The 576,716-nt window shown below is 46.4% G+C and overlaps 2 protein-coding genes across 13 annotated transcripts in view; both read left to right on the top strand.

Annotated features, from left to right (window-relative positions):
• The window catches only part of LOC147117609 (lysophosphatidylcholine acyltransferase 1-like), a 309,307-nt gene extending 79,853 nt beyond the window's left edge, over positions 1-229,454 (top strand). For 2 of the 12 annotated variants that reach the window (XM_085988725.1, XM_085988726.1), the window contains 13 exons: positions 42,303-42,445; positions 60,167-60,381; positions 81,677-81,789; positions 96,959-97,019; positions 129,090-129,148; positions 151,193-151,227; positions 159,047-159,101; positions 164,638-164,720; positions 166,105-166,230; positions 182,751-182,904; positions 202,937-203,035; positions 210,882-211,020; positions 224,888-229,454. In XM_085988725.1, coding sequence (XP_085844851.1) covers positions 42,303-42,445; positions 60,167-60,381; positions 81,677-81,789; positions 96,959-97,019; positions 129,090-129,148; positions 151,193-151,227; positions 159,047-159,101; positions 164,638-164,720; positions 166,105-166,230; positions 182,751-182,904; positions 202,937-203,035; positions 210,882-211,020; positions 224,888-225,081 — 1,476 coding nt within the window. In that variant the 3' untranslated portion in view covers positions 225,082-229,454. Of the gene's footprint in view, positions 1-42,302; positions 42,446-44,941; positions 45,284-48,320; positions 48,521-50,227; positions 57,619-58,955; positions 59,152-59,332; positions 59,379-60,166; positions 60,382-81,676; positions 81,790-96,958; positions 97,020-129,089; positions 129,149-151,192; positions 151,228-159,046; positions 159,102-164,637; positions 164,721-166,104; positions 166,231-182,750; positions 182,905-202,936; positions 203,036-210,881; positions 211,021-224,887 lie in introns of those variants that run through there. The other 10 variants (XM_085988732.1, XM_085988728.1, XM_085988729.1 and 7 more) reach the window with 10 other exon arrangements.
• An 82,242-nt stretch (positions 229,455-311,696) lies between these two features.
• On the top strand, positions 311,697-549,334 carry LOC147117608 (sodium-dependent dopamine transporter-like). Its single transcript, XM_085989385.1, has 16 exons — positions 311,697-311,783; positions 312,286-312,689; positions 313,352-313,483; positions 318,505-318,736; positions 343,663-343,801; positions 348,149-348,283; positions 354,512-354,615; positions 362,465-362,589; positions 369,697-369,809; positions 375,730-375,858; positions 381,271-381,370; positions 383,343-383,443; positions 417,822-417,989; positions 420,707-420,778; positions 424,863-424,955; positions 549,158-549,334. The coding sequence occupies exons 2-16, from the start codon at positions 312,395-312,397 to the stop codon at positions 549,332-549,334; spliced, it is 2,115 nt and encodes a 704-aa protein (XP_085845511.1). The 5' UTR covers positions 311,697-311,783; positions 312,286-312,394.
• Positions 549,335-576,716: the final 27,382 nt, after the last annotated feature.

The following is a 576,716-nucleotide window of genomic DNA, read 5'->3' as shown; positions in this document are numbered from 1 at the left end:
TGAAATTAAGTACTTGTGTGCTTTAATTCATGGAACAGAATTAACCCGTGTGCATGACTTAGTATTATAATACTTTATCAAAGTTGTATTACGAAGTTACCATTTTAGACATCACAATGATGTAAGCATACTTTCTGTTTTTCTGTTGCAATTAAAATGTTCAGAAAGATAATTTAAGCACTGCTGAGCTCATCAGAAGAACTGGCTTTGTCAAATGGATGCTAGATGAACTCTGAATACTGACCTCTAGTTTATCACTATATAAATAACCTAAGGCAACTAATTTTGACCAACGCTGATGTAAGTTAGTCACAGTTCCGGGTTAGGCCCTGCTTTGAGGGAGTTCACTTTTTTCCAGTATGAAGTGGCAGCTCTCCTAAAATCACCACACTGCTGTTTTCTGGGTTCCTACTTCTCTTTCTCCCCCCCCGCCCACCCACTCCCAGTGCCCCTACTGATCATTAGCGGAGATGCAATGACTCAGTCCTAAAGTATGCAAATATATCTGCACATGTTTTTTCCTTCCATCGTCTTATTCCAGTTAAGCATAAGATACTGCCTTGATTTTATCATTGAAGAAAATGCTGTGTGCATATAACAGAAATGAAAAGATAGATGGCAGAATATTTGCAGATATACCTTTTATTTTAGGATCATGGGTCATGAATATGGATGTTGAGTCTATATCATGCCATCAGGTCTCAGTATGAAATTGCTATGATCGTGTGGGAGAAGTAAATTAGTTGAAATAAGGTTGAGGAAGCTCCCGGGGTTACTAATATCAACTGTGTTACACTTGTCTGAAGTAGTTCCTCAATGTTCGTAGTTTAAACAATTGTTGAAAAATAGACTACAAAATCAAAAGAATAAAGGTATCACAGAAATCACAGAAACCCCACAGTGCAGATAGAGGCCATTTCGGCCGATCGAGCCTGCACCGACACACATCCCACCCGATCCCCGTAACCCCTTGGTGTAGGTGTACATTTTTTTGCTGCTCAGAGGACTGCTGACTGAGACTCGATCTAGGACCAAAAGTAACCTTACATGCACTTGCTGTTTAGTTAGCTTAACATGCAACAAGAAATAAACAACTCAGAACCAACATCCATGGCTCTTGTGTAACTGTAATGAAGTGACACATTCCTCTCCATTTTTGTTTTGTTTATATTCTACCATTATCAAATTTAATTTTGTCTGCCTGTAGTTGCCTGGCTTATTCTCTTATTAAACTCTTTGTGTATGTGTGCAACATGCATTTGTGCTCTGTCCAGTATTTTAATTTTCACCCCCACTATCTGTCAAAATACCTTGTTTAGTTTTTTTTTCATTTCAAGCCATCTTCAAGTTTTTTTTTGCTTGTGGTTTTAACTTGTCAAATAGATTGCATTTCTCTCCTATTAGAAGGATTTTTTCTCATCGTAATACTTCTGCTTTAGTCACAGTACCTTTAGAAATGAACAAGTGTAGCTGCATGGGTAAGTTGGATGAAGAATGCAAATGTTTCTCGGCTCCTTGATTGGCACAATGTAGCCCATTCCTTAAGCAATGAACTGGTTCTTCAAAATGGAACAATTTGCCTTTTTGGTAAATTACATTTTTGTCAATCTCCTTTTATGACACAATTTATGAGCATGCTTTGAGGATGGGAGAGGAAGAGTGATACTAGAGTTAAATTTGGTAATCTAAAAGCTGGGTTCTGACTTTCTCGTCTGATTACTACTTGGTTTGTTTAAAAGGACTTCATTTTTTTTTACTTGCTGCTTGATTTCCATTGTGGATTAGCTGGAACTTCCTCCAGCTAAACATTGGCAAGCTGAAACCATCTGTTTGCTTCTTGCAACATACTCCACACTTTATTCTGGATTCCATCCGATCTGGCTGCTCAGTCACTGTGCCTTCCTCAACTCTGAACTAAGCTTCACACTGCGGATCCAGATTTCCACCTCTGCAATGTTGCCTGCCTCCGCTCCTACTGCCACACTGATGCTGAAACCCACATTATGCCAGTCACATCCAGGCCTGACCTCTGCAGTGCTGTCTTCTCACTGGCCACCCTGGGCTTCATGCTACAGTAACTAACTGCAATTCATCCAGAACTTCGCTGTGAATCCTGCCCTGCACCTACAACCTCTCAAGTGCCATGCTTGCTAATCCCCATTAGCTCCCTGTCCTGCAGTGTGTTGATTTCAAAATCCTTGTTTTCATTTACATATCCTTCCAAAGCCCTACTCTACCACATTCTGCAATTTCATACAGCCCTACCCTCTAGTCTGCACTTTATGTTCTGCTGTCTGGTCTACTGTTAGTTCTCTCTCCACCTCCCACTGCTACCATATGTGTTAGAGCCTACAGCTATCGTGGCTCTGTACTCTGGACATCTCTCCCTAAACTGTAGTGTGTGTGCCTTTAAGTCAGAACTACTTTTTACAGCTCCTGTATACTGTAGTACCGGCAGTGACCACACCGGTATATAAGCTGTGTGCATGCCTCTGTACCCCAGTCTAGAGATTACCCTCCTCCAGTAAAGACCTGTTATTTGTTAATGTACAGCATCCGTGTGATTATTTATCCACTGAACCACGGATCTAACATAAACCCCCTCACTTTTCTATATCTTTCTTCATCAAAATCCCCCCTCAACCTATTTTGAGCCTGTCTATAGCCTGCTTTTTGTGTTCAGCATGTGTGTGGCACTATGTAGGAGCTTCATTAGGTTGATATCTCATTCTGAGGTATGCCTGATGCTGCTTCTGATGTGTCCTTCCATATTCTGCATTGAACCAGGGTTGGTCTTGTTGCTTGGTAGTGCTGGAAGAATGAGGGATGCACTGGACAATAAGGTTATAGTTGTGGTATGCAGTTCTGCTGCTGTTGGCCTACAGCATCTCCTGGATCCCCAGTTTTAGGCTGCTGTATCTGTCTTTGTCTGTCCCACTTTGCACGGTCGTTGAGCCACACTACAACAACAGCTTGTATTTATATAGCGTCCTTAACTTAGTAAAACGTCCCAAGGCGCTATATAAAACAAAATTTGACAACGAGCCACATAAGGAGAAATTAGGGCAGATGACCAAAAGCTTAGTCAGAGGTAGGTTTTAAGGAACATTTTAAAGGAGGAGAGGTGGAGAAGTTTAGGGAGGGAATTCCAGAGCTTAGGGCCTAGGCAGCTGAAGGCACGGCCACCAATGGTTGAGCGATTAAAATCGGGGATACTGGAGGCCAAAATTAGAGCAGTGCAGATATCTTTGAGGTTGGTGAGGGGGGGCAGTTGTGGGGCTGGAGGAGATTGAGGTGGGTGGGGGGGGGGGGAAGGGATGAGGTCATGGAGCGATTTGAAAACAAGGATGAGAATTTTAAAATCGAGATGTTGCTCAACTGGGAGCCAATAGAAGTCAGCGAGCACAGGGCTGATGGATGAATGGGACATGGCTGCCCGTGTCCTAACGTGCACTAAGTTTTGGATAAACTCACGTTTGCGTAGGGTAGAACTTTGGAGGATAGCCAGGAGTGCGTTGGAATAGTCAAGTCTAGTGGTAACAAAGGCATGGATGAGGGCTTCAGCAGCAGAAGAATTGAGGCAGGGATGGAGATGGGCGATGGTACGAAGGTGGAAATAGGCGTTCTTAGTTATGGCGCGGATATGTGGTCAGAAGCTGATTTCAGGTCAAATAGGACACCAAGGTTTCAAACAGTCTGGTACAGCCTCAGTCAGATGCTAGAGAGAGGGATGGAGTCGGTGGCTGGGGAACAGAGTTTATGGCAGGGTCCAAAAACCGTGGGCCATATTTTCCAATCTGAGGCGTCCCGCGTGCATATAGTTCCGATGCTGGGCCTCTCGAACTCCAAGTGTGCAGGGCCTACGTATCCCAGGGGCGCATGTGGTTCACAAGTGTCCCTGGGATCACGTGGTCCATGGGGAGCCAATCAAAGAAGGGAATCTCCCTTCATACACTTGACAGATAGACATGTCAAATATATGAATGGAGATCACCCCAAAAACACTTCAAAACAGTAAATAGTTTTTTTTAATCACATTTTTAAAATTAGTTGAAATTACAATAAATTAAATATTTTAAACTGACAATTTAAAAAAAAAAAAAAAAAAAAACTTTTTTTCTACTCTTATTCTGGTAAAAGCAGGCGTAAGAATTCTGAAGATTTTCTGCGGGTGGAGGGGCTCCAGAAAGCGGGACTATCCGCCCGCAGAGGCCCTTTAGGGCAAGCGCCCGATCTGTTAAGAGCATTCTTGACAGATCGGAAATGCCGGTTTTAAGCGCATGTACTGTGCATGCCTGAAACCGGCATTTCCAATGTCCCTAAGGGTGGGTACACAGTGCGTACCCACCCGTAGGGATCGGAATATCCGGGCCAAAGGCTTTGGCCTTCCTAATATTTAGTTGGAGGAAATTTCTGCTCATCCAGAACTGGATGTTGGACAAGCAGTCTTGACAATTTAGAGACAGTGGAGGGGTCAAGAGAGGTGATGGTGAGATAGAGCTGGGTGTTGTCAGCATACATGTGGAAACTGACTGTTTTCAGATGATGTCGCCGAGAGGCAGCATGTAGATGAGAAATAGGAGGGGGCCAAGGATAGATCCTTGGGGGACACCAGAGGTAACGATGCGGCAGTGGGAGGAGAAGCCATTGCAGATGATTCTCTACACGATGGAGGATTTCCTCACAGTGGAGACGAAACCTTGTCTTCCCAAGACACTGCAGTGGTCACTTTTGCCAATGCTACAGTGGAGTGACCTGTTTGTGACAAGTAAGTTGATGAGGACGAGGTCAAATAGGTTACTTACTCATGTTGGTTTCCTCACTACCGAACCCAGGTAAAGTCTGGCAGCTCTGTGCTCTAGGACTTTGCCAACTCGGTGGTATTACTGAGCCACCCTTGGTGGACGTTGAAGCCCTCCACCAGAGTACATTCATGCTTCCCTGAAAGCTTCCTCCAAGTGATGTTCAACTACATAGAGGAGTACCTTTTTTGTCAGTTATGGATTCGGGGGGTGGGGGGTGCTGTAGATGGTGATCAGCAGGAGATTTCCTTGACCTTGTCTAATTTGAAACCATGAAACTTCATGGGGTCTGTAGTCACTGTTGATAACTCGCTGGGCCACTCCTTCCCTTTCCCCACCCCACCCCATCCCCACCCTTTGACTGCATGCCATTGTACATCCACTTGCCGGTAGGACAGGACATACCCAGAAAGAGAGTTGTTTCATTTTATATAATGCCTTTCATGACCTTGATTGATCCAAAGCACTTTACAACAAATTAAGTACTTTTGAAGTGTAGTCACTATTGTGATGTAGGTAACGCAGCAGCCAATTTGCACACTTCAATGTCCCAGAAGTGGCAATGCGATAATGACCAGATCATCTGTTTTTAGTGATGTTTGATGTTGGCCACGACACAGCAGCTCCCCTGCTCATCCACCTGAGAGGGCAGATGTGGTCTTGGTTTAATGTCTCATCCAAAAGACGGCACCTGAGTGCAGAACTCCCTCAGTACTACACTGGAGTGTCAGCCTGGATTAAGTGCTCAAGTCTCTGGATTGGGGCGCGCGTGCTCCTACCACTGGGGCGCGCGTGCTCCTACCTGAGGGCTAGTGATTGAGGACTCTGGGATGTTTGCTGATTATTGCTTAACTAGTCTGTGGGACAACTCTCCCAACATGGGAACTAGCTACTGGATGTTAATGAAAAGGACTTCGCAGGGTTGACTGGGCTGAGATTACCTTAGCCTTGCCTAATAGGATGCCTGAATCGTTGTCGATAGCTCTGATTTTTTTTCTTAATCGCTTTTTCCTTTGCAGGTGTTACTTCTGTTTGAAATATTGTTTCAGATTTTGTACAGTGCCAGTATTTTAGAACATAAATCTTGTCCTTTTGACTGTCCCCAGTGGATTTTTAAATAGTTTATTGCAGCAAAAGAAAATTGCTAATGGCTTCAGTACTAACTTGGGAGTCAGCTGTTTTTCAGCAGCATCTGCATTGTCAGTGCTGTTCGTGTTATCACTGCCTGTATGTAATAACAAGCCTTTCTGTTTTCATTTACTAATATATTTTTAATTTGAGGAGTTTGAAGCTTACCTGCAACTAACTTGTTTGTGTGTATGTGTCTGTCTATCTATATTGCTGTTTGCATTTTACATTCTGTACAAGTAATTGGCTATGGCACTTTAATGAAATTCTTTAGACTTTAGAGCTTGCCATGGGCCCAGAAATTCGGGTCTCCACGGGTGAGTACGCACGGGGTATTGCCCGTAAGCACAATGGAAGTGCCGGTTTCCTGCATGCACTGCGCATGCGCGGGAAACCGGCACTTCCGTTCCCCTGAAAGAAGGGGTTCAGAGTTTGAACGCGTGCGCAGGAGAGGCTGCGCGTGCGCATCGAACTTGCGTTTTTTTTTACATGTTTTCCCGGGAGGGTAAGGCCTGCTTTTTACAAGGTAAGTGGTGAATTAATTAAAATTAAAACATTTTTTCCACAGGTTTATTATTTTTATATACTTTAAAGAAAGGTAAGTTTATTTTTAGCCCCGTTAGAAAATAAAATTAATTTTTTCAAAAATTTAAATTTTGTTATTTCATGTAATTTATAGTTTATTTAAAAAATGTGATTTAAAAAAATAAAAAAAAAAATTATTTGAAGATTTAGTGATGTTTTGGGGCCCGTAGTGTTTCTAAGTTTTGACAGCTCTTCCTGTCAAATTTATGAATGGGCATTTCCCTGCTCAGATTGGCTCCCCATGGCCCACGTAATCCCAAGGGACGCATCGAACTAACTGCGCCCCTGGGATACACAAACACTGCGCGCCGGCAGTTGGAGCAGGCCCAGGATCGGAATTCCACGGGGGCCCACAGCTCAACGGCCGGCACGCTAGGTAAGTGCAGGTCGGGGGTTACACCCGCAGGAAGCCCCCGACCCGAATTTCTGGGCCAATAATTATAACACTACACTGTTTCTGTTTTTCACCTAAATCAACAAGTAACATCCTTATAGTAGATGGGGCAAGATTTATCTTGATCAGCTGCTGTCACTTGTTTTGTAAAACTAACTTAAGTACTTGAGATATATTATAATAAGAATTGTAACAATAAACTACATTCACCGCTCCATTCCCACTTGGACCTCACCGTCCTCGGCCTCTTGCATTGTTCCATGGAAGCTCAACGTAAACTCGAGGAACAGCACCTCATCTTCCGATTAGGCACTTTACAGCCTTCCGGACTCAATATCGAGTTCAACAATTTCAGAACATAACCTCGGCCCCTATTACATTTTTACTAATATTTTTTATCCACACCTTTGTTTTGGTTTACCCCTTCCCCCCCCCCCCCCCTTTTTTTCCCCCTGTCCCACATGGCAGCTGTCTCCCATTCTGCCAGTGCATTTTACACCTAATCTAGAGCTGTCTTTTGTCTCCTAGCCCTATCACCATCTCATATTTTGAATACCTCTTGATGTCTCTTTTTTGTTCTCTCCCAGCCCGGCCTCTTAATCTATTTCATTCCCTGTGCCTCTTTAGTCTTGACAAAGGGTTTTGACCCGAAACGTTGACTCTAATTTCTCTCCACGGATGTTGCCTGGCCTGCTGAGTTTTTCCTGCATTTTTTGTTATTTTGGATTTCCAGCATCTGCAGTATTTTGCTTTCCAGCATCTGCAGTATTTTGCTATCGTACATAATTGTTCTTTGGTGCATTGGCAGTAAATGTAGCTTTAAAATAACAACAGAAAATGCTGGAAATACTCAGCAGGCCAGACAGCATCTGTGGAGAGAGAAACAGAGTTAATGTTTCAGGTCTGGGAATGTAGCTTTATAATGTTTACAATTCCACCCCATTCTGCAAGCTAAATTTGTTGACCAATTTTTGGGAAAAGTTTTAAAATTGGTGTTCACGTGCAAATCTAGTTCTGTGCATAATACATCTACAGCAAGCTTACAACTTATTTTGCTGTCACAGATCTTATCAGAAACTAGCATTTTCACTGGCTGTGGAACTTTGTAGTCACATTCACATACGTGCACAAGTTTGCACTCACATTTACACAGATGTATTCACACTCGCACATGCAATAATTCTTATGCGTGCGTTTACTGTGCGTGGGTTCACACTCCATATAAGGAAAGTGAGATAAGATTAAGAGTAAACATTGACACAGATTTGATGGACTGTGCTGTAATCTATGATTCTATATACACACATGCTTCCGCATTTAATTTGTGCACAGAGTTATGGGCAAACGTGTATGTATCCGTGCACACGTTCACACTCTAAACATAAAGGATACAAATGTGAATGCAACATACATCTCAAAATTAATGCAATAAAAGATTTGAAAGCAACAGTACAAGGAGAACAATATGTAAGGGGCTTCTCCACCCACTAAATAGTGACAAGTGCACCTTTTGCTGTGTGATACTTTTGCATCCATATCCTACAATGATCTCTCGCTTACTCTGATCTCTTCTGCACATAGTCCCCTTGAATTCCATCTCTGGAGTAAAAGATTTAAGAAGCAGCTGAATGTATAGAAGAGGCTCTTCCACATCCCCTATGTAGTGGATCAGTGTGTGCAAGGAACCTCAATTTATCAGTCAGTTTCTATTATCTTTTGGGGGAAGCCCTATCATGGCAGATAATCAAAATTCTGTTGTATTTGATTTTAAATTGCAATGGCAGTTACAGGATGCTGCTCTTTTTTTTCTTTCGCTCTCCTCCACTAACAATATGTGCAATATATTCCCATCAAAACCAGGTAATGGAATGTTGACTGAGCTCCTTCAAAAACAGATACTGATGAGTAGCTGGGATTGATAGATACAAGAATAAATATAGACAGAATTAATTAGATCCTCTGTGTAATTACACCCATAGGAATGTCAGATGTGGAATGCAATGGTTCATAGGTAAATAATGTAGTTTATTGTATCTGATTAAAAGGGGATGGTTTGTTCCTTCGTTTACCTTAAGAGTCATGGTATAAGGTGAGCAGCTTCAGTTAAAGAGAAAGTACATTTTTATTTTGTGATGGATTGGCATCCTTTCTGTCGACAGTAATTAATCTCTGAGGTGTTCTGTGAGGTTGAGGTCATAACTCTGGTCCACTCCAATGATTCTGCAGAAGGATCATATTTTCACTTGTTATAACCCTGTTATACACCACCATAAAGCATCAGTCGATCAAGGAAAAGAATACGTTACTAGGCAACAGTTGCTGTCTATATCTGTTGGTGTGAATTTTAGTATTACTGTATTTCAAAATTTTAGTACACTATATATTTTATATAGACTGACAAATTTTAAGCAGAGCTGTCCAGATTAAGAAATATGAACCACAAAAATTATATGATCAATATTTGGGACAGATCAAAAACCCATTTGAACATAGAATCATAAAATGATACAGCACAGAAGGAGGCCATTTGGCCCATTGTGCCTGTCCTTGCTCTTTGAAAAGAGCTGTCCAATTAGTTCCACTCCCCTACTCTTTCCCCATAGCACTGCAAAATTTTTATTTTTCAAGTATTTATTGAATTCCCTTTTAAAAGTTATTATTGAATCTGCTTCCACCATCCTTTCAGGCAGTGCATTCCAAATCACAACAATTCACTGTGTTTAGAAAAAGAAATTCCTATGTCGCTTCTGGTTCTTTTGCCAATCACCTTAAATCTGTGTCCTCTGGTTACCGACCCTTCTGCCCCTGGAAACAGTTTATCCTTATTTACTCTATCAAAACCCTTCACGATGACGGCCTTCTCGCAGCCCACCCTGTTACGGGATCTTAGATCACAACTAATGTCATCTCAAAGGACACCGAACTTGTCGTGAAATCGACAGTAGCAAACCAAGCCAATCAAATGGTCCTCTCCAGGACAAAAAAAAACTACATGTAGGCCCAGCCATCCGAATATGCCAACTTAACATCGAAGGCACATCTCGTTCAAAATGCGAATATCTCAAGGTTACTCAAGAAACACAGCATCGATGTCCTGGTTCTTGAAGAAACAGACATCGAACATATCCACCAGTTCGACGCAAGAGGACATAGCACAGGTTTTGACCTAATCGCTTTCAATAACCATCCCAAACATGGCCTGGTGTGCTATGTCAAACAAGGCCATCGAAGGCTGCACTGAACTCGAGCATACCAGTACTGCTGGAGTTTTCACTACAGCAATACGCGTAGGAGAGCTAACGATCTCCAATGTCTACAATCCACCACTCGTACAGTGACCTGACCCCCCGCTCCCTCCAAGTCAACATCCATCCATTCATCTGGGAGACTTTAATAGCCACCACACAATGTGGTGCTATGCAGATGTCAACTATAATAGAGAAGCAATTGTACAGTGAGCTTCACTAGAGAATAAATTCCTCCTTTTTGACACCAAAGATCGAGGTGCATTTCATTCATCAAGGTGGCAGAGAGAATATAACCCAGACCTATGTTTCCTCTCTAAAGACAGCAAAGGAAACCCAATCATCCCCTCCAGAACCGTTCTTGACGACTTCCCCAAAAGTCAACACAGGCCCTCAATCAGCAACGTTGGCATTGAAATTCCTGTCATTACATCGACACCAGAACCACGATGGAAGTTCAAAAAAGCAGACCGGGAAACTTTACAAAGGTCAGTTGACACCAACATTAGATGGATTCCACAAACCACCAATGCTTTCAACAGATTTATAGGAATTATTAAAGCTGCCGCAAAACACAGTATACCTCAGGGGTTTAGAAAGACATGTTTTCTTCTATCCAACAAGGAATATGAGACTCTCTACCAGGGGTATTCGCTGAACAAGAACCCAGCCACCGCAATGCTGGAGTCCTTGAACTCGGCAAGACATGAAAGGTGGTGGAACTTTGTGGAGAAGACTAACTTCACTCACTCCAGCAGGAAAGCATGAGCCCTGCTCCGTCAACTTGGCGGGGCAAACCCTGCCTATAAACACAGGACGACCATCAGAGCGGACGCCATTGCATCCCACTTGATACAAACATCAAAGGCTCCGGTGGACAAAAAATTTTGATGCCAGGTGAAGCGGCAGCTTTCGACAAACTTGATGGCCGCACCAAGATCGTCAACTATGTCTGATCTATTCAACTTGGACGAGCTAAACGCAGCCCCGTCGACAACCATATATGGAAAAGTTGCTGGTCCAGATGTTATTTACCGAGAATTTTTAAAAGCACTGGGACCCAAAGCGAAGAGATGGTTGACCACCTCCTTCTGAGGTATTGGCAACTGGTAAAATTCCGCATATTTGGAGGGAGACTAAAATAATTGCCCTCTTGAAGCAGGGGGAGAATGCTTATGAAGCCTGCAGCTTACCGCCCAATCTCCATAACAAGTGCAAAGTAAGAAGTGCTGGAGAGGATACTACTCCACAGACTAGCCCCCCTCATCGAGCCAACCGTTCCTAGGGAGCAAGCGGGCTTCCGAAGCCACCGTAACTGCTGCGACCAAGTGGTAGCTTTAACAACGCACATCGAAGTGGGTTTCCAGCGCCAGCTCAAGACCGCCGTAGCACTCGTGGACCTGTCAGCAGCGTATGACACAGTATGGAAGCGTGGACTACTTTTCAAGCTTGCCACCATTTTACCCTGCAGAACAACGATCCATCTTAACTCCATGCTTAGCAACCGACGCTTCCGTGTGTACTCTGGCACCCAGAAGAGCAGATATAGGACATTGAACAGCAGACTCCCACAGGGTTCTGTCCTGGCACCCTTATTGTTCAATGTTTGCATCAGTGACCTGCCCGAAACAGAGTCCTACAAGTTCATATGCGCTGATGACATTGCCTTGGCCACACAAAACATGAATCTGTCCATCACCGAGGAGACCCTGACCAGTGATTTACAGAGGATGGAGGCCTACTTCCGCCGATGGTGAATTTGGCCAAACCTGTAAAAGACCATCACCTCGACATTCCACCTCAACACCCATCAAGCAAACCAAGCTTTGAAAGTCTCCTTTTGCGGCGCAAAGGTAAGCCATGCCAAAAAAACCTCCTATTTTGTAGTCATGCTTGATCGCACCCAGTCATATAGACAGCATCTCCAGAACCTTGGGGAAAAACTAAAGAGTAGAGTCAACTTGATCCAAAAACTCGCCAGATCCACATGGGGAGCAGATGCTCAAACCCTCCGTACGGCAGCACGCACCCTGGTGTACTCTACAGTGGAGTACTGCTCTCTGGCGTGGCTATCGAGTCCGTTGATGTCCAGCTGAATTCTACTATGAGAACTATCGACACCAACCCCTTGGCTGTCCGTGCTTGCAAATATCACACCACCACACCTATGCCGCAAATATGTAGGGCTGGATTTTACCTTTCGATGTGGCTTGGGAGTGGGACAGTTGCCTTCTGGGTTCCGATCCCGCCCCCAATGACATCTGACGCACAGACGCTATTTTGTGTCAATTGGCCTTAAGCTCACACTGCGGGCTTGCCGGCCAATTAAGAGCAAGCCGGTGTCAGATGACATCAGTTGATGACGCGTCATCTGCCGGTTTTCTTAAAGGGGCCACGCACAATTTTTTTCCGACAGGTGATTTTTCAGTGTTTGACAGCATTGAGGTGCTGCAAATACTGACAATCACTGTACAAAGGTGAGCCTTTGCACCCAGGCTCTCCAGTGACTCCCTCCTTAGGCTAGAACAGATGGCAGCTGCAGGTGAGGTTACAGAAGCGATCTGTCACTGGTGAGAAAGGTAATTCGAATGAGGTGGGACTACACCAACACTTCAAAGCTTGTTACCTACAGAAAAATCTAAATACATTAAAAATGATTTCCCCAACATTTTCTTACCTCCTGAAACTCACCAGTGTACCACTGGATCCTTCACACCATTTCTGCAGCTGTCATCAATGAAGAAACATTACAGTAGACCCACAGCACGCCACACTTACCCTGGTGTGGTGTCCGGATGTCGGGAAGCCCGCAGTAGACCCGTCAAAATTGGAAAAAGCCTCTTAACTACCTGTTAACAAGCAGCTAAGTGCCTATAATCCTCTTCCCGCCGCGAGGTGTCAGGTCCATGCGCAAATCGAGGACCCGACACCTGGGATGATTGTTTGGAGGCAGCTTGACAGCGGGGTCGGGACCTGCTGTCAATCTTTGCAGTTTTGCCACCGGTGCCACCTCCAAACCTGCCCCCTGAGCACCAGCAAAATTCCCCCCTGTAGTCTCCAGAGAATACAACCGCTACACCAGCAAAGACATGCCGATCAGTCGAACAACCTACCACCAACCCGTCTCGTCTAGAAGGCCATTTTGGACCGTTGCCGAAGCCCTTCAGTGATCTCTGTTCAGCCTTGATGACTAATGGCGAAATGCTTGGAAGAACTATGACATACGGAATGGTTCCTTTTATAGAGGACCCCACAGGACAACTTGAAGGATCAAACCTTCCTCCCAGACAGCGGACAACCATCAACTGCCTCAGAACCAGTCATGGTAGATGCTGCCACCTTCTCCATAGATGGAAGATTAAAGCATCCCCCATCATGTGACTGTGGAGCACATCATTGAGCACTGCCCTCAGGAAATTTGCAGGCAGCCTACAAGATATCCACGCTGTTACACCGGAGGCTTTGGCCTGGATATCTGATTTGGATATTGACATTTGATTTGCTTTGCTACTACAGGAAACTTTGGTTTATCCGGAGGTTGTATGTCCGGAATACTCGATCTAATGGCAAAAATCAGGAGCCGTTTTCTATAAGTTTTTTAGTTCTTGTTTTTTTTTCCCCATTCAGGCACTGCAAGGTCTGTAGCTATAGCAACAGCTTCAGCTAGAGACGCTTGCAGCTGCAGCCGACTCTTTAGAAGCTGTTGCTAAGCAACAGTGTTTGTTGTCCGATACGGAGATGAAAACCTCCGTATGCTTCAACATTAACTTTGTATGTCCGGCAGTTTTGATAGATCGGCAACATGCCGGTGCGGGATATCACAAAGTTCCCTGTACCATACGAAAGAAGAAATGATTTTGAACACCCCCATCAAATCTCCCCTCCACTTTTTCTGCTCTAAGGAGAACAATCCCAATTTCTTTAGTTTCTTGACATAACTGAAGTCTTTCATCCCTGGTACCATTCTCGTAAATCTCCTCTGCACCCTCTCTAAGGCCTTGACATCTTTTCTAAAGTGTGGTCCCCAGAATTGGCCACAATACTCCAGCTGAGGCCAAACCTGTGTTTTATAAGGGTTTAGCATAACTTCTTTGCTTTTGTACTCTCTGCCTCTGTTTATATAGCCAAGAAGCCCATATGCCTTTTTAACAGCCTTCTCAACTTGTCCTGCCATCTTCAAAGAATCATATAAATTTACGGCACAGAAGGAGGTAATTTGGCCCATCATGTCTGTGCCGGCTGAAAAAGAACTATCCAGCCAAATCCCACTTTTCAGCTATTGGTCCATGGCTTTGCAGGTTACAGCACTTCAAGTGCATATCCCAGTACTTTTTAAATGCGATGAGGGTTTCTGCCTCTACCACCCTTCCAGGCAATGCGTTCCAGATCCCCACTACCCTCTGGGTGATAAAAGGAAGGATGTTCTTGCCATGGAAGGAGTTCAGCGAAGATTCACCAGGCTGATACCTGGAATGATGTATGAGGAGAGATCGGGTCGATTGGGCTTATACTCGCTGGAGTTTAGAAGAATGAGAGGGGATCTCATTGAAACTTATAAAATTCTGACAGGACTGGACAGACTAGATGCAGGAAGGATGTTTCTGATGGTCGGGGAGTCCAGAACCAGGGGTCACAGTCTAAGGATAAGGGGTAAGCCATTTAGGACAGAAATGAGGAGGAATTTCTTCACCGAGTGGTGAACCTGTAGAATTCTCTACCACAGAAGGCAGTAGAGGCCAATTCATTAAATATATTCAAGAAGGAGTTGTATATATTTCTTAAGGCTAAAGGGATCAAGGGGTATGGGGAGAAAGCAGGGACAGGGTACTGAATTTGGATGATCAGCCATGATCGCATTGAATGGCGGAGCAGGCTCGAGGGGCCGAATGGCCTACTCCTGCTCCTACCTTCTATGTTTCTCAACTCCCCTCTAATCCTTCCACTAATTACTTGAATTCTATGTCCGCTGATTATTGACCTCTCTGCTAAGGGCAATAGGCCCTTACTGTCTAGACCCGTCATAATTTAATACACCTCAATTCAGTCTCCACTCAGCCTCCTCTGTTCCAAGGAAAACAACCCCAGCCTATCCAATCTTTCCTCGTAGTTAAAATTCTCCAGTCCTGGCAACATCCTCGTAAATCGCTGCTGTACCTCTCTTGTGCAGTCACATCTTTCCAGAAATGAAACCAGAACTGTACGCAGTACTCTAGCTGTGGCCTAACTAATGTTTTATACAGTTCAAGCATAACCTCCCTGCGCTTCTATGCCTCGGCTAATGCCTTCTTAACCACCTTATCTACCTGTCCTGCTACCTTCAAGGATCTGTGGGCATGCACTCCAAGGTCCTTCTGTTCATCTACACTTCTCCATATCCTACCATAAATTGTGTATTCAATTCAATTCAATTCAATTATATTCCCTTGCCTTGTTAGCCCTCCTCAAATGCATTACCGCACACTTCTCCAAATTGAATTCCATTTCCCACTTTTCTGCCCACCTAACCAGTCCATTGATATCTTCGTACAGTCTACAGCTTTCTTCCTCACTATCAACCACATGGCCAATTTTTATATCATCATATAAATTTACAGCACAGAAGGAGGCCATTTGGCCCATCTTGTCATCTGCAAACTTCTTAATCATGCCCCCTACATTGAAGTCTAAATAATTGATATATACCACAAAAAGCAAGGGACCTAGTACTAGGCATATGGAGCTGTACTTTTTAAGAGTAGTGTACCTCCAAAGTAGATTACTTTTTCAACCAAAATGACTGATCCACTCCTGATTGAATTTTGACTTGTCTGGTTTTCTAGAGTTTTAATTAACTCATCCTTTGGAATTGTCTCAATTGCATATATAATGCTGAACTTTTTGAGCCAGAATGCATTGCTTTGAGAAGCTTGAGGCACAGGTTGAGTTTGCATTTTATTTCCTCTTGGTAACTTCCAGTTACAGTATTTAGTATTGTTTGAAACTTTTCGTATCATATTACTGGATGTGCCTTGTTGCTTTTGTAAACCAGCTGGCATTTTGTTCTGACTTTGTTTAGTAGCACAATTTTTTTTTTTTAATAGAATTTGCCCAACAATTTTGCAGTTTGTTTTCAACATTATACAAAGTTACTACTTTAAACTAAATTTATCATTTTATTTTCAAAGAGCACTTTTGTCAGGGGACTGGGTGGCACAATTGTAACCTTATTCTTTTTCACCATTGCTACCTAATTTTTAATCCAGCTCAGACTGATGAGATGAAAGTCTTACCATTTGCTATGAAAGGTTGTAATTGAAATGAATTTGTGCAGTTCATAGCATGAAACTTAATAATCGTTCAACAGGAACTGACAATCTCACAAGATCATTATACTCTTTTTAAGCCTGCATTCATAGAAGAAAATGAAAGTCTTGCATTTCTATAAGCGCCTTTCATGACCTCGGAACATCCTAAAGTACTTTAACAGCCAATGAAATACTTTTGAAGTGTAGTCACTTGTGATGTAGAAATGCGGCAGCCAATTTGTGCACAGCATGGTCCCACAAACAGCAATGAAATAAATGACCACAGAGAAACTGTTTTAGTAATGTTGGTTAAGGGATAAATGTTAGCCAGGACACCAGGGAGAACTCCCCTGTTCCTCTTCGAATCCGTGGGATCTTTTACGCCACCTGAGAATGCAGATGGAGCCTTGGTTTAATGTCTCATCTGAAAGATAGCATCTCCAACAATGCAGTGCATCCTAAGTCCCAGCCTAGATTGTGTGTTCAAGTCTTGGGAGTGGGACTTGAACCCATGACCTAACTCGGAGGAGAGAATGCTACCATTGAACTACAGTAGTTATGAGAAGATTAAAAAAAAATCAGTAACTCAACCCAGTGACCTGTGGTGAATTTGTATTATCTGTCCTGACTGAAGCTAACAAAATGTTTTAGGAACTGTTGGTCGTGACACTTATTAATGTCGCAGTTAATGTATCTGTGGTGTGGATCGTGACCTAGATACGGCAGAGTAGAGGGTCCCGACCCAGGCTGCGTGTGACAGGTAGTACAAAATTAGAAAATATTCTACAAAATGTTCACCTTCACCATTTAAAAAAAAAAAAAAAAAAAACTTATTTGATATACCTATCCCTCCCCACTCCCAAAAAGTTTACTGTTGCTTTTAAACTTGAATGTGAAAATTAACTTCATGGAGCCGCACCCTTCTAATTGAGGAAATACCCCAAGTACTAGGCTGGCAAATCAGGAAGCCCCTGAGTTTGGTAACTGGTCTTGAGTGAGTTAACTGATCTCAACCACGGCAGCTGTGGGGTCAGGGAGAGGGGAAGAAATGGGAGGTAAGTTTGACTTCAGTTTGTGTGCTAGGGAGCAGGTAAAATAGGACAGAGTTCCCAAGATTTACTGCTTTCCAGCAAATAGTGCTGCATGTGCACATGTTGATTCTGGACAAGGAAATTTAAACAACCCAGTAGCTCAGGAGCCAATAATCATTGTTCCACCTCACACTTGAAGGCTATCCACTTGGCTGTATACTAGAGAGTGATTACTCATAGAACTTAATGTTTTGGTTAAAGTTGCTTCCTCCTGAGTAGAAATTTTTGAGATATTCAGAATTGATATTTGTTCTTTGTCTGTTGAATAATCAGTTAACTATTTAATACTGAAGTGAATGCTTCTAACAGTATTTAGAAATTACTTCAAACCAGAGTTGGTAGTTAAGAAAACTCATAATTAGCCTTGTTCTGCATAGGAGAGATCTGGGTGAGGTCATCACTCACATCTTAATTTTAGATAGAATTAAGAGTGATGGAATCACATGAACAGCTACTGAAATGTCCTGAAGTAATTTGCAGAAAATTCATCCAGCCAAGAACAAGGGATGACTTGGTCTTCCAAAATGTATTCTCTTCAAGGACAGTGCTAGCTGAGTAGACTATCCCGATCCTCAATCTGTTTAGGGTTTCAGATTCACAAGTAAATAAAGCTCACCTGAATGTTGATCATATTTTTTTACTCATCAGGATTTTTTCGGCTCGCTGCATAATAGAATGGGGAGGGGCAGAAGCAGCAAGAAAGGAAAGAAAGACTTTCATTTATATAGCGCCTTTCATGACCTCAGGAGATCCCAAAGCTTTTCACAGCTAATGAAGAAAAATTCTTCACCAATTTCTGGCAGTTCATCACTGAACCTTGTTGTCTCTACTCTCTCTTGCTCCATCCCACTCACTGTCACTTGTACCATACACCAAAGAGAAAACCGTGTAACTGCAGTGCAACTAGTGAAACAAAATCAACTTGGAAATCTAGAAACCGAATAAACCAGCAGGAAAACGTAGAAAAATGTTCTTGCCTTGTTGATTTTGTTCATCGTTTAGTGCCACTCCTACTTATAGTATGTAAATTGTGTAACACAACAAGCATATTCAACTTATTCTCATAGGGTAGAGGTTTTTATTTTTAACAATACCTTGCTTTTATATAGCACCTTTTTAACATGGGAAGTTGACCCAAGGTGCTTCATAAGAGATACAAGGGAAAATAGTGAATGCTGAGCCAAAAAATGAAATTATAACAGGTGACCAAAACCTTGGTCAAAGAGGTTTTAAGGAGGTTCTTGGAGGAAGAGAAGGAGGTTGAGGGAAGTAATTCCAGAATGTGGTGCTTGGGTTATTGATGGCATAGCTGCTGGTGTTTGGGGGTGAGGTGGTGGGGGAATGCACGAGGTGGTGGGGGAATGCACAAGGTGCTGGAGTTAGAAAAATAAGCCATTTGCAGGAGGGTGCAGCACTGTAGATCAAAAGGAGGTGTGGGGCCATGGAGCGATTTAAATGCAAGGGTGCGAATTTTATATTTAAAGATTTGGGGAACTGGGAGCCAGTGTAGGTCATTGAGAACAGGGGTGATGAGTGAGCAGGACTTGGTGCAGGGATAGGGTGCATGCATCAGAGTTTTTGATGTGTTTAAGTTTACAAATGTAGAAGATGAGAGGATGGCCTGGAGAGTCATGGAACAGTTCAGCCTTGGAGATGAAAAAGGCATGGATGAAGGTTTCAGCAGCAGTATTGGCTGAGATGGGCGATGTTATAGATGTGGAAGTAGATGGAGAAGATGGAAACTCTGCTCAAAGTTATCTTGTAAAGAAGCCTCTTGTGTGGTAACTTATCACAAGCTTTTTGGAGATCTAAGTAAACAAGGTCTACTGGGCTTCCCTCATCCACCATCTTTGCAACTTCTTCAAAAAGTACAATTCGATTTGTAAGACATGACCTTTTTATGAAGCCATAATTGGTGACTGGTAAAGGCCTTGTTTGCAAGTAAACATGCATTCTAGAGGGAAATGTGGAGAGGGGCACTGATTGTTGATCTACTGCCAGAGTCCATGGGACAGTGATGGGTGGGTGAGCCATAAAGAAAGGAGCTCGCTGACAGCCCCAAGTGGGAAGGTCATCCAGCAAGGAGGAAACATAGAAACATAGAAGATAGGAGCAGGAGTAGGCCATTCGGCCCCTTGAGCCTGCTCCGCCATTTAATGAGATCATGGCTGATCATCCAAATTTAGTACCCTGTCTCTGCTTTCTCCCCATATCCCTTGATCCCTTTAGCCTTAAGAAATATATCTAACTCCTTCTTGAATATATTTAATGAATTGGTCTCGACTGCCTTTTGTGGTAGAGAATTCCACAGGTTCACCACTCTCTGGGTGAAGAAATTCCTCCTCATCTCAGTCCTAAATGGCTTACCCCTTACCCTTAGACTGTGACCCCTGGTTCTGGACTCCCCCGCCATCAGGAACATCCTTCCTGCATCTAGTCTGCCTAGTCCTGTTAGAATTTTATAAGTTCATTCTTCAAAACTCCAGCGAATATAAGCCCAATCTTTCCTCATACATCATTCCTGCCATCCCAGGTATCAGTCTGGTGAATCTTCGCTGCACTCCCTCCATGGCAAGAACATTCTTCCTCAGATAAGGTGACCAAGAGTGCGCACAATATTCAAGGTGTGGTCTCACCAAGGCCCTGTACAACTGGAGCAAGACATCCTTGCTTCTGTACTCGAATCCTCTCACTATGAAGGCCAACATACCATTTGCCGCCTTAACCGCCTGCTCCACCTGCATGCTTACCTTCAGCAACTGGTGCACAAGGACACCCAGGTCTCGTTGCGGGAACCATTCTCCTACATTAATTTGTCTGAGGTGCAGTGTTTGCTCAGGCTGCGCTTCAGCTAGGAGGTGGTCACTGAGCTCTGCCACCTGCTGCAACCAGATCTGCAGCCTCTACTGAGGACCAGGACGTCTCTGTTGGTGGCTGCAAAGGTCACAGTGGCTCTGAACTTTTATACCACTGGCTCCTTTCAAGCAGCTACTGGGGACATCGCCAATATCTCCCAGTTCGCGGTCCATTGCTGTATCCGTCAGGTCACAAATGCCCTCTATAAAAGGAGACGCCAGTACATCTCTTTCCCGATGACCCGGGCCAAACAGCATGAACGCGTATTGGACTTTGCGAGGATAGCGGGCTTCCACCTGGTGCAGGGCGCCATTGACTGCACGCATGTGGCATTGCGGGCACCACATGAGAATGCAGAGGTTTTCCGAAACCACAAGGGGTTCCACTCCTTAAACGTCCAGTTGGTCTGTGACCACAGACAGCTGATACTCGCTGTCAATGCCCGCTATCCTGGCAGCAGCCACGATGCTTTCATACTGTGCCAGAACTTTTCCAGGCACCGCATCAGCCAAGTGGTTGGCTCCTCGGGGACAAGGGTTATCCACTGTGCACCTGGCTGATAACACCACTGTGTAACCCCAACACCCCTGCTGAGTTGCGGTACAATGAGAGCCATCTTGTCACCAGGAACATCGTTGAGCAGACGATCGGTGTGCTCAAGCAACGGCTCCGCTGTCTGGACCACTCAGGAAGAGCCCTGCAGTACTCGCATGAGCGAGTCTCCCTCTTCATAGTTATGTGCTGCATGCTGCATAACCTGGCAATCCTCAGGACCTAGCCAATGCCACTAGGCCTTGGAGCATCACCGGAGGAACAGGAGGAGGAGGATGATCAGCAGCAGCACCAAGGTGGGAGGGAGGCCCACAATGTTGAAACTGCAAGGGCCGTCTGTCAACGGCTGATAAGCCGCTTCTAGGCCCCTACTGAGGAAATGGCTTCTGGCATGGAGAACAACACGAATGAAAGCAACCCACAACCCCTAAGCCGGCCAAGGCAGCAATGATTCCAAAGGCCAAACCTGTACATTTTGAATGCAAAAACTTGTAAACTGTCATTTCTTCATGACAAACTAATAGAAATAAACACAAAAAATCATTCATTATCTCCAGGTTGTGAGAACCAGTAATGTTAATGTCCAAAACAAAAGTTTGAACACGAACCTCGGCCTTTAATAAAAAAATTTAACAACGTTTCGTCACACCTCCTACTTTTTGCCCTTCGAGGGTGATCTCCTTCCCATGCGCACTTCCCCCTTCCCACCCTACTGCTCCTCCGTAATGGGGCCCCGTTGGCTGCAGCAAGGCTGGTGGACGGCTGCTGATTTGTCAGAACCTGAGACTACAGATGCCCTTGAAGGACGGCCTCGACCAGTTCTGGGCCTGGCAGGCTCGGCTGCAGACTGCACCAACTCTGCATGGGCGGCAACAGTCTGGGCTACAGGCAGTGGCAAGTGCAATGGGGAGGTGACAGTGGTGGTAGCAGGAATGCTGTCATCTTGAGAGATGACAGCAACTCCCTGCTCGACCGACACACTGGCACTCCCGCAGGGCAGCACCTCCGCATCCGGAGCAACCTGCTGGAGCACAGATTGCTGGCCTGCTGCGGCACGGTGAGAGCCCCGGGGAAATGTGTCCCAACCAGCTACAATGGCAGCAGTCAGTGCTTGTGTGACCTCAATCTGAGTCTGCATGAGACCAGTCTGAGATTGGATCACGGCAGCCAGTGACTGAATTGCAGCACTAAGCATTAGCGTGCCATCCACCTGTGCTACAGCAAAGTGCTCCACACTCCTTGCCAGTCCCATCAATGCAATCCGGCACCCTTCCCACTGCATCCATGGGCTGAGTGTGCATGTCCACTGCCTGGGTGTTCATTTCAGCAATGAGCTGCTCCTCCTCTGCGTCCAGTGCAGCAGGACTCGCTGGCCTACTCTCCCTCCAGGAAGAAGGCCCCCGAGCTTCCCTAGCCACATTGCGTTGCTGCAGCCCGCTGGGTCCCAGAGCTTCACCCTCATCAGACCCTCCCCACCCCCCCCGCTCCCCTCCAGGAAAGATGTGGTCCCAGTGTGGGCATGGGCACCCTCGGGAGAGGGTGACGCTGATGCTCCGGCTTCCTCTTCCTCCTCGCCTGTGACTTTGCTCCCACTGGCAGCTTCAGGGCCCGTCTCCTCAGCTGGTGAATCACCATCTGAAAGCAGGGAGGTGCAAGAGTGGCTTTACCGTGAGGAAGGAGTGGAGCGATTTTAGTAAGTTGGATTGAAAGTGTCAAAAGCAGGTGTTGAGGGGCAAGTGGAATGAGAGAGGACAAAAAGGTGATGACCTTACCATTGCTGTCCCAAACGGGGTCGGCCTCTCCAAGGGCGACGGGACCGATCACCTGGCTTGCCACAATCCTGTGGACGCTGCTGTCCCCCATTATGAGATGGCTAGGCCTGCAAGAAAAAGGATGGTGTCTGAGTAAATATACAGCCATGGTCTTGCCTGATGTGCCTCCCATAACTAAATAGCCCTTAATATATGCAGCCATGGTCTTGGCTGATGTGCCTCCCATAGTTGAATAGCACTTACTGTATGCAAGGTGTGGGATGTGCGTGTCTGTTTCATGAGGGCCATAGGTGTTGGAGGAGTGTTGGACATTGGGGTTTTAAGACCCGCTGGCCATAGTGAGGTTGAGATGGAGGGATGGAGAGGTATTGGGGGGAAAAAAAGCCACTCGCCCTGACGACCCGAGTGAGGTTGTTTAACTTTTTGCGACATTGAGTATAGGTCCTGGGTACCATGCTCCTGGAGGAGACGTGCCACCTCCCTCACACTCTTCTGTAGTCGCGCGGCAAAGGCCTTCTGCCACTCTCAGGGAAGAGTATAGATCTTCTGCGCTCCACCGTGCCAACCAGAGCCTCCAAGGCTCGCTCGCTGAAGCGCTGAGCTCGTTCTCTCGCCCTCTCCATAGTCCTTGGCTGGAAAATGTAATCACCGGTCTCTCCAGGTCGAGGTTCAAGGCTCCAATGAGGAGGGTGTGTCTGGAGAGCAAGATCGACCCTCCCCTTTAAGAACTGGCTGGCGCCAGTGTGTCTGTGTTCCATTGCTAACTGACAGCGCCCGCGCTCTGAGTTAGCGCCTCGCTCCTCGGCCTTTGCGCCTTAAGACAGGTGTGCAGCGCCTGATTCAGCGCTCCAATAACCTCCAGGGGCGATAGAAGCCAAGTTTGCAGTCAGAGGCGATAATTAGCACCAGGCGCTAAACTTTGCGCACGGCCGATAATTGCGCCCCAAACGGAATGATACCGAATTTCTCCCCCCTAGTCTCAGAAACTGGGCAACTGTCTGATTTGTGCTTATATATTTTTGCTGGCGTGCTCAGTTTTGAATTTTGTTCATGAAGATTTGGATAAGACTCGTTTTAGCACTGTTGACTCAACGATGGGTAAATGCTCAATCAAAACAGCTAGATTTGTTAATATCGGCAATTGAGATACAGGTAGACTATCCTTTATCCGAAAACCTCGGGACCAGCCGTGTTTCGGTTTTAGGAAAATTTCGGAAGGTGCGCGAAAACACTTCGGTTTTCAGAGGTAATTCGGTTTTCGGGAGTGCGGATAAAGGATACACTATCCCTTATCCGAAAATAACGACTATAAATACTGTAGTTACAGGGATAAATACTGTAGTACAGTTTATTTGTAAGGAAAACATTCAGTAAAACTTCAAACATGTACAGGTACAAACTAAGCTAAATACCTGTACATAAACATGCAATAAAGGTACATTACATCTGGCTTGAGGATCTTGGAGAAGATGGTACATCAGTGTTGTCATCATTGTCATCAGGTTGGAGTTGGACATCTGAAGATGGGCCAGGAACAGGATTCTCAAGTGATGAAGCATGACTACGACAGACGGCCTTTTTAAAGACTTCTTCCAGTGTCATCTGTCTCATTAACATTGGTTTCTGTCTAAGCAGTCTCTCTTTAATTGAGTAAACTTGCATAATCTCTTGCTCACTGATAAATGCACGTTTTTCAAGGTCAGCAATTAACTGATCACACATTGTCACCATATCGTCTATGGGGATTTTTTCACCTGTGTTCACAATGTCATCATCATCATCACTACTGTCCTCATGCTTGTCTTTATTTAACACCATTTCAGCAATTTCCCCATCACTCAATGAATTCACAACAGGTGCATCATTGTCAATGTTCAGCACTTCTTCGATGTCAGCTTCCTCTAACGTATTTACACTTTCGGATGATAAACCTTTGGCGTAAGTGAGGAGGTTTGATATCATCATCTTCTCCTGACTGACAGGAAATCCTTCAAACTCGTCATCTGCAGGTCCATCTTCATGAAACATCGTTGAAGGCCAAAGTCTGTGCCAAGCATTTGTTAATGTTGGTTTGTCAACCTCGTTCCAAGCATTAGCAACTGCATAAATGGCATCCTTAACATTGAATTCTTTCAGGAAGCTTTGGATTCCTTCGCCTCTGTTGATTGCATCAAGCATAGAGTTCAAAAAAACGTCTTTATACTTGCTCTTCATGGAGCGTAAAATTCCTTGGTCACAAGGCTGTATTAAAGATGTCACATTAGGGGGAAAGTTAATGCCGAAAACATAACTTTTCACAAGAAGTTCAGGAGGGGGATGTGCGGAGCAGTTGTCCAGGAACAATAAAATTTTGCAGTTTTCTTCCAGTCCAACTTGCCTGCAATGAGCTCGTGTCGCTGGTACAAAGTGGTTATTGAACCAGTGAGAAAATATTCCTCTGGTTACCCATGCTTTCCTGCTCGCATAATAATGCACAGGTAAATTGCATACACCTTTCAAACATCTCGGATGTTGGCTTTTTCCAATCACTACCAACTTTAACTTGTGTGTGCCTGCAGCATTGGCACACCCAAGAACAGTCAACCTGTCCTTAGCATCCTTAAAACCTGCTGGTGCACTCTCATCAGCCGTTGCTAATGTTTTTCTAGGAACGTAGCGCCAGAACAGAGCTGTTTCATCAGCATTGTAAATTTGTTCAGGACCGAGGTTTTCATCCGATATTTTTGCAAACTCATCTATGTAATTTTCAGTTGCTTCATGATCAGCAGAAGCTTTTTCACCACAGATTTTCAGATATCTTATACCATGACGCTTCTTAAAGTTATGCAGCCAACCTTCTGAATATTCACACTCAACTTCAATGTTCAGTTCTTCATGGTATATTCTAGCTTGCTTCATGACCATCAAACCAGTCAGTGGCACATGTTCACCTCTGCGTTGCCGAATCCACTCAATCAGCACACGGTCAAGATCTTCATTTTTTGCCCTATGCAATGTTTTCCTAATTTTCATTAGTTTATGGTCATCACTGTCAGTGTAAAATTTCAACAACTTGTCTTTCTGTTTCTTTAAGTCATATACGGTGGTACTTCCCACACCATATTCTTCAGTAAGATGTCGCACAGACACACCACGATCAAGCTTCTGCAATAACTCCACTTTCTGCGATATCGATAATGAGCGATGCTTCCTTCTCTGCTTCTCACTGTTACCCATTGGGGTATCTGCAGCTCTTTTTAGCATTTTCACAAATTGTTAAAAGCCAGCAAATATCTAAGAGAGCTGCAAATATCTAAGAGAGCTGCAAATAGCACCAAATATCTAAGAGAGCAGCAAATATCACACAGAGCAGCATAACACCTGCGTGGGTCAAGCATCGGCAGCGTCGGGTCATGCTTTGCGCCACTTTCGGCTTTCAGAGGTTTTCTGGTTTCGGATGTGCGGATAAAGGATGGTACACTATCTCTTATCCGAAATTGGGTGGGGTTCGGCGGGGGTGGGGTACGGCGGGGGGGGGTCGGTGGGGGTCGGGTTCGGCCGGGGGGGTGGGGGTCGGCGGGGGTCGTGGTCGTGCGCATTTCGGTTTTCAGAAGTCATGCTTTGCTCCACTTTCGGCTTTCAGAGGTTTTCTGGTTTCAGATGTGCGGATAAAGGCTGGTACACTTACGCTGAGCGATTTCGGTTTTCAGAAGTGCGGAAAAATGCTACACTATCCCTTATCCGGCTAGGCCTGTAAGTCATGCGCCACTCTGGTCATGTCGTGCGCACGACTTGTGCTGACCGAAAAAACCTTCGGTTTTTAGAGGGTTTCGGTTTTCGGAAGTCCGGATAAAGGGTAGTCTACCTGTATATGCAAATTAGTAGAAAATTGAATTAAAACTTTATGTGGCTCCTCATGGTATACACCTATAATGTCCACTAAACCAATAGCTTAAAAATCATTGCAGTAAGCAACAGGTTGTCAAAATTCAGTGGCAGATTTATATGCAAAGGTCAGAGATTCAAACTGACTTTGTTTTTGTAGTAAAGTTACTTTTCTTTGGGTTACATAAGGCGTTCCATAGGTGATTATCCCATTGGGCCGAATATTCCGATCCCTACGGGTGAGTACGCGCTGTGTACTCACCCGTAGGGACATCGGAGATGCCGGTTTCAGGCATGCACAGCGCATACGCTGAAAACCGGCATTGCCGATCTGTCAAGAAAGCTCTTGGCAGATCCTCCGGCTGCCCTGGAGAAGGGCCTCTGCGGGCGGATAGTTCCACTTTTTGGAGACCCTCCGCCTGCAGAAAACCCTTACAATTCTTACGCCTGGTAAAAGCAGGTGTAAGGCCTGCCTTTACCAGGATAAGAGTTGAAAAATGTAAAAAAAAAATCACTGATTTATCATTTTAAAATACTTTTTTTTTTAAAAGTAAGTTTATTTTTAGCCCTATAAAAAAAAACTTCAAAAATTTAAATTTTTGTTTAAAAGTTAATTTATTGTAATTTCAAGTCATTTAAAAAATGTGATGGTTTTTAAAAAATTTATTTCAAGTTTTACTATGTTTTGGGGGTGATCTCCATTCATATATTTGACAGGTCTGTCAAGTGTATGAAGGGAGATTCCCTTGGGTGATTGGCTCCCCGTGGCCCACGTGATCCCAGGGACTCTGCAAACTACCTGCGCCTCTGGGATACGTGGGCCCTGCGCACTTGCAGTTTGGAGAGGCCCAGCACCGGAATTGTGCGCGTCCCGGGAGCCCACGAGTAAGGGCGCAGATTTTATCAAATCGCAGTCCTCCGCCCGCAGGAGGCCTGCGATCAGAATATCTGGGCCATTGTGATCTGTGCCCACTGCCTCTTATGAATCTCAAATAATAAAGGCATCTGAAGACTAGACTATCCTGTCCAGAGGATTGAAAGTGGCTTAAACCTGCCTCATTTAAGTGGTTTGTAAGAGCAGTAGAAAAGAGAATTTGTTTATATGCATATACTGTTTTGATAGATTCACCTTTTTCATTCACTTAAAGTATCACGGTTGTATAATCTTCCCACACTATTAACTCCGAAGGAATAATTTCTACTTTGTCACATAAAAGTGGTTCGTGTTAGCTCTATGTTACAACTGCATTCTTGTACATCCTTCCAGTATAATATGAGGTCCATTGTCCCCGGGAGCATTTAATTTTTTTTTTATGTTCACTTTACCGAATACGTTACTCCTAATGCTATAGCGCAAAGTAAAAATTTGCATTTATTTAGTGCCTTTCATGTCCTCCGGACGTCCCAAGTGCTTCACAGCTACCGAATTACTCTTTGAAAGGCAGTCACTATTGTTGCGTAAACAAATGGGGTACGGTAGCATAGTGGTTATTGTGGTGTATGTGCCTTTAAGCGCCCCAGGTGTGCGTAATGCCGGTAATCGCCACTTGGGCTATATAAGCCTGTGTATATCCTTTAGAAACCCCCCCCCCCCAGACTTGCTTAGTAAATACCTATGAACCAAATCCTGTCTTCAGTGTCTTTATCTACACACGGACACGACAGTGGCGACGAAGTGGAAACAGACTTGCCTGCAATTCGGCGGCACCTCAAGTACATCGATTCCTCCAGCGTCCAGAAGACTCAAGGAAGTAAGAGAAACTGTGGTTTCACCAGCTGGCCAAGCTGGTGACAGGTACTGCGCTAATCCTTCCTGGGCGTCAGGCTGGAGCTCCAGCGGCGGGCTCTACAGCTGAGACAGGCAGCGAAATCGGAGGCAAGCAATAACGGACTGGGAGGGTGCACTCGAGAGACGGCCGGCGCGGCAAGCAGGTCAGCGTTTAGACCTCTGTCGGGAACGAGTCTCCAACAGTGAATAAACGGAAACCACAGTAAAACAGCGTTGTTATCGGTAACAGCGGCGGGAAAGCGCGGGAAGCGCCATATCGTTGCTACAGAGAGGGAAAAAAAAAGCGCGGGAAGCGCCATATCTTTTCTGAAATGCCTAAATCTGGTAATATTGAGGCTTTTGATGGCGAAATAGAAGATTGGACCACATACGTGGAAAGAGTAGAGGTTTATTGCACTGCAAATGGAATAACAGATGAAAAAAAAGCTTCAGTACTTCTGAACTTAATGGGCGCGAAGACATACGGGCTGTTACGAAATTTAATCACTCCAGCCAAACCAAAGGACAAGACTTTTAAAGAAATTGGTGATACCCTGCAGGAGCATTTAAACCCAACACCGCTGCTGATAGCGGAACGATTCAAGTTCTTCAAGAGAAATCAACACAAGAATGAAAGTAACGCTGATTACCTAACCGAATTAAGAAAGCTATCAAAGTACTGCCAATTCGGAGCAGGACTATCGGATTATCTTCGAGACAAATTTGTCTGCGGTCTCTTAAGTGAAGGAACACAAAAAAGACTGCTTTCTGAAAAAGATTTAACATTGGGCAAAGCTTTCAGTATGGCTGTATCATACGAAGCAGCAGCAAAAGGAGCTGCAGAGATACAACAAAAGATACAGGACTTCGGCACCCATAAAATGACACAGGAGTTCGGAAGATGTTATCGCTGCGGCAGATCCACCCATAACCAGAGGGACTGCTGGTTCAAGGGCAAAGCATGCAGGCAATGTGGTAAGATTGGACACATTGCACGGGTATGCCAATCTGGACAAAATAAATCCACTGACAGAAAACAAAAAAATCAATAAAGAAAAGTACAGGAAGGTACAAATGATGACGGACAATAGCTCCAAAGATCAGAATAGCGATAGCGACTCCGGAAACAAGAGACTAAGCTGTCTCAAATTACATAATGTACTTGCCAAAGAGGATTACCAAACCATTTGGGTTACCCTCACAATAGCAGGGTCCCCAGTTAAAATGGAGCTAGATACAGGATCAGCTCTAACCATAATAAATCGACGAGATTACGAGAGGCTATTTTCGCATATACCTCTAAAAGACACATCCATTATCTTAAAAACATATACGGGGCAGAAAGTCTACCCCAAAGGAAAAATAAGGGTGCCTGTGGTATACAACGGCAAAGAAATACAAAAGTTGTATTTATACATTCTACAAGATGGTGGTCCACCGTTGTTGGGACGTGAATGGATAAGGAAGATACGTTTAGACTGGCACTCCATTCAGGCACTGACGGTGACCAGTAAGGAAAAAAACAATGATGACATCATACCTGAACGATTAAAAGACATCTTGGCCAACGCCAAAGAAGTGTTTCAAGAGAAACTAGGAACCTTGACAGGCATCACCGCCTCAATAAAAGTGGAAGATACAGCAATTCCAAAAAATTTTAAGGCAAGACCGGTGCCATACGCAATACGTCCGGCAGTCGAGGCAGAGCTGGAGAATTTGGAAAAGGCAGGCTTATTATCCAAAATAGATTGGAGCGAATGGGCAACACCCATCGTTCCAGTCATGAAAAAAACATTGATAAATAACTGAGGAACAGAAAAAAATTCGCATCTGTGGGGACTTTAAGGTGACTGTAAACCCGGTCCTTCACACAGTACAGTATCCTCTTCCGAGGATAGAAGATATTTTCGCCTCACTATCCGGAGGGAAACGTTTCACCAAAATTGACTTGGCACAGGCATATCTACAGATGGAGGTTGAAGAGGCCTCTAAAAAGTATCTCACGATAAACACACACAAAGGCCTGTACCAGTACAATCGACTGGTTTTTGGAATAGCATCAGCTCCAGCTATCTGGCAAAGAGCTATGGAGCAAGTCCTGCAAGGGATTCCGGGGACTCAATGCTACCTAGACGACATCCTTATAACAGGAGAAAATGACAACGAGCACCTTGCCAATTTGGAGCAGGTGCTCACTAGGCTGAAAGAACGGGGCCTACGAGCAAATTGCCCCAAGTGCGAATTTTTCCAAAATCAGATATCATATTGTGGCCACATAATTAATAAGGAAGGGTTGCATAAGTCACCTGAAAAAATTGAAGCAGTTATAAAAGCCCCAGCACCTGAAAATGTTTCACAATTAAGGTCATTCCTGGGATTAATAAATTACTATCATAAATTTTTACCGAACTTATCAACTATTCTACACCCTCTTAATGATCTTCTACAGACAGGAGTGATTTGGAAATTGAACGAAGACTGTAAACGTGCCTTCCATAAATGTAAAGACTTAATCACATCCGAGAAAATTTTGGCTCATTACAACCCATCACTACCAATCAGACTGGCGTGTGATGCATCCCCTTACGGCATAGGAGCGGTATTGTCCCATAGATTCCCTGATGGCTCGGAACGGCCGATAGCTTTTGCGTCACGCTCATTGAACTCAGCTGAGCGTAACTATGCCCAGATAGACAGGGAAGCACTCAGCCTGGTATGGGGAGTGAAGAAATTCAACCATTACCTACACGGACAAAAATTTACCTTGCTGACTGACCATCAACCCCTCATCTCCATATTCAACCCTAAAAAAAGGTGTCCCCATTATGATGGCACAAAGACTACAGAGGTGGTCCCTTTTTCTAGGGGCACACCAATACAACATTGAATACAAAGGGTCAAAACAGCATGGGAATGCTGACGGTTTATCACGCCTACCGTTGCCAACGGTAGAAGAAGAGGCACCTACAGTAGACCCAGTAGAGATATTCCACTTTACCATAGTGGAATATCTACCGGTGACAAATTCTGCCATTGAAAGGGAGACAAGAAATGACCCTACTCTCTCACGGGTCTACGATTTAACAGTGAAGGGATGGCCAGCACATGGCGAACCACTGTTGTCAGCATTCTCGCAAAGAAGAGAACAGCTGTCAGTGTGCCGAGGAACCTTGATGTGTGGATCCAGAGTGGTGATTCCACCCAAACTCCAGGATAAAGTGCTAAAGGAGCTTCACGAGGGGCATCTGGGTGGAGTGAAAATGAAGAACCTAGCTAGGGCGTTTGTATGGTGGCCAGGTATCGATGGAGACATCGAAGACATGACCAAGAGCTGCCTAGGATGCCAGAAGGTCCAAAATGCTCCGCCACAGGCCCCTCTACATCCATGGGAGTGGCCCTCATCTCCCTGGCAAAGGGTGCACATCGACTTTGCTGGTCCATTTATGGACTCAATGTTCTTAATCGCAGTTGATGCACACTCCAAGTGGCCGGAGGTAATAAAGATGTCCTCCACCACCATGGAAAAAACCATCACAGTATTAAGGACCATATTTGCCAGGAATGGGCTGCCGGAGCAGATATGTTCTGATAATGGACCGCAATTTGTGTCCGAAGAATTCAGGAAGTTCTTAAAGAACAATGGGGTAAAGCACTACACGTCCGCCCCATACCATCCCGCCACCAATGGATTGGCTGAAAGGTTTGTCCAGACCTTCAAGAAGGCCATAAAGGCCATGGGTAATGAAGACATAAAACTTCAGCACAAGGTGGATAACTTCTTATTTGCATATAGGAATGCAACGCATATGGTTACTAACCAAACTTCCGCCATGATGTTCTACAATAGAAACCTAAGATGCCGGCTGGATTTGGTCAAGCCCAACATCCGAAGGGACGTGGAGAACCGGCAGTTTCAGGGCATGAATGAAAGGCCAACTAGGGCCTTCCAGATAGGCCAACCGGTTTTGGCCCGGGACTACCGTACCGAGAAATGGCAGCCTGGAACTATCTGCACACGATTAGGACCACTGATGTATACCGTGGACATCGGAGACAGCATAATAAGGCGTCATGCTGACCAAATCATCAAGTCATCCGAAAAGGGACAACCTACACCACCACTCTATACATCTAACGATGAAGTAGAGATACCCATATCTACCTCCGATCCGGTGATACTGGAGCCCGATGAACCCGACACTGGCCTTCAAGCCGAATCAGCCTTGCCAGAAGAACCTACTACACCACCAGAAACTACTACACCCCCGAGGCGTTATCCGGACCGAGTCAGGAAGCCTCCTGAGAGACTAACTTATAATTAATTAATACAGCAATGTATATTATTTTGCATATAACATGTAATTAATAATTACTTAAAATATGATGTACTAGTTAGCTAGAAGGGGAGGAATTGTGGTGTATGTGCCTTTAAGAGCCCCAGGTGTGCGTAATGCCGGTAATTGCCACTTGGGCTATATAAGCCTGTGTATTGTGTATATCCTTTAGAACCCCCCCCAGACTTGCTTAGTAAATACCTATGAACCAACTCCTGTCTTCAGTGTCTTTATCTACACACGGACACTACAGTTATATTACTAGACTAGTAATCCAGAGGCCTGGACCAATGATCAGGAGACGTGAGTTTAAATCCCACCACAGCAGCTGGGGAATTTAAATTGAGTTAATTTTTTTTTTAAAAAGCTGGAATAAAACGCTAGTGTCAGTAACGGTGTGACCATGAAACTTCTGGATTGTCATAAAAACCCATCTGGTTCACCAATGTCATTTAGGGAAGGAAACCTTCTGTCCTTACCTGGTCTAGCCTACATGTGACTCCAGACCTACAGCAATATGGTTGACTCTTAACTGCCCTCTGAAATTGCCTAGCAACCACTCAGTCGTACTAAACTGCTGCAAAGAAGTATACTAAGAATAAAACTGGACAGACCACCTGGCCAGTCTGCCCTCACTAACATCTGGGGACTTGTGCCAAAATTGAGAGCTGTCCCACAGACCCGTCTTACTCACAGAATCATACCTTTCAGCCAGTGTCACAGACTGTCCCTGTCCCACCGGCAGGACAGACCTACCAGAGGTGGTGGCACAGTGGTATACAATCAGGAAGGAGTGGCCCTGAGATTCCTCAAAATTGACTCCGGACCCCATGAAGCCTCATGGCATGAGGTCCAACATGGGAAAGGAAACCTGCTGATTACCACCTACCGCCTGCCCTCCCTCAGCTGTTGAATCCATGCTCCGCCATGTTGAACACCACTTGGAAGGAGCACGAAGAGTAGCAAGGACACAGAACGTACTCTGGGTGGGGGACTTCAATGACCATCACCAAGAATGACTCGGTAGCACCACCACTGATGATGCTGGGCGAGTCCTGAAGGACATAGCTGCCAGATTGGGCCTGCAGCAGGTAGTGAGAGAAGCAACACCAGGGAGAAACCTATTTCACCTCATTCTCACCAATCTACCTGTTGTAGATGCATCTGTGCATGAAAGTATTGGTAGTAGTGACCACCACGTTGTCGTGGAGACGAAGTCACGTCTTCACACTGAGGACACTCGCCATTTTGTTGTGTGGCACTACCACCATGCTAAATGGGATAGATTCAGAACAGATCTAGCAGCTGAAAACTGGGCATCCATGAGGCGCTGTGGGTCATCAGCAGCAGAACTGTATTCCACCACAATCTGTAACCTCATGGCCCAGCATATCCCTCGTTCATTACCATCAAACAAGGGGACCAACCCTGGTTCAACGAGGAGTGTAGAAGAGCATGCCAGGAACAGCTCCATGTGTACCTAAAAATGAGGTGCCAACCTGGTAAAGCTACAACACCGGATTATATCCATGCTAAACAGCGAAAGCAGCATGCTATAGACAGAGCTAAGCGAACCCACAACCAACGGATCAGACCAAAACTCCGCAGTCTTGACAAAGGGTTTCGACCTGAAACGTTGACTCTATTTCTCTCTCCACGAATGTTGCCTGGCCTGCTGAGTTTTTCCAGCATTTTCTGTTATTTCGGATTTCCAGCATCTGCAGTATTTTGCTAACCTACTCGCCGATGCTCAGTTTGGGTTCTGCCAGAACCACTCTGCTCCAGACCTCATTACAGCCTTGGTCCAAACATGGACAAAATAGCTGAATTCCAGAGGTAAGGTGAGAGTGACTGCCCTTGACATCAAGGCAGCATCTGACCAAGTGTGGAATTAAGGAGGCCTAGTAAAATTGAAGTCCGAGGGAATCACCGGGAAAACTCTTCACTGGCTTGGAGCCATACTTAGCACAAAGGAAGATGGTTGTGGTTGTTGGAGGCCAATCATCTCCGCTCCAGGACATTGCTACATGCACGAGTTCCTCAGGGCAGTGTCCTAGGTCCAACCATCTTCAGCTGCTTCATCAATGACCTTCCCTCCATCATATGGTCAGAAGTGGGATGTTCACGGATGATTACACTGAGCTCAGTTCCATTCACAACTCCTCCGATAATGAAGCAGTCCGTGCCCGCATGCAGCAAGACCTGGATGACATTCAGGCTTAGGCCGATAAGTGGCAATTAACATTCGCGCCACACAAGTGCCAGGCAATGACCATCTCCAACACGAGAGTCCAACCAGCACCCCTTGACATTCAATGACATTACCATCACCGAATCCCCCACCATCAATATCCTTGGGTCGGGGGGATGGTCACCATCAATCAGAAACTTAACTGGACCACCCACATAAATACTGTGGCCACACGAGCAGGTCAGAGGCTGGGTATTCTACAGCGAGTGACTCACCTGACTCCCCAAAGCCTTTCTGCCATCTACAAGGCACAAGTCATATTAATGATCTGGACGAGGGAACTAGATGTAATATCTCCAAGTTTGCAGACGACACAAAGCTGGGTGGGCGTGTGTGCTGTGAGGAGGATGCCGAGAAACTCCAGTATGATTTGGACAGGTTGGGTGATTGGGCAGATGCAATATAATGTGGATAAATGCGAGGTTATCCCTGTTTTTGACACCAAAGTGAAGGCAGATTATTACCTGAATGGCAATAGATTGGGAGAAAGGGAAGTGCAATGAGACCTGGGCGTCCTTGTGCACCAGTCGCTGAAGGTAAACATGCAGGTGCAGCAGGCGGTTAAGAAGGCAAATGGTATGTCGGTCTTCATAGCGAGAGGGTTTGAGTACAGGAACAAGGATGTCTTGCTGCAGTTGTACAGGGCCTTGGTGAAACCACACCTTGAGTATTGTGTGCAGTTTTGGTCGCTTTATTTGAGGAAGGATGTTCTTGCCATGGAAGGAGTGCAGTGAAGATTCACCAGGCTGATACCTGGGATGGCAGGAATGACGTATGAGGAGAAATTGGGTCGATTGGGCTTGTACTCGCTGGAGTTTAGAAGAATGAGAGGGGATCTCATTGAAACTTATAAAATTCTAACAGGACTAGACAGACTAGATGCAGGAAGGATGTTCCCGATGGTCGGGGAGTCCAGAACCAGGGGTCACAGTCTAAGGATAAGGGGTAAACCATTTAGGACAGAGATGAGGAGGAATTTCTTCACCCAGAGAGTGGTGAACCTGTGGAATTCTCTACCAAAGAAGGCAGTAGAGGTCAATTCATTAAATATATTCAAGAAGGAGTTAGATATATTTCTTAAGGCTAAAGGGATCAAGGGATATGGAGAGAAGGCAGGAACATGGTATTGAATTTGGATGATCAGCCATGATCTCATTGAATGGCGGAGCAGGCTCGAGGGGCCGAATGGCCTACTCTGCTCCTATCTTCTATGTTGCCTGCATAAATGGAGCTCCAAGGAAGCTCGACACCATTCGGGACAAGCAGCCCGCTTGATTGGCACCCAATCCACCACCTTAAACATTCACTCACTCCCACCACCAGCGCACCATAGCTGCAGTGTGTACCATCTACAAGATGCACTGCAGCAACTCACCAGATCATCTTCGACAGCACCTCCCAAACCCACAACCTCTACCACCTGGAAGGACAAGGGCAGCAGGTGCATGGGAACACCACTGCCTCCAATTTCCCCTCCAAGTCACAAACCCATCCTGACTTGAAAATATGTCACCATTCCTTCATAGTCACTGGGTCAAAATCCTGAAACTCCCTCCCTAACAGCACCTAACAGAAGGGAGTACCTTCACCACATGGACTGCAGCGGTTCAAGAAGGCGGCTCACTACCACCTTGGGCAATTAGGGATGGGCAATAAATGCTGGCCTTGCCAGCGATACCCACATCCCGTGAATGAATAATAAAAAATAACTTGCATATAGCAAATCCCAAGAAACTGCTAATAAGCTGTAACAACTGTGGTGCTTGAGGAACAAATGTTAGCCAGGATGAAGAAGAGACCCCCCCCCCTTCCCATAATCTCCATAGTGTTGTGGGATCTTTTATGTCCACCTGAACCAACAGATGAGGCCTTGTTTTAACACCTATCCGAAAGACAGCGCCTCCTCAATACTGCACCGTGTGCCGGTATAAGGTTTGAATCTGCACTACCAACTGAGACAAACTGTGGATTCCTTTCTCCTATGTGGCTCTCTTTCAAGAGGAGAAGGTATTGCCAAGCACCTTTATCTTCACTTACCTCCATTGCAATGTTACCAGCAAGGTACTAGAACAGCTGATCTGTCTTAAAGGGTTCTTGCGCAGCTGGCAGTGACTCCAGCCGCAAGGCCCACCACAGACCCAAGGTAGTAGGTGCCCTTCCCTCTGACAACAATTGTAAGGAGCTCATGGACTCTAAGATTGAGACCATCCATTCAGCTGCCTCTGCCACTTCCCTTCCTTCCCCTAGCCCACCGGGCCAAACTTCCTCTAAGGTGCCCCCCGCCCTAGCTCTAAACTCGCCAATTTCTCTCCAATCTCCCCTCATGACCTCTGTGCTCATCTTGTCCATGAGACCCACTTCCTGCTCCCTCGACCCTATTCCCACCAAACTGCTGACCACCCAACGTCCTTTTCTGGCTCCCATGTTAGCTGACATTGTAAATGGATCTCTCTCGGGTACTGTTCCCCTCTCCCTCAAATCTGCCCGTCATCTCCCCTCTCAAAAAACCAACCCTTGACCCCTCCGCCCTTGCAAACCACTGCCCCATCTCCAACCTCCCTTTCCTCTCAAGTCCTTAAATGTGTTGTCGCCTCCCAAATCCGTGCCTATCTTTCCCGAGATTCCATGTCTGAATCCCTCCAATCAGGTTTCCGCCCTTGCCACAGTACCGAAACGGCGCTCAAAGTCACAAATGACATCCTTTGTGACTGACAAAGGTAAATTATCCCTCCTCATTCTTCTTGACTTATCTGCAGCCTTTGACACGGTTGACCACTTCACCCTTCTCCAATGCCTTTCCACCGTCATCCAGCTGGGTGGGACTGCACTCGCCTGGTTCCATTCTTAGCTATCTAATTGTAGCCAGAGAATCACCTGCAACGGCTTCTCTTCCCGCTTCCGCATCGTTACGTCTGGTGTCCCCCAAGGATCTATCCTTGGCCCCTTCCTACTTCTCATCTCCATGCTGCCCCTTGGTGACATGATCCGAAAGCACAGCATCAGTTTCCACATGTATGCTGACGGCACCCAGCTCTACCTCACTACCACTTCTCTCAACCTCTCCACGGACTCTAAATTGTCAGACTGTTTGTCCGACATCCAGTTTTGGATGAGCAGAAATTTTTTCCAATTAAATATTGGGAAGACTGAAGCCATTGTTTTCGGTCCCCACCACAAACTCCATTCCCTAGCCACTGACTCCATCCCTCTCCTTAACATCTGTCTGAGGCCGAACCACACTGTTCGCAACCTTGGTGTCATATTTGACCCTGAAATAAACTTCCGACCACATATCCGCAGCATAACTAAGAACGCCTATTTCCACCTCTAGCATTGCCCGTCTCTGCCCTTGCCTCAGCTCATCCACTGCTGAAACCCTCATTCATGCCTTTGTTACCTCTAGACTTGACTATTCCAGCGCACTCCTGGCTGGTCTCCCACATTCTACCCTATGTAAACTTCAGGTCATCCAAAACTCGGCTGCCGTGTCCTAACTCGCACCAAGTCCCATTCACCCATCACCCCTCTGCTCGCTGACCTACATTGGCTCCCGGTTAAGCAACACCATGATTTCAAAATTCTCATCCTTGTTTTCAAATCCCTCCATGGCCTCGCCTCTCCCTATCTGTGTAATCTCCTCCAGCCCCACAACCCCCCCCCCCCTCTAATTCTGCCCTCTTGTACATGCCTGATTATAATTGCTCAACCATTGGGGGCCGTGCCTTCTGTTGCCTAGGCCCTAAGCACTGGAATTCCCGGCCTAAACCTCTCTGCCTCACTACCTCTCTTTGCTCCTTTAAGGCGCTCCTTAAAACCTACCTCTTTGACCAAGCTTTTGGTCACCTGCCCTAATTTCTCCTTATGTGGCTCAGTGTCAAGTTTTTTGTCTTTTAATACACCTATGAAGCACCTTGGGACGTTTTACTACGTTAAAGATGCTATATAAATACTTGTTGTTGTCATCCAAAAATGCTCACCAAGGCTAACTGTGGTTCTCTGGCTGTAGAAGTGAATGCCAAAAGCAGTTTTCGCTTGTCTCCAGTGATCCTATTGGCAGCTCCACTGCATTGCTCTCGGAGGCTGCCGGTGGAGTTTCTGGAGGTAAGTATATATTTTAGCATTCACCTTTAGCTTTGGGTATGTGGTTGAAATCGGGGATATCTTTGGTTAGCTATTTTAGATCCATTGGCTGAAACCATGATCGGGTATGTGCAAAAAGAAGACTGAAGCACGTTCAAAATTCAGAGCAACATTCAGGATTGTAATTTGGGGACTCTTGATTATGCTTTGGGGAGGAGGGCGGGGGGTAGGCAGTTGGTAACGGTGGTATTATGCACTTTGGTGTATTGGCATTCTTCTTGGGGCTATATCAGTCAAAGCTTGTCACTTGTGTGTTCCACATTCTTTAATCTGAATATTGTGCAGTGTCTTTCCTTCTCCATTGTTGTTCCTGGGAGTGGAGGGGTGACGACTGTAGTCACTTCTGGCAGTATTGAAATCAGCCAAGACACTTAACCGAAGGTTAACTGAGCCATGTCAGTTCAACTTTTTTTTTTACAGAGCACATTGAACATTTTAATCCTACCTGTCTGATGAGCAATAATTTGGCTTGTTAATAGTTGAGCTCAGAAATCACTTTTGCCCCTTTTTTGCTTGTAATGTTCACACTTGTGCAAAGGATGAAAGATGGATGTAAATGAGACTCAGACTCCCAGTTAACTAAAATGCTGTGAGGTATGGGGACCGACCCTCAGTTCCACCAAACTCAGCAAACCAACTCGGGGGCCTTGTATCATGTATACAGTGATGGGCAGTAAAATTTATTACCCAATTTGAAGGGCAGATTTCTCTCGTTGACCTGGTCAACATTCTTCCTTCAACCAATCCCACCAAAAAGTCTGGAAATGCTGGAAAGAATCGGCAACTTAGTCAGCATCTGTGGAGAGAACCGACAAGTTAACATTTCAAGTGTAACCTTTCATCAGAACTGGTAAAATTAAAGAACAGCATTTAGAAACAAATAGGCCAAAGGGAAGGTGAAGTAGAATAATCTGTAAAGTGTTTGAAAGAAAAACAGTCAATGGTTAAATGGCTGAAGTGAAATTAACATAAGATAATAGGAAGAATCCTAATAAAACAAATTAAAGACATGGACCTGGAGTTTGCAGTCGGTGGCGTACCTATGGAGTACGCCACCGGCATCCGAACAGAATGCTCACTTACCTGATGAGGACTCCTTCGCGAACTTGCTAGCAGACGCTGTGTACTAGAGGGCAGTGAAATAGCCCATGGATCCCAGGGGCGCTCCGTGTGCGGAAGCGTACCTGAAATTACGTGGGCCATTGCTCCAATCAGGAAACAGAGGCAGCATGCATTTGGAGAGTTGATCTTTGAAGCTTTATATTTGGAGAATTGGTCTTTGAAGCTTTCTCAGAGAAAGAATGCAAGGAAATAAAAACAGGAAAGGAATAAATAATTCCAAGGAAAAGAGGAGGAAGATTCCAGTAGTTTAATGGCACTCGGGAGAATTAGGGTGACATTCAGTTAAATTAACATCTTCTACATTCCCATTTCTTTTAAAGAAACACAAATTTAACAACATCCACTAAGTTATTAGATGATTCTGTGTGTATGCCTGTCAATTTTTTCAATATTCCACATTTTCTCCGGGTGCCGTCTCAAATGAGACACTCGGATTCTACAAATTTATACGTTCCTGGATGTCATCTAATTGGGAAATAAAGCATTTTTTTTAAATTCCAGTATATAGTGATAAAGCATCAGATGAAGATTTTTTATTGATGGGTATCCCCTTACACTGTGCAAACAGGCCCTGTTCTTGTTTGCATCAGCCATAAAATTTTCAGGCGTAATTGCTGGGCAGTTGGTGGGCAACTAGCCCAACTCTGTGCCAGCAATTAGGATTTCCCCGTCGGTGCGGATCATCTGTCAAGTCGGAACTTGACAGATCACAAGTTCGGTATTTAGCACATGAACTTGTGGTCTATTTCAAAGGCGGTATGACAGCATGCCCACTTTAAGAGACATGACGTGTAAAAGCTGTGTTCTGAAATGGGAACAAGAAAAACTGGCAAAATGGAACAAAATCTAGCATCCTAAGAACAAAGCAGTCTGACACTAACTGTGCAAACTGTCCTGCCAGCATGTTGTTCTGTTGGAGTCCCAAGCACCAACCCGAAGGGTTACATCAGAAACATTAACTTGTCTGTTCTCCCCACAGAAGCTAACTGACCTGCTGAGTGTTTCCCTTGCTTACTATTTATTTGATTCTTAACATTTGTAGTTTATTGCTTTTACCACCCAAAAGAAGCTAAGTGGACCGTCATAATATTTGTGCATTTGCTGTAAGCAAAATAATATTTGCTTGCATATTAGCATGCTTCAAAGGAATTCATTGTACATGAAGTACTTTGAACTATTTCTGAGACACGAGGTACTATGTAAATGCATGTCTTTCTGTGCATTATTGTAGAATTAAACAATTTTTGTTGAACTGCTGAGAGTGACCCCAGTGGCAAGACTTTATACTCAGTTGCGTGATTAGCAACTTCTGTGCTTTCTTTGTATTAGTATTGCAGTAGCTGCTTTGTGCTTTTACAGCATTGATTTTTCTTTTCTGCTCTTGTTTGGGTGTCCTGCATTAAACATGATCCTCCATTGTGTTGCGCTTGCATGCAATGATCCTATAATTGCAAAATCTACATTATGATCATTCTCAGGGCATTTGCATTAAGAGAATGATCAATCAGACTTTGTGTAATGGTCAATGTGAAAAACTACCCTTCTTTCCATAGCGGTTTGAAATTTTGCAAATTGGAGATGCTGTGTTTGCATTGCTGTAATACCACCTGCGAGTGCCTTCAAGCCAAGAGACCACCGGCTAAAATTGTGTAAATCATAGCAATTTACGGCACAGAAGGAGGCAATTCGTCCCATTCCGTCTGTCAGCTGAAAGAGCTATCCAGCCTAATCCCACTTTCCAGCTCTTGGTCTGTAGCCTTGCAGATTACGGCTCTTCAGGTGCCTATCCAAGTACTTTTTAAATGTAATGAGGGTTTCTGCCTCTACCACCCTTTCAGGCAGTGCATTCCAGACCCGCACTGCCCTCCGGGTGAAAAATTTCTCCTCTACTCCCCTCTAATCCTTCTATCAATTACTTTTAAATCTATGGATGTGCTTTCAGATGACTGCATACCTCAAAAACATGTGAGATTAACAAAATCTTGGAACTTTTAAACTTAAAGATTTAATTATATTAAATTGAAAATACTAGTGAAAGTACTCTGATGTGATTGTCTTGTATCACATAATTGCTCTATCTCGCATTCCAACATTCTGTATTTTTAATTCTGCAGATAGCCATCATGACTGTGACTCTATTCCCGATTCGTCTCCTGCTGGCTGCTTTCATGATGCTACTGGCTTGGCCAATTGCATTCCTTGCTGCGTGGGGGCGTATTGAAAAAGAACCCGAAAAACCAATGAATTTGTGGAGAAAGTGAGTAAATAGAATTTATTTTCCTAGTGTAAGACTAATTGGTGGGGCCTTGTGATCAATACAGTACCTGTAAATACCATCTAAGTTAATTACATGGACCACACCATTCAAATAAGGAATCAAACAAAATTCTAATGTCAGTATAGTAAAGTAATTATTTCTGGAAAGATGGATAAGAGGAAGGTGCTTGTGTTTTGTTGCAACTTTTGTATTTGTTTGCATTTCTGCTATATTTACCTTGTCATCATTTCATATTTTCAATATCTAATTTATAAAATTCAAGGTTTTCTGTTTTTTGACATTTGTTTACTGTTGTCACAAGAGATCTACTCATTTATTTAAAGATCCATGATTTTCAACAGTATTGTGTGATTTTTGGGGTATGTTATACATGTTATACATATACTCTGGTATTTTTTTTCTATCCTTTGTAGGTCCTTCCTACGTCATCCAAAGGACAGGTTGGGCATAGTAACAGCTTACGTGGGAGGCATAGGAACAGCTTACTTGGGGCCATCTTTTGCAATTTTCTATCCTTGGCTCATTACACAGCACAACTGAAATTAAGAACTTTGCAATGTGGCTGCTTGAACCTGCATGCCTCCTGTGTGATTAACACCCAACTCATTTAATTTGTATCCCCATAGCTGTGCCAAACATTAAAATTTGCCTTTGGTCTTATTCATTTGGGGATTTACAAAATGAAAAAATGTATTTAGAAAATGGTATGAACGATGGTACTCGGATAAAGTTAAGAATTTCTTTCTCATAATTTCAACATCAAGACTTGGCAATCTTTTCCAACCTCTTGCAGCCTTTTACCAATTCATCCTGACTGTTCTATTCAATTACAGAGCAAATAAATTCCCAAACAACTCGATGGCAACCTGTCTAATCTTTTTGCGTTGTCCACATTTTGAAAATAGGTTTTTCAGTGAAAGGGATTCTTATTGATATCAGTTTCTGTTGGCATTTACTTTTTCTCTCCAATTTGAATAAGACTCCGATACGAACATATGAACATACGAAATTGACGGGCAGGAAAAGGCCAGTTGGTTCATCAGGCCTGCCCCACACCATGATGGCCGGAGCATCATGACCAATGTTCCCTATTTTGTTTTCGTGTGCAGTCCCTTTAACTGGCTGCGCGGCCCATTCAAATTTTCGCGCATGCATGCTTTCTTTCATGTAAAAGCCGGTGAGCGGCCCGCGCGGAGCCTCCAGACCACGCAGCTTAGTGGGAACGTTGATCATGACTAATCACTTCTTCCCTCCTCGCCACCCCATCCCCCCATCTCTTGCAGATGACATGGTTTATTTACAAAAGCAAAACAATACTTAAAGTTTAAATTGAGTATTGGGGGATAATTTGTGGAGATACAAGAGACAATTTTAGTTTACACAATAGTGGGATCTTGCTCCTTTTTAAGCAGTTTAATCAACCATTTTTGCTTTCCAGTTCTACACTTGTCTCGAATTTACAGTTATTTTAAATCGGAGTGTACAGCTAAGTACCTCTACGCATATACCAATATTCAAATTAATGTATGGCAATTGTTAAGAGTTTCCTATTTTGCAATATGCTTTTTTTACTAGAATTCATACATTTTTGTTGTGATACAACCTGTGTCAAAATGCAAAATTCAGGGCTATGAAGGAAATATTATAAAAGCTGGCTCACTAGCTGATCTTGTATTTGTTGCCAATAACTTTCATACAGAAAAATATTGAAGATTGGCACAAATACAGACTTGGGAGGAGGAATACTGTGAAGTTTGGAAATCAATACTCATCCCACACTTTTTTCTAAGCTGTGCAATATCTCTTCAATCTGAAATGCTTTGTTCTTGAGCTTTGCTTTTGTTCTTTATTTATGATCTACAAAGCATTATCTGTCAAAATTTTCCTTAGTTATACTTTCTTCATTAGATAAGTTCCAAAAATGGCATGTTGCTAGGGAATTGTTGATGGTCCCAGGCTAGAGGGAAACCTACTTAAATGAGATAATTTCATAACAGTATGGACTCATTAAGCACAGTACACGGAGAACATTATAGTAAAATTAGCATTTTTTAAAGTTTAGTATGTTAAATAACAGACATCTAGAGGTGAATTAAAGGCTGTAATTAATTTACAGTATTCAGAAAATATTTCCAAACTGAATGTTTTGTTTACATTACTTATGACCGCTTAACCCCGATTGAATTTTAGCTTTATAACTTGTTCATTGTATGATGTATATTTCCTGTAATATACTGGAAATGATTCCTTGATTAAACTGCAATGTCAAAGAGCTTCAGTGCCATTCTGTAATCATCCTTTTGCACAGCACCAAAATATTAGAATTACTTATAGACATCTGTTGCTTTCAGCAGAGGTGAAAGATGAGAAATACAGCATATTGAGCTTACCCAGAAATAGCCTGGCAAAAGCTTGTCCTCACAGCTTTGTTTTAAAACTTGATTGCCTGTATCTCTCTGTTTTATTATCCCCCAGTGTTCACAACCTGAGGGGAGGGCTATACGAGACATGCCCTGCCGAGTACCTGGGACAAGGGACCTCCTAACACAATGGATGGGAGATGTTTATCGATTACCAAGATACGTTAACTAATTGCTTATTGTTTAGAGACTTTGGGGGGAATTAGCATCTAGCCACCTTAAGTCTCGGTGCTTTTTGTTTGAATATACTTTGCTTTAAATGCAATCCTTAAATTTTAACTTTCCTTTTTTTTTTAACCGAAATCTTTTCCGTGCAAATATGGTCGAACAAAAATCCCTAAAGTGACTAAGGGTTAGCATCCAACCTTCTACTGGATATTAATCCTAGTGCTAAAATGTAAGTGCATCCTTGGTACCAATTGAAATTTCAAAGAAAGCCATTGTGCATTAATGTTCTCCTCTCTTCCCGACCCTCCTATTGAGATACAAATTTGTGTTCTGAATTTACGCGAGATGAGATAAAGTTTAGCTATATTGATCAACTTATGTTCGTGTTTCTCAACTCAAAATCATATATCCACTAATATAACATTGCATGGAAGAGACTTTCAACTTTCTTTTCAGTGCTATTTTATTTTTAATTGTAAACATACAAGTATTAAATATAACCTATACCCTAGCAAACAGTCCTATGGTTTTCTCTAATGGTGAAGCTCATGAAAGTCCCTTTACAACGTCATCACTTCTGAACTAGCTGGTCAATATCGCTTGTGGAGCTGTTTACAGCATACAGCACTTTGACCCTGCTGCCAATGCAAGTATCTTCTGAAACAAATACATCTCTGGTTGTAATGAAGAAGGAAATAATGATGGGGAGTACAGCAGCTGTTACAGTGATAGACCTCTGAACACTTACCTTCTAGAAATGAAGTAGTGTGGGGGAGATGGGACCTGTACAGACCGGATGGGTTGCACCTCAACAGAGCTGGGACCAATATCTTCATGGGGGGGATTTGCTAGTGGTGTTGGGGAGGGTTTAAACTAATTTGGCAGGGGGATGGGCACCAGGATGTACCATTAGAAGGGAGAAACAATGTGCACAAAGTATTGGGAGAGACAGATAGCACTAGAGTAAGAAATAGTAAGGTATTAGGTGAGGTCAGACTAAGAGAGAATACAAAAAGGTCCGAGAGGTTTACAGTGCATGTGTGTAAATGCACGAAGCCTGGTAAATAAGGTTGGTGAGCTGCAGGCGCAGATAGCCACATGGGAATATGATGATGTGGCGATAACTGAGACCTGGCTCAAAAAAGGGCAGGATTGGGTATTAAATATTCCTGGATATAAGGTGTTCAGAAAAGATAGGGAAGGAAAGAAAGGAGGTGGGGTGGCAGTATTGTTTAAGGAGAATGTTAGTGCTGGAGAGAGTAGATGCCCTGGAGGGGTCAAGGATAGATTCTATTTGGTTAGAGTTGAGAAATAAGAGGTACCATTACACTACTAGGTGTATTCTATAGGCCGCCAGCTAGTGGAATGGAAATTACAAAGAGGTGCAAGAACTATAGAGGGGACTTCAACTATCCTAATATAGACTGGGAGAGTGTAAAGGACAGAGAGGGGGAAGAAATTGTCAAGTGTGTTCAGGAGAACTTTCTTGATCAGTGTGGCCTGTATTTTCCAACCCCCACGGATGTGTACGAGGTGTGTACCCACCCGTAAGGCCTCGCAAGTGCCGGATTCATGCATGCTTTGAAAACCGGCACTTTTGATCTGTCAAGAATTCTCTTGACAGATCATCCGCCTGCCCGGGAGAAGGGCCTCCATGGACAGAGAGTTCCGCTTTCTGCAGAACCTCTGCCCGCTGAAAACCTTTAAAAAATCTTATGCCTGGTAAAAACAGGCGTAAGGCCTACTTTTACCAGCATAGCCCTGTTTTTTAAAAAAAAAACTTTATTTTTTTCAAAAAATTAAATTTTTGTTTACAATATTTAATTTAATGTAATTTTAACAAATTTTAAATACGTGATTTAAAAAAAAAAATATTTTAATGTTTGTGTGTTTTTTGAGTGATCCCCATTCATACTTTTGACAAGTCTAAATGGAGAGACCTGTCAAAAGTGTGAAGGGGGATTCACTTCTTTGGTTCCCCATGACCCACTTGATCCCAGGGACGCTTGCGAACTACCTGCGCCCCTGGGATACCTGGGCCTCTGCGCACCAGGAGAGGCCCAGGATCGGAATTGTCGGGACCTATGGAGCCAACAGGTAAGTTCGTAGATTTTTCCAGATCGGAGGCATCCACACGCAGGAAGCCTCCGATCATAAAATCCGGCCTTATGTTTCCGGCCCAACGAGGAAGGAGGCATTGCTGGATCTGGTTCTGGGGAATGAGGTGGGGCAAGTGTCAGTAGGGAACAGTGATCATAGTATCATAAGGTTTAGATTAGCTATGGAAAAGGACAGGGAGCAATCTAGAATAAAAATACTTAATTGGAGGAAGGCCAATTTCAGTGGGTTGAGAACGGACCTGGCCCGGGCAAATTGGAATCAAAGATTGGCAGGCAAAACTGTAATCGAACTGCTTTTAAAGAGATGGTTCAGTTGAGGTACCTTCCCACGAGGGGGAAAGGTAGGGCAACCAAAGTCAGAGCTCCCTGGATGATGAAGGAGATAGAACGTAAGATGAAGCAGAAAAAGAGCACATATGACAGATGTCAGGTAGAGAATACAAGTGAGAATCGGGCTGAATATAGAAAGTTCAGAGGGAATGTGGAAAAATAAATAAATAAATAAGAGGGGCAAACAGAGAGTATGAGAATAGAATGGCAGCTAACATAAAAGGGAATTCAAAAGTCTTCTATAGGCACATCTATCTATATATATAAAAGGATACATCTGTCTGTCTGTCATTCCGTCTGTCTGTCTGTATTGAATTAACTCTCAAGTTAGAGCGTACCTACACGTGCGTTATGTCGAAAGAAAGCTGACGATTCCAGAACCGTCCTAAGCGTATTTACGTTTCGGCCGGACAAAAATTGCGCCCGCGGTATCCAAAAAACGTTCAACATTCCGCTCATTATCCGCTCATTAGCATCGAGTGACGTCGAGGTCGACCAATCGTACGGCGGGTTCCTGGCGCGTGCGGCCGGGCCCTCGTACGGTCGAGTGACGGGACGATTGACCAATCCTACGCTTCGGTGACCTGACGGTCTACCAATCGGTGCGTGTGTGGGCGGGCCTTATCGTTCTGAACCGAGGTGAGTCGCCGCCATCTTGATTCCAAACTTTTCCTTTCTTTTTCCCGCTTTCTGCGTGTTTCTTTTCAAATCTACATTTCCAGCAAAAGAAAAGTTGCTTTTAAAAGACAAATTGTTTTTTAATTCGTAAATCTTTTGTCTAACCTCTAATTATCCTACCTTTCACCATTTTTCCAGGCCTCAAAGCCTGGGCGTCTGTTGACCAGCCACGCCCGAGCTAAGCGCCTCCCGTCGCGATCTTTGTGAAGGCTGGAGGGGGCGGGCCTGAGCCGAGCGTCGCCGCCGCCGCCATCTTAGTAAAGGCGGGCGGGGCGGGAGTCAGCGTCCGCGTCATCTTCTGCCCGGAGCGCGACTTGAGTCCGGCCGGGCCTCACGCGGTAGGTTGCGCGGCGGCGTCTCTCTGGTCTTGAAGCCGGCTCGGGCGGGGACATCGGGAGATCGCGGGGGCGGGAGATCGCGGGGGCGGGACATCGGGAGATCGCGGGGGCGGGACATCGCGGGGGCGGGACATCGGGAGATCGCGGGGCGGGAGATTGGGGGATCGCGGGGCGGCACATCGGGAGATCGCGGGGCGAGAGATCTGGGGTGCGGAGATCGGGGGGCGGGGCTCGGGGACTCCCCTCCTCCTTCCCCCTCCCTCCCCCTTCCCCCTCCCCTCCCCCCCTCCCTCCCCCCAGTCGCTGTCTCTCTTTTCCACCCCCCCGCCCCACAGTCGCGCGCTCTCTTTTCCCCCCCCCCCCCCCCCCCCCCAGTCGCGCGCTCGCTCTCTCTTCAAACAACAACATGCCCTCGAAAAAGCCTCGGCACCGCCGGGCACTCCAGCTAGTAAATAATAAACGAGTAGTAAGAGGAGGGATGGGGCCAATTAGGAGACCTACGCATGGAGGCAGAGGGCATGGCTGAGGTATTAAATGAGTACTTTGCATCTGTTGTCACCAAGGAAATCGATGATGCCAAAGTCATAGTGAAAGAGAAGGTAGTGGAGATACTGGAATGGATAAAAATTGATAGAGTAGGTACTAGAAAGGCTGTCTGTACTTAAAGTTGATAAGTCACCAGGACCGGATGGGATGCATCCTAGAATGCTGAGGGAAGTTAAGGTGAAAATCGCAGAAATACTGGCCATAATCTTCCAATCCTCCTTGGATACAGGAGTGGTGCCAGAGGACTGGAGAATTGCAAATGTTACACCATTGTTCAAAAAAGGGTGCAAGGATAAACCCAGCAACTACAGGCCAGTCGGTTTAACCTCTGTAGTTGGGGAAGCTTTCAGAAACAATAATCAGGGACAAAATTAACAATCACTTGGACAAGTGTGGATTAATTAAGAAAAGCCAGCATGAATTTGTTAAAGGCAAATCGTGTTTAACTAACTTGATCGAGTTTTTTGATGAGGTATTAGAGAGGGTTGATGAGGGCAATGTGGTTGACATGGTATACATGGACTTCCAAAAGGCGTTTGATAATGTGCCACATAATAGGCTTGCCAGCAAAGTTGAAGCCCATGGAATAACTGGGACAGTGGCAAGATACGAAATTGGATAAGTGACAGGAAACAGAGTAGTGGTGAATGGTTGTTTTTCGGATTGGGGGAAGGTATACAGTGGTGGTCTCCAGGGGTGGGTACTAGGACCACTGCTTTTCTTGATATATATTAATTACTTGGACTTGGGTGTACAGGGCACAATTTCAAAATTTGCAGATGACACAAAACTTGAAAGTATAGTGAACAGTGAGGAGGATAGTGATAGACTTCAAGAAGACATAGATGCATTTCCTCCTAAAATGCGAAAAATTCAACACATCAAGAAACATATTATTCAACAAGCTAAGCCAAACAACCCCAGATTTCAAGGAATTGGATGACCTGTCAAAATTGAGATTAGTCCTAGGAGAAGGAGACAGACCATACCTTGGGGCCAAATATGTAACAACATGTCACAACCTGAGGACTGTTTAAAATTAAGACTGTTTAAAATTAATATTGAACGTACCAAATGAAGTACAAAGACTGTTTAAAATTAATATTGTTTAAAAGTAATATTGTATGTACCCAACAAATGTCAAATCGATTGACACCTACAGAATGTTGGAAAACTGTACCTTTTTGCTATGTAAGCTTTGGCAATATGGTTCTCTGTAAACTTTCATGCCAATAAAGCATTTGAATTGGAATTGGAATTGGAATTGGATAGGCTGGTGAAATGAGCGGACACATGGCAGATGAAATTTAAGGCGCAAAAGTGCAAATTGATACATTTTGGTAGGAAGAATGAGGAGAGGCAATATAAACTAAAGGGTACAATCCTAAAGGGAGTGCATGAACAGAGAGATCTAGGGGTGTATTTGCACAAATCATTGAAGGTGGCAGAGCAGGTTGGAAAAAGTGGTTTAAAAAAAATATGGGATCCTGGGCTTTATAAATGGAGGCATAGACTACAAAAGCAAGGAAGTTATGATGAACCTTTATAAAACACTGGTTCGGCCTCAACTGGAGTATTGTGTCCAATTCTGGGCACCGCACTTTAGGAAGGATGTGAGGGTCTTAGAAAGGGTGCAGAAAAGATTTACCAGAAGGGTTCCAGGGATGAGGGACTTCAGTTACGTGAATAGACTGGAGAAGCCAGGTTTGTTCTCCTTGGAGCAGAGAAGGTTGAGTGGAGATTTGATAGAGATGTTCAAAATCATGAGGGGTCTAGACAGAGTAGATAGAGAGAAACTGTTCTTGTTGGTGGAAGGTCAAGAACCAGAGGACACAAATATAAGGTGATTGGCAAAAGAACCAAATGAGACATGAGGAAAAGCTTTTTTACGTAGCGAGTGGTTAGGATCTGGAATGCACTGCCTGAAAGGGTGGTGGAGGCTTTCAAAAGGGAATTGGATAAGTACCTGAAGGAAAAAAAAATTGCAGGGCTACGGGGAAAGGACAGGGGAGTGTGACTAGCTGAAGTGCTCTTGCAGAGAGCCGGCACAGGCTCAACGGGCCGAACGGCCTCTTTCTGTGCTGTAACCATTCTAAGAGTGCAGTACAGGAAACTCTTTGATATCCAGCACCGATGGGACCGGGATGGTGCCGGTTGATTAAAAATTCCAGATGACGGAGAGGGTTATCTACCGAGGTTATTTTTAACAAACAAAAAATAAAAAATGAAGAAATGTGCAGTATACAGTAATTGGGTACTCACCCACAGAATGTTGTGTTAAATGGATGGTGGAAGATGCTTGATTAAGTACAGTAATGCCAGTTGAGGGTAATCCATAACTCTTTAATTACTTAACAGTAAAATAAAACATACAGTAAACGACTGTATACAGCGCGGGAGAGTCAGACTCCTGTTGTTGAGGTGTTCGGACTTCCGACAGCGCCAAGAAGCCGAGTCGTGGCAGTTTGGAGAACTACCCCCACTGACTAACTCGGCCACCGCAGGAGACTCGGACTCAGCAACATTTCCAGTTATTGAGTTGTTTTCGGAGTATAAAGTTTGCCGGTTAATAGAGAATTTCGGCTATTTAGGTGCTGTTTAAATGAGAGTTTCCTGTACTGTATTGTACAATTTGAGTAGTTATGATTTCTTCCTCTAGCTTGTGAAAGTACCTAATTTTCTGGAGTAGAGGGGTGGGGCTGAAAATACATACATTTTGTGTACTGGTGCTGGTATAGTTTTAGTAAAAGTTTTAGTCTGTTTGACCACATCACAGACAAACTTGATCCTATCCTTGTCGAAAGTCTGCACACGCAATTTTAAATGGTTTACTGCACAAGAATCAGGAGCAAGAACTCTGGCTGAATTTTTCCCCCAATCTTCAAACCCAGACTTACTGCAGCCAATTGTAGCACCCCTATAGTTGCTCTGGCTGAGAACCATTAATTCAATTCAGTACAGTGCAAGGACGAATTGGAAGACCTTCCTGATCTGTGTGCCATAGTTCCATAATAGATAAGATGCAGGGCTATGGGGAGTGAGCAAGGCAGTAGGATTAGTTTCAAATTGTTGTAGCAAAAGAGCCAGCACGGCATTTCTTCTGTACTGTTAATGTCAATAGTTCTAATCCTCAATTCCCATTTTAGGTTTGTTATTGAATTGTGTGAAGCTCCTGCTGATAAAATAGGTTTCAGCTCTACATTTGCTAAACATGACTAGTGATGGTGCTCATTATTAAATACAACAACCTTGCTATAACAGTATCAAATATGAGGCAAATATTTATTTAATAATTGTTAGAGCAACACTACAATAATAGCTGTAGGAGGCACTACAATATAGTATTACTTGAGCTTTGTTTTGTTTCTGACTTCACCATAATTTGTAGTGGTGGGAAAACAACGTGCCATCAGGCACTGACTTTTCAAAACTCAAAATTTACAGAACAAAAATAAATTTAAATGTTAAACAGGAACAAAATCATACAAGTCCCCACTCTGGTTCACTACTGTAAATAAGGCATTAGAGAACTAACTACAAAACAGATCAATGTGTGCAAAATGCATTTCTGCATAAATCCTTATATGGACATGTTTAACCATACAATTTCTTGTTTTGCTTTTCCACAGTAACCACTACTTTGACTTAGGACTTTGATTCTTCCCTACAGAAACTGATAATTGCTGTAAATATTTGATGTGCTTAATCAGCATTGCAGTCTGCATCTGTGGAAGAGTTCCATAGGTGATGACTTTTGCCAGATGTTTGGGGAGCAGCACAGATGCAGGACTGAGTTTTGATGCTGATTCTTGACTATGGAGGAGTAAACAGCTGGTGCTAGTCAACATGTGCTCTGTCAATTAGCACTCTGAATATATTTCTATTTAAAATTACAGTTCTATGTGCTTAAAGTGTAAGTGAGCAGAGTGAGTTTTGACATGTAATTGTACCAATTTGTAATTTTCTCCATGGACTCAGGCCAGCTGGGGAACAGAGATTAGTAAATCAATGATAATATAGAAGTTCATGAGCCCTCCTCTTGCAGCTCCATCCCTGTTTCTTTTTATGCTGTTGGCTGGGTTTAGCTGCTTCAATTTGATGAGACTGTGGTTTTTAAATTTCAGTTAATAATGCCACTCCCTCTTTAGTGGATAAATCTTAAATCCACCAACGAGGGCTGAAACACTGAGAGCAGATGTTTCCAAACCCAGTCCTGGAAGCTTAAAGCAAGTAAACACAGATCGAGTCATAAGATAAAGCTGCAGTGGAAATGGACTGTCCCATCAATAATGCTATTCTTCGAGAGAGAGAGAGAGAGAGAGAGAGTCCTATGAGCTACGTAGGGCAAGCTGAAGGAAGCCGTCAGCTTGTGGGTGTCATACCTCTAATAACTGAAGGAAGAGCTCTGCTGGTCCCTCCTATGAGAGGAATCAGCTTTGTATTTAAAAAAAAAACAAAAAAACATATTGACTGGAATTGCAAAGCAATAATACAGCAATGTAATTGTGAAGTAATTTAGTTAATGAACGGTTTCGTCATTTTAATTATAACTAGTGTTTCAAACAGTTTGGAAGGCTATACGACAGCCTTAACACCTAACTTTATACTCCTTTGGATTATGCCCAAAATATCTCTTGATTACATATTTACTTCAAGGTAGAAGTGTGTAATTGCTTATTTATTCAATATATTTCAAAATTCATCAAAAATAAAATTTACACTTTAAAATATGTATGCAGTGAAGATTAAATGTCTTACAAGTAAAAGCTGTAACACTGCCTATAAAATATTTATTGATATTTGATATTGCTGTAGTAAAGTTGTTGTAAGCAGCCTTTTTAGTAATGAGCACCATCTCTAACTACTCTTTACATAAAGACATTTCTTTTAGTCTTTTTCCTTACTCATTTAGTGACAATTTTGAATTGGACCCTTCATCAATGAGTCCCCAAACAGAAAGTAGTTTTTCTGTATTCACCCTATGGAAAACCCTTCATAAAACCTCTATTAAAACTTCTAACCTTCTCTGCTTTAGAGGAAAGTCCCAATATCTCGAGCCTCTCCTTAGTCATAACTATAGTTTCCTGTCCGTGATATGACGTCGTGTCAAAAACTGCACAGTATTCTAACTGTGATCTACCTAATGCCTGTACAAATTTATCATTTCTTCTTTGCTCTAGCACTTAGTCCTTATTTCTAACACCCAAAAAGCTATTGACATTTTTTATGACTTTATCACTGCACACTTACACTTTTGATTTGTACCCTTTGCCAAGGGTCTTTGTTCCTCCACAGCCCTCAGTATTTTTCTATTGAGTTTATACTCCCTGTGGCTTCAGATGTGGTGCCCTTGTTTAAAAAGGGAGAAAAGGATAGACCGAGTAATTACAGGCCAGTCAGCCTAACCTCGGTGGTGGGAAAATTATTGGAAAGAATTCTGAAGGACAGGATAAATCTTCATTTAGAAAGACACGGATAAATCAAGGATAGTCAGCATGGATTTGTTAAGGGAAGGTCGTGTCTGACCAACTTGATTGAATTTTTTGAGGAGGTAACAAGGAGGGTAGTGCGTTTGATGTAGTGTATATGGACTTTAGCAAGGTTTTTGATAAGGTGCCACATGGCAGACTGGTCACTAAGTTAAAAGCCCATGGAATCCAGGGCAAAGTATCGAGTTGGATTCAAAACCGGCTCCGAGACGGGAAGCAGAGGGTAATGGTTGATGGGTTTTTTTGTGACTAGAGGGCTGTTTCCAGTGGGGTTCCGCAGGGCTCAGGACCAGGTCCCTTGCTTTTTGTGGTATATATCAATGATCTAGACTTGAATATAGGGGGTATGAGTAAGAAGTTTGCAGATGATACTAAAATCAGCTGTGTGGTTGATACTGAAGAAGGAAGCTGTAGACTGCAGGAAGATATCAATAAATTGGTCAAGTGGGCAGAACAGTGGCAAATGAAATTCAATCCGGAGAAGTGTGAGGTAATGAATTTGGGGAGGGCTAACAAGGAAAGGGAATACACATTAAATGGTAGGACACTGAGTAGTGTAGAGGAACAAAGGGACCTTGGAGTGCATGTCCACAGATCCCTGAAGGTAGCAGGCCAGGTAGATAAGATGGTTAAGGCAGCATACGGAATGCTTGCCTTTATTAGCCATGGCATAGAATACAAGAGCAGGGGGGTTATGCTTGACACTAGCTAGGCCTCAGCTAGAGTACTGCATGCAGTTCTGGTCACCACATTACAGGAAAGATGTGATTGCACTAGAGAGGGTACAGAGGAGATTTACAAGGATGTTGCCGGGCGTAGAGAATCTTAGCTATGAGGAAAGACTGGATAGGCTGGGTCTGTTTTCCTTGGAACAGAGGAGGCTGAGGGGAGACCTTATTGAGGTGAATAAAATTATGAGGGGCATAGATAAAGTGGATAGAAAGGACCTATTGGCAGGGGTCAAAAACCAGGGGGCACAGATTTAAAGTAATTGGTGGAAGGTTTCGAGGGGATTTGAGGGGAAATTTCTTCACCCAGAGGGTTGTGGGGGTCTGAAACTCACTGCCTGAGAGGGTGGTAGAGGCAGGAACCCTAAACACATTTAAAAAGTACAGTACTTGGATGTGCACTTGGGATGCTCTAACCAGCAGGGCTAAGGACCTAGAGCTGGGATGTGGGATTTGGCTGGATAGCTCTTTTGGCCGGCGTGGACACGATGGGCCAAAATGGCCTCCGTCCGTGCTGTAACTTTCTATGATTCTATGACTCATACAAAGTGATTTCCCTTTGTTTTAGTCTTGTAGCTGTCCCTTTAAATCAGGTGCAGTATATAAGTTTGCAAAGACTACAGCCTCAGCCTATATTGTTGCATATCTTGTAAAGTTTGATGCCTCCCTAGTCAAGGCTTAATGGAGAAAGATACACAAATTCAAGCTGACAACCACCCTTGAACTCGAGTTAAGTCAAGCAAATTGAATACTTCACAGAGGCAGGTAGATTCATCAAGCTCACTTTCCTGTCCAAAATCCTTGAATGTGTTGTCGCCTTCCAAATCCATGCCATCTTTCCTGCAGCTCTCTGTTTTAATCTCTCCAATCAGGTTTCTGCCTCTGCCACAGGACTGAAACCGCCCGAATCAAAGTCACAAATGACATCTTCTCTTACTGTGGTGCATTTCCCTACCTCTTCGACTTCACCATAGCCTTTAGCACGGTCAACTACACCATCCTTCACCAACGCTTCTCTGTTATCCAGCTCCATGGCACTGCTTTTAGTTGGTTTTGCTTATACCTATGTAGTTGTAGCCAGAGAATTTCCAGCAATGGCTTCTCTTTCCACTCCTGCACTTTTACCTCTGGCGTTCCAACAAAGACCTAACCATGGCCCCCTCCCTTTGACATCTACATGCCTTTGGCAACATCATCTAAAGATGTGAGATCAGCTTCCAGATGTACGTTGATGACACCCAGCTATACCTTTCCACCACCACCTCTCAATTTCTCCACTGTGTTGTCACACTCCAGACTTGAGTATTGCAGTGCTCTCTTGTACGGCCTCGCAATCTGTAGACCTCAGTTCACCCAAAACTCTGCTGCCCATGTCCAATCGCACACCAAGTATCGCTCACCCATCACTGCTGTCCTTGCTGACCTACATTAGCTGCCAGTCCCCCAGTGCCTCCAATTTGAAATTCTCATCCTCGTGTATAAATCCCTTCAAGGCCTTCACCTCTCCCTATCTTTAACCTCCTCCAGCCCTGTAGCCACCCCGGAACTCTGTCCTCTGACACTGGCCTCTTGTAGAACACCCCACCCCCTCTTCGCCATTGGCAGCCATGCCTTCAGCCATCTAGCCCCAACTTCCCTAAAAAATCTGCACACTGCCACCTTCCTCTCTTGCAATAAGAATCTCCTTAAAACCTACCTCTTTGATCTAGCTTTTGGTCATCCCTCCTATTATCTCATTTGTTGATTCGACGTCCATTTTTGATCCTTGTGAATTGCCTTGGGATGCTTTTCTATGTTAAAGGTGCTATATAAATACAAGTTCTTGTTGTTACATCCAAATCAAAATCATCTATGTCGAAAACCGAAGTGGACTGAGCTCTCATTCCTCAGGTACACAATTTCCAACCCTTCTCCAATCTGAGCAGCACCCATTAACATTAACTCTTATGTTATCTGTTCATAAACCAACTTTCTATCCAAGCAGCTACACTTCCTCTTGGATCAGGAATCTGAATTTTAGTAACCAGCTTCCAGTGAGATGCCTTAACAAACACATTTAGAAAATGTAATGCATTCCCTTTATTGGTACAACAATCGATTAGGCAAATTTCTCAAAAACAACTTGCCTATAACAACTCTTTGCTCATGCAAAAACTTTTGATTATAAATGTTTATACACTAATTTGATTATTGTGTGTAATATGCCTCTCTGTCCCTTTTTAATTTTACTTTACAACTCCCATGTTTGAATCTCTCCAATCAGGTTTCTGCTCCTGCCGCAATACTGAAACGGTCTCATCAAAGCCATAAATTACATCCTATGTGATTGACCGTGGTAAGCTACCCCTCATCATCCTTCTCGACCTGCCTGCAGCCTTCGACACTGTTGACCACACCATCCTCTTCCACACCTCTCCTCTGTCGTCCAGTTGGGTTGGACTGCCCTCGCCTGGTTCCATTCTTACCTATCTAATCGTAGCCAGAGAATCACCTGCAATGGCTTTTCTTCCCTCTCCTACACTGTTACCTCTGGAGTACTGCAAGGATCTATCCTTGGCCCCCTCCTATTTTCATCTACGTGCTCCCCCTTGGTGACATCATCCAAAAACACCATGTCAGGTTCTACATGTATGATGACAACACCCAGCTCTACCTCGCCACTACCTCTATTTGTCACACTGCTTGTCTGACATTCAGTCCCTGCCACCAACTTCATTTCCTAGCCACCAACTCCATCACTCTCCCTGGCCACTGCATCACTCCATCACTCTCCCTGGCTGAACCAGACTGCCTGCAACCTTGGTGTCATATTTGACCCCAAGATGAGCTTCCGACCATATATCCACTTCATCACCAAGACCGCCTACTTCCACCTCCGTAGCATCGTCCGACTCCGTCCCTGCCTCAGTTCATCTGCTGCTGAAACCCTCACCCATGCCTTTGGTACCTCTAGACTATTCCATTGCTCTCCTGGCCAGCCTCCCATATTCCACCCTACATAAATTGAGCTCATCCAAAACTCTGCTGTCTGTATCATAACTTGCACCAAGTCCGGTTCACCCATCATCCCTGTACTCTGTCTGGCAACCCCTCAATTTTAAAATTCTCATCCTTATTTTCAAATCCTTCCATGGCTTCACCCCTCCCTATCTCTCTAACCTCCTCCAGCCCTGCAAGCCTTAGAAATCTCTGAACTCCTCCAATTCTGGCCTCTTGCGCATCACTGATTTTAATCGCTCCACCATTGGTGACGTGCTTTCAGCTGCCTAGGCCCTAAGTTTTGGAATTCGCTCCCTAAATCTCTCCACCTCTCTACACCCTTCTCCTCCTTAAAAACGTGCCTTAAAACCTACCCCTTTGACCAAGCTTTTGTTCATCTGTCCTAATATCTCCTTACGTGGCTCGGTGTCAAATTCTGTTTGATAGCGCTCCTGTGAAGTGCCTTGGGATGTTTTACTACATTAAAGGCGCTATATAAATGCAAGTTGTTGGTGTTCTAGTTTTCATAGTTCAGACATGGAACTGGGGCTAACCTCCTCACTTAGTTCCCTGAACTGCCTTGGTCAATCCTCTGAAACATTACTTTGATCCTTAGGGTTAATATAAATGCAAGTCTTTCTTTTTAATAGAAATATTTATTCATCCATCGACAACCCCTTGCTGTTTTGACAGGTAAAGTTGCATCCAGTTCAGAAGAAACCATTTCACTCATCACTGTCCTGGCATTTGGCTCCAAAACCCAGCTTTTATTTAATTAAAAATTCCATTTTCCAACCTTGTTTCCACCTCGAGCCCAGCAGAGAATTAAAGAAGGGGAATACAGTGATTGAACATTCTTGTGAGCTTATTTCCATAAAGATAGATTTAGGTAGGAAAAAGTTTTTTTTTAAGTCAGGGAGAACAAAAGGGGACATTAGGCAAGCAGAATGTATGAGTTTATATGAAAGTAAAATTGTGCACATGCTGTTTCATACTTTGGGATTAATATTACAGTAATAAAGCTACTCCTGATATTTGAACAGCTTTGACTGTAATTGTGTTCGTTTCAGCATTATAATGCATGAGCTGAAAATTCATACAATCATCTAGTCTAAGGTAATATGTTTATCATTGTAAATTTCTATCATTCTTGCTTGTTGGCCCAATATTAACATTAATGGTGTGTGTGTGTGTGTGTAAGCAGTGTTCTGGACTGCGCAACTAGTTAATTTTTTTCCTTCTGCTTTTGGCAGTAGTTTTGATTGTTTATGCATACAAGAAAAAGCTATTTGATATGCTTTTGGAGTTTCTGCACTTAACAACAGTGCATTCTGCACCTTCAGTTCTCTTGGAAGTTCTATACTGTTTAGTAGTTTCACTTAGTTTTATCTAAAATTTTGTTTTTTTATAAGTCAAATTCCATTCTTTTTGTCCCGTACATAATTTTTCCACAATAATGGTTCCAAAATCCCCATTATGTGGGCCAGTTGGTTGTCCAATAAAAAGAAAAATATATGGTACTGGACTGGCAACCACAACAAAACAAAACATTAAGAATTTCCTACCTATCACTTGCGGGAGGATTGAAGCAGTTCAAGGAGCAGGCCTAACACTACCGTCGCCCATTCTGGCAAGTTGAATAACTAGTTGAACAACTCCCACCATTTAATTAGAATATGGAGCTATAAACTATACAGTTTCTTCTGTTGATTTATGGAGTGAATCCCAGCTAAAGGAGCAAGCTAGTAGCCATGATTTTTTTTAAAAAGGAATGGAAAGTGGGAGAACAACTGAAGTTGATGGAAAATTGTACAACTTCTGTGGTTTCTCAACTGTTGAATTCTAAGTATATCGTTCATTTGAAAATTGTAGTCTTTGATGCATTTATATTTTGTGTTTTGTAGGACATTGGATTTTTTGCTGAAAGTGATAATGAGAGCTATGTGGTTTGCGGGTGGCTTTCATTGGATGAGTGTAAAGGGACGCCGTGCTTTGCCGACAGAAGCACCTATAATGACATTAGCACCACATTCTTCATATTTTGATGCTATTCCAGTTACCATGACCATGGCTTCCATTGTAATGAAGGCAGAAAGCAAAGACATTCCTATATGGGGAAGTAAGTAATTCTTTACTGAACTTGATATAGTAGATGAAAATTTGCAGGAGTTGGTCAGCGTGCTTATTAGTGCAACACAAACTACAGTACTGTACCCGCACCCACTCGACATTTATTGTCATGCATGATGACGTATAATGTGTTGATCTGTTTCATATTCATTGCTCACAGATCTTGCAATGTAAATGTTAAGTAGAATTGGAAAACCAGAGGTTATTTCTGAAGTGCTGCTGCTAAATTTATGCAACTATTGCCATGTAGTGATTCACAAAAAAGCCACCTAATTTAGTTCTTCCATCAGTCACTATTAGCAATAGTATAACATTTCTGTACCATTCTATTATGAGGCTTTGGGGATAGATAAATCCAGCCCCCAAGCATTGCAGTTTAACTTTAACAGCCTTTCTAGATAGTGTACTGACCTTTTTAATAAACACCACTAATACAACCATTTAGTCAGAAATCTTCAAATATATGAATTATTGCAAACTGAGATTTTATGGGCAGAATTCCTGAATGACTGCTTTAACTTTATAAAGCACCTATATAAAACACTGGTTCGGCCTCAACTGGAGTATTCTGTCCAATTCTGGACACAGCACTTTAGGAAGGATGTGAAGGCCTTAGAGCGGGTGCAGCAAAGATTTACAAGAATGGTTCCAACGATGAGGGACTTCAGTTTTGTGGATAGACTGGAGAAATTCTCCTTAGAGCAGAGAAGGTCAAGAGGAGATTTGATAGAGGTGTTCAAAATCATGAGTGGGTCTGGACAGAGTAGATGGAGAGAAATTGTTCCCATTGGTGGAAGGGTCAAGAACCAGAGGGCACAGATGATTTGACAGAAGAACCAAAGGCGACATGAGGAAAAACTTTTTTACGCAGCGAGTGGTTAGGATCTGGAATGCACTGCCTGAAAGGATGGTGGAGGCAGATTCAATCATGGCTTGCAAAAGGGAATTGGATAAGTACCAGGAGGAAAAAAATGTGCATGGCTTCAGGGAAAGGGCAGGGGAGTTGGACTAGCTGAAGTGCTCTTGCAGAGAGCCAGCATGGGCTCGACGGGCCGAATGGCCTCCTTCTGTGCTGTAATGATTCTGTGATTCTAACACTGGAGTTTTTACAGCCATCCATGTGCGTGTACTGTGTTTTGCTTTAGTAAAATTATTTTGGCATGAAAACTATTGAAATCAACAGATAAATATTTGCTTAGTGTTGCTAATATCCGATTTGTGTTGCTGAATAAACTGCTGTGGCACTACTAATCAATGCTCTTCTCTGCACTGGTGCGTAGTGTGGGCATATGGCAATGCTTATTTATTATTCAGCTCTTGGGAATTGAAAACAATTTAAATCTATTTTCCAGGATACTTAAGCAGTATACTTATCCTGAGGTTCAGATAGTGATGTAAACTGGTTTGAGTGTTATGGTCATGGCTTATGATGCATCTAAGCTGCTTAATAAGGTTACTACTTTAATCGTTCACCGATATCCACTCTGACTTTTGTTATTCAACTGCCTTATTTGCATAATGTGAAGACTGTAACTAATATCCTATTGCATTCAGTTCTGAGAGCTAACCATTAATTCTCCAAAAATATAAAACAGTAAGTGAGTCACAGAATTGCATGCAGTATGTTTTATGCCTGTAGGTGGTGTGGAAATTGGGTCAATTCAGGGTGAAATTGTCACAGGAGTACAAGCTTTCAAAATGTCCATAATAGCATAATGGCTTATCGAGTCTCCAGTGGCTTCCATGCTCTACCACTGAGGCTCATTTACATAGAGACAAACAGCTCCAAAAGGCTCAGTAATGGAGTGAGTATCTTTGGATTATGAACTGTTAATTCAAATTACATTTTTTACGACTGGAGATGTCTCTATATCTCACCCGATTTTCTTCCAAGCTTCTCTAAACTATTCAGGCCCTGATGCTAAGATGCATAACTTGCTGCCCCCTCACCTCTACCTCTTTCCCTCTCAATCCTCACCCCATGTCTTCCTTTGTCCTCGTCTCCCTTCCTCCACTCCATCTTCTCTCCTCCCTTCCTCCTTGCCCCTTCTTCCCATTGTTCTCTCCAGACACGCACATTTTGACAGTGCACTTGTACTACAACTTGTATATTAATGCAAGGTGGATTTGAGTCATCAACAGCAGCAACTTGTATTTATGTAAGGCATCTTTAGCATACAAAAGCATCCCAAGATGCTTTGCAGAGGCATAATGAAAGCAATTGAATGCCAAGGAAAGAAGTCTGGCTCTCCCATTACAGGAAACTTTGTGCTATCCGGCACTGACGGGACCGAGCTGTTGCTGTTCCCTCAAAACTGCCGGACACACCAGCGTTAATGTTGAAGCATACGGAGCTTTTCATCTCCGTATCTGACAACAAACACTGTTGCTTAGCAACAGCTTCTAAACAGTCGGCCCGTACCTTGGAAGCGTCTCTGTAGCTTAGCAACAGCTTCAGAGAGACTTTCCAGAGCCTGACTGTTGGAAAAAAAAGCCACGAGAGGGAAAAAAAAGCCACGAGAAGGAAAAAAAACCTAACAAAACGGCTCCTGATTTTTGCCGGTGGCTCGAGCTTGCCGGACACTTAGCCTCCGGATAACACACAGTTTCCTGTACTCCCAAAGCCCCTCATTTAAAATTCTCATCCTTATGTTTAAATCTCTTAATGGACCTGTCCCTCACTATTTCTGAAGCCTCTTCTAGCTCTACAACTCTCCCAAATTCTCCTCTTCTGTCTTTAGCCTCTTTTCCATCTTCCCCCCCCCCCCCCCTTCCTTCACCCTATTGTCGGTAGACGTGCCTTCAGCCACCAAGGCCTCGTACTCTAGAATTCCCTATGCTTTTCACCATGTATATTAATGACTTGGATGAAGGAATACAGACTTGCTTATCGAAGTTTGCAGATGGCACTGAGTTAGGAGACGCAGTAAGTTGTGTTGTTGGAAGTCGTAAGTTGCAAAAGGTCATTTGCCACGGAGTCACAGATAGAAGTTCTTGGATGGGTTATTGAAGTGCATATTTTGGATCTGTATGGGTCTTTAATTTGTAACTTTGAATTCCCACTAAAGGGGACTTTTCATGTAGTGAACAGACTCCTTTGAACAGAAATAATAAACTACCTTTTGGGCACTTTAAGATGTTCTTTTCATTTAGAGTCCTACAATTTTAAAATAACATTTATCTTTTTAATGCAAGTATAACACGTGTTCTAAGCAGAATACATAATGAGAAATTGAATGTAGAAGTTGTTCCTCACAGGTGGGGAGAATTCAGAAATCGCTTTACCTGCTGTGCAGCAGTACCCTGTCACGCTCACTTTTGAAATACAGTGGAACTTGAATTGCTTGCCGTAATGGAGGGGACCCACTAACCTTGTTGGCGGTTTGAGAATCCTCAAATTACATTGCTGATTGATTGTTGCTCTGATCTTTGAATGCTTTGCATTTACCCACCCATCCTCTCAAGCAGGACTCATTTTTATTGGAAATAACAACAGAAAATGCTGGAAAAACTCAGCAGGCCAGGCAACATCCGTGGCGAGAAAATATAGAGTCAACGTTTCGGGTGAAAACCCTTTGTCAAGACTAAAGAAGCACAGGAAATGAAATAGATTAAGAGGCCAGGCTGGGAGGGAACAAAAGAGAGGAAGAGACATTAAGAGGTATTCAAAACAAGACGAGATGGTGATAGGACTAGTGGAGACAAAAGACGGCTCTAGATTAGGTGCGAAATGCGCTGGCAGAATGGGAGACAGCTGCCATGTGGGAGAGGAAAAAGAAAGGTGGGGGCGGGGAAGGCCAAAACAAAGGTGTGGATAAAAAATATAAGTAAAAATGTAATAGGGGCCGAGGTTATGATCTGAAATTGTTGAACTCGATATTGAGTCCGGAAGGCTATAAAGTGCCTAATCGGAAGATGAGGTGCTGTTCCTCGAGTTTACGGTGAGCTTCCGTGGAACAATGCAAGAGGCCGAGGGCGGTGAGGTCCGAATGGGAATGGGGCGGTGAATTAAAATGACAGGCGACCGAAAGCTTGGCGTCGCCCTAATGGACTGAACGGAGGTGTTCCGCAAAGCGGTCACCCAATCTGCTTTTGGTCTCCCCAATGTAGAGGAGACCACATCGTGAGCAGCAAATACAGTATACTAGATTGCAAGAAGCACAAGTAAATCGCTGTTTCACCTGGAAGGGGTGTTTGGGGCCCTGGACAGTGGGAAGGGGGGAGGTATAAGGGCAGGTGTTACATCTCCTGCGCTTGCACGGGAAGGTGCCAGGCGAAGGGGAAGGGGTGCTGGGGGTGATAGAGGAGTGGACTAGGGTGTCTCGGAGGGAGCGGTCCCTATGGAATGCTGAAAGGGGAGGGGAGGGGAGGGGAAGATGCGTTTGGTGGTGGGATCACTTTGGAGGTGGCGGAAATGGCGGAGAATGATCCGTTGAATGTGGAGGCTGGTGGGGTGAAAGGTGAGGACAAGGGGAACCCTATCGTGGTTCCGGGAGGGCGGGGCAGGGGTGAGGGCAGAAGTGCGGGAGATAGAACGGACACGGTCGAGGGCCGTGTCAACCACGGTAGAGGGTAATCCTCGGTTGAGGAAAAAGGAAGACATGTCGGAAGCACTGGTGTGGAAGGTGGCATCGTCTGAGCAGATGCGGCGGAGACGGAGAAACTGGGAGAATGGAATAGTCCTTACAGGAGGCAGTGTGGGAGGAAGTGTAGTCCAGGTAGCTGTGGGAGTCAGTGGGCTTGTAGTGAATGTTGGTCAATAACCTATCCCCAGAGATGGAGACGGAGAAGTCGAGGAAGGGAAGGGAAGAGTCAGAGATGGACCATGTGAAGGTGAGGGAAGGGTGGAAAATGGAGGCAAAGTGAATGAAATTGTCTCGTTCAGGGCGAGAGCAGGAAACGGCACCGATAGTCATCAATGTATCGGAAAAAGAGGTGAGGGAGGGGACCCGAGTAGGACTGGAACAAAGAGTGTTCCACATATCCCATGAAAAGACAGGCATAGCTAGGACCCATGCGGGTACCCATAGCAACACCTTTGATTTGGAGGAAATGAGTGGAGTCAAAGAAGAAGTTGTTCAACGTGAGAACAAGTTCAGCCAGGTGGAGGAGGGTAGTGGTGGATGGGGACTGGTCGGGCCTTTGTTCAAGGAAGAAGCGGAGAGCCCTCAGGCCATCCTGGTGGGGGATGGAGGTGTAGAGGGATTGTACGTCCATGGTGAAAAGGAAGCGGTTGGGGGCCGGGAAACTGGAAACTGTTAAAATGGCGGAGGGTGTCCGAAGAGTCGCGGATGTAGGTGGGAAGAGACTGGACAAGGGGAGAAAAGATAGTCGAGATAGGAAGAGATAAGTTCCGTGGGGCAAGAACAGGCTGAAACGATGGGTCTACCAAGGCCGTCCTGTTTGTGGATATTTATGCTAATATATATGTACAAATGTATGTTGAAATGTTTAAGTGTCCTAATCCAAGTTGTACACTCGGGAGCCGCAAGCCTACATTTCGTTGTACTGCACTTGTGCACTAACAATGACAATAAAAGTTGATTTGATTTGATTTGAGAAGTGGGCTGTGCGGGTTTGGGGAACTATGAGGTTGGTGGCAGCAGGGGGAAGATCTCCAGAGGAGATGAGGTCAGTGACAGTCTTGGAAACGGTGGTTTGATGTTCGGTAGTGGGGTCATGGTCCAGGTGGAGGTAGGAGGAGGTGTCGGAGAGTTGGCGTTCAGCTTCCGCCATGTAGAAGTCAGTTCGCCAAACAACAACAGCACCACCCTTGTCAGCAGGTTTAATAACGATGTCAGGGTTGGATCTAAGAGAATGGAGTGCTGCAAGTTCAGAGGGAGGTAGGTTGGAGTGAGTGAGGGGAGCAGAGAAATGGAGACTGCCGATGTCATGGCGGCAGTTAGCGATGAAAAGATCTAGAGAGGGTAAGAGGCCAGGGGGAGGGGTCCAGGTAGAACAGGAATTCTGAAAGCTCTTCGCCTTCCCGTGCAAGCGCAAGAGATGTATCACCTGCCCTTATACTTCCCACTGTCCAGGGCCCCAAACACCCCTTCCAGGTGAAACAGCGATTTACTTGTACTTCTTGCAATCTAGTATACTGTATTTGCTGCTCACAGTGTGGTCTCCTCTACATTGGGGAGACCAAATGCAGATTGGGTGACCACTTTGCGGAACACCTCCGTTCAGTCCATAAGGGTGACCCTGAGCTTCCGGTCGCCTGTCATTTTAATTCACCGCCCCATTCCCACTCTGACCTCACCGTCCTCGGCCTCTTGCATTGTTCCACGGAAGCTCACCGCAAACTCGAGGAACAGCACCTCATCTTCCGATTAGGCACTTTACAGCCTTCCGGACTCAATATCAAGTTCAACAATTTCAGATCATAACCTCGGCCCCTATTCCATTTTTACTTATTTTTATCCACACCTTTGTTTTGGACACTCCCACCCCCCCCCCCCCCCTTTTTTTTTCTCTCTCCCACATGGCAGCTGTCTCCCATTCTGCCAGTGCATTTCACACCTAATCTACAGCCGTCTTTTGTCTCCACTAGTCCTATCACCATCTCGTCTCGTTTTGAATACCTCTTAATGTCTCTTTTTTGTTCTCTCCCAGCCTGGCCTCTTAATCCATTTCATTTCCTGTGCTTCTTTAGTCTTGACAAAGGGGTTTTCACCCGAAACGTTGACTCTTTTCTCTCCACGGATGTTGCCTGGCCTGCTGAGTTTTTCCAGCATTTTCTGTTATTTCGAATTTCCAGCATCAAATCAAATCAAATCAAATCAACTTTATTGTCATTGTTAGTGCACAAGTGCAGTACAACGAAATGTAGGCTTGTGGCTCCCGAGAGTGTACATTTAGATTAAGACGTTTAAACATTCAACATACATTTGGCTTGTAATACATTAACATAAACATAACCATAATAAAGTGCATTGGCAGATGTGCAGGCTTTAGAGTTTATTTGTGGAGTTCAGTAGGATGACAGCCCTGGGCAAGAAGCTGTTCCTAAATCTGGTCGTACGGGTGCGAATGCATCTGTAGCGTCTCCCAGATGGCAGGAGGGCGAACAGACTGTGGCTGGGGTGGGTAGGGTCTTTGATGATGGACCGTGACCTCCGTAAACAGCGTTTCTGGTATATGTGCTCTATGGTCGGTAGCTGGGTGCTGGTAATGCGTTGGGCAGTTTTGACTACCCGCTGCAGGGCTTTCCGGTCATAGTAGCTACAGCTGCCATACTATACTGTGATACAGTTCGTCAGGATGCTCTCTATTGTGCAGCGGTAAAAGTTAGAGAGGATCAGGGGTGACAGGTCACATCCCTTCAGCCTCCTTAGGAAATATAGGCATCTGCAGTATTTTGCTATCGTACTCCTTTTTTATTGGTCCTGCTAGCCAGATGAGCTACCATTGGAATAGTTCATATTTGAGCTGAGCTACCAGCTCATAGCTGCGCCCATACATCCATGTGATTTCACCCACTGGACTTGCCGTAAATCCAAGCGAACTGGCTGAAAATTCTCCCCAGTACCAACCATAGACTCACTGTTACAGAGATTTGTCTTGAGGGCATTATATGTTTATCTTCAATGCATTGGAAGGCTCCACACTGTTGATCTTAGCAAGCTACCGAATTTAAAAATATAAACTGCAAGTACAACACTTATAACAGAATACATAATGATAAATGTGCTCCTTACTGAGTCCAGATTTTAAAAAATTAATTATTCCCATGTGGGCGTTGTTGGTGAGGCTGGAATTTATACAGCGACAATGCAGGACATGTCCAAGTCAGGATAGGTGGTGCTCCTGTGCACCTGCTGCCCTTGTCCTTCTGGTTGGTCTGTGGATAGTACACACTGTAGCCATAGTACACCAGTGGTGGAGGGGCGAATGTTTAAGTTAGTCGATGGAGTGCTGAGCAAGTGAATTGCTTTATCCTGGATGGTGTCAAGCTCCTTGTGTTGTTGCAGCTGTACATATCCAGGCAAGTGGAGAGTATTACATCAGACTCCTGATTTGTCCCTTGTAGGTGGTGTGAAGGCTTTGCAGAGTCAGGAGGTGAACCACTAACCGTAGAATACCTAGCCTCTGACCTGCTCTAGTAGCCATGGCATTTATGTGGCTACTCCAGTTGAGTTAATGGTGACCCCCAGGATGGTAATGGTCGTGTCATTGAATGTCATGGGGAGATGGTTAGGTTCTCTCTTGTTGCCTGGCACTTGTGTGGCGCAAATATTGCTTGCCACTTATCAGCCCAAACCTGGATGTTATCCAGGCCTTGCTGCATGTGGGCACGCACAGCTTCATTATCTGAGGAATTTCAAATCATCAGCGAACAGCCCAATTTCTGATCTTGTAATGGAGGGACGGTCATTGATGAAGCAGCTGAAGATACTAGGATGCTGCCCGGAGGAACTCCTGCAGCAATGTCCTGGGGCTGAGATGATTAGCCTCCAACAACTACAACCATCTTTCTTCATGCCAGATATGACTCTAGCCAATGGAGAGTTCCCCCTGACCCCATTGACTTCAGTTTTACTAGGGATTTATGGTTCCATATTTGGTCGAATACTGTTTTTTATGTCGAAGGCAATCACTCTTGCCTCCCTTCACCTTTGAATCCATGTCTTGTATCCATGTTTGGGCCAAGGCTACAATGAGATTGGAGCCAAGTGATCCTGGTGGAACCCCAACTGAGCATCGATGGGCAGGTTATTGAAGAGTGAGTGCCACTTGATAATACTGTTGACAACTCCTTCCATCGCTTTGATGTTTGGGGAATTGGTTGGGTTGTATTTGTCCTGCTTTTTGTGGACAGGATATACCTGGGCAATTTTCCACATTGTCAGGTAGGTGCCAGCATTGTAGTTGTAGTGGAACTGTTTAGCTCGGGTTGTGACTAGTTCTGGAGCACAGTCTTAAGCACTGCAGCCAGGATGTTGTAGGTGCCCGTAACCATTGCTGTTTCTTGATGTTACGTGGAGTGAATCAAATTGACTGAAGGCTGGCATCTGTGATGGTGGGGACTGCAGGAAGAGGCCACAAGTTGTTGTCTTGAGCTCTGTTCATCTAGATAAGGAACATCAGCGCTTCTGGCACCCAGTCTTTATAAAAAAAAAAAAAAAAAAACCTCAAAACATTAAGCTCCTTTTCACTTTTTAAGCTTGAAAGCTCATCCGTTGCAGATTTTAATTGCTATCTGGAAAACTAGTAAATATACATAAATTCCACATGCGCAAGGATTTGCATTGACCAGTGCTATAAGTCAACAAATCACATGAAATAATTTCCATACTAGCACCTTTTTTAGTAGGTTATCATCTTTGTAGTTGACTCATTGATTAGATGTTAGTGAAACTGTGTAAGCGAGGAAAATCTGGATGGTAAAACAGAACTAAAGACTCGGGTGTTAATCCCAGATCAATAGTTTATTACGAGTGCACACGGGAGAACCACCTCAGCCACCCCAGCTGGAGGCGCCGTTCTCTGAGGGAAAAGTAACAATACAGCTTAGTTTATACAGTTTATTAGACAACACCCACTTCTTACTAATGGGGTGTATACATGGGAATATTGATACTTCATTGGTTTACATGGTTAATCAATCAACTACTAGGCCTGTCCTTCCAGCTCGAGTACCTCCCTGAATACCTCAGTGACAAGCTTATGGGCTGCAAAAGCATCACTCTAACTTCGCATTCATGAGCTTATCTCTTATTCTTGCTATCAAAATAGGGAGGCAGGCATTCCCAGCACGACATGGTCTTGCTGAACAAAGCCCTAGTCAAAAAGGGCCAGCTGACTATTCTCTTAAGACCTGTCTGCTAGCATCTCATCAATGTGCCTTTGTGTCTTATCTCTTTCAAGAGGCCTCCTCCAAACCTGTACTCGAAGTAATTTACGAGCGGAGCTTGGCATGTCCTTGGTCATCTACTTGTTACAGGAAACTTTGGTTTATCCGGAGGTTATATGTTTGGAATACTCGATCTAACGGCAAAAATCAGGAGCTGTTTTCTATAAGTTTTTTTAGTTCTCGTTGCTTTTTTTCCCCAGTCAGGCACTGCAAGGTCTGTAGCTATAGCAACAGCTTCAGCTAGAGACGCTTGCAGCTGCAGCCGACTGTTTAGAAGCTGTTGCTAAGCAGCAGTGTTTGTTGTCAGATACGGAGATGAAAACCTCCGTATGCTTCAAGATTAACTTTGTATGTCCGGCAGTTTTGATAGATTGGCAACAGCTCGGTCCTGTTGGTGCCGGATATCACAAAGTTTCCTGTAGTTTAAAAGAGTTAATATAGCCAAGTATCCCATGGTGCTTTGCGTTTAGTCTTCCAGCTAACAAGACTAAATGGTACCTTTCAAATTTTATACCGGTCGAATATTGAGGACCCCTTTATATTCCTTAAACCAAATTTTATCCTAACAGTTATCATCTTTGTAGTTGACTCATTGATTAGATGTTAGTGAAACTGTCCCAGATTGCCGCATCTGCAGTAAATGTCTCTGGCTTGAGCTGGAGTGCGCGTTCGAGACACTCCGACACATAAGTGAGAGGAAGGAATTTTTGGATAGTTTCCTCCAGAATGCAGTCATACCTCCGAAGAAAGTGTAAGTGCAGGAAAGGGAGAGTGTAACTTAGCCAGCAGGAGATGGAGAAGGAGGGTCCCACAGACACTAGTCCTGCCCAACAGGTGCAATATACTTGCTACCGATGAAGATGTAGGCTGCGAGGTGAACAGCCAGAATGTTAACCATGGAACAGGAGGCAGTCCAAGGGGAGGAAGAGTGGAATAGAAAGGTAGTAGTCATGGGATATTCGATAATTAGAGGGATAGATGGCATCTTCTGCAGTCGCGACCGAGAATCTGGAAGTGTGTGTTGCCTACCTGGTGCAAAGGTAAAGGATATCTCTGAGCAACTGGAGAGGAACTTGGAAATGGAGGGGGAAGATCCAGTTGTTGTGGTCCATGTTGGGACCAATGACCTAGGAAAGAAAAGGGAGGTGGTCCTGCTAAGGGACTATCAGAAGTTAGGAACCAAATTAAAAAACAGGACCTCACAGGTGGTACACTCGATTACTACCCGAGCCGCGTGCTAATTAACACAGGGATAGGCTGAAAGATTGGTGTGGGAAGGAGGGGTTCCATTTCATGGGACACTGGCACCAGTACTGGGGCAAGAAGTATCTACCACTGGGATGGGCTCCCCACCTGAATCGGTGTGGGACCAGTGTCCTAGCGAGAAGGATAAATAGGACTGTCAATAGGAGTTTAAACTAGTAAGACGGGGGGAGGGATCTGGTGAAAATAACAAATCTGAAGATAAAAGAAATAGGAGATGAGAGTAAAGGTCCATTATGTTCCAGAGGTCCACTATTCTTTTGGGAAGTGAACCACCTCCTGACATCTGACCTAATTCTGGCCTTGTACAACTTAAATTTCCGCCACCTCCAAAGTGATCCCACCACCAAACACATCTTCCCCTCACCTCCCCTTTCAGCATTCCAAAGAGAGTGCTCCCTCCGTGACAACCTAGTCCACTCCTCTATCAACCCCAACACCCTTTCCCCTTTGCCCGGCACCTTCCCATGCAAGTGCAGGAGATGCAACACCTGCCATTTTTCCTCTGTCAAGGGCCCCAAACACTCCTTCCAGGTGAAACAGTGATTTACTTGTACTTCTTGCAATTTAGTATACTGTATTCGCTGCTCACGATGCGGTCTCCGCTACATTGGGGAGAACAAACGCAGATTGGGTGACCACTTTGCAGAACACCTCCGTTCAGTCCGTAAGGGTGACCCCGAGCTTCTGGCCGCCTGTCACTTTAATTCTCTGCTCCACTCCCACTCCGACGTCACCGTCCTCGGCCTCTTGCACTGTTCCAATGAAGCTCAACGTAAGCTCGAGGAACAGCACCTCATCTTTTGATTAGGCACCTTGCAGCCTTCTGGACTCAAAATAGAGTTCAACAATTTCAGACCATAACCTCTGCCCCTATCTTTTTTCCATTTATTAAAAATTTTTTTCTCTATCCCACATGACAGCTGTCTTTCATTCTGCCAATGCCATTTACACTTGATCTAGAGCCATCTTTTGTTTCTTAACTTGTCCCATTACCATCTCCTTTTGCCTTGCACCATCTCTTAATGTCTCTTAATCACTCCTGCCTTCCATCCTGTCACAGACCTTCCCTTTTGTTCTTTCCTCCCCTTCCCCCTTTCCCTGCACTTGCTTAAAAACCTGTTCCATCTCCAGCTTTTTCCAGTTCTGACGAAGGGTCATCGACCTGATACGTTGACTCGGTTTCTCTCTCCACAGGTGCTACCTGACCACCTGAGTATTTCCAGCATTTTCTGTTGTTTTAAATTTGTGACCCTTGGTTCCAATGAATTGGAACAAACTGTCAAGTGGAACACAATCTATTCCCTTCATTATCTTAAACTTCAATCAGATCACCTCCAAGTCTGCGCTTCTCAAGTGTCGAGTCCCAACTGTTTTAGCCTATCTTGATAACTAAGATGCTTTAAACTGGGAATTAGTCTAGTGTCCCTCCTCGGCACCCTTTCCAAGGCCTCAATATCACCCACCATGTGAGGAGACCAAAACTGGGCACAGTATTCCAAGTGAGGCCTGACCAAGGTCTTGTACAAGGACAAAATGGCTTGCCTCATCTTGTACTCAATTGTCCTATGGCTACACACCAACACCCTATTTGCTCTAGCTATTGCTTCACGGCATTGCTTAAGTACCTTTAGAGATGTATGAACTAGAATGCCCAAATCTCTCTATCTCCACCTTTATTGCTTTTCCCTGAAGGGTGTGTGAATGTTGAGCATTTGCCCTGCCCACATGCAGAACACTGCACTTATCCAAGTTATACATTATTTGCCAGTCATGAGCCCAATTCCCCAACACATTAACATCCACCTGAAGCAGAAGAGCTTATCTACAGTCATAGAATAATAGAAATTTACGGCACAGAAGGAAGCCATTCGGCCCATGGTCGCGCCGGCCTAAAAAGAGCCATCCAGCCTAATCCCACTCTGCTTTTGATCCATAGCCCTGTAGGTTACGGTTCTTCACGTACTCGCCAAGTACTTTTTAAATGTGATGAGGGTTTCTGCCTCTACCACCATTTCAGGCAGCGAGTTCCAGACTCCCACCACCCTTTGGGTGGAAAAGAATTCTCCTCAATTCCTCTCTAATCCTTCTACCAATTACTTTAAATCTATGTGCCCTGGTTATTGACCCCTCTGCTAAGGGAAATAGGTCCTTCCTGTCCACTCTATCTAGGCCCCTCATAATTTTATACACTTCAATTAAGTCTCCCCTCAGCCTCCTGTGTTCCAAAAAAAACAACCCCAGCCTATCCAATCTTTCCTCATAGCAAATATTCTCCAGTACTGGCAACATCCACGTAAATCTCTGTACCCTCTCTAGTACAGTCACATCTTTCCTGTAATGTGGTGACCAGAACTATACGCAGTACTCTATCTGTGGCCTAACTCGTGTTTTATACTCCCTGCTCTTATATTCTATGCCTTGGCTAATAAAGAAAAGTATCCTGTATGCCTTCGTAACCACCTTATCTACCTGCCCTGCTACCTTCAGGGATCGGTGGACACTCACTCCAAGGTCCCTCTGTTCGTCTACACTTCAGTGTCCTACCATTTATTATGTATTCCCTTGCCTTGTTAGCCCTCCCCAAATGCATTAACTCACTTCTCCAGATTGAATTCCACTTGCCAGTTTTCTACCCACCTGACCAGTCCATTGATATGTTCCTGCAGTCTACGGTTTTCTTCCTCACTATCAACCATACGACCAATTTTTGTATCATCTGCAAACTTCTTAATCATGCCCCCTACATTGAAGTCTAAATGATTGATATATACCACAAAAAACAATAGACCTAGTAGTAAGCCCTGCTGAACCCCACTGTAAAAAGCCTTCCAGTCACACAAACATCCATTGACCATTACCCTTTGCTCCTGCCACTGAGTCAATTTTGGATCCAACTTGCCACTTTCACTTGGATCCCATGGGCTTTTACTTTTCTGACCAGTCTGCTATATGGAACCTTGTCAAAAGCCTTGCTAAAATCCATGTAGACTACATCAAATGTGCTACCCTCATCGACCCTCCTTGTTACTTCTTCCAAAAATTCTATCAAGTTAGTAAGACATGAAATAACCACAGAAAATGCTGGAAAAATTCAGCAGGCCAGGCAACATCCGTGGAGAAAGAGTCAACATTTCAGGTTGAAACCCTTCGTCAGGACTGAAAAAGCACAGGGAATGAAACAGATTAAAAGGCCAATTTGGGGGCTGGGAAATGGCGATGAAAGAACAAAAGAGAAGTGAAGAGACATTAAGAGGTATTCAAAATGAGACGAGATGGTGATAGGACTAGTAAAGAGACAAAAGACGGCTCTAGATTAGGTGTGAAATGCGCTGGCAGAATGAGAGACAGCTGCCATGTGGGAGAGAAAAAAAGGGGGGAGGTCACAAAACAAAGGTGTGGATAAAAAAAATATATAAAAATGTAATAGGGGCCGAGGTTATGATCTGAAATTATTGAACTCGATATAGAGTCCGGAAGGCTGTACCTCTTAATGTCTCTTCACTTCTCTCTTGTTCTTTCATTGCCATTTCCCAGCCCCCAACCTGGCCTGTTAATCTGTTTCATTTCCTGTGTTTTTTCAGTCCTGACGAAGGGTTTCGACCTGAAACGTTGACTCTATTTCTCTCCACGGATGTTGCCTGGCCTGCTGAGTTTTTCCAGCATTTTCTGTTATTTCAGATTTCCAGCATCCGCAGTATTTTGCTATCGTACTAGTAAGACACGACCTTCCCTTAACAAATCCATGCTGACTGTCCTTGATTAATCTGTGCCTTTCTAAATGATGATTAATACTGTCCCTCAGAATTTTTTCCAATAATTTGCCCAATACCGAGGTTCGGCTGACTGGCCAGTAATTACTTGGTCTATCCCTTTCTCCCTTTTTAAACAACAGTATAACATTAGCAGTCCTCCGGCACCACACCTGTAGCCAGAGAGGATTGGAAAATGATGGTCAGAGCCTCTGCTATTTCCTCCCTTGCTTCTCTCAACAGCCTGGGATACATTTCATCCGGGCCTGCTGATTTATCTACTTTCAAAGATGCTAAACTCCTTAATACTTCCTCTCTCACTATGTTTATCTAATCTAATATTTCACACTCCTCCTTAACTACAATGTCTGCATCATCCCTCACTTTTGTGAAGACAGACACAAAGTATTCATTAAGAACATTTGGGAGATTTGGGAGTCCCACCCTTTTTCTTTGTGATTCCTAACACTCACACAGATCTTAGTATCAGCTGCAAATTTGCAGATCGTGCCCCTAAAACCTACATCCAGATCATTAATACCAGTAGTAAAGAGTAGTTACTCAGATTGGCAAATGGTGGGAAGTGGTGTTCCACAAGGATCAGTGCTGAGACCACTGTTGTTCACTATATTTACGTAAATGATTTGGACTCTGGAATCGGAAGTACAATTTCAAAATTTGAGGATGACTATGATAAAATACAGGAAGAAATTAATAAACTTGCAGAATGGGCATTGTTAGAATAAAATTTTGCTGGACAAGATTTTGCTGGAAAAGACACAAACAACAAATTTGCTGACTGGGACTAATTGAATCACTGCACAGTGAGACATGCCACGCTTACACATGGCTGGAACAAAGTTCGTCTCGTGTCCTGACTGGGACTAATTGGATCACTGAGGACTAACCAGGTTCACTGGTATCCTATCATCGAACTAATCACTTGTATCCTATTCTCGAACTAATCACATTCCGCCGGGGAACAAGACGGAACGAAGACCTGAAGAGGCAGAATTGGCAACACAAGTGTGTAAACTCCTGACTGGAGGAAAATAACGATATGCGCTAATAAACGAATTGATTGGATGAATGTAAATGATCTAAAACCAACTTCTTGGAATTGTATATAAGCTCGGCACGTACTACAATCGGGGAGAAGGTGCTCTCGCAGACCGCGTGGTTGCAGACTCTTCTCCCAGAGCTCTGTCATTTAATAAAGTTGTCTCTCTTACTCAAAGTCTAGTTTCCGAGGAATCATTTTTCCTACAACAGCATGCAGTTGGCAAATGAACGCCAATATAGATAAATGTGAGGTAGTACATTTTGGTAGGAAGAATAAGAAGGCCACATACTCCTTGGAAAGTAAGTGTCTAAATGGAGTAGAGGAACAGAGATCTGGGGATACAGATACTGTACACAAATCACTAAAAGTAGCGATGCAGGTTAGTAAAGCCATTTTCAAAAAAGCAAACAAAGCACTGGGATTCATTTCTAGAGGGATAAAATTGAAAAGCAGAGAAGTTAAACGTGTATATAACCTTGGTTAGACCACACTTGAGTACTGTGCGCCTATCCTGCCAATTCATTGGCAGGATAGGTGCACTAGCGTCAGTGTTCTCGCTCAGGCCAACATCCCCAGCATCGAAGCTTTGACGACGCTCGATCAGCTCCGATGGACGGGTCACATCGTCCGCATGCCCGATACGAGACTCCCAAAACGAGCGCTCTACTCGGAGCTCCGGCACGGCGAGAACCCCAGGAGGGCAGAGGAAACGCTTCAAGGACACCCTCAAAGCCTCCTTGGAAAAAGTGCAATATCTCCACTGACACCTGGGAATCCCTGGCCCAAGACCGCACAAAGTGGAGAAGAAGCATCCGAGAAGGCGCCGAACACCTCGAGTCTCTTCGCCGGGAGCAAGCGGAAGCCAAGCGCAAGGAGCGCACGTTAACCCACCCACCCGCCCCTTCAACCACCATCTGCCCCACCTGTGAACGAGACTGTAGGTCCCGCATTGGACTCATCAGTCACCTGAGAACTCATTTTTAATGTGGAAGCAAGTCATCCTCGGTTCTGAGGGACTGCCTAAGAAGAAGAAGGAAGACTGAACAGTTCTGGCCTCCATATTATAACAAGGATATAGAAGCACTAGCGAAGGTGTAAAAAGATTTACTGGAATTATATCAGGAAAGATTGAACAGGCTGGGCTCTTTTCTCTAGAAAAGAGAAGACTGAGGGGTGACCTCATGAAGAGATATAAGATTATGGAAGGGTTTGATAGGGTAAACGCAGAGAAGATGTTTCCACTTGCAGGCGAGACCAGAACTAGGGCCCATAAATATAAGAGTCACTAATTAATCCATTAGGGAATTCAGGAGACACTTCTTTACCCAGAGAGTGGTTAGAATGTGGAACTCGCTACCACAAGGAGTGGTGGCGGTGAATAGCATAGATGCATTTATGGGGAAGCTAGATAAACTTAGGGCGAAAGGAATAGAAGGATATGTTGATGGAGTTAGATGAAGGGTGGGAGGAGGTCGTATGTAACATATAAACACCAGCTTGGGCCAAATGACCTGTTTCTGTGCTGTAAATACTTTGTAATATTACATTGACTGATTAGCCTGGTAGATTAAGGCTGTCAGTTTGAGTATTGCACTTTTCTGTATGCATATTTGATGTAATCATTCAGATCTAGTTTTACAGAAGACTGCTGATATTGCAGTAGCATTGTAGTTTTATCATTCATTTATTAGCTGGAACATCAGAACTGAATTGAACTGGAGCTGGTTCAATCTGACAACAGATTATTGTGAAATATGCTGAATGCCTATTTAATTGGGATGATTATTTTGGCCAAATTAAAGATCAATTGAAATAAAAAAACATTGCTGGAAATAGACAATGGACTAATTAACATCTGAAAGAGGTTAACATTTCAAGTCAGACCCTCCCATTATTTTCTGTTTATTTTTGGATTTGCAGGTCTGGTCATTATTTGTTCTGATTATTACAATGCTTTGAAAGTGTCCTTTTTCTAAATAATTTTTGGTTCTGTTTGTATAATAAAGTTACGAATATCCATAACGGCCTGGATTTTGAGGCGAGTAGTGACGGCGAAATGTCAGTTTACTGTAACTTCAGAATTTAGCGCATGCGCATCTAAATGCAGAAATCCTGAAGTTGCAGTCAGTCATTCACTGCTCCAACACAGGCTGCGCTGTGGACAACGCCCCCCCCCCGCCCCCCAATAGCCGGCAATCCGAAAATCAGTGACGAAAACTTGAGCTTTTCCGTGCTAATATCACCATTAAATGTTAAGCCTTGTTGGAATGGGTATAACTGATGTTTTAACAGGGTATTGACAGCTGAACAACCGTTTTGGCACTGAAAATAATTTTTATATGTGTGGAATGTCAAATTTCTCCATTATGATAACATTTACTAGATTTAAAAAAAAATTACTTTTTAAAGTTTGTTCATTGATTTCAACTTCTTCCTTAACCCCATGTTTGTGTCCCAATCTTTATTTTGCTCTCTAACATTTTTAAAAAGTGAAGATAATCATTGCATTTCATTTCCTGGTTTGCTGTCTGAGAATTCTTCAATGTGATTGGCTGCTTAGACAGTTTGGTGATGTCACGACTGCATCGCATTAGGAATCCCCTATTGAAAGCTCTACAATCAATTACACGTCGAGAAACTTAAAGTTTTTGCGAAATCTGTGGTCAGCTTTCTTAGAGGTCTGCGGCGTGTGCCTTCGCTTCGTCACTGACTGCAAATTAGGGACAACAATTGCTATACCAAAGTATAATTTATAATAAGGTAACAGTATGCCATCTTCACTATCCAACTTGCAGCACTATCTAAATGAGAAACATAGAAACATAGAAGATAGGAGCAGGAGTAGGCCATTCGGCCCTTCGAGCCTGCTCCGCCATTCAATGAGATCATGGCTGATCATCCAAATTCAGTACCCTGTCCCTGCCTTCTCCCCATATCCCTTGATCCCTTTAGCCTTAAGAAATATATCCAACTCTTTCTTGAATATATTTAATGAACTGGCCTCCACCGCCCTCTGTGGCAGAGAATTCCACAGGTTCACCACTCTCTGGGTGAAGAAATTCCTCCTCATTTCAGTCCTAAATGGCTTACCCCTTATCCTTAGACTATGACCCCTGGTTCTGGACTCCCCGGCCATCATAAACATCCTTCCTGCATCTAGTCTGTCCAGGCCTGACAGAATTTTATAGGTTTCGATGAGATCCCCTCTCAACCTTCTAAACTCCAGTGAGTATAAGCCCAATCGACACACAATTTCTCCTCATACGTCATTCCTGCCATCCCAGGTATCAGCCTGGTGAATCTTCGCTGCATTCCTTCCATGGCAAGAACGTCCTTCCTCAGGTAAGGCGACCAAAACTGCACACAATAGTCAAGGTGCGGTCTCACCAAGGCCCTGTACAACTGTAGCAAGACATCCTTGTTCCAGTACTCGAACTCTCTTGCTACGAAGGCCAACATACCATTTGCCTTCTTAACCGCCTGCTGCACCTGCATGCTTACCTTTAGCGACTGGTGCACAAGAACACCCAGGTCTCTTTGCACTTCCCCTTCTCCCAATCTATTGCCATTCAAATAATAATCTGCCTTCCTGTTTTTGCCACCAAAGTGGATAACCTCACATTTATCCACATTATAGTGCATTTGCCATGTTTCTGCCCAATCACCCAACCTGTCCAAATCGTACTGGTGTTTCACGACATCCTCCTCACAGCTTACCCTCCCACCCAGCTTTGTGTCGTCTGCAAATTTGGAGATATTACATCCAATTCCCTCGTCCAGATCATTAATATATATTGTGAACAGCTGGTGTCCTAGGACCGATCCTTGCGGTACCCCACTAGTCACTGCCTGCCAGTCGGAAAACGACCCGTTCATTCTAACTCTTTGCTTTCTGTCCGCCAACCAGTTCTCTATCCAAGTCAATACCTTGCCCCCAATCCCATGTGCCTTGCATTTATGTTCAACCTTTCAGCATAGCAAAATATCCTAAAGCACTTTACAAAAAACATAATTCTCTCTAACCAAACTATTGTCCAGAGCATTAAGATGCAAATGGATCACAGAATTTGTAATGGATTGACATTTTGTAAATAAAATGAGGTCAACGGCCCGCACCAGAATCCAGAGGAATTTCCAGTGGGAGCCCTAAAGCACAGTGAAGAATATTGGATTTCCCATGTTGCATTTAACTTGCACTAAAATAATAGGCCAACGTGGTTGGACTTACAAATCACTATCTCTCCTACAAGATCACCAACACCCAAGATTTCAATGATGGTTTACTAGGTATGGTGGGTGGGATATTTGCCCTACATAAATAGTTACCAGTGAAGATCTCTTGTGCTAAAACTGTTACTGTCTCACACATCAGAAATTTGAGTAATATCCAAAGCCTTCTGAGGTGGGTAGGGTTCACTGTTTCCATGAAAGACGAAGTACAGAATATTAAAGAACAAGTAACTTTCTGAATGAAAGAAAACCAAGGTCTTCTGCCTATTGGCTCATTGAAGGGCATTGGATGGTAGCTAGAAAGTGTCGGACCTTAAATAATGGTTAAAAAAAAAAATCACTAGTTTTCAGGGGAACAGTAGAATCATTCTTAAGCAATTGAGAGAGACATTACTAGTCTTATGCCAAGTATTAACTTCCCTTTCTTCACTCTCCCCTCATGAAACTGGGAAGATATAAATTGTGGCCTAATAATGTAGATAGCCCAATAAAATACGAAAATGCAACGATCCTACCATGCACGAGTGTCCCCATTAGTAGATGTGACCATGTCATTGGCTAATGATAGAGCACTGGGGTCACTGGAGTAAGAGTAGGAGTAGAGTAACAACACTGCTGTTTCATTCTAAACTGTGACTGCATGGATGCAATCTAACATCAAGCAAATTCTATTTGATTATATTTTTTAAAAGACAGGTAGTTTATAGTATATACGAATATTGTGAAAAAAGTGCCTCCCACAAATGAATCCTATTTGCTGTGCTGTAAACTTCTATGGATCTGGTGCTCTAACTGCCCCGTCACAGAAAGATGTCTGCTGCAAGCACATACAGAACCAGGAAACAACATCAGTAGCTTCCAATTGTTGCTTTTCAGTAACGATAGATTTATGACTGCATGATATGGGCAAAACAGGTTATTGTAATAAGGAATATATCCTTGTCAAGTGTAATATTGTGATATCCCTGGTTATAATTAGCTCAAGAATATACTATTAAAATCTTGAAATCATACAAGGTGCCTATTTTCAATTATTCTACAGTGGATAGCACTGTGAACCACACAGGTTTCTCAAGCTTTTGTTTAATTTAACTGAGTCTTGTGACATTTCTTTCACCAGCTTTGATCAAGTACATTCAGCCAGTCTTAGTGTCTCGTTCAGACCAGCATTCCCGCCGGAAAACAGTTGAAGAAATAAAGCAAAGAGCTCTGTCTAATACCAGATGGCCACAGGTGAATTTTTATTTTGTCTACGTTTATTACAACTCTGTCGAAGTTTACACACATATTGCTGTGTGCGCATATGTGATGTAAATAAATATATATATTATATGAAACAAAGTGGAAATGCACAACAGGTTAGTCAATACCTGAAAAAAAAGCTGGTATAATGTTGGGAGTGAGGTACCAAGATTCACTTCTGACTTCTAGCAATCAGTTTTTCTTTTTAATCTCTCATATTAGAAGCTTGATATTTACTCTCAACATCATGAGAGCTGGGCAGTTCTGAGACGTGGATCAACTTGGGGTGCATTTACTGCAACTTTTGAGTTGCTGGAAAGCGGTTTAATCTATCTATATATATATATATATATATATATATATATATATATAATATATATAAGTTGCTGGAAAGCGGTTATATATATATATATAGGATCTGTCTGTCTAATCTGTCTGTCAGTCTGTCCTCCGGTGTGCGTCTGTCCGGCTATGCGCTCGAAAGTTATAGAGCGTACCTACGCGTGCGTTACGTCAAAAGAAAGCTTACCGTTCCAAAACGGTCGTAAGCTTATTTACGTTTCGGCCGGACAAAAATTGCGCCCGCGGTATCCAGAAAACGTTCAAAATTCCGCTCATTAGCATCTCATTATCCGCTCATTAGCGATAGTGACCTCGAAGTCAACCAATCGTACGCCGGGTTCCTGGCGCATGCAGGCGGGCCCTCCTACAGTCAAGTGACGGGACGATTGACCAACCCTACGCTTTGGTGACCTGACTGTGTGGGCGGGCCATATCGTTCTGAACCGAGGTGAGTCGCCGCCATCTTGATTCCAAACTTTTCATTTCTTTTTCCCGCTTTCTGCGTGTTTCTTTTCAAATCTACATTTCCAGCAAAAAAAAAGTTGCTTTTAAAAGACAAATTGTTTTTTAAAAAAGTTAATTAATTTGTAAATCTTCTGTCTAACCTCTATAATTTTCCTACCTTTCACCGTTTTCCAGGCCTCAAAGCCTGGGCGTCTGTTGACCAGCCACGCCCAAGCTAGGCGCCTCCCGTCGCGATCGACAAAAGCCCAGCGATCGCCGCCATCTTTGTGAAGGCTGGAGGGGGCGGGCCTGAGCCGAGCGTCGCCACCGCCGCCATCTTAGTAAAGGCGGGCGGGGCGGCAGTCAGCGTCCGCGTCATCTTCTGCCCGGAGCGCAACTTGAGTCAGGCCGGGCCTCACGCGGTAGGTTGCGCGGTGGCGTCTCGCTGGTCTTGAAGCCGGCGGGGCTCGGGAGAGCGGGTGGGCGGGGCTCCAGAGAGCGGGAGGGTGGGGGGCGGGCTCGGGACATCGGGGGGCGAGGCTCGCGACATCGGGAGATAGGGGGGCGGGACATTGGGACACCGGGGAGCGGGACATCGGGGATTGGGGGACGGGACGACGGAGATCGGGGGGCGGGGCTCGGGGACTCCCCTTCCCCCTTCTCCCCCCCCCCTCCCCCTGGTCGCACGCGCCCTCCCCCCCCCCCCCCCCCCCCCCCCCCCCGGTCGCGCGTGCTCTTCCCCCCCCCCCCCCGTCGCGCGCGCTCTTCCCCCCCCCCCTCCAGTCGCGCGCGCTCTTCCCCCCCCCCCTCCAGTCGCGCGCGCTCTTCCCCCCCCTCCAGTCGCGCGCGCTCTTCCCCCCCCCCCTCCAGTCGCGCGCGCTCTTCCCCCCCCTCCAGTCGCGCGCGCTCTTCCCCCCCCTCCAGTCGCGCGCGCTCTTCCCCCCCCCTCAAGACGCGCGCGCTCTTCCCCCCCCCCTCCAGTCGCGCGCGCTCTTCCCCCCCCCCCCTCCAGTCGCGCGTGCTCTTTTCCCCCCCCCCCCCTCCGGTCGCGCGCGCTCTTCCCCCCCCCCCCCCCTCCGGTCGCGTGCGCTCTTCCCCCCCCCCTCCGGTCGCGCGCGCTCTTCCCCCCCCCCCCCCCTCCGGTCGCGCGCGCTCTTCCCCCCCCTCCGGTCGCGCGCGCTCTTCCCCCCCCCCCCCCCCCTGGTCGCGCGCGCTCTTCCCCCCCCCCCCCCCCCCTCCGGCCGCGCGCGCTCTTCCCCCCCCCCCCCCCCTCCGGTCGCGCGCGCTCTTCCCCACCCCCCTCCAGCCGCGCGCGCTCTTTTTCCCCCCCCCCCCCCCCCCCCCGGCCCCCCAGCCGCGCGCGCTCGCTCTCCCTCTTCCAACAACAAGATGCCCTCGAAAAAGCCTCGGCACCGCCGGGCACTCCAGCTAGTTGACAATAAAGCTGCAGTGTAAATCCAGAGTTGGAAACTAACCTGACCTCCCGAGAGGAGGTTGTCTCACTGCTTTGGTTTAACATTGCATGGAAAGTAACTCCAGTGCAGTTTAACTGTTAAAAGTGCTCTTCAACACTTTTTTCAACCTACCTACAGTTGATTTTAAATGTGTTCCATTTTTTCAGAACATTTAAATTTTAACTCCCATGGGGAGAGCAGCATTACACATGTAATTCTGATGAAGGGTAAACGCCCAAACTTGTCATTTCTCTTTACAGATGTTGCCTGGTCTGTTGTGTTTTTCCATCATTTGCTGTTTTTAGTTCAGATTTTCTCTCTAATGTGGTACTATCTGGCTGAAAGCCACACTGCAACTACAGGTCTCAGACTGCACCATAAATGCACCCCTCAAGGCCACAATATTAAGTTCTGGACCGTGTGACTTTTAAATTCCAAGTTGTTAAAGTTTTTGTTTTTAAATATTTGGACACCTAAGTTATTCCGACTTTGAATCTTAATGTTTGAATTTCACCATTTCAAATCCCTGATATCTTGGGTCACAGAATACTGTATATTGACCTTTCAGTGCTGTGAGGAGAGTGATGCTAGTTTGATAGACTCATCAGAAAGTTTTTGAACACCATCTTACTTTAGCAGTAGATATTTGTAAACTATTGAGGGTGTTAGATTTTTGGGTATTCACTGTAGAGAATTTTTCTTGAGTGTAACATCTCTGACTTCTTGCAAAGGTAAGCCCCGAGTCCCCTAGGCAAATCCTTACTCCAGTTGAGCTAGAATGTGTCTTTGCCTGCCCAACAGCTAGGTCATAGAGTCATAACGGCATAGAAGGAAGCCATTCAGCCCATTGAGTCCTTGCCGGCTCTCTGCAGAGCAATTGAGTCAGTCCCATTCCCCTGCTCTATCTCCATAGCCGTGCAAGTTTATTTCCCTCAAATGCCTATCCAGTCTCCCCTTGAAAAGATTGAGTGTCTCCACTTCCACCACTTCCGTCGGCAGCGAGTTCCAGGTCCTCACCACTCTCTGCGTAAAAAAGTTTTTCCTCACATCCCCCCCGTATCTCCTGCCAAAAATATTAAATCTGTGTCCCCTAGTCCTTGTACCATCAACTAGTGGGAACAACCTTTCCCCGTCTAGCCTATCCAAACCCGTCATAATCTTGTACACCTCTATCAAATCACCCCTCAACCTCCTTTGCTCTAATGAAAACAAATCCAGCTTCTCCAACCTGTCCTTGTAGCTAAGATCCTCCATCCCTGGAACCATTCTGATAAATCTCCTCTGCACCCTCTCAAGGGCCTTCACATCCTTCCTAAAGTGTGGTGACCAGAACTGGACGCAATACTCCAGTTGTGGCCTAACCAGCGCTTTATAAAGATTCAGCATAACTTCTCTACTTTTGTACTCAATACCTCTATTTATGAAGCCCAAGATCGCAGATGCTTTGCTAGCCACTCTCTCAATATGTCCCGCCACCTTCAGGGACCAATGCACATTAACTCCCAGGTCCCTCTGTCCCTGCACACACTTTAAAACTGTGCCATTAAGTGTATATTGCCTCTCCCTGTTCCTTCTGCCAAAATGCATCACCTTACACTTCTCTCTCAAATTCTATCTGCCATTTGTTTGTCAATTCTGCTAGCCTTTCTATGTCCTGTTGCAGTCGATTGATATCATCCTCACTGTTGGACACCAAATTGAGGGTGTGGCAATCGACAAATTTAGAAATTCTACTCTGTATTACAATATCCATGTCATTAAAAAAGCAGTGGCCCCAGCACTGACCCTTGGGGAACACCACTGTCTACCATCCTCCAGTCTGAAAAACAGCCATTTACCACAACTCGCTGCTTTCTGTCCTTAAGCCAATTCGTTATCCAAGCTGCCACTGACCCACCTGTTCCATGAGCCTCAATTTTGTTAACCAGCCTTCTATGTGGTACTTTGTCAAACGCCTTCCTAAAATCCATGTAGACAACATCTATTGCATTCCCTTCATCGATCCTCCCTGTTCATCAAAAAATTCAATTAGATTAGCCTTTTATAAATCTGTGTTGGCTCTCCTTAATTAGCTTAAACCTCTCCAAGTGCCCATTAATTTTTTCCTTGATTATTGTTTGTAAAACTTTACCCACCACTGATATTAAACTGACTGGCCTGTAGTTACTAGGATTGTCCTTGCACCCTTTCTTGAACAATGGTGTCACATTTGCCACTTTCCAATCCTTAGGCACCTCCCCCACATCTAGGGAAGATTGGAAAATTATGGCAAGCGCTTCCGCTATCTCCTCCCCAATTCCCTTAGCAACTTGGGATGCAAGCCATCTGGACCAGGCAACTTATTAAGCATACCCAGCCTTTCTAGTACATCCTGTCTATCAATTTTCATCCCTTCCATTGCTTCTACCTTTTCCACTGCTACTGATATTTTGCCAGCATCCACCTCCTTAGTAAACACCGATACAAAGTACTCATTGAGTAATAATAATAATAATCAACTTTATTGTCATTGTTAGTGCACAAGTGCAGTACAACGAAATGTAGGCTTGCGGCTCCCGAGAGTGTACATTTAGATTAAGACATTTAAACATTCAACAGTCATTTGTCTTGTAATACATTAACATAAACATAACCATAATAAAGTGCATTGGCAGATGTGCAGGCTTTAGAGTTTATTTGTGGAGTTCAGTAGGATGACAGCCCTGGGAAAGAAGCTGTTCCTAAATCTGGTCGTTCGGGTGCGAATGCATCTGTAGCGTCTCCCAGATGGCAGGAGGGCGAACAGACTGTGGCTGGGGTGGGTAGGGTCTTTGATGATGGACCGTGACCTCCGTAAACAGCGTTTCTGGTATATTTGCTCTATGGTCGGTAGCCGGGTGCCGGTAATGTGTTGGGCAGTTTTGACTACCCGCTGCAGGGCTTTCCGGTCATAGTAGCTACAGCTGCCATACCATACTGTGATACAGTTTGTCAGGATGCTCTCTATTGTGCAGCGGTAAAAGTTAGAGAGGATCAGGGGTGACAGGTTACATCCCTTCAGCTTCCTTAGGAAATATAGGCGCTGCTGGGCCTTCTTCACCAGAGAGGAGGTATTGAGGGACCAGGAGAGGTCTTCTGTGATGTGGACTCCGAGGAACTTAAAGCTGTCCACCCTTTCCACCACAGCCCCATGGATGTGGATGGGGGTGTGACTTCCGCCTTTAGACTTCCTGAAGTCCACAATGATTTCTTTGGTTTTCTTGATGTTAAGGGCCAGGTTGGTATCGGCGCACCACTTCACGAGATGCTGGACCTCCTCCCTGTAGGCTGACTCATCGTTGTTGGCGATCTGGCCTACTACCGTGGTATCATCCGCAAACTTGATGGTGTTGGAACCATGAACAGCCACACAGTCGTGGGTGAAGAGGGAGTAGAGGAGGGGGCTCAGCACACATCCTTGTGGAGCCCCTGTGTTCAGGGTCGGGGGGGGGGGGAGGTGTGGTTACCTAATTTGACAGACTGGGGTCTGTTTGTTAGGAAGTCCAGGGTCCAGTTGCAGAGGGAAGTGTTCAGGCCAAGAGTGTGGAGTTTGGTGGCCAGCTTGTTGGGGACGATAGTGTTGAATGCTGAGCTGTAGTCTATGAACAGCATTCTGATGTAGGTCTCTTTACCATCTAAGTGATTTAGTGTAGAGCAGTTGTGATTGCATCCTCCGTTGATCTGTTTGCACGATAGGCAAACTGGTGTTGGTCAAGAGAGGCGGGAACACTGGCTTTGATGTGAGCCAGGACCAGTCTCTCTCAACACTTCATTATGATGGGTGTGACTGCGACAGGTCGATAGTCGTTCAGGCACGTCACAGCCGTTTGCTTTGGCACAGGAATAATGGTAGCGGTCTTGAAGCATGTAGGGACTACTGCCTGAGCCTTGCCCTGCACCTCTAAGCATATAACACCTTCTTTGTCTCTAATAGGCCCCACCCTGCCTCTTACTACCCGCTTACTGTTCACATGCCGGTAGAAGATTTTTGGGTTCCCTTTTATGTTGACTGCCATTCTACTCTCATATTCTCTCTGTCAATCTTATTTTCATCTTCACGTCCCCTCTCAACTTACTGTATTTGGTCTGATTCTCTCTTGAAGAATTCACCTGACTTGCATCATACACCCTCTTTTTTGTTTCATCGTCTTCTCTCTCTCTCATCATCATCCAAGGAGCCCTTGCTTTGGTTCCCTTACCCTTCCCTCTTGTTGGAATGTACCTAGCCTGTACTTGGAACATCTCCTCCTTAAAGATCACCCATTGTTCCGTTACAGTTTTTCCTGTCAGTCTTTGGTTCCATTTTACCCTAGCTAGATCCTTTCACATCCCATTGAAGTTGGCCCTATTCCAGTTTAGAAGTTCCACTCTAGATTGTTCCTTGCTCCTCTCCATTGCTAATCTAAATCTTATGATACGATGATCACTCGTACCCAAGTGTTCTCCCACAGACACTTGGTCGACCTGGCCCACCTCATTCCCCAGAACCAGATCCAGCAATGCCTCCTTCCTAGTTGGGCCAAGAACATACTGGTCAAGGAAATTCTCCTGAACACATTTCAGATATTCCTCCCCCTCCTTTCCCTTTACCCCAACATTATCCCAATCGATATTTGGATAATTAAAGTCCCCCAATATCCCCACTCTATAGCTCTTGCATATCTCTGCGATTTCCCTGCAGATTTGCTCCTCTACATCCCTCTCACTATTTAGAGGCCTATACCCTTTTTGCTCCTCAACTCTAACCAAATGGATTCTGTCCTTGTCCCCCTCAAGAACCTCCTCCCCTTCCAACACTACAATGTCTTCCTTAATCAGCACTTCCACCCCACCGCCTTTTTTTCCTTCCCTATCTTTTCTGAACACCTTGTACCTTTGAATATTAAGTGCCCAGTCCTCACCGTTTTTAAGCCACATTTCCGTTATTGCCACATCATATTGGCACATGGCTAATTGTGCTTGTAGCTCACCAACCTTATTCACCACACTTTGTGCGTTTACGTACATGCATTCTAAACCCATTTTTGAATTTTTCGTAGTCTTAGTCTGCTCCTATTTAATATGGTACTGCTTCTGTCTCTAGTACTACTTTCTTCTCTAGTACTATGCAACACACTCACTCTTTCATGCACCTTATTCCTCTTTTCTACTCCTATATGCTGGTGCCAATCCCCCTGCCAAGCTAGTTTCTTAGGCAGCCCCTCGGAACCGAGGATGACTTACTTCCACATTAAAAATGAGTTCGCAGGTGACTGATTAGTCCAATGTGGGACCTACAGTCTCTCTCACAGGTGGGGCAGACGGTGGTTGAAGGGGCGGGTGGGTGGGGTGCTTGGGTTGACGTGCGCTGCCTGCGCTTGGCTTCCGCTTGCTCCCGGTGAAGATACTCGGTGTTCGGTGCCTTCCCGGATGCTTCTCCTCCACTTTGTGCTGTCTTGGGCCAGGGATTCCCAGGTGTCGGTGGGGATGTTACACTTTTTCAAGGAGGCTTTGAGAGTGTCCTTGAAGCGTTTCCTCTGCCCTCCTGGGGCTCTCTTGCTGTGTCGGAGCTCCGAGTAGAGCGCTTGTTTTGGGAGTCTCGTATCTGGCATGCGGACAATGTGACCCGTCCATCGGAGCTGATTGAGCGTGGTCAAAGCTTCGATGCTGGGGATGTTGGCCTGAGCAAGAACACTGACGTTGGTGCGCCTATCCTGCCAATGGATTTGCAGGATCTTGCGGAGGCAGTGTTGGTGATACCTCTCCAGTGCTTTGAGGTGCCTGCTGTGCGTGGTCCATGTCTGAGGCATACAGCAGGGCGGATATCACTGCTGCTCTGTAGACCATGAGCTTAGTGCCGGGTTTGAGGTCCTGGTCATCAAACCCTATCTTCCTCAGGCGACCGAAGGCTGCACTGGCACACTGAAGGCAGTGTTAGTGTTCTATCGTACTAGTGTTGGACTTCGTCGTTGACGTCTGCCCTTGTTGACAGTAGGCACCCGGGGTATGGAAAGTGGTCCACGTTGTCCAAGGCCTTGTCGTGGATTTTGATAATCGGGTGGCAGTACTGTGTGTTGGATGCAGGTTGGTAGAGGACCTTTGTCTTACGGATGTTTAGTGTAAGGCACATGCTCTCGTACGCTTCAGTGATCTCCCAAATGCCTTCGACACTGTCAACCGTGAGGGATTATGGAATGCCCTCAAATTCGGCTGCTTTCAATGTTTGTCACCATCCTCCGCCTGCTTCACGATGACATGCAAGCCGTCATCCTGACCAACGGTTCCACCACAGACCCAATTCGCGTATAAACCGGTGTCAAGCAAGGCTGTGTCATCGCACCAACGCTCTTCTCGATCTTCCTTGCTGCAATGCTCCATCTCGCCCTCAGTAAGCTCCCCACTGGAGTGGAGCTAATTTACAGAACAAGCGGGAAACTGTTCAACCTCTGTCACCTCAAGTCCAGATCCAAGGTCGTCCCATCCTCTGTCGTCTAATTACAGTATGCAGATGACGCTTGCATCTGCGCTCACTCGGAGGTCGAACTCCAAACCATTGTCAACGCCTTCACTGAAGCAAGCTAGTTTAAACGCTCCCCAACAGCACTAGCAAACCTCCCTGTGAGAATATTGGTCCCGGCTCTGTTGAGGTGTAACCCGTAGAGCTTGTACAGGTCCCACCTTCCCCAGAAACTGTCCCAATGCCCCAGGAATCTAAAGCCCTCCCTCCTGCACCATCTCTCCAGCCACAGATTCATCTGTTCAATCCTCCTATTCCTGTACTCACTAGCACATGGCACCGGGAGTAATCCGGAGATGACTACCTTTGAGGTCCTGCTTTTTAATCTCTCCTAGCTCCCTAAACTCTGCCTGCAGGACCTCATCCCTCTTTCTGCCTATGTCGTTGGTACTGATATGGACAATGTCCTCTGGCTGGTCACCCTTCCCCCTCAGTGTCCTGCAGCCGCTCAGATGACATCCTTGACCCTGGCACCAGGGAGGCAACATACCATCCTGGAGTCGCGGCTGCAGAAACGCCTGTCTGCTCCCCTATCTAATCCCCTACCACTATTGCTCTTCCACTCTTTCCTCCCACCGCGCGCCGCCCCCCCCCCCCCCCCCCCCCCCCCCCCCCCCCCCAAGTGCAGCTGAGCCACCAGTGGTGCCTTGGACATGTCTCTGGCTGCACTCCCCAGCAGACCCATCACCCCCACCAGTACTCTGAACAGAATACTGGTTGGAGAACAAGATGCACTCTGGGGACTCCTGCACTACCTGCCTGGTGGTCCTCTTCTGTCTGGCGGTCACCCATTCCCCCTCTGCCTGCATACTCTTAAGCTGCGGGGTGACCACCTCCAGAAATGTGCTATCCACGGTACTCTCATCCTTGCGGATGCACCGCAGTGACTCCAGCTGCCGCTCAAGCTCTGAATCACGGATCTCGAGCTGCCGTAGCTGGTGACACTTCCTGCACATGTGGTCGTCCAGGCTATGCGATGCGTCCAGGACATCCCACATGGCATTGGATGTTCACTCCACGGGACTGAGCTGCCTTGCTATGCCTCTATTTAATAGACTAAGAACTAACTAAGCAGAAATAAACTTAAAATTAAAAAAAAACTCACCAGATACTCACCAATCCGCTCCTTCCCTTGTGCCGACGTCACTTTTTCTACTCTGACGTCACTCTTTTGGATTCTGCCTCTGTTGAGCCGCTGTCTCTTTCGCTCTGGTCTCGCCTAGATCCACTGCTTCCACTTCCTCTCGCGCTCTTTATAGTGCCGCTGATCCCGCTCCACTGGCGCTCTTTTTAGAGCCGCTGATCCTGCTCCTCTCGCCGCTCCACTCGCGCTCTTTACAGTGCCGCTGATTCCGCTCCACTTGCGCTCTTTATAGTGCCGCTGATCCTGCTCCACTCGCGCTCTTTATAGTGCCGCTGATCCCGCTCCACTCGCGCTCTTTATAACGCCGCTACTCTCGCGCTCTTTATAGAGCCTCTGATGCCGCTCCGCTCGCGCTCTTTATGGCGTCGCTGATGCCGCTCCGCTCGCGCTCTCTGCGGCGCCACTGATGCCGCTCCGCTCACGCTCTTTGCGGCGCCGCTGATGCCGCTCCGCTCGCGCTTTTTGCGGCGCCGTTGATGCCGCTCCGCTCGCGCTCTTTGCCGCGCCGCTCGCGCTCTTTGCCGCGCCACTGATGCCGCGCCTCTCGCGCTCTTTGCCATGCCGCGCCGCTCTTTGCCGCGCCGCTCGCGCTCGCTCTTTGCCACGCCGCTGATGCCGTGCCGCTCGAGCTTTGCCGTGCCGCTGATGCCTCGCCGCGCCGCTCGCGCTCTTTGCCGCTCGCACACTTTGCCACGCCGCTCGCGCACTTTGCCGCGCCGCTCGCGCACTTTGCCGCGCCGCGCTCGCTCTTTGCCGCGCCGCGCTCGCTCTTTGCCGCGCCGCGCGCGCTCTTTGCCGCGCCGCTGATGCCGCTCGCGCTCTTTGCCGCGCCGCTGATGCTGCGCCGCTCGCGCTCTTTGCCGCGCCGCTTGCGCTCTTTGCCGCGCTCTTCGGTGCCGCTGATGCCGCGCCGCTCGCGCTCTTCGCCGCGCCGCTCGCGCTCTTTGCCGCGCCGCTTATGCCGCGCTGCTTGCGCTCTGCCATGCCGCGCTGCATGCGCTCTGCCGCGCCACTTGCGCTCTTTACAGCGCTGCTGATCCCGCTCCTCTAGCTGCTCCTCTCGTGCTCTTTATAGCGCCGCTGATCACATTCCTCTCGTGCTCTTTTTTTTATAGCGCCGCTGATCCCACTCCTCTCGCGCTCTTTTTAGTGCCGCTCCTCTCGCTGCTGATGAGCCATGGGATCAGACAGAGACCCCTCTTTACAAAAGCAAACTACTGTGAATGCTGGAAATCTGAAACAAAAACAGAAAATCCTGGAGATACTTAGCGGGTCAGGCAGGTGGAGAGAGAAACATAGTTAACGTTTCAGGTCGCTGACCTTCCATCAGAACTGGAAAAGGTTAGAGATATAACAGGTTTTAAGCAAGTGCCAACCCATCTTTTGTTTCTTTACTTGTCCCATTACCGTCTCCTTTTGCCTTGTACAATCATACCTTTTGCCATTTCATCTCTCCTGCCTTTCACCCTATCACAGACCATACCTGTTCTTTCCTGCCCCACTTTCCCTGCCTCTGCACTTACTTAAAATCTGTTACATCTCTAACTTTTTCCAGTTCTGATGAAAGGTCATCGACCTGAAACTTTAACTCTGTTTCTCTCTCCACAGATGATGCCTGACCTGCTGAGTATTTCCAGCATTTTCTGTTTTTATTTCAGAGAACCCTCTTATATTTTGGCTCTCTGGATATATCGCATGCCCTCATTTGATCTTCCTTGACTTCAAAAGGTGATAGATACTTTGCTAGACTGTGACTTAGGTTAAAGTTTGCCAAAAAGATTTATTAGACTGTAAATGGACAAGTGGACAGAAGCAATGGCACACTAAATTTGCCACAGTACCAAAACGGCTCTTATCAAAGTCACAAATAACATCCTATGTGACTGTGACAAAGGCGAACTATCCCTCCTCGTCCTTCTCGACTTGTCTGCAGCCTTTGACACAGTTGACCACTCCATCCTCTCCACCGTCATTCAGCTGGGTGGGACTGCACTCGCCTGGTTCCATTCTTATCTATCTAATCTTAGCTAGAGAATCACCTGCAGTGGCTTCTCTTCCTGCTCCCGCATCGTTACCTCTGGTGTCCCCCATGGCTCTGTCATTGGCCCCCTCCTATTACTGCCCCTCATCTGAAAACACAGCGTCAGTTTCCACATATATGCTAATGACACCCAGCTCTACCTCATCACCACTTCTCTCAACCCCTCCACTGTCTCTAAATTGTCAGACTGCTTGTCCGACGTCCAGTACTGCATGAGTAGAAATTTCCTTCCATCTAAATATTGGGAAGACCGAAGCTATTGTCTTCGGATCCCGCCACAAACTCCATTCCCTAGCCACCGACTCCATCCTTCTCCCTAGCATCTCTCTGAGGCTGAACCACATTGTTCGCAATCTTGGTGTCATATTTGACCCTGAAATGAGCTTCCAACCACATAACCGCGCCATAACCAAGACTGTCTATTTCCACCTATGTACCATCACCCGCCTCCGCCTCGCTTCAGATCATCTGTTGCTGAAAGCCTCATCCATGCCTTTGTTACCTCTAGACTTGACTATTCCATCGCACACCTGGCTGGCCTCCCACCTTCTACCCTCCGTAAACTTGAGGTCATCCAGAACTCGCGCCAAGTCCAGTTCACCCACCACCCCTGTGCTTGCTGACCTACATTGGCTCCCAGTTAAGCAATCCGTCCCCTCTCTAATCTCCTCCAGCCCCACAACCCCCCGAGATATCTGTGTTCCTCTAATTCTGCCCTCTTGAGCATCCCTGATTTGAATCGCTCAACCATTGGTGGCATTGCCTTCAGCTGCCTCGGCCCTAAGCTCTGGAATTCCCTCCCTAAACATCTCCGCCCCTCTTCCTCTCTTTCCTCCTTTAAGACGCTCCTTAAAACCTACCTCTTTGGACAAGCTTTTGGTCATCTGCCCTAATTTCTCCTTATGTGGCTCGGTGTCAAATTTTGTTTTATGACACTCCTGTGAAGCGTCTTGAGACGTTTCTGCCCTCTTGATCCCTGATTATTATCGCTCAACTTTTGGTGGCCGCGCCCTCTGTGTTGCCTAGGCCCTAAGCTCTGGAATTCCCTGCCTAAACCTGTCTGCCTTGCTACCTCTCTTTCCTCCTTTAAGACGCTCCTTAAAACCTACCTCTTTGACCAAGCTTTTGGTCACCTGCCCTAATTTATTCTTATGTGGGTTGGTGTTAAATTTTTTGTCTTAAAATACTCCTGTGCAGCACTTTGGGACGTTTTACTGCGTTAAAGGTGCTATATAAATACAAGTTGTTGTTTTACTACGTTAAAGACACTATATAATTGCAGGTTGTTGTAGATACAAGCTTAACATTTCTGCCTTGGAGTATGTAAAATAACAATCATAGTGACTGCACTGAACTGCAATGTAAAATGGGCCTGTCATAAGGTCCTTGAATATTAATCTTTACATAGAGGTTTATTTCTGACTGTCTAGAGTCTTTCCGGCCAATCTATCTCTCTGATGGCTTCAGACATGTTGAGAAATATTTTTTTTCCCCAAAAAATGAAAGAAACAAAGGAAATTTAAATATGTACCTCAAACTCTAAATACAAATAAAACCTGCAAGGTGCTTGTATTTGAATTGAATGTCTTTGCCTCCTCCCTTTGACATCTGGCCAGACACTATCTATATTCTGGATCTATTATATTAAAACAAGTTGTACCATTTTTGGTGAGTGAATCTGGTTTTTAAACCCCATGGGCTAGAAATTCAGTAGGCTTTGCGCCCAGTTTTCGCCCAAAGAGGGCTTTTGCGCCACTTGCTGAGCTTTTGCCGATATTCAGCGCTGCGGTAATGGCGGCGTTAGCCAGTAGCGCTGCGCCGCCACCGATGACGTCATCGGTGTGTGCAGTGCCCCGCTACCGGCCCGACCGCCATATTGAGTTGCGGCCGCCTCTTCCGCAGCGGCCGCAAACAGCGATCAGAAAACGGGGCCGTACTGTAGCGTTAGTGGGGCGAGTTAAAGTGGATATGCGGCCGGCCGCTTTTTCGGCGGCCGCCTGCCCGCACTCCTCCTCCCCCCCCCCCCCCCCCCCCCCCCCCCCCCGCAGCATTGCCGGCTGTTTTCCGGGAGCCCGACACTTCTCCGTGGTGCCGGGCTCATTTGCCGGCACTAGCGAGCGGCGATCTCGCTGTTGCAGGCACTTCCCCCTTAAAAGAGGGAGGAAGGCCTGCAGTACCGCAGCCTGCCGCTCCGCAGTGGGTGACGCTGCGGCACCTAGCGTGCCGATATTCAGTCTCAGTGCCCCAAGCGGGGGCGCCGAAACCCTTGAATAGCGGCCGGCTTCGACGTGGGGCGCTGAAACTGAATTTCCGGCGGGCGCAAGTGGCTCCACGCGCAGTGGTAACCTCTGGGCGCAAGCGAGCTGGCGGGCCCAAACTGAATTTCTAGGCCCATATGTATTGTGACAAAGAAAAATGATATATTATAGATAAAAATGCTTCATTTTTTTCACCATTGGGCTGTAAATTGTAGAGGTTTATAACTCCGTGAAAATATTCCTTAGTACTTATGAGCAACATAGTAGTAGTGCACTTTTGTGCTCTGTTGGTGTTAAGAAATGGGACATTCTCCCTAGTTGGACTGTTGCTGTGAGCACCGAGCACTCCTAGTTTGGCATGTTTAAATGCAGTATATAGCATGGTTAAATGTAGAGTAAGGCTCCTTCTGCTTTGCCCCCCCCCCCCATTGCTTACTCTCAGATACCGCTTGATTCACCAGTGTGTGTCGTCCTTCTTCCCATACCAAACAAGTTCTGTCTTCTTTGAGATGAGCATATCTGAGTTGTGAGCTTATGCCTACAAGGAACTGTTGGCTCTGAGGTTCCTGCGTGAAATGAATTTGAGCAATAACAACCCAAACAAAAGAGGTTGTCATCCCATCTGTCTTAGCTAGATTCAAATCCATGTCCCAGAGGCAATTATGCTAATTCACTGGATCACCCTTTCCCCAAAATGTTTCTATTTGTTGAAGTGTGCTTCAGTTTCATTGTGAATTATCCTGCAAGTGAAGTTTGCAGTTTTTAAATTTTTTTATATGGGTATATTTTGAAAATGTTATCAACTTGCCACATGCTTAACTTGTTTAAGTCACCATTTCCATAAAAGTCAGTGTATGCACTTACAAAAATAAATGTTTGTAGTGATTGCATTTAAAAATGGTTGTTAAAGTAATAAGTGCTGCTGCATATATTCAGTTGAACATTTCATGATCTTAACTCTAGGTAATGATATTTCCAGAGGGCACATGTACTAACAGATCCTGTCTGATCACCTTCAAACCTGGTAAGACTATAATTTTATTGTCACCACAAGAGTTTTAATGAAGCATAATGGACAAATAAAATGTGACCACTTGAACTGTGAATCACTCAGCAGTACAATTTTGTTTGGGTAGTGTCTGGAGAGAATATTTCAAGTTGTGTAACACTGGAATGAAGCATTAGCGTTTACAGTTCTGTCACTATTGATGGAAAGAATTTGAGATGAAGAATTAAGAGTACCATATTGGCATAACATTAATACATAGTAGTTTGAAAAGGTTTTCATATACGGTATTTGGCATATTAGTACAATACTGAACTTACAAATTCTAAATCAGAAGATTGTTTTTAAAGTTGTGTTTATTGAGGCCCACAGTTTATTTATATTTGGTGATGCTCTTGGCTTAAAGCAGTTTTCTGTAGTTGCATCTAAATACTACAGTTTACATCACTGTGAATATATTAAAATATTGTTTCCTGTGTAGGAACGGTAGTTCCTATCTGAATAATTGCAGTTCGACTCAGTAAATCAAAACAACAAAGTTTAATAACGAAGTTAACTAGTAAACTACAGGAGAAGATGTATACAGGTCTGTTCAGGCTGCGAGGCACTCGAAGACTGCTGGAAGGTTCTGGAAACCGACGTCATCGCGTTCTTCGCGCCACTGGCGGTCACGTGATCGGCGTCATGACGTCATCACGCAGGGTATAGGAAGGTACATACAGTATAGTTAACAAACAGTTTAAAGGTGCAGTACGTGGCTGCACTACAATGCAGTTAAAGAGATTATTCTCAAATGTTCTGAGTCTCTTCGTGGCTCCGCCACAGGCGCCCCCCTAGAATGCTCTTTAACAGACAGTGTCAAACGAACAGGAGGCTTGATAAGCCTGGTCGAGCGACGGCAAAACTCAGGCAGCGGGAATGGAGCGTTGAAGGACGAGTCAGTTCTTGGCTGCGTCTGGAGCGGCACGACAGGCGTGGAGGAAACAAGAGGTGCTAGTGTAGGCGACGTGGAAACCGATGCAGGCGGTTCACTGGCGGGCTGGTGCCGAGCTGGTCCGGCGGTCAACGGAGGTCGACCACGGCGAGGCGGTTGAGCAGCAAAGACTGGTTCACTCCGATCGTGATGGGCCGGTTTAAGTCGGTCGATAGAGATGGTATCTAGTTTGCCACCGACGTCCACTGTGAAAAATTTTTCACCCGATGAGGTGACACGAAACGGTCCAGCATAAGGTGGTTTTAACAGGCCTCTGAGCGTCCTGCCGAATAAAAACATACTCCGAGCTCATTAGCTCTGCCGGGACGTGAGGCCTCTGTAGGTTGTGATTCGAGGTTGGAATAGGCAGGAAATTCTTGGCCACCTCCTGATGCTGGAGGAGCTGCTGAGCCGCAGACCACGATTCCGTGTGTGAAGGGATAAAGTCACCTGGTACCCGAAGCGGCTGGCCATAGACTAACTCGGCCGCTGAAGACTGGAGATCATCCTTGGGGGCTGTTCGAAGGCCTAGTAACACCCAGGGGAGTCTGTCCTTTCCAGTTGGAACCACGCAAGCTGGCCCGGAGTGACGCCTTGAGCGACCGATGGAACCGCTCGCACAGGCCATTCGCTTGCGGATGGTATGCGGTGGTGCGGTGCAGCTTGGCACCCAAACCTTGTGCAACTGCTGTCCACAACTCTGACGTAAATTGTGGGCCTCTGTCCGAGGAGATGTCGGATGGTACCCCGAAACGAGCTACCCATGATGAAACGAACGCCCTGGAGACGTCTGATGCAGCAGTAGCACTCAATGGGATCGCCTCTGGCCACCTGGTGGTACGGTCCACTACCGTCAGGAGATGTGTGAAACCTTGCGAAACGGGAAGAGGACCCACTAAGTCCACGTGTACGTGGTCGAAACGGCGTTCTGGCACCGGAAATTCGGCCAGTGGAGCTTTGACATGGCGATTAACTTTTGCTTTTTGACAATCCACGCAATGGTTTGTCCAGTCCCGGACGTCCAAATGCATTCCTTTCCAGACAAATTTACGGGACATTAGCCATTGTGAAGCACGCATCCCTGGGTGCGATAACCCATGTATGGCCTGGAAAATTTTCTTACGCCATTCCGACGGCACGATGGGCCTGGGCACTCCCATGGATGTGTCTCACAAAAGCGTGGTTCCCGCCGCCTGGAACTTCACATCGGCCACCTGCCAACTGGAAGGCATGGTCCGGTATGCCTGTACTTCAGGATCTGCCAGTTGTTCGTCTGCCAACCCAACGAAATCGATACCCAGGTGGACTGCTTGGACTGGAGAACGGGAGAGACAATCGGCCACGAGATTATCTTTGCCGGACACGTGCCTTAGATCCGTCGTAAATTCGGATATAAAGATGAGGTGGCGCTGCTGGCGGGCTGACCAAGGCTCTGTCATTTTTGCCATTGCGAACGTAAGTGGCTTGTGGTCCACGAATGCAGTAAACGGATGTCCTTCTAGGAGAAAACGGAAGTGTCGGACGGCTAAAAACAGGGCCAACAACTCCCTGTCGAAAGTGCTATATTTTTGCTCGTTCTTGCGAAGCTGGCGGCTGAAGAATGCTAACGGCTGCCACGCACCATCGACCCATTGCTCTTGAACCGCCCCGATAGCATAATCAGAGGCATCTGTAGTGAGGGCGATGGTCGCGCCTGGTAACGGGTGAGCAAGCATGGTTGCGTCTGCCAACGCCGCCTTGGTGTTAAGGAACGCCTGGTCCATCGGCGTCGTCCAAGTGATAGCGTCCTTTCCCGACTTCCCTTTCAGCGCTTCGTACAGCGGCTGCATCAACTGGGCTGCTTTGGGGACGAACCGGTGATAGAAGTTCACCATCCCCAGAAACTCCTGCAGGGCTTTGACTGTGTGAGGCCGTGGGAATGCTGTAACTGCTTCTACCTTGGTAGCTAGTGGGACGGCACCATCCGAAGTGATTGTGTCCCAGGAAATCGATGCTGGATAATCCAAACTGGCATTTGGCGGGGTTGATGAGGCCGTGCTGGCTGAGACGGGCAAAAGTGTGCGCAAATGCTGTAGGTGTTCCTGCAAATCTCTACTGGCGATGAGAATGTCATCCAAGTAAACAAAAAGAAAGGGCAAATCTCGTAACAGAGTCCATGAGCCGTTGGAAGGCCTGCGCTGCGTTTTTCAACCCGAAAGGCATTTGGAGGAATTCGAAAAGTCCGAGCGGTGTGATGACCGCCGTTTTGGGGACATCTTGCGGGTGTACCGGGACTTGGTGGTAACCGCGGACGAGATCCACCTTGGAGAAAACGGAGTTGCCAGCCAGATGGGCCGAAAAGTCCTGGATATGAGGTATTGGATACCTGTCCGGTGTAGTGGCTTCATTTAGACATCGGTAATCCCCGCAAGGTCGCCAGCCACCGCCTGGTTTGGGGACGATATGCAGTGGGGAGGACCAAGGGCTATTGGAGCGTTGGACGATCCCAAGGCATTCCATGGTGCGAAACTCTGCTTTTGCCGCTGCAAGCTTGCCTGGTTCCAACCGACGTGCCCGGGCATAAACCGGCGGTCCCTTCGTCGTGATGTGATGCACCACTCCGTGCCTCGTGACTGCTGCCGAAAAAGTAGGCCTGGTGAGCTCTGGAAACTCCCCGAGCAGGCGTGTAAACCCGTCCTGTGCTGCAAGCGTACAGGCAATCGACCAGGACATGGTGGTGCTGCGATGGCACGGCAGTGCGTGGAACGTGGACGCATTTATGGGTCGGCAGTGTTGGACGTCGACCAGAAAGCCGTTGGAGCAGAAAAAATCGGCCCCCAGGATAGCCTGCGCAACTTTAGCCACAAAGTCCCAAACAAATCTCTGACTGCTGAAGGTTAAATTGACTGTCCGTTTTCAGAACGTGCGGATATCCGCGCCATTAGCTGCCTCGAGGGGTGGACCGCGCTCGCCGGATTGCAGATTGAGCCTTGAAGCTGGCAGAATACTGCACTGGGATCCAGTGTCGCACAAAAATCGTCGCCCTGTCATGGAATCCGTGATGTACAGCAGCTTTCCCGCCGAACCAACCGCCATGGTGAAGTGGACGTTTTTTTTAGACCCAGTCAGTTTTGCCGAAGGGGGGTTTTTTGAGTTTTTTTTTTGGCGAAAAACTGCAGGGCGGGCAGCAGCATCGAGCTTTGGCACCAAAACGGGCGTGGTATGCACACCAGCCTGCGGGAGGAGGGCTGGGCTGCGCCCACGAGGGGGAAGGGCACCTCGTGGCTGCACAATACTGCTGCGCAACAGTAAAAAACTTGTCTGCCTCAGCCGCAAGTTCTACACAGTCCGTAATCGGAGAATTGGCCAGGGCCGTCTGAACCGGTTCTGGTAGCTGGTTAAGGAAAAGTTCGTGGAACAAAAAACATTGGGGCTCCGAACCCAAAAGTGTGAGCATCTGGCTCATCAGTTCAGAAGGTTTTGAGTCCCCGAGGCCGGGCATAGCAATAAGCCTGCGTGTGTGCTCCGACTTATTGAGACCAAACACCTGTAGCAAATGAGTTTTAAGAGCCTCATACTTGCCCTCTTCTGGTGGATTGCCCAGGAGGCTGACTACCCGCGAGGCCGTGGTGCTGTCGAGAGCGGAGACCACGTAAAAATAACGGGTCGAATCCGCTGTAATCTCTCGGAGTGAGAACTGGGCTTCTGCCTGGAAGAACCATGCTGATGGCTGTTGTTCCCAGAACTGTGGAAGTTTGAGGGCGACGGCGTTCGTGTTCATTCTTGAATCTCAACGAAAGTTGTTCGACGAGATCGGGGTCACCAGTGTAGGAACGGTAGTTCCTATCTGAATAATTGCAGTTCGACTCAGTAAATCAAAACAACAAAGTTTAATAACAACGAAGTTAACTAGTAAACTACAGGAGAAGATGTATACAGGTCTGTTCAGGCTGCGAGGCACTCGAAGACTGCTGGAAGGTTCTGGAAACCGACGTCATGACGTTATCATGTTCTTCGCGCCACTGGCGGTCACGTGATCGGCGTCGTGACGTCATCACGCAGGGTATAGGAAGGCACATACAGTGTCTAGTTAACAAACAGTTTAAAGGTGCAGTACGTGGCTGCACTACAATGCAGTTAAAGAGATTATTCTCAAATGTTCTGAGTCTTAGTGGCTCCACCACACCTGGCCTGTTTATTTTGTGGAACTACTTCAAGAAGCAGTAGTGTCTTAGGAACCCAAAAGCTGTGAAAACCATCCCCTTTACATTTCAGGACAGTTTTACAGCAACTGGAACAAAAAGGCTATATGCATGAATTTGTGCAGTTTTATAAAAAAAATTAAAATTCCTCTGTTTCTAGCCACTGTACTTTCCCAATGGCACATAGGAACAGGCACAAGCAATTCAGTCCCTCAAGGCCATTCAGTCCCTCGAGCCTATTCCACCATTGAGTTAGCTCATGGCTGTTCTGTATCTTAACTCCATTTACCCACCTTCGTTCATATTCTTTAATACCCATGCTGAACAAAAAATCTATCAATCTCCGTTTTGAAATTATCAATTGACTTAGCCGCAGTGGGTTTTTGGGTAAGAGGTTCCAGATTTCCACTACCCTTTGCATGAAGGAATGCTTCCCGACATCACCCCTGAACAGCCTAGCTCTAATTTTAAAGTTATGCCCCCTTGTTCTGGACTTTCCCACTAGAGGAACTAGTTTCTCTCTATCTACCTTATCAAATCCTTTAATCATTTTAAACACCTCAATTAGATCACCCCTTAATCTTCTATACTCAGGAATACAAGCCTAGTCTATGCAACCTATCCTCATAATTTAGCCCTTTTGGGTATCATTCTGGTGAATCTGTGCTGCACCCCCTCGGAGGCCAGTATATCCTTCCTGAGGTGTGATGCCCAAAACTAAACGCAGTACTCCAATATGTTCTAACCAGAGCTTTATACAACTATAGCATAACTTTCCACCCCTTTTTGTATTCCAGCCCCCTTGAGTTGAAGCCTAACATTCTATTAGCCGTTTTAATTCCTTTTTGTACCTGTCCATGGACCCCTAAATCTCTCTTCCTCCACATTTCCTAGCTTCTCAACATTTAGAAAATACTCTATTAGATTCAAAGTGGATGACCTCGCACTGCCCCATGTTGAGCTCCATCTGCCACAGTTTTGTCCACTCACTTAATCTATCGATGTCCCTTTGCAAATTTCTGCTCCCATCTACACTACTTACTATGCCACCTGACTTGGTGCTGTCAGCAAGCCTCGATATACGGCTTTCTATTCCTTCACCTGAGTTATTTATAAATATGCTGAAAAACTATGGAAGGACTTACAGGCCATCAATTGCAAAACAATTTTGTTTGCCTGGCTTAGCCACTTAACTTGCCTATGCACAGAAAACATGGCTGCCTCCAATTGCCATGTGTTTGTTGCTTTTAGATGCAGTACTACATACAAAGGTGCTGCAGAAGCCACCATGTCTTTCTGTGGTTGTCATATCCTCCAGCAACAGTAAATTATTTTACTGTGCTGCTGCTGTAGTTGGGGCTGTTGTCAGCAATAGCACACTAACGTAAACACACTGGGGCTATTTTCCCCGCTGTAGTGCCAGTAATTTAGGCGAAGAGCCTTTAGAGCAAGACACCATCTTGGTACAGGAGTTTAAGAACGGCTGCCCTGAGGGTGATTAAACCTCTGGCAATTAAATTGGCTCCTAACACTCATTAAAGAGGCTGCGTGACATTTTGCTTGCTAGCACTGCAATTAATTACCTCTCCTAACAGCGACCAGCCGAACAGAAGCAAACAAGTCGTTGGTGAGGATTGTGAGCACTACTTAAAGCCATGTTCAGCTTTTACTGTTCACTTGCTGACTGAGATTGACTGATTACACTGCATTTGAAGAGGACTTTTGATATACATCAGGAGACTTTCTGGGACACTTGTCAAGACTTCAACAACACACTCAACATTTCTGAGGACTTCACCTAAAAAGAGTGAGTGCTGTGCTACTATATCTTATTGGAGACCTTATGGGAGTCACCAGTGGATAGGGAGTGGTTGGTCATGTGGATCTTGCTAGGGTCCTCGTTGGTTATGGAGGAGGAGATGAAGCCAGGCAGAGCAGTACCAGCTACTGGAGGAAAGGAGGGCTCTCAACAGGAAGCCCTATTTACCCTGGGTCTTCAGAGCACTACTCCTACATTCATATGACCCAAGACCAGTCGATGAGGAGGCTGCGCTTTATCAAGGAGGTCATCTCAAAGATCTGTGGCCTTGTGGAAGGAAGACTCTGACCTCGCAGCACAGCCAGGACTGCATTGTCTGTGGCAGTCAAGGTCACAGTAGCACTTAATTTTTATGCTACTGGAACCTTCCAGGCTGCCACAGGTGATATCAGTCACATATCACAATCCTCTGTGCCCTTCAGCATAAGGGAAGCCGCTAAGGATCTATATGCTCTGAGGAATGACTATATATCATTCCGTATTGCCAGAGAAGACCAGAGGCAGAGCACTGTAGGATTTGACAGGATTGAGAGATTCCCCATGGTCCCGGAACCATTGCCTGCACACATGTGGCCCTGCGAGCCCCTCATTTAAACTCGGGTGTTTAGGAACAGGAAGGGATTCCATTCCCTCAACGTGCAGCTCGTGCAACCAGTGGCAGTGCATCATGCAGGGAGCTGCCACAATGCTTTTATAATGTGACAGCCATCCATCCCACAGATCTTTAAGCCCCAATGCACTGTGTATGGCTGGCTACTAGGTGACCAGGGATACCTTCTGATGCCATGGCTCATGACTCCTGAGAGCCCCAGACACGAGCTGAACACTCATACAATGAGAGCCACTCTGCCACCAGGAATATAATTGAACAGACCATTGTGGTCCTCAAGCAGAGGCTTAGATACCTTGACTGGTCCAGGAGGTGCCCTGCAGCACTCTGCCGAGAAGGTCTCCAGATTCGTGGTGACTTGCTGCATGTTCCACAATTTGGCGAGCATGAGAGTCCAGCCACTGCCACCAGCAATTTTGCCAGAGGGTCAAGCTTAGGTGCCACATGAGGTTGAGGATGAGGGGGACCAGGGGAGCACCAGAGGTTTCCAGGTAGTCAGCCCCCACCTGGGAGGGATGCTTGCTGAAGACCTCTTTTGAGAGATGTCCTCCACCATCAGACTTCGGAGCACTGTTTCCACAAGCCTTACCTTCCAGGACTGGGGATCCATCAAGAAGCCCACTATCTGCACTCAATCCTTTGAACCCTTTCCTCATGAAGAACACAATTAAGATGACCACTGATTCCACCATTACCCAATTACCATAATCACTCTTTATATCAAGAAAAATTACAACAACCAACAGCACTTACAAATATTACACTATTCACCCTGGTGCTTACCAATGTTCCCTCTAATTTTTTGGGGGCTGCGCGGCCCATTCAAAATTCCGTGCATACGCGATTTATTTTCCCTTTAAAAGCCAGTGAGCCAGCTGCGCGGGAGTTCCAGAGCATTTCACGGCCACACAGCTTAAAGGGAACATTGGTGCTTAGCCTTTGTGCTATTCTATAAGTGCTCTTGTGTACTCTGGTGCTTCTATGAAGTGCATCCCAAATGGCAGCAGCACACGAGGTGGATGGCTACTGAGAATCTGAAGTGGGCAGTTCAGATGTCCTCCTGCAACTGGCCCCACCTCCAGCTGCACCATCTCAGCATGGCTTGAGCAGTCTGAACCACGTGGCTGACAGGCAACTGCAAGGGCAATGGTGGAGTGGTGGGGGAGGGAGCATGAATGTAGGCATCGGAGAGAGGCCAGTAGGTTTCTGCTCTATTATTCCCACGCCACTACCTCCAGGCGTCTGTTCAGTGATCTACAGGAGGACCGATCTCTGGACAGCTGAAATACTCTGCAAGCCCCTTTCAACCAAGGAGCCCAGAGCCACCACGGCAGCTGCCTGAACTTCCATTGCAGCACTTTGCCATTCCATGGAAGCTGCCATGACTGCAGTGGAAGCTGCGACCTGAGTCATCAAACGTTACATGATGTTGGGTTCCAGAGGTCGCTGGATGGAATTGGCCAACCTCTCCACGCTGGAGAAGATGGGTTCCAGGCTTTGCATCAAGCCACAGGCCAAGATGGAGGCAAATTCCTCCATCCCCCTAACCACGATCTTTCAGGCAGACTGTCCATTGCACCAAGCATTTGGTTTGCATGGTCCTCGTCAGACTCCTCTGTGGCAGAACTAGTATACGACCCATTTTTTCTAGTCCTACTCTGGTCCCCTCCCTCTTTTTCTGGTACAGTGATGACTATCGGTGCCGCTTCCCTTTCTACCCTAACCTCTAAGTTACACAGGGTGCCGGTCTCAGAACTGGTGCCTGCGACAGTGGTAGTGATTGACACAGTGCCTTCTTCCTTGCTCCTCCTCCTCCTCTTCTGGGGGGGGTGTGGGGGGTTGAGGTGGCTCTTCCAGTTCCTCCAGAGAATAAGGTGATCTTGCTCCTGGGAGCCTGCAATGATCAAGCTAGAAGGTCCGGAGTCAATGTTGAGGACTCCCAGGGCCACTCCTTCCCGACTGTATACCACTGCCACCACCCCTGGTGGGTCTGTCTTGCCAGTGGGATAGGACATACCATGGGATGGTGATGGAGAAGTTAGGGTACAGTGCGTGAGGCTAGCATAGTAATAATGTCACTGGGCGAGTAACCCAGAGGCCTGGCCTAATGTTCCAGAGACGCGAGTTCAAATCCCACCACGGCAGCTGGGGAATTTCAATTCAGTTAATTAAAAACCTAGAATAAAAAGCTAGTATCAGTAATGGTAACCATGAAACTATCGGGTTGTCGTAAAAACCCATCAGGTTCACTAATGTCCTTTAGGGAAGGAAATCTGCTGTCCTTACCTGGTTTGGCCTATATGTGACTCCAGACCCACAGCAATGTGGTTGACTCTTTAAGCCCTCTGAAATGGCCTAGCAAGTCACTCAGTTGTAACTAACCGCTACAAAACATAAGAATGAAACCGGACGGACAACCCGGCTACGGACAGGGCAACGGCACACCCAGCACAGTCGACCTTGCAAAGTCCTTCTTACCAACATCTGGGGACTTGTGCCAAAATTGGGAGAACTGTCCCACAGACTAGTCAAGCAACAGCCTGACATAGTCATACTTACAGAATCATACCTTTCAGCCAATGTCCCAAACTTCTCCATCACCATCCCTGGGTATGTCCTGTCCCACCGGCAGGACAGACCCACCAGGGTTGGTGGCACAGTGGTATACAGTCGGGAAGGAGTGGCCCTGGGAGTCCTCAACATTGACTCTGGACCCCATGAAGTCTCATGGCTTCAGGTCAAGCATGGGCAAGGAAACCTCCTGCTGATTACCACCTACTGCCCTCCCTCAGCTGATGAATCAGTACTCCTCCATGTTGAACACCACTTGGAAGAAGTACTGAGAGTAACAAGGGCACAGAATGTACTCTGGGTGGGAGACTTCAATGTCCATCACCAAGAGTGGCTCAGTAGCACCACTACTGACCGAGCTGACAGAGTCCTGAAGGACATAACTGCCAGTATGGGCCTGCGACAGGTGGTGAGAGAACCAACACGAGGGGGCAAACCTACTTGACCTCGTCATGGCCAATCTACCTGTCGCAGATGCAGCTGTCCATGACAGTATTGGTAGCAGTGACCACCGCACAGTCATTGTGGAGATGAAGTCCCGTCTTCACACTGAGGATATCCTCCATTGTGTTGTGTGGCACTACCACCGTGCTAAATGGGATAGATTCAGAACCGATCTAGCAGTTCAAAACTGGGCATCCATGAGGCGCTGTGGGCCATCAGCAGCAGCAGAATTGTATTCCACCACAATCTGTAACCTCATGGCCTAGCATATCCCTCACTCTACCCATTACCATCAAGCCAGGGGACCAACCCTGGTTCAATGAGGAGTGTAGAAGAGCATGCCAGGAGCAGCACCAGGCTTACCTAAAAATGATATGCCAACCTGGGGAAGCTGCAGCACAGGACTACATGCATGCTATAGACATGACTAAGCGATCCCCAATCAACGGATCAGATCAAAACTCTGCAGTCCTGCCACATCCAGCCGTGAATGGTAGTGGACCATTAAACAACTAACTGGAGGAGGAGGCTCCATGAATATCCCCATCCTCCGTGATGGTGGAGCCCAGCACGTGAGTGCAAAGGACAAGGCTGATCGTTTGCAACCATCTTCAGCCAGAAGTGCCGAATGGATGATCCCTATCGACCTACTCCTGAGGTCCCCACCATCGCAGAAGCCAGTTTTCAGCTAGTTCGATTCACTCCACGTGATATCCAGAAACAGCTGAGTGCACTGGATACAGCAAAGGCTATGGGCCCCGACAACATCCCTGCTATCGTGCCGAAGACTTGTACTCCAGAACTAGCCACACCTCTAGCCAAGCTGTTCCAGTACAGCTACAACACTGGCATCTATCCGACAATGTGGAAAACTGCCCAGGTATGCCCTGTCTACAAAAAGCAGGACAAATCTAACCCGGCCATTACTGCCCCAACAGTCTACTCTCAATCATCAGCAAAGTGATGGAAGGTGTCATCGACAGTGCTATCAAGCGGCACTTACTCACCAAAAACCTGCTCACTGATGCCCAGTTTGGGTTCCGCCAAGACCACTCGGCTCCCGACCTCATTACAGCCTTGGTCCAAACATGGACAAAGGAGCTGAATTCCAGAGGTGAGGTGAGAGTGACTACCCTTGACATCAAAGCAGCACTTGACCGAGTCTAGCATCAAGGAGCCCTAGTAAAACTGAAGTCAATGGGAATCGTGGGGGAAAACTCTCCACTGGCTGGAGTCATACCTAGCACAAAGGAAGATGATTATGGTGGTTGAAGGTCAATCATCACAGCTCCAGAACATCGCCGCAGGAGTTACTCAGGACAATGTCCTAGGCCCAACCATCTTCAGCTGCTTCATCAATGACCTTCCCTCCAACATAAGGTCAGAAATGGGGATGTTCGCTGATGACTGCAGTGTTCAGAGTCATTCACAACTCCTCAGACAATGAAGCAGTCTATGCCCGCATGCAACAAGACCTGCACGATGCTCAGGCTTGGGCTGATAAGTGGCAGGTAACATTTGCGCCACAGAAGTGCCAGGCAATGACCATCTCCAACAAGCGAGAGTCTAACCACCTCCCCTTGACATTCAACAGCATTATCATCGCCGAATCCCCCACCATCAACATCCTGGGGGGTCACCATTGACCAGAAACTTAACTAGAGCAGCCACATAAATACTGTGGCAACAAGAGCAGGTCAGAGGTTAAGTATTCTACGTCGAGTGTCTCACCTCCTGACACACCCCCCCCCCCCCCCCCCCCCCCCCAAAGCCTTTCCACCATCTACAAGGCACAAGTAAGGAGTGTGATGGAATACTCTCCACTTGCCTGGATGAGTGCAGCTCCAACAACACTCAAAGCTCGACACCATCCAGGATAAAGCAGCCCGCTTGATTGGCACCCCATCCACCACCTTAAATATTCACTCCCTCCACCACCGGCGTACCGTGGCTGCAGTGTGTACCATCTACAAGATGCACTGCAGCAACTCGCCAAGGCTTCTTTGACAGCACCTCCCAAACCCGCGATCCACCTGGAAGGACAAGGGCAGCAGGCGCATGGGAACAGCACCAACTCCAAGTTCCCCTCCAAGTCACACACCATCCTGACTTAGAAGTATATTGCCGATCCTTCGTCGCTGGGTCAAAATCCTGGAAAACTCTATCTAACAGCACTCTGGGTATACCTTCACCACACAGACTGCAGCGGTTCAAGAAGGTGGCTCACTACCACCACCTCGAGGGCAACTAGGAATGGACAATAAATACTGGCCTTGCCAGTGACGCCCACATTGCATAAACAATTTTTTTTTTTAAAGGCCACTATAGGAGGAAGTGTGTGATGAGACCATATGGAGCTTGTTAGTGAGGGTAGGCTTGGGGGATTAGGGATCAAGAATAGTTGTGCATATGTAAAGAAGCTGGAGTGGCCACATACCTCTAGGCGATATGTCCCCTGCTCTGCTTGTGGCTGATATACTTATCAATTCATCCAATGAAAAGCCACGAGTTAAGATAGTAACTATAGGTTTTTATTGGCTAAATAACAGAGCCCACCCTCGTGGGCGATCGGGTCCAACAAGGAGGAATACCAGCCAGTCGACCACCTTTATACCTGGGCAAGCAGGCGGAGCCATGGGCGGAGTCAGCTGTGGTCAGCCCAGGTATAACAGCGTGACAAGAGGTGACCTTGTGTAGTGACACAACAGTGTAAACAGTGATAACCATAGTGTAACGATAGTGAACGATAAAAGAGGTTTACCACATTCACCCCTTGTTTAGATTTGAGTCCGGCGGGGTGAAGTGTACTACCAGTTCGGGTATGTCAGTCTGTCCGGAGGCCTCGTAAGTCTTTCTGATCGGCGCGGCGGCGGTGATGCAGTATCCGATGTTAATGCTGGTGTCTGCGTGGTCGGCGAAGGCTCGTGGGGTTCCGGCATGCCGTCTACCTGGGCTGGATTTGGGGGGGTGGGGGGTAACAGTGGTGTCTCGGGTGCCCGAGGGTGCAAGGTCTCGTAAGGAGACTGTGTCCTCCCGCCCGTCTGGGTATGCCACATAGGCGTACTGGGGGTTGGCGTGCAGGAGGTCCACCCTCTCGACCAGGGGGTCCGTTTTATGGGCCCTCACGTGCTTTCGCAGCAAGACGGGCCCCGGAGAAGTCAGCCATGTTGGTAGCGAGGTTCCCGTAGTCGACTTCCTGGAGAAAACAAACATTCGTTCATGGGGGGTGGCATTAATGGCCGTGCAAAGCAGTGACCGGATGGAATGCAGCGCTGCCGGGAGGACTTCCTGCCTGCGAGAGGTTGGCAGGCCCTTAGACTTTAAGGCTAAGAGAACGGCCTTCCAGACAGTCACGTTCTCTCTTTCCACCTGGCCGTTCCCTCGGGGGTTGTAGCTGGTGGTCCTGCTTGCAGCAATGCCTCTCGCTAGTAGGAACTGGCGAAGTTCCTCGCTCATGAAGGATGAGCCCCGGTCGCTATGTATATAGTTCGGGAACCCGAACAAGGCGAAGAGGTCGTTCAGGCATTTGATGACCGTGGTACTGGTCATGTCTGGGCAGGGGAAGGCAAAGGGGAAACGGGAGTACTCATCAATGATGTTGAGGAAGTACACATTACGGTCATAGGACGGGAGGGGCCCCTTAAAATCGATGCTCAAGCGCTCGAAGGGGCGGGTGGCCTTGATCAGGCTTGCTCTGTCCGGCCTAAAGAAATGCGGTTTGCATTCGGCACAGGTTTGGCAGTTCCTGGTCATGGTCCTGACCTCCTCGATGGAGTAGGGCAGGTTGCGGGCCTTAATGAAGTGGTAAAGTCTGGTGACCCCGGGGTGGCAGAGGTCGTTGTGGAGGGTCTGCAGTCTATCAATTTGCGCGTTGGCGCATGTACTTCGTGATAGAGCATCTGGGGGTTCGTTCAGTTTACCCGGCCAGTACAAGATATCATAATCATAGGTGGAGAGCTCGATTCTCCACCTCAAGATCTTGTTGTTCTTGATTTTGCCCCTCAGCTTGTTATTAAACATAAAAGCGACCGAACGCTGGTCGGTGAGGAGGGTAAATCGTTTGCCTGCCAGGTAATGCCTCCAGCGTCTTACTGCCTCCACGATCGCCTGGGCCTCCTTCTCGACCGAAGAGTGTCGGATCTCAGGGCCCTGGAGGGTCCTTGAGAAGAAGGCCACAGGTCTCCCCGCCTGGTTAAGGGTTGCTGCTAGGGCGAAGTCGGATGCATCGCTCTCCACTTGGAAAGGGATGGACTCATCCACCGCGTGCAGTGTGGCCTTAGCAATGTCTCCCTTTATGAGGGAGAAGGCTGCGCACGCTTCTGCCGTCAGGGGGAAGGAGGTTGACTTCATGAGGGGTCTGGCTTTGTCCGCATAATTCGGCACCCATTGGGCATAGTAGGCGAAGAGCCCCAGGGTTCTCTTCAGCGCCTTTGGACAGTGGGGGAGGGGAAGCTCCATGAGGGGGCGCATTCTTTCAGGGTCGGGGCCGATGACTCCGTTCTCTACTACGCAGCCGAGGATGGCGAGACGCGAGGTGTTAAACATGCATTTCTCCTTATTGTAAGTGAGGTTCAGCCGTTCGGCCGTACGGAGGAATTTCTCCAGATTAACATCGTGGTCCTGCCGGTCGCGGCCGCAGATGGTGACGTTATCTAGGTAAGGGAACGTGGCCTGCAGCCCGTTCTGGTCAACCATCCGGTCCATCTCCCTTTGGAAGACCGAAACCTCGTTGGTGACGCCGAAGGGAACCCTAAGGAAGTGGTAGAGGCGGCCATTCGCCTCAAAGGCGGTATACTGGCGGTCCTCTGGGCGGATAGGGAGTTGGTGATAGGCCGACTTAAGGTCGATGGTGGAGAATACCCGGTACTGTGCAATCTGATTGACCATATCAGATATGCGGGGAAGGGGGTATGCGTCCAGCTGGGTGTACCGGTTTATGGTTTGGCTGTAGTCGATGACCAGGCGATTTTTATTGCCAGTCTTAACGACTACGACCTGGGCACGCCAGGGGCTGTTGCTCCTCTCGATGATGCCCTCCTTCAGGAGACGCTGCACCTCAGAGCTAATAAAAGCTCTGTCCCCGGCGCTGTACCGCCTGCTCTTGGTGGCGACGGGTTTACAGTCGCGGGTGAGGTTAGCGAACAGGGAGGGGGGCGGGACCTTTAGGGTGGATAGGCCGCAGGTGGTACGCGGTGGGCGGTTTAAAGGCTGCTGGTTGTCGACTGTGAGTGGAGGGAGGGGTCCACCGTATGCCAAAGTGACACTTTGAAGGTGGGATTGGAAGTCCAGCCCTAGTAGGACGGCAGCGCAGAGCTGGGGCAGGACGAGGAGTTTAAAATTTTTATACTCCGTGCCCCTAACCGACAGGGTCACAGCACAGTAGCCGCTGATGTCTGTAGAATGGGACCTCGACGGCATCGAGATCCGGTTGCGCGTTGGCTGGACAGTGAGGGAGTAGTGGCTCACCGTGTCTGGATGGATGAAACTCTCCGTGCTTCCGCTGTCGAACAGGCAGGTCGTGGCGTGGCCGTTTACTTTGATGTCCATCATGGACTTGGACAGGTGATGCGGGCGAGCTTGGTCCAGTGTGACGGAGGCTAGTGTATGGCTGAGCGAGCTGCTGTAGTCTGCGGGTGAGGCGGTGGTCGGGTCTGGAGACAAGGTGGCGGTCGAGTGTGGTGGGCAAAATGGCGGCGCCCACGATGTTGAATAAAATGGCGGAGAAGATGGCCGCCCCCACAATTCACATGAGGCATTGCTGGCGTCGGTGGCCTTGATCAAAGATGGCCGCCCCCACGACTCTCACGAGGGGATACTGGCATCTGTGGCCTTGATGAAAGATGGCCGCCCCCACAACTCGCATGAGGCACTGCTGGCGTCTGTGGCTCTCCCCCTGCAGGCCTTCGCGAAGTGGCCTTTCTTGTGGCAATCGGAGCAAGTCGCGTTTCTTGCAGGGCAGCGCGTCCTCGGGTGTTTCGCCTGGCCACAGAAGAAGCAGCCGGCGGCCCGATCGCGGGGCTCCGATGTCGCAGCCGGTACCGGGGGTGGCGGTCCCGATCGGTTCTGGGACGCCGACGCTGAGGTCGGTCCCAGAGGCGGCGGTGCGAGGGGTATTGCGGCCGGGGTCGGGCCGGAGTCCCAGGGTCGCGCAGCACAGTACCTGGAGTACACCTCGAGGTCCCGATGGGCCACTTCCAGAGAGCAAGCGAGGGCTGCAGTTGTATTCAGGTCGAGGTCCTTTGATTCGAGCAGTCTTTGCCGTGAGTAGTCAGACCGAAGGCCTTTCACGAAGGCATCGCGGATATTCCCTTCAGTATTTTCTGCAGCCGTTACAGCTTTAAAGTCACAGTCCCTGCCGAGTGTTTGTAGCGCCCGTAAAAATTCATCTACAGACTCTCCTGGCTGTTGCGAGCGGGATCTTAGGAGATGTCTGGCATACATAGAGTTTACCGGGCTCCGGTACTGCTCTTTCAGCAGGTTGAGGGCGGCCTCGTATGTAGTAAGGTCCTGGATGAATGCAAATACTTTAGGGCTCACTTGGACGGTCCGAACTCTTAGTTTGGATCCCGGAGGCACGCCGGATTCTCCCAGGTAGGATTCGAAACAGCTCAGCCAGTGTTTGAAGTCGAGGGCTGAGTTCGCTGCCTGTGGGTTTAGATCCAGGTACGGCGGTCGGAGGGCTCGCAGCCAGGCCGGCTGCTGTGGCTGTTGTAGCTGGCCGTTTGGCTGGTCGTTTTGCTGCTCCGATCCACTCATTTCAAAATTTAGCCAATAAAATTGATATACCTATCAATTCATCCAATGAAACGCCACGAGTTAAGATAGTAACTATAGGTTTTTATTGGCTAAATAACAGAGCCCACCCTCGTGGGCGATCGGGTCCAACAAGGAGGAATACCAGCCAGTCGACCACCTTTATACCTGGGCAAGCAGGCGGAGCCATGGGCGGAGTCAGCTGTGGTCAGCCCAGGTATAACAGCGTGACAAGAGGTGACCTTGTGTAGTGACACAACAGTGTAAACAGTGATAACCATAGTGTAACGATAGTGAACGATAAGAGGTTTACCACAGTGGCCACGGCATCTGCCGCTCCCCTTCCGATCACCGCTAGCACTGCCTCCTCAACGGGAGTGATATCAAGTCCTACTGGCGCCGGTTATGTGCTATCTTGTCCTGGAAGAGAGAGAGTGGTGATTGTGAATGAGTTTATTGGCATGTGTGTTTGTTTGTGTGTGTGTGTGTGATATGACTCACATGGTTGAAGAGCTGTGAGATGTGTCTGAGGTGTGAGTAGTGCCTGTGAAGGATGCAGTAGTGTAGGGTGTTTGAATGTCAGTGTATAGTTAGATGGTGGATGAAGTATGTTAAGGTTGTGATGCTGGTGGTAGTGCAGTTATTGAGAAGTGTGTTTGTGAGATGGGATCTTGCCTTGACCACTCGTGTTAAATCATTAATTTCTTGTGGCACTGGAGCACTACTCTGGGGGCAGTGCTCCTGGCTGTGGCCTCCTCGGCGATCTCCCACATTTGCCGCATTAGTTGCTTCTGTGGCCTCCTTCCTCACGCTCCCCCCCCCCCCCAACCACCACTACACACATGCAATTCTAGTATTGCAGGATCAGGTCTTTATTGAAACCTCATACTATCCACGACCTGTATGAATGCACAAAACTTTTCATACTACACAAAACCAGTATGAGAGCTCAGATCTTTTCATACTACACCATTCCAGTGTGAGCGAGCTACTGTTGAGACACCACACTATCTGTCCAGTGTGAGCTGCTAAACAGTGTTCCCTTATATTTCTTATACTAAGTTTTACCTTTGATCACTACATTCCATGCATACTATCAATAAATCATGGTACCTCAAAGATACATACAAATGCCAACAGACTAACAGCATAAAGTAAACAACCAGGCACTCAACTCTTCTAATTGTTGTATTGCTGCAATAAAACTTTTCCTATCCATTTTATTACTACAAACAGTGACCAAGTTGACACATTCAGATATGGGTGAATGACGCTTACACACTATACGATTTTCTTTCCTGTGAAGATATCCTTTGCTTTGGAACCCTCTTACCCAGTTTACAACCCATGCTCAGCAGAAAGCTGTTTTAACTTTTAACTTATCTTGTGCTAGTCTCACAGACTGCGCAGAAAGAATAGCGAGGTATCCAAGTGGTGTGAACTCTGTTCCCACATTGGACAGTTCTCCTCGGTTGTATCACCTCCAATGCCGCCTTTAAGCACCTGTGAGCCCTCTTCCCTTGGCCCCTGAGCCATCCTGAGAAATGCTGTTGTCCTGCACCTTCAATTTCTCTGTGCGTGCGTGGAGGCTAAACCTACTGGTCTCCGTTTTAGCACCTCCAGACACCTTTCAATCATGGTAATCAGCAATTGGCCCCAAGCTTGCAGGCTAAATCCAGATTTAAACAGGCTCGTTTTGTTAGTACACCACCGACTTACCGCCTGTTTTCACCCTTTACCCGAAATAACCCCCACTAACTTTACAAGGGTAGTAGGTTTGAAATGAAGTGACATATAATGGTTATATGCATAGTTTTCTGTATTGTGCTTGGGAAATTGGAGTTGGTGCTATACCTATACGTATGAAATGTTGATTGAATTAATTTGTAATGTGAGTGAATAGGTCACATCAAGTGAATATGTCATGCAGGTCTTGTGCAAGTGGGATTAGACTGATTTGTTTCTGGGCAAAATTTCATTTTACATAGAAATGTTTTCCATTAATGTGAATTGGTAGAGTTTGCTAGATGTATTCTTGTGCAGGAAAGTGGACTTGTGGCAGTTTTATCTATAATATTTACTTTGAGATAACCTGTACATTGATAAGGGCTTTATTGTTGACTCTAGTTACTTCAGCTGCACAGGAAGCTGTACTTCAGTAGCTATTCATGGACTATTGACTTAATTCTTCGATTAAATATGGATTAAGAATATGTGGATTTTCTTTTTCAAATGAGCTACTGTGCATTGGTCTGTGTTGGCATTTCACAATGTTTTCAGTAAGTCCCAGATTACTACTAATGAGGCTGTGTCAAAATGTCCAGTTTAAATTTTTAAAAATCCCATTCTTGACTTGTATGTTCAGTTGATAAATATAAGACTGCATTCCCCAATATTTTTATTAGGTGAGATTCAAACTTTGGTCAATTATCACATAAATACAAATCTTTGGGAATCAAATGCTCTTCAACCTTAATGCTATCTATGTTTGTTATATTTGTCATAGTTATTGGGCCGGATATTCCGGTCCCTACGGGTGTGTACTCACCCGTAGGGACATCGGAAATGCCGGTTTCAGGCATGCACTGCGCATGTGCTGGAAACTAGCATTTCCGATCTGTCAAGAAAGCTCTTGACAGATCCTCCGGCTGCGCTGGAGCAGGGCCTCTGCGGGTGGAGAGTTCCGTTTTATTGGAGACCCTCTGCCCGCAGAAAACACTTGCACCGGAATTGTAAGGCCTGCTTTTACCAGGATAAGAGTTGGGGGAAAAAGAATTTCCACTGACTTATCATTTAGAAATATTTTAAAGAAAGGTAAGTTTATTTTTAGCCCTGTTTAAAAACTTCAATTATTTTTTTCAAAATTAAATTTTTGTTTAAAATAGTTAACTTATGTAATTTTTAGTCATTTTAAAAATGTGATTTTTTTAAAAATTTATTTAAAGTTTTACTATGTTTTGGGGGCAATCTCTATTCATATATTTGACAGGTCTTCCTGTCAAATCTATGAATGGAGATTCCCTTCTCTGATTGGCTCCCCATGGCCCACGTGATCCCAGGGACACTGCGAACTACCTGCGTCTCTGGGATACGTGTGCCCTGCGCACCAGCAGTTTGGAGAGGCCCAGCAAGGGAACTCTGCGCCTCCCGGGAGCCCTCCGGTCCAAGCGCAGATTTTTCCAGATCGCAGCCCTTCGCCCACGGCAGGCCTGCGAACGGAATTTCTGGGCCATCATTTTGCTAAATTGCTATCTCAGCAGTGAATTCCCTAACACTCATTTGTATATAAGCGGCAATATTAAACCAGATTAAACCATCATTTATCATTATTATGTAAGAACTGGCTTTAACGGCAAATCGTGTTTGACTAAATTGATTTGAGTTCTTTGATGAAATAACGGAGAGGGTTGATGAGGGTAATGCAGTTGATGTTGTGTATGTGCATCTTCAAAAGGCATTTGATAAAAGTACCACATATTAAACTTGTTAGCAGAATTGAAGCCCTTGGGATTAAAGGGGCAGTGGCTGCATGGATACAAAATTGGCTAAAGGACAGAAAGCAGAGGACAGCAGTGAGTGGTTGTTTTTCCAGACTAGTAGTGTTAAACATAGAAGATAGGAGCAGGAGTAGGCGATTCGGCCCCTCGAGCCTGCTCCGCCATTCAATGCGATCATGGCTGATCATCCAAATTCAGTACCCTGTCCCTGCTTTCTCCCCATATCCCTTGATCCCAGTTGTAGTGTATGTGCCTTTAAGAGCCCCCTGTGTACTGTAATGCCGGTAATGGCCACTTGGGCTATATAAGCCTGTATATTGTGTTGTATCAGTTAGTTCCCCTCCAGACTTTGTTCAGTAAACACCTGTGAAACCAACTCCTGTCTTCAGTGTCTCTATTAACACACGGATACAACAGTGGCGACGAATTGGAAACGGACTTACCTGCAATTCGGCAGCACCTCAAGGACATCGATTCCTCTGGCGTCCAAAGTCGAAGAACAGCAAGAAAAAGAAAAGGCTGTGGTTTCACCAGCTAGCTGAGCTGGTGGCAGGTACTGCAATAATCCTTCCTGGGCGTCGGGCTGGGGCTCCAGCGGCTGGCTCTGCAGCTAGGCCGGGCAGCGAAGGCGGAGGCAAGCAGTAACAGACGGGGAGGGAGCACTCGGGAGACGGCCGGCGCTGCAAGCAGGTCGGCGTTCGGACCTAGCAGAGAGAGTCCGGCGGGAACGAGTCTCCACCTGTAAATAAATAAATAAAAAGAAGGGAAACCCGCGGAAAACAGCGTTGTCATCGGCAGCAGCGGCGGGGAAGCGTCATATCTTTTCTGCAGAAAAGAAAGAAAAGCGCGGGAAGCAGGATGCCTAAGTCTGGCAATATTGATGCTTTTGATAACGATATAGAGGATTGGACCACATGTGGAAAGAGTGGAGGTATATTGCACCGCAAATGGAATAGAAAATGAAAAAAAAGTGTCAGTACTTCTAAATCTAATGGGCGCAAAGACATACGGACTGTTACGAAACTTAATCACTCCAGCCAAACCAAAGGACAAGAATTTTAAAGAAATTGTTGATACCCTACAGGAGCACTTAAACCCAACACCGCTGCTGATAGCGGAACGATTCAAATTCTTCAAGAGGAATCAACACAAGAATGAAAGTAACGCTGATTACCTCACCGAATTAAGAAAGCTATCAAAGCACTGCCAATTCGGGGCAGGACTAGCAGATTATCTTCGAGACAAATTCATCTGTGGTCTCCTAAGTGAAGGAACACAGGAAAGGCTGCTTTCTGAGAAAGATTTAACACTGGACAAGGCTTTCAGTATGGCTGTATCATACGAAGCAGCCGCAAGAGGAGCTGCAGAGATACAACAAAAGACACAGGACTTCGGCACCCATGAAATGACACAGGGTTTCGAGAGATGTTATCGCTGCGGCAGATCCACCCATGACCAGAGAGACTGCTGGTTCAAGGACAAAGCATGCAGGCAATGCGGAAAGATTGGACACATCGCACAGGTATGCCGATCTGGACAAAAAAAATCCACGGATAGGAAGAAAAAAAATCAATAAAGAGAAGTACAGAAAGGTACAAATGATGACGGACAGTAGCTCCAAAGACCAGAAGAGCGATAGCGACTCCGAAAACAAGAGACTAAGCTGTCTCAAATTACATAATGTAATTGCCAAAGAAGATTACCAGACCATTTGGGTTACCCTCACGATAGCAGGGTCCCCAGTTAAAATGGAGCTAGATACAGGATCAGCTCTGACCGTCATAAATCAACGGGATTACGAGCGGCTATTTCCGCATATACCTTTAAAAGACACATCCATTATCTTGAAAACATATACTGGGCAGAAAGTATACCCCAAAGGAAAAATAAGGGTGCCTGTTGTATACAACGGCAAGAAAATACAGAAGTTGTATTTATACGTTCTACAAGATGGTGGTCCACCGCTGTTTGGACGTGAATGGATCAGGAAAATACGTTTAGACTGGCACTCCATTCAGGCACTGACGGTGACCAGTAAGGAAAAAAACGATGATGACGTCATACCTGAACGATTAAAAGACATCTTGGCCAACGCCAAAGAAGTGTTTCAAGAGAAACTAGGAACCTTGAAAGGCATCACCGCCTCAATAAAAGTGGAAGATGCGGCAATTCCCAAGTTTTTTAAGGCAAGACCGGTGCCATACGCAATTCGTCCAGCAGTCGAGGCAGAGCTGGAGAATTTGGAAAAGGCAGGCGTATTATCCAAAATAGATTGGAGCGAGTGGGCAACACCCATCGTCCCAGTGATGAAGAAAACGTTGAATAATGATAAATCTGAAGAACAGAGAAAAATTCGCATCTGTGGGGACTTCAAGGTGACTGTAAACCCGGTCCTTCACACGGTACAGTATCCTCTTCCGAGGATAGAAGATATTTTCGCCTCACTATCCGGAGGGAAACGTTTCACCAAAATTGACTTGGCACAGGCATACCTACAGATGGAGGTTGAAGAGGCCTCTTAAAAAGTATCTCACGATAAATACACACACAGGCCTGTACCAGTACAATCGACTGGTTTTCGGAGTAGCATCAGCTCCAGCTATCTGGCAAAGAGCTATGGAGCAAGTCCTCCAAGGGATTCCGGGGACTCAATGCTACCTAGACGACATCCTTGTAACAGCAGAAAACGACAACGAGCACCTTGCCAATTTGGAGCAGGTGCTCACTAGGCTGAGAGAACAGGGCCTACGAGCAAATCGCCCCAAGTGCAAATTTTTCCAGAATCAAATATCATATTGTGGCCACATAATTAATAAGGAAAGGGTTGCATAAGTCACCTGAAAAAATTGAAGCGGCCATAAAAGCCCCAGCACCTGAAAATGTTTCACAATTAAGGTCGTTCCTGGGATTAATAAATTACTATCATAAATTTTTACCGAACTTATAACTCTTCTGCACCCTCTTAATGAACTGCTACAAACAGGAGTAATTTGGAAATGGAGCGAAGACTGTAAACGTGCCTTCCATAAATGCAAAGACTTACTCACGTCCAAAGAAGTTTTGGCTCATTACAACCCATCACTGCCAATCAGACTGGCGTGCGATGCATCCCCTTACGGCATAGGAGCAGTATTATCGCATAAATTCCCTGATGGCTCGGAACGGCCGATAGCTTTTGCGTCACGCTCATTGAACTCAGCTGAGAGTAACTATGCCCAAATCGACAGGGAAGCACTCAGCCTGGTATGGGGAGTGAAGAAATTCAACCATTACCTACATGGACAAAAATTTACCTTGTTGACTGACCATCAACCCCTCATCTCCATATTCAACCCTAAAAAGGGTGTTCCCATTATGACAGTGCAAAGGCTACAGAGGTGGTCCCTTTTTCTAGGGGCACACCAATATAACATAGAATACAAAGGATCAAAATAGCATGGGAATGCTGACGGTTTATCGCGCCTACCGTTGCCAACGGTAGAAGAAGCACCTACCGTAGACCCAGTGGAGATTTTCCACTCTACCATAGTCGAATGTCTACCAGTAACAAATTCTGCCATTGAAAGGGAAACTAGAAATGACCCGACTCTCTCATGAGTCTACGATTTAACAGTGAAGGGATGGCCAGCACATGGCGAACCACTGTTGCCAGCATTCTCGCAAAGAGGAGAACAGCTGTCAGTGTGCCGAGGAACCTTGATGTGTGGATCCAGAATGGTGATTCCACCCAAACTCCAGGATAAAGTTCTAAAGGAGCTTCACGAGGGGCATCTGGGTGGAGTGAAAATGAAGAACCTAGCCAGGGCGTTTGTATGGTGGCCAGGTATCGATGGAGACATCGAAGAAATGACCAAGAGCTGCCTAGGATGCCAGAAGGTCCAAAACGCTGCTCCACAAGCCCCTCTACATCCATGGGAGTGGCCCTCATCTCCATGGCAAAGGGTACATTTCGACTTTGCTGGTCCATTTATGGACTCAATGTTCTTAATCGCGGTTGATGCACACTCCAAGTGGCCGGAGGTAATAAAGATGTCCTCCACCACCACGGAAAAAACCATCACAGTATTAAGGACCATATTTGCCAGGAATGGGCTGCCTGAACAGATCTGTTCTGATAATGGACCGCAATTTGTGTCCGAAGAATTCAGGAAGTTCTTAAAAAACAATGGGGTTAAGCACTACACGTCCGCCCCATACCATCCCGCCACCAATGGATTGGCTGAAAGGTTTGTCCAGACCTTCAAGAAGGCCATAAAGGCCATGGGTAATGAAGACATAAAACTTCAGCATAAGGTGGATAACTTCTTGTTTGCATACAGGAATGCAACACATATGGTTACAAACCAAACTCCCGCCATGATGTTCTTCAATAGAAGCCTAAGATGCCGGCTGGATTTGATCAAGCCAAACATCAGAAGGGACGTGGAGAACCGGCAATTTCAAGGCATGAATGAAAGGCCAACTAGAACCTTCCAGATAGGTTAACAAGTTTTGGCGCGGGACTACCGTACCGAGAAATGGCAGCCTGGAACTATCTGCACACGACTAGGACCGCTGATGTATACCGTGGACATCGGAGAAAGCATAATAAGGCACCATGCTGACCAAATCAGAGTCATCCGAAAAGGGACAACCTACACCACAACTCTATACACCTAATGATGGAAGTAGAGATACCCATAGTATCTACCTCTGATCCGGTGATACTGGAACCCGATGAACCCGACACTGGCATTCAAGCCGAATCGACCTTGCCAAAAGAACCTACTACACCACCGAAAACCACTACACCACCGAGGCGTTATCCGGACCGAGTCAGAAAGCCTCCAGAGAGACTGACTTATAATTGATTAACTGCAGCAATGTGTAGATTATTTTTCTTGTAACATGTAATTAATGATTACTTAAAATATTATGTACTGGTTGGCTAAAAGGGGAGGAATTGTCGTGTATGTGCCTTTAAGAGCCCCCTGTGTACTGTAATGCCGGTAATGGCCACTCGGGCTATATAAGCCTGTATATTGTGTTGTATCAGTTAGTTCCCCTCCAGACTTTGTTCAGTAAACACCTGTGAAACCAACTCCTGTCTTCAGTGTCTCTATTAACACACGGATACAACACCCTTAGCCTTAAGAAATATCTCTAACCCTTTGAATATATTTAATGAATTTGCCTCAACTGTCTTCTGTGGTAGAGAATTCCACAGGTTCACCACTCTCTAGGTGAAGAAATTCCACCTCATCTCAGTCCTAAATGGCTTACCCCGTATCCTTAGATTGTGATCCCTGGTTCTGGACTCCCCCGCCATCAGGAACAGCCTTCCTGCATCTAATCTGTCTAGTCCTGTTAGAATTTTATAAGTTTCAATGAGATCCCCTCTCATTCTTCTAAACTCTAGCGAATATAAGCCTAATCGACCCAATCTCTTCATACGTCATTCCTGCCATCCCAGGTATCAGTCTGGTGAATCTTCGCTGCACTCCCTCCATGGCAAGAACATCCTTCCTCAGATAAGGCGACCAAAACTGCACACAATACTCAAGGTGTGGTCTCACCAAGGCCCTGTACAACTGCAACAAGACATCCTTGCTCCTGTACTCTAATCCTCTCACTATGAAGGCCAGCATACCATTTGCCTTCTTAACCGCCTGCTGCACCTGCATGCTTACCTTCAGCGACTGGTGCACAAGGACACCCAGGTCTCGTTGCACTTCCCCTTTTCCCAATCTATTGCCGTTCAGATAATCTGCCTTCCTGTTTTTGCCACCAAAGTGGATAACCTCGCATTTATCCACATTATACTGCATCTGCCATGCATCTGCCCAATCGCCCAACTTGTCCAAATCATACTAGAGTTTCTCTGCATCCGCCTCACAGCACACACGCCCACCCAGCATTGTGCCATCTGCAAACTTGGATATTACATCTAGTTCCCTCGTCTAGATCATTAATATATATTGTGAATAGCTGGGGTCCTAGCACCGATCCCTGCGATACCCCACTAGTCACTGCCTTCCACTCGGAAAAAGACCCATTTATTCCAACTCTTTGCTTCCTGTCTGCCAACCAGTTTTCTATCCAAGTCAGCACCTACCCCCAATCCCATGTGCTTTAACTTTGCACGCTAGTCTCTTATGTGGGACCTTATAGAAAGCCTTCTGAAAGTCCAAATACACCACATCCACTGGTTCTCCCTTATCTATTCTACCAGTTACATACTCAAAAAATTCCAGTAGATTAGTCAAGCATGATTTACCTTTTGTAAATCCATGTTGACTTTGTTCAATCCTGTTACTGCTCTGCTATTCCATCCTTTATAATGGACTCTAGCATTTTCCCCACTACCGATGTCAGGCTTACCGGTCTATAATTCCCTGTTTTTTCTCTACCACCTTTTTTAAGTAGTGGGGTTACATTAGCTACCCTCCAATCCATGGGAACTGTTCCAGAGTCTATAGAATTTTGGAAGATGACCAGCAATTAATCTACTATTTCTAAGGCCACGACCTTAAGTACCCTAGGATGTAGATTATCAGGCCCTGGGGATTTATCGGCCTTCAATCCCATCAATTTCCCTAACACCATTTCCCTACAAATACTGATTTCATTCAATTCCTCCTTCTCATTAGACCCTATGTTCCCCGACATCTCTGGGAGGTTATTTGTGTCCTCCTTTGTGAAGACAGAACCAAAGTATGTATTTAATTGGTCTGCCATGTCTTTGTTCCCCATTATAAATTCCCCTGATTCTGACTGCAAGGGACCTACGCTTGACTTTACCAATCTTTTTCTCTTCACATATCTATAGAAGCTTTTTACAGTCGGTTTTTATGTTGCCTGCAAGCTTACTCTCATACTCTATTTTCCCCCTTTTAATTAATCCCTTTGTCCTCCTTTGCTGAATCCTGAACTGCTCCCAATCCTCAAGTTTGCTGCTTTTTCTGGCCCATTTATATGACCTCTCCTTGGATCTTATGCTATCTCTAATTTCCCTTGTTAGCCAATGTTGAGTCCCCTTTTTTGTTTTATTTTTATGCCAAACAGGGATGAACAAATTCTGTAGTTCATCCATACGATCTTTAAATGTTTGCCATTGCCTATTCACCGTCAACCCTTTAAGTAACATTCCCCAATCCATCCTAGCCAACTCGCGCCTCATACCATCGTAGTTTCCTTTATTTAAATTCAGGACCCTAGTCTCTGAGTCAACTACTTCACTCTCCATTTTAATGAAGAATCCTATCATATTATGATCGCTCCTCCCCAAGGGGCCTCGCACAACAAGATTGCTAATTAATCCTTTCTCAGTACATAATACCCAGTCTACGATGGCCTGATCTCCAGTTGGTTCCTCAACATATTGGTCCAGGAAACCATCCCGTATACACTCTAGGAATTCCTCTTCCACAGTATTGTTACTAATTTGGTTAGACCAATCTATATGTAGATTAAAGTCACCCATGATAACTGCTGTGCCCTGATTGCACGCATCTCTAATTTCCCATTTAATGCCATCCCCAACCTCCGCATTACTGTTTGGGCGTCTGTATACAACTCCCACTAATGTTTTCTGACCCTTGGTATTTCTCAGCTCTACCCATACAGATTCCACATCATCGGAGCTAATATCCTTCCTTACTATTGTGTTAATCTCTTTAACCAGCAATGCTACCCCACCGCCTTTTCCTTTTTGCCTGTCCTTCCTGAATATTGAATATCCATGGATGTTGAATTCCCAGCCTTGGTCACCCTGGAGCCATGTCTTCATAATCCCAATTATATCATAAACGTTTACATCTATTTGCGCAGCTAATTCATCCACCTTATTACAAATGCTCCTCGCATTAAGACACAAAGCCTTCAGGCTTTTTTTTAACACTCTTAGACCTTTTACAATTATTGCTTACTGCAGCCAAGTTTTATTTACACCCTTGATTTCTCTGACTTCCACTTTTGCTTTTTTCCTTCCTGTCTTTTGCTTCTATCCTTGCTTCCCTTTCCTCTGTCTCCCTGCACAGGTTCCCAACCCCCTTCCATTTTAGTTTAAACCCTCCCCAACAGCACTAGCAAACACTCCCCCCTAGGACATCGGTCCCGGTCCTGCCCAGGTGCAAACCGTCCAGTTTGTACTGGTCTCACCTCCCCCCCCAGAACCGGTTCCAATGTCACAGGAATTTGAATCCCTCCCCCTTGCACCATTCTTCTAGCCACGTATTCATCTGAAATATCCTTCTATTTCTACTCTGACTAGCATGTGGCACTGGTAGCAATCCTGAGATTACTACCTTTTGAGGTCCTGTTTTTTAATTTATCTCCTAACTCCCTATATTCCGCTTTTAGGACCTCATCCTGTTTTTTACCTATGTCGTTGGTACCTATATGCACCACGACCACTGGCTGTTCACCCTCGCCCTCCAGAATGCCCTGCAGCCGCTCCGAGACATCCTTGACCCTTGCACCGGGGAGGCAACATACCATCCTGGAGTCTCGTTTGCGGCCGCAGAAACGCCTATCTATTCCCCTTACAATAGAATCCCCTATCACTATAGCTCTCCCGCTCTTTTTCCTCCCATCCCGTGCAGCAGAACCACCCATGGTGCCAGGAGGGGCCCCCTGCACTACCTGCCTGCGCCTACTGCTCTGCATGGCAGTCACCCATTCCCTTCCTGCCTGTGCAGCCTTTACCTGCGGTGTGACCAACTGATTAAACGTGATATCCATGACGTCCTCAGCATCGCGAATGCTCCAGTATGTATCCATTTGCACCTCCAGCGCCGCAATGCGGTCTGCCAGTAGCTGCAGTTGGATACACTTCCCGCACACATGGTCGTCAGGGACACAGGAAGTGTCCCTGATTTCCCACATAGTGTAGAAGGAGCATGCCACGGGGCCGAGCTTTGCTGCCATGACTTACCCTTTAATTAATTTAAATTAAATCAATACCACCAATTATACTACAATTAAATGATATACTCAAGGGCGCTTGTTTCCTAGCACTCCCCGCTGCACAACAGAGACCTTAGAAACTATAACCACAAAATTAAGACCTTCTAAACTTTATAAACTATGAACCTTAACAGTCAAATTATAGAGTCGTATAAGTATCACCCACCCAATCAGCTGCTTCCTCCTGCCCGCGTGACGTTTTGAATCGTGACGTGGCTCTGGAACGCCGCCACTGGTCTGCAAGATTGGTAAGCCTCTGTTTATAAAAAAAAAAAAAAAAAAAGCCCGCGAAAGTGAGTTTAAATACTCACTGAACCTCCGCTCTCACCGCTCCTGACAATGGCCGGTGGGAAAAAAAAAAGTGTTGGTGTTGGGACCGCGGCTCTTTTTGATGCATATTAATGACCTGGACAGGGCATAATTTAAAAGTTTGCAGATGATCCGAAACTTGAAAATGTAGTAACCAGTGAGGAGGAGAGTAACAGACTTCAGGAAGACATAGACAGACTGGTGAAATGGGAAGACACAAGGCAGATGAAATTTAACGCAGAGAAGTGCGAAGTGATTCATTTTGGTAGGAAGAAATGAGGAGAGGCAATATAAACTAAATGGTACAATTTTAAAGGGGTGCAGCAACACAGAAACTTGCGGGTATACATGCGCAAGTCTTTGAAGGTGGCAGGACAAGTTGAGAAGGCTGTTAAAAAGGCATACAGAATCCTTGGCTTTATAAACAAAGGCATAGAGTACAAAAACCAGGAAGTTATCCTAAACCTTTATAAATCACTGTTTAGGCCTCAGCTGGATTATTGTGGCCAATTCTGGGCACCACACTTTAGGAAGGTTGTCAAGGCATTAGAGAGGGTGCAGAGGAGATTTATTAGAATGGTACCAGGGATGTGGACTTCAGTTATGTCGAGAGACTTGGAGCAGAGAATATTAAGGGGAGATTTGATAGATGTTCAAAATCATGAACGGTTTTAATAGAATAAATGAGGGGAAACTGTTTCCGTGGCAGAAGGATCGGTAACCAGAGGACACAGATTTAAGGTAGGACAGTCCCCAGATGAGGTACTGTGTCCTCGGGCAAACAATGTCCCCGGTTCAGAAAACTCGTCCAGGTTCAAATTAAGAGCCACATGACCCCGAGTGGGCGGGGCTGTGCAGCAGGATGGGTTCCAATTGGTGGGAAAGATGTCAGTCTCCTGTTTTCAACCAGTAGAAGGGGTGGACTCACTGAGGGACTTTAATTTATGCAGTGATCACGCTCTGTGGCTGCAAGATGCATGCTCTCCTCAGCCCCCCAACCCCCACGAATCCCTGGATAGTCCTGTGAAATTCAGTTGAGAAATCGGCCCCGGAGCCAAACGAATAACGGGAGCTGCTAGGAGCTGGACTAATGAGCGGCGGCTGCAGCCGGGCCGGGAGCCTCGGATAGTGTGGGTGGGTGTTGGGCTGTGAGGAGAGGGAGGAGCCGGTGATTGCGGCAGGCAGATGATGTGAATAGCGGCTGCATTATTCAGGCAGAAAGTTCTGGCGTTGCTGTTTGCAGATTCAGTTTGCATCAAAATAATGCAAATTTTTGCCTCGCTACGCTGCGCAGCCTACATTTTCCGTCCTGCTCTCTTTGCTGTGCTCCCACCATGTGTGTCCCTGGATTCGGTTTAGAAAATATGGTCACCCTACTTTTAAGGTAATTGCCAAAAGAGCCAAAGACGTCATAAGGAAAACATTTTTTACACAGCAAGTTGTTATGGTCTGGAATGCACTGCCTGAAAGGGTGGTGGAAGCAGATTCAATAATAATTTTCAAAAGGGAATTGGATAAATAATTGAAGTGCGGAAGTTTGCAGGGCTATTGGGAAAGAGCAGGGGAGTGGGACTAATTGGATAGCACTTTTAAAGAGCTGGCACAGGCACAATGGACAAATGATCTCCTGTGCTCTATCATTCTATGATTTTAACTAAGTTTTTTTCTTTCTTGAAACTGCAGTTTCTGTGTAAACTCATGTAGATCAAGGAGTGTTATTCAAGCTTCGTTTTGAAGAGTTTAGAAGCAGAAACTGCATTGCTAGCCATAGTCAAAAAATCTGCTCTCACTCAGTGTCTTGACTCACACTTGAATAATGATCAATTGAGTGAGGTACTGGAAGGTAATTGCTCCCTTGATAATTCCCCCAGCAAGGAGTGAGTATCTTCAGGAAAGGTGGGAGAAAAGAAAATTGATAAAAGAACAGAGGGGGGGGGGGATGAAGACTGTAAAATAGTTATTTTTCCACGTTATTTTCTCTTCAGGTGCATTTATTCCTGGAGTTCCTGTGCAACCTGTAGTCTTGCGTTATCCCAACAAAATGGTGAGTGTGATTTTTCAAAATCAGTGAAAATCTGAAATTTTAATCCACATTGCATCCATTATGATTGCATTTTTATTAATTGTCTAGTTAAATTGTTTATAACAAACCATTTTACAATAGTATTTGCTTTAAATAAGGTTTTAATAATTGAAAACTGGTCTGTCCTAGTACTTTTCAGATTCCCAGAAAAAATTCATTCTTGATTCTAAAACCTCTATGGACTGTAGGAGTATAGCCTAGCTTCATAGTCTTCGAGAAACCAGGTGTGTGCAGCACATAAAAATGTTGTCGTAACATTGCAAAATAGATAGTACCAAACATGTTTTCTTCCTTCTGTGTCCTATAATGCCCCAGAAACTGCGCCATTTTGTTTTCCCTCAGCTATGGGTTCTTCGCTAATTGTATTAGTCCCCTGATTCCCAAAAGTTTGGGACAGTCTGCAGCCTTTCTACAGAGGCAGGATAGAATAGACAGAAGGTGAAACATTAACTAACTAACTAATTCCGTCTGCCTGGGTTTTTATGTTTTCTTTTTCACATTTCTGAGGAGCTCAAGATGTCGGCAATGGGCAAAACCTCCAGAAAATATACTACACATTCCTTTACAAAACAAGCATACAAAAGGAAGAAAAGTTAGGTTCTGTGGTAACACCAACAGCCAATAGTCCCTAGATGGCCAAATAGTAAATAAATCAGCCAAAAACAAAGTATCAGCATACAAGGGGAAAGGCACAAATTGAAATTTTACATTGGCTGTGGTCATGCAGTAGACCCTTCAACACTGACCCATGCATCGCCTGCATCAAAACAAACTATCTGTCTTCGTAGATGGGTAAGCAACATCTGCCAAAGCTTTAAATACTGTGCGAAATACAATCCGCTCAGTCACAGTTTTTACATAAGATGCTTGTTGCCTAAACAAGAAACACAACTTACCAAACTTTCCTCGGGTCCATGACTCAAACCTGTAAGGAACAGCTGCACCCTGTTCCCTGCAATATTCAGAACAAGATTGATAAGCCTAATTAATCCAGCCTAGCATTGTCAGCCAAAATAGGAAAATATCAGGGAAATAGTAAGAGTTCCATCACAATCAAGAGAGAAGTGATTTCTACTCTAGTTATTTGGTGGTTCACACCAAGATGGTTTTTGATTGTTTAATTACTTAAAACAGGAGAAGTTTAAGACAGTTATACTACCACAGATCATCCCTGTAGTATGCCTAGACGACTGGGTTATCTGCCTTAGACCTAAAAGTTGCATGTTTCCATGTCGCCATACAAGAATGCTGCTGGAGGTTCCTTGGCTTCGGTTTCAAAAGGCAAAAACTATTAGAACAAGTTACTCTCCTTTGGCCTCTTTCAGCGCTTAGGGTTTTTAACCGTGTATTTCCATAGTCACAATAAACCGCAAGATGCTGTAACTCCATGTTTATCTGTACCAGAGTGATTGGCTATTATTTGTCAGTTATTTTCAAATTTTAAGTGAAGTGCTTTGGGGCATCATGAGACACGTGATCCTGGCTTGTCTGTTTTTCTTTTTCTTTTATAGAATCATATAATTTTGCAGCACAGGAGACCATTCAGCCTATCACCTGCCCTTTCTCCACCCCCTTTTAAATTTTTCCTTTTTCAATTATCTGTTTCCCTTTTAAAAGCTGTATTGGATTCTGCTTGCATCACTGTTTCTGGTGGAATATTCCATGACCCAACAACCCTCGGCATGTATAAAAAATAAAACTCCTAACCTCCCCCTCTGTTGTTTTGGTCATTGTAAATGTGAACCCTGTAGTTGTAAACTTGCTGACCAATGAAAATAGTTTTCCTATTTATCATGTCAAAACTCTTTATAATTCTCAACGCACTAATTTTTTTTTTATTAGTTTATGGGATGTGGGCGTCACTGGCAAGGCCAGCATTTATTGCCATCCCTAATTGTCCTTAAGGTGGTGGTGAGCCGCTGCAGTCTGTGTGGTGAAGGTACTCCCACAGCGCTGTTAGGTAGGGAGTTCCAGGATTTTGACCCAGTGACGATGAAGGATCGGCAATATACTTCTAAGTCAGGATGGTGTGTGACTTGGAGGAGAACTTGGAGGTGGTGGTGTTCCCATGCGCCTGCTGCCCTTGTCCTTCTAGGTGGAAGAGATCACCGGGTTTGGGAGGTGCTGCCAAAGAGACTTTGGCGAGTTGCTGTAGTGCATCTTGTAGATGGTACACACCGCAGCCACGGTATGCCGGTGGTGGATGGAGTGAATGTTTAAGGTGGTGGATGGGGTGCCAATCAAGTGGGCTGCTTTGTCCTGGATGGTGTCGAGCTTCTTGAGTGTTGTTGGAGCTGCACTCATCCAGGCAAGTGGAGAGTATTCCATCACACTCCTTACTTGTGCCTTGTAGATGGTGGCAAGGCTTTGGGGAGGAGGTGAGACACTCGCCACAGGATACCTAGCCTCTGACCTGCTCTTGTTGCCACAGTATTTATGTGGCTGGTGCAGTTAAGTTTCTGGTCAATGGTGACCCTCAGGATGTTGATGGTAGGGGATTCGGCGATGGTAATGCCATTGAATGTCAAGGGGTGGTGGTTAGACTCTCACTTGTTGGAGATAGTCATTGCCTGGCACTTGTGTGGCGGCACGAATGTTACCTGCCACTTATCAGCCCAAGCCTGAACGTCGTCCAGGTCTTGTTGTATGTGGGCATGGACTACTTCTTTATCTGAGGAGTTGTGAATGGCACTGAACACTGTGCAGTCATCAGCAAACATCCCCATTTCTTACCTAATGTTGGAGGGATGGTCATTGATGAAGCAGCTGAAGATGGTTGGGCCTAGGACACTGCCCTGAGGAACTCCTGCAGCAATGTCTTGGGGCTGTGATGATTGACCTTCAACCACCAGAAAGGGTATGGGTGACTGCCAGACAGAGTAAAAGAACTAGGAAGGTAGTGCACGAGTCCCCTGGGTCCATCTCCCTCTCCAACAGATTTTCCGTTTTGGATACTGCTGGGGGAGATGGTTTCTCAGGGGAATGCAGCAAGAGCCAAGTCCGTGGCACTACAAGTGGCTCAGCTGCACAGGAGTGGAGGAAAAAGAGTGGGAGAGCAATAGTGATAGGTGATTCTATCGTAAGGGGAACAGATAGACGTTTCTGTGGCCGCAGACGTGACTCCAGGGTGGTATGTTGCCTCCCTGGTGCCAGGGTCAAGGATGTCACTGAGCAGCTGCAGGACATTCTGAAGGGGGAGGGTGAACAGCCAGAGGTCGTGGTCCATATCGGTACCAATGACTTAGGTAGAAAGAGGGACAAGGTCCTGCAAGCAGAATATAGGGAGCTAGAAAATAAATTTAAAAAGCAGGACCTCAAAGGTAGTAATCTCAGGATTACTCCCAGTGCCACGTGCTAGCGAGAGTAGTAATAGGAGAATAGACCAGATGAATGCGTGGCTGGAGAGATGATGTAGGAGGGAGTGATTTAAATTTCTGAGACATTGGGACCGATTCTGGGGAAGGTGGGACCTGTACAAGCTGGACAGGTTACACCTCGGCAGAACCGGGACAAATATCCTCGCGGGGGGGTTTGCTAGTGCTGTTGGGAAGGATTTAAACTAGTTTGTCAGGGGTCTGGGAACCTAAGTGTGGGCCCAGAATGGAGAGAAACAAAGCTGGAAGTGCATGTTGGCAAAGTAGTCAGCAAAACTAGTAGGGAGCAGAAACAAAGGCCAACAGTAAAGAGGGTAAAAGTGCAGAAAAATATTACAGGCAAAGTTGAAGGCACTTTATCTAAATGCACGTAGCATTTGCAACAAGGTGGTTGAATTAATGGCACAAATAGAAGTAAATGGGTATGATGTAATTGCCATTGCAGAGACATGGTTGCAGGGTAACCAAAGCTGGGAACAGAATGTTCCAGGGTACTCAACATTTAGGAAGGACAGACAAAAAGGAAAAGGAGGTGGCGTAGCGCTGTTAATAAGGGATAAGATCGGTACGGTAGAGATAAAAGATCTTGGCTCAGCAGAGTTTGGGTGGAGCTAAGAAAAGGGCAGAAAACATTGGTTGGAGTTGTGTTTAGGACACCAAACAGTGTTGGTAATGTAGGGTACAGTATCAATCAAGAAATTAGAAGTGCATGTAACCAGGGCAATACGGTAATCATGGGGGACTTTAATCTACATATTGACTAGGCAAATCAAATTACCACTAAAGGTGTGGAGGACGAATTCTTGGAATGCATGCGAGATGGTTTCCTGGATCAGTATGTGGAGGAACCAACCAGGGAACAGGCTATTCTGGATCTGGTACTGTGTAATGAGAAAGGGCTAGTCAATAATCTTGTGGTAAAGGGGCCTTTAGGGACAAGTGGCCATAATATGACTGAATTTTACATTAAGCTGGAGAGCGAAATAGTCCAATCTGAAACTAAGGTCTACAATCTAAACAGAGGAAATTACAAGGGTATGAGGGACAAGCTGGCCATGGTAGATTGGGAAATTACACTAAAAGATATGAAGGTGGCCATACAATGGCTAACATTCAAGGAAATAATACATAATTTGCAATAAACATATATTCCTCTAGGGCATAGAAACCCAAAAGGAAAAGTGATCCAACCATGGCTAACAAAAGAAATTAAAGCTAGTATTAAGTCAAAGGAGGAAGCTTATAAAGTTGCCAAAAAAAGCGGTCAGCCTGAGGATTGGAATCTTTTTAGAAATCGGCAAAGGGAGACAAGAAATTGATAAAGAAAGGGAAAATGGAATATGAGCACAAACTAGCAAAAAATATTAAAACGGATTGTAAAAGCTTCTATAGGTATGTGAAAAGGAAAAGACTGGCGAAGGTAAATGTAGCTCCTTTACAGTCAGACGGGAGAATTTATAATGGGGAATGAGGAAATGGCAGAGAAATTAAATAAATACTTTTTGTCTTCACGGAGGAAGACGCAAAATACCTTCCCGAAATACGAGAAAACCAAGGGCGTGGCGAGAATGAGGAACTTAAAGAAATTATTTAGTAAAAAAACAGTACAGGTTGAGCGTCCAAAAACCGGCTCGGCCTCGGTCCCGAGGTTGCTGGATTAGGGACCCTCAACCTGTACCAGCAAAATTAATGGGACTAAAAGTCAATAAATCCCAAGGACTAGATGACCTACATCCTAGGGTTTTGAAAGAGGTGGCCATTGGGATAGTGGACGCATTGGTTGTCATCCAGAATTCTATAGATTCTGGAACAGTTCCTGCAGATTGGAGGATAGCAAATGTAACCCCGTTATTTAAGAAAGGAGGGAGAGAGAAAACGGGGAACTACAGACCTGTTAGCCTCATGTCTGTAGTTGGGAAAATGCTGGAATCCATTATAAAGGATGCAATAACTGGGCTCTTAGAAACTAATCGTAAGATTGGGCAGAGTCAACATGGATTTATGAAAGGCAAATCCTGTTTAACAAACCTATTGGAGTTCTTTGAGGATGTAACTAGTGGAGTAGACAAAGGGGAACCGGTAGATGTGGTGTATTTGGATTTTCAAAAGGCCTCCGATAAGGTCCCACACAAGAGGTTGGTGAACAAAATTAGGGTACATGGAATTGGGGTAATATACTAGCATGGATTGAGAATTGGTTAACAGACAAAACAAAGAGTAGGGATAAACGGGATTTTTTCAGGATGGCAGGCTGTGACTAGTGGGGTACCGTAAGGATCGGTGCTTGGGCCCCAGCTATTCACAATCTATATCAATGATTTGGAAGAGGGGACTAAATGTAACATTTCCAAATTTGCTGATGACACAAAGCTAGGTGGCAGTTTCAGTTGTGAAAAGGATGTGAAGAGGCTTCAAGGGGATCTCGACAGGCTCAGTGAGTGGGCAAGAACGTGGCAGATGGAATATAATGTGGATAAATGTGAAGTTATCCACTTTGGTAGAAAAAACAGAAAGGCAGAGTATTTCCTAAATGGTGAAAGATTGGGGAATGCAGATGCTCAAAGGGACCTGGGTGTCCTTGTACACGAGTCACTGAAAGTGAATGTGCAGCTGCAGCAAGCCATTAGGAAGGCAGATGGTATGCTGGCCTTCATTACAAGAGGATTTGAGTACAGGAGTAAAGAAGTCTTACTCCAATTATATAGGGCCTTGGTGAGACTACACCTGGAGTACTCTGTACAATTTTGGTCTCCTTACCAAAGGAAGGATATACTTGCCATAGAGGGAGTGCAACAAAGGTTCACGAGATTGATTCCTAGGATAGCAGGACTGTCGTATGAGAAGAGATTGAGTAAACTAGGCCTGTATTCTCTTGAATTCAGAAGAATGAGAGGGGATCTCATTGAAGCATACAAAATTATTACAGGGCTTGATAGGGTGGATGCTGGGAGAATGTTTCCCTTGGCTGAGGAGTCTAGAACCAGGGGCCACAGTCTCAGGATAAAGGGTAGGCCATTCAGGACTGAGATGAGAAGAAATTTCTTCAGACAGAGGGTGGTGAATCTTTGGAATTCTCTACCCCAGAGGGCTGTGGAGGCTCAGTCATTGGGTATATTCAAAACAGAAGTCGATAGATTTCTGACTAGTAAGGGCATCAAGGCATATGGCAATAGGGCCAGTGAATGGAGTTGAGGCAGAAGATCAGCCATGACCTCATTGAATGGCGGAGCAGGCTCGAAGGGCCGAATGGCCTACTCCTGCTCCTATTTCTTATGTTCTTATCTTCCTGTGGGCTAGGTATGACTCCAGCCAGTGGAGAGTTTTCCCCCCGATTCCCATTGACTTCAGTTTTACTAGGGCTCCTTGATGCCACCCTCGGTCAAGTGCTGCCTTGATGTCAAGGGCAGTCACTCTCACCTCGCCTCTGGAATTCAGCTCCTTTGTCCATGTTTGGACCAAGGCTGTAATGAGGTTGGGAGCCGAGTGGTCTTGGTGGAGCCCAAACTGGGCATCAGTGAGCAGGTTATTGGTGAGTAAGTGCCGCTTGATAGCATTGTCGATGACACCTTCAGTCACTTTGCTGATGATTGAGAGTAGACTGATGTGGTAATTGGCCAGATTAGATTTGTCCTGCTTTTTGTGGACAGGATATACCGGGGCAGTTTTCCACATTGTCAGATAGATGCCAGTGTTGTAGCTGTACTAGAACAGCTTGGCTAGAAGCACGGCTAGTTCTGGAACACAAGTCTTCAGCATGACAGCTGGGATGTTGTCGGGGTCGTCTTTGCTGTATCCAGTGCGCTCAGTCGTTTCTTGATATCACGTGGAGTGAATCAAATTGGCTGAAGACTGGCTTCTGTGATGGTGGATACCTCAGGAGGAAGCTGATGTGGATCATCCACTCGGCATTTCTGGCTGAAGATGGTTGCAAACGCTTCTGCCTTGTCTTTTGCACTCACGTGCTGGGCTCCACCATCATTGAGGATGGGGATATTCATGGAGCCTCCCTTCCCATTAGTTGTTTAATGGTCCACCACCAGTCATGACTGGATGTGGGAGGACTGCAGAGCTTTGATCTGATCTGTTGATCGTGGGATCGCTTAGCCCTGTCTATAGCATGCTGATACTGCTTTTTAGCATGCATGTAGTCCTGTGTTGCAGCTTCCCCAGGTTGGCACCTCATTTTTAGGTACTGCTCCTGGCTTGCTCTTCTCCACTCCTTATTGAACCAGGGGTGGTCCCCTGAATGGTAGTGAGGGATATGCCGGGCCATGAGGTTACAAATTGTGATGGAATACAATCTGCTGCTGATGGCCCACAAAACCCCAGTTTTGAGCAGATAGATCTGTTCTGCATCTATCCCATTTAGCACAGTGGTAGTGCCACACAACATGATGGAGGTTGTCCTCGGTGTGAAGACGGGACTTCATCTCCCCAATGAGTGGTCACTGCTATCAATACTGTCATGGACAGATGCATCTGCGACAGGTAGATTGGTGAGGACGAGTTCAAGTAGGTTTTTCGCCTTGTGTTGGTTCTCTCATCACCTGTTGCAGGCCCACACTGGCAGTTTTATCCTTCAGGACTCGGGTCAGTTGTGGTGCTACTGAACCACTCTTGGTGATGGACATTGAAGTCACCCACCCAGTGTATATTCCGTGTCCTTGCTCTTCGAAGTGGTGTTCAACATGGAGCAGTACAGATTCATCAGCTGAGGGAGAGCGGTAGGTAGTAATCAGCAGGAGTTTTCCTTGCCCATGCTTGACCTGAAGCCATGAGACTTCATGGGGCCCGGAGTCAATGTTGAGGTCTCCCAGGGCCACTCCTTCACGACTGTATACCATTGTGCCACTACCCCTGGTGGGTCTGCCCTGCCAGTGGGACAGGACATACCCAGTGATGCTGATGGAAGACTCTGGGACATTGGCTGAACATTATAATTCTGTGAATATGACTGTCAGGCTGTTGCTTGACTAGTCTGTGGTACAGCTCTCCTAATTTTGGCAGAAGACCCCAGATGTTGGTGAGGAGGACTTTGCAGGGTCGACTGGGCTGGGTGTGCCGTGTCCATCAGTTTTATTGTGTTTCATAGCAGTTTGTTGCAATTGAGTGGCTTGTTAGGCCATTTCAGAGGGCAGTTATGAGTCAACCACTTTACTGTGGGTCGAGAGTGACACAGGCCAGATTTCCTTCCCTGAAGGACATTAGTGAACCAGATGGGTTTTTATGATAATCTGATAGTTTCATGGTTACCATTCCAGATTTATTTATTAACTGAATTTAAATTCCCTAGCTGTCATGGTGGGATTTGAACTCACGTCTCTAGATCTTTAGTCCAGGCCTCTGGATTACTAGCCCAGTAACATTGCCACTGTGCTACAGTTCCTTTGAAATATCCTCTTAACTTTCAGTTCTAGTGGAAAAAGTTTGCTACCTAGATTCATTTGGACCAAGAAATTGGCTCACTGTTGTATATATCGCCACATAAGTCAGAATTGTAATATTGTTTCCATTGTATAGATATTTGCAGAGTTCTAGTACTGTATTTCACTTGAGAGCAGTTTAGGCAGTCTTGACAGTTTTTCCCCTAGATTTAACTGCAACACTGTAGGCAGATCAGTTCTCACAGTTGAGATTATGCAGGTACCTCCTGCTCCTCCTAAATTTGGTCTACTTTAGTACTCTCCCAAGATGTGGAAAAGAATATAAAAGAGGCATTACTTACCTGGCAAGATGATCTTTGGTTTTTGATGTGCATCCTTTATACACTGATCCCACCTATGCAGCCTTGGAAGGGTTTAGTTTAGGGAGCGAAATAAGTGGTTAGTTAGTTTTTATTTAGCTGCAAATCAAAATGAACCAGCCCAATAGCATAGGCCCTGATGTTTTATACAGATAGGAGTGTGCGACCACCTGGATGCCAGCTATCGGTATAATGACATTTACCTGTGCTTATTCAACTTGTGGTTTCTAGAGAACAAGCTAGGACATACTCTTCTGCTATGAGTGAGGTATCTTATTTGAAAGATTAACAATCTCTACTGTAGTGTATCTAAATCTGCTTTATCTCTACTGTAGTGTATCTAAATCTGCTTTCCAGTTCAAGGATGGATACCATCCGTTAAATGGAATACTTAAGTTAAAAACCATTTGGATCAAACTACTGTGGAAGAGAAATAACATATGAGGAACTAGGTCATGAATAGGTTGCTGCAACCTTGCCCTTCCTGCACAGTAGTTTGCTATTTTGCCTCTCTAACATTTCAAAATGGTACTATTTTGACATTTCACACTTTCACCATTGCACTAAATATTTTGCCTTTACATCCTAGTTTCTCATTAAAGTAGAAATAAAGCATAGCATGTTTCATGGCCCCCTGCTTTGTTGGGTTTTTATATTGAGGCAGGTTTTTATGATCATTTAGTAATTGCCTGGTTAGGAATGTGTTGCGCTAAACATTTTTAATAAACTATCATCTGCAGGTGGGAAAGACTTGAGGGTTCTTTGATTTTTTTTTTAATTACTTATTTGAACCAACTTTATCCCTCCTTTTAAATAGAAGAGCTTTGTTTAAACTTCTTGCTTGTAACTTGATGAATAGTTTAACTATCATGTCTGTTATAGTTTACTTTTCTTTTTAACGTATGATGTACAGTACTGCTTAGTGAATGACTTGATTATACAGTTTGGGTTTACTGACCAGCAGAGTAGACCATATTTTTTGTTGGTTTGGTGATGGTATTAAATGTTCCTAAATTTGGGTATTCCTTACTGAGGGCACTAACCTTGCACCTTGTTTTACTTACTCGAGTAAATGAATGGTATATGAAAAAAATCTGAAATTCAACCAGTTTGTGCTGGAACACACTCTCTCATATTTGATGCATGCAATATAATATATCAAAAGCACTATAATGGGTTCCATTTTGTGTTAAATTTATTGCATATCCATAAAGAATCTCAAGTTCGCCTTATAAGCACCTGGCTTATGCTGGCGGTTCTTTTTAATCTTGTTACAATGCTGTGTACTATACCAACTGGACTTTAATGTCTGGCAGTATCATAGATCAAGAATTAATTTAAACTGATGAATAATGGCATGCATTAAACTAGGGGAGCTAAGCAGATTGAAATTTCTCTTGGACTTTTGCTTTTGAGTCTACCCAAAGTTACTCCTGCTGAGATTGGGTTTATATTATATCAGCCTTTTAAAATGCTTTCTAGTGCTCTGTGGCAATTGCAGATTATTATTTTGCTGCAACGTAGCTCCCTCTAGTACTAAGAATTGGATTGTTGTATTTTATATGCATAACTGCAGAAATTATGCATTTCAGTTTTATTAAAGCCATAGATACTTCTGATAGCAACTAAGTTAATTTCTAGAGTAAAATTTATAACCATATAAATAATTGCTGTTTCTACTAGTCATACTTTCTCTCAGTCCACCTCCTGCTCGAGCCCATAACCTCTCCTATCTCTCTTTAGTTTTTATCCCATTCCCCGCCCTTGATGGATTTTTGTTAGGTAATGGTATTAAAGGACCAAGGTGGGTAAATGGAGTTGAGATACATATCAGCCATGATCTAATTGAATGGTGGAACAGGCTTCTGTTCCTATGTAACGCCTCTTGCTTGTTCCATTGCCTCCATGCTGTTGGACTGCTTATCTGACATCCAGTCTTGAATGATCTGGAATTTTGTCCAGCTAAACTTTAGGAAGACCTAAGCCATTGTCTTCAGTCCCCGTCACAAGTTCTGCACCCTTGCCATTGACTACAACCTCCTCCCTGGTCACCGTCTCTGGCTAAAGCAAACTATTCGTAATATTAGTGTCCTGTTGGACCCCAGACTGAGCTTCCTATCCCATATCCTCTTTGTCACAAAGACGGCCTATTTCCACTTCTATAATCTCACCTGCCATCACTCCTACGTCAGCCAATCTGCCATTGAAACCCTCATTCATGCTTTTGTCATCTCCAAACTCAGCAACTCCAATGCTGCCACAGCTGGCCTACCAGCCTCCATCCTCCATAAACTTCAGCGCACCTGAAACTCCACGGCCCCAATTTTATCACGCACCAAGTTCTGCTCACCCCACGCCCTTGCCACATAGACCGAAGTTGGCTCCCAGTCCTCCAGGCATAAAATTTTAAATTTTCATCTTTGCATTTAAATCCCACCATGGCCATGCCCCTCCCTATCTCTGTAGCCTCCAGTCCTACAACCCTTCTCTCCCAAACTCTCTGTTCCACTGACTTAAGCCGTCTGTGCAGTTTCTTCCCCCCACCATTCACCATTGGCAGCTATGCCTTCAGCCACCTAGATCCTCTTGTCTGGAATACCCTCCACGAATTCCTGCTTTTTCACCTCCCTATCCACCTTTCTGTCCCTCCTTAAAACCCATCTTGGTCACTCCTTTAATAGCTCCCTCTATGCCTTTTTCTAATAACCCTAAAGCGCCATGGGACTTTTTGTTACATATATGATGCTGTACAAGTTAATTAATTTAAAATAGATTTTATTATTTCTCTCTTTCATTGTTCACACAGATGTTATTTCTCTCTCATTGTTAACACTGATACTATGTGCCACATTGTATAAAAGAAGGGTGTGACTATGAGTGAGGCAGGTACGGGGATCCAGGAGGTAGTGTTGGAGGAGCCGCAGCCCTTGCTCTTGTCCAACAGGTTCGAGGCTCTTACTCCCTGTGAGGACAGGAGCAGGGACGGCAGGGAGGATGAGCAACCTGGCCACAGCACTGTGGAACGGGGGGCCATTCAAGTGGGGGGAGTAAAAAGAAATGTTGTAGTGGTAGGGGATAGTATCATAAGGGGGATAGATAGGGTTCTTTGCAGCCGAGAGCGAGAGTCCTGAAGGTTGCCTGCCCGGTGCCAGGGTTAAGGACATCTCCTCTGGGCTGGAGAGAAACTTGCAGTGGGAGGGGGAGGATCCAGTTGTCGTGGTCCATGTTGGTACCAACGACATAGATAGGACAAGGAAAGAGGTTCTGCTGAGTGAGTATGAGTAGCTAGGGGCCAAATTAAAAAGCAGAACCACAAGGGTAATAATCTCTCGATTACTACCTGAGCCACGAGCAAATTTGGCTAGGGTAAATAAAATCAGTGTTAAATGCGTGGCTCAAAGACTGGTGTGGGAGAAATGGGTTTTGCTTCTTGGGACACTGGCACCAGTACTGGGACAGGAGAGAGCTGTTCAGTTGGGACAGACTTCACTTGGCCAGTGCTGGGACTAGAATCCTGGCGAATCGAATAACTAGGGCTGTAGAGAGGGCTTTAAACTAATTAGTGGGGGGGGGGTTTCAAGCGAGCGAAAAATAAAAATGTCAGCGGAGAAGGCAATAGAGCAAAGTAGCAGTGGGGAAATTAAAAACCAGAGCGTGTCAGGAAGGGACAGAATATACAAAGTAGTAAGGGGGTAAAAGCAGGAATAAATTGTCACAAAATGTGCAAATGTGCAAATAATAGGGTAATAATAATGGGGGATTTCAACTTCCCCAATATTAACTGGGATAGTCAGAGTGTGAAAGGCTCAGAGGGTGTAGAATTCTTAAAGTGCATCCAGGAGAGCTTTTTGAGCCAGCATGTAGAAAGTCCTACAAGAGAGGGGGCGGTACTGGACCTAATTCTAGGGAATGTGGCCGGCCAAGTGGAAAAAGTGCTAGTAGGTGAGCACTTTGGTGACAGTGACCATAATATGGTAAGATTTAAGGTGGTCATGGAAAAGGACAGGGATGGGCCGGAAATAAAGGTTCTAAATTGGGGGAAGGCCGATTTTAATAGGATAAGGCAGGATCTGGCCAAAATGGACTGGGATCAGCTACTTGTAGGAAAATCCGCATCAGAGCAATGGGAGGCTTTCAGAAGGGAGATTGGGATCATACAATGGCAACATGTTCCCGTAAAGGTCAAGGGTGGTTCCAAAAACCACAGGGAACCTTGGATGTCGGGGGATATACGAGAATGGATTAGGAAAAAAAGGAGGGCTTTTGGCAGATACAAAAGGCTAAAGACGGAGGAAGCCCTAGAGGAGTACAAAAAGTGCAGGGGGATACTTAAAAAAGAAATTAGGAGATCAAGGAGGGGCCATGAAATAACACTGGCGAGCAAAATAAAGGAAAATCCTAAGATGTTTTATAAGTATATTAAGGGTAAGAGGATAACCAGGGAAAAAATAGGGCCCATTAGGGACAAAAGTGGCAATCTGTGTGTGGAGCCGGAAGATGTAGGAGGGGTTCTAAATGAATTTTTTGCATCTGTCTTCACTATGGAGAAGGACGATGTAGACATAGAAATAGGGCGGGGGGACTGCGATATGCTCGAACATATTAACATCGAGAGGGAGGAGGTATTGGCGGTTTTAGCTGGCCAAAAAATGGATAAATCCCCAGGCCCGGATGAAATGTATCCCAGGCTGCTGTGTGAGGCAAAGGAGGAGATTGCGGGGGCTCTAACACATATATTCAGGACCTCTCTGGCCACAGGGGATGTGCCAGAGGACTGGAGAACCGCTAATGTAGTACCATTATTCAAGAAGGGAAGTAGGGAAAAACCGGGGAACTACAGGCCAGTGAGCCTAACATCAGTGGTAGGAAAATTATTGGAAAAAATTCTGAGGGACAAAATTTGTCTCCACTTGGAGAGGCAAGGATTAATCAGGGATAGTCAACATGGCTTTGTCAAGGGAAGATCATGTCTGACTAATTTGATTGAATTTTTTGAGGGGGTGACTAGGTGTGTGGATGAGGGTAACGCAGTGGATGTGGTATACATGGATTTCAGTAAGGCCTTCGATAAAGTCCCGCACAGGAGACTGGTCAAGAAGGTAAGAGCCCATGGAATCCAGGGTGCCTTGGCACATTGGATACAAAACTGGCTTAGTGGCAGAAGGCAGAGGGTGATGGTCGAAGGTTGTTTTTGTGACTGGAAGCCTGTGGCCAGTGGGGTACCACAGGGATCGGTGCTGGGTCCCTTGCTGTTTGTGGTCTACATTAATGACTTGGGTATGAATGTGAAAGGTATGATCAGTAAGTTCGCGGATGATACAAAAATTGGTAGGGTGGTGAATAGCGAGGAGGGTAGCCTCAGTCTGCAGGACGATATAGATGGGTTGGTCAGATGGGCGGAACAGTGGCAAATGGAATTTAACCCGGAAAAGTGCGAGGTGATGCACTTTGGGGGGACTAACAAGGCAAGGGAATACACAATGAATGGAAAGACCCTAGGCAAGACGGAGGGTCAGAGGGATCTGGGTGTGCAAGTACACAGATCCCTGAAGGCGGCGGAACAGGTTGATAAGGTGGTAAAAAAGGCATATGGGATACTTGCCTTCATTAGCCGAGGCATTGAATATAAGAGCAAGGAGGTTATGATGGAGCTGTATAAAACACTGGTTAGGCCACAGCTGGAATACTGTGTGCAGTTCTGGTCGCCACACTACAGGAAGGATGTGATCGCGTTAGAGAGGGTGCAGAGGAGGTTCACCAGGATGTTACCAGGGCTGGAGCGCTTCAGCTATGAAGAGAGACTGGGCAGATTGGGTTTGTTTTCCTTGGAGCAGAGGAGGCTGAGGGGGGACATGATTGAGGTGTACAAAATTATGAGGGGCATAGATAGGATGGATGCTGAGGAGCTTTTTCCCTTAGTAGAGGGGTCAATAACTAGGGGGCATAGATTCAAGATAAAGGGCGGGAGGTTTAGAGGGGATTTGAGAGAGAACTTTTTCACCCAGAGGGTGGTTGGAGTCTGGAACTCACTGCCTGAAAGGGTTGTGGAGGCAGAAACCCTCACAACATTTAAGAAGCATTTGGATGAGCACTTGAAATGCCATAGCATACAAGGCTACGGACCAAATGCTGGAATATGGGATTAGATTAGACAGGGCTTGATGGCCGGCGCGGACACGATGGGCCGAAGGGCCTCTATCTGTGCTGTATTACTCTATGAAAACATATTTTAAAGTTCTTTATCTGAATGCACGCAGCATTCGTAACAAAATAGACGAGTTGACGGTACAAATAACTACACATGGGTATGATCTGGTGGCCATTACGGAAACATGGCTGCGAGGTGACCATGACTGGGAACTAAATATCCAGGGGTATTTGACTATTAGGAAGGACAGACAGGAAGGAAAGGGAGGTGGGGTGGCTATGTTAATAAAGGATGGAATCACTGCAATAGTGAGAAATGATATTGGGTCAAAGGATCAGGATAATGAAACAGTTTGGGTGGAGATAAGGAATAATAAGGGGAAAAAGTCACTAGTGGGCGTAGTCTATAGGCCTCCTAACAGTTGCAACTCTGCTGGTCGGAGTATAAATCAGGAAATAGTTGGGGCTTGTAATAAGGGAACAGCTATAATCATGGGAGATTTTAACTTTCATATTGACTAGACAAATCAAATTGGGCAGGGCAGCCTTGAGGAAGAGTTCACAGAGTGCATTAGGGACGGGTTCCTTGAGCAGTATGTTACTGAACCAACCATGGGGCAGGCAATCTTAGATCTGGTCCTGTGTAATGAGACAGGATTAATAAAAAATGTCCTAGTAAAGGATCCCCTTGGAATGAGTGACCATAACATGGTTGAATTCCAAATTCAGTTGGAGGGTGAGAGAGTTGGATCTCAAAACCAGCATACTAAGCTTAAATAAAGGAGACTATGAAGGTATGAGAGCAGAGTTGACTAAAGTGGACTGGGAAAATAGATTAAGGTGTAAGACGGTACAGGAGCAGTGGTGTACATTCAAGGAGATATTTCACAACTTTCAAGAAAAATATATTCCACTGAGGAAAAAGGGGCGGAAAAGAAAAGACAGTCATCCGTGGCTAAGTAAAGTAATAAAGGATAGTATCCGACTGAAAACAAGGGCATATAAAGTAGCCAAATCTAGTGGGAGGATAGAAGATTGAGAAGCATTTAAAAGCCAGCAAAGAATAACTAAAAGATTAATTAAGAAAGGGAAGATAGATTATGAAAGCAAACTAGCAAAAAATATAAAAACAGAAAGCAAGAGTTTCTACAGTTATATAAAAAGAAAAAGGGTGGATAAAGTGAATGTTGGTCCCTTAGAGGACGAGACCGGGAAATTAGTAGTGGGGAACATGGAGATGGCAAATACGCTGAAAAAATATTTTGTATCAGTCTTTACAGTAGAGGACACTAAAAATATCCCAACACTGGACAAACAGGGCTATGGGGGGGGAGGAGCTAAACACGATTAAAATCACTAAGGAGATGGTACTCGGTAAGATAATGGGACTTAAAGCGGATAAATTCCTGGACCTGATGGCTTACATCCTAGGGTCTTGAGAGAAGTAGCGGTAGGGATTGCGGATGCATTGGTGGTAATTTTCCAAAACTCCCTGGATTCAAGAAAGGTCCCAGCAGATTGGAAAACTGCTAATGTAACGCCCTTATTTAAAAAGGGAGGTAGACAAAAGGCTGGAAACTATAGACCAGTTAGCCTAACATCTGTGGTTGGTAAAATGTTGGAGTCCATTATTAAGGAAGCAGTAACAGGACATTTGGATAAGCATAATTTAATCGGACAGAGACAGCATGGTTTTATGAAGGGGAAATCATGCTTGACCAAATTTGCTCGAATTCTTTGAGGACGTAACAAACAGGGTGGATAAAGGGGAACCAGTGGATGTGGTGTATTTGGACTTCCAAAAGGCCTTTGACAAGGTGCCACACAAAAGGTTACTGCACAAGATAAAAAAAATCACGGGATTGGGGGCAATATACTGGCATGGGTGGAAGATTGGCTATCTAACAGAAAACCGAGTTGGGATGAATGGTTCATTCTCGGGTTGGCAATCAGTAACTAGTGGTGTTCCGCAGGGGTCAGTGCTGGGACCCCAACTCTTTACAATCTATATTAATGATTTGGAGGAGGGGACCAAGTGCAACGTATCCAAGTTTGCCGACGATACAAAGATGGGAGGGAAAGCAGTGAGTGAGGAGGACATAAACCTGCAAAAGGACATAGACAGGCTAAGTGAGTGGGCAGAAATTTGGCAGATGGAATATAATGGGGCAGTAATTCCTCCCCAAACGCGTGAGTACGGAAGGGGTACTCACGCGTCTGGCCGGAGGAAATGCCGGTTTTCAGCATGCACAGCGCATGCGCTGAAAACCGGCATTTCCTCTCCTCCAACCCAAGAGTTGAAGAGGCTAGCGCGTGCGCTGTAGGGGGCAGCGCGTGCGTCTTGGATTTCCTCTGTTTTGGGGGATTGGCGCATGTCTAAAGGCCTCCGGTCTTTACGCTTGTAAAAAGCACACGTAAGTATTTATTTTTACAGGTAAGTGGTGTTTTAGTGTAATTTAGAATTTTTTTTCCCACAGGTTTATTATTTTAAAGAATCTGCAATAAGGTAAGTTCAGTTTTAGACCCTTTTTATTAAAAATTTATTTTTTTCAAAAAAAAAATTTATTGTTTAAATTATTTTTTTAAACTTATTTATACTTAATTTAATGACTGGGATGTTTTTTAAATTTTTATTTAAAGTTTAAATAGTGTTTTGGGCCCCCGTAGTTTTCATGAGTTTGACAGTTCTTACTCTCAAACTCATGAATGAACCTTCCCCTCCCCTGATTGGTTGTACAGTGCTCACCTGATCCCAGCCGGCACATCGCACTAACTACGCCGCTGGATCAGGTAAGCACTGCGTGCTGACATCTGAACCGGGCCTGTCACAGGAAATGCAAGCAGGCCCGGGCTTCAGATGTCAGCGCGCAGGGTGAGTGCAGATCGGGGGCTTGCACACGTGGCAAGCCCCCGACACCAAGTTCTGGGCCATGTTGGAAAGTGTGAGGTTATGCACTTTGGCAGAAAAAAATCAAAGAGCAAGTTATTATCTAAATGGAAAAAAACTGCAAAGTGCTACAGTACAAAGGGATCTGGGGGTCCTGGTGCATGAAACACAGAAGGTTAGTATGCAGGTACAGCAGGTGATCAGGAAGGCCAATGGAATCTTGGCTTTTATTGCAAGGGGGATGGAGTATAAAAGCAGGGAAGTCTTGCTTCAGTTATACAGGGTACTGGTGAGGCCACACCTGGAATACTGGGAACAGTTTTGGTTTCCATATTTAAGAAAAGATATACTTGCTCTCGAGGCAGTTCAGAGAAGGTTCACTCGGTTGATTCCGGAGATGAGGGGGTTGACTTATGAGGAAAGGTTGAGTAGGTTGGGCCTCTACTCATTGGAATTCAGAAGAATGAGAGGCGATCTTATCGAAACATGTAAGATTGTGAGGGGGCTTGATCGGGTGGATGCGGTGAGGATGTTTCCACTGATGGGTGAGACTAGAACTAGGGGGCATAATCTTAGAATAAGGGGCTGCCCTTTCAAAACTGAGATGAGGAGAAACTTCTTCACTGAGGGTAGTAAATCTATGGAATTTGCTACCTCAGAGAGCTGTGGAAGCTGCGACATTAAATAAATTTAAAACGGAGATAGATAGTTTCCTAGCTGATAAGGGAATTAAGGGTTATGGGGAGCAGGCAGGGAAGTGGACGTGAGTCTAGGTTCGGATCAGCCATGATCCTATTGAATGGCGGAGCAGGCCCGAGGGGCCGTATGGCCTACTCCTGCTCCTACTTCTTATGTTCTTATACATTTACCTACCTCTAAAGCATACATTTACCTACCTCTGGTTAAAAATACGAAGAAGAATATGAAACAAAAAAAGGCTCTTGGCTTGTCGTGGCCAATCTTTTCAGAGTAATTCGGTTGTTCATGCGCCATATCCTAGCAATCTCCTAGCAAAATTTCAACTGAGTTAACTTCAGACAGCTGTCTAACCTTGCACTCTTCTTTATTACCACTTGCATGTAATTTCCATGGTTCCATCAGGCTGCACAGTACATTCCAAGCAACTCTATCTGTACTTGCCCCTATAAATCTCAAACCAGTTTGAATATCTGGAAACACTCAGCAGTCCAGGCAGCATCTGTGGTGAGAGAAACAGAGTTAACGTTTCAGGTCGATGACCCTTCGTCAGAATTGAAAAAAGTTGGAGATGTAACAGTTTTTAAGCAGGTGCAGAGGCAGAGAAAGGGGATGGAGGGGAGGAAGGAACTATTGGCACAGTCTGTGCTAGGATTGAACTCGGGAGCGATAAAATGTTGCAAATGGGGATGGCCGAATCATCAACAGCTGCCACCTGAAAAAATGGGGGGGGTTATAGTCTGAAATTGTTGAACTCGGTGTTGAGTCCAGGAGGCTGTAAAGTGCCTAATCGAAAGATGAGGTGCTGTTCCTCGAGCTTACGTTGAGCTTCATTGGAACAGTGTAAGAGGCCGAGGTCAGAGTGGGAGTGGAGGGGAGAATTAAAGTGACAGGCGACCGGAAGCTCAGGGTCACCTTACAGACTGAATGGAGGTGTTCCGCAAAGCGGCCACCCAATCTGCGTTTGGTCTCCCCAATGTAGAGGAGACCGCATCGTGAGCAGCGAATGCAGTATACTAAATTGCAAGAAGTACAAGTAAATCGCTGTTTCACCTGGAAGGGGTGTTTGGAACCCTGGAGAGTGGGAAGGGAGGAGGTTAAAGGGCAGGTGTTACATCTCCTGCACTTGCATGGGAAGGTGCTGTGGGGAGGGGCGGGGCTGTTCGGGGTGATTGAGGAGTGGACCAGGGTGCTGCGGAGGGAGCAGTCGCTTCGGAATGCTGAAAGGGGAGTTGAAGGGAAGATGTATTTGGTGGTGGGATCACGTTGGAGGCGGAGGATGATCCGTTGAATGTGGAGGCTGGTGGGATGAAAGGTGAGGACAAGGGGAACCCTATTGTGGTTCTGGGAGGGAGAAGGGGTGAGAGCAGAAGTGCGGGAAATGGAACAGACACGGTCGAGGACCGTGTCAACCACGGTAGAGGGGAAACCTCAGTTGAGGAAAAAGGAAGACATATCGGAAACACTTGTATGGAAGGTGGCATCGTCAGAACAGATGTGGCGGAGACGGAGAAACTGGGAGAATGGAATAGAGTCCTTACAGGAAGCGGGGTGGGAGGAAGTGTAGTCCAGGTAGCTGTGGACAAGGAGAAAAAAACAGCTGAGATAGGAAGAAATCAGTTCCGTGGGACAAGAACAGGCTGAAACAATGGGCTCGATTTTTGTCAATGGGGTGCTTTTGGAGGCGGGACTCCCACTTTTTGGGTTGTAGTCCCGCCTCCATCGACTTGTGGTCAACCCACTCTATTTTCCCTTAATTGACCTTGTTCAGCCCACCCAGCGGGCTCAGCAGGCCAATTAAGGGACACCTGGTTACTGGTGACGTCAGCGATTGACATTTCATCTGTCGAGCTTTTGACAGATGAAAAATCAATGTTTGACAGCTCTGTGAAGCTGTCAAACACTGACAATCTGTCTTCTAACTTGAGTCCTTCTATTCAGACTTGGAGAGCTCTCCAGGCCAGAAAGCAGAGGCTGCAGCTTTTGACATTTCAGCGGCCATTCTGCCACCTTCCATACCAGTGCTTCCAATATGTCTTCCTTTTTTCTCAACCGAGGATTCCCCTCTACCATGGTTGGCATGGCCCTCGACCGTGTCCGTTCCATTTCCTGCACTTCTCTCACCCCTTCTCCCTCCCAGAACCACAATAGGGTTCCCTTGTCCTCAACTTTCATCCCACCAGCCTCCACATTCAACGGATCATCCTCCACCATTTCCGCCACCTCCAACGTGATCCCACTACCAAACGCATCTTCCCCTCTCCTCCCCTTTCAGCATTCTGAAGGGACTGCTCCCTCCGCAACACCCTGGTCCACTCCTCAATCACCCCCAACAACCCCTCCCCTCCCCACGGCATCTTCCCATGCAAGCGCCGGAGATGCAACACCTGCCCTTTTACCTCCTCCCTTCCCACTGTCCAGGGTCCCAAACACCCCTTCCAGGTGAAACAGCGATTTACTTGTACTTGCAATTTAGTATACTGTATTCGCTGCTCACGATGCGGTCTCCTCTACATTGGGGAGACCAAATGCAGATTGGGTGACTGCTTTGAGAAACACCTCCGTTCAGTACGTAAGGGTGACCCCGAGCTTCTGGTCGCTTGTCACTTTAATTCTCCCCTCCACTCCCACTCTGTCCTCGGCCTCTTGCACTGTTCCAATGAAGCTCAATGTAAGCTCGAGGAACAGCACCTCATCTTTCGATTAGGCACTTTACAGCCTTCTGGACTCAACACTGAGTTCAACAATTTCAGACTATAACCCCACCATTTTTTTCAGGCAGCAGCTGTTGATGATTCGGCCATCCCTATTTGCAACATTTTATCTCTCCTGAGTTCAATCCTAGCACAGACTGTGCCAATAGTTCCTTCCTCCCCTCCATCCCCTTTCCCTGCCTCTGCACCTGCTTAAAACCTGTTACATCTCCAACTTTTTCCAATTTTGACGAAGAGTCATCGACCTGAAACGTTAACTCTGTTTCTCTCTTCCACGGATGCTGCCTGGCCTGCTGAGTGTTTCCAGCATTTTCTGTTATTTCAGATTTTCAGCATCCGCAGTATTTTGCTATTGTATTACAGTTTGAATATCTGTCTGCCTACAATATCCAAGCCTCAGGAAACAAACATTTTGAACCAGATTTTCATTTTTTTTAATTCTAGGATACTATCACTTGGACATGGCAAGGACCGGGAGCGTAAGTTGTCTTAATTTTTGTTAATTCGCTGACGAGGGAAAAAAAGCTGTTATTTATTTAGCACGTAGTCCCTTCTAAAGTTTTTAAATAGAAGACGCCAGAAATAAATAAGATTACGGTTTTTATTGAATTAAAAAAGGAGTCTTGGTTTATGGTACATCACAGTTTACATTATATGGTTCTTGTAGGTACACAACAGTGAAGATTTAAGAGTTGACAGGACTTGGTGGGGATGAAGTCAATGGGTCAGAAGAACATAAGAAATAGGAGCAGGAGTGGGCATTCGGCCCTTCGAGTCTGCTCCGCCATTCAATGAGATCATGGCTGATCTGCCTCAACTCCATTCACCGGCCCTATCGCCATATCCCTTGATGCCCTTACTAGTCAGAAATCTATTGACTTCTGTTTTGAATATACCCAATGACTGAGCCTCCACAGCCCTCTGGGGTAGGGAATTCCAAAGACACCACCCTTTGTGTGAAGACATTTCTTCTCATCTCAGTCCTGAATGGCCTACCCTTTATCTTGAGGCTGTGGCCCCTGGTTCTTGACTCCCCAGCTAAGGGAAACATTCTCCCAGCATCCATTCTATCAAGCCCTGTAATAATTTTGTATGCTTCAATGAGATCCTCTCTCATTTTTCTGAATTCCAGAGAATACAGGCCTAGTTTACTCAATCTCTTCTCATACGACAGTCCCGCCATCCCAGGAATCAATCTCGTGAACCTTCGTTGCACTCCCTCTATGGCAAGTATATCCTTCCTTAGGTAAAGAGACCAAAATTGTACACAGTACTCCAGGTGTGGTCTCACCAAGGCCCTATATAATTGGAGTAAGACTTCTTTACTCCTGTACTCAAATCCTCTTGTAATGAAGGCCAGCATACCATCTGCCTTACTAATGGCTTGCTGCACCTGCACATTCACTTTCAGTGACTCATGTACAAGGACACCCAGGTCCCTTTGAGCATCTGCATTTCCCAATCTTTCACCATTTAGGAAATACTCTGCCTTTGTTTTTTCTACCAAAGTGGATAACTTCACATTTATCCACATTATATTCCATCTGCCATTTTCTCGCCCACTCACTGAGCCTGTCGAGATCCCCTTGAAGCCTCTTCACAGGAACTCACTGACTAATGGGTGAAGGCAGGGACAATGTGTACTTTCTTGATGTGGTTAGTGGGGAACCTCTGGACTGAAATGATAGTTCCAGAGTACCTTTGACTGAAAGGATAGGGTTAGCTGCATCTCATGGTGTTTGCTCAATTCCATATGCAACCCATTTATCACTTTTCAAAGTGGCAGATATCCAGTATCTGCTTTATCCATATGTTCCCTGTAAAGGAGAAGTGATTAGTGCATATCTTCATACCACTAAAAGACAGAACTGGGCAATCACTTAACAAGTAAAGGGGCACTTTGTTGCCCTGCAACAAAAGTGAGGATAAAAGAACAATTCTAGTGGCTTAGAATAATTTTCCGTTTACTGTAGTGATTGATGGCTTAGTTCAAAGTCATGTTATAAATATAAGTCTCGCATGAGTTTTTTGCACAGGTGTTTTCAAAGTATAAAACTTAACTGCATAAAACATTTTCTACAAAATGTGCTCTTTTTGCAAAGTAATCCAAAGAATCACTTCATTGTTTAAAATATAGTTGACTCATTGCACCTTCTTTCTGCATCATTCAATACAAGTTGTTATCAAGAAAATAATATCTTGCTTGTTTTCTAGAATGACAAAGTGGAAAGGGTCTGGGCTGACAGAAGAGATGTATAAAATGATGGAGATTAGCAAGTGGTCTGAGAAAACTCCATTTGTGATGGAGATCACAGTGGTCTCAAGACCCTCTGTGATAAAGGAGGTGGTGAGTGAGGCCATCAGTTTGGAGGGTGCGGTTGAGAGAATCAAGGAGGACAATCAAGTTAGTGAAGTTGGGGCTCAGGGAGCTAAAATAGGGATTAAAATTGCCGAGGTTTATGTCACAGTACAGAAACTGAGAGTGGCTAGGATGTAGAAATTTTCAGAGAGCTCTTGGAGATTTAAGCACCTGGTGCATGAGGATTTTGAAGAAGAGGTGGGCAGGGTGGAAAAAAGGGTGAGGTGCTCAAAAGTTGAACTGTAGCAATAAGATAGGCCAAAGTGGGCTTGGCATTTAGACAGGGTGACATGATGTGGTTGAGTCTCAACAAGGGAGAAAAACTGCCATTAGTAAGCCAAGTCTCTCTAAGGTTTAGGATGGCGACATGCTCTTCTGGAAATGGTACTTACTATTGAGGGAGTGGACATTTTGGCGGGGGGGAGCAACACCTGTCTGATGTCGAAAGGGGTGGAGAGTCTTGCAGAAGCCATTGAACAGAGATGGGGAATGTGTAGTGGATGATGCCCAAGCTCAAACAGGAAGAAACTGTGGGCCGATCAAGGAGGAGCAGGAGCCTTGAGTGGAAAAGAGGTGTGTTCTGTGGGGGATAAACAACTGATGGAGTCAAGTTGAGGTTTGGGGGGAAAAGGAACTGGAGAAAGAAAAATGGGACAGGAAAGAAGCCAAGCACAACAGGGTTGAGAAGAAAGAAGTAGTTAGGGAGCTTGGATCCAGGATGGCAGCCATTTTGCATGCACAGGTGGAACTGGAGCTACTCGTGCACAGCTCCTTAAGAGTGGTATGGGCAGAGGCCTGGAAGGAAATGATCTACCTGCTCTTGATTAGGGAGTAATGTGGGGAGAACTGGAGGAGAGTTTTTTCTAAGAAAACTCTTAACAAAAAAACTACTAAAACCAATCTCTAGCCCAAACGCTCAGTAGGGTCTTAAAAGAAGTGGCTGCAGAGATAGTGGTTGTAGTCTACCAAAATTCCCTGGATTCTGGAGAGGTCCCAGCAGATTGGAAAACTGCAAATGTAACTCCCCTATTCAAGAAAGGAGGGAGACAGAAAGCAGGAAACTATAGGCCAGTTAGCACAACAGCTGTCATTGGGAAAAAGCTAGAAACCATTATTAAGGAAGTAATAGCAGGACATTTAGAAAATCATAATACAATCAAGCAGAGTCAACATGGTTTTATGTAAGGGAAATCATGTTTTGACAAATTGACGATAGAGTTCTTTGAGGATGTAATGAGCAGGGTGGATAAAAGGGAACCAGTAGATGTAGTGGATTTCCAGAAGGTATTCGATAAGGTGCTGCACAAGATAAGAGCTCACGGGGTTGGGGGTAATATATTCGCATGGATAGGGGATTGGCTAACTAACAGAAAACAAGAGAGTCGGGATAAATGGGTCATTTTCAGGTTGGCAAACTGTAACTAGTGGGTTGCCACAGGGATCAGTGCTGGGGCCTCAACTATTTAAATCTATATTAATGACTTGGATGAAGGAATCGAGTGTACTGTAGCCAAATTTGCTGATGATACAAAGATAGGTGGGAAAGCAAGTTGTGAGGCGGACACAGAGTCTGCAAAGGAATATAGATAGGTTAAGTGAGTGGGCAAAAATTTGGCACATGGAGTATAATGTGGGAAAATGTGAGGTTATCCACTTTGGTAGGAAGAATAAAAAAGCAAATTATTGTTTAACTAGAGAGAGACTACAAAATGCTGCGGTACAGAGGGATCTGGGGGTCCTCGTACATGAAACACAAAGTTAGCATGCAGGTACAGCAAGTAATTAGGAAGGCAAATGGAATGTTGGCCCTTATTGCAAGGGGGGTGGAGTATAAAAGTAGGGAAGTCTTGCTACAACTGTACAGGGCGCTGGTGAGACCACACCTGGAGTATTGTGTGCAGTTTTGGTCTCCTTATTTAAGGAGGGATATACTTGCATTGGAGGCAGTTCAGAGAAGGTTCACTTGGTTGATTCCTGAGATGAAGGGGTTGTTTTATGAGGAAAGGTTGGGCCTATACTCATTGGAGTTTAGAAGAATGAGAAGTGATCTTATTGAAACATATAAGATTCTGAGGAGGCTTGACAGGGTAGATGTAGGGAGGATGTTTCCCCTCGTGGGAGAATCTAGAACTAGGGGACATAGTTTCAGAATAAGGGGTCGCCCATTTAAAACAGAGATGAGGAGGAATTTCTTCTCTGAGGGTCGTGAATCTTTGGAATTCTCTACCCCAGAGAGCTGTGGAGGCTGAGTCAGTGAATATATTCAAGGCTGAGTCAGTGAATATATTCAAGGCGGAGATAGACAGATATTTGAGCTACACGGGAGTCGAGGGTTATGGGAGCAGGCGTGAAAGTGCAGTTGAGGCCAAGATCAGATCAGCCATGATCTTATTGAATGGCGGAGCAGGCTCAAGGGGCTAAATGGCCGACTCCTGCTCCTGTTTCTTATGTAATTATTGTAGCAATTTCAGGAGATAGTTAAAATAGTACATTAAATTCAGGTGTATTCATTGTGGTTTATTTGATAAATCATAACTTTATCACCACCTGCATCTGACAGTTTTTGGTCTGTACTAAAACTGAGACATTTCATTTGCAATTAGTCAGAAGTGGGGATGATTGCAGTTTTCGAGCCACAAGTCAAAGATCAGAAAATCTAAAGCTTATTCCACTCGCTAGGATAAAAATTGATAAAGAGGAGGTATTAGAAAGGCAGGCTGGCTGTACTTAAAGTAGATAAATCACCAGGAGCCGATGGGATGCATCCTAGGATGCTGTGGGAGGAAATCGCGGAGGTATTGGCCATAAATTTCCAATCCTCCTTAGATAGGGGGGTGGTACCAGAGGACTAGAGAATTGCAAATGTTACACCAAAAGGGTGTAAAGATAAACGCAGCAACTACAGGCCAGTCAGTTTGACCTCGGTAGTGGGGAAACTTTTAGAAACAGTAATCAGGGACAAAATTAACAGTCACTTGGACAAGTGTGAATTAATTAAGGAAAGCCAGCATGGATTTGTTAAAGGCAAATCGTGTTTAACTAACTTGATTGAGTTCTTTGATGAGGTAATAGAGAGGGTTGATGAGGGTAATGCAGTTGACGTGTACATGGATTTCCAAAAGGCGTTCGACAAAGTGACACATAGTAGGCTTGCCAGCAAAGTTAAAGCCCATGGAATAAAAGGGACAGTGGCAGCATGGATACGGAATTGGCTAAACGATAGGAAACGGAGAGTAGTGGTGAACGGTTGTTTTTCGGACTGGAGGAATGTATACAGTGGTGTTCCCCAGGGGTCAGTTCTAGGACCACTGCTTTTCTTAATATATATTAATGACTTGGACGTAAGTGTACAGGGCACAATTTCAAAATTTGCAGTTGGCACAAAACTTGGAAGTATAGTGAACAGTAATGAGGAGAGTGATGGACTTCAGTAAGTCATAGACAAGCTGGTGAAATGGGCGGACACGTGGCAGATGAAATTTAACGCAGAAAAGAGTGAAGTGATGCATTTTGGTCAAAAGAATGAGGAGAGGACATATGAACTAAATGGTACAATCCTGAAGGGGATACATGAACAGAGAGACCTTGGGGGTATGTGTACACAAATCGTTGAAGGTGGCAGGGCAGTTTGTGAAAGCAGTTACAAAGGCTTATGGGATCCTGGGCTTCATAAATAGAGGTATAGAGTACAAAAGTGTGGAAATTATGATGAACCTGTATAAAACACTGGTTTGGCCTCAACTGGAGTACTGTGCCAATTCTGGGCACCACACTTTAGGAAGGATGTGAAGGCCTTAGAGAGGGTGCAGAAAAGATTTACGTGAATGATTCCAGAAACGAGGGACTTCAGTTACATTGATAGACTGGAGAAGCTGGGGTTGTTCTCCTTGGAGCAGAGAAGATTGAGAGGAGATTTGATAGAGGTGTTCAAAATCATGAGGGGTCTGGACAGAATAGATAGACGGAAACAGTTCCCATTGGCAGAAGGGTTGAGAACCAGAGGACACAGATTTAAGGTGATTGGCAAATGAACCAAAGGCGACGTAAGAAAAAACTTTTTTAAGCAGCGTGTGGTTAAGATCTGGAATGTACTGCCTGAAAGGGTGGTGGGGGGCAGATTCAATCACTGCTTTCAAAGGGGAGTTGGATAAGTATCTGAAGGAAAGAAATTTGCCGGGCTACGGGGAAAGGGCGGGGGAATGGGACTAGCTGAAGTGCTCTTGCAGATAGCCGGCATGGGCTCGACGGGCCAAATGGCCTTCTTACATGCTGTAATCATTCATGATTCTGTGATTCATACCTCAGTAAGGCTACTCTGATGTTCACTGAAGCTTGAGTGGAGTGCTATTAGTCAAATCCACATTTTGACAGATTTACATCTTCCAATCGGCAATTATTTGTGCACATTCATTTTTCTAGTTCAGAGGTTCCCAAACTTTTTTTTGCTGGGCTCCCCTTCAGAGATTCATGTCCCATGTGCACCCCCGTCTTTCTAGGAAACTGTATTTTTACATAATCAATGTTAGTACAGATATAGCTAGAAAACCCAGAAAACTTATAGCTAGTAACCCAGAAAATATCAGTTTTGTCACTTTAACTGCTCTAATTCTGCTCCCTTACACTTTTAGGTTTTAATATGGTCCAATCATATCATTACAACTCCCTGACTGGGAAATTCATGGTGTCTGCTTACACTTCTAGTGTAAATTTGTCAGAAGTGCAGCACAAACGCCATTTACCCGTGTAAATGGGATTTCCACCATACTTCTGCCGAAATAACGCCAGCGAAGCGCGAGCAGATCAGAGAAGTTTATACTATGTTTACATGATGTAAGCAACTTCACTGAAAGGAAAACTGCGAGCCTCTCCTCTCTTCAGGTTGTGGATGTGAGTAGTGTGCAGGATAAACAACCCCCTGCAGACCAAACTAAAGTGGGTCTATGGTTGGGGTGGAACAGGGTGTAACGAAAGAGGAGGTAAAATATAAATGTTATATTTTGTGCAAATATTAAGGACCCATGAGTTGAGATGCAATTATTAATTTATTTCTCAATTTAAAATGATGCCAAGCATGCAGCAACGCAAAATCCAAGCAGGGCAAAATAAACTTCACTTCCCAGTACTCTGCAACTTTCTGGAAAGTAACTTTTGAGGTTGAGACAAGTTCTTAAAGGAGGACTATTTATTTATTCCGTCCAAAAATCATGGAGACCCAAGGGTTCATGAGGACTTCAAAGCAAAAAAAAATGGGCGTTACACAGAGCAGCAGAACTTGGGACAAATCATTTTTAACAGATTTTTGAAGCAGTTAGCAAGGAGCTCTGACTTGCTATTTATTATTTATTTATTTGTGGCAGCAGGGACCCCAGGTCTCGTGAGCACTTTCAAAAAGAAATTTATCCTGTATAAAAGATACAGCAGAAAGAAAATAACTTTTTTTAACTAGAACACATTTAAACTGAGGAGTATTAAAAATACTTGTAAGCTGGAACTGTTCGCAGGCGATGCCTGAGTTTCAGCCAGAGCACAGTTGAGAATCAGCAGAACAGAGTTGAACGGAACGCTACAGCATCCATGGAGATTATATGTATTGCAGGCATTACCTGTTGGTGAGTTACAGTTAGCGCTCTCTTCACCTTCCCTGAAAACCTCACGTGCCCCCCAGAAGGAGCATACCCTCCAGTTTGGGAATTCTGTTCTAGTTCTTCGCATTTACTGAGCTCAGTGAACTTGTAACAGTGTTGGAGGGGAAGTGCACATTTTTTACAACCTCAAATTGTAAACAGTTAAACATTTAACATTGTGATTGTATTTTATGTGGCATGTCTCGTATCCTATAAATGTGTTATGAATTGCATGATTTAATATTTTCTGGCAACATTACCAGCTGATAGTATAATTTCTACCGCATACATGATATTATCAATCTTGTTTCTTAGGTTTAAAATCCTTTGGCTCACCTTGTGCCAGCTACACAATAATGTGGAAATGGAGGTTAGTTTTTTTTGCCTTTTTTTTTGAGGATTGGAACCTATATTGTCATTTTATTATTTGGGTTAGATTTTAAAGATACCAAACTAGAAAAGAGTAATCAGTCAGATCAGAGCAGTATCTTCTAGAAAAGGATGTTGCGATTTAACAATCTTCCTTATTTGTATAGCCTCCTTCATAATAAGACCTGTCACCTATGGGCGGAAAATCACTGAACAAATAGGTCTGATGGGGACATATAATCAAATGTCATGAGACTCGTGATCTCCCCCATCCCATGCTTCGTAAAATTACAACCACAGAGCAAATTCTAGTTTTATTTATTTCTGTTCCTTTCCAAATAAGAGGAACAATGCTCTTTTGGGGGGGGGGGGGGGAAATCATCAAAATTGACAATCCAATTTATGAAGCTTTGATGCCCTTATCTCGATTCAGTTGAATTTTTATATATGTAAACATCTCCAGCAATCATGGACAATTTCATTCAAATTAAGAGGGCTTTATACTCCCCAACCTAAAATGTTGTATACTATGTTGAGACTTTTTCCATGAAGATAAAATGGGTATTACAATCATTGTGATTTCCCAGTTGTGTACATGGGGGAAAAAAAATCATTTGTTCCATTTTAACCTTTGAGGAGGAATGTGCTTCACATAACTTAATTAGTTAGAAATTCTGATGCATAGTTCTATAAAAACAAATAAAAAAATAATTTGGAATAACATTTTTTTCCTTCATTAGAATGTAAGAGAATATTGGAAAAGTATCGACCTAGAAATTCGGTTGTTTGCGCCAGCGATTAGCGCCTAAAGAGCCCAAGAATTGGGGCGTTGCCCAATGTTCGGGCGGGCGCAATGAAGATAGCGACACCTCCCATATTGAGTATCCATTTAGCGCCTGCGCTAACTCTTAGCGCGCGCCCGCGTGCGCAGGCAGTTCATGACGTCATTTCAGTGTGCAACACCTTATTGGCGCCCCTGACCGGATATTCGGTGGCACCCGGAACCTTTCCGCCTGGCGCTATTAGTGACAGTTGGATGGAAAGTTCCCAGGCCCCCCTTGGAGTCGGGGGGCGCTATTTAAAGGGGACAGCTCTAGTATAAAAGCTGCAGCCACTTGGCCTGTTCATTCTGATCGTTGCTGGAGAGAGTTAGTGAACTACTGTTGCACACTATTTTTCGGATTTAGCCTTCGAAGACTTGGGACCTGCAGCCCTGTCCGGAGCAGTTGGAGCGCTAGACATTACTGCGTGTGGCCCGTCTGGCATAGCAATGGGAGCTGCTTTGGAGGGGAACGTCCTCATGGCTGGACACTTAGAAGGGGCACAGAGATGGTGGGAAAGAGGGCCGGGATTGGCCAGAAGGAGGAGGGGCAATGGAGGTCGCCCAATCCAACGATACGCTGCGAGGGTTTTCAGGCAGCAGGTGTCATACCTTACCATGTCGGAGGAGCAGTGTCTGCGAAGGCTCAGATTCGGTAAGGAGGTTGTGACTGAGCTGTGCCACCTGCTTGCTGAGGATCTGCAGCCGCGTCTACGGTGCAGGACTTCTCTGTCGGTTGCCGTCAAAATGACTGTTGCCCTGAACTTTTACGCAAGCGGATCCTTTCAGTCAGCCACTGGGGACATCGCGAATATAACACAATTTGCAGTGCATTGTTGCATCCGGCAAGTGACAGCTGCCCTCTATAGAAGTAGGCGTCAATTAATCACCTTCCCTGTGACCCTGGAGAAGCAGACGGAGCGCGCGCAGAACTTCGCTGCTATTGCGGACTTCCCCATGGTGCAGGGGGCCATTGATTGCACACACGTGGCTTTGCGGGCGCCATTGCAGAATCCGGAGGAGTTTCGCAACCGCAAGGGGTTCCAGTCCCTCAATGTCCAGCTGGTCTGTGACCACCGCCAGATGATCATGGCAGTCAACGCACAATTCCCTGGGAGCAGCCACGATGCATTCATCCTGCAGCAGACCTCAGTTTCTGACCTTTTTGAGGGCCCGGCTCACCCACGAGGCTGGCTTCTGGGCGACAAGGGCTATCCTCTCTGCCCATGGCTCATGACGCCACTCCGTTTGCCCGCCACCCTGGCAGAAGAGCTTTACAGCAACAGCCATCAGGCGCCCAGGAACATTGTGGAGCGCACTATTGGTGTGCTCAAACAGCGTTTCCGCTGTCTAGACCATTCGGGGGGAGCCCTGCAGTACTCGCCGGAGCAAGTGGGTCGCATCATCGTCGTCGTCTGCTGCATGCTCCACAACTTGGCCATTCGACCCTCAAGGTCCAGCAGAGCAGGCGGACGAGGAGAAAGAGCAGGCGGACGAGGAGGCGGAGGAAGATGGGAGGGCTCCTGAAACTGGAAGGGCTGTCCGTCAGAGGCTCATAAGGACTCGGTTCTAGGCCCCTCTGACGGAATGATGGGTGTCATTCGTCCTGCGCACTTTGGATCGTACAAAGCCTATGAAGGCCACCATGAGTGTAAATAGTTACGAGTACCATTGTAAATAAAAAAAATTCTTTATTGTCAAAAAACTGCTTCCTTCCAGCATAACAACGTCATGTCAACAGAAACCATAACTAACAAAATAACAGTTAACTCTCTGGCAAAGCCGCAAAACTAAACAAACCATCACAACAGGTGAGGGCGTCCTTGAACTTGGAGAAAGAAACGTCTCAGCAACTCCCTCTACTGCTGGCCCCTTGATGGAGACTGACTTCTCTTTCGCGGTCGGCCCCTTCCCTCCCTGCTGCTCCTATGTAATTGCACCCCAGTGGCGGCATCAAGGCTGGGGGACGCCTGCTGACTGTCTGGAAGCGCAGAAGCCCCTGAGGGACGGCCTGAACGACCTCTGGGCTTGGAGGGTGCGGAGGCTGGCTGCTTGATCTGGGCATGGCTGGAAGCAGTGTGCACTGCAGGTGGTGGCAGCTGCACTGCAGACGTTCCAGCGGTGGCATGAGCAATGGTTACCTGCCGAGAGAGGACACCTGCACCATGGTCGGACGACACACTGGCTCGCTGAGGGGACCGGTTCGGCTCATCCGCCACAATCGACTGCTCCACTGATTCCTGGCCTCGTGTGTTACTGGAAGGGCCCGGGGTGATCCTAACTGATGCAGATAGGGTGGCAGCAGTGAGAGTTCGCGTTGCCTCAATCTGGGTGTGGACAAGGCCAGCAAGTGACTGCGTGGCAGCAGTGAGGACCTGTGTGGTAGGTGCCAGTGCTTCGGAGAAGCCCTGGACAGTTCTTTCCATTGCTTCGGACAAGGCCGGAGCAGTCCATTCCACTGCCTCTGACAAGCCCTGGACAGACCTTTCCAGGGATTGTCCGAAGCTCTGAACAGTCCTTTCCATAGCGGCCTCGAAGCCCTGTACAGTCCTCTCCATTGCTGCCCCGAAGCCCTGGACAGTCCTCTCCATTGCTGCCCCAAAGTCCAGCACACTCTTTGCCAGTGTTTCTATCGACTGAGGCATCCTCCCCACTGCAGCCATAAGCTCAGTGTGCCTGAGCCGGGCCTGGGTGCTCATTTCAGCCAGGCTCCGCACCTCCTCTGCACTCTGTGCAGCAGTCATCGTTCCCTGCCTTGCCCTCCGGGGAGCCAGTGGCCGAACTTGCCTACCCCCCTCGCGTTGCTGCAGGCCGCTTGTTCCGGCAACTGGCTCCTCATCAGAGTGCCCCTCCCCTCCAGGGAACTACTATCCCCAGTCTGCAGATGTGAAGGCTCCCCTGAGGCTGGAACGGATGGGCCGGCTTCCTCCTGATCCTCTCCTCCGGAGGCACTGGCAGCTTCAGGGCCCGGATCCCAAGCTGGTGATGCAGCATCTGAAAGCAGGGAGGTGGAAGAGTGGCTTTAGCAAAAGGACAGGTTGGCAGCAAGGCTATGACATGGCTCCACAGTGAGAAAGCATGCTGGCGGGGGGACCAAGTGGAAGGAGACAGTTGTAAAAGGTGAGAACCTTACCATCGCTGTCGACAATGGGGTCGGCAGCTGCAGTGGTAACAGGACCACTCAGACGTCCTCCAAGAATCTGGTGCACTCTCTCCTCGAGATCCGTGAGAGTGACCACTTGTGGAGGTCCTCCACCGGTTCGAAGCTGGTCTTTGCGAATCTTCGCCAGCTTGGACTGCAGGGGAACGAAGGGGAAGTTATGTTACATGATGCCCTGAGTGATCATCTCATGCCCCCCATGGTGGAAGAGCCCTTACATGATGCCCTGAGTGATCATCTCATGCCCCCCATGGTGGAAGAGCCCTTACATGATGCCCTGAGTCAAATGTGCATGTGTGTGCCCAGAAAGGGCCATGGGTGCTTGCTGACACATGGCCATTGGGGCATCGCGCATCCTGTAGCCATAAAGTCAGGTGCAGATGGAGGGATTCAGAAGTTTGAATAAACACCACTCACCCTCACGACCCGAGTGAGGTAGTTGAATTTCTTCCTGCACTGTACAGGGCTCCTGGTCACCATGCTGCTGGAGTTGACCCTCTGAGAAACATCCCTCCAAGCTCGGCGGTATTCCTTTTGATTCGGCCTCCTGCCATTGTCTGGGTACAGAACATCTCGACGGCGCTCCACTGCGGCCACCAATTGCTCCAGAGCCTCATTGCTGAAGCACTCTGCTCTCTGTCTCACCTTTTCCATCTGGTCCAAGTTTTTTGCGCCAGAGAAGGGCCTGTGCCGATTCTGAGGCCTACAAGGCGCTGAGTGTGGAAGCTGAGGCTGACTGACCGACCCACCCCTTTAAGAGCCGGCCGGCGCCTGGAAGTCTCGTGGTTATCGGTAATTGAGAGCACCTGTGCTGCGCCCGTCCGCGCCGATATTGGGTTGCGCCGGAAGTTTTGCGCCTTAGGAGGCCCGTGCAACGTCTGAATTCGCGCCTCAATCACCTTTGGGGGCAGTGCAACCCAATATCGCGCCAGGCGGCGATAAGTTGCATCTGGTTATAAACTTTGCGCAGCGCCAGTTCTAACGCCTCAAGCGGGGCTATACCCAATTTCTAGGCCATCATCTGTTACAAATAGCTGTTAGAGGGCACATACACCGCACTCAGTAAAACTGAATCTTAAAATACTTTTTTACATTGCAAATGTTCCTGTATGGCCTAGGAATATGATCAGATTTTTTTTTTTAAACTGATCTAATTTCTTAGTAATTTATCACAAAATGCATACGGTGGGATTTTTTATGTCCAGTTTAGTAGTCAGGCTTGTGGAATTCCTTCATTTTATTTGCAGGTTCCTCCGCACGAATGGATAGTTTTATCACAATACACAATGTCTAATGGGACTTTGGGAGGAACACTTTGGAGCTCAGACAAATAAATTTGGCGACTGATCTGATCATTTATCCTAAAATGCTTGATAATGTCAAAAACAAATAGTTTGAGTTAAAAGATTTAGTAAATTGCATATATATTACAGAGGATCTTGTTTTATTAAAGAATATTGCACCATTGTGTAAATAGTTATTTGAATAATACTTAGTTGTCAGAGTTAACAGTTTTGGCCTTTTCAGAACTATATTTTTGTTTTCTAATTCAAACAGTTTCTGCCAGTTTATATGCCTTCTGAGGAGGAAAGGAAAAACCCCATTTTATATGCAAACAATGTTAGAAAGGTAATGGCAAAGTAAGTATATTAGCACTTATTAAATGTAAAACTCAAACTATGATTAGACAGTGCAAGTGCTCCAAAAAATGTTCAATAGCCAGTCAGCAAGGTGACTTTATTTCTTGCTGTTTTTTGTGATGGCTGAGAGGACTTCTTATAGTGCCTTTGGACACACTTGAGCTACATCATCTATAATTCTTTATCTTCATTGATATTGTGGGGCATTTTGGGGTGTTGGAAAAATTGCTGGGTTTTTTTCCAGTCTCTCACTCCTGAGTGATTCTGATATCTTAATGGTGAATTGAGGGCAGTTTTAGGCTGTGGACCCAGCGCCACTGGATAAAGACTGCCAAACTCATTTCATACATGGGAAAAATAAATATTTAATCCCCCATTCTGGGCTGGATTTGATGCAGAAGAACAGCGCCAACCAATCTGCTGAGCTTGTAGCCTTATGATCCCAATTTTTTTTTTAAAAACTTGAGTGAAAAATCATCATTTAATATTTTTATTTACTAATATATCTTACACTCCGGAAGTCATATTCTTACAAATACTTAGTCTTAAAATGCTATGCGTTTCTGGCATGCAACCTAAAACGGACAATTAAAACTCTGACCTGAGTCAATATTTACTTTGCGGCCTTAAAGGAATATAGCTCCACCTAGGTAGAATAATATGCTATATTAATGGTATAAAACACCTGCACATAACACAATGCATTATCTGACCTGAGATCCACTAAAAAATAGAACACTAATTACGATATATACACACAGGGTGTGTAGTTTGACATATAAATATGATGAGTGAAAACCCATTTTATCACTTGTATACAGTTCCACTTAAAGACTCACTGAATTTTTATAATGGTCTGGTTCAAACCAATGGCGGTAGCATGAATTCATGATCTTAGTCATTACTTCCTTTTGTTGTGTTACATTGTCATCAATGCAAACTTTTGTTCTAATGATCTGCTGTGTGAGAGCAGCCGGGGCCCACTCTCCCTGTGAGGGAGTGTTCAACCTCCACTAAACATGGCCAAAATCAAGAACATGGCAACATCAATCTACTTTCCTCGTGTTGTCGTGTATTAGATGTCTACTGTGCTGGTCCACGAGCTGCTTAAAACGTTCCGTGTATATTTTTTAATGCTTTTTCATATCATTTTTGATGTGGTTTATGTTGCTGTATTTCTTAATGGGAGGGATTGGGCAACAGTTCTCCATTGTGTTTATTACTTAACTTATAAATGTGAATCATTGTAGTTCGTTACTTTGTGCACAAACAAAATGTTCAGAGGAATATTCCTATCAAACTGCCCCTTCTTTACTCAAGCCTAGTGCATGGTAATATGCAATAACTTTCTTCCTACTTTTATTTTTGAAACTGTTCCTGGTAGAGCTCTTGGTGTTCCTGTGACTGACTACACATTTGAAGATTGTCAGCTTGTAATGTCTGACAGCCAGCTGAAGCTTCCTGTGGATACCTGTCTACTAGAATTTGCAAAGCTTGTCAGAAAACTCAAGTGAGTTCTGTTTTACTTTTTTTTAATATAGCTACTCTAAAAGCAGGAAAACGTTTTTGGGAAAATACATTTTTTTGCTGTCAAATTTCAGTCTTGTTGCCTATCTTGAGTTAGTTGTAATGGTCTATCTCTTGGTTGTTTAACACTTGACATGTTTTGGTCCATTCATGTGGAATGTGTTTTTAAACTTACTGACAAACGTTCAACTAATATTTTGGGCAAGATGTAGTAAGCTTGGGATCCTATTTTTCAAAAGGTTTGGCGAGGAGAGGGGGATGAAATTCTGCCCAAGTTTCTGCGCAAGCTCATAGCATAAACCTGAATGTAACATTTCTGATGAATCAGCGAATCAAGTAGCATAAGGAGTAGTAGAGTGGAATTGCGGGAAATGAGCCATTCTTCAACTTTTTAAAATAATTGATTTCTGCAGCCACAGAGCATACCTGTGGCTTCAATTGACTGCTGGTCTTCAATTAACTAATTGATCTGCAGCAGCAGCAGGCAGACCTTTGGCTCCAATTGACTGCTGGTCATTGGTTTTCAATTAACGAATTGATATTTCTGTAGCAACAGACCTGTGGCTTCAAGTGATTAACGCTGGATTCTTGTGACCATGGGTGCCTGTGCACCTGCGAATTTGAGCGCGATGTGATGAAGCACCCCAAACGAGTGCAATCAGTGGAAACTTACCTTTCCGATCTGGGGACGTAGCCAATTTTGTGGGCGGGAACTGGTTTGGCAGAAGACTTTGTTGAACGGGCTTAAAAGATCGCAGAGACTTGGGCGAAATGTAGGTATGGGCGCAACTGACTTGTGCTTAAAATTCAGCAATCTTTTGCGCTATTTGATTTGATTCCGCCCAGATTAAGCTCTTATCTGAGCAGAAATCATGCGGAAACTCTAGGCCGCAATGCTTAGAAATTGCCTCAACAGTAAACTAGTTAATTTGTGAAAGCTTTACCTTTTTAAAAATTCCATTAACCACATCTCTTGTAGAGAATCTTTCAGGAAAGATGTTTTACAAAATTCAGTAAAGAAATTAAAGATTCAAGTTTTTTTCATTTCAGTAGTGACAAGGTTAATACCCTAAAGCATCTATAAACATAACCTTGGTTTTCAAAGAGTGGAGGCAAGGCGAATGGAGTGTATTTATGTCAAAATGTATCTTGCGCAAAACTTGAGTGCAGTATTGATCCCAACATTATTGCGGCGACACTAGACAGTCCTGCTTTCTTAGGGCAGAGTTGATTCCTGAGTTTGAATGTCTGACTGAAAAACATCCATTCCCAACTAGTTCACATTAAACTTGACTTGTGGAATGTCCGTTTCTGTGGAGGAAATGTATAAATACAATTTCCTTATTTAGATGTGTGAATACTGCATATCGTTTTTGTGAATTACAGTTTGAAGCAAGGCATGTAAACTAAGGTATGCAGATTATTTTGTACAATTAATGCTGATTATTAGCTTCTTGATGCAAAATACATGTCACACCCACTTTAGGAACAGTGGAAGGTGCCGTTTGCAACTTTTTAAAATAGTTATTTATTTAAATTTGTATGTAGGATTTATCAAGCACGTGTCATTGTTTTTGACATTGGAAAAACTGATATTACCTGCACTAAAGATTCTGCGCTGAAAATTAATGTTTGAGAATAACTTTTGCATTTTGGGGCAAAAAGTTGGAAATAATTTCCAAAGGTATTTTAACAGATTTACTTTTCAGTAGTTTAGGCACTTGAAGGGACTGTGAACATCCAGACTTGGTGTTCTCACCCATCTTGTTTAAGCCATACCAATGCAACTTACATTTCCCTGGAGAGAACATTTATGTTTCACAGAAAATGACAGGATTTGCTTTGCCAGTGATCACGAGATGATATTGATAAGGTCATTCATGCCATTTTAGTTAATCCATCAAGAAAGGTCCTATAATTCCTCTATTGTGGCATCCAGTTGTTAAATCATTCCAGGTTTTATGACTCCACTACTCTATCTGGAAGTCCATAACATGTATTTATTACTTTTACAACTTGCACCTATTGCTCCCGATTTATTTTGAGCTCATTTTCCAGATTTTCCCTTGGCATACAGATTACTTTTTCTATACTGTTTACTATTTTTTTATACCTCTAAAATGATCTCTCACCTCCTCAAGGTTGAAAAGCCCAGATTTCACCATACCACTCATACCACTCTCACTGTTATGTGACCATCTAGCTAATATGGCAATATTGGGAAATGAAAACCTCCCACTAAGAATTTGCTCAGCTGTTTGCCGTCAGTAATACCACACCTTAGTTGCTGCTTGAATGTGTTTTAACAGGGTGCTATGGCCTCTTGTGGTTATTGCTGATGTTCTAATACATAGAAAAATATATAATTCTACTTCAGTTAAAATGTTTGCATAGAAAAAAATATATTGAAGAAATTGTATAGCTAGGTAAAAAGGTGCTGAATTCTTATTTGGGAATGAGATAATTTAAATTATCCCATGTTTAAAAATAAAACAAAGCGCGCACCTCATCTCTCCCACTATGGGTGTTGGCACAGTTTTGATAAATTATATGTGGATGAAAAAGGTTTGTTAGCTTTTATTTTGATAGCTAAATCTTTAAACTGTTAACAAGCTTGTGTCTAAAATGCTTTTTTTTTAAAATCTCTTTCCTGCTCATACGAAAGAAAAGAAAGAAGAAAGACAGACTTGCATTTATATAATGCCTTTCACGACCACCTGATGTCCCAAAGTGCTTTACAGCCAATGAAGTACTTTTTGACGTGCAGTCACTATTGTAATGTAGGAAACGTGGCAGCCAATTTGTGCACAGCAAGCTCCCACAAACCGCAATGTGGTAATGACCAGATAATCTTTTTTAATGATGTTGATTGAGGGATAAATATTGGCCAGGACTCCAGGAGAACTCCCCTGCTCCTCTTTGAAATAGCGCCATGGGATTTTTTACGTCCAACTGAGAGCAGACAGGGCCTCGATTTAACGTCTCATCCAAAAGACAGCACTTCCGACGTGCAGCACTCCCTCAGCACGGCACTGGAGTGTCCGCCTAGATTTATTTTTTTTGCTCAATCTCTAGAGTGGGACTTGAACCCACAACCTTCTGACTCAGGCAAGAGTACTACCAACTGAGCCACAGCTGACACTGTATATGATATGCAATGCCACTGAGACTGCAATTGTAAAACCTTAGCCTTGAGACTGCCTTACAGAGAGTAATGGCCTTGCAAGTGGTGCAACAACTCTGCTTTGTGAACTTTGTGTTTCTCTTCAGTTGAACATTTACGCTGCAGCTATCTGATTTAACATTTCATCTTGGGCCAAAAGTTATATTCAGAGCTATAACTTGACAGGTATGTTAACCCACTGATTTTTTTGGCTACAAGAAATACAGCAGTCATCACCAAATCCCCTTGTCTAAAAAGTGTATTGAAATATTTGAAGATGGCTCCAAGGCTGGCAGCTCCCTAGTGAGCTCTTCTCCTTTGCAACTTTATCTATGGCCATCAAATTGTTAGAATTTAGCCTTCCCCTGCCCCCCCCCCCCCCCCAGTCTCCTGTCTTCCACTGCTTAAAATCTGCTGCTGCTAATTGGGTGCATTTTAGCTCAAACTGCAAGTTTAAAGCTGCCTGTGCAGAGCGCACTGCCATTCCTCAACCCAGCTTGTTCTGTGATTTTGCTGTGCTCTTTCCAGTGACTGAAGCTCTGCATATATTTGATTTCCCAGACTACTCTGACATTCGGACTGCGCTGCTCTGCTGGACTACACTGTATGCCTTGGCTGCTGAGACTCTGCTTTGACGCGGTTTAATGTAACCTGTTCCAGCCAACGGTGCCCATCCCCCCCATCTACTGTTACGTGCTGAGCTTAAGGACTGCAATTTGGTGCAGTGCTGGCTTCACCGCTTTACTCTGCTCATGTGTTGGGGCCTGGACAGAAATGTGCCTTCGCCACTGGCCACTTCTCCACTGGCTTCTGGTCTTTACTGTGACCTCCACCTTTGTCGCTGCTTTCCTAAAAGAGATTATCTGGTCATTATCACATTGCTGTTTGTGGGAGCTTGCTGTGCACAAATTGGCTGCCGCATTTCCTACATTCCAAAAGTACTTAATTGGCTGTAAAGCGCTTTGGGACGTCTGGTGGTTGTGAAAGGCGCTACAGAAATGCAAGTCCTTTTTTTCCTAATGAGGAGATGTATTCTCTGCTGAACAGACTCTACTCCACTCCCTGATCTGCTTCTGTGGGGTTGCTTGCTGCTCCTCAGCTGGGAATTTTTCATTCTACACTGAGCTAGATTAAAAACACAATTTCTAAATTTGCGGATGACACCAAATTTTGGGGGGGGGGGGGGGGTGATAGTCAATACTGAGGAGGACGGCAACAAATTACAAGAAGACATTAATAAACTTGCAGAATGGGCCGATAATTGGCAAATGAATTTTAACACAGATAAATGTGAAGTATTAAATTTTGGTTAAAAAAAAAAGGGATGTCACATTACTTGGAAAATAAGAATCTAAATAGTGTAGAAGAGCAATGGGATCTCAGAGTACAAGTACACAAATCAGTAAAAGTAGCAACATAAGTTAATAAGGTCATAAAAAAACAAACCAAGCACCAGGGTTTATTTCTAGAGGGATAGAATTGAAAAGTAGTGAAGTTATGTTAAACCTGTATCGAACCTTGGTTAGACCACACTTAGAGTACTGCGTACAATTCTGGTCGCCATATTCTAAAAAGGATATTGATGCACTAGAGAGGGTGCAGAGAAGATTTATAAGGATGACACCAGAAATGCGAGGATATACCTATCAGGAAAGGATGAACAGGCTGGGTCTCTTCTCTCTTGAAAAGAGAAGGCTGAGGGGTGACCTAATAGAGGTCTTTAAAATTATGAAAGGTTTCGATGGAGTAGACACAGGGAGTGTGTTTCCACTTATGAGGTAGAGCAAAACTAGAGACCATCAATATAAGATGGTCACCAAGAAATCAAATAGGGATTTCAGAAGGAACTTCTTCACCCAGAGAGTGGTGAGAATGTGGAATTCGCTACCACAGGGAGTGGTTGGAGTGAATAGTATAGATGCATTTAAGGGGAGGCTAGATAAGCATATGAGGGAGAAGGGAATAGAGGGTTATGCTGATAGATTTAGATGAGGAAAGACTGGAGGAGGCTCGAGTGGAGCATAACGCCGGCATGGACTGGTTGGGCCGAATGGCCTGTTTCTGTGCTGTATGTAATCTGATCAGTTCCTGCTCGTTCCCATCCTGCTGTGGATTCTGCTCCTTTGCTGCAGGATGATCTCTGCTGCTTTCCACTTGCTTCCCATGGCCACTGTCTCCACTCATCCTCCAGAACTTCTGTGTCACCCTTCATTGGACTGGCTTCTCAAGCTGTTCGTGCTGTTCCTGATCTTGTATGCTGCTCGGTCCCTATGCTGGTCTTTGGACCACCTTCCTCATCTGCACTGATCCCGTGGATTTACCTGTCACTCTCCCTTGGCTTCTCGGACTTCACTGATATTGGTTCTTGGGTTTCACTCACTGCTTCTCACTTCTCTGCTCATATACTGGATGTGCTGAGTGCACTGCAAACAGCCCCCTGAAGTCACTATGCACCTTTGGATCCCTGGCTAAACCTCTGCCAGCTTATGGTCAACTCTCCAGTCTCCCTCGTCCCTCTGTTTCCACTGGATAATTATCAGTAATTCACCCACTGGTACTTTGGCCCTTGAATAGCTCCTGGATTAACACCCTTGCCAAACCTAGACATTGGTTCATCGACACTCTTAAGATGATTCCACCTTGTCTGCAAGTCAACCATTCCACCTTGTCTACAAGTCAACCATGCCTATAAGTCAACCATGCCACCTTTCATTCCTCCGCCCTAAAATTTTGTCCCCCCACTTACCCCCCCCCCCCCCCCCCAATCAAATCCCTAGCTGTCCCATCACTTCTTCTCTGGCTTCCTACTCGCCTGCTGCTGTCCCAGGCTTGAATCCATCTTGTATAAGCCGACAGCTACCCTTTGTGCTTCTCCTCGGCATTCTCCGAAGAGCTCATCGAGGCATTCATTGCTGCCTTCTTAGAAGCAATAACACCAGCTGCCCCATCCCCTCTCGCCGACCGTTTTGCCCAGTGTGACCACTAGGGGATAATTTTGCCAAGTTCCTTCATGTCTCGCTCATGCCACCCATGACTCCCATCTCAAACTCTGCCAACAAATGCATCACTGATTCTCTCTCCATTTTCGTCTAGAATGCCTGTTCACTTGTGAACAAAGCCCTTGTCCTCCACAACCATATTTTGGATGATTGCATTGACGTCATGGCTTAGAGTGAAATTTGGTTTGTGGGTGGCAATTCCTTACTGCTCACTGAAGCTTCCCCACCCGACTATACTTTCCATTGCCTGACTAACCCAAACTGCTGTTGTGGCAGTATGGCTACCAAATCATAACTTGATCTCTTCCCCTCTGCTCCTCTGGTACATTCTCCTTTGAGCACCTCGCCTTGTTCCACCTCTTTCACCTCCTTTAAAATCCTAATTTCTCTACTGCGCTCCCCCCCACCCCCAAAAGCCCACTCCCAAGTTTCTCCGAGATTATGTCTCCTTTCCTCCCTCAGCCTCTGCACAGAGCGGCGACTCACTTTCGACCATTTCAATCTTTATCGCATCTCACCTTGCTCTCTCTCTGACTTCCTGTCCTCCCTAAACATTTCCCTACATATAAACTCTCCTACCCATATTCACAGCTATCTCTCATGACTTCTGTACTTCAATTGACTTGGTCACAAACAAATCTATCTCCGACCACTTTATTGTATCCCTCACCACCCACATCACCCAGACTTGGTTCCAATCCTACTTCTGTGTTCATCCTTGAAAATAAAACTCTTCTGAGTCACTTACAACTGCATATTAAAGCTCCCAATTGTGTAGCTTTTGGCTTTCCATTTGCCACAATACTTCTCCAGCTGTTGATCATCTCAACTTCTCCATCACCACCTTTGATGTTTTGTCTGTGGCATGCAGTTTTGAGCACAATTGATTTAGGCATCCATCGCAAGATCTGGTTTCACCACATCAAGCACTATTTTGCCTGACTCTCCACTACCAAAATTGCTTACTACTCCAGAATCATCCTGGACCAAATAACTCCTGGCTTCTTCACTACCAACCATCTCCTTAAACCCCTCTCCCTTGCCACCTCGCATTCAACAAGTGCGAGGAGCTCATGGACTTCTTTGTGACTAAAATTGATACCAACTGTTCAGCAGTCTGCTGCTTTCCTCCTTTCCCCCCCCCCCCCTTCCCCACCAAGCCAAAGCTCCCCCTATGCAAGCCCTGATCCAACAGCTTTCTCTAGTTTCTCCCCAATCTCCCCTCATGGCCTCGCCAAGCTCATCTTGTCTATGGGATCCATCTCTTTTTTTGATTCCATTGCCACTAAACTTGCTGACCTAATCAATTTCCCTTCCTGGTTCCCATGCTAACAGGAACTGTCCCCCTTCCTTTCAAAGCCCACCTTTGACCCATCTGTCTTTGCAAACTGCTGCACATCTCCAATCTCCATTTACTCTCAAGTCTTTGAATATGTTGCCAGCCAAATCTGTGCCCATCTTTTCCACAATTCTATGTTTGAATCTCTCCAATCATCAACAACAACAATCATGTTTCTACTCCTACCACAGCACTGAAAAGGACCTAATCAAAGTCACAAATGACATCCTCTGTGGTGCATTTTCCCTCCTCGTCACCATTGACCACTCTACTACCTTTGACACAGTTTCCCACACCATCCTCCTCCAACACGTCGCCTCTGTTCTGCAGCTCACTGTAATTGCCCTCGGTTGGTTCTGTTCTTGCCTATCCAATCACAGCCAGAGCATCTCCAGCAAAGGCTTTTCTTCCCACCCCTGGATTGTTACCTCGAGTCCCAAAAGGATCTATTTTTGGCCCCCCTCCCTTTCCACATTCATGGCAACCAAATCATATGAGATGTTGAATGGGAATCAAGTATTGTAGATTGAGCTACATTGTGATATATAAAGAGGGCAATGCTTAACACAAAGGGTATTGAAAATTCTACAGGGTAAATTTTCATCTTCACTACTTGGACAGTAATCTGGAGGAATGGATCACCCATCCACCATAGATTCTGCCTGACCTTTATTCCAAATTGAACGGTTTCTATAACGGGCAGCCTATCTGCTCCATCAGATTACCACCCATGTGGTGAAACTGAACATTTACCCCTATGTGTACACAGAAATTGTAATGGTGTAAGACATTTAAGCTTTCTGACATTCTAAACTATAGAAGTAAAGCTTGAGGTCTGGATTCTTTTATCATCTGATTCCAAAACTGCTGCTAATTCATTCCAATGCAAATTCCTTTATTTTTTAGCTATGTGATGTAGCAAAGTAACAGAAGTGTGGAGGACATGTATTGCTGGAGATTTAACATGTCCAGATTTTCTACTTTTCTTTATGAAACTTGAAGGTTATAATTGTTATTTTGATTAGAACGGCAGCAATTATGTTAATTTAATTTGCGTACATTTTATTAGTTTGATTGTAAAATACTTTTCACTTTGACACCTGTACTGTAATCACTTGCAAAACTGCCATGGCATCACTGTTTACAGTATAATACAGCATGTGTCATTTCTTCTTTGCTTATCTTTACATTGCTGTGAAGTTGGTCAGGGTTGTGGAGTTTGTTTTTTTCCCCCCTAAAAAAGCTGTATTTACTGACTCTGCAATGAGTTGCCATACTGCCCTTTCAACTCTGGGGAATGTTTTAAATCCAGCTCAGACTGATGGAATGAAAGTCTTCTCAGTCTGCTGGCTACATCAAATAAATTTTAGCAGTCTCAACAAAGCTCCTTTATGAGTATGATTTACAACACAATGCTCAGTGAAAAATTCTCATGTAAAGATGTGTTCATCTTGCAAGCAGGCACCAGAAGATTGTTCATTGTCAGTCCCTGTGAGGGCATCGTTATGCATACTTAAAGCATTTAATTGAGGCCATTCGTATTCAGCCCTCTATTTTCGAAGTTTAAGGTGCAAGTCCCACCCAATGCTAAGTCCACCTATTCAAAATGGGTGTTGAAGGTAAGCGGCATCCTTTCATGTAGTGAAGGGAGCTCCTAAAAGTGCATGGACTTTTTATACAATAGCAATTTTACATTAAATTTGGGTTTGCTTTGAAGGCAAATGCAATTGAAGAAAGCGTTTCAGGAAAATCAGCCAGCACCAAAGCCTTACTACTCACACCTTCAATTATGCCATTGATTACTTGCAGGCAGTGGCACATTACCTATCAATGACCAAGAAGAACTGCCTCCTCAGTGTCTAGATCAGCACAGAAGCAGTAGCAAAACTGGCATCTGCTCTAAGGGCGCCTGCAGACAACTTGCACTGCAGGGACTTCACTGCAAACTGTTAGGTTTGTGTCTCCTTTGCGAAGAGGCTAGATTAACTTATGCAATGCTTAGTGAAGCCAGCACTTGCAGCTCCTTTCCCAATGTATAGCAATGTTTCCTACATTACAACAGTGACTACACTTCAAAAGTACTTCATTGGCTGTAAAGTGCTTTGGGACATCCTGAGATTGTGAAAGTTTTTCTTTTCTTTCTTTCAACAGCTTGACTGGCTCCCCATTTCATTACATTGCTGGGTTCCCCAAAATTCAGAGAGTCATTGGCACTCTTGTTGACCTCTGGACTCCTATTCGCAGTGACATGTCCAATCTGAATTGATAGAGGTTCCTCTTCATCAATGTTCAGCTGGTCACTGACCAGGAATACTGCATCCTGTGTAGCAATGGTGATTTCAGTGCTTTAACTTTAAGTAAATCAGTATCGCCCTTATTTGAGGACAGGAAGACCACGGCTACCCTCTTATGCCATGGCTAATGGTGCCCTTGTATCAGGCACAGGGCGTAAGCAGACTACAAATGCGAGGCCTATGTATCTACCACAGTTATTATGGAGTATAACATGGGCATCTTAAAGCAACACTTCAGATGCCCCAACCAGGGGGTGCCTTACACTTTTAAAACATTGGTATTGATACCATTACAAGAATATTCATCAAGGGCACCGGATCAGTCCTTAACCCTTTGTCATAGCTCCTCATCAATGGACCTTCTGGAGTTTACCAGCCATCCATGCCTAGCAGTGAAAATTGCCTAAATTTGGCCTTCCAAAGTATCTTTGGTGGCATAGTGGTTAGCACTGTTGCCTCACAGCACCAGGGACCCGGGTTCAAATCCGGCCTCGGGCGACTGTCTGTGTGGAGTTTGCACATTCTCCCCGTGTTTGCGTGGGTTTCCTCCGGGTGCTCCGGTTTCCTCCCACAGTCCAAAGATGTGCGGGTTAGGTTGATTGGCTATGATAAAATTGACCCTTAGTGTTAGGGGGATTAAATACGTGGGGTTACGGGGATAGGGTGGGATATGTGTTGGTGTAGGGGTTACGGGGATCGGGTGGGATATGTGTCGGTGCAGGCTCGATGGGCCGAAATGGCCTCTATCTGCACTGTGGGGTTTCTGTGATTCTGTGATCTTGCATCAAGCAGTTCTGATTATATTAACATTTACACTATAAAATCCCATTGGCATCCGCACAAGCTACTGAGTGAATTAATTAACCCTTTCTTGCCAATTATCAGTCAAACAACAAAGTCACGAACTACCAATTGTTTATTAACCGTCGAATCATAGTTAGCAGCACTTAAACATTGTGTATGCAAATAATTAGTAGGTAGGGTTAATTGATAAAATAAAGAGGGGCTACAAAGGCAGTTTAGTTCTGTCACAGTAATTCAGTGTCAACTTCTACCTCTAATAATCAGTTGAGGTCAGTGTCTGAAATTGATAAAAATTGGTGCGATTAATTTAAGATTAAACTCCTTAGATAGCTAACAGGTTAACAGTATTTGATAGTCTATGAATAGACTAAAGTCTATATAGGATAGCAAAATACTGCAGATGTTGGAAATCCGAAATAACAACAGAAAATGCTGGAAAAACTCAGCAGGTCAGGCAACATCCGTGGAGAGAAATTTGAGTTGACGTTTCTGGTCGAAAACTTCTTCAAAACTGTAAAGAAAAGAAAATAGATCGAAGGCAGGGCTGCGATCGGACAAAAGAAGTGAAAGAAACAAAAGAAGTAAAAGAGCTAGACGAGATGGTAATAGGCTGAGATCAGATGTAAAGGGCACACATTACACCTAATCTCAGCCTATTACCATCTCGTCTAGCTCTTTTACTACTTTTGTTTCTTTCACTTCTTTTGTCCGATCGCAGCCCTGCCTTTGATCTATTTTCTTTCCAGTTTTGAAAAAGGGTTCGACCCGAAACGTCAACTCAAATTTCTCTCCACGGATGTTGCCTGACCTGCTGAGTTTTTCCAGCATTTTCTGTTGTTATTTAAAGTCTATATACTTGGAGTGAATGATCTATATCAGCCTACTCCTGAGGTCCCCACCATCACAGAAGCCAGTCTTCAGCCAATTTGATTCACTCCACGTGATATCAAGAAACAGCTTAGCGCTATGGACCCCGACAACATCCTGGCATCGTGCTGAAGACTTGTACTCCAGAACTAGCCGCGCCTCTAGCCAAGCTGTTCCAATACAGCTACAACACTGGTATCTATCCGACATGTGGAAAACTGCCCAGGTATGTCCTGTCCACAAAAGCAGGACAAATCCAACCCGGCCAATTACCGCCCCATCAGTCTACCTGGACTACACTTCCTCCCACCCCGCTTCCTGTAAGGACTCTATTCCATTCTCCCAGTTTCTCCGCCTCCGCCGTATCTGCTCCGACGACGCCACCTTCCACACCAGTGCTTCAGACATGTCTTCCTTTTTCCGCAACCGAGGATTCCCCTCTACTGTGGTTGACACTGCCCTCGACCGTGTCAGTTCTATCTCCCGCACTTCTGCCCTCACCCCTGCCCCTCCCTCCCGGAACCACGATAGGGTTCCCCTTGTCCTCATCTTTCACCCCACCAGCCTCCACATTCAACGGATCATCCTCTGGCATTTCCGCTACCTCCAAAGTGATCCCACCACCAAACATATCTTCCCCTCCCCTCCCCTTTCAGCATTCCGCAGGGACCGCTCCCTCCGAGACACCCTAGTCCACTCCTCTATCACCCCAAACAGCCCTTCCTCTTCGCCTGGCACCTTCCCGTGCAAGCGGAGGAGATGTAACACCTGCCCCTATACCTCTCCCCTTCCCGCTGTCCAGGGCCCCAAACTCCCCTTCCAGGTGAAACAGCGATTTACTTGTACTTCTCGCAATCTTAGTATACTGTATTCGCTGCTCACGATGCGGTCTCCTCTACATTGGGGTAACCAAACGCAGATTGGGTGACCGCTTTGTGGAACACCTCTGTTCAGTCCGTAAGGGTGACCCCGAGCTTCCGGTCGCCTGTCATTTTAATTCACCGCTCCATTCCCACTCGGATCTCACCATCCTTGGCCTCTTGTATTGTTCCACGGAAGCTCAACGTAAACTCGAGGAACAGCACCTCATCTTCCGATTAGGCAGTCTGCAGCCTTCCGGACTCATTATCGAGTTCAACAATTTCAGATCATAAGCTCGGCCCCCATTTCATTTTCTCTTGTAATTGTTCCACTCCTTTTTCCCCCCCCCCCCCCCCTTTCCTTTTGTTTCTCTCTCACACCTGGCAGCTATCTTTTGCCCTGCCAGTACACTTTACACCTAATCCCAGCCTATTACCATCTCGTCTAGCTTCTAATCTCTTTTACTTCTTTTGTTTCTTTTATTCTTTTGTCCGATCGCAGCCCTGCCTCCGATCTAGTTTTCTTTTCTTTCCAGTTTTGAAGAAGGGTCCAACCCGAAACGTCAACTCAAATTTCTCTCCACGGATGTTGCCTGACCTGCTGAGTTTTTCCAGCATTTTCTGTTGTTATTTCGGATTTCCAACATCTGCAGTATTTTGCTATCAGTCTACTTTCAATCATTAGCAAAGTGATGGAAGGTGTCATCGACAGTGCTATCAACCAGCACTTACTCAGCAATAACCTGCTCACTGATGCCCAGTTTGGGTTCCGCCAAGACCACTCGGCTCCCGACCTCATTACAGCCTTGGTCCAAACATGGACAAAGGAGCTGAATTCCAGAGGTGAGGTAAGAGTGACTGTCCTTGATGACATCAAGGCAGCATTTGACCGAGTGTGGCATGAAGGAGCCCTAGTAAAACTGAAGTCAATGGGAATCGGGGGGAAAACGCTCCACTGGCTGGAGTCATACCTAGCACAAAGGAAGATGGTTGTGGTGGTTGAAGGTCAATCATCACAGCCCCAGGACATCGCTGCAGGAGTTCCTCAGGGCAGTGTCCCAGGCCCAACCATCTTCAGCTGCTTCATCAATGACCTTCCCTCCAACACAAGGTCAGAAATGGGGATGTTTGCTGATGACTGCACAGTGTTCAGCGCCATTCACAACTCCTCAGATAATGAAGCAGGCCATGCCCACATGCAACAAGACCTGGACGATGTTCGGGCTTGGGTTGATAAGTGGCAGGTAACATTCGCGCCACACAAGTGCCAGGCAATGACTATCTCCAACAAGCAAGAGTCTAACCACCTCCCCTTGACATTCAACAGTAGTACCATCGCTGAATCCCCCACCATCAACATCTTGGAGATCACCATTGACCAGAAACTTAACTGGACCAGCCACATAAATACTGTGGCAACAAGAACAGGTCAGAGGCTAGGTATTCTGCGGCGAGTATCTCTCCTCCTGACTCTCCAAAGCTTTTCCGCCATCTACAAGGCACAAGTAAGGAGTGTGATGGAATACTCTCCACTTGCCTGGATGAGTGCAGCTCCAACAACACTCAAGAAGTTCGACGCCAACCAGGACAAAGCAGCCCGCTTGATTGGCACCCCATCCACCACCTTAAACATTCACTCCCTCCACCACCAGCATACCGTGGCTGCAGTGTGTACCATCTACAAGATGCACTGCAGCAACTCACCAAGGCTTCTTTGGCAGCACCTCCCAAACCCGCAATCTCTTCCACCTAGAAGGACAAGGGCAGCAGGCACATGGGAACACCACCATCTCCAAGTTCCCCTCCAATTCACACACCATCCTGACTTAGAAGTATATCACCGGTCCTTCATCGTCGCTGGGTCAAAATCCTGGAACTCCCTACCTAACAGCACTGTGGGAGTACCTTCACCACAAAGACTGCAGTGATTCAAGAAGGTGGCTCACCACCACCTTCTCGAGGGCAATTAGAGATGGGCAATAAATGCTGGCCTTGCCAGTGACGCCCACATCAATAAATTAATTTTTTTTTTAAGTTAGCAATGTTTCTAGAATTGATACAACCTCATCCTTGTGAGCTGGTTTACCTCGTTTGCCTCTGGAAGGAGTAGTTAGCCTTCACAGTCATTGGAATGATGAACCTCCATCTGTAGAGATGCTACCCGTTCCTCCTAGATCTTCTGGGTTAATCTGTCTTCTGTGCTGGTCGCTGTATCTGGACTAGCTGTCTTAAATCTCAGTTCCCTTGATCTCAGGGAAACTTGTACATCTAAGTGACGCACTTGTATCTGGTTGGTTTAGCCATACCGTCTTAACTTCTGTAACTTTTCTCTCTTTCGGAGATGCACTTTCTGATTTTACAGAAACACCCATCTACATATACTAGACCAAGAACTCTTACGCATTCTACAAAGATTACTGCAGGAGCTACTAAAAGAACTAGAACTAAACTGAAACTGAAGGCTGGGAACTTTAGTGTCCAAAACACCATTTTACATATCCTTAATTTCCAAAGAAACTGCATTCGCTCTATAGATCAATGTGAGTGACATGTTAGAAGAGCTGATCCCTTCTGGTGTCAATCAGTTCAACAGTTAGTACCCTGATGACCTCCAAATTAATGAAGCACCATACCCAGACATGCCAGGCTGCTCATTTACTCCCTAGCTTCTTGGGTCTTTGTCGACATATTTGTCGCTTTAACATGCCATCTCCAGCCCTTCGATCTTGAAGGCTTGTCTTCTATCCCTATTAAGGAATATTTAGTTTGTATAAGCTTTCATGGTTTAATTAACATTAGCTCTTTCCTAGCATTCAGTCTAACTACTAACTCCATTTTGAGGATACAGTTAAGGCAATTCTTGGGTCATTTCTGCTACACAATATAGCCTCCCAATGGTCATGAACTGCTGTATGCTGGACAACTTTGCAGTACCAAGAGGCCTAACTATGGAGATGGAGGAGGAGGCAGAGGCCATCCACAAGAGTAGTTACAGACACTGACTAAGATGATATAAAATGCCATGCAGCCAGGAAGATTATTCCAACAACTGCTCCAACAAATGACATTCAGCATAATACCACTTACTTCCATTATCACAAAAACCTCCTATTCCCACACTCGCTGCGAATGAAAACTTGATCCATGCCTTTGCATCTAAAAGCTCGACATCCCCAATGTTTTCCTCACTACCCTGCCAAGCCCCATGGTACACTCGATATGATAGTTTAGTGGTCATGGTACTGGATTAGCAATCCAGAGTTTGTCATAAAAACCCAACTGGTTCACCCATGTCCTACAGGGGAAAATGACTCTCTCACCTCCACCTGGCCTGGCCTACAAGTGGTTGACTCTCCATACCCTCTGAAGTGGCCTAGCAAGCCACAGAAATACTAAAATAATTATCAAACTGACCTGTCCACTTCGGATCAGTGCAAGACTCAGACAATCCCACCCCAGTTGACCAATACAAAGTGTTCTCTATGAAGCATTTCTCTCATTGAAAGAGCTTCTTTATCATGTCGCCTGGATTGGGACAAAAGTGACCATGCTGCCAGAAACCTATGTACTTGGCAGTAACTTAATGGATCCAAACCATGGTCTTGTACCTATGTGGATCACTATCACTGACTAAAAACTTCATTTTAGCTGAGGAGCTTTAGTTGTTAACTGCATTGTGCAGCTTTATTGCACTGCAGAAAGCAGTCTCAAACTTTTTGTATTGTACCAGACACACTTTACAGTTTCACCACATTGATTTCGTGTTTAAAAAAAACTTTTTTTTTATTCATAAAAACAAATCACTCACTGGTAAGTTCAAATTAGTATGAGGGGGAGACTGAAGCAAAGCATTGTATTTAGCACACTGTCATGACAGAGAGAGTGCACATCCTCAGACAAATTTTACTTCAGCGAAAAAGAATGCCTGCAGAATTTTTTTTTAAATAAACCAGATTTAACTCTCAATCGTTCAGTCAATATTAGAGATGTGCATGGGGCAAAATAGCACACACACAGTAGTGACCTCACCACATTGGAATATTTACAAATATAATTTATTTTTGATAAGCTTATACTGTTAGCATTTTCTATTTAAGGCAATCACCTGTGTCACTGTCTCAGAATTTTGGAATTAACATTGTTGTGTGATGATTAGTGTTTGTGTTTATGTTTTCAGTTTAAAACCTGATAGAGTTGAAAAGGAACTGGATGAACTTGCAGAAAGTGCCAAAAAAGTGAAAGGAAAACGGATAACTCTGGAGACATTTGCTGATTATTTGAACCTGCCAATTTGTGATGCATTAACAGATGTCTTTGTACTTTTTGATGAGGTAAACTATACTGGCAATAAATGTCATACTAAATATATGAAGTTTGCTAAGTTTACAAATTCATATTAAGTCTGGATGAGGTTGAACCTGCTCTCTCGTCATTTACGTACAATTTTGCTCCCAATATACTGTACCAGCATTACCAGTTATTGAACGTACTGTGTTTTTATGAATAAACAGAACATTTATCTTCCCATATATTTTCATGGCCCCACTATCCCCAGACAATGCTCAGGACCTCAAATAGAGGGCAAGTAGGCAACCTGCTCCCATTCCTCGAATGACGCTGTTCTGAACTGCCCAACAAGAGATGTGTGTCCCTGGAAATAGATGGAGGCAAGCTGGTGACTGACTGTTACATCACTGGCTGTGTCTGGCTTCAGCTACGTATTAACTGCAATTGTCCTTACAGCAGCTGGCACAACTCTCCATTTGTTTTGCTGCTCACCTGGCGATTGTGAAGACAGTCACTTGCAGTTATTGCCATGTAAGTGCAGCAATGTCAGCAGATATGATTGCTGGTATCTTGGTGGATGTGGCCTGTAAGGCTGTTGCTCACTAGCATGCATGAAGAAGGCATGCCAGTGTGAGCAACAACCAACATGGCCTGACTGGCCACACTCGCTATGCATGACATAGAATAGTACAGCACAGAAGGAGGCCATTCAGCCCATCAAGTCTGCGCCAGCTCTTTCAAAGAGCAATCCAGTTACTCTCACTCCCCAGCTCTTTCCCCATATCCCTGCAATACATTCTGCCCTTATTTTCATATTTCCATTATAAATTCCCATATCCACATTTATAATGGAAACTGCCTGTTAATTTATGCTGTAATTACACCTCTCCCCAGTGAAGTGGCTGCAGCACCGCCATTGGCAGGAGAGTAAATTACAGCACAAGTAATTATAGGCAGTTTCCATTATAAACGTGGATATGGGAATGTATAATGGAAAAAGTTGGCAGGAAGTACACGTAGGTGCAAGATTTTTAATATTATTTTACTCATACTGAGATTGATGTGCTTCCTAAGAATCATCCAGCATTACAGTTAATTAGGCCTTTGCATAACATATCTGTACCATTGGATTTGATGTCACAATCTACCTTGAAAATTGAAGCTTCTACATACATAATGTTCTGTCAAAGTGAGTTACATGCACTTCTGTCCATAGACGTGGGTGTGAGGGCACAGACAGGTCACACAGAACACAGCTGCATTCTGAGCTGCCTGGTGTCTCTCCACTGGGCTTCCATTTTTGCCTCCAAAAAGCTCCCCATGCGTGCGTTCCACTTTGGGAACCCATTAGTAATGCTAATGGAGCTGTAGCGGGAAAGAAACAGCAGCAGAGGAATTACCGCAAAGGTTTACGAAAGCCTAAGTGGAAGCAGGAAAAAAATCAATGCAAAATTGGCCTTAAAATTGTTCATTTCTGCTTTTCTCTTTAAATAAACTTTCACTTTCACCTGCACCTTATACGATGGCAACTCTGGATGCCTATGAAATAAGTGTGGTTTGCACTTGGTACTGTACCAGCGTGATGACTGAAAAACTATGAGGAAGGCATTATAGCCTCAGTTCTGTGTCCTTTCACTATTATGATGACGCCCCACCTGTTTCAGGAAGGGAGCTTCCTTTGCCCGCCCCCAAGTCTCAGACCAAACTCAAATGGACGGAGAACAGTTGTCTCAGACTTCCGCCCCTTTTCCCGTACATTACGCCCCATGAACTGCTGTGTACTGGTGTAACAGACATGAAAACTTGCTTCAGTGTTTGGATGAGTCCACAGAAGGTCATTTACATTGTTGATAAGGGACTTGAGCTTGTAGTATATTGCATACTAATTGGATTACAGTGTTACAGAAATGAGTCATACTGTATTAGAGTGTTGTATCTTGGCTACAAGCTGTTCAGGAAAGAAAGGGAAGGAAATAAAAGGAGGGGGTGGCAGTATTGATCAAAGAAACTATTAGCACTGGCGAGGGATGATGTAGTGGAGGGGTGAAAGACTGTCTATTTGGTTAGAATTAAGGAACAGTAGAGGAGCTATTCTACTAAGTGTATTCTATAGGCCACAAATGGTTGGGAAGGAGATGGAGGAGAAAATTTGCATGAAAAGTACAGAAAGATGCAAGAACTACAGAGTAGTGATAATGGGGGAATTCAATTATTCTAATATAGACTGGGATAGTAACAGTGTAACCGGCAAAGAGGGGGAGGAATTCCTGAAATATGTATGAGAACTTTCTTGATCAGTGTGTTTCCAGCCCATTGAGAAAGGAAGCAGTGCTGGATCTAGTTCTGGGGAATGAAGTGGAGCATGTTTCAGTGGGAGAGCATTTGGGGAACAATGATCATTATCAGGTTTAGAATAGTTATGGAAAAGGACATGGTATAATCGAGCATAAAAATACTTAACTGGAGGAGGGCTAACCTCAGTGAGTTGAAAAGGAATCTGGCCCAGGTGGACTGGAATCAAAAATTGGTGGGCAAAACTGTAATTGAACAATGGGAGGCCTTCAAAGAGGAGATGGCTCGGGTACAGAGTAGACACATTCCCATGAGGGGGAAAGGAAGAGCATCCAAAGCTTGAGCTCTCTGGATGACTAAAGATTTAGGGGCAGAATTTGCGGTCGGTACGATGGTGTACTCTGAGTACACCATCATACCGCCTTTGAAATGGACAGCAAATTCGGGATTTCCGCATTGCACCAATTCCCGACTTGACAGATCATCCGGTCCGACATTTAATTGCTAGCGCAGAGTTGGGCTAATTGCCCACCAACTGCCCAGTGATTATGTATGAACATTTTACAGCTGATGCAAACAGGCGCAGGAAATCTAAGTATATATTTAATGTCCTATTACCTTATCTTGGCTTACAAATACTTTCAATGGCGTATGGAGGTAGGTGGAAGTGATTGAACATCACATTTATGCACCTCACCTCAAAACACAGGCAACGACAGCCCCCATCAGAATAGAAATGACCTCCAATGGTGGAGCATTTAAAATCAGGGATGTTCAAAAGGCCAGAATAGGCAAAACACAGAGGTCATGGGGAATTATAGGGCTGGAGGAGATTATAGCGATAGAGGAGTGACGCCATGGAGGGATTTGAAAACGGATGAGAATTTTAAAATCAAGGCGTTGCTTAACTGGGAGCCAATGTAGGTCAGCAAGCATAGGGGAGATGGGTGAGAAGGACTTTGTGCGAGTTACGGGCGGCAGAGTTTTGGATGACCTCATGTTTATGGAGGGTAGAACTAAGGAGGCCGGCTAGGAGTGCGTTGGAATAGTCAAGTCTAGACGTGATAAAGGCATGGATGAGGGTTTTGGCAGCAGATCACAGAAACCCCACAGTGCAGATAGAGGCCATTTCGGCCCATCGAGCCTGCACCGACACATATCCCACCCGATCCCCGTAACCCCTACACCAACACATATCCCACCCTATCCCCGTAACCCCACATATTTTAATCCCCCTAACACTAAGGGTCAATTTATCCACACATCTTTGGACTGTGGGAGGAAACCGGAGCACCCGGAGAAAACCCACGCAAACACAGGGAGAATGTGCAAACTCCACACAGACAGTCACCCGAGGCCGGATTTGAACCCGGGTCCCTGGCGCTGTGAGGCAACAGTGCTAACCACTATTGAAGTAAGGGCAGAGACAGGCGATATTACGAAGGTGGAAATGGGCGGTACATAAGAACATAAGAAATAGGAGCAGGAGTAGGCCAATCGGCCCCTCGAGCCTGCTCCGCCATTCAATAAGATCATGGCTGATCTGATCCTAACCGCCAATCTACTATCACAGAACTATCTCCTGAATTAACAGAATTAGACACATGAAATAGGAGCAGGATCAGGCTACACGGCCCCTGGGCCCGCTGCGCTACCCACAGGGCCATGACCGATCCGAACCTAGACCCATGTCCAAATTCCTGCCCGCTCCCCGTAACCCTTAATTCCATTTACTTCTAGGAAACTGTCTATTTCTGTTTTAAATTTATGTAATGATGTAGCTTCTACAGCTTTTTGGGGCAGCATATTCCATGGACCTACCACCCTCTGAGTGAAGTAGTTCCTCCTCATCTCAGTTTTGAAAGAGCAGTCCCTTATTCTAAGACTATGCCCCCTAGTTCTAGTTTCACCCATCATCGGGAACATCCTCACCGCATCCACCCGATCCAACCCCTTCACAATCTTATATGTTTCAATAAGATCGCCTCTCATTCTTCTGAACTCCAATGAGTAGAGTCCCAATCTACTCAACCTCTACTCATATGTCCATCCCCTCATCCCCGGGATTAACCGAGTGAACCTTCTTTGTACTGACTCGAGAGCAAGTATGTCTTTTCTTAAGCATGGACACCAAAACTGTATGCAGTATTCCAGGTGCGGTCTCACCAATACCTTGTACAACTGAAGCAATACCTCCCTATTTTTATATTCTATCCCCCTAGCAATGAAAGCCAACATTCCATTGGCCTTCTTAATCACTTGCTGCACCTGCATACTAACCTTTTGAATTTCGTGCACCAGGACCCCCAGATCCCTTTGTACTTCAGTACTTTCAAGTTTCTTGCCATTAAGATAATAATTTGCTCTACGATTTTTCCTGCCAAAGTGCATAACCTCACACTTTCCAGTATTGTATTCCATCTGCCAAATCTCTGCCCATTTACTTAGCCTGTCTATGTCCCCTTGCAGGTTTTTTATGTCCTCCTCACTCACGACTTTCCTTCCCATCTTAGTATCATCTGCAAACTTTGATATGTTACACTCGGTCCCCTCCTCCAAATCGTTAATATAGATTGTAAAGAGTTGGGGACCCAGCACTGACCCCTGCGGAACACCACTAGTAACTGATTGCCAGTCTGAGAATGAACCATTTATCCCAACTCTCTGCCTTCTGTTAGATAGCCAATCCTCTATCCATGCCAGAATATTACCCCCAATCCTGTGATTTTTTATCTTAGGCAATAATCTTTTGTGTGGCACCTTGTCAAATGCCTTTTGGAAGTCTAAATACACTACGTCCATTGGTTCCCCTTTATCCACCCTATATGTTACTTCCTCAAAGAACTCCAGCAAATTTGTCAAACATGACTTCCCCTTCATAAAACCATGCTGACTTTGTCCTATTAAATTATGATTATCCAAATGTCCTGTTACTGTCTCGTTAATAATGGACTCCAACATTTTACCTACCACAGATGTTAGGCTAACCGGTCTATAGTTTCCAGCCTTCTGTCTACTGCCCTTTTTAAATAAGGGTGTTACATTAGCAGTTTTCCAGTCTGCCGGGACCTTTGCTGAGTCCGGGGAGTTTTGGAAAATTATTATCAATGCATCCACAATCCCTACCGCCACTTCCCTCAAGACCCTAGGATGTAAGCCATCAGGTCCAGGTGATTTATCCGCCTTGAGTCCCATTATTTTACCGAGTACCACTTCCTTAGTGATTTTGATCGTGTTTAGCTCTTTCCCCCCCCCCCCCCCCCCCCCATAGCCCCCTGTTTGTCCAGTGTTGGGATATTGTTAGTGTCCTCTACGGTAAAGACTGATACAAAATACTCATTCAGTGTTTTTGCCATCTCCATATTTCCCACCATTAATTTCCCAGTCTCATCCTCTAAGGGACCAACATTTACTTTAGCCATATATAACTATAAAAACTCTTACTATCTGTTTTTATATTTTTTGCTAATTTACTTTCATAATCTATCTTCCCTTTCTTAATCAATCTTTTTGTTATTTTTTGCTGTCTTTTAAAGTTTTCCCAATCCTCTATCCTCCCGCTAGATTTGGCTACCTTATATGCCCTTGTTTTTAGTCGAATACTATCCTTAATTTCTTTACTTAGCCACGGATGGCTGTCTTTTCTTTTACACCCTTTTCTTTTCAGTGGAATATATTTTTTTTGGAAGTTGTAAAATAACTCCTTAAATGTACACCACTGATCATGTATCGTCTTACCCTTTAATCTATTTTCCCAATCCACTCTACTCAATTCCGCTCTCATACCTTCATAGTCTCCTTTATTCAAGCTTAGCACGCTTGTTTGAGATCCAACCTTCTCACCCTCTAATTGAATATTAGTCCATGTTGGTACCAACGACATAGATAGGACAAGGAAGGAGGTTCTGCTGAGGGAGTTTGAGCAGCTAGGGGCCAAATTAAAAAGCAGAACCACAAGGGTACTAATCTCTGGATTATTACCTGAGCCGCGAGCGAATTTGGCTAGGACAAATAAAATTAGAGAGTTAAATGCGTGGCTCAAAGACTGGTGTGGGAGAAATGGGTTTTGCTTCCTGGGACACTGGCACCAGTACTGGGACAGGAGGGAGCTGTTCCGTTGGGACGGGCTTCACTTGGCCAGTGCTGGGACTAGAGTCCTGGCGGAGGCTGTTAATGGTTCCAACACCGTCATCAAGTTTGCAGATGACACCACGGTAGTCGGCCAGATCACCAACAACGATGAGTCAGCCTACAGGGAGGAGGTCCAGCATCTCGTGAAGTGGTGCGCCGACAACAACCTGGCCCTTAACACCAAGAAAGCAAAGGAAATAATCGTGGACTTCAGGAAGTCCAAAGGCGGAAGTCACACCCCCATCCACATCAATGGGGCGGAGGTGGAAAGGGTGGCCAGCTTTAAGTTCCTCGGAGTCCACATCACGGAAGACCTCTCCTGGTCCCTCAACACCTCCTCTCTGGTGAAGAAGGCCCAGCAGCGCCTATATTTCTTGAGGAGGCTGAAGGGATGTAATCTGTCACCCCCGATCCTCTCTAACTTCTACCGCTGCACTATAGAGAGCATCCTGACAAACTGTATCACGGTATGGTACGGCAGCTGTAGCTCCCATGACCGGAAAGCCCTGCAGCGGGTAGTCAAAACTGCCCAACGCATTACCGGCACCCGGCTACCGACCATAGAACATATATATCAGAAACGCTGCCTACGGAGGGCACGGTCCATCATCAAAGACCCTACCCACCCCAGCCACAGTCTGTTCGCGCTCCTACCATCTGGAAGACGCTACAGATGCATTCGCACCCGTACGACCAGATTTAGGAACAGCTTCTTTCCCAGGGCTGTCATCCTACTGAACTCCACAAATAAACACTAAAGCCTGCACATCTGCCGATGCACTTTATTATGGTCATATTTATGCTAATATATATGTACAAATGTATGTTGAAATGTTTAAGTGTCCTAATCCAAATTGTACACTCGGGAGCCGCAAGCCTACATTTCGTTGTACTGCACTTGTGCACTAACAATGACAATAAAAGTTGATTTGATTTGAGGTTCCAAGAGAGCAAATAATAAAAATGACAACAGAGAAGGTCATAGACTTAGGTAGCAGTGGGGAAATTAAAAACCAGAGCGTGTCAGGAAGGGGCAGAAGGTATGGAGTAAAAGGTAAAGTAATAAAAAGGGCAAAAGCAGGAACTAAGTGTCACAAAACATATTTGAAAGTTCTCTATCTGAATGCACGTAGCATTCGTAACAAAATAGACGAGTTAATGGCACAAATATCTACATATGGGTATGATCTTGTGGCCATTACAGAAACATGGCTGCAGGGTGACAATGCCTGGGAATTAAACATACCAGGTTATTTAACGATCAGGAAGGAAGGGGAGGTGGGGTGGCTATGTTAATAAAGGAAGGAATCACTGTAATACAGAGAAAGGATATTGGGTCAAAAGATCAGGATAATGAAGCAGTTTGGGTGGAGGTAAGGAATAATAAGGGGAAAAAAACACTAGTGGGCGTAGTCTATAGGCCTCCGAACAATGGCAACTCTGTTGGACGGAGTATCAATCAGGAAATAGTTGAGGCTTGTAATAAGGGAACATCTATAATTATGGGGGATTTTAACTATCATATTAATTGGACAAATCAAATTGGGCAGCGCTGCCTTGAGGATGAGTTCATTGAGTGTATTAGGGATGGGTTTCTTGAGCAGTATGTAACTGAACCGACCAGGGGGCAAGCAACCTTAGATCTGGTCCTGTGTAACGAGACAGGATTAATTAAAAATGTCCTAGTAAAGGATCCCCTTGGAATGAGTGACCATAACATGGTTGAATTCCATATTCAATTAGTGGGTGAGAAGGTTGGATCTCAAACAAGCGTGCTAAGCTTGAATAAAGGAGACTATGAAGGTATGAGAGCGGAATTGAGTAGAGTGGACTGGGAAAATAGATTAAAGGGTAAGATGATACATGATCAGTGGTGTACATTTAAGGAGTTATTTTACAACTTCCAAAAAATATATATTCCACTGAGAAGAAAAGGGTGTAAAAGAAAAGACAGCCATCCGTGGCTAAGTAAAGAAATTAAGGATAGTATTCGACTAAAAACAAGGGCATATAAGGTAGCCAAATCTAGCGGGAGGATAGAGGATTGGGAAAACTTTAAAAGACAGAAAAAAATAACAAAAAGATTGATTAAGAAAGGGAAGATAGATTATGAAAGTAAATTAGCAAAAAATACAAAAACAGATAGTAAGAGTTTTTATAGTTATATAAAAAGAAAAAGGGTGGCTAAAGTAAATGTTGGTCCCTTAGAGGATGAGACTGGGAAATTAATGGTGGGAAATATGGAGATGGCAAAAACACTGAATGAATATTTTGTATCAGTCTTTACAGTAGAAGACACTAAGAATATCCCAACACTGGACAAACAGGGGGCTAAAGGGGGGGAGGAGCTAAACACGATCAAAATCACTAAGGAAGTGATACTCGGTAAAATAATGGGACTCCAGGCGGATAAATCACCTGGACCTGATGGCTTACATCCTAGGGTCTTGAGGGAAGTGGCGGTAGGGATTGTGGATGCGTTGGTAATAAATTTCCAAAACTCCCTGGACTCGGCAAAGGTCCCGGCAGACTGGAAAACTGCTAATGTAACACCCTTATTTAAAAAGGGCAGTAGACAGAAGGCTGGAAACTATAGACCAGTTAGCCTAACATCTGTGGTAGGTAAAATTTTGGAGTCCATTATTAACGAGACAGTAACAGGACATTTGGATAATCATAATTTAATAGGACAAAGTCAGCATGGTTTTATGAAGGGGAAGTCATGTTTGACAAATTTGCTGGAGTTCTTTGAGGAAGTAACATATAGGGTGGATAAAGGGGAACCAGTGGACGTAGTGTATTTAGACTTCCAAAAGGCATTTGACAAGGTGCCACACAAAAGATTATTGCTTAAGATAAAAAAATCACGGGATTGGGGGTGATATTCTGGCATGGATAGAGGATTGGCTATCTAACAGAAGGCAGAGAGTTGGGATAAATGGTTCATTCTCAGACTGGCAATCAGTAACTAGTGGTGTTCTGCAGGGGTCAGTGCTGGGTCCCCAACTCTACAATCTATATTAACGATTTGGAGGAGGGGACCGAGTGTAACATATCAAAGTTTGCAGATGATACTAAGATGGGAGGGAAAGTAGTGAGTGAGGAGAACATAAAAAACCTGCAAGGGGACATAGACAGGCTAAGTAAGTGGGCAGAGATTTGGCAGATGGAATGCAATACTGGAAAGTGTGAGGTTATGCACTTTGGCAGGAAAAATCGTAGAGCAAGTTATTATCTTAATGGCAAGAAACTGGAAAGTACTGAAGTACAAAGGGATCTGGGGCTCCTGGTGCACGAAACTCAAAAGGTTAGTATGCAGGTGCAGCAAGTGATTAAGAAGGCCAATGGAATGTTGGCTTTCATTGCTAGGGGGATAGAATATGAAAATAGGGAGGTATTGCTTCAGTTGTACAAGGTATTGGTGAGACCGCACCTGGAATACTGCGTACAGTTTTGGTGTCCATACTTAAGAAAGGACATACTTGCTCTCGAGTCAGTACAATGAAGGTTCACACGGTTAATCCCGGGGATGAGGGGATGGACATATGAGTAGAGGTTGAGTAGATTGGGACTCTACTCATTGGAGTTCAGAAGAATGAGAGGCGATCTTATTGAAACATATAAGATTGTGAAGGGGTTGGATCGGGTGGATGCGGGGAGGAAGTTCCCGATGATGGGTGAAACTAGAACTAGGGGGCATAGTCTTAGAATAAGGGACTGCTCTTTCAAAACTGAGATGAGGAGGAACTACTTCACTCAGAGGGTGGTAGGTCCATGGAATATGCTGCCCCAAAAAGCTGTAGAAGCTACATCATTACATAAATTTAAAACAGAAATAGACAGTTTTCTAGAAGTAAAGGGAATTAAGGGTTACGGGGAGCGGGCAGGAATTTGGACATGAGACTAAGTTCGGATCGGTCATGGCCCTGTGGGTAGCGGAGCGGGCCCAGGGGCCGTGTAGCCTGATCCTGCTCCTATTTCGTGTGTCTAATTCTGTTAGATTCAGGAGATGGTTCTATGATAGTGGATTGGCGGTTAGGATCAGATCAGCCATGATCTTATTGAATGGCGGAGCAGGCTCGAGGGGCCGATTGGCCTACTCCTGCTCCTATTTCTTATGTTCTTATGTAATATGGAATTCAACCATGTTATGGTCACTCATTCCAAGGGGATCCTTTACTAGGACATTTAATTAATCCTGTCTCGTTACACAGGATCAGATCTAAGGTTGCTTGTCCCCTGGTCGGTTCAGTTACATACTGCTCAAGAAACCCATCCCTAATACACTCAATGAACTCATCCTCAAGGCAGCCCTGCCCAGTTTGATTTGTCCAATTAATATGATAGTTAAAATCCCCCATAATTATAGATGTTCCCTTATTACAAGCCTCAACTATTTCCTGATTGATACTCCGTCCAACCGAGTTGCAACTGTTCGGAGGCCTATAGACTACTCCCACTAGTGTTTTTTTCCCCTTATTATTCCTTATCTCCACCCAAACTGTTTCATTATCCTGATCTTTTGACCCAATATCATTTCTCTGTATTACAGTGATTCCTTCCTTTATTAACATAGCCACCCCACCTCCCCTTCCTTCCTGCCTGTCCTTCCTGATCGTTAAATAACCTGGTATGTTTAATTCCCAGGCATTGTCACCTTGCGGCCATGTTTCTGTAATGGCCACAAGATCATACTCATATGTAGGTACATTATACAGTAGAGAACCAAGCTGAATATAGAAGATACAGAGGAGATCTAAAAAGGGGAATAAGAGAGGCAAAGAGTGAGTGTGAGAATAGATTAGCAGCTAACATAAAAGGGAACCCAAAAGTCTTTTATAAACACATAAATAGTGAAAGAATAGTCAAAGGAAGGGTGGGGCTGATTAGGGACCAAAATGATCATCTTGTGGAGGCAAAGGCTCAGGTACTAAATGAGTACTTTGCATCTGTCTTCACTAGAGAAGAGGATGCTGTCAATGTAGCAGTCAAGGAGGAGGTAGTAGGAATATTGGATAGGATAAAAATAAAGAGGATATACTTAAAGGGTTGGCAGTTCTCAAAAGTAGAAAAGTCACTTCATCTAGATGGGATGCATGCTATGTTACTGAGGGAAGTAAGGGTGGAAATTGCAGAGGCTCTCGCCACAATCTTCCAATCCTCCTTGGATATTTGGGTTGTGCCAGAGGACTGGAGTTTAAAAAAGGGGAAAGGGATAAACCCGGCAACTACAGGCCAGTCATGAGGGTAGTGCAAATGATGAGAGTAGTGCGGTTGATGTATATATGGACTTCCAAAAGGCGTTTGACAAAGTACCACAAAATAGACTTGTTAGCAAAATTAAAGCCCATGGGATTAAAAGGACAGTGGCAGCATGGATACACAATTGGCTAAGGGACAGAAAGCAGAGAGTAGTGAACAGTTGCTTTTCAGACTGGAGCAAAGAAGGTTAAGAGGAGATTTGATAGAGGTGTTCCAAATCATTAAGGGTTTTGATGGAGTAAACAAGGAGAAACTGTTTCCTGTGGCAGAAGGGTCGGTAACCAGAGGGCACAGATTTAAGGTGATTGGCAAAAGGACTAGAGTCGATATGAGGAAACATTTTTTGAGAAACAGTTGTTGTGATCTGGAATGTACTGCCTGAAAGGTTGGTGGAAGCAGATTCAATAGTAACATTCAAAAGACAATTGGATAAATAATTGAAGGGAAAAAAATTACAGGGCTGTGGAGAAAGAGCAGGAGAGTGGGATTAATTGAATAGCTCTACCAAAGAGCTAGCACAGCCTCAATGGGCCGAATGGCTTCCTTCTGTTCGGTATCATTCTATGATTCTATCTTATGCTTAACTTTTCCCATATGTTTTATAATTTCCTGTTAAATAGTGGAGAATAAAGCTAAGAGGTGCAATGGATTTTGCTCACTAATCATTTAGTGGGGGAAAGTTTTGCTGCTTATGTGTTGTAATTCATAGAACCGTCAATGATTTTGATGGATTTTTAAAAAATTGACACAGTACCTAAGTTGGAGAACCGATATTTCCCTACACTTCAAGCTGCTGATTTCTGTTGAAATGTCTAGGAGGCTTCCCACAGAGAGATAAGTCAGCAGCTAAATCACTCTGGATTTCTCTTGTACACCTGTTAGAAGCTAGTTACAAACAACTCCCACATAGAAAAAATATTGCCTGACTAAATCTCAGTAGAATAGTGTGTAGGAAGGAGATGGAAAAAAAAATCTTTTTTTTTAATTACTTCCTCTCTCAAATGCGTTTTAATTGTCTTTCATCTCTCCGAGTAGTCATTTGTTCATGAAAATCCTGCCACTGGCAAGTTATTAAAACACAGTATTAGAATCATATAAATTCCCAATATCATTATAATTTACTGGTCATGAGCTGGTTTAAAGCTCTAGCTCCTTGACAGTGTAATTACTTGAAAATCACAATCTTACCAATACTTGCCCTCTTGCTGATGAACTCAGTTCTTTCATGAAGGCTGTTTATATTCTCACCAGCATAGAACAGAGTATCTGGCCTCCTGCTACTTGTGCCTTTCTTGCATTACAATTAGAAAGTTTTGTCTACACATGGCCAAGCAGGTGCATCTCTGTTTCAATGGAATACTTTATCTAAGGCAGTAGCTAGTATGACAGCAGTGAATTCTACTCCACTGGTGTAATATTGGTTGAGCAGAGTGGCATAAAAGGCAACTATGAACAAGTCCAAGCTCCTGGGCATCCTCCTACCCTAAGTGATTGTGAGCTGTTGTTCTTTTCAAATATTTGGTGTTGCTAACTATATATTTAAAATAAAACTTAACAAAGTAACTAAACTATTCTAATTTGTAATAAAACCAGAAAATACTAGAACTGCATAGCAAGTCAGTCAGCACTAGTCAGCACGGTGGCATAGTGGTTAGCACTGTTGCCTCACAGCGCCAGGGACCCGGGTTCGAATCCGGCCTCGGGCGACTGTCTGTGTGGAGTTTGCACATTCTCCCCGTGTTTGCGTGGGTTTCCTCCGGGTGCTCCGGTTTCCTCCCACAGTCCACAGATGTGCGGGTTAGGATGATTGGCTATGATAAATTGACCCTTAATGTTAGGGGGATCGGGTGGGATATGTGTCGCTGCAGGCTCGATGGGCCGAAATGGCCTCTATCTGCACTGTGGGGTTCCTGTGATTTCTGTGATCTCTTGAAGGGTCACTGCAGCTAAAACCTGTCTTTCTGTGCTAAACATTGTGGGGGAGAAATTCGGTTGGTAGCGCCTAAAGAGGCCGAGAAGTGGGGTGTTAGCCAATTTTCGGCCGGGCGCAGTGAACCCAGCGCCTCCTGCCATATTGAGTGGGTTTTAGCGCCGGTGCTAAATCTTAGCGCCCGCTCGCGGGTGCAGGCAGATCATGACGTCATTTCAGTGTGCAACGCCTTTTTGGCGCCCCAGACCGGAAATTCAGTGGTACGCCCCTTCGTTCCGCCTGGCGCTAATAAGGACAGCTTACTGGAATGTTCCCCAGTCGCTCTTGGGCTTAGGGGGGCGCTCTTTAAAGGGGACTGCACTGGTATAAAAGCGGCAGCCATTTTGGGAGCACAACTTCTTTGGGATTTTTGCAGAGTTGCACTCTGCGAGCCATATCACTAGTGACCCAGCATTGCCAGAGGACCTTCAGACCATCACCCTGCTGCTGGTGAGCGTTTACACCCTGTATAATTTCTTGTTATCTATTATTATGGGGGCTGCTTTGGAGGGGAACGTCCTGCTGCTCGACCATCTGGAAAGGGCACAGAGACAGAGGGAGAGAGGGCCAGGAATGGCCAGACGGAGGAGGGCCAACAGACGTCGCCACACCAGACCTTACGCTGCCAGGGTATTCGGGCAGCAGTTTTCTTACCTCAACATGTCGGAGGAGCAGTGTCTTAGGAGGCTGTGATTCAGAAAGGAGGTGGTGACTGAGCTGTGCCACCTGCTTCAGGCAGATCTTCAGCCGCAGATAAGGTGCAGGACCTCTCTGTCGGTGGCTTTCAAGATTACAGTAGCACTGAATTTCTGTGCGACCAGCTCCTTTCAGGCAGCAACTGGGGACATTGCCAACATCTCCCAATTTGCGGTGCATAGCTGCATCCAGCAAGTAATGGATGCCCTGTTTAAAAGGCGGTGGCAGTACATCTCCTTCACTGCGACACTGGAGAAGCAGCGGGAGCGCGCAGAGGGCTTCGCGGCAGTAGCGGACTCCCCCATGGTGCAGGGCGCCATTGACTGCACGCACGTGGCTTTGCGGGCGCCTGTTTTGAATCCTGAGGCCTTCTGCAACCGCAAGGGGTTCCACTCCTTGAATGTGCAGCTGGTCTGTGACCACCGGCAGCTGATCCTCGCGGTCAATGCTCAGTTCCCAGGCAGCAGCCACGACGCATTCATCCTGCGCCAGACTTCAGTAGCAGACCTTTTCGAGGCCCCGGCTCACCCAGAAGGCTGGCTTCTCGGTGACCAGGGCTATCCTTTGTGCCCGTGGCTGATGACCCCGCTCCATTCGCCCAGCACCCCTGCAGAAGAGCACTACAACGTCAGCCATCAGGCGATGAGGAACATTGTGGAGCACACAATCGGCGTGCTGAAGCAGCGGTTCCGCTGTTTGGACCATTCGGGAGGTGCCTTGCAGTACTCACCAGAGCGAGTCTCCCACTTCGTCGTTGTCTGCTGTATGCTCCATAACCTCGCCACCCTGCGCACCCAGCCAAAGCCAGCAGACATTGAAGGACCAGCAGAGGAGGAGGAGGAGGAGGACCAAGACGGGAGGGTCCCAGAAACTGGAAGGGCCGTCCGTCAGAGGCTGATAAGGAGTCGGTTCTAGGCCCCTCTCTCGGAATGCTTGGTGCCAATCGAAGACCAGGAATGGAACCATTCGGATAACCCAAAGCCTATGAAGGCCAGTATGAATGTAAATAGCAGACATGGCCAATGTCAATAAAATAAGTTGTTTATTTTGAAAACTGTGCTTCCTTCCAACATGACAAAGCAATGGCACCAGAAAGCTTAACTAACAAACTAACACATAAGTGCCTCGCACACCCGGGAGACTATCCAAAACATTACTAACATTCAGACCAAGTTACTCGCACACCCGGGAGACTATCCAAAACATTACTAACATTCAGACCAGCATCCACGGCTTTGATTTCTAGAAATAAGACGTCTCAGCAGCACCTTCTACTCTTTCCCCTTTGATGGTGATCTACTTCTCTTGCGAGAACGGCCCCTTCTCTCCCTGCAGCTCCTCCGTAATGGGACCCCAGTGGCTGCATGAAGGCTCGGGGACGCCTGCTGACTGTCCGAAAGCGCAGATGCTCCTGAGGGATGGCCTGGACGGACTCTGGGCTTGGAGGGCCCGGATGCTGACTGCTCCAACTGGGCATGGGTGGAAGCAGTCTGTCCTGCAGGTGATGGCAGCTGCAGTGGAGACGTGCCAGCGGTGGCATCAGGAATACTGACATCCTGAGAGCGGACACCTGCTCCGTGGTCGGCCGACACACTGGCACTCTGGTTCGCGTGCTGCCCCGTCAATCGGCTGGTCCACAGATTGCTGGCCTGCTGTGGTGCTGCAAGGGCCCCGGGTAATCCTGCCAGATCCATCGAGGGTGGCAGCAGTCAGTGCTTGCGTGGCCTCAATCTGCTTTTGCATGAGGCCAGCAAGTGACTGCGTGGCAGGTGCCAGTGCTTCGGTCAAGCCCTGGACAGTCCTTTCCAGTGATGTACCGAAGCCCTGGACAGTCCTTTCCAGTGATGTACCGAAGCCCTGGACAGTCCTTTCCAGTGATGTACCGAAGCCCTGGACAGTCCTTTCCAGTGATGTACCGAAGCCCTGGGCACTCCTTTCCTGTGCTGCCCCGAAGCCCTGGGCACTCCTTTCCTGTGCTGCCCCGAAGCCCTGGGCACTCCTTTCCTGTGCTGCCCCGAAGCCCTGGGCACTCCTTTCCTGTGCTGCCCCGAAGCCCTGGGCACTCCTTTCCTGTGCTGCCCCGAAGCCCTGGGCACTCCTTTCCTGTGCTGCCCCGAAGCCCTGGGCACTCCTTTCCTGTGCTGCCCCGAAGCCCTGGGCACTCCTTTCCTGTGCTGCCCCGAAGCCCTGGGCACTCCTTTCCTGTGCTGCCCCGAAGCCCTGGGCACTCCTTTCCTGTGCTGCCCCGAAGCCCTGGGCACTCCTTTCCTGTGCTGCCCCGAAGCCCTGGGCACTCCTTTCCTGTGCTGCCCCGAAGCCCTGGGCACTCCTTTCCTGTGCTGCCCCGAAGCCCTGGGCACTCCTTTCCTGTGCTGCCCCGAAGCCCTGGGCACTCCTTTCCTGTGCTGCCCCGAAGCCCTGGGCACTCCTTTCCTGTGCTGCCCCGAAGCCCTGGGCACTCCTTTCCTGTGCTGCCCCGAAACCCTGGGCACTCCTCTCCTGTGCTGCCCCGAAGCCCTGGGCACTCCTCTCCTGTGCTGCCCCGAAGCCCTGGGCACTCCTCTCCTGTGCTGCCCCGAAGCCCTGGGCACTCCTCTCCTGTGCTGCCCCGAAGCCCTGGGCACTCCTCTCCTGTGCTGCCCCGAAGCCCTGGGCACTCCTCTCCTGTGCTGCCCCGAAGCCCTGGGCACTCCTTGCCAGTGTCTCGATGGATTCGGGCATCCTTGCCACTGCAGCCATCAGCTCAGTGTGCCTGAGCCAAGCCTGGGCGCTCATTTCTGCGAGGGAACGCACCTCTTCTGCGCTCTGTGCAGCAGTCATCATGGCCTGACTCGCCCTCCGGGGAGACGGCTCCCGAGCTTCCCTACCCCCCTCGCGCTGCTGGAGGCCGCTGGTTCCTGCAACTGGTTCCTCCTCAGAGCCATCCCCCCCGCTCCCCTCCAGGGAAGCACTATCCCCAGTCTGCAGATGGGCTGGCTCGCCTGAGGGTGGTACGGATGGTCCGGCTTCCTCCTGCTCGTCTCCTCCGGAGTCAGTGTCCCTGGCAGCTTGATGGCCCGGCTCCCGAGCTGGTGATGCAGCATCTGAAAGCAGGGAGGTTGAAGAGTGGCTTTAGCGAAAGGACAGGGTGGCAGCAAGGGATGCAAGAGTGCTGCAATGCTCTGACATGGGTCCAGAGTGGAAAAGCATGCTGGTGGGGGGAACAAGTGGAAGGAGACAGTTCAAAAAGGTGATGACCTTACCATCGCTGTGCACAATGGGGTCGGCAACTCCAGTGGTGACAGGACCACTCATCCGGCCTCCAACAATCTGGTGGACTCTTTCCTCCAGGTCCGTCAGTGTCTGCAGCTGAGGAGGGCCTCCTCCGGTACAAATCTGTTCCCTCCGGTTCCTGGCCAGCTTGGCCTGCAGGAGAAAGGACGGGAAGTGATGAAACATGCTGCCCTGAGTTGTCATCTCATGCCCCCCATGGTGGAACAGCCCTTACAGTATGCCCTGAGTTGAATGTGCGTGTGCGTTCCCAGAAAGGGCCATGTGTACTGGCTGGCAGATGGCCGGCATCGCGCACCCTCTGGCCATAAAGTCAGGTGCAGATGGAGGGATGAAGAAGATTGCCAAAAAGCCACTCACCCTAACGACCCGAGTGAGATCATTGAACTTCTTCCTGCATTGCACAGGAGTCCTGGGCGCCACGCTGCTGGATTTGACTATTTGCGAAACTTCCCTCCAAGCTCTGCGGTACTCGTTCTGATGAGGTCTCCTGCCATTGTCAGGGTACAGCACTGCTCGCCGGCGCTCCACTGCGCCAACCAAAGCACCCAATGCCCCATCGGTAAAGTGCTCCGCTCTCTGCCTCACCCTCTCCATCTGGTCAAAGTTTGTAACGCCACAGAATGCACAGCTCCGATTTTGAGGCCTACAGGGCGATGAGTGTGGCTGCTGATCCTAAATGACCCGCCCCTTTAAGAGCTGGTTGGCGCCAGCATGTTTCGTGGTCATCGATTATTGACAGCACCTGCGCTGCGCCCGGCCGCCCAGATATTGAGTAGCGCCGCCAGGTTAGCGCCTTAGGAGTCCCGTGCAGCGCCTGATTTTACGCCGCAATCACCTTTAGGGGTGATGCAACCCAATATCGCTCGAGGTGGCGATAAGTTGCGCCTGGCGATAGAATTTGCGCACCGCCAATTCTAGCGCCCCAAGCGGGGCTATACCCAATTTCACCCCCTGTATCTTTATTTTACTATTTTCTATTTTTATTTCAAATTTCTAGCATCTGCTGTTTTATTTACTATCATTTTTAATTTGACTCATTTATGACTGGTAATTATAAAACTGAAAACTGGTTGCAGCTATCTAAAGTGGCACATATATTTTTATTTCAAAAGTTTAGCAGTAATGTTCCCCCATGCTAGTTTCAATTTATTTTTGTTGAGTAAGGAAAGCTTTGCATAATTGCACAAATGCCAGTTTTCTAACTCTGTATCCATATTTATTCCCTTCTAATTTCAGTAATACTAGACATGACACCACATTTATGCCCATCTGTGGTCAATGAGTGGAAAATATAGTACAGAATCAACTGTACATTATTTCTCACTGGACCTCAAGATTCTATTGTAAATTTCTCCTGCTGTATGAATTTATAAACTTTCAAATAATTTTTACAATTAGATAAATTGTTGATTATTTCATCTGAATGTCACCCTGTATTGAGTAAATACAGCAAACTGACAATTGGATCCACCCCGCCTAGTACTGTTGGCACAGGAAATAAAAGTAGAATGCAGTCACCTTTCTTTCTCTTTTCCCTCCCCCACATGAACATAATCAATCAAATCCATATATAATCTACCCAATAACTAACAGCAGAGATTGGCTTCAAGGCTGTAGTCAATAATCTGAAACTTCAGATGATGGTTAAAAACTGCTTGAAGTTTACAGTACTCTCTCAACTTCAGTTGAATTACATATAGAATACAAGTCGAGATTCAGTGACTGTCAAGAAAATAGTCCACTTGTGACGGACATATTTGATGGCTTTTTCTGCAAGCTGCATCCTATTGTATTTGGTGACTGATTTTTAGAATTCTTTTAAATTTAGGCATAATTTTAATTTATTCTGTGGAGACTTTGCCGTAGCTTACCCTCGGGAACTTCAGAGCTGCTATACTATTCAGTTATTGAGTGAGTATATAGAGATAAATTGGCTGCAGTACAAATATTCTAGCAGAAAATAGTTAATTTTTATCATAATTGTAATCACAAATAGTTGTGTAGATTAACTGTATCTAGTTGGAAACACTGGCCACTTAGAAGACCATTTTAAAAAGCTGTGGTCATGGAGTATGCTGGAGCATATGTCACAGACTCAAATGATAAAAAAAAATCAAGGCTAGTTACAGAAATTGTGAATAAACCATAGATGCTCAGTACACCCATGTGATGTAAAGCCTTCAAATGAGTTTTGAGGTATGCATTGTTTCTGAGATTCTTAGCAAAGTATCAGCATGTTTGTGTAGCATATAGCACCCTCTGCTGTCTTTATTGTAGAACATCTTTACAGTTCATTTTATCTTTTATGTAAAACATTTCCTTTAACAATTGTAAACAATCAATACTACATTGAAGTACATTCCTAAAGCATTTAGTCAGAATTTGTTCTCTTTTCATCAGGTTTGTATACTTGTGTTGTGGTTTACTGAACTTGGCCCCATTTCTGCTTTCAGAATGAAAATGGAACAATTGATATCAGAGAGTATGTGATTGCCTTGTCTGTAGTATCAAGACCATCTAAAACTCATGAAACTATTAAGTTGGCATTTAAGGTAAGTATCTGTTATGTAGTGGATACTTGTCAATTTTGGTTGGGCTTGTCATGAAGAATTTAATGAGTGCTTGCAGGCTGATTTTATGAAACTGACTAAAATTACTACATTTTTTTAAAGCAGATTTTGGTTCTGGTGCCAATGTATCTTGTGATATGATTGGAGCAAAATGTGATCAGTACAAAAATGAGCAGTCTCTTGAAATTCAGCAAACCTTTTCCATTTTAGTTTGAAAACAAAATGTGTTAACATATTTATGCTGCAACAACTGATGGTAAGTACTGCAGTTACAAATTGTGGGATAGTTTAGTTTTATGAATAATTTGAGTTTAATATTTATACTTATGTTATGGTGTGCAGGGGTAATATAATATAACTAAGAAAGCATCAAACAAGAAAAGACCATTTGACCCATCAAGCCCAACCTTCCACAGACCTTATACAATGTACTCTCTCAAAGGCTCTACCCAACTATATTTTATCCTATGAAGGAAAGTTCTGGGGGAAAAAGTTCCTGATTCCAAAGGTAATTCAGCAAACTTCCAACATATCTAACCTTGCAAACTCCATTATTTAACCCTGGTTGGTTTTCCTTGCACAATTGACATCCATGGCTGCAGCAGCACAGGAACCATCATGTTCCATGGAGTATTTGATATCTCTGACTATACTTATCATTATAACCTTCAGTCCCATTCATAATCCAGTATCTATCTAATACTTTTTGAAAAACCTTAATTGATTTGCGTTAACTGCTTTTGCTGATGTCTGTTCCACATATATATTCATTTCTTTTTGGGGGGAATTTTTCTAATCTCTAATCTTGCTTGAGGTTAGCTAGCTTCTGTACTTGTGCTTCTAATCCTGCTCCATCGGTGCATGCTAAATAGCCTGCTTACATCTGCATTTTACAGGCTCGGTCTTTTCTGTAATGAAAATAAGTTCAGCTGTTTGATTCCATTTTCATAATTGAAAACCCTAAATCAGAGTTCTCCTTGTCCTTCTCTAAACCCTTGCTAATATGCTAATATCCTTTTGAAGGTGGAAGCACAGGATTCCAAATGTAGGCCCATCAGTAATTTTTGCAATGTTAAATTATCTGATCTAATCAAATACTTTAAAGATGCATTCCAGTACTTAATTAATTTTGTTGATGACTATTTCATGTTGACTAGGCACTTTTGGTAAATGATCACTAATCACACCCAAATCTCTTTCCTCTTGGTAATGGTCAATTTTCAAAAGGTTGATTTCAAGCTCCACTCCAGGAGTTGAGCGTACAAGCTAGGCTGCCACTTCAGTACAGTGCTGAGGAAGTGCTGCATTGTCAAAAGTGCCCTCTTTCTGATGAGATTAACTTGCAGCTCCATTTGTCTTCTCGAGTGGATGTAAGATTTTGCATGGGACTATTTGAAGAAGAACAGGGAGTTTCCTGGTGACCTGGCCAACATTATTTCTTCAACCAATGCTACCTAAAACCAATTAATTGGTCATTCATCTTATTTGTCATTTGTACAAGCATGTGTACAATTTGGCTGCTAAGTATTCCTTCATAACGGTGACTGCACTTCATAATTAATTCATTGGCTGAGAAGCACTCTGGGATGTCCTGACATGATCAGACACTATATAAATGCAACTTTTTCTTAAAAGAAATTGAGGTTGTGAGTTCAAGTCCCACTATGGATTTAAAACACATGCTAGACTAATACTTAAGTGCAGTACTGAAAGAGTGCTACTTTATCAGAGTTCTATCTGTCATTCCTTAGCCTATCTGCTTATTGGTCCAGATGTCCTTGAATGTGAGAAGTGTCCTTTATAGCAGTGACGATCAGGAGACACAGAACAGATCCTACAGAACTTTGCCAGCCACTGCCCCAGATGGTGCTGTTTTCCCCCTTAGCATCTGCTGCTACCTATTCCCAAGCCAATTTTCAATCCAACTAGCTTGTTTCTCAACAATTATTTAAGCCTTAAACTTTAACAGTCTCTGCATGGAACTTTGGAAAATCCCAATTAGGTTCCACTAATTTTGCCTCCTTTAAAGAATTCCACTTCATTTATAATGCATGACCTATCACTTTTAAATCTAAGTTGGCTACAACTTACATTTTCTACACACTTTAGAATAACGCTGACCATGTTCTTATAAAGTACTCTTGTGCATTTTCTTCTGGCACTGTAGTTCTTTCTAATAGAATCTGCATTGTTCCTTCTCCAATTAAGCCATTTAAAATGCACACCCTAAACTATTACTCTAATTTCTTTCTGTAATTCCTTGACAAGAGGCTAAAAACACAGAAAACTAGTCTGCGTGCAAGTGGGGATTCTGGTTAAATTATTTCCTGGGGGAAATATATTTCTGCAGTTGATTTGCACAGTTTCAACCAATCATACTACAGAGAATAAACACATTTTAATTAAAGACTAGTCATTGTTTTTTTCTGTTGTGTCCTATAATTTTGCATTTGTTTACGCTAGTTTGACTTCCTGTTTTGATTAAATTTCCTTTCCTGGTGAATTTGGCTGTGATAGAAGCTTTCTTTCCTTAGGAGGGTATAGAGATCCTCACATTAAGCTGCACTTCTTTAACAATCTAGGAAACCGTGTTATGGGTCAGTACAAGGGCTTTTATTGACTACTTTATATGTTCTTGAGTGGCTCCTTTTAATGTTCTACCAATTTGCTTCAATGAATCCAGTTCTATTTTTCACTTGATGCATGATGCTAATGGCAGCCAAAATCATTCCACAGAGATTGAACCTTCCCTAACAATCAAAATTCTTGTCAATTTATTTCCTCCTGTCAGATCCCGCAGCACCTTAACTTAGCATTAAACAAATCTTTTACATTTAAACAAATTAATTAGATGTTTTTGCTTGTACAGGTTGAGCGTCCCAAATCCAGAGTTCTGGAATGTTCCAGAATCCAGGATGATTGGTGGCAGGGGTCCGGAATCCGTAAAATGTTCCGGAATCCAGACACCCTGAGGGAGGCTTACCAAAAACCGGAAATAGCGCAACCTGGGCCCAGGCTTTTCCAGACTCAGCACATGTTTCTGATGTCTGAAGTCCGGAAATATCACAACCTGGGCTTGGGCGTTTCCGGACTTCAAACGTCAGAAACACATTCCGAAGTCCGGAAAAACCCGAAAACCGACACTGTCTCGGTCCCGAGGTTGCCGGATTCGGGATGCTCAACCTGTATTGCAGTATGGAAATGTTACCAAGTAAAAAGTTGATCATATTTTCAGGAAGCTGTTAAGTTTCATTTATGCTCCAATTCTCGAACTCCAAGTGTTGCAGTGCTGACTCTTTAACAGCAATACAATTATGCTACCCACTTCCATCACAATTGAAGTGTTAAATGGGAGGAAATGATACAAACATCCATAATTGAGCATGATACACAAACAGAAACTCAGTCCATAATTGTGGCTTTTGGTCAATTATTCACAAAGTTACAAGATAAATACAGGTGAGAAAGGCTATTCAGCCCATTTTAGCTTATTTACCCTGCAAGACCCTACAGTCACCCATCATAGCATTGAGTTATTTCTTAAATTATTCATGGATTTTCATCTCGACTATCCTACCTGGAAGTCCATTCCAAGTATTAATTATTCTTGTCAGCTATGGCTCAGTGGGTAGCACACTTGCCTTTGAGTCAGAAGGTTGTGGGTTAAAGTCCCACTCCAGGGACTTGAGCACATAAATCTAGGCTGACAGTCCAGTGCTGTGCTGAAGGGGAGTGCTGCACTGTAGGAGGTACCGTCTTTCGGATGAGACGTTAAGCCGAGGCCCCGTCTGCTCGCTCAGGTGGACATAAAAGATCCCATGGCACTATTTCAAAGAAGAGCAGGGCAGTTATCCCCGGTGTCCTGGCCAATATTTATCCCTCAATCAACATAACAAAAAAACAGTTTATCTGGTCATTATCACATTGCTGTTTGTGGGAGCTTGCTGAGCGCAAATTGGCTGCCGCGTTTCCCACATCACAACAGTGACTACACTCCAAAAGTACTACTTTGGCTGTAAAGCTCTTTGAGACATCCGGTGGTCGTGAAAGGCGCTATATAAATGCAAGTCTTTTTGTGTGAAGAAAAGTATCCTGACATCAGTCCTAAGTTCCCTTTTTACTAACGGGTACGATAGCATAGTGGTTATGTTACTGGACTAGTAATCCAAAAGCCTGGATTAATGATCCAGAGACGTGAGTTCAAATCCCACCACAGGCAGCTGGGGAATTTAAATTCAAATTAATTAACTTAATCTGGAATTACAAACTACTATCAGTAATGGTGAATATTGAAGTTGTAAAAACCCATCTGGTTCACTAATGTCCTTTAGGGAAGGAAATCTGCCATCCTTACCCGGTCTGACCTATATGTGACTCCAGACCCACAGTGGTTGACTCTTAACTGCCCTCTGCAGTTGAAGAAGGCGGCTCATCACCACCTTCTCGAGGGCAATTCAGGGATGGGCAATAAATGCTGCCCTTGCCAGCGACGCCCACATCCAGTGAATAGAAAAAAACAACCTGTGACCCTTTGTCCTACTTGTTACAGTTTAGTTTGAGGTAGTGTTCCAGGTTGGCGTTTATTATGTTGTATAGCTTTATAAGGTCGCATCTCAGTAGCCTCCTTTAAAGGTTGAGAACAACAACAACTTGCATTTATATAGCACCGTTAACATAGTAAAATGTCCCAAGGTGCTTCACAGGAGCATTATCAAACAAAACTTGACACTGAGCCAAAGGAGAAGACATTAGCACAGGTGACCAAAAGCTTGGTCAAATAGGTAAATTTTAAGCAGGAGAGCGAGGTTTGTGGAGGGAATTCCAGAGTTTAGGGCCTTGACAACTGCAGACACTGCCACCAATGGTGGGCTGAAGGAAGTGGGGGATGGTAGTTGAAGGAACAGAGTTTTCGGGGTGGGAGGGTGTGGTGGTGAGAAAGAGAAGGTTGTAGGGCTGGAGTAGGTCACAGAGATGGGATGGGGCGTGCCCATGGAGGGATTTGAACACTACGATGAGAATTTTAATATGGAGGCTTTCGGGGACCGGAAACCAATGTAAGTCAGCGAGTACGGGGTTAATGGATGAACGGAACTTGGTGCGAGTTTTGGATGAGCTGAAGTTTATGAAGTGTGGAAGATGGGTGGCCAAGTTTCTCCAGCTATTCCTCATAACTCGTTGCTCTGATATTAGGGATCAGTGCTGTGGCTTTTGTCTGAACTGTCTCCAGGGCTTAAATATGTCTCTAATGTCTGTAATCAGAACTGAAGACGGTGCTCAAATTGTGGGTTGAGCAGAGCACTATATGGTTCAAACAGGACTTCCCCTGCCTTGTATTCTACTGTTTTGGCCAAGTGACAGCACAGCACAATAATGGGGCACTCATCTCTAAATCAGAAGGTTGAAGGTTAGCCCAAATCCAGGACTTGAGCACATAAACTAGGCAGCATCAGTGTTGTGATGGGTTGTTCAACTGAGGCCCTGTCTACCAGATGGTCAAATGGATCAAAGAGATCCTGTGACACTACTAAAACAGGAAGTTCCTTCCATATCTTGCCCAACGTTCCTCAACCAATACCACCAAAACAGATTAACTAGTCATTCATCTCATTTACTGTTTAAGGGATCTTGGGCTAAAAATTCGGTATCGCCGCGCCAGGTCTTTAGTGCCTGAAATTTTGCGCTCGCCCGGATTCCCGTAGCACCCGCCTGAAATTCAGTTGCGCCGCCCCAAGACGGAGGCGGGCGCTATTGCAGGGTTTGGCCGCCTCGTTTGGGGCGATGAAAGTCAGTTTCAGGCGTCCAGCTGCCACTGCGGCACCCGATGCGGTGCGGCAGGCTGGGGTACTGCAGGCCTCCTCCTTCTCTTAAGGAGGAGCTGCCTGCAGCCGTGAGATCGCCGCTGGATTCCCCCGGCAAATGAGCCCGGCACCACGGAGAAGTGCCAGGCTCGCGGGAGTCAGACACCAATGCCGCGGGGGGGGTGGTGCAGGAGTCCGGGGAGGGAGGTGCGGCCAGGCGGCCGCCGGGAAAGCGGCCGGCCGCCCCTCCACCTTTATGCGCCGGCCTCTCGGAGCTGCAAGGCACCGTTTTTCAAACGCTGTTTGCGGCCGCTACGGGCGAGGCGGCCGCAACTGAATTTGGCCATCGGCACGGAATAGCATTGGAACCGGGGCGCTGCGCACACCGATGACGTCATCGGTGCCGGTGCAGCGCTACCGGCTAACGCCGATGTTAGGGACCAACTGAATTTCGGGCGCTAAAAAACTTCCGGCGCAAACCACTCTATAGCCAATAAGTGGGCGCAAACGCGACTGAATTTCTAGGCCCTTGTGTGCAAATTGGCTGCCTCGTTTGCCTACACAACAGTGATGACTCCACTTCAAAAGTAATTCAGTACTGTTGGGCACAGATCTGTTACAGTACAAAAAACTTTGGAATGTCCTGAGGATGTAATATGGCGCTATGTAAATGTGCTTTTTTCCTTCTGTTTTGTTGATCACTGCTTTGCAGTAATTGAGCATGTTAAGTATCAAGCCTATTAAAGCCCCGATGCTTAGCACTTTCATCACCATTCATGGAATACTTGCGTTGCTCATTTTGTCTTCCTATGCTCAATACTAAGCACTATGCACTTGTTCATATTAAATTTAATTTACCATTATTCTTCCCACTAATGTATTTTGCCTTTTGCCTGACCCATTTTGTTGTTCTGGAATTGCCTCTTCAGATTTAACAGCCCTTCCAGTTAGTGAATCTGATCCTTTTAAATCTTCTAAATCCATAGCATTAATGTGAATTAAAAACAGTTAGGATATCACGGCAATTCTTGAGGCACTCGATTCAGCAGTTTCCTAAGTGTGCCCCCCCCCCCCACCCACACACGACATAATTCTTCTAATAACTACCTGTTACATCCTATCCTTTAGGCAGTTTCTTATCTGTGTTGATGCCATTGCTCTGAATACACCATGTAGTGTAGCAGGGCAAATTCAAAGCACCAGCAACCTTCGTGTATTGCAGAATGTGTCTAGTGGAATTAATTTAGCACTATTAAAAGGACTTCAAATTTCTCATGGGGTAATTACAGGACAATGGCTCAGAAAAATATAAATTAGCTGAACTTTGTGTACTAAGTAATCTAAGAGACCTTGAAAGAGCTCAAGATCCTTCCATTACAATGTCATTTCCTATTTCACTAGCAACCTAATTTCTTTGTAAAATGGGAGAGTATTAATTCTTTACATTTTTTGACTAATTTTATCCTTGTTTTTCTGAAGTAGTATTTTAAACATTTTCTGCTTATAGCTGCTAATATTTCCATTTGAAGTTTGTTTTTCCCCAGCATCTATTTTATACACCCTGTAATGATTTCTAGCCACAAATGACAGGAAGTGGAATCTTTCTTTTTTTAATTTATTCTTCCTGTTGCCAATTTTACTGATATTTTAAATATAACATTTAAGTTACATTAATTTGATGTTAAGTGTCACAATATCATCAAACACAAATGCATTTTGCAGTTTACCATTTTTGCAAGTGATTAATCTTGTTCAGATGCAGGATAGGATAGAATAGAATATACACCATATAAGGTTTATAGATGCAAAAATAATTAGTTCACCTTATGCCATATATTACCTATAGCAATAGCACTAATGTATAGTCTACCTCTTGCACCTGTAGTAAAATCACCTCCTGAATAATTGTTTAATTGTATAAATTTGTTGAGCATTCCCGCAGCAAAAGGAAAATCTCATTTGTTCTCGTATGTGTAATTTCAATTTATTACAGATATCTAATATGGGAACATTTTACATTTCTTTAATAGATGTATGAATCAGCTGAACAAACTATAGTAGATGATGATCTGGCTTGCATTCTGAAGACTGCTTTAGGAGTAAATAAGCTTGATATATCAAACTTATTTGAAGTCATTGATGCTACTCAGAAGGGGAAGATCAGTTATAGTAAGTGTAACATTCACTTGATTGAAGCCAATGAAATATGTAAACAGTTAAATTTATACTTATCCAGTCATAATGTAACCAGATTTCTGTCAAATGTCCCAATGTGATGCCGTTGCTTCTGAGTTCACTTTCTTGCTGATTTACTAGTACAATAGTCCTGTTGTGGGCAAGCCTCATTATCACCTAATTGTAAGGTCTCCTGCCCCACTCCATATGTCAAACTAATTCTTTTCTATTTTTACTGATTTTGACAAATAGATTCCTAGATTGAAATTGTATTTTAAGTGACTTTTATCTGAAAATTGACAGATTTACTAACTCGTGCAATTCCCCAAAATCAGATGGTTTTTCAGAGCTTCAAGATTTGTTTCTGTGCACCCATAGAGATGGTTTGGTCTGTTTCATTTCTCTCATCAGTAAATCGCTAAAGATATAATTTTTAAAATTATGGAATCTAATTAAAACCAGAATTAAAATGGCAAGCGACCAGAAGCTCAGGGTCACGTTTGCGTACTGAACGGAGGTGTTCAGCGAAGCGATCACCTAATCTGCGTTTGGTCTCCCCAATGTAGAAGAGACCGTATCGAGAGTAGCGAATACAATATACTAAATTGGAAACAAGTGCAAGTAAATCACTGTTTCACCTGGAACAAGTGTTTGCGGCCCTGGACAGTGGGAAGGGAGGAGGTAAAAGGGCAGGTGTTGCATCTCCTGCGCTTGCATGGGAAGCTGCCATTGGAAAGGGAGGGGATGTTGGAGGTGATGGAAGAGTAGACCAAGGTGTCACGGAGGGAATGGTCCCTTTGGAATGCTGAAAGGGGAGGGTAAGATGTATTTGTTGGTGGCATCATGCAGGAGGTGGGGGAAATGGTAGAGGATGACCTGTTGAATGTGGACGCTGGTGGGGTGGAAGGTGATGACAAAGGGGGGGACCCTATTGTGGTTCTAGGAGGGAGGGGAAGAGGTGAGAACAGAAGTGCGGGAAATGAGACAAGACGCAGTCGAGGGCCCTGTCAACCACGGTGAAGGGGAATCCTCGGTTGAGGAAAAAGGAAGACATATGGGAAGAATTGGTGCGGAAGGTGGCCTCATCAGAACAGATGTGACGGAGATGGAGAAACTGGGAGTATGGAAATAGTCATTACAGGAAGTGGGGTGGGAGGAAGTGTAGTCCAGGTAGCTGTAACATTAATCTTATTCACATTGTTTCTCCTTGATTTTTTTTTTATATATGCTAGTCAGTCTGCCATGGAGTCGAGATGAAACTCAGTCTTCAATTCAAGTGAGATTGGACGACAGGTGGGAGCAGGATAAATGGGGAGCAACAGTGGATAGGTTTAAATTTGTATAGGAATATTGGCATACTTTTTAAAAAGAAAGCCTTAGTCCTGATTAATTATTTTAAAAATGCAATACAGAAAAATTAAACATTCAATCCCATTAGTTTAAATCCTATTTAATTGCTTTTTATTAATTCAAATTTAAGCAAGTGCCATAAGAATATTGAAAAATATTGCCTGGAAAGATGAGAGAGTAGAAGCAAACATGGGAGATGGGGAAAAGTTGTAAGTGCGGACCACATAGAGGGCCGATTGAAAGCATCCCCACAATGAAGAAACAAATCAGGAATGCTAGCAGAAAAACGGGTCTTCAGTGGCCTGCCACTCTTTCAAGAGAAAATAAGTACAAGAACAACTTGACTTTATGTAGCACCTTTAACAAAGAAAAACTGGAATTGGTGGCAAAGGTACAGAGTTTGTGGTAGGGGCCAAAGATGATGGCTTTGGTCATCCCAATGTTTACTGGAAGAAATTGCAGCTCGTCCAGGACTGGAGGTCAGACAAGCAGTTTGACAATATAGGAAGTGGAAAAATCGAGAGGTATTGGAGAAGTAGAGCTGTAAGTCATCACATACATGTACTACCTGACCCCATGTCTTTAGATGATGTCGCCAAGGGACAGCCTGTAGATGAGAAAACTGAGGGTGCCAAGGATAGATCCTTGGGGGATACCAGAGTTAACGGTGCAGGCACTGGAAGAGAAGCCATTGCTAGAGATTCTCTCGCTATGTTTGGATAGGTAAGAGTGGAACCAATCAAGGACAGTCCCACTGAGCTGGACAGCGGAGGAGAGGCGTTGGAGGAGCTTGGTGTGGTCAACCATGTCGAAGGCTAGAGAAAGGTTGCGTAGGGATAGTGCTCCATGGTCAAAGTCACAGAGTATGACATTTGTGACTTTGGTTAGGACTGTTTTGTTGTTGTGGTAAAGATGGAAACCTGCAGGGAGAGATTCAGTCTCAGTTGCGGAAAAGATGGGCACAGATGTGGAAGGCGAGAACACATTCAAGAATTTGGGAGAGGAAAGGGTAGTTGGAAATGGGGTGGTAGTTTGCATTGACAGAGGGGTTGAGGGTGGATTTTTTGAGAGGGAGGGTGATGACAATGGTTTGGAAAGGGAGAGTGATGGTACCTGAGGCGTGGGAAACATTTACTATTTTAGCTAGCATTGCAGACCAGGAAGAGAAGTTGTGTGGTTAGCAGTTTAGTGGGAATAGGATCAAAGGAGCAGCAGGTTGGTCTCATGGAAAAGATGAGCTCGGGGGAGGGCATATGGAGAGATAGGAGAGAAACTAGAGAAAGATTCAGGGCTAGGGCAAGGGGAGTCTTGGAGAAGTTTGGCTTGGTGGACAAAGGGGAGGAGGGCTTGCAGCAGAAGAGGCTGAGCAGGTGGTCTCAGTCTTAGCGACAAAGAATTCCATAGGTGCTTCATGATTGCTGTTGGAAGTGAGGGTTGAAGGGGTGGGGGCAGGGGTTTAAAAAGATTGTTGGTAATAGGGGAAAGCAGCTAGGGGTTACCTATGCTCCCCAGGACGATCCTGGAGTAGTGAGCGGAATTGACAGAGACCCACTAGTGCTTGATATGATGAAACCGATCTGGTGACAAATGGTTTAACCAGTTGTGTGCTAGATATACTGAAGTCTGCACCCCTTGCTCTTAAGGGGGCCATACTGGAGTGGGGGGCAACACCAGGGTGGGAGTAATTAAGGTTTTTACCGGCGACAAGGTGGAGGAGAGGAAGTGGTTGAGCAGATTGACAACTGCAGAAGTATCGTAGCAAATGGAGGTCCAAAGGCTAGACAGGTTAGAGTGTGAAAGCGTAGTTGTAATTGATTTGGACAGAATTTATTCATGGGGTGGATGCAGAAGTTGGGTTGGAAGGGGGTTGTGTGTAATGCAAGGAAGTGCTTGGAGATAGTCTTGTCTGTGATCGAGACTATGGGAGTAGAGAAGCTACATGAGATGGCAAGGTTGAAGGGATGGCCGTGAATATGGGTAGGAAAGTTTATGTGGAGGGAGAGGTTAAGGGCGGGTAGGAGGGTAGTGAGAGCAGAGGAGAGGAATAGGGGAAGAGAGCAAGGTGTGATTTTGTGATGAGGGCCACACTGCCACTGGCGGTGTCGGCAGGGCCGATGGTGGAAAGTATAGCTAAGTGAAGAGGCTTCAGTAAGGGGCAAGATGTCACCACCCATGAGCCAAGTTTGTGTCAAAGCCATGATGCCGATACAATCATCCTCAATAAGGTCATGGATGACAACAGCCTTGTTCACGGACATTCTGAAGTGAAATTGGAGAGGGGCAGTGACTAGTGCAGTGAACATGACAGGAAGGAGGTTGGTGAGATTAGGCTCTAGCGGGCATGTTGGGCAGGAAGGTCGTTGTGAAAGGAGGATGGGCATTTGGGATTGCTGCTTGTAAGAAGACAGTGATGAATGCCTCAATGGACCCTTCGGAGCATGCCGAGAGATCTACAGAGGGTAGCTGTGGGCTTATCCAAGGGTAATTCAAGCCTGAGATGGTAGCAGGACATTAGGGAGGTAGAGAAGTAGTGATGTTGGGGTACGGATTTGGGGGGGGGAGGGGGAAAAGAAGGTAAGGCACCAGAGAGGGAGAGCGGAAAACTGGCATGAGTGGGTGATGAGAAGGGGAGGAGACAGGAGAGAAGGGGCCAAGAGGAGGAAGAAAATGGAGATAGAAGTAATGGGCTTGGGTCTAGAGATGCAACCAAAATGAGCACACACATGGATGCCGATGGAACTCGCGTTACATAGGCATGGTAAAGATTAGGAGAGACATCTCAACAGAGGACAGGAGGAGTCTAAACTTAAAAGCTGAGGTTGACTTGTAGACAGGATGGAGTCAGCTTTGAGCATTGACGAATCAATGTCCAGGTTCAGAGATCATTGTGGAGAGGGAGTGAATCCAGCAGCTGTTTAAGAAGCAGAGTATCTGGATTCACTGCTGTAGTTACCATTTGGAAAATAGAGGGCAGGGGAGGCATGGATAATCATCCATGAACCAGCAGAGGTTGATCTAGGGGACCAGTGGAGGTGAGTAATAGCATTGTTGTTGATAGGAAACACCCAAGGATCCAGCAGAGGAGCGAGGAGTACTGTGAGTGAAACCCAAGAACCAATAGCAGTGAAGTCCTGGGCCTAGAAATTCAGTTGTTAGCGCCAGCCGCTAGCGCCTTAGGAGGAGAAGTGGGGCGCTAAGCGGCTAGCGCCCAGGCGCGGCGCAATCTGCGCCTCTCGCAAACTTCACTCAAGATTTAGCAGTGGCGCAAAACCGCAGCGCCCGCTCAGCTGCACGCGCAGATCCTGACGTCATTTCATGGTGCAACGCCCTTGCTGCGCCCCGGGAACGGTTCCCAGTCGCTGCGTGGAGCGCTATTTAAAGGGGACTCCTCCTGCATTATAAATGGCAGCCATTTTGTGCCAATCCTTCTGTGTGAGAGACGGATATTTGGAGAGAGACAAAGGGAGAGAGCTTTCTGCTTTGACTCCGCGCTCGCACAGGTACTTCTGGCTTCAGGCCAGAGCTTTGCACTTGGATTTAACTTTCAGTGCCATAGCCTTGAGTCGCCACATATAATGGGGGCTGCAATGGGTGGAAACGTTGGCTTTCTGCATTGCATTCAAAGGGCTCAGAGATGCCGTGAGAGAGTGCCAGTCATGGCCAGACAGAGAAGGGCCAACAGGCGTCGGCACAGGAGGCCTTACCCACCCAGGGTATACCGCCTATATCTGAACATGTCTGAGGAGCAGTGTGTTCGGAGGCTGCGATTCAGAAGGGAGGTGGTCACTGAGATCTGCCACCTGCTTCGCAGAGATCTGCAGCCACAGCTGAGGAGCAGGACGTCTCTGTCGGTGGCAGTGAAGGCGACGGTGGCTCTCAACTTCTATGCCACCGGCTCCTTCCAATCCGCTACTGGGGACATTGCCATCATCTCCCAGTTCGCGGTACATTGCTGCATCCGCCAGGTGACCAATGCCCTTTCAAAAGGAGACGTCAGTACATCTCCTTCACCATGACCCTGGACAAGCAGCAAGAGCGTGCAATGGGATTTGGAAGAATGGCGGGCTTCCCCATGGTCCAAGGCGTCGAACTGATGAACCAGCAATGGCCAGGCCTTGCTTCACGGCTGCAGTGTGCAGGGCGTGGCAGCCAAATAAGTCGACCCTCCCCCTTTAAGAGCTGACCGGCGCCAGCGTGTCTGCCTTCATTCAGAAACTCGCCGCGCCCGCCCTCGGTGTTAGCGCCTCGGCTCGCCGGCTTAGCGCCTTATGATAGTCGTGCATTGCCTGCTTTAGCGCAGCAGCAACCTCTTGGGGCGATGCAACTCAATTTTGGCGAAGGTGGCGCGAAGTTGCGCCGGGCGCTAAATTTAGCGAACGTCCGGCTGTAGCGCCCCAAACGTGGCGATACTGAATTTCTAGGCCCTGGTGTCTTGACCAACATTTATCTCTTAACCAACATCAGGAAAATAGATTATCTTGTAATTTATCTCATTACTGCTGATTTTTTTTTACAACTGAAAGCAGAGATCAATTACTATGTATATGAGAAGATTTCTTGCTGTGTGTAAATTGGCTACAGTGTTCCCAACCTTTCATCAGTGACTGCACTTTAAAAGTATTTCATGGGTTATGAAACACTTTGGGATGTGGTGAAGTCATGAAAGGTGTTGTATAAATGCAAATTCCTCTCTTTATATATAAATAAATAAATTAACATTTTGAAACTAAATATTTATTTTAAAGCAAACAAAAATAAACTTAAAACGTACAAAAATTTTTTTAATATGGAGCTGACAGAAATATGCTCCATGGTGTCACCTACGTAGCCCCTCGAGCCTGTTCGACCATTCAATGAGATCATGGCTGATCTGCAACCTAACTCCCTATACCTGCCTTTGGCCCATATCCATTAATACCTTTGGCTTACAAAAATCCATCAATCTCAGATATAAAATTAACAATTGCTCTAGCATCAATTGCCATTTGTGGAAGAGAGTTCCAAACTTCTACCACCCTTTGTGTGTAGAAGTGTTTCCTAATTTCACTCCAATTTTTAGACTATTCCCCCTAGTCCTAGACTCCCCAACCAACGGAAATAGTTTCTCGCTATCTACCCTATCTGTTCCTTTTAATATCTTGAAAACTTCAATCTAATCACCCCTTATCCTTCTAAATTCTAGGGAATGCAATCCTAATTTGTGTAATCTCTCCTTGTAACTTAACCCTTGGAGTCCGGGTATTACTCTGGTAAACCTTCGCTGCCCTCCCTCCAAGGCCAATATATCCTTCCTACAGTGTGGTGCCCAGAACTGCTCTCAGTACTCCAGGTGTGGTCTAACAGGGCTTTGTATAGCTGCAGCATAACTTGTACCCCCTTGTATTCTAGTCCTCTAGATACAAAGGCTAGCATTCCATTAGCCTTTTTGATTATTTTCTGTACCTGTTCATGACATTTGGACCTCCACTGTTTTTAGCTTTTCACTATTTAGAAAGCACCCTGTTCTATCCTTTTTAGGTCCAAAGTGGATGATCTCACATTTGCCTACACTGAACTCCATTTGCCAAAGTTTTGCCCATTCAATTAATTTATCGATATCCATTTGTAATGTTATGCTTTCATCTATACTGCCTACAATCCCGCCTATCTTTGTGTCATCGGCAAATTTGGATATGTGACTTTCTATGCCATCATCTAGGTCGTTAATAAAAACTGCGTAGTTGAGACCCCAACACAGATCACTGTGGGGTACTACTAGTCACATCCTGCCAATTAGAGTACCTGCTCATTATCCCTACTCTCTGTCTCCTGCCGCTCATCCGATTTCCTAACCAGGTCAATAATTTGCCTTCAGTTCCATGAGCTTCAACCTTAGTTAACAGTCTCTTATGAAGGACTTTATAAATTGCCTTCTGGAAGTCCATATAAATAACATCCATAGACATTCCCCTGTGCACTACTTTAGTCACCTCTTCAAAAAATTCAAATCAGGTTTATCAGGCATGACCTACCTTTCACAAATCCATGCTGGCTCTCTGATCAACTGAAAATGTTCACGGTGCTCAGTCACCTTATCCTTAATTATTGACTCTAGTAATTCCTCGACAACAGATGTTAGGCTAACTGGTCTATAATTCCCTCGTTTCCCTCTCTCGCTATTCTTAAATCACGGAAAGACGTGCAATTTTCCAATCTAAAGGGACAGTTCCTGAATTGAGAGAACTTTGGAAGATTATAGTTTGGGCATCTGCAATGTGCTCACCTACTTCCTTTAAAACCCTGGGATGGAAACCATCTGCTCCTGGTGATTTGTCGCTCTTTAGTGCCATTATTTCCTTCATTACTGCTATTTTGCTTACATTAATTCTATTGAGTCCCTGTCCCTGATTCAATATTAGCTTCCTTGGGATTTCTGGCATGCTATCCTCTTCTACTGTAAATACCGAAACAAAGTAATTATTCAACATGTCCGACATTTCCTTATTATCATTGACAATATTACCGAAAAAACAACAAAAAATGCTGGAAAAACTCAGCAGGCCAGGCAACATCCGTGGAGAGAAAATAGAGTCAAGGTTTCGGGTGAAAACCCTTTGTCAAGACTAAAGCACAGGAAATGAAATGGATTAAGAGGCCAGGCTGGGAGAGAACAAAAAAGAAGAGACATTAAGAGGTATTCAAAACGAGACGAGATGGTGATAGGACTAGTGGAGACAAAAGACGGCTCTAGATTAGGTGTGAAATGCGCTGGCAGAATGGGAGACAGCTGCCATGTGGGAGAGAGGGAATAAAAAGAAAGAAGTGGGGGGGAAGGCCGAAACAAAGGTGTGGATAAAAAATATAAGTAAAAATGTAATAGGGGCCGAGGTTATGATCTGAAATTGTTGAACTCGATACTGAGTCCGGAAGGCTGTAAAGTGCCTAATCGGAAGATGAGGTGCTGTTCCTCGAGTTTACGGTGAGCTTCCGTGGAACAATGCAAGGGGCCGAGGACGGTGAGGTCCGAGTGGGAATAGGGCGGTAAATTAAAATGACAGGCGACCGGAAGCTCAGGGTCACCCTTACGGACTGAACGGCAGTGTTCCGCAAAGCGGTCACCCAATCTGCGTTTGGTCTCCCCAATGTAGAGGAGACCACATCGTGAGCAGCGAATACAGTATACTAAATTGCAAGAAGTACAAGTAAATCGCTGTTTCACCTGGAAGGGGTGTTTGGGGCCCTGGACGGTGGGAAGGGGGGAGGTATAAGGGCAGGTGTTACATCTCCTGCGCTTGCATGGGAAGGTGCCAGGGGAAGGGGTGCTGGGGGTGATGTGAGTGGACTAGGGTGTCTCGGAGGGAGCGGTCCCTACGGAATGCTGAAATTACCGATACCAGTCTTCAAGGGGCCAACATTGCTCTTTTTCCTAATATAATTGTAAACATTCTTTGTGTTGATTTTGATATCCCTTGCAAGTTTCTTTTCATACTCCCTTTTTGTAGCTCTTGCTATCTGTTTTGTCACCCTTTGCTGTTCTTTGTATCTTTCCCATTCACCAGGACCTGTTATTTTTTGCATTTTTGTATGCTTTTTCTTTTAGTTTTATGCTGTCTCTTACCTTTTTAATCATCCATGGCTTTTTTTTTTGGCAAACAGAGCTCTTTCCCCTCGGGTATAAACTGGTTCTGTATCACATAAAAAAAAAAATTGAACACCTCCCACTGATCATCTGTCGTTTTACCCATTAACTGATTTGCCCAGTTTATTATGAATAGTCTCTGTCTCATACCGTTGAAGTTGGCCTTACTTAAATCTAGAATCTTAGTAGCTGTTTCACGTTTCTCCCTTTCAAACGCCACGTTGAACTTGATCATGTTATGATCGCTATTAGTTAAATGTTCACGTACCATTAGGCCGTTAACTAAATCTGGCTCATTACTCATTACTAAATTTAATATATATTTTTTTTAATTCCTTGATGGGATGTGGGCGTCGCTGGCTAGGCCTGCATTTAGTGCCCATCCCTAATTGCCCTTGAGAAGATGGTGGTGAGCCGCCACCTTGAACCGTTGCAGTCCATATGGTGTAGGTACACCCACAATGCTGTTTGGAAGAGAGTTCCAGGATTTTGGCCCAGTGACAGTGAAGGAACGGCGATACAGGTCCAAGTCAGGATGGTGTGTGGCTTGGAGGGGCACTTGTAGGTGGTGATGTTCCCATGCGTCTGTTGCCTTTGTCCTTCTAAGTGGTAGAGGTGCTGTTGAAGGAGCTTTGGCGAGTTGCTGCAGTGCATCTTGTAGATGTTACACACTGTAGCCACAGTGCGCCGGTGGTGGAGGGAGTGAATGTTGAAGGTGGTGGATGGAGTACCAATCAAGCGGGCTGCTTTGTCCTGGATGGTGTCGAGTTTCTTGAGTGTTGAGTGTTGTTGGAACTGCACTCATCCAGGCAAGTGGAGAGTATTCCATCACACTCCTGACTTGTGCCTTGTAGATGGTGGAAAGGCTTTGGGGAGTCAGGAGGTGAGACACTCGCCGCAGAATTCCCAGCCTCTGGCCTGCTCTTGTAGCCACAGTATTTATATGGCTGGTCCAGTTCAGTTTCTGATCAATGGTAACCCCCAGGATGTTGATAGTGGGGGATTCAGCGATGGTAATGCCATTGAATGTCAAGGGGAGATGGTTAGAGTCTCGCTTGTTGGAGATGGTCATTGCCTGGCACTTGTGTGGTGCGAATGTTACTTGCCACTTGTCAGCCCAAGTCTGAATGTTGTCCAGGCCCCCTTGTTGGTTCTAGGACATATTGTAGAAAACTAACCCGACACACTCAAGAAATTCACTACCTTTCTGACAGGTGCTAGTCTGCTTATCCCAATCAGTATGAAAGTTATAATCCCCCATTAAAACCACTCTGCCTTTGCTACACGCTTTTATACAATCTAGCACTTCACAGCTGCAACCAGGGGGCTTAAACACAACTTCCACTACAGTCTTAAATCCTTTCCTATTTCTTAATTCTACCCATAAAGTCTCCACTGCCTGCTTATATCCTCTCTTATAATTGAAGTAATTTCATCCTTAATCACTAAGGCTACTCCTCCCCCTCTACCATTTTCCCTATCTTTCCTATAGACCTTGTAACCTGGTACATTTAGTTCCCAGTCCTGACCGTCTTGCAACCATGTCTCAGTAAAGGCTACCATGTCATACCCTCCAAGTTGAATTAGCACCTGCAGTTCATTCAATTTATCCTTAAACTGTGCGTTTGTATAAAGAACGCTTATTTGGGCAACGCACCCTAACCTGTCCTTCAGCTCTAATGTTTTACTCACATGTTTCTTATTTCTGTCTCCTTGTTTAATCACTTTAAATCTTTTAGTTTTCTCTTTACCTGTAGTGCCTAAAGAACAATTTCTGACTGTTACTCTACTCTCTTCCCTTTCGTTTGTTTTTGAACTATTTACTACAATTTCCACTTGAGCTCCCCCCCGCCATTTACTAGTTTAAAGTCCTTGTGACCGCCCTATTTATCCTTTCCGCTAGGACCCTGATCCCAGACTGGTTCAGATGGAGCCCATCCCAACGGTACAGTTCCTTCCTGTCCCAATACTGGTGCCAGTGCCCCATGGAACCCCTCTTTCCCACACCACTCCTTCAGCCACTTGTCCACCTCCCTCATCTGCTTATCCCTATGCCAATTTGAATGTGGCTCAGGTAATAATTTATTACCCTTATAAGGTCCTGTTCTTTAATTTAGCTCCTAGTTCCTGGTTCTTGCCTACTCTTCTCTATGTTGTTGGTCCCAACATGGACCACAATGACTGGATCCTCCCCCTGCCTCTCCAATATCTTTTCAAGCCTGTTCGAAATGTCCCTCACCCTGGCACCAGGTAGGCAACATACCATGTGGGACACACTATCTTGCTTACAAAGGATGCTATCTGTCCACCTAATTATAGAATCCCCTACAACTACCACATTACACTTCCCCCCCCCTCCTCCCCCCTTTGGACAGCCTCCAGCTCCAAAGTGCCATTCTGGCTGTCCTTCGGACAGTCTTTATCCTTATCCTCACAAGTAGCAAGTACATTGTACCTGTTGAATAGGATCAATTTCTGTGGATCCTCGTTCTCTATCTCACCAGGGATACCCTTGCTCTGCACACTATCGGTCACAACAACCCCGTTCTGAACCTATACCTCTCTACAAGGTCTGGAATAAACTGTCCAAATACTCCTCCCCCTGCCCTTATTTGTCAGAGTGTCTCCAACTCGCACTCCAGCTCAATGACTCTGAACCGGAGAGATTCGAGACTGAGACATCTACTGCAGATGTGTTCGGGACAGTCTCGCTGTCCACAAACTCCCATATACTGCAGTCCAGACACACAACCTGCTCTGCCATGTCTTAGTCTAGATTATTTATATTATCTACTTTCTAGTTTGTTTCTTTTTCTACACATTACTTGTTGAAAAATAGTTAAATGTCTCTTTTTAAAAAAAAAACTCACCACCTATTCACCAATCAACTCCTTCCCTTGTGCTGATGTCACCTTAGGTGTTTTTTACGCTGACGTCACGCTTTTCATTTCTGCCTGTGTTTGAGTTGCTCGCGCTGCCTCTGGTCCCGAGCCTCCTCTGCCACCACACTCTCTATCTTGCTCTGCTCTCGCTGCTTCTGGTCTTGGGCCTCCTCTGTCACCATGCTCTTTATCTTGGCTCCGCTCTCGCTCAGCTCCTGCTGCTTCTGGTCTGCCGTGTGGCAAGTTTATATATGGACATTCCTAAAGGTGCTGGGAATTTTTTTTACAACTGAAAGCAGAGATCACTATGTTTATGATGGGATTTCTTTGGTTATTATAAGATATTGAAAAGGGACTAGTGACATAATGTATGAGATCACTATTATTTCTTCTGGGAACTGGGTTTGAATCTAACCTGGACCAATGTGATGTAGGTACAGAGTCCAGAATAAAATGAATCTGGTCAATTTCTTTCTGGTCCCTTGTAGTGGTGAATCAGCAACACAAAACCAATTATTTGACTGTAAATGCTAAATCTCAAAGGCCAGAAAGCTGGATTGTGTGAAATAGAAATGTCACTAAGGTACAGTAGGAGGCACTGTTCTGAGGTTAAAGTTAAGGCACTTTGTTGAGGCAATGTAACTGGAGCTTTATGCATCATCTAACCCATGTTATACCTGGCCTGAGAGTGTTTTAATTACTGTCGGTGGATGCAATAAGTGTTCCATTCCCAGTACTGCGCCCTCATCTTAATCAACATAAAGAAAAATAATGTTGCACAACAAAGAAGTAGATATGTTTATCAAAAGTCACTAATGCACTTTAAAGAACCATTCTTTTATTTTGACAGGAAACTATGCTCCAAAAATCTTTTTAAATTTATGTAGTCAGTCATTAGTCAGCCAAACTTGTGTATACTGTATAAAGTTAGCTGATTAACAAATGCACAAACACTATAATACTGGCTATTATAGTGTGCAACATCTACTATAACCTAGTGGCGAACATTCCTGAGGCCCCACTTGCCACTGCAGTGAATACCATCCCAAATTTCAGGTATACGGAATTTCCATTGGAGGGGTGGGAGTGGCAGGTGCCCACATTATTGCCGCTAACGTGTGTCTGAATTGGTTGGGGTAGGACTTTTGGAGCAGCACCTTGCAACAACAGAAAGGCTGTTCCAGCTGATGATGACCACAGACAAAAGAAAATTGCATTTTAAATTTCAAGTTGCAGTTGAGAAACTGACATTTGAGGCAGTAGTGTGCTCCACTTCTGCCAAAATCTGGTCCTTTATGATGGCAAACTTAGCATTGGGGCAGTGGAGGATTATTTTTTTAATTCTTGGGAGGTGGGCGTCGCTGGCAGGGCTGGCATTTATTTCCCATCCCTGGTTGCCCTGAGAAGGTGCTGGTGGGCTGCTGCCTTGTACTGCAGCAGTTATTCTTTGTAGTGGTTTGATATAACTGAGTGGCTTGCTGAGCCACTTCATAAGGCAGAGTCAACCACATTGGTGTGGCTGGAGTCACATACTGGGGAAGTACAGAAGGATTACTTACTGGGTTTTTATGACAATCCAACAACTTAATGAATTCAAATTCTCAAAATGGGATTTGAACTCGCGTTGACTGGATTATTAGACCAGATCTCTGGAATCCTAGATCCAGTATCCTAACCAATACACTACCGTAACCCTATGGATGATGTAACTCTGCCTATTCAGATAACATCTGCACGGAGTGGGTGGTGGATGCAAGAAATGCCTGCCCCAACTTCTGGTAGAATTTGCCAACATCCACAAGAATGGGGGGGGGGGGGGCCTAATCTACCCACCCCAATTTTGCTACTGTTTCACCCCACCCCCAGCCCAGTAATTTTCAGATCCAGGCATGTAAAGGATCTCTGACTGTTCTGCTTCCTGCCACTGTTTGGCATTTAGGAGAGAAAGTGAGAACCGTACACAAATAGAGAATACATAATCATTTTCATGTGTGCATTTTTCTAACTTCAGTGGACTTCTGCAAGTTTTCACGTATTAATCCTGATTATGCTGAGGAGTATCTTTACCCAGACCAAATGATGGGTTTCACAGGCTGCATGGAAAACCAGCTTGCTCCTACTGCTAATGGATTTTGCACAGACTTCTCACCTGAGGACCAAGAAGAGGAAAGAGAAGAAAAAACCTTGGACAAAAAGCTTAACTAACTCCTTAGGGATGATCCTTCTCCTGGTGAGAGGGTAGGCCAATTTAGGGCACTACACATTACTTCTATTAACCTGACTAAATGTCTTTCCCTGTATGAACTTACTGCCATTTTTCTGTATATTTATCATCTCTCCAGTATAATATCTGTGTGTTGAGCTTGGAGACAGTCGGTTTTTAAAAAAATCATTTTTAAATGTCATCAGAAGCCAAGATTGTAAAGATGCTTATTATTTGTACCTGTACTTGAAGGGAACCAAGCACTTATTCAGTTCCATTTTCACATTTATGGTATATGTGTTATGGTGACTATGCATGTTTAAAACTTGTAGCTGCAGTTGTGGTAGCACATTTTTTGTGTGTTTTTTATTCATTTGTCGTCTGTTTATTTTGTGTACGCTTAATTTTTCTGCAAAGCAGCTTTTGAAAAAATGTTTGCGGAAGATGGGGGTAATGGTATTTTTCTACCAGTGTTACAATATAACAAACCTTTTTGGTGTGGTGCGTTTGGTTCCATAATGATGTGCTAGCTGGGATATGTTTGTATACTTAATATTTTAAGTATCATCACTCTGCTCCCTGCCCTTGCTGTCGTAACTGAAGAGAGGAAAAAGTTTCTAATGTGAATGAAGTATAAAGAATACAACGTGTGAGGGAATGCATCAGTGTTCAGGTTAACATCTGATTAATTTTCTGGGTATAACTTCACAGTACCCCCAGGTTAATTCCATTATAGTTGCATAGGAATTTTATTAAAGTCTTGTGTTGCTATTTTTAATGTAACAATGTGATAGAAAATACTTGAGGGTAATTATCCCTAATAATTCATTTGGTTAACTGTTCTGAGCAATGAATCATATGGGTTTAGTTGATCTGGTAACAAAGCATGTTGTCTGTGTGCAAATACCGTAAAGCATATTAACTTAAGAAAAGAACAAGAAAATAAGTGTTATAATGGACCAATAAGCAGATGATCATACGGTGTAAACTAGATGTCAGGATTTTGAATGAGATGATGTTGCATGCCAAAGGCATAACAGTTTGCGCTCAGTATGTGAAAGTAGCCACCTGCCTGCAACTGGGGAGGCAAAGTTACTTCTCTGGTTTTAAAACAGGATGGAGTCTTCTACTGATATAAGGACCATTGATGTACGTGCTAACCAGGAACTTTGCACATTCTGGCTCACCTGTATGACTTCTTGTCTAATTATAGTGAAGGGCTACCTATGTTGGGTTTTTTTAACGTTTAAAACTTGAGAATAAAAGGAAACAATAAGAAATAAAGAGTGCATATCTGATGATGACTTTAAAAAAAGGAAGGAAGAGTACAGTTCAAGTTTCAAAGATACAGATATTATAAAGTAAGAGATGGAAATCTTGGACATGACTGAATTTTTTTTCAAACGAAGGAACAAAGAGAAATTCCATGGAAAATAGGTTGCCGGGCCACAGAATATTAAATTAGAGAGAGAGCTGAATGATGAAGATATGAAATCTAATCAGTGCTCCTTCATGTCATGTCATAGCTGATTTTGCTGGAAGTAACTGCACTGCACTATCACCAAAACCCTAATTTCCCCTTGGTGATGTCTAGAATAAATATTAATATTGTAATTCCTGAGCAGACTATTTACTAATGTGTATATTTGGGCTACTGCTGGCAGCCACTGAGATCAGTAGATAGTGATGCCACATGTGTAACAGGTTGGATTTTTTTAAAATCCACTCTTAAGATTTCATTCCATGTATTGCCAGAGTGTTCCACTGAAGATTGGACTTGTCATAGTTATAGCTGCTTCAACTTAGGGAGCATATGGAACATATGATTTGTATCAGAGGTGAAGATCATCCTCAGTCTGGCAAATTGCTATTGTCTATAGAGACAATTCATGTAGCTAAGTCAGTATTGCCCTGATGCACACTACTGACTAGCTTGGCCCCCTTTGAGCTCTGGTTGTAGTACCCTATAATGAATGCTCAGAGTTGGACAATGGTCATCAGTCTAGAGTATCACAAATTTAGCACTATTGCCGACGAAAATCAGATACTGCTGTTCCTGCTTTCCACCAGCAAGAAAATTGATCAAATAGGTTAATAAACATGTGTAGTTTCTGTGTTTTTGTTTTTCCTTCGGGTGAAGTGATGGAAGAGGAGGAAAGATTAAACTGCAAAGTTATAAAATGGAGAAAAGTGATTTCCGACAAGGAGACACAAATTTAACTTTTCCCCTTTAAAGGTGTTTGGTCTTTTCTTGACACAAACAAGAGACACAGTTAAGTTTGTTCATTTGCCTTGTAACATAAAATTAGATTGGGTGGAAGCTAAGTGAGCAGGTTATTATTTGTAAGGCAAATTGTAATTCATTTGTGTGTGATTTCTGTTGATAAACGGTGAAAGCACAGGAGTACAGCAAACCTGCATTTTTTTTTCCCCATACAGGATGATTTTACACATCCACTCCCATTATTTTGTGTGTAAAATAAATGTCCTGGGTAAACTCTGCCACGTTACCTTACAGTTAGGTTTTTTAAACTTTTTTTTCTTCATGCTGTACATTAATTTTATTCAATGGAACTCTATGTAAACAGTGTTTGAACAATATTACTACACAGTGCTTTAGGGTGTTTTTTTGTGGGGAAAATGGCACTGTGCTGATCCTAAACCTGTTGTCTGCTCTTTGTCTCAAAGCATTATAAATGCAGTTGTTTATTCTATCCTTGTTGGCTGAATGATGGAGTATAATAATAGAATGCCCTGAAGTCAATGAATGGGACAGCTACAGCTCAACTTGCCTCATCTATCAGTCTATAACTCAACATTGAACTAGAGTAAGTTGATGCTGAGTAAGAGCTGTTAACTGAGAATTATGCTGAAGCTTATTATTTAACGATTGTGCATTTTTAATCTTGGGTAATGTCACAGAAGAACAATTCAAAGTTAGTTGACTGAATGTTGTTTTGATATACTATATAACATACTGTAGCACATCTTTTTGTTGAACTGATGGATGATATGAAGCATTTATTGATGAACATCCCAGTGTTAACATAATCATTGACATTATCAGGAAAATAGTTGAACTGATGTGGAAAAAGAAACAGAATTATGGATACTGTGCTGAAATTCATGAGTAGAATCCTACTGAACAATACACATTGGCACTGCCACTTGTATCATCAAATTATGACTATTCAAAATTAATTGCAATTATTGCTTAATTATGATTTTTAGAGTTAATATATGCATGTAAATCCTTCCATGTGAATAATGGTGCATCAGATCAAAAGTTTTAAAATCTTGGTACTGTAAACATCATATTCAGTGTTGGAGATGTTGAACTTAGATTCCTTTTGCAATCAGGTTTGTGAATTTTGGAAAAATACACTCCAGCACAATATGTAATGAGCCTCAATGAGGATTACAGTGCAATGGGAAGAGTTTGGATTTGTCCAAATGTTGTGGACAACTCCAGATGAATCATTAATTCATTTACAATGTTTTTTGTCATATGCTTTGAAAGGTAATGTACTTTTTCTGAGGATTTTTCAACTTTATTTTGTATTTATATCTATTTCCTTTTATAAGTTTCAGTGAAAGGTGACTGGGTCACATGATTTTAAAACCTGAGATCTACAATTTCACTGCAGTGAGAATGAACATTTTCAATCATGTTCTAGAAAATTAAGTAATATTAAAAAATCCTGTGAAGATTAGGCATTACTTGTTGACATGAAAACCAGTCACTGTACAAACACAGAAAATTTGAGATTTACATTTAACACATGCCACGATTGAGAGTGTTGGGATTATAGGCTTTGGGAGATAACTTGCATTTTTTTGAACTAACTTCTCTAAATGACTACATAAATGTAAATCGTGTAAACATCTACAGACTTGTAGTTACTGCATCTTAATGTTTATGTATCAAGTAACTGCATAACATGTGCAACACCTTAATACGAAAAATAACATTTACAACATCAGTCATGTAACTCCATTACCAGACATTGGCCACGTTATTGGGTTTTTAATGTGTATTCTTTCCTATCAAGAAACATACCTCAGTAGGTAAGCTGTTCTTTGTTCTTGGTTGTCTTTGAAAGGATCCATGAAATTTTGCAGAAGGCTGCTTTTTTTTTACTACCTGTTTACTGCTGTATTTTACATTTACCTTGAACAAAATTGGACATTTTGCTTTGTGTTAAAGCTTCATGGTGGATTATGTATGGAAATCTGTTGCAATAACTGACCACATTTTTTCCACATTTTCATTGTACATAAAGGGATTACTGCTCAAACTTACATTGGACTTTGTGTTTCACAGTGAAATTATTTGAGTTGTCTGTGTGAATCCAGAATAAACGGATCGAAAAGAGTTCTGTGGTTTTTTTTTGCTAATGAGATATTGAGCACAAAACAATAATTGCATAGCAAATTATTTTTAAACTTTTTGGCACAGACTTCTGCCAATCTAATGCCCAATTTTGCCCCTGCACAGTACACTCCAAAAACATGCAAAATAAATGGATTTTATCATGAGGTCTATCTTTGCCCTGATGGCAGTTTTTGAGCTGGACAATTTTTTTCTTCCTTTTCTTGTATTGAGCAATTAATGTCTTTTAATCCCCCCCCCCCCCCCCCCCCCCCATCTCATCACCCAGCCCAGAACTGTTCAAACTGACATGAGAATTAGGGGAGTTTGAATGATCAATAGACACTTGCCATAACAGTCAGAATCCAACCCACAAGGGGAGAAGCCGGAGATCCCTGTCTGCCAATCAGGGTATAAAGTCAAGAAGTGAGTATGCAATGGAGAATATCAGGGATTCAGTGACTGGCATCAACTGTGCTTATGAAGCTGTGGCATAAAATCAAAATACATAATTTCTTACACACTACCAAAGAAGGAAAAAAGACTCCATGATGCATTGGCTGAAAGCCGAAGTAATTTTAAGATGCGATTATATCTTTCAAACCTGCAAACATTATTTCAAGTCATTATAATTTATATGTAATGCATCTTTACATTTTTTTTTTTTAATTCACTACAACAGGTCTCCTGAGGTTATGCATCTCTAGTCGGAGCTTTCGGGCTGACAAGCTACTCCCATGCACCCAATACTGCTTTTAACCATCTGCAAGGAGGCACACAATAGCAGCTATGGACAGCTATCTTCTAGTGGAAAGGAACCCAGCCTCTGTTGAGCATCTCAGTATCACCTATGATTGGGACCCCTGTGGGGATTGGTCTTTAAGTTGAATACCCCATTTCAGTGGAATGGCACCAATCTACTGCCTTGACATACTGTGTCACAAACTATAAAGTATAATTTCTCTGGTTCTGTATGTACGGCTAGGCAGTTGATTGGTATTTTACCCAGGAGGTGCACTAGAATAAGAGGGAAGCAACATCAAACATAGTTAAGAACTTTAAAAAAAAAAAAAAAAAAATTTTTTTTTAAATTTAAAAAAATTGTGTATTGCATAAATGGAAATCCTGTAGTGTTCATGATTGGCCATTGTTGAGTACACTTAGAAAGTTCTGTATTTGGGATAGAGTCATAGAGTTATACAGCACAGAAAGAGTCCCTTCGGCCCATAGTGTCCGCGCCGGCCATCAAGCCCTGTCTAATCTCATTTTCCAGCATTTGGGCTGTAGCCTTGTATGCTATGACATTTCAAGTGCTCATCCAAATGCTGCTTGAATGTTGAGGGTTCCTGCCTCTACCACCCTTTCAGGCAGTGAGTTCCAGATTCCAACCACCCTCTGGGTGAAAAAGTTTTTCCTCAAATCCCCTCTAAACCTCCTGCCCCTTACCTTGAATCTATGCCCCCTTGTTATTGACCCCTCTACTAAGGGGAAAAGTTCCTTTCTATCCACCCTATCTATGCCCCTCAATTTTGTACACCTCAATCAGGTCCCCCCTCAGCCTTCTCTGCTCCAAGGAAAACAACCCCAGCCTGTCCAGTCTTTCTTCATAGCTGAAGCACTCCAGCCCAGCTAACATCCTGGTAAATCTCCTCTGCACCCTCCAAAGCAATCACATCCTTCCTATAGTGTGGCGACCAGAACGGCACACAGTACTCCAGCTGTGGCCTTACCAGCGTTTTGTACATAACCTCCCTGCTCTTATATTCTTTGCCTCGGCTAATGAAGGCAAGTATCCCATATGCCTTTTTAACCACCTTATCCACCTGTTCTGCTGCCTTCAGGGATCTATGTACACGCACACCAAGGTCCCTCTGATCCTCTGTCTTTCCTAGGGTCTTACCATTCATTGTTTATTCCCTTGCCTTGTTAGTCTGTCCAAAATACATCACCTCACACTTTTCAGGGTTAAATTCCATTTGCCACTGTTCCGCCCATCTGACCAACCCATCTATATCGTCCTGTAGCCTGAGGCTTCCCTCCTCGCTATTTACCACCCCACCAATTTTCGTGTCATCTGCGAACTTACTGATCATACCTTTTACATTCACATCCAGTCACAAAAACAACCTTCCACCATCACCCTCTGCCTTCTGCCACTAAGCCAGTTTTGGATCCAATGTGCCAAGGCACCCTGGATACATCGTACTGGCAATATCTAGCAGAGTTAGGAAAAAAGATTCTATGTAGCCGTGCGACCCTTCTTCATCTAATCCCATCAACGTATCCTATTCCATTCTCCCTTGAGTTTATCTAGCTTCCCCTTAAATACATCATCTCCTTACAGTGAGCTCCACATTTTAACCACTCTGCATGAAGAAGATTCTCCTGAATTTATTAGATTTATTAGTGACCATCTTATATTTATGGCCCCTCGTTTTGGTCTCGCCTACAAGTGGAAACCTCTTCTCCATGTCAACCCTATCCAACCCTTTCATAATCTTCAAGACCTCTATCGGGTTACCCCCTCAGTCTTCGCTCTAGAGAAAAGAGCCCCAGCCTGTTCAATCTTTCCTGATGGGTATAGCCTCTTGGGTCTGGTATCATTCCTATAAATCTTTTTAGTAAGTTGCTTAGCTCCATTTGTAGAGTGTAATTTCCCCACCTCGCATCTCCTTGGGCCACACGTGTGTCTGGAAGCTTAAGTAGACAAGCTGCTCCCAGTCACTCAAGTTGCTTTGAACCATCTGCTAGGAGGCACACAACAGCAGTTTCCCCCAACCGCCAGCTGACTAATTGCACAGCAGCACAGCTGGCAATTGGTACTGTACAGCATATGAAATCTGTGTCCTATTGTGGCAAGCACCAATCTGCTGCTTTAATGTTCGACCACACCTATGAAGTGTAATTTGGCAATGCTGTATGTACTGCTGGACAGATGCTTGGCACCTTATCTTGCGGGTTGAAACTCAGAAAAGATGCATTAGAAGTAAATAAACATCAAAAATAATTATAAACTTTAAAAGATAATCTATAGACCAGGAAGGTTCCATATTTGATCCTGACCTGTGCTCAGTTAGCCGATCTCAGCCATGTTGAGGGGTACAGCAATGGGCCTTTACGGTAGAGGATACTAAGAATATCCCAACACTGGACAAACAGGGGGCTCTGGGGGGGGGGGGGGGGGAGAGCTAAATACGATCAAAATCACTAAGGAAGTGGTACTTGGTAAAATAATGGGACTCAAGGCGGATAAATCCCCTCAATCTGATGGCTTACATCCTAGGGTCTTGAGGGAAGTGGCGGTAGGGATTGTGGATGCATTGGTAATAATTTTCCAAAACTCCCTGGACTCAACAAAGGTCCCGGCAAATTGGAAAACTGCTAATGTAACACCCTTATTTAAAAAGGGTAGTAGGCAGAAGGCTGGAAACTATAGACCTGTTAGCCTAACATCTGTGGTTGGTAAAATGTTAGAGTCCATTATTAAGGAGACAGTAATGGGACATTTGGATAAACATAATTTAATAGGACAAACTCAGCATGGTTTCATGAAGGGGAAGTCATGTTTGACAAATTTGCTTGAGTTCTTTGAGGAAGTAACATACAGGGTGGATAAAGGGGAACCAATGGATGTAGGCATTTGATAAGGTGCCACACAAAAGATTATTGCTCAAGATAAAGAATCACGGGATTGGGGGTAATATTCTGGCGTGGGTGGAGGATTGGCTCTCTAACAGAAAGCAGAGAGTTGGGATAAATGGTTCATTCTCAGACTGGCAATCCGTAACTAGTGGTGTTCCGCAGGGGTCAGTGCTCGGTCCCCAACTCTTTACAATCTATAACGATTTGGAGGAGGGGACCAAGTGTAACATATCAAAGTTTGCAGATGATACAAAGATGGGAGGGAAAGTAGTGAGTGAGGAGGACATAAAAAACCTGCAAAGGGACATAGACAGGCTAAGTAAGTGGGCAGAGATTTGGCAGATGGAATACAATACTGGAAAGTGTGAGGTCATAACCTATGAAAAATCATAGAGCAAGTTATCTTAATGGCAAGAAACTGGAAAGTACTGTAGTACAAAGGGATCTGGGGGTCCTGGTGCACGAAACTCAAAAATTTAGTATGCAGGCGCAGCAAGTGATCAAGAAGGCCAATGGAATGTTGGATTTTATTGCTAGGGGGATAGAATATAAAAACAGGGAGGTATTGCTGCAGTTGTGCAAGGTATTGGTGAGACCGCACCTGGAATACTGCATACAGTTTTGGTGTCCATACTTAAGAAAAGACATACTTGCGCTTGAGTCAGTACAAAGAAGGTTCACTCGGTTAATTCCGGGGATGAGGGGGTGGACATATGATGAGAGGTTGAGTAGATTGGGACTCTACTCATTGGAGTTCAGAAGAATGAGAGGCGATCTTATTGAAACATATAAGATTGTGAAGGGGCTTGATCGGGTGGATGTGGTGAGGATGTTCCCAATGATGGGTGAAACTAGAACTCGGGGGCATAATCTTAGAATAAGGGGCTGCTCCTTCAAAACTGAGATGAGGAGAAACTTCTTCACTCAAAGGGTGGTAGGTTTGTGGAATTTGCTGCCCCAGAAAGCTGTGGAAGCTACATCATTAAATAAATATAAAACAGAAATAGATAGTTTCCTAGAAGTAAAGGGAATTAAGGGTTACGGGGAGCGGGCAGGAAATTGGACATGAGTCTAGGTTCGGAATGGTCGTGGCCCTGTGGAGTGGGCCCAGGGGCCATGTAGCCTGGTTCTGCTGCTACTTGTGTTCTAATTCTGTTAGATTTCAGGAGATGGTTTTATTCCTGTTCCTGGCTGGGGTGGAGATCGCCTTTACAGAAGGTAAGTACTGTAGAAAATATAGGGACAGAGTGATCTCCTGGACGAGTTTTGATCGCCCAGATGGGTCGGAGAGGAATTTCCCAGATTTTTTCTCCCAAATTGGCCATTGGGTTTTTTTTATCTGGTTTTTCGCCTCTCCCAGGAGATCACATGGGTTCGGGTGGGATGGAGAGTGATAGTAGATTTGAGGTTAGGATCAGATCAGCCATGATCTTATTGAATGGTGGAGCAGGCTCGAGGGGCCGATTGGCCTACTCCTGCTCCTATTTCTTATGTTCTCCTCTTATGTTAATGCCACTAGGTAAGAAGTAGAAAATTAGCCAGGATCCCCTCTGCTGATTACTATCACTACTGTAATTACATATCAAAATTCTGCAGTTAAGTCTGGTGGTTATTCAATGTGTGCATTTAGAAAATTCTTTAGGCTATAAATAACACCATTATGATGGTGATATCTGCAGTGAAACTGGGTATTGGTCTAATTCTGAAGAAAACAGACTAAAATGATAAGTAGGAAAAAACTTTAAATGCTGGAAATATGAAACAAAACCAGAAAATGCTGAGCTTACATATGGATCAATCAGGGTTTAGAAAGTGAGAAGACAGGTTAACATTCACAGGACTGATTTTTCATGTCCAGTTCTAGAATCAGCAGGAAATAGCACTTGGCTGAGACTATGGGCACTGAACTGGGTTGAGTTTCTGGGTGCAGCATAATTAACAATGTCGGTGAATGCAGGTCCAAGTAATGCTTGAGATTGGCAACTACCCATTAAGGGGCAGGAAATTGTTATGTTGCAGGTCTTAAAGTCCTGCAGCATATTGGAGCCATTCAACTTGGCCAAAGAGGAATGACTGGAGGGAGAATGGGCAGAAACGGCTGGCAGCATTTTAGGTGGGACAGGAAGGAGTGTGCCAGCATTAACTAAGGTGGTTGAACATCGAAAAGCCAGCCAGCTTGAAGGGGATGGAAGATGAATATTACCTTGAACTGGGTTAAGGGCGAAAGAGTTGACTTGGGGGGGAGAGGGGAGGGAGAATGGTGCCAGGTGGACTTGAGGGACAAGAATGCTGGGAGGATTGGAAGGGGAGTGTCTGAATGGGTTGAAAGTGGCTGGGTTACTGTGTCTCCTTCAACTGGGTCTAGAGGAGGTGCAGTGGGGTGAATTTTAACTTGCAGGAGGAGCGCTTTGGTTTGGGAGCGGGTGGGGGGTTAAAAGTGCAGAAATTGACAATGCATCGTCAGCAGCAAGTGACTCACCTGCCTCCACAAAGCCTTCCAACTATCTACAAGGCACAAGTCAGTAGTATGATGGAATACTCTCCTTTTGCCTGGATGAGTTCAGCTCCAACTGCACTCAAGAAGCTCGACACCATCCAGGACAAAGCAGCTCGCTTGATTGGCATATCATCCACCACCTTAAACATTCACTCCCTCCACTGACAGTGCACTGTGGCTGCAGTGTGTACCATCTACAAGATGCACTGCAGCAACTCACCAAGGCTTCTTCGGCAGCACCTCCCAAGCCCACGACCTCTACCACCTAGAAGGATAAGGGCAGCAGGTGCATGGGAACACCATCACCTCCAAGTTCACCTCCAGTCACACACCATCCTCACTTAGAAGTATATTGCCAATCCTTCGTCGTCGCTGGGTCAAAATCCTGAAACTACCTCCCTAACAGCCCTATGGGAGTACCTTCACCACAAGGACTGCAGCGGTCCAAGAAGGTGACTCACCACCACCTTCTTGAGGGCAATTAGGGATGGGCAATAAATGCCGGCATTGCAGCAGCGCCCACATCCTGTGAATTAATATTTAAAAAATTTTAAACCTGCCACCTTCCACATTTAACTTCAGTGAGGTAGGCTGCATGCGACCAACCCCCTTAGGAGAGGTGGGTTGTCAATTTCAATGTGTTAATTGCTCATTAAGAGCGATATTAACATGGCTTTTGGAATTCAACTGTGGGTGCACTGTTTTCCTGGGCTTCCTGAAAGTCGCATGGCGAGAACACCAGCAATTAAGGGGGCTGATGACGGAAATATGGCAATAAGTACTGAAACCTCAACTGCTTTCTTGCCTGATTGTGTAAAAGGCTTTGTTCACAGTACTTGTGCTGAGAGGTTACTTTCACAACTTTAGAAGTGACTTCACAACTTTGGTTGTCTGATCTCCACTTTGGAGCTGTGATCTATCAGATCAGTATAGACAAATCGGGAGGCGCCCTTCAATATGCACCAGCCAGGGTGTCCAGAATGGTTGTGGTGTGCTGCACTCTTCACAACATTGCACAGCAACTAGGTTTGGACCTGCAGGCGAAACAAGACGCAGATCACAGAGCCTTTTCAAAGGAAGAGGCAGAACCTGATGCGGCCAACAAACCAGCAGTGGCACACATTGCTGCCTGGGATGCAAGTGAAAAGACAATTTGCTAGGCAGCAACCAAAAATAGGCAATACAGGAAACAAATAATATTTATGTGGCTCAAAAATAAAAAAGAAACTTAACAATCTAACATTGTGTAACACATCCATGTGCATACCCTTGTGCAACTACAAATCTTTACTCTTCCTCTTGTAGGGGGTGGTGTGTTGTGTGGTCGTTTGTCAGCTTCCCCTCTGACTCCTTTGAGCAGTTTGAATCGCTCCCACTCCCTTTTGTTCTAGACTTTGGACTTATTTAGGGGTCGTAATAAACTTGCAACAGACACCTGGGTTGGTCAAAAGAATTCAGATCTTTATTTTGAGACAGGAAAATACACAATACAATAAAACTTACACTTTAAAAGGGTGGGGAACACACGGAATAAGCGAGGGAGAATTACAATATACAAAAATCCCTTACCCTCCCAACCCCACTACACTAGCTAGGCTGGAATCCAGAGGACCAGGAAATGCTCACCAAAAACAATTTACTTGACAGTTGTAGAGGTTTGCGATTTTGGGGTTCTCTTTAGTTCTGGCGGTTGGGGCCTGCCGTACCTCGGACGTGGTAGAAGACTACGCCTGCGTTGGGTCTTCAGTTGGGTTGAGTCCGCAGATGCGGTTAGTCACTCGGTTGGATCTTACCGGGTAAGTACCCAAATTTCTTTGGTTAGGGCTAGTTTTAGAGTCTTTTGTCCAAAATCTTACCCAGGGGTAAGTCAGACTAGCCTGTAGAGTGGAAACAAGTCTTTGGTTCATGAGTTTTTCGGCAGTTGGTTTCTTGTTGGTCGCGGTGGCCCAATATTACCTGGTTGGTGGTAATATTGGCTGGTGTTGGTTTCTGTAGGCCTTTGGTTGCCGCGATCTCTGTTTCTTCTTTCTTCCTTCGAGTCTCCGTTGATGGTCTCTCTCTCGAGCTGTACTGCACTCGACCTTGACTGTCTTCTGAACTCGACTGTTGAACTCCGAACTGACGAACTGACTGTTTAACTGGACAAGCAGGCCTCAATTATACTACTTTGGGGCCTGGCTTATCTGACCGCCAAATCTTGGTTTCCTTTGTTAAAATTTGGCGGGCTTGTTATTTTTAATGTTCTTTAAAACTCTAACGAACTTCGGGAATGGCCCATCAGACTTAACGACTTTAAGGGATGGCTCACCCAAACTTAATCGGCTTTTAACTGGTTTCGGGATTGCCTTGAAACCAATTTAAAATGCTAAACGTTTGTCAATCCCTTTAAACTGACTTTGGACTGTGGTTTGTGATGTGCCTCAATAATTCCGAGACTCGATGTTAGCGAAAGAAAACAAGGCTTTTATTAACTTAGGAGGTAACACGTAGTGGAGAGAGGTATCTTCCATCTGGAGGGCTGCAGTACTGGATATGAGGCCAGACTGAGCTTGCTTACATAGGGGCCAGGTATGGGCAGAGCCCTACACACAACACATTCCAATATACAATACAATGGTGAGGAAACGGAACTGGGGGAAGGGAAATGAAACTGAAACCGACCACAGTCACAGGCAGTGATGAATGGAATATTTCATCACATTCACCCCTTCTATAGATTTAGTCTGTTCGGGGGTTTGATAGTCCTCTGCGACCCACGTGGCTGTTGCGGTGCCGCGGGTGTCGGCTGGGTGTCCCCGGTAGCCTCCTGGGTCTCTGCCGGGGGTGCCGCCAGGGTTGTTGAAGGGGTAGTTGGTGGGGGTGCCGTTGGTCGATGTTCTTCCGGGGGTGATGAAAGAGTAGTGGGTGGGTAAGAGTTGCTGCGATCGTTGTCGCTGCTATCGCCGTGGTTGTTGTCGTTACCGGCTGGGGCGACGTCTTTTATGGACACGGTGTCCTCCCTTCCGTCGGCGTGCCGGACATATGCGTATTGGGGGTTGGCGTGGACTAGGTACACTGGCTCCACGAGAGGGTCCGTCTTGTGGCCCCTCACATGCCTTCGCACGAATACCGGACCTGGGGTGGAGAGCCATGACGGCATGGATACGCCTGATGTGGATTTCCGGGGAAAGACAAACATTCGTTCATGAGGCGTGGCAGTACACAATAGCGACCGTATCGAATGGAGCACATCCGAGAGGACTTCCTGCCAGCGGGAGATAGGGAGGCCCTTGGTCCTTAGAGCTAGAGTGACTGCTTTCCATACTGTCCCGTTCTCTCGCTCCACTTGGCCGTTACCCCGGGGGTTGTAGCTGGTGGTACGACTCGTGGCGATCCCCCTGGACAGCATGTACTGGCGTAGCTCTTCACTCATGAAGGACACCCCCCTATCCGTATGGATGTAGCTCGGCATACCGAACAGGCAGAACAGGCTGTTGAGGCATTTAATGACCGTGGCGCTGGTCATGTCTCGGCAGGGGAAGGCGAATGGGAACCGGGAGTATTCGTCCACAATGTTCAGGAAGTAAACATTGCGGTCGACGGATGGGAGGGGGCCCTTGAAATCTAAGCTGAGCCGCTCAAAGGGCCGTGTAGCTTTGATTAAGTGGGCTCTATCTGGGCGGTAGAACCGAGGCTTGCACTCAGCGCAAGTGCGGCAGTTCCTGGTCAGAGACCGAACTTCCTCAATCGAGTAGGGTAAGTTACGGGACTTTATGAAGTGGAACAGCCGCGTGACCCCTGGGTGGCAGAGGTCGTTGTGGAGGGTCGGTAGCCGATCCCCGGTGGCGCTGGCACACATCCCTCGTGAGAGGGCGTCAGGGGATTCGTTAAGGGCCCCTGGCCGGTAAATGATGTCATACTCGAAGGTGGAGAGCTCGATCCGCCACCTAAGAATCTTATCATTTTTAATCTTCCCCCTCTGTTTATTATTGAACATAAACGCTACCGACCGCTGGTCGGTAAGTAGGGTGAAGCGTTTGCCGGCTAGGTAGTGGCGCCAGTGGCGCACTGCCTCCACGATGGCTTGGGCCTCCTTTTCCACGGAGGAGTGTCTGATCTCGGGCCCTTGGAGGGTCCTCGAGAAGAAAGCTACAGGCCGCCCCGCCTGGTTGAGGGTGGCCACCAAGGCGAAGTCAGACGCATCACTTTCCACTTGAAATGGAGTGTTCTCGTCCACTGCCTGTAGCGTGGCCTGCTCAATATCCTGCTTAATGCTTTTGAAGGCGGCGTGGGCCTCAGCAGAGAGCGGAAAAGAGGATGCTTTCAAGAGGGGGCGGGCTTTGTCGGAGTAGTTGGGGACCCATTGGGAATAATAAGAAAATAACCCCAGGCACCTTTTCAGGGCTTTGGGAGTGTTGGGCAGGGGCAGCTCCCGTAGGGGGCGCAATCGGTCGGGGTCTGGTCCGATTTCCCCATTCTCCACCACGCTGCCTAGTATGCAGAGGCGCGTGGTGTTGAAAATGCACTTGTCCTCGTTGTAGGTGAGGTTGAGTTTTTGTGCGGTTTCCAGGAACCTCTCGAGGTTCGAGTCGTGATCCTGCTGGTTGTGACCGCAGATGGTGACGTTGTCGAGGTAGGGGAAGGTTGCCTGCAAGTGGTGGTCATCGACCATGCGGTCCATCTCCCTCTGGAAGACCGAGACCCCATTCGTCACCCCAAAGGGGACTCTGAGGAATTGGTAGAGGCGTCCGTTCGCCTCGAAGGCGGTGTACGGGCGGTCCTCTGGTCTGATAGGGAGCTGGTGGTACGCTGACTTAAGGTCGATGGTGGAGAACACCCGGTATTGGGCGATTTGGTTCACCATTTCTGATATGCGGGGTAGCGGGTAGGCGTCTAGTTGGGTGTACCTGTTGATCGTTTGGCTATAGTCGATCACCATCCGTTTCTTCTCGCTACCCCTTACCACTACCACTTAGGCGCGCCACGGGCTGTTGCTGCGTTCAATAATGCGCTCTTTCAGGAGCCTGTCTACCTCGGTCGCGATAAACCGCCTGTCCTCCCAGCTGTACCTCCTGCTTTTGGTCGCTATTGGCCAACAGTTAGGGGTAAGGTTCGCGAATAGCGAAGGCGGCTTTACCTTCAGGGTAGCCAGACCGCACACTGTGAGGGGCGGCTGGGACCCACCGTACTTGAGCGTGATGCTTTGGTGGTTGCACTGGAAATCCAGGCCCAAGATCACGCTCGCACATAGATTCTTCATGATTAATACTTTAAAATGATCATATACAGTTCCGTTAACGGACAATTGTACCGTGCAGTAACCCAGAATGGTCGATGTCTGGGTTTTATCAGCCATAGAGATGGTACCCTGAGTAGGGACCACCTTTAGGGAGAGTTGTTGTGCCAGTTCAGGGTGGATAAAACTCTCCGTGCTTCCACTGTCAATTAAACATTTAACCCTGCACCCGTTTACCTCGATGTCCACCATTGATTTGGATAGCGGGTGTGGCCTGGTCTGGTCCACTGTGACCGATGCCACTGTAGGGCCCTGATCGAGACAAGATGGCGTCCACGCTGTCTGCTCATAAGATGGCGGACCCCACGAGGTCGGGCAAGATGGCGTCCAAGATGGCCGCTCCCACGGCGCGCACGCGGCGGTGGCGGGTTTTCCGGCGGTTGGTTTTCCGGCGGGGTTCCCTCTGCACACCTTCCCGAAGTGCCCCTTCTTACCGCACTTAAAGCAGGTGGTGCCTTTCGCCGGGCACAGGTTTCTGGTGTGCTTCGGCTGCCCGCAGAAGTAGCAGTTGGGTCCCCGACGCGTCGCGGCTGTCGTAGGGCTTCTGGGGGGAGAGCGGGGCCCCGACGGTGTCGGGCTGCCGGGCGGGGAAGATGCCTTCCAAGATGGCGGCGCCCTTGGTGCACACGTGGCGGCGTGGACGGCGCGGGCTGAAGAGTAGGCGTCCGAGTTTCTCTGGGCCACATCCAGGGATCGCGCGGTGTCCGCAGCCTGTTTCAGGTCCAATCCCGTTTTTTCCAGCAGTCTTTGCCGGATGTAAGTGGAGCTGAGGCCTGTGATAAAGGCATCGCGAACAAGCTCGTCAGTGTACACTGCGGCTTTTACATCTCGGCACTTGCAGTCTTTGCCAAGCATTTTCAGGGTGCCGAGGAACTCCTCCACCGATTCCCCAGGTCGCTGTGCGCGAGTAGCGAGCAGATGCCTAGCATACACCTCATTCGTAGGCTGCTGGTAATGCGCCTTTAAGATGTCGCAGGCGGCCAGGTACGTGTCGGCGTCTTGGATGAGGGGGTAAACCCGGTGGCTTACCCAATTCCGCAGAATTCCGAGTTTCATACTCGCAGCGTCTGTAGCGTCTTTGACGGCTGCGGAATTGTCCAGGAAGAATTCCATACACATAAACCAATGTCCGAAGCGTGCTGATGCGTCCGGAGCATGCTGATCCAAATCCAAACATTCGGGTTTCAGGAGTTGATCCATTGTGTTGAAAAATAAGTTAATAAAATTGATGTGCCTCAATAATTCTGAGACTCGATGTTAGCGAAAGAAAACAAGGCTTTTATTAACTTAGAAGGTAACACGTAGTGGAGAGAGGTATCTTCCATCCGGAGGGCTGCAGTACTGGATATGAGGCCAGACTGAGCTTGCTTACATAGGGGCCAGGTATGGGCGGAGCCCTACACACAACACATTCCAATATACAATACAATGGTGAGGAAACGGAACTGGGGGAAGGGAAATGAAACTGAAACCGACCACAGTCACAGGCAGTGATGAATGGAATATTTCATCACAGTTTGTTTATAGTAACTGTGGGGCTGATGTTCTTTTCCTTTGTATGGCTGGGGCATGTCCTGTTTACCTGATACCTGGCTTGGGCTGGAAAACAGGCTTTATTGTCCTTATGTAAAACTGGGGCATCCTGACATTCCTTAGACAGCACAATTTCCAAACTTCGGGGGCTCACCCCGCCTCCCTGCTGTTCCAGCCTTTTGCAAGCCTGAACATGTCTTTTAAACCAGCCAAATCTTCCTTGGATTTTTATTTTAAATCCCTTTTGCCCAATAACTCTTTAAACAGCCCCAAAAGTCTCTTCCTTAGATTAAACTCCTTGAAATCCTTCTGTTTGGCCCAACCACCACAATTATCCTTTTCCGTATTCCTTCTTTGATGTTCCAAAAATCACTTTAAAATTACTTTCCTTCTGTTCTGGAGTTGTGCAGAAATTTTCGAACCTTACACTCTTCCTAGCACTTCCACATGGTGCAACCCCTGTGGCTTCAGCAGAGGTAGAGACAGGCTGCTCATATCCCTGCTCTGACTGCTGAGATGCTCTTGGCCAACATCCTCTCGGTTTGGGTGCCAGTGAGTGCCCTGCCAAGGACTGCTCTACCTGCACCTGTGTAGGGGCAGACTCCGTCAGCGAGACAAGAGGCAGCAGGTGGGGTACTGACTTGTGGGAAGGGCAACAGGTGAGAAGTGTAAGTGCTTTGAGCCAAGTCCCATGGCCCCTTTCACCATCATCACTCTCACAGGCCACCTGCTAGCAACGAGCTGGAGAGCACTTTGCTGCAGATCAGTGGACCGATGAACGGCCAATGCTAGGGATTCATCAATCCTGTTTAAGGTGGCATTTATAGTGTGCAAGCCATTGGTGAGGGCCTGCATGCACTTCTTTCATTGGCGCATTTGATACTCCAAGCAGATAGCCACTCTTTCCATAGACGAAAACATCATCACAAAGGTCTGCAACATCATGCCACTCATGCTTGAGATGGACTCCTCCAATCTCACTGCAAGTATGCACAGTGCTCCCACTACCACGGGAAGCCATTGTATTGACTCTGAACGCGGCGCTGTATGTATAGCTGACACGTCCCTACGGGGAACAAGCATTCCATTGTACTTGTTACATATGGCAAATAAATCTAATCTGAATCTGAATCTGAAAGCCTGTCTGTACATCGCACATTCTTTTTTGCTGCTCCAGAAGTATCCTTTTTGTTGACGGCCCCCAAAGTTCAGGATCTGCGTCCAGCTGAGCAGAGCTTGGAGAGTCCTGTGGCTTACGACGCAGACTCTTCACTACTTTCCCATCACCACCATCTGCTCTTGCTCACTTGTGATGAGTGAGTCACCAGGTGAAAACCCAAATATTTTCGTTACCGGTCCCACCAATGTGTGAATGTCTGTGCTCGTGCATGGTCTGCATGAGTCCTGTGATGGTGCACCCTCAGAGAGAGTGACATCTGAGAAGTAGTCGTCTTCCTCCTGCGGGACATGTGAAGGCCCTGTGGGAGATTAAAGACATGAATTTGAACTGTCATGGTAAGAATGTTTTAAGTGATCATTATGCACATGATCTTCTTCTTAGGCAGTCCCTCGGAACCGAGGATGACTTGCTTCCACACTAAAAATGAGTTCTTAGGTGACTGATGAAACATAGAAACATAGAAAATAGGAGCAGGAGTAGGCCATTCGGCCCCTCGATCCTGCTTCGCCATTCAATGAGATCATGGCTGATCATCCAAATTCAGTACCCTGTTCCTGCCTTCTCTCCATATCCCTTGATCCCTTTAGCCTTAAGAAATATATCCAACTCCTTCTTGAATATATTTAATGAATTGGCCTCTACTGCCTTCTTTGGCAGAGAATTCCACAGGTTCACCACTCTCTGGGTGAAGAAATTCCTCCTAATTTCTGTCCTAAATGGCTTACCCCTTATCCTTCGACTGTGACCCCTGGTTCTGGACTCCCCGACCATCGGGAACATCCTTCCAGCATCTAGTCTGTCTAGTCCTGTTAGAATTTTATAAGTTTCAATGAGATCCCCTCTCATTCTTCTAAACTCCAGCAAGTACAAGCCCAATCGACCCAATCTCTCCTCATACGTCATTCCTGCCATCCCAGGTATCAGCCTGGTGAATCTTCGCTGCACTCCTTCCATGGCAAGAACATCCTTCCTCAGATAAGGCGACCAAAACTGCACACAATACTCAAGATGTGGCCTCACCAAGGCCCTGCACAACTGCAGCAAGACATCCTTGTTCCTGTACTCAAACCCTCTCGCTACGAAGGCCAACATACCATTTGCCTTCTTAACCGCCTGCTGCACCTGCATGAGTCCAATGTGGGACCTACATTCTCTGTCACAGGTGGGGCAGACGGTGGTTGAAGGGGCGGGTGGGTGGGGTGCTTGGGTCGACATGCGCTCCTTCCACTGTTTGTGCTTGGCTTCCGCTTGCTCCCAGTGAAGAGACCAGTGGTGTTCGGCGCCTTCCCGGATGCTTCTCCTCCACTTTGTGCGGTCTTGGGCCAGGGATTCCAAGGTGTCGGTGGGGATGTTGCACTTTTTCAAGGAGGCTTTTGAGGGTGTCCTTGAAGCGTTTCCTCTGCCCACCTGGGACTCTCTTGTCGTGTCGGAGCTCTGAGTGGAGCGCTTGTTTTGGGAGTCTCATATCCGGCATGCGGACGATGTGGCCCTTCATCGCAACTGATCGAGCGTGGTCAAAACTTCAATGCTGGGGATGTTGGCTTGAACGAGAACACTGACATTGGTGTGCCTATCCTGCTAATGGATTTGCAGGATCTTGCGGAGGCAGTGTTGGTGGTACCTCTCCAGTGCCTGCTGTACATGGTCCATGTCTCTGAAGCATACAGGAGGGTGGGTATCACTGCTGCTCTGTAGACCATGAGCTTGGTGCTGGGTTTGAGGTCCTGGTCTTCAAACACTCTCTTCCTCAGGCGTCCGAAGGCTGTACTGGCACACTGAAGGCGGTGTTGGACTTCGTCATCGACGTCGATCCTTGTTGACAGTAGGCTCCCAAGGTATGGAAAGTGGTCCACGTTGTCCAAGGCCTCATCATGGATTTTGATAATCGGGGAGCAGTACTGTGTGGTGGGGGCAGGTTGGTAGAGGACCTTTGTCTTATGGATGTTTAGTGTAAGGCCCATGCTCTCGTATGCTTCGGTGAAGGTGTTGACGATGGTTTGGAGTTTGGCCTCAGAGTGTGCGCAGACGTGAGCGTCGTCTGCATACTGTAATTCGATGACAGGATCGGTCAACCTTGGATCTGGACTGGAGGTGACGGAGGTTGAACAGTTTCCCATTTGTTCTGTAGATTAGCTCCACTCCAGCGGGGAGCTTACTGAGGGTGAGATGGAGCATTGCAGCCAGGAAGATCGAGAAGAGCATTGGTGCGATGACACAGCCTTGCTTGACCCCGGTCCGTACGTGAGTTGGGTCTGTGGTGGATCCGTTGGTCAGGATCATGACATGCATGTCATCGTGAAGCAGGTGGAGGATGGTGACAAACTTTTGAGGGCAGCCGAATTTGAGGAGAACACTCCATAATCCCTCACGGTTGACGGTGTCGAAGGCCTTTGTGAGGTCAAAGAAGGCCATGTACAGCGGTTGGTGCTGTTCCCTGCATTTCTCTTGTAGTTGACGCGCGGTGAAGATCATGTCCATTGTGCCCCTTAGTGGGTGGAATCCACATTGCCACTCTGGGAGGAGCTCTTCAGCCATTGGGAGAAGGTGATTGAGGAGGATTCTTGCAATGACTTTCCCTGTGGCAGACAGCAGGGAGACTCCTCTGTAATTACCACAATCGGACTTGTCACCTTTCTTGAAGATGGTCACGATTACGGCATCTCTGAGATCCCCTGGCATGTTCTCCTCCTTCCAAATAAGAGAAATTAGTTCATGTATTTACGCCAATAGTGCTTCTCCGCCATGTTTTAGCACCTCGGCGGGGATTCCATCTGCTCCTGAGGCCTCCTTGTTCTTCAGTTATCGGATGGCCTTTTTAACCTCATGCCAGGCTGGGGTTGTGCTGAGGTGGTGCCGGGTAGCATGCTGCGGGATGGAGTTGAGGACACTCGCGTCGACGACAGAGTCTCGGTTAAGGAGATCTTCAAAGTGCTCTTTCCAGCAGGCACTGACTGCCTCTCTGTCCTTGATGAGCACCTCTCTGTTCTTGGCCTGCAGTGGGGTAGGACTTTGAGTGCTTGGGCTGTAGGCAGTCCTGACTGCGCTAAAGAATCCACGCATGTCGTGGTTGTCGGCTAGCTGCTGGGTCTCCTGCGCTTTCTCCACTCACCATCTGTTCTTTAGGTCGCGAGTTTTTTGTTGGACATCGGCATTCAGGCGTCTGTAGAGCTGCTTTCTTGCTCTCGAGTTCTGTTGCTGTTTCCAGATCAGGATTGCCTTGCGCTTGCAGCTTATTAGCTCCTGGATCTCCTGGTTGTTCTCGTTGAACCAGCCTTGGTGTTTCCTAGTCGAGTGACCGAGCGTCTCTTCACAGGTGCTGATTATGGAGGCCTTGAGTGCAGACCAGGCGCTGTGGACACTCTGTGCTCGATTTTCATTGAGCCGTGGAGTTGGGCTTGGAGGCGTGCGGGGGGTTAAAATCACAAAAACTGGCGGGCGGGACCCCCCCCCCGCCGCCTGGTTCCCAACTCCGAGCAATTTTAACTCGGGCGTGTTTGATGGTCCCAACTCCATCCCGCATTCAACAGGCAGGACTGGTCTTTAAGGCCGTTAATTACCACTAAATGGCCTCTATAATCCTATTTTAACAGGCCCTTGCAACTTTAACCCTTTTCCCACGTAAACACGTCTGGTGGGAATCACGAATGTGAAACCTGGTGGGAGCACTATTGGATTGCTGACTATCAACTGCAGGTCAACCATTAAAGAGGAGATTTGATCAGCCATCATTTGCAAGTGGCAGGACTTAGTGGTCTCATGTCTGGGGCAACTTTTACAACGCTTAGCCACACCTGTGGAAGGTTGGAGCCTCACACCCATCTCCAATGTGGCCTCCTGGGAAACCCCTCTCGCCACCTTCACTCAACGCTTCCTCAATGGAGGCATATACCAGAAGCATGGGAGCCATTTATTTCCTGCCCATCTGGGCATTAGAGGAGCTCGAGCACCAGCCGCGGCAGCAGCAGAACCAGGAACAACAACAGCAGCAGCAGCAGGAGTGCCAGGCTGCTGCTCACCCACTTGAGGCTGCACAGGCCAGAAGGGGCCAGCGCCTGGAAGCCCATCGGCGCAGGAGATACCCCCCAAACAAGGTCTACAGATGCAGGGTCACCTATCTTAGCATGTCTGAGCAGCAGTGCCAAAGGCGGCTCCGACTTTCGTGAGAAGCAGCAGCAGCCAACTTCCTGGCACTGGGGGTGCTCCTGCTGCCCAGGAAGGGAGGAAAAAGAGTGGGAGAGCAATAGAGGTAGGGGATTCGATAGTAAGGGGAACAGATAGGCGTTTCTGTGGCCGTAGACGTGAATCCAGGATGGTTTGTTGCCTCCCTGGTGCCAGGGTCAAGGATGTCACTGAGCGGCTGCAGGGCATTCTGGAGGGGGAGGGTGAACAGCCAGAGGTCGTGGTCCACATTGGTACCAACGACATAGGTAAAAAGAGGGATGAGGTCCTGCAGCAAGAATTTAAGGAGCTAGGTGGAAGATTAAAGAGCAGGACCTCAAAGGTTGTAATCTCTGGATTACTCCCGGTGCCACGTGCTAGTGAGTATAGGAATAGGAAGATAGAACAGATGAATGCGTGGCTAAAGGGATGGTGCAGGAGGGAGGGCTTTAGTTTCCTGGATCACTGGGTCTGCTTCTGGGAAAGGTGGGACTTGTACAAGTCGGACGGTTTACACCTGAACCAGAGGGGGACCAATATCCTTGCGGGGAGGTTTGCTAGCACTGCTGGGGGGGTTTAAACTAACTTGGCAGGGGGATGGGATACAGAGTGGAACTATAGTAGGGGGTGATTTACAGCCAAATACGGAGGGAAAAACAAATCAGCTGGGAAGGCAGAGCAAATATGTGGAGGCAAAAGGGAATATGGCAAGGCTGGAAGGCATTTATTTTAATGCAAGGAGTCTTGCAAATAAGATGGATGAACTGAAGTTGTTGCTGAACACATGGGAGTACGATATTGTTGCTATCACGGAGACATGGTTGAGGGAGGGTCAGGACTGGCAGCTCAATATTCCGGGGTATAGAATCTTCAGGCGAGACAGAGGGGGGTGTAAAAGGGGAGGGGGTGTTGCAATATTAATTAAGGAATCAATTACTGCTGTAAGGAGGGATGATATATTAGCGGGTTCCTCTAATGAGGCCATATGGGTAGAACTTAAAAACAAAAAGGGGGCAAGCACTTTGCTGGGAGTGTACTATAGGCCCCCGAACAGTCAGGGGGAGATAGAGGAACAGATATGTAGGCAAATCTCAGAGAAGTGCGAAAATAATAGGGTAATAATAGTGGGGGATTTCAACTTCCCCAATATTAATTGGGATAGTCAGAGTGTGAAAGGCTTAGAGGGTGCAGAATTCTTAAAGTGCATCCAGGAGAGCTTTTTGAGCCAACATGTAGAAAGTCCTACAAGAGAGGGGGCGGTACTGGACCTAATTCTAGGGAATGTAGCCGGGCAAGTGGTGGAAGTGTCAGTAGGAGAGCATTTTGGCGACAGTGACCATAATTCGGTGAGATTTAAGGTGGTCATGGAAAAAGACAAAGACAGCCCGGAAATAAGGGTTCTAAATTGGGGAAAGGCCGATTTTAATATGATAAGGCAGGATCTGGCCAAAGTGGACTGGGAGCAGCTACTTATAGGAAAATCCACATCAAAGCAGTGGGAGACTTTCAGAAGGGAAATAGAGAGAGTACAACGCCAACATGTTCCTGTAAAGGTCAAGGGTGGGACCAACAAGCAAAGGGAACCTTGGATGACAAGGGATATACAAAAATGCATTAGGAGAAAAAGGGGGGCTTTTGGCAGTTACAAAAGACTAAAGACGGAGGAAGCCCTAGAGGAGTATAAAAAGTGCAGGGGCATACTTAAAAAAGAAATTAGGAGGGCGAGGAGGGGCCATGAAATAACACTGGCGAGCAAAATAAAGGAAAATCCTAAGATGTTTTATAAGTATATTAAGGGCAAGAGGATAACCAGGGAAAGGGTAGGGCCCATTAGGGACCAAAGTGGCAATCTGTGTGTAGAGCCAGGTGATGTAGGCGGGGTTTTAAATGAATTTTTTGCATCTGTGTTCACTATGGAGAAAGACAATGTAGACATAGAAGTCGGGCAAGGGGACGGTGACATACTTGAACATATTAGCATCGAGAGGGAGGAGGTACTAGCGGTTTTAGCAGGCCAAAAAGTGGATAAATCCCCAGGCCCGGACAAGATGTATCCCAGGCTGTTGTGTGAGGCAAAGGAGGAGATTGCAGGGGCTCTGACACAAATTTTCAGAACCTCTCTGGCCACAGGGGATGTACCAGAGGACTGGAGAACAGCTAACGTAGTGCCATTATTCAAGAAGGGTAGCAGGGATAAACCAGGGAATTACAGGCCAGTGAGCCTAACATCTGTGGTAGGGAAATTATTGGAAAAAATTCTGAGGGACAAAATTAGTCTCCACTTGGAGAGGCAAGGATTAATCGGGGATAGTCAGCATGGCTTTGTCAAGGGTAAATCATGTCTGACCAATCTGATTGAATTTTTCGAGGGGGTGACTAGGGGGGTGGATGAGGGAAATGCTGTGGATGTGGTTTACATGGATTTCAGTAAAGCTTTTGACAAAGTCCCGCATAGGAGACTGGTCAAGAAGGTAAGAGCCCATGGGATCCAGGGTGCCTTGGCGCGTTGGATCCTAAACTGGCTGAGTGGCAGGAGGCAGAGGGTGATGGTCGAAGGTTGCTTTTGTGACTGGAAGCCTGTGTCCAGTGGGGTACCTCAGGGATCGGTGCTGGGACCCTTGCTGTTTGTGATCTACATAAATGATTTGGATGAGAATGTAAAAGGTATGATCAGTAAGTTTGCAGATGACACGAAAATTGGTGGGGTGGTAAATTGCGAGGAGGAAAGCCTCAGGCTACAGGACGATATAAACGGGTTGGTCAGATGGGCGGAAAAGTGGCAAATGGAATTTAACCCTGAAAAGTGCGAGGTGATGCATTTTGCACGGACAAATAAGGCAAGGGAATACACAATGAGTGGTAGGACCCTAGGAAGTACAGAGGGTCAGAGGGACCTTGGTGTACATGTACATAGATCCCTGAAGGCAGCGGAACAGGTAGATAAGGTGGTTAAAAAGGCATATGGGATACTTGCCTTCATTAGGCGAGGCATAGAATATAAGAGCAGGGAGGTTATGATGGAGCTGTACAAAACGCTGGTGAGGCCACAGCTGGAGTACTGTGTGCAGTTCTGGTCGCCTCACTATAGGAAGGATGTGATTGCTTTGGAGAGGGTGCAGAGAAGATTCACCAGGATGTTACCTGGGATGGAGCGCCTCAGCTATGAAGAAAGACTAAACAGGCTGGGGTTGTTTTCCTTGGAGCAAAGAAGGCTGAGGGGGGACCTGATTGAGGTGTACAAAATGATGAGGGGCATAGATAGGGTAGATAAAGAGGAACTTTTCCCCTTAGTAGGGGGGTCAATAACAAGGGGGCATAGATTCAAGGTAAGGGGCAGGAGGTTTGGAGGGGATTTGAGGAGGAACTTTTTCACCCAGAGGGTGGTTGGAATCTGGAACTCACTGCCTGAAAGGGTGGTAGAGGCAGGAACCCTCATAACATTCAAGAAGCATTTGGATGAGCACTTGAAATGCCATTGCATACAAGGCTATGGACCAAATGCTGGAAAATGGGATTAGACTGGACAGGGATTGATGGTCGGCCTCTTTCTGTGCTGCATAACTCTATGACTCTATGACATCTGCGCAATGCTACAGCAAGACCTGCTGCCCAGAGGGCCAGGTGGACAAGCCTTACCAGTGGCCGTCAAAGTCTCCACCGCACTCAACTTTTTGCCTCAGGCTCATTCCAGGGATCAGCAGCAGACATCAGTGGCATCTCCCAGGCAGCCGCACACACTTGCATCACGCAGGTAACCGATGCCTACTTTGCCCTCATGCACAATCACAGCCACTTTACCAAGGATCGAGCAAGTGTCACGGCGCGATCAGTTGGATTAGCACATCTGGCAGGCTTTACAAGGGTGCAGGGTGTCGTTGACTGCGCACATGTGGCCCTTAGGGCACCCCATCGCAATCCAGGTATTTTTGTCAACCGCAAGGGCTTCCACTCCCTCAATGTTCAGCTGGTGCGTGACCACAGGAAGGAGATTTTGCATGTTTGTGCCATGTACCCTGGCAGTTGCCATGACTCCTTCATACAGTGCCAGTCTAGTGTGCCTCCGCTATTCAGTCCACCAGACCAACTTAACGGATGGCTACTTGGAGACAAGGGCTATCCCCTGAGGACGTGTCTGATGACGCCGTTGAGGAGGCCAGCCAACAAAGCTGAGGAGCGCTACAACTCCAGCCACATTTCCACCAGATCCATTATTGAACAAACCATCAGTTCGCTTCAGATGCCTAGATAGATCCGGTGGAGCCCTGCAGTACTCAGCAGCCAGGGTCTCCAGAATCGTCGTGGTTTGCTGTGCACTTCACAACGTGGCACAGCGTCGTGGCTTGCAGATTCCTGAGGACCAAGTGGCTCCTCACATATCCTCCTCAGATGAGGAGGAGGAGGGCGAAAACGAACATCCTGCAGGGGCCCATCAACTAGCGGCAGCATTACGCAAGAACATTGCTGCCCGGGATGCAAGGAACGCACTCATCCTGGCCAGATTTGCTTAGCCTAGTCAATCAAACACTTTTGCCTCGCAGCTTCTTACCTGAGCATCGACAATGGCCAAGACCCTGCGGATTCCTAGCTATTTGACCAGCATAATGACAATTGCAAGTAATCCTAAGCCCTCAATGTGGAAGTCCCATTCGCGAAATGACACACGCCACAACTACAGCAGTAGCCATCAGATTTTTTATTAACATTATTAATCTGATGGCTTTTTCTAACAATACATCAAATTTCACCCAAGTCACTACCCTTGTGACTACTTGTGCTTTATCTTCCTCTTACACGTGCTCCTACGTAGTGCTTCCCCCTGTGGCTTCAGCAGATGTGGAGGCCCCTTGCTCACTTTCCTGCTGCTCCTGTCTCCACACCTTTGGCGGGCGTCCTCTGGGGTGGCGAGCCGGTGAGGGCTCGTCAACAGTCTGCTGCTCCTGCGGCTGTGCAGGGGTTGAGAAGTCTATCTCACTTGGGTGTGGACTCCGGTGGGGCTCTGACTGAGGGCTCTGCAGTGGCATGGTAGTGTGAGCGCTTGGAGAGGAACCCCCACTTCATTGAGGTCTGCCACCAACCTCCCTCTCATGGATCAGGTCCCCCTCCGTGCCTGCAATTGGCTGGAGAGCACCTTGCTGCACATCAGGAGGGCCATGGGGACCCGTACCTGCAATGTCAGTCCTACTCAGAAGGACTTCCATGAAGGTCTGGTTTCTATGTTCAATAGATGCCCATCGCTCCTCAAGAGATGTCATTCAATTCTGAACAATGACCATGTTTTCCCTACCCTGGCGACTAAGCTCCTCCATGGCCGTAGCCTTCCTCTCCTCTACTGTAGCCATCCTCTCCTGTATGGTAGCCAGCCTTACCACGGAGGTAGCCATCCTTTCCGTGTTGATGCGTTCATGTGCCAATGACTCCGCAAAGGCTCTGCTCATGTTCACTATGGACTCCTCCATTCGCTCCACGCTCGCAGTGACCCTAGAGACAAAACCTGCCAGAGACTCCTGCATCTGTGCCTGGAGTTCCATCACCTCTGATCTTATGGATGGACCCAGAGGCAAAGGGTCGACATGCTGCTGAGCCGAGCTGGCAGAGTCCTGCGCCCTCCGACTAGGACTCTCCACTGCTGTCCCTGTCTCCACAATCTGCTGATGCTCACTTGTGAGCTGTGATACACCAGGTGACAACACTAGTCTATGTCCCGAAGGTCCAACCGAGGTGTGAGTGTCTGCGCTGGTGCTGGGTGTGCTGAATTCTGCTGACGCTGCGCCCTCAGAGGTTGCAGCTTCCTCTGAGTAGTCTGGCTGCTCAGCCTCTTCTTCCTGGCTAGGGGGGACGGATGCTTGTGATGGTCCTGTGGGGGAGTAAAGGAAATTTGAAGGACGACCAAAAACTCCCATACCTACTAGAGGAAGAGAGAAATTGTGTAACACTAGCGGCACACTATGTTACAGCTTGCCATAAACAGAGGGACAACCACTAAATATAAGAAAAGAGTATATATAAATTATATGAAAGTATATTTATACACTCAGGGATATATCTGTTTATACACTGTATGGATAGATCTGTATTTTTGTGTACAAACATGAATGTTTTTCGATGCTTTGGCAACATAAGATGTAACTTGTCATGCAAATAAAGCGATTTGAATTGAATTGAATTGAATTGGAAGAGTCAGAGATGTGATGCAAAGGCTACATGCACATAGCTTTTTGCAGATGCTCATAAGTGCATCTGTTACAGCTTCACAATCATTATCAGCAACTCATGCAATGTCAAAGAGAGAGATGGGAAACTTTTCTATCACCAGCTTGCTGTGTTGCATCCGTCTGTCCATCCCCCACGCGTGAATCATCCTCAATGCCGATGATTTCTAGGGCGGCCTCCTCCCAGGGGGTCAGGTAGGCTATTGAGGGTGGCCCTCCTCCTATCCTGGCTCGCTCTCTCTTGTTGTGAGCTCTCTTTTCCTGCAATGAGGGAGACAAGTGGAGGTTGAGTGAGAATGAAGGAGTGAGTGTAGAGATTGCATAGCATAGATACTTAGAAGGAGACAAAGATGGAGTGAGGCTGCAAGACCAAGGGCCCGCCCTGTGTGTTGTCAGTTGTGTTCAAAGCATCAGAGTGATAGGGAGTGTGAGGGCTGCATGGAGGAATAGTTATGTGAATGTGAGCATAGAGAGAGAGGGAAAGGGTAAGGGTGCATGGATGTCAGTGTCAAGTGGGATGTGGAGGAAGAGATTGCTAAAGCTGAGTGCTGGTGAGGAAAGGCAATGGGGATCAGATTGAGGGTGATGGGAAACTCATACTCACTTTTCCAGTGCGCTGAAGGTCATGAAATCTTTTCTGGCACTGTATCCAGGTTCGCCATGTGACTCCCAAGGAGTTGACCTCCTCAGCCACCTGCATCCACACAGCCTTGGTCTGAGTGGGAGGCCTCTTCCTCCCTGATGAAGGGAACAGAGCCTCCCTGTGGGCCCTAGCCCCATCCACCAATGCCTGCAGTGCCACCTCATCAAAACGAGGAGCTGCTCTTGCCCTCCCGCTTGTCATCTTTCCTGCAAGTCCCTCTGACACCAAATGGAGGAAGCTTGGAAGCCTGCAGAAGAAGCGAGGCTTGCTGTCGACCTTAAATGCAGCAGCAATAATGACGTCATCGGAGGGGACTTTCAGTCATGAAAACCCCTTTGCAAAGTCTTCCCACATGTTGGAAATCAATTGGCCAATTGAGTTCAAATTGCATCACTCTCCCACATCCATTTAGATTCGTGTGGGGAACACGAAATTCAGATAACACGACAACAGCCCGCACCTGAGTTAAAATCGAGCCCTCTGTGTCTCTGAATCACTGGGAGTCATCAGGTTGGTTGTGAGGCGCAGGCTGAATAGGGCTTTCTTAGCAGGGTCTTTGAGTGCATTGATTTTGCGTTGATTTTCCTGCAGCATTGCTTCTGTTGCCGCCGCTGTTTTAGGGCTACGTTGATGGAAATGACAGAGCGGAATAGGCGGTAGTCTGTCCAGCAGTCGTCAGCTCCTGTCATGGTGTGGGTGATGTGGACATCCTTGCGGTCCCTCGCTTAGATGATGACGTAGTCCAGCAGATGCCAGCGCTTGGAGCGAGGGTGTTGCCATGAAGCCTTGTACTTGTCTCTCTGACAGAACATAGAAACATAGAAACATAGAAGATAGGAGCAGGAGTGGCCATTCGGCCCTTCGAGCCTGCTCCGCCATTCAATGAGATCATAGCTGATCATCCAAATTCAGTACCCTGTCCCTGCCTTCTCCCCATATCCCTTGATCCCTTTAGCCTTAAGAAATATATCCAACTCCTATTTGAATATATTTAATGAACTGGCCTCCACCGCCCTCTGTGGCAGAGAACTCCACAGGTTCACCACTCTCTGGGTGAAGAAATTCCTCCTCATTTCAGTCCTAAATGGCTTACCCCTTATCCTTAGACTATGACCCCTGGTTCTGGACTCCCCGGCCATCATAAACATCCTTCCTGCATCTAGTCTGTCCAGGCCTGACAGAATTTTATAGGTTTCGATGAGATCCCCTCTCAATCTTCTAAACTCCAGTGAGTATAAGCCCAATCGACACAATCTCTCCTCATACGTCATTCCTGCCATCCCAGGTATCAGCCTGGTGAATCTTCGCTGTACTCCTTCCATGGCAAGAACGTCCTTCCTCAGGTAAGGCGACCAAAACTGCACACAATACTCAAGGTGCGGTCTCACCAAGGCCCTGTACAGCTGTAGCAAGACATCCTTGTTCCTGTACTCGAACCCTCTTGCTACGAAGGCCAACATACCATTTGCCTTCTTAACCGCCTGCTACACCTGCATGCTTACCTTCAGCGACTGGTGCACAAGAACACCCAGGTCTCTTTGCACTTCCCCTTCTCCCAATCTATTGCCATTCAAATAATAATGTGCCTTCCTGTTTTTGCCACCAAGGTGGATAACCTCACACTTATCCACATTATAGTGCATTTGCCATGTTTCTGCCCAATCACCCAATCTGTCCAAATCGTACTGGAGTTTCTCGACATCCTCCTCACAGCTTACCCTCCCACCCAGCTTTGTGTCGTCTGCAAATTTGGAGATATTACATCCAATTCCCTCATCCAGATCATTAATATATATTGTGAACAGCTGGGGTCCTAGGACCGATCCTTGCGGTACCCCACTAGTCACTGCCTGCCACTCGGAAAACAACCCGTTTATTCCAACTCTCTGCCTTCTGTCCGCCAACCAGTTCTCTATCCAATTCAATACCTTGCCCCCAATCCCATGTGCCTTAATTTTGCACGCTAATCTCTTATGTGGGACCTTATCGAATGCCTTCTGAAAGTCCAAATACACCACATCCACTGGTTCTCCCTTATCTATTTTACCAGTTACATCCTCAAAAAATTCCAGTAGATTAGTCAAGCATGATTTACCTTTTGTAAATCCATGTTGACTTTGTCCGATCCTGTCACTGCTTACCAAGTGCTCTGCTATTACATCTTTTATAATAGATTCTAGCATTTTCCCCACTACCGATGTCAGGCTTACCGGTATATAATTCCCCGCTTTTTCTCTACCACCTTTTTTGAATAGTGGGGTAACATTAGCTACCCTCCAATCCATGGGTACTGTTCCAGAGTCTATCGAGTTCTGGAAGACGACCAGCAATGCATCTACTATTTCTAGGGCCACTTCCTTAAGTACCCTGGGATGTAGATTATCAGGCCCTGGGGATTTATCGGCCTTCGGTCCCATCAATTTTCCTAACACCATTTCCCTACAAATAGTGATTTCTTTCAGTTCCACCCTTTCATCAGGCCCTATGTTCCCCAGCATCTCTGGGAGGTTATTTGTGTCCTCCTTTGTGAAGACAGAACCAAAGTATGAATTTAGTTGGTCTGCCATTTCTTTGTTTCCCATTATAAAACAAGGTGTTTCTTATGACAAGGCCATGTTCTAAGTATTTCGTCAGGTGGAGGGTACCATTGGAGTTGGCTTTCCCTACCCCCTCTCTGCCGATCACACTTCCCCAGAGGTCTGTGTCCTTTCCAACTCTGGCGTTGAATTCGCCAAGGAGGATCAGCTTGTCACCCGTTGGGACTCGGGACAGGGATTCTTTGAGACTGGAGTGGAATTCCTCTTTGGTCTCGTCTGTGGCTTCCAGTGTTGGGGCGTACGCACTGATGACCGTAGCGCACTGGTTCCGGGCTAGGGTGAGCTGTAGAGTCATGAGGCGTTCATTTATTCCACAAGGAGACTCTCTGAGACGTTCAACAAGCTCATTTTTTATGGCGAAGCCGACTCCATGGAGGCGGCGTTCTTCTTCAGGTTTGCCTTTCCAGAAGAAGGTGGAACCACCGCCTTGCTCCTTGAGCTGGCCTTCCCCTGCCCGCCGGGTCTCGCTTAGGGCGGCGATATCTATGTCGAAACATCTGAGCTCCCAGGCAACGATAGCAGTACGGCGTTCCGGTCTGTCGCTGTTGGGGTTGTACATGAGGGTCTTGACGTTCCAGTTTCCGAACTTCATTTTAAAGGGTGGAAGACGTCTGTGCATGAATTATTTTAACGTGGGGTGGCCGTTGCACACCGGCTACCACACGGGCTTGACAGAGCAAGGTCTTGGTCCAATGGCAAGGGGATCCAAGACGATTGGAGACCAGGCTCTGCTACATCGGCCTAGCACACACACACAAGCATACTCCTACTGTCCTCGTCCCTCCTTCCCGCAGGTCCTCTCTGCCTGGGTTTCATAGGCTGCAGTGTGGTCCTCCTGATCCCGCTGCTGGTCCACGCTGCGCCACTCCTGGGCCTCGACCTCAATGCTGGGCTCGTCCTCGCTCCTGGGCCTCATCCTCGCTTCTGGGCCTCAACCTCGCTCCTGCGCCCCATCCTCACCCCGGGCCTCTTCCTCGCTCCTGGGCCTTAACCTCACTACTGGACCTCGTCGTCGCCCCTGGGCCTCTTCCTCGCTCCTGGGCCTTGACCTCACTCCTGGGCCCCGTCCTCGCCCCTGGGATTCTTCCTCGCTCCTGGGCCTCAACCTCACTCCTGGGCCTTGTCCTCAATGCTGGGCTCGTCCTCGCTCCTGGGATTCTTCCTCGCTCCTGGGCCTCGACCTCACTCCTGGGCCCCGTCCTCACTCCTGGGTCCGATCCTTGCTCCTGGGCCTCAACATTGCTCCTGGGTCCCGACCTGATCATATTTCAGTGGCTGTTGACATCAAGTCAACATGAGTGAGTGTTGTATGCCGTGTGGCTGTCTGATATTTAATTCTGTCACCAGGTAGCTGGGAGACCTCCATCTCTCCAACTCCAACAGCCAAGCACACCAAGACGTCACTGACGTCCAGCGCCTCTTCCTCTGCAGCTATCAGTTGCGAGATGGCTGGAGGACCACTTCCTGTTCTCTGCCTCTCCCTCGTGCTCTGTGCTCTTTTGGGCAAGGAGGGAAAGAAGAGACCTATGAGTGAGAGAAATGGCACGTGTTGAATGGATGGATGCAGAGCATTTGTTGAGGGTGACTATGAGGGAGAGGCATGACATTGCGTAAAGATGAGAGTGAGATTCAGTAGTGGATAGACAGATGGGGCTGTGAGTAAGTGCATAGACAGAGAGGGATGGGTGCATCTGCAAGGTAAGTTGGTGTGAGGAGTGATGTGCTGGAGTAGGTTTGAGAAGGCAGATGTAGTTGAATGACCCACTGTACTCATCTTACCTGCCCTGCTTAGGACATTAAAGTGCTTTCGGCATTGAATCCAGGAGCATGGCACCACACTCCTGCTGTTGACCTCATGAGCAACTTCCAGCCATGCCTTCTTGGTTTCACTGGCTGGCTTCTTCCTCCCGTCAGTAGGGAAGAGTATCACTCTGCAGGCCCTTACAGCCCCCAGCTCCACATCCAGGGAGGCGTCACTAAAATGAAGTGCAGCCTTTGAACATGTACACTCCATTCTGTCAATTCCTTGTGTTGTACTCCCAACTCCAGAATCCATCAATTTTCATGTTTGAAGTGTCCTTTTAAATACTGGAGTTGAAATCGACTCAAGTAGGTCATCATTACGCCCGCTAAACCTAATTGGTCAGGAAATCCAGAAATGATATGGTAATACAGTGGCTGGGTTAAAAAGCCACTGATAGAAACGCAGCACTTCCGGGTTTCCCACATGCCCCCACTCCCAGAACGTCAGCAAATTAAAATGCAGCCTAACGTCTCTATGATCTGGGGCAAGGGGATTGGATGTGGGAGTGTGGTTTCTGAGGTACCTTTTGAGGAAGGGATGATCTGTTTGTGTTAAAAATCCCAATGTCACTATTATCATTTTTAGTTTAAAAATCTATTAATTTCAAACTGTAATTGTACTTAACAACAACAACAACTTGTATTTATATAGAGCCTTTAACGTAGTAAAACGTCCCAAGGTGCTTCACAGGAGTGTTATAAGACAAACTAACTTAAACTTACTTAACTAGAATGTATCATTTAATGTAAAAATCTAAATTGTTCTAGGGGCTCATGCCACTGGACTTAACTAGAACTCTACAGCAAAGATAGGGAGAATGGTAGAAGGGGAGTGATTAAGGATGAAATCACTTTAATGATATAACGAGTGGATATAACGAGAGTTAAGCAGTTGGTAAAGACTTTATGGGTAGAATTAAGAAATAGGAAAAGATTTAAGACTATAGTGGGGGTTTTGTATAGGCTCCCTGGTAGCAGCTGTGAAACGCTAGATTATATAATGCAGAGATTAGACAAGTGTGTGGCAAAGGCAGAGTGGTTTTAATGGGGGATTTTAATTTTCATTTAGATTGGGATAAGCAGATGAACAAGTGTCAGAAAGGTAGTGAATGTTTTGAGTGTGTCCAAGATAGTTTTCTGCAACAATATGTCCTAGAACTAACAAGGGGGCATGCCATATTAGATTTAGTAATGAGAAATGAACCAGATTTAGTTAACAACCTAATGGTCATGAACATTTATCTAATAGTGATCATAACATGATCAAGTTCAACGTAGTGTTTGAAAGGGAGAAATGCGAAAGAACTACTAAGATTCTTCATTTAGGTAAGACTGACTTCAATGCAATGAAATAGAGACTGTCCATAGTAAACTGGGCAAATCAGTTAATGGGTAAAATGACAGAAGGCCAATGGGAGGTGTTCTGCCTTATAATTGCAGGTGTTACATTTTGTTGCCGCCAGTAGGTGGCAGTAGATGGTAATGGCCAGTAGAGTCACGCAACAGGAACAGGAAGTAGTATAGTGATAAGCAAACAAAGAGGTCACATCAGCATGAAGTGTGCTGCAAGTTAATCTGCTGTAATCTTACATTGTTACACCTTCAAAAGCATTGCCTGTGAGTTGAATGGTTTCATTACATATTCATGTTTAGATGTTAGTTATATCTCATGTATGTAACAAGGTACATTTCTTTCTTTTTTCTTTCTCAGTTTTACTCCAACCCAATACCACTGATTTGTATTGTTTCATTAACCTCATGCAAGTGTGGCATCATTAAACACCAGAGCTTGGACACTATATCCTGACTCCCATGTCGTTATTGAAAGGAGTTTGGCTGGCTGTCTAACTGCATACAGACACATACACGTAGGGAGGACGGTACAGTAAAAAGGCACGTCATCAGCTGGCGCAACAAGCAACATTCGCAGTGCAGCACGGTGCAGCCATGGACGGCAAGAGCTCCCAAGACGAGCAGAGATGTGTGACCAGCTCAAGAAGTACACGCTCATCTAGATCATCAACAGCCAGTGTAGCAGCAGCTAGAGCATGTGCTAAAGCTAAAGCGGCACAGGCTCGCGTGACCTTTGCTAAAAAGGAACTGGCTGTGAAGAAAGGGAAGGTCCGACTACAAGCAAAGGCTGCTACATTGGACGCCACGCTGGAGGCACTACACATTGAGAAAGAAGCAGCTGCCGCTACTGCTGAGGCGGAGATATGGGAAGTGGCACTAGAAGCAGAGGTGGGAGAGCACCGCAGCATTGCTCGTCTTGCATCACCTCAAAGCACTGAGAGGCGGACAAGCGACTATGTCCAGGAGCAGGCTAGGATATGCACAGACATCTCCTCCTTCCCAAACTTTGAACCATTGCACGAGAACATGGAATCGCCATCACCAGCCCAACATGAGGTCACTCAGGTGAATCATTCACGCTACACTGATGACGACCCCTTCCTTGTTATTGATGACTGGTCACACGAAGGAGAGTTTGCAGCGCTCCCGAAGAAACCTGTGCCTCAATCCGCTGCTCCCAACCACTTGGAAGGTACTCATGCCAAAATTCCACACATCAAAAAAGAACCCTTTTCAAAGGCTAGAACAGGTCACCCGGCATGGCAGTCTCCCATCCAATCGCAATCCTTCCGATGCGATCATACTCTGGCAACCCATGCACAGACTCCTAATATGACAGACATTGCCCAATATTTGGCACGTAGAGAACTTGTAATCACAGGTCTCACAAAATTTGACGACAAGCCAGAGAGTTTTAGAGCATGGCAGTCATCCTTCCTTAATGCCACTGGCGGCTTGAGCCTGAGTGCTAGTGAGGAGTTGGATTTATTGTCATCATGGCTGGGCAAAGAATCGTCAGAACATGCCCGTAGGATCCGGTTTGTGTACACAAATGACCCAAGCACAGCCCTTAGAATGGTCTGGGCAAGACTCAGGGAGTGTTACTGCGCTCCTGAGGTGATAGAGAAAGCCCTCTTCAGTAAGCTGGAAAACTTTCCTAAAATAGGTAACAGAGACTACCTTAAGCTTAGAGAACTTGGAGACCTTTTAATGGAGTTACTGGCAGCCAAAACAGACAAATACTTACCTGGGCTCTCCTATTTAGATACTGCTCGCGGCATCAACCCAATAGTGGAGAAGTTGCCCCACCCTCTCCAAGAAAAATGGATCAACGTAGGCTCAAAATTCAAAGAAGACAACCACATGTGGTTTCCCCAATTTTCCTTCTTTGTGAACTTTATCTGCAGAGAGGCTAGAATTAGAAATGATCCAAGCTTTGCCCTGTCCAGCTACTGTAGTGGACCCTCAAAGTATGAGAAGCCCATGTCAAAGTACATAGGCACAAGAATGCCTATATCTGTGCATAAGACGGATGTCACTGCAAAGGCCGACATCAGCATAGATGCAGCAAAGAATGAAGACGATCCCAGAAAACACTGCCCCATCCATCATAAGCCTCATCCACTCACAAAATGTAGAGGCTTCAGAAACAAGACCATAGATGAACGCAGAGCCTACCTCAAAGATAATGGGATATGTTTTAGGTGTTGCGCCTCCGTTTCCCACACTGCAAGAGACTGTAGGATAGCATTGAGATGCAGGGAGTGTGAGAGTGACCGCCACAGCACAGCTATGCACCCAGGTCCTACCCCCACAACGGAAAAGCCAACCATCAAAGACTCTGAGCCCGGAGACGAGAGAAAGGGAACCCTTACCACTGCACCAACGGTGAGCTCCATATGCACTGAGGTGTGTGGCCAAGGCCTCACAGGATGATCGTGTTCCAAAATATGCCTTGTAAGAGTCTACCCACAAGGACAGCATGACCACTCAGTTAACATGTATGCAATACTCAATGACCAAAGTAACCGGTCACTCGCACGGTCAGACTTTTTTGACACATTTGGCGTCGAGAGTAGCCCAGCCCCTTACTGAGAACCTGTGCCGGACTCTTGGGGATGGCAAGAAGGAAAGCAGATGGGTTCTGTGCCGAGGCAGTGAGTGAAGGGGTGAGCATAGACTTACCGCCACTGATAGAGTGCAGTGAAATCCCGAATAACCGATCGGAGATACCAACGCCTGAGACAGCACTTCACCATGCCCACCTAAAGCCCATAGCATCACGCATCCCAGCATTGGATCCAAAGGCCCAGATTCTCCTCCTGCTTGGGAGAGATGTGGTGAGGGTGCATAAGGTGAGAGAGCAAGTTAACGGACCACACGATGCCCCCTTTGCCCAAAGACTCGACTTAGGCTGGGTGCTCGTGGGAGAAGTGTGCCTAGGCCAAGCTCACAAGCCCAATGTAAGCACCTTTAAGACCAACGTGCTAGAAAGCGGACAACCCTCTTTCCTCACTCCCTGCCCAAGTCACATCCACCTGAAAGAGAGAGCGAGCTATGGCGGGGAGCAACAAGGTGATTTCTCTCACACAGCATGGGGGTGCTCGGCTGACACCAGAGCTGTCGACAAACTGGGGCACACCGTGTTTGAAAAGACAAAAGATGACAACAAAGGTGCTCTCTCCTTCGAAGACGAAGCTTTCATGAATATTATGGAGAAAGAATTTCACAAAGATGAGGCGAACAGCTGGGTTGCGCCTCTCCCCTTCAAGGTACCCCGGCTTCTTCTGCCTAACAGTCGCGATCAGGCGCTGTCACACCTCGCATCACTGCACATTAGATAGAAAGCCCGAAATGAGGGAACGGTTCATTGCCTTCATGGAAAAGGTTTTCGAGAGTAACCATGCTGAATTAGCACCTCCACTCAAAGAAGAAGAGTGCTGGTATCTCCCGATTTTTGGAGTTTATCACCCCCAGAAGCCTAGTCAAATAAGAGTAGTTTTCGACTCCAGCGCTCAGCACTGTGGCATCTCACTCAACAACGTTCTGCTCACGGGTCCAGACCTAAACAACACCCTCCTTGGCGTGCTGATTCGCTTTAGGAAAGAGCTCGTAGCAGTAACCACAGACATCCAACAGATGTTCTATTGCTTTGTGGTGAGAGAGGACCATAGGAACTATCTGAGGTTCTTCTGGTATCGCGACAACAACATGTCAAAGGACATCGCTGAATACAGGATGCGGGTCCACGCTTTTGGTAACAGCCCCTCCCCTGCAGACTCCATCTATGGACTCAGAAGTGCAGCCAAAGAGGGAGAACACGAGCATGGAACAGACACAAGACAGTTTGTGGAGAGACATTTTTATGTTGATGACGGCCTCATATCTTTACCTTCAGAAGCAGAAGCCATCAACCTGCTGAAGCGAACTCAAGCTTCATTAGCACAGTCCAACCTGAGGCTGCACAAAATTGCCTCAAACAGTGTAGCAGTGATGAAGGCCTTCCCAGCTGAGGATCTCGCCAAGGGCATTAAAGACTTAGACCTCAGTGACGAAACCATGCCAGCCCAGCTAAGCCTTGGTTTACGTTGGGAAATTGAATCTGACACCTTCACCTTTGCAGTGTCTGTAGGTGACAAGCTATTTACACGCCGTGGAGTGCTGTCAACGGTCAACTCACTCTTTGACCCTCTCGGCATGGTGGCGCCCGTGACTATTCAGGGAAGAGCCCTACTACGAGAACTCTGCACAGACATGAGCGACTGGGACTCTCCACTCCCCGAAGGCAGGTTAACAGAATGGGAGACATGGAGAAATTCTCTCAAAAATCTAAAAAATCTTCATATCCCACGCACCTACTCACCAGACACACTCTCCAAATCCAAACGCACCAAGTTGTATGTATTCTCAGATGCGTCCGGGAAAGCTATTGGCGCGGTAGCCTACCTGAGATCCCTGGATGGTGAGGGCCAAAGCAACGTGGGATTTGTCCTGGGAAAAGCGAAGTTGACACCCCGGCCAGAGCCCACCATACCACGCCTGGAGTTATGCGCTGCAGTATTAGCGGTGGAGATGGCGGATCTCATCTTGGATGAGATAGATTTCAAGCTTGATGCAGTGAAATTCTACTGTGACAGCAAAGTTGTGCTCGGTTACATCTCCAATGAGTCAAAGAGGTTCTTCATATATGTACACAACAGAGTTCAGCGAATAAGACAATCAACATGCCCCGACCAGTGGCACTATGTGCCCACAGAGCTGAATCCAGCTGACCTCGCCACCAGGTCAGTGCCTGCCTCCCAGCTCTCCAGTACAATGTGGTTTACCGGGCCAGCTTTCTTACACAAACCTGACCAAGCTGACCATACGGCACAAGAATCATTCAAGCTCGTCAGCCCAGAACTAGATGTGGAGGTCCGTCCTCATGTGATCAGCTTAATGACTCACACCCAAGAGAGCCTACTTACCTGTGAGCGCTTTGAGCGCTTTTCAACCTGGCGATCGCTCGTTAGAGCCATAGCTTTCTTAATCCATGTGGCTCGCTCTCACAAGTCCGATCCTGGCAGCTCATCAAACAAATGCAGAGGTTGGCACTGGTGCAGGAAGCCTCGTTCCCCAGACGAGTTGGCTGCAGCTGAGAACATTATCATCAGGTCAGTTCAAGTTCAGGCATACTCTGAGGAGTACAGAGCACTTGCTGAAAAAAGAACCATTACCAAGACCAGTTCACTGTGGAAACTGAACCCAGTTTTGAATGACGGCCTCATCAGAATTGGAGGACGGCTGATGCATGCAGAACTGAGCTTGCAAGAAAAGAGTCCTGTTGTCCTGCCACATCAAAGCCACATCACAACATTGCTCACAAGACACCACCATGAACTGATAGAACACCAGGGCCGCCAGTTCACTGAGGGAGCCATTCGAGCAGCCGGCTTGTGGATTGTCAGCGGCAAACGGTTGATTGGATTTGTCTTACACCAATGCGTCACATGCAGAAAGCTCAGATGGAGAACGGAGGAGCAGAAGATGGCTGATCTGCCTCCGGAACGACTTAGTTCATCGCCACCATTTTCATACGTCGGCCTGGATGTTTTTGGCCCTTGGACTATCACTACTCGCCGCACCAGAGGAGGCGCCGCTCATAGCAAATGCTGGGCTATGCTATTCACTTGTATGAGCACAAGGGCTGTGCATATAGAAGTGATCGAGTCCATGGACACATCCAGCTGCATTAATGCATTACGAAGATTCTTCGCCATCCGCGGGCCAGCAAAGCAGTTAAGATCCGACTGTGGAACAAATTTCATTGGAGCCTGTCGAGAGCTAGAGTTAGGGAATGAACACAACCAAAGGCCAAGCATCCTGACATACCTAAGCCAGCAAGGTTGCACATGGGAATTTAATCCTCCACATGCTTCACACATGGGTGGTGCATGGGAGCGCATGATTGGAGTGTCGCGGCACATTCTGGACTCCATGTTGCGACAGAACAGACCACCTCAGCTGACGCATGAAGTGCTGTGCACCTTCATGGCTGAAGTGTCAGCAATCATTAATGCGAGGCCCCTTGTTCCTGTTTCTTCCGATCCAGATTCACCATTCCTTTTGACTCCAAACATGTTACTCACACAGAAGGGCAGTATACCCACTCCTCCTGGGGACTTCACTGACAAAGACCTCCTGAAGAGCCAGTGGAGAAGAGTACAAGCCTTGGCCAGTAAGTTCTGGAGCCGCTGGCGCACCGAGTACCTTCCCACTTTGCAAAGCCGGCGGAAGTGGAACGAGGCTCGTCGGAGTCTCCGAGAAGGTGACATCGTCTTACTGAAAGAAAGCCAAGTATCCCGCAATGAGTGGCCTATGGGTCTTGTCACCTCTGTCTTCCTCAGCAAAGACGACAGGGTGTGAAAGATAGAGGTGAAGGCCACTGTTCAAGGGACGGTCAAAAAGTTCTTCAGACCCATCTCAGAGGTCGTACTCCTCTTACTTAAGGAGGACTGAGTGTTATTGATTCCACAGTTCTGTATGTTTTATAAGTAGTGGCATCTATAGACGCCAGGAGGGGAGTGTTCTGCCTTATAATTGCAGGTGTTACGTTTTGTTGCTGCCAGTAGGTGGCAGTAGATGGTAATGGCCAGTAGGGTCACGGAACAGGAAGTAGTATAGTGATAAGCAAACAAAGAGGTCACATCAGCATGAAGTGTGCTGCAAGTTAATCTGCTGTAATCTTACATTGTTACGCCTTCGAAAGCATTGCCTGTGAGTTAAATGGTTTCATTACATATTCATGTTTAGATGTTAGTTATATCTCATGTATGTAACAAGGTGCATTTCTTTCTTTTTTCTTTCTCAGTTTTACTCCAACCCAATACCACTGATTTGTATTGTTTCATTGACCTCATGCAAGTGTGGCATCATTAAACACCAGAGCTTGGATGCTACATCCTGACTCCCATGTCGTTATTGAAAGGAGTTTGGCTGGCTGTCTAACTGCGTACAGACACATACACATAGGGAGGACGGTACAGGAGGTGTTCAAAAAAGAATTTAATGTGATACAGAACCAGTTTATACCCCTGAGGGGCAAGAGCTCTACTTGCCATAAACAAACAGCCATGGACAAACAAAGAGGTAAGAGACAAAGAAAAAGCAAACAAAAATGCAAAAAATAGCACTAATCCTGGTGAATGGGAAAGATACAAAGAACAGCAAAGGGTGACAAAACAGATAGTAAGAGATACAAAAAGGGAGTATGAAAAGAAACTTGCAAGGGATATCAAAATCAACACAAAGAATTTTTACAATTATATTAGGAAAAAGAGGGTAGTCAGGAGCAATGTGGGCCCCTTGAAAACTGACTGGTGATATTGTCACTGATAATAAGAAAATGGCGGACGTGTTGAATAATTATCCCAAGTAACCTAGTACTGAATCAGGGACAGGGACTCAACAAAATTAACGTAAGCAAACTAACAGTAATGAAGAAAATAGCGGCACTAAAGAGTGACAAATCACCAGGAGCAGATGGTTTCCATCCCACGGTTTTAAACAAAGTAGGTGAGCATATTGCAGATGCCTTAACTATAATCTTCCAAAGTTCTCTTGATTCAGGAACCGTTCCTTTAGATTGGAAAATTGTGCATGTCTCTCTGCTATTTAAGAATGGTGAGAGAGGGAAACCAGGGAATTATAGACCAGTTAGCCTAACATCTGTTGTCGGGGAAATTACTAGAGTCTATAATTAAGGATAGGGTGACTGAACATCTTGAAAATTTTCAGCTGATCAGAGAGAGTCAGCCTGGATTTGTAAAAGGTAGGTCATGCCTGATAAACCTGATTGACTTTTTTGAAGAGGTGACTAAAGTAGTGGACAGGTGAATGTCTATGGATATTATTTATATGGACTTCCAGAATGCATTTGATAAAGTCCCTCATAAGAGACTATTAACTAAGGTTGAAGCTCATGGAATTGAAGGCAAATTATTGAGCTGGTTAGGAAATCGGATGAGCGGCAGGAGACAGAGAGTAGGGATAATGGGCAGGTACTCTAATTGGCAGGATGTGACTAGTGGTGTCCCGCAGGGTTCTGTGTTGGGGCCTCAACTATTCACTGTATTTATTAAGATTCACTTAGATGATGGTATAGAAAGCCACCTATCTAAATTTGCCAATGACATAAAGATGGGCAGGATTGTAGGCCCGTCAACCCAGCCCAGTCAACACTGCAAATTCTTCCTCACTAACATCTGGGGACTTGTGACAAAATTGGGAGAGCTGTCCCACAGACTAGTCAAGCAACAGACTGACATAGTCATACTCACAGAATCATAACTTTCAGCCAATCTCCCAGATTCCTCCATCACCATCCCTGGGTATGTCCTGTCGCTCTGGCAGGACAGACCCACCAGAGGTGGCAGCACAGTGCTATACAGTCGGGAGGGAGTGGCCCTGGGATTCCCCAACGTTGACTCCCGACCCCATGAAGTCTCATGGCTACAGGTCAACCATGGGTAAGGAAACCTCCTGCTGATTCCCATCTACCGCCCTCCCTCAGCTGATGAATCAGTAGTCCTCCATGTTGAACACCACTTGGGAAGAAGCACTGAGAGTAGCAAGGGCACAGAATGTACTCTGGGTGGGGGACTTCAATGTCCATCACCAAGAGTGGCTCGTTAGCATCACTACTGACCGAGCTGGCCAAGTCCTGAAGGACATAACTGCCAGACTAGGACTGCGGCAGGTGGTGAGAGAACCAACACTAGGGAAAAACCTACTTGACCTCGTCCTCACCAATCTACCTGTTGCAGATGCATCTGTCCATGACAGTATTGGTAGCAGTGACAAGTCCTTATTGTTAAGCCCGTGAATGATTGAGACACAGACCAGCAGGAGTGAAAACAAACAAGTCTTTACTGGTGGAAGTCAATAGTGAAAACTAAAAACAGAGGCTGTCTAGCGCCTTTTATACAGGGGTGGTCACTGCCGGTACTGCAGTCTGAGACCAGTTATTCTCTTAAAGGTACATACACAACAATTCCTCCCCTTTTAGATAAACAGTACATAACATTCATTTAACAACTAAATGATAACGAATTACAATCACAATTACTGTTGCTAGATACATTGGTTAAGTTTAAGCAATTATAAGTTCAGTCTTTGAGGAGGCTTCCTGATTCTATCTGGATAACGCCTCTTTGGGGTATCAGATTCTTCTGGCAATGTTGTGTCGGGATCAATGTCTTTGTTTGGTTCATCTGCTTCCAATATTACCGGTTCTGCGGTAGCTGCAATTGGAACGTCAATTTCATTACCAGGTGTATCAGATCGTGGTGTGGAGTTGACGTTTTCCCATGACTCTAGAATCTGGTCAGCATGGCATCTTACAATGCTCTCCCCAACGTCCACGGTATACATGAGAGGTCCTTGTCGTGTACAAATCGTTCCTGGCTGCCATTTCTCAGTGCGGTAGTCCCGGGCCAAAACTGGTTGACCTATCTTAAAACTCCTGGTCGGCCTTTCATTCATATTCTGAAACTGCCTGTTCTCCACATCTCTTCAGACGTTTGGCTTAACCAAATCCAAGCGGCATCGTAGTCTTCGATTGAAGAACATCATGGCTGGAGTTTGGTTGGTAACCGCATGTGTCGCATTCCGGTAGCCAAACAAGAAGTTGTCCACCTTGTGTTGTAGGGGTATATCTTCATTACACATTGCCTTGATAGCCTTCTTGAAAGTTTGGACAAACCTCTCGGCCAATCCATTAGTGGCTGGATGATATGGGGCAGATGTGTAATGCTTAACGCCATTGTTCTTTAAGAACCTCCGGAACTCTTCAGACACAAACTGTGGTCCATTGTCAGAGCAAATCTGTTCAGGCAGCCCATTCCTGGCGAATATGGTTCGCAAAACTGTGATAGTTTTTTCCGTGGTGGTTGAGGACATTTTTATTACCTCTGGCCACTTTGAATGTGCATCCACCGCAATTAAAAACATCGAGTCCATGAAGAGACCAGCAAAATCAATGTGCACCCGTTGCCATGGAGATGAGGGCCACTCCCATGGATGCAGAGGAGCTTGTGGTGGGGCGTTTTGGACCTTCTGGCATCCTGCACAGCTCTTGGTCATCTCTTCGATTTCTCTATCGATTCCCGGCCACCACACAAACGCTCTGGCTAAGTTCTTCATTTTTACCCCACCCAGATGACCCTCATGAAGCTCATTGAGTACTCTATCCATCAACTTAGGTGGAATTACTACTCTGGATCCACACATCAAGGTCCCTCTGCACACTGACAGCTGTTCTCTTCTCGGCGAGAATGCTGGCAGCAGTGGTTCGCCATGTGCTGGCCATCCCTTCACCGTTAAATCATAGACCCGTGATAGTGTCGGGTCATTCCGTGTTTCGTTTTCTATGTTTGCATTCGTCACAGGGAGACATTCGACTATGGTCGAGTGGAATAACTCCATTGGATCCACTGCAAGGTCTTCTTCTTCCACCGTCGGCAACGGTAGGCGTGACAATCCATCAGCATTGCCATGCTGTTTAGTTCCTTTGTACTCGATGTCATATTGGTGTGCCCCTAGGAAAAGGGACCATCTCTGCAGCCGTTGTGCCGTCATTATCGGTACGCCCTTCTGAGGGTTGAAAATGGAGACAAGAGGTTGATGATCGGTTAGTAGAGTAAATTTTTGACCGTGCAGGTAGTGATTGAACTTCTTCACCCCCCACACTAGGCTGAGGGCCTCTCTGTCAATCTGAGCATAGTTACGCTCGGCAGAAGTTAACGAGCGTGACGCAAAAGCTATCGGCCTCTCTAACCCATCAAGGAACTTATGTGACAGTACCGCCCCAATGACATAGGGAGACGCATCACACGCCAGTCTGATCGGCAGTGCTGGGTTGTACTGAGCCAATACTTCCCTTGAAGTGATTAAGTCCTTACTCTTCTGAAAAGCACGCTTACAATCATCGCTCCATTTCCATGCTACCCCCATTCATAGCAGGGCGTTCAGTGGGTGCAAAATTGTCGACAAATTCGGCAAAAACTTATGATAGTAATTCACCAATCCGAGGAATGACCTCAGTTGCGACACATTTTCAGGCGCTGGGGCCTTAACAACCGCTTCAATTTTGTCAGGGGACTTATGTAACCCCTCTTCATCAATCACGTGGCCACAATACGATATCTGTTTCTTAAAAAATTCGCACTTGGGGCGGTTGGCTCGCAGCCCATGTTCCCGTAGTCTAGTGAGCACCTGTTCTAGGTTGTTAAGGTGTTCACTGTCATCTTCACCTGTTACAAGGATGTCGTCCAAGTAACACTGAGTCCCCGGAATCCCTTGCAGGACTTGTTCCATCGCTCTTTGCCATATCGCCGGAGCCGATGCTACTCCGAATACCAATCGATGATACTGGTAAAGACCTTTGTGAGTGTTTATCGTGAGATACTTCCTAGAGGACTCTTCAACCTCCATCTGCAAATATGCTTGTGCTAGGTCAATTTTTGTAAAACGCTTCCCTCCAGACAGTGAGGCGAAGATGTCTTCTATCCTTGGAAGAGGATATTGTACTGTGTGAAGGACAGGGTTCACCGTCACCTTGAAATCCCCACAGATGCGAATCTTCCTTGGCTCTCTGGACTTATTGCTTAACGTTTTCTTCATGACAGGAACGATGGGTGTCGCCCACTCGCTCCAGTCGACCTTAGACAACACGCCCGCCTTCTCCAGATTCTCCAGCTCTGCCTCGATGGCTGGGCAAATTGCATATGGTACCGGTCTTGCTTTGAAAAACTTGGGAACTGCATTCTCTTCTATTTTTATCGAGGCGGTCACGCCTTTAAGCGTGCCCAGTTCTTGTTGAAATACCTCTTTGGCATTAGCTAAGATTGTTGACAATCGTCCAGGAGTGACGTCTTCATCTTTTTTACCGTCCACCGTCATTGCATGAATGGAATGCCAATCCAAGTTTATCTTCCTGATCCATTCCCGTCCCAATAACGGTGGTCCACCATTTGGCAGTATGTAGAGATACAATTTCCGTATTTTCTTGCCATTGTATTCGACAGGCACCCTTATTTTTCCTCTGGGGTATACTTTTTGCCCCGTATACGTCGTCAAGACGATGGATGTCTCTCTCAAGGGTATGTGTGAAAATAGCCGCTCGTAGTCTCGTCGATTCATGACGGTTAGCGCTGATCCTGTATCCAATTCCATTTTAACTTGGGACCCTGCTATCATGAGGGTGACCCAAATGGTTCGGTGATCCTCTTTTGCGATTACATTGTGAAATTTGAGACAGCTTTGTCTCCTGTTCTCGGATTCACTATCGCTCATCTGGTCTTCGGAACTACTGTCCGTCATCTTTTGTACTTTCTTGTACGGTTCCTTAGTAGCCTTTTTGTTGTCGCTGGTCTTCTTCCCAGACCTGCAAACCCTTGCAATGTGTCCAATCTTCCCGCATTGTCTGCATATTTTGTCTTTGGACCAGCAGTCCTTCTGGTCATGGTTAGTTCTGCCGCAGCGATAACATTTTGCAAATCCCCATGTCATTTCGTGGGTGCCGTATTCCTGTGGTTTTTGTTGAATTTCTGCAGCTCCCCTGGCTGCTGCTTCATACGATACTGCCACGCTGAAAGCCTTATCTAGCGTCAGCTCTTTTTCTGAGAGTAACTTCTTCTGTGTTCCTTCACTCAGGAGTCCACAGACAAATTTGTCCCGTAGGGTATCTGCCAGTCCTGCTCCGAACTGGCAGTGCTTTGATAGCTTGCGTAGTTCCGTAAGATACTCAGCATTGCTCTCATCTTTGTGCTGAGTTCTCCTGTGGAATTTAAATCTTTCTGCTATCAACAGCGGTGCAGGGTTTAAGTGTTCCTGTAGGACAGCAACAATTTTGTTAAAACTCTTCGCCTTCGGTTTGGCTGGAGTAATCAGGTCCCGCAATAGGCCGTACGTTCTAGCGCCCATTAAGTTTAGCAATATCGATGCCTTTTTCCCCTCCGCTATTTCGTTTGCCTCGAAATATACCTCGACTCTTTCCACATACGTGGTCCAGTCCTCTAATGTATTATCAAAAGCAGTGATACAGCCAGTCTTCGGCATCTTGCAAATCTAAAATGGTGCCTCCCGCGCTTTGCCTTCTTCCCCGATTTAACAAAATGGCGCCTCCCGCGCTTTGCCTTCTTCCCCGCTGTTGTTAGCGCTGCTTTCCACGGTTTCTTGCGCGTTAAATATTGATTCTTTTTCTTTTATTATTTTCCCGTCATGGAGCGGACCCTCTGAGACACTTCCCTCCCTCTTCTTAGGTCCGAACGCTGCCCGGTTTCGAAGCACCGGCCGCGCCCTGTGTGCTCCACCCTCTCTCTCTCTCTTGCCTCCCGACTCGCTGCCCGGCCCCGTTGAAAAGCCACCCGATCGAGCTTCAGCCCGCCGCAGCCCAGGAAGGATCAGAACACTACCTGCCACCAGCCCAACTAGCTGGGAAACCACAGACTGGTGAACCGAACCTGGCTCTTGACAGTCTCTCCTGCAAGTTTTCAAACCGATGATTGACGGTCGACGCCCGTTTCTCGAGTTTCTTTGGACTCAATTTTTTTTGTTTTTTTTTCTTTCTTCTGGCTCCGACCTTCAACAACATCGTCTGAGGTGCTGCCGAGTTGCAGGTAAGTTCATTTCTTACTCGTCGCCAGTGTTAAGTCCGTGAATGATTGAGACACGGACCAGCAGGAGTGAAAACAAACAAGTCTTTACTGGTGGAAGTCAATAGTGAAAATTAAAAACAGAGGCTCTCTAGCGCCTTTTATACAGGGGAGGTCACTGCCGGTACTGCAGTCTGAGACCAGTTATTCTCTTAAAGGTACATACACAACACTTATGGAGACAAAATCCCCTCTTCATACTGAGGACACCCTCCATCGTGTTGTGTGGCACTACCACTGTGCTAAATGGGACAGATTCAGTACAAATCTAGCAGCTCAAAACTGGGCATCCATGAGGCACTGTGGGCCATCAGCAGCAGCAGAATTGTATTCCACCACAATCTGTAACCTCATGGCCCGGCATATCCCTCACTCTACCATTTACCATCGAGCTAGGGGACCAACCCTGGTTCAATGAGGAATGCAGAAGAGCATGTCAGGAGCAGCACCAGGTGTACCTAAAAATGAGGTGTCAACTTGGTGAAGCTATAACACAGGACTACATGCGTGCTAAACAGCGGAAGCAACATGCTATAGACAGAGATAAGCGATCCTACAATCAACAGATCAGATCAAAGCTCTGCAGCCCTCCCACATCCAGTCGTCAATGGTGGTGGATAACTAACCACCTAACGGGAGGAGGAGGCTCCATAAATATTCCCATCCTCAATGATGACAGAGCCAATCACGCAAGTGCAAAAGACAAGGCTGAAGCGTTTGCAGCCATCTTCAGCCAGCAATGCCTAGTAGATGATCGATATCGGCATCCTCCTGAGGTCCACACCATCACAGAAGTCAGTCTTCAGCCAATTCGATTCACTCTATGTGATATTAAGAAACGACTGAACGCACTGGATACAGCAAAGGCTATGGGCCCTAACAACATCCCGGCTGAAGACTTATGCTCCAGAACTAGCCGCGCCTCTAGCCAAGCTGTTCCAGTACAGCTACAACACTGGCATCTACCCGACAATGTGGAAAACTGCCCAGGTATGTCCTGTTCACAAAAAACAGGACAAATCCAATCCGGCCAATTACCACCCCATCAGTCTACTCTCAATCATCAGCAAAATGATGGAAGATGTCGCCTACAGTGCTATTGAGCGGCACTTACTCACCAATAACCTACTCACCGATGCTCAGTTTGGGTTCTGCCAGGACCACTCGGCTCCAGACCTCATTACAGCCTTGGTCCAAACATGGACAAAAGAGCTAAATTCCAGAGGTGAGGTGAGAGTGACTGCCCTTGACATCAAAGCAGCACTTAACCGAGTGTGCCATCAAGGAGCCCTAGTAAAATTGAAGCCAATGGGAATCGGTGAAAACTCTCCACTTGCTAGAGTGATTAGAGTGATTTGCCAGGAAATTAGAGAGATTGAGAGGGGGGAAATGCAAGGTAATGAGAGACGGAAACCAAAAAGGAGTTTGACATGTGTTTTCTTGCCCTACAGCATGCGTCGCTCCCCTGTGATGTTTGCATGACCTTCATTCTGTCAAAAGTTGAAGCCTTTCATTCTCTGTGCTGTGTCTTCTCATGTGTTTGTGGTCCAAGCTACGGTGCCCCCGGAGATGCCAAAACTCGGTGTATCCCACAGGGGCTTGCAGGCACTTTGGGGGTCAATTTTAACCAAACACGCCGGGCAGGAAACCCACGGGATCAGGTGGAACACCAGTTTTACAGCCCGCCTGGTATTATGCTCCGCTGACTGCGGGCAGGGTCTAAAATCAATGTTCGGTTAATGTTGACTCCCTTCACTTTTTGGAGGGAGGGCACCACACCTTCAAATTTACCCAATCACGGGCAGGACAGTGCGGATTGTCGGCACACAAGGACGCAGGATGTGGTAGCAAGGATGCGAACTTGCATCGACAAGTTCTACCCTGCAAGCTGACAGTTTTGGCCATGCCATTCGGAGAGGGGTTTTGGGGGGAGCGGGGAGAAACGCTGAGCAAAGGTTGGTTAGTTGAGCACGGGCGGGGGCGGGTGGGACGAGTTGTTAAAATGGTCAGCACCATTCCTAAGGAAGCAGTCTCACCTGCATCCCAGAGTGGCATTGGTGGAGCAGGGCAACCCGCTTTGCTTCGTCCTCTGAACCGTCGGCGGTGATACTTGGTAGCCGAGGTGGTGGTAGACTGAGAGCCCCATCCCACATGAGAAGAAGCTCGGGGTTTGTTTTTTCCAGCTTCCTAGGCATGGGGCGAGTCCTGCACGCATGGCAACCCCGGAGCATGTTGCTCTCTGCCAGTCGGTTGCAACACCAGGCACTAGAGCAGGTCCCTTGAACCCATTGCTTCCCAGTGCAAAATATAGAGTGAGGCACCATCCAAAAAGACAATAGAAAGCAGTGTAGGCAAATAGAGGGTGGGGAAACCCGTATAGGGGTGTCACTATAGTGAGTGTCCAATCCGCTGGGACCTCTCCAAAGTCCAGGAAATTTTGGTATATTGCAACCAATGCATCCACTATCTCTGCAGCCACTTCTTTAAAGACCTTGGGATGCAAGCCATCTGGTCCAGGGGACTTGTCATCTTTTAGTCCCATTATTTTACCAAGTACTTTTTCCTTAGTGATAGTGATTGTCTGTAGTTCCCCCCTCCCTGTGGCCCCTTGATTTCAGTTCCATTCGCAACTCCTCAGATAATGAAGCAGTCCATGCCTGAACGCAGCAAGACCTAGATGACATTCAGGCTTGGGCTGACAAGTGGCAGGTAACATTCACGCCACACAAGTGCCAGGCAATGATTATCTCCAACAAGCGAGAGTCTAACCACCGCCTCTTGACATTCAACGGCATTACCATCGCTGATTCCCCCACCATCAACATCCTGGGGGTCACCATTAACCAGAAACCTAACTGGACCAGCCACATAAATACTGTGGTTACAAAAGCAGGTCAGAGGCTGGATGTTCTGTGGCGAATGCCTCACCTCCTGGCTCCCCAAATCCTTTCCACCATCTACAAGGCACATGTCAGGAGTGTGATGGAATGCTCTCTACTTGCCTGGATCAGTGCAGCTCCAACAACACTCAAGAAGCTCGACACCATTCAGGACAAAGCAACCCACTTGATTGGCACCCTATCCACCACTTTAAACATTCACTCCCTCCACCACCGGCACACCGTGGCTGAAGTGTGTACCATCTTCAAGATGCACTGCAGCAACTCGCCAAGGCTTCTTTGACAGCAGATCTCAAACCCACAACCTCTACCACCTAGAAGAACAAGGGCAGCAGGCGCATGAGAACACCATCACTTGCAAGTTACCCTCCAAATTACACACCGTCCTGACTTGGAAATATATCGCCGTTCCTTCATCGTCACTGGGTCAAAATCCTAGAACTCGCTCCTTAACAGCACTGTGGGAGTACCTTCACCACAAGGACTGCAGTGGTTCAAGAAGGTAGCTCACTGCCACCTTCTCAAGGGCAATTAAGGATGGGCATAAATGCTGGCCTTGCCAGCAACACCCACATCCCACGAATGAATAATAATAAAAAGATGAAAGCATAAAATTACTAAGAGATATTGATAGATTAAGTGAATGGGCAAAACTGTGGCAAATGGATTTCAATGTAGGCAAATGAGAGGTCATCTACTTTAGATCTAAAAAGGATAGAACAGGGTACTTTCTAACTGGTGAAAAGCTAAAAACAGTGGAGGTCCAAAAGGACTTGGGGGGTCCAGGCACATAGATCATTAAAATGTCATGAACAGTTACAGAAAATAATCAAAAAGGCTAATGGATAGCTGGCCTTTATAGCTAGAGGACTAGAATTCAAGGGGGTAGAAGTTATGCTACAGTTATACAAAGCCCTGGTTAGACCACACATTGAGTACTGTGAGCAGTTCTGAGCACCACACTTTAGGAAGATATATTGGCCTTGGAGGGAGTGCAGCGAAGGTTTACCAGAATGATACCCGGACTCCTGGGGCTAAATTATGAGGAGAAATGACACAAACTATGGTTGTATCCCCTGGAATTTAGAAAATTAAGGGGTGATTTGATTGATGTTTTCAAGATACTATGGGGAACAGATAGGGTAGATAGAGAGAAACTATTTCCGCTGGTTGGGGATTCTAGGACTAGGGGACATAGTCTAAAAATTAGAGCCAGACCTTTCAGGAGTGAAATTAGGAAACACTTCTGCACACAAAGGGTGGTGGAAGTTTGGAACTCTCTTCCACAAAATGCAATTGATGCTAGATCAATCATTAATTTTAAATCTGAGATTGATAGATTTTTGTTAACCAAAGGTATTAAGGGATACAGGGCAAAGGCGGGTATATGGAGTTAACTCGCAGATCAGCCATGATCTCATTGAATGGCGGAACAGGCTTGAGGGGCTGAATGGCCTACTCCTGTTCCTATGTTCCTAAGGCACTATCAATTTTGTGCCATCAGAATTTGGATTCAGAAAACAAATAAAAAACGTGTTAAGTTAGACGGTATGAGAAAGACAGCAACAGCATTAGGGTAGAAGAGCAGGTTAGGGTCTCTTGCTTAAATAAGAGTTCAATGTACTAACACATGGAGTATAAGAAATAAATTTAGTGAATTAGAAGCTTAAATGCAGCTTAGAGGGTATGACATGGCTGCAAGCTGGTTATGATTGGGAGTTAAATATTTCAGGTTATAAGATCTTTAGAAAGGATAGGGAAGCTGGAAGTGGAGGAGGGATAACCTTATTGATTAAAGATAATATTACAACAATAGTAAGAGAGCATATAGGTAAGGGATAGCAATCAGCAGAGGTGCTATGGTTAGAATTGAGAAATAAGAGAGTACTTATTAAAACTATAATGTGAGTTGTCTACAGACCTCCTGATAGCAGCAATGAAGTGGTAGAATGTATTAATTCAGAGATTAGGGATGCTTGTAGCAAAAACAGAGTTTTAATGGGAGATTTTAATTTTCATGTAGATTGGGAAGAGCAAAGTAGCTCAAGTCAGAAAAGTAGTGAATTTCTTGAGTGCATTCAAGATAGTTTTCTCAAGCAATATGTTCTCGAGACAACAAGAGGGCAGGCCATACTAGATTTAGTAATGAGTAATGAGCCACACTTAGTTAATAATCTAATAGTAAGGGAACATTTATCTAACCGTAATCATAATACGATCAAATTCAATGTTAGGTTTGAAAAGGAGAAATGTAACACAGTAACTAAGATTCTAGATTTTGATAAGGCTAACTGTAACAGGATGAGACAGAGACTGACAACAGCAAACTGGTGCAAAGTTTTATCAGGCAAAACTACTACAGGTACTACAATTAATTTAAATGAATCCCTTTGTGTTCAAAAAAGAATTTAGCTTAATGCAGGACCAGTCTATACCCCTTTAGGGGCAAGAGCTCTACTTACCAGTTTGGGTTCCACCAAGACCACTCGGCTCCCGACTTGACAACAGCCTAGGTCCAAACATGGACAAAGGAGCTGAATTCCAGAGGTGAGGTGAGAGTGACTGCCCTTGACATAAAGGCAGCATTTGACCGAGTCTGGCATCAATGGGAATTGGGGAAAATGCTCCCCTGGCTGGAGTCATACCTAGCACAAAGGTAGATGGTTGTGGTGGTTGAAGGTCAATCGTCACAGACCCAGGGCATTGCTGCAGGAGTTCCTCAGGGCAGTGTCCTAGGCCCAACCATCTTCAGTTGTTTCATCAATGGCCTTCCCTCCAACATAAGGTCAGAAATGGGGATGTTCACTGATGACTGTGTGATGAAATATTCCATTCATCACTCATCAGTATTTCTCTGCCTGTGACTGTGGTTGGTTTCAGTTTCATTTCCATTGTATTGTACTGTGTGTAGGGCTCCGCCCATACCTGGCTCCTATGTAAGCTGGCCCAGCCTGCAGCACATCCAGTACGGCAGACCTCTGGATGGAAGATACATTCTCCTCTGTGTGTTACCTTCTAAGTCAATAAAAGCCTTGTTTTGTTTCGCTAACATCGAGTCTCGGATTTATTGAGGCACATCAATTTTATTGACTTAATTTTCAACACAATGGATCAACTCTTGAAACCCGAACGTTTGGATTTGGACCAGCATGCTTCGGACGCATCGGCACGCTTTGGACACTGGTTCATGTGTATGGAATTCTTCCTGGACAATTCCGTAGCCGTCAAAGACGCTACGGATGCTGCGAGTATGAAACTCGGAATTCTGCAGAATTGGGTAAGCCACCGGGTTTACCCCCTCATCCAAGACGCCGACACGTACCCGGCCGCCTGCGACACCTTAAAGGCGCATTACCAGCAGCCTACGAATGAGGTGTATGCTAGGCATCTGCTCGCTACTCGCGCACAGCGACCTGGGGAATCGGTGGAGGAGTTCCTAGGCACCCTGAAAACGCTCGGCAAAGACTGCAAGTGCCAAGATGTAAAAGCCGCAGTGTACACTGACGAGCTTGTTCGCGATGCCTTTGTCACAGGCCTCAGCTCCACTTACATCCGGCAGAGACTGCTGGAAAAAAAGGGATTGGACCTGAAACAGGCTGCGGACACAGCACGATCCCTGGATGTGGCCCAGAGAAACTCGGACGCCTACTCTTCAGCCCGCGCCGTCCACGCCGCCACGTGTGCACCAAGGGCGCCGCCATCTTGGAAGGCATCTTCCCCGCCCGGCAGCCCGACACCGTCGGGGCCCCGCTCTCCCCCCAGAAGCCCTACGACAGCCGCGACGCGTCGGGGACCCAACTGCTACTTCTGCGGGCAGCCGAAGCACACCAGAAACCTGTGCCCGGCGAAAGGCACCACCTGCTTTAAGTGCGGTAAGAAGGGGCACTTCGGGAAGGTGTGCAGAGGGAACCCCGCCGGAAAACCCGCCACCGCCGCGTGTGCGCCGTGGGAGCGGCCATCTTGGACGCCATCTTGCCCGACCTCGTGGGGTCCGCCATCTTGTGAGCAGACAGCGTGGACGCCATCTTGTCTCGATCAGGGCCCTACAGTGGCATCGGTCACAGTGGACCAGACCAGGCCACACCCGCTATCCAAATCAATGGTGGACATCGAGGTAAACGGGTGCAGGGTTAAATGTTTAATTGACAGTGGAAGCACGGAGAGTTTTATCCACCCTGAACTGGTACAACAACTCTCCCTAAAGGTGGTCCCTACTCGGGGTACCATCTCTATGGCTGATAAAACCCAGACATCGACCATTATGGGTTACTGCATGGTACAATTGTCCATTAACGGAACTGTATACGACAACCTTAAAGTATTAATCATGAAGAATCTATGTGCAAGCGTGATCTTGGGCCTGGATTTCCAGTGCTACCACCAAAGCATCACGCTCAATTACGGTGGGTCCCAGCCGCCCCTCACAGTGTGCGGTCTGGCTACCCTGAAGGTAAAGCCGCCTTCGCTATTCGCGAACATTACCCCTAACTGCCGGCCAATAGCGACCAAAAGCAGGGGGTACAGCTGGGAGGACAGGCGGTTTATCGCGACCGAGGTAGACAGGCTCCTGAAAGAGCACATTATTGAACGCAGCAATAGCCCGTGGCGCGCCCAAGTGGTGGTGGTAAGGGGTAGCGAGAAGAAACGGATGGTGATCGACTATAGCCAAACGATCAACAGGTACACCCAACTAGATGCCTACCCGCTACCCCGCATATCAGAAATGGTGAACCAAATCGCCCAATACCGGGTGTTCTCCACCATCGACCTCAAGTCAGCGTACCACCAGCTCCCTATCAGACCAGAGGACCGCCCGTACACCGCCTTCGAGGCGAACGGACGCCTCTACCAATTCCTCAGAGTCCCCTTTGGGGTGACGAATGGGGTCTCGGTCTTCCAGAGGGAGATGGACCGCATGGTCGATGACCACCACTTGCAGGCAACCTTCCCCTACCTCAACAACATCACCATCTGCGGTCACAACCAGCAGGATCACGACTCGAACCTCGAGAGGTTCCTGAAAACCGCACAAAAACTCAACCTCACCTACAACGAGGACAAGTGTGTTTACAACACCACGTGCCTCTGCATACTAGGCAGCGTGGTGGAGAATGGGGAAATCGGACCAGACCCCGACCGATTGCGCCCCCTACGGGAGCTGCCCCTGCCCAACACTCCCAAAGCCCTGAAAAGGTGCCTGGGGTTATTTTCTTATTATTCCCAATGGGTCCCCAACTACTCCGACAAAGCCCGCCCCCTCTTGAAAGCATCCTCTTTTCCGCTCTCTGCTGAGGCCCATGCCGCCTTCAAAAGCATTAAGCAGGATATTGAGCGGGCCACGCTACAGGCAGTGGACGAGAACACTCCCTTTCAAGTGGAAAGTGATGCGTCTGACTTTGCCTTGGCGGCCACCCTCAACCAGGCAGGGCGGCCCATAGCTTTCTTCTCGAGGACCCTCCAAGGGCCCGAGATCAGACACTCCTCCGTAGAAAAGGAGGCCCAAGCCATCGTGGAGGCATTGCGCCACTGGCGCCACTACCTAGCCGGCAAACGCTTCACCCTACTTACCGACCAGCGGTCGGTAGCGTTTATGTTCAATAATAAACAGAGGGGGAAGATTAAAAATGATAAGATTCTTAGGTGGCGGATTGAGCTCTCCACCTTCGATTATGACATCATTTACCGGCCAGGGGCCCTTAACGAATCCCCCGACGCCCTCTCACGAGGGATACATAGATACATAGATACATAGAAGATAGGAGCAGGAGTAGGCCATTCGGCCCTTCGTGCCTGCTCCGCCATTTAATGAGATCATGGCTGATCCTTTAATTCAGTATCCCGTCCCCGCCTTCTCTCCGTAACCCTTAACCCCTTTTGCCCGTAGAAATATATCTAATTCCCTCTTAAATATATTTAATGAGCTGGCGTACACTGCCCTCTGTGGCAATGAGTTCCACAGGTTCACCACTCTCTGAGTGAAGAAATTCCCCCTCATCTCTGTCCTAAATGGTTTAGCCCTTATCCTTAAATTATGTCCTCTAGTTCTGTTCTCACCCGCCAAGGGAAACATTCCTTCTGCATCCAGTCTGTCTAGACCTGTCAGAATTTTATACACTTCTATGAGGTCCCCTCTCAATCTTCTAAACTCCAGTGTGTACATCCCTAAACTACATAGTCTCTCCTCATAGGTCATTCCCGCCATTCCTGGTATCAGCCTGGTGAATCGCCGCTGCACCCCCTCCATGGCAAGAACATCCTTCCTCAGATGAGGCGACCAAAACTGTACACAGTACTCGAGGTGTGGTCTCACCAGTGCCCTGTACAGCTGCAGCAAGGTATCCCTGTTCCTGTATTCTAACCCTTTTGCTATGAAGGCCAGCATACCGTTTGCCTTCTTGACCGCCTGTTGCACCTGCATGCTCGCCTTCAGTGACTGGTGTACAAGAACACCCAGGTCTCTCTGTACTTCCCCCTCTCCCAATCTATTGCCATTTAAATAATAATTTGCCCTCCCGTTCCTGCACCCAAGGTGGATAACTTCGCACTTGTCCACATTATAGTGCATCTGCCATTTATCCGCCCAATCGCCCAGTCTGTCCAAATCGCTCTGGAGCTTCCTGGTCTCTTCCTCTGAGCCCACCCCACCTCCTAGTTTAGTGTCGTCTGCAAATTTGGAAATGCTGCATCCGACTCCCTGATCCAGGTCATTAATGTAAATTGTGAACAGCTGGGGGCCCAGGACAGATCCCTGTGGTACCCCACTTGTTACTGCCTGCCATTCAGAAAATGAGCCGTTTATTCCAACTCTCTGTTTTCTATCTGACAGCCAGTTCCCTATCCACGCCAAAACTTTCCCCTTTATCCCATGAGCCTCAATTTTCCATGCTAATCTTTTATGTGGGACCTTATCGAAGGCCTTTTGGAAGTCCAGGTACACCACATCTACTGGCTCTCCCCCATCTATTCTACCAGTTACTCCCTCAAAAAATTCCAATAGATTAGTCAAGCACGATTTACCCTTTGTAAATCCATGTTGACTCTGTCCTATCCTGTCCCCATTTGCTAAGTGCTCCGCTATTTCATCCTTAATGATGGACTCCAGCATTTTGCCCACAACTGATGTAAGGCTTACAGGTCTGTAATTACCTGCTTTTTCCCTACCCCCCTTTTTGAATAGTGGGGTAACGTTAGCTACCCTCCAATCCATCGGCACTGTTCCCGAGTCTAATGAATTCTGAAAAATCATCCTTAGTGCATCCGCTATCTCTAGGGCCACCTCCTTCAGTACCCTAGGATGCATGTTATCAGGCCCTGGGGATTTGTCCACCTTCAATCCCTTTAGCTTCCTTAACACCATATCCTTAGAGATATTGATTTGCGTCAGTTCCTCCTTTGCCAATGTCCCTATTTTTCCCGATATCCCAGGGAGGTTTTTTGTGTCTTCCTTCGTAAAGACTGACCCAAAGTATGCATTTAGTTGATCTGCCATTTCCTTATTTCCCATTATATATTCCCCCGTATCTGACTGCAATGGACCAACTTTGGTTTTCACCAGTCTTTTCCTTTTGATATATTTATAAAAGCTTTTGGAGTTAGTTTTTATATTTTCCGCCAGCTTGTTTTCGTAAGCTATTTTGCCCCTCTTGATCATGCCCTTTGCCCTCCTTTGCTCTATCTTAAACTGTTCCCAATCTTCCGCTCTGGCGCTTTTTTTGGCTATTTTATACGCCCTATCTTTGGATTTTATGCTGTCTCTAATTTCCCCTGTTATCCACGGTTGAGTCACCTTTTTAGATTTCCTTTTATGCCAGATTGGTATAAACAATTTTTGCAATTTTGTCATTCTATCTTTAAATGTTTGCCATTGTTTATCTACCTCCAGTCCTCTCAGGAACGTTGTCCAATCAGACCTACTCAGTTCCCGTCTCATGGCATCATAATTCCCCTTGTTTAAATTCAGGACCTTAGTCTCTGAGTCAATTTCTTCGCTCTCCATTTCGAGTGAGAAATCGATCATGTTATGATCGCTCTGACCCAAGGGTCCCCGTACAACAAGATTACTGATTAGTCCCTTCTCATTGCACAGTACCCAGTCCAATATAGCCTGTTCCCGAGTTGGTTCCTCGACATATTGATCCAGATAACCATCCCTTAAACACTCAAGGAATTCCTCCTCCTCATTATTTTTACTGATTAGGCTAGTCCAATCTATATGTAAGTTAAAGTCACCTATGATGACAGCTGTGCTCTTATTGCACGCTTCTCTAATTTCCCTCGTGATGCCCTCCCTAACCTCTATTTTACTATTTGGAGGCCTATATACCACTCCTATTAATGTTTTTCGCCCCTCGCTATTTCTTAGCTCCACCCATATAGATTCTGTATTAACTGAGTTAATATCCTTCCTTTCAATTGCATTTATCCCCTCTTTTACTAGCAATGCTACCCCTCCTCCCTTTCTTTTTTGTCGATCCTTCCTAAATACTGAATACCCCTGTATGTTAAGCTCCCAGCCCTGCTCACCCTGCAACCATGTTTCCGTAATCCCAATTAGATCATAATTATTAACCTCTATTTCCACAGCTAATTCATCTACCTTGTTCCTGATGCTTCTCGCATTAAGGTATAAAACCCTCAGGCTTTTTTTATGCTCACATTTTTTATGAATTAGTTTGGCCCTTTGTTTTTTGTTCCTCACCCTTTTACCATTTATTTCTGTCTGCCTTTCACTTTCCTCTATTTCACTACATAGGTTTCTAGCCCCCTGCCATACTAGTTTAAATGCTCCCGAACTGCTTTATCAAAAATTACCCCGAGAACATCAGTTCCATCTCTGCACAGGTGTAGACCGTCCCTTTTGTATAGGTCACACCTACCACAAAACTGGTTCCAATGCCTCAAAAATTTAAAACCCTCCCTCTTACACCACTGCTCAAGCCACGTATTTAGCCTAACTATCCTGTTCTCTGTACTCTTACTAGCACGTGGCACTGGTAGTAATCCAGAGATTACTACCTTCGAGGTCCTACTTTTTAGCTTGGCTCCTAACTCCCTAAATTCTACTTGTAGGACCTCTTCCCTTTTTTTAGCTACGTCGTTGGTACCAACATGCCAGCGCCACCGGGGATCGGCTACAGACCCTCCACAATGACCTCTGCCACCCAGGGGTCACGCGGCTGTTCCACTTTATAAAGTCTCGCAACTTACCCTACTCGATTGAGGAAGTTCGGTCCCTGACCAGGAACTGTCGCACTTGCGCTGAGTGCAAGCCTCGGTTCTACCGCCCAGATAGAGCCCACTTAATCAAAGCTACACGGCCCTTTGAGCGGCTCAGCTTAGATTTCAAGGGCCCCCTCCCGTCCGTCGACCGCAATGTTTACTTCCTGAACATTGTGGACGAATACTCTCGTTTCCCATTCGCCTTCCCCTGCCCAGACATGACCAGCGCCACGGTCATTAAATGCCTCAACAGCCTGTTCTGCCTGTTCGGTATGCCGAGCTACATCCATACGGATAGGGGGGCGTCCTTCATGAGTGAAGAGCTACGCCAGTACATGCTGTCCAGGGGGATCGCCACGAGCCGTACCACCAGCTACAACCCCCGGGGTAACGGTCAAGTGGAGCGAGAGAACAGGACAGTATGGAAAGCAGTCACTCTAGCTCTAAGGACCAAAGGCCTCCCTATCTCCCGCTGGCAGGAAGTCCTCCCAGATGTGCTCCATTCGATACGGTCGCTATTGTGTACTGCCACTAATGCCACGCCTCACGAGCGAATGTTTGCCTTTCCCCGGAAATCCACCTCAGGCGTATCCATGCCGTCATGGCTCTCCACCCCAGGTCCGGTATTCGTGCGAAGGCATGTGAGGGGCCACAAGACGGACCCTCTCGTGGAGTCAGTGCACCTACTCCACGCCAACCCCCAATATGCGTATGTCCGGCACGCCGACGGAAGGGAGGACACCGTGTCCATAAAAGACGTCGCCCCAGCCGGTAACGACAACAACCACGACAACAGCAGCAACAACGACCACAGCAACTCTTACCCACCCACTACTCTTTCATCACCCCCGGAAGAACATCGACCAATGGTACCCCCACCAACTACCCCTTCAACAACCCTGGCGGCACCCCCGGCAGAGACCCAGGAGGCCACCGGGGACACCCAGCCGACACCCGCGGCACCACAACAGCCACGTCGGTCGCAGAGGACTATCAAACCCCCGAACAGACTAAATCTATAGAAGGGGTGAATGTGATGAAATATTCCATTCATCACTCATCAGTATTTCTCTGCCTGTGACTGTGGTTGGTTTCAGTTTCATTTCCATTGTATTGTACTGTGTGTAGGGCTCCGCCCATACCTGGCTCCTATGTAAGCTGGCCCAGCCTGCAGCACATCCAGTACGGCAGACCTCTGGATGGAAGATACATTCTCCTCTGTGTGTTACCTTCTAAGTCAATAAAAGCCTTGTTTTGTTTCGCTAACATCGAGTCTTGGATTTATTGAGGCACATCAGACTGCACATTGTTTAGCGCCATTCACAACTCCACAGATATTGAAGCAGTCCATGCCCGCATGCAACAAGACCTGGACGACGTTCAGGCTTGGGCTAATAAGTGGCAGGTAACATTCGCGCCACAGAAGTGCCAGGCAATGACTATTTCCAACAAGCGAGAGTCTAACCACCTCCCCTTGACATTCAATGGCATTACCATCGCCGAATCCCCCACTATCAACATCCTGGGGGTCACCATTAACCAGAAGCTTAACTGAACCAGCCACATAAATACTGTGGCAACAAGAGCAGGTCAGAGGCTAGGTATTCTGTGTCGAGTGTCTCAACTCCTGACTCCCCAAAGCCTTTCCACCATCTAAAAGGCACAAGTAAGGAGTGTGATGTAATACTCTCCACTTGCCTGGACGAGTGCAGCTCCAACAACACTCAAGAAGCTCAACAACATCCAGTACAAAGCAGCCCGCTTGATTGGCACCCCATCCACCACCTTAAACATTCACTCCATCCACCACCGGCGTACCGTGGCTGCAGTGTGTACCATCTACAAGATGCACTGCAGCAACTCACCAAGGCTTCTTTGGCAGCACCTCCCAAACCCGCGATCTCTTCCACCTAGAAGGACAAGGGCAGCAGGCGCATGGGAACACCACCACCTCCAAGTTCCCCTCCAAGTCACACACCATCCTGACTTAGAAGTATATTGCCAATCCTTCATCGTCGCTGGGTCAAAATCCTGGAACTCCCTACCTAACAGCACTGTGGGAGTACCTTCACCACACAGACTGCAGCGGTTCAAGAGGGCGGTTCACCACCACCTTCTCAAGGGCAACTAGGGATGGGCAATAAATGCTGGCCTTGCCAGTGACGCCCAGATCCCACAAACGAATTGTTGTGTTTGTACCGCTGTACACAACTACATAAAATAATAAAGTAGCAGAGACTGAGAGTAACTTCAAGTGATCTTTACTGGTTAACTGGAACTTCGGCACTGACTATACAAATCGATACGCGTCTGTTATATACACTCGCAACTAAGGATGTACATCCGCAAAACAAAGTAGTTCCTTCAATGTTGTATACATTACACTTCCTCCCCCTTTAGTTTAATAGTATATTAACGCAAAATTTCTATAATTAACATACAGAGCCTGTCTTTACAGTAACAAAATTCAAATTCCAACATAACATTTTATTTTGTCAACAGCCCTTTTACAAGTCAAGTCTCTGGGGAGGCCTCCTCTGCCTCTCTGGGTAACATCTCTCCAGACTCTTTTGCTTTGGGGAATGAGACTGTACAGGTACAGGTGCATTAGGTGAGCTATCAGCACAGGTAGAGCTCTCAGCTGTGGATGAGGCTGGTGCTGATTCTGATGAATCAGGAGTGTCTGTTTCCTTGTCAGGTGAGTCTGGGCGAGGTATAGGGGTGTTTTTCACCTGAACATCCAGAATTTGGTCCACATGACGTCTCAAAACGTTCTCTCCCACATTCACTGTATACATCAGTGGTCCCTCTCTTGTGGATATTGTCCCTGGTTGCCACTTTTCCATCCGGAAATCACGAGCAAGAACTGACTGTCCCACACTGAAGCTTCTTGTTGGCTTAGCATTCAAATGTTTGAACTGTTTGTTCTCTACATCACAGCGTACATTCGGTTTAAGAAGGTCCATGCGAGATCTCAGGTTCCTGTTCAGAAACATCATCATGGCTGCGTGTACTGCGTTCTGATAAGCAAAGAGGAAATTGTCTATCTTGTGTTGCAGTGGTAGATTCTCGCTGTACATTGCTTTGATGGCCTTCTTGAAAGTCTGTACGAATCTTTCTGCCAAGCCATTTGTAGCTGGATGGTACGGGGCAGATGTGTAGTGCTTGATTCCATTTTACCTCATGAACCCTTGGAATTCGTCAGAGACAAATTGTCGTCCATTGTCTGTGCAGATTTGTTCTGGTAGGCCATTTCTAGCGAACATAGTCCTCAGAACTGAAATGGTCTTTTCAGATGTGGTTAATTTCATTTTAATGACCTCGGGCAATTTGGAATGTGCATCGACTGCAATCAAGAACATGGAGTCCATGAACGGTCCAGCAAAGTCGATGTGCACACATTGCCATGGTGATGAGGGCAATTCCCATGGATGGAGAGGGGCTTGTGGTGGTGCATTCTGGACCTTTTGACATCCTGAGCAGCTCTTTGTCAGGTCCTCGATCTGTTTGTCAATTCCCGGCCACCACACGTATCCACGGGCAAGGCTTTTCATCTTTACCGTACCTAACTGGCCTTCATGCAGTTCATCTAGCACTCGGTTACGAAGCTTGGGAGGAATCACAACTCATGAGCCGCACATCAGTGTTCCCCGACACACTGATAACTGCTCCCTCCTAGCTGAGAATGCTGGAAACAATGAGTCACCATGCGCTGGCCATCCCTTCACAGTGATGTCATAAACTTTTGACAATGTAGGGTCATTGCGTGTTTCTCATTCAATGAGGGAGTTTGTCACTGGTAGCTGCTCAACTATTGTTGTGTGAAATACCTCTGCTGAGTCAACTGTTGTAGTTCTCTCTGAGGTCGGCAGTGGTAAACGTGACAAACCATCGGCATTGCCATGTTGCTTGGTCCCTTTGTATTCAATGTCATACAGGTGAGCCCCTAGGAAGAGTGACCATCGCTGTAGCCGTTGTGCCGTCATCACTGGAACGCCCTTCCTTGGGTTGAAGATTGAAACGAGAGGCTGGTGGTCAGTTAACAGTGTAAACTGTTGACCATACAAGTAGTGGTTGAATTTCTTGACTCCCCACACAAGGCTGAGGGCCTCTCGGTCAATCTGTGCATAATTGCATTCAGCTGTAGTCAATAATCTTGAAGCAAAGGCTATTGGTCTTTCTGAGCCATCTGGGAACTTATGTGACAACACGGCACCAATGCCATGGGGTGAAGCATCACATGCCAGTTGAATAGGTAAGGATGGGTCAAAGTGAGCTAGCACCTCTTCTGAAGTAATGAGTCTTTTACTCTCTTGAAAAGCTTGTTCACAGCTGTCACTCCACTTCCATTGTGACCCTGTCTGTAGCAGTGCATTTAGTAGATGTAACACTGTGGATAGGTTGGGCAAGAACTTGTGATAGTAGTTCACCAGTCCAAGATATGATCTCAACTGAGACACATTTTCAGGTGTTGGTGCATTAATCACAGCTTCAATCTTGTCTGGAGACTTGTGTAAACCATCCTTGTCAATCACATGTCCACAGTATGAGATTTCCTTTTTGAAAAACTCACACTTGTCTCGGTTCGCTCGGAGCCCATACTCCCGTAACCTGATGAGTACCTGTTCGAGGTTGGAAAGGTGGTCGTTGTCATTCTTGCCAGTAATGATGATGTCATCAAGATAACACTGAGTACCTGGGATCCCCCGCAGGACTTGGTCCATTGCCCTTTGCCAGATTGCAGGAGCTGATGCTATTCCGAATACCAGCCAATTGTACTGGTATTCCCAACCTATCCACAGTGCGTATTTATTGTCAGGTACTTCTTTGATGCATCATCAATTTCCATTTGGAGATAGGCCTGGGCCAAGTCAATCTTTGTGAAGCGTTCCCCTCTTGACAGGGAAGCAAAGATGTCCTCAATGCGAGGCAATGGGTATTGTACTGTGTGGAGGACTGGGTTAACAGTCACTTTAAAGTCTCCGCAGATGCGCACTTTTCTTGGCTTTCCTGGTTTTGTGCTGGAGGTTTTCTTCATCACTGGAACTATAGGTGTGGCCCATTCACTCCAATCCACCTTGGACAGGACCCCTAACTGCTCCAAGTTCTCCAGCTCTGCTTCTACTGAAGGGGGAATTGCATAAGGCACTGGTCTGGCCTTGTGAAACTTTGGATTTGCGTTCTCCTCAATCTTAATTTTTGCTTTCATGCCCTTAAGTGTTCCTATTCCCTTCTTGAACACTTCCTGAGAGTCAGAGAGTATTTGTGACAGTCTCTCAGGAGTGGCGTTGCTGTCCTCCTTTGCTGACACAAACAGTGCTTGGATGGTGTGCCAATCCAACTGTATTTTCCTGAGCCATTTGCGTCCCAGTAATGGTGGTCCTCCATTTTCCACTACATAGAGGTTCAATTGCGGTATTTTTTTTTCTTTGTATGTCACGGTCACTTTTATTCTACCTTTGGGGCACACTCTTTGTCCTGTGTATGTCTTTAACAGTACTTTAGTTGGCCTTAGCGGTATGTGTGAAAACAGTTGTTTGTAGTCATGTACAGAGATCACTGTTAAAGCTGAGCCTGTGTCCAACTCCATTTTCAGCCTAACTCCTGCCACTTCTGGAGTAACCCATATTATTCTGTGATCCCCTGTCTCTTTCACACTGTGTAGTTTTAGACAAGCCAGATCCTCTTCCTCTGAGTCTGTGTCACTTTTTTCTTTATCTGAATTGTCTCCAGTCACGTAGTGTACCTTCTTGTATCTATCTTTGAAAGGTTTCTTGTTTTCAGTCACTTGATGTACCTTTTTGTTACTCTGTATTGTATCAGTTTTCGGCTTCTTATTTGCTTTGCAGACTCTTTCAATGTGCCCTCGTCTGCCACATTGTCTGCAGTTTTTGTCTTTAAACCAACAGTCATTGTGGTCATGTGACATTTTGCCACAGCGATAGCACTTCTTTTCTTGTTTCAGTGACATTTTATTAGTTGAATATTCCAGGGATTTTTGTTGAATTTCTAAAGCGCCACATGCTGCTGCTTCCATTGATATTGCAATACTTAGAGCCTTCTCCAATGTGAGGTCTTTTTCAGACAGGAGCTTCTTTTGTGTGCTTTCACTTTGCATGCCACACACAAATCTGTCCCTCAATCCGTCTGATAAGCCCACTCCAAATTGGCAATGTTCTGATAATTTGCGCAACTTTGCCAAATATTCAGAAATGCTTTCATTTTTGCTCTGGTTCCATTTATGGAATTTAAATCTTTCAGCTATAAGCAGTGGTTTGGGGCTTAAATGGTCTTGGAATGTGTCCACTATTTGTTTGAATGTTTTGTTTGCTGGCTTTTCAGGGGTTAATAAACTACGTAGCAGCCCGTATGTCTTTGCGCCCATAACGCTCAGCAAAACAGTGGCTTTCTTTTCTACCTCCACACCGTTAGCCTCACAGTACAACTCCACTCTTTCAATGTAAGTTGCCCAGTCTTCAATGCTGCTATCAAATGCTGTAATCGTGCCAATCATCGGCATTTTTTTTTCCAAACCCGTTTTTCTTTCTTTACTAGTTAGCTAGTGTCATGCAAGTCCTGTGCACTTTTCACTTGACTTACATATCCCCTGCCTAGCTTAGCAAGCGTGCTCCATTTTCACTACCTTCTCGCTCCTTTCTTCCAAGTTTCGGTGTCCTCTGGATGCGATGCCAGAATAGGAAGACGTAGGTTCATAATTCTCGTCGCCAATTTGTTGTGTTTGTACCGCTATACACAACTACATAAAATAATAAAGTAGCAGAGACTGAGAGTAACTTCAAGTGATCTTTACTGGTTAACTGGAACTTTGGCACTGACTATACAAATCGATACGCGTCTGTTATATACACTCTCAACTAAGGATGTACATCCGCAAAACAAAGTAGTTCCTTCAATGTTGTATACATTACACAAATAAAAAAAAACAGCCATGGTCAACAAAAGAGGTGAGATTTAACATGAAACTAAAGGAAAGAGCATACAAACGTTCAAAAAAAAGTGTAGATCCAGGGGACTGGGAGAGATATAAAGAACAGCAAAGGAAGACAAAGAAAATAGTAAAAGTTTCAAAAAGAGAATATGAAAAGAAACTTGCAAGGGATATCAAGATTAACACAAAACGTTTTTATAATTATATTAGAAGAGAAAGGATAGTGAAGGGTAATGTAAGACCTTTAAAAACAGATGCGGGTAATATTGCAAATAAAAATAAGGAAATTACAGACTTACTGAATAATGTCAGTATTCACAGTAGAGAAAAAGGATAATATACCTGTCATTCTAGGGAAACTAATAATGCATCAAGGACTTGAACTCACTAAAGTTAATGTAAGTAAGAAAACAGTATTAGAAAAAATAATGGCACTAGGGTTTTAAAGGAAGTAGGTGAGGAAATTGTAGATGCTTTAGCCATAATCTTCCAAAGCTCTCTTAATTCAGGAATTGTCCCTTTAGATTGGAAAATTGCAAATGTAACTCCATTATTTAAGAAAGGCAAGACAGAGAAACCAAGAAATTATAGACCTGTTCATCTAACATCTGTTGTGGGGAAGTTATTGGAATCTATAATTAAGGACAGAGTGACTGAGCACTTAGAAAAATTTGAACTGATTAGAGAGAGCCAGCATGGATTTGTAAAGGGTAGGGCATGTCTAACGAACCTAATTGAATTTTTTGAGGAAGTAACTAAAGTAGTAGACATGGGAATGTCTGTGGACTTCCGGAAGGCATTCGATAAGGTTTCACATAAGAGACTGTTAGCTAAAACTAAAGCTCATGGAATTGAAGGCAAATTATTGACCTGGTTAGGAGATTGGTTAGGTGGTAGAAGACAGAGAGTAGGGATAATGGGTATGTACTCGAATTGGAAGGAAATGGTGTCCCACAAGGATCTGTGCTGGGGCCTCAACTATTCACTATATTTATCAATAACTTAGCTAACATAACAGAGAGAGCCATATATTCAAGTTTGCTGATGACACAAAGATTGGTGCCATAATAAGTGGTATAGATGGAAGCATAAACTTACAACGAGACAATGATAAATTAAGTGAGTGGGCAAAACTGTGGCAGATGGATTTCAACACAGGTAAGTGTGAGGTTATCCATTTTGGACCAAAAGAGAATAGATCCGAGTATTTTTTAAATGGTGAGAATCTAGGAACTGTGGAGGTCCAAAGAGATTTAGGGGTTCACGTACACGGATCAGTAAAATGTCGTCATCAGCAATGTTATCGCTAAGGTGCAGGCATACGGCCACATAGTAATCTGAAAGGTCCCGTGCAGGCTGCTCACCGGCTTTTACATTGTAAATACCGTGCATGCGCGGAAATTTAAAGGGACCGCGCGTTAAAAGAAACAGGCCGTGCAAATCAAAATACAGCTTACATGGAACATTGGTCATCAGCAATGTTCCCTTTAAGTTGCATGGCCACGCAGCTGTCTGGATCTCCCACGCAACCAGCTCACCGGCTTTTAAATGCAAAAGCCGTGCGGCCCCCAAAAAATTAGAGGGAACTTTAGTCGTCAGCTACAAAAAAATGATCAAAAAGGCTAATTGAATGTTATCCTCTATAACTAGAGGGCTACAATATAAAGGGGAGGAAGTTTTGCTACAGTTATACAAAGTCCTGGTTAGACCACATCTGGAGTACTGTGTACAGTTCTGGGCACCACACCTTAGAAAGGATATATTGGCCCAGTAATTCGGGTCCCAATGCATGAGTACGGACGGAATACCCACGCGTGGACCCAATGGAAGTGCCGGTTTCTTGCATGCACTACGCATGCGCGGGAAACCGGCATTTCCGAACCTCTGAACCAAGGGGTTCAGAGGTCGAACGCGTGCGCGCAGGAGTCTGCGCGTGCGCGTTGAACTTCCATCTTTTTTACAGGTTTGCCCGTGCGTGAAGGCCTCAACTTTTTACGAATGAAAAAAGCAGACGTAAGGACTTCATTTTAAAATGTAAGTGGTCTATTAATTAAAATTAGAACATTTTTTCCACAGGTTTATTATTTTTAAAGACTTTACAGTAAGGTAAGTGTATTTTTAGCCCCGATATTTTATAAAATTATTGTTTAAAATAGTTTTTTAAAGTTAATTATAGTTCATTTAAGTAGTGCGATGTTTTTTAAAATTTTATTTCAAGTTTAAGTACTGTTTTGGGCACCCGGAGTTTTCATGTTCTTACAGTTCTTACTATCAAACTCATGAATGAACTTTTGCAACCTCCGATTGGTTGCCCAGTGCTCAAGTGATCCCAGCCGGCTCATCGAACTAACTACGCCACTGGATCACGCAAACACAGCGCGCCGGGAGCTGAACCGGGCCACAGAGAGGAAATGCACGCAGGGCCAGGCTTCAACTGTCGGCACGCTATGTAAGTGTAGGTCGGGGGCTTGCACCCGCGGGAAGCCCCCGACACCAATTTCTGGGCCATTGTCCTTAGAAGGAGTGCAGCGCAGATTCACCAGAACGTAACCCGGGTTCCAAGGGTTAAATTCTGAGGAGATATTACATAAACTAGTCTTGTATTCTCTGGAATGTAAATGGTTAAGGGGTCATTTGATTGTGGTCTTTAGGATTTTGAAAGAAATTGACAGGGTAGATGAAGATAAACTTTTTCCACTGGCGGAGGCGTCTAGGACAAGGGGACATAACCTTAAAATCAAAGCCAGGTCATTCAGGAGAGAGGTTAGGAAACACTTCTTCACAGAAAGGGTGGTAGAAGTTTGGAACTTTCTTCCACAAAATGTAGTAGATACTAGCTTAATTAATAACTCTAAATCTGAGATTGCTAGATTTTTGCTAGCCAAGGGTTTTAAGGGATATGGAGCCAAGGCAGGTGGATGAAGCTAGGATACAGATCATCCATGATCTCATTGAATGGCGGAACAGGCTCAAGGGGCTGAAAGACCTACTCCTGTTCTTGTGTTCCATGTGAATAAGCCTTGTAAGTTTGGTTCTGTACTTGGTAAACACGACTTTCTAAACCTCAAAGTAAACAGTCATTTTAATTGCAGTATTAATCAGAATTAATGTAGAAATAGAAAAAGGATGTTACATTATGTTAGTCATGTTTTCTGAAACAAATATGCATAAACATCAAAGGTTTATACATAACAGTGTATCCATTCATGTACTGAATCAATTCTGAATTAAGTAGGGGTAATATTGTGACTATAAAGCAATACTCTATGGCATCCTTGATATTATTTGTGAACACTCAGTAGTTCAGTGGAGTTTTCCTTTTAAAATAAAAACAATCGGACCATGTATATGAAGTTGTGAGGGGAAAAAAGTATCTATTTAAATAATTGCTGCTGTTTTGATGGCAAATGATTTCAATTTAAGTCAAGAAAGGATCAGAGGACGTAAGTTTAAATTAGTGAGAAAGGTAAATTTAAAATTGATTTTAGGAAGAATGTCTTTATTCAAAGTGATAAATTTTCATCATTAGTGCTCCCATCGCAGAGCTTTGCACGGCAGGAGGTATGTCAGGAATTCAGGGACACGCCCCTCACAATTTTCCATCCCTAAAGAGTGATCAATGCTTGAAATGATCTGACAACCAGTGTACAAAAGCAACAAAAATATAATTGATGTTGAAAAAATGAAGTTGCTAAATTACAGTACTAGAGAGATGAGCTTCAGTAGCTGAAAAAGCCTTTTATCGTCCTTGACTTTTTTAGGGTCTTAAAGAAAGAAAGACTTGCATTTATATAGTGCCTTTCATGACCTCAGGACATCCTAAAGCAATTCATGGAATTATAGAATGGTTACAGTATGGAAGAAGGCCATTCGGCCCATCGAGCCCGTGCCGGCTCTCGGCAAGAGCACTTCAGCTAGTCCCACTCCCTTGCCCTTTCCCCGTAGCCCGGCAAATTTATTTCCTTCAGGTACTTATCCAACTCCCTTTTGAAAGCCATGATTGAATCTGCCTCCACCACCCTTTCAGGCAGTGCATTCCAGATCCTAACCACTCGCTGAGTAAAAAAGTTTTTTCTTACGTCGCCTTTGGTTCTTTTGCCAATCACCTTAAATCTGTGACCTCTGGTTCTCGACCGTTCTGCCAGTGGGAACAGTTTCTCTCTATCTACTCTGTCCAGACCCCTCAAGATTTTGAATACCTCCATCAAACCTCCTCTCATTCTTCTCTGCTCCAAGGAGAACAACCCCAGCTTCTCCAGTCTATCAACATAACTGAAGTCCCTCATCCCTGGAATCATTCTCGTAAATTTTTTCTGCACTCTCTCTAAGGCCTTCACATCCTTCCTAAAGTGTGGTGCTCAGAATTGGACACAGTAATCCATTTGGGGCCGAAACAGTGTTTTATACAGGTTCATCATAATTTCCACACTTTTGTACTCGGTACCTCTATTCATGAAGCCCAGGATCCCGTAAGCCTTTTTAACTGCTTTCTCAACCTGCCCTGCCACCTTCAACGATTTGTGCACACATACCCCCAGGTCTCTCTGTTCGTGAACCCCCTTCAGGATTGTAGCATTTAGTTTGTATATCCTCTCCTCATTCTTTCAACCAAAATGTATCACTTCACACTTTTCTGCGTTAAATTTCATCTGCCACGTGTCCGCCCATTTCACCAGCCTGTCTATATCTTCCTGAAGTCTATCACTCTCCTCCTCACTATTCACTATACTTCCAAGTTTTGTGTCATCTGCAAATTTTAAAATTGTGCCCTGTACACCCACATCCAAATCATTAATATAATACAGCCAATGAAGTACTATTGAAGTGTAGTCACTGTTGTAGTGTAGAAACCGCGGCAGCCAATTTGCACACAGCAAAGTCCCAGAAACAGTAATGTGATAAATACATAGGATTACATAGGATATACGGCACATAAACAGGCCATTCGGCCCAACCAGTCCATGTCGTCATTTATGCTCCACCCGAGCCTCCTCCCGTCTTTCCTCATCTAAATCTATCAGTATAACCCTCTATTCCCTTCTCCCTCATATGTTTGTCCAGCCTCCTCTTAAAAGCATCTATACTATTCGCTTCAACCACTCCCTGTGGTTGCGAGTTCCACATTCTCACCACTCTGGGTAACGAAGTTTCTTCTGAATTCCCTATTAGATTTCTTGGTGACTATCTTATATTGATGGCCTCTAGTTATGGTCTTCCCCACAAGTGGAAACATTCACTCTGTATCCGCTCTATCAAACCCTTTCATAATTTTAAAGACCTCAATTATGTAACCCCTCAGCCTTTTTTCAAGAGAAAAGAGATCCAGCCTGTTCATCCTTTCCTGATATGTATACCCTCGCATTTCTGGTATCATACTTGTAAATCTTCTCTGCACCATCTCCAGTGCCTCTATATCCTTTTTATAATATGGCAACCAGAACTGCATGCAGTGCTGTAAGTGTGGTCTAACCAAGGTTCAATACAGGTTTAGCATAACTTCCCTACTTTTCAATTCTAGAAATAAACCCTAGTGCTTGGTTTGCTTTTTCTATGGCCTTTCTAACTTGTGGCGCAACCTTTAGTGATTTGTGTATTTGGACTCCAAGATCCCTTTGTTCCTCTACCCCACCTAGACTCGCACCCTCCAAGTGATAAGTGACCTCCCTATTCTTCATACCAAAATGTAATACCTCACATTTATTTGTGTTGAACTTCATTTGCCAATTATTTGCCCATTCTGCAAGTTTATTAATGTCCTCCTGTAATTTGTTGCAGTGCTCCTCAGAATTGACTATCCCCCCCAATTTGGTATTATCCGCAAATTTAGAAATTGTGTTTTTAATTCCAAAGTGTAAATCGTTAATGTAAATTGTGAACAGCAGTGGTCCCAGCACGGATCCTTGTGGAACACCACTACCCACCTTCTGCCACTGTGAATAGCTGCTCTTTACCCTCACTCTCTGCTTTCTGTCTTGAAACCAGCGAGCAATCCATTCTGCTACTTGTCCCCTGACTCCGCATTCTCTGACTTTATTCGTTAGTCTATTATGGGGTACCTTATAGAAGGCCTTTTGAAATACTAGATAAATTACATTTACTGCATTACGCTTGTCTACTCACTCTGTTACCCCTTCAAAAAATTCAATAAGCTTGGTCAAGCAAGACTTTCCCTTTTGAAATCCATGCTGACTATTCATTATTATACTTTTCATTTCTAGATGTTCTTCTATTCTCTCCTTTAGTAGGGATTCCATTATTTTTCCTACCACTGATGTTAAGCTGACTGGTCTATAATTCCCTGGACATGTTCTATCCCCCTTCTTAAATATAGGTATTACGTTAGCTGTCCGCTAATCCTCTGGCACTACAGCTTTTTCTAATGAATTATTAAATATGTGTAGTAATGCCTCTGCTATCTCTTCCCTAGATTCTTTTAAAATGCATGGATGCAATCCATTCGGACCAGGAGTTTTATCCTCTTTGAGTTTGATTAATTTATTTAATATATCCCATTTTTTTTATTATAAATGCACTTATCTCTTTACCAAAGTCATGTCCATCTGTTCTATCTCCCTGGTAAATACCGAAGTGAAATAATGATTTAATATTTCTGCCATCTCCCTATTGTTACCTGTAGTATTGTCCTGTCTATCCCTTAATGGCCCTATTACCATCCCAATTTGCACGTGGCTCAGGCAATAATCCAGAGATTATTATCCTCAAGGTCCTGCTTTTTAATTTAGAGCCTAACTCCTGATACTCCTACAGCCTCCCTGTTCCTACCTATGTCGCTTGTTCCAACATGGACCAGGACTAGATTTACCCCCTCCCTTTCCAAGTTCCTCTCCAGCCGCCATGAGATGTCCCTTACCCTGGCACTGGGTAGGCAACACACCCTTCCAGATAATCCATTTTAGCGATGTTGGTTGAGGGATAAATATAGGCAAGGACACGAGAGAGAACTGCCCTACTCTTCTTCGAAATAGTGTCATAAGATCTTTTACGTCCACATGAGAGGGCAGACAGGACCTCAGTTTAACATCTCATCTGAAAGACGGCCCCTCTGACAGTGCAGCACCCCCTCAGTATTGCACTGGAGTATAAACCTGGAACATGTGCTCAAGTCTCTGGAGTGGGACTTAAACCCACGACCATTTGACTCAGAGGCAAGATTGCTATAGGTCCTCACTCATGGTAAAAGTAATCATTGTTTTAAAGGTATTTATGATACAGGTAATCGCTTAGAACATAAGAAATAGGAGCAGGAGTAGGCCAATCGGCCCCTCGAGCCTGCTCCGCCATTCAATAAGATCATGGCTGATCTGATCCTAACCGCCAATCCACTATCACAGAACCATCTCCTGAATCTAACAGAATTAGACACACGAAATAAGAGCAGGATCAGGCTACACGGCCCCTGGGCCCGCTCCGCTACCCACAGGGCCATGACCGATCCGAACCTAGACTCATGTCCAAATTCCTGCCCGCTCCCCGTAACCCTTAATTCCCTTTACTTCTAGGAAACTGTCTATTTCTGTTTTAAATTTATGTAATGATGTAGCTTCTACAGCTTTTTGGGGCAGCATATTCCATGGACCTACCACCCTCTGAGTGAAGTAGTTCCTCCTCATCTCAGTTTTGAAAGAGCAGCCCCTTATTCTAAGGCTATGCCCCCTCGTTCTAATTTCACCCATCATCGGGAACATCCTCCCCGCATCCACCCAATCCAACCCCTTCACAATCTTATATGTTTCAATAAGATCGCCTCTCATTCTTCTGAACTCCAATGAGTAGAGTCCCAATCTACTCAACCTCTCCTCATATGTCCATCCCCTCATCCCCGGGATTAACCGAGTGAACCTTCTTTGTACTGACTCGAGAGCAAGTATGTCCTTTCTTAAGTATGGACACCAAAACTGTACGCAATATTCCAGGTGCAGTCTCACCAATACCTTGTACAACTGCAGCAATACCTCCCTGTTTTTATATTCTATCCCCCTAGCAATGAAAGCCAACATTCCATTGGCCTTCTTAATCACTTGCTGCACCTGCATACTAACCTTTTGAGTTTCGTGCACCAGGACCCCCAGATCCCTTTGTACTTCAGTACTTTCCAGTTTCTTGCCATTAAGATAATAACTTGCTCTACGATTTTTCCTGCCAAAGTGCATAACCTCACACTTTCCAGTATTGTATTCCATCTGCCAAATCTTTGCCTACTTACTTAGCCTGTCTATGTCCCCTTGCAGGTTTTTTATGTCCTCCTCACTCACTACTTTCCCTCCCATCTTAGTATCATCTGCAAACTTTGATATGTTACACTCGGTCCCCTCCTCCAAATTGTTAATATAGATTGTAAAGAGTTGGGGACCCAGCACTGACCCCTGCGGAACACCACTAGTTACTGATTGCCAGTCTGAGAATGAGCCATTTATCCCAACTCTCTGCCTTCTGTTAGATAGCCAATCCTCTATCCATGCCAGAATATTACCCCTAATCCCGTGATTTTTTATCTTGTACCCTTTTGAACCAGTAATTGTACTAACAGCTGAAATGTGAGAATATAAGCTGTGCTAATCTTTATATTTCCAAACATTATCTGAAAACAGATTTCCAGTGTATGCCAGCACAAGCACCTACTTCAGAAGAACAATTCTCTTGGTGCCCTGGCCAACATTCATCCCTCAATCAATATGACTATTTTTGACCATTTAACCTAGGAGGAATCCCGAGTAATTTATATTAAGATGTTGCTATTCAATTAATTCTATTCTCAGAACACATATTCTGGGAATGTGAATTAGAGCCAGTCAAGCCATCTATCCTGGGTAATATTTCTCCTACATCAGTTGCAGACAATTAGGTTTGTTAACACAATTCAGAGAGGAAATTGGATATAATTTGTTGGAATAACCTTACTCACTTGAGTGTAGCAGGCATCTAGGTGCCCTGAAGAATTCATGGGGATGTGATCCAGGTCATTATGCTGGGATCACATCCATTGCAGAGCTCCGTCACTGAGACTACCAAAGTTTACAGAGTCAGTGGGGCGGGGCCTGCAGGAATGGACCTGCAATATTGTGATGATGCATTTGCGGTGCATCCCACCAACCTTACCCCATCCCACCAACCTTACCCCGCCCCACCAACCTTACCTCGCCTCCCGTCCCCCCGCTCCACCAACCTTACCCTGCCCCACCAATCTTACCCCATCCCACCAACCTTACCTTGCCTCCCATCCCCCTGCCCCGCCAACATTACCTCACCTCCCGTCCCCCCGCCCCACCAACCTTACCCCACCCCACCAACCTTACCTTGCCTCCCGTCCCCCCGCCCCACCAACCTTACCCTGCCCCACCAACCTTATCTCACCTCCCGTCCCCCCCGCCCCACCAACCTTACCCTGCCCCACCAACCTTACCTCGCCTCCCGTCCCCCCGCCCCACCAACCTTACCTCGCCTCCCGTCCCCCCGCCCCACCAACCTTATCTCACCTCCCATCCCCCCCGCCCCACCATCCTTACCCTGCCCCACCAACCTTACCCTATCCCACCAACCTTATCTCGCCTCCCGTCCCCCCGCCCCACCAACCTTACCTCACCCCACCAACCTTACCCCGCCCCACCAACCTTACTCTGCCCCATCAACCTTACCCTGCCCCACCAACCTTGCCCCGCCCCACCAACCTTACCCCGCCCCACCAACCTTACCCTGCCCCACCAACCTTACCCCGCCCCACCAAACTTACCCCATCCCACCAACCTTACCCTGCCCCACCAACCTTACCTCGCCCCACCAACCTTACCCTGCCCCACCATCCTTACCTCGCCTCCCGTCCCCCCGCCCCACCAACCTTACCCTGCCCCACCAACCTTACCCCATCCCACCAACCTTACCCCATCCCACCAACCTTACCCATCCCACCAACCTTACCCCATCCCACCAACCTTACCTCGCCTCCCGTCCCCCCGCCCCACCAACTTTACCCCACCCCACCAACCTTACCCCACCCCACCAACCTTACCCCACCCCACCAACCTTACCCCACCCCACCAACCTTACCCCATCCCACCAACCTTACCCCATCCCACCAACCTTACCCTGCCCCACCATCCTTACCCCGCCCCACCAACCTTACCCCGCCCCACCATCCTTACCTCACCCCACCAACCTTACCCCATCCCACCATCCTTACCCCGCCCCACCAACCTTACCCCGCCCCACCAACCTTACCCCGCCCCACCAACCTTACCCCTCCCCACCATCCTTACCCCGCCCCACCATCCTTACCCCGCCCCACCATCCTTACCTCACCCCACCAACCTTACCCCGCCCCACCAACCTTACCCCTCCCCACCATCCTTACCCCGCCCCACCATCCTTACCCCGCCCCACCAACCTTACCCCGCCCCACCAACCTTACCCCGCCCCACCAACCTTACCCTTCCCCACCATCCTTACCCTGCCCCACCATCCTTACCCCGCCCCACCATCCTTACCCCGCCCCACCATCCTTACCTCACCCCACCAACCTTACCTCACCCCACCAACCTTACCCCGCCCCACCAACCTTACCCCGCCCCACCAACCTTACCCCGCCCCACCAACCTTACCCCTCCCCACCATCCTTACCCCACCCCACCATCCTTACCCCGCCCCACCATCCTTACCCCGCCCCACCATCCTTACCCCGCCCCACCATCCTTACCCCGCCCCACCATCCTTACCCCGCCCCATCAACCTTACCCCGCCCCACTAACCTTACCCCACCCCACCAACCTTACCTCGCCCCACTAACCTTACCTCGCCTCCCGTCCCCCCGCCCCAACATTACCCCGCCCCACCAACATTACCCCGCCCCACCAACATTACCCCGCCCCACCAACCTTACCTCACCCCACCATCCTTACCCTGCCCCACCATCCTTACCTCACCCACCATCCTTACCCCACCCCACCATCCTTACCCCACCCCACCATCCTTACCCCGCCCCACCATCCTTACCTCACCCCACCATCCTTACCTCACCCCACCATCCTTACCCCATCCCGCCATCCTTACCCCACCCCACCAACCTTACCCCATCCCCCATTCCCCCCACCCCAATGTCCTTGGAAATGCCAGCAGTGACTACCTAGACAGGGGTGGATGCATAGCCCCTCCCCCAGAAGAACATTGAGGGCTACTTCAACCCTCCCCCCTTGCAACATATTTGGGCTCTTCATCTTTTGCGGGGGGTCAAGGCCTGGACCTCCAGGTGAGCTCCACTTCTACTGGGATTGGGTAGGTATACCAGGTGCTGACTCAGGGTCATGGCACCTTAGCTCCTGTCATTACTGGCCTTACAAGGGTTGGGCAGAGAATACAACCTTACACAGCCCAGTAGCAATTCTCTGCATTAGCCAGGGCTGAGCAAAAATCTGGGCCCTTCTGCCATATTCCCACTATTATGAAATAGATTAAGGTTCACTGTAAATTCATTCACATATTGTATGTAAAATAGTGAATATCTGAAAGAATACTTCCTCCATCATAAGGGATGACATAAGCAACATATCCTCCATAAGTACAACTAATTACTTTGATATAAATGAGATAGATGCCTTAGCAGTCTAAAAGGGTGCAGAACAAATAAAACCCCGAGAGTAGATGATACTTACTCCAGAGTACTAGGAGAGATTAGGGAAAAGATATGTGATGATCATTATGAAGGAGTCAATGGGCAGAAAAGGCATTTAGGTAAGCTCAAAACTGTAAGAATTCAAGGTAAATTTTGGAAATGAGTAAGAAAATGACTGAAGGGTAGAAAATAATGGGTACCTGTTGGAAGAGTTATGTCCAGCTGTGGGGGAGGTACTGAGTGGGATTGCTAATATATCTAATGCCAAATGAAAAGTACAGTCAATTCTAATGATGCAACTCAGAAAATACAAAATGAATTAGACAAAATTGTAAGTGGGCAGAACTTAATAGATTGGCTGGAAATTTCACTTTGAATAGAGTGCGGGTTTGTGAGCGGGTGGGCAGTTAAAAGCACTGAAATTGACAACGTGTCGGTAAGCCGCCTTCATCCCATCGACTTCCGCCTTTTGCTCCGGTGTGTTTCTCAGCGCGCCAGAGACCCACTTGGGAGAGACGGGCAAACTAATTCAAGAATTTAAGAGCTCATTAACAGACTATTAACAGGTTTTTTTAACCTGATGTTGCAGCTTTTACTGGCTGTGCACAGGATTCATGGGCTTCCTGAACCTCGCCTGTGAAAGCAAGGCGAGAGCTGAGTGGCCATTGTGCAAGTTGAACAATTGACAGTTGAAAAAATCACATAAATACTCACAACTCACACCTGCTTCCTTGCCTAAGGGAAAGGCTCTTGCTGACACCATTTGTGCAGAGATTTTGCTTTCAGGAGTTTGCAGGTGATTTCTACAACCTTGAAAGCCACTCTCACTACATTGGAAGCCACTCTCACTATATTGGAGGATTGTGCCTCTGATCTCCACTTTACCTGCCATTTGTCAGATCAGCATGAGTGCTGCTTATGCTGTTTCACCTTGGACCTCAGATTCAGACCAAAATGAGCCCCAGCAGCAACAACACCAGCAACACCAACAGCATCAGCAGTTGCCTTCTGCTCACTGAATTGCTGCTCCACAGGAGAGAGGGGATGAGCACAGGGCTGCACCTCGCAGGAGGCGATATCCCCAATGCAGGGTATACAGGCAGAGGATGAGCTTCCTGGACATGACTGAACAGCAGTGCTTCAGCAGGCTCAGGCTATTGTGTCAAGTCATGGCAGATATTTGTAGTTTACATAGAAACATATAAGATAGGAGCAGGAGAAAGCCATTCGGCCCCTCGAGCCTGCTCTGCCATTCAATGAGATCATGGCTGATCATCAAACTCAGTACCCTGTCCCTGCCTTCTCCCCATATCCCTTGATTCCTTAGCCTTAAGAAATATATCAAACTCCTTCTTGAATGTATTTAATGAATTGGCCTCAACTGCCTTCTGTGGTAGAGAATTCCACAGGTTCACCACTCTCTGGGTGAAGAAATTCCTCCTCATCTCAGTCCTAAATGGCTTACCCCTTATCCTTAGACTGTGACCCCTGGTTCTGGACTCCCCCGCCATCGGCAACATCCTTCCTGCATCTAGTCTGTCTAGTCCTGTTAGAATGTTATAAGTTTCAATGAGATCCCCTCTCATTCTTCTAAACTCCAGCGAGTATAAGCCCAATTGACCCAATCTCTCCTCATACGTCATTCCTGCTATCCCAGGTATCAGTCTGGTGAATCTTTGCTGCACTCCCTCCATGGCAAGAACATCCTTCCTCAGATAAGGCGACCAAAACGGCACACAATACTCAAGATGTGGTCTCACCAAGGCCCTGTACAACTGCAGCAAGACATCCTTGTTCTTGTACTCGAACCCTCTCGCTACGAAGGCCAACATACCATTTGCCTTCTTGACCGCCTGCTGCACCTGCATGCTTACCTTCAGCGACTGGTGCACAAGGACACCCAGGTCTTGTTGCACTTCCCCTTCTCCCAATCTATTGCCATTCAGATAATAATCTGCCTTCCTGTTTTTGCCACCAAAGTGGATAACCTCGCATTTATCCACATTATACTGCATCATGCATGCATCTGCCCAATAACCCAAACTGTCCAAATCATACTGGAATTTCTCAGCATCCTCCTCACAGCACACACGCCCACCCAGCTTTGTGTCGTCTGCAAACTTGGAGATATTACATCTAGTTCCCTCGTCTAGATCATTAATATATATTGTGAATAGCTGGGGTCCTAGGATCGATCCCTGCCGTACCCCACTAGTCAGTGCCTGCCACTCGGAAAAAGACCCGTTTATTCCAACTCTTTGCTTCCTGTCTGCCAACCAGTTCTCTATCCAAGTCAATACCTTGCCCCCAATCTCATGTGCCTTAACTTTACACGCTAATCTCTTATGCGGGACCTTATTGAAAGCCTTTGAAGGTTCAAATACACGACATCCACTGGTTCTCCCTTATCTATTCTACCAGTCACATCCTCAAAAAATTCCAGTAGATTAGTCAAGCATGATTTACCTTTTGTAAATCCATGTTGACTTTGTCCGATCCTGTCACTGTTTTCCAAGTGCTCTGCTATCTTTTATAATGGACTCTAGCATTTTCCCTACTACCGATGTCAGGCTTACCGGTCTATAATTCCCTGTTTTCTCTCGACCACCTTTTTGAATAGTGGGCTAACATTAGTTACCCTCCAATCTGTGGGAACTGTTCCAGAGTCTATAGAATTTTGGAAGATGACCAGCAATGCATCTACTATTTCTAGACACTTCCTTAAGTACCCTAGGATGTAGATTATCAGGCCCTGGGGATTTATCGGCCTTCAATCCTGTCAATTTCCCTAACACCATTTCCCTACAAACACTGATTTCATTCAGTTCCTCCCTCTCATTAGACCCTATGTTCCCTGACATCTCTGGGAGTTTATTTGTGTCCTCCTTTGTGAAGACTGAACCAAAGTATGTATTTAATTGGTCTGCCATTTCTTTGTTCCCCATTATAAATTCCCCTAATTCTGACTGCAAGGGACCTACGCTTGACTTCACCAATCTTTTTCTCTTCACATATCTATAGAAGTTTTTACAGTCAGTTTTTATGTTCCCTGCAAGCTTACTCTCATATTCTATTTTGATGGAAGCAGACCTGCTGCCTGGTGGACATGCCATTCCAGTGGCTGTCAAACTCACCACTGCCATCAACATCTTCACCTCAGGCCCCTTCCAGGGATCTGCAGCAGACATTTCCAGGATCTCGCAGTCGGCCACCCACAGATGCATCACCCAGGTGACCGATGCCATGTTTCACAAGTCAGCCAACTATGTCAACTTTGCCACTGATAAAACCAGTGAGACTAAGCGGGTACTCGGCTTTGTGGCTCTGGCTGGCTTCCCACAGGTGCAGGGCATCATGAACTGCACACATGTGCCATTCAAGGCACCCCCACATCACCCAGGAGTGTTCGTGAACCGGAAGGGTTTCCACTCCATCAATGTGCAGCTCATCTGCAACCACAAAAAGACCATCTGACCACATGTGTGCCAGATTCCCAGAGAGCTGTCCTGAATCTTTCGTCCTGCACTAGTCCACCCTCCCTCAGCCCTTCGCACCTTTGACCAGACTTACCGGCTGGCTGCTTGGAGACAAGGGCTATCCACTAAAGACGTAGTTGATGACACCCTTGAGGAGGCCAAGCAATGAGGCTGAGGAGCATTATAATGAAAGCCACATGATGACCAGATGTTCAATAAAGCAAGCAGTCGGGATGTTGAAAATGCGCTTGGACAGATCTGGAGGAGCCCTTCAGTATGCACCAGCCAGGGTCTCCAGAATCGTCGTTGTATGCTGCGCCCTGCACAACATGTTCACAGCAAGCATGTTCTCATGTGACAGGCGCATTTGATTCTCCATACAGGTGGCCAACCTTTCCATTGAAGAGCACATCGTCACCATCACCTGTGACATGGTGTTGCTCATGTTGGAGATGGACTCCTCCATTCTCCTTTCAATCATGCATCCTGGCTGGAAAAGCTGCCAGAGCCTCCCACATTTGTTGCTGCTCCTCCAGGATCACCCACTTTGTTGATGGCCCCCGAAGTTCAACATCTGCGTCCAGCTGAGCAGAGCTTGGAGTGTCCTGTGGACTCCGGCGAGGACTCTCCACTGCTGTCCATGTCACCACCATCTGCTCTTGCTCACTTGTGATCTGTGAGACATCAGGTGACAACACTACACTCTCGCACTAGATCCACTGACGTGTATATATCTGCCCTGTTGCTGGCTGCGCATGGGTCGTGCGTCGGTGCAACTGCAGCTTCCTCTGAGGAGTCGTCTTCCTCCTCCGGCTGGACAGTGGGGGGTTGGGGGGGGTCACTTGATGGACCTGTGGGAGAGTAAAGACATGAATTAGAACTGTTATGATAAGAATGTTTTAAGTGAACATTATGCACATGTTAAGCAGCGCCTCGATTTCAAAATTCCCCTCCTTGTTTTCAAATCCCTCCATGGCCTCACTCCTTCCTGTCTCTAAAATCTCCTTCAGCCCCACAACCCCGCGATATATGTGCGCTCCTCTAATTCTGCCCTCTTGAGCATCCCTGATTATAATCGCTCAGCCTTTGGTGGGTGCCTTCTGTTGCCTAGGCCCTAAGTTCTGGAATTCACAGCCTAAACTCTCGCCTCGCTACCTCTCTTTCCTCCTTTAAGGCGCTCCTTAAAACCTACCTCTTTGACCAAGCTTTTGGTCACCTGCCCTAATTTATTCTTATGTGGCTCGGTGTCAAATACTATTCATATTTAATAATACTAATATATTCACTCATTAGGGTGTTTTTTGAAGTGAGGTCCGCTTGTTTTGTACAGAGCAAAGCCTTGTCCTGATGAGGCAGGAGAAGGACTGTTTTGGCAATCTTTTGGTTCCTTTCTGTTCTGGCATTGTCAGTGAGCCATGCCTCTGCTGACTGTATGTCACACGAACAACTATTATCAATTCATCAATCTGCCAATGTTTATTACACAAGAAGCCACGGTCTGAATTCATGTAACACTAAGTAAGCTCGCTGTAAAATAAATATCCTATAACGTTCGAAAAATATGATTACGAAAATGTCGGATTATCAAGTGATTTTTTTTCGTGTCGGTACGCGCGAATACTTTGTGCCAAATAAATGTGGTTGTCAGGAGCGAAGCATTGACACAAATCTTATAGCAAATAGGATTCTAGGGCAGGAATATGAAACCCAGAAAAGGTGGACTTACAGTAAGTCACAAAATAAATCCTGAATTATAATTCTAAAATATCCTTGATAATATATGTTAAATTCAAGTTAAGGTGGAAAATGATCACACATTTGTATTTGCGGTTTACTGTGAACCACCTGAATCAAACAGGTCGTTTTCCTGTTCTGGACTATTTAAAGGTTTTATAACACCCTTCGGTATTATGGGAAACTGCAGCCTGATAAAGCGCAGTGTTACACTTGGACAAAATGTATATATTAATTAGCTGATATTAATTATTTTGAACGAAAATTTGCAGAAAAAAACAATAGTTTTGCCTCAGGCGATATTTTAAACGTCTTTTCTTCGTTTATATTTACTGAGCTGTCAAATACAAACCGAGATTCCGCTTGAAACATGAACTAGTCGAGGTCTGAAATAATAAGGATGGCCATTTATTAATACACAATTCCCGTTTTGAGTCTACTGCTCGCTGCATTTAAAGACATGCAGATTGTAAGGGTGACCGAAGGCCCCGTGTTCCAACCTTTCTGCTTTATCCATGTATGACTTTCCCTGACACTACATTTACTTCAACTTGGATTTCCATCACGATAAGGATTTCGTTAATTATAATATGTATATTATGCATTGATTAAAAATGAAACAATATAAATATATCGTTCTATATTCTGTGTAAACTACAACTCCTTTCATTAATTTCATATATACATATAAGGCAAATTATCATGGGATTATTGCTTTGAATCCACAATGACCTGTTCTCAGTTCTGAAGGGCTATGCCTGAAATGTCAACATTGTTCCTTTTTTACAGATGCTACCTGACTTGCTGAGTGTTTCCAGCATTTTCTGTCTTTGTTTCAGATTTCCATTGCCGGCAGTATTTTTTTTAATTATTCTAATTGTGTATTGCACATTGCCTTTAAAATAAATATAATAGGGCTAAATGTTACCTTAGATATAATGTTATACATAACAGCCAATAGTAAGCCACCAAGAACGGAAACCACAGAGCCTTAATTTGATTCCCATCTGACAGGTCTGACAAATGATCATGAGGTGCTGGGGTGCATCAAAGGAGGGAATTAACTTGTATTAAACGCTGCCCTGATGGACAGATTGAGCGATGCTGAATTTCTGATTCCACCTCCCTCCGTTGCTTAAAGCTGCCTTCTGGCGGTGTCTTCCAAGTGCTGTGTGTCTTACTGAGAGTTCATCCCTTCCCGGTGCGGTCAGCAGTCCAGCAAGATACAGCTCGCATTCTCCGACGGCGTAAGTACAACCTCGTGGATCTGAAACCAGATCCAAGAGGTTTGGAAACCATCCCTTGTTATTATTGCCTTCAGTTTTCCAGTGACAAGCTCGCTGGTAACTCCTGTCCAGAATATAACTGGTTTCGTTTTACCTCCTCTGCTAACTAGTTTGCTGTGTATTTACTGAACTCTGAGACGAGGATGATACTGCAGTAATTGCAATCAGTTCTGTGTTGTTAAACAGATAAAGAGATTATTTTTTGTCATTCTCCTATTTTTCCTTTATTTTGGTTTATCTTGACAACATAGATTGTAGAGGAATAACGAGATGTGTTGTTGTATCAGAGTCACAAACAATTCTGTTTTGACCGTTTAACTTCCAAAAAGGCACGATGGATAAACTGGAACAAAATATATTGGATGTGGTATTGTACTTTAAAAAATCTTTTTGGTAAAAGTGCTTATTTCATGTGACAAAAAGTATTTGCTGCTGTGTGTAAACAGTTCCACAACAATGGTGAGCTTGTTATTCTATTTCAGCTGTTTTAGACGGTAAAGGATTTCCGAATATTGTAAAGAATATCTGCAGATTTGTTTGGCAGCGAAAGGCCGCCCTTTTTAGGTATATCGTTATTATTACAATATTGATGTTACAATCTTCATTGAAAGCAGATGTAAAGTAGAATTTATATCAGATAAAACTGCGTATTTATGCATGCGCAATTTATTTGGATGGGATATATAGTTGTAAACATTGTAACGTGTTTTTCAAAATATTGCTAATATTTAAGGCTATTATAGTTTAACAAAAATGGTAATTGAGTAGTTAACTTGAAAAAACAAAAATAAAATCTATATTTACTATATATTATCAAAATTACCAGAATGCAAAAATTACGTAGAAAAGTAGCGCCCACAGTATAGTACAGGAACTACTGCACATATATCCATCATATAAAGATTAATCTCATCAAAGCAAGTTATCGAATGTCACGCGAGAACCTGATCAATAAAATAATGGTGACTATTTCAAATGTAAGGTTCATCCTTTTTGTTGTTTTTTGATGTGTTCGTTTTATTATTTTTCGGTAAAAATTTTTTTTTAATGATTGCGTATTTTCTAGGTTGGATCGGTGACGTTTACTGACATCTTCTGTTACCAGTGCCATTACAACGAATTGACGAGTACTCGTGTCTTGAGGTGGTTGGAGATCTGAAGAGCTTAGGGCTCCCATGATCAAAGGCAGACTCCCTAGCCTGATGTCTTCAGTCGTGGCTCCAGCCCAAGAGTTCAACAGGATGGAGACCAAGAAGGTGGAGCTGATTCTGGTAAAGGAACAGAATGGCGTTCAGTTCACCAATTCGACTCTGATCAGCTCTCCCCAGCCTTCTGGAGAAGGAGATAGTGAAACCCCGAACAGGGAGACCTGGGCCAAGAAGATCGATTTCCTGCTCTCAGTTGTTGGCTTTGCCGTGGACTTGGCTAATGTCTGGAGATTCCCTTACCTGTGTTATCGCAACGGTGGAGGTAGGAACCCTTAGGCAGCAGCAGTAATTCTTTCTTTCTGCTTTTTTCCTTTCTGTTAACATTTTTGGCCTCGTATTCTTTCCTAATCTCCTAAGAAAACGTTTATCGGTGTTAAGTATATCTCGGATAGGTGTGTGTTTTGACCGCACGCTGAATGGACTATAGTGGTAATGAACGTTTGATGATTTAGATTATTATCCCAGAGGCTGAAGCAGAGAATAAAATAGAGAGCAATCTGAAGTATGTTCCCTCCTCCACAGTCATGTTCCGCCTGCTCCGTAACTAAGGTCAGTTCAGTTCCAAGTTTGCATTCAGTTAATTTACTGAGTTAGTAATTGGAAATATGGCGAAGTATTTCATTGATATATTAAATAATCGCGAAGTATTTGTAACTTAAATTAGTGAATTAACGAAGTGAAAATACGCGAATTGCTGTTCTGTTTAAAGTCCCTTTATGTGCTTGTGAGAACCTGTCACTTGGCACAGAACGCATATCTCTCTATTTACCCTATTGGTGACTTCTGTTTGCAATGCAGTCGTTACTCTGTGACCAGGCCTGAGGACAATAGGCTAACGTGTGTAAGTGTAGATATACAGCTGGAGTCTCGCCGCTGAGACAACACTGCCGTAAGCTTGCTAAAAGGTTCTTTGTTTTCCTACAGGGGCATTTCTCGTTCCTTATTTGTTCTTTATGTTTATTGCTGGAATGCCACTGTTTTATATGGAGTTAGCACTGGGACAATTCAACAGAGAAGGGGCTGCCGGAGTTTGGAAGATCTGTCCCATATTTAAAGGTAAACACCTCCTTTGCATTCATTAGCTGGGCCGAGATGGGGGAAAATATCAGCTCGGATTTCCACTCCCGATCACTACTTGTTGGCTTGTATGAGAGAGTGCACATGTGGATGTCGAGTAAGGATAGCATGGCATAAGGCTTGTCTTCGATGGTCTCAGAAACAAGCCTGTCCACACTTAAAGAATGGACAAGGTAGCTAGTACACTGGAATTTATAGCTTAGCGTGAGTCGGTACATTGAGAAAATGAGTGAAGAAAACGGGATAAAAATAAAGCCGCAACGTTTCATTTGCTGAGCTGTGCACTGTTCCAAAATCTGAAACAAGGTTTTTACAGTACTATTATTACCAATGCATCAATTATGCTACAGGTCTATTGTTTTGTCTTTTGAAAGATTCTGATGTACAGTGTTAAAACAATGTTTTTCAGTGATAATCTCAATACTAGCAGCTGATAACTGAACAATTCTGAGTGTTGAAATCCATCTATTGTTAATGTATATGTCCAAAGAGATGTTGCAGTTTGAACTGTTATATGGTCTCTCACAATATTTCTTTAGCTTCAATGTTGCAAAAAATATGCACATTTTCTCAGTGTTTTTAGTTAATAACATAAGAACATAAGACTTATGAGCAGGAGTAGGCCATACAGCCCCTCGAGCCTGCTCCACCATTCAATAAGATCATGGCTGATCTTCGACCTCAACTCCACTTTCCCACCCGATCTCCATATCCCTCGATTCCCCTAGAGTCCAAAAATCTATCTATCTCAGCCTTGAATATACTCAAAGACTCAGCATTCACAGCCCTTTGAGGCAGAGAACTCCAAAGATTCACAACCCTCTGAGTGAAGAAATTCCACCTCATCTCAGTCTTAAATGGCCTGCCCCTTATTTTGAGACTATGCCCCCTAGTTCTAGACTCTAAGGGAGAGAGTTATTTAAGAGCTGTTTATTCTGTGTGCCAGTTTGTGGATAAATCAGACAGTAGAGAAGCAAAGACTCACTGAAGAAACTTTGGTTCAGAGCATGTATCTGTTAGAAAAACCCTACATGTTTCTCTGAGGAATTGGCTACACCCATTGTCATCCTTCTCTGTGTTTCAAGTGAGACAGCCAGTGTATCCATTGTTTCATGGTGCAGGTGCACACTCCATCTATGTTGCACTCTTCAATACAGGAAGCCCTGCAAAGGGAGACTCTAATGACGTCCTACAATAATGTAATGGTGCAAAATATTCTTTAAAATATTAGCTGTCAGAAAAGGATTATTCAATATTTATTACTATTCTTCTTTGCTCACTAGTTTGGTTCTCTAGAAACATCTACAAAAGTTTTGTTTCAAGTTTTTTGTGCGCCTGTTTTGATAAATACCAGATGCAAATATCTGTTTGGTGAGCTTTATTAGAGGGCATTGGAATCAAAGTCAAAATGCCTTCTTGTAATGCTGGTGCTGGTCCATTCATTCTGACCTGCTCAATGATATTACTGTGTATTACTTCCTAATAAGGAACATGTTAGCATTTATTATTGACATTACTGTAAAACATAGAAACATAGAAGATAGGAGCAGGAGTAGGCCATTTGGCCCCTCGAGCCTGCTCCGCCATTCAATGCGATCATGGCTGATCATCCAAATTCAGTACCCAGTCCCTGCTTTCTCCCCATATCCCTTGATCCCCTTAGCCTTAAGAAATATATCTAACTCCTTCTTGAATATATTTAATGAATTGGCCTCAACTGTCTTCTGTAGTAGAGAATTCCACAGGTTCACCGCTCTCTGGGTGAAGAAATTCCTCCTCATCTCAGTCCTAAATGGCTTACCCCTTATCCTGAGACTGTGACCCCTGATTCTGGACTCCCCCGCCATCGGGAACAGCCTTCCTCCATCTAGTCTGTCTAGTCATGTTAGAATTTTATAAGTTTCAATGAGATCCCCTCTCATTCTTCTAAACTCTGGCGAATATAAGCCTAATCGACCCAATCTCTCTTCATACGTCATTCCTGCCATCCCAGGTATCAGTCTGGTGAATCTTTGCTTCACACCCTCCATGGCAAGAACATCCTTCCTCAGATAAGACGACCAAAACTGCACACAATACTCAAGGTGTGGTCTCACTAAGGCCCTGTACGACTGCTGCAAGACATCCTTGCTCCTGTACTCGAATCATCTCACTATGAAGGCCAGCATACCATTTGTTTTCCAAGTGCTCTGTCATTACATCTTTTATTACATCTTTTATTATGGACGCTAGCATTTTCCCCACTACTGATGTCAGGCTTACCGGTCTATGATTCCCCATTTTTTCTCTACCACCTTTTTTAAATAGTGGGGTTACATTAGCTACCCTCCAATCCATGGGAACTGTTCCAGAGTCTATAGAATGTTGGAAGATGACCAGCAATGCATCTACTATTTCTAGGGCCACTTCCTTAAGTACCCTAGGATGTAGATTATCAGGCCCTGGGGATTTATCGGCCTTCAATCCCGTCAATTTCCCTAACACCATTTCCCTACAAATACTGATTTCATTCAGTTCCTCCCTCTCATTAGACCTCTCATTGGGCAGCACGGTGGCATAGTGGTTAGCACTGTTGCCTCACAGCGCCAGGGACCCGGGTTCGAATCCGGCCTCGGGTGACTGTCTGTGTGGAGTTTGCACATTCTCCCCGTGTTTGCGTGGGTTTCCTCCGGGTGCTCCGGTTTCCTCCCACAGTCCAAAGATGTGCAGGTTAGGTTGATTGGCTATGATAAATTGACCCTTAGTGTTAGGGGGATTAAAATATGTGGGCTTACGGGGATAGGGTGGGATATGTGTTGGTGTAGGGGTTACGGGGATCGGGTGGGATATGTGTCGGTGCAGGCTCGATGGGCCGAAATGGCCTCTATCTGCACTGTGGGGTTTCTGTGATTTCTGTGATGTTCCCCGACATCTCTGGGAGTTTATTTGTGTCCTCCTTTGTGAAGACAGAACCAAAGTATGTATTTAATTGGTCTGCCATGTCTTTGTTCTCCATTATAAATTCCCCTGATTCTGACTGCAAGGGATCTACACTTGACTTTACCAATCTTTTTCTCTTTATATATCTATAGAAGCTTTTACAGTCAGTTTTTATGTTCCCTGCAAGCTTACTCTCATAATCTATTTTCCCCCTCTTAATTAATCCCTTTGTCCTCCTTTGCTGAATCCTAAACTGCTCCCAATCCTCAGGTTTGCTGCTTTTTCTGGCCAATTTATATGTCCTCTCCTTGGATCTTATGTTATCCCTAATTTCCCTTGTTAGCCAATGTTGAGTCACCTTTTTGTTTTATTTTTATGCCAAACAGGGATGAACAAATTCTGTAGTTCATCCATGCGATCTTTAAATGTTTGCCATTGCCTATTCACCATCAACCCTTTAAGTAACATTCCCCAATCCATCCTAGCCAACTCACACCTCATACCATCGTAGTTTCCTTTATTTAAATTCAGTACCCAAGTCTCTGAATCAACTACTTCACTCTCCAGCTTAATGAAGAATTCTATCATATTATGATCGCTCCTCCCCAAGGGGCCTCGCACAACAAGATTGCTAATTAATCCTTTTTCATTACATAATACCCAGTCTAAGATGGCCTGATCTCTAGTTGGTTCCTCGACATATTGGTCCAGGAAACCATCCCGTATACACTCTAGGAATTCCTCTTCCACAGCATTGTTACTAATTTGGTTAGACCAATCTATATGTAGATTAAAGTCACCCATGATAACTGCTGTGCTCTTATTGCACGCATCTCTAATTTCCCATTTAATGCCATCCCCAACCTCAGCATTACCGTTTGGGGGTCTGTATACAACTCCCACTAACATTTTCTGCCCCTTAGTATTTCTCAGCTCTACCCATACAGATTCCACATCATCAGAGTTAATATCCTTCCTTACTATTGTGTTAATCTCCTCTTTAACCAGCAACGCTACCCCACCACCTTTTCCTTTTTGCCTGTCCTTCCTGAATATTGAACACCCCTGGATGTTGAATTCCCAGCCTTGGTCACCCTGGAGCCATGTCTGCGTAATCCCAATTATATCACAACATTTAAGCGACCCACATGTCTTTAGATTTAAATCACTCAGGTCTTTACGGTTCTTATGCTACATTGTGTATCACATAGATTATCATAATTTAACATTGTTTAATAGAAAAGTTTTGGCTCACCACAACCAAATTTCCTTCTGCAACTGTTGACCTGGTATAGAAGATTGAGCAGAAAGAAAAGATGATAAATAACAAATGATAAATAATTCCACTTCATCCAGACTAGCCCTGGGCCAAAAAGAAAGCTTTTCTGAGGCATTGTGCAATTTGCATAATATCCTTGTGGTGGTAGAAATGATATGGTTGATGTGCCATTTATCAGCCACAACACAAATCAATTACACACTCATGCCCCATCAGAAGCAATGTCAACTTAAACAACACACATTAACTGATATGTGATAGCAATAGTGACTGACAATATTCCTGGCAATCAACTGCAAATCATTTCTTGATAAACTTGCAGCAATGCTGTTGCATTTGTTAATTCTCTGGTGTGTGTCATCACTCATGCAGTGTACTAGCAGTCAGTATCTGCACTAAGAGGTTGCTGTTAGCATTGAACAGGCCCCAAATGGAATAAAATCACCATAAAATTGGCGGTTTAGATATTATTATAAAAATATATGCACTGGATATCCTGGTGTGATTTCAAGACAACAATCTAATCTCAGGCATCAGGTGCTGCTTATAAAATACTTGAGCGATGCACTTGCAGTTCTTGACACATTTCAAATCCTCAGTTAGATTGGACCCTTGTAATCACCATTACACCCTTATATTCTCCATATTATCAACTTTTGGAGTCACTTTTTTTCTATAGTACAATGAGTGGTAATCATCATAATTTCATTTTTTATAAGAATTGTTCTTGATTCTACTTTTAAAATAACAATGAAGAGCTACATCAGACATTGATTCTCTGTTATCTGCACTATTGTTTTAGGTGTTGGCTTCACAGTTATCCTGATTGCACTGTATGTTGGTTTCTACTACAATGTAATCATCGCCTGGGCTCTCTATTACCTGTTCTCATCCTTTACCACGGAGCTGCCCTGGATCCACTGCAACAACAGCTGGAACAGCCCCAATTGCTCTGAATTCAGCAACTTTACCCAGCAAAACACATCCACAAAATATTATGAGTACAAAACCAATCCTGCAGCTGAATATTACGAGTAAGTAGAAGAGTTTTATCACAGTCGCTCCTGGTATTAGGTGGTGCCTTTCATAGCATTACCATTGGCTCAAGGCACTATTATCCTATTATGTTGTAACACTGATTCTGATGTTGGTTGGAATAGTTAAGGTTATAGCTTCTGCTACTCTATAATTTTAATACAGAGCAGGTTGGATGCAATTCCCAGGTTTGAGGTAACTGAAAGTTGACAAGAACCATACTCCCTTCTACCTGACACTGCACGTTAAGAAAAAGATTGTTGTCTGATAGATGATCTCTCTCTGTCTCTCTTACCATCACAATTTTCTTTGCTTTCTATTTCTTTCTCTCTCTCTCTCTCTCTCACTCACTTTCTCTTTCTCTCACTTTCTCTTTCTCTTTCTCTTACTCCCTTTTTCTCTCTCTTTCTCTTTTGCTCCCTGTTGTATTAATATTTTTGTGATCATTGCTCCTCTGTACTTTACTTTCTTGTTCCTTCTAAGCTTTAAATACACCATTCTACTCACCCTTACTCTCCCTGTAACCAAACTTCCCATAATTTCTAACTCTAACTCACAGATTTGCCAAATATTCAATCAGAAAAGGTGGGAGACGTCGGTAGGGTTCTTAATGAATACTTTGCGTCTGTTTTCACAAAGGAGAGGGGCGAAGCAGACATTGCTATCAGGGAGGAGGAGTGTGAAATATTAGATGAAATAAACATAGTGAGAGAGGAAGTATTAAGGAGTTTAGCAGCTTTAAAAGTGGATAAATCCCCAGGCCCAGATGAAATGTATCCCAGGCTGTTAAGCGAAGCAAAAGAGGAAATAGCAGAAGCCCTGACCATAATTTTCCAATCCTCTCTGGCTTCAGGTGTGATGCCGGAGGACTGGAGGACTGCTAATGTGGTACCCTTGTTTAAAAAGGGAGAAAAGGATAGACCGAATAATTACAGGCCAGTCAGCCTAACCTCGGTGGTGGGAAAATTATTGGAAAGAATTCTGAAGGACAGGATAAATCTTCATTTAGGAAGACATGGATTAATCAAAGATAGTCAGCACAGATTTGTTAAGGGAAAGCCGTGTCTGACAAATTTGATTGAATTTTTTAAGGAGGTAACAAGGAAGGTAGTTGAGGGTAGTGCATTTGATGTAGTGTATATGGACTTTAGCAAGGCTTTTGATAAGGTTCCACATGGCAGACTGGTCACAAAATTAAAAACCCATGGGATCCAGGGCAAAGTGTCAAGTTGGATTCAAAACTGGCTCGGAGGCAGAAAGCAGAGGGTAATGGTTGATGGGTGTTTTTGTGACTGGAAGGCTGTTTCCAGTGGGGTTCCGCAGGGCTCAGTACTAGGTCCCTTGCTTTTTGTGGTATATATCAATGATCTAGACATGAATATGGGGAGTGTGATTAAGAAGTTTGCAGATGATACTAAAATCGGCTGTGTGGTTAATACTGAAGAAGGAAGCTGCAGACTGCAGGAAGATATCAATAAATTGGTCAGGTGGTGAGAACAGTGGCAAATGGAATTCAATCCGGAGAAGTGTGAGGTAATGCATTTGGGGAGGGCTAACAAGGAAAGGAAATACACATTAAATGGTAGGACACGGAGTAGTTTGAAGAAACAAAGGGACCTTGGAGTGCATGTCCACAGATCCCTGAAGGTAGCAGGTCAGGTAGATAAGGTGGTTAAGAAGGCATACGGAATGCTTGCCTTTATTAGCCGTGGCATAGAATACAAGAGCTGGGGGGTTATGCTTCAACTGTATAAAACACAAGTTAGGCCTCAGTTAGAGTTCTGCATGCAGTTCTGGTCACCATATTACAGGAAAGATGGTACACTAGAGAGGGTACAGAGGAGATTTACAAGGATGTTGCTGGGGGTAGAGAATCTTAGCTATGAGGAAAGACTGGATAGGCTGGGTTTGTTTTCCTTGGAACAGAGGAGGCTGAGGGGAGACCTTATTGAGGTGTATAGAATTATGAGGGACATAGATAAATAAAGTGGATAGAAAGGACCTGTTTCCCTTAGCAGAGGGGTCAAAAACCAAGGGGCACAGATTTAAAGTAATTGGTGGAAGGTTTAGAGGGGATTTGAGGGGAAACTTCTTCATCCAGAGGGTTGTGGGGGTCTAGAACTTATTGCCTGAAAGGGTGGTAGAGGCAGAAACCCTAACCACATTTAAAAAGTACTTGGATGTGCACTTGGGATGCTGTAACCTGCAGGGCTACGGACCAAGAGCTGGGAAGTGGGATTAGGCTGGATAGCTCTTTGTTGGCTGGTGCGGGCATGATGGGCCGAAATGGCCTCCTTCTGTGCTGTAACTTTCTATGATTCTATGATTTTTTTTAAAAATCCTGTGATTCTAAATTGTCAATCAAACTGCTTTCATTATTTCATTTAGGCCAGTTGAAATGTGCAAGTTTTTAAACCTCCTACCGTATGTGCTTGTAAGAATGTGACAAACATAATTGGGCCAGATCTTGGGCGAGCCTTGTTAGTTAGATTTTTTTCTGCACCCTTCAGCTCAAACGTTTTTGTGCCGTAACTTGCTGGAAGTACGAGCTGATAACAGCACGGCAAGGGCATCTGGTACCTCAGTGAACGCCGGGACCAACAGTGTATCCCCGTAGCCAATGAGATTTAAGGGTTAAGAAAAAAACAGAGGAGTGACTGAGAAGGAGGGTGAATTGGAGTCAAATCAGGTACAGAGAGAGAAATAAAGAGAGGGAAAGAAATATTGGATTAAGAGAGAGAAAAAAGGGGACAGAAAAGAAAAGTAAGAAAAAAAAATAATTGTTATTTTTAAAATCTCTAAGAACAATTTACCACCTGAAGGAATGAGATGCCACAGTTTAAATTGTTCAATTTCTGGGCCAGAGAGGTTGAGTAGCATTGCATTAACAATTATCACATTGTTAAAAAGGTACTTATGGTGTTAATTACCAGACTTAACTTTCTGTGGTGTGTTTAATGAGCAATTAATGTGCAAATCCAGTAAGTTCTTAAAAATAATGGGTAGGCTAAGGGCGAGATGTCGTTTGTGTGAAGGTGGAGCGGCATAAATTGACCAGCAAGTTCTGAAGATTCACAACTCACGCATATCTCTTAATCCTCTGAACTTGCTGGCGAATTTGCACATTAATACCAGCGTGCGTCATTAACATGCAGCTATTTTACCAGTAAGATCCGGCCCATGAAGGAAGATTTTATATATTTATCTCAGCCTTGACTGTATTCAATGATTCAGCATCCACAGCCCTTTGTGGTAGAGAATTCCAAAGATTCTCAACCCTTTGAGTGAAGGAATTCCTCTTCATCTCAGTCTTAAATGGCCGACCCTTTATCCTGAGATTATGCCCTTTAGTTCTAGACTCTCCAGCCAGGGGAAACAACGTCTCAGCATCTACCCTGTCAATCCCTCTTGTTTCAATGAGATCACCTCTCATTCTTGTAAACTTTAGAGAGTATAGGCCCATCAACTCAAAAGCACAATACTGTGGATACCGGAAAACTGAAATAAAAATGTTGCAAATACTCAGCAGGTCAGGCAGCATCTGTGGAGAGTGGAGAGTGAGCCAGAGTTAATGGGCTGAATTTTGCTAGATCCCACTCGCACGGTGCAGGGGTACGCGGGAGAAGGCAGAAAACGCGGAAGGTTGGGTTTCCCGGCACACTGAGTGTGCATGCGACGTCAGGGGTGGGTTCCCTGCCCGGAAGTCAGCCTGATCGACAGACTGACTTCTAGTCATGTGGGGAAAGCGGAGAAGGAAGCCATAGGACAACGTAAGTGCTGGGCCCAGGATGGTGGGGGGTGGCATCCAAGCCTGGGGGGGTCCGATCCCCGACCCTTGCGGTGGGGGGGGGGGATGTGAGCTCGATCTCCAGGAGGGCTTCAATCCCCGATCCCAGGGACGAGTCGCGATCCCGGGGGTGGGGGGGTGTTTCTGGCCCGGGGGGATGGGGGGCTCTGATCCCGGGGGGAGCAGATGCAGATCAACCCCTGCCCCAGGGAGGGCCAGGCTGATAATGGGGGAGCTTGCGGGGCCGGGAGGAAGCATTCCTGCTTCTCCTGGCCCACAAGGATTGCTCCCCAAGGCTGAGGTTGCCTCGTTGCTGCCACCGGGAATCCCGAGCCCCGGGATCCCTGGCGACCTGCAGTGAAACCTGCAAAGCAAGTTAAAGTAGAGGCTTCAGGCCTTATTATAATAATTAAATAGCTAACCCACCTCCTGGCAGCCCACTGCCGCCCCCCCCCCCCAACTTGCTTAGCCTTTGGTGGCTCTTTGTGTTCTCCTCACAGCTTGATTCCCACCTAGCTTTGTATCATCAGCAAACTCGGATCTATTACATTTGGTTCCTTCATCTAGGCCATTGATATAAATTGTAAATAGCTGAGGCCCCAGTACTGATCCTTGCGGGACCCCACTAGTTTCAGCCTGCCAACATGAAAATGACCCGTTTATCCCTACTCTCTGTTTTCTGTCCTTTAACCAATCCTCTATCCATGCTAATATATTACCCCCAATCCCATGAGCTCTGATCTTACGTAACAGCCTTGAATGTGGCATCTTATCGGATGCCTTTTGGAAATCCAAATATATTACATCCACTGGTTCTTCTTTATCTACCCTGCTGGTTACATTCTCAAAAAGCTTGAATAAATTTGTCAAACACGATTTCCCTTTCATAAAACCATGTTGACTCTGCCTAATCATGTTATGATTTTGTAAATGCTTTGTTACCACTTCCTTAATAATGGATTCTAGCATTTTCCCAACAACTGATGTCAGGCTAACTGGCCTGTAGTTCCCTGTTTTCTCTCTTCCTCCTTTCTTGAATAGCGGGGTTACATTTGTTAACTTTCATTCCGCTGGAACCATTCTAGAATCTAGGGAATTTTGGAAGATCACAACCAATGCATCCACTATCTCTGTAGCCACCTCTTTTAGAACCCTAAGATGTAGGTCATCAGGTCCGGGGGATTTGTCGCCTTTCAGTCCCATTAATTTCTCAAGTACTTTTTTTCCACTGATATTAATTACTTTAAGTTCCTCACTCTCAATAGCCCCTTGATTCCCCACTATTTTTGGTATGCTTTTTCTGTCTTCTACTGTGAAGACAGATACAAATTATTTGTTTAAAGTCTCTGCCATTTCCTTATTCACTGTTATAATTTCTCCTGTCTCAGCCTCTAAGGAACCAATGCTCACTTTTGCTACTCTCTTCCTTTTTACATACTTGTAAAAGCTCTTACAATCTGTTTGTATATTTCTTGCTAGTTTACTCCCATATTCAATTTTTTCCCTTTTTATCAATTTTTTGATCATCCTTTGCAGGTTTCTAAAGCTCTCCCAATGCTTGGGCTTACTACTGTTCTTCACAACATTATAAGCCTCTTCTTTTAATCTAATACTGTGGCGGAGCCACCAAAGGACTCAGAGCGGTTGTACATAATTCCTTTAACAGCAATGTAGTTACTGTCTGTGCCTGTACCTTTAATTACACTGTTTGACTGTACAATGTCTAGTTACCTTTACAGCGCGGTTTCAACGTGATGACGTCATGCCGTTAGTCACATGATGCCCCAATGGCGGGAAGAACGTGATGACATCATGACGTCAGTCTTCTGACCAGGGGATCAGTCCTCGTGGAGCCCTCAAGGAGAGCAGACCTGTAGTTGATGTATTCCAGCGGTTTCCAGTTAAAACCTGTTTTGTTCCATTAAAGTTCATTGTTTTAATTGCCTGAGTCGAACTCAGTTTTTTTGATAGGAACCTCCGTTCCTACATTGGTGACCCTGAATTCTACGAACAATTTTCGTGGAAGATTCATCATGGACACGAACACTGTCACGCTGAAACTGCCACAGTTCTGGGAGCAACAACCAGACGCCTGGTTTATCCAGGCTGGAGCCCAGTTCGCCATTAGGAACATCGTCGCGGATCAGACCCGTTATTATTACGTGGTCTCCGCCCTCGACAGCGCAACTGCATCACGGATCATCAGCCTCCTCGGTAGTCCTCCTACTGACAGCAAGTATGATGCGATTAAGGCGCGGTTGCTTCAGGTTTTCGGGCTCTCAAAGTTGGAGCGCGCTCGCCGGCTCATCACGCTGCCCAGCCTCGGGGACTCCAAACCGCCCAAGCTCATGAGCCAAATGCTCACACACTTGGGTGCCGAACCGGAATGCTTCCCCTTCCGGGATCTTTTCCTCTATCAAATGCCTGAACAGGTTTAGGCTGCCCTAGCCAGATCCGACATTACAGACTGCGCCGAGCTTGCGGCCGAAACCGATAAGATTTTCACGGTATCCCAGCAGTGCTGCGCGGCCACGAGGTGCCCATCCCCCACAGACGCGGTTCCAGCTCCTCCTACAGCGGGCTGGTGCTCCTACCACACCTGTTTTGGCGCGAAAGCACGATGCTGCCGTTCCCCCTGCAGTTTTTCGCACAAAAAAAACCAACAAAGCGCGCGGCGTCCCTGACGAAGGAGGACCGGGTCTAACGGGTGCTCCGTGGTGGCGATGGCCGTCGGATCTATGGGGAAACTCCTTTATATCATCAATTCCCTATCGGGCCGCTGTTATCTTTGTGACACTGGGGCGCAGTGCAGCATTCTACCTGCGTTGAAGCTCAACATGCAGACTGGGAACCTCGGTTTTTCCTTCGTAGCGGCTAATGGCGCAGCAGTTTGAACTTTCCGAAAGCGGCGGGTCGAAGTCTGTTTCGGTGGTCAGCGCTTCTTTTGGGAATTCGTCACAGCCACAGTCTCACAGGCCATCCTAGGGGCGGATTTTCTGTGTGCCAACAGCCTCCTCGTCGATGTCCGGCACCGCCGTTTGATCAACGCGGCCACCTTCCACTCGATTCCATGCTACCACGGTACCTCCGTGTCGCGCTCTATTGCCTGCACGTTCCCTCCTCCGGATAACGTCATGCGGCTCCTCGGGGAGTTTCCGGAGCTGACAAGGCCCACTTTCTCCTCTTCGGCAACGAAGCATGGTGTTGAACATCATATCACCACTACTGGCTCCCCGGTTTATGCGCGGGCTAGAAGGCTCGAACCCAGCAAGCTCGCGGCTGCGAAGGCGGAGTTCGACACGATGGAGCGGCTCGGGATCATTCGGCGATCCAATAGTCCCTGGTCCTCGCCTCTCCACATTGTGCCGAAACCAGGTGGCGGCTGGCGGCCATGCGGTGACTACCGACGCCTGAACGACGCCACCACTCCGGATCGGTACCCGATTCCGCATATCCAGGATTTCTCGGCCCATTTGGCGGGAAATTCTATCTTCTCTAAAGTCGACCTCATCCGAGGATATCCCCAGGTTCCAGTGCACCCACAAGACATCCTGAAAACCGCAATCATCACCCCTTTTGGCCTCTTTGAGTTCCTGCGGATGCCGTTTGGCTTAAAGAACGCAGCACAGGCGCTCCAGCGTTTAATGGACTCCGTTCTTCAAGACCTGCGCATCATCTTCGTCTACCTTGATGACATTCTTATCGTCAGTGCCAGCAAGGAGGAGCACATCTCCCATTTGCGTTCCCTCTTTATGCGCCTCAGCCAACACGGTTTAATCATCAACCCAGCCAAGTGCCAGTTCGGCCTGCAACCGATCGATTTCCTGGGACACCGCATAGCATTGGACAGCGCCGTCCCCTTAATGACGAAGGTGGAAGCGGTTACCTCTTTCCCGCGGCCGCGACAGTCAAGGCCTTGCAGGAGTTCCTGGGGATGGTCAACTTCTACCACTGTTTTGTCCCCAAGGCGGCTCAACTTATGCAACCTTTGTTCGGGGCCCTCAAGGGCAAGTCCGGTAAGGATCCAATCAGCTGGACAGCCGAGATAGTCCAAGCATTCGGCAACACCAAGAGCGCTTTGACCAATGCAACCATGCTGGCGCACCCACTTCCAGGTGCCACCATCGCCCTTACCACCAACGCGCCAGACTACGCCATCGGTGCAGTGCAAGAACAGTGGGTCAACGGCACGTGGCAACCACTGGCGTTTTTCAGCCGTCAACTACGGAAGAATGAAAAAAAGTACAGCACCTTACCTTCGATCGAGAGCTACTGGCCCTTTTCCTCGCCATTCGCCATTTTCGGTTCTTATTGGAAGGGCGTCCCTTCACGGCTTTTGTCGACCACAAACCCCTTACGTTCGCCATGGCCAAGACCGCCGAACCGTGGTCCGCTCGTCAACAATGTCACTTGACGTTCATTTCCGAATTTACCATGGACATTCAACATGTGAGGACAACCTGGTGGCGGATTGCCTCTCCCGTGCGACAGTCCACGCGGTGCACCTGGGGATCGACTACGCCCTCATGGCTGCAGATCAGGCCTCGGGCTCTGAGGTCCAATCATATAGAACCGTTCCCTCTAGCTTCCAAGCGACCGACGTCACTTTCCAGGCTGCAGGCGCCACGCTCCTTTGCGACGTCTCCATGGGCTTTCCACGACCTATCGTGCCAGTCGCATGGCGCCGGAAGGTTTTTGATGCCATACACGGGTTGTCGCACCCTGGGATGAAGGCTTCACAACGGCTTATGTCGGCGAAGTTCATCTGGAAAGGTATGCACCTCGATGTCCGTGACTGGGCTAATACCTGCGTCGTCTGCCAGAAGGCTAAAGTCCAGCATCATGTTAAAGCTCCAGTGGCTGCGTTCGCTGTTCCAGAGCGTCATTTCGACCACATGCATGTGGACCTTGTGGGGCCGCTTCCGCCTTCTCAGGGTTATACTCATCTCCTCACCATGGTGGACCGCACCACTAGGTGGCCAGAGGCAATTCCTTTGGTTTCCACCACGTCGGCAGACGTCGCTAGAGCTTTCATCTCCTGTTGGGTTGCCCGTTTCGGGGTACGGGCGGACATCTCTTCTGACCGCGGGCTACAATTTTCCTCGGAGCTTGGAACGCTGTGGCTCAGGGGCTCGGCACCAAACTTCATCGCACCACCGCCTATCATCCACAGGCGAACGGCCTTTGCGAGCGATTCCACAGGTCGCTTAAAGCCTCTCTTCGGGCCAGTCTTCAAGGTGCGGGATGGGTAGACAGACTTCCATGGGTCCTTTTGGGTCTTCGTACGGTGCCCAAAGACAACCTGCAATCGTCTTCAGCTGAACTCGTCTATGGCCAGCCGCTCCGTGTACCAGGGGATTTCCTCCCTTCTCCCACAGAGCCATGGTCCGCCTCCCAGCAACTCGTTCGCCACCAGGAAGCGGCCAGATGCTTCGCTCCGATGCCTACATCCAAACACGGTTTGCAGAACTCCTACGTGCCGCCGGGACTGAAGAATGCGGAGTATGTATTCATCCGCCACGACGCTCACCGGGATCCGCTCAAGCCCCCTTACACTGGTCCTTTCCGCGTCATCGAACCAGGAGACAAATCCTTTTCGGTCGACATCGGAGGGAAGCCGGATCACATCTCGGTGGACCGATTGAAGCCGGCTCACCTGGACCTGGACCACCCTGTTGTAGTCGCTCAACCACCCAAACATGGCCGACCCCCCGCAGCCGCCGCACCAGATCAACCAAAGCCGCCCGCCAACTCGACCGCGCTCGCCGCACTTGCTCAACCACAACCGACTGCCAACTCGACCACCGGTCATCAACTTCCTCTACCAGGGTATCGAAGTCGATCGGACAGACTTGTCAGACCTCCTCCTCATCTTACTTTTTCTGTTAACGACAATTCTGGGGGGGCGCATGTGGCGGAGCCACCAAAGGATTCAGAGCGGTTGTACATAATTCCTTTAACAGCAATGTAGTTACTGTCTGTGCCTGTACCTTTAATTACACTGTTTGACTGTACAATGTCTAATTACCTTTACAGCACGGTTTCAACGTGATGACGTCATGCCGTTAGTCACGTGATGCCCCAATGGCGGGAAGAACGTGATGACGTCATGACATCAGTCTTCTGACCAGGGGATCAGTCCTCGTGGAGCCCTCAAGGAGAGCAGACCTGTAGTTGATGTATTCCAGCAGTTTCCAGTTAAAACCTGTTTTGTTCCATTAAAGTTCATTGTTTAAATTGCCTGAGTTGAACTCAGTTTTTTTGATAGGAACCTCCGTTCCTACAATACTATCCTTAACTTCTTTTGTTAGCCATGGATGGATCACTTTTCCCATGGAGTTTTTATTCCTCAAAAGAATGTGCATCCGTTGGGAATTTTGGAATATTTCTTTAAATGTTTGCCACCGCTTATCTACCATCATACCTTTTAATCTAATTTCCCAATCTACCTTATCCAACTCGCCCCTCATACTTATGTAATTGGCTTTAGTTGAGTTTTAAGACTTTAGTTTTGGGATTAAGTATTTCACTCTCAAACTCAATGTGAAATTCTATCATATTATGATCACTCTTCCCCAGAGGATCCGTTACTATGAAATTACTAATTAACCCTGCCTCATTACACAATACAAGATCTAAAATAGCCTGTTCCTTGGTTGGTTTCATGACATATTTTTCTAGGAAACTGTCTCAAATGCATTCCATGAACTTGTCCTCCAGACTACCTTTGCCAATTTGATTTGCCCAGTCTAAAGTTCCCCATGATTATTGCATTAGCTCTGTTACAAGCTCCTATTATTTCTTGTTTGATACTCTGTCCAATGGTTGAGCTACTGTTAGGGGACCTATAAATTACTCCCACCAATGTTTTCTGCCCCTTGTTGTTTCTTATCTCCACTCATACTGATTCTATTTCCTGATCTTCCAAGCCCAGATCCTTTCTCACTACTGTCCTTATGTCATCCTTTATTATCAGGGCTACCTCCATCATTCTGCCTGTATTTTCAAAATGCCTTTTATGCACCAGTCTGCTTTCTCATTCTGGTAGGTAGTTTGGTTGCTGTCCAGGGGGAAGTCTTGTGCCAAGTGGGCCTTCAGGAATGTATCTCAAAATACCTGGTACTTCGCAGTACTGGCCAGAGGCAAAACATTACTTGTTCAGATTACAATGTGCCCTACAGATGTTTCAGCCACATATTCGTTGTGCAGAGATCTCTGCGCTCCTCAAATTCTGGCCTCTTGCACATTCCCGATTTTAATTGCTCAAACATTGGCGGCCATGCCTTCAGCTGCCTAGGCCCTAAGCTCTGGTATCCCCTCCCTAAACCTCTCCACCTCTCTATCCTCCTTCAAGACACTCCTTAAAACCTACCTCTTTGGTCAGCTGTCCTAATACCCCTTTATGTGGCTCGCTGTCAAACTTTGTTTGATAACGCTTCTGTGAAGTGCCTTGGGATACTTTACTACTTTAAATGTGCTATATAAATGCAAGTTTTTGTTATTGTTGGGAGGATACAGTTTCTAGTAGCTAGTAATGAGAGTTGTATTAGCTCCATTCTGTGGGGGGCTCTCAGTCCATGATATATAGGCCCAGTAAGCATGGTTTTGAATCTGCCAGGATGATAAGAGCAATCATGGACTTTGTGGCCTCCTGTCCTGCCAGCCAGAGTAGTTGAATGTGGGATACGGCTAGAGTATATGTAGGAGGGTTTGCCTACTGGCTGCAGTCCATTCAGTAGTTGTTGAGAACGACTGCTTCTTGATCTACTTTGTTTTCTGTCCTCTCCAGCTTTGCGGTTGTCCTGCACCTAGCTTTCTCAAAAGATAACACTGGAAGCATCTTCATTTAATGCAAAACTGACCCAAGTTTGGCCCCATCTATGGTTTTTTTAGGTACAGTTTTCAGTCCTCAGCTATTAATCTAGAATATCTGCAAACTGTACTAATCACATGGACTCACCAGTATCATTAAGTGCTGTAAAATTTACCTGCTAGATAAAATCACAACTTACATCACCTCACAAGCAATATGTTGGAGACCTGAGCAGCTGAGTTTCCCAGCTCTGTTGATTTATATAATGGTCTTATTTTGTGAGAGAACACAGATAAACATCCAGCCTGTTTATTTTGCATATGGAACATCATGGCCGGAATTTTCTCCAGGGAGGCGTGTTGGGGGTGAGGGGCCCCCAAGGCAGGCGGGACACCCGGGAGGCCGGGTTTCCCACAGGTCCAGCCGACTTTAATGGCAGGGCCGGATTTGAATGTAAGGCCTCGGATTCCTGCCCGCAGCCAGCCAGATTGAGATGCCTCAGATGCGAGAGGTCGTTCCGGGTGGGGGGTGGTCGGCATTCAGCATCGGGGATCGCAGTCGAGGGGTCGGCATCGGGGATCAGGGTGGGGGGTTGGCATCGGGAATTGCAGGGGGGTGGGCTGTTGATGGGGGCTGGCAGTCGGCCGGGGATAGGGGATCGGCAGGGGTGTGTTCAGCTGGAGCATCGGCGGGTGTCAGGGGGAGAGAGGATCGGGGCCAGCCACCGGAGGATTGTGGCCAACCTCAGCATCATTGGTGGGGTGGGGGGAGGCCTCATGGTGGATTGGAGGCCTCGTGAGGGGGTCTCCGATCGTGGGGGTGGGTTAGGCAGGGATCCAGCCACTTACCTCCTCGATGTAGCAAACCCCGCCTTGGTTTAACTGCCGGGTTTCACGAATTGCGTGAAACCTGACCACAGGCAATTAAATTCAAAAAGGAGGGGGAGAAAGCGGCTTCCAGCCTCGTTACAATATTTAAATTAAAGTAACGCCTCCTGGCAAAGGTTTGGCTGTCAGGCCCCTGTCCCACCCCCGGGGGAACCAGAAGTGGGCAGGTTGGAGGTGGGATCAAGTCGGGAATACCATTTTTAACAATTTAACTGCCCCACACTCCAAACCCACCTGTTTTTAGGGGAAAATTCCAGCCATATGAAATGAATTGGTTTCAAGTTTGCTATGTGCAGTGGTACAGAAATGTCTACATTGTCTTCTCCCATTGAAAATATTGAAAGAATAAGTTTGTGCAACACTAATTCTGCTCAGGAAAAGTCACAGTTTTGCTATCCTCCCATTGTTTGTCAGTGATAATGCATAAACAAATGTGAAACATAGAAACATAGAAGATAGGAGCAGGAGTAGGCCATTCGGCCCCTTGAGCCTGCTCCACCATTTAATGAGATCATGGCTGATCATCCAAATTCAGTACCCTGTCCCTGCTTTCTCCTCATACCCCTTGATCCCTTTAGCCTTAAGCAATATATCTAACTCCTTCTTGAATATATTGAATGAATTGGCCTCAACTGCCTTCTGTGGTAGAGAATTCCACAGGTTCACCGCTCTCTGGGTTAAGAAATTCCTCCTCATCTCAGTCCTAAATGGCTTACCCCTTATCCTTAGACTGCGACCCCTGGTTCTGGACTCCCTGACCATCGGGAACATCCTTCCTGCATCTAGTCTGTCTAGTCCTGTTAGAATTTTATAAGTTTCAATGAGATACCCTCTCATTCTTCTAAACTCTAGCGAATATAAGCCTAATCGACCTAATCTCTCTTCATACGCCATTCCTGCCATCCCAGGTATCAGCCTGGTGAATCTTCGCTGCACTCCCTCCATGGCAAGAACATCCTTCCTCAGATAAGGTGACCAAAACTACACACAATACTCAAGGTGTTGTCTCACCAAGGCCCTGTACAACTGCAGCAAGACATCCTTGCTCCTGTACTCGAATCATCTGCTATGAAGGCCAACATACGATTTGCCTTCTTAACCGCCTGCTGCACCTGCATGCTTAACTTCAGCGACTGGTGCACAAGGACACTGCGGTCTCGTTGCACTTCCCTTTTCCCAATCTATTGCCGTTCAGATAATAATCTGCCTTCCTGTTTCTGCCACCAAAGTGGATTTTGCCACCAAAGCATTTATCCACATTATACTGCATCTGCCATGCATCTGCCCAATCACCCAACCTGTCCAAATCATACTGGAGTTTCTCTGCATCCTCTCACAGCACACTCGCCCACTCAGCTTTGTGTCGTCTGCAAAATTGGAGATATTACATCTAGTTCCCTCGTCTAGATCATTAATATATATTGTGAATAACTGGGGTCCTAGCACCGATCCCTGCGGTACCCCACTAGTCACTGCCTTCCACTCAGAAAAAGACCCGTTTATTCCAACTCTTTGCTTCCCATGGCCTACGTGATCCCAGGGGACGCATCGAACTAACTGCGCCCCTGGGATACGCAAGCACTGTGCGCCGGCAGTTGGAGGAAGCCCAGGATTGCAATTCCACGGGGGCCCACAGCACAACGGCTGGTGCGCAAGGTAAGTGCAGGTCAGGGGCTTACACCCGCGGGAAGCCCTCGACCCGAATTTCTGGGCCATTGTGAATAGCTCGGGTCCTAGCTCCAATCCCTGCGGTACCCCACTAGTCATTGCCTGCCACTCGGAAAAAGACCCGTTTATTCCAACTTTGCTTCCTGTCTGCCAACCAGTTCTCTATCCAAGTCAGTACCTTACCCCCAATCCCATGTGCTTTAACTTTGCACACTGGACCAGTTCGGACCAGGGAGCGAGGTGAGGTGGAGCCCGGCATAAAAACCGGCGCAAGCAGCGAGGCCCGACCAGTTCGGACCAGGGAGCGAGGTGAGGCGGAGCCCGGCATAAAAACCGGCGCAAGCAGCGAGGCCTGACCAGTTCGGACCAGGGAGCGAGGGGAGGCGGAGCCCGGCATAAAAACCGGTGCAAGCAGCGAGGCCCGACCAGTTCAGACCAGGGAGCGAGGTGAGGCGGAGCCCGGCATAAAAACTGGCGCAAGCAGCGAGGCCCGACCAGTTCGGACCAGGGAGCGAGGTGAGGCGGAGCCCGGCATAAAAACCAGCGCAAGCAGCGAGGCCCGACCAGTTCGGACCAGGGAGCGAGGTGAGGCGGAGCCCGGCATAAAAACCAGCGCAAGCAGCGAGGCCCGACCAGTTCGGACCAGGGAGCGAGGTGAGGCGGAGCCCGGCATAAAAACCGGCACAAGCAGCGAGGCCCGACCAGTTCAGACCAGGGAGCGAGGTGAGGCGGAGCCCGGCATAAAAACCGGCGCAAGCAGCGAGGCCCGACCAGTTCAGACCAGGGAGCGAGGGGAGGCGGAGCCCGGCATAAAAACCGGCGCAAGCAGCGAGGCCCAACCAGTTCGGACCAGGGAGCGAGGTGAGGCGGAGCCCGGCATAAAAACCAGCGCAAGCAGCGAGGCCCGACCAGTTCGGACCAGGGAGCGAGGTGAGGCGGAGCCCGGCATAAAAACCGGCGCAAGCAGCGAGGCCCGACCAGTTCGGACCAGGGAGCGAGGTGAGGCGGAGCCCGGCATAAAAACCGGCGCAAGCAGCGAGGCCCGACCAGTTCAGACCAGGGAGTGAGGTGAGGCGGAGCCCGGCATACAAACCGGCGCAAGCAGCGAGGCCCGACCAGTTCGGACCAGGGAGCGAGGTGAGGCGGAGCCCGGCATAAAAACCGGCGCAAGCAGCGAGGCCCGACCAGTTCGGACCAGGGAGCGAGGTGAGGCGCAGCCCGGCATAAAAACCGGCGCAAGCAGCGAGGCCCGACCAGTTCGGACCAGGGAGCGAGGTGAGGCGGAGCCCGGCATAAAAACCGGCGCAAGCAGCGAGGCCCGACCAGTTCGGACCAGGGACCAGCGAGGCACACCAACTCAGCAGCGGGGAGAGAGGTAAAAAGTAATCAGAGTGTGACGTCACCAGGGAGCAGGTAAATGATTGGTTGGTGAGTATTTCTCTTTTTTAAACTTTAACTCTGTAGTTTATAGTTACTAGGGTCTTTTTTGGTGTAGCAGGGACTGTTGGTAGACTATACAAGCGCCTTAGAGATATCTTTAATTGGTGATAGTGAATTAATTTAAACTAATTAAAGGGTAAGTCATGCCAGGAGAGCCCAGCCCCGTGTTATGCTCCTCTTGCTCTATGTGGGAATTCAGGGACACTGCCAGTGCCCCTGATGACCACGTGTGCCGGAAATGCATCCAGCTGCAGCTACTAGCAGACCGCATTGAGGCGCTGGAGCTGCGGGTGGATGGGTTGTGGAGCATTCACGATGCTGAGAGGGACGTGGATAACACATTTAGTGAGTTGGTCACACCGCAGGTAAGGGCTGCACAGGAAGAAAGGAAATGGGTGACCACCAGGCGGAGCAATAGAAGCAGGCAGGTAGTGCAGGAGACCCCTGTGACCATTCCCCTCTCAAACAGGTATACCGATTTGGATACTGTTGAGGGGGATGACTCACCAGGGGAAGGCAGCAGCAGCCAACCTCCTGGCACTGGGGGTGCTCCTGCTGCCCAGGAAGGGAGGAAAAAGAGTGGGAGAGCAATAGTGGTAGGGGATTCTATAGTAAGGGGAACAGATAGGCGTTTCTGTGGCCGTAGACGTGAATCCAGGATGGTTTGTTGCCTCCCTGGTGCCAGGGTCAAGGATGTCACTGAGCGGCTGCAGGGCATTCTGGAGGGGGAGGGTGAACAGCCAGAGGTCGTGGTCCACATTGGTACCAACGACATAGGTAAAAAGAGGGATGAGGTCCTGCAGCAAGAATTTAGGGAGCTAGGTGGAAGATTAAAGAGCAGGACCTCAAAGGTTGTAATCTCCAGATTACTCCCGGTGCCACGTGCTAGTGAGTATAGGATTAGAAAGATAGAACAGATGAATGCGTGGCTAAAGGGATGGTGCAGGAGGGAGGGCTTTAGTTTCCTGGATCACTGGGTCTGCTTCTGGGAAAGGTGGGACTTGTACAAGTCGGACGGTTTACACCTGAACCAGAGGGGGACCAATATCCTTGCGGGGAGGTTTGCTAGCACTGCTGGGGGGGGTTTAAACTAACTTGGCAGGGGGATGGGATACAGAGTGGAGCTATAGTAGGGGGTGATTTACAGCCAAATACGGAGGAAAAAACAAGTCAGCTGGGAAGGCAGAGCAAATATGTGAAGGCAAAAGGGAATATGGCAAGGCTGGAAGGCATTTATTTTAATGCAAGGAGTCTTGCAAACAAGGTGGATGAACTGAAGTTGTTGTTGAACACATGGGAGTACGATATTGTTGCTATCACGGAGACATGGTTGAGGGAGGGTCAGGACTGGCAGCTCAATATTCCGGGGTATAGAATCTTCAGGCGAGACAGAGGGGGGTGTAAAAGGGGAGGGGTGTTGCAATATTAATTAAGGAGTCAATTACTGCTGTAAGAAGGGATGATATATTAGCGGGTTCCTCTAATGAGGCCATATGGGTAGAACTTAAAAACAAAAAGGGGGCAAGCACTTTGCTGGGAGTGTACTATAGGCCCCCAAACAGTCAGGGGGAGATAGAGGAACAGATATGTAGGCAAATCTCAGAGAAGTGCGAAAATAATAGGGTAATAATAGTGGGGGATTTCAACTTCCCCAATATTAATTGGGATAGTCAGAGTGTGAAAGGCTTAGAGGGTGCAGAATTCTTAAAGTGCATCCAGGAGAGCTTTTTGAGCCAACATGTAGAAAGTCCTACAAGAGAGGGGGTGGTACTGGACCTAATTCTAGGGAATGTAGCCGGGCAAGTGGTGGAAGTGTCAGTAGGAGAGCATTTTGGCGACAGTGACCATAATTCGGTGAGATTTAAGGTGGTCATGGAAAAAGACAAAGACGGCCCGGAAATAAGGGTTCTAAATTGGGGGAAGGCCGATTTTAATATGATAAGGCAGGATCTGGCCAAAGTGGACTGGGAGCAGCTACTTATAGGAAAATCCACATCAAAACAGTGGGAGACTTTCAGAAGGGAAATAGAGAGAGTACAACGCCAACATGTTCCTGTAAAGGTCAAGGGTGGGACCAACAAGCAAAGGTAACCTTGGATGACAAGGGATATACAAAAATGCATTAGGAAAAAAAGGGGGGCTTTTGGCAGTTACAAAAGACTAAAGACAGAGGAAGCCCTAGAGGAGTATGAAAAGTGCAGGGGCACACTTAAAAAAGAAATTAGGAGGGCGAGGAGGGGGCCATGAAATAACACTGGCGAGCAAAATAAAGGAAAATCCTAAGATGTTTTATAAGTATATTAAGGGCAAGAGGATAACCAGGGAAAGGGTAGGGCCCATTAGGGGCCAAAGTGGCAATCTGTGTGTAGAGCCAGATGATGTAGGCGGGGTTTTAAATGAATTTTTTGCATCTGTGTTCACTATGGAGAAAGACGATGTAGACATAGAAATCGGGCAAGGGGACTGTGACATACTTGAACATATTAGCATCGAGAGGGAGGAGGTACTAGCGGTTTTAGCAGGCCAAAAAGTGGATAAATCCCCAGGCCCGGACGAGATGTATCCCAGGCTGTTGTATGAGGCAAAGGAGGAGATTGCAGGGGCTCTGACACAAATTTTCAGAACCTCTCTGGCCATAGGGGATGTACCAGAGGACTGGAGAACAGCTAACGTAGTACCATTATACAAGAAGGGTAGCAGGGATAAACCAGGGAATTACAGGCCAGTGAGCCTAACATCTGTGGTAGGGAAATTATTGGAAAAAATTCTGAGGGACAAAATTAGTCTCCACTTGGAGAGGCAAGGATTAATCGGGGATAGTCAGCATGGCTTTGTCAAGGGTAAATCATGTCTGACCAATCTGATTGAATTTTTCGAGGGGGTGACTAGGGGGGTGGATGAGGGAAATGCTGTGGATGTGGTTTACATGGACTTCAGCAAAGCTTTTGACAAAGTCCCGTATAGGAGACTGGTCAAGAAGGTAAGAGCCCATGGGATCCAGGGTGCCTTGGCGCGTTGGATCCTAAACTGGCTGAGTGGCAGGAGGCAGAGGGTGATGGTCGAAGGTTGCTTTTGTGACTGGAAGCCTGTGTCCAGTGGGGTACCTCAGGGATCGTTGCTGGGTCCCTTGCTGTTTGTGATCCACATAAATGATTTGGATGAGAATGTAAAAGGTATGATCAGTAAGTTCGCGGATGACACGAAAATTGGTGGGGTGGTAAATTGCGAGGAGGAAAGCCTCAGGCTACAGGACGATATAAATGGGTTGGTCAGATGGGCGGAAAAGTGGCAAATGGAATTTAACCCTGAAAAGTGCGAGGTGATGCATTTTGGACGGACAAATAAGGCAAGGGAATACACAATGAGTGGTAGGACCCTAGGAAGTACAGAGGGTCAGAGGGACCTTGGTGTACATGTACATAGATCCCTGAAGGCAGCGGAACAGGTAGATAAGGTGGTTAAAAAGGCATATGGGATACTTGCCTTCGTTAGCCGAGGCATAGAATATAAGAGCAGGGAGGTTATGATGGAGCTGTACAAAACGCTGGTGAGGCCACAGCTGGAGTACTGTGTGCAGTTCTGGTCGCCTCACTATAGGAAGGATGTGATTGCTTTGGAGAGGGTGCAGAGAAGATTCACCAGGATGTTACCTGGGATGGAGCGCCTCAGCTATGAAGAAAGACTAAACAGGCTGGGGTTGTTTTCCTTGGAGCAAAGAAGGCTGAGGGGGGACCTGATTGAGGTGTACAAAATGATGAGGGGCATAGATAGGGTAGATAAAGAGGAACTTTTCCCCTTAGTAGGGGGGTCAATAACAAGGGGGCATAGATTCAGGGTAAGGGGCAGGAGATTTAGAGGGGATTTGAGGAGGAACTTTTTCACCCAGAGGGTGGTTGGAATCTGGAACTCACTGCCTGAAAGGGTGGTAGAGGCAGGAACCCTCACAACATTCAAGAAGCATTTGGATGAGCACTTGAAATGCCACTGCATACAAGGCTATGGACCAAATGCTGGAAAATGGGATTAGACTGGACAGGGATTGATGGACGGCGCAGACACGATGGGCCGAAGGGCCTCTTTCTGTGCTGTATAACTCTATGACTCTATGACTCTATGACTAATCTCTTATGCGGGACCTTATCGAAAGCCTTCTGAAAGTCCAAATACACTGGTTCTCCCTTATCTATTCTACCAGTTACATCCTCAAAAAATGTGGTATCAAGAAGGTTATGCAATAGGCCCAAAATTGCAAAACTCACTTGAACAGAGTGCAGGTCAGAGCTGCCAATTTGTGATGCTCCCAATTTCCATCCATTGATTTATAGCAAAATCAGGAGTGCTGTGAATCAGACATACTGATCTCTGTGCCTGATTTTCCAAATTACTGTAGTGGGTAATTAATAGGTATTCCATCAAGCAAGACTCAAGACTGGGAGTGGAGTCTTGCAATTTTGGGGCTAATATGTAACGAGCATATCACTGTAATAATATACCCTGAAGAAAATTGTCTTGTATTAACTTGGCATTTGAGAGCTGATTTTATGAATGTGTATTATTGGTGATGAACATCATGCTTTGGCTGCAGATATCATGCAATCGTGGGCGCACTATCCATGATTTTCATTTTAATGAACAGAAAATTGTAGGGCATGCACATATGATTCCCTGATATGTACAGCCAGTCCCCAGGTTCGGATCAGCCATGATCCTATTGAATGGCGGAGCAGGCCCGAGGGGCCGTATGGCCCACTCCTGCTCCTACTTCTTATGTTCTTATGTTCCCTGCCAATAGCACACATTCATAAAATTGGTCTTATGGTCCAGAAACAGACTGACTTACAAGCATAACATTAAAAAAAGGCTTGTGATAGACTCTTGTGATTGAGATGCATGAAGGTCTTTGATTCAGATGCATAGATAATATTTCCAGCCCTTCAACCCTACGAGATCTCTGCGCTCCTCCAATTCTGGCCTCTTGCACATCCCCGAATTTTATCGCTCCACCATTGGCAGCTGTGCCTTCAGCTGCCTAGACCCTGAGCGCTGGAATTTCCTCCCTAAACCTCTCCGCCTCTCTAATTCTCTCTCCTCCTTCAAGATGCTCCTTAAACCCTACCTCTGACCAAGCTTTTACTATGTTAAAGGTGCAATATAAATGCAAGTTGTTGATGTTGTTGTTCGGTATTTAGAATTGCATCAATCAGTAAAATTATTGAATACAATTCCCATTAAGATTTCAAGAGGCCAAATTCTAGAATAAAATAGAAATTGCTGGAAGTCCACAACAGGTCCACCAGCATCAAAAAGAGAAGTGTATTGTTTGAAGGCCCTTCATCAGAACTTTTATAGGGCAGGCAGAATTTATAGGGCTGAACAAAACAAAGGGGAAGGCGAGAACAGCAGATAAAAGTGAAGAGTATAGAGATGCAAATTATTTTTACAAAGGAACAGCTATTGGACTTAATAGTATACTAACAGATTATAAAATGCTTGAAAGAAGTGAAAAATACTTCTTTTGAAAGCTGTGATTGAATCTGCCTCCACCACCCTTTCAGGCAGTGCATTCCAGATCTGAACCACTCGCTGAGTAAAAAAGTTTTTTCTTACGTTGCCTTTGGCTCCAATGGAGAATCAGGTTCACTCCTTTAATGTTGCTAAAGTGTTAGCAAATAATGTACACAGTGGAGGGGAGGTTTAACTCATTCCCCTTCCCCCAACAAACCAGATTGGGAGGCAATTAAAATAGAGTGGGGGACTTAATAGCTTCCCGCCCAAACTGGCTGACTGCAATTTTAAATTGCAGGTGGCAAGGACACTCACCCGAAGCTGGCAAAATCCTTCTCTAAATATACAGATTGGGCTGCAATAATATTATTTGGGCCCCGATTGCAATATTAACCTGAGGCCTGAGCGGAGGGGGCAGTGGTGGATTCCCTACCAGACCAAACCTGCCGAGAGTTGGATTGAGGGCCAGAACATAATAAAAACATAAGAAATAGAAGCTGGAGTAGGCCATTCGGCCCTCAAGCCTGTTCCGCCATTCAATAAGATCATGGCTAATCTACCTCAACTCCACTTTCCTGCACTGTCCCCATATCCCTTGATTCCCTTAATATCCAAAAAACTATTGATCTCTTCCTTGAATATACTCAATGACTGAACTGCCACAGCCCTCTGGGCTAGAGAATTCCAAAGATTCACTACCCTCTGAGTGAATTTCTCCTCATCTCAGTCCTAAATGGCTGACCCCTTATTCTTAGACTGTGATCCCATGTTCTAGACTCCCCAGCCAGGGGAAACATCCTCCCTGCATCTACCCTATCAAGCCCTGTAATAATTTTGCATGTTTCAATGAGATCACCTCTCATTCTTCTAAACTCTAGAGAATATAGGCCTAGCCTACTCAATCTCTCTTCATAGGACAATCCCCCTATCCCAGGAATCAGTCTGGTGAACCTTCATTGCACTCCCTCTATGGCAAGTATTTCCTTCCTTCGGTAAGGAGACCAAAACTGTACACAATACTCCAGGGGCTAGATTTTCAGTTGCTTGCGCCAGCAGTTAGCGCCTTAAGAGAAGTGATTTTCGGGCGCTATGCGTGTAGCGCCTGGGCGCAGCGCAGTTTGCGCCCCGCCCCAAATTAAGTTGCCCGTTAGCGCCGGCGCAAAGTTTAGCGGCCGCCCGGATGCGCGCGCAGAAAATGACGTCACATCCTCGTGCAACGCCCTTTGGCCGCCCCGAATCCAAACTTCAGTCGGACCGCCCGATTGTGCGGCTGGCGTCCAGTGCGTTTGTAAAATGGAACGCAACACACCCTGGGGAGCGCAAATTAAAGGGCCCTCCTCCTGCACTATAATGGAAGGAACCAGTGTGTTGTGAATGGTGTATTTATGTTTCCGGACACCACCACCACCACCACCACCACCTCCTCCTCCTCCTCCTCATCCTCATCCTCATCCTCATCCTCATCCTCATCCTCCTCATCCTCATCCTCATCCTCCTCATCCTCCTCCTCCTCCTCCTCCTCCTCCTCCTCCTCCTCCTCATCCTCATCCTCATCCTCCTCATCCTCATCCTCCTCATCATCATCCTCCTCCTCCTCCTCCTCATCCTCCTCATCCTCATCCTCATCCTCCTCATCCTCATCCTCCTCCTCCTCCTCCTCCTCCTCCTCATCCTCCTCATCCTCATCCTCCTCATCCTCATCCTCATCGTCATCATCATCATCATCCTCCTCATCATCCTCATCCTCATCCTCCTTGTCTTTCTTCGTCTTTTCCCCCCCAGACTCTGCCTTTGCAAATAAACACATGCACCCTTCCCCTTTAAGAGCTCACTGGCACCAGAGTGTCTGCCGTGCGCAGCGCTCTGCACCGCCGGCTTAGCGCCTAAAGATAGTAGTGGAACGCCTCTTTTAGCGCTCCACCAACCTCTTAGGGCGAAGCCACTGAATTTCCGGCAACGGGGCGCTACTTTGGGGCGGGCGCTAACTTCGGGCGGGCGCTAAGGTTAGCGCCCCAAAACTGTCTATACTGAAAATCTAGGCCCAGGTGTGATCTCACCAGGGCCCTATATAATTGCAGTAAAACGTCTTTACTCTTATACTCAAATCCTTTTGTAATAAAGGCCAACATATCATTTGCTTTCCTAATTGCTTGCTGTACCTGCATATTAACTTTCAACGATTTGTGTACAAGGACACCCGGGTCCCTCTGAACACCAACATTTTCCAATCTCTAACCATTTAAAAAATACTCTGCTTTTCTATTTTTCCTACCAAAGTGGATAACTTCACATTTCTCCACATTATATTAAAATGCGGAATGAGGAAATGGCAGAGAAATTAAACAAATACCTTGTTTCTGTCTTCACGGACGAAGACACAAATAAATTCTGGAAATAATGGAGAACCAAGGGTCTAGTGAGAATGAGGAACTGAAAGAAATTAGTATTAGTAAGGAAATAGCACTGGAGAAATTAATGGGACTGAAAGCCAATAAATCCCCTGGACCTGATGGCCTATATCCTCGGGTTTTAAAAGAGGTGTCTATAGAGACAGTGGATGCATTGGTTGTCATCTTCCAAAAATCCATAGATTCTGGAACAGTTCCTGTGGATTTGGAAGGTAGCAAATGTAACTCCAATATTTAAGAAAGGAGGGAGAGAGAAAACGGGGAACTATAGACCAGTTAGCCTGACATCAGTAGTAGGGAAAATGCTAGAATCTATTAGTAAGGGCATGATAACAGGGCACTTAGGAAATAATAATGGATTGGGCAGAGTCAACATCGGATTTATGGAAGGGAAATCGTGTTTGACATATCTGTTAAGAGTTCTTTGAGGTTGTAACTGGCAGGATAGATGAGGAGGAACCAGTGGATATAGTGTATTTGGATTTTCAGAAGGCATGCGATAAGGTGCCACACAAGAGGTTATTAAACAAAATTAGGGCTCATGGGATTGGGGGTAATATATTAGCATGTATTGAGGATTGGTTAACGGACAGAAAACAGAGAGTAGGAATAAATGGGTAATTTTTCGGGTTGGCAGGCTGTAACTAGTGAGGTACCACAAGGATCAGTGCTTGGGCCTCAGCTATTCACAATCTACATCAATGATTTGGATAAGGGGACCAAATGTAATATATCCAAGTTTGCTGATGATACAAAGCTAGGTGGGAATGTAAGTTGTGAGGAGGATGCAAAGAGGCTGCAAGTGGATATAGACAGGTTAAGCGAGTGGGCAAGAACATGGAAAATCTAATAATGCAGCACTCCCTCAGTACTCCACTGAAGTGTCAACCTACATTATGTACTTATGTGTCTAGAGTGGGACTATGAACCCACAAACTTCTGACTCAGAGGTGACAGTGCTACCCCAGAGACACAGTTCAGGAGGCTAACGAGAAGCATAAAGTTCAGGAGGCTAATGAGAAGCGCATTGAAGAAGTTGGGTCTGGAAGTGATAACGGTATGAATGAGGTATGGGAAGAGACGAGATATTGTGGAGGTGGAAATAGACAATATGTAGGGTTGGAAACCCACAGATTAAAAGGTATTGATATTTTCACTAGATTATTAGGTTAAACAGGACCTATATTAGTTACCATAGAAATAACTTGGTAAATTTCCATGCTGGTTTAACAGTAGTATATTCTGCTTCATTGCAGAGGACAGTAGCAATCTTTGTATGTATACTGGTACTGCAATAATAATGTAAATTATAATGTAAAGTAAATCTGTGGTTTTATGAGAAGTGAATTAGTGTGTAGCAAAGTTACAAAACCATTCTTGTCTAAATAAATATATTTATATTTTTGTTTCTAAACAGACGTGGCGTTCTTCACCTTCATGAAAGTACAGGGATCCATGATATTGGCAAACCCAGGTGGCAGCTCACCTGCTGCTTATTTGTGGTTATTGTCATCCTTTACTTCAGCTTGTGGAAGGGAGTTCGAACTTCTGGCAAGGTGATCCCACTATTGTGTTACAATCTAACATCAATGAATGTACATCATACAGAAAGGCAGATTTAACTGTAGGTCTAAAATCAAATCAAATATTGTTTAAAATATTCAAGCGATCAGTTCTACCATTGTCTAATGAAATAATTAAAACAATTAACTTAAAATACAAAGGTACCAGTTTCATTATTCATTTTTCTGTGGAGGCGTAAATCTAGCCCAAATGTATTCTCACTTGGCGAAAAATTCGGGGGCTTTATGCCACCCGTTACCAGCAAAAAATGGCGAACGTCAGCACTGGGTCATAACCACGCCAGGGAAACCCAGCGTGAAAACAGATTGACAGAGGCACTGTCAGCACCTCTTAAATGGCCACACATCTTTCAGGTAAGTTTGCATTTAAGCTTTTGGACTGTTTATTTATTTTATTGAAGTAGTGGCTTGTTGCAATAGATTTTAAAGTTTTTAAGTGTATAGGGAGTGCTGCTGGACACTTGCAAGGCCTCAGATGGTAAAGGAAGGCTGCTAAGAAAACAGAAAATGCTGGAAATACTCAACAGGTCAGGCAACAACCGTGGAGAGAGAAACAGAGTTCACATCTCAGGTCGAGATGCTGCCTGACCTGCTGAGTATTGCCAGCATTTTATGCTGTCATTTCAGATTTACAGCATCTGCTCACAGAGGGAAGAGGAAGACAGAGAAGAGGAAGAAGCAGATGAGGAGGAAGCCGAAGAGGAGGAAGCAGACAGAAGGATGCATTCCAGACAGCCCCTTTGTGGCCGGGATATCCAGGATGGAATCATCCGCCTGCAGTCCCAGTGACCACAACCCCAATTCCACTTTCAACATTAGTCCCACACCTTACCTTCCCTCTGTTACTGTTACTAAATAAAAGCCACCACAAAGAAAACTTTCCAATCCAACTTTAAACATATGACATCAAGAAATCAATTCATCACCCTTATGCATTCCCTTAGTGACTGTCATGTGTGTGCATTTGTCTGTCCTACTGATGTCACACAGTGCTACCCCAATGGCTGCAGCATGGCTGGTGGAAGGCTGTTGACTTTCAGTGGGGGACAAAGCAAATCTTTGCTGGTCGACCTTGAGGAGCTGGTGGCTGGGAGTGTCAAATCAATTGTCTTCTTTTTCACTCTCCTCTCGCTCTTCTTGGTCAACCACTGGCTCGAAAGGCTGCATTTCTTGGGTGTGTGAAATGAGGAAGGCACAAGGATGGAGTTGTGGTGAGGGGAGGGCAGGAAAGCAAGAGGTGCATGCGAGAAGGAGATAACGTATGAGGATACCAGCATCTTGTATCCTTTCAGCCCTGCCACTGGCTAAGGGCTCAGCCCTGCCCCTGCCAAGAATGGCCTGCACCGTCTCCTCCAAGGGCATGAGGTGAGGCTAGGAATGAGAGATCTGCCTCGTGATTGGTACAGATTGTTGGTAGATGAGTAATTGGGGGTGGGGAGTCATGCATTGAGAAGGCTTTGAGGCTAGTGATGCAGTTGGTAGGAGATGGCTTTAGAAGATACATTCACTGACTTTGAACAGTGGTCTGAGATCATGAAGCATCTTTGGGCACTGGAACCAGGTGGTGGGGGTGGCACTGGTGGCAGTGACGGCCTCGGTGATGTGGTCCCAAATTGTTCTTTCTGGAGGGCCTCCTGGCCCCTGTGGGTAGAGGGCCAGTCTTGCAGTGTTGACCCCCTGCACAAAGCTGGAGTGCTGCGTGCGAGAGCCTGGGTGCCCTTTCCCTGGCTTACTGAGCCATTTGTGTTAATGCTGAAGCACTTTTCCCATTTTTTGAGGTTTGGAAGGGAATTCAGCTTTAAGTGCTGAAGAATCCCAGTTGAGACTTTTTTAATGGTTAATTTTTTTTGAAAGAAAGTAAGGGCTGAAAGCTGCATTTTTTCACTGCATTGTAATTGTTATTAGTTTTGAATGCATAGCCCCTTTAATTCATAGCCCCTTTAATTGCCCACAATACCTTGCGAACTCCACAGCCTCACTCCCACAGGCTGTAAGAAGCTGCAACGCCGACTGTGAATGGGAACTTTAGGTCAGAGGCCTCCATTTGCGCCACCAGGAGGGCGTTGCATGGTAAGTTAGTGCTGCGCTACACATCGCCAACCCCCAGCGTGAATTTTTGGCTGGTAGCGCAATGGCCATTTTCAGCGGCCGTTAACTCGAATTGCTAGTGACACCAGCAAAGTTCTTGGAGTACACAAATTTTTCCTCCACTGACTCTTAATAAAGTTCAGTCAATATTAGACAAGTCCACATTGGGTGCCAGATTCAAGAATGCTATCTCTAACAAGTGAAGAATTAATGCTAAATAACACTAGTATTCATGATGGAACATTAGGATTGCTTCTCAGAATTTGGTGTTAAGATTCGTTGATTGTTAAGTGTTGGCTTTGCCTCTGACTTTCCTTTTGTCTTTTCCAAGAGTGGTTAGTTTTACCACTGGATCAGGAGATTACCTTTACTAGCCAATATCTAGTCATATGATAGCATGACCCAAGGTGAAACAATGAAACCCCTTGGTATGTGTATTGGATACTATAATTTCACTTGAAAGTCAGATTGATTAACATTTATTAAAATGAAGCTGAAAATAAATCAAAAACTGGTTTAATTTACAATTTTTAAGTAAATGAGCAGAGTAACATTTGTAGTAAGTCTCACCATTTTTGACTTAATTTCAGTATCACTCATAACAAAGAAAATAATAAAGTACACCATACTGTCTCTGTTAGTACCTTAAATGTTCACTTTTCTGATCAACTCTTTCTCTGGTCCTGACTGGCTCTATCTTAAGGAGACTGTGGCCCCTGTCTATTTCTCTCAGTAGGACTTCTACAACTCAACTGGACTGAATAATGTGTTTCCCTGTTCTTTTGTTCCTTACCTGGACAGAAAGCCAACAGCTTAACCTCTGACTCTCTTCCTATCCAGGGAATTGTCAAGTAGGGCTATCAATTAAACCAGCCACTGGCTCCTGGATGGGGCCCCTAGAAACTACCTCTTGCTGTTTGCAAGTGCATAGGGCCATCGCAACATAATTGGATAGGAATTGGACCTTGTTGCGCTCGTTTCATAGGCATAAAATGGGCATAACCAGGCCAATTTTGGATATCAACGTCCCATGCCTGAAGGACACTTTAAACATGTCCGACCTGATATTTATTATGTCAGACCATTTTTCAGGTGTCCCTAGCTGCCACCTAAAACAGGCGTTGGAGCTTTAAATAGATAAATAAAGGGCCTCACGCTTGTTTTAAGCCCCCTCTAGGAAATTGGACATCGCAAAGCGGACAATTAGACAGGCCTTCTCTACTATGGATTCTTCAGTGGCCGCCAGCAAAAGGTTAGCTTTGAAGAAACATAAATCTTAAAAAGTTGTTGCTGTGGAGCCAGGAGGAGCAGGAGTACTTCCCCCGACTCCAAAGAATCCTGATCAGCCACCCCCTCCCTGCCGCTGCACCCCATCCAGAGACTTACCTTCGGGGCGCTACCAGCGAGGCAAGTTGACCAAATTTCATCTATTTAAAATAGGCGAGCTGCCTAACAGGCGCTGGCAGCTCACCCAACTACTATTTCAATTTTTTTTTCGTTTATGGGATGTGGGCATCGCTGGCAAAGCCAGCATTTATTGCCCATCCCTAATTGCCCTTGAGAAGGTGGTGGTGAGCTGCCTTCTTGAACCACTGCAGTCCGTGTGGTGAAGGTACTCCCACAGTGCTGTTAAGGAGGGAGTTCCAGGATTTTGACCCAGCGACGATGAAGGAACGGCGATATACTTCCAAGTCAGGATGGTGTGTGACTTGGAGGGGATGGGATTTTCATCCCATTAGTGTGGACTGCATTTGAATACAGGTCATAGAGATGAAAGGAAGTATGCAAATCCATTGCACAACATAGTCTGTACTCCTTGTAAAATTTTCTGTGTATTTCTAAATGAATTCAGAAATGATTCCACCAGCAATAAATATTATTTTACTTGGGTGAGCTTTCATGAGTGTTGTATGAAAAATCAGTGTTGCATGACGTGAAATTAACAATTACATCCAATAGTATATGCGGAAAACTGCTATTCTTAGGTATCATCATCTCTTAACTAATTTTGTCTGTTCATGTTCAATCATCTTTATATATGTACTTGTATATCTAATTTATTTTGGAGATATCTTGTGCTTATTTAGTGAAGGAAATAATGAATGTAATATCTAATTTATCCTTGTTTTAAATGCTAAGAAGCTTCAATGTAGATGAAACCCAGTTTAAAAGAAATCAATAAAGTGTGAAAAAATATTAAGATTCAATTTGTTTTACCTTAATATACAACAGGTTGTCTGGATTACTGCCACTATGCCATACGTGGTTCTTACTATCCTGCTGCTTCGTGGAGTCACTCTACCTGGAGCGATAGATGGAATCAAAGCATATCTAAGTGTTGACTTCTTACGTCTCCGTAAAGCCTCAGTAAGTCTTTAAGATCAGAGTCTTAATACTTCTGTTGTGTCCAGTTATAAAATAGGCACTTTTTTCCCTCTGTTAAAATATAGGTGCATGTAATTTATGTATACAGTAATGAACACATATGGTATTAAGGTACTATAGTTTTGCTTTTCATACATTTTAAACACCTGGCAGATAAAAAAAACACAATTAGAAAATTAACTTGGAGAAAAAGAAATAAAAGCTAAAAGTTTAGATGGAAACACACAATTTATTTCTATAAAAAAAGCAAAATACTTTAAATGAAAAAGATCTGAAACAAAATCAGAAAAAGCTGGAAACACACGGCAGGTCAGCATTGAGGGAGTGAACAGACAAGTAAATGTTTTGGCAATGGGCCTTTCTTCAGAATAAATTTATTTTAAATTTACTTTATTTTAAATTGAGTTTAAACCTTTAATATATTTACTTTAAATTGTTTAACCTGACTAACGTTATTCATGGAGGCTCACGGTATTTTGTTCTGGATCCTCTGCTGTTTAGATTATCATAAAAATAATGGCGGTGAATACCTGTAGCAATATTAAACTATTTGTTGATAGCGTCAAGCTATATATTAAATACCAGAATTTTATTTTGCATTACCAACACTGATGTACTTTTTCACACATTTTAATACAGAAGTCATTTGAAACTATTGTATTGTCTACACAGGCAGACAGTCAGTACTCTCTGGAACTCCCTCTGTAAGCCTCTCTCCCTCTCCACTTTCAAAAACCTTCTCAAAACCCATCTCTTCAGCCGAGCTTTCTATTATCCCCCAATGTTTCCCTTGCTGAAACAGTGTCCGCCACCTAGCTCCTATTTGAGAAGCACCTTGGAATGTTTCTTTGCATTAAGGATGTTATATACATGTAAATTATAGCTGTTATTAAAGGTGTCAGAAAAATGAAACTTCCAAAAGCCCAATGCAACTGTCTTGAAATAGGCAAAGCTCGTCACTTGTAACTCAGACGTAAGTTGTCACTCTTCTTTGTACTCAAAGGACAATTCTACAGTAGAACATTGATTATCCAACATGGTAGAGGAAACCCGAAGCAGACAACAGAAGCTGATGGATAGCCAATGTTCCGCTGGAATGTGGACTCTGGTAGTCATCTGTTGAGAGCAGTGAGACAGAACAGCAGTGTAATCAGCTATTTAGGGAAGAATGGAAGAACCTCTTTTATATGACTCTTCTTACATTATGTTTCTTTTCAAATATTTTGCCAGCTCAAGAATAGCTCGATAAATTAGTTATTGGAATTCAGCTGTATGTAGGCGATTGGAAGGCATCAAATTCATTAGCCTGTTGATTGCCTCGGCAAAATGATAGAATGATAATCAGACTTTGAGCTGTTTAAACATAGATAACACATCACAGTCCATAGCACATAAGCTAGAGAAGAAATTCTGAGCATGTACTGTGTGGTGGCAAAACAGCTAGAATCATAATGTTACAGCACAGAAACAGGCCTTTAGCTCACCAAGTCTGCACCAGTGTTTTTCTCCATATGACCCATTTAATCTAATCCCACTCTCTTGTTCATTCTCCATACCCTTTAATGTTCCAGTTTTTCAATTAACTATCTATTTCCCTTTTAAAAGAATGTATGGACCCTGCTCCAACAATGGTTTGTGGTAGAAATGTTCACATCCTAACCACTGTTTGTGTAAAGAATTATTTTCTAACCTCCTCTTTAATTCTTTTGTAATTATCTTAAATTTGTGCCCCTTTGTCACCATCTGACTAACCAGTAGACATAATCTATCACTATCTTACGATAGCCCTTCATTTTCTTGATGACTATCAGGTTGCACTTTAATCTTCTCAACTCTCATGAAAAATGCCCTAACATCTCAAGTCTCACTTCATAACTGTAACCCTTCATCTCTGGCAACATCCCAGTGAATCTGTGCTGCACATTTTCCTTTGCTTTCATATCCTTCCTATAAAAGGGTGCTCAAATCTGTAAACAATACTCCAATTGCAATCTAACCAAGGTCTTGTAAAAGTTTAACGTTATCTCCTTCCTTTTGTATTGTATTCCTCTAAGTACAAAACCAAGTATTCCCTTTTCTTTTTTATGGTCATATCTGCTTGTGCTGCTTTTTTAAATTATCCATGTATCTGCACACTCAGGTCCCACTGCTCCTCTACTTCATTTAAAATCTAACCACTTAAGATGTATTTCCTTTCCTTATTCTTATTTTCAAACATATAACATCACATTATTCTACATTGAACTGCACCAGCTATCTTTTTGCCCATCCTACGAGCCTATCTATGTCCTCCTGCTGTCTTTCACAATCTTCATCACAATTTGCATTACCCTCCATTTTGATGTCATCTTCAAATTTTGATATTGTTCCCTCAATATCTAAGTCCAGATCATATGTATACATAGCAAATCAGAGTGGTCCCTAACACAGATCTATGTGGAACACCACTAACCACATCTTTCCAATCGGAGAAACTTTCTTTTATCCTTGTTTTTTGCTTTCTGCACTCCTACATTTCTCTATCCATGTAGACACATTTCTCTTAATTCCTCATGCCATTATCTTACCATAAGTTTCTCATATTGTTGCTTATGAAATGCTTTTTAAAAATCTATATAAACCACCCCAATGCATTTCTTCTAACTATCCTTCTCTGTTATTTCTTCAAAGAATTCTACAAGGTTCACCAACCATGACCTGACCTTAGAATCCTATGCTGACTGGCTCTAATTAACTCTTTTTTCTCCAAGTGCTTAGTCATTTCACCCCATGTTGTGGACTCTAGCTAGCATGGAGGGTTCTCCTGATCGGCCACTGTAACTTTGGCAGAAATCCAGGATAGAGGTGTAAATGGGGTTTCTCAACTCCGCTGAAGTTATGGCGGTCAATTGAGAGAACCCCCAAGGAAGTTCCTAGCGTGACTGAAGTAAGCCTAAATGACATATAATTTATTGACTTAGCCCTGCTTTCTTACTCAAAATGGGAAGTCACATTTGACATCTTCCAATACCCTGGAACAATTTCTGTTTCGACAGAATTCTGGAAAAGTATAATCAGAGCCTTTGCTGTTTCTTCTTTAGCTTCCCTCAGGATCTTTTAATTTAAATCAGAAAATCCAAGTGATATGTCTATCTTAAGTTTGAGTAACTTCTTTAGTAGCATTTCTCTTTGATTGATGATTGCTATTAACAGTTCTACATCCAACTCTGACTGGTGCCATTTTCAAAGGGGCCTACTGCCAGGCACCCAAAGTGCCTGCCTGTTTCAGGCAGTAGGCCTCTTTTATTAAGAAAATCAGAGTCCTAGGACCTGATTGCCATTTTAGGTTGGCACTGGTTAGAGCGTGCGCCATATACCCTCCAACCAGTTCGACGGGAGATGAAGCTGAAGAGGCATAGCAAAGGTGAGCTTGGAATTATTTTTGTGGGCCCCAGAGGTGCAGGAAATGTTCCTCCATGCCCCACAAGAATATCCTGGTCTACTGCCACCCTGGGACCCTTCCCCTCCGCAATCATGAGTTGCTCCCCACCACAGTTACCTTGCTGCCGGCCAGTACAGCCCAATATTGGTAGGCCTTAATCCAGTGTGCTGTATCAAGGCATCCCTTTCAAAATGGCTCCGGCCACATTGTCCAGCTTAAGGGGTCAGTAAGATTACCAACCTCATTTTGAGGCCATTACTGCCCCATTAATGCCGGGAGTAACAAATGAAAATTGTCCCCTAGATAATAGATGGATCTACACCAGTCTTCTATCGGCATATAAATAGTAAACAGTTATTAAGAGGAGGGGTGGGGCCGATTAGGGACCAAAATGGAGCTCTACGGCTGGAGGCAGACGTCATGGCTGAGGTACTAAATGAGTACTTTGCATCTGTCTTTACCAAGGAAGAAGATGCTTTCAAAGTCATGGTGAAAGAGGAGGTAGTGGAGATACTGGGTGGGATAAAAATTGATAAAGAGGAGGTACTAGAAAGGCTGGGTGTACTTAAAGTAGATAAGTCACCAGGACTGGATGGGATGCATCCTAGGATGCTGAGGGAGGTAAGGTTGGAAAATGTGGAGGTACTGGCCATAATCTTCCAATCCTCCTTAGCTATGGGGGTGGTGCCAGAGGGCTGGAGAATTGCAAATGTTACACCCTTGTTCAAAAAGAGGGTGTAAGGATAAACCCAGCAACTACAGGCCAGTCAGTTTAACCTTGGTAGTGGGGAAGCTTTTAGAAATGATAATCTGGGACAAAATTAACAGTCACTTGGACAAGTGTGGATTAATTAAGGAAAGCCAGCATGGATTTGTTAAAGGCAAATCGTGTTTAACTAACTTGATTGAGTTTTTTTAATGAGGTAATAGAGAGGGTTAATGAGGGCAATGCGGTTGATGTGGTGTACATGGACTTCCAAAAGGCGTTTGATAAAGTGTCATATAATAGGCTTGCCAGCAAAGTTGAAGCCCATGGAATAAATGGGCCAGTGGCAGCATGGATATGAAATTGGCTCAGTGACAGGAAACAGAGTGTAGTGGTGAACGGTTGTTTTTCGGGCTGGAGGAAGGTATACAGTGGTGTTCCCCAGGGGTCGGTACTAGGACCACTGCTTTTCTTGATATATATTAATGACTTGGACTTGGGTGTACAGGGCACAATTTAAAAATTTGCAGATGACACAAAACTTGGAAGTATAGTGATAGACTTCAAGAGGACATAGGCTGATGAAATGGGTGGACACGTGGCAGATGAAATTTAACACAGAAAATTGCAAAGTGATACATTTTGTTAGGAAGAACGAGGAGAGGCAATATAAACTAAAGGGTACAATTCTAAAGGGGGTGCAGAAACAGAGAGACCTGGGTGTATATGTGCACAAATCGTTGCAGGTGGCAGGGCAGGTTGCGAAAGTGGTTAAAAAGGCATTCGGGATCCTGGGCTTTATAAATAGAGGCATCGAGTACTAAAGCAAGGAAGTTATGATGAAACTTTATAAAACACTGGTTTGGCCTCAATTGGAGTATTGTGTCCAATTCTGGGCACTGCACTTTAGGAAGGATGTGAAGGCCTTAGAGAGGGTGCAGAAAAGATTTACAAGAATGGTTCCAGGGATGAGGGACTTCAGTTATATGGATAGACTGGAGAAGCTGGGGTTGTTCTCCTTGGAGCAGAGAAGGTTGAGAGGAGATTTGATAGAGGTGTTCAAAATCATGAGGGCTCTAGACAGATAGATAGAGAGAAACTGTTCCCATTGGCGGAAGGGTCAAGAACCAGAGGACGCAGATTTAAGGTGATTGGCAGAAGAAACAAAGGCAACATGAGGAAAAACCTTTTTACTCAGCGAGTGGTTAGGATCTGGAATGCACAGCCTGAACGGGTGGTGGAGGCAGATTCAGTCATGGCTTTCAAAAGGGAATTGGATAAGTACCAGGAGGAAACATTTTTGCAGGGCTACGGGGAAAGGGCAGGGGAGTGGGACTAGCTGAAGTGCTCTTGCAGAGAGCCGGCACAGGCTCGATGGGCCAAATGGCCTCTTTCTGTGCTGTAACCGTTCTATGATTCTATACAGATACTAATATAAAAAACAGTTTAGAAAGAGGATTAGTTGTCTGAGTAATTTGTATGCAAAAGGTAGATTCTTGTTTACTTTATGAAAGGAATTATATAGAAGGAAAAATAATACATAGACAGCTTGTCATTTCCAATAACCACTATGTTAATTGTTGTGGCAAGGAGACATTTTACAGATACTTTAAAATGATGTTCTGAGAAAGGTGACATTTGCTTTGATTACTTTATTTACTTAGAGAAGTTGCCATGGAAATGGATCCTGACTCTTCAATAGCACCTATACCAGCTTTATGTTTTAAATGTCAATAGCTGATCAATATTGAATAATTCAATCCATTTTCAGTTAGATTTTTCTGTAAATTTATTGACTGCCTGCCCGCAGTGCTTTACTCCACAGTTGTGTTCATACTAATATGTTGAACTTGTGCAAGCAAACACATATAAAAGATACCAATTTATGCATCCTTTCCCTGATTGCCAATAACTAAACATGGAGCGGTAACCTACAAAACAGATTGTACAGATGCACACCGCAACAATTTACAAAATTGCCCTTATTTTAATATTGTCTTTCATCTCTGTGCTGAATAGGTTCCTGCAATTATCTCTAATAACAGCTCTTTTTCTCTCCTTTGTGTATCTGTTTTGTTCTTAGGTTTGGATAGATGCAGCCACACAGATATGTTTCTCGCTTGGAGTGGGTTTTGGTGTACTAATAGCATTTGCAAGCTATAACAAATTTAATAACAATTGCTACAGGTAGGCTATGTTGCTAGCTTTGGTTTCTTTGTGCAATGCTCCTAATACCTTTTGGAGTATTCAAAAGCTTGCCTATAGATTGGCTGTCTATTAGGTAACACCATCTGGGTCATTCTCTACCAGTTATCTTATCAAGAGCCAAAACTGAACCCTTCTCTGCTAATTTGGGCACTTTTTGTGACTTGAAAAACGTGGCCCAATTTTACCCCCACAGACGTTGAAATAACCTCCTGACTGGGAGGAGGAATGCTTATTTTGTTGCTTCTGCACAGTTAGGTAATTGATCCCTGGTCTCGATCAGGAAATTATGGCAATCTCCGTGTTTCAGGCCCAGCTGTTAGCTGATACATTGTTTTCTTTGCTGTGGAGTTTTTCTGCAGCCATTTGGAGATGACTGTAATGTCACTTGAGAAACGATACATTATATGTTATTACCATTAATCAAATGGTACATTACATTTAGGATATATTCAAGGTATGGGATCACATGACAGGCCTTGTAATATATTATTTATAACAGTAATTTACAGGAAAATTCACTATCTTGTAGATAATACATTTATATTTTGAATATACAATATTGTATTCTGCTACTATGTGTTTTATCATTAGGTGCTTTGTGGAGGTAAATTATTTTGGCATGTCTACTTACCCGGGTTATCAAATTGTTATGTTGAGTATTTTGTGCTCCTTGGGTCAACTGAAAATTCATGTAAACTTTCCTTGCAGTGATCCAATCGGGTCAAACTTCAATGATAGGCTGAAAAGTTGATCTTTAGATCAGATTTCAGCCAAGCAAGGACAGATTTGGAATAATATGGGTCTCAGATCAAAAATAGGAGGATGTTAGAGGCAGGTAACTTTATCAGATAAAAACAAAGGGGTAGAATTTCCGCAGAGTTCTCCTGATCCCCCACCCCGTAACTTTGGCAGAAGATCGGTGGAAACCATTGCCGAAACAAACAAATGGCCATTTCTCCAGGGTTTCTACCAATCTCCCACTAAATGTATGGTGGAAAATCAGGAGAACCTAGGAAATTCTAAATGAAAATAGATAAGAAATAATATAAAATCAAAGCTAAAATGGAGAAACAGAAGAAAGAATGCCCATGGGAGGAAAGGAGAAAGCAGATGGTTTCATCATTTAAAATTTTTATTAATCATTAATCATGGCAAGGTGAAGAGGCATTTCTTTCATCTGCATCTGTTCTATTTTCGAATTCCTTCTCTCTGTCTTTTTCTTTCCTCTTCTGCTTGTTTTGGTGTTTTTACAATGTGTATGTCTGTTTTTTCTATAATATTAGGTGCTAAGTGGTGAATTGTGAGTCATGGGTAATGGGCTTAAAGCACTTGGAATGCTCTTGTAGTTTGTCGATCCATTGTAGCGAAAAGTATCACACCTGTTAGCGTACAATTAATGATATGCCATCTAGCTGTGTCTACCCATGGCCGTCCCACCTAACTCCTTTGTCTTGTGCCCATCATGGCTGTATAACATGTATGGACTACAAGGGTCACCCGTACCACATTGCCATTTCTGTGTTCTCCTTTCCTGTGTTCTGTAGCATGGAAATATGAGCAACTACACTCATTGTAGAATCTGTACCAGCTTGTTGTATTCATGCTGTGTACCTCGTGGTTATGTTTTTTTAGGCAGTCTAGCTCCTACTTGTCATCATCACTGTGTATTCACTCTGTACAATGGTCTGTCTGTCTCTTGCCCTCTGCCTGTGCCCCACTGTATGTTTGCCATCCTATAGCACTATCACTGTGTGCTGTGCCTGTTTCCCAATGAACAGTGTGTCCTTGTGTTCACACCTCTGCTCTCTCCCCCTCTCCTCCTATTTGCTCTAAGTCCCATCTCTGCCTTTTTGATGGGTCCTTAGCGTTCTCCTCTTATCTGTTCAGGTTGTCCATCCATCTGCAGTACCTGAAACTTTGAAAAATAGTCTCTTTTCCAGCATAGAGCTGGGAAACAGATATTGGCCTAGAAATTGAGTTGGCGCCGCGCCAGGGCTTTAGCGCCGGAAATTTAGCGCCGGCGCTAAGTCCCCCTGCGCGCGCCAAAAATTCAGTAGCGCCGCGCCCAGACGGCTGCCGGCGCTACTGGCGGGCGTGAGCGCCTCCCAATGGGCGCTGACTGCCACATTGCGGCGCTAATCCGGCGCTGCGGGACCCAATGTGGTGCGGCAAGCTGGGGAAGTGCAGGCCTCCTCCTTCAGTTAAGGAGGAGCTGCCTGCACCCGCCCGCTGTCCGTTCAAATATTGAAAAAAATGAGCCCGGCACCTCGGACAAGTGCCGGGCTTGCAGGCCAGACGCATCTGTTCCGCGGGGGGGGGCGTGGAGGAGTCCGGGGAGGGAGGTGCGGGCAGGCGGCCGGCGGGAAAGCGGCCGGCCGCCGCGCGACCTTAATGCGCCGGCGCTAACTCGGGGAAGACTCGGTTGAAAAAATCTTAGTTGTGGCTGCCACTGGCGAGGCGGCCGCAACTCAATTTCGGCGCTGGGGCCCGTCACCACGGCAACCGGGACGCTGCGCACACCGATGACGTCATCGGTGCCGGCGCAGCGCAACTGGTCTACCGCCGATTCTGGGGCCCCAGGGAATTTCTAAACTGGCCATAACTCCAGCGCTAGGCTCTCTAGCGCCTCAAATGCGGCGCTAAGGCTACTCAATTTCTAGGCCATTTAGTTTAAAACACTTAAAGTGCAATTCCAACAGGATAAGCACTTTAAAAGAGAAAAGTGCCAGTTGCTGTTAGGACACTGGCAGAAGAGGACAAAGGTGTGTTTTGGAGAAGTTGGTTGGATGGGGGGAGGAGGTGGGTGGAAGTCGGGTGAATGACGCCTGAAGTTGTGCCAACATGTTTTAGAGCAGTGGAGAGTGGAGGTCGGCTGGAGTCCAGAAGCCCAATGGCTGAGGTCACAAATTGTGCCATTGAGAAGAGAGAGCAGTTTACGCAGATGGGTAGCCCAAGGTTAAGCACCTTCTACCCAAGGAAGCGGTGACAGAAGTCTTGGGGATTGGAGGCCTGTAGGCTAGGCAGCCAAAAATCTTTGCTGGAGGACTGGAATGTGGCATCAGCAGGATACGAAGGGAGCAAGTTAGGCAGATGGCCTGAGGCTGAGTGCCTGAGGGAGGGAAGGGGTAGTGAGGAGGGAGATCAGAATGGGAAGGGATAGAGAAGAAGGGGAGGGGCTGAGAGGGGGGAAAGGGGTTAGAGGAAGAAGGGGAAGCAGAGAGAGGAGAGGAGGTGAATGTATACAAAATGTATCTGAGTAATTGGGCTAAAGTGCTACAGGGTCATTATTCAGCTGTTGTTCAGAAAATGTAGGTGAGAGTGGAGGTCATAAATTATTTTAGAAGGCAGGTTGAACAGCTGGGCCAGGGACAAAGTAAAAAGCACTTTATTCACCTTTACCAAGATATCTGTAGTGCTCCAGCAATTGCATTGGTGCAGCGTCACGCACTATCAGATATTAGGAATTGCTGTGAAAGTTAAAATAAGCAGATTAATGGCGGCAACAACAACAACAACAACTTGTATTTATATAGCACCTTTAACATAGTAAAACGTCCCAAGGTGCTTCACAGGAGTATTATAAGACAAAAAAAATTTGACACCGAGCCACATAAGGATAAATTAGGGCAGGTAACCAAAACCTTGATCAAAGAGGTAGGTTTTAAGGAGCATCTTAAAGGAGGAAAGAGAGGTAGAGAGCTGGAGAGGTTTAGGCAGGGAATTCCAGAGCTTAGGACCTAGGCAACTGAAGGCACGGCCACCAATGGTTGAGTAATTATAATCAGGGATGCTCAAGAGGGCAGAATTAGAGGAGCGCAGATATCTCGGGAGGTTGTGGGGCTGAAGGAGATTACAGAGATAGGAAGGGGCGAGGCCGTGGAGGGATTTGAAAACAAGGATGAGAATTTTGAAATCGATTCGCTGCTTATCTGGGAACCAATGTAGGTTAGCGAGCACAGGGGAGATGGGCGAGCGGGACTTGGTGCGAGTTAGGACACGGCAGCCGAGTTTTGGATGACCTCAAGTTTACATAGGGTGGAATGTGGGAGGCCAGCCAGGAGTGCGCTGGAATAGTCAAGTCTAGAGGTAACAAAGGCATGGATGAGGGTTTCAGCAGCAGATGAGCTGAGGCAAGGGCGGGGACGGGCGATGTTACGGAGGTGGAAATAGGCGGTCATTGTTATGCTGCGGATGTGTGGTTGAAAGCTTATTTCAGGGTCAAATATGACACCAAGGTTGCGAACAGTGTGATTCAACCTCAGACAGATGTTAGGGAGAGGGATGGAGTCAGTGGCTGGGGAACGGAGTTTGTGGCGGGGACTGAAAACAATGGCTTCAATCTTCCCGATATTTAATTGGAGAAAATTTCTGCTCATCCAGAACTGGATGGCGGACAAGCAGTCTGACAATTTAGACACCGTGGATGGGTCGAGAGAAGAGATAGCGAGGTAGAGCTGGGTGTCGTCAGCGTACATGTGGAAACTGACGCTGTGTTTTTGGATGATGTCGCCAAGGGGCAACATGTAGATGAGAAATAGGAAGGGGCCAAGGATAGATCCTTGGGGGATACCGGAAGTAAGGATGCATGAGAGGGAAGAGAAGCTGTTGCAGATGATTCTCTGGCTACGATTAGATAGATAAGAATAGAACCAGGTGAGTGCAGTCCGACCCAGCTGGATGACGGTGGAGAGGCGTGGGAGAAGGATGGAATGGTCAACCGCGTCAAAGGCTGCAGACAAGTCAAGAAAGACGAGGAGGGATAGTTTACCTTTGTCACAGTCACAAAGGATGTCATTTGTGACTTTGATGAGAGCCATTTTGGTATTGTGGCAAGAGTGGAAACCTGATTGGAGGAGTTCAAACATGGAATTGCGGGAAAGATGGGCACGGATTTGGCAGGTGACAACACGTTCAAGGACTTTGGAGAGGAAAGGGAGGTTGGAGATGGAGCGGTAGTTTGCAAGGACGGAGGGATCAAGGGTTTTTTTTGAGGAGAGGGGTGATGATGGCTGATTTGAGGGAGAGGGGGGCAGTACCTGAGGAGAGAGAACCGTTAACAATATCAGCTAACATGGGAGCCAGAAAAGGAAGATGGGTGGTCAGCAGTTTGCTGGGAATAGGCTCGAGGGATCAGGAGGTGGGTCTCATGGACAAGATGATTGTCTGAATGGCAATAGATTGGGAGAAGGGGAAGTGCAACGAGACCTGGGTGTCCTTGTGCACCAGTCGCTGAAGGTAAGCATGCAGGTGCAGCAGGCGGTTAAGAAGGCAAATTGTATGTTGGCCTTCATAGCGAGAGGGTTCGAGTACAGGAACAAGGATGTCTTGCTGCAGTTGTACAGGGCCTTGGTGAGACCGCACCTTGAGTATTGTGTGCAGTTTTGGTCGCCTTATCTGAGGAAGGATGTAGCGAAGATTCACCAGGCTGATACCGGGGATGGCAGGAATGACGTATGAGGAGAGATTGGGTTGATTGGGCTTATACTCGCTGGAGTTTAGAAGAATGAGAGGGGATCTCATTGAAACTTATAAAATTCTAACAGGACGGGACAGACTAGATGCAGGAAGGATGTTCCCGATGGCCGGGGAGTCCAGAACCAGGGGTCACAGTCTAGGGATAAGGGGTAGGCCATTTAGGACAGAGATGAGGAGGAATTTCTTCACCCAGAGAGCGGTGAACCTGTGGAATTCTCTACCACAGAAGGCAGTAGAGGCCAATTCATTAAATATATTCAAGAAGGAGTTGGATATATTTTTTAAGGCTAAAGGGATCAAGGGATATGGAGAGAAGGCAGGGACAGGGTACTGAATTTGGATGATCAGCCATGATCTCATTAAATGACAGAACAGGCTCGAGGGGCCGAATGGCCTACTCCTGCTCCTATCTTCTATGTTTCTATGAGCGCAGAGAGGTCATGAGGGGCGATCGGAGAGAAACTGGAGAAAGACATGAGTTCAGGGCTAGGGCAGGGGGAAACCTTAGAGGAAGTTTGGTCCAGTGGGCTAGGGGAAGGAAGGGAAGTGGCAGAGGCAGCTGAACGGATGGCCTCAATCTTAGAGACAAAGAAGTCCATGAGCTCCTCACACTTGTTATTGAGTCTGATTAATGAGTCATGTAACATCATGGGGAGCCACACTTACATAAATGAGTCACTCACAGCACCACCTACAGTGGTAATACCATTAGATTGTTGCAACCGCATACCATTTTTAATATATAATAGCTAGATTTAGGCATGTTTAAAGTATTCATATTAATAGTGTCAAATATCAAGATAATAAAGCTACTCTTGATCTTTCAGTATTGTTACAATAATATTATGTTGTTATATTCCAGAGAGATTGGTACCTGTAAAATATGATGCACAGCCAGTGGACCCAAGTTATGCTGTTGACAGCATATTGCATTTAGCTTAGTGACAAAGAAGCTTTGTGCATTCATGGAAGCACAAATACACAAACCTTCATTCACCAGCCAGTTCAATTTTTAATGTCTAGGAAAGATTACTCTGTATCCCAGGTCCCACTGTCCTGTTTGGAAGTGAGACCCACACCAAAAAAATGAATAATTGGCTCCAAGGTGCGCAGTTGTAACAATCAACTCTGTGATGTCACAGGCAGTGTAGTTAAAAATGATTTTGGTGAATTTTTGTACGAATTAAGGTGAACTGGGAAAACATTCCATTTTCCAGTGCTGAAAGTGATGTTAGCACTGGAAAATGGAGCACATTCCCATTTCAGGAACCCAATGTCAACATCAAGTACTCTCCGGTCAGCTCAGGTGTAAACTACGACAAGATGCAAAGTAAAGTTCCTTCTAATTTGCTGTAAGAAGAAGGGAAGAAACACTCTGGACCCTATGTGTAACAACATCATAAATGTGACCATCAAGATGTCCCCTGGTTGGTTTATGTAATGAAATCATAAACTTGTTTTTACATTTAACTAGAAAAACTGACCAGAAGAAATCTTCATGAACACATTTGCAATATTGTTACACATTGCAGCCAAAATACTTCTTTCCAGAATATGCCTTAACCTCAACCTCAGAAGAACACCCCTTATGTGTTTATTTACAAAACAACGGTAACTACATTTTAGAAGTAATTCATTGGTTGTGAAGCATTTTGGGACATCCTGAGTACATGAAAGGGGCTATGTAAATGCAAGTTGCTGTTCTTCCTCTTCTGTACATCAACTTTTCTACCCCTCATCAGCCATCTTTCTGGCCTCTCTGAATAAAGTTGCTATCAGGTGCAGGCGAGGCCTCAGACCTCTGTGCCTAATACTAGGAGGCGACGCCTGATGTGTATCAGTGCAGTGGCAGAGACCATTTCATTACTGGCTCAAATGTGTCAGTAACAAAATTGTATACATTAATATAGTTCTGTTACTTGATTTTGGATCAGGATTTTTAATTTGCAGTGGTTGCGAAGGGAGGGGAGGCCACGCCACCTAGTCTGGGCACTGCTGTTTTGAGTTGCTATTTTTATGGCACCTGGTGTGGGTTTGGTGTACCCCCATCTTCTTGTATCAGTCTATCTGTCGCTTTGTGGAGTGTGTTGTGGAATTAGTGAAGGAGTCTTGCCTAGGGATCCAAACTGCTTGTTACTTTTCCAGCCTTAGACGGAAGCCATGTATTGTTTGCTGTAACTGACATGTCTCACATAGATACTTACTTTGTATGTTTGTGAGTTTTTAAACATATCAGGGGGTTGTGTCTTCTCACCACGAGTAGCAAAATCTGTGCTACACATCATAGATGGCCCTCAATTTCTCCCTTCCCCCCAAGATTCAAATTGTGTTTGACTCTCCCTTTTGTTTTCAGGGACGCCATCATTACGAGTTCCGTCAACTCCGTGACAAGCTTCTTCTCTGGTTTTGTTGTCTTCTCTTTCTTGGGCTACATGTCAAAGCGGCATGGAGTGGCACTGGAGGATGTGGCAACTGGAGGTAAGGTCATAGAGCTGATTTTGCCTTCACTTATCATAGTGTACACCAAATAGCTGTGTGCAAAAAAAACAACTTGGATCAGTGCTTCACCATTTTCTTTGCAAGTGAAAAATCCTATCTACTTATAAAATGAGTGAGAATGAGATCACAGTTTATAGGTGATTAAGTCACAAAAACAAATTCACCAATGTTTGTTTTAAGGAGCTCTACAATGATTACACACCATTTTCTCATTGCAAAATTAATTTTTTGTGAAGTTAGAAAATCTTGATTTCTTTTTGTTTTTTTACAATTTGCTCTCATGAAGGTGCTGAATTATACTGGGCTATAGCAGCAACACCCATGTGTGAGTCTAGACAGTGACTGTCAGTGCACTCTTCCACAGTGGAGGGTGAAACTGAACTCAGGGTCGAATAGGGTGCCGAGGTTAAATAGTTATTGGTCCATTAGACCAGCCAGGATTGAATTTGTTTCCCTCCATTAGATTCTTAGGCCTAGAAATTCAGTTGTTTGCACCAGCCGCTAGCGCCTTAGGAGGAGAAGAAGTGGGGAGCTAAGTGGCTAGCGCCCGGGCGCGGCGCGATCTGCGCCTCTCGCGAAATTCAGTTAAGATTTAGCGGCGGCGCAAAACCTTTGCGCGCGCTCAGCTGCGCGCGCAGATCCTGATGTCATTTCGTGGTGCAACGCCCTTTGTGCGCCCCGAACCGGAAATTCAGTGGCGCCGGCCTATTGTGCGCCTGGCGCCCCCCGCGACTGGTAGAGGGGAACGGTTCCCAGTTGCTGCGAGGCGCGGGGGGCGCTAATTAAAGGGGACTCCTCCTGCAGTATAAATGGCAGCCATTTTGCTCCACTCCTTCTTTGTGCGAGACGGATATTTGGAGAGAGACAAAGGTAGAGAGCTTTCTGGTTTGGCTCAACACTCGCACAGGTACTTGTGGCTTCAGGCCAGAGCTTTGCACTTGTCTTTAACTTCAGTGTCATAGCATTGATTGGAAACATATAATGGGGGCTGCAATGGGTGGAAACGTTGGGCTTCTCCATTGCATTCAAAGGGCTCAGAGACGCCGTGAGAGAGTGCCAGACGGAGAAGGGCCAACAGGCGTCAGCAAAGGAGGCCTTACCCACCCAGGGTGTACCGCCAGCAGTTCTCATATCTGAACATGTCTGAGGAGCAGTGTGTTCGGAGGCTGCGATTCAAAAGGGCGGTGGTCATTGAGATCTGCCACCTGCTTCGCGGAGATCTGCAGCCACAGCTGAGGAGCACGACGTCTCTGTCGGTGGCAGTGAAGGTGACGGTGGCTCTCAACTTCTATGCCACCGGCTCCTTCCAATCCGCTACTGGGGACATTTCCAACATCTCCCAGTTCGCGGTACATTGCTGCATCCATCAGGTGACCAATGCCCTTTTCAGAAGGAGACGTCAGTTCATCTCCTTCCCCATGACCGTGGACAAGCAGCAAGAGTGTGCAATTGGCTTTGCAGTATTAGCGGGCTTCCCCATGGTGCAGGGCGCCATTGACTGCACGCATGTGGCTTTGCGTGCACCTCTAGAGAATGCTGAGGATTACCACAACTGGAAGGGCTACCATTCGCTCAATGTGCAGTTGGTGTGTGACCACAGGCAGCTCATTCTAGCTGTCAATGCCCGCTTTCCAGGCAGCAGCCACGATGCCTTCATCCTGCGCCAGACTTCTGTGGCAGACATGTTCGAGGCCCAGCCTCACCCACGAGGATGGCTTCTCGGGGACAAAGGCTATCCTTTCTGCACCTGGCTGATGACCCCGCTCCGTGCGCCCAGCACCCCTGCTGAAGAGGGATACAATGACAGCCATCAAGCAACCAGGAACATCATTGAGCAAACAATTGGCGTGCTGAAGCAACGGATCCGCTTTTTGGATCGTTCCGGGGGAGCTCTACAGTACTCGCCTGAGCGAGTCTCCCATTTCGTTGTCGTGTGCTGCATGCTGCACAACCTGGCTATCTGCAGGACTCAGCCACTGCCAGCAGACATTGGAGGACCACCAGAGGAGGAGGAGGAGGACCAGCACGGGAGGGAGGCAGAAAGTGCAAGGGCCGCCTGTCGGCGGCTTATTGCAACTCGGTTCTAGGCCCCCTCTCAGGGAATGGCTTGTGCCAATGGCAGAAGATTAATGTAACCGCTCCTCAAGCCCTCAGCCGAGCAGGGCAACCAGGACTTCCAAAAGAAAACATGGACAGTGCGATTTAAGAACATTTTTTACTGTGATACCTCTGTGCCCTTCCCACATGACAAACTAATGGAGAGAAACCCCCCCAAAAACACAAATACACCAGTCTCGGCCTTTGCATATAAAAGAAATACACCAGTCTCGGCCTTTATATATAAAACAGATATACCAGTCTCGGCCTTTAAATATAAAACAAATATACCAGTCTTGGCCTTTAAATATAAAAGAAATATACCAGTCTCGGCCTTTAAATATAAAAGAAATATACCAGTCTCGGCCTTTATAAATAAAACAAAACATTTGGCCACACCTTCTACTTTTTCCCCTGCGAGGGTGATCCATCTCGCTTCCGTGACTGGCCCCTACCCGCCCTGCAGCTCCTCCTCAATGGGACACCAGTGGCTGCAGCAAGGCTGGGGGAAGGCTGCTGAGGGTCAGATGATGAGACGGCAGGTGCCCTTGGGGGTCGGCCTGGACCAGCTCTGGGCCTGGAGGGGCCGACTGCTGACTGCTCCAACTCTGCTTGGGCGGCATCAGTCTGTCCAATGGCTGGTGGCAGCTGCAATGGAGGAGTGACAGTGTTGGCTGCAGGAATGCTGCCAACCTGACAGATCACAGGCACTCCCTGGTCGACTGATACATTGGCACTCGCACGGGCCAGCACTGCAGCATGCGCAGCAATCTGCTGAAGCACAGACTGCTGGGCTGCTGCGGTGCGGCGAGTGCCCCGGCAATGCCTGGCCGATCCAGCGAGGGTGGCAGCAGTTAGTGCCCGTGTGGCCCTGGTCTGTGTCTGCATGACACCAGCCAGTGAATGCATGGCATGACTGAGCACTTGGCTGGAAGCCACCTGTGATGCAGCGAAATCCTGCTGACTCCTAGCCTGTGCTGCTGCGAAGTCCTGCAGACTCCTGGCCTGTGCTGCACTGAATTGTTGCAGACTCCTGGCCTGTGCTGCCCTGAATTCCTGCACACTCCTTGCCAGTGACTCTATGGAGTCAGGCATCCTTGCCACTGCAGCCATGAGCTCAGTGTGCCTGCGCTCAGCCTGGGCGCCCATTTCCGCTAGGAGCCGCACCTCCTCTGCGCTCACCGTAGCAGGACTGGAGGCCGCACTCCCCCTCCGGGGAGAAGGCCGCCGAGCTTCCCTACCCCTCCCGCGTTGCTGCAGCCCGCTGGGCCCCGGAGCTTCACTCTCCTCCGACCCTTCCCCCCTGCTCCCCTCCAGGGAAGACGTGTCACCATCATGGCCATGGGCTGCCTCGGCTGAGGGTGTCCCTGATGGGCCGGCTTCCTCTTCCTCCTCCTCTATGTCTGACTCGGACACAGTGCCAGCTTGAGGGGCCGCCTCCTCACCTGGCGAGTCACCATCTGAAAGCAGGGAGGCACAAGAGTTGCTTTAGAGTGAGGACAGGGCGGCAGCGAGGGAGGCATGAGTGCTGCTGTGCACTGCATTGGTTCGATAGTGGCAAAGGATGCTGGTGTGAGGCGCAAGTGGAAAGAGAGAGGTCAAAAAGGTGATGACCTTACCATTGGTGCCCAGAACAGGGTCACCATCTCCAGTGGCAACGGGGCCACTCAGCCGGCCTGCCATGATCCGCTCTACTCGCTGCTCAAGGTCGCTCAGCTGTTTCAGGTCAGGACGGCCTCCCCCGGTCTGTCGCTGCTATCTTCTGTTATGCGCCAGCTTGCCCTGCAAGAGAAAGGACGGCCTCTAAGTACAGTGCCAAGCCCTGATCTTGACCGCACTGCCTCCCATGGTTGAATAGCCCTGACAGTGTCAAGCCCTGATCTCACCTGCACTGCCTCCCATGGTCAAATAGCCCTGACAGTGTCAAGCCCTGATCTCGCCTGCACTGCCTCCCATGGTCAAATAGCCCTGACAGTGTCTAAAGTCCTGAATGTGCAAGTGCTTTTCATGACAGTCCCATAGCTTCTGGATGAGGGCTGGCCATTAGGGCTTTCAGGCCCCTTTGGCCATAAAGTGAGGTGCACATGCAGGGATGAGGAGGATACTGGAAAGGGTACTCACCCTGACAACCCGAGTGAGGTCGTTGAATTTTTTCCAGCATTGGGTTGGTGTCCTGCCAACCATGCTGTTGGACGTGACCCTGTTTGCCACCTCCCTCCATGCTTTCCGATATTCGGTGGGCAGCGGCCTCCTGCCACCCTCAGGGAAGAGGATATGGCGCCTGCGGTCCACTGTGCCAACCAGCAGCCTCAGGTCACCCTCGCCGAAGCGCTGCGCCCTCTCCCTGGCCTTCTCCATTCTCCTGGGCGTGGAGCAGTTCCAGAAGCAGTGTTCAGGCCTTGCCTTAGGGCTGCACTGTGCAGGGCGTGGCAGCCAAACAATTCCACCCTCCCCCTTTAAGTGCTGACCGGCGCCTGACTGTCTGCCCTCAATGAGCAACTCGCCCCACCTGCGCTGCGCCCGCCTTCGGTGTTTGCGCCCCGGATCGCCGGCTTAGCGCCTAATGATAGTCGTGCATCGCCTGCTTTAGCGCAGCAGCAACCTCTTGGGACAATGCAACTGAATATCGGCGAAGGTGGCGCTAAGTTGCGCCGGGTGCAAAAGTTAGCGAACGCCATGCTGTAGCACCCCAAATGTGGCTATACTGAATTTCTAGGCCTTAGTATATATTTTATTAATTGCTTTGTTGTTGAGGCTCCAGTACTATCACTGACGAGCCTCCAAACACTTGCTATGACACTGAGAACCTATATACAAAATTGCTGCACCCATGAGAAGTTGGCCAAAATATGACTTTGCAGGTGTATGTGACAATTGCAGCATGCAGAAAATACTAACACATATGGTAAACTGCCATCCTTCCTCTCATTCCCATCTGAAGGGAATTCAGAATCCAGAATGGTTAGAATCAAGCTGGTTTGGGTCTCATCATATATAGTCTAATTCATTCTTAAACCTGATGTCCATCTCCTTCCACTTGAACTTTACGGGGTAGATTTCCCGAACCTGTCGGGAAGAAGGCGGGACTTCCCCTTTCGGGTTTTTGACCCGCCTACTTCGACGTCCGGCCAATCTGCGCGATTTTCCCTTGATTGACCTTGCGGGCTCAGCAGGCCAATTAAGGGCCACCCGGCAACAGGTGATGTCACAGACTGAAATTTCATCTGTCAAGAGTTTTTGACAGATGAAATACCAGTGTTTCACAGCTGTTTGAAGCTGTCAAACACTGACAGCCTGAGTTCTGACATGAGTCATTCTGCATAGACTCAGTTAGAACTCTTACCGGCACTCAAAGCTGAAGGCTGTCACTTTTCACAGATCGCAGCCATTCAGCTTTCAGTTCCGGCTGAGTGATGCGCTCCTGACGGCTACAGGAAGAAAGGCTGTGAAGGTAAGTACAGGTAAGTAAAAGTTCTTTACACACTTTAGACACACCAAACACACTTACCTTTGCACTGATGCACCCATCACTCACCTGAGCGCCAACATCACGACCCCTCCAACTCCTTCAACCCAACGGCCAGGTTAGCCTGCTCTAACCTGGCGTGGTTTGGAGCTGTCGGGAAACCCTCACGAAACCCCTCAAAATAGGGATTAGGCTAAAAACTGCCTGTTAACAGGCAGTTAATTGGCACTAATCCCTTCCCACCTGGTTTCGGCGGGTCCCAGTGCGGGGCGGGTACCCGCCGCCCCTGAAACTTATGTGGGGCGGGGTTTTGGGCGGGATGCTGTCGGGACCACCAAATTCAGGATTCCCCCCCCCCCCCCACCACATGCCTGAAACCCCGCCTGGCAGCTCCACGAAAATCTAGCCCGTATGTCTTCACAAAGCAGCACCGGAAACAATCATGGAGAAGTCTAGTGCCTGCACTATTCAGTGTGGTGGGAGAAGATGTGGTGGCCAATCGGAAAATATGAGCAAGACTATTCTGAAGTTTGATGAGTGCAAAATAACTTTCATCTTGACAGTAAAAGGACCCCTTCTTTCTAAAAATGTTTTTTTCCTAATTTGTTGGTGTTGGGGAATAGAATACTTTCCTATTTCACCCATTCAGTGTTAGTATCATACACTCCCAGGTCGTAAAAAGCAGAGTAAAGTTTCCTCTACCTCGATAGAACAAAAAGGGAGATTCCGTCTGCACTATGTGTGTCAAAATTGTAAACCTGTTAATAAAGAGTAATTATATTACATAGTGTGCAGAGACAAAAGGGAGATTTTCCTGGGTCTGCACTGAGGTGCACTGGATCACCTGGGCACAGTGAATATTGGAAAATCAGGCAGCTCAGTTCGCACACTTGTAAAGGAACTGTCTGATTTTCCTACCATTTAAATGAATTAAGGAAAATCAGGCAGTTCCTTTACAGGCGTGCAGTGTGAGCCACTTTCAATATTTGCTACACCAAGGCAATCTAGCATGCCAGGGCACAGACCCAGGTTAATCTCCCCTAACATCTTCCCCAAATATATTTAACACTAACCTCAGAAGGCCAACTCTGATTGAACCAATGTGGCATTATCCAATTTCCTATAGTAACCATTTCACTCAGAGAGGCCACCAAGATGGTTACTATGAGAAATTGAAAAATGCCGCATTGGTGCAGTAGAGGGGGGGGGGAGGGGGGCAGGTGGATGGTCTTCTAAGGTTAGTAAATTAGTGCCAAAGTAAAAGCAGCTCTGTACTGTGGGCTCATGCTCAATAGGATCTTGCTTAAAACTGCTGAAAGTTATTTTACATTGGTTTACAGCCATCTGTCAGGGAAAGTTTTCATCCCACCTTCCTAGATTAGATTCCAAGTCAAGTCGCTCTGGTGGAAGATCAGCATGCTACCTCATGCACCAGCTAGTACCACTGCAAAATAGCTTTAAAACCTACAAGTGTAAATATACAAATACCTCTAATGGGACAACTATTTTTTTTATGTTTGCAGAAGCCGGATTGGTCTTCATCATTTACCCAGAAGCTATTGCCACTCTTCCTGGTTCATCAGTTTGGTCGGTCATCTTTTTCATCATGCTTCTGACACTGGGACTTGACAGCGCAGTAAGTGCATTCAATGTTATATGTTGGAGGTCAATGAAACAAATCAATCGTATTTTTATTAATAAATACGGTGAAAGCACGCTTAACAGTGATACTAGGGATAGGTTCTCAAAGTTTGCAGCCCGCTATGACCTGCAGAGCATGTCAGAAATACATGAGCAACAGGAACTAAATTCAAGTCCGGTGTCCCAGTCGTAAAATAATCATACATGTTGTCTGCTATGCATATGAATCTCACAGGTAATCTTTAATAAGGGAAAAAGATTTAGCCCAGAATTTCATCAGAGCTGCTCCCACTCCGCTGTCGTAACTTCACCGGATGTGTGGCAAAAATTCTGTCTGGTACCATTTCCCTCATACTTTTATTCAAGACATTTTAGGGATAATTTTCTGAGACCACACTCCCAGCAGGGAGTCGCAACTGCTTAGAGCTCATGTCAGAATTTCAAGCACGCACTGATCATGATATTCCGACCATTTGGAAAAACATGGGCAGTGTATGTCCAAAATATGCAATGTCGGTGGGCAAGGCTTCTTGCCAGGGACACAGACTCATAAAAAAAACATTTTTTTTCTTATCTGAGGCATTGGCCCGGATTTTGCGTTAAGAATAACAGTGAGTGGACAGCAACTTCCAGCATTTGCACATGCGCACTTAAACACGGAAATCAGGACACTGCTGTCCGAGTTGCCCTGCTCCTCCACAAGCTTCGCTACACTGGTACCTCACCAAGAGACTCGACATTCAAAAACATGCAACGGTGTGAAGTTAAGAGTACTTACTCACTATGGGGAGAAAGTGGGCTGTGTAGTGTTTGTTTTTTAGGTGCTACTCAGCTTCTTAATGGTGGAATATGGGCACTGAGATACATGTGCACAATTCCAATGGGAAGTGCGCCGGACACCAGCTTGGTAAAGCGGTTTGCACGACCACCGGCAGCATGCAGAGCAGGCAGATTATGAAGTCAATCAATGTGCAACGCTGATTTGATGCCACGCTGCTATTTTCGAATGCCCTGTCTTAACCTCGCACAGCTGAACACAATGATAAATGGTATGATTAAACCCCCCACCAGCGCTATTTAAAGGGGTCATCAGCTATTTACAGGTTAATTGCTGGATTACTTCTTTTGGCTACTGGTGCAATTGCACGCATATTTGGAGCTTTTCTACACTTGTCTAAAGTTTGAATAGTCTACAGGGTGTGGTCTGGCTGATGCTAAAGTACTTTTCTTGTTCATTTAAAAGCTTGTGCTGAAACAAGTTGCCTCCAGACATGGGTGGCCTGCTAGGCCTTCCTCTTGGAATTGAACATGACTGGAAAAATGAAGAGAGGCCACGCAGAGCAGAACAACCTGCTAGAAGAGGGAGGAGGGGGAGAAGGGCTCTTAGCAGGAGACCATATCTGCCCAGGGTCTTTAGGGAGCAATTCTCTTACCTCAACTTCAGCAAGGACTAAAGCTTGAGATGTCTTTGCTTCACTAAAGAGGTTGTGACTGAAATCTGCCAACTGCTGCCGCCACAACTGCAACCTCAGAGCAGGGCAAGGACCGCATTGCCTGTGGCTGTCAAGGTGACCGTGGCTGTTAACTTTTATGCATCTGGCTCCTTCCAGGCTGCTGCTGGAGATATAAGCAACATATCACAGTTAGCGTACACTGCTGCATAAGGGAGGTGAGGCCACTGAGGCTCTCTCTACATAGAGAGACAGCTTCATCTCATTCCCCCTTGCCAGAGACAAGCAGGCAGAGTGAGTACAAAGTTTTGCACGGATTGCAGACTTCTCCATGGTGCTGGGTGCCCTTGACTGTATGCCTCAGCTGAACTCAGCCATTTTCATGAACCAAAAGGAATTCCACTCCCTCAATGTGCAGCTGGTGTGCGACCACAGATAGCACATTATGCAGGTGAATTCCCATTCTCCTAGCAATAGTCACGATTCCTTCATTCTGCGGTAGTCCTCTGTGCCACCTGTATTTGACCCACCACAGCAAGTCAAAGGCTGGCTACTTGGCGACAAGGGTTATCCACTCATGACATGGCTCATGACTCTGTTCCGGAACTCATGCACACGTGCACAGCAGGCCTACAATGAGAGCCATACTGCCACAAGGAACATTATAAAGCACACCATCGCTGTTCTCAAGTAACGCTTCTGCTGCCTGGACTGCTCTGGAGGAGTCCTGCAGTACCCAACTGAGTGGGCCTATACTCTCTGGAGTTTAGAAGAATGCGAGGTGATCTCATTGAAACATATAAGATTCTGAGGGGGATTGACAGGATAGATGCTGAGCAATTGTTTCCCCTGACTGGAGAGTCTAGAACTAGGAGGCATAGTGTCAGGATAATGGGTCGGCCATTTAGGACTGAGATGAGGAGGAATTTCTTCACTCAAAGGGTTGCGAATCTTTGGAATTCTCTACCTCAAAGGGCTGTGGATGCTGCGTCGTTGAGTATATTCAAGGCTGAGATCGATAGATTTTTGGACTCTAGGGGAATCAAGGGTTATGGAGATCGGACGGGAAAGTGGAGTTGAGGTCAAAGATCAGCCATGATCGCATTGAATGGTAGAGCTGGCTCGAGGGGCCTTATGACCTATTCCTGCTCCTAATTCTTATATTCTTATCAAGATTTGTGGTAGTATGATGCATGCTGCACAACTTGAATATAATGAGGGAAGAGCCCTTGCCACCACCTATTAGGCGAGAAGCTGAGGACCAGAAGCAAGAGGAAGAGGAGGAGGAAGTGGAAAAGGAGGAGGAAGTGCAATAGGAAGTGGAGGAACAGGAAGAGGAAGGGAGACTACAACATAGACGGCCCCTTTCTGCCCGGGCTCTATGTGATCTACTAATTAATGAGCGATACGAGTAACTTCAACCACACCTCCTCATTCACCAACAGTTCCGTGCTCCTTACCTTTCCTCTATCACTGACTATCCCATTGTCCTCTTTCCAACAAAACAAAAATAAAAAATACCAGAAAATGCACAATGCAATCTAAATTTATAAATTCAATCATGACATAATACATTCAAAAATTAACTACTCACTTTTGTGCATTTACTTCCGTGTGCCTTTGTCTATCCTAGGGCTCCTATGAGGTGCTTCCCAAATGACTGCATCATGGCTGGTGGAAGGCTGCTGACCACCAATTGAGGTGACTGCAGACGGCCTTGAAGGGCGATCTTGAGCATCTCTGGGCCTAGAAGGCCCGGCTTCAGACTGCACCATCTCAGCCTAGGCTGCAGTAGTCTGGGCTGGCTGGTTGATAGGCAACAGCAAGGGCACTGGTGGAGTGGCAGGTGTGGGAGCAGGAATTCTGTCATCCTGAGAGAGAACAGCAGGTTTGTGTTCCATGGAGGCATTGCCATTCTCCCAGGGCAGCGCCTCAGCAATCATACTGACCAGTTAGAGAACAGATTGATGGACTGCTGTGATCCCTCTTTCCATCCAGTATTCAGAACTTATCACTTATATGCCCATCTACCACCTTTGAGTTGGTTGCAACACACATCCTAGGAATAAGCTCATAGGTCCAGTCCATCCCTCTTTGAAGTTGAATCCATTGGATCAGGAAAGTTGCTCCACAATGTTACCCTGTTGGCTAAAACCAATTTCACAGGACTTTGAGCACAAATGCCTGCATAACAAAATTAAGTATTTTTATGTATGGTGTGTTATTTTATTCCTTTTTCTTGGCCATCATATGTGCAGATTTAAACTTGGTTGCTTCTAGCTGCTTGTTTCAAGCTGCAGATACTTTTCATTATGGTCTTAATACATATCTGTACATTTTTTCCCGTGAAACAAAAGGGAGTTAATATGCTAATATCTATTGAGTAGAGCCATTAATATAATTCTGTCCCGTAGTGTGCGAATAGCTATTTCATCAATTGCATAGGCATCCTGTGAATTCCTATACAGGTATTCCTATGATCCTATGAACTGTTTGATCTGATAGAGTTGAACAATAGAAATAAAACTTCCTATACCTTCTGTCCATTGGGTAAAACTATGGGAAACATGACAGGAATAATTCCGGATTCATGGCTTCAGTAAGAACTAAGGGGGAAAATTCAGTTGTTTGCGCCTCCTGTTAGCGCCTTAAGAGGGCGCTAATGGGGCACAAAGCAACTAGCGCCCGGGCGCGGCAATGTTTGCGCCACTCGCGAAATTAACTAGACATTTTGCGGCGGCGCTAAACACTACCGCCACGATCTCCTGCGCCGGCAGATCGTGACATCAATCGAGTGCGCAACACCCCGGTAGCGCCCCGGACCGGATATTGAGGGGCGCCCCCTGCCTTACTGCCTGCCGCTAGCAACAACAGGTTGAGGGGAGCGTTTTGCAGTCAGAAAGGGACTGGGGAACGCTATTTAAAGGCGACCGCTTCCTGCCTTTTTTTGTTGGTGACATTTTTGTACCACGCATTCTGAGAGAGAGAGACTTCTGGAGAGATTCAACACTGAGTGAAGGAGTTTTGCATACTGAGCAGCACTTTGCAGGTTCATTTTGATTTGCCCTTCCTTGTATCTATTTAGAAGAGACTGTGGCGCCTGCACTCTGAGCTCTTTCCCTGGGCCTCTCCATTGTTCTTTCCAGCAGATTTGATGCACAGGTCTCTCCAGGCCGAGATTCAAGGCTGCAATGAGCAGGATGTGGATGGAGTGCAAAATCAACCCTCCCCTTTAAGATAAAAACAGGAAAATGCTGGAGAAGCTCAGCAGGTCAAGCAGCATCTGTGAAGAGAGAAACAGAGTTAACGTTTCAGGTCGATGACCTTTCGTCAGAACTCCCCTTTAAGAACTGACCGGGGTCAGTGTGTCTGTGTTCCATTCCATGAACACATGAGCTTCGCCAGCGCTCTGAGGTAGCGCCTCGCTCCTCGGCCTTTGTGCCTTAAGACAGGTGTGAAGCTTCTGATTTAGCGCTCCAATCACCTCCAGGGGCGATAAAAGCCAAGTTTGCAATCGGAGGCGATAATTAACGCCAGGCGTTAAACTTTGCGCACGGCCGCTAATGCAGCCCCAAACAGGGCGATACTGAATTTTCCCCCCTAAGTCTTTTATTGTCTCCTTTCACCCCTTTTGTTTTCCTTTGCCCTTTTTTCACACTTCCTCGACTTTCTTATTATTTCGCAGCTACTTTTTAATTTTCTCTCCTTGACTTCTTCATTCTTTCTCCTTCCTTTTTCTTTTCTCACCTACAACTCATTTCCTGTCTTGCCTTGCAGTCATCATTCTGTAGTTTCCTCTCTCCATTTTTAAAATTTTTAAATTTCCCTTAGCTGCCACTTTTTCCTCTCTTTCCTGCAGCTTTCTTCTCCCAATCGTTTTACTTAAGTTAGCTTTGCTCTTTTCACAGAATCACAGAATCACAGAAACCCCACAGTGCAGATAGAGGCCATATCGGCCCATCGAGCCTGCACCGACACATATCCCACCCGATCCCCGTAACCCCTGCACCGACACATATCCCACCCGATCCCCGTAACCCCTACACCAACACATATCCCACCCTATCCCTGTAACCCCACGTATTTAATCCCCCTAACACTAAGGGCCAATTTATCGTAGCCAATCAACTTAACCCGCACATCTTTTCTCTTCCCTTTTATTTTTTTGCAGCCTGAACCTGTCCTCCTTCGTTCATCATTTTCTTACACCGATCATGCTGCCTTATAGTGGGGGGTAAACTAGGATAAAGTGCAGGTCATTGAAGTAGTCAGGGCCTCAGCCGTGTAATGGTCAAGTTTAAGCATTTGGAAGCGGATCTGGGTGGCAGCCATAAATGTATGTTGGGCTGCAACAATTTTATTAGTAAATAAATATAATATATATATAATAATCATTAGTGGTGCATGGAAAATGCCATTTTTTTCAGAACCCTCTGCTTTCTAACTCAGTTCTTGTGTCTACAGATGGGCGGCATGGAATCAGTCATCACAGGGCTAATTGATGAATTCAAACTCCTGCGTAACCATAGAGAGATCTTCACACTCTTCATAATTTCAATTACCTTTCTGGTGTCTCTCTTCTGCGTAACTAACGTAGGTCACTTTGTATAAGAGTTGTGTGATGAAATATATGCCTTCATCAGCCCCTGTGTTTTACCTGCTTTGTATTGTGTGTACCGCCCCCTTTTTCCTATTGTGTGTATTGGCTACGCCTCTGTCTTTTGTCATATAAAGGTCTCAAGAGCTGTATGAGTCATTCTATCAGACGAACCCGATGTGGAAAGACCTGCAATGTTCTTAGTGATTAAAAGCCTTCAGTTGAATCCTTTAAACTCCTTGGCCTAGAAATTCACTGGCCTTAGCGCCGCTTTTGAGGCGCTAGAGGGCCTAGCGCCGAAGTTATGGCCAGTTTAGAAATTGACAGGGGCCCTAAATCGGCGTTAGGCCGGTAGCGCTGCGCCGGCACCGATGACGTCATCGGTGTGCGCAGCGTCCCGGTTGCCATGGTAACCCGCCCGAACTCGGAAATTGAGTTGCGGCCGCCTCGCCCGTGGCAACCGCAAGCAACGTTCTGGCAGAGGTGCCTTACAGAACTTTGCGCCGGCGCATTAAAGGCCCCGCGGCGGCCGGCCGCTTTCCCGCCGGCTGCCTGGCCGCAGCTCCCTCCCCGGACTTCCCCCCCCCCCCCCACCGGAACAGAAGCAAGCCCAGCACTTGTCCGAGGTGCCGGGCTCATTTTTAAAGAGATTATCGCGGGCCGCGGCCGGGTGCAGGCAGCTCCTCCTTAACGGAAGGAGGAGGCCTGCACTTCCCGAGCCTGCCGCACCGCAGCGGGCGCCGCAGCGCCGGAATAGCGCCGCAATGCGGCGCGTGGCGCCAGTTTTGAGGCGCTGAGACCCCTCAGTAGCGCCGGCAGCCGTTTGGGCGCGGTGCTACTGAATTTTTGGCGCGCGCAGGGGGACTTAGCGCCGGCACTAACTTCCGGCGCTAATGCCCTCGCTGCGCCAAAACCGAATTTCTAGGCCCTTGTCTTTGAGTTATTGATGGCACATCAATTTTAATCACTAAAACACCAAGATGGATCGACTCCTGAAACCAGAGCGCTTGGATCTGGACCCCCATGCCTCAGACGCAGCCACACAGTTCGGACACTGGTTCCAATGCTTCAAATTTTTCATCGCAAACTCATCCACCGCCATAGCAGCCGCAACCGCCACTGGAGACGTGAAACTGGGAATCCTGCGAAACTGGGTGAGCCATCGGGTCTCCCCTCTCATCCAAGATGCCACCAGCTACGGGGATGCCTGCACCATTCTGAAGGCCCACTACGTGCGGCCAATAAACGAGGTGTACGCCAGGCATCTTCTGACTACTCGCACGCAGCGGCATGGTGAGTCACTAGAGGACTTCATGCTAAGCCTAAAAGTACTGGGCAGAGACTGTAACTGTAAGGCCGTGTCTGCCATCGTGTACACGGAGGAGCTGATCCGAGACTCCTTTATTGCGGGCCTCAGTTCAAATTACATTCGGCAGAAACTGTTTGAAAAGGAGGGACTGGACGTAAAACAGGCTATGGGCATAGCGCGATCGCTGGATATGGCCCAGAGGAACTCTGAATCCTGTTCCTCAGGCCACGCGGCCCACCCCGCCTCGTGCGCGCCGTGGGGGCCGCCATCTTGGAAGCCATCTTCACCTCCCAGGTCTCAGGCCAGCCCAGCACCATCGGAGCCCCAGCCCCCACCCAGGGGCCCCACTACTGCCGCGATGCATCGGGGCCCGAAATGCTACTTCTGCGGCCAGGACAAACACTCCAGGCATCTGTGCCCAACGAAGGGCACCACCTGTTTTAAATGCGGGAAGAAAGGACATTTCAGCAAAGTCTGCAGAGGGAACCCCGCCTCCAACTCCGCCACTGCCGCGTGCGCGCCGTGGGGGCGGCCATCTTGGACGCCATCTTGTCCACCCTTATGGAGTCCACCATCTTGCCCCGACTACACAGACCTCCAGGACCCACTGGTGGCCTCGATCACAGTGGATCAATCCAGGCCGCATCTGTTGTCTAGATCGACGATGGACATAGAGGTAAACGGGAACAAGGTTAAATGCTTGATTGACTGCGGGAGCACAGAAAGCTTTATTCATCCTAGCCTGGTAAAATGACTTTCACTAACGATAGTCCCCACACAGGGCAAAATCGCCATGGCTGATAAGACTCATACCTCAAAAATCACAGGTTTCTGCGCGGTTATGTTGTCGGTAAAAGGCACTGATTACAGAGATTTTAAACTATTGAGAATGCCAGATCTCTGTGTGAGCGTGATCTTGGGTCTGGACTTCCAGTGCCACCACCAAAGTATCACGCTTACCTACGGTGGGTCCCAGCCGCCCCTCACAGTGTGCGGTCTGGCTACCCTGAAGGTCAAGCCGCCCTCTCTGTTCGCCAACCTCGCACCCAACTGTCGACCCATAGCGACCAAGAGTAGGCGGTACAGCTGGGAGGACAGACGGTTCATTGCATCGGAAGTAGAAAGACTCAAGCGGGAGGGTATCATCGAATGCAGTACCAGCCCGTGGCGCGCCCAGGTAGTAGTAGTTAAGGGTAGCGAAAAGAAGCGGATGGTGATAGATTATAGCCAGACGGTTAATCTATACACCCAGCTAGACGCCTACCCTCTGTCCCGCATAGCGGATTTGGTTAACCAAATTGCGCAATACCGGATGTTTTCCACCATCGACCTAAAATCGGCATACCACCAGCTCCCCATTAGGCCGGAGGACCGTCCATACACCGCCTTCGAGGCGAACGGACGCCTCTACCACTTCCTCAGAGTCCCCTTTGGGGTAACGAATGGGGTCTCGGTCTTCCAGCGGGAGATGGACCGCATGGTCGATGAGAACCAGTTAACAGCCACCTACCCATACCTAGACAATGTCACCATCTGCGGCCACGACCAGCAAGACTACGACTCGAACCTCGCGAGATTTCTGAAAACCGCCCTCAGACTCAATCTCACCTACAACGAGGATAAGTGTGTCTTTAGCACCACGCGCCTCTGTATCCTGGGCTGCGTGGTGGAAAACGGGGAAATTGGTCCGGACCCCGACCGATTGCGCCCCCTACGGGAGCTACCCCTACCAAACACTCCCAAGGCCCTGAAAAGGTGCCTGGGGTTCTTCTCCTATTACGCCCAATGGGTCCCCAATTATTCCGACAAGGCCCGTCCCCTCCTGAAATCAACGTCCTTCCCGCTCACGGCCGAGGCCCACGCCGCCTTCAACAGCATTAAACACGACATTGAGAAGGCCGCGCTGCAGGCAGTGGACGAAAACATCCCTTTCCAGGTCGAAAGTGATGCGCCCGACTTCGCTTTAGCAGCCACCCTCAACCAGGATGGGCGGCCCGTAGCCTTTTTCTCAAGAACCCTCCAAGGGCCCGAGATCAGGCACTCCTCGGTAGAGAAGGAGGCCCAGGCCATAGTGGAGGCAGTGCGGCACTGGAGGCACTACCTAGCCAGCAAACGCTTCACCCTGCTTACCGACCAGCGGTCGGTAGCCTTCATGTTTAACAACAAACAGAGGGGGAAGATCAAGAACGACAAAATTCTCAGGTGGCGGATCGAACTCTCCACGTTTGAGTACGACATAATATATAGGCCAGGGCCCCTCAACGAATCCCCCGACGCCCTATCACGAGGGATGTGTGCCAGCATCCAGGGGGACAGGCTACAGGGCCTCCACAATGGCCTCTGCCACCCGGGGGTCACCCGGCTATTTCACTTTATAAAATCACATAACCTCCCCTATTCCATCGAGGAGGTCCGGTCGATGACCAGGGACTGCCGCACCTGTGCGGAATGCAAGCCCCATTTTTTCAGGCCCGACCGAGCCCACCTGATCAAAGCTACATGGCCATTCGAGTGCCTGAGCTTAGATTTCAAGGGACCACTCCCCTCCACCGACCGCAATGTGTACTTTCTCAACATTGTGGACGAGTACTCCCGCTTCCCATTCGCCTACCCCTGCCCAGACATGACCAGTGCCACGGTCATCAAGTGCCTCGGCAACCTGTTTTGCACATTCAGCATGCCTAACTACATCCACACTGACAGGGGGGCGTCGTTCATGAGCGGCGAACTGCGCCAATACCTGCTGTCGAAGGGGATAGCCACGAGTCGGACCACTAGTTATAACCCCCGGGGTAACGGGCAAGTGGAGAGGGAGAACGCGACAGTGTGGAAGGCGGTCACCTTAGCACTAAGGTCTAAAGGCCTCCCCACCTCCCGCTGGCAAGAGGTCCTCCCAGACGTACTCCACTCGATAAGGTCGCTACTGTGTACTGCTACTAACGCCACTCCTCATGAGAAGATGTTTGTTTTTCCCCGCAAATCAACCTCAGGAGTGTCCCTACCCTCGTGGCTCTCCACCCCAGGGACAGTCCTATTATGGAAGCATGTGAGGGGCCACAAAACGGATCCCCTCGTGGAGGCAGTACACCTACTCCACGCAAACCCACAGTACGCGTACGTCAAGCACGCCGACGGGCGTGAGGACACCGTGCCCATAAAGGACCTCGCCTCGGCAGGAAGCGATGACGACCCATCACCACCACCCCCAGAAGAACCTCCACCATCCCCAGGCTCACCACCCCCAGAAGTACCTGCAACACCCCCAACACATGGGTATGCCCAGGAGGGCACCACGGACTCCCGGTCGGAACCCGAGGTACTGTTGCGATGTTCAGGAAGGACTATCACACCCCCGGACAGACTAAATCTGTAGAAGGGGTGAATGTGATGAAATATATGCCCTCATCAGCCCCTGTGTTTTACCTGCTTTGTATTGTGTGTACTGCCCCCTTTTTCCTATTGTGTGTATTGGCTACGCCCCTGTCTTTTGTCATATAAAGGTCTCAAGAGCTGTATGAGTCATTCTATCAGACGAACCCGATATGGAAAGACCTGCAATGTTCTTAGTGATTAAAAGCCTTCAGTTGAATCCTTTAAACTCCTTGTCTTTGAGTTATTGATGGCACATCAAGTTGTTTTCAAAATAAGGGTTTACTGGAGCTCTTCTGATGGTAAACATATTGCTTTTGTTTCAGAAAGATTAACTCTGAAAGTATTAGAAGAATGGAACAGTTTAAGTGAACTATGGTGTCACTGTGGCCCTAAACTTTACCTGATCTGAGAGTGAACAATTTGATCCTTGGCTCCAAATTGGATTTTTTTTTACTCTTGGCAGTATTACTCTGGAATTCCCTCCCTAAATCTCTCACCCTCTCTACTCTTTTCTTCTTTAAGACACTCCTTAAAACCTACATCTTTGACCAAGCTTTTGGTTATCTGCCCTAGCATCTCCTTATATGGCTTGGTGTCAAATTTAGTTTTTTTGATAATGCTCCTGTCAAGTGCCTTGGGACGTTTTATTCCAATAAAGGCGCTATATAAATATAAGTTGTTGTTGTTCATTCCGCTGTCACCTCTCTTGGAATGTTTTTGTTCCTAGGGCGGCATCTATGTGTTTACTTTACTTGACAAGTTCGCAGCAGAGACATCCATTTTGTTCGGAGTTCTTATAGAAACCATTGGAGTCTCCTGGTTTTACGGTAAGTTAATGTTGACTGGGACAATCAGCTTTCTCTTTAACCTACACAGCTGAATTCTTGTCAATTAGTCTAATTTTTGATTGATAATATAAGTGTTACAATGTAGGGCAGTTGTGGTTTATTGACAACTATCTGTCATTCTTTGTTAAATATGAGTCTGATAACACACTGCTGGGCTAAAGGTCATTTGCTAGTCAGCATAGTGGAACAGCAAGTCACATACCAAGTTCTGATTAAAGTCCCCTCCCCACTGAAAATAATGCCTCTTTTTCTGCAGTCTTTTCAAGGACACCCCACTAGAAGCCCCTGTATCATTGGATTATCACAACTGTGGTTGCTGAACAAGCGATATAGAGCTGTTTAAAATCAGCAAGTATGTTAATCAGTTTAACATCTCGAATTGCAGAATCCATGGATTCTTGCAGCCAGTGGCAGACAGATAGTCACATTGTGCGCAGTTTGTACAGAGAATGACTTGATGGCCTGAATGGATTCCTTGTTATGAGATATGTCAGAGGTGCTAGGTGCAAGGGCTAGTGATGACTTCTCTTGCGACCCTGTATGTGTGTGCTCTTTCATTGAACCTTCAGGAAAATGAGGGGGGAGGGCTGAGAGCAACCTGCTCTTTGCTTGTACGCATTGTAGCCACAGATACTCCACCCTGCTCTCAGGGAAAGTCCCAAAAATCACAGAGCACGTAAAGGGGTCAGATACTAAGGGTCTACGCCTCATTTTCCTCTCCTTTGCATCCGGGTACTGAGCATTCCCCAGCTGTAATGCAGAGGAATATCGCGGCAACTATGTCTACAGGATTCATATACAGGACTTGACAGTAAGACACACATTTGTCATAGTACAGGTCCATGACTGAACATTTTAGCCAATGTGTACTGGACGTATTTACATGTGAGAGTCTAATAACAGGCATCACTTTTTGATATCCTGTTCCTATGTGAGGAGATGTTTGGAGATATACAGGTGCTGTGCCTATTCACCTGGGGCTGATAACCCATGGACCTTCTGGTGCATTCCCAGAGTAACTCTGATGGAAGGGACATAAATTAGGCTGGGACTGGGATATGTTGGGTCCCATCCTTCTATTGGAGCTTCTGTTTGGCATAGTGGGGCAGAGCCTCTGCCCACCCACCCCAAACAGGGCCAGTTGCATAGGAGGGGTGGGGCCGGGGGCAGGGACTCCTAGGCTGGGAGTTCCAACATCCTCGAACTATCATATGTCGAGTGAGCCATTGGTGCCCAGTTCACCGAGTGAGATCAGGCATAATGGCTGCTCAATTAGCAGAAGTGAGGCACATGTAGGTTCCAGGCCTGGGTTACGGCTTTGGCCACAGAAGACAGCAGCCAATTTATTTTGTATCAGCCCCCTTCCAAAGGAGATTAAGGCGGCACTTGTGTCTGATTCTCCGGGGACCCCAACACACACCTTCTCTGCCCAGCACTCTTCTACCGCAGTTTGTAACCTGAGATACAGACACCCGTGTGAGACATGTAAATTAACAGATTGATAGATTCTTGTTAGGCAAGGGTATTAAGGGTTATGAAACCAAGGCAGTGGATGGAGTTAAGATACAGATCAGCCATGATCTAATTGAATTGTGAAACAGGCTCGAGGGGCTGAATGGCCTACTCCTGTTCCTATGTTCCTAAGAGAACTCCCCATACCCTGTGGGCTTTGCAGGTTCAGGATCAGAGGTCCTGGGCGGGCATGTTTCCCAGGACACTGGGCCCGTGCATTTATGATTCCCTAGTCTAAAGTCCATATTAGATCATTTGCCCGTATACAACTACTTGTATTCCAGCTGATGTATTCCAGCCATGTCTTCCAGCTGATGTTTATATATCAATTGCTGTTGTTCCTTCCCCTCCAAAGGGGAAACATTATGTGACATACCTGATAAGCCTGACAAATAAACCAATCTTTACATCATAGATTGAGCATACATTTCTATTCTAGGAGTTGATCGTTTCAGTAATGACATTGAGAAAATGATAGGCAAAAGACCTGGCTTATACTGGAGGCTGTGCTGGAAGTTCGTCAGCCCCTGTTTCCTTCTGGTGAGTCAAAAGAAGTTTAAAAAAAAATTCATTTCAAGGTGTGTGTATCGCTGGCAAGGCCAGCATTTATTGCCCATCCTAGTTGCCCTGAGAAGGTGGTTATACAACTGAATGGCTTTCTAGGTCATTCCAGAGGGCAGTTAAGAGTCAACTATGTTGGTGTGGGACTGGAGTTACATAAAGGCCAGATTGGGTAAGGACGGTGGGTTTCCTTCGCTAAAGGACATTAAAGAACCAGTTGGACTTCAACAACAAAAATCAAATCAAATCAATCTGACAGCTTCACTGGAAACTGCACCATAAGCATGGATTATACTACCCAGGGACTGTTTTATGAAGCTGAATGGTTGTTTATAGATGTTCAACTATTGCAATGAGGCCATTTCAGCACAGTGGAGAATGCAGTCTTTGGCCAGGATCTTGCCTGAGGAGGCGCGTTGGGAGTGGGACTGCTGGTTTCTGGGTTCTAGTCCCGCCCCCAGTGTGACGACCTGACGCTATTTTCCCTTGATTGGCCTTGTTAAGCCTGCCCTTTTACCCAGGCTCACCAATGACTCTCTCCTTAGGAGAAAACAGATGGCAGCTGCATGTGAGAATGCAGAAGCCATCTGTCAATTCTGCTGATCAGATGAGGCTTCACAGAAACATCAAGGGGGAAAAATTGGGTTGCGCCCCCTTTGGGGCGCTAACTTCGCAACACTTTTAGCACCCCGAAAAGGTTAGCACCCCCGTGCCCAAAATTCACCGGTAGTGTCCCAAGAGGGAGGCAGGGTGCAACTGAAAGCGCCCCGCCTCCCTCTTGGGGTGCTGTGAGTGAATATCACAGCACTACGTGCCGCAGCGCCATGCGCTACGTGCCGCGGTACTGCAGGCCTTCCTCCCCTTATTAAAGGGCTGGGGCCTAGCGCAGCATGACCCGGGGCCCAGCTGGGCCACCAAGGATCGGAGTACTGGCAAAAGAGCCCGGCACTCAAGAGAAGTGCCGGGCTCATGGAGCGCAGCCGGCACTCCACAGGGTGGCGGGGTGGCTGCTCAGAAGGCCGGGGACGGCAAAGCGGGCAGGTGCTGGCAGGCGGCCAGCAACAAAAATGGCCGCCCGGCACCTTCCCTTTAATTTGCGCCGCCCCAGCCGCAGGTAGGCCCCCCTGACCCTGTCAGATATAGCGTCCAGCGGTAAGTCAGGGGCGCTACTGAAGATTGCATCCGAGGCGCGAGTGGGGCGTTGCGCACGGCGATGACGTCATCGTCAGCGGTGCAGCACCACAAGGCGCTAACGGTTACCGCCGCCGCTAACCTCCCGCTGAATTTCGTGGGAGGCGTTAGCGGCGCCGCGCCCAGGCACTAGCTACTTTGCGCCCCGTTAGCGCCCTCTTAGGGTACTAACGGGAGGCACAAATCAACTGAATTTTCCCCCCCAAATCTTGTCACCTGCAGATACATATAAACGGATTAAAAATATTTCTCACTACATTCGCTCACCTGTCATACTTACCTGTGCACCATTGCACCCATCACACTACCTCTGCAGCTGTCATTTGCACACTTACACTGCAGCAGACCCACAGCTCACCTCGCTGACCCTGGCGGGGTTTCCCGCCGTCGGGAAGGCCGCATCAGCAGGCTGAAAATGGGGAAAAACCTCTTAACTGCCTGGTAACTACCTGTTAACAGGTAGTTAATTGGCTCTAATCCCCTCCCCGCCGCTAGGAGACGGGTCCCTGCGCGAGTTGGGATCCACCTCCCAGGAAGATGGTTCAGAGGCAGGTTGGGAGTGGGGTTGGGACCCGCTCCCAATTTTTCCCATTTTCCCAGCTGTCCCGCCTCCAACCCCGCCTCCTTGGGGCTGGTAAAATCCAGCCCTTTCTGTCTGCTTCTGTTCGAATTACTGCACATGCTATGTATGTAATTTATTCTACCCCATTCATTTGATTGCTCCAGCTCTTGCTTGAAACAGCTGGGATATATATTGGCAAACATTTTTATATTGATTTAGATCATATTACGAAATTGCTTTAATTTCAAATAATTGGATTTTTAAAGGTGACAGATAGCCTTTTTCAATTTACAGTTTCCAACCTCTCTTTGTTCAACTTTTGTTTCAGATTCTATCATCCTGGTACTTGTAGGTGCTTAGGCTGAAATAGTAGATGGAATCACTGATAATGCAGGATTCCCCATCACTACCACTTGTAATGCTTTATTCATAAAGACATACAAGGTCAACAACCACAAGGAATGAAGTAACAAGCTGTTATGTTTAAGTCAATAAGTTGTACGTCTTATATTGAAATGATAAACCTGGGGTGTGTTATTTATACAGTGATTATGCTATTACTTCTCAGTGCTTTCATTCTATAGAAGACATTTTTCATCAATCAATTTTTAAAGTTGAGTGCCTATCCATACAAGTTTTTATATGGATATGCACAGTCACTGATTTGGAGTGGTCCCATACAGATTCAAAACATTTGTCATTGTGACAATTCTTTGTGACCTTGCAAAGGAAAATCCTAAGATGTTTTATAAGTATATTAAGGGCAAGAGGATAACCAGGGAAAGGGTAGGGCCCATTAGGGACCAAAGTGGCAATCTGTGTGTAGAGCCAGATGATGTAGGCGGGGTTTTAAATGAATTTTTTGCATCTGTGTTCACTATGGAGAAAGACGATATAGACATAGAAATCGGGCAAGGGGACTGTGACATACTTGAACATATTAGCATCGAGAGGGAGGAGGTACTAGCGGTTTTAGCAGGCCAAAAAGTGGATAAATCCCCAGGCCCGGACGAGATGTATCCCAGGCTGTTGTGTGAGGCAAAGGAGGAGATTGCAGGGGCTCTGACACAAATTTTCAGAACCTCTCTGGCCACAGGGGATGTACCAGAGGACTGGAGAACAGCTAACGTAGTACCATTATTCAAGAAGGGTAGCAGGGATAAACCAGGGAATTACAGGCCAGTGAGCCTAACATCTGTGGTAGGGAAATTATTGGAAAAAATTCTGAGGGACAAAATTAGTCTCCACTTGGAGAGGCAAGGATTAATCGGGGATAGTCAGCATGGCTTTGTCAAGGGTAAATCATGTCTGACCAATCTGATTGAATTTTTCGAGGGGGTGACTAGGTGTATGGATGAGGGAAATGCTGTGGATGTGGTTTACATGGATTTCAGTAAAGCTTTTGACAAAGTCCCGCATAGGAGACTGGTCAAGAAGGTAAGAGCCCATGGGATCCAGGGTGCCTTGGCGCGTTGGATCCTAAACTGGCTGAGTGGCAGGAGGCAGAGGGTGATGGTCGAAGGTTGCTTTTGTGACTGGAAGCCTGTGTCCAGTGGGGTACCTCAGGGATCGGTGCTGGGACCCTTGCTGTTTGTGATCTACATAAATGATTTGGATGAGAATGTAAAAGGTATGATCAGTAAGTTTGCAGATGACACGAAAATTGGTGGGGTGGTAAATTGCGAGGAGGAAAGCCTCAGGCTACAGGACGATATAAATGGGTTGGTCAGATGGGCAGAAAAGTGGCAAATGGAATTTAACCCCGAAAAGTGCGAGGTGATGTATTTTGCACGGACAAATAAGGCAAGGGAATACACAATGAGTGGTAGGACCCTAGGAAGTACAGAGGGTCAGAGGGACCTTGGTGTACATGTACATAGATCCCTGAAGGCAGCGGAACAGGTAGATAAGGTGGTTAAAAAGGCATATGGGATACTTGCCTTCGTTAGCCGAGGCATAGAATATAAGAGCAGGGAGGTTATGATGGAGCTGTACAAAACGCTGGTGAGGCCACAGCTGGAATACTGTGTGCAGTTCTGGTCGCCACACTATAGGAAGGATGTGATTGCTTTGGAGAGGGTGCAGAGAAGATTCACCAGGATGTTACCTGGGATGGAGCGCCTCAGCTATGAAGAAAGACTAAACAGGCTGGGGTTGTTTTCCTTGGAGCAAAGAAGGCTGAGGGGGGACCTGATTGAGGTGTACAAAATGATGAGGGGCATAGATAGGGTAGATAAAGAAGAACTTTTCCCCTTAGTAGGGGGGTCAATAACAAGGGGGCATAGATTCAAGGTAAGGGGCAGGAGGTTTGGAGGGGATTTGAGGAGGAACTTTTTCACCCAGAGGGTGGTTGGAATCTGGAACTCACTGCCTGAAAGGGTGGTAGAGGCAGGAACCCTCATAACATTCAAGAAGCATTTGGATGAGCACTTGAAATGCCATTGCATACAAGGCTATGGACCAAATGCTGGAAAATGGGATTAGACTGGACAGGGATTGATGGTCGGCGCAGACACGATGGGCCGAAGGGCCTCTTTCTGGGCTGTATAACTCTATGACTCTATGTGGGCTGCTAGGCCCTGACAGAGCAACACTGGGACCACTACTCCAAATAAACTCTGCTTGAACGTTAACATGAGGCCAGCTCATAATATTTAAGTGTTGCTCCCAGCACAATGTTCATGATGCGCTCAGAGATTGTCAGATACGCAGGGGCGGGGTTTCCTGCGGCAGCAGTTCCCTGAAAAGCTACTGGTGCTTTAACTGCACCATCTTTTGGTGGGGGGAGGGGAATGATAGCAGCACAAAGGCCTTTTGAGGCAAAACTGCACAGGAGCAGGTAAGCTAGGTGGCCTTAGAGTAGGGTGACCATATTTTCTAAACCGAATCTGGGGACACACAGGGTGGGAGCACAGCAAAGTAGCCAGGACAGAAAATGTAGGTTGCGCAGTGTAGCAAGGCAAAATTTTTTAGTAGCCTGTATTTTAACACTACAATTGGAAAACAAATGTGCATATAATTACCGCGGATGTGACGTCACATTATTAGAACATAAGAAATAGGAGCAGGAGTAGGCCAATCGGCCCCTCGAGCCTGCTCCACCATTCAATAAGATCATGGCTGATCTGATCCTAACCTCAAATCTTCTATCACTCTGCATCCACCCGAACCCATGTGATCTCCCGGGAGAGGCGAAAAACCAGATAAAGACCCAATGGCCAATTTGGGAGAAAAAAATCTGGGAAATTCCTCTCCGACCCATCTAGGCGATCGAAATTCTTCCAGGAGATCACTCTGTCCCTATATTTTCTACAGTACTTACCTTCTGTAAAGGCGATCTCCACCCCAGCCAGGAACAGGAATAAAACCATCTCCTGAAATCTAACACAGAATTAGAACACAGTAGGAGCAGAACAAGGCTACACGGCCCCTGGGCCCAGTCCACTACCCACAGGGCCATGACCATTCCGAACCTAGACTCATGTCCAGTTTCCTGCCCGCTCCCCGTAACCCTTAATTCCCTTTACTTCTAGGAAACTATCTATTTCTGTTTTAAATTTATTTAATGATGTAGCTTCCACAGCTTTCTGGGGCAGCAAATTCCACAAACCTACCACCCTCTGAGTGAAGAAGTTTCTCCTCATCTCAGTTTTGAATGAGCAGCCCCTTATTTTAAGATTATGCCCCCTAGTTCTAGTTTCACCCATCATTGGGAACATCCTCACCGCATCCACCCGATCAAGCCCCTTCACAATCTTATATGTTTCAATAAGATCGCCTCTCATTCTTCTGAACTCCAATGAGTAGAGTCCCAATCTACTCAACCTCTCCTCATATGACCACCCCCTCATCCCCGGGATTAACCGAGTGAACCTTCTTTGTACTGACTCGAGAGCAAGTATGTCTTTTCTTAAGTATGGACACCAAAACTGTATGCAGTATTCCAGGTGCGGTCTCACCAATACCTTGTACAACTGCAGCAATACCTCCCTGTTTTTATATTCCAACCCCCTAGCAACAAAAGCCAACATTCCATTGGCCTTCTTAATCACTTGCTGCACCTGCATACTAACTTTTTGAGTTTCGTGCACCAGGACCCCCAGATCCCTTTGTACTACAGTACTTTCCAGTTTCTTGCCATTAAGATAATAACTTGCTCTATGATTTTTCCTGCCAAAGTGCATAACCTCACACTTTCCAGTATTGTATTCCATCTGCCAAATCTCTGCCCACTTACTTAGCCTGTCTATGTCCCTTTGCAGGTTTTTTATGTCCTCCTCACTCACTACTTTCCCTCCCATCTTTGTATCATCTGCAAACTTTGATATGTTACACTCGGTCCCCTCCTCCAAATCGTTAATATAGATTGTAAAGAGTAGGGGACCCAGCACTGACCCCTGTGGAACACCACTAGTTACTGGTTGCCAATCTGAGAACGAACCATTTATCCCAACTCTCTGCTTTCTGTTAGAGAGCCAATCCTCCACCCACGCCAGAATATTAGCCCCAATCCCGTGATTTTTTTTATCTTGAGCAATAATCTTTTGTGTGGCACCTTGTCAAATGCCTTTTGGAAGTCTAAATACACTACGTCCACTGGTTCCCCTTTATCTACCCTGTATGTTACTTCCTCAAAAAACTCAAGCAAATTTGTTAAACATGACTTCCCCTTCATGAAACCATGCTGAGTTTGTCCTATTAAATTATGTTTATCCAAATGTCCCGTTACTGTCTCCTTAATAATGGACTCTAACATTTTACCAACCACAGATGTTAGGCTAACAGGTCTATAGTTTCCAGCCTTCTGCCTACTACCCTTTTTAAATAAGGGTGTTACATTAGCAGTTTTCCAATCTGCCGGGACCTTTGCTGAGTCCAGTGAGTTTTGGAAAATTATTACCAATGCATCCACAATCCCTACCGTTACTTCCCTCAAGACCCTAGGATGCAAGCCATCATGTCCAGGGGATTTATCCGCCTTGAGTCCCATTATTTTACCAAGTACCACTTCCTTAGTGATTTTAATCGTATTTAGTTCCTCCCCCCCTGGAGCCCCCTGTTTGTCCAGTGTTGGGATATTCTTAGTGTCCTCTACTGTAAAGACTGATACAAAATAATTGTTCAGTGTTTTTGCCATCTCCATGTTTCCCACCATTAATTTCCCGGTCTCATCCTCTAAGGGACCAACATTTACTTTAGCCACCCTTTTTCTTTTTATATAACTATAGAAACTTTTACTGTCTGTTTTTATATTTTTTGCTAATTTACTTTCATAATCTATCTTCCCTTTCTTAATCAATCTTTTTGTTATTTTTTGCTGTCTTTTAAAGACTTCCCAATCTTCCATCCTCCCACTAGATTTGGCTACCTTATATGCCCTTGTTTTTAGTCGGATACTATCCTTAATTACTTTGCTTAGCCACGGATGGCTATCTTTTCTTTTACACCCTTTTTTCCTCAGTGGAATATATTTTTTTTGGAAGTTGTAAAATAACTCCTTAAATGTACACCACTGGTCATGTACCGTCTTACCCTTTAATCTATTTTCCCAGTCCACTCTAATTAATTCCGCTCTCATACCTTCATAGTCTCCTTTATTCAAGCTCAGCACGCTTGTTTGAGATCCAACCTTCTCACCCTCTAATTGAATATGGAACTCAACCATGTTATGGTCACTCATTCCAAGGGGATCCTTTACTAGGACATTTTTAATTAATCCTGTCTCATTACACAGGACCAAATCTAAGGTTGCTTGCCCCCTGGTCGGTTCAGTTACATACTGCTCAAGAAACCCATCCCTAATACACTCAATGAACTCTTCCTCAAGGCTGCTCTGCCCAATTTGATTTGTCCAGTTAATATGATAATTAAAATCCCCCATAATTATAGCTGTTCCCTTATTACAAGCCTCAACTATTTCCTGATTAATACTCCGTCCAACAGAGTTGCAACTGTTCGGAGGCCTATAGACTACACCCACTAGTGTTTTTTTCCCCTTATTATTCCTTATCTCCACCCAAACTGTTTCACTATCCTGCTCCTTTGACCCAATATCATTTCTCTGTATTATAGTGATTCCTTCCTTTATTAACATAGCCACCCCACCTCCTCTCCCTTCCTGCCTGTCCTTCCTGATTGTTAAATAACCTGGTATGTTTAATTCCCAGTCATGGTCACCCTGCAGCCATGTTTCTGTAATGGCCACAAGATCATACCCATATGTCATTATTTGTGCCGTTAACTCATTCATTTTGTTACGAATGCTACGTGCATTCAGATAAAGAACTTTCAAATATGTTTTGTAACACTTAGTTCCTGTTTTTTCCCTTTTTAGTACTTTACTTTTTGCTCCATACCTTCTGTCCCTTCCTGACACATTCTGTTTTTTAATTCCCCCACTGCTACCTAAGTCTATGACCTTCTCTGTTGTCATTTCTATTATTTGCTCTCTAGAAACCTCCCCCCCACTAATTAGTTTAAAGCCCTCTCTACAGCCCTAGTTATATGATTCGCCAGGACTCTAGTCCCAGCACTGGCCAAGTGGAGTCCGTCCCAACAGAACAGCTCCCTCCTGTCCCAGTACTGGTGCCAGTGTCCCAAGAAGCAAAACCCATTTCTCCCACACCAGTCTTTGAGCCACGCATTTAACTCTTTAATTTTATTTATCCTAGCCAAATTCGCTCGTGGCTCAGGTAATAACCCAGAGATTATTACCCTTGAGGTTCTGTTTTTTAATTTGACCCCTAGCTGCTCATACTCCTTTAACAGAACTGTCTTCCTTGTCCTATCTATGTCGTTTGTACCAACATGGACCACGACAACTGGATCCTCCCCCTCCCACTCCAAGTTTCTTTCCAGCCCAGAAGAGATGTCCTTAACCCTGGCACCAGGCAGGCAACACAGCCTTCGGGACTCCCGCTCTTGACTGCAGAGAACCCTATCTATCCCCCAATGATACTATCCCCTACCACTACAACATTTCGTTTTACTCCCTCCACTTGAATGGCCCCCTGTACCACGGTGCTGTGGCCAGGTTGCTCATCCTCCCTGCAGTCCCCACTCCCGCCCTCACAGAGAGTAAGAACCTCGATCCTGCTGGACAAGAACAAGGGCTGCGTCTCCTTCAACACTACATCCTGGATCCCTGTACCTTCCTCACTCGTAGTCACACCGTCCTGTCCCTGACCACGGACTACATCTGCAGTAATTAACTTCATAGGTGTGACCATCTCCTGAAACATAGAGTCCAGGAACTTCTCCCCCTCCCTGATGTGTCGCAGTGTCCGAAGCTCGGTCTCAAGCTCCATAACATGGAACTTGAGTTCCTCTAGCAGCAAACACTTGTCGCAGATGTAATCACCGTGAGCCTCAATGGGGTTCACCGGCTCCCACATCTCGCAACAGTAACACATCACCTGCTCCATTCTATATAACTAATTTAATTTCTTATTATTAGTTATGAAGACCCTGCCCGGATATATATGATAATATCACACCACTATTCAATAGGACTTACCAACTTAAAGGTATGAAAGAGAAGAGAAGGAAGAAAACCAACCAACCAGCTGATCACCAACCTCCTCCTTGAATACTGTCTGTGGAGCCTGTTTGGTTGACTCGTCTCGCTGCTCCGCCTCCGCAGTGCTGTCTAAGCCTGGGAGTGGGGAACAAAACAGAGCAAAAAACACACCCTCACCTCCCACTTATCCGAACTCTCCCACTTAGCAAAACTCCAACAGCACTCAATGCACAAAGCACTCCGTGCACTGCACTAGCCCCTCCCCTTTAATACCCGGATTCTACTTCCTGTTTAAACTGCCCAAGAATTTAAAAAACCCTTAAAAAATTAAACTTACTTCAAATAATTGACTTCTTAACACACTAAAATTCACAAAATACACTTAAATGATTTTTCTCCCACTTAGCAAAACTCCAACAGCACTCAATGCACAAAGCATTCAGACACCGTTTATAAATAATACAATAATACTGCTCAGGAACGTCAGTTTTTCGTACCCACTGTCTATACGGCCTATTCAGAAAATCTCTTCACATCATGGTCCAAGTCAATTATTTTTCACAGATTTATTAATGATTGCTGTGCTATCTCCATGTTGCAAGAAAACCAGCATGACTTTGTTGCTTCTGCTAGTGGAATATGCGTAGGGATTAACCTCCATCAACCATCATGCAGTCAACGGTAATGTGGCTATGTGGAACAGGTGTTCTGCTGCACACTGCTTCCAGGATATGAAAGATTACATGGGAGGGTCTCTGAGGGTTTGCCCATGTTCCTATCTTTAGTTTACAAACTGCTGACCACAAAACACAACCAAGCAGCATCCAACTGTTGGTTCCAAGCTTTCTGTACACTGACTGACACCCACCTCTACCTCTCCACTGTGGTGTATGTAACCTGTTCCACCTTAAGAGAACTTAAGCCTGGTCCACCTTAAGAAAGGTACTACTTTCTTTGGCTGCTGTATACGTAATACCGGTGGTGACCACACCGGTATATAAGCACAGGGTAATAATATTGTATTCAGTATAGTCCGACCTCCAACCAGTAAAGACCTGTTGAATTTACTCTTGTGGTCTGTGTAGTAATTCTCACTATAACACACAGACTTAACAGTGGCGACGAGTCCGATTCTTACCCTGCTGCAGTAATTTCCGCGGCGACTTCGTCCACAGACAGGACGTCGAAGAGAGGTTTCCACCCTCATCACCTACGGGAAGACACGTCGAGCGGCAGGCATCGAGCAACCGGAGTGCAGAAGACATCCTGACCTCGAAGCCTCCATCAGCGACTGTCAGCTTCTTCTACTACCTCGTGGTGGGTAAGTCGGGCAGCGACGCGACAGAAAGTCAACCGCGTTGGCTGTACAGACGGGGCTGGGAAGACGGAGGAATAAGGGCGGTGAGGTCGATCGCGACCAGAGATAAGGGCCGGGCCGCTTTCGAGCGAGAGGCGCAGCGCGGGACATCGATCGCGACCGGAGATAAGGGCCGCATTCGGGCTAAAGGTGCAGCGTCTGGGGAAACTGAAGGCGCGAGAGCCGCGGTGAAGCGGAGACAGCGTCGGGGGACGGGTGAAGACCGCCAAGCGCGGGAAAACCGCCATTTTGTGGGCGGAGGACGACTGCAAGAGCGGGAAGCCGCCATCTTAGATAACATTAAAAATCCGATAAATTGCTACGATGCCTAAACATGGGAACATTAATGCCTTCGACAGCGATATAGAAGACTGGGTTATGTATGTAGAACACATACAAAACTATTGTAAGGCAAATAAAATTCCTGAGACAGATAAAGCACTAACATTACTAAACTTAATGGGTGCGAAGACATACGGGCAATTGAAACACCTGTTATCACCAGATGAACCGGCGGATAAGACGTTCGAACAGATTGTTACTGTCCTAAAAAATCATCTTAGCCCCACGCCGCTGATGCTAGCGGAACGATTTAAATTTTACGATTAAAGACAGCTGCAAAATGAAAGCAATGCTGAATATTTGATGGAATTACGTAAGCTAGCAAAATATTGTCAGTTTGGAACGGGACTGACAGAGGCACTTCGAGATAGATTTGTGTGTGGTTTATTTAAACAGGATACACAAAGGCGACTGCTCGAGGAGAATGAGCTGTCTCTCGAGAAGGCGGTCACTATGGCAGCAGCACACGAGGCCACAGCGAGAGGCACGGCAGTAATGTAGCTACAGCCACCGGAACTCGGTACAAACAAATTGGGTTTGAGTTCTGTCAAATGTTATCGTTGTGGAAAGACAACGCACGATCAGAACCAGTGTTGGTTTAAAAACCAAGAATGCAGAACGTGTGGCAGGCTTGGCCACATAGCTAAAGTATGCCGGTCAGGAAAGAAGACCAGCAATAAAAAGTCACCGCAAGGAAAATATGCAAAGGTACACAAGGTGACAAAGAACAGCATCTCGCTAACTTGGAACTGGTGCTCAACAGACTGAAAGAGTATGGACTTAGAGTAAATCGGCAGAAATGTGAGTTCTTCCAGAAGCGGATCTCGTACTGTGGTCATGTCATTGACCGGGAGGGGCTTCATAAGTCTCCTGACAAGATAGCGGCAGTTGTAAAGGCTCCCGCTCCGGAGAATGTCTCTCAGTTGAGGTCGTTTCTAGGATTAATTAACTACTACCATAAATTTCTGCCAAATCTATCCACGGTGCTGCATCCATTGAACGCTCTTTTACAGAAAGCGGTACCATGGGACTGGGGCGAAAACTGTAAGAAGGCATTTTGCAAAAGCAAAGAATTGATCACCTCAGAGGAAGTGTTGGCTCACTTCAACCCGACACTGCCTATTCGGTTGGCTTGTGATGCTTCTCCATATGGTATTGGGGCAGTACTCTCACATAAATTGCCAAATGGCACGGAAAGGCCAGTCGCGTTTGCATCCAGATCATTGACCTCCGCTGAGCGCAACTATGCGCAGATCGATAGGGAGGCCCTTAGCCTTGTATGGGGAGTGAAGAAGTTTAATCATTACCTACAGGGCCAAAAATTCACACTTCTGACAGACCATCAACCGTTGGTGTCCATTTTTAACCCTAAGAAGGGTGTTTCGGTGATGACAGCACAGCGTCTCCAGAGATGGTCTCTTTTCTTAGGGGCACATCAATATCAGATAGAATTCAAAGGTACGAAACAGCATGGCAATGCTGATGGCCTGTCGCGCCTGCCACTACCTGAAGATGAAGACACGACGGAAGTTGACCCTGTTGAGTTATTTCATTCGACCATTATCGAGTGTTTACCTGTCACCAACGCAAGTATTGAAAGAGAAACCAGGAACGACCCAACACTGTCCAGAGTCTACGAGGTGACAGTGAAAGGATGGCCTACACGGGGTGATCCTCTGTCACCGGCATTCTCGGCAAGGTGAGACCAGCTGTCCGTCTGCCATGGTACTTTGATGTACGGGACAAGAGTGATTATTCCTCCCAAGTTAAGGGAAAGAGTTTTAAAAGAACTACATGAAGGTCATCTGGGGGGAGTTAAAATGAAAAGTCTTGCTAGGGCTTACGTATGGTGGCCGGGTATTGACCAACAGATTGAGGAGTTAACGAAAAGCTGCGCTGGGTGTCAAAAGTGCAAAATGCACCTCCGATAGCACCGCTACACCCATGGGAATGGCCTTCAGCCCCATGGCAACGCGTACACATTGACTTTGCTGGTCCATTCATGGACTCCATGTTCCTAATCGCGGTGGACGCACATTCCAAATGGCCAGAAGTCATCAAGATGAATACCACTACTTCAGAAAAGACAATTGCGGTGTTAAGAACAATATTCGCAAGGAACGGATTGCCAGAACAGATCTGTTCGGACAACGGACCACAGTTTGTATCGGAAGAATTCCAACAATTCTTAAAGAAGAATGGAGTTAAACATTATACCTCTGCCCCATATCATCCGGCTGAAAGATTTGTCCAGACATTCAAAAAGGCTATTAAGGCCATGAATGATGATCAGATTCCGCTGCAACACAAGGTCGATAAGTTCCTGATGTCATATAGAAACGCCGATCATGCCGTGACTAACCAAAGTCCCGCTATGATGTTTTATAACAGGAGGTTGCGGTCCAAGTTGGACTTGTTAAAACCAAATGTGCGGAGGGAAGTGGAAAACAAACAGTTTCGGCATATTAACAGCAAGACCACTCGAACTTTCGACGTAGGACAACCAGTGATGGCAAGGGGCTATGGAAACGACAAATGGCAGTCCGGAACAATCCGGGCCAGACAAGGACCTCTGATGTACACCGTAGATATTGGTCATAATGTGATAAGGCGTCATGCGGATCAACTGGTAGAGTCGAGAGCAAGGGTCGAACCCATGGTTGTGACAGAGACAGCTGTGGAAGACGTTCATGAACCTGAAGCATCTACCTCGGCCGAGAATGTATTTGATGATGATGACACCCAATACATTGTCAACCAACTAGAGGAGGCACCTCAACAACAAGAATCAGAGACCACTGAAAGGCGTTATCCAAGCCGAATCAGAAAGCCTCCTGAGAGACTTTATACCTGAAGTTATATATGTATATATGTTATGTTTATTTGGGGATATGACTGTTAAGCTAAAAAGGGAGGATTGTGGTGTATGTAACCTGTTCCACCTTAAGAGAACTTAAGCCTGGTCCACCTTAAGAAAGGTACTACTTTCTTTGGCTGCTGTATACGTAATACCGGTGGTGACCACACCGGTATATAAGCACAGGGTAATAATATTGTATTCAGTATAGTCCGACCTCCAACCAGTAAAGACCTGTTGAATTTACTCTTGTGGTCTGTGTAGTAATTCTCACTATAACACACAGACTTAACATCCACCACCTCTCTCAACACTACCACTGTCTTTGTGTTGTCAGATTGCTTGTCTGACATCCAATCCTGGATGAGCCAAAAATTCCTCCAGTTAAACTCTGGGAACACCTAAGCCATTGTTTTCAGCTTCACCACAAACTCTGTTCCTTGGCCACCGATTCCTTCTCCGTTCCCTGGCCACTATCGTTTGCTACCACAGTGTCACCAAACTGAGCTTCCAACTCCATAATCCTCTCCATCACAAAGACCGTCCACTTCCACCTCCATAACATTGTCCATCTCTGCTTCTGCTTCTGCCCACCTTCCCTCCTATAGCTGAGTTTTTCTCTTAAAACAGCTTTCAGAATTTTGCCCGGTGTGTTATGGAAATTCCAATGTTCTCACCAACAACACATGGAAGGAGCTCACAGATTTGTTTGTCATCTGTTCACCTGCCTCTGCCACACCCGCAATCCCCTTGTCCACCAAGCCAAACCTCTCCCAAGGCTCCCCTTTGCCCTGGCCCTGAACCCATGTCTTTCTCTAGGTTTTCCCTTACCTCCTGTTCTTTCTATGTGAATGAGACCCACTACCTGGCTCCCTTGATCCCCATTCCTACTAAACTGTTGGCCACTAATGTACTACTAGTGTTTACTCCAGTATCACTGCACAGAAGCTAAAAACAAAGACAAAAGGGCCTAAAAAGTGAATCTGTGGGCAGTAGAGATTGATTAGATAAAATAAAAAAACTACATGTGCTAGAAATTTGGAACAAAAACAAATAGCTCAATTAGCATCTATGAAAATAAAAATAACATTTTTGAGACCAGAGTTCTTTAGAACTAGGGGTTGAATAAAGCACCTCAATTAGTAAGAACACAACATATCCAAGTACTTAAAAGATACTGCTTAAATAAACTTACTATCTTAAATTTGACGCGCTTTCTTTGCTCCTTTCTTACTCTGCTCGTTCACAAATACACCACCCACTCACCTTCCATCTTTCCCCAGATAATCCTGCCTCTGTCCGCACTTTATTCATCTAATTTATTTATGACGTAGCTGCAGCTCAAGTTCCCCTGCTTTGATTGGTCAGTTCCACCATCAATCATCAGTCACCCCGGTTTGACGGCATTGGTGGGTCGCACCACCAACATGTGACAACCAAGGTTGTTGACAGTAAACATCAGCCACACCTGCAATAATTGATTATAATCACTGATCACTGAACATTTTATTCGGGGACGAGTTTCCTGAATTGGAGCACTTCCGAGGACATTGTTTGCCTGGGAACACAGTACCTAATCCGGGGACCGTCCCCTGGAAAACATGGTAATATGGTCTGGCCACCCTATCTTAGAGGAAGGTCAGAGCCAGAAAAAAATACCCTTTTCCTGCTGCCCTCCTTTGAAGTGCCCATTTGCAACAGGTGATGAGCAGCTGATACACTTCTCAGGTGCACCAGCTGCTTAACAGGACCTCGATGCACCTTATGCACAGTTGACGTGCAGGCTCCCAGCATTCTGGGTATTTCCTGCTTGCATTGTCCAGCGCTCAATGCATCATGTGTGGACCAGGCCCCAATCCTCCATGCCTGATGATGCAGGCACTACAGCTCTAGCGTATCAGAGACTGCAGGTTGCAACATTGGCCAGATGGTACTACTAGTCATATGACCAAAATATTGTGTAAATTAGATTCCACCAATTAATTTCAAATGAGAGAAAATAATCAGTGATAAATAATCACAGAAGCACAGTGCAGTTTAATTCAGTTAAATTTTATCCTTTATGTTCCCACTCCATGACACAACTCTTACAAAATTGGGTCCCAACTAAAGTAAAATGATGAAATAATGGCCTGTAATTTCCGATAGGAGGCTTCCTGCATGCAGATGCCTCCTATCGAGAAAAAATCCACGCCCTTACCCGAGGGCTCCTGAGGTCCGGACTCTTCCGCTCCTGAACCTCTCCTGGTGCTCGCGCGCAAAGGCCCAGGTATCCCAGGGGCGCAGGCAGTTCATAAGCGTCCCTGGGATCACATGGGCCAGGTGAGCCAATGGGAGAAGGTAGACCTGTCAAAAGTATGAATGGGGATCACTGAAAAAAGACACTACAACATTAAATACATTTTTTTTTTTAAATAACGTTTTTAAAATGAGTTAAAATTACTGACATGAATCTTGCCATTCATGTGGAAATGACTTATGAAGTAATACTGGGCGGCCTGCTGGTGGCGCTGTCCAGGGAGAGTTTAAATACTCAGGCATGGGCCCAGCTTGCTCAGGATATTCTTTAATAGGAACTGGTGAAGGACACAACTAGATCTCCATGTTGAAAAACAGTTGATTAAAGCCTTGTTTAATACTCAGACCAAGTGCCTAGTAGTTTTCTTACGTCAATTACATTAAATTAAATATTTTAAACTAAAATTTAATTTTTTGAAAAAAATAATTTAAGTTTTTTACGGGGCTATGATGGAGGGAAGGTCATTGATGAAGCAGCTGAAGATGGTTGGGCTTAGGACACTGCCCTGAGGAACTCCTGCAGCAATGTCCTGGGGCTGAAATGATTGGCCTCCAACGACCTTTGTGCTAGGTATGACTCCAGCCAGTGGAGAGTTTTCCCCCTGATTCCCATTGACTTCAATTTTACAAGGGCTCTTTGATGCCACACTCAGTTAGATGCTGCCTTGATGTCAAGGGCAGACACTCTCACCTCATCTCTGGAATTCAGCTCTTTAGTCCATGATTGAACCAAGGCTGTAATGAGATCTGGAGCCAAGTGGTCCTGGCGGAACCCAAACTGGGCATCAGTGAGCAGGTTATTGGTGAGTAAGTGCCGCTTGATAGCACTCTCAAAAATACCTTCCATGACATTGCTGATGATTGAGAGTAGACTGGTGGGGTAGTAATTGGCCAGCTTGGACTTATCCTGCTTTTTTGTGGACAGGACATACCTGAGCAGTTTTCTACATTGTCAGATAGATGCCAGTGTTGTAGCTGTACTAGAACAGCTTGGCTAGAGGCGCGGCTAGTCTGGAGCACAAGTCTTTAGCATGACAGCCGGGATGTTGTCGGGGCCCATAGCCTTTGCTGTATCCAATGTGCTCTGCCATTTCTTGATATTACGTGGAGTGAATCGAATTGGCTGAAGACTGGCTTCTGTGATGGTGGGGACCTCAGGAGGAGGCCAAGGTGGATCATCTACCTGCAGCAGCTCATTCAACTGGCTGGGGAAGACAGTGAACAACAATTAATGATGGCATAAAAGGGGAGAGAGGCATGCACCAAGGTTCTCGGATGTAGCACTGGAGGCCTTGGTGCAGGAGGTGGATAGGAGGAGAGAGATGCTGTTTCCATAGAGGGCCAGGCAACAGTAAATTGCAGGAAGAAGTTTAATGACCTCACACGAGTGGTCAAGGTGAGTGAATTCATCTTCAAATGCCATATCCCACCAACTGCACCACCAACCTTACACAATGCTCAATGCACCACACCCCCATCACTCACCTACCAACAATCTCTACCAAACACGACTCACACCTCACAATCATAGCTTCACCTCACCCTCACACACTTACCACTGTTGCAAGCCTCACATCCATCTCACAGCTTGCACACACTGCCAGCTATTCAAAAATGACGCACATCACACAAACAGATTACACCACACACACAGACACACCTCCCTTTCTCTTGCAGGAAAAGTTGGCTTAAAACTGGCGCCAGCAGCACCTAATTGATGGGGAACAGGCACGCCTGCAAAACCCCACCCCCATGGAGGAGACAGCACTGGCCATTCTTTGGAGGGGCATCGCTGAGCCCATGGCCAGTGGCAGGGCTGAAAATATACAAGATGCCGGTATCCTCATACATAATCCTCCTTCTCACATCCCATATCCCCCTCATCCCACAATCTCTTCTGATTTAAAATCTGCACATGGTGTCAGCATGCACCTCTTTCTTTCCCCCACTTCTCCTCCCCACAAACCTACCCTTGTGCCTTTCTCATTTCAGAGACTCAAGAAATCCAACCTGCTCAACCAGTGGTGCAAGAATAAGAGGGAGAGGAGAGTGATGATAAAGAAGAAATGTCATCTCTCGAGCTGACACTCGCAGCCACCAGATAGATACTGGCACAGCGCAGAGTTTAGAGGGTAGCTTTGAGGCTGGACCTGCATGTGGTGAGTCACCAGGCACAAGTAGGCTGAAGCCAGACAGGGGGAAAGGGTAGTGCAGGTGCCAGCTCCCCGGAGGGCGAGGTCACACAGGAGTTTTGCTGCACAGGACTCAGAAGAGGACTTTGATGGAGCAGCCTACAGATGGGTGTGCACATCAAAATGCTTGGTGCATTGGCAGGCCTGCCAGAAAGCCTGAGTGCAATGTCAAGGAACATGGAGGAGTCCGGCACCAATCTTGCACAGGGCTTTGCGCAAAGCTTAGAGCCTTGATTTCCAGCATGGAAGGGGTGGGCCAATCCATTAGCACATTTGTGGACCCAACCACGATGCAGCATCTGATGGCCACTGTCTCAGCTTCCATTGGAGCACAAGCAGAAGCCACCCAATGGCTGAGTGCTGCAGTGGAATCTCAGATTGCTCTCATGCAAGCTAAGACTGCTGCCACTCAAGCTCAGACTGCTGCCATTGTGGCTGCATTTACCAGTGTGGAAAGGGGCTTTCAGGGTGTCACAGCAGTCCAGCAATCTGTCCTCCGTGACTCCATGGAGCAAGAACCTGCTGTACTCTCTCAGGATGACAGCATTCGTCCTCCCACCACTGCCACTCCGGGAGTGCCATTGCTGTTGCCTGTCAGCCAGCCAGCCAGATTGCTACTGCCCATGCTGAGGTGGTGCAGTCGGTAGCCGGGCCTTCTAGGCCCAGAGGTGCTCGAGGTCATCCTACAAAGCCACCTGCAGGCTACCCCACTGAAAGACAGCAGCCTTCCACTACTGCAGCTACTGGAGTTGCACTTCGTAGGAGCACTAGGACAGACAAAGGCACACGCAAGACAGGCACTAAGGGAATGCACAAGGGTGACTAGTTGAATTTCTTATGTAATATTGGATGGTTTGATGTATAAAGTTGGATTGGAATGTTTCTTTTGTGGTGGTTTTTATTTCAGCATTGTGGCCAAGAGCGCACTGTGATGGTCAGTAACAGAGGGAAAGTAAGGTGTGGAACTATTGTCGAATGGGTAATTGGGGTTGTGTTCACTGGTACCGCAGTTGGGTGAGTCTATCATGGACAGTCCGGGCAGAAAGGGGCTGTCTGGGTTGCCTCCTCCCTTCCGCTTCTTCCTCTTCCGCTGCCTCCTCCTCCTCTTCCTCCTCCTCTTCCACTTCCTCCTCCTCCTCCTCCTCTTCCTCCTCCTCCACCTCAGCTGGTTGTCGTATGCCTGGTGGCAAGGACTGTACCCTCATGATGACAAGGTTGTAGAGCATGCAGCAGACCACGACGAATCTTGAGAGTTCTGGTGAGTACTGCAGGGCTCTTCCCAAACAGTCCAGGCAGTGGATGTGTTGCTTAAGGACGCCAATGGTCTGCTCTATCAGATTTCATGTGGCAGCATGGCTCTCATTGTACACATCGAGAAGACAAAGGCAAAAGTGAGCGTACGAAACAACACCCTGAATAAGTTCACTAACACAAGATGGGGAACAAGCCCGAAAACATTGCGAACCAGTACACTTGCTCTTTGCTATTCCACTGCCGAATACGCCTGCCCTGCATGGGAAAGGTCTACTCATGCCAAGAAGATGGATGCCGTTCTGAATGCAAGCTGCCGATTTATCACAGGTTGCTTAAAACCAACAAACACCAACAGCCTATATATCCTGGCGGGTATCGCTCCCCCTGATATAAGAAGAACGGTAGCCAGCAAGAAAGAACGACTCCATCAAACATCAGATGAGAGACACCCTCTGCATTGTCATACACCTACACCCAGCCGCCTAAAGTCAAGAAAGAGCTTCATGAACAGTGTTGTTCCATTACAATCAACCTCATCTGAATCCTGCATCGCCTTGTGGAAAGACCGGCTCGCCAGTCTTGAACAACCCCCAGCGATGGAAATTTTACTTGATGAAAGCCTTCCCCCAGGAGCTAATTGCAACTGGGCAACCTGGAAGTGCCTTAACAGACTTAGGACCGGTGTAGGTTGCTCAAAGGTGTCACTAAGCAAATGGGGATATTCAACCAGCCCGACAACTTGTGAATGTGGAACTGAGGCACAGACTATGCAACATCTCCTGCAATGCCCATCGTTAGAGGAACCCTGCACTGTTGCAGATCTTGCCGAATTCAACAACAAGGCGCAAAAATGTGTCCAGTTCTGGCTGGGCTATGTATAGACTGTCCGTGGACACGATAAGAAGAATTGTACACATGCTGCCCACATTTGGTTGGGTTGTGGAGTGGATTCATGAGCCAGGTGGTCAGTAGATAACCCTTGTTGCCCAGTAACCAACCTCTGGTTTGTCTTGGTCACTCAGAAACTGAGGGAACAACAGACTGGCACAGAATAAAAGCATCATGACTGCTGCCAGGATACCGGACATTCATCTTCATGCTGAGCATGGTCGCACACCAACTGCACATTCAGCGAGTGATAACCTTTCCGTTGCTGTACATCTCAGCATTTAGATGCGGCGCCCGTGAAGCCACGTGTGTGCAGTCGATGGTGCCCTGCACCATGGGGCAGCCCACTACCCTGGCAAAGCCACATGTGTGCTGTCGATGGTGCCCTGCACCATGGGGCAGCCCACTATCCTGGCAAAGCCACATGTGTGCAGTCGATGTTGCCCTGCACCATGGGGCAGCCCGCTATCCTGGCAAAGCCACGTGTGTGCAGTCGATGGTGTCCTGCACCATGGGGAAGCCCGCTATCCTTGCAAAACCACGTGTGCACCCTGCCTGCTTCTGTCTGGTCAGAGAGAAAAAAACAAAGTCCCCTCTCCTGGCATAAAGAGTTTCTGTCACCTCTTATGCAAACTGGGAGATGTTACAGATGTCGCCTGCTCCAGCCTGGAAGGATCCCGACGCGAGGAAATTCAGTGTCATGGTCACCTTCACAGCCACTGGCAGTGCTGTCCTTGCCCTGGTGTGAGGCTGCAGGTTTGGTTGCAAGAGGTGGCAGAGTTTTGTGAGCATTCCTTCATAAATCGCAATCACCTCACACACTGCTCCTGGCTCAGGCTGAGGTAAGAGAATTGCTTGCAGAAGACCCTAGGTGGGTAAGGCCTCCTGCTGAGAGCCCTTCTACCTCTACGAGCACCTTGTCCTCTTCTTGGCTGCCCCTGCTCCATCTTCCTGTCATGCTGCAGGCCAAGGGGGATGACAACTAGAGCACCCATGACTGGCAGCAAGTGGTCTGAGCATAAACTTTACCTTGAAGGGCCAGAATCTTTACCTTGAAGTCGGGTTCTGTGCGTGCGGGCTGCGTAGCAGGTCGGGAACCCAAAGATGTGAACAGCACATTCCGCAGTGCGAGTTTTACTTAATGGCCCCAATTAAACCAGTCATGCACGTTTCCCGGCCCAATTAAACGGAGCTGTTCTGATGACATCATCAATGACTCATTTCGAGCGCGGATATTTAAAGTAGCCTTGCACACATCTTATTTGAAGGTTGATGTAGGAGTGAATAATTTGGTATCCAGCGGTCTGAGTGACATGATAAAACTGATAAAACTGTGGGTCATGCAGACAAAGCAGAGGGCCGCACCAAGATTCAACAATGCCTCCCTCAATGTTCTGGTGCAGGCAGTGAGAGCCTGCAGGGAGGCCCAATTCCCTGGCGATAGATGCAAAAGACCACCCAAAGACATAAAAAGGGCATGGCTGAAGATCGCAGAGGAGGTCAGTAGCAGAGACGTGCTCAGGAGGATTTAATCCAGTGCCGGAAAAGATTCAATGATCTCATGAGGTCAGGAAAGGTAAGTGTAATGCTACACTCACCTTCAGACTGATGTGCCTAACACCACATCTGTTAAATCCGTGAATCTTGATTTATGGTGTCCTTCAATAAATAGACAGAGACTGCAGAGGAACAATCAACGGTGTTTACTGGATGAGGGTTACTCTAAAACTAACAGTACAAATCCCTACTCAGGGTTTATATACAGGTGTGGTCACTGCCGGTACTACAGTATACAGGAGCTGTAAAAAGTAGTTCTCCCCTTCACAGAATCACAGAAACGCCACAGTGCAGATAGAGGCCATTTCGGCCCATCGAGCCTGCACCGACACATATCCCACCCGATCCCCGTAACCCCTACACCAACACATATCCCACCCTATCCCCGTAACCCCACGTATTTAATCCCCCTAACACTAAGGGTCAATTTATCATAGCCAATCAACCTAACCCGCACATCTTTGGACTGTGGGAGGAAACCGGAGCACCCGGAGGAAACCCACGCAAACACGGGGAGAATGTGCAAACTCCACACAGACAGTCGCCCGAGGCCGGATTTGAACCCGGGTCCCTGGCGCTGTGAGGCAACAGTGCTAACCACTATGCCACCGTGCTGCCCTTAAAGGTACATACACTACAATTCCTCCCCTTTTAGATTAACAGTACCATAACATTCATTTAACAATTAAATATCAACTAATTACAATTAACACTGGGTCCCTGGAATCCCTTGCAGGACTTGATCCATTGCCCTTTGCCAAATAGCCGGAGCTGATGCTACCCCGAACACCAGCCGGTTGTATTGGTGGAGACCTTTATGAGTGTTGATCGTGAGGTACTGTTTCGAGGCTTCTTCTACCTCCATTTGCAGGTACACCTGGGCCAGATCAATCTTAGTGAAGCGTTTCCCTCCAGATAGCGAGGCGAAAATATCTTCAATCCGCGGAAGCGGATATTGTACCGTGTGAAGGACTGGGTTCACTGTCACCTTAAAGTCCCCACAGATGCGAACCTTCTTTGGTTCCCCAGGCGTATTACTCAATGACCTCTTCATTACAGGAATGATGGGTGTAGCCCACTCGCTCCAGTCCACTTTGGACAGTACTCCTGAACGTTCCAAACCTTCCAGCTCTGCTTCAACGGCTGGGCGGATCGCATAAGGCACCGGTCTGGCCTTAAAAAACTTTGGGCTTGCATTTTCCTCTATTTTGATCATCGCTGTTATGCCTTTTAGTGTTCCGAGTTCCTCCTGGAACACTTCTTGTGCGTCAGTTAGCATTTTTGACAGTCGTCCAGGTGTGACGTCGTCATCTTTTTTGGCATCTGCAGTCAGTGCTTGTATGGAATGCCAATCTAGCTGTATCTTCCGGATCCATTCACGTCCTAGTAGTGGTGGTCCTCCCTCTGGCAATACATATAGGTCCATTTTTGGTGTTTCCTTGCCGTTATATATAACGTTCACCCTTATTTTTCCTTTGGGGTAGACTTTTTGCCCCGTGTACGTCTTCAAGACGATCTCTGTATCTCTCAAGGGTATATGTGAGAATAGCCGCTTGTAGTCCCTTCAGTTTATGACTGTTAGGGCTGATCCTGTGTCCAATTCGATTTTCACTTGGACTCCGTCTATCTTGAGCGTGACCCAGATAGTTTGGTGATCCTCCATTTTGATCACATTATGTAGTTTCAGACAACCCAGCTCCTTGCTTCCGGAGTCTGTATCCCTTTTCTGTTCATCTGAACTACTCTCCGTTACCTTATGTACCTTCTTGTACTTCTCCTGTGGAGATTTCTTGCTGCTGGTTTTCTTTTCCGACCTGCAGACTCTTGCTATGTGTCCTACTTTTCCACACTGCCTGCACACTTGGTCCTTGAACCAGCAATCCTTATGGTCGTGTGTTGTTCTGCCGCAGCGATAGCACTTCACTGTTCCGTATGCCATTTCATTTGTGCCATATTCTTGCGGTCTCCGTTGTATCTCAGCCGTGCCCCGTGCTGCTGCTTCATGTGATACTGCCATGCTGAAAGCCTTGTCCAGCGTAAGATCCTTTTCTGATAGAAGCCGTTTCTGGGTTCCTTCACTTTGAAGCCCACACACAAATTTGTCCCTTAAAGTATCTGCTAGTCCCGTTCCAAACTGGCAGTGTTTCAATAGCTTGCACAGTTCCGTTAAATACTCAGCATTACTTTCATCTTTATGCTGGTTCCTTTTGTGAAACTTAAATCTTTCTGCTATCAGCAGCGGTGTGGGGTTTAAGTGGTCCCGTAGGATTGACACTATGTTTTCAAAATTCTTTTCCGCTGGTTTCTCTGGGGTTACTAGGTTTCGCAGTAAGCCATACGTTTTTGCACCCATTGAATTCAACAATACCAGCGCTTTCTTGTCATCTGGCACGTCATTCGCCTTGCAGTATACTTCAATGCGTTCGACATATGTCGTCCAATCTTCGACTTCATTGTCGAACGCTGTGATACTGCCACTCTTCGGCATTTTTTTTTTTTTTGTTGTGGTTAGACTGGCTCAAAATGGCATCTCCCGCGCTTTCCTTTCTTCTCCGCTGCGGCTCAAAAATGGCGTCTCCCGCACACTCCCTTCTTCTCCGCTGCGGCTCAAAAATGGCGTCTCCCATGCTCTCCCTTCTTCTCCGCTGCGGCTCAAATGGCGTCTCCCACGCTTTCCTTTCTTCCCCCGTGGACGCTGCTCAGCCCTTGAACACTGGCCGCGCTCTGCGCATTTTCCTGCGCGCCTCTCTCGTTGACGCCACTCGGTCCTGAACCCCGACTGCGCCCCGTGCGCTCTACCCTCTCTCCCTTTTTTTCCGTCGACGCCGCTCGGTCTTCAACCCCAGCTGCGCCCTGTGCGCTTTACCCTCTCTCTTACACCATCGACGCTGCTCAGCCTTCCCCTGTGCCGTCGGTCGGCTCCAGCCGCCGCCGTCCGGGAAGGGTCTGCGCCGTACCTGCTGCCAGCCTGTCTCGCTGGAGTCTCCGCCGGATGGTCGACGCCCGTGCCCCTGGAATCGGCCTTCTTCTGCAGAATTGCAGGTAGGTTCGAATCGACTCATCGCCAATGTTAAATCCGTGAATCTTGATGTATGGTGTCCTTCAATAAATAGACAGAGACTGCAGAGGAACGATCAACAGTGTTTACTGGATGAGGGTTACTCTAAAACTAACAGTACAAATCCCTACTCAGGGTTTATATACAGGTGTGGTCACTGCCGGTACTACAGTGTACAGGAGCTGTAAAAAGTAGTTCTCCCCTTAAAGGTACATACACTACAACATCCCCATCACTCTGCCTTCCCAAGCCTACTCCTGCACATCATTCCTCACACCAACATACCTTGCACGTCCACCCATCCCTCTTTGTCTGTGCAACTACTCACATCCCCATCTGACTAACCACCACTGATACTCACCCTCATCCTAATGCATTCATAGCAAGTAACACCACAGAAGGAGGCCATTTGGCAATGTCACGCCACTCCCTCATAGTCACCCTCTACAGATGTAACCAATCCGTTCCTTACACTCATTCCATCACTCTCACTCAAAGTTCTCTTCTTTCCCTCCTTGCAGGAGAAGAGAGCCCACAGCAACAGGGAGAGGCAGAGAACTGGAGGTGGCCCTCCAGTCTTCATTCAATTGACTCCAGCAGAGGAGGAATCCCTGGAGATCTCTGGAGTTGCAGAGCTGCTGACGGTGGGAGAGGGGGACCTCCCAGCAACCTGGTGACAGAATTACATCTCATAGAGCCACATGGCATACAGCAGTCACTCATATGGTGACTGATGTCAGCAGCCAGTGAATGTCATCATGTGCATAATGGTAACGTTACCCATTCTTATCATAACACTTCTAATTCATCTCTTTACTCTCCCACAGGCCCATCAAGTGCCCCCCCCCCCACTGTCCAGCCGGAGGAGGAAGCTGACTCCTCAGAGGAAGCTCCAGCCTCTGAGGGTGCAACGTCAGCAGACCCATGCGCAGCCAGCACCTCGATAGGTCCTGTGTGAGATAGAGTAGTGTTGTCACCTGGTGTCTCTCACATCACAAGTGAGCAAGAGCAGATGGTGTTGACAGGGACAGCAGTGGAGACGCCTCGCCGGAGGGCACAGGACAGTCCAAGCTCTGCTGAGCTGCAGGCAGATGCTGAACCTCGGGGGCCATCGAGGAAGAGGTTGATCTTGGAGGGGCAGCAACAATTGCATGAGGCTCTGGCAGCTTTTGCAGCCGCGATGTCTGCAAATGTGCAGAGAATGGAGGAGCCCATCTCCAACATGAGCACCACCAGGTCGCAGGCGATGGCAATGATGTGCTGTTACATGGAAAGGATGGCCACCTGCATGGAGCAGCAAATGCGCCAGTCACACGAGAACATGCTTGCTGTGGACAACAGATGGCAGATGCTCATAGACTTCATCTCGAGGAGGGATATTAACCTATACTTGGGTCTTCATCGCCCCATTGATGTGCAGCAAGGTGCTCTCCAGCTCCTTGCTAGGAGGGAAGTGCGGGTGGCCCGTGAGAGGGATGATGATGAGAGGGGACTTGGAGGTAGGGGCTCTTCTCAAAGCACGCCCACTTCTCCCCCATTGCCTCCCCCTCAGTCAGAGCCCCACATGCTGCCTCGGATCCCGATGGCCAAGTCTGCCGCTGCACAGTCACAGGAGGAGCAGTCTCTGGCAGGGCCGTCACAGGCTTCAAAACTCAGAGGACGTCCGCCAAAAGTGTCAAAGCAGTCGCAGCAGTGAAGTGAGCAGGCTGCCTCCTGCTCTGCTGAAGCCACAGGGGTTGCACCTCGTAGAAGCACTCGGAAAAGAAAAAAGACTGAATTCTAGATACACAAGAGTATGCACATGGATTTATGAACAAATGTTAATGTTAAGTTTCAGTTATATTTATGACACAGATACATTTATTTCTTTGCACCACTTTCCGGTCTTGTTCATTTCTGCCTGCTACCTGGGAAGTGGCCTTGTCACTTGGAGTGAATGGTGAGACATTACTTAACCTCGAGCAATGGAGGTTTGGGTGAGAGGAATGCCTTGGTCATTGTAGGATTGCTTTATGGTGTTGTTGGGAGGGGGGAACTTAGTACAGCATGTGGATGCATTGGAGCAAATTAAGTAAATCTTATCATTATGAGACCATCCCAGGCCTCCTGGGCAGCAATGTGCACTGCTGCTGGTGCCATCTCCACCTCGGGTTCCTCCTCCTCATCTTCCACCAGTTCCTCCTCCTCCTTCTCCTCTGAAGCGGCTGTGCACTCTGCGCCTTGCTCTTCCTGCAGTTCCAATCCTCGCTGCCATATTATGTTGTGCAGCGCACAGCAAATGACGATGATTCTGGAGACCCTGGCTGGTACGTACTGAAGGGCTCCTCCAGATCTGTCAAGGCATCTGAAGCGCATCTTCAGCATGCCTATTGCTTGTTTTATGACACATCTGGTGGACATGTGGCTCTCATTATAATGCTCCTGGGCCTGAGTACTTGGCCCCCTCAAGGGTGTCATGAGCCATGTCTTCGGTGGATAGCCCTTGTCTCCAAGCAACCAGCCAGTAAGTCTGTTTGGTGGTGAGAAGAGCTGAGGGAGGATGGACTTGCGCAGCTGAGAGAGTCATGACAGCTGCCAGGGAATCTGGCGCACACATGCATGATGATCTTTTTATGTTTGCAGACGAGCTGCACATTGAGCTCCTGAAGCACTGCTGCTCAGTCATGTCCAGGAAGCTCATCCTCTGCCTGTTTAACCTGTGTTGGGGGTATTGCCTCCAGCACGTGCAACCCTGTGCTGACCCCCTCCTGTGGAGCATTATGTCATTGAGGAGAAGGCTGCTGTTGTGGTTGCTCTTTTGCTGCTGGTGTGGCTGGTGTTGTTGATGCTGGGCATCATCTTGGCCTGATTCTGAGGTCCAAGGTGAGAGAGCATAAGCGGCACCCCTGCTGATGTAATACAGTACCAGGTAAAGTGGAGATCAGAGGCCCAATCCCTTAATGTTCTGATAGTGACTAGCAATGTGGTGAGAGTGGCTTCCGAGGTTGCAGAAATGGCCTGCAAACTCCTGACAGCTAAATCTCTGCCATTAGACAAGGAAGCAGGTGTAAGGGGTGAGTATTTATGTGTTTTTCCCAGTTGTCAATTCATGGACTTGCACAATGGCCACTGAGCTTCCGCCTCCCCTTCACAGGCAAGGTTCCCGAGGTGTGTGATGCCTGTGCTCAAGAAGTTAAAGCCAAAAGCTGTTGTTAAAAATCCTCTTAAGGGTCTCTCAACAAGCATTTAAGTACTTCAAAGAGGTCACCCGCCTTTGCCGAGTGGGTCCGTTGCGCGCTGGGAAACGTGCCTGTGTTAAATGTGGAAGTCGGCAGGATGACAGCAGGTTCCCAACGCGCTGGCAATTTCGGCAATTTTTACTGCTGACACGTTCCCAAACCTGCACGCTCGGGACTGGGATAATTCCAGCTTTGAAGTCAGAACCAAGGCCTTCTCCACTTGCAGCAACACTCCCTGTCACCTCACCAACTTTAAACAGCCCTAGAAAGCTCCAAACACTTCCACAAACTTACACAGAGCCAGTAAAAATTAATCAGCTGTAAGTAGGTGATGATTCCTTTAAATAGCGCTGGTACGGGGTCCTTGCTGCTGCTGAATGCATGTGCGAGATTAAACCAAGGTGTTAGTTCCAGCACTGAGGACAAAATTGGCACTGCTGGCGTCAAATCAGCACTGCACACTGATTGACATCACGATCTGACCAGTCAACATACTTCTGGCGCACGCTCCCAGCGGCGACGCTAACGCTTTCACCAAGATGGCATCCGGTGCGGCACACACCAGAAGTGTGTGCGCGCGCAGCACAGATGCCAAAATGGCACCCAACAAAGCTGAATTTCTCGCCCCAAGTCTTTAGAGAAGGAAAATTGAAATGTAGGACTAAATTAAATACCATTGTAACGCAAAACAGGTGTGTTAAATATTACTGTATATCACTAATGGAAATCTATCACTTCCATTTACAGCAATCAATGGCTTATAATGTAAATAACCTTATTATGTCCATGTGTAATTGAGACACGGACTGCAGGAGCTGGTTACAACAGGTGTTTATTGAGTGGAGACAAAACTGGAACTACTATGCAAAGTTACTACACAGGCTTATATACAGGGGTGGTCACTACTGGTACTGCAGTATACAGGGGCTGCAGAATATAGTTCCTTCTGCAAAGTACATACACTACAATTCCTCCCCTTTTAGCTAAACAGTACATAACATTCGATTAATAAGTAAATAACGTGTTTACAATTACAGTTGCTAGATACATTAGCTGAAGTTAAGCAATTATAAGTTCAGTCTTTGAGGAGGCTTCCTGATTCTGTCTGGATAACGCCTCTTTGGGGTATCCGGTTCTTCTGGCAAAGTTGATTCGGGATCAACGTCGTTGTTTGGTTCGTCTGCTTCCAATATCACCGATGCTGAGGTAGATGCAATTGGCACTTCGGTTTCATCACCAGGTGTATCGGATCATGGTGTGGAATTGACGTTTTCCAGTGACTCTAGAATCTGGTCAGCATGGCATCTTACAATGCTCTCTCCAACGTCCACGGTATACATTAGAGGTCCTTGCCGCGTGCAGATCGTTCCTGGCTGCCATTTCTCTGTGCGGTAGTCCCGGGCCAAAACTGGTTGACCTATCTTGAAACTCCTGGTTGGCCTTTCATTCATATTCTGAAACTGCCTGTTCTCCACATCTCTTCTGATGTTTGGCTTAACCAAATCCAAGCAGCATCTTAGTCTTCGATTGAAGAACATCATGGCTGGAGTTTGGTTGGTAACCGCATGTGTCGCATTCCGGTAGGCAAACAAGAAGTTATCCACCTTGTGTTGTAGGGGTATGTCTTCACTACACATTGCCTTGATAGCCTTCTTGAATGTTTGAACGAACCTCTCAGCCAATCCATTGGTGGCTGGATGATATGGGGTGGATGTGTAATACTTAACACCATTGTTCTTTAAGAACCTCCGGAACTCTTCAGACACAAACTGTGGTCCATTGTCAGAGCAAATCTGTTCAGGCAGCCCATTTCTGGCGAATATGGTTCGTAAGACTGTGATAGTTTTTTCTGTGGTGGTTGAGGACATTTTTATTACCTCTGGCCACTTTGAATGTGCATCCACCGCAATTAAAAACATCGAGTCCATAAAGGGACCAGCAAAATCAATGTGCACCCTTTGCCATGGAGATGAGGGCCACTCCCATCGATGTAGAGGGGCTTGTGGTGGGGCGTTTTGGACCTTCTGGCATCCTGTACAGCTCTTGGTCATCTCTTCGATTTCTCTATCGATTCCCGGCCACCACACAAACGCTCTGGCTAAGTTCTTCATTTTTACCCCTCCCAGATGACCCTCATGAAGCTCATTGAGCACTCTATCCTTCAATTTGGTTGGAATTACTACTCTGGATCCACACATCAAGGTTCCTCTGCACACTGACAGCTGTTCTCTTCTCGGCAAGAATGCTGGCAACAGTGGTTCGCCATGTGCTGGCCATCCCTTCACCGTTAAATCATAGACCCTGGAGAGTGTCGGGTCATTTCGTGTTTCCTTTTCTATGTTTGCATTCGTCACAGGTAGACATTCGACTATGGTCGAGTGGAATATCTCCACAGGATCCACTGCAGGTGCTTCTTCCACCGTCGGCAACGGTAGGCGTGACAATCCATCAGCATTCCCATGCTGTTTAGTTCCTTTGTACTCGATGTCATATTGGTGTGCCCCTAGGTAAAGGGACCACCTCTGTAGCCGTTGTGCTGTTATTATCGGGACGCCCTTCTGAGGGTTGAAAATGGAGACAAGAGGTTGATGATCAGTTAGTAGAGTAAATTCCTGACCGTGCAGGTAGTGATTGAACTTCTTCACTCCCCACACCAGGCTGAGGGCCTCTCTGTCAATCTGGGCGTAGTTACGCTCGGCTGAAGTTAACGAGCGTGACGCAAAAGCTATCGGCCTCTCTGAACCATCAAGGAGTTTATGTGACAGTACCGCTCCAATGCCGTAGGGAGACGCATCACACGCCAGTCTTATCGGTAGTGATGGGTTGTAGTGAGCCAATACTTCTCTCGAAGTGATTAAGTCTTTACTCTTCTGAAAGGCCCACTTACATTCATTGCTCCATTTCCAAGCTACTCCAGTTTGTAGTAGGGCGTTCAGTGGGTGCAGAATTGTGGACAAATTCGGCAAAAACTTATGGTAGTAATTCACCAATCCTAGGAATTACCTCAGTTGCGACACATTTTCAGGCGCTGGAGCCTTAACTACCGCTTCAATTTTGTCAGGGGACTTATGTAACCCCTCTTCGTCAATCACGTGGCCACAATACGATATCTGCTTCTTAAAAAACTTGCACTTGGGGCGATTGGCTCGTAGCCCGTGTTCTCTTAGTCTAGTGAGCACCTGCTCTAGGTTGGCAAGGTGTTCACTGTCATTTTCACCTGTCACTAGGATGTCGTCCAAGTAACACTGGGTCCCCGGAATCCCTTGCAGGACTTGTTCCATCGCTCTTTGCCATATCGCCGGAGCTGATGCTACTCCGAATACCAGTCGATTATACTGGTAAAGACCTTTGTGAGTGTTTATCGTGAGATACTTCCTAGAGGATTCCTCAACCTCCATCTGCAAATATGCTTGTGCTAGGTCAATTTTTGTAAAATGCTTCCCTCCAGATAGTGAGGTGAAAATATCTTCTATCCTCGGAAGAGGATACTGTACTGTGTGAAGGACTGGGTTCACCATCACCTTGAAGTCCCCACAGATGCGAACCTTCCTTGGCTCCTCAGACTTATTGTTTAACGTTTTTTTCATGACAGGAATGATGGGTGTCGCCCACTCGCTCCAGTCTACCTTAGATAACACGCCTGCATTCTCCAGATTCTCCAGCTCTGCCTCGACAGCTGGGCGAATTGCATACGGTACTGGTCTTGCTTTGAAAAATTTGGGGATTGCATTCTCTTCTATTTTTATCGAGGCGGTTACGCCTTTAAGAGTTCCCAGTTCTTGATGAAATACCTCTTTAGCGTTAGCTAAGATTTTTGACAATCGTCCAGGTGTGACGTCGTCATCCTTTTTACCAGCCACAGTCAGTGCCTGAATGGAGTGCCAGTCTAGACTTATCTTTCTGATCCATTCACGTCCCAATAACGGTGGTCCACCATCTTGCAGTATGTACAGATACAATTTCTGTATTTCTTTGCCGTTGTATTCGACAGGCACCCTTATTTTCCCTCTGGGGTATACTTCCTGCCCCGTATACGTCTTCAAGACAATGGATGTCTCTTTCAAGGGTATATGTGAGAATAGCTGCTCGTAGTCTCGTCGATTCATGATGGTCAGGGCTGATCCTGTATCCAATTCCATTTTGACTTGGGACCCTGCTATCGTGAGGGTGACCCAAATGGTTCGGTGATCCTCTTTCGCGATTACGTTGTGAAGTTTGAGACAGCTTAGTCTCTTGTTCCCGGATTCACTATCGCTCTTCTGGTCTTCGGAACTACTGTCCGTCATCTTTTGTACTTTCCTGTACTGTTCCTTAGTAGCCTTTTTGTTGTTGTTAGTCTTCTTTCCAGACCTGCAAACTCGTGCAATGTGTCCCATCTTTCCGCATTGCCTGCATATTTTGTCCTTGGACCAGCAGTCCTTCTGGTCATGGGTTGTTCTGCCGCAGCGATAACATTTTTCAAATCCCTGTGTCATTTCATGGGTGCCGTATTCCTGTGGCTTTTGCTGTATTTCCGCAGCTCCCCTTCCTGCTGCTTCGTACGATACTGCCAAGCTGAAAGCCTTATCCAGCGTCAGCTCTTTCTCTGAGAGTAACCTCTTCTGGGTTCCTTCACTCAGGAGTCCATAGACAAATTTGTCCCGTAGAGTGTCTGTCAGTCCTGCTCCAAACTGGCAGTGCTTTGATAGCTTGCGTAGTTCCGTAAGGTAATCAGCATTGCTCATCTTTATGCTGATTTCTCCTGTGGAATTTAAATCTTTCTGCTATCAGCAGCAGTGTAGGATTTAGGTGTTCCTGTAGGATATCAACAATTTCGTTAAAACTCTTCGCCATCAGTTTGGCTGGAGTGATCAGGTTCCGCAATAGGCCATACGTTCTTGCGCCCATTAAGTTTAGTAGTACCGATGCCTTTTTCTCATCGGCTACTTCGTTTGCCTTGCAATATACTTCGACTCTTTCCACATACGTGGTCCAGTCTTCTATTGCATTATCGAAGGCAGTGATATTGCCAGTCTTCGGCATCTTGGAAATCTAAGATGGCGCCTCCCGCGCTTTGCCTTCTTCCCCGATTTAACAAAATGGCGCCTCCCGCGCTTTGCCTTCTTCCCCGCTGGATTAAGATGGCGCCTCCCGCGCTTTCTGTCTTCTCCGCTGCTGCTAGCGCTGTTGCTGGCGTTTTTATGCCTTGATGGTGACGCCCTATGGTCTTCGCGCACTTCCCCCCCACGCTGCTGCTACCGCCGCTCTCCGCGGTCCCAGTGGCAAACTGCAGCTCCTCACAGCTTTCTGCGCTTCTAATTTCTTTTATTTTCCCGTCGTCAGAGCAAACCCTACGGGACACTTTCCTCCCTCTTCTCGGGTCTGTACGCTGCCCGACTTCGTAGCACCTGTGTGCTCCACCCTCTCTCTCTCTCTCCTCTTCCCGACAACGCTGCTCGGCCCCGTTGCAAAGCCACCCGATCGAGCTCTAGCCCGCCGCAGCCCAGGAAGGATCAGTGTACTACCTGCCACCAGCCCGATTAGCTGGAACACCATAGACAGGATAACCAAGCCCTGCTCTCGACAGCCTCTCCTGCAATCTTCAAATCCGATGAATCAGAGGCGGTTGCCCACGGTCGACGCTCGTTTCTTCAGTTCGTTTTTTTTTTTTCTTTCGTTCCTTCTTCCTTCTGGCCTCGACCTCTGACAACTTCGCTTCAGGGATGGATCCCCATGAGGTGGTGCAGACTGTAGGTAAGTTCGGATCTGCTCGTCGCCAGTATTATGTCCGTGTGTAATTGAGACACGGACTGCAGGAGCTGGTTACAACAGGTGTTTACTGAGTGGAGACAAAACTGGAACTACTATGCAAAGTTACTGCACAGGCTTATATACAGGGGTGGTCACTACTGGTACTGCAGTATACAGGGGCTGCAGAATATAGTTCCTTCTGCAAAGTACATACACTACAAACCTCTGTTTGAGTTATTCATCAAAACCTTCTAAAAGTATAAAAGCTGTTTTAGTCTGTACTTAACATCTGCTTTATGTCTTTCCATCTTTCCTGTCTGCTTGTTAAATGAAGTTTGTTGTGGTCGTCAGCATTTCAACATTTAAAGCCCCAGAATATGACAATTACATCTTTCCAGACTGGGCCAATGTAACTGGATGGTGTATTGCTGTATCTTCAATGGCAATCGTACCCATTTATGCAGTGTACAAATGTATCAGCCTGCGTGGGTCCCTGCGTGAGGTGAGTACATCTGTGAGGTTCCACTAATTAGTAGTTGTTTACAGATTTCTTTTTATTCTTTTTGTAGACTTGAAGAACATTAGATGATTTATTGTTCTTTGATAGTGTCCTCCATCTCTGAAACCCAGAGAATGACTTTCATGTGCTTCAGCCATGATAACAAGCATCCCAAAGGCCATTTATTGACAAATGGATCCTATTTCAAAAATCTCACCAAATTTGATAGATTCCGATATAACAAAAAGGGTTGAATGCATGACAATTCCTATAGGTCCTTGGAGTGAATTTTACCTTGGAACATAAATGAGGTGTTTGCTGCATCACATCTGTTTGCAATAATTTGGTAGAAAAATAGAAAATGCTAGAAATATGCAGCAGGTCAATCAGCATCTGCAAACAGAAAAGACAGATTAACATTTCAGCAATAATCCTTCATCAGAACTGAAAACTGAAAGATAAGTAAGCCCCTTTACTATAATCATGGGGAGGAAGCTAGTTGGTTAAATGGCCTGCAAGTGTTTTAATAGAAAACTATTATTAGATGATATAAAAGATAATTTCAGTTTAGCAATGGAAAAACATTAAAGAAATGTGCAAATAGTTGAGTTGGTGAAAAGCATGGGAGATGTCCACCAAGGAAAGGGCAAGTAGATAGATGAGATTGGGGAGGGGGGCGAAAGCATGCACAAAGGTCTGAAATGAAAAGAGAAAATGTTAGAAACACTCAGTAAATTTGCTCATCCTGAATAAAAAACAGACACTCCTGCACGTCCCACCCCACCAGAACTATCTTCTGACAAAGGGTCTGCACCCAAACCACAATCGATAGAAAGTCACCCCAGGTCATTCATGTACATTTCATAGCAGCCAGTTGAAAAGTAGCATTGGTGGATGCCTGGGAGTAGGCGAGCTGCCTATCTCCTGACCAGGGAATGATGGAAGCTAATATCCCAATGGGGGAGAGATAAATGATGAAAAAGAGGCAGGTTAGTTAAAAATAAAATTCTGAAAGTATTGTGGAAGATTATGTTTCAAACACTGCAACTATTTGGCAATACAACAGTCACTGCACTTTAACATTAATTTGCGATGTGAAGCACTTTGAGATGTTCCAACATGATAAGTTTATATAAATGCAAATGTTATTAAGGTACATTTTCTGATCTATACTATTTGCATATGAACACTTAACATGCCTGTGCAAAATTTCTCAGTGCACATTTTTAATGCAGGTATTAGCCCTTTTATTTTTGTGCCCAAATTCTGGACATGCCTGCCAGTATTATAAACATACATTTACTCCATAATCTCAAAGGAAATGGTCTTAAATATCTCAAGAAAGAATATCATTAGCAATGTATTTGCACAATTGAATAGCATTCCAATTTATTAAGCATTTTCAGAAATAATCCGAGAATTACATTTTACTGGACAGTAAAAGAAGAATTTACACTTCTCTAGAGCTCTCTACATATACAGAAATGTCTAAAAGCACTTGACAAGGCAGTGGACAAAGAATAAACGTCAAGCATAAGGGGAAAGGAAAGGTGATAGGGTGAAAACACCTTTAAAAAGAAAGATCTTAAGCAGGCTTTTTTGAAGGCAGGGAAGGAGGTAACTGGGTGAAAATGCTGGGAGAGAATTCCAGTGGTTGAGCATAGTGGCTGCAGAAATGGGCACCAGTGATGGTGGGGAGGGAGCATGGAACAAGAAGTAAATGGTATCAGAGGAGCAGATGGTGCATGCAAGGAAATATGGCTGAAGAAGATTGCTTGGGTAGGATGGGGTGAGGTCATGGAAGGATTTGAAGACAAGATGAAAAACTAGTCAATTCATTGAGTATAGAAAGCCATTGGAGATGAGGGTAATGGGGTGTGGGGTCTTGGTGTACATGAAGATGCAAGCTGCAACATTTTGGATTTGTTGTAGAGGCTGAGGTAATAACGGCATAGTTTGAATACCAGAAAAAAAGAGCTAGGATCGAGACAAATGATGTTTCACAGGTGAAAGAAAGCAGTCTTGGTGATGGGTTGCATGTAATATAGAGGGAAGTTGATGGAGTCCAGGGCTGGTTGTGCATAGGTGTCATAGGAAGACGCAAGATAGTTTCAGAAGAGATTGACAAAAATATCACAAAGTCACGAAAAGTTGGAATGTGAGAGGGTATATGTGAAGGAGTTGGGGTGCCGTTTATTCACAGGGCAGAAGGTGATAGTGGATGATTTGCAACAGGCACATGGATTTGCAGGAGAACAGAGGTGAGAAAATGATTGGAGCGAGTCCCCTTAGTGAGAGAGACTCGGAGGTTTTGAAGCCAAGTGTGATAACAAGGTCCAAGGGTGACCATGTGTATGTGGGAAGGAGTGTGGGCGAGGTCAGTGTAGAAAGTAAGGTTAAGGGAGGTGGAGGGCAAGGAAGTTGACTAAAGTGGGGAAGGGAAGTTAAGAAAGAGATTGAAATCATTGAGGATAAAGTGCAGAGACAGAGGGTAGATGTCTGAGAGAAGAATTCATTGAGGAAGGCATGAGGGGACAGTAGATTAGGAGGATTCTGAAATAGAGATAGAAGAGGCGGAGCATTCAAATGTGGCAAAAAAGCCAAAGGAATGGGGAAGAAAATATTTTCAATAGTAATTATGCCAGTTGCTTTCATGTCTATAAATATGATATAATAAAATTCCTGTTAGATAATGCATGGAATCTTGTTTATCATTTCAGAGGTTAGCTAATGCAATTACACCTGAGAAGGACCTTCATCTGGTGGAACATGGAGAGGTTCGCCAGTTTACTGTGAGTAACTGCCAGTGAAAAATGGATCTCAGCAGTCCTATCTTGTATTGATGTTATATAAAACAAAACATCTTTCAAAACAATATATGCTTCTTGAAAGAGCAGAATTTATAAAACAGACAGCTATTTCTTTGTATTTACCTGAACTCATATTAAAAGCTTTAAAAATGAAATAACACAGCTGAGACTAGTTGGATCAGATAGCCTGTAACATGCAGAATAAAATACACTATTGTGCCACCAAAATTATGTAAAAAATATATATATATCATGGAATATATATTAGAAATGGTTTAATGAAGCATGGTTTCTGATGGGTATGCTGGATAAAATAGCCAACAATTTCCAGTATGATTTATGTCTTTACCGTGGATGCACAACAAAATATAAATAATTTTTTTTGGTCAGATGTGAGAAAAAAGCAAGAAGGGACAAACCAAGTAACTACAAGCCAGTGAGTTTACCATTAGTAGTTTTTCACTCTACATATAAAGGACCTTGATTTGGGAATAGAGGAGAGTGGATCAGATTTTCCGCTGTTGATTCACCAGTTTGCCAGTGATGTGCAGCAGGTCGGAGCAGAACTTCAGTGAGCGTCCATTCCATTGGTTTCCCTCCTTCATTATATGCTCACATCCATCATCCAATGTCACTTCCGGCAGACACCAGAAGTGCCCACGTAGGTGGATGTATTATAATTATGCGGTAATTACGAAGTGAATTCATGGGGGGAGTTTTAACCTAAAAAAACGGGTGGGTTTGGCATCAGGTGGGAGGTTAAAGTGTTAAAAATCTGAATCCTGACCAGAACCCAATTCCAAACCGCCCACTTCCGCTTTTAGCGGAGGCAGGACAGGAGGTGGGCAGCTAACCCATTCCCGGGAGGCGGGTTGTCTATTTAAATATTATAATGAGGCTGTAAGCCTCTGCTTTAACCTCCATTTAGAATTTACCTGTAGCTGGTAGGATTTTGCAGGCCTCATGAAACCCGCCAGTTAAAGTAAGGCAAGGACTGCTGTCACGCAAGCTCAGACTGCTGCCATCGTGGCTGCGTTTACCTGTGTGGAAAGGGGTTTACAGGATGTCATAGTACAGGAAACTTCGCGATATCCGGTACCGACGGGACCGAGCTGCTGCCGATCTATCAAAACTTCTGGATAGACCAGCGCTAATGTTGAAGGATACGGAGGTTTTCATCTCCGTATCTGACAACAAACACTGTTGCTTAGCAACAGCTTCAGAGACGCTTCCAAGGTACGGGCCGAGCGTTTACAAGCTTGTAAACACTCGGCCCGTACCTTGGAAGCGTCTCTGAAGCTGTTGCTAAGCTACAGAGACGCTTTCCAGAGCGTGACTGTTAAAAGAATGCTAGGAGAAGAAAAAAAACCTAACCAAAATGGCTGCTGATTTCAGCACTGTGGCTAAGAGGACGCTGTGATGGTCAGTAACAGAGGGAAGCTAAGGTGTGGGACTATTGTTGAATGGGGAATTGGGGTTGTGTTCACTGGTACCGCAGTCAGATGAGTCAATCGCGGACAGCCCGGGCAGAAAGGGGCCTCCTCCCTTCCACATCCTCCTCTTCTGCTTCCTCCTCTTCCTCTTCTTTCTCCTCTTCCTTCTCCTCCTCCTCAGCTGGTCGCCGTATGCCTAGCGGCAAGGGCTGTGCCCTCATGATTGCACAGATGTGGTGCATGCAGCAGACCATGACGAATCTTGAAACACGCTCTGGTGAGTACTGCAGGACTGCTCCAGAGTGGTCCAGGCAGCGGTAGCGTTGTTTAATGCCAATGGTCTGCTCTATTAGATTCCATGTGGCAGCATGGCTTTCCTTATATGCATGCTGCCCAGGTGTGTGTGGGTTGCACAGCGGAATCATAGAATTATAGAAATTTACAGCATAGAAGGAGGACATTCGGCCCATCTTGTCTGTGCCGGCCGACAAAGAGTCATCCACCCTAATCTCACTTTCCAGCACTTGGTCCGTAGCCTTTTAGGTTATGGCACTTCAAGTGCATATCCAAGTACTTTTTAAATGTGATGAGGGTCTCTGCCTCTATCACCCTTTCAGGTAGTGAGTTCCAGACCCCCACCACCCTCTGGGTGAAAAGATTTCTCCTCGAATCACCTCTAACCATCCGACCAATTACTTTAAATCTGTGCCCCCTGGTTATTGACCCTTTTGCTATAGGAAATAGGTCATTCCTATCCACTCTATCTAGGCCCCTCATAATTTTATGCACCTCAATTAGGTCTCCTCTGTTCCAAAGAAAACAACCCCAGCCTATCCAATCTTTCCTCGTAGTTAAAATTCCCCAGCCCAGGCAACATCCTCGTAAATCTCCTCTGCACCCTCTCTAGTGCAATCGCATCCTTCCTGTAACGTGGTGACCAGAACTGCATGCAGTATTCTAGCTGTGGCCTAACTAGTGTTTTCTACAGTTCAAGCATAAACTCCCTGCTCTTATATTCTATGCCTTGGCAAGTATCCCATATGCCTTCTTACCCACCTTATTACCTACCTGTCCTGCTACCTTCAGGGATCTGTGGACATGCACTCCAAGGTCCCTCTGATCTTCTGCATTTCTCAGTGTCCTACCATTTATTGTGTATTCCTTGCCTTGTTAGCCCTCCCCAAATGCATTACCTCACACTTCTCCAGATTGAATTCCATTTGCCACTGTGCTGCCCACCTGACCAGTCCATTGATATCTTCCTGCAGTCTGCAGCTTTCTTCTTCATTATCAACCACACAGCCAATTTTTGTATCATCTGCAAATGTCTTAATCATACATTCAAGTCCAAATCATTGATATATACCACAAAGAGCAAAGAACCCAGTACTGAGCCTTCCAATCACAAAAACACCCTTCGACCATTACCCCTTGTTTCCTGCCTCTGAGACAATTTTGGATCCAACTTGCCACTTTGCATTGGATCCCATGGGCTTTTACTTTCGTGACCTGTCTGCCATGTGGGACCTTATCAAAAGCCTTGCTAAAATCCATATACACTACATCAAATGCAGTACCCTCATCGACCCTCCTTGTTACCTCCTCAAAAAATTCAATCAAGTTAGTCAGACACAACCTTCCCATAACAAATCCATGCTGACTGTTTCTGATTAATACCACGTCTTTCTAAATAAAGATTTATCCTGTCCCTCAGAATTTTTTCCAATAATTTTTCCACCACCGAGGTTAGGCTGACTGGCTTGTAATTACTCTGTCTATCCCTTTCTCCCTTTTTAAACAATGGTACCACGTTAGCAGTCCTCCAGTCCTCTGGCACCACACCTGTAGCCAGAGAGGTTTGGAAAATGATGGCCAGGGCCTCTGCTGTTTCCTCTCTTGCTTCTCTTAACAGTCTGGGATACATTTCATCCGGGCCTGGGGATTTATCCGCTTTCAAAGATGCTAAACCTCTTAATATTTCTGGAGTCATGAGCCAGGTGGTCAGCGGATAGCCCTTGTTGCCCAGTAGCCAACCACTGATTTGTCTTGGTGGCTCAAAGACTGAGGGAACTGCGGACTGGCACAGAATAAAAGCATCATGGCTGCTGCCAGGATACCCGGCATTCACCATCATGATGTGCTGAGCATGGTCGCACACCAACTGCACATTCAGCCAGTGGTAACCTTTGCGGTTGTGATACATCTCAGCATTTAGATGCGGCGCACGCAAAGCGTGCAATCGATGATGCCCTGCACCATGGGGAAGCCCACTATCCTGGCAAAGCCACATGCACGCTCCGCCTGCTACTCTCTGGTCAGAGAGAAGACAATGAACTCCCTCTCCTGGCATAAAGAGCGTCTGTTCCAGCATTGATGATGAAGTTGCACACTGATTGACATCGCGATCTGCCCAGTCAACATACTTCCGGTGCACACTCCTAACGCCCACCCTACCGCACGTTCACCAAGATGGCATCTGGCGCGGCACGCACCATAAGTGTGTGCGCTATGCGGATGCCATTTTCATCACCAATTGGCACCCGTAGCTCCGAAAAATCGGGTGCTATGGAGCCTAATTCCTAGCCTAACAACTCTGTTTTGAGTTATACAGAAAGGGAGGGAAACCGAAAGAGTGGAAGACAAAAGAAAGTAGAAAGAAAAATCTTTCTTCCTGTAAATGTTCCTCTGTGTGTAAAAAAAATCCTGTCTATAAGCAACACCAAAGGGTATGAACATTTTTCTGCAGGCCACAATTCACTAAACACCTTGGTGAGGGTGATAGTGTGGGCGGTACGTGCTGCACCAGCAGTATGCAGAGTAGACAGGTTGTGACGTCAGTGTAACGCTGATTTGAGGAATGACCTAGCATTTTCGACGTCGCCACTCCATTCAACCCCCTCTCCTAAACACGCACTGCTGAATGTGGGAACCCCCCACCAGCGCTACTTAAACTTGCATGTAAGCTGTTCTTTGCTTTTGTACTAGCTCTTGGAGACTTTGGCCTAGAAATTCAGTATAGCCACTTTTGGGGCGGTAAAGTCGGGCGGCCGCTAAAGTTTGCGCCTGGCGCAAAGCCGAGGCCACTTCGCCGATATTCAGTTGCATCGCCCTAAGAGGCTGCTGCTGCACTAAAACAGGCGATGCACGACTATCATTAGGCGCTAAGCCGGCAGCCCGGGGCGCTAACACCGGAAGTTGGGCGCAGGGCAGGTGCGACGAGCTGCTGATTGCCGGCAGACACTCTGGCTCCGGTGAGCTCTTAAAGGGGGAGGGTGGATTTGTTTCTTTGAAAGGCCGAGACTAGTGTATTTAGTTTGTTATGTGGTACCGTCCTCCTCCTCCTCCTCCTCCTCCTCTGTTGCAAAACGGCTGCCTTTTCTACTGCAGGAGTGCCCTTTAATTTGCGCTCCCCGCGGCCTGCATCGGCTGAGCACCGTTCGACTCAACAGTCGCTAGGGCCGCCAGGCGCACAATGGGGCGGCGCGAGTGAAGTTCCGGTTCCGGGCGCACAAAGGGCGTTGCACGACGAAATGACGTCATGATCTGCGCGCGCAGATGAGCGCGCAATGACTTTGCGCCGGCGCTAAATGTCTACTGAAGTTGGGGCGAGGCGCAGATCGCGCTGCGCCTGGGCGCTAAGCGCCTAGCGCTCGAGATCTACTCCTCCTAAGGCGCTAACGGCTGGTGCAGCCAACTGAATTTCTAGGCCTTTGTCTCTCCTTCTCCATCACTCTCCTCTTCCTGCACTGGCTCGCCAGGTTGAAGTTCTGGGTATCTGAAAGGAGAAAGGCACAAGGGTAGGGTTGTGGTGAGGGGAGGGGGAGAAAGCAAGATGTGTATGCTTACAGCATCAGCAGTTTGCAAGTGAGAAGAGATTGTGAGATGAGGGGCAAGTGGGATGTGAGAAGGAGCATTAGGTATGAGCATACCCTTATCTTCAATGGTTTCAACCTCGCCAATCGCCATGGCCTCAGTGACAGCCCCTCCAATGATGTCAAGCACAGTCACCTCCACCTGGGTCAGGATATGCAGACTTGCCTGTACCCCACCGGTTAGCAGCTGCTGCCTCCCGTTAGGCACCACCTTTCCCTGCAAGAGAAAAGGAAGTTTGTCAGTGAGTGTGGTGCAATGTGTTTGGGTGATGTGTGTGTCAGTGAGTGTGGTGCAATGTGTTTGGGTGATGTGTGTGTCAGTGAGTGTGGTGCAATGTGTTTGGGTGATGTGTGTCAGTGAGTGTGGTGCAATGTGTTTGGGTGATGTGTGTGTCAGTGAGTGTGGTGCAATGTGTTTGGGTGATGTGTGTCACTGAGTGTGGTGCAATGTGTTCGGGCGATGTGTGTGTCAGTGAGTGTGGTGCAATGTGTTTGGGTGATGTGTGTGTCAGTGAGTGTGGTGCAATGTGCTTGGGTCATGTGTGTGTCAGTGAATGTGGTGCAATGTGTTTGGGTCATGTGTGTGTCAGTGAGTGTGGTGCAATGTGTTTGGGTGATGTGTGTGTCAGTGAGTGTGGTGCAATGTGTTTGGGTGATATGCGTCAGTGAGTGTGGTGCAATGTGTTTGGGTGATGTGTGTATCAGTGAGTGTGGTGCAATGTGTTTGGGTGATGTGTGTGTCAGTGAGTGTGGTGCAATGTGTTCGGGTGATGTGTGTGTCAGTGAGTATGGTGCAATGTGTTTGGGTGATGTGTGTGTCAGTGAGTGTGGTGCAATGTGTTTGGGTGATATGTGTCAGTGAGTGTGGTGCAATGTTTTTTGGGTGATGTGTGTGTCAGTGAGTGTGGTGCAATGTGTTTGGGTGATGTGTGTGTCAGTGAGTGTGGTGCAATGTGTTTGGTGATGTGTGTATCAGTGAGTGTGGTGCAATGTGTTTGGGTGATGTGTGTGTCAGTGAGTGTGGTGCAATGTGTTTGGGTGATGTGTGTGTCAGTGAGTGTGGTGCAATGTGTTTGGGTGATGTGTGTGTCAGTGAGTATGGTGCAATGTGTTTGGGTGATGTGTGTGTCAGTGAGTGTGGTGCAATGTGTTTGGGTGATGTGTGTGTCAGTGAGTGGTGCAATGTGTTTGGGTGATGTGTGTGTCAGTGAGTGTGGTGCAATGTGTTTGGGTGATATGTGTCAGTGAGTGTGGTGCAATGTTTTTTGGGTGATGTGTGTGTCAGTGAGTGTGGTGCAATGTGTTTGGGTGATGTGTGTGTCAGTGAGTGTGGTGCACTGTGTTTGGATAATGTGTCTGTCAGTGAATATGGTGAAATGTGTTTGGGTGAAGTGCCTGCCATGGTTGAACAGCTGGCAGTGTGTACAAGGTGTAAGATGTGGGTGTGAGGCTTGCAGCAGTGGTAAGTGTGTGAGGGTGAGGTGAAGCTATGAATGTGAGGTATGAGTCGTGATTGATAGAGATTGTTGGGAGATGAGTGATGGGGGTGTGTTGCATTGAGCAGTGTGTGAGGCTAGTGGTGTAGTTGATGGGAGATGGCTACTGAAGATCTATTCACTGATCTTGACCACTCGTGTGAGGTCATTGAACTTCTTTCGGCACTGGATCCAGGTCCTCGGGGTAACACTGCTGACAATGATCTCGTCAGCTATTTGCTCCCACTACCTTCTCATTCTGTGTATAGAGGGACTCCTGACCCCCTGAGGGTAGAGGATCTGTCTCCTCCCTTCTACTGCCTGCACTAAGGCCTCTAGTTCTGCATCCAAGAACCTTGGTGCCCTTCCTATGCCTTGTTGAGCCATTTTTAACTCACAGTTGCCTTCACAAGCAGTTCCAGCAGCTGCTGAATGCAGAATGCACCTCACCTTTTAAGAGGTGCAGACTGCCTTTAAGAAGTGGAGGCTAGCTTTAGATAGAGCTAGCCTCGCATGAACTTCGTCCCCCTGCTGACTGCTCAGCTACTCAGCAGTACGCTCAGCACTGGGCTGAACGCTGCAATCATGATCATTAGAAGGCAGCACGAAGATCGTGTGCTGCCTGCATTACTTTGAATGGGCGCGGGCCGATCGTGCATCGCGATGTCGTGCCTAATCAAATTTTAGCCCAAATTTTCCTAAATTAAAAACTGACTTCTTACTATCTACAGCTGCGCCACTGGCTCATGGTGTGAAAACAAAGGAACAAAGGAAAGGAATTGAAAGATACAGACTGAAAGGGGCCATAATGAAAACATCAGCTCCCTCAACACAAGTGGATTATGACAAAACAGCTCAAAGTTATACTAAAAAAAATGAAAACGTGAAATTTGTTCTGTAAGTGATGCTACACGTACTGTGACACAGGACATTCTGCCATTTCTTTGACACTGCAAGCTGCATCTGTCAAAAGGAAATGGAAGATGTTCTATTTTCCATGCTTATAAGTTGAATGAGCACTATCAGAACAAGAGTTTAAAACAGTACCGGGTACTTAGTTTAAGAACACTTAATTTAAATTAACAGGATTATTTAGGGAAGAATATACTTCAACTCTTGAATGAAAACTTAATACTTCATTTATTCAAACCCTAAATTAATAATCCAGAATATTAAAGTGCAATTTTCCTTTCTCTCTAGTATATTAAGATACAATACAAATTCAAGGACTGCTGTTGTTGAGATGTCTTTTTTCTGCATTTTGGTTTCAAGAGACACTTGGATTATTCCATCTTTGAATTAAAGGTTGGCCCATTTAATAACATGCTGTATCTCGGTGTTTTTAAAGAATTAATCTTAAAAGACACTTTTATATGTTAGATTGATAAGGTTTATTAGAACTTGCCAAAAGTAGAAACTTTTAACATTGTTGTTGATGGTTGGTGCACATTTAATGTTAATTAATTTTAGGTGATTAAAAATAGCAAGTTCCATTAGAAATTGTAGATGTTTAAATTGCACAAAAGACATATAGTGGAATCTTGGTATGTCAAAATTAGATATATTGAATAACTTAATGTGTTGAGTTTTGGCTGATTCCCTGTCCCTAAAATAAAATATATTCAAGTAATTTGCGTTTCTACTCAGTTGGGTTCCCCTGCTGTCCTGCGATCCCAGGCTGCTACACTCGCCCAATTTGTCAGTTAAAGATTCGGTGGTGGCTTGTCCCCCCCACCCCTTGCTCTCTCCTTTCTTCAACCGTCAGTGTGAGACGGTTAAGGGCGAGATGCCGTTTTGTGAAACTAACGGCGGAACGGCACAAATCGGCCAGCAATTTGTGCCTATTTGCAATTCACAGGATATCTCTTCCACACATCAAGTTGCTGGCCAATTTGTGCATTGATAACGGCGTAGGTCATTCACACATTGTTATTTTGTCAGCAAAATCTGACCCAATATTATCTCTGTGGCTGGGTTAATCTGTTTGAATTTGGTGAGTCCAGCAGCACTGGAAACTTCAGGTCTCAGTGCTGTTCCCTCACTGGTGGGTTTCTCCATTTTCCACAGCACAGAGGCTGCCACATTGGAACAGACAAACCCAGTGATTTAGAAAAGATTAGTGCTGATTGTTCTATTTCCCGACTTTGCACTGATTGTTTCACATACTGACTGGGGGTTGGAAAGAGCTGACCGGCAGAGAGGGAGAGCAGCACTGGAGAGTAATAGGAGGGTTGGCTACCACAGCATTTCTAGCGAATGAGTTGGATTTATTTCAAACATATTGTACATACATGCAGCAGCCTGAAACAACAGGGCACCAACTCGAGGTCCGGTTATATCTTAAATTATCAATATGTCTAAGTCTCTTGCCAACCTCTTGAGTTTCAATACGTTGAGATTCCACTGTAACAAAAGGCATAGACACTGTTATGTCACGAGTCATAACGATTTGAGACCAGTCTGAGCCAGGCAGCTAATGTTTTCACAGTAAAGTAGATGAATGAGTATCCTACTTTACATATAGATTTGTCATCCTTTAATCAGCATCAGCCTGTTGAACAAGACTGTTAGCTTTATAAATGTATTGTTTCTCAGAATCTCGAGCAGCTGTTTAACAAGACTTAACCATGACTATAAATTGTATTCAATTCTTCTCAGTTTTTCTTAGGAACCATCAGGCCAATTCATTGTAGAGAAAACAGTACGGCCTACATTAATGTCATCCATAATCATAAATTGTTAGATGCAGAGGTATTCGAGTGATAGTCAACATATCAGAGAAATCATAATTTCTAAATTCTGTAGTGTTTGAGGCTACAAAAAACAATGGCCCTGAAATTCGGGTCTCCACAGGTGAGTACGCATGGGGTACTCACCCTTAAGCCCAATGGAAGTGCCGGTTTCGTGCATGCACTGCGCATACGAGGGAAACCAGCACTTCCGTTCTCCTGAAAGAAGGGGTTCGGAGGTCAAACACGTGCGCAGGAGAGGCTGCGCGTACGCATCGAACTTACGTTTTTTTTGCAGGTTTTCCCGGGAGGGTAAGCCTCCAGAAGTTAGACATGTAAAAATCAGTCGCAAGGCCTGCTTTTTACAAGGTAAGTGGTGAATTAATTAAAATTAAAACATTTTTTCCACAGATTTATTATTTTTAAATACTTTAAAGAAAGGTAAGTTTATTTTTAGCCCTGTTAGAAAATAACATTATTTTTTTCAAAAATTTAATTATTGTTTAAAATAGTTATTTCATGTAATTTATAGTTTATTTAAAAAATGTGATTTTTAAAAAAAAATTTATTTGAAGATTTAGTGATGTTTTGGGGCTTATCTATATATATAAAAGGATACTTCTGTCTGTCATTCCGTCTGTCTGTCTTTCTGTCTGTCTGTCTTGAATTAACTCGAAAGTTATAGAGCGTACCTACACGTGCGTTACGTCGAAAGAAAGCTGACGATTCCAGAACCGTCCTAAGCGTATTTACGTTTCAGCCAGACAAAAATTGCGCCCGTGGTATCCAAAAAACATTCAACATTCCGCTCATTATCCGCTCATTAGCATCGAGTGACGTCGAGGTTGACCAATCGTACGGCGGGTTGCTGGCGCGTGCGGCCGGGCCCTCCTATGGTCGAGTGACGGGACGATTGACCAATCCTACGCTTCAGTGACCTGACGGTCCACCAATCGGTGCGTGTGTGGGCGGGCCTTATCATTCTGAACCGAGGTGAGTCGCCGCCATCTTGATTCCAAACTTTTCCTTTCTTTTTCCCGCTTTCTGTGTCTTTAAAAAAAAAAGTTCCTTTTAAAACAGAAATTCTTTTAAAAAAAAGTTAATTACTTTCAGAAATTGTTTTTAAAAAAAGTTAATTACTTTCTAAATCTTTTATCTAATCTCATTAATTTCCCTACCTTTCCCCGTTTTTGCAGGTAGGCCTCTAAGCCTGGGCGTCTGTTGCCAGCCATGCTGGACCCTAGGCAATTGTTTTGTGGCAAGCTCCTCCCACCCCTCACCCCCCCCTTCGGTCTCCCCCATCAGGTGATGGTTGACCAATCCTATGGCGTGTGTGGGCGGGGCCTGATGCTTAATAAGACAGAATAAATAAAAGTTACTTTAGTCTTCGTGAGCACTGGAGTGACTGCAGCAACTATTGCAACGTAAGTGAAGAGATAGAGAATAAATAATTCAGTTTTTATATCTTCTAACTTTATATCTTCTTTCCTTAAAAAACCTTCGGTTTTCAAAAGGCGAAAGTTTTTAAAGGAAAGAAGATATAAAGTTAGAAGATATACAAAAACCGAAAGTTTTTCACGAAAGAAGATATAAAGTTAGAAGATATACAAAAGCCGAAAGTTTTTAAGGAAAGAACATATAAAGTTAGAAGATTTCCGATTTTGTACCTTGCAGCTACATTTTTTAAAAGTAAAGAAATTTTGCAGTTTTTATTAATTTTTTTTTTTCCGTGCTTCCAACCGACATGAGAAAATAGCCGCCGGCTTCTTCACGCACCTTCAAGGCTGGCCGCACCCGCCCTGAAGGCTGGCAGACAGCTTTTTTTTCTTTCTGCCCCTGCCCCCTATCCCCTCTCCCCCCCTCTCTCAAGGGTTAACCCGGCAACCGGCTCTGGAGATCGGGAGGGGAGGAGGGTTACCCTGGCAACTGGGCCCGGCCATCTTTCATCCTGGCAACAGTTCAATGCAGCAACACCACAGCGCCATATTTGATCCTGGCGGCACGACAATTTCCTCGTAACGCCATCTTTGATCATGGCGGAACTTCAATGTAGGCCCGAACAGCGCCATCTTAGTCTGGGCTGCCCGGTTTCTTCCTCCTTCCCTCTCTCCTTCCCCCTCCCTTCCTCTCTCTCCCTCCCCCCCCTCTCCCTGCCCCCCCTCTTCCCTGCGGGGCTCGCGACATCGGGAGATCGGGGGGCGGGAGATCGCGGGGCGGGGCCTCGGGAGATCGGGGGGCGGGGCCTCGGGAGATCGGGGGTGCCTCGGGAATTTCGCGGGGGTGGGGGGGCTCGGGAGATCGGGGGGGCGGGGCTCGGGAGATGGGGGGGCGGGGCTCAGGAGATCGGGGGGGCGGGGCTTGGGAGATCGGGGGCGGGGCTCGGGACATCGGGGGCGGGGCTCAGGACATCGGGGGCAGGGCTCGGGGACTCCCCCCTCCCTCCCCCCCTCTCCCTTCTCCCCTCCGCTCCCCTCCCCTCCTCTTCCCCCCCTCCCCTTCCCCCCCTTGCCCCCTCCCCTTCCCCCCCTCTTCCCCCTCCCCTTCCTCCCCCTCTTCCCCCTTCCCCCCCTCTTCCCCCCCTCTTCCCCCCACCTTCCCCCCAGTCGCTCAGTCTCTTCCCCCCAGTCGCTCTATCTCTTCCCCCCAGTCGCTCTATCTCTTCCCCCCAGTCGCTCTCTCTCTTCCTCCCCAGTCGCTCTCTCTCTTCCCCCCCAGTCGCTCTCTCTCTTCCCCCCCAGTCGCTCTCTCTCTTCCCCCCCAGTCGCTCTCTCTCTTCGCCCCCAGTCGCTCTCTCTCTTCCCCCCCAGTCGCTCTCTCTCTTCCCCCCCAGTCGCTCTCTCTCTTCCCCCCCAGTCGCTCTCTCTCTGCCCCCCCAGTCGCTCTCTCTCTTCCCCCCCAGTCGCTCTCTCTCTTCCCCCCAGTCGCTCTCTCTCTTCCCCCCCAGTCGCTCTCTCTCTTCCCCCCCAGTCGCTCTCTCTCTTCCCCCACAGTCGCTCTCTCTCTTCCCCCCCAGTCGCTCTCTCTTTCCCCCCCAGTCGCTCTCTCTCTTCCCCCCCAGTCGCTCTCTCTCGTCCCCCCCAGTCGCACTCTCTCTTCCTCCCCAGTCGCTCTCTCTCTTCCCCCCCAGTCGCTCTCTCTCTTCCCCCCCAGTCGCTCTCTCTCTTCCCCCCCAGATGCTCTCTCTCGTCCCCCCCGTCGCTCTCTCTCTACCCCCCTCCACTCTCTCTCTTCCCCCACAGTCGCTCTCTCTCTTCCCCCCCAGTCGCTCTCTCTCTTCCCCCCCAGTCACTCTCTCTCTTCCCCCCCAGTCGCTCTCTCTCTTCCCCCCAGTCGCTCTCTCTCTTCCCCCCCAGTCGCTCTCTCTCTTCCCCCCGTCGCTCTCTCTCTTCCCCCCAGTCGCTCTCTCTCTTCCCCCCCAGTCGCTCTCTCTCTTCCCCCCCAGTCGCTCACTCTCTTCCCCCCCAGTCGCTCTCTCTCTTCCCCCCCAGTCGCTCTCTCTCTTCCCCCCCAGTCGCTCTCTCTCTTCCCCCCCAGTCGCTCTCTCTCTTCCCCCCAGTCGCTCTCTCTCTTCCCCCCCAGTCGCTCTCTCTCTTCCCCCCAGTCGCACTCTCTCTTCCCCCCCAGTCGCTCTCTCTCTTCCCCCCCAGTCGCTCTCTCTCTTCCCCCCAGTCGCTCTCTCTCTTCCCCCCCAGACGCTCTCTCTCTTCCCCCCAGACGCTCTCTCTCTTCCCCCCTGTCGCTCTCTCTCTTCCCCCCCAGTCGCTCTCTCTCTTCCCCCAGTCGCACTCTCCCCCCCGTCGCTCTCTCTCTTCCCCCCAGTCGTGCTCTCTCTTCCCCAGTCGCTCTCTCTCTTCCCCCCAGTTGCTCTCTCTCTTCCCCCCAATCGCTCTCTTCCCCCCCAGTCGCTCTCTCTCTTCCCCCCCAGTCGCTCTCTCTCTTCCCCCCCAGTCGCTCTCTCTCTTCCCCCCCAGTCACTCTCTCTTCCCCCCCAGTCGCTCTCTCTCTTCCCCCCCAGTCGCTCTCTCTCTTCCCCCCCAGTCGCTCCCTCTCTTTCCCCCCCAGTCGCTCCCTCTCTTTCCCCCCCAGTCGCTCTCTCTCTTTCCCCCCAGCCGCTCTCTCTTTCCCCCCAGTCGCTCTCTCTCTTCCCCCCCAGTCACTCTCTCTCTTCCCCCCGTCACTCTCTCTCTTCCCCCCAGTCGCTCTCTCTCTTCCCCCCAGTCGCTCTCTCTCTTCCCCCCAGTCGCTCTCTCTCTTCCCCCCCAGTCGCGCTCTCTCTTCCCCCCAGTCGCGCTCTCTCTCTCTTCGAACAACAACATGCCCTCGAAAAAGCCTCGGCACCGCCGGGCACTCCAGCTAGTAGTATTTATAAGTTTGACAGGTCTTTCTGTCAAATTTATGAATGAAGCATTCCCTGCTCCGATTGGCTCTCCATGGCCCACGTGATCCCAGGGGACGCATCAAACTAACTGTGCGCCCCTGGGATACGCAAGCACTGCGCGCTGGCAGTTGGAGGAGGCCCAGGATCAGAATTCCACGGGGGCCCACAGCTCAACGGCCGGCGCGCAAGGTAAGTGCAGGTCGGGGGCTTGCACCCGTGGGAAGCCCCCGACCCAAATTTTTGGGCCAATATGTGTTACTAACTCTGGTAGAGTCAATCTGCAACTAAATCAGAGCACCTACGATCACTGCACTAGTTATAAGTAGAAAACATACAGTATAGAGGTGATAATGCTTAAGAGGTAATTTTCTGATTTTGTACTCCTGGAAGGCAGCCTCACCTGGAGCATGAAGCAGGACAATTACCTCTTCAATCACAAACCTTGGGAGTGAAATTTCTTGCCATTTTCAGTTCATTAGCAAAGTATAAAATGCATAAGAAATTTTTTAGTTGGGAAAATCATGTGGAAGCTGCCCAGTTTTAAACATTAAAATGCTTCTCCCGAGTTCCTTCACACTTTTTGAGCCTCTCCGCAATCCCATGCTGTGTCGTAACTGACCTGGTTTATATACGTAAAGTGAGGGCCAGTGGCCCCAAGCGCTCCCAGGTTTGACAATCCCAGTACACTCTGGGGAAACTTAGACTGCGATTTATAAAGTGCAGCAGCTGCCAGGATCAGCTGATCAAGGCAGAAGTCAGGCGTTTCTGAAAAAGAAGAGGCTGGAGATTTTGAATACAGATGTCTGCAGCTGGTAAATGCTTTTTTATAGCCATTTTTCCCACTTTGTCTACAGACACCATGACTTGTTTCCAAGTGCTTCTCATAGTGTCAGACCGCAGGCAGATTTTTGGCCCCCACCCCACATCACCCATAGCCACAGTGAGGGCTTCTCAGGACCGGATCTGGCATTCTCTTGTCTGCCATTATGATTGCGGAGGGGATGGAACAAAGGAGAGTTAGGCAGCATTTAAGGAAGATGCAACCTACCAGATCTTATGTTCATTAATAACTAGACATTCTTATTATGAACACAGCTAGCTTCTAGCTAGTCATTTATTCAGTACACGTTCTCTAGGTACAGTATCTGTAGAGATGCAGCATGTGTGCTCCTGTGTGCAGGCTGCCATCTTGACTATTGCCTTGTGGGTAGCCTAGTGCCTCATGGGTAATGTAGTCTTAATATCTATACAGCTGGGTAGTGTAGTCTTATATACATACAGCTATATACAGCTCTACGGCTCCACCTAGTGTCCACTATAGAATGACATGTTATTGATCATTACACCAGATATTGCAATCCTCTGCCTAAAACATACAGGGTGTATGAGGACTTTTCTGAGGAGTTGTGCATAAGAAGAGTGCACTTTACCAAAGAGGCAGTAGGACAGCTCTGAAACCATGACTAAACCAATAATATCCTTTTCAGCCTTGGCTCATGACTCCCATGAGAGCCACAAAAAAGAGCAGAATGGCAGGCACTAGGATCACGCTCCACTGGAATGTTAAACAAAGGTTCAGATGTTTGGACAGATCAGGAGGGGTACTGCAGTATAGCCCCACCAAAATCTCAAAAATCATTGTAACCCGTTGCCTATTGCACAACATTGCCATACAACGAAGCAGATGGAAGAGGAAGTGCAGGTGCAACCATAGGCAGAGGAGAGCACTGAGTCCCAGCCTGAAGGCATGCCTGAAGACCTTCATTTAAGTAAAAACAGAAAATGCTGGAAATACTCAGCAGGTCAGGCAGCATCTGTGGAGAGAGAAACAGAGTTAACGTTCGAGGTCGAGGACCTTTCATCAGAACTGGAAAATGTTAGAGATGCAACAAGTTTTAAGCAAGTACAGAGGCATGGAAAGGAAGGGAGAGTCGGAGGCTGGATTGCAATCGGAAAACCCGAAAGAGCTGCTTTCCCTCAAGCCCTGCCGAATTTAACAGCAGGGCCAGATTAACATTTTTTTTCTCTGTTTCCCGCCCGTGTCTGCCAGATTGAGAGGCTGGCTGGCTGTCGGACAGGTAGGCCTGTGGCACTAGGCCATAGCCAGGGAGCAGAGAGGAGGGAGGGAGGAATCGGAGATCAGAGGGAGGGGCCAGGGATCGGAGATCGGAAGGCTGGGGTGGGGGGAGGTCAGTGATCGGAAGACCAGAGGTGGGGGTCGGGCCGGACATGAAAAGGGTGGGGGGAGGCGGGGGGCTGGGGATCAGGGATCGTAAGGCTGGAGGTGAGGTCGGAGGCCGGGAATTGGAGATCAGAAGGCCGGAGGGGTGACTGGGGGACAGGGGTCGGAGATCAGAAGTTTGGATGGGGCGGTGGGAGATCGGGGGCTGGGGGGGGGTCGGATGCTGAGGGGTGGGGGGGAGAGATCGGGAGGGGGTGAGGCCATAGGGGAGAGATCAGATGCCGGGGTGGAGGGGGAGGAGATCGGCGGACAGGGGGGTGAGGTCGCAGACCTCGTGGGGGATGTTGGAAGGAGATCGGAAGGGTCTGTGGGAGGTCCGATCACAAGGGGTTGGCGAGGCAAGTATGCTGGATCTAGCAGGTAAGCGGAAAGGCACTTACCTCCTGGATCCAGCTGTCCTCGCTTTCCTTTAGCTGCCAGAGTTAAATTTAAAATGGTGCTTCAAAATGATAATTATAATATTTAAAGTTCCAACCTGCCTCCTGGGAGTGGGTTGGCTGCCCACCCTGCCTCCGTTAAAACTGGAAGTGGGCGGGTTTGAGTTGGGTTGGGGCCGGGATTCAGATTTCTAACACTTTAATCTCCCACCCGATCCAAACCCGCCCATTTTTGGGGGTTAAAATCCCCCCCCCCAGTGTGTCTTATCCCAGTGCTTCCCCCTTTCCATGTGTGCTGGTTGGGATGGAGGTGCTGCAGTATCTCCTTGTTCTGGGTCATGAGATGGTCTTTCAACTGCTGGAGCCACATCTAATTGTGTGGTGTTCTCCTGGTCGTGTCTGAAGTCTTGCCCATTATGCAGGGCAGCCTTACCAATTGCAATTTAAGATCTTCTGTAATTTTAACACTAACTCACTTTTCCTATTTCATCTTGTTCTATTAATATTAAAAAAGTGTTTTACATAATACCAGTTTAGATGCATTCTCCACACCAATCTTTTTTCAATATCCCAAGAGTTTATCCAAGATTATGCCCATTGTCAATTGCAGAAATGCCATGAAATCAGTTATCAATTCTAAATAAAAAACACAATTCTCTTTCTTCAGAAATAATACAACAAAGGCATTATTGCCTTTTATTAATATGTATCTTATATATTAAGATTCAGCTCAACCATCTTTTTAAATTCAAACTCAAATTATAATTATGGAAAACAAAGAGCCATTCTTAAGTAACATACATTTATGTTTCCTTTGCATAACCTAAGAAAATATAAAGGGACAGTCTTAAGAATAGTTAATATACAGATTTATCTGAGGGACAATAGCTTTTATTTAATTAAGCAGCAAACAAGTTTACATTTATGTCCGCACTGCCAATGTTTTGATGATAGTGCCCAACCAAGGAGACTGTTGATGTGACACTGTTGTATATGAATTATGTAGAGTACTTTTGGTTTAACTTGTGAATTGTATACATATCCAGTTATTTTTATGTGCTGTATATTCCTCATCTGTTATACTAATACATGTTGCAGATTTCAGTGGCTTGATAATGTTTACTGTAAAGTAATTGCTGTCCAGTTTCCTTTTCAGTTCTCGTATTTAATTTCAGTATTGAAATAAAAGGAGTTGTCTCAATTACCAGCTAATAGAGAATGGTAACTTGTAATGGCCAAAATCAACAAAAAACTTCAAAATAAACATTTATGGTCTTAAAAAGATTTCCAAAATGTCATAATAATTGATGCATTCTGTTTTTAGAAATGTCTTTACTGTGGGCACATTTCTTATATTGCTACTTGAAACAGATTTAATTTCCCAGAAATTTGGGAGTGCTCGGGGGCAGGGGGTGGTGATGTGTAAATACCCTACGTAAGAATAGCGAGGTCTGAGGCTCCCGATCAATTGGGCTTCAGACCTCATTGCAACATAGTCAGCATGGTGCAATGGCCCGCCGGCAAAGAAATGAAGTCTGTAGAAAACTCAATCGCAGCGGCCCTCAGGTAAGTAAGGTCAGGGATGACGGTGGGGTGGGTGGTTGTGATAACCCAGGGGCACGGGTCAGGCTGGGGATCCAGTCGGGGGACCTGGAATCCCGGGGGCCAGGGACGGAGATCGGGGTCAGAGATCTCAGGGTCGGAGGGCCAAAAGGGTGGGAGATTGGGAGTTGAAGCCGGGTACATAAGAACATAAGAAATAGGAGCAGGAGTAGGCCATTTGGCCCTTCGAGCCTGCTCCACCATTCAATAAGATCATGGCTGATCTTCTACCTCATCTCCACTTTCCTGCACTATCCCCATGTCCCTTGATTCCCTTAATATTCAAAAATTTATCGATCTCTGTCTTGAATATACTCAATGACTGAGCCTCCACAGCCCTCTGGGGCAGAGAATTCCAAAGATTCACCACCCTCTGAGTGAAGAAATTTCTCCTCATCTCAGTCCTAAATGGCCGACCCCTTACTCTGAGACTGTGACCCCTGGTTCTAGACTCCCCAGCCAGGGGAAACATCCTCCCTGCATCGACCTTATCAAGCCCTGTAAGAATTTTGTACGTTTCAATGAGATCACCTCTCATTCTTCTAAACTCTAGAGAATATAGGCCTAGTCTACTCAATCTCTCCTCATAAGACAATCCCCCCATCCCAGGAATTAGTCTGGTGAACCTTCGTTGCACCCCCTCGATGGCAAGTATATCCTTCCTTAGGTAAGGAGACCAAAACTGTACACAATACTCCAGGTGTGGTCTCACCAGGGCCCTATATAATTGCAGTAAGACGTCTTTACTCTTATACACAAATCCTCTTGTAATAATTGCTTGCTGTACCTTCATGTTAACTTTCAGTGATTCGTGTACAAGGACACCCAGGTCCCTCTGAACACCAACATTTCCCAATCTCTCACCATGTAAAAAATACTCTGCTTTTCTATTTTTCCTACCAAAGTGGATAATTTCACATTTTTCCACATTATATTTCATTTGCCATGTTCTTGCCCACTCACTTAGCCTATCTATATCCCCTTGAAACCTCCTTGCATCTTCCTCACAACTTACATTCCCACCAGGGAAAGATCGGGATTGGGAGGGGCAGCGATGGCTGGGTATGGAGCGGTGATCAGGTCCTTTAACGTGGGGTCAGGAGGAGTACTCCTGCTCCTCCCGGCTCTACATTCAAGTAAGCTACTTACCTTCTTTGTTGCAGGCGCTCCCTAGGGCTGGTTTCCCTGAGTGCAGCCTGCGATGGCACTGGATGCCACATAACAAATCAATCTGGATTTCTGGACGAGAGGGGTCCTCAAACAGGTGTTAGGCCTAATGCCTGCTTCAAGCATAGGTAAAGGACGCCACATTTTGTCCTTAACCCAATATGGCGGTCAGCAGACTTTCATCCAGAAGTATACACGCACTTCCTGACTGCCATTTTGGGGCCTTAGTAGGGTATGTAGCCCCTTAAAAACAGGCACTACACGCCCCAATTTCTATTACATGAAAATAAATGACAATAATGAGTTTCCTTTACCAATCTTTTATTTAAACACCTACATTTGCTCATCATTCTCAAACTGTCAGTAAGCTCTGTAATGGTGAAAATGAGCTGTGGAGACAGTCAACATTTTTCTGATGTTAGAAATTTAAAGGCCTGCAACAAATAATCTGGCCTCCTTGTAAACTTCTGGGCCAGAATTTTCTCCAGGTAGGCGGGTCGGGAGTGGGGGTTTCCGAGGCGTGCAGGAAACCTGGGAGGCCAGGTTTCCCACAGGCCCTGCCTACTTTAACGACAGGGCTTGATTTGCATGTGAGGCCTCGGATTCCCACTTGCAGCCAGCCAGATTGAGAGGCTGGCTGGCTCTGAGCAGGTAGGCCTGCAGATGTGGAGAGGGAGCGAGGGGTTGCTCCGGGGGAGGGATCGCGGGGTGAGAGGGTCGGGGATAGGCTGTCTCGGTCGGGGATCAGGGGAGGATCGGGGATCGGGGTGGGGATGGGGATCGGCTGGCTCGGTTGGGGATCGGCAGGGGCGGGTGGGGGGTCAGGGATTGGCTGGCTCGGTCGGGGATCGCGGGAGGGGAGGATCAGGGATGAGTGGAGGATCGGGGATGGGGGGTTCGGGGATTGGCTGGCTCAGTCGGGGATCGCAGGGGGCGGTCGGGGATCGGCAGGGGAGGATTGGGGATTGTGGGAGGGTAGGATTGGGGATGGCGGGGGTTGGGGATTGGGGGGATCGGGGATCAGCAGGGGGAAGATCAGCTTGGGGGGGGAGTGGTCGGCCGGGAATCGGCAGGGGGGGAGAGCGGATCGGGGCCAGACACCAGAGGATTGTGGCTGGCCTCAGCATCATCGGCAGGGTGGGGGAGGCCTCATGGTGGGATCGAAGGCCTAGGATGGCGATCGGAGGCCTCGTGGGGGGTCTCTGATCGTAGGAGTGGGTTAGGTAGGGACCCTGGATGCAGGAGATAGGTGTAAAGTCAATTACCTCCTGGATTCAGCAGTCCCCGCCTCGGTTTAGCTGCCGGGTTTCACGGTTGTGTGAAACCCGTCCACATGCAGTTGCATTCAAAATGGAGGTTAAAAAAGAGGTTTCCAGCCTCATTATAATACTTAAATTGACGTTCCGCCCCCTGGGAGCGGGTTGGTCGCTCGCCCCCTGTTGAGTCTGTGCTTTCAAATGTAGTTATGCTGAATAACTGGACACAGACTACAGAAATACTTAAACAGGTCTTTAGTAACTGAGGGTCAGGGCTGAACTGGAATACACTTTGCTCCACAGGGTTTATATACCGGTGTGGTCACCACCGGTACTACAATGTACAGGAGCCATCAAAAGTAGTCCATCACCTTAAGGTATCCTCTTAAGGTGGTACAGGTTACATACACTACACCCCCCGTCCAGCCCCCGTTAAAACCGGATGTGGGCAGGTTGGAGGCGGGATCAGGTCAGGAATCCCATTTTTAACAATTTAACTGCCCCCACGCTCCAAACCCACCCGTTTTTTTAGCTAGCCTTAATTTCATTTGTGATGTCAAAGTGGTGTGAGATTATCTCCTCACAGTGGTCCCGCACCTGATGCAAAATGCTGAAGTGACACCAATTTAGTTGTAGTCATACTGCGATCTTTGCTTCACTGCAAAGCAGTTACTGCTTTGCCTAAAGAGTGACTAAAGAGAAGCAGTATAATCTGTAACCTCATGACCCGGCATATCCCTCACTCTACCATTACCATCAAGCCGGGAGATCAACCCTGGTTTAACGAAGAGTGCAGGAGAGCATGCCGGGAACAGCACCAGGCATACCGAAAAATGAGGTATCAACCTGGTGAGGCTACAACACAGGACTACTTGCATGCCAAACAACGGAAGCAACATGCGATAGACAGAGCTAACCGATCTCACAACCATCGGATCAAATCAAAGCTCTGCAGTCCTGCCACATCCAGTCGTGAGTGGTGGTGGACAATTAAACAGTTAACAGGAGGAGGAGGCTCCAAAAATATCCCAATCCTCAATGATGGTGGAGCCCAGCACGTGAGTGCAAAAGACAAGGCTGAAGCATTTGCAACTATCTTCAGCCAGAAGTGCCGAGTGGATGATCCATCTTGGCCTCCTCCTGAGGTCCCCAGCATCACAGATGCCAGTCTTCAGCCCATTCAATTCACTCCACGTGATGTTAAGAAACGGCTGAAGACACTGGATACTGCAAAGGCTATGGGCCCTGACAACATTCCGGCAATAGTACTGAAGACTCGTGCTCCAGAACTAGCTGCGCCTCTAGCCAAGCTGTTCCAGTACAGCTACAACACTGGCATCTACCCGACAATGTGGAAAATTGCCCAAGTATGTCCTGTCTACAAAAAGCAGGACAAATCCGACCTGGCCAATTACTGTCCCATCAGTCTACTCTCAATCATCAGCAAAGTGATGGAAGGTGTCGTCGACAGTGCTCTCAAGCGGCACTTACTCAGCAATAACCTGCTGACTGACGCCCAGTTTGGGTTCCACCAGGGCCACTCAGCTCCTGACCTCATTACAGCCTTGGTCCAAACATGGACAAAAGAGCTGAACTCAAGAGGTGAGGTGAGAGTGACTGCCCTTGACATCAAGGCAGCATTTGATCGAGTGTGGCATCAAGGAGCCCTAGCAAAACTGAAGTCAATGGGAATCAAGGGGAAAACTCTCCATTGGTTGGAATCATACCTAGCACAAAGGAAGTTGGCTGTGGTTGTTTGGAGGTCATTCATCTCAATCACATGACATCACTGCAGGAGTTCCTCAGGGCAGTGTCCTAGGCCCAACCATCTTCAGCTGTTTCATCAATGACCTTCCCTCCATCATAAGGTCAGAAGTGGGGATGTTCGCTGATGATTGCACACTGTTCAGCACCATTCGAGACTCGTCAGATACTGACGCAGTCCATGTCCATATGCAGCAAGACCTGGACAACATTCAGACTTGGGCTGACAAGTGGCAAGTAACATTCGCACCACACAAGTGCCAGGCAATGACCATCTCCAGCAAGCGAGACTCTAACCATCTCCCCTTGACATTCAATGGCATTACCATCGCTGAATCCCCCACTATCAACATCCTGGGGGTTACCATTGATCAGAAACTGAACTGGACCAGCCATATAAATACTGTGACTACAAGAGCAGGCCAGAGGCTGGGAATTCTGCGGCGAGTGTCTCACCTCCTGACTCCCCAAAGCCTTTCCACCATCTACAAGGCACAAGTCAGGAGTGTGATGGAATACTCTCCACTTGCCTGGATGAGTGCAGCTCCAACAACACTCAAGAAGCTCGACACCATTCAGGATAAAGCAGCCCGCTTGATTGGTACTCCATCCACCACCTTCAACATTCACTCCCTCCACCACCGGCGCACTGTGGCTGCAGTGTGTACCATCTACAAGATGCACTGCAGCAGCTCGCCAAAGCTCTTTCAACAGCACCTTCCAAACCCGCGACCTCTACCACTTAGAAGGACAAGGGCAGCAGACGCATGGGAACATCACCACCTACAAGTTCCCCTCCAAGCCACACACCATCCTGACTTGGACCTGTATCGCCGTTCCTTCACTGTCGCTGGGCCAAAATCCTGGAACTCCCTTCCTAACAGCATTGTTAGCCTGCACATCTGCCAATGCACTTTATTATGGTTATGTTTATGTTAATGTATTACAAGCCAAATGTATGTTGAATGTTTAAATGTCTTAATCTAAATGTACACTCTCGGGAGCCGCAAGCCTACATTTCGTTGTACTGCACTTGTGCACTAACAATGACAATAAAAGTTGATTTGATTTGATTTGATTTTGACCTACACCATATGGACTGCAGCGGTTCAAGAAGGCGGCTCACCACCATCTTCTCAAGGGCAATTAGGGATGGGCACTAAATGCAGGCCTAGCCAGCGATGCCCACATCCCATCAATGAATTTTTAAAAAAAATTGCTATTATTTTGCAGTATCCGTTTTAAACTATTTGTGTGGTTTTCCTAAATAAGAAAGAAAATAATCGAATGAGAAAAGGTCATTTGGCCAAATGTTCCTTCCAAATGACCTTGTGCAATGTGCATTCCCAAGAACAATACCCAATTAGCTAGCCCATAACATTAATTAGGATGCAGATTTTCATTCATAGGAGACTTAATCTAGCTGTGAACATGAGTCAAAAGTGTTGGGAAAAGCCCAAACTGTAGCACCTACATCTCCACAACTCTATGATGGACAGCAGAATAATGGCAGATAAAAGTTAATGCAAACAAATGTAGACTCTGTGGCGGAGCCACTAAAGGACTCAGATCGTTTGTATATAATTCCCTTTAACAACATGTTAGCTACAGCCTGAGTCTGTATCTTTATTTATACTGTTTACTTGTAAAGAGCGTGATTACGTCATGACATCAACCACGGGACCGCCCGAGCAGTCCTCGTGGAGCCTCCGAACTGAACAGACCTACACTCGATGTTCTCCTGCAGTTACTTGTTTAAACCTGTTAGTTTCCATTAAACTTCATTTTGTTTGAGCGCCTGAGTGGACCTCAGTCTTTGGATAGGAACTAGACATTCCTACAACTCAACACTAAACATATCCAACCAATGCAGAGCAGCAATCAACACTGCCTCCTCTGACTTACATTTTACTTTTTTGGCTATGATCAAACTTTATAGCACTCTAATCATACTTTGCTTCAAATATTGTGTCCAGTTCTGGTTGTCAAGAAATAAGAGAGACATTGAAGTATTGGAAGTGCAGAGATGATCCCCAGTGTCAGGCATCTGAGTTATGCGTAAGGACTGGAGAAACTTGGCTTTTCAGCCTAGAAAGGAGGCATCCAAGAGGTGCTCTTCTAAGCTATTTAAGATTGTTAAGGGTATAGATAAAGTTAACCTAAAATATTAATTTAAATTAAACTGTGGGAATAGAACTAGGAACTGGTTCAAATTAGAGAAGGGAACATTTAGTACAGATAACAGAAAATCCTTCATACAAAGAGTGATCAACATATAGAATAAAAATAGAACATTGGAGATAAAAACCCTGGAATCGTTAAAGAAACAGTTGGATGCTACAATGGGTGTGTGTGTGGTGGTGGTGGGGGTGGGGGGGAGCATTGGGATCTCTCTGTGTGGATGAATCACATGTCCTTCCTCATCCATAATTATCTTCTGACAGCTGGCTTCCACAGATGACATATCTCCATCCCTATCCCCAGCAACATAGCAACCATTATGTTCTATGGAGTATTTGTTTATCCCAATAAGTCCTGTTGCATTTATGCAGCTCCCTGAAGGAGTCACATGGTCTGCATTTGCTGGTTGAGGTGGATTATTTACTAATGTTTCAATATACTCTACTAATATCACACAAGAAACTCTGACAAACCAGAATCGTTTCATTTAAGCCCAGGAATACTTTAATATATTTTTGCATACTTTTTCATTAACAAATTTAGAATCCTTTTCAAAGAAACATGAGCATTTTTAAGCTATATTAGAAAAAAGTGTAAAAGATAAACAAAATTAATCTTGACATTTTGGTAAAATCTTTGATACATTTAAATTGAAGGGGAAATCGGCAACAATTTCCAAAATGTTAATTCAAAAAAAAGTCATTTATATTATTGCTATCATTTTTGAATACTGAAGATCAGACAACTGTGTTGTGTGCTCTGATATGAACTGGGGGGAGAGAAGTTGCTTTGCTTAGTGGATTTTCTATGCAATACTGCAGCTGATCCCTCTTTTGTTTATTATTAATATTGAGCAACACAGTCCTTCACAGCAATAAAGGAAACAATAAACCTGTAACAAGAAAGTGAAGTAGGAGACAGCTGAGCAGGAAGGTAACAACACTGGGTCTGCATATTAGTGAGCTGGAAGTTCAGGGTGGGGTATATTTTTGGCAAACATAAAAGCTCAGTACTAACCTAATAGCAGGACCAGGTGTACATATGAGCCTATACAAGGAGAGTTATGGTCAGAAAACCATAAGGATTAAAGGCTAGTCTAGAGAAAATATTTTTTGAAAGATAGTTTTCAAGTTATGGAGAGAAATCGCAGCTGTGTAAAAAATGTTATTTTTTTGTGAACAGGATCATTGATCATACATGTGATAAACATTGCATCACGCGTATGTTTGATAAAGAAAATGATAAAACTGTTTTTGAGCCCAAAGACACTGTATTAAAAATGTTAATGACTGAGTGAGGACACAGCTGTTTACGTGGTACTATTGAGTGGCATCAGAGATTATTCATATAGTTGTCAATTGTCATTATAATTGTCACCTACTAAAGGATTCTGCTTTAAAGAATTGGTAGTGCGATGGTACAATCATAAACACTGAGACCCTTAGAGTCTGCAGCTTCGCCATTACTCCCCATCCCCCAGCTCACATCAGGCTAATTTCTTCTATGAAGTTCAGCACACCCCATCCTCTTCCAACCCTCTTCCTGACTACTCAACTTCTCTTTCTCAGTTCCATGCTTCCTGCCATTGTAAACTATTTCCCATCATCAAGCATTGTTTCCGCCCCTTTCAAAATCAGTCATCACTCCACTTCTTTAAAAAAAAACACCATCAACCTATCTTCTCAAATCTGTCTGTAACTTGCCCTTTCTCTGCAAGTTCCTTGAATGCATCATTACCATCCAACTGCATATTCATCTCTCTCACAACTTTGTTCCAGTCCCTTCAACCTGATTTCCACCCTTTGAAGTCAAAGTCACTGACTTTATGAAATATCATTCAAACATCTTCAGTTGGTTCAGTGATGTGCCAAGTGTAGAATAAAAGTGGAGAATAGTTTCAAATTGTATCAAGTATCTAACTATCGCTATTGTGGCTGGACTGCATTGCATCCTTCGCAACCTCTCTGCCACTTTCAGCACTGTTGATCATTCCATTCTAATGCACTGCCTATCCTCCATAGTTTGCTCTCTTGAAGGTCCTCTCATGCCTGTCTCAATGTAGTCACGACATCTTCTCTAATGGTTTCTCTTCCTGTGCTCAAACTATCACCTCCCAGTTTACCCACTGATCCAGTTGATCCTCTTCTATTCATCAGCTTGGCTCAGTGATAGTACTCACCTGAGTCAGAAAGTTGTGGGTTCAAGTCCCACTGCAGGACTTGAGTATATAATCTAGACACTCTGAGTAGTACTGAGGGAATGCTGCATTGTTGGGGGTGCTGTCATTCAGATGAGACATTAAACCAAGTCTATCTGTTTAGGTGGAGGTAAAAATAAAATCCAGTGGCACTATTTAATGAGCAGTGGAGTTCTCCTAGTATCCTGGCCCACATTTATCTGTCAACCAACACCACCAAAACAGATTAACTGGTCATTTATCTCATTGCTATCTATGGAACCTTGCTGTGTGCAAATTGGCTTCGCGTTTGCCTACATAACAACAATGACTATACTTCAAAAAGTAATTAATTGGCTGTTAAGCACTTCTTGACATCGTGAAGACATAAAATGAAAGGCGCTATATAAATGCAAGTTATTTCTTTCCATATCTACATGCTAATCTCAGTCTGACATAAGGTCGTGGATGGGCTGAAGTTTCCCAAAGCTCAATGTTGACTAGACTGAAACCATCTTGTTTGCCTCTCACCAGCACCTACTGACACCACTCTCATCAACTTCCTTGGCTGGCCACTGAAACTGAACCTGATGATCCAGAACTTCAGCATTCCATTCAACCCTGAGCTAAACCTTAAATCCCACATCCAGTTCATCATCAAGACTGCTTTCCTCTACCTACGGAACATTGCTTGGTTAAGTCCTACCTCAGACCAATGCTATTAAATCCATTATCCATGCTTTCAACAACTTAAGGATTGACTTTTCTTGCTCTTTCCACCACCACACTTCAGAAACCTCAGCTAATAAGGCATGCACCCAGTCCACTTTTGTGGTCAGTGTCATAAATCTCATCCTTATAAAGAAACTACTCATGAAATAACGCTGGACGGCCAGCTGGTGGCGCCGGCCAAGGAGTATAAATACTCAGGCGTGGGCCCAGCTTTCAGGGACATTTTGTAAGGCAGGAACTAGTGAAGTACAACTAGACCTCCATGTTCTGAAACAAGTTGATTAAAGCCTTGCTTTATACTCAAACCAAGTGCGTAGTGAGTTTTATTATGTCAGTTAAAATTGCACAATGAGACTTTAACCTAAATGTCACAGAATATGATACTGACAAAAAAAACAGATGCTCATCAAAGAGACAAATTTAACAATATTAAATTGCTGTTAAATATATATTCACAGTTCAGGGATATTTTGTAGAAATGCAAGGGTGAATGTTAATTTTAAGTAACTTACCCGGAACCCCCGATTTTTGATTTTTACATGTGAAGGATTCTAAAATTTCATACATCTCTCCCCCCGAAGATTTATTTGGTTTTTAAAAGAAACCCTGGTCAGACTGAGTTTTAAAATCCAGGGCACATCAAAATGGCTGCGGTCAGACCTCGTGACCGAAAGCCTGTCAGTTTCAATTCAGACCCTGGCAAGCTAACAGCTTGTGCATTTCAATGTCTGCAGCAAGGAGATCACGAAACCAGACAAGACTTTTGCCTATGCATTGAGGACAAACCTAATTACAATCAGACCTACGCATAAAGGCCATCAAAGGTGTTTGCTCAAACAATCCAAATAATCAGCGTGGCCGTCGAGACGGGGCTGGCCCCCATCAAAGAACCTGTTGGACAAAGGAGAGCAGTTGCAGAACCGGCAGGAACCGATTACCGGCCATCCAAGTCGATGGGCCAAGATCGATACCTTTTGTTTAATTCCAGCCCGCTCAAATCAGACAAAAGAATGAGCTGATTGAACGTAGAGATAAGGGCTACATAGGGGGGTATAACTAGCCTCTCGAGAAGCCATTCGCTCTCTCTCGCCTCGCCTCCTGCGCCCTGCCTCGCCATCAACCAAGGAAGAAGACCATCGAAGGAGAGCCCGTCCAGAGAGGTAGGCTACCCTGTCAGAGACCTTTTAATTACTGGGGTATCTCTACCTGGACGGTGAAGTCTGTGCAACAGCGGGACTACGTGACATCGGCAGGCAACAGGGCAAAGGGGCAAGGTTTTTCTTTCAACATCTCAGACCGGTGAGCATTATACTTCTGACCCATCGCAAGATAATCTAGCTAGGTGTAGAGGGTGGGAGTTAAGGGGATTGCTGAATTGTCATTTTAGCCATTTTCCCTCGATGTGCCGTTTCTCCTCCCCTGTTAAGTGTAAGTGTACTGCATTCATATCATCCTTTTGTATAGTATTGTTGTCTTATTTTCTCTGTTAATAAATTTTGGTTTTCTTTGTACCAAACCACTGGTCTGCTCGTTTGTCTATATCGCTATCTGGCAATAAGTCCGGGGATCAGAACTAAGGGGTGAGTGATCCGAACCGCTCAGAGATAAGGCAGCCAGAGACATAACCGACTGGCCAAAGCAAGTAGCAAAAACCCCCTACACATGCACTTCTGTGCAGGCAGCTAAACTGCCCACCCGCCCAGTGGGGTCCTTCTTTAAATATGCAGATCGGGGTCCAATGCTGGAGGAGGAAGAGGAAGAGGGGCAGGCGACACAGCACAGGAGATCCAGGTAGCGGTACGCTAGTATAGTGTTGTATTACTGGACTTGTAATCCAGAGGCCTGGACTAATAATCCAGAGAATGTATGTCAAATCCCACCATGGCAGTTCGATAATTTGAATTCAGTTAAAATAATCCAGAAATAAAAAGCTGGTATCGGTAAAAGGGACCACAAAACTATCAGATTGTCATAAAAACCCAACTTGTTCATGAATGTCCTTTAGGGAAAGAAACCTGCCGTCCTTCACTGGTCTGGCTTATATGTGACTCCAGTCCCACACCAATGTGGTTGACTCTTAATTGCCCTCTGAAGTGGTCTAGCAAGTCACTTAATTGTATCAAACCGCCACAAAGAATACCACATGGACTGCAGTGGTTCAAGAAGGTGGCCCACCACCACCTTCTCAGGGCAATTAGGAATGGGCAGTAAATGTCAGCCTTGCCAGTGATGCCCACATTCTGAGAATGAAAAAAAAATCCACACTCTCCCACAGATACCCAGTCACCCGATTGTACTGACACAGAAGATCTTTTTTCAATATATTCCTGGAGTTATATATCAGGAGGCTCCATCCTACAGAGAGATCTGATGACTTCCTCAAGAACTAGGACAGTACTCACTAAGGCCATTGAATTATTCCATGGGGCTACAGATGGCTTCTGCCAGGTCAGTCAATTTGCTATTCAATCTTGCATAAAACAAGTCAATAATTCCTTATTTGATGCAGGATCATGACAAATGGGTGAGCAGGCCATTACTTTTTATTGGCTTGCTGAGTATTCACAAGGACTTGTGGCATTAGTTTGTACTCATGTGGATATACAAGCCCCTACTATCAACCCACACCATTAGTGAACAGAAAGAGATTTCACTTCCTCAATACCCAATTAATGTGTGACTACAGACATAAGAACATAAGAACATAAGAATTAGGAGCAGGAATAGGACATACAGCCCCTCGAGCCTGCTCCGCCAATCAATATCATGGTTGATATTCGACCTTAACTTCATTTTCCCACCCGATCTCCATATCCCTTGATTCCCCTAGAATCCAAAAATCCATCTATCACAGCCTTGAATATACTCAACAATTTAGCATTTACAGCCCTTTGGGGTAGAGAATTCCAAAGATTCACAACCCTCTGAATGAAGAAATTCCTCCTCATCTCAGTCTTAAATGGCCAACCCCTTATTCTGAGACTATGCCCCCTAGTTGCTTCGCTAGGACATCGCTGCAGGAGTTCCTCAGGGCAGTGTCCTAGGCCCAACCATCTTCAGCTGCTTTATCAATGACCTTCCCTCCAACATAAGGTCAGAAATGGGGATGTTCGCTGATGACTGCACACTGTTCAGCGCCATACACAACTCCTCAGATAATGAAACTGTCCATGCCTGCATGCAACAAGACCTGGACGACGTTCAGGCTTGGGCTGATAAGTGGCAGGTAACATTCGTGCCACAGAAGTGCCAGGCAATGACTATCTCCAACAAGCGAGAGTCTAACCACCTCCCCTTGACATTCAATGGCATTACCATTGCTGAATCCCCCACCATCAACATCCTGGGGATCACCATTGACCAGAAACTTAACTGCACCAGCCACATAAATACTGTGGCAACAAGAGCAGGTCAGAGGCTAGGTATTCTGCGGCGAGTGTCTCACGTCCTGACTCCCCAAAGCCTTTCCACCATCTACAAGACACAAGTCAGGAGTGTGATGGAATACTCTCCACTTGCCTGGATGAGTGCAGCTCCAACAACACTCAAGAAACTCGACACCATCCAGGACAAAGCAGCCCGCTTGATTGGCACCCCATCCACCACCTTAAACATTCACTCCCTCCACCATCGGCGTACCGTGGCTACAGTATGTACCATCTACAAGATGCACTGCAGCAACTCGCCAAGGCTTCTTCGACAGCACCTCCCAAACCCGCGACCTCTTCCACCTAGAAGGACAAGGGCAGCAGGCGCATGTGAATACCACCACCTCCAATTTCCCCTGCAAGTCACACACCATCCTGACTTAGAAGTATATCGCCGATCCTTCATCGTCGCTGGGTCAAAATCCTGGAACTCCCTACCTAACAGTGCTGTGGGAGTACCTTCATCACACGGACTGCACCCAAGAAGGCGGCTCACCACCACCTTCTCAAGAGCAACTAGGGATTAGGCAATAAATGAACACACCCCATGAACAAATAAAAAAAGATTGCTGGCCTGCTGTGAAGTCCCCGGTCGACGGTGGTAAACCCAGCCACGATGGCAGCAGTCAGAGCTTGGGTGGCTTCAAGCTGATATTGCATGAGAGCCGTCAGAGCTTGGGACTCTTCAAGTCATGACTGCATGAGAGCAGTCTGAGCTTGGGAGGCATCATGCTGAGACTGAATAAGAGCAGTCAGAGCTTGGATGCCACCAAGCAGATACTGCATGAGAGCAGTCTGAGCTTCTGCTGCAGCACTAAAACATTGGGACACTTCAGCCTGTGCTGTAATACAAGCTGCAAGATCGCTCATCATGTGCGCCATCACGTCTGGATTGCCACGGTCTCTCTCTGATTGACCTCCAACCACCACAACCATCTTCCTTTGTGCTAGGTATGACTCCAGCCAGTGGAGAGTTTTCCCCTGATTCCCACTGACTTCAGTTTTACTAGGGCTCCTTGATGCCACACTCGGTCAAATGCTGCCTTGATATCAAGGGAAGTCACTCTCACCTCACCTCTGGAGCTCAGCTCTTTTGTCCATGTTTGGACCTAGGCTATAATGAGGCCTGGAGCCGAGTGGTCCTGGCGGAACCCAAACTGAGCATCAGTGAGCAGGTTATTGGTGAGTAAGTGCTGCGTGATAGCACTGTCAATGACACTTTCACAGAAATCACAGAATCACAGAAACCCCACAGTGCAGATAGAGGCCATTTCGGCCCATCGAGCCTGCACCGACACATATCCCATCCGATCCCCGTAACCCCTACACCAACACATATCCCACCCTATCCCTGTAACCCCACGCATTTAATCCCCCTAACACTAAGGGTCAATTTATCATAGCCAACCAACCTAACCCGCACATCTTTGGACTGTGGGAGGAAACCGGAGCACCCGGAGAAAACCCACACAAACACGGGGAGAATGTGCAAACTCCACACAGACAGTCGCCCGAGGCTGGATTCGAACCCGGGTCTCTGGCGCTGTGAGGCAACAGTGCTAACCACTATGCCACCGTGCTGCCCATGACTTTCCATCACTTTGCTAATGATTGAGAGTAGACTGATGGGGCGGTAATTGGTCGGATTTGATTTGTCCTGCTTTTTGTGGGCAGGACATACCTGGGCAGTTTTCCACATTGTCGGGTAGATGCCAGTGTTGTAGCTGTACTGGAACAGCTTAGCTAGAGGCACGGCTAGTTCTGGAGCACAAGTCTTCAACACGACAGCCGGGATGTTGTCGGGGCCCACAGCCTTGGCTGTATCTAGTGCACTCAGTCGTTTCTTGATATCATGTGGAGTGAATTGAATTGGCTGAAGACTGGCTTCTGTGATGGTGTGGACCTCAGAAGGAGGCCGATATGGATCATTCACTCGGCACTCCTGGCTGAAGATTTTTGCAAATGCTTCAGCTTTGTCTTTTGCACTCACGTGCTAGGCTCCACCATTCACAACTGGATGTGGCAAGACCGCAGAGCTTTGATCTGATCTGTTGATTGTCGGATCGCTTAGCTCTGTCTATAGCATGATGCTTCCGCTGTTTAGCATGCATGTAGTCATGTGTTGCAGCTTCCCCAGGTTGGCACCGCAGTTTTAGGTACGCCTGGTGCTGCTCATGGCATGCTCTTCTACACTCCTTATTGAACCAGGGTTGGTCCCCTGGCTTGATGGTAATGGTAGAGTGAGGGATATGCCGGGCCATGAGGTTACAGATTGTGATGGAATACAATTCTGCTGCTGCCCCACAGCGCCTCATGTTTTGAGCTGCTAGATCTGTTCTGAATTTGAATCTGTCCCATTTAGCATGGTAGTAGTGCCACACGACACGATAGAGGGTGTCCTCAGTGTGAAGACGGGACTTCAGCTCCACAATGACTGTGCGGTGGTCACTGCTACCAATGCTGTCATGGACAGATGCATCTGCGACAGGTAGATTGGTGAGGACAAGTTCAAGTAGGTTTTTCCCTCGTGTTGGTTCTCTCATGACCTGTCGCAGGCCCAGACATTTTCTTCAGGACACAGGACTTCAACATGGAGGCATACTGATTCATCAGCTGAGGGCGGTAGGTGGTAATCAGCAGGAGGTTTCCTTGCCCATGCTTGACCTGAAGCGTCATGGGGTCCGGAGTCAATGTTGAGGACTCCCAGGGCCACTCCTTCCCGACTGTGTACCATTGTGCCACCATCCCTGGGTATGTCCTGTCCCACCGGCAGGACAGACCCACCATTGGGATGGTGATGGAGGAGTTTGGGACAGGCTGTTGCTTGACTAGTCTGTGGGCAGCTCTTCCAATTTTGGCACAAGTCTCCAGATGTTGGTAAGGAGGACTTTGCAGGGTCGACTGGGGGCTGGGTGTGCCTTTGTTGTGCCCATAGCCGGTGCCGAGGTCGGTGCCGGGCAGTCCATCTGGATTTATTCTTATTGTTTTTCATAGCGGTTTTTTACAACTGAGTGGCTTGCTAGGCCATTTCAACCACATATAGGCCAGACCAGGTAATTTCCTTCCCTAAAGGGCATTAGTGAACCAGATGGGTTTTGACGACAATCCGATAGTTTCATGGTCACCATTACTGACATTAGCTTTTTATTCCAGATTTATTTAATTAACTGAATTTAAATTATCCAGCTGCCGTGGTGGGATTTGAATTCACGTCTCCGGATCATTAGTCCAGGCCTCTGGCTTACTAGGCCAGTAACATAACCACTATGATACCATTCCCGCTCCTCTGCTCCAACAGATTGCTAGAAATGCTGAGGTGCAGCCCCAGGGGAGTGGCAGTGGATCTGTGGAGCAGGAACCTGCTGACCTCTCTCAGGTTGACAGCATTCCTGCTCTCACCACCGCCACTTTGCCATTGCCCAGCCAGCCAGCCTAGACTGCTGCCGCACATGCCAAGGCGGTGCAGTCTACAGTTGGGCCTTCTAGGTCCACAGTTAGTCAGTCATCCTGCAAGGCCATTTGAAGTCTCCCGCATGGAAACTCAGCAGCCTTCCACCAGCCATGCTGCAGCCACTGGCGGCGCACTGCATAGGAGCACTAGAGTAGGAAAAGGCACACGAATGACACTAAGTGATTGCACAAGGCTGATTAGTTAATAGTATTCATGTAATGTGTGTGATATGTTTATAGATACATTTATTAATTGCATTTGGAATATTTTGTGGTCTCTCATTTCAACTTTTGTGCCCAGGAGGAAGCTGTGATATGCCATGAGACAGGGTTTGTATGACAGGGATGTGGTGAGCTACGGGGATCTGGGTTTCATTTATGTGAATCGGAGTCTGATGAGCTGGTCATCGAAGGCCCGTCCAGAAGACCGATTGTCTTGCTGTCTCTGCCCTCCCTCCTATTCCTCCTCGTCCTCCTTGTCCTCCTCCTCCTCTTCCTCCTCTCCCTCCTCCTCCTCCTGAGGTGGTCCCACAATCCCTGGTGGCAAGGGCTGCACCCTCATGATGGCCAAGTTGTGGAGCATACAGCAGACCACCACAAAATGGGACACCCACTCAGCTGAGTACTGGAGCGCTCCTCCTGAGCGGTCAAGGCAGTGGAACCATTGCTTCAGTTGGCCAATGGTCTGCTCAATGATGTTCCTGGTGGCAGCAAGGCTCTCATTATATGAGTGCTGAGCACGAGTGTTGGCATTGTGATGGGGAGTCATGAGCCAGGTGGAGAGCAGATAGCCCTTGTCTCCGAGCAGCCACCCTCGAGCTTTACGTGGTGGCTGGAAGAGTGCACAGTGGTCTGGCGCAGGATGAAGGCATTGTGGCTGCTTCCAGGATAGCGGGCATTGACATTGAGGATTCACTGTGTGTGGTCGCACACCAACTGCACATTGAGTGGTAGCATTTGCGGTTACGGAAGATCTCAGGATTGCTATGCGGTGCCCGCAAAGTCACATGGGTGCAGTCAATGGCACCCTGCACCATGGGGAAGCCCGCTATCCTGGCAAAACCACATTTATGCTCGTCCTGCTTCACTCTGGTGATTGGGAAGCCAATGTAGTCCCTTCTCCTGGTGTAGAGAGCCTCAGTGACCTCCCGGATACAGCGATGGACGGCAAACAGTGAGATGTTAGCTATGTCTCCTGCTGCAGACTGGAAGGATCCACTGGCGAAGAAATTGAGGGCCATGGTGACCTTGACTGCCACTGGGAGAGCTGTGATCGTCCTGGTCTGAGGCTGGAGGTCTGGTTGTAGGAGCTGGCAGAGTTCTGTGACCATCTCCTTGGTGAAGCGAAGCCTCCTAATACACTGCTCCTCACTTAAGTGAAGGTAGGAGAAGTGATGTCGGAAGGCCCTAGGAGGATAAGGTCTCCCATTGAGAGCCCTGATGGCCCTGCTCCTTCCTCTGGCCACTTGTTCCCGTCTTTCTCGCTGCCTCCGCTCCTTCCGCCGTATATCCTGGAGGGCGAGGTCGACTGCCAGTACACCCCCCTGACTTTTAGCACAGCCACTCAAACCTCAAAACCCTGTCAGGTGCGAGTGATTGGTGAGGATCGCTTTAAATAGCATCGCTGAAGCCGGCTTCCTGCTGCTGCACCTCACCTCAACCTGTCATTGCTTTCTCCAGTCGGTAACTTCAATGGCCAAACGAAGTTGGGAGATCGGGCATCAAGTGAACATTGCACACTCACTGACGTCATGATTTCCATGATTGTGATCTCCCCAGCGATCGAGTTTAGCAGCAGCGCTACCGGCAAGACGGATATGGTGTCTGCCACTGGAACCACCATCAGCTGATGGTAGAGATCTGAACAGTGTTTTAACGCCATCTCATGGTGCTAACGTGTGGCGCTAAACACACAAATTTCTCTCCCCAAGTATTTAATTAACTTAGCTTATAGTTTTGTTTTTTTAACTAATTACTTGATCTAGTTTAACTTATAGGTAGATTAAATTAAATATTTACATGTAACTCAAAGTGCTACAAGTACTAGAGACAAAAAGCAGCACCTCCTTCCCCCTCTGCACCGAATTCCCACTCTCTCCAAATTCCCAACTTTAACGCTCTGTTTAGAAGCACTCCGTTTAAGACCACTCTGTGCAGACAAAGATTTCTACTTGGCAATGCCCAGTAAGCAGGACGCTGCCATGACCAATTCACCCTTCAGTAGTCCACTATCCCTGCACTCTTTCAGAATCAAGGGAAAGGCACTGGCTGGATTCTTGGAGACAAGAGGCATCCAATATTACTGTGGCTTCTAAAACCATTGAGAAGGAGCATCAGTAAAGCAGAGGAACGTTACAACAAGGCTCACTTCCGCACTTTGAATGAAAATCGAACATGCAATAGGCATACCGAACAGAGGTTCCAGGTGCCTAGATAGGTTTAGGAGTTCCCTCCAGTCTGTTCCCAGTGATAACAACAGAAAACACTGGAAAAACTCAGCAGGCCAGGCAACATCCGTGGAGAGAGAAACAGAGTTAACGTTTCAGGTCGAAACCCTTCTTCAGAACTGTTCCGTGAATTGTGGTGACTGGCTGTATCCTCCCTAATTTCATCTTTTCAGAAAGGCCTGCAAGGAGATTGAAGTTCCTGAGGATGACAGAGTCAGAAGCTGAACCCTCTGAGGCCAAGAAGCACAGTCATGAGGATGACACACAGGATCACAGACAGCAGCAGGAGGAAGCGATGTAAGACAGACTTATCTGGAATACTTTCAGTAATGTGTAATCCTATTGCAGTCCCCACCACTTACACCATCCATGCTTAGCACGGGTAGCTGTCAATATCGGATAAATAACGCTAACCTTTTGCCATTTCCATAGGAGTAAATTGCAAAGGCATCGCTTATAATGTATTAACCACGTTGACTATTTCGGGCAGTTCAATAAGTACTTACCCTGTACTTAGTAATTTAAAAGTCTCTGCTATTTTCAGGCAAAGTTGGGTATTTAAGCATTTTTAATCAGCAGTTCACACCTCATTAAAGTGTGATTACCTTAGTGATGAGATTCTAGATAGAACTGATAACAGTTAGGAGAGGATGTTGCTATGTGAGATTTCCTGTTTTTTAAAATATGTTGGTTACTTCACTTTTTGGATTTACCATCCATCACATATGGCGGGCAAATCGTGTTCACACCAACATGCTCGCTATAAGAGGTGGGACTGTATTACCATTCCACCTCTGCAATAACCAGATTGTTTTATTGATTTTCAGCATTCAACCCTGCAAGGCACAGCTTACTTCATTAAATGTAGGAGTCACCTGAAGGTCCTAAGGATACAAATATCTTTTTCTGTTCTCGTACCATTCAGATTATTCATGACCATCATATGGTGGAGATAAGAAATAATAAGAATAAGAAGTCACTGGTGGGAGTAGTCTATAGGCCCCCTAACAGTAGCTACACTGTAGGACAGAGTATAAATCAAGAAATAATGGAGGCTTGTAAGAAAGGTACTGCAATAATCATGGGCGATTTTAATCTTCATCTAGATTGGACAAATTAAATTGGCAAAGGTAGCCTTGAGGGCAAGTTCATAGAGTGTATTTGAGATGGTTTCTTAGAACAAAATGTTGTGGAACCAACCAGGGAGCAGGCTATTTTGTGTAATGAGATAGGATTAATTAATGATCGCATAGTAAAGGATCCCCTAGGGAAGAGTGATCATAGCATGTTAGAATTTCAAATTCAGTTTGAGGGTGAGAAACCTGGATCTCAAACTAGTGTTCTGAACTTAAATAAAGGCAATTACACAGGTATGAAGACAGAGTTGGCTAAAGTGGACTGGGAAAATAGATTAAAGGGTAAGATGGTAGATAAGCAGTGGCAGACATTTAAGGAGATATTTCATAACTCTCAGCAAATATATATTCCAGTGAGAAAGAAAGACTCTAACTAAGGAAGTTAAGGATGGTATCAAATTAAAAACAAAAGCATACAATGTTGTGAAGATTAGTGGTAGACCAGAGGATTGGGAAATTTTTAGAAACCAGCAAAGGACGACTAAAAAATAATAAAGAGGGAGAAGATAGATTATGAGAGTAAACTAGCAAGATATATAAGAGCTTCTAGAGGTATATAAAAAGGAAGAGAGTAGCCAAAGTAAACATTGTTTAGAGGATGAGACTGGGGAATTAATAATGGGAAACAGGGATAGAGAAGTAGCTAACTCACAGTAAACAAATAGTCGGGATAAATGGATCATTTTCAGGTTGGCAAACTGTAACTAGTGGGGTGCCACAGGGATCAGTGCTGGGGCCTCAACTATTTACAATCTATATTAATGACTTGGATGAAGGACCAAATGTAATGTAGCCAAATTTGCTGGTGATACAAAGATAGGTGGGAATGCAAGTTGTGAGGAGGACACAAAGAATGTGCAAAGGGATATAGGTAGGTTAAGTGAGTGGGCAAAAATTTGGCACATGGAGTATAATGTGGGAAAATGTGAGGTTATCCACTTTGGTAGGAAGAATAAAAAAGTAAATTATTATTTAACTGGAGAGAGACTACAAAATGCTACGGTACAGAGAGATCTGGGGGTCATTGTACATGAAACACAAAAAGTTAGCATGCAGGTACAGCAAGTAATTAGGAAGGCAAATGGAATGTTGACCTTTATTGCAAGGTGGTTGGAGTAAAAAAGTAGGGAAGTCTTGCTACAACTATACTTCTTCTCCTTCTTCTTAGGCAGTCCCTTGGAACCGAGGGTGACTTGCTTCCACACTAAAAAATGAGTTCGCAGGTGACTGATGAGTCCAATGAGGGACCTACAGTCTCTGTCACAGGTGGGGCAGACGTTGATTGAAGGGGCGGGTGGGTGGGGTGCTTGGGTTGATGTGCCTGTGCTTGGCTTCCGCTTGCTCCCGGCGAAGAGACTCGAGGTGTTTGGCGCCTTCCCGGATGCTTCTCCTCCACTTTGTGCGATCTTGGGCCAAGGATTCCCAGGTGTCGGTGGGGATGTTACACTTTTTCAAGGAGGCTTTGAGGGTGTCCTTGAAACATTTCCTCTGCCCACCTGGGGCTCTCTTGCCGTGCCGGAGCTCCGAGTAGAGCGCTTGTTTTGGGAGTCTCGTATACGGCATGCGGACAATGTACAAATATACAGGGCATTGGTGAGACCACACCTGGAGTACTGCGTACAGTTTTGGTCTCCTTATTTAAGGAGGGATATACTTTTTTGGAGGCAATTCAAAGAAGGTTCACTCAGTTGATTCCTGAGATGAGGGGGTTGTCTTATGAAGAAAGGTTGAGCAGGTTGGGCCTATACTCATTGGAATTTAGAAGAATGAGAGTTGATCTTATTGAAACATATAAGATTCTGAGGGGGCTTGACAGGGTAGATGCAGAGAGGATGTTTCCCCTCATGGGGGAATCTAGAACGAGGGGGATATAGTAATCTGGGATGTTATGATTAAGGTTATCCACCAGATGGTGCTGTAGCCAATGCTGCTGCTAAGGTCAGAGGTTTGCTTCCTGTCAAGGTCAGCAAAGGTGAAATGCCTGGATGCAGGCATGATGTTTGTTACTCTGTTTGTTAATAAAGTACTCATGCTAATGCCACGATATCCCATCTGTAGTGTATGTACCTTTAAGAGGAACTATGTTTTTGAAGCCCCTGTATACTGTAGTACCAGTAGTGACCACTCGGGTATATAAGCCTGTGTAGCGTCTTGTGTTGTTAGTTCACCTCCAGACTTTGTTCAGTAAACACTTGTTAAATCAACTCCTGCATTCCGTGTCTCCATTAACACACAGATCTAACAGTGGTGACGAGTTAGAAACGAACTTACCTGCAATTCAGCAGCACCTCAAGGGGATCAATTCCTCAGACGAAGGTTGAAGCCAGAAGCAAGAAAAAATAAATAAATAACTCGAAGAAACTCGAAAACGAGGGCCAGGCTTGGTCTCCAGTCTGTGGTTTCCCCAGCTAAACGGGCTGGTGGCAGGTAGTGCACTGATCCTTCCTGGGCTGCGGCGGGCTACAGCTCGATTGGGTGGCTCTGCAACGGGGCCGGGCAGCGAGTCGGAAAGCAGAAGCAAAGAGAGAGAGGGTGGAGCACTCAGGGCACGGCCGGCGTTCGGACCGAGCAGAGGGAGGGGAAAGTCCCAGAGGGTCCGCTCCACGACGGGAACGGTTCTTCAATTACGGAGAGAATATTGAAGCGATATATATTTTTAAAACAATAGAAATACCGCAAAAAGCTGCAGGTCGCAACGGGAACCGCGGAGAACAGCGTTAGCGGCAGCGGCGGGAAAGCACAGGAGGCGCCATCTTAACTCGGCGGGGAAGAAAGAAAAGCGCAGAAGCGCCATTTTAGATTTTCAAGATGCCGAAGACTGGCAATATTACTGCTTTCGATAGTGATATAGAAGATTGGACCACATATGTGGAAATAGTGGAGGTATATTGCAAGGCGAATGAGGTAGCGGATGATTAAAAAGGCATCGGTACTTCTAAATCTGATGGGCGCAAGGACATACGGGCTGTTACGAAACTTGATCACTCCAACCAAACCGATGGACAAGAATTTTAATGAGATTGTTGATACCTTACAGGAGCACTTAAACCCAACACCGCTGCTGATAGCGGAACAATTCAAATTCTTCAGGAGGAATCAGCACAAGAATGAAAGTAACGCTGATTACCACAACGAATTACGAAAGCTGTCAAAGCACTGCCAATTCGGGGCAGGACTGGCAGATTCTCTACGAGACAAATTCGTCTGCGGTCTCCTGAGCGAAGGAACACTGAAAAGACTACTTTCTGAGAAAGATTTGACACTGGACAAGGCTTTCAGTGTGGCTGTATCATACGAAGCAGCAGCAAGAGGAGCTGCAGAGATACAGCAAAAGCCACAGGACTTCGGCACCCATGAAATGACACGAGGTTTCGAGAGATGTTATCGCTGCGGCAGATCCACCCATGACCAGAAGGACTGCTGGTTCAAGGACAAAGCATGCAGGCAATGCGGAAAGATGGGACACATTGCACGTGTATGCAGATCTGGAAAGAAGTCCGCTGACAGTAAAAAGTTCAATAAGGAAAAGTACAGAAAGGTACAAATGATGACGGACAGTAGCTCCGAAGACCAGAAGAGCGAAAGCGACTCCGGAAACAAGAGACTAAGCTATCTCAAATTACATAATGTAATTGCCAAAGAAGATTACCAGACCATTTGGGTTACCTTCACGATAGCGGGGTCCCCAGTCAAAATGGAGCTAGATACAGGATCAGCTCTGACCGTCATGAGTCGATGGGATTACGAGCGGCTATTTCCGCATATACCTTTGAAAGACACACCCATTGTCTTGAAGACATATACGGGGCAGAAAGTATACCCCAGAGGGAAAATAAGGGTGCCTGTTGTATACAATGGCAAGGAAATACAGAAGTTGTATTTATATGTTCTGCAAGATGGTGGTCCACCGTTGTTGGGACGTGAATGGATCAGGAAGATAAGTTCAGACTGGCACTCCATTCAGGCACTGACGGTGACCAGTAAGAAAAAAAACGATGATGACGTCATACCTGGACGATTAAAAGAAATCTTGGCTAATGCCAAAGAAGTGTTTCAACAGGAACTAGGAACCCTGAAAGGCGCCACCGCCTCAATAAAAGTGGAAGATGCGGCAATTCCCAAGTTTTTTAAGGCAAGGCCGGTGCCATACGCAATTCGTCCAGCCGTCGAGGCAAAGCTGGAGAATTTGGAAAAAGCAGGCGTGTTATCCAAGGTAGATTGGAGTGAGTGGGCAACACCCATCGTCCCGGTCATGAAGAAAACGTTGAATAATGATAAATATGAAGAACAGGGAAAAGTTCGCATCTGTGGGGACTTCAAGGTGACTGTAAACCCGGTTCTTCACACGGTACACTATCCTCTTCCGAGGATAGAAGATATTTTCGCCTCACTATCCGGAGGGAAACGTTTCACCAAAATTGACTTAGCACAGGCATATCTACAGATGGAGGTTGAGGAGGCCTCTAAAAAGTATCTCACGATAAACACACACAAAGGCCTGTACCAGTACAATCGATTGGTTTTCGGCGTGGCATCAGCTCCGGCTATCTGGCAAAGAGCTATGGAGCAAGTCCTGCAAGGGATTCCGGGGACTCAATGCTACCTAGACGACATCCTTGTAACAGGAGAAAACGACAACGAGCACCTTGCCAATTTGGAGCAGGTGCTCACGAGGCTGAGAGAACGGGGCCTACGAGCAAATCGCCCCAAGTGCGAATTTTTCCAGAAACAAATATCATATTGTGGCCATGTCATTAACGAAGAAGGGTTGCATAAGTCACCTGAAAAAATTGAAGCGGTCGTAAAGGCCCCAGCGCCTGAAAATGTCTCACAATTAAGGTCATTCCTGGGATTAGTAAATTACTATCATAAATTTTTATCAAACTTGTCGACGGTTCTGCACCCGCTTAACGCACTGCTACAAACGGGAGTAGTTTGGAAATGGAGCGAAGACTGTAAACGTGCCTTCCATAAATACAAAGGCTTGATCACGTCCAGGGAAGTGTTGGCTCATTACAACCCATCACTGCCAATCAGACTGGCGTGCGATGCATCCCCTTACGGCATAGGAGCGGTATTATCCCATAGATTCCCTGATGGCTCGGAGCGGCCGATAGCTTTTGCGTCACGCTCATTAAACTCAGCTGAGCGTAACTATGCCCAGATCGACAGGGAGGCACTCAGCCTGGTGTGGGGGGTGAAGAAATTCCACCATTACCTACACGGACAAAAATTTACCTTGTTGACTGACCATCAACCCCTCGTCTCCATATTCAACCCTAAAAAGGGCGTTCCCATTATGACAGCGCAAAGGCTACAGAGGTGGTCCCTTTTCCTAGGAGCACACCAATATGACATAGAGTACAAAGGAACAAAACAGCATGGGAATGCTGACGGGTTATCGCGCCTACCATTGCCAACGGTGGAAGAGGCGCCAGTGGACCCAGTGGAGATATTCCACTCGACCATAGTGGAATGTCTACCAGTGACAAATTCTACCATTGAAAAGGAAACGCGAAATGACCCGACTCTCTCACGAGTCTACGATTTAACGGTGAAGGGATGGCCAGCACATGGCGAACCACTGTTGCCAGCATTCTCGCAAAGAAGAGAACAGCTGTCAGTGTGCCGAGGAACCTTGATGTGTGGCTCCAGAGTGGTGATTCCACCCAAACTCAAGGATAGAGTGCTAAAGGAGCTTCACGAGGGGCATCTGGGTGGAGTGAAAATGAAGAACTTAGCCAGAGCATTTGTGTGGTGGCCAGGTATCGATGGAGACATCGAAGAAATGACCAAGAGCTGTCTAGGATGCCAGAAGGTCCAAAATGCCCCACCACAAGCCCCTCTACATCCATTGGAGTGGCCCTCATCTCCATGGCAAAGGGTACATATCGACTTCGCTGGTCCATTTATGGACTCAATGTTCTTAATCGCGGTGGATGCACACTCCAAGTGGCCGGAGGTAATAAAGATGTCCTCCACCACCACGGAAAAAAACATCACAGTATTAAGGACCATATTCGCCAGGGATGGGCTGCCTGAACAGATCTGTTCTGATAATGGACCGCAATTTGTATCTGAAGAATTCAGGAAGTTCTTAAAAAACAATGGGGTTAAGCACTACACGTCCGCCCCATACCATCCCGCCACCAATGAATTGGCTGAAAGGTTTGTCCAGACATTCAAGAAGGCCATAAAGGCCATGGGTAATGAAGACATAAATCTACAACATAAGGTAGATAACTTCTTGTTTGCGTACAGGAATGCAACACATGTGGTTACAAACCAAACCCCCGCCATGTTGTTTTTCAATAGAAGACGAAGATGCCGGCTGGTTTTGGTCAAGCCAAACGTCAGAAGGGACGTAGAGAACCGACAGTTTCAAAGCATGAATGAAAGGCCAACTAGAACCTTCCAGATAGGTCAACCAGTTTTGGCCCGGGACTACCGTACCGAGAAATGGCAGCCTGGAACTATTTGCACACGACTAGGACCACTGATGTATACCGTGGACATTGGAGAAAGCATAATAAGGCGCCATGCTGACCAGATCATAGAGTCATCCGAAAAAGGACAACCTACACCACAACTCTATACGCCTAGTGATGAAGCAGAGATACCCATAGTATCTATCTCCGATCCGGTGATACTGGAACCAGATGAACCCGACACTGGCATTCAAGCCAAATTGACCTTGCCAAAAGAACCTACTACACCACCGAGGCGTTATCCGGACTGAGTCAGGAAGCCTCCAAAGAGACTGAATTTGTAATTGATTAACTTCAGCAAATGTGTATATTATTGTTCTTGTAAAAATGTTATTTAATGATTACTTAAAATGTTATGTACTATTTATCTAAAAGGGGAGGAATTGTAGTGTATGTACCTTTAAGAGGAACTATGTTTTTGAAGCCCCTGTATACTGTAGTACCAGTAGTGACCACTCGGGTATATAAGCCTGTGTAGCGTCTTGTGTTGTTGGTTCACCTCCAGACTTTGTTCAGTAAACACTTGTTAAATCAACTCCTGCATTCCGTGTCTCCATTAATACACGGATCTAACACCATCTTCGTCACCAAATGTGATAAATCCATGTAGTGAGACAAGGACTCGAAGAGGCGATATCGTGGAATTAGCACGAGTACTTTTCCCTTTGCGGTATGGCCAATTTCATCCACTCTGATCAGGGTCCCTCCTTCATGTCAAGCGAACTCAAAAGTTATCTCTCCCAACGGGGAATTGCCACAAGTAAAACAACACCGTACCATCCCATCAGTAACGGACAGGTTGAGAGATACAACGCTATCATTTGGAACGCTTTTCGTCATGCGCTGAGGTCACGCAACCTATCAGACCAGCAGTGGGAAACTATGCTCCCTGACGTGTTGCATTCCATCAGGTCTCTCCTTTCTACTTCTACCAATGTCACACCTCACGAGTGATTCTTCAGCTTCCAGCGTCGCTCCACCCATGGTACGTCTCTACCATCATGGTTGGCAGCTCCCGGCCCCGTGCTACTCCGAAGATTCGTCCAATCGTCTAAAAATGATCCTCTCGTCGACGAGGTAGAACTCACGGACGTCAATCCCACGTACATGCACGTGCGGTACCCTGATGGCCGGGAGTCCACCGTTTCGCTCTGGGACCTGGCTCCCTGTCCAGCCGGTTCCACGGACCCAACTGATAGAGGGACCGACGGGGATGATGCTGACACTCTGTGCTCCCCCGAAGATGACGCCCTACCTGGGACATCGAGAGATCTGCCAGCTGCCCCACCGGATCCACTTGGGGAGGCGAGTGCTCCCCGTGGGATGGCCACCCGAGGGAAAAGACTTGATCAAGGCATTTGATCACTGTGGAAGTAAGCATTTTGGGACAGGGGAAAACAAAGGGAAAGCATGAATATTCGTCCACCATCGTCAGTAAGTATGTGTTTCGCGTTGAGGAAGGCAATGGCCCTTTAAAGTCAATGCTGAGTCGCTGCATAGGCTGCATAGCGTGTATGAGCGAGCCATCCGATGGACAGAAGAATTGTGGTTTTAATTCCGCACAAATTCTACAGGAGGAGCACGTTCTTTTCACATCTTCCGTAGAAAATGGGAGATTTTTAGATCGCACAAAGTGCAACATACGGATGGAATAAGTCAGTATGAAGATCCGCCAGGTTCGAAGTTGACACAGAAGAGCAGAATGCCCACGTGAGGGTATCCGGGGCCACATTCTCTTTGCCGGGTCGATAATGTATGGTGTATCCAAAGGCAGTCAATTCCATCCGCCAGAGTTGTAATTTGTTATTCTTGATCTTAGTGCATTTCCGGTTATTCAGCATAAAGGCCACGGAGCGCTGATCAGTTATAAGTGTGAAATGACGACGAGCGAGAAAATGACTCCATTTACGTACAGCTTCGATGATGGCTGTAGCCTCCTTCTCGACAGGAGGATAATGGAGCTCGCTACCCTGCAAAGTTCTGGACAGAAATGCAAAGGGTCGACCACATGATTCAAAGTAGCAGAGATCGCCACATCTGATGCATCGCACTCGACCATGAAAGGAAGATTTTCATCAATGGAATGAAGCATGGCTTTTTCCAGTTGTCGCTTGAGGAGGTTGAAAGCTGAAATAGCCGTTGCCTCCAATGGAAATGACTTTGCGTGAAGCAGGGGCTGGATCTTGTCGGAGAAGTGGGGTATCCATTTCGCATAATAGGCGAACATGCCGAGTGCCCGACAAAGAGAGCTGAGATTCATAGATACATAGATACATAGAAGATAGGAGCAGGAGTAGGCCATTCGGCCCTTCGTGCCTGCTCCGCCATTTAATGAGATCATGGCTGATCCTTTAATTCAGTATCCCGTCCCCGCCTTCTCTCCGTAACCCTTAACCCCTTTTGCCCGTAGAAATATATCTAATTCCCTCTTAAATATATTTAATGAGCTGGCGTACACTGCCCTCTGTGGCAATGAGTTCCACAGGTTCACCACTCTCTGAGTGAAGAAATTCCCCCTCATCTCTGTCCTAAATGGTTTAGCCCTTATCCTTAAATTATGTCCTCTAGTTCTGTTCTCACCCGCCAAGGGAAACATTCCTTCTGCATCCAGTCTGTCTAGACCTGTCAGAATTTTATACACTTCTATGAGGTCCCCTCTCAATCTTCTAAACTCCAGTGTGTACATCCCTAAACTACATAGTCTCTCCTCATAGGTCATTCCCGCCATTCCTGGTATCAGCCTGGTGAATCGCCGCTGCACCCCCTCCATGGCAAGAACATCCTTCCTCAGATGAGGCGACCAAAACTGTACACAGTACTCGAGGTGTGGTCTCACCAGTGCCCTGTACAGCTGCAGCAAGGTATCCCTGTTCCTGTATTCTAACCCTTTTGCTATGAAGGCCAGCATACCGTTTGCCTTCTTGACCGCCTGTTGCACCTGCATGCTCGCCTTCAGTGACTGGTGTACAAGAACACCCAGGTCTCTCTGTACTTCCCCCTCTCCCAATCTATTGCCATTTAAATAATAATTTGCCCTCCCGTTCCTGCACCCAAGGTGGATAACTTCGCACTTGTCCACATTATAGTGCATCTGCCATTTATCCGCCCAATCGCCCAGTCTGTCCAAATCGCTCTGGAGCTTCCTGGTCTCTTCCTCTGAGCCCACCCCACCTCCTAGTTTAGTGTCGTCTGCAAATTTGGAAATGCTGCATCCGACTCCCTGATCCAGGTCATTAATGTAAATTGTGAACAGCTGGGGGCCCAGGACAGATCCCTGTGGTACCCCACTTGTTACTGCCTGCCATTCAGAAAATGAGCCGTTTATTCCAACTCTCTGTTTTCTATCTGACAGCCAGTTCCCTATCCACGCCAAAACTTTCCCCTTTATCCCATGAGCCTCAATTTTCCATGCTAATCTTTTATGTGGGACCTTATCGAAGGCCTTTTGGAAGTCCAGGTACACCACATCTACTGGCTCTCCCCCATCTATTCTACCAGTTACTCCCTCAAAAAATTCCAATAGATTAGTCAAGCACGATTTACCCTTTGTAAATCCATGTTGACTCTGTCCTATCCTGTCCCCATTTGCTAAGTGCTCCGCTATTTCATCCTTAATGATGGACTCCAGCATTTTGCCCACAACTGATGTAAGGCTTACAGGTCTGTAATTACCTGCTTTTTCCCTACCCCCCTTTTTGAATAGTGGGGTAACGTTAGCTACCCTCCAATCCATCGGCACTGTTCCCGAGTCTAATGAATTCTGAAAAATCATCCTTAGTGCATCCGCTATCTCTAGGGCCACCTCCTTCAGTACCCTAGGATGCATGTTATCAGGCCCTGGGGATTTGTCCACCTTCAATCCCTTTAGCTTCCTTAACACCATATCCTTAGAGATATTGATTTGCGTCAGTTCCTCCTTTGCCAATGTCCCTATTTTTCCCGATATCCCAGGGAGGTTTTTTGTGTCTTCCTTCGTAAAGACTGACCCAAAGTATGCATTTAGTTGATCTGCCATTTCCTTATTTCCCATTATATATTCCCCCGTATCTGACTGCAATGGACCAACTTTGGTTTTCACCAGTCTTTTCCTTTTGATATATTTATAAAAGCTTTTGGAGTTAGTTTTTATATTTTCCGCCAGCTTGTTTTCGTAAGCTATTTTGCCCCTCTTGATCATGCCCTTTGCCTTCCGTTGCTCTATCTTAAACTGTTCCCAATCTTCCGCTCTGGCGCTTTTTTTGGCTATTTTATACGCCCTATCTTTGGATTTTATGCTGTCTCTAATTTCCCCTGTTATCCACGGTTGAGTCACCTTTTTAGATTTCCTTTTATGCCAGATTGGTATAAACAATTTTTGCAATTTTGTCATTCTATCTTTAAATGTTTGCCATTGTTTATCTACCTCCAGTCCTCTCAGGAACGTTGTCCAATCAGACCTACTCAGTTCCCGTCTCATGGCATCATAATTCCCCTTGTTTAAATTCAGGACCTTAGTCTCTGAGTCAATTTCTTCGCTCTCCATTTCGAGTGAGAAATCGATCATGTTATGATCGCTCTGACCCAAGGGTCCCCGTACAACAAGATTACTGATTAGTCCCTTCTCATTGCACAGTACCCAGTCCAATATAGCCTGTTCCCGAGTTGGTTCCTCGACATATTGATCCAGATAACCATCCCTTAAACACTCAAGGAATTCCTCCTCCTCATTATTTTTACTGATTAGGCTAGTCCAATCTATATGTAAGTTAAAGTCACCTATGATGACAGCTGTGCTCTTATTGCACGCTTCTCTAATTTCCCTCGTGATGCCCTCCCTAACCTCTATTTTACTATTTGGAGGCCTATATACCACTCCTATTAATGTTTTTCGCCCCTCGCTATTTCTTAGCTCCACCCATATAGATTCTGTATTAACTGAGTTAATATCCTTCCTTTCAATTGCATTTATCCCCTCTTTTACTAGCAATGCTACCCCTCCTCCCTTTCTTTTTTGTCGATCCTTCCTAAATACTGAATACCCCTGTATGTTAAGCTCCCAGCCCTGCTCACCCTGCAACCATGTTTCCGTAATCCCAATTAGATCATAATTATTAACCTCTATTTCCACAGCTAATTCATCTACCTTGTTCCTGATGCTTCTCGCATTAAGGTATAAAACCCTCAGGCTTTTTTTATGCTCACATTTTTTATGAATTAGTTTGGCCCTTTGTTTTTTGTTCCTCACCCTTTTACCATTTATTTCTGTCTGCCTTTCACTTTCCTCTATTTCACTACATAGGTTTCTAGCCCCCTGCCATACTAGTTTAAATGCTCCCGAACTGCTTTATCAAAAATTACCCCGAGAACATCAGTTCCATCTCTGCACAGGTGTAGACCGTCCCTTTTGTATAGGTCACACCTACCACAAAACTGGTTCCAATGCCTCAAAAATTTAAAACCCTCCCTCTTACACCACTGCTCAAGCCACGTATTTAGCCTAACTATCCTGTTCTCTGTACTCTTACTAGCACGTGGCACTGGTAGTAATCCAGAGATTACTACCTTCGAGGTCCTACTTTTTAGCTTGGCTCCTAACTCCCTAAATTCTACTTGTAGGACCTCTTCCCTTTTTTTAGCTACGTCGTTGGTACCAACATGTATCACGACAACTGGCTGTTCCCCCTCCCCCTCCAGAATGTTCTGCACCCGCGCCGAGACATCCTTGACCCTTGCACCAGGGAGGCAACATACCATCCTGGAGTCTCGGTCGCGACCACAGAAACCCCTATCTATTCCCCTTACAATCGAATCCCCTATTACTATAGCCCTGCCACTCTTTTTCCCTCCCTTCTTTGCAACAGAGCCAGTCATGGTGCCATGAGCCTGGGGGGAGGGAGCTCCTGAAGCGGACGAAGTCGCTCTGGATCCAGTTTGATGACACCGTTGCCCACCCAGTAGCCAAGGATGTTGACTGATGGTACTGATTTCACAGATTTGGACTCATTTAAAAAAACGTCAAAAAATTTCTGGAGGTTGGCATCATGCTCCTTCTGGTCATGACCAGCAAAGGTGTATTATCCAGATATTGAAACGTGTCCGTTAAGTTCTCCTGTTTGACTAGGCTATCCATTGCCCATTGAAAGACGGCCACCCCATTGGTGACCCCAAATGGAAGGCGACAAAACTGGTAAAGCCGACCATTGGCCTCAAAGGCTGTATACTTTTTGTCAGAGTCCTTTAACGGTACTTGATGATATGAGCTCTTTAAATGAAAGGTTGAAAATACCTTGTAGTTAGCAAGGTTATTGACCATGTCATCGATGCGTGGTAGTGGGTAGGCACCCAGGTCGGTATACTGGTTAATAGTTTGCGAGTAATCAATGCAAAGACGTTTCTTGTGTTGCTTCAGAGGATTTTTGACAACGACGACTTGAGCCCGCCAGGAAGATGAACATGGCTCAATGATACCATCAGCTGGAAGGCGAGAGATTTCTGCCTCGATAAAGGATCGATCATCTTGGCTGAAACGTCGTGATTTGGTGACTATGGGCTGATCATCTTGGCTGAAACGTTGTGATTTGGTGACTATGGGCTTACATCGGGGGGGAAAGATTGGCAAACAAGGAGGGCTCGTCGAGCGAAGCCGCCGAAAGCACACAAAACGGTACTTTGGAAATAGTAAGCTCCGGCTTTGACCCTCCAAACTCGAAAGTGAGTCTTTTGTGTTGTTTCTGGAAATCCTGTCCCAGGAGCACATCACTGCATAGGTTCTTGAGCACCCCGAGCTGGGTGGAGAAATAAGTGCGGCCATTGAGAATAAGGTCGACAAGACAATGGCCGGAAGAATTGGTGGTCAGTGTCGTCAGTGTAGTGTATGTACCTTTAAGAGCCCCTGTGTACTGTAATACCGGTAGTGACCACTCGGGTATATAAGCCTGTATAGCGTCTTGTATCTTTTAGTTCACCTCCAGACTTTGTTCAGTAAACACCTGTTAAACCAACTCCTGCATTCCGTGTCTCCATTAACACACGGATACAACAGTGGCGACGAATTGGAAACGGACTTACCTGCAATTCGGCAGCAGCTCAAGGAGATTGATTCCTCAGACGAAGGTCGAAGAAAAAAACAAAAAACTGTGGTTTCACCAGCTAGCCGGGCTGGTGGCAGGTACTGCATTAATCCTTCCTGGGCGGCGGGCTGGGGCTCGATCGGGTGGCTCTGCAGCGGGGCCGAGCAGCGAGTCAGAAGGTGGAGGCAAACAGAGATGGAGGGTGGAGCACTCGGGAGACGGCCGGCGCTGCAAAGCAGGTCGGCGTTCGGACCAAACAGAGGGAGGGAAAAGTCCCAGAGAGTCCGGCGGGAACGAGTCTCCAACTATTAAAAATATCTGTGTAAATAAAAAACCACGGAGAACAGCATTGTCAGTGGCGGCGGGAAAGCGCGGGAGGTACCATTTTTTCTCAGCAGGGAAGAAAGGAAAGCGCGGGAGGCGCCATTTTTGATTTTCAGGATGCCTAAGATTGGCAATATTACTGCTTTCGATAGTAATATAGAGGATTGGACCACATATGTGGAAAGAGTAGAGGTATATTGCACAGCGAATGAAGTAGAGGATGATAAAAAGGCATCGGTACTTCTAAATCTGATGGGCGCAAGGACATACGGGCTGTTACGAAACTTAATCACTCCAGCCAAACCGATGGACAAGAATTTTAAGGAGATTGTTGATACCCTACAGGAGCACTTAAACCCAACACCGCTGCTGATAGCGGAACGATTCAAATTCTTCAGGAGGAATCAGCACAAGAAGGAAAGTAACGCTGATTAGCTCACCGAATAATGAAAGCTGTCAAAGCACTGCCAATTCGGGGCAGGACTGGCAGATTCTCTACGAGACAAATTCGTCTGCGGTCTCCTAAGTGAAGGAACACAGAAAAGGCTACTTTCTGAGAAAGATTTGACACTGGACAAGGCTTTCAGTGTGGCTGTATCATACGAAGCAGCAGCAAGAGGAGCTGCAGAGATACAGCAAAAGCCACAGGACTTCGGCACCCATGAAATGACACGGGGTTTCGAGAGATGTTATCGCTGCGGCAGATCCACCCATGACCAGAGGGACTGCTGGTTCAAGGACAAAGCATGCAGGCAATGCGGAAAGATGGGACACATTGCACGTGTATGCCGATCTGGAAACAAAAAATCCACTGACAGAAAAAAAATCAATAAGGAAAAGTACAGAAAGGTACAAATGATGACGGACAGTAGCTCCGAAGACCAGAAGAGCGATAGCGACTCCGGAAACAAGAGACTAAGCTGTCTCAAATTACATAATGTAATTGCCAAAGAAGATTACCAGACCATTTGGGTTACCCTCACGATAGCTGGGTCCCCAGTTAAAATGGAGCTAGATACAGGATCAGCTCTGACCGTCATAAATCGATGGGATTACGAGCGGCTATTTCCGCATATACCTTTGAAAGACACATCCATTATCTTGAAGACATATACGGGGCAGAAAGTATACCCCAGAGGGAAAATAAGGGTGCCTGTTGTATACAACGGCAAGGAAATACAGAAGTTGTATTTATATGTTCTGCAAGATGGTGGTCCACCGCTGTTGGGACGTGAATGGACGAGGAAGATACGGTTAGACTGGCACTCCATTCAGGCACTGACGGTGACCAGTAAGAAAAAAAATGATGATGACGTCATACCTGAACAATTAAAAGACATCTTGGCCAACGCCAAAGAAGTGTTTCAACAGGAACTAGGAACCTTGAAAGGCGTCACCGCCTCAATAAAAGTGGAAGATGCGGCAATTCCCAAGTTTTTTAAGGCAAGGCCGGTGCCATACGCAATTCGTCCAGCAGTCGAGGCAGAGCTGGAGAATTTGGAAAAGGCAGGCGTGTTATCCAAGGTAGATTGGAGCGAGTGGGCAACACCCATCGTCCTGATCATGAAGAAAACGTTGAATAATGATAAATCTGAAGAACAGAGAAAAATTCGCATCTGTGGGGACTTCAAGGTGACTGTAAACCCGGTCCTTCACACGGTACAGTATCCTCTTCCGAGGATAGAAGATATTTTCGCCTCACTATCCGGAGGGAAACGTTTCAGCAAAATTGACTTGGCACAGGCATATCTACAGATGGAGGTTGAGGAGGCCTCTAAAAAGTATCTCACGATAAACACACACAAAGGCCTGTACCAGTACAATCGACTGGTTTTCGGAGTAGCATCAGCTCCAGCTATCTGGCAAAGAGCTATGGAGCAAGTCCTGCAAGGGATTCTGGGGACTCAATGCTACCTAGACGACATCCTTGTAACAGGAGAAAACGACAACGAGCACCTTGCCAATTTGGAGCAGGTGCTCACTAGGCTGAGAGAACGGGGCCTACGAGCAAATCGCCCCAAGTGCGAATTTTTCCAGAAACAAATATCATATTGTGGCCATATAATTAACGAAGAAGGGTTGCATAAGTCACCTGAAAAAATTGAAGCGGTCATAAAAGCCCCAGCACCTGAAAATGTCTCACAATTAAGGTCGTTCCTGGGATTGATAAATTACTATCATAAATTTTTACCGAACTTGTCAACTGTTCTGCACCCTCTTAACGCACTGCTACAAACGGGAGTAATTTGGAAATGGAGCGAAGACTGTAAACGTGCCTTCCATAAATGCAAAGGCTTGATCACGTCCAAGGAAGTGTTGGCTCATTACAACCCATCACTGCCAATCAGACTGGCGTGTGGTGCATCCCCTTACGGCGTAGGAGCGGTATTATCGCATAGATTCCCTGATGGCTCGGAGCGGCCGATAGCTTTTGCGTCACACTCATTGAACTCAGCTGTGCGTAACTATGCCCAGATCGACAGGGAAGCACTCAGCCTGGTGTGGGGAGTGAAGAAATTCAACCATTGCCTATACGGACAAAAATTTACCTTGTTGACTGACCATCAACCCCTCATCTCCATATTCAACCCTAAAAAGGGCGTTCCCATTATGACAGCACAAAGGCTACAGAGGTGGTCCCTTTTCCTAGGGGCACACCAATATTACATAGAATACAAAGGATCAAAACAGCATGGGAATGCTGATGGTTTATCGCGCCTACCATTGCCAACGGTAGAAGAGGCACCTACAGTGGACCCAGTGGCGATGTTCCACTCAACCATTGTGGAATGTCTACCAGTAACAAATTCTACCATTGAAAAGGAAATGAGAAATGACCCGACTCTCTCACAAGTCTACGATTTAACGGTGAAGGGATGGCCAGCACATGGCGAGCCACGGTTGCCAGCATTCTCGCAAAGAAGAGAACAGCTGTCAGTGTGCCGAGGAACCTTGATGTGTGGATCCAGAGTGGTGATTCCACCCAAACTCCAGGATAAAGTGCTAAAGGAGCTTCACGAGGGGCATCTGGGAGGAGTGAAAATGAAGAACCTAGCCAGAACGTTTGTGTGGTGGCCAGGTATCGATGGAGACATCGAAGCAATGACCAAGAGCTGTCTAGGATGCCAGAAGGTCCAAAACGCCCCACCACAAGCCCCTCTACATCCATGGCAGTGGCCCTCATCTCCATGGCAAAGGGTACATATCGACTTTGCTGGTCCATTTATGGACTCAATGTTCTTAATCGCGGTTGATGCACACTCCAAGTGGCCGGAGGTAATAAAGATGTCCTCCACCACCACGGAAAAAACCATCACAGTATTAAGGACCATATTTGCCAGGAATGGGCTGCCTGAACAGATCTGTTCTGATAATGGACGGCAATTTGTGTCCGAAGAATTCAGGAAGTTCTTAAAAAACAATGGGGTTAAGCACTACACGTCCGCCCCATACCATCCCGCCACCAATGGATTAGCTGAAAGGTTTGTCCAGACCTTCAAGAAGGCCACAAAGGCCATGGGTAATGAAGACATAAATCTACAACATAAGGTAGATAACTTCTTGTTTGCATACAGGAATGCAACACATGTGGTTACAAACCAAACTCCCACTATTAAGTATGTGTATTGTATTGAACAATTAACACAAAGACTTAAACGTATAACTCAAACAGGTCTTTACTGGTTGGAGGTAGGGACTGCACGTAGGTCTTTACTTCATGCCCACAGGCGGGAACTGAGGGGAGATCAGTACCCACAGTACTATTTATACCCCTATGGCCAGGAGTGGTACTGCGTATCACTACGCCCTACAAGTAGTGCAGTCCTGTCCATAGGTTCAAAGTAGCACACATATTACATACACAACATTCCTCCCTTCCTAGCTTTACAGTCATCTCCCCATTTAACATAACGTAATAACATATATACATATATAACTTCAGGTTTACATAACAGAATAACATAGATACATAGATAACTTCATGTCAAAACAGATCACAGATTCAGTCTCTGCGGAAAACAGTTCACAGATTCAATCTCTGTGGTGTAGTCGGTTCACGTTGCTGGAGTGACTCATTCAATAGTCCTTCCATGGATTTAACAGTTTGAACTTCCGAACTGAATTGGCTCCGTTCGGAGGGACCACGTGTGTGATCTGGTAGAGGTAATAATGGTTCAGATGGGTCATCTTCTGTTTCGACTTTTCCTTTTCTGCTTCTTGGAGACTCTCTGGGCTCCACTGTCAGCTGCCAGCTGCATGCGCAGTTCCTCCTTCTCTTCCTCCTTTTTCCGTAGTAGAGCCACCTTCTCCCGATGTTCCGTAGACTTTCGGTGCTCCTCCATGATTTCTGTATGGTGGGAGTCGAAGTTACAAGTTGGGCAGGACAGGACATAGTAATATTCGGTGTCGTCCTGATCTAGGCCAGCGAGAGGGTCTTCTATTTCCTCCATACCCAGCTGGGCGTTAGCCAGCTTTTGTTTCAAGTCCAGACATCTTTCCTGAAGAGACTTCTTCATGCGTACCTCTTCATCCAGCTTTTTCTGGGCTTTCAGCAAGTCGTTTACTAATGACCTCATTTGAGATTTTACTACTTCAACTTCTTTTGGAGATTGATTGATCGGACTATTCAATCCCTCTACCGGAGCAGCTGTTTCAGCGGTCTGTTGTTCTACGTTGACGTGAGTCAGCGTACTTTTGGCATCCAAGGGCTGCTCTGTTGCAGTCATCTCAGTCTGTGTTGCCACCTCAGCTCTTCCAATAACCTTTGAGAGCTCCGAACCCCTTTCGTTTGAATATTGAAGTTCGTGTTCAAGTTTTTCCCATTTCAGAGTCCTGTCCCTCAGCATATGCAGGAGTTGGCTGACCGTTAACTCCTCTGACATCAGACGTTTTGTGTGCTCCTGCTCCATTTTCTCCATCAGCTGCTTCTGTTGTCTTTCCAGATTCTCCAACTCTATATCAAAGAACTCTTTCGTTGCATTCAACTCTTGCTCACAACGGCGAAGCATTTGTTCTAATTGCTGTTGTAGTTTGAAATGGAGTTGAGTTCGAGCCCGGTGTCCCTCAGAAATGGGCACATCAGTAGACTTGCCAGACTCAGAATCCACAGTTAAACTATGTTGTTGTTGCTCAGTGGAATTCTGTGCTGAAACTTTGTCTTTTGCACCTGAGTTGGGCTTACCATCATCCGTTCCAGAGTCTGGGCCGACTATCTTCACCGAGTTCTCACTCGTTATTGTTTGTAGGAAATGCCAGTCCATATTCATTTTCCTAATCCACTCCCATCCTAGTAGTGGAGAACCTCCTTCAGATATCACATATAAGTCCATTATTTGACTGTCTTCGCCCTTGTGGACCACTGCAACCTCTATTTTCCCGATGGGGTACACTCTTTGCCCCGTGTATGTTTTCAATATAATCCCCGTATCCTGTAGGGGAATATGTTGGAATAACTTTCCGTAATCTTTCTTATTTATGACCGTCAATGCCGATCCAGTGTCCAATTCCAGTTTTACTTGGACTCCTTCTATCTGAAGAGTCCGAGTGCGGCCCTTATCTTTGGTCCCGATCGCTGGCCCGCGCTGCGCCTCGCACTTGAAGCGGCTCCCGGCCTCTGGCTCACCCGCTCGCGCGGCTCTTGCTCGCTCCCTCCCGGGCTCTGGCTTACCCACGAGGTTATGGAGGCTTCAGGGTCCTAATGCCTGTCGCTTCCAGTCGTTGGAGCTGTCAGGATTTCTGCTGCCCTTCAGTTTTGAGTGGGGTGTTGAGGATTGAAACCTCTCTTCAAAGTCCTGTCTTTGGACGAAGCCGCCGTGGAATAACTGCCGCAGGGTTCGAACCGACTCGTCGCCAGTATTAAGTATGTGTATTGTATTGAACAATTAACACAAAGACTTAAACGTATAACTCAAACAGGTCTTTACTGGTTGGAGGTAGGGACTGCACGTAGGTCTTTACTTCATGCCCACAGGCGGGAACTGAGGGGAGATCAGTGCCCACAGTACTATTTATACCCCTATGGCCAGGAGTGGTACTGCGTATCACTACGCCCTACAAGTAGTGCAGTCCTGTCCATAGGTTCAAAGTAGCACACATATTACATACACAACACCCACCATGATGTTTTTCAATAGAAGACTAAGATGCCGGCTGGATTTGATCAAGTCAAACATCAGAAGGGACGTAGAGAACCGGCAATTTCAAGGCATGAATGAAAGGCCAACTAGAACCTTCCAGATAGGTGAACAAGTTTTGGCCCGGGACTACCGTACCGAGAAATGGCAGCCTGGAACTATTTGCACACGACTAGGACCGTTGATGTATACCGTGGACATTGGAGAAAGCATAATAAGGCGCCATGCTGACCAGATCATAGATTCATCCGAAAAGGGACAACCTACACCACAACTCTATGCGCCTAATGATGAAGCAGAGATACCCATAGTATCTACCTCCGATCCGGTGATACTGGAACCAGATGAACCCGACACTGGCATTCAAGCCGAATCGACCTTGCCAAAAGAACCTACTACACCACCGAAAACTACTACACCACCGAGGCGTTATCCGGTCTGAGTCAGGAAGCCTCCAGAGAGACTGACTTATAATTGATTAACTGCAGCAAATGTGTAGATTACTGTTCTTGTAAACATGTTAATTAATGATTACTTAAAATGTTATGTACTAATTATCTAAAAGGGGAGGAATTGTAGTGTATGTACCTTTAAGAGCCCCTGTGTACTGTAATACCAGTAGTGACCACTCGGGTATATAAGCCTGTATAGCGTCTTGTATCTTTTAGTCCACCTCCAGACTTTGTTCAGTAAACACCTGTTAAACCAACTCCTGCATTCCGTGTTTCCATTAACACACGGATACAACAGTCAGAGCCATTGCAATTTCCCTGTCCGAGGGGTAAATACGCAGTTTTTAATTACTGACAGCCCGCTCACTAATGAAGCTGTCAAAGCTGCATGAGTCGATTAGTGTTCTCAAAATGTGTCCATTTACCGAAACCTTCGTGGCTGCATGGGACAAACTTTGAGGAAAAACAGCTGCGATGGGAGGAGGGGCAGTTTTACTCTTGACAGCTGTAACCTTAGTAGTGGTTCTTGGGGGAAGAGGAGTTTTATAGATTGCAGCTGTAACCTTAGTAGTGGCTCTTAGGGGAGGAGCAGTTTTATAGATAGTAGCTGCAAAAGTAACAGGAGCTCTCGACCAGTATACCTTAGAAAAGTGGCCTTTCTTACTAACAGCGGCTCTTGACTGGTATACCTTAGAAAAGTGACCTTTCTTGCTGCAATGGTTGCAGGTTGTGTTATGAGCAGGACAAAATTTCCTATAATGGAACGCACCTCCACAGAAGAAACACTTCCTTCCAGATTGCCAAGATGCCGCTAGGGTGGGGTCGCCATCAGTGTAGGTTTCTAGGGTAGGGTTGTCATCAGCCAGGTTGGAGTCGTCATCCGTGAGGGCTTCCACCCGAGGCCTATCAAAGGAGTCACTAAAAGTGATAGCAGCAGCCCGTGCACGTGGTGATAGGTGTCTGCATTCCTCTTTGCTAAGTCCAGAGAACATGCCTGGTCATAGGCAGCCTGTAACTTGAGGGTTTTATTCTCCAATAGACGCTGATGTATGAAGGGAGATGCAATCCCATTAATAAAGGAATCACAAATTAACTCCTCCTGGTACTGCTCAGCTGTAACAGCTTTAAGATTACAATCCTTGCTGAGCCTGCAAAGTTTCTGAAGGAATTCATCAAGTGATTCCCTGGGTTGTTGTCGAGTTGTGGCCAGTAGATGCCGAGCAAAAATTTCATTTGGGGACTTGACATGTAGCTGCTGTAGTATTTGGATAGCGGCATCATAGTCTACACAGTCTTCGATATAATCAAACACATGAGGGGATACGTAATTAGCAAGTATCTCTAATTTATCAGGAACATTTTCACCACACACCCTGAGGAAGTTGCTGAAAGTACGATACCAGTGTTTCCATACCTTAGCAGCTGTAAGTGAATTCGGGTCCAGGTTGAGACGGACGGGTCTGAGTAGTTTCTCCATGATGGATCAATTACTTGTATGAGTTCCCTTCTACGGTTCGAGTCCTAGCTGGCTGTTCCCGAAATCACCCAAAGCATGGAGTCGATATCAAGTTGATTAAATTGACGTAATAAAACTCACTACGCACTTGGTTTGAGCATAAAGCAAGGTTTTAATCAACTTGTTTCAGAACATGGAGGTCTAGTTGTACTTCACTAGTTCCTTGTCTTACAAAATGTCCCTGGTAAGCTGGGCCCATGCCCGAGTATTTATACTCCTTGGACAGCGCCACCAGCTGGCCGTCCAGCATTATTTCATGAGTAGTTTCTTGATGATGATGAGATTTATAACAATATTCGTGCCACAGAGGTGCCAGGCAATGACTATCTCCAACAAGCGAGAGTCTAACCACCTCCCCTTGACATTCAACGGTATTACCATCGCTGAATCCCCCACCATCAACATCCTGAGGGTCACCATTGACCAGAAACTTAACTGGACCAGCCACATAAATACTGTGGCAACAAGAGCAGGTCAGAAGCTAGATATTGTATGGCGTGTCTCACCTCCTGACTCCCCAAAGCCTTTCCATCATCTACAGGTCACAAGTAAGGAGTGTGATGGAATACTCTCCACTTGCCTGGATGAGTGCAGCTCCAACAACACTCAAGAAGCTCAACACCATCCAGGGCAAAGCAACCTGCTTGATTGGCACCCCATCCACCACCTTAAACATTCACTCCCTCCACCACCGATGCACTGTGGCTGTAGTGTGTACCATCTACAAGATGCACCACAGCAACTTGCCAAGGCTTCTTCGGCAGCACCTCCCAAACCTGCGACTTCTTCCACCTAGAAGGACAAGGGCAGCAGGCGCATGGGAACACCACCACCTCAAAGTTCCCCTCCAAGTCACACACCATCCTGCCTTAGAAATATATTGCCGATCCTTCATCGTCGCTGGGTCAAAATCCTGGAACTCCCTCCTTAACAGCACTGTGGGAGTACCTTCACCACACTGACTGCAGCAGTTCAAGAAGGTGGCTCATCACCACCTTCTCAAGGGCAATTAGGGATGGGCAATATATGCTGGCCTTGCCAGCAACGCCCACATCCCATAAATGAATTTTAAAAAAATATCAGAATATTGTCCAATCTCTCAGAGATGCTGCTCTGGATATATTAGGTTCCAGTAAATAGAGATTTGTCCATTCAGTCATCCAGGTCCCAAGGTATTGGCCTTAGGGGTACTGATTTGCCTGCAGCCCTCTGTGATATGTGGGACAAAAAGTACTCTCTGATAGTGCCATGAAAGCTGTTGCCAGCCCTGCCATCTGTCGCAGGGAGTGTACATAGAATTACATAGAATATATAGCAGAGAAACAGGCCATCCGGCCCGCCCAAATAGTCCATGCTAGCATTTATGTTCCACTCAAGCCTCCTCCCATCCTTCCTCATCTAACTCTACAAGCAAACCCCTCTATTACGTTCTTCCTCATATACTTATCTAGCTTCCCCTTAAATGCATCTATAATTCAGTGCTTTCATATGTGTCTGAAACTCTACAAGCATTCCACTTTTCAATGCAGGACAGATCACTGTCCTGTAGTTAATTCAGCCTTTTGCTGGTCAGCTTGCAGCTTTAGCAATGATTTCTGGGCGTATGCCATTTTTCTGGCCTTTTTGCAACTCTCCCACTAAAGTACAGTAGACCAGCAGGAGAACCCCTTCGGAAATCCACCTCCCCCCCTCCAAGTCTTATTCTTGACATTTCACAGCTTGAAAATCCTGCCTCACCAGCTATTCCTTATTCTAACTTTGCTTCAAATTCATCCAAGTCTCTCTGAATTCTTATAACCTCTCTCTCAAAAACCTTCCATCTCTCTTACTTCTCTCTTCTCTTTTCATCAAAACTTTGCCTTTCATACATTTCTAATTCTTCTTAACTCAAAACAGCAAACAGAAGATAGAAAGAGGCCAAAGAGACATACAGAGAACAAATACCAAGACCTTCTAGATCTGGCAGAGCGAGCAGAGATACCCTCACTCCACTACAAGCATTCCTAGATATCTGGGTAAGTGAAAGCGTTCTCTGGGTCATGGGGAATAAGGACATACCTATTGGAGTGGTTCATAATACTGAACCCCTAAAAATATCTAGAGTATAAAAAAAATGTATCACACCCACATCCCATCACTCTGTGGTGCACCGTGTTCCATCCTATGTGAAAGTGACTTCCCGGAAAGACATTGGGTGGTGGGAGGGGATTGGTCCTCGTTGCACCTATTTTCTGGGCGTAAAACAGGGGCAACAATGAGCAATTTCAGGACACAGGTTTCGCACCCGAAGCTGCAACTTCCCAGGCGTCCATGGGCCCCACCTGAAACAGGCGTTAGGAAGCTTGCATGTGTAAATGAGGGGCTTAATACCAGTTTCAAGATCCTGGCAGGAAAGGTGACAATGCAGGCTGGAGCAGGTGCTGGACCCGCTTACCATTACCTATATGCAGCCTAATCCGAGGTGCTTAATGCAATGGCTGGAGGCCACCTCCAAAAAAGATAAGGTTTTTCAAATGCTTCTTAATGTGCAGTCACTTCTGCACCTCCCGACTCCACAGCACTAATGTGGGCCTATGCTGACCCAAGCTCGGACCCCTCCCGTTCTCCTCCCCGCCCCCTTCCGAGGACTTATCTGAGGGCTGCTGCCAGGGAGGCAATCGGCCCAAATTGGATCCCAGCAAACAGACGAGCTGCCTGTGGAGGCGCAGTAGGCGCCAGCAACTCTTCATTATTATTACAATGAGGCCTGAGGCCAAATTTCTGTTGAGCCTCAGGCGTCCCGGCTTGGGTGCACGCTGGAAGCGTGCCATCAGTCATGCGCCCAAAACTGGTGTTAACAAATTTTTACCCCTTTATTTAGGACAGTAGCCATCAACAAAAGATTAGCGAACAACACTAGACATGGGGCAAAACAGCAGCGGTCTTAATGTAGTTAACTAGCAGTTTGTCTATTGTATACTTATTTTAATACATCATCTAGGGTCATGAGATTTTTGCTATAATATATAATAGTATAATGAATTTTTGCAAGTGGCAGAAATATTTTAATCAACAATTTTTTGGTGGAAGCAAATTTGAGGAAATAATGAATATTCATTGCTTTAAAATAATGATGGAATGCAAAAGGTAGCAATCACATTGATTCAGTAAATCTAAATGTTCATTTTAGTCTATGTGTCAGGCTACCAGGTGAAAAGTGGCAATTATGCTGTCTTAACAGCAGCAAACAATCTTCTCTGTTAGTGCTTGAATTGAGCACATTGTGCATTGCAATGCCACAATGTGTACTCTCTGAATACAGGAGTGAATATATACATGCTGCTCTTTATCACAGTTACGAAGTGTTAGAAAAGTCTGCTTCTTTCTGCATACACCTCAAGCCTATAAGGAAGCATTGGCCGCTTTTCCCAAGGGTCACAATCCCAAGCAGTGTTTTGTTTAAGGGCCACACATAGGAATACTTCAACATGCTGTGCCATGGTAGGATGGGGCATGGGCACACATGTGTAATTCCCCAAAGAGTGAGCTCCTGATTTCAATATTTGAGTGGAAGATGGGACTTTGCCACCGAAGGAGCAAGGAAAACTAGGTCCTATAGTAATAACAGGACCTTTTCATTGGCTCTTTCGTTGCTATGATATTTTTCCCTTCTCTATCTGGACAGCAAGAAAAGGCAAGGAAACAAAACAAAATTTCAGTTGTCAACTGGGCAAGCCACGAATGGAGGGCTGAAGCTACATAGTGCGGCAAGTTTTCTGAGGGCTGCAGTTGAAGTGGAGATGGTTGCAAGTACTCCCAGGTCATATTCAGGGGACCGTGCTTTGAAGAATTGCTGTCATTTCTGATTTTTTGCTTAAGAATGGATGTTTTAGCTTTGATCATATGTGATTTCATTTATTCAGGGGGCTAGAAATTGGATAAGGCCTGAAAATGGGCACGGGTATCACGATGCGCAATTAGACTGCGCCCATTGGGTACAATGCAGGCAGCACGCAAACTTTGTGCTGACTGCTAATTAAAATGATCGCAGAGGTAAGGGAGCGTTAAACACACTGTTCAGTGGCTAAGCACCTCAGCAGGGGGCCCAAGTGTGTGCAAGGCTAGCAATAATTAAAGCTAGCCTGCACTTCTTAAAGGCAGCCTTCACAGCTTAAGCACTATTGGGCCCTGCTCTCGTTTGCCAAAATTGCTCACTATTCCAGAATAATTCTGGAATGCAAAGCTAAACTATTCTCTACTGCTAACCATCTTCTTAAACCCCTCTCCCCTGTCTCCTCCACCCTCACTTCCGATAACAAGTGTGAGGATCTCATGGACTTCTTTGTCTCCAAGATTGAGACCATCTGTTCAGCTGCCTCTGCCACTTCCCTTCCTTCCCCTAGCCCACCAGGCTAAACTTCCTCTAAGATTCCCCCCTGCCCTAGTCCTGAACTCACATCTTTCTCCAGTTTCTCTCCGATCTCCCCTCATGACTTCTCTGCGCTCATCTTGTCTATGAGACCCACCTCCTGCTCCCTCGACCCTATTCCACCAAACTGCTGCCCACCCAACTTCCTTTTCTGGCTCCCATGTTCGCTGATATTGTTAACAGTTCTCTCTCCTCAGGTACTGTACCCCTCTCCCTCAAATCTGCCATCATCACCCCTCTCCTCAAAAACCCAAAAATTGATCCCTCCGTCCTTGCAAACTATCACCCCATCTCCAACCTCCCTTTCCTCTCTAAAGTCCTTGAACGTGTTGTTGCCTCCCAAATCCATGCCCATCTTTCCTGCAATTCCATGTATGAATCCCTCCAATCAGGTTTCTGCCCTTGCCACAATACCAAAACGGCTCTCATCAAAGTCACAAATGACATCCTTTGTGACTGTGACAAAGGTAAACTACCCCTCCTCGTCCTTCTTGACTTGTCTGCAACCTTTGACACAGTTGACCACTCCATCCTTCTCCAACGCCTCTCCACCATCATCCAGCTGGGTGGGACTGCACTCGCCCAGTTCTATTCTTATCTATCTAATCATAACCAGAGAATCACCTGCAACGACTTCTCTTCCCGCTCCTGCATTGTTACCTCTGCTGTCCCCCAAGGATCTATCCTTGGCCCCCTCCTATTTCTCATCTACATGTTGCCCCTTGGTGACATCATCCATAAACACAGCGTCAGTTTCCACATGTACGCTGACGACACCCAGCTCTACCTCACTACTTCTTCTCTCTCAACCCCTCCACGGTGTCTAAATTGTCAGACTGCTTGTCAGACATACAGTTCTGGATGAGTTTTGTCTTAAAATACTCCTGTGCCGCGCCTTGGGACGTTTTACTACATTAAAGGGGCTATATAAATACAAGTTGTTGTTGTTGTTGCCTTTGCCTATCCTACTGCAGTCACGCAGTGCTACCCCAGTGGGTGCAGCATGGCTGGTGGAAGGCTGCTGACTTTCAGTGGGGGAGACTGCAGATGGCCTTGCAGGACTACCTCGAGCAGCTTAGGACCAAGTAGGCCCAGCTTCGGACTGCACCACCTCGACATGGGCGGAAGCAGTCTGGGCTGGCTGGCTGTCAGGCAACAGCAATGGTACTGGCGGAGTGTCAGTGATGGGAGGATGAATGCTGTCATCCTGAGAGAGGACAGCAGGTTCGTCCTCCATGGAGCCACTGCCACCCCGCCCCCCCAGGGCAGCACCTCAGCAATCCTAGTAATCTGCTTGAGGACAGACTGCTGGACTGCTGTGACACCCTGCAAGACCCCTTCAACACTCGTAAAACCAGCCATGATTACAGCAGCCTGTGCCTGCGTGGCAGCAAGCTGAGCTTGCATGACTTCATTCTGAGTTTCCATTGCAGCACTCAGACATTGGGTGGCTTCTGCTTGTGCTGCAACAGAAGCTGAGACATCAGCCATCAGACGCTGCACATTGCTTGTACCCACAAGTGCGCGAATGGATCTGGCCATTAGGCAGGGAATTCCAGGGCCTAGGCAACAGAAAGCACGGCCACCAAAGACTGAGCGATTATAATCAGGGATGCTCAAGAGGGCAGAATTAGAGGAGCGCAGATATCTCAGTGGGTGGGGGGGGGAGGTTGTGGGGCTGAAGGAGATTACAGAGAAAGGGAGGGGCAAGGCCATGAAAACAAGGATGAGAATTTTGAAATCGAGGCGTTGCTTAACCAGGAGCCAATGTAAGTCAGCGAGAACAGGGGTGATGGGTGAACGGGACTTGGTGCGAGTTAGGACACGGGCAGCCGAGTTTTGGATGACCTCAAGTTTATGTAGGGTGGAATGTGGGAGGCCAGCCAGGAGTGTGTTGGAATAGTCAAGTCTAGAGGTAACAAAGGCATGGATGAGGGTTTTAGCAGCGGATGAGCTGAGGCAAGGGCGGAGACGGGCGATGTTACAGAGGTGCAAGTAGGCGGTCTTTGTTATGCTGCGGATATGTGGTCGGAAGCTCATTTCAGGGTCAAATATGACACCAAGGTTGCGAACAGTGTGGTGCAGCCTCAGACAGATGTTAGGGAGAGGGATGGGGTCAGTGACTAGGGAACAGAGTTTGTGGCGGGGACCGAAAACAATGGCGTCGGTCTTCCCAATATATAATTGGAGAAAATTTTTGCTCATCCAGAACTGGATGTCAGACAAGCAGTCTGACAATATAGACACCGTGGAGGGGTCGAGAGAAGAAGTAGTGAGGTAGAGCTGGGTGTCGTCAGCGTACATGTGGAAACTGACACTGTGTTTTCGGATGATGTCGCCAAGGGGCAACATGTAGATGAGAAATAGGAGGGGGGCCAAGGATAGATCCTTGGGGGATACCAGAGGTGACAATGCGGGAGGGGGAAGAGAAGCCATTGCAGGTGATTCTCTGGTTACGATTAGATAGATAAGAATGGTATATGCAAGACAGGCACTGAGGGAATGCACAAGAGTGATTAGTTGACATTTAATTGAAATTTTGTAATGGTGTGATTCATAAAATTGGTTCAGAATGTTTGTTTGTGGTGGCTTTTATTTCAGCATAGTGACCAAGAGAACGCTGTGATGGTCAGTAACAGAGGGAAATGTAAGTTGTGAGACTATTGCTGAATGGGGAATTGGGGTTGTGCTCACTGGTACCACAGTCAGATGATTCGATCACGGACAGCCCGGGCCGAAAGGAGCTACATGGGTTTCCCCCTCCCTGCTGGTTCCTCCTCCTCTGCCGCTTCTTCCTGCTCATCTTCCTCCTCCTGCTGATCTGCTGGTCGCCGTGTGCAAGGTCTGTGCCCTCAAAGTGGCGAGGTTGTGAAGCATGCAGCATACTATGACGAATCTTGAGATGCACTCTGTCGAGTACTGCAGGGCTGCTCCAGAGCGGTCCAGGCCAAGATCTGCTCTACCAGATTCCGAGTGGCAGCATGGCTTTTGTTATATGCATGCTGCCCACATGTGGTTGGCAGCAGAGTCATGAGCCAGGTGGTCAGCGGATAGCCCTTGTCGCCCAGTAGCCACCCTCTGGTTTCTCGGGTGGCTCAAATGCTGATGGTACAGCGGACTACCGCAGAATGAGGGCATCATGACTGCTGCCAGGATACCAATCTTTGATTTGCATGATGTGCTGAGTATGGTCACACACCAGCTGGACATTGAGGGAGTGGAATCCCTTCTGGTTGCGGTACATCTACAAATTGAGATGCGGCGCCCGCAAAGCAATGTGTGTACAGTCAATGGCATCCTGCACCATGGGGAAAGCCTGTTATTCTGACGAAGCCACATGCTCACCCCACCTCTTCTCTCTAGCAAGAGAGAATGAAATGTATTCAGCTCTCCTTGCCTACATAGCCTCTCACCACCCTTATACAGGAGTGGACGGTGAACTGGGAGATGTTACAGATGGTGCCTGCTCCAGCCTGGAAGGAGCCCGACGCGAAGAACTTCAAGGTCACAGTCACCTTTACAGCCATTGGCAATACCATCCTTGCCCTGGACTGAGGTTGTAGGTCTGCCTGCAACCAGTGGCAGATTTCTGTGTGTACCTGCTTAGGAGCTGGAGATGCCACACACACTGTTCGTCGCTGAGGTTGAGGTAGAAGAATTGCTCCCTAAAGACGGCATTGCCAGTGGCTGTAAAGGTGACCATGGCCTTGAACTTCTTTGCATCAGCCTCCTTTGAGGCTGGGGAAATGAAGGGGACTAAAAGCCAACAAATCCCCAGGACCTGATGGCCTACATCCTAGGGTTTTAAAAGAGGTGGATGCATTGGTTCTGATCTTCCAGAATTCTCTAGATCCTAGAACGGTCCCCGTGGATTGGAAGGTAGCAAATGTAACCCCACTATTCAAGGCCACTTAGCCTGAAATCAGGAGTAGGGAAAATGCTCCTATCTATTATTGTGTGATAACAGGGCACTTAGAATTAGCCCGCATTTTCCGATGCCTATGGGTGTGTACGAGCTGTGTGTACACCCATAGGGACATGGGAAATGCCGGTTTCAGGCATGCTAAGTGCATGCACTGAAAACTGGCATTTCCGATCTGTCAAGAATCCTCTTGACAGATCGCACGCCTGCCCTGGAGAAGAGCCTCTGCGGGTGGAGAGTTCCTCTTTCTGCAGAACCTCCGCCCGCTGAAAACCTGTAAAATTCTTACGCCTGCTAAAAGCAACATAAAAGAGTTCAAAAAAGTTTTTTTTTTTTATTCCACACATTTATAATTTTTAAATGGTAAGTTCATTTTTAGCCCCGCAAAAAGCCTTAATTATTTTTTTCAAAAAATTACATTTTTGTTTAAGATATTTAATTTAATGTAACTTTAACTCATTTTAAAAATGTGATGGTTTTTTAAAAATGTATTTAATGTTTTAGTGATCACTTTTTTCAGTGATCCCCATTCATACTTTTGACAGGTCTATCTTTCATTGGCTCGCCTGGCCCACGCGATCCCAGGGACGCTTGTGAGCCGCATGCGTCCCTGGAGTATGTGGGTCCTGCGCATTTCAACTGTGGATTGAGGATTGGTTAACAGACAGATAACAGAGAGTAGGAATAAATGGGACTTTTTGGGATGGCAGGCTGTAATTAGTGGGCTACCGCAAGGATCAGTGCTTGGGCCTCAGCTATTTACAATCTATACTGAGAGGAGGGGACCGAGTGTAATGTATCCAGGATTGCAGAAAAATGCAAAGTTAGGTGGGAAAGTAAGTTGCGAGAAGGATGCAAAGAGGCTGCAAAGGGATATAGACAGGTTAAGTGAGTGGGCAAGAACATAGCAGATGGAATATAATGTGGTAGAAAAAATAGAAAAGCAGAATATTTTATAAATGGTGAGAGATTGGGAAATGTTGGTATACAGAGGGACCTGGGTGTCCTTGAACACAAATCACTGAAACTTAACATGCAGGTAGAGCCAGCAATTAGGAAAGCAAATGGTATGTTATACGCCAATCCTTTTGTAACAAAGGCTAAGAGTAAAAGGCCTAGCGCGGGCCGTTACGGCCCATTTTGAAGGAAAAATGGCGGCTGCCTCGCTTCCGCCCACTTCCGGTGGGTCCCGCAGCCGCCGCCATTTTAGATAGGTCAGCAGTGCTGCCGATGCCTGCACTCACTGTAGATATGTAGATTGCGCAGATCGTGACGTCAGTGAGTATGTAACGCTCACTTGATGCCCGATCTGCCATTTTCACATTCGCCGCTCCACTTACCGGCCTGTGTTAATCACCGCCAGCTGACCAAGCGTTCAGTAGCAGGAAGGAGCCTCCAGCAGTGCTATTTAAAGGGATCATCAGCAATAACTTGCAGCTGACATGATTTCGCAGTTTGACTGGCTCTGTGCAACTTTCTGCAACTCTTGCAGCTTTCTAAACTTGTTTCAAGTTCCTGAGGTGGCAGGGACTGTAGGTGCAAGTGGAGAACACTTTCATTCTCATTTAAAGGGTTCTGCTCAGACCACGTGCTCACAGTCATGGGGGCTCTACTTGCAGTCCCCCTCATGCTTGAGTATCCTCGGGAGAGGGACCAGAGGCAGCGAAGAAGAGGACAAGATGTGCACAGAGGGAGGAGGAGGGCCAGGAGGGCTCTCAACAGGAGGTCTTACCCACCTAGGGTCTTCCGAGTGTACTTCTCTTACCTCCACTTAAGCCAGGAGCAGTGTATTAGAAGGCTCCGCTTCACCAAGGAGGTGGTCAGAGAACTCTGCCACCTGCTGCAACCAGACGTGCAGCCTCAGAGCACAGCGAACACAGCTCTCCAGTAGTTCTCAAGGTCACCGTGGCCATCAATTTTTTCGCCAGCGGATCCTTCCAGTCTGCAGGAAGAGACATAGCTAACATCTCCCAGTTTGCCATCCATCGCTGCATCTGGGAGGTCAGAGAGCAGGGGTGGGCAATTACTTGGGCTGGAGGGCCAGTTAACAAGTTTTGGTGAGCTATCGAGGGCTGCACAGCTTAACAGGAACATAAAATGACACACATAAAATGAATTGTGTTAACAGCTACCATTAAAATTTGTTATGGCATTTAATATTGTATAAAGAACCCTTCATGTCATTTCCACACTTAATAAAAATAATAACACTTATTAACATGCTAACAAACATGATACAGGTTTACCCAAAACTAATCTTAGCCATTGATATTATTATGCCATAATTAAAACTGTAAAACTCGTTACTCGACAAGATTATCCATGATCTTATTGAATGGCGGAACAGGCTCAAGGGGCCATATGACCTACTCTGGCTCCTATTTCTTATATTCTTATATAAACACCGGCATAGAACAGTTGGGCATGTTTTTGTGCTGTACATTCTATACAAGCAAAAAATATTTACCCTACTTGCTTCGTGCGAAACTTGACTATAAGCAGCAGTTGCTGAAACTTGTCATTCACAAGCACGAAAGATGTGAACATTAACTGGCCTTTCACACAAGATGTGTTGTCAAGATGAAAGCCTGGATTAGACAACAGTCCATTAACCACAATGATCCTCGAATGTGCTTGATCTTGAGCATCTTCCAGAATATGTTTAATTTATTGTTTGCACTATCACTTTACAAAATCCTAGCAGATTTATTTTCCTCTTGCAAAATTTCACCCTGTCAATTAATGATTAATTGGCAAAAAAATAACTTTATTATACGGGTGAACTGTTAAATGTGAAATCAATAAAGTAATAATCATTCAACTGATTGAACATGAGCAGAGAATTTGTGTCACATTAGTAAATATGTCTGTATAAGGTTACAAAATTAGGGAACAATAGTCCTGCAATTAGTAAATTAATAAGCACAATTTAAATTGTTCACCAATAATTTTTTTATTCGTTTATGGGATGTGGGCGTCATTGGCAAGGCCAGCATTTATTGCCCATCCCTAATTGCCCTCGAGAAGGTGGTGGTGAGCCGCCTTCTTGAACCGCTGCAGTCCATGTGGTGAAGGTACTCCCACAATGCTGTTAGGTAGGGAGTTCCAGGATTTTGACCCAGCAACGATGGAGGATCAGCGATATACTTCTAAGTCAGGATGGTGTGTGACTTGGAGGGGAACTTTGAGGTGGTGGTGTTCCTATGCGCCTGCTACGCTTGTCCTTCTAGGTGGAAGAGGTCGCGGGTTTGGGAGGTGCTGCCAAAGAAACCTTGATGAGTTGCTGCAGTGCATCTTGTAGATGGTACACACTGCAGCCACGGTACGCCAGTAGTGCAGGGAATCAATGTTTACGGTGATGGATGGGGTGCCAATCAAGCGGGCTGCTTTGTCCTGGATGGAGTCGAGCTTCCTGAGTGTTGTTGGAGCTGCACTCATCCAGGCAAGTGGAGAGTATTCCATCACACTCCTTACTTTTGCCTTGTAGGTGGTGGAAAGGCTTTGGGGAGTCAGGAGGTGAGACACTCGCCGCAGAATACTTAGCCTTTGACCTGCTCTTGTTGCCACAGTATTTATGTGGCTGGTCCAGTTAAGTTTCTGGTCAATGGTGACCCCCAGGATGTTGATGGTGGGGGATTCAGCGATGGCAATGCCGTTGAATGTCAAGGGGAGGTGGTTAGACTCTCGCTTGTTAGAGATAGTCATTGCTTGGCACTTCTGTGGCGCGAATGTTACCTGCCACTTATCAGCCCAAGCTTGAACGTTGTCCAGGTCTTGTTGCATGCAGGCATGGACTACTTCATTATCTGAGGAGTTGTGAATGGCGCTGAACACTATGCAGTCATCAGCGAACTTCCCCATTTCTGACCTTATGTTGGAGGGAAGGTCATTGATGAAGCAGCTGAAGACGGACAGTGCCCTGAGGAACTCCTGCAGCAATGTCCTGGGGCTTTGATGATTGACCTTCAACCACCACAACCATCTTCCTTTGTGCTAGGTATGACTCCAGCCAGTGGAGCATTTTCCCCTTGATTCCCATTGACTTCAGTTTTACTAGGGCTCCTTGATGCCACACTTGGTCAAATGCTGCCTTGATGTCAAGGGCAGTCACTCTCACCTCACCTCTGGAATTCAGCTCCTTTGTCCATGTTTGGACCAAGGCTGTAATGAGGTCGGGAGCGGAGTGGTCTTGACGGAACCCAAACAGGGCATCAGTGAGCAGGTTTTTGATGAGTAAGTGCCGCTGACACCTTCCATCACTTTGCTGATGATTGAGAGTAGACTGATGGGGTGGTAATACAGTGTTGTAGCTGTACTGGAAAAGCTTGGCTAGAGGCGCGGCTGGTTCTGGAGCACAAGTCTTCAGCACGATAGCCGGGATGTTGTCGGGGCCCATAAGTTTTGCTGTATCCAGTGCGCTCAGCCGTTTCTTGATATCACGTGGAGTGAATCGAATTGGCTGAAGGCTAGCTTCTGTGATGGTGGGGACTTCAGGAGTAGGCCTATATGGATCATCCACTTGGCCCTTCTGGCTGAAGATGGTTGCAAACGATTCAGGCTTGTCTTTTGCACTCACGTGCTGGGCCCCACCATCATTGAGGATGTGATATTCATGGAGCCTCCTCCTCCCGTTAGTTATTTAATGGTCACCACCATTCACGACTGGATGTGGCAGGACTGCAGAGCTTTGATCTGATCTGTTGATTTTGAGATCGCTTAGCCCTGTCTGTAGCATGCTGCTTCTGCTTTTTAGCATGCATGTAGTCCTGTGTTGCAGCTTCCCCAGGTTGGCACCTCATTTTCAGGTACTCCTGGTGCTACACCTGGCATGCGGTTCTACACTCCTTATTGAATCACGGTTGGTCCCCTGGCTTGGTGGTAATGGTGGAGTGAGGGATATGCCGGGCCATGAGGTTACAGATTATGGTGGAATACAATTCTGCTGCTGCTGATGGCTCACAGCACCTCATGGGTGCCCAGTTTTGAGCTGCTAGATCTGTTCTGAATCTATCCCATTTAGCACGGTGGTAGTGCCACACAACATCCTCATTGTGAAAACGGGACTTCGTTTCCACAATGACTGTGCGGTGGTCACTGCTACCAATACTGTCAATGACAGATGCATCTGCGACAGGTAGATTGGTGAGGATGAGGTCAGGTTTTTCCCCTCGTGTTGGTTCTCTCACCACCTGTCGCAGGCCCAGCCTGGCAGTTATGTCCTTCAGGACTCGGCCAGTAGTGCTGCTACCGAGCCACTCTTGGTAATGGACACGGACATTGAAGTCCCCCACCCAGAGTACATTCTGTGCCCTTGCTACTCTCAGTGCTTCTTCCAAGTGGTGTTCAACATGGAGAAGTACTGATTCATCAGCTGAGGGAGGGCGGTAGGTGGCAATCAGCAGGAGGTTTCCTTGACCATGCTTGACCTGAAGCCATGAGGCTTCATGAGGTCCGGAATCAATGTTGAGGACTCCCAAGGCTACTCCTTCCCAACTGTATACCACTGTGCCACCACCTCTGGTGGGTCTGTCCTGCCGGTGGTGATGTATTGATATTTTGCTTGACTAGTCTGTGGGACAGCTCTCCCAATTTTGGCACAAATCCCCAGATGTTGGTGAGAATGAATTTGCAGGGTCGACTGGGCAGGGTGCACAGTTGTGTCCAAAGCTGGTGCCAAGGTCGATGCCGGGTTGTCCATCCAGTTTTATTCTGATTGTTTTTCGTAGGGGGCTTTTTTTTTTTACAACTGAGTGACTTGCTCAGCCATTTCAGAGGGCAGTTAAGAGTCAACCACTTTGCTGTGTGTCTAGAGTTACAAATAGGCCAAACCAGTTGATTTCCTTCCCTAAAGAACGTTAGTGAACCAGATGGGCTTTTCCAACAATCCGGTAGTTTCATCGTCGCCATTACTGATGCTAGCTTATTCCAGATTTAATGAATTGAATTTTAATTCCCCAGCTGCCATGGTGGAATTTGAACTCATGTCTCCGGATCATTAGCCCAGACCTCTGGATTACTAGTTCAGTAACATAACCACTATGTCACCTTTCCTGCTTCACAACTTGGCCATCATGAGGATGCAGCCCTTGCCACCAGGGATTGCAAGACCACCTCAGGATATCCCTAGATTCTGGAATGGTCCCAGCTGATTGGAAGGTAGCAAATATAACCCTGCTATTCAGGAAAGGAGGGAGAGAGAAAGCAGGGAACTACAGGCCAGTTAGCCTGACATCAGCTCTCAGGAAAATGCTGGCATCCATTATTAAGGAAGTGGTAACAGGGCACTTAGAAAATCATAATATGATTAGACAGAGTCAACATGGGTTTATGAAAGGGAAATCGTGTTGAAAAATTTATTCGAGTTTTTTGAGAATGTAACTAGCAGGGTAGATAAAGGGGAACCAGTGGATGTGGTACATTTGGATTTTCAAAAGGCATGTGATAAGGTGCCATATAAAAGGTTGCTGTGCAAGATAAGGGCTCATGGGGTTGGGAGTAATATATTAGCATGGATAGAAGATTAACGGACAGAAAAAAGAGAGTATGGATAAACGGTTCATTTTCAGGTTGACATGCTGTAACTAGTGGGGTGCCACAAGAATCAGTGCTTGGGCCTCAGCTATTTACAATCTATATTAATGACTTAGATGAAGGGACTGAGTGTACTGTATACAGGTTTGCTTACAATATAAAGCTAGGTGGGAAAGTAACCTGTGAGGAGAACACAAAGAGCCTGCAAAGGGATATAGACAGGCTAAGTGAATGGGAAATAATGTGGCAGATGGAGTATAATGTGGGGAAATGTAAGGTTATTCAATTTGGTAGGAAGAATAGAAAAACAGAAACAGAATATTTTTTAATTGGTGAGAACCTATTAAATATTGGTGTTCAGAGAGATTTAGGTGTCCTCATACAGGAAACACAAGAGTTAGCATGTAGGTACAGCAAACAATTAGGAAGTCAAGTGGCATGTTAGCCTTTATTGCAAAGGGATTCGAGTACAAGAGTAAGGAAATCTTTCTAAAATTGTATAGGGCTTTAGTGAGACTACACCTGGAGTACTGTGCACAGTTTTGGTCTCCTTATGTGTAGAAGGATATACTTGCCTTAGAGACGGTGCAACGAAGGTTCACAAGATTGATTCCTGGGATGAGAGGGTTGTCCTATGAGGAGAGATTGAGTAGATTGGGCTTATATTCTCTGGAGTTTAGAAGAATGAGAGGTAATCTCATTGAAATGTATAAGATTCTGAGGGGGATTGGCAGGGTAGGTGCTGAGAGGTTGTTTCCCCTGGCTGGAGAGTCTAGAACTACGAGGCATAGTCTCAGGATAATGGGTTGACCATTTAAGACTGAGATGAGGAGCAATTTTTTCACTCAGAGGTTTATTAATCTTTGGAATTCTCTACCGTAAAGGGCTGTTGATGCTGAATCGTTGAGTATATTGAAGGCTGAGATAGATAGATTTTTGGACTCGAGGGGAATCAAGGGATATGGATATCGGGCGGGAAAGTAGAGTTGAGGTCGAAGATCAACCATGATCTTATAAAAAAATGGTGGAGCAGGCTAGAGGGGCCGTATGGCCGACTCCTGCTCCTAATTCTTATGTTCTTAGTAAGAGGAGGAGGAGGAAGGGAGGAGGCAGGTCCCCATTCCGGAAGGACTGTCCGTGAAGGCCTCATCAGACTGCAATTACAGTGAAATGAAACCCCAAATCCCCATTGCTCACCAAATTTCCATCATAGCATCCCTCTGTCATGGAACATCACAGCGTCCTCCTAGCCACAAAGCTGAAATGAGAGCCACCACAAAACAAACATTCCAAACAAATTAATAAATTGATCTCAATCCAACTAACATTACAATATGAACTAATCACCCTTGTGCAATCCCTTAGTGCCAGTCGTTCGTGTGCCTTTTCCTAGTCTAGTGCTCCTACCTAGTGCTCCCCCAGTGGCTGCAAAATGGCTGGTGGATGGCTGCTGACTTTCTGTGGGGAGACTACAGATGGCCTTGCAGGATAGCCTGGACCAGCTGTGGAACTAGAAGGCCCGGTTGTAAACTGCACCACCTCGACATGGGAGGAAGCAGTCTGGGCTGGCTAGCTGACAGGCAGCAGCAAGGGCAAAGGCAGAGCTGCGGTGGTGAGAGTAGGAATGCTGTCATCCTGAGAGGACAGCAGGTTCTTGCTGCACAGACCCAGTACCACTCCCCTGGGGCGGCACCTCAGCATTCCTAGCAATATGTTGGAAGCCAGATTTATGATCTGCTACGACAAGCCTTTTTCGACACTCGTAAATCCAGCCATGATGGCAGCAGTCTGAGCTTGCGTGGCAGCAAGCTGAGCCTGCAGGAGAGCAGTCTGCACTTCCTCTGCAGCACTGAGACATTGGGTCACTTCCGCCTGTGCTGCAATGGAAGCCACGACATCGCCCATCATGGCTGAGCCAACAATATCTCTCCTTGAGTTGTCCAACATTTCCATTTTGGAAACCATGGGCTCCGAGCTCTGTGAAAAGCCCTGTCCAAAGTTGGAACCGGGCTCCTCCATGCTCCTTGACATTGACAAGAGGCTCTCTGGCAAGCTTGCCATTGCACCTAGCATTTCGGTGTAGAAAGCCATCACCCTTCTTCTGAAGGCCGCCACATCAAGGTCACCATCAGAGTCCTGTGCAGCAAAACTTGTGCATGAACTCGACCTCTGGGGAGCTGGCCCCTGATGTACCCTTTCCCCCTGGCTTTGCTGCAGCCCACTCATGCCTGGTGCCTCACCATGTGCAGATCCCGCCTCTATACTACCCTCTACATTCCTGTGCCTGTTTCTGAGCTGGTGTCTGCGAGTGTCAGATGCAGTGACTGTCTGTCTTCTTCTTCTCCTTCACAACATGAGGGACAGGCTGGCCTGCTGGCAGTTCTTGGGTATCTGAAAGCAGAAAGGTACAAGGGTCAGGTTGTGGTGAGGGGAGGGGGCGAAAGCAAGATATCCATGCATACACCATCAGCAGCTTGTAAATGAGAAAAGATTGTGGGATGAGGGCAAAGTGGGATGTGAGAGGAAGGATTAGGAATGACCAAACCGTCATTGTCAGCAAGGGCTTCAACTTCTCCCGTTGCCATGGCCTCGGTCACTGCCCCTCCAATGATGTCGAGCACGTTTTCCTCCAGGTGGCTGAGGGTCTGTATAGCAGCTTGGCCACCTCTCGTCTGCTGTTGTTCCTGGCGGTTATGAGCCACCTTTGCCTGCAAGAGAAACATAGAAACATAGAAACATAGAGATAGGAACAGGAGTAGGCCATTCGGCCCTTCGAGCCTGCTCCGCCATTCAATGAGATCATGGCTGATCTTCGTCTGAGATCATAGCTGATCTTACCAGTTCAGTACCCCGTCCCCGCCTTTTCTCCGTAACCCTTAATCCCCTTAGCCTTCAGAAATATATCCAATTCTCTCTTGAAAATATTTATTGAATTAGCCTTCACAGCCCTCTGTGGCAGGGAATTCCACAGGCTCACCACTCTTTGAGTGAAGAAATTCTTCCTCATCTCTGTTTTAAATGATTTGCCCGCTATTTTTAGACTGTGGCCCCTGGTTCTGTGCTCCCCTGCCATTGGAAACATTCTCTCTGAATTCAGCCTGTCCAGGCCTGCCATAATTTTATATGTTTCGATGAGATCCCCTCTCAATCTTCTAAACTCCAGTGAGTACAAGCCCAAACTATTCAATCTCTCCTCGTAGGTCATTCCCGCCATTCCAGGTATCAGCCTGGTGAATCGCCGCTGCACTCTTTCCATGGCAAGAACATCCTTCCGCAGATGGGGCGACCAAAACTGTACACAATACTCCAGATGCGGTCTCACCAGCACCTTGTACAGCTGTAGTAAGGTATCCCTATTCCTATACTCGAACCCCCTTGATATGAAGGCCAACATACCATTTGCCTTCTTAATCGCCTGTTGCACCTGCATGCTCTCCTTCAGTGACTGGTGCACAAGAACACCCAGGTCCCTCTGCACTTCCCCATCTCCCAATCTATTGCCATTTAGATAATAATCCACCCTCCTGTTTTTACCCCCAAAGTGGATAACCTCGCATTTATCCACATTATAGTGCATCTGCCACGTATCCGCCCATTCCCCCAACCTGTCCAAATCGCACTGTAGCCTCCTGACATCCTCATCAGAGCCCACCCCTGCTCCTAGTTTAGTGTCGTCAGCGAATTTGGAAATATTGCATCCAATTCCCTGATCCAGATCATTTATATATATTGTGAACAGCTGGGGTCCCAGGACAGATCCTTGCGGCACCCCGCTGGTCACTGCCTGCCACTCCGAAAACGAGCCGTTTATTCCAACTCTCTGTTTTCTATCCGCCAGCCAGTTCTCTATCCACGTTAATACTTTGCCCCCAATCCCATGAGCCTTAATTTTGCATGATAATCTTTTGTGTGGAACCTTATCGAAGGCTTTCTGGAAGTCAAGGTACACCACATCCACTGGCTCTCCCCCATCTATTTTACCAGTTACTTCCTCAAAAAATTCCAGCAGATTAGTCAAACACGATTTACCCTTTGTAAATCCATGTTGACTCTGTCCGATCCTTTCCCCATTTGTCAAGTGCTCCGCTATTTTATCCTTAATAATGGACTCTAGCATTTTGCCCACAACCGATGTAAGGCTTACTGGTCTATAATTCCCTGCTTTCTCTCTACCCCCCTTTTTAAATATTGGGGTAACATTAGCTACCCTCCAATCCACGGGTACTGTTCCCGAGTCAATGGAGTTCCGGAAGATGATCCTTAGAGCATCTGCTATCTCCAGGGCCACCTCCTTAAGTACCCTAGGATGTAGTTTATCAGGCCCCGGGGATTTGTCGGCCTTCAGTCCCCTCAACTTACCCAACACCATATCCCTAGAGATACTAATTTCTGTCAGCTCCTCCCTCTCATTAGTCCCTATGTTTGTCGATATTCCTGGGAGGTTATTTGTGTCCTCCTTTGTGAATACAGAACCAAAGTATGAGTTTAATTGGTCTGCCATTTCCTTATTCTCCATTATATATTCTCCCGAATCGGACTGCAAGGGACCGACTTGGGATTTTACCAATCTTTTCCTCCTGATATACCGATAAAAGCTTTTGCAGTCTTTCTTTATGTTTGCTGCAAGTTTACTTTCGTATTCTATTTTCCCCTTCCTGATTAATCCCTTTGTCCTCTTTTGCTGTATCCTGTACTGCCCCCAATCTTCCGGTCTGGTGCTTTTTTTTGCCAGTTGATATGCCCTTTTTCTTGATTTTATGCTGTCCCTAATTTCCCTCGTTATCCACGGTTGAGTCACCTTTTTAGGTTTATTTTTATGCCAAACCGGTATAAACATGTTCTGGAATTCTTCCATTCTATCTTTGAATGCTTGCCATTGTCTATCCACTGTCAATCCCCCCAGAAACACCACCCAATCAATCTTACCCAATTCCCGTCTCATACCCTCGTAATTCCCTTTATTTAAGTTCTGGACCTTAGTCTCTGATTCAATTTCCTCACTCTCCATCTCGACTGAGAGCTCGATCATATTATGATCGCTCTGACCCAAGGGGCCTCGTACAAGAAGATTGCTGATAAGTCCCTTCTCATTGCACAAGGGACGTGTCAGTGAGTGTAGTGCAATGTGTTTGGGTGATGTGCCTGCCATAGTTGAATAGCTGCCATGTGTGCAAGGTGTGAGCTGTGTGTGTGAGTGGTGCATCAGTGGTAAGGTTGTGAGGGTGAAGTGAAGCCATGATTGTGAAGTATGAGTGGTGATAGGTTGAGATTGTTGGTAGGGGGTGTGTTGTATTAAGCAGTGTGTGAGGCTTGTGGTGCAGATGGTGGGATATGGCATTTGCTGAAACCTTTTCTCACCTTGACCTGCCATGTGAGGTCCTTAAATTTCTTTTGGCATTGGATCCAAGTCCTTGGAACCACACTGGTGGCCATGACGGAGTTCGCTATCTCTTGCCATAGTCTTCTACTAGTAGCCTTGGATGGCTTCCTGCCACCCTGCAGGAACAGTACAGTCTTCTTTGAACTGCCACTACCAAGGCCTCGAGCCCAGCATCTGAAAACCTTCGTGCTCTGTCTCTAGGTTGCTGAGCTATGTCTTCTGCCTGACTGACAATGAGGTGCTGCTGCAACAAAGCATCTCCCCTTTAAGTAGTGCAGAGAGCCTAGGCTAAACATTATTGGCCATTAGACTGTCCCCAATATTGGCCCACCTGTTCAGCGCAAAGCCAATCAGCTGCGCATTTAGCGCTGAGATCAGCGCTGCAATCATTATAATGAGCAGACAACACGAATTTTGCGTGCTGCCTGGACCACTTTGAACAAGCACAGGCAAATAGTGCTGGCCCGTGACACTGCCTGTTTTCGGGCCTTATCTAATTTCTAGGCCATGAAGTCTTACTGCAATTATATAGGGCCTTGGTGAGACCACACCTGGAGTATTGTGTACAGTTCTGGTCTCCTTACCAAAGGAAGGAGATACTTGATTTAGAGGGAGTGCAACAAGGGTTCACTAGACTGATTCCTGGGATGGGGGGATTGTCCTATGAGGAGAGATTGCGGAGACTAGGCCTATATTCCCTAGAATTTGGAAGAATGAGAGGTGGTCTCATTGAAACATATAAAATTCTTACAGGGCTTGACAGGGTTGATGCTGGGAGGGTGTTTCCCTGGCTGGGGAGTCTAGAACCAGGGGTCACAGTCTCAGAATAAGGGGTCAGCCATTTATTACTGAGATAAGGAGAAATTTCTTCACTCAAAGGGTTCTGAATCTTTGGAATTCGCTACCCCAGAGGGCAGTGGATGCTCAGTCATTGAGAATATTCAAGAGAGAGAGTGATAGATCTTATGTTCATTAATAAATAGACATTCTTATTATGAACACAGCTAGCTTTTGCTAGACACTTTTATTGAGCACATGTGGACTAGGTACAGTATCTGTAGAGGCTTCCATCTTGACTGTCGCCTTGTGGGTAGCCTAGTGCCTCATGGGTAATGTAGTCTTAATATATATACAGCTGGGTAGTGTAGTCTTATATACAGATCTACACAGCTCTACGGCTCCACCTAGTGTCCACTATAGAATGACATGTTATTGATCATTACATCCCCCTTTCTTTGAGGTTTAACAAAATCAATATCAATCGACTTTCAAGAAAACAATAAAGATAACATCAGTAACACTTTTGTTAGTGCTCTATAAACATAAACATTTTCAAAACAGTCAACACATTTTCAAAGCTTTACATTGTACTCAAAGATTAAGTCTATCAGGCTCTTTTACTTCACGTGTGGATCTTCTCAACACGGGTAAGTCTGATGTGTCTTCATGAGATTGTTCTGGTGGTGAATGACAAGATGCAGTTGCGGCATTGTCATCAATCTGGTCTTGAATAGTCTCTTGTGTTTTTAGGAGGGAACGGCGGTTCCTCCTGAGAATCTGTCCTTCCTCAGTTCTAACAGTGTATGACCTTGGTCCGACTTCCTCAAGAACTGTAGCTTTCCTGTTCCATGCATCTGGATCCTCAATCCTGACAACATCATCCCTTGTCAATGGTTTTAGAGTTTTGGATGACTTGTCATAGTATGATTTCTGTTTCAGCTTTAACAGTTGAAGTCTCTGTCTCAGTTCCTCACTTTGCTGTTCTTTTGCACAGCAGGGTAGCGTGGTGCACAACTTGCGACCCATTAGTAGTTCAGCAGGTGCAGAACCACAGTCTAAAGGTGAGGCTCGGTAGCTCAGCAGGGCGATATAAGGATCAGACTTGCTTTCTGTCACTTTCTTCAGTAGCTGCTTGAGAACTTGAACACCTTTCTCTGCCTTACCATTTGACTGAGCATACAAAGGACTGGATGTGATGTGCTGAAAGTCATAATGTGCTGCAAACTGTTGCCACTCCTTACAGTTGAAGCACGGACCATTGTCGCTAACGGCAATCCTGGGAATTCCATGTCTGGCGAAGATGGATTTCACATGCATTATGACACTGCTTGCTGTGGTGCTTGAGAGCAGCGCCATCTCAGGATAGTTAGAATAGTAGTCAATCACTATTAGATAGTCTTTACCATTTAAATGAAAAAGGTCCATACCAAACTTTTGCCATGCTGCTGTTGGTATGTCAGCTACTATCATTGGTTCCTTTGCTTGTTTGTTTTGGTGTTTCTGACATGTCTCACATTTGCCTATCATGTTCTCAATGTCCTTATTTATGCCAGGCCAATAAACAGTGTCTCTTGCTCTCCTTTTGCATTTTTCAATTCCGAGGTGTCCCTCATGAATCCTTTTGAGCATGTCTTGACGTAGAGCCTGTGGAATGACTATTCTGTTCTGTTTTAGTAATAGTCCACTTGCGACACTCAATTCTGACCTTATGTGAAAATATTTTGGACAGGAACCTTTTGGCCAACCATGATGAATGTTCACTATTACTGTTTGTAATACTGTATCTTTTACTGTTTCTTCTGCTATTTGCTTTGATTTTGTGTCTGACACGGGCAGCGCAGCAGTGACCATACTCACATGAACATCCACGTCTTCTTCAGTAGAGCTCACATGACTCATTGTGGGTGCTCGGGATAGTGCATCTGCTAACACTATGTATTTGCCTGGTGTGTAGATCAGTTCAAAGTCATATCTTTGCAGCTTCATCATGAGTCGTTGAATCCTTGGAGACATCTCATTCAGGTTTTTTTTTATGATGACAACCAGAGGGCTGTGGTCTGTCTCAACTGTGAAGGTGGGAAGTCCATATATGTAGCCATGAAACTTTTCTAGTCCAGCTACCAAGCCTAGACATTCCTTTTCAATCTGGGCGTATCGACACTCAGTATCAGTCATAGACCTGGAGGCATAGGCAACAGGCTTCCAATCTTCACCCTCTGCTTGTAGCAAGACCGCACCTAGGCCATCTTTTGATGCATCCGTTGACACTTTGATTCTTTTTGTTGGGTCAAAGAAGGTGAGTACAGGTGTGGTTGTCAGCACTGTTTTGAGGTTTATCCACTCTTGTTCATGTCTTTCTGTCCATGCGAACTCATTTGTTTTATGTAGCAGGTCTCGCAGACAGGCTGTCTTGGCTGACAAGTTAGGAATGAACTTTCCAATGAAGTTTATCATCCCCATGATGCGTAGCACTCCTTTTTTGTCAGTGGGTCGGGGCATTTTGAGTATGGCGTTTACTTTTTCCATATCTGGCTCTATTCCTTTACCAGATAGATTATCTCCTAGGAAAGTGACTTCCTGGACGCCAAACTGACACTTAGCTTTGTTGAGCTTCAGTCCATTCTGGAGCACTTTAGTCAGTCACTCATTGTGTTCTTTCAGTGTGGAGCCCCAGATGATGATGTCATCAACATAGACCCGAACTCCTTCCAGACCTTCAATTATGTGTTCCATCGCTCTATGAAAGATTTCAGATGCAGATATTATCCCGAAAGGCATTCTGAGGAAACAATACCTGCCAAATGGCGTGTTGAAGGTACAGTATTTGCTGCTCTCTTCATCCAGTTTTAGTTGCCAAAATCCTTGTGAGGCATCGAGCTTTGTAAAGTATCTGGCACCTGACATTTCACTGGTGATTTCTTCTCGCTTGGGAATCTGGTAGTGTTCACGTTTTATGTTTGCATTTAAGTCCTTTGGATCCATGCATATTCTTAGATCATTGTTCTTTTTCTTTACACATACCATGGAGTTAACCCAGTCTGTTGGCTCTTCGACTTTCCTGATGACTCCTAGTGTGGTCATTCTGTCCAGTTCATTCTTGAGCCGGTCACGCAGGGGTGCTGGAACTCTTCGTGGAGCATGTACCACTGGCTGAGCATCCTGCTTTAGCTGGATCTTGTAAGTGAATGGTAGAACTCCAAATCCTTTGAACACATCCTGGAAATTATTCACTACAGAATCCACTGAGTCATCTGGTCTGCTTATGGCACAGTTTATACGGTAGACTCTTTTGACCAGTTCTAAGTCCTCACAAGCTTTGTCACCCAGCAGTGAATCAAGCCTTTCAGCCACAACAGAAAACATGAGATGATGCACTTTGTCTTTGACTGTCACTTTAAGTCTGCATACACCTAAACTATCTATTTTCTGTCCATTATAGTCCTTCAGTAGTACTGACTTTTTCTGTATTTTGGGCTTTTCTTTCATATTGTTAATGTCACTCATACTGATTAAGTTTGCTTTTGCCCCAGTGTCTAGTTTCAAGGTAACTAATGCTCCATTTACCTGCAGTGGGATCATCCATTTGTCCTCTTTTACTGCATTAACTTTATGTTCAGCATTGTCCATTTCTGAGGGCTGCACATTTTCTGTATCCTTTTTGATATTGTCACATGACACCATTCCTACAAAAAATGTCTCACTTAAATCAGTGTCTTCAATTACATTAACTCGTTGCCCTTTCTTCGTTTGTACTTTTGAAAAGCATTGTTTGGCAAAGTGATTCTTTCCATTACACTTTGTGCACATTTTTCCAAACGCTGGGCATTGTCTTAACTGGTGTTTGTAATCACAGCGTTTACAATTAAAAATTTCATCCTCTGATTGCTTTTCATTTCTGTTCTGCCCATGTTTCTTCCCCTTATAGGACACAGCACCGACAGCAGCATTATCACTCATTACAATCGCATCATTATTGATTTCACTGAAAGTCTTCGTGTGCTTTCGAGCTAGCTCGCTGGCTTGGCATATTTTCACCGCATTTTCCAAATTTAGTTCGGTTTCTCTCAACAGACGTTCCCTGACTTTTTTATCATGAATACCAAATACAATCTGGTCATGAATCATGGATGCTTTGAGCTCAGAGAAATTACATGTCTGTGCTTTCAGTTTCAGATCAGTTATAAAGCTATCAAAAGTCTCATTTTGCTGCTGTGTCCGAGAACAGAAGATGTATCTTTCATAGGTCTCATTCTTTTTGGGAGAGCAATGTGCATCAAATTTTCTTTAGCACATCTTCTAATTTTACTATGTTCTCCTCTGGATTAAATACAAATGTATTAAATACCTCTATCACCTGTGGGCCTGCAATCGTAAGCAGCAATGCTATCTTCCTTGTGTCTGGCTTCGTACCGAATCCGATGGCTGCAATGTAGAGTTCGAATTGTTGTTTAAAAGTCTGCCAATTGTAGTCGATTTTTTCTCTGAGTTTCAAACGCTCTGGTGGCTTCAAATTCTCCATTTCGCTTTTCACAATTTTCAGCAGATCTTCACCATCCTGGTACCATCTTATGTTCATTAATAAATAGACATTCTTATTATGAACACAGTTAGCTTTTGCTAGACACTTTTATTGAGCACATGTGGACTAGGTACTGTATCTGTAGAGGCTTCCATCTTGACTGCCGCCTTGTGGGTAGCCTAGTGCCTCATGGGTAATGTAATCTTAATATATATACAGCTGGGTAGTGTAGTCTTATATACAGCTCTACACAGCTCTGCGGCTCCACCTAGTGTCCACTATAGAATGACATGTTATTGATCATTACAATAGACTTTTGGATATTAAGGAAATGAAGGGATATGGGGATAGTGTGAGAAGATGGAGTTGAGGTAGAAGATCAGCCATGATCTTACTGAATGGCAGAGCAGGCTCACGGGGCCGAATGGCCTACTCCTTCTCCTATTTCTTATGTTATTATGTTCTTAAGACCCTGGGTGGATATGACCTCCTGCTGAGAGTCCTCCTCCTCATCATCCTCCTGCCTCTTCTAGCAGCTTGTCCCGCTCTGTGTCGTCTCTGTTCATTCTCCCAGTCATGCTGCAAGCTAAGGGGGATATAAAACTACTGCAGCCATGTCTGGGAGCAACTGGTCTGAGCAGACCCCTTGCAAGTCAGTAATAAGTCCTTGACTACGTGCCACGCCACTCCTTGTAGAATTTAGGCAACTTTAAAGAAATCTAGAAAGCACCAAACACTTGTACAAGCTCAGCAACAGCTAATAGAAAATCAAACAACAACTCACCTGTAAGTAGTTGATGATCCCTTTAATAATACAAATCGCTTTATTGGCATGATAAGGTACATCTTATGTTGCCAAAGCATCAAAATACATTTATGGTTGAACACATAAACGCGGTTCCATTCATACAGTGTATAAACAGGTATATCCCTGAGTTTATAAACACATTTTCGCCTTGTCCATATATACTCTTGTCTTAGTTTACTGGTTGTCCCTCTGTTCATGGCAAGTGTTACACAGCTTCTCTCCTCCCCCAGTAGGAATGGGAGTTTTTGGTTGTCAGTCAGATTTCTGAATTCAGGGCATATTTGTGAGAATTTTTGATAGAAATTCTCTCTGATGCCCTGATATTTTCCACAGGCTGTGAGGAAGTGCATCTCTGTCTCAACTACTCCCTGACTGCAGTGAGAGCATATCCTGTCTTCTCTTGGCAGCCTGGTCTGCCTGTGTCTGCCTTTTTCGATCGCTAGGCTATGTTCGCTAAGTCTGTACCTTGTCAAGGTTCTTCTCAGTTTGTTATCCTTTACCATGGTCAGGTAATCAGCTATGTTGTATTGTCTGTTTAGGGCCAAGTAGCAATTGAGTTTGCTTTGGGTTTTTGTTGTTTCTGCCCAATATGACAGATATTTTTCCTTTTGCTTAGCGACGATTGTGTTGGGTCGAATTCTTTGTGTTACCCTGTCACTTTAAATAGCATTGGTGGGGGATCCCTCCTTCTGCTGAATGCATGTTCAGATAAGCGAGGTTGGCAGAGGGCTTTAGCTCCAGCGTTGAAGTTGAAACTGGCAGCGTTTGCGTCAAATCTGCGTTACACACTGATCTGCCTACTTTGCATACTTACGGTGCACGTTCCCAACGCCAACACCAAAATGGCGCCCAGCGCGGCCTACACCAGAACACAAAATGGCACCAATGTTCCCTCTAAGCTGCATGGTACTGGGAAAGGTCCCGCGCAGGCTTTACCATTGTAAGTATCATGCATGCACAGAAATTTAAAGGGACCGTGCAGTAAAAGAAACAGATCGCGCAGAATAAAGCACAGCTGCCAGGGAACATTGAACGGCATCCAGAGCGCCAAAAAGCTGGGCGCTATGGAGCCGAATTTCTAGCCTCCTAGAGACTTTTATTCATAAAGTATTTTTCTTAAATATTCTTTGGGGTATCAGGTTTTACTGTATACCTTTTATAATACTGAAAACTATCAACCTTGCGTTTTCAGTTGTGAAGTGATAGTAGACTGTATTATGAAAATGAAAACAAAATCCACCTGTTTCCAATGTACCAGAAAGAGTAACCTCACCAATCCTAGCACTCCCCGCTTTTATTTTAACCTCATCAATCCTAGCACTCCCCGCTGATATTTTAACTTTCAAGAAATCAATGGAAAGGCAAATCTGGCCATATGTATAACAGGCGGCCAATCCGCAACCACCAGTTTCCTGCCCGGGTGGCAAGTTGAAAATTACCCCAAAGTTAGTCCTGGCTTTGAAATGTGTGGTGGCAATAGGTGAGCAAAAAGGAAAAAAGATGATGAAATAAACATTTTAAACTTAAATGAGCAAAAATGGTTAGAATAATGGTCGAATAATGAATATAGGCTAAGAAAAGGAGTAACATCAAAGTTAAACTTAAAAGGACAGAGAGAGCAAGGAGGAAGAGAGAATGAGAAAAATGTAATAGTCTTCAGATTTTTTCATTTTTGTGAAATTTTAGATGTTTAATCATTTCAAGTTAATAACACAGTAATGAAGCTGCTTCCAATGATTGAGTATCCTCATTACCATATGATGATTAATATTCATTTGAGTATCACAGTTTTTGATCACAAGGCCACAAAGTAAATTCAGCTGAGGAAAGCCATTCATCCCATCTTAGCTCATCCATCCAGAATAAAGAAAAACAAACTTTCCTCCCATCATGCTATCTATGTCTGAAAGCATCTAACATTATTGCTTGAACTACCCTAGCATTCAAAGTAATGGTCACTCTGCATGAAGAAATGCTTCCTGAAATGTTTCTTGTTTCCTTTTCACCAGTTTTAGTCTATACCCCTTTGTTCTAGGGTCCTGACATACTTTGCAGCAGGGTCTCAGTTAACTTTATCTACGGCCATTTACCTTGTATACTTATAAAAATTCCCCTCTCAATCACCTCCTCTCAAGCCTAAAGAGGTCTAGTTTTCCAGTCGCTCCTCCTAATTCAATCCTTTGATGTTACAGATTTTGCCACAAGCTTCTTTTCAAGATCATTTCTATAACTTCAATGTTTCCTTTATCAACATGGTACTTAAGATGATGTCGAAGCAAGGCACTGTACAGCTTTAGAATGGTATCTTCCAACTTATATTCAGCTGACTAACAATATAATAAAGCATTACATTTGCTTTGTTTATTGCTGCTCCACTGTGATTTAACACACAAGTGCCAATGCTATACCTTTCACTTCACCATCAGTTATTTCTACAACATCAACAGTGCACGTGGGACGTTCATTTTTCCTTCTGCTATGTAGTACCCTACAATTTCTGCACTGAATTTAATTTACCACTGATTTGCCCATTTCCACATTTTATTTAATTCCTTTTGTAGGTCACTTGCTGTTTCCACTGACACGACTGCTCCCCCCCACCCCAAGTTTAGTCTCAGTATTAATGTAAATTAGGAACAGCATGGGTGGCAGCACCCATCCCCAAGGCATTCCATTCAATACTTAAACCCACTCCCCATCCCAACAACAGTCCTCTAACAGCTACCTGATTCCTTTCCTTCTCACTTTTCTTTCCACACCCAGGTTGAATTCCCACTGCTTTCGGTTTCAGTAGCAGCCTTTTGTTAGGAATGTTATTGAACACTTTTTGGAAATCTAAGAACATCACTTCACATAATTTTCCACTGTCCACTAGGGATAGCACTTCCTCAAAAAAATCAACAAGGTTAATCAGGGAAGTACTTTCCCTTCTAAAACCATTTTGGCTGTTTAGTAGATTATTCTCAAATTAGGTGGTCCACAAGTTTGTTCCTGATAATGAATTCAATTATGTTACCACATACTGGTGTTAGACTAATGGGTCTGTCGTTTACTGGACTACATTTCTCCCCTTTGTTTGAATATGTGGACTACATTAGCTTGTTCCCAATCTAGTGGTACCTCTCCAACATTCAGTGACTCCCTCATGATGATTGCAGTACTTCACAAATCTCATCCCTAGTCTCCCTTATCACCCTGGGATAAATACCATCCATTACTTGGGATTTGTTCATTTTGTGCCCTTCAAGTCTATCTAGCACCCCAGCTTTGTTGATATTGCAGTCTGTAAATCTATTTCCATTAATAAAAGACATGATACTGTAATCTTTAGTGAACTCTTCATAAAGAATATGAACTATTCTCTGCTGATCCTCAGTTTTGCCCAATTAGTATCCTTTAAAGTTCGTACTCTTCAAGCTCAATTTTAGCTCCGGGCAAGTTTTCGGTGGGTGAGTAAGAAACTCACCTTCTGCTCCAAAATCAAACACGGGGGGGGGAGAAATTGGGTATAGCCCCGTTTGGGGCGTTAGAATTGGCGCTGCGCAAATTTTATCGCCAGGCGCAACTTATCGCCACATCGAGCGATATTGGGTTGCTGCGCCCCTAAAGGTGATTGCAGCGTTGATTCAGGTGCTGCACGGGAGTCTTAAGGCGCTAACCCGGCGGCGCTACTCAATATGTCGGTGGCCGGGCGCAGCGCAGGTGCTGTCAATAATCGATTACCTCGAGACATGCTGGCGCCGGCCAGCTCTTAAAGGGGCGGGTCAATTAGGAGCAGCAGCCACACTCTGCGCCTTGTAGGCCTCAAAATCAGCGCTGTGCTTTCTGTGGCGTTCCAAACTTCGAACATATGGAGAGGGTGAGGCAGAGAGCGGAGCGCTTTACCGATGGGGCATTGGATGCTTTGGTTGGCGAAGTGGAGCGCTGGCGAGCTGTGCTGTACCCCAACAATGGCAGGAGGCCTCATCAGAGCGAGTACCGCAGGGCTTGGAGTCACCTCAACCAGCGTGGTGGCCAGGATTCCTGCGCAATGCAGGAAGAAGTTCAACGACCTCACTCGGGTCGTTAGGGTGAGTGCCTTTTTCACCATCTTCTTCATCCCTCCATCTACACCGGACATTATGGCCAGAGGGTGCGCGAAGCCCCAATGACCATCTGTCAGCCAGCACCCATGGCCCTTTCTGGAAACACACACGCACATTCAGCTCAATGCATAATGGAGGGCTATTCTACCATGGGGGGCATGGGATGTCAGCTCAATGCATAATGGAAGGGCTAGTCTACCATGGGGGGCATGTGATGTCAGCTCAATGCATAATGGAAGGGCTATTCTACCATGGGGGCATGTGATGTCATCTCAATGCATAATGGAAGGGCTAATCTACCATGGGGGCATGTGATGTCAGCTCAGGCCAGCATGTTTCATCACTTCCCATCCTTTCTCCTGCAGGCCAAGCTGGCCAGGAACTGGAGGGAGCAGCTTCACACCGGAGGAGGCCCTCCTCAGCTGCAGACACTGATGGACCTGGCGGAACGAGTCCACCAGATTGTTGGAGGCCGGATGACTGGTCCTGTCACCACTGGAGCTGCCGAGCCCATTGTGCACAGTGATGGTAAGGTCATCACCTTTTTGAACTCTCTCCTTCCACTTCTTCCCCCCACCAGCATGCTTTTTCACTCTGGACCCATGTCAGAGCATTGCAGCACTCATGCATCCTTTGCTGCCACCCTGTCCTTTTGCTAAAGCCACTCTTCAACCTCCCTGCTTTCAGATGCTGCATCACCAGCTCGGGAGCCAGGCCCTCAAGCTGCCACTGCCACTGACTCTGGAGGCAACGAGCAGGAGGAAGCTGGACCATCCCTGCCACCCTCAGGCGAGCCAGCCCCTCTGCAGACTGGGGAGACTACTTCCCTGGAGGGGAGCGGGGGGGGAATGCTCTGAGGAGGAACCAGTTCCAGGAACCAGTTCCAGGAACCAGCGGGCTGCAGCAACGCAAGGGGGGTAGGGAAGCTCGGGGGCCATCTCCCCGGAGGGCGAGTCAGGCTGCGAGTACAGCTGCACAGAGCGCAGAAGAGGTGCATTCCCTCGCAGAAATGAGCGCCCAGGCTCGGCTCAGGCACACTGAGCTCATGGCTGCAGTGGCAAGGATGCCTGAATCCATCGAGACACTGGCAAGGAGTGTCCAAGACTTCGGGGCAGCACAGGCAAGGAGTGCGCAGGACTTCGGGGCAGCACAGGCAAGGAGTGCGCAGGACTTTGGGGCTGCACTGGAAAGGACTGTCCAGGACTTCGGGGCAGCACTGGAAAGGACTGTCCAGGGCTTGACCGAAGCAGTGGAAAGGACTGTCCCGGCCTTCAGCGAAGCACTGGAAAGGACTGTCCAGGGCTTCACCAAAGCACTGGCACCTGCCATGCAAGTGCTGAGTGCTGCCACGCAGTCACTCGCTGGTCTCATGCAGACACATATTGAGGCCACGCGACCAATGACTGCTGCCACCCTCGCTGGGTCAGTCGGGATTACCCGGGGCCCTTGCAGCACCACAGCAGGGCATCAATCTGTGGACCAGCCGATTGGTGCGCATGCTGCGGTGCTGCCCCATCAGAGTGCCAGTGTGTCGGTCGACCAGGGAGCTGCTGTCCGCTCTCAGGGTGTCAGCATTCCTGATGCCACCGCTGGCACATCTCCACTGCAGCTGCCACCACCTGCAGGACAGACTGCTTCCACCCATGCATAGTTGGAGCAGTCAGCATCCGGGCCCTCCAAGGCCAGAGGTCATCCAGGACGACCCTCAGGGGCATCTGTGCTTTCGGACAGCCAGCAGGCCTCCCCCAGCCTTTATGCAGCCACTGGGGTCCCATTATGGAGAAGCTGCAGGGAGGGAAGGGGCCGATCTCGCAAGAGAAGTAGATCACCATCAAGGGGGAAAGAGTAGAAGCTGCAGCTGAGACGTCTTATTTGTAGAAATAAAGGCCGTGGATGCTGGTCTGAATGTTAGTAATGTTTTGGATAGTCTCCCGGGTGTGCGAGCCACTTATGTGTTAGTGTGTTAGTTTTGCTTTCTGTTGCCATTGCTTTGTCATGTTGGAAGGAAGCACATTTAGCAAAATAAACAACTTTTTAAATTTACATTGGCCATGTCTGACATTTACATTCACTGCCCTTCATAGGCTTTGGGTTGTCTGGACGGTTCCATTCCTCCTCATCGAATAGCACCAAGCATTCCATCAGAGGGGCCTAGAAGCGGCTTGTTATCAGCCTCTGATGGACGGCCCTTCCAGTTTGTACCTCCCTCCCATCTTGGTCCTCCTCCTCCTCCTCCTCCTCCTCCGCTGGTGCTTCAATGGCTGGTGGCATTGGCTGGGTGTGTAGGATGGCGAGGTTATGCAGCATGCAACAGACTACAACAAAGGCGCCTCCAGAATGGTCCAGACAGCGGAACCGCTGCTTCAGCACACCGATTGTGTGCTCCACAATGTTCCTCGTCGCCTGATGGCTCGCATTGAAGCGCTCTTCAGCAGGAGTGCTGGGCGAACGGAGCGGCGTCATCAGCCATGGGCACAGAGGATAGCCCTTGTCACTGAGAAGCCAGCCTCCTGGGTGAGCCGGGACCTCAAATAGGTCTGCAACTGAAGTCTGGCGCAGGATGAAGGCGTCGTGGCTGCTGCCAGGGAACTGCGCATTGACTGCGAGGATCAGCTGTCGGTGGTCACAGACCAGCTGAACATTCAAGGAATGGAACCCCTTGCGGTTGCGGAACTCCTCCGGATTCAAAACAGGCGCCCGCAAATCCATGTGCGTGCAGTCAATGGCGCCCTGCACCATGGGGAAGTCCGCTATTGCTGCGAAGCCCTCTGCGCGCTCCCGCTGCTTCTCCAGTGTCACAGGGAAGGAGATGTACTGCCGCCTCCTTTTAAATAGGGCATCTGTTACTTGACGGATGCAGCAATGCACCGCAAACTGCGATATGTTAGCGATGTCCCCAGTTGCGGCCTGGAAGGAGCCGCTCGCATAGAAATTCAGGGCAACAGTCATCTTGACAGCCACCGACAGAGAGGTCCTGCACCTTATCTGAGGCTGCAGATCTGGCTGAAGCAGGTGGCACAGCTCAGTCACCACCTCCTTTCTGAATCGCAGCCTCCTAAGACACTGCTCCTCTGACATGTTCAAGTAAGAGAACTGCTGTCGGAAAACCCTGGCAGCGTAAGGTCTGGTGTGGCGACGTCTGTTGGCCCTCCTCTGTCTGGCCATTCCTGCCCCTCTCTCCCTGCGTCTCTGTGCCCTTTCCAGATGGTTCAGCAGCAGGACGTTCCCCTCCAATGCAGCCCCCATAATAATAGTGCACAAGAAATTGTAAACGTTGTAAATGCTCACCAGCAGCAAGGTGATGGTCAGAAGGTTAAAGTTCCTCTGGCCAGCGCTGGCTCACTGGTGCAATGGCTCTCAGAGTGCAGCTCAGCAACTCTGTGAAAGTCTCGAGGAAGTTGTGCTCCCAAAATGGCTGCCACCTTTATACCAGTGCCGTCCCCTTTAAAGAGCGCCTCCCTAGCCCGAGAGCGACTGGGGAACGTTCCAGGTAAGCAGTCCTTATTAGCGCCAGGCGGAACGGAGGGGCGTAACACTGAATTTCCGGTCCGGGGCGCCCAAAAGGCATTGCACACTGAAATGGCATCATGATCTGCCTGCGCTCGCGAGCGGACACTAAGGTTTAGCGCCGGCGCAAAATGCCCACTCAATATGGGAGGAGGCGCTGGGTTCACTGCGGCCGGCCAAAAATTGGCTAATGCCCCACTTCTCGGCCTCTTTAGGCACTAATTGGAGGCGCTGCCAACCGAATTTCTCCCCCAGGGTATTTTAACTCCCGGGCCTCATTTAAATCCCACCAGCCGACTTCCCACCTGGAACAGGATGGAAAGAAGAGAAGAAATTCCAAGGCACTTTACAGCCAATGAAGTACTTTTGAAGTGTAGTCACTGTTGTGATGTAGGAAACACGGCAGCCAATTTACACAATGTCCCAGAAACAGCAATGAAACAAATGACCAGACCATTTGTTTTAGGTGTTGGTTGAGGGATAAATGTTGGCCAGGTCACTGGGAGGAGAACTCCTGTGCTCTTCTTTGAGAAATGCCATGAATTGTTTATATCCACCTGAGGGAGTAGCCGGAGCCTCGGCTTAACATTTCATCTGAAAGGCAGCACCTGCACCAGTGCATTATTCCCTCCGTACTGCGCCGACGTGTCAACCTAGATTATGAAATTAAGTCTCTGGATGGTATTTGAACACACAAGCTTCTGACTCGGAGATGAAGGGGATGATTTCAATCCTATCCACCTGGTGGATACTGGGCATGTGGCAGTGTCAGCTGTGGCTCATTGGTTAGCACACTCACCTGAGTCAGAAGGTTGTGGGTTCAGGTCCCACTCCAGGGACGTGAGCACATCAATCTAGGCTGACACTCCAGTGCAGTGCTGAGGGAGTGCTGCACTGTTGGAGGTGCCATCTTTTGGATGAGACGTTAAACCGAGGCCCCGTCTGCTCTCTCAGGTGGACATAAAAGATCCCATGTGATACGCTTATCAATTACTTCATAAAAGGTGACGAGTCGAAGAAGAGATGATGAGTCGAAAGAAGAGATGAATAAGGCTTTTATTAGCTAAGAAGAGACCATGCTTCTTCGTGAGTGACTGAACAAGTCTGAACGAAACCCACACAGTGGTGGGTGGAGTCAGCTGAGGCATGCCTCCATACACAGCGCCACCCAGAGGTGGCAATATACAATACAGTGGTTTACCACATTCACCCCTTGTTTAATGTGAAGTCCGGCGGGGTGAAGGGTACTACAAGTTAAGTCTATCAGGAGGCCTTGTCTGACGTCCTGATCGTCGTGGTGGCGGCGGTGGTGTTGCAGCATCCGACGTCGGGTCTGGTGTCTGGGTGGTTGGCGAAGATTCCTGGGGCTTTGGCATGCCGTCTGCAGGGGTTGGGTTGGGAGGGGTGGTGGGGGATAACAGTGGTAAGGGGGATAACGGTGGTAAGGGGGATAACGGTGGTAATTCAGGGGTACCCGAGGGTGCGAGATCTCGTATGGAGACCGTGTCCTCCCGCCCGTCTGGGTATGTCACCCAGGCATACTGGGGGTTGGCGTGTAGGAGGTGCACCCGCTCGACCAGGGGGTCCGTTTTATGCGTCCTCACGTGCCTCCGCAGTAGGACGGGCCCAGGAGAAGTCAACCATGCCGGTAGCGAGGTTCCCGATGTAGACTTCCGGGGGAAAACGAACATTTTCTCATGAGGGGTCGCATTAGTGGCAGTACAAAGCAGTGACCGAATGGAGTGAAGCGCTGCAGGGAGGACCTCCTGCCAGCGGGAGGTCGGAAGGCCCTTAGATTTTAGTGCTAAGAGGACTGCCTTCCAAACCGTCGCGTTCTCCCTTTCCACCTGGCCATTCCCCCGGGGGTTGTAACTGGTGGTCCTGCTCGTGGTGATACCTCTTGTTAGCAGGTACTGCCGAAGTTCGTCGCTCATGAACGATGAGCCCCTGTCGCTATGTATATAGCTGGGGAACCCGAACAGAGCGAAGATGTCATTCAGACACTTGATGACCGTGGTACTGGTCATGTCTGGGCAAGGGATGGCAAAGGGGAAACGGGAGTACTCATCAACTATGTTGAGGAAGTACACATTGCGGTCAGCGGAGGGGAGGGGCCCTTTAAAATCGACGCTCAGGCGTTCGAAGGGGCGGGTGGCCTTGATCAGGCTTGCTCTGTCCGGCCTATAGAAGTGCGGTTTGCACTCGGCGCAGATTTGGCAGCTCTTGGTCATGGTCCTGACCTCCTCGATGGAGTAGGGCAGGTTACGGGATTTGATAAAATGGAAAAACCTGGTGACCCCCGGGTGGCAGAGGTCATTGTGGAGGGACTGCAGCCTATCACTCTGCGCGTTGGCGCATGTACCACGTGATAGGGCATCTGGGGGCTCATTGAGTTTCCCTGGCCGATACAAGATATCATAATTGTAGGTGGAGAGTTCGATTCTCCACCTCAAGATCTTGTCGTTCTTGATTTTACCCCTCTGCTTATTATTAAACATAAAAGCTACTGAACGCTGGTCAGTGAGCAGGGTAAATCGTTTCCCGGCCAGGTAATGCCTCCAGTGACGCACCGCTTCTACAATAGCCTGGGCCTCCTTTTCGACGGAGGAGTGTCTCGTCTCGGGGCCCTGGAGGGTCCTTGAGAAAAAGGCCACGGGTCTGCCCGCCTGGTTAAGGGTCGCGGCTAGGGCGAAGTCGGAGGCATCGCTCTCCACTTGGAAGGGGATGGACTCATCCACCGCGTGCATTGCGGCCTTCGCGATATCGTTCTTGATAAGAGTGAAGGCTGCACACGCCTCTGGTGTCAGGGGGAAGGAGGTGGCTTTGATGAGGGGCCTGGCTTTGTCTGCATAGAGGGACACCCACTGGGCGTAGTAGGAGAAAAACCCCAGGCATCTCTTCAGTGCTTTTTGGCAGTGGGGAAGGGGTAGCTCCATTAGGGGGCGCATTCTGTCGGGGTCGGGCCCGATGACTCCGTTCTCCACCACGCAGCCGAGGATGGCCAGGCGCTTGGTGTGAAACATACATTTTTCCTTATTGTACGTTAGGTTCAGCCGTTGGGCCGTACGGAGGAAATTTGCTAGATTAACGTCGTGGTCCTGCTGGTCGTGGCCGCAGATGGTGACGTTATCCAAATAGGGGAAGGTTGCCCGCAGCGCGTTCTGGTCAACCATTCGGTCCATCTCCCTTTGGAAGACCGAAACCCCGTTGGTGACGCCGAAGGGGACCCTAAGGAAGTGGTAGAGGCGGCCGTTTGCCTCGAAGGCAGTATACTGGCGGTCCTCATGGCGGATGGGCAGCTGGTGGTACGCTGACTTAAGGTCGATGGTGGAGAATACTTTGTATTGCGCAATCTGATTGACCATATCAGATATGCGAGGGAGGGGGTACGCGTCCAGCTGGGTGTACCGGTTTATGGTTTGGCTGTAGTCGATTACCATGCGGCGTTTTGCAGTGGTTTTAACGACTACAACCTGGGCTCGCCAGGGGCTAGTGCTACCTTCGATAATGCCCTCCTTCAAGAGCCGCTCCACCTCAGAGCTGATAAAAGCTCTGTCCCCGGCACTGTACCGCCTGCTTTTGGTAGCGATGGGTTTACAGTCGCGGGTGAGGTTAGCGAACAGGGGAGGGGGGGGGACTTTTAATGTGGAAAGGCTGCAGGTGGTTTGCAGCGGGCGATTTAAAAGTTGTTGGTTGCAGACTGTGAGTGGGGGGAGGGGTCCACCGTATGCTAGTGTGACACTCTTAAGGTGGCACTGAAAATCCAACCCTAGCAGGACGGCAGCGCAAAGACGGGGCAGGACTAGCAGTTTAAATTTTTGATATTCAGTGCCCCCTACTGACAGGGTCACCACACAGTAGCCGCTGATGTCCATTGACTGGGACTTGGACGCCATAGAAATGCGATGGTGCGTTGGCAGAATCGTGAGGGAGTGGCTACGTACCGTGTCGGGGTGGACGAAACTCTCTGTGCTCCCGCTGTCGATCAGGCAACTGGTGGCGCGGCCGTTTACCGCGATATCCATCATGGAGCTGGATAGATGGTGAGGGTGGCCTTGATCCAGCATCACGGAGGCCAGTATGTGGCTTAGTGAGTCACTATAGTCATCCGCCGAGACGGTGGTCGGTTCCGGTGACGAAATGGCGGTTGAGTGCGTTGGATACGATGGCGGCGGATGCCATGCGGCCGGGGGTACACAAAATGGCGGATAAGATGGCTGCTCCCACGGCCCGCACGCTGCGCTGCTGGCTGGCTTCCCCTTGCAGGCGTTAGCGTAATGGCCTTTCTTCCCGCAGCCCGAGCAGGTAGCTGTCTTAGCTGGGCAGTGCGCTCTGGGATGTTTTAACTGGCCACAGAAATAGCATTTTTGGGCCTGGTTACTGGGCATCGAAGCAGTTCTTACCGGAGGCTGCTGTCTCGGTTGGGTCGCTGCAGCGGTTGGTGCCGGGGGCGGCGGTCCCGTGTCCCACGGTTTCGATTGCCATGTCTCGACGCCGTTACGGGGGTATGCCTCGAGGTTTCGGTGGGCCTCCTCTAACGAGAGCGCAAGGGCAATGGCCGTCTTCAGGTCGGGTTCCTTGCTTTCTAGCAGTCTCTGCCGGGTGTGGTCTGACTGGAGGCCCCTGACGAAGGCATCACAGGCGAGTCCCTGCGCGTGCTCCACAGCCGTTACCGCTTTACAATCGCAGTCTCTGCAGAGTGCCAGTAGCGCCCGTGCAAATGCCCCTACCGATTCTCCCGGTTGCTGCCTGCGGGATCCCAAGAGGTGTCGGGCGTAAATTGTGTTCACTGGGCGCGTATATTGCCCTTTTAGTAGCTCGAGGGCCGCCACGTACGTATTAGAGTCCCGGATTAGCATATATACTTGATGGCTCACCTGGGCGGTCAAAATTTTCAGTTTGTGATCCTCCTCTGTAACCTGTGAGATTGCGAGGAAGGATTCAAAGCAGCTCAGCCAGTGTTCAAACTTGGCTGATGCACCCACATCTTGAGGGTCGAGGTCCAGGCGTGGTGGTCTGAGGGCTCTCAGCAATGTCTGCTGTATCCGTTGCTGTTGTTGCTCCTCAGGTGTCGCCATTTAACTTTTAGCTAATAAAATTGATACGCTTATCAATTACTTCATAAAAGGTGACGAGTCGAAGAAGAGATGATGAGTCGAAAGAAGAGATGAATAAGGCTTTTATTAGCTAAGAAGAGACCATGCTTCTTCGTGAGTGACTGAACAAGTCTGAACGAAACCCACACAGTGGTGGGTGGAGTCAGCTGAGGCATGCCTCCATACACAGCGCCACCCAGAGGTGGCAATATACAATACAGTGGTTTACCACACCATGGCACTATTTCAAAGAAGAGCAGGGGAGGCGTCCTGGCCAATATTTATCCCTCAACCAACATAACAAAAACAGATTATCTGGTCATTATCATATTGCTGTTTGTGGGAGCTTGCTGTGCGCAAATTGGCTGCCGCGTTTCCTGCATTACAACAGTGACTACATTCCAAAAGTGCTTCATTGGCTGTAAAGCACTTTGAGACATCCAGTGATCGTGAAAGGCGCTATAGAAATGTAAGTCTTTCTTTCTTTAAAACCATCCTGGTTACTTACCTGCCTAGCAAACGCCAGGAGCTGATGGTTCTTGGTTTTTAGCTGCTCAACTGAGGACAACTGCCTAAAACTTGCGGGATCCTTTTTTGAATATGCAGCTCAGGTCTTGATGATGTAATTGGGACACAACTGCAATTTTAACTTGATGGCCTGAGCAGGAAGCTGTAATGAGTTACCCACCACATCAGGACAGCGGAAAAGAGGATCAGTGCTGGAAAAATCCCAAAAAGAATTTTTTTTTTTTAACTCTTTCACTTTTCTTGATCTGCTGCAGATTCCAGTGAAGCCGCCATATCTTCCATTGATGTCCGTAACCAAGAAAAAGCTTCCCCAATGCTGCCGCAAATGACATTGCCATAAATGAGAGCTGTAGACTCAAGAGTCACAGCTGTTAGTTGCCACACCCTCAGAGACTGACCTCAAAGCCTGCATTTAGGCATGACGTTCCTGAAGCATTCTTCTTTTCAGGCGAGTACTCATGAGGTTTGGGTCCCATGACTCAGAAGATTTTGGCAGACTTCTCTTCAACCTCCACTGTGAAGGTGGCATATCCTCACCCCTTCAGCTCCCTCCTGTTCTGTGCATCACTTAGTGCTGCATCTTTCATAGACACTGGCAATGATGTTCCAGTGTAATAGATGCTTAGCAGACCATTTTTTGACTTTCTCCCTTTCCCCTATCTACTCCCTCATCATCGAACCAGTACTTCTTGGTTTATCTAGTCTTCTCTCCTCCTCTTTTCAGCCTTGAATGTGCTCTGCCTTATGAGCCCTTCACCTAGATTTCTTAATATTAATACAAATATATGTGTAGTGGCGCTTCTTAGTTTCCAAACAGGCAGCCACTGAGCTGTGGGGCTGTTAACAACGAGTAGACGCGTGTCGAAATAAAACGTTCCCAAACGTAGCTTTGTCTTTTAAACTGTTTACTATAACACTTCACAAACGGAATTACAAAGCAAACACGTATAAACGAACACGGTCAAAAGCTGTATTGCTCCAAACCTCACAACTTCTGCCTCCTTCAGCCACGTGGAGTTTAAACTGTAAAATGGCTGCATACCATGTGTGGCTTAGGGACTGTACCATTGTGGCAAGAATGAAGGGGGTGTCTCGGACTATACTACTGGAGCAAGAAAATAGGGGGTTTCTTAATACAATAAGTCAATCAGGTAAATTAACTGTATTATGCTATTTAACCAATATTTTAAAGTATTTTCTTAAGCTTTTATGGCTCTTACATTCCGGCCCCTAATTGACTAGGCACATGAAGCGTATCAATTACTCAAACATTAAGAGTCATAAACTAACGAGTTCAACATATTTACAATATAAGTGTCCACTTTTTTCGTTCAGGAACTTTTCACGCTGCTTCTTGTAGCAGGCAGAGCTTTGTGATCGGTCTTTCCAGGGTACTGGTCTTGGTTTGCAAACAAACACGACGAATGACACCTCTGGAGTCTGGCATGGTCTTAATTATTTTTCCCATCAACCAAGAGTTTCTAGGGGCTGAATCATCCACGATTAAGACAATGTCTCCGACAATGAAGTTCCTCTTTATTTTGGACCATTTTTGACGCTCCTGTAGCAAAGGTAAGTATTCTCTTGTCCATCTGGTCCAGAAAAGGTCTGACATATACTGAACTTGCCTCCACTTCCGACGGGCATACAGATCTTCCTTTTTGAAGACTCCCGGGGGCATGGCTGGCTGTGTTTTCAACAACAACGGGTGGTTCGGAGTCAGGGCTTCGAGGTCATTGGGATCATCTGATGTCTTAGTTATCGGTCGGTCATTAATGATGGCTTCGACCTCGCACAGAACGGTTTGGAGTCCCTCGTTGTCGAGCGCTTGCTGCTTCAGTACAGAACTGAGTAGTTTTCTTACGGTGCGTATCTGTCTTTCCCAGACACCTCCATGGTGGGATGCAGCCGGAGGATTGAAGATCCACTTAATTCCTGTTTGCATCATGGCTTCCTGTATTTTAAGCCGATTCCAACCTTCAATAGCTTCCCATAGTTCTCTCTCCGCTCCGACAAAATTAGTGCCATTATCAGAACGCATAATGGACACCTGACCTCTTCTACAGACAAAGCGCCGCAAGGCGTTAATACAGGAATCAGTGTCAAGCGTGTGTGCCACCTCAATATGAACTGCTCTGATGGTCAAACAAGTGAAAGGCACACCATATCTCTTGACAAGGCTCCGTCCTCGCTTTACCTCGAAAGGCCCGAAATAGTCCACCCCTACATTTGTAAATGGGGGCTTGTCTGGTAACAAACGGTCTTCAGGCAGGTCTGCCATTTTCTGCTCCCCAGCTCTAGCGTGTAACCGTCTGCAAACAATGCATTCAGAGAGTATTTTTCTTATTACAGAATTAGCTCCTGGAATCCAGTATCTTTGTCTTAGCTTCGCAAGCACGTGATTCCTCCCACTGTGTCCAATACTCTGGTGTATATGCTGAAGAATGAGAGTAGCAACCCGGAGGTCCTTAGAAAGGATAGCAGGATGCTTGGCCTCCTCTGGCATAGCAGATTTGTTTAGTCTCCCTCCCACCCTCAGTACTCCATCTTGCAGTGTAGGGTCCAGCTTGTAGATATGACTACCTTTCTTGATTGGAGTATTTCGCTGTAAAGCTTCGATTTCTTCTGGGTATCTTTGTCTTTGACTGAAGCAAACTATCTCCATCTCAGCCTTGGCCAAATCCTCCGCGGTCAATGAATTCTTACCCAATGTGGTCTTGTGCTGATGCATATACTGCTGTAGAAGCATTCTCTGCTTATCGGGGTTACTTTCAGACTGACTGATAGTGGCTCGGTACTCTTTTCTCTTACCGCTCAGGTGTAGCAGCAACTCTTTCAACCTTAGAAACCATGCAACTGCTTTCCTCAACTGGTGCCATCCTGAGAAATGGTTAACAAGCTTGTTCACTGTGTCGAAGTTCTCTTTCGTAGTTATGAGATTTACTGTGACTGATCTCTTGACTTCGACGTCGTCTTCAGCAATCTGACTTGGCGTATCTGGTCTTTCTGGCCATGATCTCTCTGTTTCCAGCAGATAACTTGGGCCTTGTATCCAAGTTTCACTCCTCATGAAGTTTTCAGCCTTCAATCCCCGTGAGGCTTGATCTGCTGGGTTTAATGAGGTGTTTACATACCTCCATTGAGATGGTTGTGTAGCTTCTCTAATGGATGAGATTCTGTTTGCTACGAAGGTCTTGAAGCGTATCTTCTCATTCTCTATATACTTCAGCACCGTCGTGCTATCCGTCCAGAAGACAGATTCTTCTAGTGGGAGCTGTAACTCTTTCCGCATCACCTGGTCAACTTTAACTGCAACAACCGCTGCCATCAACTCCAGTCTCGGGATGGTGACCTGCTTCAGCGGAGCCACCCTGGATTTCCCCATGAGGAAGGCACAATGTTTCTGGCCCTGTTGATTTGTCAGCAAGAGGTAAGTAGCCGTGCCATAGCCGTCCTCACTGGCGTCCGAGAAATGATGTAGTTGAGCCGTCTTTGTAACTCCAAAACTCACAGGCTTGATGCATCTGCTGACGTTGAAGCTAGAAAGTTGTTGCAAATCTGTCAACCATCTGAGCCATCTCTGAGCTTGACCTTCTGGGATATCTTCATCCCATCCTCTCTTGTCTCTACACAGCTCTCGTAGCATCAGCTTCACCGGCAGAATGAGTGGTGCCAGGAATCCAAGAGGGTCGTAGATGGAACTGACCACGGAGAGAATCCCTCGTCTTGTGGATGGTCTTTCGTTCACCATTATTCTGAAGTTGAACGTGTCTGACTCAATGCACCATTGTACACCAAGAGCTCTCTCGATAGGAAGGACATCGTGGCTCAGGTCCAGATCTTTGACTTCAGTGGCTCTTTCCTTTTCTGGGATAGACGCTAGAACTGCTCTGCTGTTGCTTATCCACTTAGTCAGATGGAATCCTCCATTCGAACACAGAGTTCTAAGGTCTCTTGACAGTGCGATGGCATCGTCTTCTGTTGACACGGACTTCAGGCAGTCATCGACATAAAAGTTTCTGAAGATTGTCTCCACAGCCTCTGATGGTGCTTTGCCTTTGCCATCTTCTGCAGTTTTTCTGAGAGCGTAGCTTGCACAGCTGGGAGATGATGTGGCTCCGAACAAGTGTACAGCCATTCTACATTCCACCATCGCTTGACTAACGTCGCCATCTGGCCACCAAAGAAAACGCAGGAGATCAGCATCTTCATCAGGGATTCTGACTTGGTAGAACATTGATTCTATGTCTGCCATCATGGCAACGAGCTCTTGTCTAAACCTAGTCAAGACGCCAATGAGGGTATTAGTAAGATCAGGACCTTGAAGCAGCTGGTCGTTCAGTGAAGTTCCTCTGAATGAGGCGGCGCAGTCAAACACTACACGGATCTTTTTCTTCTTTGGGTGATACACACCGTGATGAGGAATGTACCAGACCCTTCCATCGTCTCTGTTCAACTGTTCCTCGGGCACTTTTACAGCATAGCCTTTCGCTATGATGTTTCTCATGAAGCCTTTGTAGTCTTCGTGAAAGTCAGGATTCTTGTTCAGCTTTCTCTTTAGACTGATGGCGCGTTGCCCTGCTATGCAGCGATTGTTCGGCATCTTCGCGGTCTGTTTTCTCAGTGGCAAACCAATGTGATAGTGGCCATCGATGAACTGTGTAGACCTTGTCATCAAATCCATGAACTGATGGTCTTCTTGTGACATCTCTGTCTTTTCCTCGCAGCTGCGTTCTGAAAAGTCTGCGTTGAACTGCTGTATCAACAGCTCTTCAATGCTTGCGATAGAGATGCGATTAACTGTGACATTTTGTCGTTCCTCCTTGTTCGACTTGTTGCCATCATCTCTCCTTAACGGTCCATTGACTACCCATCCAAGGGCTGTCCTGACGGCGTAGGGTCCATCATCCTTGCTGTTTATCACCTGCCATGGCTCCATAGTTTTGTAGGCATTGGTTCCAATTAATAGGCCAATTTCTGCTTCAATGTATGGGAGACGCACCTTTTCTAGGTAAGGCCATCTATCCACATCCTTCTGCAGGGCTAAGTTCCCTATTCTAACAGGAATCTCCCTCTGTGTGAAAACATTAGGCAGGTCTATGAAGTCCTTCTCTTCAAGTCCACACACTTCTAAGTCTGACAGGATATAACTTTGCATTGACTTCTCATGACCCATGGTGCGTAATAGGATTTCTGTTCTTCTGCCTCTAACGTTCAGCTGTCGCATGAGTGATTCTGTGCAGAACGTTGCTGAACTACCTGGATCCATGAAGGCGTAAGTCTCCACAAGCTTCTCGCTCCTCTTAGACTTGATCTTTACTGGTACGATGGCAAGAATACAATCACTGTCACCGGCCCCAGTGAGTCCACAAGTCTCTGGTTCTAGCGACACCAGAGCACTTGAAACAACCTTCTCATCGGTATTGTTTTCTTCACTCTTCTTAGAGACTTGTTCTTCTTTATGGATATGCAGCAGACTGGGATGTTTCCGAATGCACTCTCTGCATGTTGTTCTTTGCTTACAGTTTCTACTCAGGTGCCCCTGAGAGAGACATCCAAAACATAGGCCGTTGTACTTCAGGAATTCGATTCTGTCCTTATGTGGCTGTGCTTTGATGTCGCTGCAGAAATCCAATGTATGATTCTTCTGGCAGAATAAGCATGGCTTCTGAAAGGCATTAGCAGGCGTCACTGTGCTGCTCTTTTTGGGAGATGAGTTCTGGGGCCTTTCTTCCTCGACCTGAGTGACGATAGTTGCAAAGCTGCTTCCCCTGGAACCACCTTTCCTGAGAGTCTTTGATTCAACAGGCTTGGCTTTCACTCTTCCATCGGTGGTCGGGCTGGCGTCCTGGATGTTTCCAAACAATGGGTCCCTAGCAATTTTAGCCTGTTTGTCTATGAAATTCACTAAGTCTGCAAACCTGGCTCTACTTTTCCGTCTCTCCATTATCTCAAAGGCTGTTCTTCTCCATTGTTCTCTCATCCTGTAAGAAAGCTTAGAGATGATGATTCTCATAGTCGTAGGATTGTCCATCTCTTCCATGAATTCAACATCCTCCATGGTGTTGCGACATCCTATGAGGAAAAGAACATATGCGTTCAATGCCTCTCTGTCCTCCGATCTGATCTGTGGCCACTTGGTAGCCTTTTCAATATATGCAGTGGCTATCTTCAGCTCGTTACCATAGTGCTCCTGCAGCAACTTCCTGGCTTCTATGTATCCCCGGTCCGGTCTCATGTGTTCACAGCTTCTGACCAGGTCTTGTGGTTTACCACTGGTGTACTGTCCCAGGTAGTACAACTTATCACTGCTGCTCTCTGTTTTGGAGTCAATGGCTTGTTCAAAGGATCTGATGAAGGGCTTATACTTGAGTGGGTCGCCTTGGAACACTGGTATGTCTCTTTGAGGGAGTCGAAACAGATTCTGTTGTTTTACAAGCATCTCTGTAATTTCGTTCTGACATTGCATCACTCGGTATAGGCTTCTCCCTGTGTCTTCAGGCCTCTGGTGGTCATCAGCAGGGTCTAGTCTAGACCGTCTGACGTCTGGGGTAGCATCACATGCTCCTGTTAGTGGAGAGGCCACTCTTCCACGCTGTAATGCCAGGGGATTGCCTTCGGACTCTCTTGTAACTCTTGAAGGTGCCCTGGATCCAACTCTATGTGACAACATTGACTGGCAGTATTCGCTCCTGCCATCCCGTGAGCCTTCATAATCTTCATACGCACTCAACCTGGCGTCTGAGACCGCGATAGCTGTTTTTATCTCCAGCTGTTCTTTCTTTGCCTGCACCTGGGCCTGTTGGGCCTGCAGTTGGGCCTGTTGGGCCTGCACTTGGGCCTGCAGTTGGGCCTGTTGGGCCTGTTGGGCCTGCAGTTGGGCCTCTTCCCGTTCAAGAGCTTGCTTCTCCGCTAAAGATGCTGCGCGCGCCATCAACGCCGCCTGTTCAACCTCCTCTCTCATGCGTCGCGACGAGCTTGTGGTAGAAGCGACTGACCTGCGTCCAGAAACAGAGCTACCTTCTTTTCGATTTTTGCTCGGTCTGGCGGAAGTCTCTGAAATGCTATCGTCTGGTCCGACTTCATCGTCAACTTTATCTTTCTCTGCTGTATCAGCATCTTGACGAATCTTTAATATCTACTGTTCTGTGGCCTTGATATAGTCCTGAATGCTGGTTGATTTAAGATCAAACCAGTTGTGCTGATCAGCGTTTCCCTCTTCTTCAGACAGAAGTGCTAATACATCTTCATTGAGTACATTAAATTCTTCATGCAGCTTGGAGAAATCGTAATACATTATGTCTTCAGCTTTCTTAATATTAGCATTATCTTCCATGAGACGATCAATTATCTTCATTTTTCCAGTTATCTGAGCTAATTTAGCCTTCCTTGCACCTATGCTTCTATGTAACTTCTCTTCCATTGCCTTTGGGGGGAACTTTATTTCCCTCTTTTGGCCAGCAATCCTTCTGGCTGGGGGAAGCTCCTGGCTCCGTAAGGCCTCGGCCATTTTACCCGCAGCTCTTATTTAGCTTCTCAATAGAATGAACAAAGCAAGTAACAGTCACTGTACCTTCGCTTTCTTATATTGTCGTCTGGCTCCGTGACCATTCATGTATACGTTCGCCGACGATTCCGTCCTTTCCTTCTTAGGGAGCCAGTTTTTGACTAATGTAGTGGCGCTTCTTAGTTTCCAAACAGGCAGCCACTGAGCTGTGGGGCTGTTAACAACGAGTAGACACGTGTCAAAATAAAACGTTCCCAAACGTAGCTTTGTCTTTTAAACTGTTTACTATAACACTTCACAAACGGAATTACAAAGCAAACACGTATAAACGAACACGGTCAAAAACTGTATTGCTCCAAACCTCACAACTTCTGCCTCCTTCAGCCACGTGGAGTTTAAACTGTAAAATGGCTGCATACCATGTGTGGCTTAGGGACTGTACCATTGTGGCAAGAATGAAGGGGGTGTCTTGGACTATACTACTGGAGCAAGAAAATAGGGGGTTTCTTAATACAATAAGTCAATCAGGTAAATTAACTGTATTATGCTATTTAACCAATATTTTAAAGTATTTTCTTAAGCTTTTATGGCTCTTACAATATGCACATACAAAAGGCAGGATGGGAAAAGAGCATCAGGTCCCTCAATCCTGCCCCATCCAAACATAGCACAACCAGGCACACCATTGGCCTTCTCTCCTACCACACAATCTCCCGAGAGCAGCAAACAAACAGGTTGTCAATTCAGGAAAAATTTCATCTCCAACCATACCCCCAAGGCAATCGAGCGAAGCACCAGGAGCTCATAACTCCTCGTAGTTGTAACTAACTAATAATATACCCTTTATAACTGGAAATGTCCGCTTCACTGAGGGACTTGTGAAGTTTCCTTTAATAGGACTGTAGCAAATCCATACCCATTGCATGTTTCCATAGTTGTTGTGGAGATAGATAATGCTGTGAAAGAAAATCATTCCTGGCCTTTAAACTAATTCTTTGCCTATGGATTTTATATGCTTATATGCTTGCCTTCTCATCCAACCATTCCTATCTGTCTCAAATAGACTATCCAATCTGACTAAGTGCAATATCTTCATCATTTTAAAAACCTCAATCATCTTCTGCGAGCCTGTATTTCTTTAAAGCAAATAACCCTAACTCTTGGATGCTATCCTCATAACTAAGAGCTCTAAGGCATTCTGGCCACCCTCCCCTACAACTTCCCCAGAGCCTGATATCACTTACCCACATGTGAATGTACCAAAGTCTAAATATAGTAATCTTCATTTTATACTCAATGGTCCTATTTGTTTTCCATATAGCCTCTTCATGTGGGCCCTTCCTGAGTGATCATCTATTATCCCCAGATCTCTTTTTTCATCTGTTACCCTTAGCAGGGACCCCTGCCTGGAGTTTCTCAACTTCAAATGGATGACACTGCATTTGCCGGTATTAAAGGACATGCAACACACAGAGGCCCATTCCCCTAACTTGTCTAAAGAATGAAAACTATACACAAGAAATAGATAGTGAAAAATCTTTTCAGAAAATAATGTTTCTTTTAAGACTGAAAACACTATTGCACAATGCCACTTTAAAAATGTCATTGTCCCTATTTTTATGATCAAGAAAAACAAACACATTTTTAGTGTAATAACTCAGTTAGCAATAAATCAATAGGGAAGCACAGGAGAGTGACAGGCCCAATGCTCTTCAGTCAAATAGTCTACTGTTCTCGCCATCTGATTTACCACTTCAAGAGCCACTGTACTTAAGGCACACATTTTCTTGCTTTAATTATTTGTATATATATTTGGTAAAACTTGACAAGGAAAAGGAATATCTTTGAGGCAGGTTGAAGTGATTATCAAATTTCATGAGAACATACGTGCCTGTGCAAACAATATGTTGATAATGGTCAGTGAAATATCTCTCAGTGGTGGGAGAACCTTTGTTTCTCTATTTTAACGGAATTGGCTGCATATGTAATCAAAGCACACACGGATTCAGTTGCAGTGATTTTTTTAAAAATGTATTTGTTAAGAAAACTAGTTGAAATCGATACAAATCAAAATAATCCTTGTGAAGAAATTGGATGAGGCAGCAGCAAAACATGAGTATTATAAGAAATAAAGAATACTTTAAAAACCCATAGAAACTTGCCATCACCAAAGCGATGAAGACTGTAAAAGTCAATTGATTTAAAAAGCCATCAAAATGAAGTATGGGCAGCTTTCCATCATAGGGTGAAATAAAATCAACAATCAGCAAACAATGGGAAGAGGATGAGAATTGATGGGCAGATTTGTATGCCACAGCAATATTTCTCATCACTTAGAGTTAAGTATTTTGCTGAAAATAAGAACACACATGTACATCATTTGAAATCATGCGATGAAAATAAGATACAGCTGTATACAGCTAGCTTTTATCCAGTGTTTTTTTCCCCAAAGTGCTGGAAGATAAGTAACTTCTTTCTTTACTAAATAACTGGGCTAAGTGATAGAAACATTAGCTGACTGACCTGCTGTGCATGTTCACCATTTTCTGTTTTTATTTTGGATTTCCAGCATTCATTTTTTGTTGCTAGTTAGGAGTGTGTATATCTAGTTTTTTTACTAATTATTTTGGTACAAAATAAAGCCTAAACAAAGACTGGTGTGGTATATTTGCACCTTTATTACAGTTCACGTTCATTACTGCTATTGGACCCCAGCTTTTTAGCTACAATTCGCTCCCACTTGATCCCCATGGTTCGGCACCATTTCTTGGCCAAGAGATCAAACAGGCACCTACTCCCATCCCAGAGCCACCTAAACACCTTCGATATGTGGAAGGATGGCCAGAGTGTATCATCTGGCAGTTTTCTCTCCCTCCTTTCGGCAAAGTGCCCACCCTCAACTCTCCCCATTAAAATTAGACTTATGGTATGAGAAGTCACCTACACAAACATACATTCCACCTACAGAATAGCATTTTGGAGTACTGGCAGGCTTTGGCCTACAGGTCTTGTTTTTTGAACTACATATTTCATTAAGCTAATTTCAATACTTAACCCAAAAAACCTGAGTGACTATTAGTCACGGAAGTAACAGGAACAAAATACTTAGAGTAGGGAACACCCATTAGACAATTCAATTTAATTCAATTCAAATCGCTTTATTGGCATGACAAGGTACATCTTATGTTGCCAAAGCATCGAAAAACATTTATGGTTGAACACATAAACGCAGATCTATCCATACAGTGTATAAACAGATATATCCCTGAGTGTATAAATATACATTCATATAATTTGTATATACTCTTTTCTTAGATTTAATGGTTGTCCCTCTGTTTATGGCAAGCTGTAACATAGTGTGCCGCTAAGGTTACACAATTTCTCTGTTCCCCTAGTAGGTATGGGAGTTTTTGGTCGTCATTCAAATTTCTGAATTCAGGGCATATTTTTGTGAATTTTGGGTAGAAATAGCAGATTCCAATTTGACTGTGCATTAGCCAGTTGCAGCAATGATCTTAATCTTAGTGATCTAATCACACACATAGAATAAAGTCATTGCTACACCACCTTTATTGGAATAAGAACAAGCTATCTCCCCATAAGAAAGACTGGCCTGAAAACATGCCTGAAAGAATAAAGAAGTATTGAGTCAATATTGTCAGAAAAAGTGCTGGCAAAGTCATTGTAATTCATTTTAATTATGTGATCCAGGAGGGAATTATTTTAGTGTGTGAGAAATTACTAGAAAGATTAGCCAGAAATGTCAAACCAACACTGAATTTGTTTGCTAAATATGCTGTGGATTGTTGCAAGTAATGTCAATCTTTCCATGCACAGACATGTGTAGTTACTGCAATTACAAAGCTTTTACAAAGTGCACCGCTGAGAATGACAATTTAAATTTACAGAAACAATGCAGGTTTTCACTCAATGTAATCAAAAAGCAGAACTGTTCTCCTTAGAAAATGTCTAAAATTGAAAGGTTGCTAAATGGTCACGGATCTGCCAAATGCAACTCTTATTAGCCACTTTAAAAGCTAGAAATATCAATTGAACAGTCTTTCATCCCATTAACTTTGTTTTTTTTACATATTCTCTCAAATCTGTGCAAATCTTGTGAAGCAATTTCCCCAAGAAATGTGCTGTAGATCATTTTCTGTTAAACAGCATGTGTTGTACTTACACGAAAGCAAAATACTGCGGATGCTGGAAATCTGAAATAAAAACAGAAAATGCTGGAAATACTCAGCAGGTCAGGCAGCATCTGTGGAGAGAGAAACAGAGTTGATGTTGATGACCTTTTGTCAAGACTGGAAAAAGCTAGTGATGTAACAGGCCTTAAGCAAGTACAGAGGCAGGGAAGGGGGAGGGGAGGAAAGAACAAAAGGGAAGGTCTGTGATCAGGTGGAAGGCAGGAGAGATTAAATGACAAAACAGATGATGGTGCAGGCGAAAGGAGTTGGTAATGGGACAAGTAAAGAACATAGAAGAACATCTAGAAACCAAAAATATACTAATGAATAGACAGCATGGATTTCAAAAGGGAAAGTGTTGCTTGACCAACTTCATTGAATTCTTTCTTTGAAGAGGTAACAGAGAGAGTAGACAAGGGTAGAAGTAATTTATCTAGACTTCCAAAAGACCTTCGATAAGATACCACATAATAGACTAATGAGAAAGGTCAGTGAATGTGGAGTCAGGGGACAAGTAGCAGAATAGATAGCTAGCTGGCTTCAAGACAGAAAGCAGAGAGCAGGGGTAAAGGGTAACTATTCAGAGTGGCAGAAGGTGGAAAGTGGGGTCCCACAAGGATCAGTGCTGGGACCACTGTTGTTCACAACTTACATTAATGATTTAGACTTTGGTATCAAAAACACAATTTCTAAATTTGCAGATGACACCAAATTGGAGGGGGGGGGGCGAGTCAATACTGAGAGGGACAGCAACAAATTATAGGAGGACATTAATAAGCTTGCAGAATGGGCATATAATTGGCAAATGAATTTCAACAAAGATAAATGTGAGGTATTACATTTTGGCAAGAAAAATAAGGAGGTCACATATTACTTGGGAAATAAGAATCTAAATGGGGTAGAAGAGCAAAGAGATCTCGGAGTCCAAATACACAAAATCACGAAAAGTAGCGATGCAGGTTAATAAGGCCATAAAAAAGTAAACCAAGCACTAGGGTTTATTTCTGGAGAGATTGAATTGAAAAGTAGAGAAGTTATGCTAAGGATCGAACCTTGGTTAGATCACACTTGGGGTACTGTGTACAATTCTGGTCACCATATTATAAAAAGGAAATAGAGACACTGGAGAGGGTTCAGAGAAGATTTACAAGGATGATACCAGAAATGCGAGGATATACCTATCAGGAAAGGATGAACAGGCTGGGTCTCTTTTCTCTTGAAAATAAAAGACTGAGGGATGACCTAATAGAGGTCTTTAAAATTATGAAAGGTTTTGTTAGAGTAGACACAGAGAGAGTGTTTCCACTTGTGGGGAAGAGCAAAAATAGAGGCCATCAATATAAGATAGTCACCAAGAAATCAAATAGAGAATTCAGAAGAAACTTCTTTACCCAGAGAGCGGTGAGAATGTGGAACTGGCTACCACAGGGAGTGGTTGAAGCAAACAGTATAGATAGATTTAAAGGGAGGCTAGATAAGCATATGAGGGAGATGGGAATAGAGGGTTAGATGAGGAAAGACGGGAGGAGGCTGGAGTGGAGCATAAACGGCATGGACAGGTTAGGTTGAATGGCCTGTTTCTGTGCTGTAGGTCTCTTTAATGGGGCTGTAAAACTGATGCTGAACAAGTATGTGATTGTAAAAAGAAATTACTGTTGGCAATATTAGCAGATGAACACTTAATGTGCCCTTATGATATTCCAATGACCCCCACTGCAAGTTGTGGGGCGGTTTAATCTTACTTGCCCACTCGATATCGATTAAATAAAGAGTTCTGCCACTGGACTCGATAGATAATTTTATTAACTTATTTAAACATAAATGTTACTACCAATTACAAGCAATGCACTAAAACATAAATGTAACATACACAGGTATAAACAGTACAACCTCAATATCTGTACCCAGGCCCTCTCCTTCCCCTCCTCCCCCCTCCTCCTCCTCCCTCCCCTCCCCTACACCCCCCTCTTCCTGCACCCCCAACCCCTGCACACCCCACCCCCTCCCCCTTCCCCCCTCCTCTCCCCCCTCTGCCTCCCCTTGCCCCCACATCCCCCGCACGCCCCCTCCTCTCTCCTTCCCCCCTGCCCCCCTCCTCTCTCCCTCCTCCTGCCCCTCTCTCCCTCTCTCCTCCCCCTGCCCCTCTCTCCTCCCCCCTTCACCCCTGCCCCCCTCTCTCCCCTCTCCTCCCCCTGCCCCTCTCTCCTCCCCCCTGCCTCTCTCCTCCCCCTCCCCCTCACTCCTCACCCCTCCCTCCTCCCCTCCCTCTCCCCTCCCTCCTCCCCTCCCTCCCTCTCCCTCCCCTCTCCCCTCCCTCCTCCCTTCTCCTCCCCCTCCCCCTCCCCCTCCCTCTCCTCTCTCCCCTCTGGTTAAAAGTAGTTTACTTGAAGTTTTAATTGATTTCTGATATGGTTATTGGACTTTGTATATTGTGGTGTTGTATATTGTGGCGTTATTTAGTGTTAAAGCCCCCCTCTCTCCTCCCTTCCTCCCCCTCTCTCCTCCCCTCCTCCCCCTCTCTCCTCCCCATCTCCCCCCACTCCCCCTCTCCACCCACTCCCCTCCTCCCCCCACTCCCCTCCTTTCCACCCCTGCCCCCTCTCTCCTGCCCCGCTCCCCACCCCCTGCCCCCCTCCCCCTGCTCTCCCTCCCCCTGCCCCCTCCTCTCTCCCTCCCCCTGCCCCTCCCCCCTCTCCCTCCCCCTCCCCCTGCCCCTCCCCCCTGGAAATAAAGACTGAGGGTAAACAGGTGTTGCTCTTTCCTTCTTGGCTCCCATGTTAGCTGATGTTGTTAATGGTTCTCTCTCCTCAGGTACTGTCCCCCTCTCCTTCAAATCTGCCGTCATCATCCCCTCCTCAAAGAAATCAACCATTGACCCCTTCATCCTTGCAAACTACTGCCCCCATCACCAACCTCCCTTTCCTCTCCAAAGTCCTTGAACATGTTGTCACCTCCCAAATCTGTGCCCATCTTTGCCAGAAATCCATGTTTGAAACCCTCCAACCAGCTTTCCACCCCTGCCAGTCCCAAAACAGCTCTTATCAAAGTCACAAATGACATCCTATCTGACTGACATAGGTGAACTATTCCTCCTCGTCCTTCTCGACCGGTCTGCAGCCTTTGACACGGTTGACTACACCATCCTCCTCCTCCAACGCCTCTCCACCGTTGTCTAGCTGAGTGAGACTGCACTCGTCTGGTTCCATTCTTATCTATCTAATCGTAGCCAGAGAATCACCTGCAATGGCGTCCCGCTCCCGCATCATTATCTTTGATGTTCCCCCAAGGATCTATCCTTGGCCCCCTCCTATTTCTCATCAACATGCTGCCCCTCGGTGACATCATCCAAAAACACAGCGTCAGTTTCTACATGTACACTGACGACACCCAGCTCTATCTCACCACCACCTCTCTCGACCCCTCCACTGTCTCTAAATTGTCAGACTGCTGGTCCAACATCCAGAGCTGGATGAACAGAAATTTCCTCCAACTAAATATTAGGAAGACCAAAGCAGTTCTGACGAGGGTCATCAACCTGAAATGTTAACTCTCTTTCTCTTTCTACAGATGCTGCCTGACCTGATGAGTATTTCCAGCATTTTCTGTTTTTATTACAGAGCAAGTATGTTCCTTTAAAGAAAAAGTGGGACTAACAAATATAGAGCTCCCTGGATGTGAAGGGGCAGACAGGGTAGGATGTCAAGGGGCAGACAGGGTAGGATAAAGGAAAAAAGGGAAGCTTATGTCTGATACCGAGGGCTCAATACTGCAGAAATATTAGGAGGTGTATAGAAAGTGCAGGGGTGAAATTAAAAAGGAAACTAGGAAAGCAAAGAGAGGGGATTAAAAAATACTAGCAAGTAAAGTCAAGGAGAACCCAGAGATGATTTATAAATACATTAAGAGCAAGAGAATAACTAAAGGAAGAGTAGGGCCCATTAGGGACCATAAAGGTAACCTGTGTGTGGAGGCGGAAGACATGGCTTTGGCTCTTAATGAATACTTTGGGCTCAATTTTAACTCAGCTGTCAGGCGGGCTTTGAAGCGTGTGGGGCGTTAAAATCGCAAAACCTGGGGGTCGGGACCCCCCCCCCCGCCGCCTGGTTCCCGACACCTAGCCATTTTAACCCAGGCGTGTCTGATGGTCCCGAATCAGTTCAGCCTGCAACAGGTGGGACTGGTCTTTAGGGCCCTTAAACAGCACTCATTGGCCTTTATAATCCCATTTTAACAGGCCCTTGCCTGTTTAACCCTTTTCCCACGTAAACCACGCCTGGTGGGGATCACGCCTGTGAAACCTGGCGTGAGCACTATTGGCTTGCTGATTATCAGCTGCAGGTCAACCATTAAAGAGCATATTTGATCAGTCATCATTTGTAGGTGGCAGGACTTTGTTGTCTCAGGCCTGGGGCAACTTTTACTAGGCTTAACCACACCTGTGGAAGGTTGGAGCCTCACACATTTCTCCAGTGTGACCTCCTGCGAAACCACTCTCACCACCCTCACTCAGCGCTTCCTCAACTGAGGCATCTACCAGAAGTATGGGAGGCCTTTTTTTCCTTCCCTCCAGCCCCATTCGCGAAATGACACACGCCAGAACTGCAGCAGTTGCCATCAGAATTTTTATGCAAAATAAACAACTGATGGCATTTCAACAAAATACACAACATTTCACCCAAGTGACTACCCTTGTGATTATTTGTGCTTTATTTTCCTCTTACGCGTGCTCCTACGTAATGGTTCCTCTGTGGCTTTAGCAGATGTGGAGGCCCCTTGCTCACTTTCCTGCTGCTCCTGTCTCGACACCTTTGGCGGGCATCCTCTGGGGTGGCGAGCCTGTGAGGGCTCGTCAGCAGTCTGCTGCTCCTGCAGCTGTGCAGGGGTTGAGACGTCTATCTCACTTGGGTGTGGACTCCGGCGGGGCTCTGACCGAGGGCTCTGCAGTGGCATGGAAGTGTGAGCGCTTGGAGAGGAGCCCTAACTTCATTGAGGTCTGCCACCAACCTCACTCTCATGTGTCAGGTCCCCCTCAGTGCCTGCAAGTGGCTTGAGAGCACCTTGCTGCACATCAGGGGGCCATGGGGACCCGTATCTGCAATGGCAGTCCTACTCAGAAGGACTTCCATGAAGGTCTGGTTTTTCTGTTCAATAGATGCCCATTGCTCCTCAAGAGATGTCATTCTATTCTGAACACTCACCATGTTTTCCATACCCTGGCGACTAACCTCCTCCATGGCCATAGCCCTCCTCTCCTCTACCGTAGCCCTCCTCTCCTCTACCGTAGCCAGCCTTACCACGGAGGCAGCAATCATTTCCACATAGGTAGCCATCCTTTCCGTGTTGATGTGTTCATGCACCACTGACTCCACAAAGGCTCTGCTCATGTTCGCTATGGACTCCTCCATTCGCTCCACACTCGCAGCGACCCTGGAGACAAAACCTGCCAGAGACTCCTGCATCTGTGCATGGAGTTCCATCACATCTGATCTTACGGATGGACCCAGAAGCAGAGGGTCGACATGCAGCTGAACCGAGCTGGCAGAGTCCTGCGCCCTCCGACGAGGACTCTCCACTGCTGTCGCTGTCTCCACAATCTGCTGATGCTCACTTGTGAGCTGTGATACACCAGGTGACAACTCTACTCTATGTCCCGAAGGTCCCACCGAGGTGTGAGTGTCTGCGCTGGTGCTGGGTGCACTTATTTCTGCTGACGCTGCGCCCTCAGAGGTTGCAGATTCCTCTGAGGAGTCTGGCATCTCAGGCTCTTCCTCCTGCACAGTGGGGATGGGGGCTCTCGATGGTCCTGTGGGGGAGTCAAGGAAAAAGTTAAAGATGTGATGCCAAGGTTACATGCACATTGCATTTTGCAGATGATCATAAGTCCATATGATGTAGCTTCAGAATCATTATCAGCGACTCATGCAATGCCAATGAGAGAGATGGAAAACTATTCTGTCACCAGCTTGCAGGGATGCACCTGTCTGTCCTTCCCCAACTTCCGCATTGTTGTGTCTGTGTGTTGATAGAGACACTGAAGACAGGAGTTGGTTTGATAGGTGTTTACTAAACAAAGTCTGGAGGGGAACTAACGGATACAACACAATACTCAGGCTTATATAGCCGAGTGGCCATTACCGGCATTACAGTACACATGGGGCTCTTAAAGGCACATACACTACAATTCCTCCCCTTTTAGCTAACCAGTACATAATATTTTAAGTAATTATTAATTACATGTTACAAGAAAAATAATCTATACATTGCTGCAGTTAATTAATTATAAGTCAGTCTCTCTGGAGGCTTCCTGACTCGGTCCGGATAACGCCTCGGTGGTGTAATAGTTTCTGGTGGTGTAGTAGGTTCTTTTGGCAAGGCTGATTCGGCTTGAATGCCAGTGTCGGGTTCATCTGGTTCCAGTATCACTGGATCGGAGGTAGATATGGGTATCTCTACTTCATCGTTAGGCGTATAGAATTGTGGTGTAGGTTGTCCCTTTTCGGATGACTCTATGATTTGGTCAGCATGGCGCCTTATTATGCTTTCTCCGATGTCCACGGTATACATCAGCGGTCCTAGTCGTGTGCAGATAGTTCCAGGCTGCCATTTCTCGGTACGGTAGTCCCGGGCAAAAACTTGTTGACCGATCTGGAAGGTTCTAGTTGGCCTTTCATTCATGCCTTGAAATTGCCGGTTCTCCACGTCCCTTCTGATGTTGGGCTTGATCAAATCCAGCCGGCATCTTAGGCTTCTATTAAAGAACATCATGGCGGGAGTTTGGTTTGTAACCATATGTGTTGCATTCCTGTATGCGAACAAGAAGTTATCCACGTTGTGCTGAAGTTTTATGTCTTCATTACCCATGGCCTTTATGGCCTTCTTGAAGGTCTGGACAAACCTTTCAGCCAATCCATTGGTGGCGGGATGGTATGGGGCGGACGTGTAGTGCTTAACCCCATTGTTTTTTAAGAACTTCCTGAATTCTTCGGACACAAATTGCGGTCCATTATCAGAACAGATCTGTTCCGGCAGCCCATTCCTGGCAAATATGGTCCTTAATACTGTGATGGTTTTTTCCGTGGTGGTGGAGGACATCTTTATTACCTCCGGCCACTTGGAGTGTGCATCAACCGCGATTAAGAACATTGAGTCCATAAATGGACCAGCAAAGTCGATGTGTACCCTTTGCCAGGGAGATGAGGGCCACTCCCATGGATGTAGAGGGGCTTGGGGTGGAGCGTTTTGGACCTTCTGGCATCCTAGGCAGCTCTTGGTCATTTCTTCGATGTCTCCATCGATCCCTGGCCACCATACAAATGCTCTGGCTAGGTTCTTCATTTTCACTCCACCCAGATGCCCCTCGTGAAGCTCCTTTAGCACTTTATCCTGGAGTTTGGGTGGAATCACCACTCTGGATCCACACATCAAGGTTCCTCGGCACACTGACAGCTGTTCTCTTCTTTGCGAGAATGCTGGCAACAGTGGTTCGCCATGTGCTGGCCATCCCTTCACCGTTAAGTCGTAGACTCATGAGAGAGTTGGGTCATTTCTCGTTTCCTTTTCAATGGCAGAATTTGTTACTGGTAGACATTCCACTATGGTTGAGTGGAACATCTCCACTGGGTCTACTGTAGGTGCCTCTTCTACCGTTGGCAACGGTAGGCGTGATAAACCGCCAGCATTCCCATGCTGTTTTGATCCTTTGTATTCTATGTTGTATTGGTGTGCCCCTAGAAAAAGGGACCACCTCTGTAGCCTTTGCGCTGTCATAATGAGAACACCCTTTTTAGGGTTGAATATGGAGATGAGGGGTTGATGGTCAGTCAACAAGGTAAATTTTTGTCCGTGTAAGTAATGGTTGAATTTCTTCACTCCCCATACCAGGCTGAGTGCTTCCCTGTCGATTTGGGCATAGTTACGCTCAGCTGAGTTCAATGAGCGTGACGCAAAAGCTATCGGCCGTTCCGAGCCATCAGGGAATTTATGCGATAATACTGCTCCTATGCCGTAAGGGGATGCATCGCACGCCAGTCTGATTGGCAGTGATGGGTTGTAATGAGCCAAAACTTCTTTGGACGTGATTAAGTCTTTGCATTTATGGAAGGCACGTTTACAGTCTTCGCTCCATTTCCAAATTACTCCTGTTTGTAGCAGTTCATTAAGAGGGTGTAGAGAGTTGATAAGTTCGGTAAAAATTTATGATAGTAATTTATTAATCCCAGGAACGACCTTAATTGTGAAACATTTTCAGGTGCTGGGGCTTTTATGACCGCTTCAATTTTTTCAGGTGACTTATGCAACCCTTCCTTATTAATTATGTGGCCAAAATATGATATTTGATTTTGGAAAAATTCGCACTTGGAGCGATTTGCTCGTAGGCCCCGTTCTCTGAGCCTAGTGAGCACCTGCTCCAAATTGGCAAGGTGCTCGTTGTCATTTTCTCCTGTTACAAGGATGTCGTCTAGGTAGCATTGAGTCCCCGGAATCCCTTGGAGGACTTGCTCCATAGCTCTTTGCCAGGTAGCTGGAGCGGATGCTACTCCGAAAACCAGTCAATTGTACTGGTACAGACCTTTGTGTGTATTTATTGTGAGATATTTTTTAGAGGCCTCCTCAACCTCCATCTGTAGATATGCCTGTGCCAAGTCAATTTTGGTGAAACGTTTCCCTCCGGATAGTGAGGCGAAAATATCTTCTATCCTCGGAAGAGGATACTGTACCGTGTGAAGGACCGGGTTTACAGTCACCTTGAAGTCTCCACAGATGCGAATTTTTCTATGTTCTTCAGATTTATCATTCTTCAATGCTTTCTTCATGACTGGGATGATGGGTGTTGCCCACTCGCTCCAATCTATTTTAGATAATACGCCTGCCTTTTCCAAATTCTCCAGCTCTGCCTCGACTGCTGGACGAATTGCGTATGGTACCAGTCTTGCCTTAAAAAACTTGGGAATTGCTGCATCTTCCACTTTTATTGAGGCGGTGATGCCTTTCAAGGTTCCTAGTTTCTCTTGAAACACTTCCTTGGCGTTGGCCAAGATGTCTTTTAATCGTTCAGGTATGACGTCATCATCATTTTTTTCCTTACTGGTCACCGTCAGTGCCTGAATGGAGTGCCAGTCTAAACGTATTTTCCTGATCCATTCACGTCCCAACAGCGGTGGACCACCATCTTGTAGAATGTATAAATACAACTTCTGTATTTCCTTGCCGTTGTATACAACAGGCACCCTTATTTTTCCTTTGGGGTATACTTTCTGCCCCGTATATGTTTTCAAGATAATGGATGTGTCTTTTAAAGGTATATGCGGAAATAGCCGCTCGTAATCCCGTCGATTTATGACGGTCAGAGCTGATCCTGTATCTAGCTCCATTTTAACTGGGGACCCTGCTATTGTGAGGGTAACCCAAATGGTCTGGTAATCTTCTTTGGCAATTACATTATGTAATTTGAGAGAGCTTAGTCTCTTGTTCCCGGAGTCGCTATCGCTCTTCTGGTCTTCGGAGCTACTGTCCGTCATCATTTGTACCTTTCTCTGCTTTTCCTTATTGATTTTTTTCCTGTTAGTGGATTTTTTGTTTCCAGATCGGCATACACGTGTAATGTGTCCCATCTTTCTGCATTGCCTGCATGCTTTGCCCTTGAACCAGCAGTCCCTCTGGTCATGGGTGGATCTGCCGCAGCGATAACATCTCTCGAAACCCTGTGTCATTTCATGGGTGCCGAAGTCTTGTGGCTTTTGCTGTATCTCTGCAGCTCCTCTTGCACTGAAAGCCTTGTCCAGTGTTAAATCTTTCTCAGAAAGTAGCCTTTTTTGTGTTCCTACACTTAGGAGACCGCAGAAAAATTTGTCTCGTAGAGAATCTGCCAGTCCTGCCTCGAATTGGCAGTGTAAGGTATCAACAATCTCCTTAAAATTCTTGTCCATCGGTTCGGCTGGAGTGATTAAGTTTCGTAACAGCTTGTATGTCTTTGCGCCCATTAGATTTAGAAGTACTGAAGCTTTTTTTTCATCTTCTATTCCATTTGCGGTGCAATATACCTCCACTCTTTCCACATATGTGGTCCAATCCTCTATCTCGTTATCAAAAGCATCAATATTGCCAGAATTAGGCATCTTAGAAAAGATATGGCGCTTCCCGCGCTTTTCTTTCTTTTCTGCAGAAAAGATATGGCACTTCCCGCGCTTTCCCGCCGCTGCTGCCGATGACAACACTGTTTCCCGCGGTTTCCGTTCTTTTTTATTTATTTATTTACAGTTGGAGACTCGTTCCCGCCGGACTCTCTCTCTAGGTCTGAACGCCGACCTGCTTGCAGCGCCGGCCGTCTCCCGAGTGCTCCCTCCCCGTCTGTCACTGCTTGCCTCCGCTTTCGCCGCTCGGCCCAGCTGTAGAGCCAGCCACTGGAGCCCCAGCCTGACGCCCAGGAAGGATTACCGCAGTACCTGCCACCAGCTTGGCCAGCTGGTGAAACAACAGCTTCTTTCACTTCTTGATTCTTCTGGACGCCAGAGGAATCGATGTCCTTGAGGTGCTGCCGAACTGTAGGTAAGTCCGTTTCCATTTCGTCGCCACTGTTGTGTCTGTGTGTTGATAGAGACACTGAAGACAGGAGTTGGTTTGATAGGTGTTTACTAAACAAAGTCTGGAGGGGAACTAACGGATACAACACAATACTCAGGCTTATATAGCCGAGTGGCCATTACCGGCATTACATTACACATGGGGCTCTTAAAGGCACATACACTACACGCATCTCTATCAGCCCCGACAATTCCAGGACGGCTTCCTCCCAGGGGGTGAGCTGGGCTAATGAGGGCGGCCCTCCTCCTGTCCTGGCTCGCTCTCTCCTGTTGTGAGCTCTCTTTTCCTGCAATGAGGGAGACAAGTGGAGGTTGAGTGAGAATGAAGGGGTGAGTGCAGAGATTGCATAGCATAGATACTTAGAAGGAGACAAAGGTGGAGTGAGGTTGCAAGACCAAGGGCCCTCCCTGTGTGTTGTCAGTTGTGTTCAAAGCATCAGAGTGAGAGGGAGTGTGAGGGCTGCATGGTGGAATAGTTATGTGAATATGAGCATAGAGAGAGAGGGAATGGGTAAGGGTGCATGGATGTGAGTGTCAAGTGGGATGTGGAGGAAGAGATTGCTAAAGCTGAGTGCTGGTGAGGAAAGGCAATGGGGATCAGATTGAGGGTGATGGAAACTTCATAAAGTACTTCCTTTTCCAGTGCGATGAAGGTCATGGAATCTTTTCCTGCACTGCATCCAGGTGCGCCGTGCGAGCCCCAAGGAGTTGACTTCACCAGCCACCTGTAGCCACACAGCCTTGGTCTGACTGGGAGGCCTCTTCCACCCTGAAGAAGGGAACAGGACCTCCCTGTGGGCCCTAGCACCATCCAGCAATGCCTGGAGTGAAGCCTCATCAAATTTGGGGGCAGCTCTTGCCCTCCCACTGGCCGTTGCTCCTGCAGGCTCCTGTGCCATCTTAATGGTGAAGTTTGGAAGCCAGCAGAAGAAGCAAGGCTTGCTGTGGACCTTAAAAGCAGCAGCAATGATTATGTCATATTCTGTGACTTTCTGACTGGAAATACTCAATTGCCAAGGCTTCCCACACGTTGGAAATCAATTGGCCAATTGTGTTAAAATTGCATCAATCTCACAGACCCATTTAGATTCGTGTGGGAAACACTAAATTCGGGGAACCCGACAATTCCCCGCATCTAAGTTAAAATCGACCCCTTTGAGTCTGTTTTCACAAAAAAGAGAGACGATGCAGATATTGCAATCAGGGGAGGAGGAGTGTGAAATATTTGATGAAATAAACAGTGAAAGCAGAAGTATTAAGGGGTTTAGCATTTTTGAAAGTGGATAAATCCCCAGGCTCGGATGAAATGTATCCCAGACTGTTAAGAAGCAAAAGAGGAAATAGCAGAGGCTCTGACCATCATTTTCCAATTCCCTCTGGCTACAGGTGTGGTGCCAGAGGACTGCTAACATGGTACTGTTGTTCAATAAGGGAGAAAGGGATAGACCGAGTAATTACAGGCCAGTCAACCTCGGTGTTGGGAAAAGTATTGGAAAAAATTCTGAGGGACAGGATAAATCTTCATTTAGAAAGACACGGATTAATCATAGACAGTCAGCATGGATTTGTTAAGGGAAGGTCGTATCCGACTAAATTGATTGAATTTTTTGAAAAGGTAACAAGGAAGGTCGATGAGGGTAATGCGTTTGATGTAGTCTATATGGATTTTGGCAAGGCTTTTGATAAGGTCCCGCATGGCAGACTAGTAATGAAAGTAAAAACCCATGGGATCCAAGGCAAAGTGGCAAGTAGGATCCAAAATAACAACAGAAAATGCTGGAAAAACTCAGCAGGTCAGGCAACATCCGTGGAGAGAAATTTGAGTTGATGTTTCGGGTCGAAACCCTTTTTCAAAACTGGAAAGAAAAGAAAATAGATCGAAGGCAGGGCTGCGATCGAACAAAAGAAGTAAAAGAGACAATAAAAGGTATTCGAAACCAGACGAGATGGTAATAAATCCAAAATTGGCTCAGAGGCAGAGAACAAAGGGTAACGGTCGAAGGATGTTTTTGTGGCTGGAAGGCTGTTTCCTGTGGGATTCCACAGGGCTCAGTACTGGGTCCTTTGCTTTTTGTGGCTTATATCAATGATTTGGACTTGAATGTAGGAAGCATGATTAAGAAGTTTGCAGATGATACAAAAATGTGCCGTGTGATTGATAATGAAGAAGGAAGCTGTAGACTGCAGGAAGATATCAACGGACTGGTCAGGTGGGCAGCACAGTGGCAAATGGAATTCAATCTGGAGAAGTGTGAGGTAATGCATTTGGGGAGGGCTAACAAGGCAAGGGAATATACAATAAATGGTAGGACACTGAGCAGCGTAGAGGAACAAAGGGACCTTGGAGTGCATATCCACAGATCCCTGAAGGTAGCAGGACAGCCAGATAAGGTGGTTAAGAAGGCATACAGGATACTTGCCTTTATTAGTCGAGGCACAGAATATAAGAGCAGGGAGGTTATGCTTGAACTGTATAAAACACTACTTAGGCCGCAGCTAGAATACTGCGTGCAGTTCTGGTCACCACATTACAGGAAGGATGTGATTGCACTACAGAGGGTGCAGAAGAGATTACGAGGATCTTGCCGGGGCTGAGGAATTTTAGCTATGAGGAAAGATTGGATAGGCTGGGGTGTTTTCTTTGGAACAGGGGTGGTGAGGGGAGACCTAATTGAGGTGTATAAAATTATGAGGGGCCTAGATACAGTGGATAGGAAGGACCTGTTTCCCATAGCAGAGGGGTCAATAACCAGGGGGCATAGATTTAAAGTAATTGGTAGGAGGTTTAGAGAGGATTTGAGGAGAATTTTTTCACCCAGAGGGTGGTGGGGGTCTGAAACTCACTGCGTGAAAGGGTGATAGAGGCAGAAGCCCTCATCACATTTAAAAAGTACTTGGATATGCACTTGAAGTGCCGTAACCTACAAAGCTACGGAACAAGTGCTGGAAAGTGTGATTAGGGTGGATAGCTATTTGTCAGCCGGCACAGACAAGATGGGCCGAATGGCCTCTCTCTGTGCTGTAAATTTCTCTGATTCTATGATTAGGGATCAAAAAGGAGGTCTACGCATGGAGGTAGAGGGCATGGCTCAGGTACTAAATGAGTACTTTGCATCTGTCTTTACCAAGGAAGAAGATGCTGCCAAAGTCATAGTGAAAGAGGAGGTAGTTGAGATAAGAACATAAGAAATAGGAGCAGGGGTCGACCATTCAGCCCTTTGAGCCTGTTCCGCCATTCAATGAGATCATGGCTGATCTTCTGCCTCAACTCCATTCACCGGCCCTATCGCCATATCCCTTGATGCCCTTACTAGTCAGAAATCTATTGACTTCTGATTTGAATATACCCAATGACTGAGCCTCCACAGCCCTCTGGGGTAGAGAATTCCAAAGACACCACCCTTTGTGTGAAGACATTTCTTCTCATCTCAGTCCTGAATGGCCTACCCTTTATCCTGAGGCTGTGGCCCCTGGTTCTAGACTCTTCAGCCAAGGGAAACATTCTCCCAGCATCCACCCTATCAAGCCCTGTAATAATTTTGTATGCTTCAATGAGATCCCCCCTCATTTTCTGAATTCAAGAGAATACAGGCCTAGTTTACTCAATCTCTTCTCATACTGCAGTCCCGCCATCCCAGGAATCAATCTCATGAACCTTCGTTGCACTCCCTCTATGGCAAGTATACCCTTCCTTAGGTAAGGAGACCAAAATTGTACACAGTACTCCAGGTGTGGTCTCACCAAGGCCCTATATAATTGGAGTAAGACTTCTTTACTCCTGTACGCAAATCCTCTTGTAATGAAGGCCAGCATACCATCTGCCTTCCTAATGGCTTGCTGCACCTGCACATTCACTTTCAGTGACTCATGTACAAGGACACCCAGGTCCCTTTGAGCATCTGCATTTCCCAATCTTTCACCATTTAGGAAATACTCTGCCTTTGTTTTTTCTACCAAAGTGGATAACTTCACATTTATCCACATTATATTCCATCTGCCATGTTCTCGCCCACTCACTGAGCCTGTCGAGATCCCCTTGAAGCCTCTTCACATCCTTTTCACAAGTGACACTGCCACAGCTTACACAAGCAGTCCTGTAACCAACCATCCACCCGTTGCACATGCACCAATTGGTCTCAGTCAGTTCATGCCTTCACATTCATCACCAAACAACCGAAAATCCAAGCGGGCACTCAACATGCAAGAAAAGGGAACACGAGAAAGTGGTGCAAATTAATAAATGTTATGTGACTTAATAAATTAAACATTTTCAAAACTAAAGGAAGGACTAAGGATGACACAAACGGCCAGAGTTCAAATGAAATCATACAGCATAAAGGTAAAATAACTACTACAAACAAAGAGGGGAATAATAAATAAAAACAATTTAAACTGTTGGTACAGCAATGTAGTGGAGGACAAAAGAGAATTTGAGGAGCTTAGGAATTAAAAAGAAATAATAAAGGCCTAGAAATTTGAAAAGGCCTGAAATCGGGGGCAGGGATGCGATGTATAATTAAACCGCGCCATTCCTTCTAATGCAGGCAGCACGTAAACTTTGTGGTGCCTTCTAATTTAAATAATATGGCAGCAGCCCAGTGCTGAATGTGCAGCTGATTGGCTGCATGCCTCAGCAGGGGGCCCAAGTTCGTGTGAGGATAATACCACTTAAAGCTAGCCTGCCCTACTTAAAGGCAGGCTGCACCTCTTAAAGGGGTGGTGCCTTCTGGCTGTAACAGGTGCTGGAAGTGGCTGGGGAAGAGTGCGAGCAAGAAGATGTACTGATGGAGCCCGCTCTCTGCCCTGTTGTGCTAAGATTCTCTGATAGCAGCACTGAGGCTTTGGTGCAGGAGGTAGACAGGAGCAGAGAGGTCCTATATCCACATGGGGCCGGGAGGCCTTCCAGATAAACATAAGGCAATGGGTGCAGATAGTCGTGGTGGTAAATGCCAGCAGTGTAGCCCCAAGAACCAGGATTCAGTGCCGCAAGAAGTTTAATGACACTCGGCATCGACTTCGGACACAACAACGGCACACCCAGCCAGTTACCCCTGCAAATTCCTCCTCACTAACATCTGGAGACTTGTGCCAAAATTGGGAGAGCTGTCCCATAGACTAGTCAAGCAACAGCCTGACATAGTCATACTCACAGAATCATATCTTTCAGTCAATGTCCCAAACTCCTCCATCACCATCCCTGGGTATGTCCTGTACCACCGGCAGGACAGACACACCAAAGGTGGCGGCAGAGTGGTATACAGTCAGGAGGGAGTGTCCCTGGGAGTCCTCAACATGGACGCCGGACCCCATGAAGTCTCATGGCTTCAGGCCAAGCATGGGCAAGAAAACCTCCTGCCCTCCCTCAGCTGATCAATCAGTACGCCTCCATGTTGATCACCATTTGGAAGAAGCACTGAGAGTAGCAAGGGCACAGAATGTGCTCTGGGTGGGGGACTTCAGTGTCCATCACCAAGAGTGGCTTGGTAGCACCACTACTGACCAAGCTGGCAGAGTCCTGAAGGACATAACTGCCAGTCTGGGCCTGCAGTAGGTGATGAGAGAACCAACACGAGGGAAAAACCTATTTGACCTCATCCTCGCCAATCTACCTGTTGCAGATGCATCTGTCCATGACAGCATTGGTAGGAGTGACCACCGCACAGTCGTTGTGGAGACGAAGTCCTATCTTACTCCCACAGTGCTGTTAGGGAGGGAATTCCAGGATTTTGACCCAGCGATGATGAAGGAACGGCGACATTCAGGCTTGGGTTGATAAGTGGCAAGTAACATTCGCGCCACACAAGTGCCAGACAATGACTATCTCAAACAAGAGAGAGTCTAACCACCTCCTCTTGACATTCAACGTCATTACCATCGCCGAATCCCCCACCATCAACATCCTGGAGGTTACCATTGACCAGAAACTTAACTGGACCAGCCACATAAATACTGTGGCAACAAGAGCAGGTCAGAGGCTGGGTATTCTGCAGTGAGTGTCTCACCTCCTGACTCCCCAAAGCCTTTCCATCATCTACAGGTCACAAGTCAGGAATGTGATGGAATACTCTCCACTTGCCTGGATGAGTGCTACTCTAACAACACTCAAGAAGCTCAACAACATCCAGGACAAAGCAGCCTGCTTGATTGGCACCCCACCCACCACCTTAAACATTCACTCCCTCCACCACCGGCGCAACATCGCTGCAGTGCGTACCTTCTACAAGATGCACTGCAACAACTCGCCAAGGCTTCTTCAACAGCACCTCTCCAACCCACGACCTCTACCACTAAGAAGGACAAGGGCAGCAGGCGTATGGGAACACCATCACCTCCAAGTTCCCCTCCAAGTTACACACCATCTTGACTTGGAAATATATCGCCATCTCTTCATCATCGCTGGATCAAAATCCTGGAACACCCTCCCTAACAGCACTGTGGGAGTACCTTCACCACACGCACAAGGGCAATTAGGGGTCGGCAATAAATGTTGGCCTTGCCAGCGACGCCCACATCCCAGGAACGAATAAAAAAAATCATAACTCATACCTCACATTCATAGTTTCAACTCACCACCCCACACTTACCACTACTGCAAGCCTCACACCCACATCTCACAGCTTGCACACACTGCCAGCTATTCAACCATGATAGGCACATCATTCAAATACATTGCACCATACTCACTGGCACACTTCCCTCTCTCTTGCAGGACAAGGTGACTCATAACTGGAGGCAGAAGGGGCTATCCGCAGGGAGACAGGCGCGCCTGCATGACCTAATCCTGATGGAAGAGATGCTGCCGGAGATTATTGGAGCAGGCATCGCTGAGCCTGTGGACAGCGGCGGGGCTGAAAACAATGAAAGACGATGGTATCCTCATACCTAATCCTCCTTCTAACATCCCACTTCCCCCTCATCGCACAATCTCTTCTGATTTACAAGCTACAGATGGTATAAGCATGCACCTGTTGCTTCCCCCCCCCCTCCCCTCAACGCAACCCTAACCTTGTGCCTTTCTGCTTTCAGATAGCCAAGAACTGCAACGTGGCCAGGCAGTGGTGGAGGAGCAGGAACGGCAAGCGGAAGGCGGCAGCGATGCTGAAGACGCACAATCACTCGACTTCACGCTCACAGCCACCAGTTCAGATACTGACACTCCGTGTACTTTAGAGGACAGGTTAAACTCAGGATCTGCACGTGGTGAGACACCAGGCACGAATGTGTAAGATTTGCAAAATTCCCACATTCCCCCGAGGCTATCAATAAATGGGACCCTGGATGGGCAATTTTAAAGAGGGTACCCAAAAGATGGCGCCCGCACCTCATGACCAAAAGCCTGTAAGATGTTACAAGCTTGGACTCTGTAGCACAAAACAGGCAGCTTTGGGAAATCGAAACTTAAAATGCATTTCTGTGAAAAGGACTTTGTGTTTGAAAAGCCAGACAGCTAGGCAAACACTGAATATGCATTGCGTCAGATCCAAACAGATCAAACCCATTTAGGCCTAAGCATAAGGCCATTAGTTTGTCTGCATAAATAATCGGAAACAGCTTAAGGAAGCCACCAAGGCTGGACAGGCCGATTAAAATGCATTAATGACAATACAACTCGGACATCGGGCCATCAGGTGCGATAAACGGCCATCTAAAGCCAGTTAGTTTAGATTGGTATAATCATTTAAAGCAGCCCGCCAAAGGTTAAACAATGGACTGACCTGATTTGGCGCGCAGATAAGGGCCATCAGAAGGAGTATAATTGTAGGCCCATCAGTAGCAATCGCTCTCTTGACTCTGACCTCTTGTCTGGCCTTGGGCTCCTGCTGCCCGTACTCGTGCCCTGGCCTCGTGGCGGGTTCTCTTCTCGCTCCCCGCATTAGTTTTGCAACCAAGGACATCCATACCAAGAGCGGGAGGGGAACGAGACCCAAGTCCAAAGTCACACAGGACACACGGACCACGAAACGAAACGAGACGAAGAAGAGGGTAAAGACCCGACAAGAGCAGAGAAGGGCAGCAAAAGAAGCACTGATAAAAGCCAAACGCCTAGTTGTAAGCTGGCATTTGGGGAAGAATTTAGACGAATATGCTGGCGTTTGACGCTTGGGTAGTAAAATCAAACCAGCAGTGAAGACCGCCAACCGCCCCGTCACCGCCGCCGACCGTCTGAGGGAGAAGAAGAAGAGAACCCATCGCGACGAGATGACGATGGTAGCTGAGGAGAGGAAAGGTGTGTCGCAGCAACAGCTCCAGCACCGCGCCCTGAGACCACGTGGCGACGGAGTACCCCAAAGGACAGGAGACCAGACCTCAAAACTCGCAACTGTTAAAGCAACAGGCTTTGGATTGGTGAGCATGAATTCCTGGCCCCCTCATAGCTTAATCTAGTTAGGTATAGGGGGTGGGATAAGGATAAGGGGATTGTTAATGTAGTCGTTTTTCCCTCGATGTTCCCCATTCCCTGTATAAGTATAATTATTGTTTATGCCTGTAATTTTTATCAGTAACTTCTCATCAGACTGTGTTTTTTATTCTGTTTTAATAAAATCTTGGTTTTCTTACACCAAACCACTTGTCTACTCGATTTTCTGTATCGCCGCCTGCACCCAGGGGTGTGGGAGCGATTCGAACCGCTCACAGGCAGTCAGGGGCATAACTGACGCGCCACCCGCCAAACCCCCTACAAATGCTTGCAGCCACGGCAGGGTGAAAGGGTGGCGCAGGTGCCTACTCCCCGGAGGATGAGATCGCACATGAGTTCTGCTGCACATGACTCAGATGAAGACTTCAATGGGGCGACCAACAGAAAAGGGCTGATGGGTATGCACAACAAAATTCTTGGTGCACTGACAAGCCTGCCAGAGAGCCCGAGTGCAATATCAAGGAGCGTGGAGGAGTCCGGCACCAACTTGGCACAGGGCTTTGTACAAAACATGGAAGTGATAGCCAACTCCATTAGTGGACTTGTGGACCTAATCATGATGCAGCATCTGATGGCCAATTTCTCAGCTTCCATTGCAGCACAAGCAAAAAGAAAGACCTGCATTTATATAGCACCTTCCACAACCATTGGACATCCCAAAGCGCTTTACAGCTGATTAAGTACTTTTTGAAGTGTAGTCACTGTTGTAATGTAGGAAACGCGACAGCCAATTTGCGCACAGCAAGCTCCCACAAACAGCAATGTGATAATGACCAGATAATGTTTTAGTGATGTTGATTGAGAGATAAATATTGGCCAGGACACTGGGGATAATTCCCCTGCTCTTCTTCAAAATAGTGCCATGTCAACCTGAGAGAGCAGACAGGGCCTCAGTTTATCATCTCATCCAAAAGACGGCACCTCCAACAGTGCAGCACTCCCTCAGTACTGAACTGAAGTGTCAGCCTAGATTCTTGTGCCCAAGTCTCTAGAGTGGGATTTGAACCTACAACCTTCTGACTCAAAGGCTACCAACTGAGCCACTGGCTGACACTACAGAAGCAGAAACCGCCCAATGTCTTGGTGCTGCAGTGGAAGCGCAGACTTCTGTCACGCAAGCTCAGCTTGCTGCCACACAAGCTTAGACTGCTGCCATCGTGACTGCAGTTACCAGTGTTGAAAGGGGCTTGCAGGGTGTCACAGCAATCCAGCAATCTGTCCTCAAACATATTACTAGGGGAATGGCCGTGGCTCTGGAGCACAAACCTGCTGTCCTCTCTCAGGATGACAGCATCCGTGCTCCCACCACTGCCACTCCGCCAGTGCCCTTGCTTTTGCCTGTCAGCCAACAAGCCCGGACTTCTGCCACCCATGCTGAGGTGGTGCAATCTGAAGCCGGGCCTTCTAGGCCCAGAGCTGCTTGAGGTCATCCCCCAAGGCCATCTGTAGTATCCCCCACTGAAAGTCAACAGCCTTTCACCAGCCATGCTGCAGCCATTGGGGTAGCACTGCCTTGGAGCACTAGGACAGGCAAAGGCACACACAGGTCAGGCACTAAGGGAATGCACAAGGGTGATTCGTTAACTTTAGGTATGTAATATTGGTTGCGGTACATCTCCGAATTCACATGTGGTTCCCACAAAGCGACGAGTGTGCAGTCAATGGCACTATACGCCATGGGGAAGCCTGCTATCCTGGTGGACAGCTAATATTGTTCCTATATACAAAAAGGAAGGTAGAACAAAACCTGGGAACTAGGCCAGTCAGCTGAACGTTGGTGATAGGAAAGGTAATGGAATCTATACCAAAAGAAGTGATCGACGAGCATCTAGAGACAGAAAATACAATAAAAAATAGCATGGATTCCAAAAGGCTAAGTCAAGCTTAACTTTTTCTTCATTTATCCATTCACAGGATGTGGGCATCACTGGCATAGAGTCATAGTCATAGAGTCGTCGTCATACGTGTCGGGAACTGTATGAAGTGGTGGAAGGATTTCTGGCTGCGATTAACACTCCTTCCGTGACCGTAACCATCTTTGTACCAGCCATTAGGGTGGTTAGTCCTATGGCGGGAGGGTTTTACGGGCTCCCACAACCCATACGAGGGGGGGGGCCACCCACACCCACGGACGCAAGTATCCCGCTGGATGTCAACCCAGAATTTAGAGCCGGAGCTCCGACTCCACTTGCCGGGACTGTCTGGAGCGGGGTTTGAAAACCTACGCCTTCTGGCCTAGCGGTGGGGATGCTACCACTACAGCAAAGGCCCACTCCTGTCATAGAGTCATAGAGTTATACAGCACAGAAAGAGGCCCTTCGGCCCATCGCGTCCGCGCTGGCCATCAAGCCCTGTCTAATCTAATCCCATTTTCCAGCATTTGGTCCATAGCCTTGTATGCTATGGCATTTCAAGTGCTCATCCAAATGCTTCTTGAATGTTCTGAGGGTTCCTGCCTCTACCACCCTTTCAGGCAGTGAGTTCCAGATTCCAACCACCCTCTGGGTGAAAAAGTTCTTCCTCAAATCCCCTCTAAACCTCCTGCCCCTTACCTTGAATCTATGACCACTCTACTAAGGGGAAAAAGTTCCTTTCTATCTACCCTATCTATGCCCCTCATAATTTTGTACACCTCAATCAGGTCCCCCCTCAGCCTTCTCTGCTCCAAGGAAAACAACCCCAGCCTGTCCAGTCTTTCTTCATAGCTGAAGCGCTCCAGCCCAGGTAACATCCTGGTGAATCTCCTCTGCACCCTCTCCAAAGCAATCACATCCTTCCTATAATGTGGCGACCAGAACTGCACACAGTATTCCAGCTGTGGCCTAACCAACGTTTTGTACAGCTCCATCATAACCTCCCTGCTCTTATATTCTATGCCTCGGCTAATGAAGGCAAGTATCCCATATGCCTTTTTAACCACCTTATCCACCTGTTCTGCTGCCTTCAGGGATCTATGTACATGCACACCAAGGTCCCTCTGATCCTCTGTCTTTCCTAGGGTCTTACCATTCATTGTGTATTCCCTTGCCCTGTTAGCCCCTCCAAAATGCATCACCTCACACTTTTCAGGGTTAAATTCCATTAGCCACTGTTCCGCCCATCTGACCAACCCATCTATATCGTCCTGCAGACTGAGGCTACCCTCCTTGCTATTTACCACTCCACCAATTTTCGTGTCATCTGCGAACTTACTGATCATACCTTTTACATTCACATCCAAATCATTAATGTAGACCACAAACAGCAAGGGACCCAGCACCGATCCCTGCGGTACCCCACTGGACACAGGCTTCCAGTCACAAAAACAACCTTCAACCATCACCCTCTGCCTTCTGCCACTAAGCCAGTTTTGGATCCAATGTGCCAAGGCACCCTGGATCCCATGGGCTCTTACTTTCTTGACCAGTCTCCTATGCGGGACTTTGTCAAAAGCTTTACTGAAGTCCATGTAAACCACATCCACAGCATTTCCCTCATCCACCCCCCTAGTCACCCCCTCGAAAAATTCAATCAGATTTGTCAGACATGATTTACCCTTGACAAAGCCATGCTGACTATCCCCGATTAATCCTTGCCTCTCCAAGTGGAAACTAATTCTGTCCCTCAGAATTTTTTCCAATAATTTCCCTACCACTGATGTTAGGCTCACTGGCCTGTAATTCCCTGGTTTATCCCTACTACCCTTCTTGAATAATGGTACTACGTTAGCTGTTCTCCAGTCCTCTGGCACATCCCCTGTGGCCAGAGAGGTTTTGAAAATTTGTGTCAGAGCCCCTGCAATCTCCTCCTTTGCCTCACACAGCAGCCTGGGATACATCTCGTCCGGGCCTGGGGATTTATCCACTTTTAAGCCTGCTAAAACCGCTAGTACCTCCTCCCTCTCGATGCTAATATGTTCAAGTATATCACAGTCCCCCTGCCCGATTTCTATGTCTACATCGTCCTTCTCCATAGTGAACACAGATGCAAGGCCAGCATTTATTGCCCATCCCTGGTTGCCCTCGAGAAGGTGGTGTTGAGCTGCCTTCCTGAACCGCTGCAGTCCATGTGGTAAAGGTACTCCCAACAGTGCTGTTAGGTAGTTCCAGGATTTTGACCCAGCGATGATGAAGGAACCACGGTATGGCATGTGACTTGGAGGGGATCGTGTTCGTATGCACCTGCTGTCCCTGTACTTCTAGGTGATAGAGGTCAGGGGTTTGGGAGGTGCTGTCGAAGAAACCTTGGTGAGATGGTGCACACTGCAGCAGCCACATTGTGCCAATAGTGGAGGGAGGGAATGTTTAAGGTGGTGGATGGGATGCCAATCAAACAGGCTGCTTTCTCCTGGATGGTGTTCAGTGTTGTTGGAGCAGCACCCATCCAGGCAAGTGGAGAGTATTCCATCACACTCCTGACTTGCGCCTTGTAGATGGTGGAAAGGCTTTGGGTAGTCAGGAGGTGATAGATGCCAGTGCTGTAGCTGTACTGGAACAGCTTGTCTAGTGGTGCGACTAGTCCTGGAGCACAAGTCTTCAGCATGACAGCCAGGATGTTGCTGGGGCCCATAGCCTTTGCTGTATCCAGTGAGCTCAGCTGTTTCTTGATATCACATGGAGTGAATTGAATCAGCTGAAGACTGGCATCTGTGCTGGTGGGGACCTTGGGAGGAGATCAAAATGGATCATCCACTCGGCACTTCTGGCTGCAAATGCTTCAGCCTTGTCTTTTACACTCATGTGCTGGGCTCCGTCATCGTTGAGGATGGGGATGTTCATGGAGTCTCCTCCATCCGTTAGTTGCTTAATTGCCCACCACCATTCAGGACTGGATGGGACAGGACCACAGAGCTTTGATCCGATCCATTGGTTGTGGGGTCACTTGGCTCGGTCTATAACATGCTGCTTCCTCTGTTTAGCATGCATGTAGTCCTGTGTTGTAGCTTCACCTGGTGGACACTTCATTTTCAGTAACGCCTGGTGCTGCTCCTGGCATGCTCTTCTACACTCCTTATTGAACCAGGGTTGGTCCCCTGGCTTGATGGTAATGGTAGAGTGTGGGGCATGCCAGGTCATGAGGTTACAGATTGTGGTGGAATACAATTCTACTGCTGTTGATGACCAACAGTACCTCATGGATGCCCAGTTTTGAGCTGCTAGATCTGTTCTGAATCTATCCCATTTAGCATGGTGATAGTGCTGCACAACATGATGGAGGATGTCTTCAGTATGAAGACGGGACTTCATCTCCACAAGGTCTCGATCAATACTGTCATGGACAGATGCATCTGCGACAGGTAGACTGGAGAGAACAAGGTCAAGTAGGTTTTCCCTTTGTGTTGGTTCTCTCACCATCTGCCGCAAGCTATGTCCTTCAGGACTCAGCCAGCTCGGTCAGTAGTAGGGCTACTGAGCCACTCCTGGTGATGTACATTGAAATCCCCCACCCAAATTACATTCTGTGCTCCTGTTACCCTCAGTGCTTCTTCTAAGTGGTGTTTTACATGGAAAAGCACTGATTCATCAGCTGAGGGAGGGCAGTAGGTAATAATCAGCAGGAGGTTTCCTTGCCCATGCTCGACCTGATGCCATGAGACTTCATGGGGTCTGGAGTCAAGGTTGAGGACTATCAGGGCCACTCCCTTGCGACATATACCACTGTACCACCACCTCTGGTGGGTCTGTCCTGCCGGTTGGACAGGACATACCCAGGGATGGTGATGGAGCAGTCTGAGACGTTGGCTGAAAGGTATGATTTTGAGTATAACTATGTCAGGCTGTTGCTTGAACAGTCTGTGGGACAGCTCTCCCAACTTTGGCACAGGTCCCCAGAGCAGGACTTTGCAGGATTGACTGGGCTTGGCGTGGCTTTTTCATATCCCAATCCAATTCCGAGTAGTCTGTCCAGTTTTATTCTTATTGTAACAGTTTGAGAGACCTGCTAGGCCATTTCAGAGGGCAGTTAAGATGTCAACCACATTGCTGTGGATCTGGAGTCACATTATCCAAGTCATTCTATCCAGCCCGCTGGACAGAACAGAAATAGAACGCGAGCCGAAGCTCAAGCTGTACCACTTTCACTTCTCGTGGGTCAGAGACGGACCCGAACTGCAGCCAGGGAATGCACAGTAATACCTAGTTTAATTTATCAATTCGCAAAAGCGATTCTCCCCAGCCTGATCTTAAAAGGATCCGTTCGCAATTCTGGGGCCCAATGGTAGATGTCCATATCCAGAATGCACTACATACTCGAATATGCCCTATCCATTTTAGAGTCGAGTCATGGCTGCTCATCTCCATGACTCTTTTACCAAAAAGAGACAAACGCTGCGTCTTTCCTCTCCCGATACCCAAAGTACGACTGCAGGGGAGTTCTCATCACCGTCTTAGGCATGAGAGTGGATCCCAGAGCACAAGGACTCCAGGTAATGGTATGCGATTATAGATACTGTGCATGCCCTCACTGCTTATAGAGCAGCATGTTTAGTCTGCCGTTATTTTTGTGGTCAATATTGTTTCTGTTGTAATGGAGGGCTCTTCATTTCAACCTTGCTGTAGCTGGGGGACTGTGATGTGGGTTTATTTCTGCTTGCTGGATCAGTGTTCATGCTAACTGTGGTATCTTGAGGTGGCCATAGATGGAGACAGACACAGGTTAACTCCTTAACATGTTGAGTCTGGACTGTGCTGGGGCTGATAAAGGGTTTTGCGCACCGAACCATTTCGAGAATAGCCTTGTACAAAGGTAGCCTTGAAATCAGATAGCAAAATAAGGATCAATGGATACCTGCATAGGGTACTGGAAATAACATGGCAAGCGGCCAGCTGTACAGTCAAACATGTAACCCTGAATGTTTTCAAGGACAGAACAAATGTAGCTGATTGGTTTCAAAAGCTCTTGCTCAGGGGTGGGCAATTATTTGGGCTGGAGGGCCACTTAACAATACTGCACGCGCAGTATCTCTTCCAGCAACAGGAGCTGGTGAGCGGCCTGTGTGATACCTTGCGATTGGTGCGTGACCGCGCAGCCGTGCACCTTAGGAGGAACATTGGAGTGCATCCTCAACCGCTCACTTAAACTTGTTAAGTGACCCTCCAGCCCAAATAATTGCCCACCCCTGATGTGGAGTCAGGGGACAAATAGCTGAATGGATAGCAATTTGGCTAAAAAGAGAAAGGAGAGAGTAGGGGTAAAGGGTAGTCACTCAGATTGGAGGAACAAGGATCACTGCTGGGACCAGTTATTCATAATTTACATTAATGATTTGGACTTAGGAAAAAAAGTAACTCAACAGCAAAATGTGCAGCTGATACCAAACTAGGGGGTATAGCTAACACAGGAAAATTGCTACATAATACAAAAAGACATTAGAAAACTTGCAGGCTGGGCAGTTAAGTGGCAAATGAACTTTAACATAGATAAATGTGAGGTAATGCACATTGGTAGGAAAAACAGAAACATCACCTACACCTTAGAAAATAAGAAATTTGAATGGGATAGAAGAGCAAAGGGAGCGTAGGTCAGCAAAGCAATTAAAAATGCTAACATACCACTGGGACTTATTTCTAGGAGTATAGAATTCAAAAGTAGTGCAGTTTTGTTAAACTTTTATAGGACCCCGGTCAGGCCACACTTCAAGTACTGTGCACAATTCTGGTCGCCATACTATAAAAAGGACACAGAAGGACTGGAGAAAGTGGAAAAAAGATTTACAAGGATGGTACCAGAATTGAAAGATTACAGCTATCTGGACCGATTGAACAGGTTGGGACTTTTTTCTTTAGAAAAGAGAAGATTTAGAGGAGACTTAAAATTATGAATGGGTTAGACAGGGTAGATGTGGAGAGAATGTTTCCACTTGAGGGAAAAACCAAAACGAGGGAACATAAATACAAGAGAGTTACCAATAAATCCAATAGGAAATAAGACAACCTTTCTTTACACAAAGAGTGAGTAGAATGTGGAACTCAGAAAGTGGCTGAGGCAAATAGCTTCGATGGTTTCAAAAGGAAACTAGAATCATAGAATGGTTACAGCACAGAAGGAGGCCACTCGGCCCATCGAGCATGTGCCGGCTCTCTGCAAGAGCACTTTAGCTAGTCTCACTCCCCCGCCCTTTCCCTGTAGCCATGCAATTTTTTTTTCATTTCAGGTACTTATCCAATTCCCTTTTGAAAGCCACGATTGAATCTGCCTCCACCACTCTCAGGCAGTGCATTCCAGATCCTAGCCACTCGCTGCGTAAAAAAAGTTTTCCTCATGTCGCCTTTGGTTCTTCTGCCAATCACTTTAAATCTGTGCCCTCTAGGACAGTTTTTCTCTATCCTGTCCAGACCCCTCATGATTTTCAACACCTCTAACAAATCTCCTCTCAACCTTCTCTGCTCTAAGGAGAACAAACCCAGCTTCTCCAGTCTATCCACGTAACTGAAGTCCCTCATCCCTAGAACCATCCTTAAGAATCTTTTCTGCACCCTCTCTCAGGCTTTCACATCCTTCCTAAAGTGCGGTGCCCAGAATTGGACAATACTCCAGTTGAGGACGGACCAGTGCTTTTTTAAAATTCGTTTGTGGGATGTGGGCGTCGCTGGCAAGGCCAGCATTTATTGCCCATTCCTAGCTGTTCTTGAGAAGGTGGTGGTGTACAGCCTTCTTGAACCGCTGCAGTCCATGTGGTGAAGGTACTCCCACTGTGCTGTTAGGGAGGGAGTTCCAGGATATTGACCCAGCGACGATGAAGGAACAGTGGTATACTTCCAAGTCAGGATGGTGTGTGACTTGGAGGGGAACTTGGAGGTGGTGGTGTTCCCATGCGCCTGCTGCCCTTGTCCTTCTAGGTGGTAGAGGTCGCGGGTTTTGGAGGTGCTGCCGAAGAAGCCTTGGTGAGTTGCTGCAGTGCCTCTTGTAGATGGTACACACTGCAGCTACGGTGGTGGAGGGAGTGAATGCTTAAGGTGGTGGATGGTGTGCCAATCAAGCGGGCTGCTTTGTCTTGGATGGTGTCGAGCTTCTTGAGTGCTGTTGGAGCACCACTCCTGACTTATGCCTTGTAGATGGTTGAAAGACTTTGGGGAGTGATGCGCTATCAATTACTCATAAAAGACTGAGAGTTAGAAGAGTAACTAAAGGCTTTTATTAACAACAGAATGGAGGTCTGCCTCGAGTGGTCGACCGGTCCAGGATACAAGGGCTGGGGAGCAGTCACCTTTATACTAGGACCTGTGGGAGGAGTCAGCCGAGGCATGTCCAGGCATGTACACAGTGGAATACAAACAGGACAAACAGGAATACAAACAGTGGTTTACCACAGGGAGTCAGGAGAGACACTCGCTGCAGAATACCCAGCCTCTGACCTGCTCTTGTTGCCACAGTATTTATGTGGCTGGTCCAGTTAAGTTTCTGGTCAATGGTGACCCCCAGGATAGTGATGGTGGGGAATTCAGCAATTGTAATGCTGTTGAATGTCAAGGGGCGGTGGTTAGACACTCGCTTGTTGGAGATAGTCAATGCCTGCCACTTGTGTGGCGCGAATGTTACCTGCCACTTATCAGCCCAAGCCTGAATGTTGTCCAGGTCTTGTTGCATGCGGGCATAGACTGCTTCATTATCTGAGGAGTTGCAAATGGCACTGAACACGGTACAGTCATCAGCAAACATCCCCACTGGTGACCTTATGATGGAGGGAAGGTCATTGATGAAGCAGCTGAAGATGGTTGGGCCTAGGACACTGCCCTGAGGAACTCCTGCTGGGGCTGTGATTGTTGACCTCCAACCACCACAACCATCTTCCTTTGTGCTAGGTATGACTCCAGCCAGTGGAGAGTTTTCCCCCCCGATTCCCATAGACTTCAGTTTTACTAGGTCTCCTTGATGCCACACTCGGTCAAATGCTGCCTTGATGCACTCTCACCTCACCTCCGGAATTTAGCTCTTTTGTCCATGTTTGAACCAAGGCTGTAATGAAGTCTGGAGCCGAGTGGTCCTGGCGGAACCCAAACTGGACATCAATGGGCAGGTTATTGGTGAGTAAGTGCCGCTTGATAGCACTGTCGACGACACCTTCCATCACTTTGCTGATGATTGAGTAGGCTGATGGGGCGGTAATTGGCTGATTGGATTTGTCCTGCATTTTGTGGACAGGACATACCTGGGCAGTTTTCCACATTGTCGGATAGATGCCAGTGTTATAGCTGTACTGGAACAGCTTGGCTAGAGGCGCGGCTAGTTCTGGAGCACAAGTCTTCAGCACGATAGCCGGGATATTGTCGGGGCCCATAGCATTTGCTGTATCCAGTGCACTCAGCCGTTTCTTGATATCACGCGGAGTGAATCGAATTGGCTGAAGACTGACTTCTGTGATGGTGGGGATTCAGGAGGAGGCTGATATGGATCATCCACTCGGTACTTCTGGCTGAAGATGGTTGCAAACGCTTCAGCCTTGTCTTTTGCACTCACGTGCTGGGCTCCATCATCATTAAGAATGATGATATTCATGGAGCCTCCTCCTCCCGTTAGTTGTTTAATGGTCTAAGGTTCATCATAACTTACTTGCTTTTATACTCTATACCTCTATTTATGAAGCCCAGGATCCCATATGCTTTTTTAACCACTTTCTCAACCTGCCCTGCCACCTTCAATAATTTGTGCACATATACCCCCAGGTCTCTCTTCCTGCACTCCCTTTAAAATTGTACCCTTTAGTTTATATTGCCTCTCCTCATTCTTTCTACCAAAATGTATCACTTCACACTTTTCTGAGTTAAATTTCATCTGCCACTGTCTGCCCATTCCACAAGCCTGTCTATGTCCTTTTGAAGTCTATCACTATCCTCCTCACTGTTCACTATACTTCCAAGTTTTGTGTCATCTGCAAATTACAAAATTGTGCCCTGTACACCCAAGTTCAAATCATTAATATATATCAAGAAAAGCATTGGTCCTAGTACCAACCCCTGGTGAACACCACTGTGTAGACGCATATGTGAAAGAAAAGGGAATAAAAAGGTATGCTGAAAGGCTGAAATGAGGTAGATAGAATAGGAGGAGACTCATGTGGAGCATAAACACCAGCACAGACTAGTTCGGCCAAATGGCCTGTTTTGCTGCTCTATAGTCTGTGTAATTCTATGTAAGTATACCCATGTGCATACCCTCAGTGAACTACAAAGTTTTTCCTTTTCTTTCCCTGCAACTCCTGTGGCTTCAGTAGAAATAGTTCCTTGGTCTGACTTGAGGTGCGCATGGCTGACGGCTTCTGGATGTTGGAGGCTGTGAGGGCCCCGCCAAAAACCGTTCCACCAGCTCCTGTGCAGTGGGAGAGGAGGTAGCACGTTGGGTACTGGTAGAGGGTAAGAAGTGGAAATTCTTTCAGAGGAGTTTACACTTTCATCTCGCCTGTCCCACTATATGTGACTCCAGACCCACAGCAACATGGTTGACACTTAACTGCCCTCTGGCCTAGCAAGCCATTCAGTTGTAAAAAACCACTACGGAAATCTATAAAACAAACAGAATCAGATGGACCATCTGGCATCGAACTAGGCACCGGATTCGAACAAGACAAAGGAACACCCACCACAACCTGCAAAGTCCTCCTCACTAACATCTAGGGACTTGTGCCAAAATTGGGAGAGCTGTTCCAGTCTGGTCAAGCAACAGCTTGACATAATCATATTCATAGAATCATACTGATGCACTATCAACAACACCAAAGACTACGAGTTGAACTTATACGAAGTAGGCTTTTATTGACTAAGAATTGGAGCATGCCTCTGCTAGTGGATCCATCCTAAGAGCTCCCGGGGGAAGGGTGGTGAGTCACCTTTATACCCAGGCTTAGGGGTGGAGCCAGGGGCGGAGACATGCCCGGACCTGTACAGAGTTAACAGTGGTTTACCACATTCACCCCTCGTTTAAAAAAGAGTCCGGCGGGGTGAAGTGTTTCAAAAGTTCGTATACGAAAGTCTCTCCGGGGGTCTTGTCTGCCGTAATGATCTTCGTGGTGCCGGTTGCGGCGGTTCTTTGCCCGCGGCCGCTTCTCGCGTGGGACGGAGCACTGGCGTGTCGTCCTCTTGGGGTAGGGATGGCACCGGCATGTCGTCAGTTCGTGGTAGACACCCCGGTGGTGCGTCGTGGGTAGTGGTGGTGGGTGGAGGTAGTGGATGGTGATCGATCGTGTTTCGGGTGGTACCTGAGGGTGCGAGGTCTCGAATTGAGACTGTGTCCTCCCGCCTGTCAGGATACGCCACGTAGGCGTACTGTGGGTTGGCGTGGAGGAGGGGAACCTTTTCGACCAGGGGGTCCGTCTTATGGCTCCTCATGTGTTTCCTGAGCAGGACGGGTCCCGGAGACGTCAGCCATGGCGGTAGTGATGTCCCCGAGGTGGATTTCCTGGGGAAGATGAACATCTTCTCGTGAGGGGTGGCGTTTGTGGCAGTACAGAGCAGTGATTGTATGGAGTGGAGCGCATTGGGGAGGACATCTTGCCAGCGGGAGATTGGGAGGCCCTTGGATTTTAGGGCGAGCATGGCGGTCTTCCACACCGTTGCGTTCTCCCTCTCTACCTGTCCGTTACCCCGGGGGTTGTAGCTGGTAGTCCTGCTCGTGGCTATGCCCTTCTCGAGCAGGTACTGGCGCAGCTCGTCACTCATGAACGACGAGCCCCTGTCGCTGTGGATGTAATTGGGGAAGCCAAATATGGCGAACAGGTCGTTGAGGCACCTGATGACTGTGGCGCTGGTCATGTCCGGGCAGGGGATGGCGAAGGGGAAACGGGAGTACTCGTCAATAATATTGAGGAAGTACGTGTTGCGGTCAGAAGAGAGAAGGGGCCCCTTGAAATCGACGCTGAGACGTTCGAAGGGGCGGGTGGCTTTAATCAGGTGTGCCCTGTCTGGCCTATGAAAATGCGGTTTGCATTCGGCGCAGACCTGGCAGTTCCTGGTCATGGTCCTGACCTCCTCGATGGAGTAAGGCAGGTTGCGAGCTTTAATAAAAATGGAAGAACCTGGTGACCCCCGGGTGGCAGAGATCATTGTGGAGGGTCCATAGCCTATCGACTTGTGCGTTGGCACATGTCCCACGGGATAGGGCGTCTGGGGGCTCATTAAGTTTCCCGGGCCGGTATAAGATATCGTAGTTGTAGGTGGATAACTCGATCCTCCACCGCAATATCTTATCATTTTTGATTTTCCCCCTTTGTCTGTTGTTAAACATAAATGCTACTGACCGTTGGTCAGTGAGCAGGGTGAAACGTTTACCGGCCAGGTAATGCCTCCAGTGCTGTACAGCCTCCACTATCGCCTGGGCCTCCTTCTCGACTGAGGAGTGTCGAATTTCGGGGCCCTGGAGGGTCCGTGAAAAGAAGGCCACGGGTCTCCCCGCCTGGTTAAGGGTTGCGGCTAGGGCGAAGTCGGATGCATCGCTCTCCACTTGGAAAGGGATGGACTCATCCACTGCGTGCATTGTGGCCTTCGCAATGTCCTCTTTTATGAGGGTGAAGGCCGCACGGGCCTCTGCCGTCAGGGGGAAGGAGGTTGACTTGATGAGGGGCCGGGCTTTGTCCGCATAGTTGGGCACCCACTGGGCGTAGTAAGAGAAGAACTCTAGGCATCTCTTCAGGGCTTTTAGGCAGTGGGGGAGGGGTAGTTCCAGGAGGGGGCGCATTTGGTCAGGGTCGGGGCCGATGACTCCGTTTTCCACCACGCAGCCAAGAATAGCAAGGCGCGTGGTGCGGAACATACATTTTTCTCTGTTGTATGTCAGATTCAGCCGTTGGGCCGTACGGAGGAATTTTTCTAGGTTGGCGTCGTGGTCATGCCGGTCATGGCCGCAGATGGTGATGTTGTCTAGATAGGGGAAGGTGGCCTGCAGCGCATTCTGGTCAGCCATCCGGTCCATCTCCCTTTGGAAGACCGAGACCCCGTTGGTGACGCCGAAGGGGACTCGGAGGAAGTGGTAGAGGCGACCATCGGCCTCGAAGGCCGTGTACTGGCGGTCCTCAGGCCTGATGGGGAGCTGGTGGTATGCCGACTTCAGATCAATCGTCGAGAATACCCGGTATTGTGCTATCTGGTTGACCATGTCAGATATGCGGGGAAGTGGGTATGCGTCTAATTGCGTGTATCGATTGATCGTCTGGCTGTAATCAATAACCAGGCGCTGTTTTTCGCCGGTCTTCACTACCACCACTTGGGCTCGCCATGGGCTGGTGCTGCCCTCGATAATCCCTTCCCTCAGGAGTCTTTCTACTTCTGATTTAATAAAGCTCCTATCCCCGGCACTGTACCGCCTGCTTTTAGTAGCAATTGGCTTGCAGTCTTTGGCGAGGTTAGCGAACAACGGGGGGGGTTTGACCTTCAGGGTGGACAGGCTGCATACTTTGCGCGGCGCCGTGTTTAAATTCTGCCGGTTGCAGACTGTAAGTGGGGGCAGGGGCCCGCCATATGCCATCGTGACACTCTCCAGATGGCACTGGAAGTCTAATCCTAGCAGTACGGGAGCGCAGAGCTGTGGCAGGATGAGGAATTTAAAATCTCTGTACTCCACGCCGTTCACTGTCAGAGTCGCTACACAGTAGCCGCCGACGTCCGCCGTATGGGACTTTGAGGCCATAAAGACCTGGTGGCGTGTGGGCATAACTGATAGGGAGTAGCGTCGCACCGTGTCGGGGTGGATGAAGCTCTCCGTGCTTCCGCAGTCGAAAAGGCAATTTGTGGCATGGCCATTTACCTTTACGTTCATCATGGACCTGGCTAGTTGATGGGGCCTAGATTGGTCCAGGGTGATGGAGGCCATCGTCGAGGTCGGTGGGTCGCTGTAGTATTCGCCCGCGCCGGGGGCCTGGTCTCGAAATGGTGTCCAAGATGGCGGCTCCCCCGCGGCTGGTGGTGCCCAAAATGGCGGCCCGCACGGCTCACACGTGGTTGGTGGGGTCCAAAATGGCAGCCTGCACGGTTCACACGCGGCGCTGCTGGAATTGGGGGTCGATTTCGCCCTGCACACTCTCGCGTAGTGGCCTTTCTTGCCGCATTTGGAGCAGGTCGCGTCCTTTGCTGGGCATTGCTGTCTGGGGTGCTTGGCTTGGCCGCAGAAGTAGCATTTCTGGCCTCTGGTCATTGCAGCTGTAGTTGGGCTGCTGGCAGCTTGTGGCCTTACCAGGTCCCAAGATGGCTGCTCCCGTGACATCCACGTGGCCATCCGGTCAGGGGGGTAGGCGTCCATGTTCTGGAGGGCCACGTCTAACGAGTTAGCGAGGGCCACCGTCTTCTGCAGGTCGAGCCCCCTCTGTTCCAGCAGCCTCTGCCGAGTATAGTTGGACCTGATGCCGGCTACGTAGGCGTCTCGGATCAGGTCTTCCGTGCATTCCTTGGCCGTCACCGCTTTGCAATTACAGGCCCGGCCGAGGACTCTCAGTGCCAGTAAATATTCGGCGCCCGATTCCCCGGGGCGCTGTTTTCGGGTAGCCAGGAGGTGTCTGGCGTAGACCTCGTTAACAGGCCTCACGTATTGTTCCTTTAGCGTTGCAATGGCGGCCGCGTAAGTTGTGGCATCTCGGATGATCGAGTAGACTCGGTGGCTCACCCGTGAGTTCAAGACAAGCCGTTTCGCGTCATCTGTAGTGACGGTAGTGCTGGAGGCCTCCAGGAAGGCTTCGAAACAGCTCAGCCAGTGTTCAAAGTTATTGGCTGCATCTGCTGCTTGAGGATCCAGGTCTAAACGTTCCGGCTTCAAGATTTGCTCCATGTCGAAAATTTAGTCAATAAAATTGATGCACTATCAACAACACCAAAGACTACGAGTTGAACTTATACAAAGTAGGCTTTTATTGACTAAGAACTGGAGCATGCCTCTGCTAGTGGATCCATCCTAAGAGCTCCCGGGGGAAGGGTGGTGAGTCACCTTTATACCCGGGCTTAGAGGTGGAGCCAGGGGCGGAGACATGCCCGGACCTGTACAGAGTTAACAGTGGTTTAGCACACATACCTTTCAGCCAACGTCCCAGACTCCGCCATCGCCACACCTGGGTACGTACTGACCCACCAGCAAGACAGAGGTGGGGGCACAGTGGTATACAGTTGTGAGGGAGTGGCCCTGGGAGTTCTCAACATTGACTCCGGACCCCATGAAATTTCATGGCGTCCGCCCAAATGTGGGCAAGGAAACCTCCTGCTGATTACCACCTACCGCCCTCCCTCAGCTGATGAATCAGTACTCTTCCATGTTGAACACCACCTGGAAGAAGCACGGAGAACAGCAAGGGCACAGAGTGTACTCTGGTGGGGACTTCAATGTCCAGCACCAAGAGTGGCTCGGTAGCACCACTACTGACCGAGCTGGCCGAGTCCTGAAGGACACAGCTGCCAGACTGGACCTGCGGCAGATGGTAAAAGAACCAACACGAGGGAAAAAACTACTTGACCTTGTTCGCACCAATCTACCTGAAGCAGATGTATATGTCCATGACAGTATTGATAGCAGTGACCACAGCAAGTCTTGTGGAGACGAAGTTCCATCTTCACACTGAGGACACCCTCCATCATGTTTTGTGGCACTACTACCGTGCTAAATGGGATAGATTCAGAACAGATCTAACAGCTCAAAGCTGGGCATCCATGAGGCTTTGTGACAGAATTGTATTCCACCAGAATCTGTAACCTCATGGCCCGCGATATCTCTCACTCTACAATTACAATCAAGCCAGGGGACCAACCCTAGTTCAATGAGGAGTGTAGAAGAGCATGCCAGGAGCAGCTTCATAGAATCATAGAAATTTACAGCACAGAAGAAGGCCATTTGACCCATCATGTCTGCCAGCTGAAAAAGAGCTATCCAGACTAATCCCACTTTCAAGGTCTTGGTCCATAGCCTTGTAGGCTACGGCACTTCAAGTGCATATCCAAGTACTTTTTAAATGTGATGAGCATTTCTGCCTCTACCACCTTTTCAAGTAGTGAGTTCCAGACCCCCACCACCCTCTGGGTAAAAGAAGTTCTCCTCAACTCCCCTCTAATCCTTCTACCAATTACTTTCAATCTATGCCACCTCGTTATTGACCTCTCTGCTAGGGGAAATAGGTCCTTCCTATCCACTCTATCTAGGCACCTCATAATTATATGCACCTCAATCAAGTCTCCCCTCTGCCTCCTCTGTTCCAAATAATACAACTCCAGCCTATCAAAGCTTTCCTCATAGCTAATATCCTCCCATCCTGGTAAATCTCTCTAGTGCAATCACACCTTTCCTCTAATGTGGTGACCAGAACTGTACACAGTACTCTAGCTGTGACCTAACTATTGTTTTATACAGTTCAAGCATAACCTCCCTGCTCTTATATTCTATGCCTCGGCTAATAAAGGAAAGTATCCCGTATGCCTTCTTAACCACCTTATCGACCTGTCCTGCTACTTTCAGGGATCTGTGGACATGCACTCCAAGGTCCATCTGTTCCTCTACGCTTCTCAGTATCCTACCATTTATTGTGTATTCCCTTGCCTTGTTAGCCCGCCCCAAATGCATTACCTCACACTTCTCCGGATTGAATTCCATTTGCCACTTTTCTGCCCACCTGACCAGTCCATTGATATCTTCCTGCAGTCTACAGCTTTCTCTCTCACTATCAACCAGATGGCCAATTTTTGCATCATCTACAAACTTCTTAATCATTGATGTATACCACAAAAAGCAAGGGACCTAGTAAGGAGCCCTGCGGAACCCCACTGGAAACAGCTTTCCAGTCACAAAAACATCCGTCGTCCATTACCCTTTGTTTCCTGCCACTGAGCCAATTTTGTATCCAACTTGCCACTTTCATTGGGCTTTTACTTTTCTGACCCGTCTGTGTAGGGGGTTTTGCACAGGCGTGTTCGGGTCAGTCAGCTTTGCCTCTGACTACCTTCCTTGAGCGGTTCGAATCACTCGCCCCCTGGGTTCTGGACACCGGACTTAGATACAGGCAGCGATACAGAGAAGACTCAAGTAGACAGGTGGTTGGATGCAAACAAAACCAAGATTTTTATTGAAGAGGAAAACTTGATACAATCTTATGGAAAATCACTAGTGTACACTTGTACAGGCAAAAATTGCAAGAGTGTCATAATAATACTATACTTATATACTTATACAGGGAAATGGGGAACACACGGCAAATCAAGGGAAAACAATTATCTTAACGATCCCCTTATTCTTATCCCACCCCCTATAACTAACTAGGTTAAGCTATGAGGGGTCAGAGTTCATGCTCACCAATCAAAAAGGGTTTGTTAGACTCAAAAACAGCAGTTGGGTTCGGGGTTCGCTCTTGGTGCTCTCTGGAGCCTGCCGTCGTCACGTGGGCTCCGGGTGCTGCAAGGGCGTTGTCCAGGTTCGAGTACCTCAAAGTTAAAGTCTCTGCTTGGGTACTTTACCTTGCAGGGATGGTCTTTCGTCGACAGCTTGAGTTTACATGAAGGTAGTCGCAGGTCAGCTGGGGCTGAAGGCCCGATGATTCGAAGCCTACCCTCAGTTGGCCTTCCCTCAGGTGGTCTTCCCTCCTCCTCCCCTCATTGCGTCCCGCTTCGCCTGGCCTGAATTGCCTGTGTTCGCCCGACCTGGTGCCGGGGCGAGTCCAGATAGAGTGGGAGAGGGCACGGGCAAAGGCCAGGGGGTAAGCGCGGGACGGGGGGAAGAGCAGCAGCCACGAGGGCGAGGGGCCGAAGAGCCGGGGAACGGCAGCACCAGCACCAGCACAGCTGCGGAGCAGCAGGAGAGCAGAGCAGAAGTTCACCGATTGCTACCTGGGGGCCTTCAATTATACCTTCGTCGAAAAACCCTTATCTGCACGCCAAATCAGGTTAGTTCTTTGTTATAATTTTGGCGGGCTGGTTAAAATAATGGTAGCAATCTATACTGATGGTTTTTAGATGGCCAGTAATTGCATCTACCAGCCCGACAATTGACTCGCATTGTCCTGAAAGTCCTTGATGGGCTGGTCCAGCCTCGATGGATGTGCTTAATCTGTTTCTGATTATGTATGCAGACTGTTTGATGGCTTTAACTGTTGGCCTCATTCGGTCTAATACATAATTCACAGTTCTGTCTGGGTCCCAAAACACAAAGTTCTTTTCACAGAAAGCCTGCAGCCTTAGTTTCGATTTCCCCCAAGCTGTTTGCGCTGCAGAATCCATTTTGGAGACCCGTAGGTTTTCTGCCGCGAGGCACGGATGCCATCTTGGGTACCCTTTTTAATTAAACAATGTCCACGCAGGGTCCCTTTTATCGATAATAATCACAGAATCACAGAAATCCCACAGTGCAGATAGAGGCCATTTCGGCCCATCGAGCCTGCACCAACACATATCCCACCCGATCCCCGTAACCCCTACACCAACACATATCCCACCCTATCCCCACGTATTTAATCCCCCTAACACTAAGGGTCAATTTTATCATAGCCAATCAACCTAACCCGCACATCTTTGGACTGTGGGAGGAAACCGGAGCACCCGGAGGAAACCCACGCAAACACGGGGAGAATGTGCAAACTCCACACAGACAGTCGCCCGAGGCCGGATTCGAACCCGGGTCCCTGGCGCTGTGAGGCAACAGTGCTAACCACTATGCCACCGTGCTGCCCTTTCAGGAAGATGCACAAATTTTGCAAATCTTACATCTGCCATGTGGGACCTTGTCAAAAGCCTTGCTAAAATCCATGTAGACTACATCAAACACTACCCTCATCAACCTTCCTTGTTACCTCCTCAAAAAATTCAATCAAGTTAGTCAGACACGACCTTCCCTTAACAAATCCATGTCGACTGTCCTTGATTAATTCGTGCCTTTCTAAATGATGATTAATACTGTCCCTCAGAAGTTTTTCCACCAATTTGCCCACCACCGAGGTTCGGCTGACTGGCCTGTAATTACTCAGTCTATCCCTTTCTCCCTTTTTAAACCATGGTACAACAATAGCAGTCCTCCGGTCCTGCGGCAACACACCTGTAGCCAGAGAGGATTGGAAAATGATGGTCAGAGCCTCCGCTGTTTCCTCCCTTGCTTCTCTTAATAACCTGGGATACATTTCATCCAGGCCTGGTGATTTATCTACTTTCAAAGATGCTAAACCCCTTAATACTTCCTCGCTCACTATGTTTATCTCATCTAATATTTCACACTCCTCCTCCTTAACTACAATGTCTACATTTCCCTCTCTTTTGTGAAGACAAACATAAAGTATTCATTAAGAACCATGCCCACATCTTCCGCCTCCACCCACAAGCTTCCTTTTTGGTCTCTAATAGGCCCTACTTTTTCCTTAGTTATCCTCTTGCTCTTTATGTATTTATAAAACATCTTTGGGTTTTCCTTGATTGTATTTGCCAATATTTTTTTGTGCCCTCTCTTTGCTTTCCTAATTTCCTTTTTAATTTCACCCCTGCATTTTCTATACTCCTCTAAGCTTTCTGCAGTATTTAGCTCTCGGTATCTGACATAAGCTTCCCTTTTTTGCCTTATCCTACCCTGTATGCCCAGTGACATCCAGGGGGCTCTAAATTTGGGAGTCCCACCCTTTTTCTTTGTGGGAACATATTTGTTCTAAACCCTCACTATCTCCTCCTTGAATGCCTCCCATTGCTCTGACACTGATTCATCTTCAAGTAGCCGTTTCCAGTCCACTTTTGCTAAATCACATCTTAGCTTAGTAAACTTGGCCTTTCCCCAAATGAGAACTTTTACTCCTGATCTATCTTTGTCCTTTCCCATAACTACGCTAAATCTAACTGAATTATGATCACTACCACCAAAACGCTCTCCCACTGATGGCCCTTCCACCTGCCCAGCTTCATTCCCTAAAACTAAGTCCAGAACCACCCCCAATCTTGTTGGGCAAACTACACACTGGCTAAAAAGGTTCTCCTGAATGCATTTTAAGAATTCTGCCCCTTCTATACCTTTCACACTGATTCTATCCCAGTTAATATTAGTGTAGGAATTAACGAATTCCTACAAATAACGGAGATCGACACAAGAGAACAATCAAACAGGTCTTTACTCAACGGAGATGCCACGAGGACTCCCGTGGTTTGCGACGTGACGTCATCGCATTGGCTCGCGTTTTCCCGCGCTCTTAAAGGGGCCATGCCCCGTACATGCAAACTCTAGATACAAAACACAGTAATGCCTAACACAATGGTACAGGTTTAGGCTGGTGTTAGAACATCGTTAAAGAGAATTATATACAGTTAGCCAGAGTCATTCAGTGGTTCTGCCACATGCGCCCCCCCAGAATTCGCTTTAACGGACAAAGTCAAACGGTGAGGGGGTCTGACAAGCCTGTCAGAACGACTCCTGTACTCTTGAGGCAGAGGCTGCTGGGCGGCTGCCGGTCTGGCGGGCGGTCGCACTTCGTCTGCCGTAACGACGACGGGTGGCCGACCCCGTCTCAGCGTTTGTGCTGTCTCGACGGGGCGGTCAAGGTCCAAATGTGCTGGCTTTACGCGGTCGACCGAAATGTGGTCCGGTTTACCACCGACATCTACCGTGAAGGTTTTGTCCCCTGCTTCCAACACACGGAAGGGACCAATATATGGGGCCTTGAGCGGATCCCTATGTGCGTCATGGCGAATAAAAACGTATTCAGCCTTGTGAAGCTCCGTGGGAACGTGTGACCTCTGCGGCCCGTGGTGCGAAGTGGGCACCAGTGCGAAACATCTGGCCACCTCTTGGTGACTAGCAAGCTGGGCAGACGCGGACCATTGCTCCGTCGATGTTGGTAGGAAGTCCCCTGGGACCTGCAGCGGCTGACCATACGCAAGCTCCGCTGATGAAGAGTGAAGGTCTTCTTTGGGGGCCGTGCGAAGGCCCAACAGGACCCACGGTAGCTTGTCTGCCCATCCAGCGTCCTGGAGGCTGGCTCTCAGGGCGGCTTTCATTGAGCGGTGGAAGCGTTCGCAGAGGCCATTCGCCTGTGCGTGGTAGGCTGTGGTGCGGTGTAATTTGACACCGAGTCCTTGGGCCACTGCATTCCAGAGTTCGGAGGAAAACTGCGGTCCCCTGTCTGCCGAAATATCGGCGGGTACTCCAAAACGGGCGATCCAGGAGGAAATGAATGCCCTGGCCACGTCCGCCGAAGTAGTGGATGACAGGGGGACCGCCTCTGGCCATCTGGTGGTGCGGTCAACCATGGTCAGGATGTGTGGAAAAACCATGGGAGGGTGGGAGTGGTCCTACTAGGTCCACGTTGACGTGGTCAAAATGTCGCTCCGGAACTGTGAAGGCGGCCAACGGAGCTTTGATGTGGCGCTGTACCTTGGCCTTTTGGCAGACCACGCAGGTGTTGGCCCAGTCGCGGACATCTTTATGCATGCCATGCCATACAAATTTCACTGAAATCAGTTTCTGAGAGGCCTTCATTCCAGGGTGTGACAACCCATGTATGGCGTCGAACACTTTGTGGCGCCAGACGACCGGCACGACAGGGCGAGGATCCTGTACGGAGACGTCACACAACAGTGTGGTACCTACCGAATGGAACTTGATGTCGGCCAACTGGAGGCCAGTGATGGCCGTTCGGTAAGCTTGGACTTCCGGGTCTGAGGCTTGGTCCGCTGCCATGAGGGCATAGTCGATGCCCAAATGAACCATAGTGACGATCGCGCGGGAGAGGCAGTCTGCCACCAGGTTGTCCTTATCGGCCACGTGCCGTATATCCGTGGTGAATTCGGATATGTAGGTCAGTTGACGCTGCTGTCGGGCTGACCACGGTTCGGCGGTCTTGGCCATTGCAAAGGTTAACGGCTTATGGTCCACAAAGGCGGTGAAAGGACGTCCTTCCAGTAAGGACCGAAAATGGCGGATGGCCAGAAAAAGGGCGAGCAACTCCCGGTCGAACGTGCTGTATGCTCTCTCATTCTGCCATAGTTGATGGCTGAAGAATGCCAACGGCTGCCATGTCCAGTTCACCAACTGTTGTTGCACAGCACCGACTGCGTAGTCCGACGCGTCGGTGGTGAGGGCGATGGTGGCTCCTGGCAGCGGGTGCGCCAGCATAGTCGCGTTGGCTAAGGCGCTTTTGGGTGTCGGCGAACGCTCGGGCCATGTCATCCGTCCAGTCTACCGGGTTCTTGCCAGTCTTGCCCTTGAGGACCTCGTACAGGGGCTGCATGAGTAGTGCCGCCTTAGGCACGAAACGGTGGTAAAAGTTTACCATGCCTAGGAATTCCTGCAGGGCCTTTATGTTCTGCGGGCGTGGAAAGGATGTCACCGCCTCTACCTTCGAAGGTAAAGGAACCGCTCCCTCTGAGGTGATGCGATGCTCCAGGAAGTCAATTTGGTGCAGGCCAAACTGACACTTGGCCGGGTTGATAATCAGGCCGTGTTGGCTGAGGCGTCGAAAAAGGTGCGTAGGTAACAGGTATGTTCTTCCTTAGTAGGACTGGCAATTAGAATATCGTCCAGGTAGACGAAGAGGAACTTGAGGTCCCGCAGCATGGAGTCCATCAGGCGTTGGAAAGCCTGGGCGGCGTTCTTTAACCCAAATGGCATCCGTAAAAACTCGAAGAGGCCGAATGGGGTGATGACTGCGGTCTTCTGGACGTCTTGTGGATGAACTGGGACCTGGTGGTAGCCCCAGGCGAGGTTGACTTTTGAGAACACGGTGTTCCCTGCCAAATGGGCAGAGAAATCCTGGATATGGGGGATCGGGTACCGATCAGGAGTGGTGGCGTCGTTTAGTCGTCGATAGGCGCCGCATGGCCGCCATCCGTCGCCAGGCTTCAGGACGATATGGAGGGGTGAAGACCAGGGACTATTCGACCGGCAAATAATCCCTAACCGTTCCATGGTTGCGAACTCTGCTTTTGCGACCGCCAGCTTGCCAGGTTCTAGGCGCCGGGCCCGTGAGTAGACCGGTGGGCCGTTGGTGGTGATGTGATGTTCCACACCATGTTTCGTGGCTGTGGAGGAGAACGTGGGTCTTGTGTGGAAGTACAGTTTCTCATTTAGACATAAAATGGCTTCCTGAGCATAAAATGAAATCCATTTAAACTTTAAAATGGCCAACAGCATGATTCACTAATCATGTTTCAAGGGAACGAGATAATTTAGGAATGCTATATACGTACTCCTTGTTTGTGATAAACTTAACAAGGAGCCTCATTTACCAAACAAACAGCCAAGGACATGATAAGGTAAACATCGGCCCACAGGCCCAGTTGGTACAGTGAGAGAACAGAGGGAACAGAGAGATCCCATAATAAAGGATTAGTTAATCTTATCCCAAGGTATTTCCGTTCGTTATTCTAACGCAGCCCGGAATACGTTGTTTCAATAATTCGCAAGGTCTGTGCCTTTGTAATCAGTTATGATTCAATACTATGTCATGTGGCATAGAAAGCCTGTTTTGCTTCTGTACTGTATAAATATACTACAACTCCTGTATTACTTTGAAGAGGTCTGATGTAGCCCTTGTCTACACAACTCTTCCCTTGCAAGCAAATAAAGCCTGTCTTTGACGGTACTTTGTGTTTAAGAGTCTTACTCGGGAGTCGAGACTTTGACACTTGTCAGGTCGGGGAATTCGCTGAGCAAGCGAGCGAACTCATCAGGAGCTGGGAACGCACAGGAGACGGTGCATGATGTAGTGTTACTGCGGTAACACGGAAGAGAATTAAAAGTTGCTGCGTTGATCAGCCGCCGGTTCCTAACATCGACCAGGAGGCTGTTGGCGCACAGGAAATCCGCGCCGAGGAGGGGCTGGGAAACTTTGGCCGTAGCAAACGCCCAGTGAAAATGTTGCCCCCCGGGGCACAACTCCACTCGCCGTCTGCCAAAGGTCCGAATTGTTCCGCCATTGGCCGCGTCAAGGGCGGGGCCATGATTCCCCGTCTGCACATCGAGGGCGAACGCGGGTAAAATGCTGCACTGCGCTCCGGTGTCACACAGAAAATGATGACCGGAGAGAGTATCAGTGAAGAAGAGCAATTTTCCTGCGTTGCCGATCGCCATCACAGCCGCGGGGTGCCCGTTAGACCCGTTCCTCGGTGGTCGCAGTGTCAGTCATTTTTTTTTTGGGAAAAACTGCAGGGAGGGCGGCAACGCTTTGCTTTCGCGTTGAACTGCGCGTGGTAGAAACACAGCCCAGCAGGCTGACGAGCTGGGGCGGTGTCTGCGGGGGATGGGTGCCTCGTGGCGGCGCAGTACTGCCGAGTTACAGCGAAAATTTTGTCAGCCTCCGCAGCGAGTGTTGTGCAGTCTTCAGTTTCAGATCTGGCCAGGGCAGCTTGTACCTGTTCAGGCAGTTGGCTGAGGAAAATCTCGTGGAATAGGAAACATTCCCGTTCTGAGCCCAGGCCTGTGAGCATTTGGCTCATCAACTCTGAAGACTTAGAGTCCCCGAGCCCGGGCATAGCAAGTAATCGACGGGCGTGCTCCGATTTTGTGAGCCCGAAAACCTGCAGTAACCACGCTTTGAGGGTTTCATACTTGCGCTCCATTGGGGGGTTTTCGAGGAGGCTGACGATCCGAGAGGCGGTAGAGCTGTCGAGTGCGGAGACCACGTAAAGATACTTGGTCTGATCCACATCAATGTTCCTCAGGGCGAACTGGGCCTCGACCTGAATAAACCACGAGGGCGCTTGCTGCTCCCAGAACTGCGGTAGCTTTAGCAAAACGACGTTTGCTTCCATGCTGTGCTCTTCTTTTGTGAAAACGTTCACAAAAACGGGGTCACCAATGTAGGAATTAACGAATTCCTACGAATAACGGAGATCGACACAAGAGAACAATCAAACAGGTCTTTACTCAACAGAGATGCCACGAGGCACGAGGACTGCCTGGGCAGTCCCATGGTTTGTGACGTGACGTCATCGTGTTTGCCCGCGTTTTCCCACGCTCT

This window comes from Somniosus microcephalus, chromosome 5 (genome assembly GCF_052327205.1).
Source record: "Somniosus microcephalus isolate GS21.2 chromosome 5, FLI_Smic_1.0, whole genome shotgun sequence".
NCBI lineage: Eukaryota > Metazoa > Chordata > Chondrichthyes > Squaliformes > Somniosidae > Somniosus > Somniosus microcephalus.
This window is presented reverse-complemented; position numbering and strand designations above follow the sequence as displayed.

Coding starts and splice junctions, on each gene's coding strand:
- LOC147117608 (XM_085989385.1), top strand. CDS start 312,395: ATGATCAAAGGCAGACTCCCTAGCCTGATGTCTTCAGTCGTGGCTCCA. Junction 381,371..383,342: donor TGGAGTCTCCTGGTTTTACG/GTAAGTTAATGT, acceptor TTTCTATTCTAG/GAGTTGATCGTTTCAGTAAT. Junction 383,444..417,821: donor TCAGCCCCTGTTTCCTTCTG/GTGAGTCAAAAG, acceptor TGTTAAATGAAG/TTTGTTGTGGTCGTCAGCAT.